Consider the following 503,919-nt stretch of genomic DNA (forward strand, 5'->3'; position numbering starts at 1 on the left):
TCCCTGTTCCAGTGGCTTCCCCTGCCGCCCAACTTTCAGCCCAGAGGCTTCACGATCTGTGGGAGGCTACTAATCGGCACCTCCTCAAGGCAGCCGCCGCTGCCAAACGGATGGAGGATCAGCATCACCGTCCTGCTCCGCAATTCCTGTCGGGGGACAGGGTTTGGCTCTCCACCCGTCATCTACGCCTCCGGGTTCCGTCCATGAGACTTGCTCCCCGGTTCATCGGGCCCTTCCTCATCCGGGAACGTTTGGGCCCAGTTACCTACCGCCTTCGGCTTCCTCGTACCCTCCGGATCCACGATTCCTTTCATGTCTCCCTTTTGAAGCCTTTGATTACCTCCCCGTTCCATGCAACTCCTCGCCAAGATCCCACCGTCGAGTCTGCGGAGGATGCCATCTATCAGGTTCGGGAGGTCCTCGATTGCCGTCACCACCATCGGAGATGGGAGTATCTCATTGCCTGGGAGGGGTTCGGTCCGGAGGCGAACCGCTGGCCAATATATTGGATAAATCTTTGCTTCATCACTTTCATCTCACACACCCGAAGAAACCAGGTCCCTCCAGGAGGGGGCGTAAGGCGGGGGGTACTGTTGTGCTTCCCGATCGCGTTCCTACGCGATCCGGCCCCCCTACCTTCTCCAGCGGGTCTGCCCCGACTCCCTCGAGGCGCGGGTCGCAGCGCTCCGGCCGCGGCAAGAAGATGGCGTCTTCCCCAGAAGCAGCATCGGCAGTCGCAAGGGTAGCCCCGCCCCTTGTAGGGGCCGAGGCAAGGAGGAGGGGCCGTCCCCGGAAGATGACGTCAGCCAAGGCGGGAGATTTAAGGGCGACTCGGTGAGCTGCTGATCGCCTTTCAATAGGTTCCCTGCCTTGCTTGCTACCAGTGCTGTGTTTGGACCTGACTTTGCCTTTGCCTGCCGCCTGCCTAAGACCCGGATTGGACCTGACCTTGCCTCTGCCTGCTGCCTGCCTAGACCCGGATTGGACTGGATTTTGCCTTTGCCTGCTGCCTGCCTAGACCCGGATTGGACCTGACTTTGCCTTGCCTGCTGCCTGCCTAGACCCGGATTGGACCTGACCTTGCCTCTGCCTGCTGCCTGCCTAGACCCGGATTGGACTGGATTTTGCCTTTGCCTGCTGCCTGCCTAGACCCGGACTGGATCGGACTCTGCCTTGTCTGCCGACGGTCTTGCCCCAGATTCCTCGTTTAACCTTTGCCTGGAATCGTTCCATGGTCAGGTTCGGGCCTGTATCTCCCTGCTGGATTCTACTCCTGAGATACTGAGCAGTTCATCTGGAATCCACCTTCCGGTGACGAAAGGCACCAGATTCCCCAGGTGGGTGACTTTCGTTCCGGGCCAAGGGTCCACTGTTAACACCGTCCGACCCCCACAGGCTCGGCAAACCTGCTCAAGCTGCTTGTCTGCCATCCAACCTCCTTTTGTTTTGTTTTTTTTTTTTGTTGTTTTTTTTAAATCCCAAAGCGATCAGACCCGCAAGGGGGAGGGCGCACCACGCAGTCGTGATCGACAACGGCAGCGGGCACCCTGACAGCAGGAAAAATTTCTCACCGGTGTGCAGAGGGTCGCTGATGCGCCAAAAAGCATGCGAATCGAAACAGTAGGGCAGACAAAATGAAACCGGAGGTACCTGCCGCCAGCCGGGGTCCCCCTTCGTCGATGGGTCCTTCTCTCCGCCCGAGCATCGCCAGGCCCACTTCCAATGACCACCGAGAGCCCTGGCTGACTGGCAGTCCCGCTTAAAACTCAAGCCCCTTCCTTTCCTTTTTTTTTTTACCCAAGTTAAAGCCTTAAAGGCCCACACACCCCAAATAGGAAGGTGAACAAAAAACAAGGGTACTTCCCTGAAATCTCCTGGCCTGGCAGAGAGGCTTTGGATTCCCCTGAGGGAGCCAGACCACTGGCTGTCCGGGGTCCCAGGATTGGAGGCTGAACTGGCCAGGGGTATCCAACCCCCCCCCGTTCGTCTGGCTCCAAACCCAAGGGATGGACCTTTTTACAGGAATCTGCCACCTCGGGGAGCAAAATTTTCCTTCACAATCCAGCCAGTCAGGACTGCAGAGTTAGCACCTCTACCGTCTGCTGGAGGTAGAGAAATGCTGAGGGACTGCAGGTGGCACTCTCATATATGTGGCAGTGCCCAAAGTTTTGTTCTCTGCCTCCATCTGCTGGTAGGGATGAATAAAACCCATTTGTCTGGACTGACAAGGGTATGTTCAGGAATGGTTATGTTTTTGTTTTCCATTCTTGCTCTGCATATAGCGGATGGCTTGTTGTGCTGAGCTCATTTCTATTTATACGTTACGGACTCTTTATTCTGTATTTGGTCAGGATCTGTCTGTATTCTGCATGTGTGACCGAGATGAGCTATTTTGCTGGCATGTAGTTTCTATGTAGGGATCTGTAGCAGCCTGGCTTGTTTTATTTTCCCAATACATGGTGTACTGGTGTCCTAGGGCCTGGTGTAATATTTGCAGTGTTGCCTTTTCATAGATAAGGTTGCTACTATTTTAGTGCTTGTAGTTAGGATTGTTTTGGTATGGGAGGATTACTATATTGTAATGGTAATTATGTTTATTCATGGCTTTCTGAGGTGCCATTATTCCATAGGAGTTCCAAGTGTTTTTTGGAGAGTTTCGGGTTGGCACCACAGCAGTGCATGTAATTAAAATAGTTGTTACAAGTGCATAATTACATTCTGGGTGGCTATAGAGGGTGTAGGAGTGTGGTGGGTGTGCAAGGTTGTAAGGTTTCCCTAGGGTATGTAATACCCTTCCCTTGATCATGGGTTCTGTGGAGTAGTGGATGGATATCAGTTTTGAAAAATATAGATTGGGAACTGGGCATTATTTGACCGGCCTGGAACAGAGACCGAATGAATCGCGCGCGCGCGCGCGTGTGGGGGGGGGGGAAGAAAGCACAGTATTGCTTGCACTGGGCAGCAACAAAGTTAGCACCTGCCCTGCTAGAGCTCGAGGGACACTCACACCAATGCCGGCAACAGAAAAACATGGCACCCCGAACCAAGCACTAAAAAAACCCGTTCTGGCGCGACTCCCTGCATCACCCATGACTAATCACCTCCTTTACATGCCATTTGGATGCACTCACGCTAAACATGCCGGGGGTTTATGCGCCTATATCAGCTTATTACATACCCGTTTTCGCGCGGGTTATTACATCAGCCCCTTAAGCGGGGGAAATATAACGGACATCTAAGTCGCCAAACCACTAACGTGAGAAAGGATTCACATCTCATCTACCGAAGACGTGTAAAACCAAAACCTGCCTCAACCAAGCAGCACTGCGGCGATAAACCAAAACAAAATTGCTCACTCGGCTTGCCCCGCCCAGACCACTGTGAACGGGGAATCCGGAAGTATGCTTGTGACGTTGCTGCCAGAAGCGGAAGTTGCCTAAAGAGTCTAGCGGGGTGTGTTGTGGAACGTTCTAGCTAGTCGGGGGACGGTGTACTGTGATTCTTGCTGCCTGCATCCCATCCCCCCCGCAGTCCTTGTGCTCTGTACTCTCCGCGTCTGGATTTACTCTCCGCTGAACGCCACCCTTCATGCCTGCGATGGCAGCGGAGGAGACATCAGAATTGCCGCAGGAGCAACAGGCCCCGCGGAGCCAGGAACTGGCGCTGTGGGTGGATGCGCAGCGCGGGGTGCACGAGCCCGAGAAGCACTGGGGCCACCGGCGCGAGTTCATCCTGCGTAATCTGGAGGTGGCTAGCGACGACATCTCGCTCCCGCCCCCGGCCCAGCTCAACCGCCTGCTTGCTTTCTCCATGGTGTGGGCGAACCATGTCTTCATGGGGTGCCGGTGAGTGGGGCGGCTGGAGGGCGGAGAAGGGAAACTGGGGGAGCGCGATGTGATAGGGCCAAAAGCAGTGCAGGGTCATGGGATTTCTCACTCTGAAACGTAAACAAGCGGTCGATTACTATGTACGTGAATGGTTTACTTTTCTGTTGTCTGATGTAGATGGGAGAGTAAAATACTCGTAAAACAACCATCAGCGGTCTAGTGGCACACATTTTTTAAATTGGATTTGTTAAATGTTTTGTTTTTTTTATCTGTTGGGCAGAGTTGTAGGAGATGTGTTGGGCTTGAAGGAAACAGGATTATTTCAATGTTTGATTTTTTTTATTGTCCAGCGTGAATATTACAGAGAAAAGCTATAGAATTATTGGAAGGTGAGAGTAAACATTTGGATACCGGTGAGTCGTTTTATTTAGAGTTACTTGGATTTTCAGAAGGTGTTTGATAGTTCCACATGAAAGATTAATCAGGAAATTACAGAATCATGGGGTAGGTGACAATATATTATTGTAGTTTGCTAACTGAAAACATAGGAAACAAAGTAGGACTAAATGGTATGGTTTTTTTTCATATTGGACGTGCATATTGGAGTATTCCAGTGCACTTGTACAGCACCAGTGTTTAATTATAAATGATCTACAAAAAAAGGAGCAGTGAAGGAGGTGATCAAGCTTGCAGATAACACAGATATATAGAAACATAATGGTAGAAAAAGAATATATAGTCTGTCTAGTCTGCTCAGTTCTATAGTTACTACCATTGTTTCAGAGATCCCTAGATTTGATCCATACTTTCTTGAATTGTCTCCACCACCTCCACTGGGAGGCAGGTTCCATGAATCCAATATTGTAAAGAAATACTAAGGAGGTAATATTGCTCCTCTATAAATCCTTGGTGAGGCCTCATTTGGAATCCTATGTACAGTTCTGGTGACCACACCTTCAAAAAGATTTAAACAAGATGATGTGAGTCCAAAGGGTGGCTACTAAAATGGTCTATTATCTTCGCTGTAAAGCATTTTGAGACAAATTTAAAGTTCTAAAGATTATGTACCATAGTACAAAGATGTGATAGAGGAGATGGGACATTTAAATACCTCAGAGGTATCAGTAAACATGAAGTGAGTCTCTTTCAATGAAATTAAACATCTTAGGAGATAGATAGCCATGTTAGTCTGGTGAAGCAAAAATACAATTTTAAAGTATGAGTTTTCGAGGACAGAGTCCACGTGAAAGGGGGTATATATTGAGGAGTAATCTTAACTTTTTTTTCTGCTGACCCTTCCTCTTCCTGTGCACTCTAACATCTTTTTGACTTTTGCCATCATCTTGACCACCTGTTTGGACACTTTGAGATCATCAGATATGAACAACCCAGATCCTGCTCTTGTTTCATGTGTAGAATTTTGTCCCCTAGACCAGGGATGGCGAACTCCAGTCTTCGAGGACCGCAAACAGGTCAGGTTTTCAGGATATTCACAATGAATATGCATGAGAGAGAATTGCATGCACTGCCTCCATTGGATGCAAATCTTTCTCATGCGGCCCTCAGGGACTGGAGTTCGCCATCCCTGCCCTAACTATACTGTTTCCTTGGATTCTTGCAACCCAAATGCATAACTTAACATTTTTTAGTATTTATTTATTTATTTGATTTATATTCTGCCTGTCTGCATTTCAAAGTGAATTATATTCAAGTACTTTAGAAATTATTCAAAGTTAAGACATAAGGTGATTGTGCAAAATTGCAGTAGGACATTGCAAGACTGGGAACCTAAGCATCTACATGGCAGATGAAATTTAATGTGGACGAATTCAAATTAGTGCACAGAAGAAAACACAATTTTAACTATGCGATTACAATGCTGGCTTCTGTTTTAGAAGTTACCACCCAGGAAAAAGATCTTGGATTATTGTGGACAATATAAGAATCGCCATACTTGGACAGACAGAGGGTCTGTCTGTCCAAGTATGGCAAATCTCAAGGTCACAAGTACCTGGCAAATCTCAAACAATAAATAGATCCCATGCTGCTATAGTGCAGTGATAAGTAATGACTATTCCCAAAGTCTTCTTGGTTAATAATAATTTATGGACTTCTTCAAGAAGTTGTACAAATCTTTTTTAAACCCACCCATGCTAACTGCCTTAATCACATCCTCCAACAATGAATTTGAGAGCTTAATAGTGCATTGAGTGAAAAAGAATGTTCTCTGATTTGTTTTGAATGTGCTTCTTAGTAACTTCATAGATGTCCCCTAGTCTTTGTATTTTTGAAAGGGTAAATAAGATATTTACATGTACCCGTTCTATTCCATGTATGATTTTATAGACCTCTATCATATACCCCTTCAGCTATATTTTCTCCAAACTGAACAGCCCTAAGCTTTTTAGATTTTCTTCTTAGGGAGCCATTCCATCTCCTTTATTATTTTAGCTGCCCTTCTCTTTGCCTTTTCTAATGCATATCTTTTTTGAGATGTGGCGACCAGAATTTCATGATGGAGCAATACAGAGGCATTATGACATTCTCTGTTTTATTCTCTATTCCTTTCCTAATAATTCCTAACATTTGATTGCTGCCACACATGGAGCCATAAGCATTGCTCACTATAAAGGTTAGACCATTTTCCTGGGTTTTAACACCTAATATGGAACTTAACATTGTGTAACTACAGTGTGGGCTACTTTTTCCTTTGTGCATCACTTTGTACTTGTCCACATTAAATTTGATCTGCCATTTAAATGCCTATTCCTTAGTGTTCTGGTAGGTCAATCCCAACGAGTGGGGTATGCACTTCTGCCAGCAGATGGAGACTGAGTAAAAGCTGATATCCTGGCTATATAGTCCTGCCCTGACATAAGCCCGCCTGTATTATCCATCTCCAGCAGATGGTGGACATGTGTTTCCCTTTGGGAGATTGCCTGTGAGTAAAAACAAAAAGCAAAATAGAAGAAAAAAGTTGAAAAGGAGATGTCTATGCATCACCACTTGCCTCCTGAGGTGATACCGTGCGGTCCCTCCCTTAGTCTGGCATGGACCTAAATTCCAGTTAGCGATTGCAGGCCCTCTCCCCCCGCAGCTGGGACCCTTTCCTGCTCTCAGCCAGGGAAGGCTGAGCAGGTAAAAGTTTCAAACTTAAAAAAAAAAAAAAAAAGTCCGTAACAGGAAGACAGCAGAAGAGTCTTAATTTCTCAAGGTTCAGCTATCCTGCTCACATCTCGGGGAGTTCTGTGAGGTGAGGAGAGAGTGCAGGCACAGTGGATTGAGCCCAGCTTCCAGGCTTCTCCCATTTTAGCGCACGGTAGGCATCAGGGTAAGTTTCACATGCTTTTTTGCTGCAGACCGGCGCACGCTTGCGAGTCCGGATGTGTGCCATTCTCGTTTGTGCATGCAATTGAGCGTTCTTCCTTCTGGACGCACATCTTGTGTGCCCAGTTTAGGCATCAGTCCTGGGTGTCGAGTAGGACGAGCGGCCTAGGTGCGTGAGCTTGCACGCACATTTTTTGTGCGTTCAGATTAGGTGTGCTTGTATGTGCGGGAAAGCTAGGCACGAACCTCCATTGGGCTGTGTGCTTATAGCATGACGCCCGTGGCAAAGAAGCCTAAGCACCTATCAAACTGTGCTGCCTGTCACATCAGAGCCATTCAGCCAGAGCTTTCTTTAAACCTGTGTTGGCGCTGCCTGGTTGCTCGGGGAGATTTGCCTCCTTCCGATTTTGCTGAATATGGTCCATCTCCTCAGTCTGAGGGGTGTGGTACTGAGGGAGACACTTCAGGGGTGGCTCCTCTTCTGATTGGTCCGCAGATCGAGTCCTAAGGAGACACTGGCTCACAGGGACGCCAGGTTCAGGCCTGTGTGGCCTGGAGTGGATCCGGCCTTCTTTTCCTGGGTGGAATTCTTCCAGGGATTGCAGACATTTTTACAGGGACGGTTTGCTGAAGCAGAGGTTCCTACTAAGGTGTAGGACCAGGCGCTCCGCGTGCTCCTCCGCCTGTCTCCACGGACAAGTGCCATAGCGCAGTGCGGTCTGCCAGAGCTTGAATGCAGTTGGATCAGGATGATATCGATGATGAGGTTGGGGGCTCTCCTGGTGAGGAAGGGGGCCCTGAGGTCCCACGGCAACAAGCCACCCAGGCTCCTTGTCACTCCTCCACTCCAGGATTCTACCAAAGTTCATGGGTCCAAATTGTTTTAATGATAGATGCATCCATTCTGGGCTGGGGAGCTCGTGTTGATGGGCTCAATATCCAGTGTCTGAGGTCTGCCCAGGAACAAATGTGTCAAATCAATTTCCTGGAGCTCTGTGTGATCGAATGCATGCTGTGGGTTTTCAGAGATCGGCTGATATAGACCTACAGCTAAGTAGCGGTGTGGTATGTCAACAAGCAGGGAGGTACGTAGGCGTACCTCCTGTATTAGAAAGTAGTCAGGATATAGTCATGGGTCCTCTCCCATGGGATTGTACTCAGGGCCATGTACCAGGCTAGAATGGAGAATGTGACTGCAAACAGACTGAGTCGCTCCTTCAGACCCCACAAATGGTCTCTGGATCAAGATGTTGTGAATTATATCTTCCGTCTTTGGGGAAGTCCAGAGGTGAATCTATTCGCAGCGCCTTGGAACAGGAAGATTCCTCAGTTCTGCTCCCTGTACAGGGCACACAACAAACTAGCCTCAGATCCTTCGTCCTCCATTGGGGCAAGGGTCTCCTGTACACAAATCCTCCAGCTCCACTGGTGGCGAAGACTTTGTTGAAGCTTTGCAAGGATAAAGGGGCCATTATTCTCATAGCCCTTCATTGGCCGAAACAGATTAGGTTTCCACTCCCCTAGAAATTGTCCATCTGGAAACCGATCAGATTGGGGACATCCCAGATCTCATCACCCATGCACCATCCCAGCCTTCAGGCTTTCGCTCACAGCTTGGATGTTGAAAGGCTGATCCTGCAACCACTCAATCTCTCGGAAGGTGTGTCTGGGTTCGTGTAGCTTTTAGAAAACCTTCCATTTGAAATTTCTATGGACTGAAGTGGAGGAGGTTTTCTGTGTGATGTGAGCAAAAGGCTCTAACTCTTTTCTCTTGCTCACCACAAAAACTTCTTTACTACCTTCTACACCTTTCAGAAGCTGTTCTGAAGACCAGCTCTGTTAGGGTTTATCTGAGTGAGAAGGACCTTCTATGAGGAGATGTGTGTGTGCGAGAGAGAAGGAGTCTGTATCAGGATGTGTGTGAGAGTGAGAGAGCAGGTATGAGGGGGTGTGTATATGCACTAGTTAGAGAGAGCCTGTGTGAGAGAGAGAGGGACAGAGGGAGCCTGTGTGAGGGGCAGTGTTGAGAGAGGGAGTGGAGATAGAGTGAAAAGGGTTGAGCCTGGAGGAGGAGGGCAGAGATACTGGCAGGTGGAGGAGTTGGGTAGGTGAGAGGGCAAAGTGGCCAGGGGATTAGAGAGAGAGTGGAAGGGACATTCTTAAGTGAACTTCTAGGGAAATTCTATTCAAAATATTTAATATTCCACATCTTTAAGTAATAACTTTTTTCTGTATTACATTTTAAATTACTTACTTAGACTGTCATGCATATTGTGTTATTTTGACCAGTATAAAGTATGCAGAATTTTAAGTTTTTGTGCGAGGAGTTCCCCCAAGAGTTAATCTTTCCCAGCCCCATTTGCAACAAGGCGAACAAGCTCTGCTCAGTTTGAACTGTCTGGAGCAGACAGAAGCCTATAGACCAGGGGTCAGGAACCTTTTTGGCTGAGAGAGCCATAAACGCCACATATTTTAAAATGTAATTCCATGAGAGCCATACAATATGTTTAAAACTAAATACAAGTAAATGTGTGCATTTTATGTAAGATCACACTTTTAAAGTACAATAAGTCTCTGAAAATATTACACCAGGCCTTAAGACACCAATACATCTCCTATTAGGAAAACGGACCAAGTCAGGCTGCTATAGAGCCCTACACAGAAACTACACGCCAGCAGAAAACCTCACCTGAATCACGTGCTGTCCCTCACCTAACATAGAATAAAGAGACCAAAACGCATAACAAGAAGCATGCAGACAAAAACTGAATTGGAAACTGCAACAAGCCAGAGTCTCTGTATGCAGTGTAACAAAGGAAAAAAGAAACATCACACATCCTTATAAAACAAATCAAGAAATATAAAATCATCAGCAGTAAAACTGTACTAACAAAAAGAACATATTTCGAAACAGCTGATGAGTGGAATATCCAATAATTAAAAACTCATATAAAACATTTCCAGATACCAACAAAATATTTCAAAATAGCAGACACAAAGATCCAGTAATGAAAAATAATAAGGATACAAAAATGTTTTTGCTCTGCATACCTGGGAACGTTTGATATCCAGGTGTCCTGAGATTGTTCTGAATTAGCAGGAGGTGGGGTGGTTTGCTTGGAACTTTCTCCTCTCTCAGTCACATACCAGCGCTCTCTCTCACACTGGCTCTCAATGACACACCTATACACACATGCTCTCAGTCACTCACATATACAAATGTTTTTTCTCTCTCACTTATAGGCTCTTAATTACACATTTACACACATGCTGTCTATCTTTTCACGCTTACACACACACAGGCTTTCAATCACATAAATACATGCTGTCTTTTTCTCTCACACACAGACTCTCATTCACATGCTTACAAACATGTCCTCTCTTTCTCTCATTTACACACAGGCTCTCAATCACATACTCACATGCTCCCTCACCTAAATCAGCTCTCAATCACACACATACACACATGGTCTCTCTCTCATATTTAAACACAGGCTCTCAATCACATACTCACATGCTCCCTCACCTAAATCAGCTCTCAATCACACAGACACACATGGTCTCTCTCTCTCATTTAAACACAGGCTCTCAATCACATACTCACATGCTCCATCACCTAAACCAGCTGTCAATCAGACACAGACACACATGATCTCTCTCTTACTTATACACACAGGCTCTTAATCATACATACACATGATCTCTCTCACACAGAAAGGATCTCAATCATACACACATACTCTTTCAAACAAACAGATTTTCAATTACAAACTTACACATACAGGTTCCCAATGGTAAACTTACATTCATGCTCTCTCTCTCACAGGCAGGATCTCAATCACAGACATACTCTCTTTCACATATACAGGCTCTCAATCATTCACATACATGCAATCTCTCACTCACACACACAGGATCTCAAACACACATGCTTGCTCGCTCATTCATTCACTCTCTCTCTCCCCCCCCGGGAACTCGCGGCAGCAGCAGCCACCTCCCAACGCTAACCTCCTTCATTTTCAGCCCTCGCGGAGGCGAAGGCGGAGTCCCATCGGCCGCGGTTGAAGATTTTCATTTTCCTCCGAGCCGCGCTGCAGTCTTCTTCCCGTCGGACACTAGCGTGCCTGCGCGGGTCTTCCCGCGCAGGCACCCGATGCTCTCCACTTCCTCTTCCGGGCCGCGGGAAGAAGAGAGCACCGCGTGCTCTCTTCTTCCCGCGGCCCGGAAGAGGAAGTGGAGAGCATCGGGTGCCTGCGCGGGAAGACCCGCGCAGGCACCCGATGCCTCCCGCGCAGGCACCCGGATGACTCCAGTCGGCGTGCTCTCTTCTCCTCCCCCCCCGCGGCCCGGAAGAGGAAGTGGTGAGCATCGGGTGCCTGCGCGGGAAGAAGAGACCACACTAGCGTGGTCTCTTCTTCCGCGCAGGCACCCGATGCTCACCACTTCCTTTTCCGGGCCGCGGGGGGGGGGGGGGGAGAAGAGAGCACGCCGACTGGAGTCATCCGGGTGCCTGCGCGGGAGTCATCGGGGGTCAGCCGGGTGCCAGCGCTGGAGTCATCGGGTGCCTGCGCGGGTCTTCCCGCGCAGGCACCCGATGCTCTCCACTTCCTCTTCCGGGCCGCGGAGGGGGGGGGGGGAGAAGAGAGCACGCCGGTGCCGCTGACTCCAGCTGTCCTGCCGCGTTCCGCCCGGGCTGACAGCATTTTAAGCCCGGGCGGCGGAGGACCGGGGAGCAGCTGGGTCAGCGGGGAACCGCGAAGTATGGCGACACTTGTCTGCGAGCCAGATGCAGCCCTCAAAAGAGCCATGTCTGGCTCGCGAGCCATGGGTTCCCGACCCCTGCTATAGACACTCCACCTAGCTTTTTGTTTATTTTGATTTAAATAAGCTGTGAAATGCCTATTTGTGGAGGAGGAGCCTAGTGGTTAGAGCAGTGGGCTATGAACCAGGAGACCAGGGTTTGAGTCCCACTGTTGCTCCTTGTGACCTTAGGCAAGTCACTTTACCCTCCATTGCCTCAGGAACAAACTCACAAGCCGATACAGTAAAAATCGCGGGCGAGCGGGAGAGCGCCCACTCTCCCGGTGCGCGCACAGGGCACTCTCTTGTACATGCGATTCAGAAAAAAAAATTATTCAAATGAGGGCCCGCGGTAAAAAGAGGCGCTAGGGACACTAGCGCCTCTTTTTGGAAGGGAGTGGCGGCTGTCAGCGGGTTTGACAGCCGACGCTCAATTTAGCTGGTGTCAGTTCTCAAACCCGTTGACAGCCACGGGTTCGGAAACTGGACACTGGCAAAATTGAGCGTCCGGTTTTCAAGCCATGGGCCGATTAAAAAAAAAAAAAAAAAATGTTTTTTTAAATTTCTGATTATTTTTAACTTTTGGGACCTCCAACTTAATATCGCCATGATATTAAATCGGAGGGTGTACAGAAAAGCAGTTTTTTTCTGTACACTTTCCCAGTGCTGAGAGAAATTGATGCCTACCTTTGGCTGCACATTTTACTTTCTGTATCGCATGGGAATAACTAATAGGGCCATCAACATGCATTTGCATGTTGCGGGCGCTATTAATTTCGGGGGAGGGGGGGTTTCGATGCACTATTACCCCTTACTGAATAAGGGGTAAAGCTAGTGGGTCAAATGCACGTCCAAACGCGGGTTAACAGTGCGCTCCACCATAGCGCACTGTACTGTATCGGCCTGTTAGATTGTAAGTCCTCTAGGGATAGGGAAATACCTACACTATCTGAATGTAATCCACTTTGAAGTGCTGAAAAAAGTGGATTCCCTGTATGTACCCGGATCAGTCCAGACTCCTGGGTTTAGCCCCCCCTCTAGCAGATGGAGACAGAAGTTTATCAACAAAAACTCCGCCTTATATAGGATGGTTCCACCTACAGTCTGGCAGTATTCTTCTGTCTCCAGCAGCTGGAGAAGGTGCGAAACCTTCAGTCTGTGATTTTAGGCCTAGTTTGTGTTTGAGACAGGGAAGTTAGGTGTATTAAAAAGAAGAAAGAGAACAAATTTAAAAGACAGCAGCAGGTTTGATTAGGACCGCAGAGAGTTGCCTGATAAGGTATTTAAATTTAAAAAAAAATTTCTTTTATCCATGCGGCTCGACTTTCCCTCCTCTCCGATCGAGGGGGGGACACTTTGGGCACCGTTTCGCCGCTTCCTGAAGGAGTTAGGGACTCTTGTGTACCAGTAGCATGCCACGCCGGGCCGTATGTAGGGCCTGCGGCGCCGCGCGGCCACTTGAGGGGGGTAAGCGCGAACTGTCTCATGGGGTCTATTTGAGGGTCCAGAAGGTGACAGGTGCCTTTGGGGAGCTGCAGGAACGGGCGCCATTTTAGGTGCCTTGGGGTCAGTGTCAGAAGGTGCAGGCGCTATTTTGGCTCCGCTGTTACAGCCGGTCTCCGGGGCGCAGGCAGCACTAGGGGAGATGGATTCTCCTCCGCATTTGTCCCCACAGCCCAGGGGCCCAGAGGGGGACGGATCTGCGAAGCCGGGCTCGAATAACGCTGGGGACCCCGATGGGGAGGGGGATGACTTGTCCTCATATTCTTCGTTTTCCTCGGAATGAATAAGGCCTTTAAGGCCCGGAAGGCGGGGAAAAAGAGGCCTCATAGCTTGGACTCCCTATCAGGGTCCCGGAAGCGAGCCAAGTCTGGCCAGGACCAGGATCCCTCGGGGTGGGGGGGGGGGGGGGGGGGTCCACGTTCCTTTGGCACCTGGACTCAGATGGCGGATCCAGATACTTTGTCTGACTCTGAGGACCAGGACGTCCAGGATTTGCCCGCTCCGCCCCCGAGGGGGGGGTTGACGGGGGAGGCGGAGAACTCTCAGGGTAGCCTGCATGGTGCCCATGGAGCGGACGGCGACGACCCGAATGTTGTTCGTATGTTTAGAAGATTAGCTGGGGCTGCTGATTCCGGCTATCCTTGGTGAGTTCGGTATCCAGCTGCCCCAAGAAGAGTCTCGGTTGGGGGCTACGGACCCAGTGGTGTTAGGCCTGAGGGGTCCACCGTCGGCATTTCCTTTCCACTTTTCAGCTACAGATTTGCTCTTCAAGGAGTGGGACACGCCAGATCTGGGCCTTAAAGTGGCAAAGGCCTATAGATAAACTTTACCCCCTGCCTGAGGAGGCCTTGTAACTGTTAAGGGTTCCTAAAGTGGATGCAGCGGTGGCTGCGGTTACAAAGAAGACAACCATCCCGGTTACCGGGGGGGCAGCTCTGAAGGATTTACAAGATAGCAAACTAGAGGTTCAGCTCAAGAAGATCTTTGAGGTGTCCGCTCTTGGGATTCACACGGTAATGTGCTGTAATTTTTCCCTACGTGCCGGCCTTCGCTGGGTCCAACAATTGTTGGCCAATGAGACACTTTCCCAAGAGGAAGCGCTCCAAGCTGGGCGAATTGAGGCGGTGATTGCATACAGTGCGGATGCCTTTCATGATTTGCTTCACTCGTCGGCCAGGTCTGTGGTGTCGGCTGTGTCAGCAAGACGTCTGCTGTGGCTTCGCAACTGGGCGGCAGATGTGTCCTCAATCTCAACTGGGATCTTTGCCCTTTAAGGGCAAGCTCTTGTTTGGAAAGAACTGGAGGATCTGGTTCAGTCATTAGGAGAGAATAGGGTGCATCAGTTGCCGGAAGATCGTCCAAAGCCCAGGAGGTCCTTTACGTCCAGTTTTCAATTTCGCGGAGCTCGGAGACCTAGGACTTTAGGGGCTCAGGTTCGTCTTTTCGACACAATGCCAACAGACAGAAGATATATTCTCAATCCTTTCGCGGCCGACAATTTGGTAGACCTGGTTCCGGTCAGACGGGGGCTAGCGGCAAGCCCTCACAATGATGTGCGGCCGGCCCATTCCTCGGTTCCAGTAGTGGGGGGCAGATTGTCTCGGTTTTACGGGGAGTGGGCCAAGATCATGTCGGATCAGTGGGTTCTCACAGTGATAAGATTCGGTTACGCGTTAGATTTTGCACGCCGGCCCCACCAGCGTTTTCTGGTCTCCCCTTGCGGTTTTTCTCTAAAACGCAAGGTGGTAAAGGCCACCCTACAACGTCTTCTCAACCTCTGCGCCATTGTTCCAGTTCCCTCGGCGGAGCTTCGCCGGGGGTGTTATTCAATTTACTTCGTGGTACCAAAAAAAGAGGGAATGTTTCGACCCATACTCGATCTCAAACGGATCAACAAGTGCCTTCATATTCCTCGGTTCCGTATGGAGACTCTGCGGTCTGTGATTGTGTCAGTTTGACAGGGAGAGTTCCTGACATCCCTCGATCTCACAGGTGTATTTACACATCGGAATTCAGGCCGATCACCAGAGGTTTATGCGGTTTTCCATATTGGGCCAGCATTATCAGTTTCGGGTGCTACCTTTCGGTCTGGCCACTGCTCCCAGGTCGTTCACCAAGATTATGGTGGTGGTAGCAGCACAATTTGCGCAGGGAAGGCTTCTTCGTCCATCCGTACCTGGACGATTGGCTGATCCGTGCAAAATCGGAATTACTCTGCCAGCAGGCGATTCACCGATTTCTTCAGTTGTTGCGGTCTCTCGGCTGGGTAGTCAACGAATCCAAGAGCCGGCTTGTACCTTCCCAGTCGCTGGAATTTTTGGGAGCTTTATTCGACACCCGGCTATCGACGGTATCCCTAACGGAGGAGCGGGTGTGCAAGGTACAGGTACGGGCCTTGTTATCCAAGCCAGTCTCGATGGTCTGGGATTACCTACAAGTTCTAGGATCCATGACCTCAACTCTGGAATTGGTTCCTTGGGCTTTTGCTCATGTGCAGCCTTTACAGTCAGCATTGCTCTCCCATTGGAACCCAGTTTCCGAACAATTTCATCTCCCTTTGCCTCTGACGGATTCGGCGCGGAGCAGCCAGGACCGGTGGTTAGTGCTGGACCACTTATGAAGGGGCATTCCACTGGTAGTTCCGTTCTGGACAGTGGTCACTACAGACGCCAGCTTGTCCGGTTGGGAAGTGGTTTGTCTGCGGAAGTCTGTGCAGGGTCTGTGGTCCCAGGAGGAAGCTCACTGGTCTCTCAATCGCCTGGAGACCAGAGGGGTGAGATTGGCTCTGCAGGCATTTCTTCCGCACCTTCGGGGAAAGGCGGTCAGGGTCCTTTCCGACAATGCGACCACGGTGGCTTATATCAATCGGCAAGGAGGAACCAGGAGTCAGCCTGGGTGGAGCAGAACTTATCCTGAATAGCGGCTTCTCACATTGCCAGAGTGTAGAGAATGTCCAAGCAGACTTTCTCAGTCACAATCATTTAGACCCGGGAGAATGGGAGCTAGCGGACGACGCTTTTCAAATCATTTGCGACCAGTGGGGCACTCCAGCGTTGGACCTCATGGCCACGTTCAAGAACACCAAGGCGCCTCGTTTCTTTGCTCGTCGCAGAGAGAGGGGAGCAGAAGGCGTGGATACTCTCGTGCTTCCCTGGCCGACAGTAGTTTTTCTGTACGTGTTCCCTCCTTGGCCACTTATAGGCAGGATACTTCATCGAATAGAGTTGCATCCCACGAAGGTGGTGTTGATAGCCCCCGAGTGGGCCCGGCGGCCCTGGTTTGTGGATCTGGTAAATCTAGCGGTAGTGCCTCCATTGAGATTTCCGGACATGCCAAATCTCCTGCATCAGGGACCCGCTTGTTTCGACCAGGTAGAACGCTTTTGTCTAGTGGCATGGCTGTGGTGGCTACGCTTTTGCGTTCCCATAAGGTTTCGACTTCCCCCTCTTACATGCAGGTTTGGAAGGTTTTGAGGCCTGGTGTCTCACTAGAAATATTGTTTCCACTCGGGCGGCAATCCCAGATATTGAAATTTCTTCAGGATGGTCTGGCAAAAGGGTTGTCATATAGCTCCTTGCGTGTACAGGTAGCAGGCGTTAGGTTGATTACGGGGTCATGTTCATGACAACTCCTTAGCGACTCATCCTGATGTCTCTCGTTTCCTTCGGGGCAAGGCATTTGCGTCCGCCGGTCCGACAGCCCTGTCCTTCATGGAACCTGAATGTGGTGTTGAAGGCTTTGTGTGGGGGCACCTTTTGAGCCTTTACGCAGGGCGATTGTGAAGGACCTTACCTTGAAGGTGGTAGTCTGCGCGCGGGCTATCTGAGCTTCAGGCGTTATCGTGTAGGGAACCTTTTTTGCGTATTTCAGAGTTTGGAGTGTCCCTTCGTATGGTCCCGTCATTTCCTTCCTAAGGTGGTATCCTCCTTTCATTTAAATCAGTCGGTGGAGCTGCTGTCTTTTTCTGACTTGGACAAGTCGGATCCATTTTCTAGAGACTTGCGGAAGCTCGATGTTTGCAGGGCGCTACTGCATTACCTGGAGGTTACCAATGGATTCCGGGTGTCGGATCATCTCTTTGTGCTGTGGAGTGGTCCACGGAAGGGCAACGTGGCTTTGAAGACTACCATAGCTCATTGGCTGAAAGAGACCATCAATTCTGCGTACTTGTTGGATGAGAGATCCTTACCAATGGGTGTTTGCGCTCACTCTACTCACTCGCAGGCTGTGTCCTGGGCAGAATTTATTTATTTATTTATTTATTTATTTATTTATTTAAAGGCTTTTCTATACCGGAGTTCATGTACTAGTACATACCACTTCGGTTTACACAGAACCAAGATTAGAAAATTACATCAAACAATTGAACAATTAAACAATTACATCCAACAGTTCGGTATAAATATCAAGGCTAACTTTGTAGGAACTTAGAGTTTGAGGTAAAGGAGAGAATAGGACCAAGTGGTAACATAACATTGTAAATAGCTAGATAATAAATACAAATTCTTATAATAAATACAAATGTTTACAGATAACAGTCTTCGTGATAAGTTTATATCTTCGGGATAAGTGGATACTTGTTACATCTTCAGAATAAGGATTAAGTATACTAGAACTAGCGGTTACTTCTTCAGGATTGTAGACTTCAAAGACTGAGGTTTCAGCAGTTTTCAGCAGGTTTCTCCAGATGAGATTTGCAGAGCAGCTATGTGGAAGTCTCTACATACTTTTGCCAGACATTATCATCTGGATGTTCGGGTTACAGGAATGGGAGGTTTTGGAGAAGGAGTGCTCAGAGCGGGCCTCTCCGAATCCATTCCCAAGTAAGGTTAGCTCTGGTACATCCCAGGAGTCTGGACTTATCCGGATACGTATAGGGAAAAGAAAATTATGGCTTACCTTTAATAATTTTCGTTCCTGTAGTACCACGGATCAGTCCAGAGGTCCCGCCCATTGGACGTTTGAAGGTAATGGAGAGCCCGCACTGTTTTCTTTTTTGTCTCGACAGTTCCTTCGGGGTTTTTTCCGACTAGCTCGGGTTCTGTACTCCTATGGAGGTTTATGAGCCAGTTTTCAGGTTGTTAGGTTACTGTATATAGTTAGTTTGGGGTTTTTTGCATCCATTCTGGTTTGACATTCAGTAATACTGCCAGGCTTTAGGTGGCACCATCCTATACAAGGTGGAATATTTGTTGATAAACGTCTGTCTCCGTCTGCTAGAGGGGGGGCAAAACCCAGGAGTCTGGACTGATCCGTGGTACTACAGGAACGAAAATTATCAAAGGTAAGACCTAATTTTCTTATATAAATCTAAAAAAACAAAAAAAAATAAATGCCGCTTTCTAATTGGGTAGAAGACTGCTTCTCCTATGCCCAGGCAGGATTGCATCTTTGGAGCCATGTGAAGACTTATTTTGTTCAAGCCATGGCAGCGTTGGTGGCACACTTGCAAAGCAGTCCCTGTGAAGGAGATCTACAGAGCTGTGACATGGAATTCCATCCACTCATTCACATCACATTACTGTTTGGCCGATATGACAGAAGGTTTGGCCAGTCTATCCTTCAGAACTAGTTTGAGGTTTAGAACCCAATGCTGTTCCCATCTAGGGCCTGTTCTTTCTATTCAGCCTGCCACCTCCTGTTACCAACAAAATGTCATTGTACCCATTGGCACTTGTTTTGTTGGTCCCCCTCTTTGTTAGAGAGAAGTCTGTAGTTAGGGATTCATCCATGTGTGACAACTGCCATCCTGCTTGTCCTCAGAGGAAGCAGAGTTAGAGTTTCTTACCTGTAACAGATGTTTTCCAAGGATAGCAGGATGTCAGTCTTCACAAAACCCATCCACCTGCCTGCAGAATTGGGTTTCCATTTCATGGGTGGTAATCTTATTTTACTGAAATTCTATATTTTAAGACTGAAGGGACGAAACGTGGTATAAAGCACGTGTGAGCATGCTCCGAGAAGCTCTATCAAAGTTCTAGAAAATTACATGTTTTTCCATGCTGGGCTCCATTGGATGATGTCACCCATGTGTGAGGACTGACATCCTGCTGTCCTCGGAGAACATCTGTTACAAGTAAGCAATTCTGCTAGATCCTAAAGCATTCCACTCTTTAACCTTCTCCACTGAGAAAACTGACCATTTATTCCTCCTCTGTTTCCTAACTTTTAACTAGTTTCCATTCCACAATAGGACATTGCCTCCTATCCTGTCACTTTTTAATTTTCTCAGGAGTCTTTCATGGGGCACTTTGTCAGAGGCCTTCTGAAAATCCAAATATACTATAACCACTGGTTCACCATTATCCACATACTTATTAACCACTTCAAAAAAAAAATATAGCAAATTGGTGAGGCAAGATTTCTCTTGTGTGTATTCATGCTGGCTGTATACCATTAAACCATGTCTTTGTATATATTTTCTTTGATTTTGTTCTTTAGAATAGTTTCCACAATTTTTTCCAGCACTGAAGTCGGAGTCACTGTTCTATAGTTTCTCAAATCACCCTGGAGCCTTTTTTAAAGATTGGGGTTACATTGGCCACCCTTCAATCTTCGGGTACAAAGGAGAATTTTAATGATGAGTTACAAATTATACACTGGTAAACAAAGTTTTTGTTTCCTTCAGGTGTTTTGGTGTTCCAAATAGACTTTTTGATGCTGATCATAGATATTACTTTGAAATTTGTACATCACGTAAGGTTTTTAAGAAACGTCCAATTTTGTTACAATAATTGTGAAATTTAAAACATAATCTCGCGTACATATATTTTCTTGCTGGACAGTAGCTTTTATAATTTTTAAAATTCATGTCCTATTTTTGACAGCCATAAGCAACGTAACATGTAACAGAGACTAGCTTTTTTTAAAATACACCAAGAAACTCTGCCTGATCATGCCAGAACTTGCTCGGGCAAGCCCCAGCTCATCCACACATAAGTGATGCCAAGATAAAAGATGTTTTCGTTGGCCCACAAATCCAAGCTGTGATGAAGGACAGCCACTTTGATGGTCTTCTGCAAGGTACAGAACGTGTTGCATGGACAGCCTTCAAGAATGTCGTTTGTAACTTTCTAGGCAACTATAAGGCAGCAGACTGTGTCGAACAGGTTGAACATCTGCTTCAGGCATACAAATTGATGAAATACAACATGTCATTGAAGATACATTTTCTTCATTCCTACTTGGACTTCTTCCCAGACAATCTTGGCGCTGTGAGTGATGAACATGGTGAAAGGTTTCATCAAGACCTTGTCAAAATGGAGAAACGGTATCAAGGCATGTGTAACCCCTTCATGCTGACTGACTATTGCTGTACTCTCATCCGCGAAGCGCATGACAGTGATTACAAACAAAAATCTGTGGCAAAACATTTTTAGTTTTATTTTCTGGTGCCAACATTGCCATTATAGCTTATGCCGCTACAGACACGTAACAATGCCACTTTTCTGGCAAATGGTACGTGATACAGACATAATAAATGCATATTTGTGTTCAGCTTGTTAAAATCTACTTCTTTCACCGAAGGTTGTGGTGGAAACAAAATGTTCCCGGAAATTTGTTTACCTGTGTTACTAGTAATAGATCTGCAATCTAATTCTTGATTTTTCAGAATGCTGGGGTGTATACTATCTTGTTCGGGAGATTTGTTACTCCTTAGTTTATCAGTTTGCCTTATTACATCTTTCACCTTCAGCATACTTTTTCAGTTCCTCTGAATCATCAACATTGAAAACAGTTTCCAGCACGCGTATCTCCCCAACATTCTCTTTAGCAAACTCAGAAGCAAAGAATTTATGTAGTCTTTCTATGATAGCCTTATCTTCCTTAAGTGCCCCTTTAACCCCTTCATCTTCTAATGGTTCAACCAAGGCTTCCAGCTTCAGATATATTTTTAAAAGTTTTTGAGTTTTTGCATTTATGGCCTACTTCTTTTCAAATGCTCTTTTATCCTGCTTTATTAATGATTTACATCTAATTTGCCAGTGCTTATAGTTTTTCCTATTTTCTTCACATGGATCCTTTTTCCAATTTTTGAAAAAAGTTCTTTTGGATAAAATAGCCTTTCACCTCATCTATTAACCGGCCAGCAGTTGTTGGCATTCCTTCCACTTTTTTTAATACGTGGAATGGACTAGGCTTCCAGGGGTGATTATAAACAGTGGCCATGTCTGATGTAAACTTTTCACCTTTTGTAGCTGCAATTTTCAGTATGTTTCTGTTTTCCTCAATTTATCAAAATCTCCCTTTTGAAAGTTGAATGCTAGACCTATAGATTTACTTAATGTCCTCTATGGCAGAAGATAAATACTGAGGTCTTTAAGGGCTCCACATTGTCAGTTATATTTTTCAATATTAATGTGGCTCCGGTCTGTAAGTTATCTGCTGTTGGAGCCAATTATGGAATTTATGTAGATGATATTAATTTTTTTCCGTCAATAAGCAGGCTGAATTAGCCATCACATATGGGTGATGTCATCGGGCGGCACTGAATGGACTCCTCTGTCCTAGTTAGTAGAACTTTGACATCTACTGAGCATGTGTGGAAGTTCCCCCACGAGCTTTGTCTTAAGAGCCTCCTCGTCATTTTTTGCCCAATCACAAGCACAGATGTGTACTCAGGCTCTCCATATATTTCTCACTTCAGAGCTCTTGGAATTCAATTTTTCTCTTTATTTTCCTCAGTTATCTCCTACTTTTAGTTGCCTCTCTGCCTTTGCAACATCCACAACAGTGTTTTTCAGTGCTAGCAACAAGAAAAACCATAATACTAGGCCCTGTCTCCTCAAGATGTTGGGCGAAAAGAAAAAAATAGTGAGCAGGTTCAAAAATGGCATCTGTGGCAAGATAGTGTCTATCGCTAATGGCCATGGGCTCTATCGGTACCTTGGGCCAGATCACGATCAGAAAAATTGTTATGCATGCAGACAGATGTCTCTGCACTCCCAAAGCTAAAGAGCACTTAAGATTGAGTAGCTGCGTAAGCCTTTCCTGAATCATAGCAGGTCCTCTTCCCGAAGTGCAGCATCATCTGGTTAGCCGGTAAAAGAGTTGAGCAGGAGCTCCTTGAAAACGCCCTCATTGGCTTAGGCCAAAGTCTCGGAACCAAGTGATAGCCACCCTATATTGAAGGAGAAGAGTCATTGGTCATTAATGCCCTCAGTGTCTGTATTGAAGAAGCAAAAATGCATGAAACACAATGTAGTGACATCTACGCATGGAGCACTGGCACCACTGAAGCGCCATCAGCACACATTCTATCAACAGTTCCATCACACAGTGCACCAATGCACTTGACACAGACTACACTGAAGCACACAGTGCACCCGAATACTTGATACATGAAGCACCAGATCTTCTGAAGCACACGGCTCTATATGACGAATCTCAAATCATCAGCGCACCGGCCATCAGTGTATTGGCCACCTCTTAAATAGCCCCATGATGCACAGATGGAAGAACAGACAGTGCACTGCCAGCGATTAAATGTATGTATCAATCAAACATCCATGCTTCTTATTCATCAAAGCTGCATTCCTCAAAAATGTCCAAGCACTACATTCCAGCCAAAAAGGCTCATCAGGCTTCTGACCCAAATCACTAGTAAGTGTGAGAGAACATAAGAACATGCCATACAGAGTCAGACCAAAGGTCCATCAAGCCCAGCATCCTGTTTCCAACAGTGGCCAATCCAGGCCATAAAAACCTGGCAAGTACCCAAAAACTAAGTCTATTCCATGTTACCGTTGCTAGTAATAGCATTGGCTATTTTCTAAGTCTAATTAATTAATAGCAGGTAATGGACTTCTCCTCCAAGAACTTATCCAATCCTTTTTTAAACACAGCTATACTAACTGCACTAACCACATCCTCTGGCAACAAGTTCCAGAGTTTAATTGTGCATTGAGTGAAAAAGAACTTTCTCCGATTAGTTTTAAATGTGCCACATGCTAACTTCATGGAATGCCCCCTAGTCTTTCTATTATCCGAAAGCGTAAATAACTGATTCACATCTACCCGTTCTAGCCTCTCATGATTTTAAACATCTCTATCATATCCCCCCTCAGCCATCTCTTCTCCAAGCTGAAAAGTCCTAACCTCTTTAGTCTTTCCTCATAGGGGAGCTGTTCCATTCCCCTTATTTTGGTAGCCCTTCTCTGTATCTTCTCCATCGCAATTATATCCTTTTTGAGATGCGGTGACCAGAATTGTACACAGTATTCAAGGTGCGGTCTCACCATGGAGCGATAGAGGCATTATGACATTTTCCGTTTTATTCACCATTCCCTTTCTAATAATTCCCAAGATTCTGTTTGCTTTTTTGACTTCCGCAGCATACTGAACCGACGATTCCAATGTGTTATCCACTATGACGCCTAGATCTCTTTCTTGGGTAGTAGCACCTAATATGGAACCTAACATTGTGTAACTATAGCATGGGTTATTTTTCCCAATATGCATCACCTTGCACTTATCCACATTAAATTTCATCTGCTGTTTAGATGCCCAATTTTCCAGTCTCACAAGGTCTTCCTGCAATTTATCACAATCTGCTTGTGATTTAACTACTCTGAACAATTTTGTATCATCTGCAAATTTGATTACCTCACTCGTCGTATTTCTTTCCAGATCATTTATAAATATATTGAAAAGTAAGGGTCCCAATACAGATCCCTGAGGCACTCCACTGCCCACTCCCTTCCACTGAGAGACTGATCAAGAAGGTAACGTGTGTGTGAGTGTGAGAGAGAGAGACTGATCGGTGAGATGATTGGTGTGTGAGAGACAGAAACTGGTCCTGAGGGTGTGACTGGTGTGTGTGTGTGACAGAGAGAAGAGACTGGTTGTGGTCCCTAAGTGAAGAGGACCTTGAGGACAGTTTCAGCAACTTCTGCTTCTGGTGTGGCCTCTAAGGGAAAGGAGTAGGAGAACTGCTGGGGAGGATAAGTAAAGGTGGTTTTTTAAGTTCAGTTTTCTTGATTGACTTAATTATTGGGTATTATGTGATATGTCTGCTGTTTCGAAATATTTTATTGGTGATTGGAGAATTTTTAAATAATTTTTAAGAGTTTTTACTTCTGTTCATCAGCTGTTTTGAAACATTTATTCATATAGTTTTTCAATTATTTCTGTGTGGGAATCTATAACAGCTTGACTTTTTCTGTTTTCCTTATTGTAGGTGTATTGGTGTTTTGGGCCTGGTTTAATATTTGTAGTGTTGCCTTTTTATAGGTAGGGTTGTACCATTTGAGTGCATGCCTTAATGCAGGTATAACTGTGCAGATTAATTTGTGTGCATTATTGCAGATCCTGTTACTATGTCAGGTGCTATATTTCTGTTTCCATTTCTCCAGTTTTGTACTGCATGCAGAGTGGCTTTTTTGGGTTTCCATTCCACTTTCTGTCTTCATATTTGTAATTTGTGGTCTTTCTGTCTTTGAAGGTCTATCTTGTGTGACCAATGTGAGGTATTTAACTAGCATGCAGGCTAGTAAAATACCTCATCGTATTTGTTGTGTTTTCTCAATAGGGGTGGGGGTGGGGTTAGCTTTGTGACTGTCATGTGTTCAGTGTGTCACAGGTGGGAGCTATTAGGTGAGTCCTAACAGAAAAAAGGTTGAGAACCACTGATGTATGGTAATATTAGCCCATGTCTTCTGTTAAGGGTAGTAGCTGCTATTCCATGCTGGTTACTCCCCCATGTACCCTTTTCTTAATTTCCACCTCTAGTCTTTAGGGATCTACAATGTTTATCCCATGCCTTTTTAAATTTGTTTATTGTTTTTGTCTTCACCACCTTTTCTGGTGGATTCCAAGGATCCACCACCCTCCATGAAGAAATATTTCCTGACATTGGTTCTGAGTGGTCCCCCCTGAAGTTTCATATTGTGATCCCTAGTGGAGTGCAATAGGAGCCTAATGGTAAAAACAGTGGGCCCTGAACCAAGGAAGCCATTCAGTGATTGGCGAGACTTTCTTGCAGCATAGAATTATAGTATTCCCAGATGTGTCTAGACAAACGAAAAAAAAAAGCTATAACAGTTTTTGTTAATTCATTCCTGGGTTCTACAATTAGGAGCTTTATTTTTCTTGAAATTTGTGTAGAGTTAAGTATAGAGGAATTTCTTATGTTTTCTTTGAGCCTTCTCAACTTTCATTTTTTCTGAGTGATAAGATTGTGCAGAGTTCTTCAGCACCCTTATTTTCTGTAGCCTAAATTCAATGTTTTCTTATGTTTTGTTCTGGAAGTATACTATTTTTTACTTTCTTTGATACATTATTTCTTGATGGATTGTGATATTAATGCCCTGCCCTCCCGCTGCCGCCTCTGGACTTGAAATTGAACTTTAATCTTTTTTCTTACAATTCTTAAGTGTGTTGATTTGTTGTTGTGCAGCTTTGTTTTTTCCATTTCAAGTATATCGTGATGATTGTAATTTTGAAATTTAAAAAAAGAAAAAAAAAAAACCCCAAAAACTCCCAATCCATGGGATCTCAATGTGGGTCTTTCCCAGTTATTCTGCCTACATTTTTCAAAGGCTGTATGCTTATGAAGGCAAAAAAAAGCCCTCAATACTTTGGACTGCAAAGGACTCAACCACATCATCAAACCAATAAGCTTTTCATCTAAATGACCTGATCAGGCTGGGAGATGCGGTCACCAAGCAAATGCCTGATGAGGCTCACGAGGCAACGCTTGTGTGGAAATTCCCACACACTATCTACAAGTCCTTTTGGTGATGTCAAATGACATCATCCATGTATAATGGCTAATTCATTTTGCTATCTGGAAAACACCATTATGGTAAACAATCCTGCCTGTTCTCTGTGCTTCAGGCAGCCAGTGCAACCGAGCAAGCATTCAGGGTACTTGATCTCTAAGCTTGCCATGGGTCACTAGTCGGGTGTCTGCATTTTGTATATCTGTAAGGTGTGTAATCAATATTTTGGCAACCCAATCAATAGAGCAAAACTATAATTAACTGAGGTTAAAACAAAAGCCTGAACAATAGTTTTAAAATTCCGGATTGATATAAAAATAACTTAAATGTTGATATAATCATAACTTGTAGAAATCCTAATGCACCAGCATTCTGATATGAGGCAAATAGGTCATAGGATCAATTTGAAAACCCACATGTCGAACCAACTCAGGAAAAGGAGAAATAATAACTTCAAATGATAAGCTAGAACAGGAGCTAGGGACGGATTGCCACGAAATTCACATGGCTTCCATTTTATGAAGATTTAAAACCAAATTATTAGCCACCATTCAAGATTTTATTTGCTCCTAAGATTATTTGTTGTTTGTAATGTCAACCTATAATGGAATATGCCATGAGCATAGATTTTATACAATGGAGCAAACTGATAAAGAATTGGACAGAGTGAACAAAGATAAACATTAAAAAGGGTTGCAGAAAGACAAAAACTTGATTAATGGCAACATTAAGTTCCTGCTATGTGGAATGGCTTTGCATCTCAGCCAAAAACGAAGTAAACCAATGATGTACCTGACAACCCCCCCCCCCCCCCCCCAACTCCTACGGTAGTTCACTGAGGTTTTGCAGTACAGAATAACAGTCGGCATCAAACTTGGATGAAAAGTTAAAACCGTTCAATTAGTGTCAATTTTGTCAAAGCAGAAAATTAGATACAGAGAAAAGGAAGATTCTTACGAGTATAAACATGAGAAAACATATTCCTATCCTGAAAAAAACTTCACTGGCTTCTAATCAAAGGGCAGATAAAATATAAAACTATGATGTTAGTCCTTAAGCTGTTTGGCTCAATTAAGTCATAATGGGTCAGTGTTGTGCTGAAAATATATTAATCCTCCACATGCACTACGGTCCTCTCAATCTGGTTGCTCAATTTACAATCCATAAAGACCGTTAATTTTGCTGAAAATCGTGAGATGGCTTTTTCTGTAGCAAGCTCAATGCTTTGGAAAACACTAACAGACCAGCTTCATTTTATATGTTCCAGGTATTTTAGGAAGCTTTTAAACATCTCCCTATTTAGGGAAAACATATCTTAGAGGTTACGTTCCTTTGCTGATTTTGTAATTACTTTGTTTATAGAAGCTGTTTTTAAGATTACTTAGGGGGCCATGATTTTCTTCTTTTTTATGTGTTTTTAAATATTTTGATTTTAACGTGTCTTTTGAAAACCAGTTTGAACTTTGTCTAAAGCAGGGAATATATTTTTTTAATAAAAAATGAGGGTTTTTTTGTTTATTTTTTTTGTGGTATGGAGTAGGTTGTTAAGGAATGATTATTTCTCCTAGGACAAGCAGGATGGTAGTCCTCACACGTAGGTGACATCAGATGGAGCCCGGCACAGAAAACTTATGTCAAAGATTCTAAACCGACTTTCTGAGGATGCCAAGCATGCCACTGTCCATGTGTCCACGTGGGGTCACTCTTCAGTCTCTCTATTTCCGCGAAGCTAGTGCCTTGTGATTGGAGCTCGCTCTTCGTTGTGGAAAACTTTGTTTCCATCCCGAGTCCCGTCGGGTCCCTCTGCACCTCGGGGTACTTTTTTGGCGTTGCAGTGAGTGCTTCATTGTTTGTGGTCGATTACCAAAGGTGCCGTTCCCCGGTGGCCGCCGAGTATAGACTACGTGCTGCTCTTTTTTCCATTTTGAATTCAAAACAGCATCATATTTGATAACAATAAAGAATAGCTGATACCATGTATCAGCTATTATATATTTAGAGAGACAGAAAATATATATTATATATTTAGAGAGACAGAAAAAACCTCATAAACAAATGGCGGGCTTTACTCCATTAGCCTCAATTGCCAATTATATAAGTGTGCAGTCACAGGTAAGTATTCGGACCGTCACAGATTTTTTAATCATTGGTTTCTCTGCAGCAAATTTTTTTGAGATTTTTTAGCTTTTGCATTTTCAAAGTTTCAATATTTTAAACCAGGTTATATTACCGGTACCCAGGCAGTGCAATTGTTCTTATTGTAGCAGGGTAAGTGCAGCTAAGATATCAAACTGGCCCTGGCCCGACACAGCTCGTGTTTCTGTCAGCTTCATCAGGGGCCGAGAATTGCCAAATGATTCCACGGTCTGCCCAGCAGTGACTTCTGCTACTTGGTTGCAGAGTTGGCTGCAACCAAGTAACCAAGCTTAGCGACCATAGCTCCTTTGACATCCCCCGCCGCTATCAGTTTCCCAGGTAGAACTGGGCATGGGGGATTGTCCAATGTCGGTTTGTTCTGGTTCAAGGTCTGGCTCATCATCTACCTCGACGCCGGGGAAAGACCGGGCGGAGCATCGGGAGAAATCGAGAAAACATCGCCATCTAACACCATTAGTGCATGGCTCCAAGGTCAGAAAGGAACTGACATTGACTGAGTTGCCCCCTGAAATGGCCCCAGGCTGAGGAAGCATCGCCTTCCATTGAACCTGAGGGACTGAGGCGATTCCCCACCGGTTCCAGTGGTGGTCACCAACCCCCTCGGGGCTCCAGGAGAGATCTGGTTTCACTGGCTCCTCTTCCTCAAGCTGTCCTATCCTGGTCAGCATTCGAGGAGGAGTTGGAGCGCCTTACGCGGCAGGTGGTCGGCTGGGCTCTGCAGGGCATCAAGCCACATGTGCTGTCTCCAGAGTCCGCTCCATCGGTGCTTGCATTTTTACTGGAGTGGTTGGATTTGCTGCTTGATGTTTTGCCGACGCAGCCTCTCCCGATGCCCCAAGCAACCTTGCTGACAGAGGGGGCATCGATACGGACTCCATCGGAGGCTATCCCAGTGATTGATTCCTCAGACATGGGCTATCAGGTTTGTTTGCACCTCCATCATGGCCCGCACCCCTTCCGGGTCCCTCGGACGCTGCGCCTTCGGGGTCGCTGGTTCCCCTGGTGCCTCCAGTGCTGCCCCTCTTCCTTCAGGGCTACCGAGGCCCTCAGGATCTCAACACAAAAGATCATTGGGGGCTCCACCCTTGATGTCCCTGGGCACACAGAGTGAGGAATATGCCCCCTATGGTCCTTGGGAGGACGGAGGATTCTTGCCCTTCAAGCCCTCCAAAGGAGAGACATAAGTCTCTACCGGAAGATTTGACTTTCGCCGGATTCGTGAGGGCCATGGCAGAATCAGTGCCTTTTCAGCTCTTGACTGAACAGGATTCCAGGCATAAGATGCTAGAAGTCCTTCAATTTGTGGACGCCCCAAAGGAGGTTGTTGCAGTACCGGTGCATGACATTTTTCAAAGATCTGTTTGTCCGGTTGGGAGCATCCCATTTCCATCCCTCCAGTAAACCGAAAAATGGATGCAATCTACTCAGTGCAACCCACCACAGGATTTGAACGCCGATAGCTTCCGCACCAGTTGGTAGTGGTGGAATCTGCCTTAAAGAAAGCAGAGATGTCACAGACCCATGCTTCAGCTCTTCCAGGCCTTGACCACAGAGCCCTAGATGCTTTAGGAAGGAAAGACTTCCAGGGTTCCATGCTGGCGGGCCCGGATTACGTGTTGTCAGCTCTATATGAGCCAATTCTACAGGAACCTCTGGAAACAAGTTCAAGATCTGGTGAAACGCCTCCCCCAACAATTTCAAAAGGATTTCCTGAAAGTGATCCAACAAGGGTTGGAATGTGACAAACATGAGGTCAGATCGGCTTATGACGTCTTTGAAATGGCGAGGGTGGCAGCGGCAGGCATAGGACCTCGACGCATGGCATGGATTTGGGCGTTGGCTCTACAAAATCAAGGACGCAGTAGCACAGCTTAAGTATTACCATGAAACCCTTCAATACCTGTCTTCCACCACCTCTGATCTTCAGTCCACTGGCAAAAGACCCTCACGGCAAAGCTCTAGGCGACCTTTTTACCGGTCAAGGAAGTATTATCCTCCAGCTAGCAGCGCAAGGCCTCAACGGGCAACCAGCTAGGCCATGAATGAGGCAGCTGCGCACCCCTCTGCCACCGCCAGCCCCACGCAGAGCCCCACTACAGGGTTTTGACGGGCTGTGAGGGAGTTTGAGTCAGCAATCCGTACCAGCGATGAACGACCATCCGGTTGGAGGCCATCTGCAAAGCTTTGCAGACCATTGGCTCTCGGTCATCTTGGACCAGTAGGTCCTAGCCGTTGTTCGTCGGGAGTACAGGTTAAACTTCCAATGGACCCCTTTGGAATCCCCTCCATGCCCCTCTTGGATATTTTCAGAGAACCAGCAGATACTTTGAGCCCTCTTAATGACCACAGCAGTCGAGCCAGTCCCGCTAGATCAGTGAAACCGTGGCTTTTACTCGAGGTATTTCCTGATTCCCAAGAAAACAGGAAGCCTTCGTCCTATCTTGGATCTGAGGGCTTTGAACAAGTTTCTCATGTGAGAAAATTTCAAAATGGTTTCGTTGGGCGCCCTAATCCCTCTCCTGAGGAGTGGTGACTGGCTTTACTCCCTCGACCTAAAAGATGCCCTCACTCGTATTGCGATCTCTCACAGTCATCGGAAGTTGCTCCGTTTCCTGGTGAGAGAGGATGCTTCCTTGCGTCCACACCGTGCATCTTCACAAAGTGCCTGGCGATAGTGGGAGTGTATCAGAATGCAGCGAGTGCAGGTCTTCCCCTACCTGAACGATTGGCTCTTCAAGAGTGACTTCAAGCAGGGGGCATTGCAGTCTCTCCATTCTATCATCCGGATCTTGGATACCTTGGCGTTTCTCATCAATTATCCGAAGTCCAAACTAATTCCATCTCGACACCTGGACTTCATAGGGGCCAGGTTTGACACAGACCAGGGCAAGGCTTTTTTGCCCTGGGACCGAGCGCTGAACCTGGTGTCCCTAGTGCGGGTGATCTCTTGGATCCAGCAAGCCTCTGCGCACAAGTTCCTGCGTCTCTTGGGGCACATGGCGGCCATGGTTCATGTTACGCTCTTTGCTTGAATCCACATGCACAGAACGCAGTGGACTTTGCACTCCAGTGGCTTCAGGTTACCCAGGACCTTCAGGCATCCGTCATGGTTACCGCACCACTATGGGAATACCTGTCGTGGTGGGAGACACTATCCAACCTGGAGGTGGGAATTCTTTTCTAGGTGTCTCCTCCTCAGGTCATTGACACTAAGGGTGCTTCCCACCTGGTTTGGGGGGCCCATGCTGGGGATCTCTGCACCCAGGGTCTTTGGTTCATGCAGGAGCAGCGTTTCCAGATCAATTTCCTGGAACTCCGGGCGATTCGGTATGCTCTGTGAGCATTCCAGGAGCACCTGACCAACATGGTTGTCATGGTTCAAACCTACAACCAAGTGGCGATGTGGTATCTTAACAAACAGGGAGGCATGGGCTTGCTCCTCCTCTGCCAGGAGGTGGTACATATCTGGTCCTGGGCGCTCTCGCAGGGCATCCTCCTTCGAGCCATATACCTTCATGGGACTGAGAATGTGACTGTGGACGCCCTGAGTCATTCGTTCCGCCCTCACGAATGGTCCCTGAAACAGGAGGTGGCGGATCGGATCTTCCACCTTTCGAGAGCCCCGGATGTAGATCTGTTTGCTTCCTCGTGCAACAAGAATGTGGACCACTTCTGCTCCCTGTTCAGGGCGGCCAACAGACCAGCCTCAGATGCCTTCGCTCACCATCAAGGCACCGACCTCCTTTATGTGTACCCCCAACTTCTGCTGGTATCGAAGACACTCCTGACGCTCCAGTAGGACTGGGCAACCATAATCTTGATCATGCAGTTTTGGCCATGGCAGATCTGGTTCCCGTTTTTTTGCAAGATCTGTCTTCCCGGGCCTTGATTTCTCTGGAGACCGCTCCAGTCCTGATCACACAGGATCAAGGCAGGCTGCACTATCCCAACCTCCGTTCTCTGGCTTTCACGGCGTGGATGTTGACAGGCTGACCCTGCAGAACCTGGACCTCTCAGAGAATGTATCTCAGGTTCTGGTAGAGTTCAGAAAGCCTTCCACTAGGAAATGTTATACTGTAATCTCAAGTGGAAGAGGTACCTGAGCTGGTGTAAGGGACATGGTTTGGACCGTTATCCTGCTTCTCCTCTAAGCTTCTGGACTACTTGTTATACCTCTCCAAGGTTGGCTTGAAGACCACCTCTGTGAGGGTCCACCTCAGTCGGTCCACCAGGGAGTGGATGGTCTGCCCATCTCTGCAGTACCTCTCGTGAGGCGCTTCATGTGGGGACTACTCCTGCTCAAGCCGATGATCTGTCCTCCGGCGGTCTCCTGGGACCTCAATGTGGTGTTAGGCCACCTTATGAGGGCCCCTTTTCAGCCCCTGCGATCCTGTAACTTGAAATACCTGTCTTGGAAGGTTCTTTTTCTGGTGGCAGTCACCTCAGCGCACAGGGTCAGCGAACTTCAGGCTTTGGTGTCCTATCCACCTTATGCAAATTTCTTTCATCACAAGGTGGTTCTGCAAACACATCCTAAGTTCCTGCCGAAGGTAGTGACGGAGTTCCACCTTAATCAATCAGTCGTTCTGCCTACCTTTTTTCCTAAGCCACACTCCCACAAGGGTGAGTGGGCCTTGCACATGCTAGATTGTAAAAGGGCCCTGGCCTTTTACCTGAACCGTACAGCGGACTACAGGCAGTCCACACAACTCTTTCTATCCTTTGACAGAAACAGATTGGGAGTTGCAGTATCCAAGCAGACCTTGTCCAACTGGCTAGCAGATTGTATATCTTTCTGCTACACGCAGGCCGGCCTGCAGTTTGAGGCTCACTGCACGGCTCATGCTGTGCAAGCCATAGCAGCTTTGGTGGCCCACTTGCTTCGGCTCGCATTTCTGTCTGGAGAAAGATGACCGACGTGACAGCAGTTTCGGTCAGTCGGTCCTCCGTAACCTTTTTCAGCAGTGAAAACCAACTCTTCCTGCCTCAGGCCCTTTCTTTGGTGTTCGGGCTGTCTCCCTGTGTGAGCGAAGGCACTGGATTGGGTGCCTATTGGTCTACCTTGTTGTTCGGGAGCAGCATGTAGCTACATATTCACCCATGTGTGAAGACTACCATCCTGCTTGTCCTAGGAGAAAGCAGAGTTGCTTACCTGTAACAGATGTTCTCTTAGGACAGCAGGATGTTAGTCCTCACAAAACCCACCCGCCATCCCACGGAGTTGTTTTTTCTTTGGGTTTATGTTGTTTGTTATATTTTTCGCAAATTCTGTATTATAAGACTAAAGAGGGACCCCGCGTGGATAGTGGCATGCTGAGCATGTTCAATAAGTCTGTCAAAGTTTCTAGAAACTTTGACATAAGTTTTCTGTGCCGAGCTGCATCTGATGATGTCGCCCATGTGGAAGGACTAACATCCTGCTGTCCTAGGAGAACACCGGTTACATTCAGGGAAGCAGCTCTGCTTTACACTGCCAAATAAGACTAGGGAACTCAGAATTCCAGAAACTCTCAGCTGATTTTAAAACTAATTTAAGAGAATATTTTTCAGTCCATGCACAATTCAGCTAGGTGGTAACTTTGTTGCCAGAAAATGTAGTTAAAGCTAATAGTGTATAACTGAATTTTAAAAAAATGTTTGAACAAGTTTCTGGAGGACAGATCCATAAACAATTATTAGCCAGCTAGACTTTGGTTTCTTCACTTCTCAGTTCTTGAAGAGAGCAACCTGAAACAGACTTTCATACTGGAATTTGCCAGGTACTTCCAGGTGACAGGATGTTGGGCTTAATGGACCATTTGGTCTGGCCCACTATGTCATATGAGCTTTTGAGAGCACATGGATCTGACTTCTTTCCAAAGAGAAAGCTGTGCACTCCTGAAGGCTCACCTGGAGTCTTTTTATACATCTCTCGATGATGTGTAAAGAATGTTTATTTCATTGTTTGTGCATATCTAAAGAAGGTACATAAATTGCTGTCTGTGATGAAATCAAAGTTGCATTGTAATATGGTTAGAATGATGGGAAATGATGGATTCACGGTTTCAGGTTTTATTTTGATTGTGAGTGGTTTTTGTTTTTTTTTTATTTCCAGGTACCCTGTGGAGATTATGGAAAAAGTACTTAAAATGGGAGAAGGCATCGAGGTGAATGATGCTCCAACCCATACAACAAGAGATGAACTGGTTTCCAAGGTGAAGAAAAGAGGGATTTCAAGTAGCAATGGTTAGCAAATAATAGATGTAAAACTACCTAAGGGCTTAGAGAAATAAGTAGTTTTCAACTGGGTTACAGACTGTGATAGACACTGAAGTGACTGACCAACCACAAAAAGTGGAATAGAAATCTTCAAAAAACAAAAAAAAAAACCCAAACTTGAATAAGTAGACTAAATAGTTTTTTCATTTACTGAAATATGAAATGGAATGAAACACTGCTTTTCAGTTATTGTGTAAATTATGTTCTACAGCAAATATAACTTCTCAATTGTTTACCCAGGTACCAGTTCAGAGGAAGTACATTTTTAATTACTTGGTTCCCTAAGTGCAGGATCACCATAAATCATATTTTCAGCTAATACAGAGCCACTGGCTGAATTGTGTTTTCATTTGGCTGGAAATCCAAGTAGTCATCAAGATTTTTGAGACAGGAAAGGGAGGCAGGGAGTTCCATAGATCTGGTGTTCTACCTTTGAAAGCCATAGATATTGCTTTCCTCAGACTGAGGATGGCATGGCCAGCTATTTTTGCCTTGACTTTAGATTGGTGATACCCTGTTATCTTGGTAAGATAAGTGGGGCCGATGTTCTTCATTGCCTTAAATGTGAAAGACAGAATTTAAAATTTGTTAAGAAGGGAAATAGGGAGCCAGTGTAGGGAGATTAAGAGGAGGAGATCTGTTCCATTTTCTTGCAGCTGTGATCTGGCTGCATCATTTTGTTTTGTTTGTTTTTTGGGGGTTTTATTTTGGTTTGTTGTCTTTTTGGGTAGCCCCTCATAGATGGTGTTAAAATAGTCCAGGTTTGTGAGTATTGATGACTATGGTTATACTTAAATCAGTTGCTTATTGGAAGGGGTATCATGGTTTCACCATTCAGAGGTTGCAGAATTTTTCTTTGTAACTGACATTTGGCTCTCCATGGTCAAAACAGATTCCAGAATGCCTCCTAAGCTTTTAGTTTTTTGCCGTGGAGGCAGAGTAACATCTCCTAAGATAAATGATGGGCATTATCTGGCCATGGTGAATTACTCCCCATAGGATTTCCATTTTGTACCTGTTTAGCTGAAGTCAATTGTTAATCATCCTAGTTTACCACCTTGAGGCTTTGGTTGAGGAATGCTACTGTTCCTTTCTAGCTGTCTGAAATCGACAAGAGGATGTGTATGTTATCTGCTTAAATGTATGCAAACAGTTTGTCTTTTCTTATGATAGATGTGAGGGATAAGAGGTATATACATTGAACAGGATAGGGAATAGTGGGGAACCTTGGGGTAGTCCCCAGCTAAGGAGACAAGGTTTGAAGGATACAGTAACCTAGTCAGCATAATTTAGTCATCATCCCTGTCAAATCCAGCTGAAATCGAGGAGGATCACTAGGCATGATCCTCATCAGTAGTCACGTGTTGTTAATAAGGGAGCTAATCTGTCAGTCTTTTCAAAGAAGTTTCTCAATTGTCTTGTGACTGTGAATTCCAAAATCTTGGCCGATGTAGAACAGTTTTGATATAGTACAGTAGCAGATATATTTTAAGGCATCTAGCATGGGCCCTTCTAATAAGAACATACCATACTTGATCAGACCAAGGGTCCATCAAGCCCAGCATCCTGTTTCCAACAGTGGCCAATCCAGGCTATAAGAACCTGGCAAGTACCCAAAAACTAAGTCTATTCCATGTTACCGTTGCTAGAAATAGCAGTGGCTATTTTCTAAGTCAACTTAATAGCAGGTAATGGACTTCTCCTCCAAGAACTTATCCAATCCTTTTTTAAACACAGCTATGCTAACTGCACTAACCACATCCTCTGGCAACAAATTCCAGAATTTAATTGTGCGTTGAGTAAAAAAGAACTTTCTCCAATTAGTTTTAAATGTGCCACATGCTAACTTCATAGCATGCTCCCTAGTCTTTCTAATATCCGAAAGAGTAAATAACCGATTCACATCTACCCGTTCTAGACCTCTCATGATTTTAAACACCTCTGTCATATCCCCCCTCAGCTGTCTCTTCTCCAAGCTGAAAAGTCCTAACCTCTTTAGTCTTTCCTCATAGGGAAGCTGTTCCATTCCCCTTATCAGGTGAATCCAAAACCAGTGGGTTATGCTCCTCTACCAGCAGATGGAAACAAAGCAATTCTGACATAACAGTATATATACCCCTGTAGTAACATCAGCCTGCCAGTATTCTCCGTCTCCAGCAGATGGTAGACATGCATCTCCCTACTGGGGATTGCTTTAAGTTTTAGAAGGAGAAAAGAAGGAAATTTAATTTGTCTCACTCTCATATGGTGATACCATGTGATCCCTCCCTCAGTTGAGATTCCTGTACGTACCTGGATCAGTCCAGACGGTGGGTTGAGCCTCCTTTCCTGCAGGTGGAGACAGACTAAAACTTGAAGGATGCCCTATATCAGGACAGAGCCTATCCTCTACCCCTTCTGTATAACGTATGTCAAAGCATAAAACAACAAACCCAAGAATAGGATCAAGCAAGTAACTGTAAAGCTCAACGGAGCAAATATAGAATAATGTAGAAAACATGGTATACCTATACGCTCTTGCATCAACTTGGTATAAGAAAACGACCAAGGCTTCCGGTGTAATTGCTCAGTAATCGTGCATAAAGAAATATATGGAAATCTGCAGACCTGCAAGAAAACAAGGTTCGAGAGGACAGAAGACAGACAGGGAAGGCCGTCTGGACTGATCCGTGGTACTACAGGAACGAAAATTAACAGGTGAGAACTAATTTTCCTTTCCTGTACGTACCCGGATCAGTCCAGACAGTGGGATGTACCAAAGCTTCTCTAAACTGGGTGGGACCGAGAGAGTCCCGCTCGAAGCACTTGCCGCCCAAAGGAACCGAACACCGGATCGTGTACATCCAGACGGTAGTGCCGAGCAAAAGTTTGCAGAGACGTCCAAGTGGCGGCCCTGCAAATCTCCTGTGGGGAGACAGATTGATTCTCCACCCATGAAGTAGCCTGAGAACGCAGAGAATGGGCCTTCAGACCCTCAGGAAGCGGACGACCTTGACAAAGATACACCGAGGAAATGGCTTCCTTCAACCACCGCGCAATCGTGGTCTTAGAAGCCTGTTTACCACAGTTGGGACCACTCCAAAGGACGAAGAGATGGTCTGATATCCGGAAGTCTTTGGTGACCTGGAGATAGTGAAGCAAGACTCATTTTACATCTAGCCGACGAAGGTCGCCACCCGCCGTACCCGCAATCTCCTCCGGAGAGAACGCTGGGAGTTCGACCGACTGGTTGACATGAAAAGCGAAGACAACCTTAGGCAAGAAGGAAGGAACCATCCTGAGAGAAACCCCGGAATCCGAGAAACGCAAGAAGGGCTCCCGACAGGACAGCGCCTGAAGCTCGGAAATACGGCGAGCAGAGGAAATAGAGACCAGAAAGACAGTCTTTAGAGTAAGATCCTTGAGCGTAGCGTGGCGAAGAGGCTCGAAGGGAGCCGCACAGAGAGCATGAAGGACTAGGTTGAGACTCCACGACGGACACGTGGCCCGAGAGGGGGGGGGCGGAGGTGTCTAACACCCCTCAGAAAACGAATCACGTCAGGGTGAGCTGCTAAGGCATGACCGTCCTCCCGACCCAGGAGAGAGCCAAGCGCAGAGACTTGAACGCGTAGAGAACTGAAGGCGAGGCCCTTAGAGAGACCCTTCTGAAGAAAAGAAAGAATCAAAGGAATCGAGGTGGAGCGTGCAGGGACACCCGCTTCCGTACACGCGGACTCAAAAACTTTCCAGATGTGCACATAGGCCAGAGAAGTCGACTGCTTCCGGGCTCGCAGCAGGGTGGAGATGACCTCCTCCCTATAACCTTTGCGCCTCAGGCGATGCCGTTCAAAAGCCAGGCTGCTAGACAGAAGCGATTGGCCTGGTTGAAAAATACAGGCCCCTGCCGGAGGAGACGAGGGAGATGACCGAGGCGCAGGGGCCCGTCCACCGCTAGATTGATGAGATCCGCGAACCACGGCCTTCGCGGCCACTTGGGAGCAACGAGAATCACTGGTCCCCGGTGGAGCTCGATTCTCCTGAGAACTTTCCCCACAGTGGCCACGGTGGAAACACGTACAGAAGGACGTCCGCTGGCCAAGGTAGAGCCAGAGCATCCACGCCCTCTGCACCGTGCTCCCTCTAGCGGCTGAAGAACCGATTGGCCTTGGCATTGTGCAGAGTCACCATGAGGTCAAGGTGAGGAGGACCCCACCTGTCCACTATCAGAGCCATGGCCGTGTCCGAGAGCTCCCACTCTCCCGGATCGAGCGACTGCTGGCTGAGGAAGTCGGCTTGAACATTGGCTTTTCCGGCGATGTGAGAAGCCGCAAGGCACTGTAGGTGACGCTCCGCCCAAACGAGGAGACGGCTGGCTTCTAAGGCTACCAGGGGACTGCGAGTGCCCCCTTGGCGATTGATGTAGGTCACTGTGGTGGAGTTGTGGACAGGACTCGTACCGCCTTGCCGCCAATCAGGGGAAGGAACTCCTGAAGCGCGAGGCGGACCGCCAACGTTTCCAGTCGATTGATGTGCCAGCGCGACTGAGTCTGCGACCATGTTCCCTGGGTGGACTGAGAGAGGCAACCGCACCCCAGCCCAAGAGGCTGGCGTCCATGGTCACTATCGTCCACTGTGGAGCTTGAAGAGGCATCCCTTGCAGAAGATGAGGAAGAGACAGCCACCACTGTAATTCGTCGGCAGTAGAATCCAAGAACGGAAGGACTACGTGGAACTGTTCCGACACTGGCTGCCAACGGGACAGCAAAGCGTTCTGTAATGGACGCATATGAGCAAAAGCCCAGGGGACAAGGTCGATGGTAGAAGCCATGGATCCCAGGACTTGGAGATAATCCCAGGCTGTCGGGGAGGGTAGGGCAATCAAAGTCTGGACCTGATCGATCAGCTTGAGGGCTCGCGCCCGAGGTAAGAAAACCTTGCCTACTCGGGTGTCGAAGTGGGCTCCCAGAAATTCCAGCTCCTGGGAGGGCTGAAGTTTGCTCTTGGAAAAGTTCACTATCCACCCGAGGGAGGCAAGGAGCTCCAAGACACGATCCACCGCCCGTTGGCAAGAGGTCTCCGACTTGGCCCTGATGAGCCAATCGTCCAGATAGGGGTGGACGAGAATCCCCTCCCGGCGCAGGGCCGCCGCTACCACTACCATGACCTTCGTAAAGGTGCGAGGAGCGGTCGCGAGGCCGAAGGGGAGAGCTTGAAACTGGAAGTCCTGGCTGAGAATGTGTAATCGGAGATATTTCTGATAGTCGCGGTGAATGGGAATATGAAAATAAGCTTCTGCGAGATCAAGGGAAGCAAGGAACTCTCCGGGGCGGACCGCTGCAATGACCGCCTGCAGGGTTTCCATGCGGAAGTGGGGGATCTTGAGAGCCCGATTGACCCTCTTGAGGTCCAATATTGGGCAAAAGGACCTGTCCTTTTTGGGCACGGTGAAGTAAATAGAATACTGGCCGGCACCAATTTCCCTTTCCGGGACTGGGACCACTGCTCCCAGATCCAGAAGCTTGGAGAGAGTCTGGACCACCGCGTCCCTCTTGGCCCGGCCGCAAGGTGAGAAAAGAAAGAGATCTGGAAGTTCCCTGACGAGGTCGAAAGCGTACCCGTCTCTGATAATGTCGAGGACCCACTGATCCGACGTGATCTTGACCCATTCCTCGAAGAACAGGGAGAGGCGTCCGCCGAGGTAAGGAACCGAGGAATGGGTCGGCTGAACTTCATTGCGTGGCAGGTTTAGCGGCGGCAGGCACGGGCTGGCCCTCGCGAAAGGGCCGCCTGCCACGAAAGGACTGCGACCAGGACTGCGCACGAGAAGACCCCCTTGCAGAACCGCCCCGCCCCCGAGAAGCGAAGCAACGCTGGCCCCTGAAGCGAGAGGCCGCGAAGGATCGGGAAGACTTAGGGCGGTCCTCTGGGAGCTTATGGACCTTGTTGTCAGCTAAGGAGTCCATAAGCTTCTCAAGATCCTCACCAAAGAGCATCTTACCTTTGAAGGGCAGCGTGCCCAGCCGAGTCTTCGAGGACTGATCAGCCGACCAGTGGCATAGCCAAAGGAGCCTCCGGGCCGCCACTGCCGAAACCATCGCCTTCGCCTGGACACGGACCAGATCGTAGAGGGCGTCCGATATGTAAGCAGTGACTGCCTCCAGACATTCGGCTTGCTCTGCCTCACCTGGCGGAAGCTCCCGGGCGCAGAGTTGGACCAACTGGAGGCCCGCTCGCATCATGAGACTGCTACAGCAAGACGCCCGGACCCCAAGGGCCAGAACGTCGAAGATGCGCTTCAGGTGAGCCTCCAGCTTACGATCTTGTGAATCCTTCAAGGCCGTGGAACCTTCCACCAGAATCGTGGTGTGCTTGGCCACTGCAGAAACATAAGAATCCACCGATGGATATCACAACAGCTCCAAGCCCTCCTCCGCGAGGGGATAGAGCTTATCCATCGCATGCCCCACCCGAAGCACACCCTCAGGAGCCTCCCATTCCCACAGGATAAGGAGCTTAAGCATGGGGTGGAAGGGAAAGGCCGGAGCCTGGAGCCCTCCCAGAACCGGGTTCATATCCTTAGGGAGCGAGGCCATGAGATTATCCACGGAGGGACTCTCCAGACCCAGCTCCTGCAAAACAAAAGGGAGGAGGGGCTCTAATTCCTCCTTACGAAAAAGACGGAGGGCTCTAGGGTGGGGGGCATCCACCGAATCCGAGGAAGCAGTGGGGTCCGAGGACACGGGAGATACCGGGAGGGAGGGCACCCCCGGGACCACCCGCACCCGAACTGGTCCCTGGGGCTCCGCGGCCGGTCCGTGGTCAACGGCGCTGAGCGAGGGATTTTTGAAGGGGGCGGGCTTTCGTCCAGCTCATGCAGGCTAGCTAGATAAGATTTGTGCATGAGGAGGACGAAATCCGCTGAAAAAGGGACCCTGGATTTGGCGGGGGGGGGGGGGGGCGAGGGAAGGTCAGGATCCCCCTCCTGGGCACCCGTGAGGGCCAAATCGGGGGGTTAAATCAAAAAAATCTGGCCCCCCAGCCCCAGGGAGCACTGAAATCAGCCCCGATGAAAAATCCAAGATGGAGGCCGTTCCCGGGCTCTGCCAACCCGGGAAAGGCCTAGCCATGCCGGGAGGAGTGGAGCCCCGGGCTAAATTTGCTTGTCCTGCCGAGGAGGGACCTTCCCCACCCGGCAGGAAGCAGTGCAGTGGCCATGCCGCGAAAAACTCGAGGAGGGCAGCCCACAAGAAAGGCAGGCTGCCAGCCGGGACATAGCTTGATTGACAGCCTGCACAGCAGGAGAGAGCAGGCGGGAAACCTGCTGCCTTCTGCTTCTCTGGCTGCCGGTACTAGCCCTACTCTGACCAGAAAAAAATTAAAAAGCTGGTCAACTGCTGCAAATAAGAGGTAGGTGAGTACCTGCAACTTATTGAAGTTTGAAACTTTTAAACCCCCCTTTTTTTTTTTTTACCTGAGCGCAGCAGCGGGTTAAAAACCCTCTTGGCAGCCAGAGGGGGAACGAGGCCCAGAGAGCGTCGGTCCCCACTCCTGGAAGCGTCCACGGACTCGGGACTATGCAAAGAACCCCCTCCTGCAAAAGGGGCGAAGCGCCCCTGAGCCGGGCAAGAGCTGGAAGACTGACGTTTCCCACACAAAAACAGTAAAAGCACTAAAAGAAGGCAAAATTTCCTTCATAGATTTTTTTTTTTTCCTTTGTTTCTAAAACAAGCGGGAATCAAAGAACTACTTGCTTGAGCCGAAAAAGAAAGAAGAAGAGGCTGACTAGCCTACAGCAGAGAACCGAAGGGGAGATGCTGCACCTGCTGGAGACAGACGAATACTGAAGGGGTAGAGGATAGGCTCTGCCCCTGATATAGGGCATCCTTCAAGTTTTAGTCTGTCTCCACCTGCTGGAAAGGAGGCTCAACCCACCGTCTGGACTGATCTGGGTACGTACAGGAATCTCAACTGAGGGAGGGATCACATGGTATCACCATAGGAGAGTGAGACAAATTAAATTTCCTTCTTTTCTCCTTCTAAAACGTAAAGCAATCCCCAGTAGGGAGATGCATGTCTACCATCTGCTGGAGACTGAGAATACTGGCAGGCTGATGTTACTGCAGGGGTATATATACTGTTATGTCAGAATTGCTTTGTTTCCATCTGCTGGTAGAGGAGCATAACCCACTGGTTTTGGATTCACCTGATAAGGGGAATGGAACAGCTCCCCAGGCTCAACCCACTGTCTGGACTGATCCGTGGTACTACAGGAACGAAAATTAACAGGTAAGAACTAATTTTCCTATTCCTGAGGTGATATCCTTGGATCCCTCCCTCAGATGTGCCTTGGTCCGGTAGCTGGTTTTCAGCTGGCGTGAATTTAGCTGTTAAAAAAAAAAAAATTAAAATAAAACAGCTGAAAGGCAGTGGATGCAGGAAGCTGAGCACGGTGGTGAAGGTATATGCCCTCTTGACGCCAGTGCTGTCTTCTGTGAGTGCCCAGATTCCAACCGAAGTGGACCCAGCTGTTGCGGTGTCTTCCTCTGATGTGGCCTGAGGAAATCCTTCTCGTTGGGATCTACACCCTTTGCAGCTTTAAGTCGCCCAGCTGTTGTAACTTTGGATTCTCTTTGGGATCTAATGGCGAGCTTTACAAACTCCTTAAATGCTTATACTCTTAAGTTCCATGCTTTTTCTTCTTGTCTTGACCAGATGGGAGCTAAATATGATAGTCAATTTGACTCTCTAATACAGAAGGTTTCACAGACTGCGACGGCAAGTTCTTCAATCTAACTTTGTGAAAGATCAAAATTCACTGTCCAGAAGGATTGAGCATTTAGAATATCAAGCTAGACATTTGAATTTCCATTTTTTAAATTTCCCTAAGGTTATTGGGGAAATTATAGATGTTACCTTTAGTAAGTACCTTTTAGAGATTTTGAAATTTCCACGTGACAGTATTCCTTCAATTTGTAAAATGTCTTTTCCCTAGGTTGTGCTTTCTCATTAAGGTATCCTTGTAAATGCTTTATTAAATATAATGACTTTTATTTTTTTTTATCCAGTTCAATTTAAGGCTTTTTTAGATTCCAAACGGCAAGTAACATCTCCAGTACCAATCTAAAATATATATGTGGCATTGTCAATCTTTTGTTTTTTTTAGTCTGTTTGCATTCTATGTCTTCTTATATTTTTTTTTTTTACCTTATATCTCCCATTAATTGCAACCCCCCTTATTTTCTTTTATTCTTATTATTAATGGATGATTTGTAATATTTTGTTTTCTTCAGTGTATTCTTTAACTGAGTTTTCAGCTGATGATTTTTTTCTTTCCCAAGTATTTCAATGCAAAGATTAATACTGGCCCATTTATTTCGTTGTGCCCAAGAAGGAGGGATTTTTTTGTCCATTCTGGATCTCAAAGGCGTCAACCGTCATGTGTGTGTGACTCATTTTCGCATGGAAACCTTGTGCTCAGTGATAATGGCAGTATAGTCTGAGGAGTTCCTGATGTCTCTGGATCTGTCCGAGATGTACCTGAATATTCCCATCCACCTAGAACATCAGCTATTTCTGCGTTTTGCGGTTTTTGGGACATCATTATCAGTTTCGAGCGCTACCTTTTGGTTTGGCCACCGCACCAGGAACTCTTTCCAAGGTTATGATGGTGGGGGCAACGGAGTTGAGAAAAGATGGGATTCTGGTACACCCATACTTAGATGACTGGCTAATTTGGGCTAGTAGTCTGGAAGAGAGCCTCCGGGTCTCACACAAGGTAATTTCCTTGTAGAAACTAGGTTGGGTCGTGAATCTGGCCAAGAGCAGTCTTCACCCAGCACAGTCGCTAGAGTATCTTGGTGTTCAATTTAACATGAAACAGGGCAGGGTGTTCCTGCCAGAGGGCCGTATTCAGAAGTTGATGGTGCAGGTGCGGCTATTGATGAACCCAATTCACCTGATAGTGTGGTCCTATCATCAGGTGCTAGGAATAATGGCAGTGACCCTGGAGATAGTGCCATGGGCGAGGGCGCATATGTGTCCTCTTTAGCACATTCTGCTATCTCGTTGGAGCCCACAGTCTCAAGACTATTCGATTCGGCTCCATCTGCCGATGGAGGTCTGCTCTCAGCTACAGTGGTGGTTAAGAGCAGATCATCTAAGGAAAGGGGTTTCCCTAAAATCATTAGACTGGCTAATACTCACAACAGATGCAAGCCTCTAAGGTGCTGGGGATCTCACTCTCAGGAATTGACAGCGCAAGGGCGTTAGAGTGCAGAAGGGTCTCTGGAACATCAATCAGCTGGAAGCCTGTGCGGTACGGTTAGCGTACTTGCAGTTCGGATAATGTTGGACAATGCATCAGGAACCAAGAGCCAGCAAGTGTCACAGGAAATAGCCCAACTTATGGAATGGGTGGAAATGCATCTTCAGGAGATAGCCTCACACATTGCAGGAAAAGACAATGTAAGTGCCAATTTTTTCAGTAGACAGAATCTGGATCCAGGAGAATGGAAATTGTCAAATAAGGCATTTCAGCTGGATCTCTGGGGCCCCCCTTTCTGGATCTGCTTCAGATTTCTCACAAGTACGAAGATTGCTCGATTCTTCAGTCGCAGGAGAGATACAAAGACCTTGGGCATCGATGCTCTCATACAGGAGTGACCGGGAGGGGGGGGGGGGGGCCAAGGTGCTGTGTGCTTTTTCCCCCATGGCCCTTCCCCTGTGGCCCATGTTGGGTAGAATGATTCAGAAGATCGAGAGTCACAGGGGGATGGTGCTTCTGGTAGCACAAGATTGGCCCAGGAGACCATGGTAGGCGGATCTAAGAAGTCTCCTAGTAGAATCTCCCTTCCATTTTCTGGCATACAGGGGATCTGCTACGGCTGGGGCCTGTTCTTCACGAAGATCCGAATCAATTTTGTCTTATAGTATAGCCCTTGAGAGGGCTCAGTTGCTAAAACGTGGATATTCTGCTGCGGTAATTGCTGCCTTGCTACGAGTGAGAAAGTTCTCTACTTCCTTAGCCTTTTTGTGGGTTTGGTGAGTGTTTGAGGCTTGGTGTGAAGTTCGAGGGGTTCTTCTTCGTTCAGGTAAGATCCTGCTCATTTTGGAATTTTTTGCAGGATGGATTGAGTAAATGGTTGGTGCTTAATTCTTTAACAATACAGGTGGCGCCTCTTACCTGTTTCTGAGGTTAGGTGAATGCTGAGCCCTTGTTGGCTCATCCAGATTTGGCCTGTTTCTTGAAACAGGCCAAACAGACTCGACAAGGGCACTGGTAACCTCGTTTGCGGTTACCAGTGCCCTTGTCGAGTCTTAATCTGGTTTTGGATTTTTTAATGGGCCCTACTTTACGACCATTGCGTAACCTTTCCTTGAGATTACTGATTTTAAAAACAGTTTCTTGTGCCAATTTGTTCTGCTCATTGAGTATCTGAGCTATAGGCCTTGTCATGGTGGGTGACATTTCTAAGAGTGACTCTAGAGGTGATACAGCTGCATGTGCAGTTCCTTCCTTTTTACCAAAAGTGGTCTTGGATTTTCACTTGAATCAATTGATTTCCCTGCTGTCTGTGGATTGGGAAAGAGATGCAGAGGAATATCACCTGTTATGGCCCTTGGATGTCAAGAGACACATTGTGTGGTATTTAGAAGTTTCTGAACTTCTCAGGAAGACAGACTGACTGTTATACTCCATGGTGGGAGTAAGCAGGGTAAGCTGGTGTGGCGGGCTACGATAGCTCGCTGGATTAAGGAGGTAGTTACAGCCATGTATGTGGATGCTGAGTAGCTGTTACCTACTGCTCAGGCAGTGTCATGGGTGGAGGTTAGATTGTTGTCTCCCGTCGTCATTTGTTGAGCTGTGATGTGGTCCTCTTTACACACTTTTCCAGACATTATGACTTGGATGTGCAGGCCCAGGAAGACACAGCCTTCGCATGTGCAGTTTGGACTTTACTGTGGGCAGCCTCCTGCTCTGTTCGGGAGGAGCTTTGGTACATCCCACTGGTTTTGGATTCACCTGTCTGTATGCTAAGAGAGGAGAAATTACTACTTACCTGATAATTTCCTTTTCCTTAGTAGAAACAGGTGACTCCAACTTCCTACCCTTGGCTGCCGAACGGTTGTGCTATGGTCCTCCTGCTTGGCTATGTGTTCCAGAGAGTACTGGTAGGTGTCAGTCTAGTCCCTAGATTAGTGTTATTGCACTCTTTATCTGAGCTCAGTGTTTTTCCTGTTGGCTGAGTGCCGAAATGTTTATCTGTTAATAATCAAGTTTTGTTAGTTTGTCCACAGTTGGGTTTTTTTTGCAGAGAATACTGGAGGGCTGATGTCACTGCAGAGGTGATATCAGCTTTTCTCCATCTACATCTGCTGGTAGAGGTGCATAACCTCTGGTTTGACCTGTCTGTACTAAGGAAAAGGAAATTATCAGGTAAGTAGTAATTTCTCCTTTTAATTGTTCTGCATGGTATCCTTGCTGGATGAATTTTTTTTTTTTTTTTTTGTTAGGAATGATAAGAGATTTGATAGTTTCTTGAAGAGGTGAGTGGAGCTTGGGTTGAATGAGCATCCTCAGTCTCATAATCACCCCATAGGTTTTCTAATGTCCTCTCCGGTGGACTGTTTTAAAACTTTCCTATTGTGTTAATTGTGAACCGATGTGAGGTTACTAAACAAATGTCAGTATATAAAAACTGCAAATAAATAAATAAAATAAACAAAATAAAATATTTCCAAAACAGGCTTAAAGCAGCAAGTTTCTTTTTCATTAACGTGGATAAGATACCCAGAAGTTACTCTGCATTATTAAGACAATTTCTTAGAATTATCAGATCATTTTTCCAAGTTTTGAACCCTCAGCAAATTCTTAGTAGTTTTTTCAAGCTGTACCCATCCCCTAGAGCAGTGGCTCTCGACCTTTTTTCGGCCGGGACACACCTGACAGATGGTTCTCACATGCGTGACACACTGAACATGTGACTGTCATGGGCAAAATGTAAAAATACATTCTGCATCCTCAGGAACCCCTTCGACCCCCAAAACTGGGTGCAGAGCAGAACTAGGGCATTACCCGTACAGCATATCATACAAAAAAAGATATTCTGGATCTGATGTCATCTCAGTAAAAGCAAAACAAACTCTCTTTACTGGCAAGCATAATACCCCTCCTTATAAAAAGATAGTAATTTACCACTACAAATATTTAACCAGGCCCTAAACACTAATACACCTCCTATTAGGAAAACAGAGCAAGCCAAGCTGCTATAGATAGATACCCACTTAGAAATAATTGTAAAACTATACTAATAAATGTTACAAAACAGCTGAACAGAATAACATCCAAAAATTAAAAACTCATAAAAATTATTAAAATTGTCCAAATATCAATAAAATATTTTAAAACAGCAGACACATCACATAATACAATACCCAATAATTAAAATGGCAGTCAATCAAGAAAAATAAACTTAAAAAGCTGCCTTTACTTACCCTCTCCAGCAACTCTCCTATTCCTTTCCCTTGCAGGCCAATAACACTCACCAGAAGCAGCAGTAGCTGCTTGAAGCTCTGTCCTCACAGTCCTCTTCCTTAGGGCCCACAACCAGTCACAACCAGTCTCTGTCTCACACAGACCAGTAACTTCCCTAACTAGTATCTCTTCCTCACACACACACACACACACACACATACACACACACACACCTCCCTGACCAGTCTGTCTCTCCCATACACACATCAGTCACCTCCCTGACCAGTCTCTGTCTCTCACACACTGCCACTCATGCACCCATTCTACCACACACACAAGCTCTCACTCATGCACCCATTCTACCACACACACAAGCTCTCACTCATGCACCCAGGTACCCATTCTACTACACACACACACACACACGCTCTCACTCATGCACCCAGGCACCCATTCTACCACACACACACTCTCACTCATGCACCCATTCTACCACACACACATACACACGCTCTCACTCATGAACCCAGGCACCCATTCTACCACACACACACACAAGCTCTCACTCATGCACCCAGGCACCCATTCTACCACACACACACACAAGCTCTCACTCATGCACCCAGGCACCCATTCTACCACACACACACACAAGCTCTCACTCATGCACCCATTCTACCACACACACACACACACACGCTCTCACTCATGCACCCAGGCACCCATTCTACCACACACACACTCTCACTCATGCACCCATTCTACCACACACACATACACACGCTCTCACTCATGAACCCAGGCACCCATTCTACCACACACACACACAAGCTCTCACTCATGCACCCAGGCACCCATTCTACCACACACACACACAAGCTCTCACTCATGCACCCAGGCACCCATTCTACCACACACACACACACACACAAGCTCTCACTCATGCACCCAGGCACCCATTCTACCACACACACACACACACACACACAAGCTCTCACTCATGCACCCATTCTACCACCCACACAAGCTCTCACTCATGCACCCATTCTACCACACACACAAGCTCTCACTCATGCACCCATTCTACCACACACACACACACACACACACACGCTCTCACTCATGCACCCATTCTACCACACACACACACACACAAAAGCTCTCACTCATGCACCCAGGCACCCATTCTACCACACACACACACACACAAGCTCTCACTCATGCACCCAGGCACCCATTCTACCACACATATAAGCTCTCACTCAGGCACCCATTCTACCACACACACGCACAAGCTCTCACTCATGCACCCAGGCACCCATTCTACCACACATACAAGCTCTCACTCATGCACCCAGGCACCCATTCTACCACACACACACACACAAGCTCTCACTCATGCACCCAGGCACCCATTCTACCACACACACACACACAAGCTCTCACTCATGCACCCAGGCACCCATTCTACCACACACACACACACGCTCTCACTCATGCACCCAGGCACCCATTCTACCACACACACACACACAAGCTCTCACTCATGCACCCATTCTACCACACACACACAAGCTCTCACTCATGCACCCATTCTACCACACACACACACACCATCTACCACACACACACACACACACGCTCTCACTCATGCACCCATTCTACCACACACACACACACACACACACACACACACAAAAGCTCTCAGGCACCCATTCTACCACAGACACACACACACACACAAGCTCTCACTCATGCACCCAGGCACCCATTCTACCACACATATAAGCTCTCACTCAGGCACCCATTCTACCACACACACACACAAGCTCTCACTCATGCACCCAGGCACCCATTCTACCACACATACAAGCTCTCACTCATGCACCCAGGCACCCATTCTACCACACACACACACACACACAAGCTCTCACTCATGCACCCAGGCACCCATTCTACCACACACACAAGCTCTCACTCATGCACCCAGGCACCCATTCTACCACACACACAAGCTCTCACTCATGCACCCAGGCACCCATTCTACCACACACACAAGCTCTCACTCATGCACCCATTCTACCACACACACACACAAGCTCTCACTCATGCACCCATTCTACCACACACACACACACGCTCTCACTCATGCACCCATTCTACCACACACACACACACACAAGCTCTCACTCATGCACCCAGGCACCCATTCTACCACACACACACACACACACACACACACACACAAGCTCTCACTCATGCACCCAGGCACCCATTCTACCATACACACAAGCTCTCACTCATGCACCCAGGCACCCATTCTACCACACACACACACAAGCTCTCACTCATGCACCCAGGCACCCATTCTACCACACACACACACAAGCTCTCACTCATGCACCCAGGCACCCATTCTACCACACACACAAGCTCTCACTCATGCACCCAGGCACTCATTCTACCACACACACACACAAGCTCTCACTCATGCACCCAGGCACCCATTCTACCACACACACACACACAGACACACGCATGCATCCATTCTACCACACACACACACGCTCTCACTCATGCACCCATTCTACCACAGACACACACACGCTCTCACTCATGCACCCATTCTACCACACACACACACACACACACACACACGCTCTCACTCATGCACCCAGATACCCATTCTACCACACCACACACACACACACACACACACACAAGCTCACATGGAGATTCTTCTTATTGCTTGGCCCAATAAGCCTGGCCTCCTCTTCTCAGCCGCCTCTGGCCTGACCTCTGGCAGCATGCAGCGTCTCTCCAGCGACCTCCCGCAGTGCACAGCGTCTCTTCGCTATTCGGCAGCGGCGCAAAGGTCTCTCCACTCTTCAGACGCCGGCAGCGGCGCGTAGCGTCTCTCCATTCTTCAGTCCCGCCGGCGGCAGCGCACAGGTCTCTCCACTCTTCAGGCGGCGGCACGCGGCGTCTCTCCATTCTTTGGCCCCCGGCGGCAGCGCGCAGTGTCTCTCCATTCTTCGGCCCCGCCCCTAGGGAGAAGGGAAGCACAAGCAAAGGCAGTAGAACACCGGGAGCCGCGACACACCGGCCGGCGCTTGGCAACCCACTGGTGTGTTGCGACACACCGGTTGAGAACCGCTGCCCTAGAGGAACAGTGTCTCAGAAGCTTGCACACCTGAGAAGCAGGCAGTGCTTCTCACATGCTTATGCTGACTTTAAAAAAAATAGTCACACCATTGACATATTACTTTCAGATTTGCATATAATTGTTGAAAATTGACAAAAAGCATGAAAATAACTAAAGGGATCACAAATAATGCATAGACATAGGATGGCAACATCTACTGTTTGTAAATTTCACTTTTTGCATTATAGCAATGGTTCTCAACCCTGTCCTGGGGACCTCCCTAGCCAGTCGGGTTTTCAGGATATCCACAATGAATATGAATGAGAGAAAATTTGCATGCTATGGAGGCAGTGTATGCAAATTTTCTCTCATGTATATTCATTGTGGATATCCTGAAAACCCGACTGGCTGGGGGGGTCCCCAGGGCAGGGTTGAGAACCACTGCATTACAGCCTTGATAGTATCACGTTAACATCCCATTGTGTAATCTGTTTGGTTTTTTTTCTGAGGGCATGCAGGATGGTAGTCCTGTCACCTGGGTGTCATCAGCAGATGGAGCCTGATGTGGAAAACTTATGTCAAAGTTTCTAGAAATTTTGGCTAGGCACACTGAGCATGCCCAGCATGCCTATACCATGCTTCCACGCGTGGTTCCTCTTCACTCTCTTTTTTTCTGCGGAGCTGTCAGCATTGCAGTTGGATTGAGCTCTAAACCTTTGGCTTTTTGCCTCAAGGAAAATTTTTTATGGTTTTTCGCTGTCTCTCTTCAAAGTCCTTTACCTCAGTGCCAGTTTTCCATCACTGGCTGCCGCAGTCATTCCGTATTTTTCCCATTTGTTTCGCCCCATCATGGCCATGTCTGGCTTCCTCCAATGCGCACAGTGTCCAAGGACCATTGATCCTCATGAGGTTTGTATCTTCTGCCTGGGGGCATTGCTTGACGTCTGGGGTTGCTGGTTTGTGTCTGTATGACCCCGAAGGAATGTTGGCTTCGACTCAACAAGATGAATAACCTCTTCCGGTTGAAGAAGTCCAAGGCATAGGAGGACTTCTGCCGCACCAATGGACACCACACCATCAACATCGACGGGACAATCGGTTCCATCGAGGTTGCCGGTGGATGGGGGCGCTGGAGACCGACCATTGTCGATCTTCTCCGGGCTGAGGACGTTGGGTTCATCATCCTCAACCTTCGCACCCGGGAAACACCAGGCCGAGCATCGTGGAAAGACCTAAAAGCATTAGCACCTGTCACTGCGTTACCCCCGAAACTACCCCGTGATGAGGAGCACCAAACCTCTATCAATGCTCGGGGTCCGTGACAGTCTCGACTGGATCTGGTGCCAGACGCTGATCCCCCTCGTGGGTCCGAAGAAGATCTGGCCATCCCTTCTTCCTCCCAGTCAGTGTCTGCATCTGCAACATTTGAGGAGGAGTTGGAGCATCGAATCCGGCTAGCGATGGAGCGGGCACTGCAGTGCTTCGGTCCCACAGTACCAGAGCCAGTGCCGCCCGTGCTCGTACTGCTTCTGGAGAAACTCGGTGTGCTCATCAGTGCTTTACTGACCCAGCTGGTGTTGGTTCCTGTGACGGCACCAGTTCCTGGCGGGGCACCGATCCTCTCACTACTGATACAGTAGTCGTCACTGGGTCCTCCGAGGAGGAAGCTCCACCAAGGCCAGTGGAGACACTGAGGCCGGTAGTCCCCTGTCCTGTTCCATCAGTGCCTGCACTTCTGGACGTCGGTCGAGCACTTAGGGTCCCATCCCCTATGGTATACAGTAAGGATGAGGGTCCCTACGATCCCTGGGGGAATGATCATATGGAATCCTCTGAGGATTCATGTGGACTCTGGTTAGACCCTTCTCCTCCAGAGGAGTGAAGGAAGTCCCCAGCTGAGGACTTGACCTTCGCAGGGTTTGTCAGGGTGATGGCAGAGGCTATCCTATTCCAGCTTTTGACTGAAGAAGATACCTGGCACAAAATCTCCTAAGGAGATTGTGGCGGTCCTGGTACACAAGATCCTTATGGAGTTGCTGCTGAGAATTCGGAAACACCCCTTCACAGTGCCTCCCATGAATAAGAAGGCGGACTGGGTTTCCCTCGTCCAAAAGGCTGCCGGGTTCGATAAGTGTCAGCTACCCCACCAATTGGTGGTGGTTGAATCCCCCCCCTCAAGAGGGCCAAGCGCTCTCAGACCCACTCCTCAATGCCCCTTTGGAAGGACCACACAGCACTGGACGCTCTTGGGAGGAAGGTATTCCAAGGTGCCATGCTTATCTCCTGCATCGCTGCATACCAGGTCTACACTAGCCAATACTCGTGGGACATCTGGAAGTAGGTGCAGGAGGTGGCTGAGCAGATGCCTCAACAGCAGCAAGACACACCATGTCACTGATGCACAAGGGTTTGGAGTGTGGAAAGCACGTGGTCTCTGCGAGCTACGATATTTTCGAAACGGCATTGAGGGTCTCTGCAGCGGGAAGTGGCATCCATAGTCTAACAATGCTGTGGGCCTTGGATCTTAGACTAGAGGTACAGAAACGACTCATTGATGTGCCGTGCACTGGAGAGAATCTCATCAGAGAGAGAGAGTGAATTATGCTGTGGCACAACTCCAGGATCATCATGAAACCCTCCAACAACTCTCCACCAGCACTCCGGACCCATCCTGCTCATCCAAAGAACCCCCCGCCTCTTCAATCCTGTATGCACCATCAGACCTCCTGAGGCCGTTCCAGGCAGCATAGAGCTCCCAAGCACCAATCAGCTCCTCAGTCAACTCCGGGAATGGGATTTTGACAGGGCCGTAGGGAGTGTAAGCCAGTTGCCCACACCCAGGATGATGGATCCTCTGGTCGGGGGCAGGTTGCGGCTCTTTGTGAACCGGTGGCCCAATATAACCTTGGACCAGTGGGTTTTGGCCATCATCTGCCGGGGTACCAATTAAACCTATTGGGTGTCCTGCTAAATTGCCCTCCGTGCCCATTTTGGAGGCTGGTAGTGCATCAAGAGGTACTACAAATGAAGCACTCCTCCCTCTTATCAGCCAGAGTGGTTGAGCTCATACCAGCAGGGCAAAGAGGGCAGGGATTCTACTCAGGTACTTCCTGATTCCAAAGAAAAAAGGACTCATCCCATCCTAGACCTGAGAACCTAGAACAAGTTTCTAAAAAAAAAAAAGTTCAAGATGATTTCCTTGGGCATCTTGATCCCCTTTTGCACAAAGGGGACTGGCTAAAGGATGTATACACCTATATCGAGATCTTCCCTGGTCACATAAAGTATCTCTGATTTCTGGTGGGGAAACAGCACTATCAGTACTGAGTGTATTGCTTTTCGAGCTCACGTCCACCCCACGAGCACCTCTGCAGTCTGGGAGTGTATGTATTCGTGTATCTGGATGATTGGCTGGTCAAGAGCACATCTCAAGTGGAGGCCATCTGGTCCATGCACTTGACCATTTGGGTGTTGGAGTCACTAGGTTCATTCTCAACTGCCCAAAGTCCCATCTCAGTTTGTCACCTCAATTGGACGTCATCGGAGCCCTGCTAAACACGGCTCAAGCCAGTGCCTTTCTGCTGCACCAGAAGGCCATCACTCTAGCGACCATTGCGACAGGTGCAACAGAGCCAGCAGGTATCAGCTTGGTGCATGTTGAGGCTGTTGGGTCACATGGCTGCAACTGTCCATGTCACTTCCTTGGCATACTTACATATGGATAGAGCCCAATAGACCCTGAGATCACAGTGGCACCAGGTCACTTATAGCCTCGAGGTTGCATCCAAGTCACCTCGTCTCTCCAGGTCTTTATTCTGGTGGCGGGAATTTCCTTTCAGAGTCTCCCTACTCAAATAGTGATAAGCATGGATGCATCTACCCTGCATCTAGGGCAAGGGTCTTCTGTATGCGTATCCTTAGATTCCCTTAGTGGCGAAGACTCTCAAAGCTTCGCGAGGACAGAGGGACTGTAATACTCATAGCACCTCATTGGCCGAGACAGATCTGGTTTCCACTCCTGCGGGAGTTGTCCATCCAGAAAGCGATCAGTCTGGGACTTCCCTAGATCTCATCACACAAGATCAGGGCAGGCTGCGTCATCCCAGCCTTCAGCCCTGTTGCTCACAGCCTGGATGTTGAGAGGTTAATCCTGCAGCCGCTTGATCTTTCGGAAGCTGTATCTCAGGTCCTGGTGGCTTCCAGAAAGTCTTCCATTAGAAAGTCCTTTGAACTGAATTGGAGGAGGTTATCTGTGTGGTGTGAGCAGAAGGCCCTAAATCCATTCTTCTGCCCTAGACAAAAACTGCTTGACTACCTTCTACACCTTTTGGAGGCTGGCTTAAAAACCAATTCCGATGGAGTTCATCTTAGTGCGGTTGGCGCCTACCACCACGGCGTAGATAGTACGCCTATTTCAGTACAGCCTATAGTTGTATGTTTCATGCGGGGCCTGTTTCAATTGCAGCCTCCTCTAAGGTCTCCCGCTGTGTCTTGGGACCTCAACGTGGTGTTAGCTGAGCTGATGAAAGCTCATTTTGAGCCACTACGCACCTGTGACCTGAAGTACCTGGACCTGGAGGATCATATTTTTGGTGGTGGTCACTTCAGCGTGCAGGATCAGTGAGCTCCAGGCCTGAGAGACTTTTATCCATCTTATGCTAAGTTCTATTATGACAGGTTGGTCTTGCATAACACATCCTAAGTTCCTGCCTGAGGTGGTGACTGATTCTATCTTACCAGTCAATCGTCCTGCCAATTTTCTTTCCCAGGCCCCGTTCACACCAAGGCGAATGAGCACTGCACAGTTTGAACTGCAAGCAAGCCTTAGCCTTCTACCTGTTGCAGATAGAAGTCCATAGACAGTCCACCCAACTTTTTATTTCTTTTGATGGGAATAAGTTGGGCGTTTCCATTACCAAACAAACAGTATCCAGTTGGCTAGCAGATTGCATCTCCTCCTTTTATGCCCAGGCGGGATTGCATCTTGGGGTCATGTCAAGGCTCATTCTGTTAGAGCCATGGCAGCGTCGGTGGTCCACTTGTGAGCAGTTCCCGAGGAGGAGATCTGCAAGGCTGAGACATGCAGTTTTCTCCATACATTCACATCTCATTACTGTCTGGATAGGCATGGCTGCCGCGACAGTAGGTTTGGCCTGTCTGTCCTCCAGAACCTGTTTGAGGTGTAGAACTCAACTCTCTCAACATAGGGTCCATTGTTGGTATTCAGGTAATCTCCCCCTCTGTTACCAACAGCACCAGTGGTGTTGCCCGTTGGTACCCGATTAGGTGTCTGATGGTCCCCTTTTGTGTTGGGAAGCAGCCTGTAGCTAGGGATTCACCCATATGCAAGGTCTACCTTCCTGCTTTTCCTCAGAGAAAGCAGAGTTGCTTACCTGTAACTTTGGGTTAGGGTTAGTTTCTAGAAACTTTGACACAATTTTTCCACATCGGGCTGCATCTGATGATGTCACCCTTGTGTGAGGAGGACTAACATCTTGTTGTCTTTGGAGAACACCTGTTACAGGTAAACAACTCTGCTTTTTCTGTCATTAAGTAGGCATGACATGTAGTTGATGTCATCCAGTGGCACAGGACACTTCTAGCTAGTAGAGCTTTTAGCTCTGAGGGATTGTGGGCGTTTGTATTCAATCAATGCCGTTTCAAAAATCGTAGCTCGCAGAGGCCTCGTGTTTTCCACACTCCGAACCCTTGTACATCAGTGACATGGTGTGTATTCAAGCTGTCCAGATAATTTTTTCTATATCTTTAACATTTTTCATTATTTTCTTCAGTTTCATGTTTCTTTAGTTGCCTTGCTGCCCCTGCAGTGCCCACAGCAGCACTTTTTAGTGCTACCAAAAACAAATGGAAAAAAACAAAAATCTCCCTTAGTTTCTACCTACTCAAAATGTGTATCAGCAGAAAGATAATGTCCCTCACTAACTGACATAAATTGTTACTGCTGCTTCAGTCCGGATCACAACCAGGCAAACTGTTATGCCTGCGGACAGATATTCCAGGGCACATAGAATGGAGCAACAGCTTAAGTCTCTCAGAAGCTGCAGTCATCCTCCCGCAGTCCAGCTTTGTCTGCCTTGCCAGGACAAGCGTTGGGCAATAGTACCTCAAACTCCCTGGTCTTTGTACCAGGCCGAAGCCTCAAGTGTCAAACTACTGACCACCCTGTGTGGAAGAGTAAATGGCATCGCTCTATGGAGCCGGCAGATCAGCGATGAAGAAATCACATCCAAGTGTGATGCATCGACACCATCAACGAATGGAGCACCATCATCGACGCTGCTACCACAAGGTGCTACTGTCTCGAGGATGCACAGCCTAACTGATCCAGAGTTCTGTCAATGCAACCAACACCAATGTATGCAATGCCAATGTGCTACTGCTTAGCACCAGCTTAATTGACCAGACAGAGTGGCTCAATACATTTAAAGCATACTTCTTCTAAAGCTAAGCTGCCAGTCCCATTGATCCATAAATCTAAGGCACAGCATCAGTCAACCCATCGAGTCTTGGGCATTGTCAACAGGCAGAATTGCCAACACAGCTGTATTCTGGTAGGCCAGCATCAGGGGCAGAGTGGGATTTGTTAGCTTTGCCCCCTCCCATTATCAGAGTGTTTTCATCCTCCAAATTTCTAACACAAGGCTTCTGCTTAAAGATACCAAACCCCATTTTTGTTCTCCGGTACTGCTTACTCCAGTAGACCTCTTATTCAAGAACAGGAACCATTCTTGTCTCAGAAGTATATGTACTACTACCCATGCCAGGTCAGAGGATACAGCTGTATCCTTGACCAGATTACGGAGTTGGTGAGATATTTCTTTATCTCTTTGACCAAGGAGCCAGAAGGACCCTTCCATCTCCTTTCTAACATTGCTCAGCAATCCCTCAGGGTAGAGTCCCTGTTTCTCTGATCAGCCTAAATACATCATCAGAGTCCTTGTTAAGATTTTCTTCATTATTGCCCTCAATTGCAGTAAAGTCAGAGGTTGTAGACTAGGGATTATCCTATCAGAGACATCTGGAAGAGTCCCCCACTTCTTTCTTCATCATTGGGATCCTGGATCAGTGTTCTATGCTGTTGGGTTCCAAAAAGGTTCAACAGGTATACCTTATGACCGCTTCTGGAATATAATTCTCCTCCACAAGAACCTACTTTATTCAAAAGTAGTTAAAAAAAAAAAAATAGGAAAAATGTTCTTGAATAAATGTTCACAAGGATAAGAAACCTCAGATGAAAGTCTTCGGTATTCTACAAATTCTGGAGACACCATCAGAACCAGCAGCTTTCCTAGTTCATAATATTGTAAATCAATTACAGATGAGAATGTGGAAGAATCCAATATCTTGTGTGACTACAGCAAGAAAATTAGGCTTAATTGTAAAGTGTATAATTCAACTGGTTTTGGTATAGTTCAATTACCTTATTAGTCCATTGTAGAATCCACCTGAAGAAGACAAAATAAAGATTTATTCAAATTTCCCTCTGGGGAAAGATCAGGCCCTTAGATAATTTTGGAAAAAGAATATTCCAGAGCTCAGTTAACTGCTCATATCTCTGTTCACCAACTTTATATGGTGCAATATTTACATGACTGCATACAACAACTAAAACCTTCCCTTCACACAACTGAAGATGGAAATTATTATCCTCAACCACTTCTGGACGACATCCGCTCTGTATATGAGTCATTTGATAACCATATCTCATACCTCACTTGCTTCAGTCGGTACTCAACATATGGCGTGGTTCAGAGCCAGCAGTATTCACAATGACATTCATGAAAAATTAGCAGATGTGCCTTGACTGGGGGAGAGCCTCTTTGGAGAGAAGCTTGGAGAAACTGTAGTCCAAATAAAATAATGTGGTGGTCCAATCTCTCTTGACAGGGCCCGAGCAGCCTTGTAATTCGAGATATTCTTACTCGTACAAGAGATCATACTTCCAACTTTCGATATCAATACAAATCTATCTCACTTAATGCAAAGAGTGATTGAAACAATCCCTGCACTTCAGTTTGGCAAGGGATTTTACTTCTGGTATTTTCTCATCGCCAAAAACTTGGGGGAAATTGAGACCCATTCTAGATCTGAGAAAACTGAACAAGCATCTTCTCCAAGAGAAATTCAAAATAAATTCCCTCAACACAGCCTCCCTGAAGCTATCTAGAGAGCATTGTTTATAAGCATTTGGAACATGTGGAGAAGAAGCTGCTCACACACATTGATAACGGCTTGGACAGACTGATGGAACACATGAATGATTCCATGGACAGAATGATGGAGCACATGGACACCCAGTTTACTATGCTAATGAGTTTGCTGCAGAATTCGCACACCAGCAGAGTGCCCCAGAGACAGGACATTGTGGTGGAAATACTCAACAGAGGTGAGATCTAGCTCAACAGAATCATATTTCTCAGGGAAGAAATGGACAAGTAGGGTGGCTCTGTACTATGTAAAATATCACCTCCTGAGCTACCTCCTTAAACATTCTTGTCTTGGCTACAGGCAGGTTGAATCCATGTCCTAAACACAATACTCACCTACATTCAAAAGAACATAAGAAAATGCCATACTGGGTCAGACCAAGGGTCCATCAAGGCCAGCATCCTGTTTCCAACAGTGGCCAATCCAGGCCATAAGAACCTGGCAAGTACCCAAAAACTAAGTCTATTCCATGTAACTATTGCTAATGGCAGTGGCTATTCTCTAAGTGAACTTAATAGCAGGTAATGGACTTCTCCTCCAAGAACTTATCCAATCCTTTTTTAAACACAGCTATATTAACTGCACTAACCACATCTTCCGGCAACAAATTCCAGAGTCTAATTGTGCGTTGAGTAAAAAAGAACTTTCTCCGATTAGTTTTAAATGTGCCACATGCTAACTTCATGGAGTGCCCCCTAGTCTTTCTACTATCCGAAAGAGTAAATAACCGATTCACATCTACCCGTTCTAGACCTCTCATGATTTTAAACACCTCTATCATATCCCCCCTCAGTCGTCTCTTCTCCAAGCTGAAAAGTCCTAACCTCTTTAGTCTTTCCTCATAGGAGAGTTGTTCCATTCCCCTTATCATTTTGGTAGCCCTTCTCTGTACCTTCTCCATCGCAATTATATCTTTTTTGAGATGCGGCGACCAGAATTGTACACAGTATTCAAGGTGAGGTCTTACCATGGAGCGATACAGAGGCATTATGACATTTTCCATTTTATTCACCATTCCCTTTCTAATAATTCCCAACATTCTGTTTGCTTTTTTGACTGCCGCAGCACACTGTACCGACGATTTCAATGTGTTATCCACTATGACACCTAGATCTCTTTCTTGGGTTGTAGCACCTAATATGCAACCCAACATTGTGTAATTATAGCATGGGTTATTTTTCCCTATATGCATCACCTTGCACTTATCCACATTAAATTTCATCTGCCATTTGGATGCCCAATTTTCCAGTCTCAAAAGGTCTTCCTGCAATTTATCACAGTCTGCTTGTGATTTAACTACTCTGAACAATTTTGTGTCATCTGCAAATTTGATTATCTCACTCGTCGTATTTCTTTCCAGATCATTTATAAATATATTGAAAATTAAGGGTCCCAATACAGATCCCTGAGGCACTCCACTGTCCACTCCCTTCCACTGAGAAAATTGCCCATTTAATCCTACTCTCTGTTTCCTGTCTTTTAGCCAGTTTGCAATCCACGAAAGGACATCGCCACCTATCCCATGACTTTTTACTTTTCCTAGAAGCCTCTCATGAGGAACTTTGTCAAACGCCTTCTGAAAATCCAAGTATACTATATCTACCGGTTCACCTTTATCCACATGTTTATTAACTCCTTCAAAAAAGTGAAGCAGATTTGTGAGGCAAGACTTTCCCTGGGTAAAGCCATGCTGACTTTGTTCCATTAAACCATGTCTTTCTATATGTTCTGTGATTTTGATGTTTAGAACACCTTCCACTATTTTTCCTGGCACTGAAGTCAGGCTATAACCAGTCTGTAGTTTCCCAGATCGCCCCTGGAGCCCTTTTTAAATATTGGGCTTACATATGCTATCCTCCAGTCTTCAGGTACAATGGATGATTTTAATGATAAGTTACAAATTTTTACTAATAGGTCTGAAATTTCATTTTTTAGTTCCTTCAGAACTCTGGGGTGTATGCCATCCGGTCCAGGTGATTTACTATTCAGTTTGTCAGTCAGGCCTACCACATCTTCTAGGTTCACTGTGATTTGATTCAGTCCATCTGAATCATTACCCATGAAAACCTTCTCCATTACGGTTACCTCCCCAACATACTCTTCAGTAAACACCGAAGCAAAGAAATCATTTAATCTTTCCGCATTGGCCTTATCTTCTCTAAGTGCCCCTTTAACCCCTCGATCATCTAACGGTCCAACCGACTCCCTCACAGGCTTTCTGCTTCGGATATATTTTAAAAAGTTTTTACTGTGAGTTTTTGCCTCTATAGCCAACTTCTTTTCAAATTCTCTCTTAGCCTGTCTTATCAATGTCTTACATTTAACTTGCCAACGTTTATGCTTTATCCTATTTTCTTCTGTTGGATCCTTCTTCCAATTTTTGAATGAAGATCTTTTGGCTAAAATAGCTTCTTTCGCCTCCCCTTTTAACCATGCTGGTAATTGTTTTGCCTTCTTTCCACCTTTCTTAATGTGTGGAATATATATGGACTGTGCTTCTAGAATGGTATTTTTTAACAATGACCACGCCTCTTGGACATTTTTTACTTTTGTAGCTGCTCCTTTCAGTTTTTTTCTAACAATTTTTCTCATTTTATCAAAGTTTCCCTTTTGAAAGTTTAGCACAAGAGCCTTGGATTTGCACACTGTTCCTTTTCCAGTCATTAAATCAAATTTGATCATATTATGATCACTATTGCCAAGCGGCCCCACCACCGTTACCTCTCTCACCAAGTCCTGTGCTCCACTGAGAATTAGATCTAAAATTGCTCCCTCTCTTGTCGGTTCCTGAACCAATTGCTCCATAAAGCTATCATTTATTCCATCCAGGAACGTTATCTCTCTAGCGTGACCCGATGATACATTTACCCAGTCTATATTGGGGTAATTGAAGTCTCCCATTATTACTGCACTACCAATTTGGTTAGCTTCCCTAATTTCTCTTAGCATTTCACTGTCTATCTCACCATCTTGACCAGGTAGACGGTAGTATACCCCTATCACTATAGTCTTCCCCGACACACAAGGGATTTCTACCCATAAAGATTCAAGGAAGAATGGATGTGCACTTCTGACTTGAAGGATGCATGTGCTCTCATTCCCGTATATCCCTCCCACTGGCATTACCTTCACTTCCAGGTGGATTCCTCCCATTACCAATACGGGGTACTTACATTTGGCCTCTGAGCTGCTCAGATAGTCTTCACCAAATGTGTTGTGAACATCAGGAAGTCCAAGTGTTCTTTTATCTGGACGATTGATTATTCACAGCCTGATCCTGGGAAGTGGTGTTAATCTCACTATAAAAGGCAGTTCAGTTCCTTCAAAATTTAGAGTTCCTGGTGAATTTTGAGAAATTGAACCTAGTACCAACCCACTAACTAAAGTTTATCAGAGCATGGATAGATTCGCTACAAAAGAGAGCTTTTTTCTACCTGTAGAGTGAGTGAGCACTTTTGAGATAGCTCATTCACAAATTACTGTCCTCATGACGCTTAATGGACAGAGCGCTTCTGATTGTTTTAGGTCATATGGCAGCGGCCATTCATGTAGTTTCACTAACCTGCCTCCACATCTGCCACCTACAAAGAGATCTATGCTCTCAGTGGGACCAACTGACTCGGCCCTTGTAAAAGACAGCACAGTTGTCTGAAGAAATGAAACAGGAATTACACTGTTGGCTGACATCCTGCACACTTCAGTAGAGAACTCTGCTCCACACACTTCTCCATCAAAGGGATGGAGTGTGCACACAGGATCTTTTTGAACCGAAGGCACTTGTTCTCTCACTGAAAGCTACTTCCAAATCAATCTTCTGGATATTTGAGAACAATCAGATACACACTGGTAACTTTTGCGCATCTTCTCTGAGGATAAATTATTCTTATCCAGATCAACAATCAAGTCACCATGGGATAATTACAAGGGATTTCTAAGGAAGTGATGAGAATTGTAATAAATTAATTGGACAGATGGTCAGACTGAATGGGGTCATACAGTCTTTTTTTCTGCTGTTATGTTTCTGTATCAACAAACAAGGCTGCATCGGGTCATGGCACCTCTCCCAGGAGACACTGAGCATTTGGCAATAAACCTACAAGGAATCAAGCTGTCTTACAAGCCACTTATCTTCCAGGAATCTCCAACATAGTAGCGGACCATCTCAACAGAATTTTCCAGTTGTACTAGTGGTCTCTGCAGCAATCAACAGCTGATGTATGTTTGATTTATGGGGTCTCCTAACCATTGACTTATTCGCGTCCAAGCAAAACAAAAAGCTGGACAACTTTTGCTCGATTTTATTCAGCTCCTTTAAGCTAGCCCAGGATGCTTTCCTGGTCAACTGGATTACTTGTCTTATGTATGCTTTTCCACTGTTACTCTTGATATCCGGAACAGTGCAAAAAATCCTACAGAATCAAGCTAGGCAAATCCTCATAATGTCAGCGTGGCCCAGACAGATCTGATATGTAAATATTGTACCTTGCTAACTCAGGAGGAAGGCACTCTTTTGTACCCAAACCTTCTAGCTCTCAATCTTGACAGCTTGGATGTTGAATGCTCAGTGATCGTAAATTTATCTCTACCAAGAGACATAGACAACATATTAGTTTGCGTGAGGAAGTCTTCAACTAGGAAAGCATATGGCTTTAAATGGAAAAGATGGAGAAGGTACAGAGAAGGGTGACCAAAATGATAAGGGGAATGGAACAGCTCCCCTATGAGGAAAGACTAAAGAGGTTAGGATTTCTCAGCTTGGAGAAGAGACAGCTGAGGAGGGATATGATAGAGGTGTTTAAAATCATGAGAGGTCTAGAACGGGTAGATGTGAATCAGTTATTTACTCTTTCAGATAATAGAAAGACTAGGGGGCACGCCATGAAGTTAGCATGTGGCACATTTAAAACTAATCGGAGAAAGTTCTTTTTCACTCAACGCACAATTAAACTCTGGAATTTGTTGCCAGAGGATGTGGTTAGTGCAGTTAGTATAGCTGTGTTTAAAAAAGGATTGGATAAGTTCTTGGAGGAGAAGTTCATTACCTGCTATTAATTAAGTTGACTTAGAAAATAGCCACTACTATTATTAGCAAGAGTAACATGGAATAGACTTAATTTTTGGGTACTTGCCAGGTTCTTATGGCCTGGATTGGCCACTGTTGGAAACGGGATGCTGGGCTTGATGGACCCTTGGTCTGACCCAGTGTGGCATGTTCTTATATTCCACATGGTGTCAACATGCCTTGGACCCATTTTCTTGCGAGCCCAAATATTTGCTAAAGTATATCCTCAGCCTTTTTGACTCAGGCCTTGGCATATCTCTGTGCCATTGCAGGTCTTTTTCAACAAGTAAATGATATACTATCTCCACTCGCCCATTGGTATCCAGATTTATGAAAGGTTTGTGGCATGTTTGACTACCGAAACAAAAACCTCTGGTACTATGGGACCTAAATGTTGTTCTTTCTCAATTAATGAAGCTGGCTTTTTAACCATTGGAAACTGCTTCTCTCAGATTCTTGCCATGGAAAGAGGTGTTTCTCGTGGTAGTAACATCGGCCAGAAGAGTAAGCAAACTCCAAGCTTTGTTTAACTATCATCCATACATGCAGTTCTTCCTTAATAGGAACGTGTTCTACACTCTCCTGAAGTTTCTTCCAAAGGTTGTCTTGGCTTTCCATATTAATCAATCCATGGTGTTACCAAACGTTTTTCCAAGACCACATGCGCATGAAGGAAAGAAGATGCTTCATATTTTAGATTGCAGAAGAGCCTTAACTTATAAGTAAAGAGCTCAGCCACATAGCCATGCTTCACAATTCTTCATGTTGTATGGCCCTAACAGACTTGGAGTTGCATTTGCCAAGTGTACATTGTCCAGCTGGATAGAGGAATGCATTCAGCACTGCTACACATTAGCAGGCTTACAGACCATAGACTCTGTCAAAGTTAGAGCTATGGCCTCTTCTTTTGCTCATCTACAAGAAATACCTCGTGAAGATAGCTGTAAAGCTACAGCTTGGCCATCACTTCCCACTTTTATGACTCTTTACTGTCTAGATAACCTCTCAAGGACTAACTGTAAATTTGGACAGTCAGTTTTGTGTAACTTGTTCTTGCAGCAGTCTACTTTCCATGATGGAATCCAGGTTGCTTACTCAGTAAATGCTCCGCTGCAGCCCTCAGCTTAGGACTCCCCATATGTAATGGCTAGTTCAGCCTGCTTATTGACAGAAAAAGCAAGATTGCTTACTGGTGTTTTCTGTAGATAGCAGGATGAATTAGCCATTTTAAATACCCATCTGGAGAGTTGATTACCTAGCTAGAATGAGCTCTAATATTACACAAGGAGGCTCACAAAGCAATGCCTATGTAGAAACTCCTGCACATGCTCAGTACAGCTCAGAGCTCTACTAGCTAAAAGAGAAGTCCATTTGGTGCCCCCAGATGATGTCACCCACATGTCATGGCTAATTCATCCTCTGTTTATGGAAAACATTGTTTATGGTAAGCAAACTTGCATTATATATGTATATATAAAGTTGTTTAGCAGTGCTTCCTAAAAAGACATTATTTTAGCATGCATATGTACTTAACATATTCCAGAATGCCTTTGTCATGTATTTTGTTTCAGACACATACTGGGGAGACTGCTATACTCTCCTTGATGCAATGAATCCCTTGCCATCGTGAACACTTCTGGCAAATAGGAGTTCCTAATAAGACAGTTGCACTGTATTATTTTTTGTTTTTAATAAATTGTCACATAATGGTTTTAGGGCTCTTTCAACAAGGTCGCTAATGATTAATTTAGTCTGACCACAGTAGTAAATAGTCAAATTTTAAGGTTTATTTTCTGAAGGTCATTTCATAGTAGCTCGTGCCAGGCATTGATGAGCATCACTACACATTTTAGTTGAGATTAAGGCAGTTCACCAGAATCCTGTAGTAAATGCCTTATTGTATTGCTTGTGATTTACCCTAGAAATCATATACAAGGATCTGCATATCTCAGGGAAATTAATGCAAAATGTAGAGTAATAAGTTAAATTTGGTTGGGATGTGAAGTCTTTAGAAATGCCCTGCTCACAGACTTTACTGTAAAATATTCATGTCTCCAACAGGCCAGGTATAGCAGAAACTCTACACTGGTGTTGTGTCTGGAGATACTTCTAATTCTGCTCTATTTGCCGTATAGTACTTCCATAAGAGCAGTCCTTTGCTGTAATATATTATTCTTATCTCCCAGGTCTTCTCCCAGTTGGCCTGAACAGTAGATGCTTGCATTCACTGTGTTCTTATAGATGATTTATGCCCATTACTTTCACTGAGCTTGCAGTTCCAGGTGATCATTGCATTGCATGAACAAGTTCTCAGATTCACTGGATGGGACTAAGTAATTAGTTGGATAAGAAAATCATGCTTTACTAAGTCATTTTAATTTTCTTTTGTCTAGAAGGGGTAGAGCAACCTTGCAAGAAAAAAGTACCTGAAGACAACAGGGCTTCTGTAAGCATCACTAATAATGTTGATGACAAAAAGGCAGAGATCCCCAGCCTGCCTGAAAACTTGATGCAGAGGAAGCAAGAGAAAGGGGAAAACTCTCCAAAAGCATCCTCTAGTGCTAAGAAGAAAGATACAGATTTGGGGGCAGCACCATCTTCGAATGCCAATCAGCGAGATGCACATTTGGGGACAGCACCGTCCTCTGGCACCAACCAGCAAGATGCACATTTGGAGACAGAACCGTCCTCTGGCACCAACCAGCAAGATGCACATTTGGGAGTAGCACCGTCTTCTGGCACCAACCAGCAAGATGCACATTTGGAAGCAGTTCCATCTTCTGGCACCAACCAGCAAGAAGCTGATTTGGAGGCAGCCTCTTTCTTGGGGGCCAACCAGCGAGATGCATATTTGGAGGCAATACCATCCTCAGGTGCCAATCAGCGAGATGCACATTTGGAGGCAGCACCGTCCTTGGGTGCCAACCAGCGAGATACACAATTAGGGTCAGCACCTTCCTCTGGCACCAACCAGCGAGATGCACATTTAGGAGCAGCAGCATCCTCTGGCACCAACCAGCGAGATGCACATTTAGGAGCAGCAGCATCCTCTGGCACCAACCAGCGAGATGCACATTTAGGAGCAGCAGCATCCTCTGGCACCAACCAGCGAGATGCACATTTAGGAGCAGCAGCATCCTCTGGCACCAACCAGCGAGATGCACATTTAGGAGCAGCAGCATCCTCTGGCACCAACCAGCGAGATGCACATTTAGGAGCAGCAGCATCCTCTGGCACCAACCAGCGAGATGCACATTTAGGAGCTTCACTGTCCTCTGGCTCTAACCAGCGAGATGCACATTTGGTGGCAGCACCATCTTTGGGTACCAGCCAGCGAGATGCACATTTGGTGAAAGCACCATCTTTGGGTGCCAGCCAGCGAGATGCACATTTGGTGAAAGCACCATCTTTGGGTGCCAGCCATCGAGATGCACATTTGGGTGCAGCACCATCTTCGGGTGTCAAGCAGCGAGATGCACATTTAGGGTCAGCACCGTCTTCGGGTACCAATCAGCGAGATGTTCATGTGAGGACGACACTGTCTTCAGGCGCCAACCAGCGAGATGCTTATTTGGGTGCAGCGCTGCCTTCTGGCACCAATCAGCGAGATGCTCATTTGGGGACAGCACAGCCTTTGGGTGCTAATCAGCGAAGTACACGTTTGGGAACAGCACAGGTAACAGAGCCAAAGGTAGGCAATTCTGAAACCATCACTAGACAGACTCCAGCATATTGTTCAGCTGTTACAGAGGGAAAGGTAAATTACCGGTCCAGTCAACCTGTAGAATCCAGAAGTGGTGAAAGAAAAAGCATATCAGACAGTCATGTGCAGTTGCCTTCCAGAGGCATTTCTCAGGCAGCAGAAACCTCTGTTCGAGTGCACCGCAAACTAACTGCCGATGATGCTAAAGAAAGGCAGACTTTTTTCAACAGACTCTACAAAACTGTGGCTTGGAGGCTGGTTTCAGTTGGAGGCTTTAGTCCCACAGTCAATCATGCAGAAATTTTAAAAGCAGCTATAGTCTCTCTCAAGGCAGCTCTAGATGTTGTGTTTGTCCCTCTAAAGGAACTGGCAGATTTACCACAGAATAAAAGCTCTCCTGAAAACGTTGTTTGTGAACTGAGATGCAAGTCCGTATATTTGGGTACAGGCTGTGGGAAAAGTCAAGAAAATGCCAAGGCAGTTGCTTCAAGAGAAGCCCTCAAGTTGTTTCTGAAGAAGAAGGTAGTGGTAAAGATATGCAAAAGAAAGTACAATGGAAAAGAAATTGAAGATTTGGTACTTCTTGATGAAGATTCACGACCCTCAAATTTACCTCCTGCTTTAAGAAATCCTCAAGATATTCTGTAGAGTACTCAGAAGATTTTGGGTACCATGTGTGGCTTGAAAGTAGTATCGAAATGAACTTTAATTTTGTGGCTTTATCTTGTACATAAAGGCTAATTTTCCTAGTACTTTGTATTCCTTTGTTTGCTGTTTTATGGAAATACATTGTTCTTTTTACTTGCTAGCAGTTGAAAATAACTTGCTGACATAAGATCTGTGCTTTAACCCTGCACAATAGTGTGTATTTTTTATTTGTTAAATAGTCCACTTATCTGTGGTAGTTCTGTTTTTAACATGAGGAAGTGCAACAGACTGGTGCAAATAACTACTGTCAATGGGTTTGATAGAAATGGTCTTGGTTTACCATGTTTTAAGTGAGCTTAAAGTAGCAGTACTAGCTAGTTTGTTTTAATTTAACGATGGAATTATTTAATAATAATCAGTTCATTGAGGTTTCCCTTTTCTGTTCCAGTGCTTATTTCAGTTCTGAGGAGCTAGTTTTAAAACTTTCTACTTAGCAGCTTCCACCCTTACGAATCCAAGGAAATTGGGGGGGGGGGGGCACTGCTGTGTTTAGACATCAGGAGGCCTATGTAAGCCCCACACTAACTCAACTAAAATAGCACTGTAACCCTAACTGCTTTAGAATAAATGAAGAGAAAGTGATTTTTAAAAACAGGAGACAAGGCCACAATAAAAGGTACATATCTTTTATTTAGAACATGTACAAATATAAAAAAAGATATAGTAACTTTGGGACAAAGAAAAAGAAACTTAACAATAGAGGAAACAATAGGTAGACAAATATATTTTTTTTAAGATAGCTGGTACTGCTTCTTTAAATATATACATTATAAAATAAATGAAGGACCAAAATGCTTCAAATTGAAAATATATAAAAAAGTAATTTGGGAAACAATTTGTTCTCACCTTTTGGATCAGTAAGAATATGATGGCTGCTTCCAGTCCGGATATCTTCAATGTATAAGGTGTTTTAGAAGAATATGAAGAGAGCAGGTTGTCAGATTTCATGATATTTTACAAAAAATTAAAAGGGAGGGTGGTTCCTATTAAAAAATTCACAGTGGTGAGTTCTTTCTGCTGATTTTCTTTTCTTCAAAAACGAACTGTATTTTGTATAAAATATAAGAAATAAAACCATTTACACCTTGTTTTTCAAAGAAACCAATAAATGCATTTTGATATTGGAAACTATTTTTCCTTTGGCCTATATGAATATTTGAAGCTTTTCATTCTTTGTGGAGCATATGTGGATGATCAATTGAAAGGGCTCTGTATTTTATAGGTCTCTCAAATGAGCATTTTAGCAGAAAGGTGTATCTCCTCCCTCTCCAAAAACAGACCAGTCATCTCCACAAGAAATGAATTCCTGCTCCTGATCCTGATAGCATGGTTTGTAAGGTTACCATACAGTTGTGTGCAAAAATGTGATCTCCTCTGGCCAAACTATATGTTTCAGTGAATATCTAAGAGAACAGAAGCTTACACAACCTCTACAAGGACAAAATATGGTTTGCGGAGATAGTACAGTTAAACTTGGTATCTTTCTGTCATTTTAGTGCAAAATTGCTGTTTGCAGATAGCATACTGAAAATAAAAATTGAATATAGCATGTGCAAAAGTTTGGATACCCTTTCAGTCAGTACTTTACAATACCTCCATTGGTAGAAATAGCAACTTCCAAATGTTTCTTGTAGCTAGTTAAGATTCTTGTTATTCTTACTTTTGGAATGTATTCCCACTCTTCATTGTAGAAGGGAAATGGTGATTGCTTTTTTGCTAAGATCAGCTGTTAAGGTCTGAATAGTGAGCTGAGGACAGTTCCTCCATGGCCTTTTGAGATTGAAAACTTATAGAATATGGGAAGAAAAATGCCCTGCCACCTGACCCTACTGAGGATATCAAACTGGATCTTTTAAACCTGTTACATTACATTTATTTATTTTATTTTTTTATTTGTTTGAAAGGGAAGAGAAGAGTTACCATCCACAACAGTCACAACATGCTCTGTTGTAGCAAAGTCAGTCCGAGTTGTGCTATGGCTACCTACAAGGTATCCTGGTTTGAATGGAGTAGCACAGTGTAGATCAGACATATTATATGTATCTAACAGAAGCCCCTGCTGAATAATCTGTGGAAACACAAGCTATCGACAGAAATACACACCACAAAGGGGGCAGTCAGGTACATATTTTTTCCAAATTAATAAATCTTTAATTTGCTACTATTTCTGTGATTATAGTTGATACAAACTATTTTTTTTACAGCTAAGGGAGAAGATGCATATTGTATAATAAGTTCCAGAAAGAACAAATCTGTGCATACATAGTAACATAATAAATGTCAGCAGATAAAGACCAAATGATCCATTCAGTCTACACAGCAAGTTGCTTTTGATAGTAATTGCAGTTCCGTGGAGGTTACCTCTATGCCTTTTGTAAGGGTAGTAACTGTCACTCTGTGCAGGTTACCCCCATGCAGAAGTGTTACCCCTAAAGTTAACATAGGTTATCCCATCCTCTTAGCCATCACCACATCTTCTAGGAGGGCATTCCATGCATCCACCACCCTTTCTGTGAAGAAATATTTCCTGATGATAATTCTGAGTTGTCCCCTTCTGGAATTTTATATCATGAACCCAAAGTTCTGCAGTTTTCTTTCCAGCAGTAAAGGTTTGATGTTTGTTAGTCCTGAGGGAATTTTGCGCTACTTCGGAGCGCAGAATTCCCCTCTGCAGCTGCGCAGAATTTGGCACACCTCGGTGTGCTGCGAGCGGAGGCCATCTCACTCTCAGCGAAGATGAAGCAGGCCCCCAGGACAGCCTCCGCTCATGGCATGCCTGGTCCTTCACCTTCATCGCTCCGGAGCGCACTGTTAACCCTCTATTGGACGCGCGTTTTCGATGAGCTAGTGTTACCCCTTATTCAGTAAGGGGTCGAAAACGCTTGTCCAACCCCCCGAACCTAATTTCACCCACAACATGCAAAGGTATTCCCGCGCGATTCAGAAAACAAAATGTGCAGCCAAGCCGCACATTTTGCTTTCAGAAATTAGCGCCTACCCAAAGGTAGGCGCTAATTTCTTTGGGCACCGGGAAAGTGCACAGAAAAGCAGTTTTTACTTTAATGGCGATATTAAGTCGGAGGTCCCGAAAGTTACCAAAAGTTTAAAAAAAAAAAAAAATTTTTTTTTGAAGTCGGCTCGCGGGTTGAAAAGCGGACGCTCAATTTTGGCAGCGGCCGGTTTCCGAACCCGTGGCTGTCAGTGGGCTCAAGAATCGACGCCGGCAAAATTGAACGTTTGCTGTTTTTACCGCCGGGCCTAATTTGCATAGCGCATCGCGCGCACAGGAGAGTGGCTTGTGCGCGTGCTCTCCCGCGGACTTTACTGTATCGGCCCATGTGTTAGCTGGTAAAAGTCACCTAGCAGCTTCTTACATTTTATTACTGTTGCCCCCGTCCCTGCAGTTCAAAGCACTGATACTATTGGAGAGGAAATCCAGCAGTGAATAAGGCTGCAGCAGCAGATAAACTCACAAATTCCTAACTACTGGAGGGGATTATGCTGGTGGGGGAGGGACAGAGATGATTATTCCAGGAGATGGCTGGGGAGAGGTAGGAGCGGGACAGATTTAGGATTTTGCTGCTTCTAGGAACTTTTGGTGCTTCCCCCCCCCCCCCCCCCCTACTTCCTATAAGGATCTGAGAGGCACAAAATATTATCCAGTCTGCAGACCCTAAATGCTTGCTGCCGTAACCACAAACATAATGGGTGCCTATTGACAAATCCAGGGGTGGGTGGGGGGGAAAGATGATTGCACCAGAAGATGGAAGGTGATTGCAGCAGTCGGATTAAAGGTGAAAACGGGGAGGAAAGATGATTAAGCCAGTGGGGTAAGAAGGGGTGAATAAAGGTGATTTCCTAGTGTGTAGCAGATGGACTCATGACCAATGGGTATAGTGTACTCCTGTTGGCAGTTGGAGACGGATCAGATTTCAATCGGACGTCAGCCCCTAGTACATATACCCCTGCAGGAAGTGCAGCTCTCCAGTATTTTCCGTCTCCATAGCAGTTCGGGACTATCTGCTCGCTCTCAGAGCGTTAGACCAAAATTGAAGAACAAAACCCGAAATTTAAAGAAGAAACCTACCTGAAGACAAGCCCCGCACTCCTGTGGTGATACCCTCAAGTCCCTCCCCCAGTTGAGTTTCCCGAGGTGACTTCCGTTGTCCCTCGGAGGTGAGCCTCGGTCCGGTGGCCGATTCGCGGCAGGACCTAGCCCCGAATCCTCTGGCGCGGCATAGAGGCAGCCTCGGTCCGGCGGCCGAATCGCGGCGAGGACTTAGCCCCCGATCTCGGGCGCGGCTGAGAGGCAGCGGGTGCACCCCCTCGAACGTGGCGGTGAAGGTAGTTGCCCTCTCCCCCCGTAGCCGGAGACCGCCCGGAGCGAAACCGGGAACGCTGAAGACAAGGTAAGGTGGAAAGCTTCTACTTTAGCCCGGTCTCCGAAGGTTGAGGAGGAGCACAGATCGGCGATCGGAATCTGTGCCACCGAGTTGATCCGCCCAAGCAGGGCAAGGCCCCGGCTGTTCCAGGGTCTGCCCACGTGGAGACCCTCCGATGAGGTCGCCATATTGCCCGCATGCTTGCCGTCACCATCTTGGCCTTGTTCGCCGCGCCGCCCGCCGTCTGATCAGAGTGCACAAATTAAGCTAAGCGCACAAAATTATTTGTGCGCATAACCTTAGGCGCACATAAAACCTTACGCGCATAAGTTACGCACACAGCCTAGGCGCACATCTGCGCGCACATGTCAGACGCAATGGAGCGCATAAGAGCTTACGCATCCACAGAAAGGGCACCTCCAGAAACAGGAATAAAAGCTCAAGGCCTCTGCCCAGCATGCCACATCAGAGCCGCACAGAGCGAGGAAGCCGACGCCCTGGGGGATCCAGGTCAGGGCCAGTCCCACCCAGGGCGAGCTCCTGAGGGGGCACCCCGGACCTAGCAGGCCCCAGTGAGTCCATCCTACAGACGGGGACCCCCAGGGAACCGGCACCCCTCAACCTAGACCCAGCGTCAATCTCTTGGGTAGAGTTGTTTAAGGGGATTCACGCCTTTGTCAAAATGCAAACTGAACCCTGGGCGGACCAGCCATATGCGCCACCGGAAGACCCTCAGGCCCCAGGACCCTCGAGGCCTAGGCACAGGCTCCCACCATCCAGAAGCCCCACCTACGGGGACACGGATTTCTCCGAAGAGGAAGCCGAGCCCCTTGAGGAGGGGGAACTTCCCTCGGGGACAGAGCCACACCGAACCATGAGACGCTTCTTCTCAAAGGATGAGCTTCCCGACCTTGTATCCCAATGCCTATCTGAGCTCGCTATCCCGGGCCAAGGCACCTCGGGGGAACCTAGAATGACCCCCCTGCTGGAGAGCCTTCGACAGACGTCTCGCCATTTTCCTCTCTTACAGGTGGCACAACAGCTAATTGACCTGGAGTGGAATGCACCGGAGTCCTCGTTCAAAGGGGGTCGAGCCTTATCGGCCATGTACCCCCTGGACCCAGCAACCAAGGAGCTTCTGGCATGCCCTAGAGTGGACGCCATAGTCTGCGCGGTCGCTAAGCGCACTACCATCCCAGTGGAGGGAGGAGCGGCGCTCAAGGATGCACACGACCGGCGCCTGGAAGCCATACTAAAACAATCATTTGAGGTGGCAGCCATGTCCCTGCAGATTGCGGCCTGCTACACCATGGTGACACGTTCCTGTTTATCCCAAGCCAGGAACAACACCCCAGGAGAAGACATGGAATGATGCGGCTTCCGATCTAGTGTGCACAGCAGCCAGAGGAGTGTCGTCCACAGTGGCAGCCAGGAGACAACTCTGGCTTCAAAATTGGTCGGCTGACGCCTCCTCCAAGACACACCTCACGAGAATGCCCTTCAAAGGATCCCTCCTCTTCGGCAGCGAACTAGAGAAACTGGCCAACAAATGGGGCGACTCCCCATTACCTCGCCTGCTGGAAGACAAGATGAAGAGAAACCAGCGTCCCTTCCCCAGGTCCGCCAGAGGCAGAAGTTCACAGCGCTTCAACCCTTACAAGAACAACTATCAAGCGCCCCGCCCTACTGGCAGGAACCAGTCCTTTCGGAACAAGCACAACAAGAGGGGAACCAGCTCTGGTCCAGGCCCCAGCCGCACCCCACAATAAGATTCAGCTGATCCATCCAAGGGAAAAAGCCATAGGGGGCAGGCTAATCCTATTCTACCACAGATGGGTCGAGATAACGTCGGACAAGTGGGTCCTAGCCATCATCCGAGAAGGGTACTACATGGACTTCTTTCGAACCCCTCCGGACAAGTTCATAGAATCTCCCTGCCACGACCCCCGCAAGAGGGCGGCAGTGGAAGCTACACTGACCAGACTTCTGGCCCTCAAGGCCATAACCCCGGTACCTACACGGGAAATAAATACTGGACATTACTCCATTTACTTTATTGTGCCCAAGAAAGAGGGTACATTCAGGCCCATTCTGGACCTCAAGTCGGTCAACAGACACCTAAGGATCCCACGCTTCCGCATGGAAACCCTACGATCGGTCATACGCGCAATACAGCCAGGAGAGTTCCTCACATCCCTGGACCTGTCTGAGGCCTACTTACACATCCCAATTCATCAGGAACACCAGCGCTACCTACGCTTCAAGGTCCTGAATCGTCACTACCAGTTCCGGGCACTACCCTTCGGGTTAGCCACAGCACCCCGGACGTTCACCAAGGTAATAGTAGTGGTGGTGGCAACACACCCAGGAAGGAAGGAATCCTCATTCATCCTTACCTGGACGATTGGCTGATCAGAGCAAAATCACCAGAGGAAAGCCACCAAGCAACCAGCAGAGTCATATCTCTACTGGAAAGCCTATGATGGGTAGTCAACACAAACAAGAGCTCCCTACAGCCCTCACAGTCGCTGGAATACCTAGCAGTCCGATTCGACACCAAGGAAGACAAGGTCAGCCTGACCCCCACGAGGAGATCAAAGCTGTGGGACCGGCTCCAGACCTTGCTGAGCGCCTCTCGTCCCACAGCATGGGATTACTTGCAAGTCCTCGGCCTAATGGCATCCACACTGGAAGTGGTGCCATGGGCACAAGCCCACATGAGGCCCCTGCAACGATCACTTCTATCACAGTGGAGTCCACGATCCCAGAACTACACCGTACGTCTAGCACTACCGGGCAGAATCCGGACCCAGCTAAGGTGGTGGCTACAGACCAGCCACATGAGCCGGGGATCAAGACTATCCTCCCCAACCTGGACCCTGCTCACCACAGATGCCAGTCTACATGGAAGGGGAGCGCACTGCGAAGAGTTAACCGCCCAAGGGCGGTGGAACGAAGAAGAGGCGGGGTGGAACATCAACCGCCTAGAAGCACGGGCAGTCAGATTAGCCTGCCTGCGGTTCGCCCACAGACTTCGAGACAAAGCGGTCAGAGTGATGTCGGACAACGCCACGACGGTGGCCTACATCAACCGGCAGGGCGGAACTAGAAGCCAACAGGTATCCTTAGAAATAGATCCTCTGATGGCTTGGGCAGAAACAAATCGCCAGGACATCTCCGCCGTCCACATCGCCGGGAAGGACAACACCACGGCAGACTTCCTCAGCAGGGAAAGTCTAAACCCAGGAGAATGGAAGCTGTCACCCACAGCCTTCAAGATGATAGTGAATCGGTGGGGGACTCCAGACATGGACCTTCTAGCAAACAGATCCAACACTCAAGTACCCAGATACTTCAGCCGCAGGCGGGATCCGCAGTCCCAGGGGATCGACGCCCTGGTACAGACCTGGCCACCGGGGACCCTGCTATATGCCTTTCCGCCGTGGCCCTTGCTAGGCGCAATCATTCACAAGATTCAGCAGCACAGGGGGCTAGTCCTTCTGGTGGCCCCAGACTGGCCAAGAAGACCCTGGTACGCAGACATGAGAAGACTGCTGGCAGGGAATCCACTACCCCTGCCTCCACACAGAGACCTGCTACAACAAGGTCCCATCCTCCACGTTGATCCAGCTCAATTCCCTCTTACGGTCTGGTCATTGAGAGGGCCCACCTGAGAAAGAGAGGATACTCGGGGGCAGTAATAGATACCCTCCTCCGAGCATGCAAGTTCTCTACATCCCTAACATACATATCATCATACACCATCAAATGCAGCATTACTGATCATTTCCTATTAAACTGAAACAGTCTCTATCTACCAATCATTACAATGTTTTACTTCTCGTTAAACTGTTTATCTTTCCTCTAACTCTATTCCCAGTTAGAATGACCCCGTTTTATTGTAACTTTTTTTTCTTCCATGCACTTGTTTTACCTTTTAATGTATACTCTTATGTTATTAGTTATTTACGTTATAATGTATTTCTCACCCCTTGTTTTATGTAAACCGACATGATACGAACTCCGTGAATGCCGGTATAGAAAAATACAAATAAATAAAAATAAATAAATACATTAGGATCTGGAGAGTCTCTGAGGCCTGGTGCGAAGACCACAATGTCAAACCACACTCCTCTAAAGTTCCCGTGATCCTGGAATTCCTACAGAATGGACTGCAGAAGGGTCTGTCCCTCAGCTCCATCAAGGTACAGGTGGCTGCATTGTCTTGCTACGGCTCCAGGAGCGAGGGCGACAGCATAGCCTCGCACCCAGATGTATCACGCTTCCTGAAAGGAGTCAAACACATTCGCCCACCACTAAAGTGGCCGGTACCTCTGTGGAACCTCAACCTCGTCTTGGAGTTCCTAGCGGGATCCGCCTTCAGACCCCTCCAAGGCCTGTCACTCCGTCTGTTGACCTTAAAGACGGTGTTCTTGCTGGCTGTGTGTTCGGCCCGCCGCATCTCAGAAATACAGGCACTGTCCTGCCGTGAGCCATTCCTCAGACTCATCCCGGGGACCATTCAGCTACGCACGGTTCCCTCCTTCCTCCCCAAAGTGGTCTCACACTTCCACCTTAACCAAACCATCTCACTACCTACGATGGACGGCTTGAAGAAGTCAGAAGAAGCCCACAGACTACACCAGCTCAACATCGGCAGACTCCTATCCAGATACCTGGAAATGTCGGAACCAGTACGAAAGACGGACCACCTTTTCGTCCTTCACAGCGGGAAGAAGCAAGGGGAAGCGGCCTCGCGGGCAACCATCGCCCGCTGGATCAAGGAAGTCATCAAGGTGGCCTACGTAGAAGCGGGAAAACTACCACCTCTACAGGTCAAAGCCCAATCTACCAGGGCCCAGGCGGTTTCCTGGGCAGAAACTAGAATGCTGTCACCTGCCGAGATCTGCAGGGCGGCAACGTGGTCCTCCATCCATACCTTCTCCGGATTCTACCGTCTGGATGTTCAGGCTCGGGAGGACACAGCATTTGCAAGAGCAATCCTTAATGGACCATGGGCAGCCTCCCACCCAGTTCGGGAGTAGCTTTTATACATCCCATTGGTCCTGAGTCCATCTGCTACACGCTAGGAAATGGAGAAATTACTTACCTGATAATTTTGTTTTCCTTAGTGTAGACAGATGGACTCAGCAGCCCACCCTCGGCTGCCGTGACACATGGTCCTTCAACGAATCGAGGGTAAGCCATGCTTTCATTTACCTAGGGCATCCACTGGGCCGGGTGTCGATGCTTTCCGGTTGAGCTCACTGGCAGTCTCCAGCTATAGTCAATCAACCAGTTCAAGTTAATCAAGTTATTCAAGTTTTAACGTTCTAACAAAGTTATCTAAGTTATCCATATTAAGTTAATCAATCAGTCAGTCACACATATATCCACAATGCTTTGCAAGGAAGAATACTGAAGAGCTGCACTTCCTGCAGGGGTATATGTACTAGGGGCTGACATCAGATTGAAATCTGATCCGTCTCCAACTGCTAACAGGACTACACTATACCCATTGGTCCTGAGTCCATCTGTCTACACTAAGGAAAACGAAATTATCAGGTAAGTAATTTCTCCATTTTGCCAGGGGCTAAGAGAGGGTGATGAAAAGTGATTGTTGGGGATAAGAGCGGGTGAAAGAAGTCAATTAAATCTAGGGAGTGGGATGGATGGTGCGCTGCTCATTGCCTGATATTTTTAGGTCATGTAGAGCGAGATCCATCCCACTACTGAAGGAACTTCACCGGCTTTCCATCTCAGCCAGAATAAAGTTAAACTGGTCACTATGACATTTAAAGTAATGAGAAGCATGGGTCCTTGTTTGAGAAAAGATATCTTTGTATGAACATATGTGCAGGTCAAGAAGCCTATTTACATAGTCCTTCTGCTGTTAGGCATTCTAGAGTCAGCGCTAGAGCTTTTTCTTCTGCAGCACCTATTTTGTGGAATCAGCTTCCCAGTGACCTGAGGTTAGAGTCCAATTACAGCCCCTTGACAAGGCTTGAAAACCTGGCTCTTTTGCACACTTGTAAATTTTTTTATGTTCTAGACTTTTAAATTCCTTAAAAGCTCTTCATGCATTCCTGCAAATAGAATGTTAGAAACAATTAGATATAGGCAAAATAAATTAAAAAAAAAAAAAAGTACAGAAATTCACCAACTTTAACATGTAGGAAGAAAATGTGAATATCTTGGATGAGTTCAAAAACCAGAAATACCAAGTCTGTATATTCAGCGAGTCAAGCCCCCAAAAATAAATCCCATTGTTTTCCATGGGGAGCTACTGTGTTTCCCCAACAATAAGCCCTACCCTGAAAATAAGCCCTAGCTTGATTTTCAGGATTTTTTGAGTAGGGTTTAAAATATAAGCCCTACTCCAAAAATAAGCCCTAGTTATAGGTGGATGTGCAGTTGCACCCCAAGACTTGCCCAACCTCCTCCCCCCCCCCCCCCCCCCAATACTTAGCGAAAGTCCCTGGGGGGGGCAGATGGGGTTGTAAAAAAAACCAAAAACCCCAAACCCACCCCCAACCTTTCAAATTTACTTCATTACAACCCTCCCGACCTCCCCCCCCCCCAAAAAAAAAAACAAAACTTGCCGAAATTCCCTAGTGGTCCAGCGGGGGTCCTGGGAGCGATCTTCTCTCGGGCCATTGGCTGCCAGTAATCAAAATGGCCTTGTCCTCATTCACCAATCATGGAAAAAAAAAAATAAGACATCCCTTGAAAATAAGCCCTAACCTTTTTTTTTCGGAGCAAAAATTAAATATAAGACCTGTCTTATTTTCGGAGAAACATGATATTAGGCATGTAGAAAGCTGACCAATGTGCCATTCCAAAAGCCCACCCCTGCCTTTTCAGCATTTTGACCCAAGGCAATAGAGACAGGGAAAAAATAAACAGCTGATGAGAGATTCAATCACAAAATGCTTTCAAAACTCTCTCTTGCCACACGTCAAAACTACTCACACATGCACTGCTAAAGGATTTGCACTTCCAAGTCCTGATGAGCACAGATCCACTCGTTAGACTTGGGGACACAGGTTCTATAATAGGGGTCAGGCTTAACTTGCATAATCTTAAAGGGGATCACTGCTAAAAATAATTAGTCTGCAATGTTCCCTCTAAGGATTGGATTGCTTTATGCAAAAAATTTTGTTCGTGAGCAAAAATGTTTTGTTCCATTATCCTATGCTCACAGAAACCCAAGCCCTTAGAGGTAACATTCAGGCCGATACAGTAAAGCACGGCCGCGGTTACCCCGTTTCTAACCCGTTCTGTACGCACAATTTGGACGCGTATGTCTAACACGCAATTCAGTATCCGGTTTTACGCTCCCTTACCGCTTCTTGAGATCGAACCGTAACCCTTTCCGCCCACGGCATATATATGATATGTTAATGATTGGATTAGCTATTCCCTCCGATACAGTAACATGTGCCCAGATTATCGCCTTTTTAACCAGCTATTTTGCCGCGTCTTTAACCTGCAAATTTACCGCCTACCCTGACCTTGGCGTTAGTGTGGTGAACTTAGCCGCCCAGTCCCAAACCAACCCAATCCACATTAAAAAAAATGCTTCTTGCACAAGGGGGAAAAATTATTACAAAAAATAAAGCAAGGCGCAGGGTGAAAATAATTTTCTGCCTCCTTCGGAAGGGCAAGAGAGAGACAAAATTTCACGGGCAAACTTTCCCGCAGCCCCCGCTCACCTGCCCTGGCCGTGGCCATGCAAGCCCCCAGCAGCAGCAGAAGGATGTTCATGGGTGCCGGTCTCCCGTGCGGGCGCGCTGACAGCTCCGGAGCAGCCCCAGTCCTCTCTCCCCTCCCGAGGCACGCACCGCGGCTCCCCTGCCTCCCGGGGGCAGCCGGCGGCGAGACGGCTTTAGCAGCCTGGGGCAGATGGGGCGCTCCTCATGCGAGGCGGTTTCCAGCAGTCCATGCGCCTGTACGCCCAATTTGGGTGCTCAAGGCAGCAGGCGCATGAACACGCACTGTGACCTGAGCGCCCGGCTGGACGTCCAAGGTCACGGCACGCGTTCATGCGCCTGCTGCCTTGAGCGCCCAAATTGGGCGTACAGGCGTGCGTTCATGCACTTTCGCCGGCGGGGGCTGCTGGGAACCGCCTCACATAGGAAGCGCCCGATCCGCCCCGGGCTGCTGAAGCCGCTCTTGCTGCCCCTGCCCCCGGGAGGCAGGGGAGCCGCAGTGCGCGCCTCGGGGGGAGGAGGGGAGAGAGGACTGGGGCTGCTCCGGAGCTGTCAGCGTGCCCGCACGGGAGACCGGCACCCATGGACGCCCTTCTGCTGCTGGGGCCTTGCGTGGCCACGGCCAGGGCAGGTGAGTGGGGGCTGGGGGAAAGTTTGCCCGTGAAATTTAGTCTCTCTCTTGCCCGTCCGAAGGAGGAGGAAAATCGGAGTTGCGCACACAGGTGCTTTGTTGCGCTCCCTGCCGCCGATCGCTGGCTGCTGGGGCTTGCTGCCGCCGGCGCTCAAGGCAGTGGGCTCTGTAGGAGAACCATCCGCTTTCCTGGTGGTATGACATTTCAAATGACAGGTACCAGCGCACCCAGGATACTGTATAGGCAATGTATACCGCTCTATACAGTAAAATGGATTGCGCATGCCTACCGCTTCATGGACGCGCTTTGGACCCGGCTTGCATTTGCGTCTCGTTTGAATACTGTATCGAGCGGTATGTGATCCATCTTGTGCACGTGGCAAACGAGGGTGCGCCCGGCACTGCCGCACTCTTTCTTACGCGTCTTTACTGTATCAGCCTGATTGGTAGCAGCATGCACACAAACTTTCTCACATAAACACACACATACACACACTTGCTTATTCACATTCATATTCTCTCACAAACACTGTAAAAGAATGTTACTTCAAACTCCAAGTCTTAAAAAGGTTAAGATCCCTCCTCCATTTCCACGATTTTAGGTCTGTTTTACAATCAATCATTTTTTCAAAAATCGATTATTGTAACTCACTGCTACACAGACTTCCAGACAACTCATTAAAACCTCTTCAGATGCTACAAAACTCAACAGCAAGGATTCTAACAAAGTCCCGCAAAAGAGACCATATAACACCTATTCTAAATAATCTCCACTGGCTCCCAATCAAATTCAGAATTCGCTATAAACTATTATCAATCATCCATAAAGTCATTCACAACATCACTCCACTGGACCTTAGGATTCCTCTACAATCTCATGTCTCCTCCCGTCCGCTGAGATTAGCACAGAGAGGCACCTTACAGGCACCACCTATCAAAACGACATTAAGTAAAAGAGCTCTTTCCACGGCTGGTCCCAAACAGTGGAACTCGCTCCCACCTGACCTCAGGCTGGAACAATGCCCAATCACGTTCAAAAAAAGACTCAAGACATGGTTATTCTGTCAAGTCTTCTCTTGACAATACTCAGCTTCCACAGCTCCCTCGGACCTCCCTTACCCAGAGCAACCCCTTAAGTACCCATTAACTTATGTTATATAGCTATAATTGCACCTTCCTTCTACCCCTCTCGCAGTCAACCTACCTCATTCTAGTTGGCTTAGGCCACACTGGATCATTTCCCTCACCTTGTCACTCCTTGTTCTACCATGTTATTTTCTTTCCTAGTTATTTTCTTCCTTGTTCACTGTAAGACATATCTCATGTCATTTGTTTGATGGTTGACATGTAAACCGAAGCGATTAGTAACTCTGTTACCTGAACTTCGGTATAAAAAAGCTTTAAATAAATAAATAAATAAATAAATACAATATATGCTTATTCTCACAAACACACACACACTCATTCCTTTCATTCACTGCCCAGACTCTCATGCACATGCACACTCACTCAGTTCTCCTCCTTTTCAACACACACACTCATCTCAGTAACTGCAAACCCTTTGCTGCCAAACCCTTTGAGAAATAACACAAAACCCTGACAAAAAAAAAAAAATACCTGGAACCTTGCCAGATCAAACCATATCAGCATTATCTATTAGAGATGTGCATTCATTTTTGCCGAATTGGAAAATTTCAACAAAATTGTCCAATTCGGCATGTTTCGGAGAGCCCGAAAAACGATCGGGATTTTCCCGTTTTTTCACGAAAAATCATTTTTCAGGTTAGTGCGCACTAACAAAAAGTAACGAATACTTTTTGTTAGTGCGCACTAATGGGAGATAGCGCGCGCTAACTGAAAAAATGATTTTTTGCCAAAAAAAAAAAAACCCGTACTGTAAAAAAACGACCTTTCCTGCGGTGACCGAAAAAGAACGACATGAACACAAGAAACGATTCACATCTCTGTTATCTATGACATGGTAGCAATGCAAGTATAGCCAATAGGAAGTGGAGACGATGAGCGGTGTATGTTAGTGGTGATTAACCATAAGTAAGAATGGTACAGCTGCAGGATCATGGATCCTTGTAGTAAATTAATCAAAAACTGAAGATTCAAGGCAAACGTTTCCACCTTTTATTCAAGGATACTTAAGAGTAAAAGTTCAGTCACCCAACATGGGCCGTGTTTCGCCACATGGGCTGCATCGGGAGAGACAGAGGCCCAGAGGACACTGTCAGCAAAATTCAAAAAGAATAATTACACAAGTCATTGAACAATAAACTATGGCTATGACCAAGGATCCACATGACAGAAAAAGACACCATATAGCAGACAATTCTAATAAGAAACTTAATAAAAATATAATAATAATATCTGTTGGAAAATGATAAAAGAACATCAAAAAAGATAGGGGAACATCAAAAAACATACAAATGTGTGTGTTTTTGCATATGGATAAACATAAAACATTGTAGATAGCAGGGGAACAGTGGGACAGGGAGGGGGGAAGGGAGGAAAAGGAAGGGGAGAAAGAAGAGGGGAGAGGGAGGGGGAAAGAAAAAGAACAGAAAACAGGGGAGAAGGGAAGAGAGAAAAGTTCCATAAAAATATTCAAAAATGATCAATAAGGCATGTGAAACTGTACACAGAGGCAGTGTGGTGAAAGGGAACAGATAATTCTGTCAAGCTAAAAGGCGGACCAAGGCAGGGAGGGTGGAGGAAAGCCCTGCTGTCCAAGGAGGGAGTAAAATAACAAGGTACCTGAGGCAAATTTATGTTCCAAAGAATCTGAAAGAGAAAGAACCAAAGGAATTAATGTGAGAAGGAAATGAAGCGGTCAGGGGAAGAAAAACAATTGGGACCGTAGGTCAGTTAATATAACAAAAAAAGCAAAGAGCAAGATTACCATTAAAGGGACTTGCCAAAGGTGAGAAACGGGTGCCTTGCGGAGGGATATTCAAAGGAGCTGCTGAAAAAAATGGCGAAAAGTCACAAATGAATTAGATGCAGATTAATCCGGCTAGAATGAGTCAAGATTCATAGAGACATAGAGACAGAATCTGAGGAAATAAAGCGACTTCGGGTTCATAGTCATCGACCTCGGCAGTGAGGAAAAACCAGGCCGAACACTGAGGGAAGCCAAGAAAGCATCAGCACCGGTCACCTTCAAGGTACGGTGCCGGGCTCAGGAAGGTGCCAGCTCTTTCCGTGATGCCCCCAAAACAACCCTGAGGCAAAGAGTGCCCATCCTCCATCGATGTCAGGGGTCCCAACTGTCTCCACTGGCCCTGGTGCCAGTCGCTGATCCACATCAGGGATCCAAGGAAGATATGGCCACCCCTCCTGCCTCCCATTCAGTGTTGGCATCGGCAACTTTCGAGGAGTTGGAGCGCAGAGTCCAGCTGGCGGTGGAGTGGGTGCTGCAGGCATTCGAGCTGGTAGCATTGACTGTGCCGATGCCCACAATTTCCCTGCTGGAACGTCTGCTAGAAGGGCTCAGTGTGCTCATCGGTGTGTTACCAACCAAGTTGACATTGGTTTCCAGGAGGCCATCGATGCCCAGCAGGGCACCAATGCTTCTCTTGACAGATATGGTGCTCGTTGCCAGTTCCTCCAAGGAGAAAGCTCCATCAGGGCCTGCAGCCCCCCATCCAGCTTTGCCGGAGCTGATGCCACCAGTGCCCATGCCTCTAAACAAAGGTCGAGCACCAAGGGGCCCATCCTCTGTGTATTACAGTGAGGGTGAGGCTCCATATGACCCCTGGGGGGATGACACTGCAGAATCCTCCTCTGAGGACTTGGAGGATCTCCCTTCAAAGCCGACACCTCCAGAGGAATGGAGGAGGTCTCCACTGGAGGACTTGATCTTCGCAAGTTTTGTGCAGGTGATGGTCAAGGCGATCCCTTTTCAGTTGATGATGGAGGAGGATGCCAGGTACAAGATGCCAGGAAACAAGAAAAAAAAAGCTAAGGAAGCCCTTTAAAGCAGGGCTACTCCCCTCAAAACTTCCTCTTGAGCCGGACCCACCTGCAAGCCGGGACCCGATCCAGCCGGCAGGCCCCTACCCTGCCTCCAGCCCAGCGTCACTGACCACGTGACTCTCCCCTCCCTGAGTTTCTGCCCCGACCAACCCGGTAAGAGCCGCGCTGACATCAGCGCCTGGGAGGGGGGACAGGAAACAAGAAAAAAAAAAGCTAAGGAAGCACTTTAAAGCAGGGCTACTCCCCGCGAAACTTCCTCTTGCGCCGGACCCACCTGCAAGCCGGGACCCGATCCAGCTGGGAGGCCCCTACCCTGCCTCCAGCCCAGCGTCACCGACCACGTGACTCTCCCCTCCCTGAGCTCCTGCCCCGACCAACTCGGTAAGAGCCGCGCTGACGTCAGCGCCTGGGAGGGGAGACAGGAAACAAGAAAAAAAAAAGCTAAGGAAGCCCTTTAAAGCAGGGCTACTCCCCGTGGCGCCGTGCGCCGAAGGAGCGCACAAAGGGGCCTGCCCCTTGGTGCGCCCCTTAGTGTGCCCTCAGTGTGCTCCCGTCGCCCATCTCCAACCCACCGACTAATTCCTCTCAAGCTGACCAGACACCAGCCGACTCAACATAACGCACCCTGAGCTCCATGCTCAGTCCTGGAGGGTGAAGCTTGCTTATACCCCATAATCCGCTCACCCATCCACTCGCCTACATAAGGACCTGAAGACCAGGAGGCCCACTCAACCTGCTCATGCAGCATATGGACTCTCACCCAACTCACATCCTCCTCGTACAGCAGACAGACACTCACTCAAGTCTCAACCGCCTCACTCTGCAGATGGACGCTCACTCAACTCTCAACCGCCTCACTCTGCAGGCGGACGCTCACTCAACTCTCTACAGCCTCACTCAGCAGACGGACGCTCACTCAACTCACACCCTTCACCCTGCTCTACAGGACTCTCACTCGAACTCCAGCCATGTCCCAACTCTTCAATAAAGGGACGCTCACTCAAAGCTCACCCAGCCCCTCACCACAAGAGAAACATGACACAAGGCTACCCAATCCCTGTCCTACAACACAACGTGCTTACCAAAGAAAAATCAGAGAAGCTTCTCAGGTCCCGTGCTACCAGATCTCTCATACCAATCATGATCTCCCCCTTTACTCAACTTCTGGGTTTTACATTATTCTCATTGACCCTATTCAATGCTCAATCGCTCACTAAGAAATCACATATCCTAAACGATTATCTCCTCGACTCAAAGCCAGACATCTGCGCTATAACGGAAACTTGGCTTAAACCCACAGACATAGCCCTGATAAACCAACTACCTACACATCTCTATGACTTTTTCTCTCTTCCTAGACAAAAAAAGAGAGGGGGCGGCCTGCTCCTAGCGGCCAAGAAAGAACTTAGACTAACTCTACAACCAGCCAAGTCTACATCTAAATTAGAATTAGGCCTGTTCAAATCTGACCAGCTTCAAATCCTTCTCATTTATGCTCCGCCAGGTCTCCTAGACACCAATGCCTCCCCCATCGTAGAAACAATAGCCAGATATATCAATCTAGATGCCCCTGCTATGATCCTAGGAGACTTCAACCTCCATGTTGATTCAATCCCTCTCTCTACCAACTGGAAAGCATTCCTCTCCTCCCTCAAGGCTATGGGTTTCAATCAAATTATCAACAAACCCACCCATAAAGCAGGTCATACTTTAGACCTCATCTTCATAAACTCTGGCTTATCTCATTCTACACCCCCCCCCCCCCCCCCGAATGCACCCCAGTCCCCTGGTCAGACCATTCATTGATTTCCACCACCCTCACGAGAAAAGAAAATCCCAACTCTCACCCCACTCAATCTACTTTTCACTACAGAAGATCTTGCTCCCCTGAGATCCTTAGTGAGCACCTAACAAAGGAACTACTCAACCTAGATGTCTCAACACCCAACTCAGCGCTGCTCTCATGGCACAGCATCACAGAATCAGTAGCAAACAAAATATGCCCTCTTACAACCAGAAAAATCAGTCAGACGTCTAACAGGAAACAACCATGGTTCTCCAATGAACTCAGAAAACTTAAACAAAACCTCAGACAGAAAGAGAACAAATGGTGAAAGACCCCATGCCCGAGCACACTAGCTGCCTACAAATCAGCCCTCCACTCTACAGGACCTCCACTCTTCGAACAAAAAAAGATTTTTACGCCCACAGAATCCACGACCTCATTTTTGATGCCAAGGCCCTATTCTCCTTTGTATCGGAACTCACGAAAACCATCACCCCACCCATCCCAGATGATCAAGCACAATCAAAGGCAAATGAACTCGCAACTTTCTTCCAGAGCAAAATATCCAACCTACTAACACTCCTGCCCATCAACCCTACCTATACTCCCATCCCCATCTCTCTCTCATCAAACACCAGAACCATATTGGATTCATTTGAACCTACATCCGCCCTAGAGATAGAATCCTTAATAAAGAAAATGAAACCCTCATACCATCCCCTCGATCAAATCCCAACTAAACTACTCCTATCGGTGCCAGATGCCATTTCCAAACATCTAGCGGATATCATAAACTGCTCACTATCCCAAGGAATTTTCCCTGACGAACTGAAACTCGCCACTCTCAAATCCCTGCTCAAGAAACCAAACCTTGACCCTAAGGAACCCAACAATTTCCACCCCATCTCCAATCTGCCGTTCGTTGCTAAGATTATGGAAAAACTAGTCAATAACCAACTATCAGACTACCTGGAAGACCACAACATTCTCCACCCAACGCAATACGGATTCCGCAAATCTTTAAGCACAGAGACCCTCCTCATCTCCCTCACAGATCACCTCCTCATGGGGATGATGTCAGCCAAGGTGGCACTTCTGGAACTCAGTTCCTTCGTGACATCCTTGAAGGGCTGCAGGATTTTTACCAGCTGACTCATGACTAACCAATCTTTATGCCCTAGGGGATTTTGCACACCTATGTCCATTGAACCAGAAAGTTCATGAAGGGGTGTCTGCAGCTCCACTAACCTCTGCAGCATCATATAGGTGGAATTCCACCGGGTGGCAATGTCTTGAATGAGACGTTTGTGAGGCTTTTGTCGGAGAACCTGCCCTGCCTTCACACTTCTGTGGAAGTTCGCTGCTATGTTCCTGCACTTGTGTATTAACGTATGCAGGTATTCATTCTCTTGGTGATTGGACTCCAACCCCAGAGCTGACTTTACTACCAGGTGCAGAGTGTGTGTAAAACATCGGATGTTCTGAAAGCGCCCGTCGGTTATTGCCTTAACCATGCTTGCACCATTGTCTGTGACAAAGAACCCTCCCTGAGGATTCCTGTCTCGCTGCTGTAGTTGCCAGCCTGTCAGCATCTGTCTGATGCATGCTAGAATATTGATTGCGGTATGGGCTTTGTCCGTCAGGTGGGTGTGCAGTAAAGCCCACCTCCACCCTGATACTTGTTCACTAATAGAGCTGCTGTCTGCCCCTGCCTCAGCCAGGTCCCACCAGTGTGCTGTCAGGGAGAGGTATGAGTGTGCAGCATTCATGGCGGTCCAGATATCGCAGGTGAAATGCACACTCCCCTCTGCCTTAGCTAGCAGCGCTTGCATGCGACTGCAACACTGCTTGTACAGGCTGGGGATGACCTTTCTGCTAAATGTGGTTCTGGAGGGGACTTTGTAATTTGGAACTACGACCTTCAGAAAATTCTTGAAACCCACATTCTCCACTATCTGCAAGGGCTGGTCATCAAGGGCAATCATTTCCCCAATGCTCCTGGTTACAACTTTTGAGGCTGCTGCCTCCTACCCCAGGATAGCGTTACCGCACTCCACCCCATTTTCTCCATAGTGGGTTGTCGCTTCTGCCACATGTCAGGGGGTTGCTGACCTGCCACTTGACTGCTAGAAGGGGCTGAGGGCGTGGAGTGACTCTGCTCCTTTTCAACCACTTTAAGCTGCCTGGAAAAAGGGGTCCCTTGACTGGGACTGCCACCATCCCCAGATGGCAATACTGTTGTTGGGTGTTGCCTCTTCATATGATGTATCATGCCAAAATTAGATAGATGTCCCATTTACTTGCCTCTGCTAATAGCCCTGCCACAGTAATTACACCAAGCGAAACACAGGTCCTCTGTCACTTTAAAGTGGCTCCAGATCGCAGATGTCTTTTGTGATCCTCCCTTCTGTATAGCCTTTGGGGTGGATGCTGACATTGGAGCTGAAGTAGTGGGTGCACCCTGAGAAGCAATGCCATGGGCATCAGTCACACTCTGTGCGTGCGCTGACTGCTCTTCCTCCTCCTCATCATCATCAGTTTCATCTGTCCCCTGTTGCACTGAAGTGGAGGCTAAGACAGGACTAACGAATCCTCCTAAAACTTCGTCGGCTATTACTTCTTCCGTTTCTGATGAGAAACCCACACAAGATGATTCTTCATCAGAATCAGAAGCAAACAGTGCCTGCGCTACATTGTCAACACTAAGTCGAGACTGCTGTCCCACTGCTGCTTTTGGGTGTCGACATTTTGTCTTGCATGACTCAGCCTCCCCTTCCCTCACTTCCAAAACTACAGGGTCAGAAACAGGTGGTGGCGATGCATCATGTTTAGATTTCATTTTTTTCCGGATGGAACTCCCTGCCCCTCCAGAGATTTTAGATTGCAATAGGTCCCTTTTTAACTTTAATGGGGGACTGGCACTCCCTTTTGAGGTGTCTCCTCTCCCAGTCCCAATCACCCGACCACGTCTAGCTTTCCCTGACATTATGGATTTAATGTCACTGCCTACTAGGGATTTCAATTAAAAGAATTATTTCCAAAAGAGGCCCACTGGGGATTTGGCTTCAATATGTGAGTCTGCAAACCTGGCTGCCCACAGCAGTGCCTTGTTGTGCACTAATGTAATGTATGTGCACACAACAAAGTGGTAACTACAAAAGAGGCCCACTGGGAATTTGGCTTCACAGAGCACCGCTGTCCCAATATAAGTGAGTCTGCAAAACTGCCTACCCACAGGCACAGTGCCTTGATATGCAGTAATGTAATGTATGTGCACACACCAAGCTTGTAACTACAAAAGAGGCCCTCTGGGGATTTGGCTTCACAGAGCACCACTGCCCAATATACGATTATATGTGAGTCTGCAAAACTGGCTACCCACAGCAGTGCCTTGTTGTGCACTAATGTAATGTATGTGCACACACCAAGCTTGTAACTACAAAAGAGGCACACTGGGGATTTGGCTTCACAGAGCACCGCTGTTCCAATATAAGTGAGTCTGCAAAACTGCCTACCCACAGGCACAGTGCCTTGATGTGCACTAATGTAATATATGTGCACACACCAAGCTTGTAACTACAAAAGAGGCCCACTGGGGATTTGGCTTCACGGAGCACTGCTGTCCCAATATATGTGTCTGCAAAACTGCCCACTGTCACGGATGCCCAGTGCACTGCCTACTTGGATTAAAAGAGCACAGAGAGACAGTGAGTTCAATAAAAAAAAACCTGCAGTTAACAAAAAACTCTTGCTTGGCACAGCAACAAAATCGATGAAATATTTTTTCCAATAGCAATTCTGTCAAATTAGCTAGAAATTGAATATATCTCTCACCCACAACACCCAAATGCTGCTTGCAACCAACCCCAGGGGGTAGAATAAGCAGCAAAATGCCACTGCTAGTGCTAGCAGCTTCTCTCAGTGGCACAGATCAATAAGAAAATTTGCAGTAAAAAAAAAACAGGGCTAGTAGCTGGCACTGCAGCCAAATGCAGAACAAATATGCTTTTCTATCAAAGTAGCTAGCCTAGCTAGCAATTGAATACAGATTTGAGAACTCAGACTAGCTCTGAGGGCAGCTACCTTCCGCAGACCACCTCCCCAGACCACCCCTGCAAAGAAAGTGTGTGGCACGCCGCGTGCTTAAGTATATATAGTGCTGGGTCATCAGCAAAAGCGTCACCGACCACTGAGTGAGAGCGTGATTGGCTGCATTGCCAAAATTCTTACCGCTGATACGTTGCATTCTGGTCTCCTTGCCAACCTGTCTGACCCACTCCGACAGGGCTGTGAGGTCACTGATGACTCACCAGAAAGGGCTGGTATTTGGCTATGGATACACCCAAATGGCATTCTTCTATTTCAAATGGCCGCTTAGAAATCACGTTTCGCGAACCCATGGCTACAACGAATGTGGACCTATATGTTGCGGATTGCCAATGCGTTGCAAACGAATGCACACTCCTAGAAGAATGTGAAGCAGTGGCGCCTCCCTCTGCTTCGGGCCTGATCTCTGGTTCGTTCCCCCCCTCATGGCCAGCTCCTGGCTTGTCGTGAGCGAGCTGTGCGACGGACGTGGCTTCTGCTGCTCTGGTCATTCCTTCTCAGCATGTTTTTCTGGGCCCTCCTGTCGGCAGCTTCATGAAGCCATCTGGCAAGCACAGGCCAAAATCTTCTGGCAAAAGTGTTAGGGCACGAGATAAGGCCGTTCAGTCTTCTTCTTCTGTGCATTCTGGGTCAGCTGTTAACAGCAGGGAGGCGCCTTTGCCTCTCCCTGTTGCGTTTCCTGTTCCTCCTCAAGTCCCTTTGGCTGCCCCTGTAATTTTTATTCTGGCCAGCAAATAGGTGCGTTTCCTATGCTGACAGATATTTGGGGTGCAGGAGATGATGATTCAAATTTCCCTGGCTGGATGGCCGGTGGGTAGGGTTCTGGTTTTGGTTTCCAAGGTTCTTAGTGGGGGAAGGGTTCGGGATGGGATCTATTCCTCCTTTTGGAGGTGCTCCAGGTGGGCAGGCATTGCATGCTGTTTGGCTGGGAAAGTATGGGTTGGTGTCCTAGAGGATAGGGTTGTTGGGAAGGGGGGGGGGGGGGGGGGGGGGGCTTGCTAGGTTTGGGGAAACCGGAGATGTTGGGTTATAGTGGTCCTCCTTGTCGGTCGGTCAAAGGGGTTCTGCATCCCAGCAGGATGCAGCACTTGGGGATGGATGGGGTGTTTTTTCCCTGCCCTTCCTGTGTTGGCAGGTCTGTCATCTGCGGATGAGCTACCTGGGACATCTGGTCAAGAAGCATGGCAGAATGCAGCGGGTAGCTCACTTCATGAGGGCGCCCATCAACAGCAGGTGTTGGAGGGTTGGCAGAGGGGTATTGACAGCGGCGGGGGAGCTGCAAGGAGCCATTTGATTCCTGATGCCGCGCTAGCTACATCAGTGACAGGCGATGCCGTAGCAGCTGCAGAATTGGAGTCAGGTAAGGGTGATCCTGTTCAGTATATGAAGAAAGGGAAGTCCAAAAGAGTAAGGGATTCTAGTGTTTCATCTTCCTCCCCATCTTCTTCATCTTCATCTTCCTATGCTGAGGTTGGGTTTGTAGGTGTAAGGGGAGGTAGGAAAATTGGTCCACATCAGGACATGGGGCATCCAGCTCTGGTAACGTTGACGGAATTGTAGGAAGGTGTTCTGCATCGTTTGCAGCAGAAGATAAAGAAACACAAGTTCATTGATATTTTTAAATTGTTAGAAGGGAGGAGAGGGGGAGTTAAGAAGGGGAAAAAGAAGGCGAAGGAGGGTTCGGTTCAGAAAAAGGTCCCAAGAAACATTATCAACTGGATTTGGGTTTTTTTGAGGATAGCGAGTGTAGTTGGTCATTTTGACCCGTCACAATATAGGTCTTTATTGGCTTACTGTGATAGCATTATAGGTGCCTTTAAAGATTATGAGGGGAGAGCTTGGTTAAATTATGATAAGCTCCTTTCCTATGGATATGGTCAATGTCCTCCGCTTTTTTCTTCGTAACCGTTTACTTCAATTTTACGGTCAGAAGCTGTGCATGTACCCTGATCTAACTTTGGTCACACAGCTTCGCCAGAAAAAATTCCTTTCCTTACGTTTGGAGGTTATTTCCAAAGGGGGTCAATTTACGCTTCAGTATCCTTGTGTTGCATCCGTCGATCTCAGACGGCTTCTACCTCTGTGCCTCACCTTTCTTTCTTCTCTCTCCTCAAGCCTTGGGAAGATGGCTGCTGCCGCGTTATCATGCCATTCTATCCGGCGTCCCCGGAACGGCAACAGCAACGGTATTCGCCATGGATTTCCTGAGGACCTCCTAGGGTGCGCACACCATCCACGTCTTTATCCACGTCATGGCGGGAACCTTGGGGGCGTCCCCTCTGAGTGACGTCACGATATCCGAGTATTTAGCCTGCCCTTCGTTTGCTAACAAACTGAGTTAGCAAGGATTGGAATGCCTCTGGTCTAACCTGCTCTGCTGCTGTCTAGCTGCCGCGGGAACCTCTCTCTCTGCCCTTTGGGGTCATTCATCTCTAACCTAGGTACCCGCTCCTCGGGGGCCCTTATGCTTCTTACAGGTACCTATCTGGGATACCGGGTACTCGCTCCTCGAGGACCTGCTCTGCCTACCTTGGTCCCTACAGTTCAACTACTTCTGCCTGCCAGGATCTTCATCATTACAGCTATCTACTTCAGTGAGTATCTAACCTTGTCAGTCTGCCTCACCTTCAGCTTCAACGCTGCGAGTCTGCATCCGGGACTTCTCTACTATTTGTGCAGCCTACCGACTACCTGAGTGTGGGACTGGTCTCCTCTGCTGAGAACCTCTGGACTACTTCTACTGGGTTACCTCACTGCTGCCGTCCCTGGGCAGTACCACCAAGCTGTATAATAAATACAAATTCTCTGTGTTTGCGTGTATAGAGTTTAGCCTAGTACTGCGGTTCCTCATGGGGCTCCTCCCCGTGGGAGTGGCCATCATCGCAGTACCCAAGAATCCACTCCAGCACGTCACAACCATAACAGACTGCTAACTCCATGGATTCGGCTCAGCTCACTGCAGGCCATTCCAGGCCTGGCCCAGCGAATCTCCGAACAACATAATTCATTGGATAACTTGACTGTTGCCTTTAACCAGTTACATGCACAGATGAAAACACCGACGACCGCAGGTAAAGAAGTTACACCGCCAGAAGTGACGGTCAAGACTACAGTGCCTCTACCTGCTCCAACACGCTTCTCGGGTGAAGTTTGGAAATGTAGAGGATTTATCAATCAAGGTTGCATGCACTTTTCTCTGCAACCTAACCATTTTCCTCCAGCATATGCCAAGACCACCTATATCCTTTCGTATCTGGACGAAAGAGCGCTGTCTTGGGCCTCATTGCTGTGGGAGCACAATGACCCTATCCTGAATGATCTTGCCGGGTTTCTTGAACTGTTCAAATCTGTATTCGATGACCCTGCTCGGTACTCGACAGCAGAATCAACTTTGGTTCATCTAAAACAAGGTAATAAACGTTTACCAGACTTCGCCATTGAATTCAAGATGTTGGCGTCTCAATTACATTGGGACCCTAGATGCCTGAAGACTCTCTTCTTTGAAAACCTGAACTCCTGGTTGAAAGATGAACTGGCGGCTCGGGAGATGCCTGAAACCTTAGCAGAACTGATGAAGTTGGCAACAAGGATTGATCGCCAACTTCGCGACAAGGTTCAAGAGGTCAAGAGCCCCAGAAGATCACCTCAGGGAGAGACTTGAGTCAAGTCTGTACTCAGGCCTATACCTCCAGGTCCTGTTGCGGGCGAAGAAGAACCAATGCAATTGGGCTGCAGTCATTTGACTTCTAAAGAGAAACGAACTCGAAAGAGGTTGGGACTATGCATGTATTGTGGACAAGCTGGTCATGCTGTTCAAACATGCCCTATATGTCCGAGAAACTGGCAGACCTAAGTCTTGTGGGAGGACTCGTCTTAGGTCTAACTGCAACCTCTCCTCCACTCTCTCTTCTAGTATCCTTAATCTGCGGACCTCTAGAATACCAGACCCTTACCTTAGTGGATTCTGGGGCAGGGGGCAATTTCATTTTGAAACGTCTAGTGGAACATTTGTGGATCTCCATCACTACCATGACGTCTCCTCTACTTTTGTCCTGTATTCATGGAGCGCCCTTACCGGGTGAAGTAACCCCGCTTACAGAACCAGTGAGCTTACATACTGGTGTTCTTCATACAGAGACTATTTCCTTCTTTGTGCTAGAGAAGGCCATGCACCCTTTGGTACTTGGGCTTTCGTGGCTGCAGAAACATATGCCACAATTCAACTGGGCCACTTTGGAGCTTTCACGTTGAGGTCCAGAGTTCCATGGCAAATGCTTGATGAAAGTCTCTCCAATACCATGCATGCCAACTACCCCGTTGTTGCCTGGGTTGCCGCCTTAGTATGCATCTTTCCAAGATGTGTTTTCAAAAGAAGCCACTGATGTATTACCTCCACACAGATCATTCGACTGCGACATCAATTTGAAGCCTAATACAGAACCACCCAGAGGAAGGGTTTCCCCTCTCTCTGTTGTAGAGAATAAAGCGATGTCAGAATACATCCAGGAGAATATCCAGAAAGGCTTCATAAGACCTGCCAAGTCTCCTGCCGGCGCAGGCTTCTTCTTCATGGGGAAGAAGGACGGAACTTTACGTCTATACATCGATTACAGAGGTCTGAATGAGATCACCGTAAAGGATCGCTATCCCTTACCACTCATCTTGGAGCTATTCGACAGGCTACAGGGAGCCAAGATATTCTCCAAGCTCAACCTCAAAGGAGCGTATAACTTAGTTTCCATCCACTCTGGCGATGAATGGAAGACAGCTTATAATACCTGGGATAGGCACTTTGAATACCTGGTGATGCCCTTCGGCTTGTGCAACACCCCGGCTGTCTTCCAAAACATGATGAACGATATTCTGCGTGACCTACTCTACCAATGTGTTGTTGTCTACTTAGACGACATCTTGAAATTCTCCCAGGATCTGCAATCCCATCATGAAGATGTCAAAAGAGTTCTGCAGAGACTTTGCGAGAACCGCTTATACGCCAAGTTGACTAAATGCGAATTCCACAAGGAATCCGTGCCCTTCTTAGGGTACATTGTCTCAAACAAATGTTTCCAAATGGACCCTCAGAAGCTTGAGAGTATTCAAAAATGGACACAACCCACTGGCCTAAAAGCTCTAAGACGATATTTGGGATTTACCAACTACTACAGGACTTTCATCACCAAAGCTAAGGATTTCCGAATTATCCCAAACAACTGAAAAGCAGGTTGTTAAAACAAGCAAAAACCACACATTGAAATGTCTGTACGCCAATGCCAGAAGTCTAAGAAGTAAGATGGGAGAGTTAGAGTGTATAGCAGCAAATGATGAGACTGACATAATTGGCATCACAGAGACTTGGTGGAAGGAGGATAACCAATGGGACAGTGCTATATCAGGGTACAAATTATATCTCAATGATAGGGAGGATCAACTTGGTGGGGGTGTGGCACTTTATGTCTGGGAGGGTATAGAGTCCTGGTACATCAGGTATCTCTTAAACACCTCACAGGTTTATTTAAGCCAAAAGTATGTAGGCCCCTTACTTCGAGGGTCTGTATAGTATGACAGACTCTACTATTGTACAGGGTCACCTTACTTTAATTTTTAATCACTCATCAGTCCTATCTTTTTTAGTAGAAATTTCTCTTTATAATAAAATCCATCATTAACTATTAGACTATGTTCATAAATTGCTATCAGAGATACAAATACTCATCCACTCCAAATGTTGGTAGTTGACCCGTCTGGTTTCAATTACCCCAATATTGACTGGGTAAATGTAACAGCAGGACTTGCTAGAGACATAAAGTTCCTGGATGTAATAAATGATTGCTTCATGGAGCAATTGGTCCAGGAACCAAAAAGAGAGGGAGCTATTTTAGATTTAATTCTTAGTGGAATGCAAGATTTGGTGAGAGAAGTAATGGTGGTGGGGCCACTTGGCAACAGTGATCATAACATGATCAAATTTAAACTAATAACTGGAAGGGGGACAATAAGTAAATCTGCAGCTCTAACACTAAATTTTAAAAAGGGAAACTTTGATAAAATGAGGAAAATAGTTAGAAAAAAACTGAAAGGTGCAGCTGCAAAGGTTAAAAGTGTTCAACAGGCATGGACATTGTTTAAAAATACAATCCTAGAGGTGCAGTCCATATGTATTCCGCGCATTAAGAAAGGTGGAAGGAAGGCAAAACGATTACCGTCATGGTTAAAAGGTAACTTGAAAGAGGCTATTTTAGCCAAAAAAAATCCTTCAAAAATTGGAAGAAGGATCCATCTGAAGAAAATAGGATAAAACATAAGCATTGTCAAGATAAGTGTAAAACATTGATAAGACAGGCGAAGACAGAATTTGAAATGAAGTTGGCCATAGAGGCAAAAACTCATAATAAAAACTTTTTAAAATATATTCAAAGCAAGAAACCTGTGAGGGAGTCGGTTGGACCATTAGATGACAGAGGGGTTAAAGGGGCTCTTAGGGAAGATAAGGCCATTGCAGAAAGACTAAATGAATTCTTTGCCTCCGTGTTTACTAATGAGGATGTTGGGGAGATACCAGTTCCGGAGATGGTTTTCAAGGGTGATGAGTCAGACGAACTGAACGAAATCACTGTGAACCTGGAAGATGTAGTAGGCCAAATTGACAAACTAAAGAGTAGCAAATCACCTGGACCAGATGGTATGCATTTTAGGGTTCTGAAGGAACTCAAAAATGAAATTTCTGATCTATTAGTTAAAATTTGTAACCTATCATTAAAATCATCCATTGTACCTGAAGACTGGAGGGTGGCCAGTGTAACTCCAATATTTAAAAAAGGCTCCAGGGGTGATCCGGGCAACTATAGGCCAGTGAGCCAGACTTCAGTGCCGGGAGAAATAGTGGAAACTATTCTCAAGATCAAAATCGTAGAGCATATAGAAAGACATGATTTAATGAGACACAGTCAACATGGATTTACCCAAGGGAAGTCTTGCCTAACAAATCTGCTTCATTTTTTTGAAGGGGTTAATAAACATGTGGATAAAGGTGAACCGGTAGATGTAGTGTATTTGGATTTTCAGAAGGCGTTTGTCAAAGTCCCTCATGAGAGGCTTCTAAGAAAACTAAAAAGTCATGGGATAGGAGGCAATGTCCTTTTGTGGATTACAAACTGGTTAAAAGACAGGAAACAGAGAGTAGGATTAAATGGTCAATTTTCTCATTGGAAAAGGGTAAACAGTGGAGTGCCTCAGGGATCTGTACTTGGACTGGTGCTTTTCAATATATATATAAATGATCTGGAAAGGAATACGACGAGTGAGGTTATCAAATTTGCGGATGATACAAAATTATTCAGAGTAGTTAAATCACAAGCAGATTGTGATACATTACAGGAGGATCTTGCAAGACTGGAAGATTTGGCATCCAAATAGCAGATGAAATTTAATGTGGACAAGTGCAAGGTGTTGCATATAGGGAAAAATAACCCTTGCTATAGTTACACGATGTTAGGTTCCATATTAGGAGCTACCACCCAGGAAAAAGATCTAGGCGTCATAGTGGATACCACATTGAAATTGTCGGCTCAGTGTGCTGCAGCAGTCAAAAAATCAAATAGAATGTTAAGAATTATTAGGAAGGGAATGGTTAATAGAACGGAATATGTCATAATGCCTCTGCATCACTCCATGGTGAGACCGCACCTTGAATACTGTGTACAATTCTGGTTGCCACATCTCAAAAAAGATATAGTTGCGATGGAGAAGGTACAGAGAAGGGCAACCAAGATGATAAAGGGGATGGAACAACTCCCCTATGAGGAAAGGCTGAAGAGGTTAGGGCTGTTCAGCTTGGAGAAGAGACGGCTGAGGGGGGATATGATAGAGGTCTTTAAGATCATGAGAGGTCTTGAACGAGTAGATGTGACTCGGTTATTTACACTTTTGAATAATAGAAGGACTAGGGGGCATTCCATGAAGTTAGCAAGTAGCACATTTAAGACTTATCTGAGAAAATTCTTTTTCACTCAACGCACAATAAAGCTCTGGAATTTGTTGCCAGAGAATGTGGTTAGTGCAGTTAGTTTAGCTGGGTTCAAAAAAGGTTTGGATAAGTTCTTGGAGGAGAAGTCCATTAATGGCTATTAATCAATTTTACTTAGGGAATAGCCACTGCTATTAATTGCATCAGTAGCATGGGATCTTCTTAGTGTTTGGGTAATTGCCAGGTTCTTGTCGCCTGGTTTTGGCCTCTGTTAGAAACAGGATGCTGGGCTTGATGGACCCTTGGTCTGACCCAGCATGGCAATTTCTTATGTTCTTATTACTCTTCATTGACTGTTCCATTAACAGCAATGACTAAGAAGGGAGCCAACATTGCCACTTGGTCTACGGAAGGCATGACAGCATTTCAGAAGTTAAAAGATGCCTTCTCAAGCAACCCATGTCTCCGCCATCCGGACCCTACATGACCCTTCATTGTGGAAGTCGATGCCTCTGACGTAGGTGTAGGAGCCATGCTAAGCCAGACCAGTGACTCTAAGATCTTGCACCCCTGTTCATTCTTTTCCTGACACTTCTCACCAGTGGAGAACAACTACGGCATTGGGGATAAAGAATCGCTGGCAATGAAAAAGGCATTTGAAGAATGGTGCCCCTGGCTTGAAGGTGCACAACATCAGATCACTGTCTACACTGATCACAAAAATCTGGAGTACCTCCGTCACGCTCAACGCGTTAACCATAGACAGGCGAGGTGGTCCCTGTTCTTCAACAGATTTGACTTTGTGCTGAAATATCACCCTGGTGATAAGAACGTCAGAGCAGACACATTATCTTGCTCTTTTCTCTCTGAAGACATACCTGATGAACCCCAGCATATCATCGACCCGAATAGAGTTATTCTGACAGCTACACATCCGGTACCCCCGGGCAAGACCATTGTACCCTGCAATTTAAGAAAGAAATTGCTAGCATGGGCTCACGATTCGAAACTGGCCGGACACTCTGGTCAACGGCGAACACTGGCTAAGCTACAGAAGTACTATTGATAGCCCACCGTGAAGGAAGACACTCTTGCGTATGTAGCTTCTTGTTCCAATTGTACTAGACAGAAACCTCCGCCCGGATGTCCTTGGGGCCTGCTTCAACCCTTGCTAGTACCAAAAGAGCCCTGGACCCACATTGCAACAGATTTTGTGGTAGACTTGCCACTTTCTGGAGGTAACAATATCATCTGGGTTACAGTGGATCAATTTTCGAAGATGGCTCACTTCATGGCTCTCCCTGGCTTGCCTTCAGCCATGGAACTTGCTAAACTATTCATCAGTCACATCTTTCGCCTACACGGCATGCCGAAACACATCATTTCTGACAGAGGAGCTCAATTTACAGCAAAGTTCTGGAAAACTTGTGTAAAAAATTCGACATCACACTTGACTTTACCTCTGCGTACCATCCTCAGTCGAATGGCCAAACTGAGAGAATGAATAGAACTCTAAAACAGTTCCTCCGCGCCTATGTTGGTTCACGACAGAATGACTGGGCTGAACTGTTGCCCTGGGCTGAATTCGCCATCAATTTGCATCCAGCATCATCTACTGGATCTACACCTTTTGAAATGGTCTACGGACGACAACCCTTACCACCTTTACTACTTCCACTTTCTGTGTCAACCCCGGCAGCTCAATCTACTGCCAAAGATATACAGCAGCTCTGGAGAAAAACTAAAGAGATGCTCCAAAAAGCAGGACTAAGAACTAAGAAAGACTATGACGCTCACCATAGGAAGGCTCCTGAATTGCAGCCTGGTGACAAAGTCTGGCTGTCTACCAAACATCTAAGACTCAAACTTCCATCTGCTCAATTTGCTCCTCACTTTGTCGGACCCTTTCCTATTCTCTGACGATTGAGCTCACTCACCTATAGTCTGAAACTTCCTCCAGCTATGAAGATTCATAATGCATTCCATGTTTCGCTGCTGAAACCGCTTGTTCTTAGCGAGTTTTCCACCAAGACACTGGAACCTCCTCCTGTTGATGCAGAAGACATAGAGTACAAGGTTGATGCCATCCTTGATGTAAGAAAGAGAGGCAGAGTTTGGGAATACCTCCTGTCATGGGAGGGATATGGAACAGAAGAAAACTCTTGGGAACCTTTAGCTAATATCATGGACAAAGAGATGCTTTATCAATTTCATCGATCGCATCCTCAAAAACCAAGACCAGGTAGGGAGTCTGGAGGAGGCCCTTTGAAGGGGGGTACTGTTGCGTCCGGTCTCAGATGGCTTCTACCTCAGTACCTCACCTTTCTTCCTTCTCTTTCCTCAAGCCTTGGGAAGATGGCTGCTGCCTCATCATTATGCCGCTCTATCCGGCGTCCCCGGAACAGCAACGGCAATGGTGTTCGCCATGGATTTCCTGAGGGCCTCCTAGGGTGCACACGCGCACGCCACCCACGTCTTTATCCACGTCTTGGCGGGAACCTCGGGGGCGTCTCCTCCGATTGACATTACGACATCCGGATATTTAGCCTGCCCTTCGTTTGCTAACAAACCGAGTTAGCAAGGATTGGAATGCCTCCGGTCTAAGCTGCTCTGCCGCTTCCTAGCTGCCGCGGGAAACTCTCTCTCTGCCCTTCGGGGTCATTCATCTCTAACCTGGGTACCCGCTCCTCGGGGGCCCTTATGCTTCTTACAGGTACCTATCTGGGATACCGGGTACTCGCTCCTCGAGGGCCTGCTCTCCCTACATTGGTGCCTACAGTTCAACTACTTTTGCCTGCCAGGATCTTCATCATTACAGCTATCTACTTCAGTGAGTAACTAACCTTGTCAGTCCATCTCAGCTTCAGCGCTGCAAATCTGCATCCGGGGCTTCTGTACTATCTGTGCAGCCTACCGACTACCTGAGCATGGGTCTGGTCTCCTCTGCTGAGGACCCCTGGACTACTTCTACTGGGTTACCTCACTGCTGCCGACCCTGGGCAGTACCACCAAGCTGTATAATAAATACAAATTTTCTGTGTTTGCGTGTATAGAGTCTAGCCTAGTACTGCGGTTCCTCATGGGGCTCCTCCCCGTGGGAGTGGCCATCATCGCAGTACCCAAGAATCCACTCCAGCACGTCACAACCATAACACCTTGCAAGTGTGTTGTAAAGATTAATAATGTTAATTATTTGTTTTTTGAACCCTCCCAACTGAGGGCGCTTCTTGACTTTCCATCATGAAAATGCCTTTTATATAATGTGAGGTAATATGATTTTTGCTAAAAGAAGTATTGCATAATATTTTTGTTTATGATTACCTCATGATTCTTTGCAATATGTTCTTGTGTTATATTTTAAAATTGCATAAAAATAAAATAATAAAAAAAAAATTTATGATGAGCAGTTCCAGGATCAGATGCTGGAGAACCGTTTCATGTCCTGGGGCATGCAGGACATTAATTTATGGCTGATGCAGATGGCAGGTTATGCGGTTGGGGATAAGGCAGGGGATCTGTCTCGCAGGGTAGTTCCTTTAGGGGGCAGGTTCACAGCAATCGGCGGTAGGGAGCAGGGTGTCAAACCTGGGAAGCCGATGCGTTCCCAGCCAAGTTCAGACATCTGTTGGAGATTCATCAAGTCTGCTTGTTTGTTCCCAGATTGTAAGTTCCAGCAAGCATGTTCCAGCTGTGGGGGAGCCCATTCAGCTTCTAAATGTGGCAAAGGAGCAGGTGGCGGAGTTGCAGGGAGTACCAAATAGGGACATGTTTTGTAGGGCTCCCATGCCAGTTTGTTTAGACAGCATGGGGGTTGGATGTTTTTGTATCCTGATAGGTCGGCAGCGGAAATTTTGTGAATGGGTTTTGTCAAGGGTCTCTCAATTCCTTATGAAGGTCCTGGGTGAGGGGGGGGGGGGGTGTTAAGAATGCCAGGTCTGCTTCTCGATTTCAGTGTGTGGTGAAAGAGAAGTTGGCAGCTGAATTATCTTTGGGGCAGATTGCAGGTCCCTTTGCTGAGTCGCCTTACAGGGTTATGCATTTGACCCCTTGTGGTGGTCCCCAAAGAACAGCCTGGTAAATTTCAGCTCATATTGAATTTGTCTGCTCCTGTGGGATCATTGGTAAATGATTTTATTCAAAGGATAAATGCTCAGTTCATTATGCGAGCTTTGATGAGGCTGTGGCAGGGCGCTCTTATGGCCAAAGATGACATTGAGTCTGCTTTTCGGCTGTTACCTACCCATCTGGATTGTTTCCCTTTGTTTGGTTTTACTCGTTTGGGTCAATATTTTGTAGGTCGTTGCCTTCCGATAGGTTCCATGGTGTCTTGCACCCTGTTTGAGATGTTTAGCTCCTTCATACATTGGGTGACGGTCCGGGTCTCAGGGCATGATTCTATGTTACATTACTTAGATGAGTTTTTGTTTGTGGGAACTGGGGATAGGGGCAATTGTAATGAATTGCTACAAGGTTTTTTGGAGGATGCCTCCGTTTTTTTGTGTACTGATAGCTCACAGTAAAACTGAGGGTCCTGGGGTTAAGCTTACCTTTTTAGGTAGTGAGCTGGATTCAGAGGATATGGTTTGTCATTTGCTGTTGAGAAGGTAGTTAGATTGTGAAGGTTAGTGCACTCAAGTTTGTGCATCTAAGAAAGTCACGCTGCAACATATGCAGTCTCTGATTGGTTCTCTTAACTTTATATGCTGAGTTATTCCCATAGGTCGTGCTTTTATTCGGAGATTATCATTTGCGACTGTGGAAATTAAAGGAGGTCATCATTTCATCAGAGTGATAAAGAGGATCAGGAGTGAGCTGGGTATTTGGGAAGAATTTCTGAGCTCTTTCAATGGCATCTTGATTTTACAAAAGGAGCAGGTGTCCAATAGACAGTTAAAGCTCTATTCTGATGCAGCAGGTGCTACGGGCTTTGGAGTCTATTGGCAGGGAGTGTTGTGTGCGGCACAGTGGTCACCTGAATGGTTTGAAGCGGGTGTCACTAGAAACATCACTTTTTTAGAGCTTTTTCCTATTGTGGTTGCTTCGGCTTTGTGGGCAAATGTCTAAGTGATAGGAGGGTGTTGTTTTGGTGTAACAAGGAAGGTGTCGTGCAAGTGATTAATAGAGAATCTGCCAAATGTGAGTGTGTATCTGCGTTATTGAGGGAGTTTGTTACTTTTGTGTTTAAAAAGAAATATTTGTGCTGGGGCTAAACATGTTCCTAGGGTCAAAAATTTAATTGCAGATGCCCTTTCTCATTGCAAGTGGGACACGTTCAGGAGTTTAGCCCTGCATGCAGATGTGGAAGGAGCTTCGGTTCCGGATTATCTTTGGAAGCTTGGTGTGCCAGAACATGGGAGATGATTTAGGCTTCCATGGCACCTGCGACATGAGCATCTTATCGAAGTGGCAGAGGTGCTGTTTCAGAATTTCTCGTCTCCACGGGGTGGCGGGAGGGGTCCAGTGCGGGATTCTGAAATTATGCAATATATACTGGGGGCTAGAGAGAAGGGGCTTTCTTTGGGCTTGGTTAAGGCCCAGTTAGCTGGGTTTCCCTTTTTCCAGAAACATTTTGGTTGGGGTAACCCCGGGGCAAGTTTTGCAATTAAAAGGATGTTAGGTAGCTGGGGGGTTTAAGAGGCAGGGTTTCGGATGATAGGTGGCCTATATGGTATGAGGAGTTAGTTATTTTGCAAAGATTGCCGGCTGTGTGGTGGTCATAGTATGAAGCCATGCTTTTTAGGGTAGCATTTTTGTTTGTCTTTTTTGGCACTTTGTGAGTCGGGAAATTGGTGGTTGACTTGAAAATTTGCTGTGTTGTTTGTGGCCTTGTGAAGGACAATGTTCAGATTAGTGGGGAAGGGGTGGAGTTTCGCATAGCGTGATCAAAAGTTGATCAGTTGGATAAAGGGCAGGTAATGCGATTGGGTAGGGCAGGGGATGATTTGGTTTGCCCGGTTAGGGCGGCCCAGGATTTTGTTGGTTTGCGGCCTGCAGCGGGTGGCACCATTTTAGTGCATGCAGATGGCTCCCCTTTGACTCATTTTCAGTTTGCGAGAGTGCTTTCTCTGGTCATTTCAAGTTTGGGTTGGAACCCTAGGGTTTTTAAGACCCATTCTTTTCACATAGGGGCAGCTACCACTGCAGCAGAACAAGGCATGGGGATAAAGGATATCAAGCATATTGGGGAATGGAAGTGAGGGGCTAATGTTATGTTCATTTGATGAGGCTGGCTGCCTTTAATGGGATATTGAGGGCCTGTTAACTTGTGAGGGCTGGGAGTTGAATTTCATTCTTTTGGCAATGTTGCGGGATACTTAGGGGTTAACATTGTTTTATGTTCTTTGCAGAGTCACGGGAAGGTGTTATGGAATATGGGTGTGCCTGGGTCATGGGTCACTTGTTTATACATTGGGCGTATTGTAGGGCTCGATCAATGTCTTAGAGTATGCATCTGGGCTTGGAAGCAGAGAAGCGGCGAATAGTCTGGATGGGTGTTCATAGCAGTTACTTCCAACGATGTTTCATGAATCAGTGAGGAGACGGCAGCATCAGCTTCTGGTTATCCATTTGGGTGGTAATGATGTGGGAAAGGGGTCTTGCCAGGACTTCATTAAGATTCATTGGTTCTCTGTAAAGCCTGTTTGCTATATTTTAATTTTATGTAAACCGATATGATGTTCCCCTACTAATGTCGGTATATAAAAATCTTCAAATAAATAAGTAAATAAATGGCAAAAAAGATATGAGTTGCCTAATGAACCTTTTAAATGGGACTAAATTGGGTTGGTCTAACATTCAGGTCAATACAGTAAAGTGCAGCCGCGGTTACCCTGCTTCTAAACCGCTATCTACTCACTTTTCGGCCGTGTTAGTCCAACCCGCGATACACTATCCCCTTTAACCCATTCTTACCGCCTCTTTAAATCACCGGGTAACCCCTTCCGCCCGCGGCATGTATATTAGATGTAAACGATCGAATTAGCTATTCCCTCCCATACAGTAACGCGCGCCCCGACTATCGCTTTTTTAAACTGCAGTTTTGCCGCACGTTTAACCTGCTAATTTACCTCCTACCCCTACCCCTGCATTAGAGGCAGGGGTAAGGGTAGACGGCAAACTTTCCCCCAAAAGGAAACCTAAAAACCTAAAATCCCCTCCTCCCGAAGCGACTCGACATGTTACCAACTTACTTTTTGTTGCTTTCAGCCCCTTCCCTTCTCTGCCATCCTCCGGAGGGGGCAGCTGGCGGCGAAAGCGGCTTGCAGCGGTCCCCCCTGCACAGGTCCCGGTTCTCCTGGCTCAGCCCTCATCTGCTTAAGGAAGATTGTGAAGTCAGGTAAGAGCCCACTGTTCTGTGCCCTCTCCAGTCACGGCACGAGTGGAGCGAAGCGAAGCGTATTTTCATTGGCTTGAGCGCCCGTCAATTTGGGCGCTCAAGCCAATGAAAGCACATGGACGGGCGGGCATGACATCACCCGCCCGTCCATGTGCTTACATTGGCTTGAGCGCCCGTCAATTTGGGCACTCAAGCCAATGAAGCACATGGACGGGCGGGTGATGTCATGCCCGCCCGTCCATGTGCTTTCATTGGCTTGAGTGCCCAAATTGACAGGCACTCCAGCCGATGAAAGCACGCTTCGCTTCGCTCCGCTCGCGCCGTGACTGGAGAGGGCACAGAACAGTGGGCTCTTACCTGACTTCACAATCTTCCTTAAGCAGATGAGGGCTGAGCCAGGAGAACCAGGACCTGCGTGGTGGGGGACCGCTGCGAGCCGCTTTCGCTGCCGGCTGCCCCCCTCCGGAGGACGGCAGAGAAGGTTGAAAGGGCTGAAAAGCAACAAAAGGTAAGTTGGCACATGTCGAGCCACTTCGGGAGGAAGGGATTTTAGGTTTTTAGGTTTTCATGGGTTAAAGTTGGGATCCACTTCCTGGTGCCTGTCATTTCAAATGTCATTTGAAATGACATTTGAAATGACAGGTACCAGTGCAACCAGGATACTGTATAGGCGCTGTATTAAGCGCCTATACAGTAAAATGGGTTGCTTGGGCCTAACGCTTCACAGACGCTTCTTGGACGCAGCTTGCATTTGCAAGCTATTTAAATACAGTATCGAGCGGTAGGTGAGCAGGACTCTGCGTGCAGCAAACGCGGGTGCGCCAGGCACTAACGCAGCTCTTCCAACCGCTCCTTACTGTATTGGCCCGATTATTATTAAGTCTAAGTTCAGGGAATCACCTCTATGGAAGCGAGGGATTAAGAAGGTTAATAAGCAGATTGGGACCTGGTTGGTGACCCAAGGGGGTTTTTGGATTAAGTATGAATGGTCATGGGATGGTTGTTTGGGTTTGTTTAGAAGTGATGGGGTGCACTTATCTGATGTGGGGATCAACCTTTTTAACAACTTGCCTCCGGAGGCTCTCCAGTTGGCTTTCGAGTTAAGCCAATAGGCCCAGTTGCGGGGACAAGGATATTTGTGCATCCTTGTTGTGGTGGGTAACCCGAGCCAAGGGGTTGAAATGAATGGAACTTTTGATTGTATTGGGGGATTGAAAAGAGGTGGGCAAGCTCATGTAGCTAGGGGGGGCTACTATATGGGGCTGAGCAATGGCAGTGAGGTCACTGCATGAGTTGCTGGGTCTTTATGGCTGGGACGTGGCCTAGAGACCTATGCTGTTGGTGGAGGTTCGCTGTGGGGGGGGGGGGGGGAGTCGGTGGAGGTTAGCATGGCCACCTCTGGTGCTTGGAGGCAGTCGAGCAATAGCTGGCAATGAATGTTAAGGGTTTGGGGGTTGGGGATATATTAATTGAATTAGTTTAATTCAGGTTTGTTATTGATCAATAAACTGCGGCCTTTGTTTAAACCCATTTTTAGTGTGATGTGCATTTTGTTAAGGGAGTGAGGATGAAATGCCATGAGAGTCCCGCTTGTCCACGTTAGTGCAAGGCTGGTGGGCTTGTCCAACCAACCGCTTCTAACATGGCAGTGGGTGGGCAGTTCCTCGAGAGGTGGGAGGGGGGTTGGGTTTTGGGTATTTTGGGAGTGGATTGCCTTGGCAACTAAATTTGAAGTGTTGGTGTAGCCTGATTGTTTTTGTGCTCGTTTCGGCGGGCTTATTGTTTGTTTCTTCCAACGGTTGCCTCACTTTTGCGGAGGCAACCGTTGAGTAGGTTTTTCTCTGTCCCTCCCTCCCTCCCTCCCTATTAGTTGTATTGGTGGGTTTATTTATTTATTTATTTATTTCTGGCTTTTATATACCGAACATCGTAAGGTATATAAAAGCCAGCAATCTGCACTGCAGCCTCCAGCACGCACGCATCCTTTCAGCATCTAGCAACCACTCATCCAATTCTTCTTCCAGCATCCTTTCATCCAGCAGCCACTCATCAAGCAACCACTCATCCAATTCTTCATCAAGCAACCACTCATCCAATTCTTCTTCCAGCAGCCACTCATCCAGCAGCCACTCATCAAGCAACCACTCATCCAATTCGTCATCCAGCAGCCACTCATCCAGCAGCCACTCATCCAATTCTTCTTCCAGCAGCCACTCATCCAGCATCCTCTCATCCAGCAGCCACTCATCCAGCAGCCACTCATCCAATTCTTCTTCCAGCAGCCACTCATCCAGCATCCTCTCATCCAGCATCCTCTCATCCAGCAGCCACTCATCCAGCAGCCACTCATCCGATTCTTCTTCCAGCAGCCACTCATCCAGCAGCCACTCATCCAGCAGCCACTCATCCAATTCTTCTTCCAGCAGCCACTCATCCAGCATCCTCTCATCCAGCAGCCACTCATCCAGCAGCCACTCATCCAATTCTTCTTCCAGCAGCCACTCATCCAGCAGCCACTCATCCAGCAGCCACTCATCAAATCCCTCTCTACTATTAAACCAATTCTACTACTCTAATAGCTCTCAAACCATCATCAAACCCCACACATCTCTCCAGAAAGCAAGTCTTATTACGCTTCATTAAAAAAAAAAACAAAAAAAACAAAAAAAAAAACCTCACCAGCTACAATCTGAACACTATTCACATGGGCCTCCCAATTCCAATCCTCCATCACAGGACCTATCTCACAGGAAAACATTCCTTGATCTCACGCCCACCCACTTACAAATCTCTTATCCCCATCATGATTTCCCCATTTACCCAAACTCTAGGCTTAGCTCTTTTCTCTCTGATACTATTCAACGCTCAATCTCTCTCCAAGAAAACACTAATACTTAATGACATTCTCCTGGACAATAATCCTGACCTCTGCGCTATCACGGAAACATGGCTTAAACAAACGGATACAGCACTAATAAACCAACTTCCAATTCAAAGCTACGATATTTTCTCCATTCCCAGAAAGAAAAAAAGGGGAGGAGGTATCCTCCTAGCAGCCAAAAAAAATCTAAAAATTACCCAATTCCCAATTAGTTCACCCTCAAAAATCGAAACAGGACTATTCAAATCAGACCATCTGCAAATTCTTCTAATCTACGCCCCCCCAGGCCTGCTGGAATCCAATGCATCACCCATACTAGAATTAATAGCAACTCACTTAAATCTGGATCGTCCAACCATAATACTGGGCGATTTTAACTTACATGTCGACGACCCCATTCGCTCTACCAATTGCGAAGCTTTCCTAACCGCCATGTCGGCATTAGGCTTCAAACAAATCATAAACAAACCTACCCATAGAGCAGGCCACACCCTGGACCTTATATTTGTTAACTCAAACATATCACACTCAACGCCACCTACATGCCAACCAGTCCCCTGGTCAGACCATACTTTAATATCCTCTGCCTTTTCGTTGGAACAAACAAGCAAAAAATGCGTCCCACCTCCAGAATTTATATACAGGAAATCCTGCACATCAGAGGAATTACACAATCATCTGGTCCCAGAACTCCCACTAATAGACATCACCTCAGCCAACGCAGCCCTTCACTCTTGGAACAAGATAACAGAAACAGCAGCAAACAAACTCTGTCCACTGGCAACAAAAAAACTCAAACAGAACACTTCCAAAAAACAACCTTGGTTTAACGAAGAACTTCAAAAACGCAAACACACACTCAGACAGAAGGAAAGCAAATGGCGGAAATCACCAACACCAACCTCCCTCTCCGCTTACAAACTCGCTCTACACCAATACAAAAACGCCACATTAAAAACTAAAAGGGACTTCTTTGCACAGAAGATCCACCACATTATTTTCGATTCCAAAGCCCTATTTGCTTATGTATCTAACTTAACACAAACCATTACTCCTGACATCCCAGCAAACCTAGCACAAGAAAAAGCTGAGGAACTGGCCCTCTACTTTAGCAATAAAATCTCCAACCTGATAACACAGCTGAGACCCAATACTTCAGATCCATCAAACCTATACTTACATCACAACAAAGACACTTCTCTACAATCCTTCGAACTATTCTCAATATCAGAGATACTCGCTGCATTGAAGAAAATGAAACCCTCATCACACCCATCAGACTACATCCCATCCAAACTTCTCCTGCTAATACCAGACACCATCTCTACCGCTCTGACAGACATCATTAACTGTTCACTAGCACAAGGAATCTATCCTGATGACCTGAAAATTGCATCCATCAAACCGCTCTTAAAAAAACCTAACTTAAACTCCAATGATCCCACCAATTTCCGTCCTATATCAAATCTCCCGTTCATAGCCAAGGTAATGGAAAAATTGGTTAACTCCAGACTATCAGACTACCTCGAAGAACATAAAATTCTGTTCCCGACCCAATATGGTTTCAGGAAATCCTTAAGTACAGAATCACTACTAATCTCCCTGACTGACTACCTTATCATGGGCCTGGATAAAGGTCAAGCATACTTGCTAATCCTCCTGGACCTCTCAGCTGCCTTTGATACGGTTAACCACTCCATCTTACTAATTCAACTAGCAAATATTGGAATAACAGGAACAGCTCTATCGTGGTTCAAATCGTACTTAGGAAACAGAAAATACAAAGTTAAACTACACAACAAAGAATCTCAGCACTACGCTTCCTCTTCAGGAGTTCCGCAGGGCTCCTCCCTCTCACCAACGCTCTTTAATATCTACCTGCTCCCTCTTTGCCAACTTCTAAACAAATTAAACCTTAAACACTATCTATATGCAGATGACGTCCAGATAGTCATCCCCATCAAAGAATCCTATACTAAAACTCTTGAATTCTGGGAATCTTGTCTTCAAAAAATTGATGGACTCCTCTCCAACCTAAACCTAATACTAAACTCTTCAAAAAGCGAACTCCTCCTAATTTCCACCGAAAACAGTAATACAGACACAAATCCTCCACCGAATTTACAAACCCCACAAGTAAGAAACCTAGGAGCTATCTTTGATAATAAGCTAAACCTTAAATCATTCATAAATCAAACCACTAAGGACTGTTTCTATAAACTCCAAGTCTTAAAAAGAATAAGACCACTGTTTCACTTTCAAGACTATAGATCAATTCTTCAATCAATAATATTCGCGAAACTAGATTACTGCAACTCCTTACTATTAGGTCTTCCCTCTTCTCACAGTAAACCCCTTCAGATGGTTCAAAACACGGCTGCAAGAATATTAACAAACTCCCGGAGAAGAGATCACATATCACCAATTCTCAAAGACTTACATTGGCTGCCAATTCACTACAGAATTATTTATAAGTCCATTACCATTATTTACAAAACCATACATCAACACTCTCAGCTCAACCTTCAAATTCCTCTCAAAATATTTACTTCAAATAGACCAATCAGAGAGTCCTACAAAGAATCCTTACAAATACCACATTCCAAAACTATGCGACACATAACAGCCAGAGACAGGGCTTTCTCCACCGCAGGACCATCACTGTGGAACTCCATCCCACCAGATTTGCGACAGGAACCCTGCCTCCCCACTTTCAGGAAAAGACTCAAAACATGGCTTTTTATGAAAGCATTTCCTGACCTAAACTGAACCTTAATCAGTCTTTGACTAATCACTCTGACTTTACCTTAACATAGAAATTAACTCCACAGCATTAGGGCAATTCGTTATTACCTCAAATGCATTGATATGCATATATGTATCATATGTATCTAGTTAAAAACCCCAGCTTCTTTTCTCTGTTCCAAGTTATTACTACCCTATTTTATTGTAACTGCAACCCTTAACTTTCACTTGTATATTGTTACTATTACTACTACCTTTTTTAATTTTTGTTATTTATTGTTATTTATGACCTCTTGTTACCTCTTCACTTGTTAATTGTAAACCGACATGATGCGATACCCATCGCGAATGCCGGTATAGAAAAACTTAAAATAAATAAAATAAATAAAAAGGTACATCTGATCGGCTTACAATAGAACATCGAAATCAGCAACAAGGCTTTACATGCAACTTAAAATTAACAGATTATAATTAAAAAACTTGTAATTAACATATAACAGTGGGTGCAACAGGAATAAAAGGAGGGGCAGTAGCAAGGAAAGGTAAGGGAGGAGGAGGGGAAGAAAAGGGGGAGGGAGGAAATGGGGGTGGAAGGGGTGTGGGGGGAAAAGGAAGAATAGGGGGGAGGGGGGAGGCAAGTTTACTAAGGTTGTAAATATTTATATACATGATATACATAATATACAATTAAGCGTTTGCATAGTCAATGATAAAATGTGGGCATTTACCAGCATATAGAGTTTATAAGATTGGAATTATATGTGAGTCCATTGGCTTAGAACAATAGAATTCATTGGGGTGGGATGTAGAAAGGAGGATGAGGTAGTGACTGAAGGAAGAAAGAGGTGAGTGGATTAAAAGGGGAGAGAAAAGGAGAAAAGAATGAATGAGGGGCTGTGGATATGCTGAGTGGGGGGAAAAGTGGAATGAAGCGGAGGTGGAAAGGAGAAAGGACGGGCTGAAAAAGAAGAGTGCGATGTAGCGCTAAGAGTATGCTTTGGTGAAGAGCCAAGTTTTGAGTTTTCGTTTGAATGTTTTATGGCAGTCCTCTTGGCGTAAATCTACTGGCATAGATGATGTTGGTTGATGTTGGGGAGTTTATGATTGTCGCAGTGTGGCGGGTAACCCAAGCCAAGGGGTTGAAATGTATGGAACTTTTGATTGTGTTGGGGGATTGAAAGGGTGGGAGAGCCCGTATTGATGGGGGGGGGGGGGGGGGGGGGGGGGCTGCTACATGGGGCTGAGCGATGGCAGTGAGGTCACTGTATGAATTGCTGGGTCTTTATGGCTGGGATGTGGCCTAGAGACCTATGCTGCTGGCAGAGAGTGCAATGCCACGGGAGTTCCACTTATCTACGTTAGGGTACATGGGGATAATTCATTCGGTGCAACAGTTACTACCTTTATCAGAAGCACAGGAATTACTACCCTCAACAAATAAGTCTTGATACTTTTGACGCAATTGCAACTTCACTCTCTACTTTGACGACGGGGTGGTGGGGGTGGAAAAGGGGGAATTGGTTTCAGATGGCAACCAACATGGGCCCTGACTTTTATGATCTGGAGGTACTGATATGCAGAAATAAGGAAACAAGCACAGGATTGCTTCTATGGTTAAGTCCAAAAGCAAAACAAGTCAGCATTGCCAGAATTTTCAGGAAGGCAGTAATTTTGTATGGGTTTGATAGCTGCTTAGTTTTTTATTGTAAATTTTTCTACCCTTATAAGGATTGGGGGTAACCACATGGACTACCCTTAAGAGAAACTTGGGTATGATCTACACAGAGAAGCTTGCTGTACAGACTGGATGGACCCTATGGTCCTTTTCTGCTGTCATCATTACTAAGTTACTATGCTGTTGCTGATGGGTTCTGGGAGTGGAGAGAGAGCATGAGTGTTTGTGGTTGTGGGAGAGGAAGAGAAGTAAGTGTTGAGTGTGCAAGTGTATGTAGAAGAGGGAGAGGAGTAAGAGAGCATGTGAGGGAGGGAGTGTGTGTGGGAGAATGAGAGCAGTAGGAGTGTATGCATGTATGTGAGGATGAGGGTATGTGGGGATAGGGAGAATCAGGTCAGTGATTTGTATTCCAACTATTGCCGGTAGATCTAGGTGGCACTCAAGTTAAAACATAAATATACAAATAATAGTCTTTATTTGGTCTTCTGAAGATTAGGCTATTTTTGGGCTTGGGATCTCCCTTACCCTGGATTACTTGGTCTAGTTTTGGGCTACAAGCAGGGGCGGTTCTATAATGAGGCAGGATGAGGCAGACACCTGAGGTGGCAGAATTTTGAGGTGGCAAAAAAATGTTCACCTCAAAACACCCCTGCCACATTTGCTGACTGCCTCAGGCACTGCCCTCCCTGTTCACACACACCTGAAAGAAAACAAAGGTGAGGTGCTCTATGTCACAGCAGCTCAGGCGCCACTCAAGCTCACTATTTTCTGCCGCCTCCCTCCTGCTTTGCCGTTTGGTTGTAAGCAAGGTCCCTGCTCAGTGCTTGTGCAGAGCTTTACTGTTTGGTTCCCTCGCCGTGACGTCTGCCTGCCTCCACGGATCATCAAACATAAAAGTATGTTAAAAAAAAAAAAAAAAAGGAAAGCAAAGCTGAGCCTCAGCTCCCGTGTCCCCTCTGCTGCTTGGCTACGCGTCTTGGCAGCCTGCAGGAGTGGACAGACAGTACAGACTCATTCTGTAGGGGGGGGGGGGGGGAAGTACGGAAGGTCCGTGATGTCCACGATGGAAGCCTCAGGCGGGGGCGGGGAGGTGGAACTGATCAGCTGCTGCAGAGCCAATTACAAGGCAGCGGCTGCCATATACACACTACGGAGTCTGCCAGCCTGAGCCGGGGCAGGGCAGGCGCTGGAACTTCTTGAATGTGCAGTGGCTCCTAACCGCTTCTGGAAGGAGAGAGACCCTGGCCTTGGGGGAAGACAGTGATTTTGAAAAATGGATTCATGCACTCAAGATTAAAAATTATAATATCTTCACAGCAATGTTAAGTATCTGAATTATACAAGCATGTTAATGAGCACATAAGGATCTTATTCTGCTTAAGAATGCTGCAAAAATGTGGACTGCATTTCTACTTCTAACTTGCATGGAATGAGACTGGTCTGGGGTGGGAGGAGGAACACAGTGACTGAAAGAGACAGAGAGACTTGTCTAGGGGGTTTCAAAGTGACTAGTGAGAGAGTCTGCTGTGGGGAGAGGGTGACTGACTGGTGAGTGAAACTTGTCTTGGGAAGGGGGTGACAGTGCACATGAGAGAGAGACTGGTCTGGGGGGGATGGGCGACATGGGCAGTTCTAACATTAGGTCGGGTGAGGTGGTTGCCTCAGGTGGCAAAATTTTAGGATAGGAAGAAAGTGTCTCCAAAACAAACCTGCGGTGACCACCTCGTTTCCCGGGCAAACTGGAAAAGAAAGTCCCGTGGAAGCATAGTACAATCAGAGGTACTAATGAGGCTCCTGCTCTCCTCAACCCCCTCCCCCAGCAAGAAGAAAAACGTGTGTCAGCGGGGTTCCACTTCCCGCGGCAGTAGCCTAATAGCTCGATACTGTAAGGCCGCGGTAGAAACAGTGCGGCAGTGTCAGGCGCACCCTTCCTCCCCGCACGCACAGTTCTCTTCACTTAGCGCCCGATACTCTCTTCTAATTGTATGCAAATGCATGCCGCGGCTGCGAAGCCTTAAGCAAGCGTTAGGACCGCGCAACCCATTTTACTGTATAGAGCACCTATACAGTATCCTGGGTTCGCGGGCCTAACGCTTCACGGCCGTGCTGGTATCTGTTATTTCAAATGTCATTTCAAATGACATTTGAAATGACAGGTACCAGATGTTCCCCGATGCTCAGCAAACTTTCCCCCAGCCCCCGCTTACCTGCCCTGGCCCCGTCCGGTCTCTGGTCCAGCCCGTCCGGTCTCCGGTGCAGCCCGTCCGGTCTCCTGCAGCCCCGTCCGGTCCCCTCCTCCCGAAGCAAAAAAAAACCAAAAAAACCGAAAAAGTAGCAAGGCTCGGGCCTGCTACGGTAGTCCCTTCTCCCTTCTCCTCTCCGTGCGATTCTCCTCCGTGCGATCCTCCCCTCCCCTCCTCTCCGTGCGATCCTCCCCTCCCCTCCTCTCCGTGCGATTCTCCCCTCCATCCCTTCTCCCCTCTCCTCTCCGTGCGATTTCAGCGCTCAAGGCAGTCACATGCCGTGACTGCCTTGAGCGCTGAAATCGCACGGCCATTCATCCAGGCAGAGGGAGCCGGCCTGCCTGGATGAATGCACGGCAGTGAAGGAATGGCCGTGCATGTGACTGCCTTGAGCGCTGAAATCGCATGGCCATTCCTTCACTGCCGTGCATTCATCCAGGCAGAGGGAGCCAGAGGCCGTTTTCGCCGCTGGCTCCCTCTGCCCGGATCCCGCCGCCCGTCTGAGACTATCGCGCGTCCACCCGCCGCCGCCGCCGCTTGGAACAGGCGCCCACCCGCCCGTGGCCTAGATTTTACACGCGACCACTCGCTCCCCGGCTCCCGCCGCCGCCCGCCTGGACCCACGCGGCCCTCCGACAGGTATTTAAAAATTTTTATTTTTTTTTCTGACAGGTTTTTATGTGTCCCACAGCATTACATTTTCTCGATCATCTCTGTATCGCTTTTTTATTGTGTTTTATTGTGTTTCAGTATTTTAAGTGGTGTCGATGGGTTTGCTACAAGACTCACAGTCCTAACACCTACTAGGGGGAGGCGGTAAACTAACACGTTAAGGCCGCGGCAAAACAGCGGGTTACTAAGGAGATAATATCAGCGCCCGTTACAGTATCGGAGGGGAATAGCTAATTCCTTCCTTCATTATACAGCTAATTCGTTCATTTACACATCATCTACATGCTGGGTGCGGAAAGGGTTATGTGTCTATTTTAGGAAGCGCTAAGGACGCGTGAAACTGGAGACTGTATCGCTGGATGGCCTTACTCGTCTGTATTGTGCGCTCCCAGCACGTTACAGACGGGAAATCTTCAACCGCACGTTACTGTATCGACCTGAGAATGAGGTGCTGGCAGGGGAGGTGGGAACAGCACCAGCAAGAGCAAAACCTGCATGCCGGCAGGATTCCCACCTACCCTGCCAGCAAGAAGAAATGGACCCACAGAGGCAGCACTGTATAATGATGTGCCAGTGGGGTTCTCGTCCCCCACAGACGAGGAAGACCTGCCTGCTGGAAGAGATGGACCCACGGAGGAGGTGCATTGTACTGATGTGTTGATGGGGTTCACACCCCTCACTGGCAAGAGGAAGACCCACTCGCCAGTGGAGATTTCTCCTCCCCCTCTGCCACCAGAAGGAGAAGTAGTAGAAGCTGTTTGGTGAGTTTGCAGTAGAAATTAGGGATGTGCAATCGTTTTTCCTGAATTGGGCAGAACCGAAAAATGATCAAATTTATTTTGAAATTTTGGAAACAATTCATTTTCCGCTACCGAGTTAGTGCGCACTATCAGGGAGTTAGTACGCACTAACTGGAAAATCGGGACCCCGCCCCAAAAAAAACCTGAACCGCGGGGAAAAATGAAATTCCCGCGGGGAGGGGCCCCGAAATGAACCCCGACATGATCTAAGAACCCGAAGTACATCTCTAGTAGAAATAAGGTGGGGAGGTAGAGGGTGTGAGTGAGAAGGAAGGAAGGAAGGGTGAAGAAAGGGGGTAAGAGAGGGAAAAGGAAAGGAAGGGGGAGTGTGCAAGAGGGACGGGAAAAGAAGGGAAAGGGGTGTGGGTAATGGGAGGAAGGGGGTCTCTCCCTCCCCCTCCACAGCTGAAGAAAGTAAGGCAAGAGAGAAGCCCCAGCCTGAGATAGAGGGGAATTTTGTGCATGCGTGTGTGTGTGTGTGAGGGGGGAGTATGAGTGTGTGTGAAACAGAAGTGGGAGCACATGTGTGTGAGAGATAGGGAGTGTGTGTGTGTGTGTGAGGGAGGAGTATGAGAGAGGGAGTATTTGTGTGTGTGTAAGGTATGTGAGTGTGAGGGGGAGAACATTGTGTGTGGGGGGGCACTTGTGTGTGTGTGTGTGTGTGTTTGTGTAAGAGACAGGGGGGAGCCTGTGTGTGTCTATGAGAGAGAGCAGAGAGAAGTCTGTACATCCTCTCCTCTCACAGAGCCATGACAATTGGCAGGATGACTGGTAACCAAAACTTCCCAATTATGGAGATCAGTGGATTTTTTGTTTATCCTTATTATTTTTAATAGGGTGATATTTGATGTGTCTGCTGTTTTGAAATATTTTACTGGTGTTTGGGACATTTTTAAAAGTTTTAATGTTTTATGTTTTTAATAATTGGATGTTCTATTTGTCAGCTATTTTAAAATATGTATTCTTTTTATTAGCTTAGTTTAACTATTATAATAGATATTTTATATTTCTTGATTTTATTGTTTGATATTTTATGAAGCATGGTGATGTTTCAGTTTTTCCACTGTTGCACTGCATAGAGCATCTGGCTTGTTGTGGTTTCCAGTTCAGTTTTTGTCTGCACATTTCTATGCATGCTTTATGGATTCGTTATTCTTTATTTGGGAGTTGGTATGTGTTCTGCATGTGTGACCAAGGAGAGGTATTCTTTTGGCATGTAGTTTCTGTATAGGGTTATATAGCAGCCTGTCTTGTTTTGCTTTCCTAATATGAGGTGCTTTGGTGTTTTAGGGCCTGGTGTAAATATTTGCAGTTGCCTTTACTATATTGTAATTAATTTTATTCTTGAATTTCTGAGGGCCAAACCCACCCAACACACATAAGAACAGACCTAATACGATATGGGTTTCAAGTGTCTTTTTTGCAGGGCTTCAGCAGGGATGTAAATGTAACATACGTATTGTTATAAGTGATATTTGTACCTCAGTACATTGAATGACCTTTTTCATGTGAAATCTGTAAGAAATACATAATTTTTAATTATGTATGGAGATGGCCATGTAATACCCTTACCCTGATTAAAAAAACAATAAAAATAAACATTAAAAATAAACAGATTGAGGAGTGGGTAGCACATATGCTAGTACTGGCCTGGGGGGGGGGGGGGGGGGGAGGCAATACAGGGAGGAAAGGGAAGGGATGAATGAGAGGAAAGGGGTACAGGAGAGAGAAGAAAGTCAAGGGAAGTGGGGTGGGAGAAGAAAGGGAAGGCAGGTGAGTGAGAAGGAAAGGGGAATATGAGTGGGGTAAGGAAAAGGGAAGAGGGAGATATGGTGGTAAGATGGAAAATGAAGTGAGAGGAAAAAGGGAGGGGGGAGTAGAGAAGGAGCAAGACTGTATTGGAGAGAGGGCTTGAGTGAGAGAGAGTGCATGCCACATACAGACTCCACCACTATTCCCTCCTCTCTAGGGGGCAGATGCTGGGGAAGAGAAGGAGGTAGTAGGCTGGGTTCCCTGGAGTGTAGCAAGATTGCCAGCTTCCTAGAAATATTATCACTGACACACTATCTTCCATACCTCTGAGAACCCTGATCCCTGCCTCCCCACCCACCACCACCTCCTGCTACAAAATTTCAGAACATCCAAAGGGCCAGACTCCTACTCATAAAAACTCCAAGTGCCCTCCCCCTGGCCCTTTCGATGATTTGAAACGCATCGTGTCTTGGTTGCGGGGTGGGGAGGGTGCCTTCTCATTCCTTGCCTCAGGCAGCAGATTGCCTTGCGCTGTCCCTTGGCTACAATGGGAGGAGCTTTTGCTTATTTCCATAATTTATTCGTAGCTACCAAGGGAGACTATTTTCGTCTTATCATATTTTCTCTTGTTTTCTGCCTGTAACCATTAACGCTTCAGTCTTGGTGCGCAGATCTCCCAGTCTTAGAGTTCCTTGCCTGGAAAGATGCAAGAGCAAATCTTGCAGCTTCCTTCCTTAGTGCAAGCACTAGAGGTACTCAATCTAAACTAGAAGCGGCAAGCAGATGCTGAATTATATAAATAAAGTTTAGACAAAGTGTTAACAATCAGTTAGTACCTCGGACGCCTACTTCGTCTCTCTACAAGCTTTTCTCTACTGAAAGAAGCTTTTCGGAAGTACACTACAGCTGCGTTTCCGCCACAGAAAATCAAAGGGAGGAGCTTGTGCTTATTTCCATAATTTATTCGTAGTTGCCAGTGGGAGCTATTTTCTCCTTGGCACATTTTCTCGTTAATTTCCTGCCTATTAACAATAACCGTTTCAGCCTGCGTGCGCAGATCTTTTCAGTCGTGGCCTTCGTGTTCTGGAAGGATTGAAGAGTGAATTTCGTGACGTCGTTCCTCGCCTTGACCTAAAAGCGGCAACCGGGCGCTGGCTATAAAAGGAACCGCGCGCCGTTGTTTTCTATTGGAGGCATTCTGAAGACCTGCCGTCTAGGCCACGCACGGAGGACCTGGTTCCTCGCGCGCTGCTCAGCGCTGCCTAGGGGAAAGTCCCCGGACCCCAGGCAGAAAGTGCCGCGTGCTCCTCCACCGAGCGCGCCACGTCCTCGCTCGATCCCTCGTACTCATACTGCTAAGAAGCCCTCAGGGCCGAGCAGGCGACCACGAGTGGGGAAGCTCGTCAATTTGCACAGAAACGCAGGTAGCGTGAGCCCAGCAAGGCTACGCAAACAGCACGGGGCTCATTCTCAGAGTGCACCATTTTATTAGTTTTCTTCATCCTAAATGAGCTTTTCCCCCAAATTGAAATATATGGGAGGAAGAGAATGCCTTTTGTTTTGCTCTTACTGCTTCTAAAAAAAACAAACCTTCATTTTATCCATGTTTATGCAACAATCCAAGAAAACACTCTTGTAGAAAAGTGCATTATAACAATATAGAGATAAAGAAAAGAAAATAATGCATTAATAAGTAATACACAAAAGTCCACCAGAATATATGGGGATAGAGCCACAATTCTCCAAGTTACATCATTAAGAATCATGGGAACAACAGCCCATTATATTCAAAGGATTATGCCTTCATAACAGGATAACCATCATGGGCCAGCCTCTGGAGCAGACTTATTACTCAAAAAAGATGTCAATTGGTTGGGCTCCAAGAAAATATAATTAACATTTTAATTCCTAACTAAACATTTAGAAGGAAACTTTAGGGGGGAAAAAACCCCTGTACTCCAATCTGGAGGACACTAGTTTTAAACAATAAAAACTGCCTTCTCCTCAATTGAGTAACACTTAATAAATCAGGAAAAATCCGTGGGCGAGGTAGGGGGCGTGGCCACAGCCGTCTGCGGCCACGGGACATAACAGAATACTTCTTAAACATTTACTTTGGAAAAATTATATCAACCTTAGGGAAATTAATCAATCTCAAGTTTTTGCCTTGGAAATGTTCTCAACATTTTACAGTCCTTCATCAGAACTGCCACATTAGTCTGAGGTTCCTCAGTCTTCTGCTCAAACCTTTCCACTCCATTAGTACATTTGGCCACAGTTTTTTCTTGTTCTCCAAGTCTCACATTCAAATCGGGGAAACTAGAAGTAACCTGTGTAATATGGCCTGACAAAGATTTTCTCAATCCTTCATTATGAGCCACATTTCTTCTCGGGTAAAAGTTTGTGGTCGAGACAAAATGATGATAGATTCTTCTCGCCCAATCCTTGCTGCTGTGATGATCCATTCCGAGCAAGGCTGTCCTGCTGGGCTCCTTTGCGAGCAAACAATGACAGGTCAGCTTTCAGCTTCCCTTGACCACCAACAGCTGCAGGCAGTACCTCTCCCATCTGAGTTCTTCTGAAGCATCAGAGGAAACAATGTCATGACATGGTCTGCTCAAAGCTCGCAGCCGGGTCTGCAGCGTCCTTTTCACCTCTGGTCTCGGCGAGGTGTCACCTGTTGCAGGGGGTCGACAGCAACCTTCCCCCAGTTGTGCCCCTGCAGGACATGCTCATGGAGGGACTCAGGCTACAAACCCTCACTATGGACGAACTGTTCCATCAGAACCAGGGCAGAGGCAGTCTGCGGCTCAGATGGACAGCTTTGAACCTTTTCCTTTCATTTCATGATAATGCAGGTAATAATTATAGACAACTTATAGGGAAGTGACAGAGAGGTCAAGCAAGCGTCCACCATTTTGCTCTGTCCCCTGAAATTTGCTCTTACTATTCCTGCTCGCTCGTTAAAGAATTATATTGGTTTCCTTATTCTCTTCAGGGCAGGTGGAAGGGCTAGGCAACTGCCTAGTCCCAGGGCCAAAACTGGTGCCCTGTGTGAAAACTGAAACTGGGGCCCCTCCCCTACTTAGCAGCAGCTCTGGGACAGCACTGCCTCCAGACAATTTTCCTCCCCACAATTTTAATCATCCGCTGCCCAGCATCAGAATCCCTTCTGCCCTGCATTCTTTCCTCCTGACCACAGTGCACAGCTTTCCCCTCTTGCTCATCTCTCTTTCCTGCCCAGCAGCATCTCCCTCTTTTTTCTTATCTCTCCCCCCCTCCCTGTAGTCTGTTTCTTCACCTACCGCTATCTCCTTTCTCCTGCTCAGTGCTCCTGCTTTGCAGACATCATATGGAAGTTTGTGGGAAGAAGGGGGCAGCGGTGGCCCTCTCCCCCCCCCCCCCCCTTGAACATGGAGTCCTGTGCAGCTGCACACACCAAAATCCAGCTCTGCCTAGACCACCAGCATGTCAATGCCATCTCCCTCTTCCCACCCACGTGGGCCTAGAAAATGAAGTCGTGTCATGTGGGCTTGCGCACGTGGGAAGAAGGAGAAGCGGGAGCAGGTTGCAGTGTCAGCCCCCACGGCCCCCCCCCCCCCCAAAAAAAGAGGAGTCCTGTTGGCTGCAGAGGGACTGGAGGTTTGTGCATTGCAGAGGAGAAGAATGAGTGAGCACATGTGTGAGACTTGAGAGTGTGTATGTGAGCATGTGAGAATGAGCCACCTTGAGCATTATTTGGAAAGGCAGGCTAATAATTCAAATGTATTATTAGCAATACACCTCCTACTGGGAAAACCAAAGAAGCTGGAGTATCCAGAAACTACACATTAGCAGAATAGCTCATGTTGGTCCCATACACAGAAATACCCTCACTAAGTAAAAGAATAAGGGACCACAAATTATAAACAGAAATATACGGACAAAACTGAACTCTTGTCCACTTCAGGGCACGGGGTAAGGGGAAACAATAGGAGAAGGGCTGGATTAGGAAGCAGAGTGGCTCTTCCTTACCGTGTTCTGTCTGTTATAGGCTCACCCTTTCCCTTCTCTTCCCTGCACGTTGGCTAGGTTGGGAGATGTTTGAGCAGGAAGCAGAGGACTGCTCTCTGCTGCCTGAAATTATATAAATAAATAATGGTACTGTCTAAAGCTCATGCACACACAGGGGTAGATTTTCAAAAACCGCGAATAGGCGTACTTTTGTTGGCGCTCCAGGCGCAAACAAAAGTACGCTGGATTTCAGTAGATACGCGCGTAGCCGCTGAAATCCGGGATCGGCGCGCGCAAGGCTATCGATTTCGTATAGCCAGCGTGCGCCGAGCCGCGCAGCCTACCCCCGTTCCCTCCGAGGCCGCTCTGAAATCGGAGCGGCCTCGGAGGGAACTTTCTTTTGCCCTCCCCTCACCTTCCCCTACCTAACCCACCCCGCCCGGCCCTGTCTAAACCCCCCCCTTACCTTTGTTGGGGGATTTACGCCTCCCGGAGGGAGAAGTAAATCCCCGCGCGCCAGCGGGCTGCTAGCGCGCCGGGACGCGATCACGCCCCCGGGCCGCCCCGGGCCGTAGCCACGCCCCCGGGCCCGCCCCCGGAACGCTCCCAACACGCCCTGAAAACGCCGCACGGTTCGGGGCCGCCCCCCGACACGCCCCCTCCGAAAACCCCGGGACTTACGAGAGTCCCGGGGCTCTGCGCGCACCGGTAGGCCTATGTAAAATAGGCTTACCGGCGCGCAGGGCCCTACTCGCCTAAATCCGCCCGGATTTGGGCGGATTTAGGCGAGCAGGGCTCTTAAAATCCGCCCCACAGTGAAACCCCTGATGCCATCCCCAAAATTGCTGCACCCTAGGTTAACGCCTAAGTTTGCCTAATGGAAAGGCCTGCTTTGCTCACAAATCCTCTGAAAGCTTCAGTTGTTTGGTTCCTGCTAGAGTTTCCTCTTCATAATCACTCATCTTAAAATCAGCTGTTTGAAGGACTATTGTATTAGTAAGGTTTGTTCTGCTTACATCAGTTTCATATTAAATAAAATGCCCTATCATAATAGCATTGACATGGGGGTGCAAGTTCCCTCCCCTAAAAAAAGGACTTACCACCCTACTTCTGTCCCTCTTTCCCCTGTGATAGTACCGGGACTACAGGAGGAATGGGAGGGGGCGGCCAAGGGTAGGGATGTGAATCGTTTTTTGACGATTTAAAATATCGTCCGATATATTTTAAATCGTCAAAAATCGTTAGGGCCACGATACAATACCAATTCCCCCGATTTATCGTCAAAAAATCGTAAATCGGGGGAAGGGGGAGGGCAGGAAAACCAGCACACTAAAACCCCCTAAAACCCACCCCCGACCCTTTAAATTAAATCCCCCACCCTCCCGAACCCCCCCCAAATGCCTTAAATTACCTGGGGGTCCAGCGGCGGTCCGGAACGGCAGCGGTCCGGAACGGCCTCCTGCAATTGAATCGTGTTGTCTTCAGCCGGCGCCATTTTTCAAAATGGCGGCGCAAAATGGCGGCGGCCATAGACCAACACGATTCGACTGCAGGAGGTCGTTCCGGACCCCCGTTGGACTTTTGGCAAGTCTTGTGGGGGTCAGGAGGCCCCCCCAAGCTGGCCAAAATTCCCTGGGGGTCCAGCGGGGGTCCGGAAAACGATCTCCTGCCGCGAATCGTTTTCCATACGGAAAATGGCGCCGGCAGGAGATTGACTGCAGGAGGTCGTTCAGCAGCGGTCCGGAACCCCCGCTGAACGACCTCCTGCAGTCGAATCGTGTTGGCCGGCGCCATTTTCCGTACTGAAAATGGCGCCGGCAGGAGATCAACTGCAGGAGGTCGTTCAGCGGCAGTCCGGAACCCCCGCTGAACGACCTCCTGCAGTCGATCTTCTGCCGGCGCCATTTTCCGTACGGAAAACGATTCGCGGCAGGAGATCGTTTTCTGGACCCCCAGGGACTTTTGGCCAGCTTGGGGGGGCCTCCTGACCCCCACAAGACTTGCCAAAAGTCCAGCGGGGGACCGGAACGACCTCCTGCAGTCGAATCGTGTTGGTCTATGGCCGCCGCCATTTTGCGCCGCCATTTTGAAAAATGGCGCCGGCTGAAGACAACACGATTCAATTGCAGGAGGCCGTTCCGGACCGCTGCCGTTCCGGACCGCCGCTGGACCCCCAGGTAATTTAAGGCATTTGGGGGGGTTCGGGAGGGTGGGGGATTTAATTTAAAGGGTCGGGGGTGGGTTTTAGGGGGTTTTAGTGTGCCGGCTCACGATTTTCACGATACTTTAAACACCCAAACGGCAACAATACGATTCCCTCCCCCTCTGTTAGGGAAACCGCAGAATCAGCTGCAGCACTGACATTTGGCCTGGAGTAGAGATGACCTGACTATCTATTCTTGAGTATTGTTTAGACTGGAACTGCTGGCAAGGAGTAATCCTGTCCCACAAACACACAGTCTAGTTTGGCACGCACACTTGTTGACATTGGGCTATAAAGGACGAACAGCTATGGCTGCAAAACGGGGAGAGCGAGAAACATACTTTCGCTTTGCTGGCATGCAAAGTACTGCGTGTCACTTTGTAGACGTACAACGTGACTGGGTCCCTTTTGCCTGTACTGGGCTCTCTCTCTGAGAAAGGCTGATGAAAAGGGTTTTGTGAGTATTGGCCGAAATATTGTGCACGGATACAGATGAATATGCTTAGCAATAATGCTTAAGAACTGTACATGCTTAGAACTGTATACTTTAGTACTTAGAACTGTATATTTTTGTGCTTAGAACTGTATACTTTAGTACTTAGAACTGTATACCTTTAATACTTAGAATTATTAAGATTGTATATCAATAAACATATTATTTTACTCTTACCTTATTCTCGCCTACCTCACTCCTAACACCCTCCCAGCCGAAATCGATCGTTAAGACGATCGAGGACACGATTCACATCTCTAGCCAAGGGTGCTCTTGCATAAAGGCTACATAAAGGCCGAAGCAGCAAAAAAAAACAAAAAACCCAGAAAGTAAGCACAGGGATTGTTTGTAAACCAGTGCACTCTCAGGCCCCCTGGCGACTCATACACCTCGCATGGGTTTCCTAGATAACAAGAAGCCCATGCAGTACTGTGGTGGTTTGTTTCAGAGCCTGATCGTGTGCCAGCTTACAGACAGGCCCCACACTTACTTTTTATTCTTTGCTGTTTTGGCTGAAGCGCAGCCTTTATGCAAGAACACTGTTCTGTCCCTACCTCCCAACTCCATAATCCTGGGGTCCTTCTAGATCAACTGAGCCATGCCAGGTGAGGGAGGAGGACTGGCCCAGAATGGGGTCATGGGAAGATTCTGGGCAGGGGATTGTAGAGGAGGGGGGAGAGAATAATGGGAGATGCTGGATAGAGGTGGGGATGGGTAAAGAGTGAGAAGAGATGCAGGGGGTGGTGAGAGTGCAAGGGGAAATACTGGGCTGAGAGGAGAGAATAATGGAGAATGCTGGGCTGGGGGTTGTTGGAGAGAGAGAATGGAGATACTGGGGGTGGGGGGTGGAGAGTGATAGGAGATACTGGATGGGGGGGGGGGGGGAGAGAGAAGGGAGAAAATAATGGGATGTGCTAGCCAGGGGGTGAGAGGAAAGGGTGATGGGAGATGCTGGGAAGGAGGGAGAAATGCTGGGCAGGGGGAGAGAAATAAGGAGAATGCTGGATGGCAGGGGCTAGGGATGTATTTGCTCTCTAGCCTCCCCTATGCCCTGATTCACTACTGGTGTCATGCAGCACACCCCCCACCCCCAGGCAAACAGAAAATTGTGCAGCAGCATGTCCTCCCCCCTCTTGGCTCCCACAGGGACTAAGGCTGTGCTCACAGGCCCACCCCCCATATGGATGCAAGGGGGGTGGCGTCTGTGAGCACAGGCTTAGTCTTACCATTTAATTCACTGTGAGGCTGGAATCAAGGTCTGGGGGAGGTGAACAGGTAGTGGTGGCAGCAGGCAGGGCACAACTGCGGGGCAGTGACGGGCGGGGGGGGGGGGGGGCATCAAAATATTTTTTTTTTTTACTGGCCCCTTCTCAAAAATAAACTTTTGGCACCCTAGACACAGGCCTAGAAGGCCTGTCCAGGCCTGAGCATACTGAGAGAGAGAGGGCAGGGGGATGCTGGCAAGAGCAAAGATGCAGGGCAGGGGAGAAAATCAATGTAAAGAGACAGATATAGGGGAGGAAGAGAAGACAGGAGGAAAAAAAAAAGACACAAAAAATAGGAGATCCTAGAAAAATAGTTAGAAGAAGATAGATATTAGAAAAGCGGAAAACGAGATTGGCACCAATGTGACAAGAAATGTAGGAAAAAATATTTTTAATATCACTTTAGTAACTGCAATATGTCAACTTTGATAAAGTATATCTCTTATATCGCTGTACTTTGCTCAGTATATCATAGTGGAGATTCAACAGAGCCAGGTGGTTGAGATTGTTGGGCCATATGGCTGCCACAATACACATTGTGTTGAGTAGGACGGCCTCGAAAGGCCTTGCATCCTGTTAGCAACGGGTGATTTAATGTGCCCTTGGGCCTTGACCCGACCCCAGACGAATCCAGGGCCGAGCCGATGGTTGACGGCGTGTCCCAGCATGGCTAAACACGGTCTTACCCTCTGCCAGGCCTGCAAGCTCCCAGAGCCAACAACAGAGATGTTGGTAGGGGAACGGTCCTCCAACTGTTCCGAGCCCTTTCGGACCTGCCGCTTGAATCGGCAAGGAGCAGCAGGCTGGCCTGAGGATGAGGGCAGACGGAGGCCTTGACACATAGACAGGACTATGATTGATGCGACGGCATCTTGGACAAGACTGGGTTGATGCAACGGCATCACAAGCATGACGAGGAACTTGATCCAAACAAGACAAGACGTAAGGTAGGAGGACATTGGCACTGTCTCTCAGGGCACCCTACTCGGCACACCCGCGGGACTGAGTCGCGGACCACCCTGTCCCACTGCGTGCCCTACACAGCCCCAAGATGCTGGTCACGGACCACGAGGAGAGCGGGACAAGCGCAGGGAAGACCCAGGCAAGGAGGAACTCCAATGACGGAATCGATGTCACCCGAAGCTCCATCTATGGCTGGCGGGAACAGAGGCTCAGGAGCACAGGGACAATCCCACCTGCAGGCCACTCCATTCTCGGGCACACATCAGCCGAGAACCACAGCTCTACAGGAACAGAAGGCTCAGGAGCACCAGACGAAGACGCAGGGAAGAACATCCTGGCAGGCACATCAGGAGGTGGAAGATCATGACGAGACATCAGGACATGGACCGGGACCTCAGGCAAGACACCAAGACATGAAGACATGGTAGAAGGCAGACAAGACGAGGAGCTCCACGAAGAACAGAAGACCTTACAAGGCTCTGGCAGGCAGGAGCCTCCAGAGGGGATGACACTCCGATGCAAGGCAACGACAGACTGAGAAGACAGCAATAACAGTCATTTTTAATTCCTATCTACCTCCAGTATTTATTTATTTATTTATTTAAGAGTTTTTATATACTGCGGCACGTTAGAAAAACATCACCTCGGTTTACAATGAACATTAAAATAGCAACAAGCTTTACAATCCAAACAATTATAGAATAGTACATATCTGGTGAATTAAAACTATAAAATAATTAATATCAAATAATCAAAAGGAGGCGCATTAGGCTGGAGGAACAAAATAACAAAACAAATATTTACAATTTGTGAATATAAAACAGAAGTGTTGCTTACTTGAGAATCAGTGAATAATTGACAGATTAGGGGATCGGAATAGTCTTTACATTATTAAGAGAATTACAAGTATATAGGTCAAAGGGTGTGCTTAGTGTTCATGACTAGTAGCTGAATGGTATGGATAGATAAAATTGTATAAGTGGCATGTTATATGGAATTATCTGAAGGGAAGTGTTCATAAGTTGTAGGCTAGTTTAAACAGCCAGGTTTTCAGGTTTCAGTAGGGTTTCTCTCTTTAGCTGGTTCAAACCTACCACTTTCTGGCTGTCCCTACAAGCAGGCCCACTCAGTTTCCTCTCTACCTGAAACTTTTTTTTTTAATTTAGATTTATATTCCACTTTTCGCACTTTTTCAGCGCTTCAAAGTGGATTACATTCAGGTACTGTAGGTATTTCCCTATCCCCAGAGGGCTTACAATCTAAGTTTGTACCTGAGGCAATGGAGGGTAAAGTGACTTGCCCAAGGTCACAAGGAGCGACAGCAAAACTCGAACCCTGGTCTCCTGGTTCATAGCCCACTGCTCTAACCACTTGGGGTTTTTTGTTCTCTTCAATGAAGCTTCTGAACCACACCCTTTCACAAGCCACCATGATCTATACAGTCCTGCGCTCTGTACTTTTATTTTAGAGCCACAACCTCCTATGTTCTGTACTCATTTTAGAACCACAGGTCCACTACACAACTTTCTGTATTCCAAACAGACACTACCCTCTCTCTTCTGCAAATGGTTTGGCCTCCAAACTGCTTCTGGCAGGCCACACATACACCAGACCTTCTTTGGAGAATGTTTGGGTTTTTTTTTTCATGCAATGCTTTAGAAAAATCCCATGTATGACAACATATATGGGACAGAGCAGTGATCCCCTAGGCCTGGAAACACAAATGCAGTGTGATGCCAGCCTTTCTTAAAATAATTATCTTTATTACAGCTTCACAATCTCACAACAGTAAAGTATCTTCCCTTCAGAACAACGTACTCAGTTACTCACAGTTCAGTACTGCTTCCTTCAATACTAACAGTTCAGCTTCAGCACAGCTCAGTATTTGTGTTATGGTTTGTGGATTTCGTGGACCCTTGGCCCGAGGTGCGAGTTGTTACCACCTGTGGGGAGGAGCCCCACAGGTCCACACCATCGGGAGGCGAGGTCCGGTATGGCAGGAGCTCTGGGAGAGAATCTTTGAGGAGGTCCCGAGGAGCGGAGTGAGAGACACAGCAATGAGGGACCCACAGTAAGCAGATTGGGCTGAAGAGCAGTACCTGGGCAGAGACTTCTGAGAGGGTGGCACTAGGCAGGCCTAAGGAGCGGGAAGCGCGAGGCAGGAAGTGCAGGAGGTATACTGTAGAGGCAACCCCGAGGGGCGGAGCTGCGTAGCGAGGAAGGTACTGATGCATGACGTAGGCTAACCCGCAGAGCAGGGAAGCCCGAGTCGGGTCTCCAGGTAATGACAACCCCGAGAAGCAGGGAAGCACCGGCAATCACCGGTGTTAGAACGTAGGCACTGCCCCGAGGAGCGGGGATGCACAGTCTCTGGTGTAGAACATAGGCACTGCCCTGAGGAGCGGGAAACACAGGGATAGGTCTCCGAAGTGGTGAGAGCGTTCCCAGAGGCAACCCCGAGGAGTGGGAAGCCGGTGGGTAGGACTCCCGGAAGGCGCAGGGCTAGCCCGAGGAGCGGGGGAAGCTAGGAGACTGAGTCTCCGGAGAGAGTGCACGCAGGCCCCCGAGGAGCGTACCTGAGCCAGGGTCCAGAGTCTAAGAAGGGTCCGAGACAGCCACCACAGGTCCGAGGAGACAGGAGCTAGTAGAGTAGCGATGGAACTCTTGCCAAGTCAGCTAGCAGGGGGCGAAGGCAGTGCTTAAAAACCCTGGCCAAATGATATCATAAGTCAGGGGCGCCCCTGAGGTTCCTGCCATAGCAACTTCAAAAGAGGGCCCAATGGCACGTGTGCGAGCCTAGGTAGGCCAGGAGTCGGCGAGGGTGGCGGCGGCATCCCGGCCGCCATGAGGAACCATGAGATACGTGGTGGTAGAGGCTGGCCCCCGCTGCGAGCAGGCCCGGACAGGAGAGCAGGGCAGTACAAGACATGAGTAGACGAGGTCGCAGCCGTCTGCGACCCACAGTCATAACAGTTTGGACAGTGTTACTTTACAGGAGCTGCCTTCCTCCTAGAGACCCGGCCTCGTCTGACTATCCCCACTTGGATCCCAGCTCTTATTCCTCCCCTATTGGGCCCCATTCATAGAGCTGTCTCTCACAAGGGGAATTCAAGTGGATCTTGCACTGGTTTAAGGGGGAACATAGAGGTACTGTCTCAGAAATAGTCACTCTTTCACTCTGCTGGGTGACAAACTCGCTACCACTTCCAAGTTTGCAGAACTTAGAAAATTCGGCGGTAACGGGGGGGGGGGGGGGCAAGGCGGGGGGGTGGGACTGCGAAAGCCGGCAGCAATCGCACCATCGTGGTGCGATCACTGCTGGCTTTCGCAAACCAATAGCGCCACCGTGAAAAGTGGTGCTATTGGCCACGTTACTGACGGCGATAAGGCTCCTTACCTTTGGAAAATGACCCCCTAAATTTGGACTATTTGTGTTTAAAACAAAAACTATTCAAAATGCACAGAGAGAAAATCCAATTTTGCAATGTGTCTCTCGATGTAAGTGACCCACCAGTGAAAAATAGCAACTAGTGGACATCATAGAATGGTCATTGTCTGATGTATACTCCTGAAAGTATCATCCTCAGTCACATGCCCCATACATCCTAGAACAGTATCATGTAAGCAACCCAAAGATCTCTTTTTACATGTTTCTATATCTCTATGTTGAATTTCATTTAAGAACATAAGAATTGCCATACTGGGCCAGAGAAAGGTCCATCGAGTCAGCATCCTGTCTCAGACAGTGGCCAATCTAGGTTGCATGTACCTTGAAGATCCCATAAAGTAGATCTAATTCCTGTTACTCAGAGGGATAGCAATGGCTTTCTTTAGTCTACCTGGCTCATAATGTGTTACGGATCTTTCATGCAGGAACTTGTCCAAACCTCTTTTAAACCCTGCTATGCTAGTCACCTTGATCACATTCTCTGGCAACAGATTCTACTTTCTCTGATTTGTTTTGAACCTGCTGGGTGTTAATTTAATGGAGTGTTCCCTTGTTTTAGTATTATTTGAAAGGGTAAATAACCGTTCTTTATTTACCTGTTCCACCCCACTCATGATTTTATAAATGTCTATCATGTCCCCTTTCAGCATTCTTGCCTCAGAGCTGAAGAGCCCTAGCCTGCGTAGTCTCTCATCATAGGAGAGATGTTCCATCTCCTTTATCATGTCACCTTCCTCTGCACTTTTTCAAGTTCTGCTATATCTTTCTTGAGATGGGGCAACCAGAATTGCACACAATACTCAAGATGCAGTTGCACCATGACTCAATACAGAGGCAATATTTTCAGTTTTATTCTCCATTCCTTTTCTGATCATTCCTAACATTCTGTTTGCTTTTTTGACTGCCACCATGCACTGAGCAGAGGATTTATCCACAAGGACTCCAAGATCCTTTTCCTGGATAGTGAACCCAGCATCATATACCTGTAGTTGAGATTATTTTTCCCTATGTGCATGATTTTGCACTTTTCTACATTAAATTTCATCTGCCATTCATTTGCCAAGACTCCTAATCTCACAAGAGCCTTCTGCAGTTCCTCGCAATCTACTGCTGTTTTAACAAATTTGAATAATTCTGTGTCATATGCAAATTTGATTGCCTCACTTGTTGTTTCCTTTTCCAAATCATTTATGAATATGTTAAACAGCACAGGTCCAAGCACCGATCCCTGTGGTACTCCATTAACAACCTTTCCCCATTTGTAAAACTGACCATTTAGCCCTTCCCTCTGTTTCTGGCCTGTTAACCAGTTACCAGACCATAATAGAACACTGCCTCTATCCTATGGCTTTGTAAATTCCTGAGGAGTATCCTTTGGGGAACTTTATCAAATGCCTTCTGAAAATCCAAACACACTATATCAACCTTTATTTACACACCTTCAAAAAAATTTAAAAGATTGGAAAGACGAGACTTTCCCTTGCTAAAACCACATTGACTCTTTTCCATTAAACCATGTCTATCTACATGACCAGTGATTTTGTTTTTAAGAATGTCTTCTACCATTTTGCCTGGCGCTGACATTGGGCTCACCTGTCTATAGTTTTCTACATCAACCCTGGAGCCCTTTTTAAAAATCAGCATCACCTTGGCCACCTTCCAGTTTTCATGAATCGTTCCTGTTTTAAATTATAGTTTACAGATTACTAGTAACAGGTTAGCAACTTCATATTTTAGTTCTTTTAGAACTCTGGGGTGGATGCCATCTATTCCCAGTGATTTGTTACGCTTTAGTTTGTCAATCTGACCTATTTCGTCCTCCAGAGTCACAGATATTTGTTTTAATTGCTCAGAATATCCACCATTACAGATTCTCAACATCCTCCTCCGTAAAGACCAGGCAAAAAATTAATTCAAATTTTCTGCTATTTCCTTATCCCTCCTAAGCACCCTTTATGCCCATTGGCCATCTAGCAGCCCAACTGATTCCCACATAGGTTTTTGCTTAGAATATACTTGAAAAAGTTTTTATTATTTTTGCCTCATTGGCGAGCTTTTTCTCAAAGTATCTGTTGGACTGTTTAACTGCTGTTTTACATCTAACTTGCCTGTTATGCTCTTGCCCATTTTCATCATTTGGGACTGCTTTCCCATTTTTGAACAATGCATGTTTAGCTTTCACTGCTTCCTTTATCTTACCATTAAACCATTTGGTCTTCTTATGAATTTATCTGGCCTTCCAAAATAGTATTTAAAAAAAATGTTCAGGCCTTATTCAAACTTTTAACCCTTGCAATCACGCTTTTAGTTTTTTTCTAATTAATTTCCTCATTCTATCATAGTCTCTCTTTTTAGTTATATGCTAATGTTGTAGTTTTATTTAATGTCCTCCCTCCAGTGATTATGTATATTTGATTGCATTAGGGTCACTATTACTTAGCAGCTCCACCATAGTAACACATCGTACCAGGTTATGCATTCCACTTAAGACTAAATCTAAAGTAGCTGCCCCTCTAATCATTTCTAGGACCAACTGCTCCATGAAGCAGTCATTTATGGCACCTAGAAACTTACCTGCTCTAACATGTCTCGATGAAACATTGACACAGTCAATGCCAAATGAAATATCCCATTATTATTACTACCTGCCTGCCTGTGTGTTGCCAGTGCTTCCTTGCCCTGCATACCATCATTGAGGCCACTTTCTGGAGCTGGATTTCTTGCTCGCAGCCCTGCTGGACCAACTTTCTCAGTCGGTCTTATTCCTACCTCCATCGTGACAACTTGCATAGGGTGCTGAGGCAAAGCTGGGACCATGAACACCAGAGGACTCACCATCTGTCTGTCTGTGTGTTGCCTGTGCTGCCTCACTATTCCACTCTTCGGGGCGGATTTTAAAAGGCGCGCGAATAGCCTACTTTTGTTTGCGCTCCAGGCGCAAACAAAAGTACGCTGGATTTTAGTAGATACGCGCGGAGCCGCGCGTATCCACTAAAATCCTGGATCGGCGCACGCAAGGCTATGAATTTTGTATAGCCGGCGCGCGCCGAGCCGCGCAGCCTACCCCGTTCCCTCCAAGGCCGCTCCGAAAATCGGAGCGGCCTCGGAGGGAACTTTCCTTTGCCCTCCCCTCACCTTCCCCTCCCTTCCCCTACCTAACCCACCCCGCCGGCCCTGTCTAAACCCCCCCCTTACCTTTGTCGGGGGATTTACGCCTCCCAGAGGGAGGCGTAAATCCCCGCGCGCCAGCGGGCCTCCTGCGCGCCGGGCCGCAACCTGGGGCGGGTACGGAGGGGCGCGGCCACGCCCCCGGGCTGTAGCCACGCCCCCGTAGCCGCCCCCAAAACGCTGCCGACACGCCCCCGAAACGCCGCGACGACCGGGCCCGCCCCCCGACACGCCCCCGACACGCCCCCCTCCGAGAACCCCGGGACTTACGCGAGTCCCGGGGCTCTGCGCGCGCCGGGAGGCCTATGTAAAATAGGCTTCCCGGCGCGCAGGGCCCTGCTCGTGTAAATCCGCCCGGTTTTGGGCGGATTTACACGAGCAGGGCTCTGAAAATCCGCCCCTTCTCTCTTATGTGCATATTTTTCCAAGCAGACAATTGTAACTGGCTTGCATTTGCATCCCGCTCCAATTTGTATTATTTTATCATACAGATAATTGTGTTTGTGTGTTCTTGTCTGTCCCATTTTATGAACTTCGGAAGGGGAATAATAAATGCTTTTAAAGTAAATAATTAATTATGTAGCAAAACTGATTTTCTTTTTTTTTTTAATTTCAGCTACCATTTCATAGTCTTTTTGTTCATGATGGCTAGGAGGCTAGTAGTATACACCCACTGCTATACTCCTATCCCTCACACTTGGAATTTCTATCAATAAGGATTCCACACTGCATTTTGTTTCCTGCAAGATTTTTATCAAGCATGACTCTATGCTAATCTGAGCTTCCGCCTCCCCATCAGATGCTAATGATATTGAAATGGAAAGACAGCCTCCATTAGAGATGTTGACAGAATATCAAAGGAGAGAAACATGCCAACCCAACTAGTAAAGAAGTTTATGCACCCATAATGTGACCTGCCCTGCAGGGAGGACATACATCTAAATATAAGTAAGACTCACTCCACAGGGCTTGATCATGGAAAAGACAAGTAGTCAGAATTTCATAACCACAAATGGATTTTATTGGTGTGAATTGATGCCTAAGGAGTTTTTCTATAAGCAGCAGGCACAAAATACAAGAAAGTAGTTGAAAAGGATCCTATTGACTATTCTTGTTACGCTTGAGCTATGGTCCGGTGTCGTGAACACCACCCAAAAGGGTGGCTCCAGGTGGAGAGAGACAGGGATGGCTGGAAGGTCTCTGATGATGGCTGTGAATATGTGGAGCAGGGTATTGGCTGGGACAAAGTCCAAGTCCAGGCTGGGACTAGGCAGGCGGCAGGCAAGCAGAGTCCAAGTCCAGGCTGGGTCAGGGCAGGCAGCAGGCAAGCAGAGACAGAGTCCGGGCAGGGTCAAGGAACCTTATAGCAAGGTAGAAAGCCCAAAGGCCACACACACACACACACACAGCAGGGCAGAGGGCCCGAAGGCCACACACACACAGCAAGGCAAGGCAGAGGGCCCGAAGGCCACACACACACAGCAAGGCAAGGCAGAGGGCCCGAAGGCCACACACACACAGCAAGGCAAGGCAGAGGGCCCGAGGGCTACACACACACAGAGCAAGGCAAGGCAGAGGGCCCGAGGGCTACACACACACAGAGCAAGGCAAGGCAGAGGGCCTGAAGGCCACACACACACACAGAGCAAGGCAAGGCAGAGGGCCTGAAGGCCACACACACCACATGGCAAGACAGAAGGCTAGAGCAGGGAGCCCAAGCGAGCTCGATGCTGAAGCACCGAGGGAACTGCCAGGCAGGGTTATAAGGGGAAGTCCAGAACATAGAGAAAACAAGGAAGATGGACTGGGCCAGTCAGGAGAGCCTGCTCTTGAGGAACCCCTGGTGGTGAGGCGGTTGCACAGCAGCCATAGCCGTAACAGTACCCCCCCCTCAAGGCCTCCCCCTCCTCCTGGGTCCCATCTTTGCAGGGGGTACTCAATAATGAAGTCAGACCCCTCCTGGGGTGATGCGGCAGGTTCAACTCTTTCCTGAGGCAGCAAAGTAGTCCACAACTCCTCCTGGGGTGACAAGTCAGACACAAACCCCACCTGGGGCAGCAAAATAGTCCATAACTCCTCCTGGAGCAAGGCAGCAGGGTTAGACCCCTTCTGGGGCAAAGCGGCAGGTTCAACTCCTTCCTGAAGCAGCAAAGTAGTCCATAACCCCTCCTGGGGTGATAAGGCAGACACAAACCCCACCTGGAGCAGCAAAATAGTCCATAACCCCTCCTGGAGCAAGGCGGCAGGGTTAGACCCCTCTTGAGGCAACAGGGCAGGTGCTAACCCCTCCTGGGGCAAAGCGGCAGGCTTGGACCCCTCCTGGGACGACAGCAGGACTGGTCCGGTCCCCTCCAGGGACGGCAGCAGGACTGGTCCGGTCCCCTCCAGGGATGGCAGCAGGACTGGTCCGGTCCCCTCCAGGGATGGCAGCAGGACTGGTCCGGTCCCCTCCAGGGACGACAGCAGGGCCGGTCCGGACCCCTCCAGGGAAGACAGCAGGGCCGGTCCGGACCCCTCCAGGGATGGCAGCAGGGCCGGTCTGGACCCCTCCAGGGACGACAGCAGGGCCGGTCCGGACCCCTCCAGGGGCGGCACGGCAGGCTCCAACCCCTCCCGGGGCGGTACGGTGGGTCAAGCCTTTCCCGGGGCGGTACAGCGGGCTCAAGCCCCTCCTGGAGCACAGTGGTAAATTCAAGCTCCTCCTGGGGCACAGCGGTAAGTCCAAGCCCCTCCTGGGGCGGCAGGGCAGGCTCAAGCCCCTCCGGGGGTGCAGCGGTAAGTCCAAGCTCCTCTTGGGGTGCAGCGGTAAGTCCAAGCCCCACCTGGGGTGGCAGGGCAGGCTCAAGCCCCTCCGGGGGTGGCAGGGCAGGTTCAAGCCTCTCCAGAGGCGGCAAGGCAGGTTCAAGCCCCTCCGGGAATGCAGCGGTAAGTCCAAGCCCCTCTGGGGGTGGCAGGGCAGGCTCAAGCCCCTCCGGGGGCGGCAAGGCAGGCTCAAGCCCCTTCTGGGATACTGCGACAGTCTGAGATGGCAGAGTAATGAAGTCAGTTGTGGATTGGTGACCAGTTATGGGAATCATTATGCTGGAGCGAGAGGAGGATAAAGACTGGGCTGTAGAGGACATGGTAAACGAGGACAGATTCTTAAACCCCAGCTCATGGTTCCTTGATTCTGCAGCGGAGACTTGCAGCTTAGTGAAGACACAGGCCGCTTTGGGCCGTCTTGGGAAGGTGCTCGTTTTTGTCTGACTGGCAGCTGTGGGAAGCAGAGCCCTGCTAGAGTTAATTACTTCCCTCAGCTTTTGTTTCTGAGGCTCTAGCATGGAAGTTATAGAAGCCTTCTTAACCAGGTGAGACTTGAATTTTTCTGAAATATCACTTACTTCTTGGTGAGATGTTTTATGAAATGCTGTTCTGGAATTCTTTGTTTGCAAAACCTTCTTAGTAGGACCAGAAGCATGATATAGTGTAGTAGAACTAGCTGAGCTTTTTGGAGAAATGGATGGCCCGTTAGCTTTGCAGAGGGGGCAGGGTTTGCCTGGAGGCAAAAGGCACAGAAGGCAAGGGCAGATCCACCATCCTGGTCTAGAAGTACTACAATTTAGACACTCCTGGTAGACCGAGACGTTCCTCTTGTGACAACTGCTACATACCCAGTGTTCTTGATCTGAGAGCTGACAAGCAAGACAGTTCTGGTAACTGGGATAGTTTAAGGTCTGGCAACGAGCACAGATATAAAATCTTGAAGGCTGAGGCATTTTGTAATAGTGGAAAAAAAAGTTGACTCACCGGTTTAGCACAAAGACCTATCTCTTCCCCTGGAAATTGATGGCTTCGGCATACTGTTACGCTTGAGCTATGGTCCGGTGTCGTGAATACCACCCAAAAGGGTGGCTCCAGGTGGAGAGAGACAGGGATGGCTGGAAGGTCTCTGACGATGGCTGTGAATATGTGGAGCAGGGTATTGACTGGGACAAAGTCCAAGTCCAGGCTGGGACTAGGCAGGCGGCAGGCAAGCAGTGTCAGAGTCCAGGCTGGGTCAGGGCAGGCAGCAGGCAAGCAGAGTCAGAGTCCAGGCTGGGTCAGGGCAGGCGGCAGGCAAGCAGAGTCAGAGTCCAGGCTGGGTCAGGGCAGGCAGCAGGCAAGCAGAGTCAGAGTCCAGGCTGGGTCAGGGCAGGCGGCAGGCAAGCAGAGTCAGAGTCCAGGCTGGGTCAGGGCAGGCGGCAGGCAAGCAGAGTCAGAGTCAACGCTGGGTCAGGGCAGGCGGCAGGTAAGCAGAGTCAGAGTCAAGGCTGGGTCAGGGCAGGCGGCAGGTAAGCAGAGACAGAGTCCGGGCAGGGTCAAGGAACCTTATAGCAAGGTAGAAAGCCCGAAGGCCACACACACACACACACACGGCAGGGCAGAGGGCCCGAAGGCCACACACACACAGCAAGGCAAGGCAGAGGGCCCGAAGGCCACACACACACAGAGCACGGCAAGGCAGAGGGCCCGAAGGCCACACACACACACAGCAAGGCAAGGCTGAGGGCCCTAAGGCCACACACACAGCAAGGCAAGGCAGAGGGCCCGAAGGCCACACACACACAGCAAGGCAAGGCAGAGGGCCCGAAGGCCACACACACACAGCAAGGCAAGGCAGAGGGCCCGAAGGCCAAACACACACAGCAAGGCAAGGCAGAGGGCCCGAAGGCCACACACACAAGGCAAGGCAGAAGGCCCGAAGGCCACACACACAAGGCAAGGCAAAGCAGAAGGCCCGAAGGCCACACACACAAGGCAAGACAAAGCAGAAGGCCCGAAGGCCACACACATAAGGCAAGGCAGAAGGCTAGAGCAAGGAGCCCAAGCGAGCTCGATGCCGAAGCACCGAGGGAACTGCCAGGCAGGGTTATAAGGGGAAGTCCAGAACATAGAGAAAACAAGGGAGATGGACTGGGCCAGTCAGGAAAGCCTGCTCTTGAGGGACCCCTGGTGGTGAGGCGGTTGCACAGCAGCCATAGCCGTAACAATTCTGACAAAAATATTTTTGATATGGCGGAAATAAAGGCAGCCAGGAGTTCTGCTTTGCACAAAACAGGCTTGTTTTTTTTAAAATAAACTGTCCTATGTTCTGCTTAAGCAAGAACAGGACACAATTATCCTGTCTTCAATTGGCTGTGCATTGAAAAAGAAATTGGACTGAATTTCATTCCTGCTCACTTTCATCCCCCATTTCTGCGCTTTCTCACCTTCTCTTTCCCCCTGCTTTCTAATCCTTCCAAGTTCCTCTTCATCACACTCACACACATACATACACAGATTTCCTCTCCACCTATGCCTTCTCATAAAAACATAAGAAGTGTCATGCTGGGTTAGACCAAGGGTCCATCAAGCCAGTCCAAATCCTTAGACAGATTATAGGAACTTGGGGCTTTACTCTATGCTTGCAGCATGGGAAGCAACAGGAAGTGGGGGAAGATGGAACAGCACAGCAATAGCTGCAGTGGCTGAAAAGCAGCAGGGTTTTACATTTTCCTGTCCAGGTTTACAATACTTAAATACTTGAGGAATACTTACAATACTTGAGAAATGGTATAGGGTCTGGCAGCTAAAATTTAATGCTAAAAAATTCAGTTATGTATTTAGGGGCAAAAACCCAAGGGAGAGGTACAGTATAGGGGGTGAAATTCTTACAAGTATGAAAGAAGAGAAGGATCTGGGAGTCATTGTATCTGATGATCTTAAGGTGGCCAAACAGGTGGATAAAATCACTGGCACCTAAGGGAAAGTGCAAGCACTCGAGACTCTGAATGGAACTCAGAGAACATATTACAATAGCTTGGGACTTCAGCTGGGCAGATCTTACTAGACCCCTGGATTGCATTTACATCAGTGCTCCTAGTTTTGGATGTGTCCCTAAAACACAGCATCTACAGGTAGAACATGCCATGGCATGACAACTCTTAAAGATATTTTCTATCTGAATGGTGGGTGAGGCAGAAGTGACCTTAGCTTGAGTGTACCCGGGGCAATAGTCTATTTCTGAAAGGCTGATAGGTCCCCACCACAACCCAGCTTCTGTAGCAAAATAGTCAGGCCCTCTGCCCAATGGGATGCACAGATACAGAGCCTTGCAGAAGTCTTCACACTCTTGTACATTTTTCACATTCTGTCTAAAAAAAAATACAAATCAAAAAGCACTAAAGCAGAAGTTTGTTTCACTGATCTACACAACATACTCTACACTTGTATCATGAAAGAACAATTATGGAAAAATTCCAAAAGTAGTTAAGAAAATAAAAAAAGAAACTATCTCCTCTACTCCTAGCTCTGAAAAAGGTTCAGGGAAAATGAGAAATTACTACTTACCTGATAATTTCCATTTCCTTAGACTAGACAGATGAATTCAGAATCAGTGGGTTATGCACCTCTACCAGCATATGGAGACGGAGCAAAGCTGCCCTCACAGTATGTATACTCCTGCAGTGACATCAGCCTACCAGATAACCATTTTAGTACTCAGCCAACAGGAAACAGAGTTTAGAAAAAGAATGCATTCTTGGGAGCCAAGATGGCATTCTGAAGGAGAGACACGTTTGATCAGCTCTGCTCTGTGTGGTTTTTTTTTCCTTCCTTCTTGGTCGCTTTCTGCAAGTATGCCTCATACTAAGCGTAAGGGTAAACTGAGGGAGGCAGCCCCAGTTTCCTCCCCAGTTGGCCCGGTTCAACAAGAATTGAGGGCTTTTTCATCACTGACCCCAGCCAAACTCCAGGCATAAAAAGCGCTGTGACTGCCAGCATGGAGCATATGCCGGCGTCACTTGCTTCATAAACATTGTTGTGTCCTGGAGCGCTGATAACTCCCTCCCCCTCCTTTCGCGACCCGACCCTTGGATTAGATTGACTGGTGGAACGCCTGGGAACAGACCAGTTACCACCGGAGGTCGCTGGGGCAAATCCCTCTGTTCAAGTTGGGAAACCCAAAATAAGTGAAAATCTTACCACCTTACTTCAGTCATTGGGTCAACATACTTCGGGGTAGGACTCAGAACACCATGATTTGCCTGCTATGGTGTCGACTTCCATGGGGGAAGAAGGATCTGCTAATGGCCACGGTAGTGTGGTAAATCCTGGCGTCTTAGATATGGTTGGCTCTATTCCCAAAGTTACCTTGGTTAAACCCTCTCTTATCACATTAGATTCAGTGTGGTCTGCGATAATGACTTTGGAAAAGTCTATTTCTTCTTTAATTTCTTTAATAATGGATATAAATAATCGAATACAATCTTAAGAACACTTGGTTACTTCACATGCCAATAAGTTAGAGGACATGGAGCAGAAAGTAATTCAAATTCAGAAGATTCAATCTGTATTAAAACTGGGAGATATGGTCCACTTAAAGAGACTTGAGAACATTGAAAATGATATGAGATATTTGAACTTAAGAGTTTTGAATTTTCCTCAGGTTTCACGTTTCCCCTCGGGACCAATTTAAAAAATATCTCAAAGAGATTTTGAAAATTTTGACTGATGCATTGCCACCTCTTGCTAAAATTTATTTTATATTTTTTGATAAAAGAGATGATATATCCTCTCAATCACTGGGTTCGGTAACTCCTATTGCTGATTTATCTGCTTTTTGGAATCTTCAGGAGAAGAACAAGTTGAAAAGCATGGGATGTTATTGGTTAAGTTTATCTTTCCAACTGATATTTGGTTCTCAAATTATTTCTTTGTAATAGACATATTACATATTATGGACAGAAATTGTGGATTTTCCCGGATATAGTAAAATCTACTCAGCAGAGGAAGAAGGAATTTCTAGCTCTTTGTCATCAAGCTAGACAAATAGAAGCTCAGATTACAATTTGATGTCCTTGTAAATGCATTATGAAAATTAATAATGTAAAATATATATATTTTGAACCTGCTCAATTGAAGTCCTTTTTAGACTCTTATGCTCTGTTAGGAAATATAGCCAACTAAATAATTATCGTAATGTAGAAATGTCGAGGCTATCTCTCCTTAATTGCCTAAATTTGTTTTGCTGTTTGGAAACACTCTCTAGAATCTTGGCTTCCTTATTGCATGGTACCTAGGATATTATACTGATTTATTTCCTAAATATTTTCTTTGTATTTTATATTCATACTAATGTCCTTATCTATTTACATGTATGATAGGATCTATATTCCAGCCCGAGGAGGTAGGCCAAAGCCTCAGGAACAAAAATTCCCTGGAAGCAAAAATCCCAGAAAGGGGGGAAAGAAAAAACCCGGCGACACAAAGTCAAGGACGCACACTGGTTCCTTCCCCCTATAAGCAGAGAGAAAGAAAAGACGCAGGTGTGGGAAATAGAGGGTGGAGATCCAGAAGCCAATACCTCGCTACTGGAGGAGGAGTCTACACCATATAAAAAGGAGTCCCTATCAGAGCAGTCTCAGTCTCCTGCCAGGGACTGAGGAGGACAGAACAGGACCTTGCGACCATTTACTCTGGAGACTTTGACCCTGGATGTTGCCTCTATAGTGCGAAGAAGGACAGCAACCTTCCTTGGGAAGGTGAGCTTGTATCCACAAGCTCACCTTCCCAAGGAAGGTGAGCTTGTGGATACAAAAAAAGCTCCTATTTGTTTGGAATTACCTGCTTTAAGGACACCTTACCAAGAAAACTGCCAAGTGGGTGGTTGTATCTCTGGGGAAAAGTTTGATATCCCAGAGGTACGGTGGGAGGTGGCAGTTAGGCCCATTGGCCAGACTTTGACCTTGGAGAACTTATTGAAATTAGTTTCTTTTGTGCTGGCTGTCACAGAGGACTAAAAGACAAAGCTAGAGACTTAAGGTTCACTTTCAAAGCCAGCCTTTGCTGGCTGGCTTAGCAGGGAGAGCATCTGCCTTACAGCCAGACCCAGGATGGTTCAAATCCCTTCTGGGGACTTGTGGAGAAAAACTGTAAATGATTTCTATTTGAGTTTTCAAGTGTCCAGGACAGCCCTCTCCAAGACTGGACCCTAGAGAGGCTGAGTTTTGGAGTCCATCGGCCAGAGGAGGCATTACAACATGTTTGTTTTTTTTGTGAAATTATTATTATAATTAATAAAGCGAAAATTAAAAAAAAAGAAAAAGAATGCATTAACACTAGTCTAGGACTGGACTAACACCAGTAACTCCAGGGAACATGTAGCCATGCAGGAGGACCATAACACAATAATTCAGCAGCTAAGGGTGGGAAGATGAATTCATCTGCCTGGTCTAAGGAAAAGGAAATTATCAAGTAAGCAGAAAATTCTCATTTCCTAGAGCCCAGACAGATGAATTCAGAACCAGTAGGATGTACTCAAGCTACTCTCGATTAAACTGGGAAGCTGCCCTTGGTCCTGTCAAAACCATACATGCAAAGGCTGCGTCCTCCTGGGCCTGCACATCCAGATGATTATTGCCCATCGACATTTGCAGCTCAGCAAATGTTGATGGGAGACAACAATCTAACTTCCCCCCAAGACACTGCCTGAGACCTAATGGAATAAGCCCTAACCTGACTAGGTAACAGCTTTTCAGTATTCACATACATGGCCGTGACTACCTCCTTAATCCAGCGAGCTATTATAGCCTGTGAAGCTGGCTTGCCCTGTTTACTTCCACCATGAAGGAGAAACAGGCGATCCATCTTCCAGAAAGGTTTAGAAACCTCCGGATATCTCACAATGGGGCGGATTTTAAATGGCCTGCGCGCACCTATTTTGCATAGGCCGCCGGCGCACGCAGAGCCCCGGGACGCGCGTAAGTCCCGGGTTTTTTTAAAAGAGGCGGGAGGGGGCGTGTTGGGGGCGTGGCCGAATGACGCGGCATTTTGGGGGCGGCGATGCGGGCGTGGTTTCGGCCCGGGGGCGTGGCCACGGCCTCCGGACCAGCCCCCGGGACCGGAACACGGAGCGGGGCAGCCGGCCGACGCGCGCAGATTTACGTCTGCTTTTCGCAGGCGTAAATCATGGAATAAAGGTAAGGGGGGGTTTAGATAGGGCCGGGGAGGTGGGTTAGTAGGGGAAGGGAGGGGAAGGGAGGGGAAGGTGGGAGAGGGCGAGGGAACAGGCAGCGCGCGCTGGGCTCGGCGCACGCAGGTTGCACAAATGTGCACCCCCTTGCGCGCACCGACCCCGGATTTTATAAGATACGCGCGGCTACGCGTACTTTTGTTTGCGCCTGGTGCGCACACAAAAGTACGCAATTTTTTAAAATCTACCCTAATATGTCTCCTGACATCCAAGGGTCACAACAGGCAATATTCCACCGCATCTCTCTCCCTATCCAGAGATGGCAGGGAAATAGACTGATTCAAGTGAAAATCTGAGACCACTTTTAGCAAAAAGGAAGGAACAGCACGTAGCTGTATCACCTCTGGAGTCACTCGAAGGAATGGCTTCCAGCAAGACAAGGCCTGCAGCTCGGATATTCGACGTGCAGAACAAATTTTTCAATGTTTTCAAGGTTAGTAACCACAAAGAAAGGCTATGCATTGGTCAAAACATAGAGACCGCCAAGAAATCCAAAACCAGATTAAAACTCCACAAGGATACCAGTAACCACAAGGGAGGACGAATATGTTTCACCCCTTTCAAGAAACGGGCCATATCTGGATAAGTCAATAAGGATTCACCTCACCCCCTGAAACAGGAATTAAGGGCCAATCCTTTATTCAATCCATCTTGCAAAAATTAAAAAATGAGTGGGATTTTAACTGAATGACGAAAAACACCTCAATCTTCATATCAAGCCTCAAACACTCGTCAAATCCGCACATAGGAAGTTAAGAACTTTCTTGCTCATAGCAAGGTGGCAATCACTGCAGTAGAATATCCAAGCTTTAGTAACCAAGCCCTCTCAAGGGTCATACCGTAAGACAAAATCCAGATGGATCTTCATGAAGAACAGGTCCCTGCTGCAACAGATTCCTGTGCGCCAGAAACCAGAGGGGGGAGTCTACCAGGAGCCGTCGTAGATCCACATACCATGGTCTCCTGGGCCAATCTGATGCCACCAAACAAACCATCATTCTGTGACCCTCAACCCTCCGAATCATACTGCCCAACATGGGCACAGGAGAAAGGCATATAGCAACTTGTCCTCCGGCCATTCCTACACGAGAGCATTGATACCCAAGGACTTTGGATCTCTCTTGCGACTGAAGAATCAAGGAAGCTTCGCATTGCAAGAAGTTGCTAGCAGCTACTGGACCAAGGAACACCTCTGAGGGATCACAGAAATCACCTGAGGAATTCTCAACTGAGGGAGGAAAATTTATGTATCACCACAGGAGAGTGGGGCTTTCTTTTCCTGAATTTAGAATTTCAAATTTCTCCTTTCAAAAAGCTCAAAGCAATCCCCCACAGGAGATACACGTCCACCATCTGCTGAAGACAGAGAATACTGGTAGGCTGGGGTCACTGCAAGGTTATATATACTGTAGGGATGTGAATCGGATCCGATATTGGATCCGATTCACATCCGATATCGGATCCGATTCACATCTATAGAGATGTGAATCGGAACCAGAATCGGATCCGATATCGGATCCGATTCACATCCCTAATATACTGTGTTGTCAGCTTGCTCCGTCTCCATCTGCTGGCAGGGGAGCATAAACCCACTCGTCCTGAATCCACCTGTCTACATGCTAGGAAAAGCGCTAATGTTCCATTGTTAAACACTAAAAAAATTAGATCTTAATAAATAAGCCCCAAAAAGAGCTGAGCAAAAGAAAGCAAACGTAAGCAAAAAATTTGGTTGTGGGTTATTTATTTGTTTATTTAACAGCTTTTCTATACCGATATTCGAGTGAACATCATATCGGTTTACATCAAAAACAAAAGGTGGAAAATACAATGAACGGGGGGGGGGGGGGGGGGGGGGGGGGGAGGGACAAGAGTAACATGTTGCAACAACGGTGCTGCAGCAAGAAAAGGCTCTAATGGAGAGCATGAAGGATAAAACTAGAGAGAAAAAACATATTAAGATTAATGTATTAATATATTAAAATATTAATGTAATAACATATTAGTATGAAAACATATTTACATATGACTTTGAGATTGGTAGAGTTGAGGTAGATGAGAGGGGGGGCGTAGAGGGAGGGGGGTAGCAAGAACTAGTCTGGGAAGGCCTGATGGAAGACCCAGGTCTTTAGCATTTTCCTGAATTTAAAGGGGCATGGCTCAAGGTGGAGGTTTGTGGGTAGGGTATTCCATCCTGTAGGTCCAGTGATAGATAATGCGTGGTCCCTGGTGGATGAGAGATGGGCTTGCTTGAGCGTTGGAATATGTAGGGTACCTTTGAAGTTTGCTCTGGTTGGGCGGGCGGACTGCTTGAATTGGAAAGGTTCACTGAGCCAGTTGGAGTTACTTTTGTGGATGGATTTGTGCATAATGGTGAGGGTCTTGAACAGGATGCGAGATAATATAGGGAGCCAGTGTAATTCTTTGAGGAAGGGGGTTATGTGGTCTGAATTGCGTGCATTCATTATGATTCTTGCGGTGGCGTTCTGTAACATCTGGAGAGGTTTGATAGAGGAGTAGGGAAGGCCTAGATACAGTGAGTTGCAATAGTCCAGCTTGGAAGATAGGGTGGCTTGGATGACAGTTCTGAGGTCATGGGTGAAGAGTAAAGGTTTGAGCTTTTTTATGACATTGAGTTTAAAGAAGCCTTCTTTTAGGACAGAGTTAATGTGTTTCTTTAGGCTTAGGTGTGGGTCAATCAGAAAACCAAGGGTTCGTACTGGAGACTGTGTGGTGAATGTGCTGAAAGCTGGGTCATTGGCAGACGAGAGCTTAAGTGTTTGATGATTGTGAATGAGGAGGAGTTCAGTTTTTGTGGAGTTAAGGGCAAGATGAAGATCGGTGAGGAGGGAATTTATAGATGCGAGGCATTTCTTCCAGAATTTTAGTGTAGTAGGGATGGATTCCTGTATTGGTATGATTTGTACATCATCAGCATATATGTAGAATTTGAGGCCGAGTGTTGAAAGTAGGTAGCAGTAGGTAAATATTGAATAGGGTGGAGGACAGTGAGGAGCCTTGGGGAACTCCTTGTGAGAGGGAGAAATGTGTGGATTCAGAGATACCTATTTTGACAGTTAGGTAAAATTTGAACCAGAGGAGGGCTGCACAGGAGATACCAATGTCAGCTAGAAGTGAAATGAGAAGGTTGTGGCTTATCGTGTCAAAGGCTGCGGATATGTCAAGAAAGGCGATGATGAAGCTATGACCATGGTCTAGGCAGTGAGGAGGGTGTCAGTGAGGGAGAGAAGTAGCGTTTCGGTGCTCAAGTTCTGCCGAAATCCAAATTGAGAAGGGTGGAGGATGTGGTTGTCTTCCAGGTAGTCCATAAGTTGGGTGTTTACAAGCTTTTCCATGATTTTGGTGATGAGGGGAAGATTAGAGATGGGACGGTAATTAGCTAGATCTTTGGGGTCTAGAGATGGTTTTTTGATCAGGGGTTTAACAACTGTGTGTTTTAGTGAATCTGGGATTGTGCCGGTGGAGAGGGAGCAGTTTATAATGTCCGCTACCAGTTTGGCAATAGTACTGGGAATGGTAAGGAGGGTTTTGGTGGGGATGGTGTCTCAGTGGTGTGAAGCAGGCTTGATTTTTTTGAGAATAGATTTGATTTCCCTGGAGGATGTAAGGTCAATGGCATCTAGTGTGGTGGTGTGGTGGTTGGCAGATGTAGGGGAGGCTGTGGGGGTGAATCGGAGGAGTATGTTAGTTATTTTGTTGTGGAAGAAGAGGGCAAGTTCCTGACATTTTGTGCTAGCTTCGTTGTCTGCAATAGGAGGGGGTGTAGATTTGGTAAGGGCAGTAACATAGGCGAACAAGGCTTTGGGATTGTAAATGTATTGGAGTATTTTGGCGGCATAGTGGTCGCACTTAGTTTTTTGAATTGAGAGGTGATAGCTGTGTAAGGTTGATTTGTAAGAGGAGGCATTTTGTGGGGTAAGGTTTTTTTGCCACGTTCTTTTTTCAGTCTGAGGTCGTTTTTTATTTGGTGCAATTCTGCGGTGTACCATGGTTTGTTGTTTGAGGCTGCATGGTGTTGCATACGAGTGGTGAGGGGGCATAATTTGTTGGCTATGTCTTGGGTAAGATTGTTCCAGGAGCTGAGGGCCGATTCTGGAGAGAACATAAGAAAATGCCATACTGGGTTAGACCAAGGGTCCATCAAGCCCAGCATCCTGTTTCCAACAGTGGCCAATCCAGGCCATAAGAACCTGGCAAGTACCCAAAAACTAAGGGGTAGATTTTTTTAAAAAGCGCGTTCGCGTACTTTTGTTTGCGCACCAGGCGCAAACAAAAGTACACTGGATTTTATAAGATACGCGCGTAGCCTCTAACATCCTGGATCGGCGCGCGCAAGGCTGCCGATTTTGGGCAGCCGGCGCGTGCCGAGCCGCGCAGCCTGTCTCCGTTCCCTCTGAGGCCGCTCCGAAATCGGAGCGGCCTCGGAGGGAACTCTCTTTCGTCCTCCCCTCACCTTCCCTTCCTCTACCTAACCCACCCCCCGGCCCTATCTAAACCCCCCCTTACCTTTATCCGTAGATTTACGCCTGCGAGAAGCAGACGTAAATCTACGCGACACACCCCCGACAGGCCCCCTTCCGAAAAACCCCGGGACCTACGCGCGTCCCGGGGTTCTGGGCGCGCCGGCGGCCTATGGAAAATAGGCGCGCCAGCGCACAAGGCCCGGCTCGCGTAAATCCGCCCGGATTTACGCGAGCAGGGCTTTGAAAATCCGCCCGTAAGTCTATTCCATGTTACCATTGCTAATGGCAGTGGCTATTCTCTAAGTGAACTTAATAGCAGGTAATGGACTTCTCCTCCAAGAACTTATCCAATTCTTTTTTAAACACAGCTGTACTAACTGCACTAACCACATCCTCTGGCAACAAATTCCAGAGTTTAATTGTGCGTTGATTAAAAAAGAACTTTCTCCAATTAGTTTTAAATGTGCCCCATGCTAACTTCATTGAAAATAGTTGGCTCAGTGTGCCTCGGCAGTCAAAAAAGCAAACAGAATGTTGGGAATTATTAGAAAGGGAATGGTGACTAAAACGGAAAATGTCATAATGCCTCTGTATCGCTCCATGGTGAGACCGCACCTTGAATACTGTGTACAATTCTGGTCGCCTCATCTCAAAAAAGATATAATTGCGATGGAGAAGGTACAGAGAAGGGCTACCAAAATGATAAAGGGCATGGAACAGCTCCTCTATGAGGAAAGGCTGAAGAGGTTGGGACTTTTCAGCTTGGAGAAGAGATGGCTAAGGGGGGATATGATACAGGTGTTTAAAATCATGAGAGGTCTAGAACAGGTAGATGTGAATCGGTTATTTACTCTTTCAGATAATAGACTAGGGGGCACTCCATGAAGTAAGCACGTTGCACATTTAAAACTAATCGGAGAAAGTTCTTTTTTACTCAACGCACAATTAAACTCTGGAATTTGTTGCCAGAGGATGTGGTTAGTGCAGTTAGTATAGCTGTGTTTAAAAAAGGATTGGATAAGTTCTTGGAGAAGTCCATTACCTGCTATTAATTAAGTTGACTTAGAAAATAGCCACTGCTATTACTAGCAACAGTAACATGGAATAGACTTAATTTTTGGGTACTTGCCAGGTTCTTATGGTCTGGATTGGCCACTGTTGGAAACAGGATGCTGGGCTTGATGGACCCTTGGTCTGACCCAGTATGGCATGTTCTTATTTGGATGATTTCTTGTTTGCCAAGTTGCTATGTAGGTTTTTGAAGATGGCTGGAGCATTTGAGAGGGTCCGATGGGAAGGCTTACCTTTTTGGGGACTGAATTGGGCTTGGATGTCATGATGTCTAGGTTACCGGTGGATTAGTTCCAGAGATTGCATGAGCTGGTAAGGCTATGGGTTCTGCCAAGGTGACGTTGAAGTTGATGCAGTCTTTAATTGGGTCTCTGAACTTTGCATGTAGGGTGATTCCATTGAGTTGGGCTTTTATAAGGCAGTTATCAGCTTCTACTTTGGGGGTTCAGAGGCAGCATCATTTTATTCAGATCTCTAGAAGGGTCAAGGAGGAGTTGATGGTTTGGGAAACCTTTTTGGACTCCTTTAATGGGGTTTGTATTATGCAGGAGGTGTACTGGCGGGGGAGGGGGGGCTTGGTGCATCAGTAGGTGGACTCAGGCATGAGTGAAGAGTGGTGTCACCAGGAACATAATTTTCTTGGAGTTGTTTCCCATGGTGGTGGCTTTGGCTTTGTGAGGCCACCGTCTGTGAGATAGGCAGGTTTTGTTCTGGTGTGCAGCCATGAGATGGTGGCAGCTTTGTTGCAGGAATTGGTGGTATGTTTGAGCTAGAATGTTTGGCTACTGCCAGGCATGTTCCCAGGGTGGACAACTCAATAGCAGACACTCTTTCTCATTTTAAGTATGATGTCTTCCAGAGATTGGCCCTGCAAGGGATGTGATGGGAGCAGATGTTTCAGAATACCTTTGGAAGTTTGGCCTGATGGAGCATGGGCCATTTCTAAGGCGTCAAGAACCTGGGCATCATACCTGCAGGATTGAGATGCTGTGTGCTGGCAGGTGGTGTGGGGGGCTGACTCCTGAATCAGCAATTTTACATTATATTTTGTGGGCAAAGCAGTCTGGGTATTCGTTGGTGACTGTGTGGGTGCAGTTGGTGGGTTTTGCATTTTTTTTCAAAAGATTTTGGGTTGGGGCAATCCTATGGTTAGTTTGGTAGTCAAGCGTATGTTAGGGGTTAGGGGGAGGGTAGTGAAAGACAAGCATAGACCGCTTCATTATGAGGAGTTGCTAATTATTTTGCAGCATTTCTCAGAGGGCTGTTGGTCAGATTATGAAGTGGTGCTGTTTTGAGTTACGTTTTCATTTGCCTTTTTTGGGGCTTTGCTAGTGAGCAAATTGGTGGCTGAATCGGGTGTACCCGAGGAGTGCGGAGTTGTTGAGGGCAAATGTATCTTTTTTCAAGAATCGAGTTTCATTTTGGGTCAACAGGTCTAAGGTTGATTAAGGTGGGAAGGGGCACACTATTACACTGGAACGTGCAGTGAACTTTCTGGTGTGTACTGTTAGCTGTGCACAAGCCTTTTTGCAAATCAGGCCAGCAGTCGAGGCACATTTTTTGGTTCATGCTGATGGTTCTCCAGTGATACGCTATCAATTTGCGAATGTTTTATGGTTGGTGATAGAGCATGTGGGATGGAATGTGAATCTGTCTAAAACGCATTCATTCAGGATTGGTGTGGCCACCACTGCTGCAGAGGCGGGTTTGTTGGAAAATCAGATTCAGGATATTGGTCTTTGGCATACCAAGGTGTTTGCATCATATGCAAGGCAGGATTTGTGGGGATCCTTTTGGGGTTGTTGGGGTGATGTTTAATCTCGTTTCTTATATTTTTGAGAGTGGCGGGAGGATGGAGTCGATTATGAGTGTGCCTGGGTCATGGGCCATTCATTTGTGCATTGGGCATATTGCAGAGCTATGCAGTGGTTTTATAGCTTGGATCGTGGACTAGCAGCAGTTGAAAAGCAGGTGTATTGGTTCAGGAAGCACGAAATGCGCTGGAATCAGATGGTGCTTCAGGACTTGTTGGGGAGGCATTGGAAGTTATGGTTCTGCATCCAGGGGGTGTTATGTGCACCGGCCGCAGTAGACCCGCCGCTCAGCCCCCTCACCTCTCTCAAAGTGATCCAGCACCTGGTCCCTCGTCTCTGGCGGCTGTTGGCCGCCGGCTCCGTCCTTGGGCCGCCCCTGGGGCCTCCGGTTCTGCTATAGTTCCTGATGCCCCACGCCGGGCCTGTCTGCGTGGCCCGCGGAGAGACGTCATCCCGACCAATGCTGCGCCCCTACCTAGGCACGCGCGCACAGCTGATCCTTTAATAGGGCCCGCGGCGGGAACCTGGCTGTGGCCCCGGATGATTATGTCAGCTAAGCTCCGGTATATAAGGCCGGGCTCCGGTCTCTCAAATTGCCTTTGCAACAGGTCCCCTCACTAGTCGAGTGCTTGTTTCTTCTTCTGTTCCTGATCCTGATTGCCTTTATTCCTTTTTCCTTGTTCCTGTTCCTTCGTCTCTCCTTCGGATTCCTAACCTGGTTTGACTTCTGCATCGCCTGACTACTCAGTTGTCTTCCTCCAGCCCTCGGACCTCTGCATTGCCTGACTACGCCATTGCTTCTCTCCAGATTTCTGCTTCGTCTGACCATCCTTTGACTCTCTCCTCATCCAGACCTCAGCCTTGCTTGCCACTGCTTCCAGCCTGCCACCAGCCCTGAACCCAGCTTGCTTACTCTTCGGCCTTTGTCCTGAACATGGCTCATTCAGGCTTCGGCCTGCTCTTGTTCGGGTGCCCTCTGTCAGACTGTGTTCCTATTGGCGCCCGGGACTCCGTCTCGTCCAGTACAGATTGTTACTTACACTGGTTGCTGCCTTGGGGCTGACCTCGATCCACTCATCGACGACCACTGTCGGAGGCCACCTAAGTCCAGCCGACCCCGGAACCCAAAAATTCAATCCAGGGGGAACGAGGCTGATATTGGTGAAGCACCAGCTGGCCTCCGTCCGTCAGACCTCTCTGCCTTCCAACGGTAGGGACCTGTAGGATCCTTCCCAAGGGTAGCATCAACCCCACCTCAGCCCAAGGGTCCACCTCCGGCGCAACAGGGGGGAATGATTTGGTGGTTTGGTCCTGTAGGGAATTTGTGGCTGTTGCTAGGAAGGACCTGCGTGGGCCTTGTTTGTGGCAAGTAACCCAAGCCTAATGTTTGGTCATTGTTAATTTTAGAACTTTGTCATGTGCGGGTCATGGCAGGGCAGGTGCTACACGTGATAGGCACTCATAGTGGAGGTTGTATGTGCTGTAGGTTTTCCTTGCTGGGATGTAGCAGGGGTAATTGCAGCGGCTGTGAGGTAAGGAGGGGAAGGGGGATGCAGCGGCAGTATGTCACTGGGACGTGGTGACATACTTGTTGGCGGTGAAGGGGCATGTGTTGATGAAGAAGTATGTATTTATCGTGTAGGCTTGAGTTATTGTTTACTGATAGTAAATTGCAGCCTGTTGGTATTCCAATTGGTATATCTGTGCATTTATTGGGGTATTGGGGGGGGGGGGGGAGAGGAGGGAATGCCCAAGGGTCCTGCCTTCTCAATGCAATTTTTCAACTATAGAAGAAAAAAGATGCATAAAATAGCAATCAGATATCATTACAACAAAAGAGGGAAGATGTAAAATAGCAAACTGGAGAGAACATAAGAACATAAGAAAATGCCATACTGGGTCAGACCAAGGGTCCATCAAGCCCAGCATCCTGTTTCCAACAGTGGCCAATCCAGGCCATAAGAACCTGGCAAGTACCCAAAAACTAAGTCTATTCCATGTAACCATTGCTAATGGCAGTGGCTATTCTCTAAGTGAACTCAATAGCAGGTAATGGACTTCTCCTCCAAGAACTTATCCAATCCTTTTTTAAACACAGCTATTCTAACTGCACGAACCACATTCTCTGGCAACAAATTCCAGAGTTTAATTGTGCGTTGAGTAAAAAAGAACTTTCTCCGATTAGTTTTAAAAGTGCCCCATGCTAACTTCATGGAGTGTCCCCTGGTCTTTCTACTATCCGAAAGAGTAAATAACCGATTCACATCTACCCGTTCTAGACCTCTCATGATTCTAAACACCTCTATCATATCCCCCCTCAGTCGTCTCTTCTCCAAGCTGAAAAGTCCTAACCTCTTTAGTCTTTCCTCATAGGGGAGTTGTTCCATTCCCCTTATCATTTTGGTAGCCCTTCTCTGTACCTTCTCCATCGCAATTATATCTTTTTTGAGATGCGGCGACCAGAATTGTACACAGTATTCAAGGTGCGGTCTCACCATGGAGCGATACAGAGGCATTATGACATTTTCCGTTTTATTCATCATTCCTTTTCTAATAATTCCCAACATTCTGTTTGCTTTTTTGACTGCCGCAGCACACTGAACCGACGATTTCAATGTGTTATCCACTATGACACCTAGATCTCTTTCTTGGGTTGTAGCACCTAATATGGAACCCAACATCGTGTAATTATAGCATGGGTTATTTTTCCCTATATGCATCACCTTGCACTTATCCACATTAAATTTCATCTGCCATTTGGATGCCCAATTTTCCAATCTCACAAGGTCTTCCTGCAATTTATCACAATCTGCTTGTGATTTAACTACTCTGAACAATTTTGTGTCATCTGCAAATTTGATTATCTCACTCGTCGTATTTCTTTCCAGATCATTTATAAATATATTGAACAGTAAGGGTCCCAATACAGATCCCTGAGGCACTCCACTGTCCACTCCCTTCCACTGAGAAAATTGCCCATTTAATCCTACTCTCTGTTTCCTGTCTTTTAGCCAGTTTGCAATCCATGAAAGGACATCGCCACCTATCCCATGACTTTTTACTTTTCCTAGAAGCCTCTCATGAGGAACTTTGTCAAACGCCTTCTGAAAATCCAAGTATACTATATCTACCGGTTCACCTTTATCCACATGTTTATTAACTCCTTCAAAAAAGTGAAGCAGATTTGTGAGGCAAGACTTTCCCTGGGTAAAGCCATGCTGACTTTGTTCCATTAAACCATGTCTTTCTATATGTTCTGTGATTTTGATGTTTAGAACACTTTCCACTATTTTTCCTGGCACTGAAGTCAGGCTAACCGGTCTGTAGTTTCCCGGATCGCCCCTGGAGCCCTTTTTAAATATTGGGGTTACATTTGCTATCCTCCAGTCTTCAGGTACAATGGATGATTTTAATGATAAGTTACAAATTTTTACTAATAGGTCTGAAATTTCATTTTTTAGTTCCTTCAGAACTCTGGGGGTGTATACCATCCAGTCCAGGTGATTTACTACTCTTCAGTTTGTCAATCAGGCCTACCACATCTTCTAGGTTCACCGTGATTTGATTCAGTCCATCTGAATCATTACCCATGAAAACCTTCTCCATTACGGGTACCTCCCCAACATCCTCTTCAGTAAACACCGAAGCAAAGAAATAATTTAATCTTTCTGCGATGGCCTTATCTTCTCTAAGTGCCCCTTTAACCCCTCGATCATCTAACGGTCCAACTGACTCCCTCACAGGCTTTCTGCTTCGGATATATTTTAAAAAGTTTTTACTGTGAGTTTTTGCCTCTACAGCCAACTTCTTTTCAAATTCTCTCTTAGCCTGTCTTATCAATGTCTTACATTTAACTTGCCAATGTTTATGCTTTATCCTATTTTCTTCTGTTGGATCCTTCTTCCAATTTTTGAATGAAGATCTTTTGGCTAAAATAGCTTCTTTCACCTCCCCTTTTAACCATGCCGGTAATCGTTTTGCCTTCTTTCCACCTTTCTTAATGTGTGGAATACATCTGGACTGTGCTTCTAGAATGGTATTTTTTAACAATGACCACGCCTCTTGGACATTTTTTACTTTTGTAGCTGCTCCTTTCAGTTTTTTTCTAACAATTTTTCTCATTTTATCAAAGTTTCCCTTTTGAAAGTTTAGCACGAGAGCCTTGGATTTGCACACTGTTCCTTTTCCAGTAATTAAATCAAATTTGATCATATTATGATCACTATTGCCAAGCGGCCCCACCACCGTTACCTCTCTCACCAAGTCCTGTGCTCCACTGAGAATTAGATCTAAAATTGCTCCCTCTCTCGTCGGTTCCTGAACCAATTGCTCCATAAAGCTATCATTTATTCCATCCAGAAACGTTATCTCTCTAGCGTGACCCGATGATACATTTACCCAGTCTATATTGGGGTAATTGAAGTCTCCCATTATTACTGCACTACCAATTTGGTTAGCTTCCCTAATTTCTCTTAGCATTTCACTGTCCATCTCACCATCTTGACCAGGTGGACGGTAGTATACCCCTATCACTGTAGTCTTCCCTGACACACAAGGGATTTCTACCCATAAAGATTCAATTTTGTATTTAGTCTCATGCAGGATTTTTATCCTGTTTATCCTGTTGGAGAGAATAAAAAAATAAAGAGACTGAAGAGAGGGAGGTTGGGAAAGTTTGTGCTTTCCTTGGTGAGGACGGTGCACGCGGAGTTGAAGCAGTAGGTCGGTGTTTAATGCTTGAGCAAGGCCACAGACACAGAGACTCCACGTGCTTGCTCGCCGGCCTGCCTGCCGCAGATCAGTTGTGACAGTCCAGCTCGCTACTTCAGGGAATCAGTACAGCTTTAAGCTCGCGAACTCATTTTTTAAAGTGAAAAATAAAAATCCAACACTTTCAAGCATCAAAATTTGGAAATAATCTCATCTTTTGCTATTTAAAAATCATACGCCCCACAAAAGCTCCTTTCTTAAAGCAAAATCCCTACTGAGCTCTAGCACTACCATCATCTGCAAAATACTTAACCAACTCCTCGCTGCACTTTTCGACCGCGATACCTTTTCATTAGCCTGACAATGTATTTCTTGACTAGTTTTCAAGGACTAATACTTTCACGTCAAAATCGACTCCGAGTCGCGCTCGCTTCCCCTTTAAAAGTGAGCAAGCCTCTGGCGCCACGCCCCTCTCCCCCCACCTCATTGGTCCTTGACAAATAGGCGCTGGCCGCAGGAAGTGCGGGAAATGCGAAAAGCCGGTGTATTACCTAATTAGGCATGAACGGCGCGCAGGCGCAGAGCGGGAACACCGGTGGAGCTGGAAGTGGGTCGCCGTTCTCACACGGAAAGCCGGGCGGTGGCGGTACACCGAGCTGCACTTTTTTTTTTTTCTCTCCCGGCTGCGCGTGCTCCGCTAGACGCGAAGCTGTGGTGGTAGCGACGGCTCGCATCATGCTTGGGCAGCAGCAGAGTTATTATTACTACCACTGTTACCTTCCTGGCAGCGCGGGGGAGGCGGACGGGAGTCCGCTGGTCAGCTACGTGCAGGAATACCTGGAGTGCGTGGAGTCGCTGCCCCTGGACATCCAGAGGAATGTGTCCCTGCTGCGGGAGATCGACACCAAGTACCGAGGTGCTGGAGTCTTATTAGTGCAGAAAGCGGAGCGCTGGAGCACCCACCGGGGGAGGGGGAGGGGGAGGGGGCGCGGTGGACGGAGCGCATCACTTTCCTGGCTCTGGTGACGGCGCGTGGCTGCCAAGAGCAGATTGTGTGGTGGGGGTTCGGACAGCGCCGTGTTTTGTGCGTGTCCTGTATGACCGGGGTTCGGCTCACAATACTGAGCGGAGAACCGGCAAGGGACGGAAGGAGCTACCGACCGGAAGTTTCCTGACGTCCCGCGACAGCAACATAAACCGTCCTTGGCCCAAGTGATCCAGAGTCCGGAGAGATATATTTAGGGCAGGCTAGGCTGTAATATCTCACCAGGTGCATTGTCTACTGCTGAGAAGAGTGGCAGAACTACAAATCCCGCAATGCATCCTGCTGGTTACATTACTTAGGCCGCTCTGATATGGTGGGACGGGAGGCAGTAAGTTATTGCTGCCCTCTGCTCCTGTGGGCGCCGGGGTACTTCCGGTTAATGAGTTACTATAGCAATGATTCTTTAGTCATTTTTCTGTTTACTTTCATCCTGTCAGGAATTGGGGGGGCGGGGAGAGGCGAATTGATCCCGTCCCCACCGGAAGTGAGTGTAGAATACGGAAGTGCTGAAGAGAGGGTTTCCGTGACGATGTCTGTGTATACCTGCCCCAAAGAGCGCGAGCTCCCTGCTTTTGAGACTGTATGCGTTTGTCTTTCTTTTAAAGTAGTTCTTTATCTCAATTTCCCAATGTAATAACTCAAATTCCTGTGAATCTGTGGAGTGCAGAACTAATCAAGCCCCCCACTATTACTACTACATTTTTTTCTCCAGATGGCCTGGTTCCCTCTGTCCCGGTCCTCCTATCTCCAGGCAAAGAGCCAGAGCAGTGGCGTTATCTGGCCCTGGCAAAAGTCCCTGGGCTCCTTTTCCTCAGTTTTGCTTCTTGTTCTTACTCAGTTGGAACCTTCCCCCCCCCCCCCCCCCCTTTCCTTTAGAGAGACTATTTTTATAACTACAGGTAGTAATTTGAACAAGCACACTTTTAGCCTGCATTTATGAAGCACATGTTTTGAAAATGCTCTGGTAATTGGCTCGCAGCTTAATTTGTAGACCAAAAAGGAAATGGAAAAGTGGAACAGGGCCAGGGCTAGGCATGACCTGTGTGGGGGGAAGGGCCAAGGTCACGTGTGAACTTTTTTAAACACACAGTAGCAGCAGAGGCAGTGGGGCAGATAAGTGTTCACCTCCTGTTTCTTTAGCCTTGTGGCCTCCTGAGCTGTGCTACAAAACTGACAACAAACAAGGCCATGTGGCTACTCCTATCTCACCGTTAGTAACTCAAAACCTTTCTGCTCCTGCTTTCTCTAGGGGAGGGGTAAGGGGGGGGGGCAGAAATGATCAGTGTCACCACTAACTCTACTGTATTTACTAACTGTATTTACTGTACACTAACTACTGTATTTACTTATACTGCCAAATCTACTCTGCCTCCTTAATCTGCTTCAGGATCACCCAACCCTTCCTGTTCTCTGTAGAAGAGAAGGGAATAGGAGTAAAGGAGCTTTATTAGGGAGCAGGGTGGCCATTCTCTGCTCTGTTTGCTCGTGGCTCACCCATGTTGCCTGAAGGGGAGGGACTGGAGTAAAACTCCCCTGCTTTTCTTCCTCTTAAGTTTGAAAAGAAGTGGTGGAACTCTATTCCTGGCCGTTCCCTCATAAATTATACCCTGATTTGTAACTTATGTGGGTTGATTTATGTGATTGCTTTTCAACTTTAAAAGTTTCAAATTTGCCCCAAAACGCCTCTTTGCAGTTTGCATAAAAGTACGCACATAACCAATTTTATTTTTATTTATTTATTTAAGTGTTTGTATACAGACATTCGTTAAGAAAAACATCACATCAGTTTCCATACAACGTGAACATAGCCAACAGGGCTTTCCAGTGTAACTAACAATAGAACTGGGGGGAGAGGCGGGGGGAAGGTATCCAGGGTCTTTTGCTATACATACAGTAATGCGAAATACACTTAAGTAGATATGTACAAATTATATACAATAAGAATACAAGGAGGGATGGGGGGCATTAATTACAGGAACTAAGGGTGGTGGATCTGGAGGGTGAGGGAAGGGGCTGGGAAAGCAGGGAGAGGGTGAAGAGGAGGGCGTGGGGGGGGCGTGGGTGGGAGGCAGGACAGTGGGTGGGGGTGGGCTCATGCCTAGGCATGTGTGAACAGCTAAGTCTTGAGTTTCTGTCTGAATTTCTTAGGGCAGGTCTCGGCGTAGCTGGGTAGGCATTGAGTTCCATAGGGAGGGTCCCGCTAGGGATATGGAGCATTGTTTGGTGGCTGTTAGTTGAAAGAGTTTGGGAGAAGGCGTGTGTGTAGTTTCTATATATGGCGTTCTTGTAGGTCTGGAAGTGGAACGGATATGTAAAGTGTCTGTGAACCATAGCATGTCTGGATTATGAATAGCTTTGTGAATGAGTGTGAGAGTTTTAAATTGAATTCAGGCTGAGATGGGGAGCCAGTGGAGTTGTTTGAGAATAGGTTTAATGTGTTCTTTTCTGTGAGTGCCTGTGAGTATTTGCGCAGCTGCGTTTTGTAGTAGTTGCAGTGGGGCTATGCTGTTCTTCGGTAGACCTAGGAGTAGTGCGTTTGAGTAGTCTATCTTAGATAGGATGAGGGCTTGTAGGACTGTTCTGAAGTCGCTAGGGTGCAGAATAGGTTTGTTTTTTGAGGGTGTGTAGTTTATAGTAACAGTCGATGGTGGAGGAGATAAATTTCTGGAGGCTGAATTGTAAGTCTAGGATTACACCTAGGTCTCTTACGATTTGTGAGAAGTCTAGGGGGGCAATTGGGGAGTTGGCGGGGGAGCTGGGTAATGGGTTGATGTGTTGGGGTGCAATGATCATGAGTTTGGTTTTGTTAGCGTTTTAGGGCTGAGTTGAGTGAGAAGGCTGTTGATGGAGGAGAGGGCACTTTCCCAACTTTTTAGGGCGCTGGAAATGGTGTCAGTGGGTATGAGAATTTGCACATCGTCGGCGTAGACAAAGTGTGGGAGACCAAGATTTGAGAGCAGATGGCAGAGGGGAAGGAGGTATATGTTAAAGAGAGTAGATGATAGGGAGGAGCCTTGGGGTACGCCCCTTGTAATATTGATGGGTTCGGATTCGTGGTTTTCAATGTTAACTTTGAAGTGTCTGTCACTGATGTAAGATTTGAACCAGCGGAGGGGGCCCTGGAGATGCCAATGTCAGTCTATCGAGCAGTATAGAATGATTGATGGTGTCGAAGGCTGCCGAAATGTCTAAAAGGGCTAGAATGTAGGTGTGACCTTTGTCTAAACTTCTGATGACGTAGTCGGCGAGGGAGATCGAGTGTTTCGGTACTGAAGTGCTTTCTAAAGCCATGTTGTGAAGGATAGAGTATCTGGTGCTGATCGAGGTAGTTCTGATAATTGTGTGTTGATGGATTTTCAAGAACTTTAGCAAGGAAGGGGAGGTTGGAGATGGGGCGGTAGTTGGATAAGTCGGCAGGGTCAAGTTTCGGTTTCTTAAGGATGGGTTTTACAATGGCTAGTTTGAGCTGGTTGGGAACATCTCCAGTGGAAATGGAGGTGTTGATAATGTCAGCTAGTGGTTGGGAGATGGTGTCTGGGATAGTCAGGAGCACTTTGGTGGGGATCATGTCAGAGGGGTGGGTGGCGGGTCGCATTTTCTTAAGTATAGCGGAAATTTCAGAGGCGGATGTGTGTTCGAAGGTGTCCATTTTCGTGTCAGAGTTTTTTGGGATAAATTTGGTTGGTGAAGGAACGGCGGGAAAGTGGGAGGAAAGGGAGGTGATTTTCATGCGTACTTTGAGTACAGAGCTCTAGTCTATTTCATAAGACTCATTTGTTTGTATAAAACAGTTTTAGGGGTGTAAATTGCTTTGAAAATAATTTCCTAAATTGTTAAATAGTATAGCATAATTGTAACATTTTGCTTTTCCCTGCCACAACTGCTGGAGGAGGAAGGGAGCCAGTTGCCCAGGGTTCATTAGCTGGGAATTTGTGACCTCACAACAAAATGTTTCCAGAGCCCTTAAATTGCCTCACTTGTATCTTGCAAGAATATCCAAACTACTGTCTAATATAGACATAATCAGATAAGTGCTACTTGGCCCTCCCGATCTATCCATTTGCCCCTACCTAAGAATATATATTAGTCTTTCTACAGTTTCCAGAAAATATGGAGTACGATGGCAGATATGGCCTATATATCATAGACCCTATTGATTTCTGGCAACTAAGAATCCTACAAATGCTGTGAAGGGCAGAACAGACTGTTGCTTTTCTGCTATTATCTGCCAAAGGAAGTATTTTTGGGATCACATGGGGGCAACTAGTTTTTATTAACTTTGGACTCAAGTGTTGGTAACTCTTAATTTGGTCAGAGCAGCGACCATTGTAAGCGACAGCTCTTGGCACCCCTTTATTGTATAATGGGAATTCTGTTCCAGCATTTATTTTCAGCTGCTTGTGGCTTTTACTCAAATGTGTTAAATTTTGAAATTTTTGGAGGTACTTTGATTTGTTGAGATTTCTACAAACAAGTTATAGAGGGTGATATCTCTATTTCACTAGCTTTTGAGAGCTTACTTAAGTTGGTGTAAAATGAGCTAAGAATAACTTTGCCCAAATATGAAAGCAAATTCAGTATTAGTATTGATGTGGAGTTTTTCTTTTTTAACAAAGGAAAAGGATGGTGGAGGAGTAGCTGATATTATTGTAGCAACATGATGGCAGAAGACCATATGTCCTATCTAGTTTGCTCAGCCACACAATTGTTCAACTCTGCAGTCTTAGCCACTCTCCAACAAGCCCCTCCCCCCCCATGCTTGTCCCTTGCTTTCTTGAATTCAAAAACTCAAGCAACAAACTCGCTGCATCAAATTTATGATTCAAAGACACCCAGATACTGTCCTTGTCTCCACCACCTATGCTGCAAGGCTGTTCCATGCATCCACAATCCCCTTTTACCATCATCCCTTCTTCTAGAATCATCTTTCTGTTGAAAGAGGCCCATCTCCTGTGCATTGACACCTCTTGAGGTATTTAAATATCCCTATCATATCTCCCCTATCTTGCTGTCTTTTAGGGAATACATGTTTAGATCTTTAAGTTTGTTCCTATATGCTTTACAGTGAAGATCACTGACCATTGTAGTAGCCCCTTCTGGACAGACTTCATCCTGTTTATATCCTTGGAAGATGCAGTCTCCAGAACTGTACACTGTAATCCAAATAATGGACTTACCCAGGTCTATCGCCTCCTTTTTCTGCTGATCATTCCTCTCCCTGAGCATTCAAGCATCTTTCTGGCTTTTGCCATTGCCTTATCCACCTATTTGGCCACTTTGAAATCATTGGTTGTGATCACCCCTAGATTCTGCTCTTGTTTCGTGTATAGAAGTTTCACAGCCTACACTACACTGCCTCCTTGGCTTTTTGCAGCCAAATACTTGATTGCATTTTATAGCATATAAACTTAGCTGCCATGCTCTATCTAGACCATTGTTTAGGTAGATCTCACCTTCCTGGCTGTCTAACATATTGCACATTTTGGTATCATCTGCAAAAAAATATGTACTTTTTCTAACAGTGCTTCTGCAATATCACTTAAGAAAATGTTGAAAAGGACTGATCCCTGTAACATATCCCTTTCCTAGGAATGAGTTACATTTACCACTACCTTTTTGTTGCCTCCCACTCAAGTTTCAAACCCAGTCGGTCACTTTAGAATCCATACTAATAGAGCTTAGTTTATTTACAAGTTGCCTTTTCAGAAACATCCCAAAGCCTTACTGAAATCCAAGTACACTACATCTGATATCTTCCTTTAATCCAACTCTTGGTCACAAAATCAAATAAATTGATCATATTCATCTGGCAAGACCTACCTCTGGTAAAATAATGCTACCTGGAGTGTTGTAATAAATTGGATTCCAGAAATGGCATTAACCTCTATTTTAGCAGTGACTTAATGTAGTTGTTACAGAGGTCAGATTAACCAGCTTTTAGTTCTCGGCCACCTCCTCTATGAAGAGGAACAACATCTGCCTGTCTCCAGTTTTCTGGAATTACTCCTGACTGTAAAGAAGCATTGAAAAGGTCAGTCCACTTGCTTTGCCTGCTTTTTAGTTTTGCTTGCTTCTCACAAACACGCTTTTTGAAAATTGAGATTTACCTCGCTTCCAATCTTTTTGTGAATGTTTTTTCTCTGGTTTTGCTCCCTGCCCTACTTCAAAAACATGGAATAGAAAAATGTTAAGCAATTCTGCTTTTTCCTTATCAACATCTACATATTCCTCCCCTTTTTCAAGTCTCTCAGTGCCACTTTGCACTTCCTCCTGTCACTAACATAAGTTATATCTCTCTCCATTCTTCTATATTTACTGTTTTCTTTCCATTGCATCTTTGCTTTCTTTACTGCTTTTCCTGGTATTGCCTGTCTTCCTCTTTTTGTGATCTCTTGTAGATGCTAACCTATTTTCTTACCTTTTTTGCTACTTCTTTAGAAAACCATAATGACCTCTTTTCCTTATTTACTTTTCTACCAAAAAGGTTAGTTGCCTTTACAATATCTGCTTTTAGTTTTGCCCACTTTTCTACTTCCCCCTAATTTTTCCCTTCCAGCTACCAACACCATGAAATGCCCAATACCAATTAACATTTGTCTTGAAATCTAGGACCCTCACCTTAGAATGAATCATCATTACCTGTGCTCTAATACTGAACCCAAATGCTTATTCCCAACCCTTTCCCCATCATCCTTTTGCTTTAATGCAGCCTGTAAATCATGAGCTCATTCTTCTCCAACCTGATGAAGAGAGCTTAGCTTTGGAAAACCAGTCACTAATATATCGTTAGTCCAATAAAAAAAAAAAGGTACCATCTGCAACTTGTTTGAACATTTTTTTTCTACCTATCCAAATAGACTACCACTGCAGCCATTCTACTTTTATAGCAAATACTTTGTATCTTTATTTACACAGACATCTTGCATTTATTTCACCATTTTGTCATGTATGTTTCTCAACATACCGTATATACTCGTGTATAAGTTGAAGAAAATTTAGTCCAAAAGTTGATACCTACAATCAATCGCCTTATCCACATTAATAATTCAAGATTGAATCGTTCACACTGTCCCCAGTGTGGCATTTGGACAGCTTCTCCCCCACACCCCCTCCTGATCCCTTAACTCGACCACTCACTATTTTCAAAACAATGGGACTTTAAGTTGCTCAGGCGCATCCTTCCTCCTTCCAAGCCAGGGACTGATTGGCGCACCTTGAACCACATGATTCAAAGCACCACTAGGACCCCGCTTTTGTGGGGGGGGGGGATAGGAGGAAAGACTTGAATGAGCAATTGCAAGTTCATCGTTCTCATAGCAGCAGTGAGCGCTTGAGTTAAGGGATCCAGGGGAGTTGAGGAGAAGCTGTCTTGCCGGCACACTGGGACATTGCAGGGGAGGAGGGAAGACGATAGTGGGTGAGTTAAGGGATCAGGAGGGGGCTATGAGTGAACAATTAAAATAAGGTCGGCCATGGGGGAGGGAGGCAAGGATTCGAACAGCAGGGTCGGCCATGGGGGAGGGAGGCAAGGATTCAAACAGCAAGGATAGCCATTAAACTGATGTCATACTCTCAGGAAAATGAGCTTTGAGAAGAGAGAACATCTTACACCTCATCGCTGAAACTGGAGGATGTTGGATGTGCAAAAGAGGCCAATAATGGTGTAATTGCAAGAGAATTCAATGTTAGTGGAAAAACTCGTCAGACTGGAGAAAAATGAAGAAAAGCTGCTAGAAATGCCAAAGTCAGAGTTTTACATTTTGAAAATTGCGCCTTGATGGAATGGAAAAGAATTTAAGGACTGCATTATGGAATGTAGACTGGCTACATTGTGACTCCCTTGAGCATTAGGTCTCATGCCCTTCAAATGGCAAAAGAAGAAAATGTTCAGCAACTGAGGGTCTGAAAGAATTCACAGCATAATCTGGTTGGTGTTTGCGGTTCATGGACTGGTATGGATTGTGCTTTAATCAGCGCACAAAGATTTCACAGAAATTACCTAAAGAGCTTGATGAAAAGGTCTGTCTGTTCTACAAATTCATTATTCAGCAAAGAATAAAGAATCATTTCGATATAAATAACAGTAATGTGGACGAAACGCCAGTGGCAATGGCAATCGCACTGTAGCTGGCATTGGTGATAAGACCGTACTTGTAAAAACAACTGGTCATAAAAAAAAAAAACCCATTTCATGGTGGTCCTGGTCTTGCCTGGCAGAACAAAATGCACCCGGTGGAGGTATTCAAGAGGAGAAACGATGCCTGAGAACCTAAAAATGCTGATTGACGTAACTGTTCGGGTTCATCCTAAAGGCTGGATAGATGAAGAGGGAAAGAAATGCTGTGCGATGTGTGGGGTACACAACCAGGCGCGGGGCTTAGAAAACGACCATTGCTATTGGTGTGGGATATGTTCCCCACACGTAACAGAAGTTGGAGACCACGTTAGCAGTGATTCCAGGTCTGACATCAATGCTCCAGCCGTTAGATGTCTGTCTCAACAAGCCTTTCAAGGACTAATTGCAGCATATGTGGGAACAGTGGATGCATTCTGGTCAAGCAAAGTTAACGAAAGGAGGGAACCTGATGAAACCAGACATTGATTTGGTAGCAAAATGAGTAAAGGATGCCTGGGAGTCAATTCCACCAGCAACGGGTAGCATCCTCAGAAATGCTCCCTTTCCATGTGCAGGACCCCAGAGGCAGGCAGAGCTCCAAAGTCTCAATGCGTGGATGAGACGATGGTGCAAGGAAGAGGGTTTTAGACTTGTTAGGAACTGGGCTTCATTTTGAGCAAGGAGGGAACTTTTTCTGAGAGGATGGGCTCTGCCTTAACCAGAGTGGAACCAGGCTGCTGGCACTCTAAATTAATTTAAAAAGGAGAGAGCGCAGCTTTTAAACTAGATGGGGAGAGGGGGGGGGGAGCCAATAGTTGCTCAGAAGTGTATGGTTCATAATTATGTAGCTTTGAAGGATACTAAGAGCAGGGAAAATAGAGCATCCCAGTAGAGAGGTTGCAATAATTGCAAAGGGAATCAGGTGCCTTTACAGTGCAGAAAGATTCAAAATTACCCCTGTCAACTGATGAGCAGGTTGTTAATACAAACAAACTTACTTTGAAATGTCTATATGCAAATGCTAAGTCTAAAAAAAAAAATAAGATGGGAGAGTTAGTATATAACACTGGATAAAGAGGTAGATATAATTAGTATCTCAGAGACCTGTTGGAAGGAGGATGATCAATGGAACACTGTAATACTAGGGTACAAATTATATCAAAATGATAGAATGGATCAAATTGGTGGAGGGGTGGCACTATGTTAAAGCATTGAATCAAATAGGATAAAAGTTATGCATGAAACAAAATGTCCTGTTGAATCTATGGATAGAAATTCTAGATGAAAAAGGGTATAAAATAGTAATGGGGGGGGTGTATTACCGTTTACTGGCCAGAATGAGCTAACAGACAATGAAATGCTAAAAGAAATTAGGGAAGCTAACAAAATCAGCAGCATAGTAGTAATGAGAGATTTCAATTGCCCCAGTATTGGCAGGGTGAATGTTATATCACGACATTCTAGAGAAGTAAAGTTCCTAGATGAAATAAATGACTGCTTCATGGAGCAGCTGGTACAAGAACCAACAAGAGAGGAAACTATTTTAGACCTAGTCCTTAATGGGAAAACTGGATTTGGTGTGAGAGGTAAATGTTGGAGCCACTTGGCAATAATGATCACATTATCAAATTTGACTTAACTGGAGGGAGTGCAAAAAAGAAATCTACGACAGCATTTAACTTTCAAAAAGGTGACTGATAAATGAGGAGACTGGTTAGGAAAAAACTGAAAAGAGCAACTGCAAAGGTTTGGAGTTTAATTCAGGCATGGATGTTTAAAAATACCAACTTGGAAGCCCAGAACAGATAGATATATTCCATGCATTAGAAAAGGTGGAAAGACAGCTAAACAGACTACTGGTAGGGGTTGAAAGGTGAGGTGAGAGAGGCTATAATATCTAAAAACATCTTTCAAGAAATGGAAAAGGGATTTGAATGAAGAAAACAGGAAACGGCATAAGCACTGGTAAGTCAAAAGCAAAGCATTGATAAGGAAGGTAAAGAGAATTTGAAAAGGGGTAAAAGGAGCACTTAGGGATTACAATACCATAGAGAGACTAAATGACTTTTTTGCTTCGGTATTCACTGAGGAAGATGTAAGAGATTCTATCAGAAATGATATTCAAAGGTGATGATTCAGAGGAACTGAAACAAATCTGTGAACCTGGAAGATGTACTAGGGCAAATTGACAAACTAAAGAGTAGCAAATCTGGACCAGATGGTATACGTCCTAGAGTGCTGAAAGAACTGAGAAATGAAATTGCAAATCTGCTATTGGAAATTTTGTCAGCTATCAATAATATCCATGTACCTGAAGACTGGAAGGTTGCCAATGTAACAATCTTTAATAAGAGATCAAGGGGTGATCCAGGAAATTATAGACCAATGAGTCTGACTTCTGTGCCAGGCAAAATGGTAGAAACTATCATAACAAAATTGTTGAACATATAGATAAGCATAGTTTAATGGGACAAAGCCAACATGGATTTAATCAAGGAAAGTCTTGCCTCACAAATGTGCTACATCTTTTTGAAGGTGTAAATAAATGTGGATAAAAGTGAGTCTGTTGATATATAGTGTATCTGGATTTCCAGAAAGCATTTGACAGTCCCTCATGAGAGACTTCTTAGGAAATTAGAAAGTCATGAAATAGGTGATAGTGTCTAAAAGATAGAAAAAAGAGTAGGACTAAATGGTAAATTTGCCCAATGGAAAAAGGTGAATAATGGAGTGCCCAAGAGAATCTCTTCTGAGACATTTTTTTTAGTATATTTATAAATGACCTGGAAATGGGAGCAACAAGTGAAGTGATCAAATTTACCAATGACACAAAATTATTCAAAGTTGTCAGATTGCAAGAGGACATTGCAAATCTGGGAGACTGGACATGCAAATGGTAAGTGAAATTAAATGTAGACAAGTGCAAAGTGATGCACTTAAGGAAGAGTAACTCAAATTATAGCTACAGAATGTAAGGTTCCATATTAGGAGTCACCATTCAGGGAAAGGGTCTAGGTGTCACTGTTGAAAATATGTTGACGTCTTCTGCTGAATGTGCAGCAGCAGCCAAGAAAGCAAATAGAATGCTAGGGATTATTAGGAAAGGAATAGAGAATAAAATAGAATATAATGCCTCTCAATGGTGAGACCTCATCTTCAGTATTGTGTTCAGTTCTGATCACCACATCAAGAAAGATTATAGCAGAATTAGGAAAGGTACAGAGAAGGGTGACCAAAATGATAACGGGGATGGAACAATTCCCCTTTGACGAGAGGCTGAAGAGGTTAGGACTCTTCAGCTTGGAGAAGAGATGGCTGAGGAGAGAAATAATGGGAGGTCTATAAAACGAGTGGAATGGAATGAATAAACATTTACTCTTTCAAAAAGTACAAAGACTAGGGGACACCCAATGAAGTTACTGTGTAATACATCTAAAACTAATAAGAAAAAATTATTTTTTTACTGAATGCATAATTAAGCGCTGGAATTCGTTGACAGAACATGTGGTGAAAGCTATATTTTTATAGCTGCATTAAAAAAAAAAGTTTGGACAAGTTCCTGGAGGAAAAGTCCATTAACAATTAAGGGAGAGTTGCAGAAATCCACTGCTTATTCTTAGATTCCAAGCTGCTTATCCCATTTACCCCTTGGGATCCTGCCAGGTAATTGTGACTTGGCTTGGCCACTGTTGGAGACCAGGATAGTGGGCTTGATGGACCCTTGGTCTGACCCAGTATGGCAAGCCTTATGTTCTTATGTTCTAAATCATTTCTAAAATGTGGCATTAGCAATGCTATGGATGGATCAGAAGATGACACCATCTATAAGAACATGGCCATACTGGATCAGACCAAGGGTCCATCAAGCCTAGTATCCTCTTTCCAACAGTGGCCAATCCAGCCCATAAGAACCTGGCAAGTACACAAAAACTGTCTATTCCATGCTACTGTTACTAGTAATAGCAGTGGCTATTTTCTAAGTCAACTTAATAGCAGGTAATGGACTTCTCCAAGAACTTATCCAAACCTTTTTTAAACACAGCTACACTAACTGCACTAACCACATCCTCTGCCAACAAATTCCAGAGTTTAATTGTGCATGGAGTGAAAAAGAACTTTCTCCAATTAGTTTTAAATGTGCCACATGCTAACTTCATGGGTGTCCCCTACTCTTTCTATTATCCGAAAGAGTAAATAACTGTTTCACATCAACCCATTCTAGACCTCATGATTTTAAACACCTCTATCATATCCCCCCCTTAGCCGTCTCTTCTCCAAGCTGAAAAGTCCTAACCTCTTTAGTCTTTCCTCTAGGGGAGCTGTTCCATTCCCCTATCATTTTGGTTGTCCTTCTCTGTACCTTCTCCATCGCAACTATCGTTTTTGAAATGTGGCGACCAGAATTGTACGCAGTATTCAAGGTCTGGTCACACCATGGAGCGATAGATGCATTATGACATTTTCCCTTTTATTCATTCCCTTTCTAATAATTCCCAACATTCTGTTTGCTTTTTTGACTGCCGCAGCACACTGAACCGATGATTTCAATGTGTTATCCACTATGACGCCCAGATCTTTCTTGGGTGGTAGCTCCTAATATGGAACCCAACAATTGTGTAACTATAGCATGGGTGATTTTTCCCTAAATGCATTATCTTGCACTTATCCACATTAAATTTCATCTGCCATTTGGATGCCCAATTTTCCAGTCTCTGAAGGTCTTCCTGCAATTTATCACAATCTGCTTGTGATTTAACTTCTCTGAACAATTTTGTATCATCTGCAAATTTGATCACCTCATTCGTCGTATTTCTTTCCAGATCATTTATAAATATTGAAAAGTATGGGTCCCAATACAGATCCCTGAGGCACTCTACTGCCCACTCCCTTCCACTGAGAAAATTGTCTATTTAATCCTACACTCTGCTTCCTGTCTTTTAGACAGTTTGTAATCCACGAAAGGACATCACCACCTATCCCATGACTCTCTACTTTTCCTAGAAGCCTCTCATGAGGAACTTTGTCAAACACCTTCTGAAAATCCAAATATGCCACATCTACCGGTTCACCTTTATCCACATGTTTATTAACTCCTTCAAAAAAGTGAAGCAGATTTGTGAGGCAAGACTTGCCTTGGGTAAAGCCATCCTGACTTTGTTCCATTAAACCATATCTTTCTATATGTTATGTTCTATGAAGACAGACAAATCTGCATCGGATGATGATATCACCAAAGATTAGTTTCACAACTTATTCGAACATTCCAATGATGAAAAATCTGACTTGGGAAGTATTTGAAGGAGGTACTTTATTCTTTGTTAAATTGTTTGAAAAATTAAGAACATAAGAAATTGCCATGCTGGGTCAGACCAAGGGTCCATCAAGCCCAGCAGCCTGTTTCCATCAGAGGCCGAACCTGGCAATTATCCAAACACTAAGAAGATCCCATGCTACTGATGCAATTAATAGCAGTGGCTATTCCCTAAGTAAACTTGATTAATAGCCGTTAATGGACTCAAATGCCTTCTGAAAATCCAAATACACTACATTACCGGTGCATCTTTATCTACAGGTTTATTAACCCTTTCAAGAAAGTGAAGCAGATTTGTGAGGCAAGACTTCCCTTGGTTAAAGCCATGCTGACTTTGTTCCATTAAACCATGTCTTTCTATATCTTCTGTGATTTTGATCTTTAGAACACTTTACACTATTTTTCCTGGCACTGACATCAAACTAACTGGTCTATAGTTTCCCAATCACCCCTGGAGCCCTTTTTAAATATTGAGGTTACATTAGCTACCCTCCAGGTACAATGGATGATTTTGATGATAGGTTACACATTTTTAATAATAATTCTGAAATTTCATTTTTGAGTTCCTTCAGAACCCTGGGGTGTATACTATCCAGTCCAGGTGACTTACTACTCTTCAATTTGTCAATCAGGCCTACCACATTTTCGAAGTTCACCGTGATTTAGTTCAGTTCATCTGAATCATTACCCATGAAAACCTTCTCCGGAATGGGTATCTCCCTAACATCCTCTTCAGAAACAGCGAAGCAAAGAAATAGTTTAATCTTTTTATGATGTCCTTATCTTCTCTAAGTGCCCCCGTAACCCCTTGATCATCTAATAGTCCAACTGACTCCCTTGCAGTATTTCTGCTTTGGATATATTTTTTAAAGTTTTTACTGTGAGTTTTTGTTTCTATGGCCAACTTCTTTTCAAATTCTCTCTTAGCCTGTCTTATCAATGTCTTACATTTCACTTGCCAACACTTATGCTTTATCCTATTTTCTTCTGTTGGATCCTTCTTCCAATTTTTGAATAAAGATATTTTGGCTAAAATAGCTCATTCACCTCACCTTTTAACCATGCCAGTAATCGTTTTGCCTTCCTTCAACCTTTCTTAATGTGTGAAATACATCTGGACTGTGCTTCTAAGATGGTATTTTTTTAACAATGTCCAGGCCTCTTGCACACTTTTTACCTTTGTAGCTGCTCCTTTCAGATTTTTCTATTATTCTATTTTTCTCATTTTATTGGAGAAATGGTGCCAATGGCTAGAAGGGGCTCATCACCATATTACCATCTATATAGATCACAAGAACCTTGAGCACCTCCATCAAGCCCAGCGTCTGAACCCACAGCAGGCTTGTTGGGAACTTTTCTTCACCCATTTTGATTTCAAACTCAGGTATGGACCCGCCGCTAAAGACCTCTGAGCCAACACCCTCTCTCATTCCTTCGATCCGGAGGATTCAGTTGAACCTTCTCAACATATCATAGATCCAACCTGGGTACTTCTCACAGCCACCATGACCATCCCTCCAGGGAAAATGGTCATTCCACGTAAGCTCCATAGCAAAGTGCTAAGTTGGGCCCATGACTCCCTCGTTGCAGGCCACCCTGGTGAGCCTGGACATTTGCATTGCTTCAGCAATTCTACTGGTGGCCCAATAAGCCAGGACATCATTTTGCATATGTGGCCTCTTGTCTCATCTGCATGCAGCGGAAACCTCTAGTGGAATGACCTTGGGGGCTGTTACAGCTGTTGCCGGCCCCCAAGGAACCTTGGACTCACAACTCCATAACTTCATCGTGGACTTACCCCTCTCTAATGGCAACACGGTCATCTGTGTAGAGGTTGACCGCTTCTCTAAGATGTCTCATTTCACTGTACTGCCTGGTCTTCCTTCCACTCTGCAAGTAGCGCAACTCTTTGGTCAGCACGTGTTCTGTCTCCACAGACTACCCAAGCATATTATCTCGGACCATGGCACTCAATTTACAGCAAGATTCTGGAGGGCTCTCTGAAGAAATTCAACATTCAGTTAGATTTCACCACTGCAGTACCATCCACAAGCGAATGGGCAGTGCGAATGGACCAACCAGACTCTGAAATATTTCCTTCGGGCTTATGTCTATACCCGGCAGGATGATTGGGCTGCTCTGCTTCCCTGAGTGGAATTCTCTCATAACTCCCAAACCTGCACCGCTATGGGGGCATCTCCATTCCAAATAGTGTATGGCAAGCAACCACTACCTCCTCTTACGCTTCCACTAAGTGTTCCTTTTCTGGCAGTTCAGTTGATGGCAGAGGAATTGAAAGAACTATGGAACCGCACACAACAGATGCTGTAGGAGGCTGGCCAGAAGGCTAAAAAATTCTCTGATCTCGATCAAAAACCTTCACCCCAGTTCAAACTGGAGAGAAAGTTTGGCTCAGTACCCGGTACATACGGCTCAGAATTCATCCATGCGGCTGGCTCCACAATACATTGGTCCCTTCAAAGTGCTCCATCAATTAGGTCCAGTGATCTTTCATCTCCAGTTGCCCACTTCCATAAGGATCTATAACGCCTTCCATGTTTCTCTCCTGAAACCCCTGGTACTCTCCTGGCCCTCAAGGAAGATACCTGAACTACAGGAGATAGCTGCCAAGAACAATACTACGTACCAGATGCTTGAAGTACTAGATGTAAGAAGACGTGGCCATAAGTGGGAGTGCCTCCTTGCTTGGGAAGGATATAGCCTGGAGGAGAACACTTGGGAGCCAGCCTCCAACATTTTGGATAGAAACCTAATTAAGCACTTCCATGCCTCTCACCCCTGGAAGCCAAAACTCTCAGGAGGGAGGCTCAGAGGAGGAGGTACTCTTACATTCACTAGAAACAGATCCCTGTGACCGGCCCCACTCATCCATCATCACACCGCCATGGCAGAAGCAGGCCCGAGCTCCCTGGCAGCGGCAGGGAGCCGATGCCAATACAACTGTCTCTCTTTGAGGCCCTGAGTGGTGCCATCATTCCACGTGGCTCTGAGCCACCAGCCAACACCACCTCTGCCTTCTCGCAGCAGGAATGCTGCTGACACTCCGCTCCAGCTTCCGACCCCCTAGGCATGCACGCAAGCTTCTGTTCCAGATTTAACGGGCCTGCAGTAGGAAAAGCTCCGCGGGTCTCATCGATGACATCATCTTCCAGGGACTATATAAGGGTAGTCCCTGTCTTCATCTAATGCCTTGGCAATAGGTCTCCTCACTCATGTGAAGTGTATTGCCTCTGAGTTCCTGAGTTGGTCCTGCCTCCTCATTTCTCCTGACTGTCTTTGGCTTTGAACTTGGATCGGACTGACTATGAGCTACACTGCCTGCCACGACCCTTGCCTGGATACTGACTACAAGCTACGCCACCTGCCACAACCCTTGCCTGGACTGCTGCATGGACTTTGATTGTGAGTCCGCTGCCATCACTTTGGACTCCTTTCCCAACTCCAGTCTTGGCCTGCGTGACTGCTTCTTGCTCCTCTTCTGGACTCCCATCTTCGCAGAGGCCCCACGTAAGTCCAGCCAGACCCAGCACCCAAGGGCTCAACCTAAGGGGAATGTGGGCTGGTAGTGGTGAAGTTCCAGCTGGGTCTCTGCTCCTCATCCTCTTTGCCTACCAACGGTGGGGGCCTGTAAGGCACCTTTCCACAGGCAGAGCCAACTCCCCCTTGGTCCAAGGGTCCATCAGCTTAACAGATCTACCTTTTTATACCAGGAATTTCACTAAGAATCCTGTTCCAAATATCAGCCAGCATATCTAACATTGTCTCCTAGATATCTCACTGCCATCTTATATTTAATGGGGGGGTCGATATTTAGCTGCTGAGCAGCTAGTTAAGTTAGCCAGATATACCTAACTTAACTGGGATATTCAGTGGCATGGCAGCGCCACTGAATATACCTGGCTATCTTAAAAATTAGCTGGCTAAGTATTATAAGAACATAAGAACATAAGAAATTGCCATGCTGGGTCAGACCAAGGGTCCATCAAGCCCAGCATCCTGTTTCCAACAGAGGCCAAAACCAGGCCACAAAAACCTGGCAACTACCCAAACACTAAGAAGAACCCATGCTACTGATGCAATTAATAGCAGTGGCTATTCCCTAAGTATAATTGATTAATAGCCATTAATGGACGTCTCCTCCAAGAACTTATCCAAACCTTTTTTTAACCCAGCTACACTAACTGCACTAACCACATCCTCTGGCAACAAATTCCAGAGCTTTATTGTGCGTTGAGTGAAAGAATTTTCTCCGATTAGTCTTAAATGTGCTACTTGCTCACTTCATGGAATGCCCCCTAGTCCTTCTATTATTCGAAAGTGTAAATAACCGATTCACATCTACTCGTTGTTATTGGGACCACATTTATTAGGGTAGTGGGAATTGTGAACCAAAACCCTTTAGTAGCTCTGGTTCCTGATTTTTATATATTTTTTTTATATATACATATGGTAAGTGTGTTCTGTGCTGTGCAAACATCTCTTAATAGTCTTGAAAGGATATCTTGTTAAACATTGGGGCTAAGTACCTTGAATTGTAATTTTAAGACTATTAAGAGACACATGCGCAGAACACATTTATTCACCATATAGAAAGATATAAAAATATATATGAAGGACCAGAGCTACTAGTGATTAAGAGGTTCGGTTCACAATTCCTGTTACGCTAATATAAAACGGTCCCACAACATTTGTTTGAAAAAAATATTGAATACATCATAGTTACAGGGGTATTTTGTTATTTATTACATTGTTCTCATAAAGATTACTATTTTGGCAATTTATATTGCTATGACAGTAGTAGATGCAGGTTCTCATTGAGCTGATAACATAAGATTTACCATACTGGGTCAGACAAAAGGTCCATCAAGTCCAGTATCCTGTTTCCAACAGTAGCCTATCCCAAAAGGTAAATAGATTCAATGCTATTTATCCCAGGGGTAAGCAATAGATTTCCAAGTCCATCTTAACTGTGTATGGGCTTTTCTTCCAGGAGCTAGTCCAAACCTTTTTATTAAATCCAATTTGCAGTAGCAAACTAGGGCAAAAGTTTTTACAAGTTTTAGAATTGTGCGACAATGTTAAGAACATTTTGAGTAACTTGGCAGGGCAGGCCTATCAGTTGCTTGCCACAAGCCATAACTGCTTTATTTATATTCTTTTCAGGATCTTGTACTCTCTCTCGTTTCCACACACTTCATTTTTGTGGATGACTTGCAAATACTCATCCCCCATCACAGACTCTCTAACCTCCACCATTGAAAGATGGGAAAAAGCACTTTCATCTCTATAAATAGCCTCCTCACTTCTCTAAACCTGGCCATCAACTCCTCTAAAACTGAACTATTCATAATCTCTCCTCCGAACCGTTCCACTAGCACCCCCTGAAGAAACACCTCATTCTCACTCCAAGCTCGAGATCTAGGCGTCATAAAAGATAATCGCCTCAACCTACAAAAATTCATCTGCTCAATTATGAAAGATTGCTTCTTTTAACTCAATACCTTAAAAAAAACTCAGACCCCTCCTCCACCTTAGTGACCTCTGTACAGTTCTGCAAGCCACCATTATGTCCAAAATAGACTACTCTAACTCCCTCCTTGGTCTACCCAAAGCCACGATTAAACCTCTTCAAAATGCTGCTGCGAGAATACTCACAAATTCTCGTAAATGTGACCACATCTCCCCTATTCTCAAAGATATGCATTACTTACAAAACACTCCACAACCAAAACATCCATGCCTCAAACAGACCCACCAGAGCCTCATACAAAGGGACTCTCCACGTTCTCTCCCCAAACATATACACCTCAAATCCACTAAAGAGCGCGCCATTTCCATCGCCGGCCCTAATGCTTGGAACACTATGCCACCCGAACTCAGACTAGAGCAGTGTGTGCAGAAATTCAAAACAAAACTCAAGACATGGCTATTTAAGCAAGCCTACCCTTAAACCTTGGTATACTTGAACCTGCCAATCTAACTCCTTCTGTCTACCTAACCTGCTCTCCACAGAGGCCCCCCCCCCCCCCCCCCCCTGGATAATCCTTGATACATTCACTTGTGTAAAGCATTAACTGTGCTTTCTGTGCTGCTACATATTGTGTATATAATTTTTCTATACATTGTACATACCCCTGGCTACTTGTGCTTATACATCCCAACCTAAGTTTGGGACACATATTGTGTATATGTTTTCCTTATTTCCTACATGCCTAATGCTCTCCTTCTGCCATGCATTCTTCTTATGCACTTCCCAGTTCCTCTTTACCCTGTTTTTTGTAACTGCTCTTCTCCTACTTCGTTTTCCCCTGTTACATGTAAACCGGCATGATATCTCTGAATGTCGATTAAGAAAAACATTAAATACATAAAATTCTATGTTCTTTCACCCAGCACATTCTTGTGCTGTCCTCTCTCAAACATTCTCCTCTAACCCTCATATCCTTTCCTCTTCCCAATGTTCTTCCTCCAACCCCTACTCTCTGAATCTCTCTTCATTCCACTCCTTGCTTTCTCCCTTCAGACTCCCGCCTTCACTCCCCCATGTTCTTTCCTCCTCATGCTTTCATACTTTCCCCTGCCCTCCACTGCTTGCTCCGCCAGGCGGCTGCCAGTGTCCAGAACAGCAGATAGCACAGTCTGAAGTCGGATGAAATGTGGCTGGTAGTGTGGAGCAGCTACAGTAGTAGCAATGGAAAGGATGCACATAGCAGGCTCCATTCTTTGGCCTGGCAGGACAGGCTCTGCTGAGCTATATCTTAGTGGCAAGCTTCAGTCTTTGACCCAGCAGTGACAACGGGTGGCAGAGCTGGAGCTCAGTAAAGATCGTTTGGCAGTTCCTTCCCTTATCAGTTTCTCTGCTTGTGCTGGTAGTTTCCTGTCTGATGGGCACAAATGGAAAAAAAAGCATATTTTCTTTCATAAAATTTTTAAAATATGCATGGTTCCCTCCTCTACTAATCCTGTAGTAGCTGGGTTTTATTTCTAGACCACCTTCAGTCCCTGATGGCAGTGAAAGAAACAAACACACCCTTTCGAGAAATAAACTTTTATACTGATTCACTAAACTTGTGTTCACTCTCCTTCCTTCCAAAAAGAAGGATTTGTTTGTCTCTTTCAGCAGTATCTGTTATGAAAGCGTGAACTAGATCTGGTCCCAGTGCTGATCTTGGGTGACTACCATTTTGCCATCACCCTTATGCTGCTTTTTACTCTACCAATTTCCAACCCAATTTACCATCTTAGGAGCTTCTTTCATGCTGTATAACTTGCTTATGAGTTTCCTAGCTGATTTCCCTACTCCTGCTAATGACCCATTTACAGACATTAACCCAGCGGTTCTCAACCTATGGGTCGCGACCCCGGTGGGGGTCGAACGCCCAAAACGCAGGGGTCGCGCGCTCCCAGTCTCTCCCGCTGCCGTTGCCGCCGGGCTGTCAGCACGTTCAAGCCCAGCTGGAACGGCAGCGGCGCTAGAAGAAGCTCTGCACCCGCGGCTGGGCCTTTTCTTCTTCCTGCGCCTGCCCCCCCCTCCCGTGACCCGGAACAGGAAGTGAATCGTGGTGCGCGGGAAGGAGAGAGCCGCGCGAAAAAGTAGCAGCAGCATCGGTCCCCGAGCAATAGAAGCAGCCGGTAATGGAGAAAGGAGACAGCAGCATGAGCCTCCCGCGGCCGATGGGATTCTTCTTTCTTGGCCAGCGGAGGCTGCTGCAGCTCCCATTTGTGCTCGGGGGGAGAAGAGGAAGTGAGTGAGAGAAAGAGAGAGAAGCAGCCAGCCAGCCTGTGTGTGATTGACTGGTCAGAGAGCTGATGTGTGTGTGTATGTGAGAGACAATGAAAGTGATTGCTCAGGGAGATGACTGATGTGTATGTGAGAGTGTGAGACATTAGTCAGGGAGGTGACTGATGTGTGTGTGTGAGAGAGAGAAAAAGCATGGAAGTGAGAAGTCTGGGTATGTGAGAGAGCATGGGCATAAGAAGCCTGGTGTTGTGGGGGTGAAAGAAAGCATGGGAGTGAGAAACCAGGGTGAGTGTGCATGCATGAGAGAGAGAGACTGCTTGGTAAGGTGATGGTGTGTGTGAGAGAAAAAGACTGGTGTGTGTGTGTGAATATGAGAGAATGTGATTCAGGGAATGAGAAGCCTGTGCACGTGGAGAGTGAGCATGGAAATGAGAGAGACTGGTGTGTGTGTGTGAATGAGAGAAAGTGATTATGGGAATGAGAAGCCTGTGCATGTGGAGAGAACAAGCATGGGAGTGAGAGATTGGTGAGTGAGTGAGTGTGTGTGGGGGTGTGTGTGTGTGTGAGAGAGAGAGAGACAGAGAAAGTGATTATGAGAGTGAGAAGCCCATATATGTAAGTAGAACACGGGAGTGGGAAGCCTGTGTGTGTGTGTGTGTGTGTATGGCATGAGAGAAACTGTTCAGGAAGGTGACTGGTTTGTGTGTGTGTGAGAAAGTGATTATGAGAGTGAGAAGCCCGTATATGTAAGTAGAACACGGGAGTGGGAAGCCTGTGTGTGTGTGTGTGTGTGTGTGTGTGTGTGTGTGTGTATGGCATGAGAGAAACTGTTCAGGAAGGTGACTGGTGTGTGTGTGTGTGCCAAAGACTGTTTGGGAGATGATTGGTGTGTGAGAGACAGAAACTGGTCATGGGGGCATGACTGGTATGGTGTGTGTGTGTGAGAGACATGGGCACTAAGGAAGAGGACCATAAGTATAGAGCTTAGCTTCTACTGCTGCTTCTGGTGAGTGCCACGGCCTGCAGGGAAGGGGAGTAGGAGAGCTGCTGGAGGGGGTAAGTAAAGGTGGCTTTTTAAGTTTATTTTTCTTGACTGCCATTTTAATTGTGTGATGTCTGCTTTTTTGAAATATTTTATTGGTGTTTGGAGAATGTTTAATAGTTTTTATGCGTTTTTAATTGTTGGATGTTCATAGCTGTTTTGAAACATTATTCTGCTTATTAGTATAGTTTTACAATTATTTCTGTGTGGGGATCTATAGCTGCTTGCTAGTTCTGTTTTCCTAATAAGAGGTGTATTGGTTTTTAGGACTTGATTTAATATTTGTAGTGTTGCCTTTTCATAGATAGGGTTGCTCCTGTTTGAGTGTATTCCATAATACAGGTGTAACTGTGTGCGGATTAGTTTATGTGCATTACTACAGATCCTGGGAGTATGTTAGGTCGGTTCTGTGTCTGTTACCGAGATGAGATATTTTGCTAGCATGTAAGCGTTTGTATCGGTCTTATTTGTTGTGTTTTCTCAGAGGACATGCATTGGTGGTAAACTGCTGTCTTTTCATAAGTAGGGCTATTGAGCCTGGAAATAGAAGGAGTTTGAGTTGCTGTTACTGAGATGTCACTAGAACCAGAATATCTTTTTTGTAGGGTGAGTTGTATGGGGAATGTCATAATTCTGCTTTACATCCATTATTGTGGGTCAGGGGGGGGTTCCTGTGGATACAAACTGTACTTTTACATCTAGCCCCGTGACGATCATGGGTCAGTGTGCCATGCATGTGAGAACCTATGGTGAGTTGAGTTACATTCACATTATAAATGTCATAATTAAATGATAAGTGTGCACTAAAATCCAACCCCATCCATAACCCCGCCCCCATATGACCAAAGCCCCGCCCTCACCCCACCCTCACGGGGCGAGGGCGGGGCGAGGGGTCACCGCAACATGAGGAACTGTATTGCGGGGTCACGGCATTAGAAAGGTTGAGAACCACTGCATTAACCAGTTAGAAACAGAAAGTAAAATGTATTACTTTGTCACTGGTACAAGTGAATACTAATGCAGAGCTTCTGTGGGCCAGCCTGTGTTAATTGTTGCAGAACATTTGTTTTAGTTCAATTCATGTTTTGGCTCTCCAAACCAGAATCTTGTGAGATTCCCATCTGTATCCTCTAAATAATGGCATACCGGCCTCTATTAAAGAGAACTTGAAAAGCTGGTGTAGTCCCTTCTGCACAACAGAGAAAAGCAGGAAGGAGGTAGATGACTACAGGCCAGTAGTGGGGGAATTTTGTGGACTTCCAGCTTAATCAGAATGAATGTCCATTGGGCTATTGTGCCATAAGTTATCTTTGGGTTTTCCCTATTTTATATCCCCTATCTAATTTGTGTAAATCTGTTATTGCAATCATTTTCAGCCAGAGGCCATGTATTGGGGACTGCTTCTGGAACCCTGGAATTAAGAACCCTAAATGCAATTAAATGTCACTTGTGCAGTGGCTGAGACCACTGTAGAGAAGGTGTAGGTTGGTAAGCGTGAAGAGGTCAGCTGGAGGTGACAGGGAAAAAAAAGGTGCAAAGAAAATAAAAATGAACTGGGATACAGAGGGGGAAGGGTGTGGTCTGCTGCACAGTAGCACTAGCACCTCATGTTTGTAAATCTCTAGTCACTGGTGGATTTCTTGAAGGGCTGATCTTGCAGCTTAAGGTGGTGTTTTTTTTTAAGGTGATTCTTAGAAATTGCAGGAGTTGTTAGCTTTCTGGTAGAAGTTTAGCATAACATTTGGTTTTCTTCTCTTATAGAAGTATTGAGAGAAATTGATGATGTCTGTGAAAAACACAAGAATGAAAGTGATGAAGCTCAGAAGAAGCGCCTGCAGCAGCATCTTCAGCGAGCACTGATCAGCAGCCAAGAATTTGGTGATGAGAAGCTTCAGATAGTTACTCAGATGCTTGAGTTGGTGGAGAATCGAGCCAGGCAGATGGAGGCCCATTATCAGTGTTTCCAAGATCCATCAGAAATGGACCAGCCTACAGAAAAGGGCAAAGTGGACCCCAGCCAACCAGAACGCATCTCGCGCAGGCCCCGCAGGCAGCGTAGTAGCGATGGCCGTGACCTGTGCCATGTGTCCAATGGGATGGAGGAAAGGGAGGAGCTACAGCCTAAAGAAAAGAGATCCAAATCGGCCAAGAAAAAGAAACGTTCAAAGACGAAGCAGGACAGAGAACTTTCTCCTATAGACTTTGCAGTAGATCCTGATGAACCTACATACTGCTTGTGCAACCAAGTGTCTTATGGAGAGATGATTGGATGTGACAATGGACAGTGTCCCATCGAGTGGTTTCATTTTTCCTGTGTTGGACTCTCCTATAAACCCAAGGGAAAATGGTACTGTCCTAAGTGCAGAGGAGATAATGAGAAAACTATGGACAAGTGTCCTGACAAAATGAAAAAAGAAAGGCGGTCGAGGTAGTGCATGATGTCCAAGTTTTAAAGTATTTGTGTTCCTTTTCTTTGCAATATTCCACTCTATGGAGGAAATGGTGTTTTAGGATAAATGCATAAGGCTATGCAATTTTAAATCTCTAGTATTGAATATTAAGAGCAGTTGTATTTTTCTGACTGTTTTCTGTAATGGAAGACTTTATTATCCCTAAGGCAAAGTGCTTGCAAAATGACCCAAAATGGGGGTTCAAGGACTTGGTTTGGTAAGTTTTAATTTGTTTAAACATTTATAGAATTTTGAAAATTCTAAGGTGCTACTTCTGAATTTTGAAATAACTCATTTGCCTCCCAAGAAATTATCAGCAGTACTGGTCCTTTGGCTGGTGGGAATGAAGTACACAACTGTTTACCTTGAGACAAGTTCGGATGCCAAACTAGAAAAGGGGAAGCAATCACTGAAAGGAAAATTTAAAAAGAATGGACTTTTTATTTTTTTGTGCACTGCTGACTTCTTTTTTTTTTTTTTTTTTTTTTTTTTCCATATCCAGGGAGAGTCTTCAACTCGTAAGCAATTAGATCCTGTTTTTGGGAGAGTTGTTTTTTGCTTACTCTGGCCTCTATCCTTTAACATTTCTGAACAGCGAGAGATTTCAGCCTCTGGCACTTTTTTTCTTTCTTATGCAGCAAACACATATTTGGGCTGGCTCAAGGAATATTCAATTCTGTCCCATGCAGATTTACTTCTGTGCATCCCTCGGAATGAACTTCGCAGATTAGAGGCTTTTATGCCTGACCTGGGTACTAGGTGGGAGGGAAAAACTGTGCACCCCATTTTCAATTCCCTAACATTTAACTTATTACAGTGTAATCAAATCTGTCTTTTCATGTATTCTTAAAATATTTTACACCCTGTACAAATGTAGTTATAATAGAAAAAGCCAGAATATTGTACAAAAACTATAGTCAATAAAGTGAGTATTTTTTAAGCTTTCCCGTGTTAGAAAGTTATCTGTATGTTGTGGATTTTTGTTTCTTTGGTTTGTGGAATTTTTTTTTTTTTTTTTATAACCCACGTATACCTGATTTAAAGAAATATATATTTTATCAGGGCACTATTTGACCTCTTCCATAATAACTCTTTTCTGTCAATAAGCAAGGCTGAATCTAGCCAAACTGCACACACTTTTTAAAGTGAGCTCTATGCAATAGGCTAATGAGCTGCCATGCTAAAAAGGAAATGCTAGGGATAAATTATGCGTCCTTAGCGGGTCCATGCCTTTGAGCACCGAGGAGAAGTGGCTGTACATGGGTTAGGAAAACGGACGCACAATTTTACGAGCATCCAGTTTCCTAAACTGACTGTGGATGACACTTTTTTTTTTTTAGTTACTCCTTTTTCGGTTCCTCAAACTTAATATCGCCACAATGTTAAGTTGGAGGAACTTCAGAAAAGCAGTATTTTCTGCTTTTCTGTTTTTGGAACTCCTCAAGACTTAACACCAGCTCCGTGGCTCATGTTAATTTTTGAGGGTAAAAATGTGCAGGTCGTGATACTTATTTAAAAAAAAAAAAAAAAAAAAAAAAAAAAAAAAGAGGGTAATAGCAAATAGTCTCAACATGGCATTTACATGTGAGAACTATTAGCGACGTGCTGGTTTGGACACGCTAATCACCTTATTGTGAATAAGAGGTTATGGATGTGTGTCCAAAACGCACATCCACCCGTGGATTCGCCTGAGCGCATGGTGTTGCATTGGCCTGTTCGCTAGAAGACCTCTTGCTGCACTGAGCATGTGCAGGAATCTTGTCTGAGCCTTAGCATGGCCGTGAACCTTCTTTATCTCTGTCTTTCAAACTTTATTTTAAGCAAGAAGCAGACATTTTAAAAAACTCACTAAGGTATAAACGGTCATCAACCCAGCGAGAGGATGTACTAAGCATCATAAACTGACAATGTAAAGCAGTAAACCTCCCTCCTCTCCCCCCCCCCCCCCCCCCCAGCAACTATGAGATTCTAATGTAACTACAAACTTTGAAAATTGAGAACATTTTTCTTATTTTGGTAAGAAAAAAAATCCACAGCAATTGGTTTCAAGGAATGTCCATTACTGATGGATATGAACTCTACTACAACTACCTGGGACCATACCATGACCAGGCCAACTGTTACCAGTATGGACAGATGTCCTCGCGTACCCAAAGATCAAGCCCTTGGAAAATGGAGGAACTGCATAAATCTCTCAAGTCTTAATCTGTCCTCTTCCCAAAGGGAAGATACTTTTGAGGAGTTGGCTGCACTATCGGTGGACAGGCTCAATACTTGGGATAAAGTAAGTGACTTATATTGGAGAGATGCCATTCTATAGAACCAATAGAGCAGCTGGCATGCAAAAAGCACAGTCTCTCAGGTGCATCAGCACTTTTGAAACACAAGACACAGCCATGTATATTTTTGATGCACTCTAGGCAGCAAGCTGGGGAGATTGAAATGTATTAGTCCTCAACACCTTTACCATCCGGGCTGTTTGCTCCATCATTGACCTATTATGCTACACTGCTTGCACATAATTTTGACAGGGGGTGAAGGAAATATAATTCCCCTATCCCCACCAATTACCACCATTTGTTTTCTGATCCTTCCACATTATCGGCCTTCAATTCAAATTTTGCAGAGCCCAGATGATGTGTAAGATTCCATTTTGGTATCTGAAAAGGATGTTCATCACCCATGCCAGGACAAAAGACAGACATGGTGGAAGATTTCTTTACATGCTGTGTAGTGTATAAGGATAGGGAGGATACCTTGCAACCTCTGGATATTGGATTTACTCCACAAGGAGGAATCTCAGTATCCCCAATTCTGATATACTCCATTAGACCCCCCCCCCCCCCCAAATATGGTTTTAGTCTAAGGTATTTGCTTGCACCAGAGACTAGCTAGTCCGTGTCCACCTCGAACATACCCCTCTTCATCACTGGAGACATGGATCAGTGTTCCTACTCTAAGTTTTGAAGAAGGGTCAACTGGGATCTCTTCTGACTCCCTTCCCAACCCTCCAGACCACTTGTCTACATTGAAAGACCTTTCTTACTTCAGATTTCTGGACAAGATGGATAAAACACTCGAGTTAATGTGTGTAGGGTCATAGAAGCTCAAATTCTGAACATACTAGTGGAGGCAGCAGTAATCCCAATCCATAGTATCCTGTAACAACCAGCAGATCCATTGTGGGCAGTCACAGTGAGGAGCCAGGGAGCACTAAAGATTCTTGTGTCCAGCTAAGTAAAGGTTTAACTTAGTAAGCCAATCAGGGGGAGGGTCTTATTAAACTCAATTGCAGATACAGAGTCCTGAGAACATCCGTGACCAAGGGTTAACTGTTTGACTCCCACTCCTAGGTTTGTTTTTCTGATTCTAGTATGCCTAAATTGATAATTGGCAACAAGATAAATTAGTAAACTGGTATTTCCTTAGGTGTTAATCATCAGATAAATTACCAAAATGAGGACTATCCAATGTAACTATTATAGAGCCTTTATTCTGAGGGAAATCATCTGGAAACTTAGGCCTTGCCCCATTTTGTTCAGAAATCTCTTCCTTGAAAAAGGAGCTGGCTGAAGTTAAAGCTGAATTAGCTTCAATGAAGAAAGACTCACCCACTTTACAATATTCAGGAATTAATTCCCCATTACCAGAGGAAAACCAAAAGTAAAGGATAAAGAGATTTACAGTGGGCTCAGGTAGGATAAGACCCATGACCCACAGGCACCCATTCTTGACAGCTGTACAGCCCCCCCCCCCCCCCCCACACACACACTCACACAGGGCATTAAGGAACTCAATAAACAAGATTACAGTGGGCTCTGGTAGAATTGAACCTGTGATGCAGAGACACACACACTGTATCAAGTGCAACAAGTACAAAAAGCCTTCTCTGTATTAAATACTGAAGAAGTTCTTGAGTATAAAGATTGAAGTAATATCTGAAAAGAAAGAAGAAACCCAATGCATACCAAAATTCCAGATCAGTAACCAAAGAAAAAAGCTCATTTCCTAGCGTGTAGCAGATGGACTCAGGACCAATGGGTATAGTGTACTCCTGCTAGCAGTTGGAGACAGATCAGATTTCAATCTGACGTCAGCCCCTAGTACATATACCCCTGCAGGAAGTGCAGCTCTTCAGTATTTTCTGTCTCCATAGCATTTAGGGACTATCTGCACGCTCTCACAGCGTTAGAACCAAATTCAAAGAAGAAAACCAAATTTTAAAGAAGAAACCTACCTGAAGACGAGCCCCGCTCTCCTGCGGTGATACCCTCGGGTCCCTCCCCCAGTTGAGATTCCTGAGGTGATTTCCGTGGTCCCTTGGAGGTAAGCCTCGATCCGGCGGCCGAATCGCGGCGAGGAACTAGCCTCCCCCCGATCATCGGGCACGGCTGAGAAGCAGCAGGTGCACCCTTGAGCCTGGCGGTGAAGGTATTTGCCCTCTCTCCCCGCAGCCGGAGACCGCCCGGGACGAAACCGGGAAGTGCCAAAGACAAGGTAAGGTAGAAATCCTCTGCTTGAATCCGGTCTCCGAGGATCGAGGAAGAGCACAGGTCACTGGCCAGGACCAGTGCCACCGGGTTGATCCGCCCTAGCAGGGCCAGGCCCCGGCTATTTCCAAGGGTCCACCCACGTGGAGACCCTCCGAGGGGGTCGCCATATTGCCCGCGTGCTCACCATCGCGGCCCTATTCCCCGTGCCGTTTGCCGTTCGGCCCTAGCGCACTGAACAGAGCTAGGCGCACAAAGCACTTGTGCACATAGACTTACACACGCATAAAACTTTGTGCGCTTAAGTTGCACGCACAGAGCTGGGTGCATATCTACGGCTGGACACACAGCTGCGTGCACAACTCACGTGCTCATCTTAAGCGCACCGGAGCACATAAGAGTTTACGTGCCAACAGCCACCAGAAACAGGGATAAAGGCTCAAGGCCTCTGCCCAGCATGCCACATCAGAGCCGCACAAAGCGAGGAGGCAGACGCCCTGTGCACGTAATGTGAGGAGGCCCTGGGAGATCTAGTTCAGGGCCAGTCCCACCCAGGGCCCAGTACTAGCTCCTCAGGGAGTACCCCGAACCTAGCAGATCCCAGTGGGACCTCCCCCACAGATGGGGACCCCTAGGGAACCAGCGCCCCTCAGCTTCGACCCAGTGTCGATCTCATGGGTGGAGTTCTTCAAGGGGATTCATGCCTTTTGTTAAAATGCAAACTGAACCTCCGGCTGGTCAGCCACATGCTCCGCCGGAGGACCCTCAAGCCCTACCTATGGGGACATGGACATCTCTGAAGAGGAAGCTGAGCCCCTAGAAGAGGGGGAACTCCCCCCCGGGGACAGAGCCTCACCGAACCATGAGACGCTTCTTCACAAAGGACGAGCTCCTGGACCTGGTCACCCAATGTCTGACGGAGCTCGCTATCCCGGGCCCAGGTACTTTGGGGGAACCTAAACCGAACCCTCTGCTGGAGGGGCTTCGTCAAACCTCTCACCATTTCCCTCTGTTACAAGTGGCACAACAGCTGATTGACCTGGAATGGAATGCCCCGGAGTCCACATTCAAAGGGGGACCAGCTTTGGCAGCCATGTACCCCCTGGACCCGGCGACCAAAGATCTTCTTGCATGCCCAAGATTTGATGCCATGGTCTGCGCGGTCTCTAAGCGCACTACTATCCCCGTAGAGGGAGGAGCAGCGCTCAAGGATGCATATGACCGGCATCTGGAATCCATCCTCAAACAGTCATTTGATGTAGCCGCTATGTCTCTACAAATTGCGGCCTGCTGCACAGTGGTGACACGTGCCTGCTTATCCCAAACCCGGAACAACACCCCGGGAGAAGACATGGAAACAGCAGTATCATTCCTCGCGGAAGCTGCCTCTGACCTAGGCGTACAGCGGCCAGAGGAGTGTCATCTGCGGTGGCGGCCAGAAGACAACTCTGGCTCCGAAGCTGGTCGGCCAACGCATCTTCCAAAACATGCCTCACAAGGATGTCCTTCAAAGGATCCCTCCTGTTTGGCAGCGACCTAGAGAAATTAGCCGACAAATTGGGCGAGTCCCCAGTGCCGCGCCTGGCAGAGGATAAAACGAAGAGAAACCAGCAACCCTTCCCCAGGTCCTCCAGGGGCAAAAGTTCACAGCGCTTCAATCCTTACAGGAGCAACTATCAAGCGCCCCGCCCTACGAGCAGGAACCAGTCCTTTCGGAACAAGCACAACAAGAGGGGTACCAGCTCGGGTATGGGCCCCAGCCGCACCCCACAATGAAATTCAGCCGACCCATCCAAGGGAAGAAGCCATATTTTTATTTTATTTAAAAGTATTTATATACCGCTTTTTAAAATAAAATTTTATCAAAACGGTTTACAACATGTTAAAATAAAGTAAAAATAAAATATAACTAAAATACATAAATTTAACTAAATAGCTAGATAAATGTTAGCTAAAACAAATTATTAAATAACAAAATAATAATAATGGTAACATGCCATGGGTAAAGAGTAGGGAGGGTAAAAGGGATGAGGGGGGGAGGAGAGGGGGGGTGGTAGCAACTTATCGAATTGTAATGTCCTAGAAAGAACACGGATGGGATAATAGAAGAGAGACGATAACGTAATATGTATCTGATGAGAGAAATTTAGGGGATGGAGTTTCATTTTTGATCGGGGAAATGTTTAGTGGAAATGTTAAATGCTTGTTGAAAAAAGAATGTTTTTAAAGCCTTTTTGAAATGATGAGGATTTGATATTAAACGGAGTGGGTTGGGTAAAGAGTTCCAGAGAGATGGTCCTGCAACTGAAAAAGCTCTTTTCCTGGTGATATCTAATCTGGCCTGTCGTGGTGATGGAATGTCTAAGAGATTTTGAGTAAGTGATCTTAAGTGTCGGGTGGGTTTGTAAATGCGGAGTAAGGTGCAAAGCCAAGTGGATGTAGAGTTGTAAATTAAACTATGAATGATTGAGATTACTTTGTATTTTATCCTGTATTTTATGGGTAACCAGTGAAGGGAATGTAAGATAGGTGTAATGTGATTGCGATGCCCTATTCTACCGCAGATGGGTCGAGATAACTTCGGACAAGTGGGTCCTAGCCATCATTCGGGAGGGGTACTACCTGGGTTTTCTATGTACCCCTCCGGACAAGTTCGTGGAGTCCCCCTGCCATGACCTCTTCAAGAGGGTGGCAGTGGAAGCTACACTGTCCAGACTACTGGCCCTCGATGCCATAACCCCAGTGCCTCCACAAGAAATAAATACTGGACATTATTCCATCTATTTTATTGTCCCCAAGAAAGAGGGAACATTCAGGCCCATCCTGGACCTCAAGTCGGTCAACCGCCACCTGAAGATTCCCCGCTTCTTAATGGAAACCCTGTGATCCGTAATAAGGGCGATACATCCGGGATAGTTTCTCACATCCCTGGATCTTTCGGAGGCCTACCTACACATCCCAATTCATCAGGAACACCAGTGCTACCTACGCTTCAAAGTCCTGAACCGTCACTACCAGTTCCAGGCACTACCTTTCGGGTTAGCCATAGCACCCCAGACGTTCACCAAGGCAATAGTAGTGGTGGCGGCAACACTGAGGAAGGAAAGAATCCTCGTCCACCCTTACCTAGATGACTGGCTGATCAGGGCAAAGTCACCAGAGGAAAGCCACCAAGCAACCAGCAGAGTCATAAGTCTATGGAGAGCCTAGGATGGGTGGTCAACACAAACAAAAGTTGCCTACAACCCTCACAGTCGCTGGAATACCTAGGAGTCCGATTCGACACCAAAGAAGACAAGGTCAGCCTGACCCCCACAAGGAGATCAAAACTGTGGTACCGGATACATACCTTGCTTGAACAATCCTCGTCCCACAGCATGGGATTACCTGCAAGTCCTCAGGCTGATAGCATCCACACTGGAAGTTGTGCCATGGGCGCGAGCCCACATGAGGCCCCTACAGTGCTCACTTCTATCTCGGTGGAGCCCACGGTCCCAGAACTACACTGTACATCTATCACTCCCGGGCAGAGTCCGGAACCAGCTACGGTGGTGGCTGCAGGCCAACCACATGAGCCAAGGATCAAGACTATCCTCTCCAACCTGGACCCTACTCACCACAGATGCCAGTCTACAAGGATGGGGAGCACACTGTGAGGAGTTAACCGCCCAAGGGCAGTGGGACACAGAAGAGACAGGATGGAACATCAATCGCCTAGAAGCGCGGGCAGTCAGGCTAGCCTATCTGCGGTTCGCTCACAGACTTCGAGACAAAGCGGTCAGAATAATGTCAGACAACGCCACAACAGTGGCCTACATCAACCGGCAGGGGGGAACCAGAAGTCAACAAGTGTCCCTAGAAATAGACCCCCTGATGGCGTGGGTGAAAGCAAATCTCCAGGAGATCTCCGCCGTCCACATCTCCGGGAATGACAACATCATGGCGGACTTCCTCAGTAGGGAAAGTCTAGACCCAGGAGAATGGAGGTTGTCATCCTCAGCCTTCCAAATGATAGTGAATCGGTGGGGGACACTGGACATGGACCTTCTGGCAAACAGATCCAACACCCAAGTGTCCAGATACTTCAGCCGCAGGCGGGAACCGCAGTCCCAAGGGCTCGATGCCCTGGTACAGGCCTGGCCACCGGGGACCCTGCTATATGCCTTCCCGCCGTGGCCCCTATTGGGCGCAATCATTCACAAGATACAACTACACAGGGGGCTAGTTCTTCTGGTGGCTCCAGATTGGCCAAGAAGACCCTGGTACGCAGACATGAGAAGGCTGCTGGCAGGGAAACCCCTACCCCTGCCTCCACACAGGGACTTGCTACAACAAGGTCCGATTTCTCCACGAGGACCCAGCTCAATTCTCTCTTATGGTCTGGCCATTGAGAGGGCCCACCTGAGAAAGAGAGCGGATATTCGGGGGCTGTAATCGACACCCTCCTCCGAGCAAGCGAGTTTTCCACATAGTTAACGTACATAAAGATTTGGAGAGTATTTGAAGCCTGGTGCAAAGACCACAACATCAAGCCACACTCATTTAAAGTTCCCGTGATCCTGGAATTCTTACAGAACGGACTACAGAAGGGGGACTGTCCCTCAACTCCATAAGAACATGAGAAATTGCCATGCTGGGTCAGACCAAGGGTCCATCAAGCCCAGCATCCTGTTTCCAACAGAGGCCAAAACCAGGCCACAAGAACCTGGCAATTACCCAAACACTAAGAAGATCCCATGCTACTGATGCAATTAATAGCAGTGGCTATTCCCTAAGTATAATTGATTAATAGCCATTAATGGACTTCTCCTCCAAGAACTTATCCAAACCTTTTTTGAACCCAGCTACACTAACTGCACTAACCACCTTCTCTGGCAACAAATTCCAGAGCTTTATTGTGCGTTGAGTGAAAAAGAATTTTCTCCGATTAGTCTTAAATGTATTACTTGCTAACTGCATGGAATGCCCCCTAGTCCTTCTATTATTCGAAAGTGTAAATAACCGAGTCACATCTACTCGTTCAAGACCTCTATCATATCCCCCCTCAGCCGTCTCTTCTCCAAGCTGAACAGCCCTAACCTCTTCAGCCTTTCCTCATAGGGGAGCTGTTCCATCCCCTTTATCATTTTGGTTGCCCTTCTCCGTAACCTTCTCTGTCGCAACACAGTATTCAAGGTGCGGTCTCACCATGGAGCGATACAGAGGCATTATGACATTTTCCGTTCTATTAACCATTCCCTTCCTAATAATTCCTAACATTCTATTTGCTTTTTTGACTGCTGCAGCACACTGAGCTGACGATTTTAAAGTATTATCCACAATGTGCCTAGATCTTTTTCCTGGGTGGTAGCTCCTAATATAAAACCTAACATTGTGTAACTACAGCAAGGGTTATTTTTCCCTATATGCAACACCTTGCACTTGTCCACATTAAATTTCATCTGCCATTTGGATGCCCAATCTTCCAGTCTTGCAAGGTCCTCCTGTAATGTATCACAGTCTGCTTGTGATTTAACTACTCTGAATAATTTTGTATCATCCGCAAATTTGATAACCTCACTCGTATTCCTTTCCAGATCATTCATTTATTTATATATATATATATACTCCACTGTTTACCCTTTGCCACTGAGAAAATTGACCATTTAATCCTACTCTGTTTCCTGTCTTTTAACCAGTTTGTAATCCATGAAAGGACATCGCCTCCTATCCCCTGACTTTTTAGTTTTCGTAGAAGCCTCTCATGAGGGACTTTGTCAAACGCCTTCTGAAAATCCAAATACACTACATCTACTGGTTCACCTTTATCCACATGTTTATTAACCCCTTCAAAAAAATGAAGCAGATTTGTTAGGCAAGACTTCCCTTGGGTAAATCCATGTTGACTGTGTCCCATTAAATCATGTCTTTCTATATGCTCTACGATTTTGTTCTTTAGAATAGTTTCCACTATTTTTCCCGGCACTGACGTCAGGCTCACTGGTCTATAGTTACCTGGATCGCCCCTGGAGCCTTTTTTAAATATTGGGGTTACATTGGCCACCCTCCAGTCTTCAGGTACAATGGATGATTTTAATGATAGGTTACAAATTTTAACTAATAGATCAGAAATTTCATTTTTGAGTTCCTTCAGAACCCTAGGATGCATACCCATCCGGTCCAGGTGATTTGCTACTCTTTAGTTTGTCAATCTGGCCTACTACATCTTCCAGGTTCACAGTGATTTCATTTAGTTCATCTGACTCATCACCCCTGAAAACCATCTCTGGAACTGGTATCTCCCCAACATCCTCATTAGTAAACACGGAGGCAAAGAATTCTTTTAGTCTTTCTGCAATGGCCTTATCTTCCCTAAGAGCCCCTTTAACCACTCTGTCATCTATTGGTCCAACCGACTCCCTCACCGGTTTCTTGCTTTGGATATATTTAAAAAAGTTTTTATTATGAGTTTTTGCCTCTATGACCAACTTCATTTCAAATTCTCTCTTCACCTGTCTTATCAATGTTTTACACTTACCTTGACAATGCTTATGTTTTATCCTATTTTCTTCAGATGGATCCTTCTAATTTTTGAAGGATTTTTTTTGTCTAAAATAGCCTCTTTCACCTCACCTTTTAACCATCAAGGTATAGGTGGCCGTAGCATTGTCATGCTACGGCTCCAAGAGCGAGGGCAACAGCATAGCTTCTCACCCGGACGTGTCATGCTTCCTAAAAGGAGTCAAATACATTCGTCCACCACTAAAGTGGCCGGTACCTCTGTGGAATCTCAATCTCGTTTTGGATTTCCTAGCGGGAACCGCCTTCACACCCCTCCGAGGACTGTCCCTCCGCCTGTTAACCTTAAAAACTATGTTCTTGCTGGCAGTTTGTTCAGCCCGCCGCATCTCAGAACTACAAGCTCTGTCCTGCCGTGAGCCATTCCTCAGGTTCACCCCGGGAGCCATCCAACTACGCATGGTGCTCTCACACTTCCACCTTAACCAGACCATATCACTATCAACGACAGATGGCTTGAAGAATTCGGAAGAAGCCTGTAGTCTATGCCACCTCAATAGCGGCAGACTCCTATCCAGATACCTGGAAATGTTGGAACCCGTATGAAAAACGAACCACCTTTTCGTCCTTCACAGCGGAAAGAGACAAGGGGAAGCGGCCTCGCGGGCAACCATTGCCCGCTGGATCAAGGAGGTCATCAAGGCAGCCTATGTAGAAGCTGGCAAGCCACCACCTCTACAGGTCAAGGCCCATTCTACCAGAGCCCAGGCAGTATCCTGGGCAGAAACTAGAATGCTGTCGCCTGCTGAGATCTGCAGGGCGGTGACATGGTCCTCCATCCATACCTTCTCCAGATTCTACTGTCTGGATGTTCAGGCTTGGGAGGACACGGCATTTGCAAGGACAATTCTAAGTGGGTCATGGGCAGCCTCCCACCCGGTTCGGGAGTAGCTTTTATACATCCCATTGGTCCTGTCCATCTGCTATATGCTAGGAAATGGAGAAATTACTTACCTGATAATTTTGTTTTCCTTAGTGTAGACAGATGGACTCGGCATCCCACCCTTGGCTGCTGTTATGCGTGGTCTTTCAAATAATTCAAGGGTAAGCCACGTTTTCATTTACCTAGGGTATCCACCCTGCCGGGTGTCGACGCTTTCCGGTTGAGTACACTGGCGGTCTCCAGCTGTAGTCAATCAACCAGTTCAAGTTAATCAAGTTTTAACGTTTAACTAAGTTATGAAGTTATTCAAGTTAATCAAATTATTAAGTTAATCAATCAGTCACACATATATCCACAATGCTTTTTGAGGAGAATACTGAAGAGCTGCACTTCCTGCAGGGGTATATGTACTAGGGGCTGACGTCAGATTGAAATCTGATCCGTCTCCAACTGTTAGCAGGAGTACACTATACCCGTTGGTCCTGAGTCCATCTGTCTACACTAAGGAAAACGAAATTATCAGGTAAGTAATTTCTCCATTGTGCTGGATGAATGTTATCAAAGACACTAATCTTTTCCTTTGCACAAATGCAAAGGGAAAGGGAGAAGTGGACAACAAACCTCAACTAAATAATTCACAAAAGGAGTTCAGGAACAGCAGTAACCCTTGAAAACCATTGCTGGAATTGGTATCTCCCCCAACATCCTCATTAGTAAACTTGGAAGCAAAGAATTCATTTAGTCTTTCTGCAATGGCCTTATCTTCCCTAAGAGCCCCTTTAACCCCGTGGTCATCTAATGGTCCAACCGACTCCCTCACAGGTTTCTTTCTTCAGATATATTTTAAAAGGTTATTATGAGTTTTTACCTCTATGGCCAACTTCATTTCAAATTCTCTCTTCGCCTGTCTTATCAGTGTTTTACACTTAACTTGACAATGCATATGTTTTATCCTATTTTCTTTGAATTATCCTTCCAGTTTTTGAAGGATGTTTTTTTGGCTAAAATAGCCTTTACTACTTTTTATATTAATCAAGCCATCATGTTATTTGCATTCTTCCCGAGGCCACACACACACACATACACATACATAATCAGGTCCGAGAACCCTTCCTACCTTAGATTGTAAAAGGGCCTTGGTTTTCTACAAGATAAGTACATAGCCACAGTCTTGAGCTTCTCAACTATTTGTCTCTTATGATCCCAACAGACTGGCCATTGTAGAAGCCAAACATACATTGTCCAACTAGTTGGCAGACTGCATTTCTTACTGCTATAGCCTAGCAGGCCTACAAATTATAGACCTCATCAAAGCTCATCTAGTTTGAGCCATGGCTGCATCAGTGACTCATCTACAAGTCGTAACATAAGAACATGCAATACTGGGTCAGACATTACAGTCATCACCAGTCGTATGTTAGGGAGGGCATTAGGGATGTGAATCGTTTATCTGACGATTGAAAATATCGTCCGATATCGGGGGGGTCCCCGATAGCGATAGGAAACCCCACGATTAATTTAGTGGGTTTTCTTATCGTTATGGGGGGGGGGGGGCGGGAAGAAAGGACACAACCTAAAAACACAACCTGACCCTTTAAAATGAGTTTGTTAGTATCCCCCCACCCTCAGGACCCCCCCCCCCCCCAAATTTTTAAATACCTGGTGGTCCAGCGGGGGTCCCGGGAACATTCTCCCGCGCTCGGGCTGTCGGCTGCCACTAATCAAAATGGCGCCGATGGCCCTTTGCTCTTACCATGTGACAGGGGCTATCGGTGCCATTGGTTGGCCCCTGTCACATGGTAGGTGCACTGGATGGCCTGTGCCATTTTTAAAGATGGCGCCGGCTGTCCATTGCTCCTACCATGTGGCAGGGACCGGCCAATGGCACGGATACCCTGTCACATGCTAAGGGCAAAGGGCCATCAGCGCCATTTTGTTTACTGGCAGCCGACGGCCCGAGTGCGGGAGAATGCTCCCAGGACCCCCGCTGGACCACCAGGCATTTAAACATTTTTTTGGGGGGGGTCCGGAGAGTAGGGGGATACTAACAAACTCATTTTAAAGAGTCGGCTGTATTTTTTGGTTATTGGCTTGGGCGCAGCTGATAAAAAGAAAAAAAAAACAAAACAAAACCCCGCTCGAACTGCAAGATAAAAATTTCACGATGTGAACCGGAATCCGAACCGATACCGGTTCCGATTCACATCTCTAGAGGACATAGTGTTTTCAAACAAAGCCCACTTGATCAGGTTTAATTAGTTTGGACAAAATTTTGGCCAGCCTATCAGCCAGAATCTTGGCCAACAGTTTTTGGTCAAAATTCAATAGTGAGATTGGGCGGTATGACGCTGGGGATAGAGGGTCCCTACTTGATTTTGGAATCAGCATTACAGGAGCAGAGTTAGTGAAAGCAGGGTATTTCCTGGACTGAATCAAGGCATTGAATGTGAAGGATAAGGAGGCACCCAATTGGTCCACATGGCACACATGCCGAATAGCCATTTTAACCTCCTCCTCCACATTTGAACGATTGATCCATGTGTGTTGTTCCGGGGTCAATTGAGGAAGATCCACCCGGGAACAAAATTGATCACACTTATCCTGCTTCCAACCCTCTGAGGAATAGAGGTTAGAGTAAAATTCTCTGAAACTATTTAAAATTGTGGGAGTATCTTTGACCACGCGGCTGTGGGAGGTGCATAACACCGTAATGTTTTGGGAGTTGCGTGCTGTTCTTATCAAATTAGCCATCATCTTACCCGCCTTGTTGCTGAATTGGAACAGCTTGTATTGATAGTACGTTAAACCTTTTTTCATTCGCTTGTGGATCAGAGAGTTCAATGCTGTTTGAATGGTCATTAGTTTCTCTCGATTAAGACGGGTATTTGAATGGATAAGAGCTTTTTTGACACGGCTATATTGGACATTTAAAGACCAGAGGCATTTGTCCAGCATCCTCCAAAGGTGAGCCAGATAGGAGATGATATCCCCACGTATCACTGCCTTTGCAGTATACCAGAATAAGATAGGGTCATTTACATGTTTGCTGTTCAAAAGAGAGTAGTCCTGCCATTTGGAGCAAAGAAATTCATGGAAATGAATGTCTTCAGCCAGAAAATAAGGGAATTGCCATACATAAGTAGATTTAGGAAGGCATGGCCACGTGAGTTCTATCCAAATAGGGGCATGATCAGATATAACAATTTCTTCAATGCCAGAATCACTAATTTTGGAAAAAGCATGAGTGCTAATTAGTAGGTAATCAAGTCTGGAATATGTGGAGTGGGCCCAGGACAAATGAGTAAAATCTGTATCCGTGGGATGGAGAATCCTCCATGCGTCTGTCAATTGTAAGGAATTTTCAAGAAAAGCGATCCCCTTACTAGGCTTACGTATCGGCGTGCTGCCATAGGAAGTGTCGATTTGGGGTTCTGTAGGGCATTAAAGTCACCACCCACTATTATGGTATATTCCAAATAGGGAATGAGGAGGCCATAGATCTGCTGAAAAAAGGCAGGAGTGTAAATATTAGGGGCATACAAATTGCATAAGACCAAGGGAGTATGGTGAAGTTCCACAATCTGGATGATATATCTACCTTTGGGGTCCTTGAGTTCTGTTTGAACAATAATAGGTCTGTGTTTATTAATGAGGATTGTGACCCCTGCAGATTTAGTAGATGCGGAAGCAAAATGGACTGCACCCACCCAGTTTTGGCGTAACTTTTTATGCTCACAGCCTGTAAGATGCATTTCTTGTAAAAATACTAAATCTGCCAACTTCCTCTTAAGGGCGGTGAGGATCTTAGACCGCTTAATAGGTGAATGTATACCACACACATTCCAGGAAAGGATGCGTGTCCCATGAGAGATCATCTACAGAATCTCTGAGCAGATCTATGTAGGAATAAGAGGGGAATCCTCCCAGTAGGGGCCCCCCTCCATTCACAGAGATTGTGATGTGTTCCAGAGGAATTATTACAATAATAACACAGCATGACATCATAGCACTCAATGAAAATCCCTCTAACAAGCCAGGACATCCCATCCCTGAAACTCCCTCCCCTTTCCCTCTTTCAAAAATTCCCCAGAGATCTATATCTATTAGAAATCAAAAGGAGATCACTATCATGCAATCGGTTCCTGCACCCCACACCCAGCCCCAACCCCAAAAATAGCAAAACTAATAATTGAAGGATATGGGTAAGTTCCAGCCAATCGAGTTAGAAAATTGTAATTGCAGGGTCCGATAGCCATATCTGGGTTAAGTCTCTGATAACTAGGCTTTCGTGGTGGAAAAGATGTAACTCTCCTCCCCCCCTTTTTTTTTTGTTTTATAAAAATCAAGTGAGTCTCTTCAACCAAGTCATGGTCAAGCTTGAAAACAAGGAGAGAAAATGAAAAAACTACTCCCAAAGTAGCTTGCCGTGTGCAATATCCACAGTAGAGAGGGCTCCTTTCCAAATTGTTGAATTGTAATCATGTTGGGGATTAATCGTTGGGTCAGTTAAACAAGAAAGCTCGCCAATTTCACCGCTGTGTAGGCTCCGTACAGCCTAATTGTTTGCCACTCTGATTCAGGGAGCTCTGTTATCGGTGGGCACTAGCCCAGCTGACTTCGGTGTCGCCTGGGCGGTGAGAAACTGTTGGATCGCTGCTGTATCTGAGAACCAGCAAACCCCCTCGGTCGTCTTCACCCAAAGCTTGGCGAGATATATCATAAGAGCACGAAGGCCCAGGTCAAATAATTTAGAGCAGCAAGGGGGTAGGGCCTGGCCCTGTGCCAACAGCGAGGCACAGAAGTCTTGAAAAACTAATACCTTCTTGTTGTCATATCTCAACTTCTTCCCTGATCGTAGGGCCTGGAGAATTTCTGCTTTATGGGCGAAATTAAAGATTTTCGCTATCACCACCCTGGGTCTATCTCCATTTAGTCTTTTAGGCCTGAGCCTATGGGCTCGTTCCACCCAGAGTGGGCTGTGCGCGCTGGACAGGCTCAGCTCCTGTGTAATCCAGGTCTCAAGGAACTGATTCTGGCAGACCAATGAAGCGCAAGTTTGACTGCCGAGAGCAATTCTCCAGATCTTCTAAGCGTTCTGCTTGCTTAGTCAGAGAGGCTTTCAGGGATGATATCTCGGCCTGCGTAGAACGGAGGCCATATTGATTGTCAATCACCCTCTGTTCTACTTCTGCAAATCTTTTTTCGAAACCCGCCATGCCTGCCGACAGCTCAGTCAACTTCGCCAAGATCTTTTTAAATTTCGGCTCCAAAGCTTCCACCACTGCTGTCTTCATGTCTGCTAGCATGCCGTCGGTGTGGTTTTGGGGGGCCCTGCATCGTCTTCCGCAGGTGGTTCAGCCTTTGTCTTTATCTTTTTTTGTCATGCTGGATGCCATTGGACAGCCTGAGCGGGACAGGAAAAAATCTCAGAATGAGTAGGCTATAATCAGACCAATTTGGTTGCTTTGGCTGATATGGATGGGGCTGGATGTAAAAGCCGGCTCCGAGAAGGGATTTCACATACGTTCCCTTCAGCGCATCACGTGATCTCCTCCTACCCACCTTTTTTTCCAAGGCCCCCTTCACACCAGGGCGAACGGGCTCTACACACATTGGATTTCAAAAGTGCCTTAGCTTTCTATTTAGAATGCATAGAAGGACACAGACAATCCACTCAACTTTTCATATCTTTCGACAAGAATAGATTGGGAGATACGGTGGGCAAGCAAACTCTTTCTCCAATTCTCTAGTGCATTCTGTCTCCTTCTGCTATGCACAAGCGGGCCTTCAGCTTGGACATTGGGTTAAGGCTCATTCTGTGAGGACTATGGCGGCATCAGTAGCCCACTTGCGGGCAGTTCCCATAGCTGAAACCTGCAGGGCTGCGATGTGGAGTTCTCTACACATGTTCACTGCCCACTACTGATTGGACAAGGATGGTCGACAAGACCGTAGCTTCATCCAATCTGTTCTTCTCATCCTCTTCCAGGCATAAATCCAACTCTCCCTACTTAAGACTCATGTTTTGGGATTAGGCTGCCTCTCTATCTTACCAACAGCACTGCAGTTGTTTTTGTGCCTGTTGGCACCCATTTTTGGTGCAGGTTGGTCATGTTCATTGCAGGGAGCAGCCTGTAGCTTGGTATTCAGCCATCAGTGAGGACTACCATCCTGCTTGTTCTAGGAGAAAGCAGAGTTGCTTACCTGTAACAGGTGTTCTCCTAGGACAGCAGGATGTTAGTACTCAGGAAACTCGCCCGCCACCCAGCAAAGTTGAGTTCTCCAACGTTTGGTTGTTTAATTTTTTCATTAGTGAATTCTATATTTCGAGTCCGAAGGGGAACCCTGCGTGGATGCACGGATAGTGGCATGTTGGACATGCTCAGTGTGCCAGTCAAAGTTCCTAGAAAGTTCTAGGAACTTTGACTGGCACACTGAGCATGTCCAACTTTGACAAAGGTTTTCCGTGCCGGGCTCCATCTGATGATGTCACCCATCTGTGAGGACTAACATCCTGCTGTCCTAGGAGAACACCTGTTACAGGTAAGCAACTTTGCTTTGCTAACTAAGAGAGAGAGGACCATCCAGTGCTGCTGAATAACGATACCCAGATGTAATGGCTAATTCATCTTGCTATGTAAGGAAAACACTGCTTATAGTAAACTCATATGCTTTTATGTGGGACAAGATGCAAGGCATAATTGGTTTTAAATGTGGTAGTGCATGGAGTGGAAATTTTTCTTTTTCTTCAAATAAACCTTTATTCCTTAAGGGCCTTATCTACTCAACATTGTTTTTCACAGATACAAAGTGAGAGAGAACATTTAGTTTGTAGGCACCATAGGTACCTTCTCTGTAACAGACATTCTCCAAACTAGAGGACAAGTTTAGCCCTTAGTTTCCTCTTGCTAATTTCCTTGTTGCTCACTCCCAGACAGAGGCTCTGCCAGTCCCACATGTTTGGCTAATAAGTATTAATGATCCTGTCCTCTAAAATTTGTCCAAACTTTTTTTTTTAACCCAGTTGTGCTTTTATCTTTGACCATGCCCTCCAGCTGCAAATTCTACAACTTATTTATATGTTAATTGAAAAATAAAAACTTAAAGTTTTAAACCTGCTCTCATTAGCTTTATGATGTTCCCTAGTTCCAGTATTGTTTCTAGTAAAATATTCTCTACTAACTTGTTTCACATTACTCGTGATTTTATAAATTTCTGTCTTTTCCTTTCTGTTCTCTTTTCCAAGCTGAAGAGCCCTAACCTATTTAGCCTCTTGTGGTAGGGGAGCCATTCCATTCCATCCTCTCATTTTTGTTACCCTTCTCTGCATCTCTTTTAGTTCTGCTTTCTAGTTCTGATTTCTACCACATATTGAGCTGAGGCTTTCAATATATTATCCATAATGATGCTTAGGTTCTTTTCCTGGATGGTGACTTCTAATATGGAGTTCTATTTTATTACTACTACTTCATAACCTAAGAACATAAGAAATGCCATTCTAGGTCAGACCAAGGGTCCATCAAGCCCAGTATCCTGTTTCCAACAGTGGCCAATCCAAGTCACAAGTACCTGGCAACTATGCAGACATTAGATACATCATAAGCTACTATTGCTTATTAATTACCGTCCTAGCAGTTTATGGATTTATATCCTCCAGGAACTTATCCAAACCTTTTTTAAACCCAGTTACACTAACTACTGTAACCACATCTTCTGGCAATAAATTCCAGAGCTTAACTGCTGAATGAAAAAGAATTGTCTTTTATTTGTTTTAAATGAGCTACTTGTTAACTTCATGGAGTGTTCTTCTATTATCTGAGAGAGTATATAATTGATTTACATTAACTTGTTCAAGTCCTTTCGTGATTTTGTAGACTTCTATCATATCCTCCCTCAGTTGTCTCTCCTTCAAACTTAACAGCCCTAACTTTTTTAGCCTTTCTTCATAGGGCAGCCGTTCCATGCCCCTTATTTTGGTCACCCTTCTCTGCACTTTCTCCAGTTCAGCCATATCCTTTTTGAGATGCAGTGTTTGCCTCTTGAAGACTGGAGTTGGTCACCCCTGTACTATATTACAGGCCGATACAGAACGGTGCGCTCAGGCCAAGTGCACCGTTCGCCCCCGTTTGGACGCACGTTTTCGACGCGCTATTATTACCCCTTATACAGTAAGGGGTAATAGCACGTGGAAAATGCATGGCCAACCCCCCCCCCCCCCCCCCGAAACTAATAGCGCACATCACATGCAAATGTATGTTGATGAGCCTATTAGTTAGTCACCCTCAATGCAGAAAGTAAAATGTGCAGCCAAGCCGCACATTTTACTCTCAGAAATTAACTCCTGCCGGCACCAGGCAAATGTACAGAAAAGCAGAAAAAACAGCTTTTCTGTACACCCTCCGACTTAATATCATAGCGATATTAAGTCAGAGGCCCCAAAAATTAAAAAAAACAAAAACCTCCCCAAAAAAAAAATCTGCCCGCAGGTTGGAAAACGGCGCTCAATTTTGCCGGCATCCGTGTTCCGAACCTGTGGCTGTCAGCAGGTTCGACAACCAACGCCGGTAAAGTTAAGCGTCGGCTGACAAACCCACTGACAGCCGCCGCTTCCGCCAATAAGGAGGTGCTAGGGTCATGCTAGTGTCCCTAGCACCTCCTTTATTAGCGCGGGCCCTAATTTAAATACAGAATTGCGCGCCCGGGAGAAGGGCCTGGGCGCGTGTTGGGAGAGCGGGCGCTCGCCTCATAGCGCCGGCTCTCCCGCACACTTTACTGAATTGGCCTGTTAGTAAGGCAGACTTCTCTCTCTTAAACCCATGCTGGCTCTTCCTCATTAATCCATGTTTATGCATATGATCAGTAATTTTGTTCTTAATAATAACTTCCACTATTTTACCCAGTTTTTCAGGCTTATAGGTTTGTAGCTAATTACTTGGATCACCCTGGGAGCCCTTTAAAAAAAAAATGGTGTTGCAATGGATATCTTCAAGTCTTTGGGAACAATGGCTTATTTGAATGATAAGTTATAATGATGTTTTCCATCCCTCTCCTGGAGACACACCAAGCGAGTCAGGTTTTCAGGATTGCCACAATGGATATGCTTGAATAGATTTGCATTCATTGGGTTTACATTCAATATAGACCCCTAAATGTTTTTATTCCTTTTCACAATCTGCTTATTAGCAGTTGATTCAGGTCATTTGGAATCATTCATCTTTGTCCTTTCTTTAACTCTACTTGAGCGCACACTGCTTTTTCCATATCTTCACGCTGATATTCTAATCTCCCTGTTTTAACAGTATACTTTGAAGATAACCATGTGCTTCTGAGTAACTTTTGGCTTTCTTCTATGATCTAATTTTAAAAACTGCTCTATCTTTATTTAATTTTTAGCACCTGTGACAGTCTGAACTCTGTTAAAAGATTTGGGTTTGTTGTGTTAAATGGATTTAGTAATGTTTTTTTCTCCTAGGACAAGCAGGATGGTAGTCCTCACATGTGGGTGACATTATCAGATGGAGCCTAGCACGGAAAACTTTTGTCAAAGTTTCTAGAAATTTTGACTAGCAGACTGAGCATGCCCAGCCTGCTGCTATCCATGCGTTCACGCGAGGTCCCCCTTCAGTCTCTTCTTTTCCGCGGTGCAGTAGCCTTGCGGTTGTGGAGCTCCAAACCCTTGAAAGTGTTTTTGGGAGGTTTTCCTTTTTCTGCGTCTGGTCCCCCTTCACGGTCTGTTCCTTCAGTAGGTGCCCTTGGCTTTACTATCGTTATTCACGGTCGATTCCCGACTCCTGCTTCTGGGTCCCAGTCTGTCATCGACCGCTTGCCGACCTCCTTTTTTTGATGGCATCACCGGGTTTTCAACGATGCCTACAGTGCCCATTATCAGCTTTCCCAAGTCACATCTCAATCCGTCTCCACGGCTGGACTTTATCAGTGCCAGGTTGGATACGGCACAGGTGAAAGCCTATCTGCCTAGGGATTGAGCGGCCGCCCTCTCTTTGCTGGCTACCCTCATTCAAAACAGGGTGACGGTACCAGCCCATCTGCTGCTCCACCTGCTGGGCCATATGGCGGCCTCAGTCCACGTGATCCCCTTGGCCCGCCTCCACATGAGGGACCCGCAGTGGGCCTTGCAGTGTCAATGGCGACAGGCATCCCAGGATCTGGAAGCGCCGGTGACTGTCACAGACCCTCTCCATCTCTCCCTAGCCTGGTGGGAAGTCCTACCCAATCTGGAAATAGGACTTCCATTCCAGCTTGCTCCGCCCCAGGTGACCCTTACCACTGCCGCTTCACCTCAGGGATGGGGGGCCCACATGGACGGCCTACATACACAGGGCCATTGGACTTTGCTGAATCCCACTGCCGGATAAACTTTCTGGAATTGCGGGCGATCCGGTACATCCCATGGGCCTTCCAGGACAGGTTGAGCTCCAAAGTTGTCCTCATCAGAACGGACAACCAGGTGGCGATGTGGTACATTAACAAGCAGGGAGGCACGGGCTCCTTCCCCCTCTGCCAGGAAGTGCTATAGGTCTGGGATTGGGCCCTCTCCAAAGGGATGTACCTGCGAGCCACATACCTGCTGGGCCTCCAAAACACGTTAGCGGACCGCCTCAGCCGGTCCTTCCAACCACACGAGTGGTCCTTGAACCTGGCAGTAGCAGCCAACCTATTCTGTTCCTAGGGCACGTCAGACATGGACCTGTTTGCCTCTCCCTGATCCTGGGGAAGGACCATCCGGCCTGCGACACATTCTCCCTTCACTGGGGATAAGGTCTCATGTACGCATACCCCCAATCCCACTTCTCTCGAGGACTCTGACGAAGCTGTGAGAAGATGGGTGCACCATGATCCTAGTGACAGGTGTGGTTCCCCCTCGTCCAGGACCTGTCCGTGAGCGCACTGGTTCCACTAGGGATGGCTCCCAACCTCCTAACACAGAACTAGGGCACCCTGCACCACCTGAACCTCTGGGCACTAGCCCTCAGGGCGTGGATGTTGAACACAGGATCCTCCAGCCCTTGCAGCTCTCGGATGGGGTGTCCAGAGTCTTGATTGAATCTCAGAAACCTTCCACTCATAGATCTTAAAGCTCAAAGTGGAAGCGTTTCTCCATTTGGTGTGGGGCCACGAACTGGACCCTTTATCCTGCCCTCTCCCCCACCTGCTGGATTATCTGTAGCACCTGTCTGAGTCCGGCCTCCAGACCAGCTCGGACTGAGTACATCTCAGTGTCGCTGAGGTGCCCATCTCAGACCAGCCACTTGTTGGGCATTTTATGTGGGGTCTAGTCCCCACTTTGCCGGGCAGCAACCCCATGGGATCTCAACGTCATCCTAGCGAGGCTCATGCGACATCAGTTCAAGCCTCTCAAATCCTGTGACCTGAAATTCCTCACCTAGAAGGTTATGTTCCTGGTGGCGATCACTTACGCTTGCAGGGTCAGCGAGATCCAAGCCCTAGTTACTTACGCTTCCTACACAAAATTCTTCCATGATCATGTAGTGCTGCTCACGCATCCAATGTTCCTGCCGAAGGTGGTGACTGCGTTCCACATCAACCAGTCAATTATCCTTCCCATGTTCTTCCCGCTGCCTCATTCCCACCTGGGGCAACGTGGTCTTCACACCCTGGACTGCAAACGGGCACTCGCTTTCTACTTGGATCATACAGTGAGGCACAGACAGTCCACCCAGTTCTTTGTGTCCTTTGACATCAACAGGCTGGGAGCAGCAGTGGGAAAGCAGACCCTTTCCAACTGGCTATCGGATTGCATTGCCTTCTGCTACGAGCAGGCAGGCCTCCAGCTGGCCAGCAGGGTGAAGACTCACTCTGCAGGCTATGGCAGTGTCAGTGGCCCACCTGTGGGCAGTCCTTATCGCTGAACTCTGCCAAGCCTCGACCTGGAGTTATCACCTTTGTGGCTCACTACTGTCTCAACAGGGATAGTCGCCAGGAGAGCGGTTTTGGCCAGTCTGTCCTCCACAACCTATTCCAGTCCTGAACCTAACTGTTCTTATCGTGCTCTTTGTGGGGCCAGATTGCCCTGTTTCCCATAATGCCGCAGTTGTGTTGTGCCCGTTGGCACCTTGTTCAGTTACTGTGGGTCCCTTTGTTCCCAGGAGGTAGTCTGGAGCTCTTTAATCACCCACATGTGAGGACTATATCCTGCTTGTCCTAGGAGAAAGCAGAGTTGCTTACCTGTAACAGGTGTTCTCCTAGGACAGCAGGATGTTAGTCCTCAGGAATCCGGCCTGCCTCCCCTCGATGTTAGGTTCACCTTCATTTTGTTTTATTTTTTTCGCTTGTATTTTGCTATCTTACGAGACTGAAAGGGGTCCTCGCATTGACGTACGGATAGCGGCAGGCTGGGCAAAAGTTTTCCGCGCTGGGCTCCATCTGATGGTGTCATCCACATGGAGGACACCTGTTACAGGTAAACAACTCTGCTTTCTTCCTTTTACATTTTGAGGCCAATATACCAAAGTGCATGCACTATTTTACTATTGGGAATTATATGCAGATAAGCCCAATAGCAAAATAGCATGCATACCTCTTTTTCTACGAACTTTTTTTGCAAAATACTATACCTTATTGAAGTTAAATTTTTTACAAAGTATTTGCAAACCATTTTGTGCGGGTAGTTATATATTCATAACTAATGAGCTGCTTTGCATAGTTCTGCATCACTCATTGGCATTGAAATTGTGAACAAATTCGCAAGAGTAAAACTACACCTACTAAAATAGCTATTCGCATAAAAAAATCCAACGTTCCACACTAAATGGGCCAACAGCTGCATTCTCCCAATGAACACATGCTAATTGTGATTTTAGTGTATGAAGTTGTCTTTGCAAATTTTGACACATTTTAGTACATTGGCCCGTAACTGCTTCAGTTTTATGGAGCTCTTTCTAATGGTTTTTATTTCTATGATTGATTGAATTTATTACTGACAGTTTTTTTCTGAAAATATTAACGAACAATGATCCTTAAAAATAAAAAGGAGGGGACAAAAAGAGAGAATAGCAGAAATTAGGAAGTTTTGGGAAATTTAAAAACACTGAGACGCAGTAATGGGTGCTTCTCTTGTTGTAGTATAAGAAATACTTAGAGCCAGCAGCTGAGGAGAAAAATCCTTTTTTATTAAAGTCTACAAATAATATAATAAGGTATACCTTATGGAAATGCCATGCAAGATGTCAGTATGGAGCTCTCTGACGATTTACTGATACCAAGCATTATAAATGGTTTACAGCTTTTCACACTTGCCCCTAAACCAATTACTGGGCGACACGATTGTCAAAATATTTCTGATGGCTATTTAATCAAAAAAAAATTAATCCAGAAAAACTGAAAAACTGGATTAATTTTTTTGTATAAGAATATTTTCTTGGTTATATTTCAAAAATTGAAAATAAAGAATTAAAAAAAAAATTAATAAATAAATAAAAAAAAATTAATCCAAGCGGCTATATGTAAATTCATTCTCACTCGGTATGCAAATGCTCTTTATGAGCTTTCAGTTAAGCTGATGTCAGCACTGGCCTTGATGTACTCTAAACATGCACTGTGCCCAGTAACTTTTCTAGCTTATAAGCATTTCATCTAAATATTCTCTTCTGTTGTGGCAGGCTAGTAAAAGCAAAGCAACCAACTTGAGCATAAATGCTATAGAATACTTAAGAATAATTATAAAACTATTTATGATCAAAAACTTAGGAGAACAAGAATGACTCCTTGTGTGACATGCCAAAACGTTTCACTGCTTCTTCACCACTCTCTATCCCAAGTCATGACTGTAATAGGGCCCTTAGCACCCACATCCTCTGTCCATGTTTTTGTTCTACATTTGCCTGTTGGAAGGAGGATGTCACTCATGGTCTCTAGACTATTCCTGGTTAACCTCCAAGAAACACAACCAGCAGGTAAGAAATCTATCTTTTTGTATTAGAAACTTGTGCTTTAAAAAAAAACACAAAACATTCTAAACTTGTATTCATGATTTTTCGTGTGATTTGGAAAAAAATAGGGTTAGATTTGTGTACTCTTGGATACTCCTATGCTGTACCAGCCCATGAGAAGCTAATTCTGTTGTTCTAACTGAACATTTTTCCTGGATAAACAATGTTCCTGTGCCTGGGTGTAGAAAACCTTCAGTCTTTACTCCTTCCAAGGAGATACAGAAAGCAATACAATAAAACCATTCCTTTAAGTTGCCACAGCCACTGATCAGGAGGGAAGAGAATATAGTGGTAGGTGGGGGTTTAAGCCACTGGAATGGTCCACTGCTTATTTTCATTCAGGCCGATACAGTAAGGAGCGGTTGGAAGAGCTGCGTTAGTGCCGGGCGCACCCGCGTTTGCTGCACGCACAGTCCTGCTCACCTACCGCTCGATACCGTATTTAAATAGCTTACAAATGCAAGCTGTGTCCAAGAAGCATCCGTGAAGTGTTAGGCCCGCGCAACCCATTTTACTGTATAGGCGCTTTATACAGCGCCTATACAGTATCCTGGGTGCGCTGGTATCTGTCATTTCAAATGTCATTTCAAATGACATTTGAAATGACAGGCACCAGGAAGTGGATCCCAACTTTAACCAAAGAAAACCTAAAATCCCCTCCTCCCGAAGCGACTCGACATGTAAAATATGTAAAACCCAAAAACCTAAAACCCCCTCCTCCCAAAGCGACTCGACATGTAAAATATGTGAATAAGTGTAACCAACTTACTTTTTGTTTCTTTTTCAGCCCTTTCAGCCTTCTCTGCCATCCTCCAGCGGGGGCAGCCGGCGGCGAAAGCGGCTTCCAGCGACCCCCGCCGGCGAAGACGGACGAACGCACGCCCGTAGTGCACGGGCGCTCAAGCCAATGAAAGCACATGGACGGGCATGCGTGACATACGCCGTGACGTCACGCACGCGCGTTCATGTGCTTTCATTGGCTTGAGCGCCCGTCAATTTGGGCGCTCAAGCATGACGTCACGGCATACGCTTCGCTGGCTCTAGCCATTGGCTTGAGCGACCAAATTGACGGGCGCTCAAGCCAATGAAAGCACATGCGCGTGCGTGACGTCACGGCGTACGTCACGCACGTCCGTTCATGTGCTTTCATTGGCTTGAGCGCCCGTGCACTACGGGCGTGCGTTCGTCCGTCTTCGCCGGCGGGGTCGCTGGAAGCCGCTTTCGCCGCCGGCTGCCCCCGCCGGAGGACGGCAGAGAAGGCTGAAAGGGCTGAAAAAGAAACAAAAAGTAAGTTGGTTACACTTATTCACATATTTTACATGTCGAGTCGCTGCGGGAGGAGGGGGTTTTAGGTTTTCAATATTTTACATGTCCAGTCGCTTCGGGAGGAGGGGTTTTTAGGTTTTCTTTTGGGGGAAAGTTTGCCGTCTACCCTTACCCCTGCCTCTAACGCAGGGGTAAGGGTAGGCAGTAAATTAGCAGGTTAAACGCGCGGCTAAACTGCAGGTTAAAAAGTCGATAGTCGGGGCGCGCGTTACTGAATGGGGTGAATAGCTAATCCGATCGTTTACATCTCATATACATGCCGCGGGCGGAAGGCGTTACTCGTTGATTTAAAGAGGCGGTAAGAATGGGTTAAAGGGGATAGCGAATCGCGGGTTGGACTAACGCGGCCAAATTGTGAGTAGTATGGCAGGTTAGAAGCAGGGTAACCGCGGCCGCACTTTACTGTATTGACCTGATTGCAAGTATTTCTTCTGTTTGCTGAATTTGATTAGTAAAGGACTTGCTATTTAAACATTTGTAGTGTGAGAAAACTATGCACATTTAATTAAGTGAAGTACAGTTATTACAAATCAAAGCTACTTGCTTGCATCAAGAATAATTTTATATGCTAAAATCTGAAAAAATGTAGAACAAAAAAGTATAATTATATGGCAAAAATGCAACAATTAAATTGTTGGTGCATGAAATTGTCATAAAAGAACATAGGGGATTTTAATGTTTTAGAACTTATTTCTTTAAATACATGCATGTTTATACATATTTTTCCATTTACTACTGATGTAACATATCTCACACCTCCATTGAGAATTGTTGCTTTTATTTTCTTTAAGTTCTCTAAAAGTTCTCAGTTTCGTCAGGGTCCTCCTCACTGCTAGTAGATTCCTCACCAAATAAATCTTTTCCTTCGGAAGCCATGCTCTCTCTGTTGCTTGATGTTATTTTCAGGGCGATAAGGGCAGGGGTGTCACTCATACCAAGCAGGATTGTCGTCCTGTCCAGAGCTAGCGACAGGCAGCGAATTGTGCTGTCAGGAGTGAAGACGGATACTACTCTGCCGCTATTCAAATCCCAGAGGCTCACTTCACCTAAAACAAGAAAACCAATATGCCTTTGGCTTCATTTGTCATGGCATGGAACAAAGTCAGAATTTACATTGGCTCCCACCATGTGAAAAAGAGATGACCAGGAGCTGAAGGAAAGGAAAATTGTGTGGTGGTTTACTTTAAACAACTCTATTCAAAGACATGAAAGAGCTCTTACACTCCTGATCCTAGAGCCATAACTTTGCATATTTGTGTCCCCATGCCTTCACTCCGGTCCCATTCTTTTTCACACACTCACTCTGCTTCCACACACCTCCTTTCCACCCCTGCCCTCCCCCCCCCTTCCCCCGCACTTGCATTTGGTCAGTTTTACATAGAAACATAGAAATGACGGCAGAAGAAGACCAAACGGCCAGGGCTCTGCACCCTGGGCTCTTGTCTCTCTCACCCACCTATAGTTATGGCCCTGCCTGATCCATAATCCTCTGTTTGTTTTCATACAATTTATGTCCAGTTCTGTCAGAGAAGGTAATATTAATGTTGCCCTTTCTTTGAAGCCAATGGATATATATGTGCTGGTTATAGTAGTGCCTTACACTCACAGGTCTATCAAACTTTTCTAAAGTCATATGCTTGGTGCAATCTGATGAGAGAAAACTGGTTTTTGAAATGACCACTTGTCCCTTTGCTGCTGGGGGGAGGAGCATTGTAGAGTCAATATGCCAGGCTCTGAGAGTTGAAGCTGGATGGCAGATGATGCAGACTCCAGCATACACGTGCATCCTACTGTTAGTCTCGCAAGACGCAGAGTGTTTCTCACAGGACAAGCAGGATGGTAGTCCTCACATATGGGTGACATCATCAGGATGGAGCCCAATCACGGAAAACTTCTATCAAAGTTTCCAGAACTTTGACTGGCCCCTACTGGGCATGCCCAACATGGCACTAACCCTGCAGCCAGCAGGGGTCCCCCTTCAGTCTTCTTTTTTCCACGCAGCAGTAGCCTCGCGGTTTAGGAGCTCTGAAGAGATTCCTGACAGGAATTTTCTTCACGGAATTATCTACACTTTAATTGCCCCACAGGGGTCCCTCCTCTAACTTTTCTCTAGCCGCGGTACTCCGGTAAGTTTTTTGACAGTTTTTCCATCGATTACCATCGAGTTTGGCCCTTGCGGCCTACTGGCCGTCGACCGTACCGCAGCTCGATTTTTTTCTATGGCCATGGCATCGGGATTCCGTCGGTGCCCGGACTGTACTCGCACCATGTCTATCACAGACCCCCACGGAGTCTGTGTAATGTGTTTAGGCCGTGAGCATGATGTCCTGACTTGCACCAAATGTGCCCTCCTGACGCCTAAAGGTCGCAAAGCCAGAATGGAGAAGATGGAACTCCTCTTCCGTGCTCAGACCCCGACGCTGTCCATCGCATCGACGTCATCGGAACTGGCACTGTCGACTTCGCGCCAGCATCGACCACCATCCGGTGACCGTCCGCTATCGATGTCTTCACGGCCATCGACACCCACTATTCCCCCCTCAGGATCGAAGGGATTGCAGGGAAAAACATCGCCATCGTAAGACTCGGACCGTCGAGGGAGCGAAACTATCGACCTCGCCACCGTCCGAGCCACCGTCGAAGAAGCCCCGTCCAGGAAAGGCACCGACCATTCCTGCGAACGGGTCATCGAGGCCACCCTCACCCGATCGGGGTTTGGGAGTCGCAATTCTGCCTGTAAAGGTGGTCCCTCCGACTGTGCCTCTGCCTCCCTCTTCTGTTCCGGAGCCGGGGCTGCTTGCTCCAGGTCTCCGAGAAGAACTGGACCGGCTGGTTCAGGAGGCCATCGACAAGGCGATGCAACGTCTCCAGGTTCCTCTGGCACCGACACCGGCACCGATTGTGGAACTAGTCATCGACCCGATTCCGGCAGCGCTGGCACCATTGCTATCCCGGATGGAGGCGCTAATGACCGCCCTTCCACCGATGGATCCCGGAGCTCCGATGCCCTCCCCGTTGACAGCTTCATCAGGAGTAGAAACACCGTTCCGCATTCCTCCATCGGGAGTTGTGCATCAGCCATCGATGCCAATTCATCCCTCGCCACTGATTCATCCATCGGTGCCAATATGTCCATCGGCGCCATCGATGCCTTCAATGCCGGCACCGATGCCTTCCATGCCATCATCGGTGCCCCCGGTGATTTTCTTCGATTTTCTCGGAGCCTCGCCCGGGGCCTTCAGGTATCCAACCCCCTTCTCATCCTACAGGTCAATCTGCTGATCCTTATGACACTTGGGGTGATGATACTTCAACAGACTCCGATGACTTGCCTTCACCACCTTCTCCCACTGAACGTAGGAAGCGTTCTCCTCCAGAGGACCTCTCTCTCATAAATTTTGTGAAGGAAATGTCTGAGTTGGTTCCCTTTCAACTTCAGACTGAACAGGATGACAGGCACCAAATGATGGAGTTACTCCAATTCCTGGATGCCCCCAAAGTAATCACCTCTATCCCCATTCATCAAGTTCTTCTGGATCTTCTCAAAAAGAACTGGGAAAATCCTGGATCAATTGCTCCAGTACACAGAAAGGCTGACACTACTTACTTAGTGCAATCAGCCCCAGGTTTTCAAAAATCCCAGCTCGACCACCTCTCAGTTGTGGTAGAATCAGCTCAAAAGAGGGCAAAAAGGTCAAAACCTCACTCATCTACCCCACCTGCTAAGGAACAAACGTTCCTAGACAACATTGGTCGACAAGTGTTCCAAGGGGCCATGCTCATCTCCCAAATTGCTGCTTACCAGCTTTATATGACCCAATATAATAGGGTCATCTTCAAACAGATACAAGACTTTTCTGAGTCCCTGCCTGAACAATTCCAAGACCAGCTACAAACCCTTGTCAACAAAGGATTTGAGGCGGGAAAACATGAGATTCAACATCTTATGATATATTCGACACCTCTACCAGAGTGTCTGCAGCTGCTATTTCGGCAAGACGATGGGCCTGGCTCAAATCTTCTGACCTTCGCCCAGAAGTACAAGACCGGCTGTCTAACCTACCATGTGTAGGAGATAATCTGTTTGGTAAACAGATCCAATGAATGGTGGCTGAATTAAAAGACCATCATGAGACCCTTAAACAGCTCTCTTCGATGCCTTCTGACTTCTCCTCAAGACAGCCCTTCAGGAAGGACTCTAAGAAGTCATTCTACCGCCCAAGGAAGACCTATCCACCACCAGCAAGGTCCCGTATTATGAGACCTTATCAAAAGTCTCAGCCTCACCAAGCCCGAAAGCAGAAACTACAAGCAGCTCCCCAGCCAGGGCCTGCTTCAGGTTTTTGACTTCCGCTTGGAGAGCAGCAGCCAGATTCCTCTACAAAGCATACCAGTGGGAGGTCGATTGTGCCACTTTCACAACATGTGGCAGTCAATCACAACTGACCAATGGGTACTGGCAATCATTGCTCAGGGTTACCATCTAAGCTTTCTTGCCCTGCTACCGGACTCCCCACCTCTGCCGACGTGGGAAATGTCTGACCACTCCATTCTTCTGGATCAGGAGGTATCTCTACTTCCCCGGTTAAGAGCAATAGAACCCGTCCCGCTATCGCAGCAAGGCCTAGGTTCTATTCCTGGTACTTTCTGATCCCCATAAAATCGGGGGGTGTTTGTCCAATTCTGGACTTATGTGCTCTCAACAAGTACCTCCAGCGGGAAAAGTTCAAGATGGTAACCTTGGGATCGCTTCTACCTCTTCTACAAAGAGGAGACTGGCTCTGCTCTCTGGACCTCCAGGACGCATACACACACATTGCGATAACTCCAACTCATCGCAAGTACCTCAGGTTTTTAGTAGGCCCAAAGCACTATCAATACCGAGTGCTTCCGTTCGGCTAGCATCTGCACCACGAGTCTTTACCAAATGTCTCATAGTCGTCGCAGCTTTCCTCAGGAAAGAAAGTGTTCACATCTACCCCTATTTGGACGACTGGTTAATCAGGGCTCCAACCCAGCAGGCCACTCGGTCGTCCCTCGATTTGACCCTACACACTCTAATTTCTCTAGGATTTCTCGTCAATTACGGAAAATCCTATTTGATCCCATCTCAAACCTTGTCATTCATTGCAGGCAAAAGCCTTTCTACCTCAACAACGAGCGCTAACCCTCGTTTCTCTCGCTCACCAGTTGCAGTCTCAGCATACAGCAACAGCTCGCCAATTCTTCGTCCTTCTAGGACACATGGCGTCCTCAGTCCATGTTACACCAATGGCCTGCCTGGCCATGAGACTCATGCATTGGACTCTGAGGTCACAATGGGTTCAAGCTATTCAGCCTCTCTCGACCATTGTCAACATCACCATCTCCCTCCGTCTGTCCCTCGCCTGGTGGAAAGATCAGAACAATCTTCTCCAGGGACTGCCCTTTCAAGTACCAGATCCTCAACACATTCTCACCACCGACACCTCCAACCTCAGGTGGGGAGCCCATGTGGACAATCTACAGACACAAGGGTCTTGGTTTCCAGAGGAAGCCAAACATCAAATAAATTTCCTGGAACTTCGAGCAATGTGATATGCTCTCAGGGCTTTTCAGGATTACCTATCAAATCAAGTCATCCTGATTCAGACGGACAACCAGGTGGCCATGTGGTACATCAACAAGCAGGGAGGCACAGGCTCCTTCCTTCTGTGTCAGGAAGCTGCGCAGATTTGGGCGGAAGCTCTCTCCCACTCGATGTATCTCAAGGCCACCTACTTGCCGGGAGTGGACAATGTCTTGGCAGACAAGCTGAGTCACGTCTTCCAACCACATGAGTGGTCTCTCAACCCCTCGGTAGTGAACTCAATCTTCCGACAATGGGGATATCCTCAGACAGACCTCTTTGCGTCCCCTCAGAACCACAAAGTGGACAACTACTGCTCTCTCATTCGGAGCGGGCTCTCTCAGCCCAGAGATGCATTCTCCCTCTCGTGGGCAACCGGTCTGCTCTATGCATTCCCTCCACTTCCTCTTCTCTCGAAGACTCTCGTGAAGCTATGTCAGGACAAGGGAACCATGATCCTCATAGCACCTTACTGGCCACACCAAGTGTGGTTTCCCATACTTCAGGATCTTTCCATCCGCAGACACATTCCCTTGGGAACGGATCCATATCTGATCACTCAAAACGACGGATGTCTATGCTATCCCAATCTACAGGCCTTGTCTCTGACGGCATGGATGTTGAAAGGTTAATCCTTCAACCACTTAACCTTTCAGATTCGGTTTCTCGTGTCCTGATTGCTTCACGGAAGCCTTCCACGAGAAAATCTTATTCCTATAAATGGAAAAGGTACACATCATGGTGCACCTCTCAGTCCCTTGATCCCTTTTCCTGTCCAGTCCCAGGGTTTTTGGACTATCTCTGGCATTTGTCAGAGTCAGGTCTTAAGACATCTTCCATCAGAATGCATGTCAGTGCGGTAGCCGCCTTCCATAAAGGTGTCGGGGATGTCCCTATCTCGATACAACCCCTCGTAACACGCTTTCTGAAGGGCTTGCTCCATATCAAGCCACCTTTCCGTCCTCCGGCCCCTTCTTGGGACCTTAATCTGGTTCTCGGTCGGCTCATGAAACCACCATTCAAGCCTCTTCATTCCTGTGACCTAAAATATCTCACAATGAAAGTGATTTTCCTTTTGGCTATCACTTCAGCTCGCAGGGTTAGTGAGTTACAGGCCCTAGTTACCTATCCGCCTTACACTAAACTCCTGCAGGACCGGGCAGTACTCAGCACTCACCCTAAGTTTTACCTAAGGTAGTTTCGGAGTTTCACATTAATCAATCTATCATACTACCTACTTTTTTTCCCAGGCCCCATTCCAATCCAGGAGATCAGGCTCTGCATACTCTTGCTTTCTATCTAGACCGTACAGTTGCCCACAGGAAGAACCCTCAGTTATTTGTCTCTTTCCATTGGAGATGTGAACCGGAATCGGATGGGATTCCGGTTCCAATTCACATGTGGGTTTTTTTTCATCGGGCCCGATCGAGGTTTTATTTATCGGCTGCACCCGAGCCGATAAACAAAAAACCCACCCCGACCCTTTAAAACTAATCCCTTTGCTTCCCCCACCCTCCCTACCCCCCAAAAAACATTTTACAAGTACCTGGTGGTCCAGTGGGGGTCCCGGAAGCGATCTCCCGCTCTTGGGCCGTCGGCTGCCACTAATCAAAATGGCGCCGATGGCCTTTGCCCTTACCATGTGACAGAGTATCCGTGCCATTGGCTGGCCCCTGTCACATGGAGGGAGCACTGGATGGTCAGCGCCAGCTCCTACCAAAAGTCTCCTGCACTTGGGCCATCGGCTGCCAGTAATCAAAATGGCGCCGATAGCCTTTGCCCTCACTATGTCACAGGGGCTACCGGTGCCATTGGTCAGCCCCTGTCACATGGCAGGAGCACAAGATGGCACCGGCCATCCATTGCTCCTACCATGTGACAGGGGCTGACCAATGGCACCGGTAGCCCCTGTGACATAGAAGGTCAAAGGCTATCGGCGCCATTTTGAATACCAGCAGCCAAGGGTGTGAGTGCAGGAGATGGCTCCCGGACCCCCCGCTGGACCACCAGAGAGTTTTGGTAAGTCTTGGGGGGCGGGTCAGGAGGGTGGGGGGGGGGTTGTACTTAATTCAATTTTAGCCGGGAAATGAATAAGAATTAACCAGGCTCACAGGATATTTCTTTAGTTCCCTTTAATTCTTCACCATCCTTTCCCAGAATCCTTAAGTCATCCTGGGAAATTCCTGGCATTTTGTGGGGGAGTCCCCCTTCCTTGCCAAGAGGTGGAGGTGTATCCAGCACCCCCGGACTCAATGAGATATCCTCGAACATGAGGATTGGTTTCCGCTCTAATTCCACCCCTATCGTGGTCTCCTCAATGGGGGTTATCTGGGGAGATTCTAGCCATTCTGCCACACTCCTCTGGCCTAGCTCTACTGTAGAAAAACTAGAGGAAGGCTTTAATTTTGCCTTCCTCTTAGTATGTGGCATTTTAATTTTTAAGCAACTTTCAAAGGCAAAGAGAGATTATAGCCACAAAGAGACAGAAGGCTATTCTTACATATGATTAATGCTGCTTCCCTTATGGAGGCAATATTTTCTTTATTTATTTATTTAACATTTTTTTGTATATCGTGTATTCGGTTTTACCATCATAACGGTTTACAATAGGATAAAATAACATTATGGTTTTAACATGGAGAATTTCATATATAACCATATGGAACATTGTAGAAGGAAATAGCAAGGCTGGATTAAATAGAAAAGAAAAAGTTCTTGTCAGTCTATTGTGGGATTTGTGATTTTGATGCGTCTTCAAGGGTTGACAGGGTGGTGTCTCTGATTTCTTGGTGCTGTCTGATTGTGGGTCTGGTGGTGTTAGTGATTAAGTGCATCAGAGAATATTCTGGTGAATAGCCAGGCTTTTAATTCTTTTTTGAAAGTTTTGGTGTCGAATTGAAGTCTTAGATTGAGGGGTAAAGAGTTCCATAGAGATGGGCTGGTGAAGGATATAGCTTTCTCTCAGGTTGATGCCAGATGGGTGATTTTTGCAGGAGGAATTTTGAGGAGGCCTTTGTTCATTGAGCGAAGGTTCTTATTTGGAGCATGTACTTGGATATGTTCCGTTAACCAGTAGTTTTGTTGTCCTGTAATAATTTTGGGAAGGATTGATAGAACTTTGTAGTCAATTCTGTATTTAATTGGAAGCCAGTGTAAGGAGATTAGAGTTGGTGTGATGTGGTCTTGTTTCTTAGCTCCTGTGAGAATCCTGGCGGCTGCGTTCTGCAGTATTTGAAGTGGATGGATTGTGATAAAAGGAAGGCCAAGGAGAAGAGAATTACAGTAGTCTAGGTTTGCAAAAAGTAGTAGTTGTAGGACTGTTCTAAAAATCATTTTGTGTGAGGAAGGGTTTGAGGCATCTGAGTGTCAGTAACTTGTGATAACCTTCTCTTCTGCCCGGCGAACTCAGACAGCGATCTCCAGGAACGCAGACGGCATCGGGATCGAGGGAGGGCCTGCGCGGTCGGCGCCACAGACCCATCGGGGTAAGGCCAGCTAACCTCTCCCTTCCCCCCGTTGGGTCCGTGGGCGACCACGAGGCCTGCCGCGCCGTCCAGACGCCGTTCCCTCCGCCCAGAATCGGCAAGCAAGGCCCGCCTCCAGCAACCTACCTGCAGCCAATCGAGACCGGCACCGAGGGCCTTTAAATCCCCAGCCGCGCCGAATCCCTGCCTCTTCTGCCCGGCGAACTCAGACAGCGATCTCCAGGAACGCAGACGGCATCGGGATCGAGGGAGGGCCTGCGCGGTCGGCGCCACAGACCCATCGGGGTAAGGCCAGCTAACCTCTCCCTTCCCCCCGCTGGGTCCGTGGGCGACCACGAGGCCTGCCGCGCCGTCCAGACGCCGTTCCCTCCGCCCAGAATCGGCAAGCAAGGCCCGCCTCCAGCAACCTACCTGCAGCCAATCGAGACCGGCACCGAGGGCCTTTAAATCCCCAGCCGCGCCGAATCCCTGCCTCTTCTGCCCGGCGAACTCAGACAGCGATCTCCAGGAACGCAGACGGCATCGGGATCGAGGGAGGGCCTGCGCGGTCGGCGCCACAGACCCATCGGGGTAAGGCCAGCTAACCTCTCCCTTCCCCCCGTTGGGTCCGTGGGCGACCACGAGGTCTGCCGCGCCGTCCAGACGCCGTTCCCTCCGCCCAGAATCGGCAAGCAAGGCCCGCCTCCAGCAACCTACCTGCAGCCAATCGAGACCGGCACCGAGGGCCTTTAAATCCCCAGCCGCGCCGAATCCCTGCCTCTTCTGCCCGGCGAACTCAGACAGCGATCTCCAGGAACGCAGACGGCATCGGGATCGAGGGAGGGCCTGCGCGGTCGGCGCCACAGACCCATCGGGGTAAGGCCAGCTAACCTCTCCCTTCCCCCCGCTGGGTCCGTGGGCGACCACTAGGGTTGCCGCGCCGTCCAGACGCCGTTCCCTCCGCCCAGAATCGGCAAGCAAGGCCCGCCTCCAGCAACCTACCTGCAGCCAATCGAGACCGGCACCGAGGGCCTTTAAATCCCCAGCCGCGCCGAATCCCTGCCTCTTCTGCCCGGCGAACTCAGACAGCGATCTCCAGGAACGCAGACGGCATCGGGATCGAGGGAGGGCCTGCGCGGTCGGCGCCACAGACCCATCGGGGTAAGGCCAGCTAACCTCTCCCTTCCCCCCGCTGGGTCCGTGGGCGACCACGAGGCCTGCCGCGCCGTCCAGACGCCGTTCCCTCCGCCCAGAATCGGCAAGCAAGGCCCGCCTCCAGCAACCTACCTGCAGCCAATCGAGACCGGCACCGAGGGCCTTTAAATCCCCAGCCGCGCCGAATCCCTGCCTCTTCTGCCCGGCGAACTCAGACAGCGATCTCCAGGAACGCAGACGGCATCGGGATCGAGGGAGGGCCTGCGCGGTCGGCGCCACAGACCCATCGGGGTAAGGCCAGCTAACCTCTCCCTTCCCCCCGCTGGGTCCGTGGGCGACCACGAGGCCTGCCGCGCCGTCCAGACGCCGTTCCCTCCGCCCAGAATCGGCAAGCAAGGCCCGCCTCCAGCAACCTACCTGCAGCCAATCGAGACCGGCACCGAGGGCCTTTAAATCCCCAGCCGCGCCGAATCCCTGCCTCTTCTGCCCGGCGAACTCAGACAGCGATCTCCAGGAATGCAGACGGCATCGGGATCGAGGGAGGGCCTGCGCGGTCGGCGCCACAGACCCATCGGGGTAAGGCCAGCTAACCTCTCCCTTCCCCCCGCTGGGTCCGTGGGCGACCACGAGGCCTGCCGCGCCATCCAGACGCCGTTCCCTCCGCCCAGAATCGGCAAGCAAGGCCCGCCTCCAGCAACCTACCTGCAGCCAATCGAGACCGGCACCGAGGGCCTTTAAATCCCCAGCCGCGCCGAATCCCTGCCTCTTCTGCCCGGCGAACTCAGACAGCGATCTCCAGGAACGCAGACGGCATCGGGATCGAGGGAGGGCCTGCGCGGTCGGCGCCACAGACCCATCGGGTTAAGGCCAGCTAACCTCTCCCTTCCCCCCGCTGGGTCCGTGGGCGACCACGAGGCCTGCCGCGCCGTCCAGACGCCGTTCCCTCCGCCCAGAATCGGCAAGCAAGGCCCGCCTCCAGCAACCTACCTGCAGCCAATCGAGACCGGCACCGAGGGCCTTTAAATCCCCAGCCGCGCCGAATCCCTGCCTCTTCTGCCCGGCGAACTCAGACAGCGATCTCCAGGAACGCAGACGGCATCGGGATCGAGGGAGGGCCTGCGCGGTCGGCGCCACAGACCCATCGGGGTAAGGCCAGCTAACCTCTCCCTTCCCCCCGTTGGGTCCGTGGGCGACCACGAGGTCTGCCGCGCCGTCCAGACGCCGTTCCCTCCGCCCAGAATCGGCAAGCAAGGCCCGCCTCCAGCAACCTACCTGCAGCCAATCGAGACCGGCACCGAGGGCCTTTAAATCCCCAGCCGCGCCGAATCCCTGCCTCTTCTGCCCGGCGAACTCAGACAGCGATCTCCAGGAACGCAGACGGCATCGGGATCGAGGGAGGGCCTGCGCGGTCGGCGCCACAGACCCATCGGGGTAAGGCCAGCTAACCTCTCCCTTCCCCCCGCTGGGTCCGTGGGCGACCACTAGGGTTGCCGCGCCGTCCAGACGCCGTTCCCTCCGCCCAGAATCGGCAAGCAAGGCCCGCCTCCAGCAACCTACCTGCAGCCAATCGAGACCGGCACCGAGGGCCTTTAAATCCCCAGCCGCGCCGAATCCCCTGCCTCTTCTGCCCGGCGAACTCAGACAGCGATCTCCAGGAACGCAGACGGCATCGGGATCGAGGGAGGGCCTGCGCGGTCGGCGCCACAGACCCATCGGGGTAAGGCCAGCTAACCTCTCCCTTCCCCCCGCTGGGTCCGTGGGCGACCACGAGGCCTGCCGCGCCGTCCAGACGCCGTTCCCTCCGCCCAGAATCGGCAAGCAAGGCCCGCCTCCAGCAACCTACCTGCAGCCAATCGAGACCGGCACCGAGGGCCTTTAAATCCCCAGCCGCGCCGAATCCCTGCCTCTTCTGCCCGGCGAACTCAGACAGCGATCTCCAGGAACGCAGACGGCATCGGGATCGAGGGAGGGCCTGCGCGGTCGGCGCCACAGACCCATCGGGGTAAGGCCAGCTAACCTCTCCCTTCCCCCCGCTGGGTCCGTGGGCGACCACGAGGCCTGCCGCGCCGTCCAGACGCCGTTCCCTCCGCCCAGAATCGGCAAGCAAGGCCCGCCTCCAGCAACCTACCTGCAGCCAATCGAGACCGGCACCGAGGGCCTTTAAATCCCCAGCCGCGCCGAATCCCTGCCTCTTCTGCCCGGCGAACTCAGACAGCGATCTCCAGGAATGCAGACGGCATCGGGATCGAGGGAGGGCCTGCGCGGTCGGCGCCACAGACCCATCGGGGTAAGGCCAGCTAACCTCTCCCTTCCCCCCGCTGGGTCCGTGGGCGACCACGAGGCCTGCCGCGCCATCCAGACGCCGTTCCCTCCGCCCAGAATCGGCAAGCAAGGCCCGCCTCCAGCAACCTACCTGCAGCCAATCGAGACCGGCACCGAGGGCCTTTAAATCCCCAGCCGCGCCGAATCCCTGCCTCTTCTGCCCGGCGAACTCAGACAGCGATCTCCAGGAACGCAGACGGCATCGGGATCGAGGGAGGGCCTGCGCGGTCGGCGCCACAGACCCATCGGGTTAAGGCCAGCTAACCTCTCCCTTCCCCCCGCTGGGTCCGTGGGCGACCACGAGGCCTGCCGCGCCGTCCAGACGCCGTTCCCTCCGCCCAGAATCGGCAAGCAAGGCCCGCCTCCAGCAACCTACCTGCAGCCAATCGAGACCGGCACCGAGGGCCTTTAAATCCCCAGCCGCGCCGAATCCCTGCCTCTTCTGCCCGGCGAACTCAGACAGCGATCTCCAGGAACGCAGACGGCATCGGGATCGAGGGAGGGCCTGCGCGGTCGGCGCCACAGACCCATCGGGGTAAGGCCAGCTAACCTCTCCCTTCCCCCCGCTGGGTCCGTGGGCGACCACGAGGCCTGCCGCGCCGTCCAGACGCCGTTCCCTCCGCCCAGAATCGGCAAGCAAGGCCCGCCTCCAGCAACCTACCTGCAGCCAATCGAGACCGGCACCGAGGGCCTTTAAATCCCCAGCCGCGCCGAATCCCTGCCTCTTCTGCCCGGCGAACTCAGACAGCGATCTCCAGGAACGCAGACGGCATCGGGATCGAGGGAGGGCCTGCGCGGTCGGCGCCACAGACCCATCGGGGTAAGGCCAGCTAACCTCTCCCTTCCCCCCGCTGGGTCCGTGGGCGACCACGAGGCCTGCCGCGCCATCCAGACGCCGTTCCCTCCGCCCAGAATCGGCAAGCAAGGCCCGCCTCCAGCAACCTACCTGCAGCCAATCGAGACCGGCACCGAGGGCCTTTAAATCCCCAGCCGCGCCGAATCCCTGCCTCTTTTGCCCGAACCTCTTCTGCCCGGACCTTTTTCCGCCTCCGAGGGATACGCCGAACACGTACAGCCAATTAGGGGACAGCCCTGATCAGACTATAAATTTAAATTGAGAGACACCCAGGCGCCGCGCGCCTAGCGTCGCGCGCCTAAGGAGCACAACAAAGGAGCCTGCTCCTTTGTGCGCTCCTTAGTGCACTCCCTTTGTGTACTCCCCTTTTGTACCTCTGCCTCGTAAGTAACTCATTATTCTTTGACCTCCCCTCAATCCCCCTCATCCCTAAACTACCGAACCATCCCTCTCCCTCCTTCCAACACTCAACACATGAAACTCCCATGCAATCCTCTACTAACAAACTGTCCCACAGCATTAAACAAGCTTCCAGCATTCATCTCCAAGCTTCCAGCATTCATCCAGTCTCATCTGCAAGCTTCCAGCATTCATCCAGTCTCATCTGCAAGCTTCTAGCATTAATCTGCAAGCTTCCAGCATTCATCCAGTCTCATCTGCAAGCTTCCAGCATTCATCCAGTCTCATCTGCAAGCTTCTAGCATTAATCTGCAAGCTTCCAGCATTCATCCAGTCTCATCTGCAAGCTTCCAGCATTCATCTGCAAGCTTCCAGCATTCATCCAGTCTCATCTGCAAGCTTCCAGCATTCATCCAGTCTCAACTGCAAGCTTCCAGCATTCATCCAGTCTCATCTGCATGCTTCCAGCATTTATCCAGTCTCATCTGCAAGCTTCCAGCATTCATCTGCAAGCTTCAAGCTTCCAGCATTCACCTGCAAGCTTCCAGCATTCATCCAGTCTCATCTGCATGCTTCCAGCATTCATCCAGTCTCATCTGCATGCTTCCAGCATTTATCCAGTCTCATCTGCAAGCTTCCAGCATTCATCTGCAAACTTCCAGCATTCATCCAGCATCGCCTGCAAGCCTCCAGCATTCATCAAACCTGCACAGACAAGCCTCAATCTTTCAAATAGCCCCTCTCATTATCCTTCTAATCTCGCAACTTAGTTCTTACAAATGGCCCCATTTTTCACAATTCCAATTCTCCAACATAATACTCCACCTAAAAGAATTTCTTTCCGACATGCCCAACAACACAACCTTAAATCCCTCTCTTCAATTTCGATCACTCCTACCTCACAACTGCTAGGCCTCACCCTCTTCTCTTTAAGCCTTTTCAATGCTCAATCTCTAACGAAAAAGTCTGTAATCTTAAACGACTACCTCATCGACGTGAAACCGGAGATTTGTGCAATCACTGAAACGTGGTTAAAACCTTCAGACACAGCAATAATTAATCAATTACCTACAGAGGCTTACGACTTCTTCTCGCTACCTCGTCATAAAAAAAAGGGAGGAGGTATTCTTTTAGCAACTAAAAAGGACCTCAGATTCTCTCTACAGCAATCAAATTCCAATGCAAAACTTGAATTCGGCCTTTTCACCTCAGACAAGCTCCAAATCCTTCTCGTATATGCTCCCCCAGGACTCCTGGAATCAGATGCTTCACCCCTGGTAGAATTAACTTCTTCCCTCATCAACTTTGACTCGCCAGCTATCATACTAGGTGATTTCAACATGCACGTAGATAACCCTACCCCATCACCTAACTGTGAATCACTTCTCACAGCCTTCTCAGCACTAGGCTTCACTCAATTAGTTAACAAACCTACCCACAAAGCCGGCCACACGTTAGACCTGATCTTCGTTAACGCTGCAATCAATCCCGTATCTATCCCAGATTGCACAAAGGTCCCGTGGTCAGACCACTACCTCATAACAACTTCATTCTCTATAAAAGATACTAGCCCGGCTTGCATTCCTGCGCCCTCCTTCACATACAGGAAAACTTGCTCCCCAGAAGACCTCAATAATCACCTATCACCTCAACTCCACCAACTGGACCTTACAGATCCGAACTCAGCACTTCGATCATGGAACACAATCACCGAAACTATAGCTAACAAGCTATGCCCTTCAATTACAAAAAAACCACACCAGAATTCCTCCAAAAGACAGCCCTGGTTCTCCTCAGAACTAAGAAAGCTCAAACTCCAACTAAGACAAAATGAGGCTAAATGGCGCAAAAACCCAGGAACCAACACCCTTTCAATCTACAAATCATCTCTGCACCAATACAAATCAAGCACCCTAAGATCCAAGAGGGACTATTACGCCTCGAAGATACATGACCTGGTATTCGATGCCAAAGCCCTCTTCAGCTATGTAGCCAACCTCACACAATTAAACCAACCAGAGATTCCACATGACCAAGCTCAATCGAAAGCGGAAGAATTAGCTCTATTCTTCAGCAACAAAATCAACACTCTTCTATCTCAGCTCCCCACTAACCATACTGTTCCACTAACCACTCGTCAACCCTCAATCAACTACACTCAGTTAGAAGAACTTGACACAACTTCATCCATGGAGATCCAAGGAATTCTAAGGAAAATGAAACCTTCCTCCCACCCTTCAGATCACATCCCAGCTAAACTACTACTATCAATTCCAGATTCTATCGCCAAAACACTGGCAGATATCATAAACTGCTCCCTCACTCAAGGACTCTACCCGGACAACCTCAAACTAGCCTCACTCAAACCCCTTCTCAAAAAACCAAATCTGGACCCAAACGATCCTAACAACTTTAGACCTATAGCCAACCTCCCCTTCATAGCCAAGATAATGGAAAAATTGGTAAACTCCCGACTCTCAAACTACCTTGAAGACAATAACCTACTTTTCCCATCACAATACGGATTCCGTAAAACCTTAAGCACGGAAGCCCTTCTCATCTCTATGACCGACCACATCATCCTAGGCTTAGACAAAGGACAATCCTTCCTTCTGATCCTACTCGACCTTTCGTCTGCATTTGACACGGTCAATCACTCTCTTCTCATCAACCAACTAACAGCCATAGGTATCTCGGGCACCGCCCTATCTTGGTTTAGAACCTTCCTCAGCAACAGAGGATATAAGGTTAAGATTCATAATAAAGAATCCTCTCTTCACCCTGCGTCAGTAGGAGTCCCTCAGGGCTCATCCCTGTCTCCTACCTTGTTTAACATTTATCTGTTACCTTTATGTAAACTTCTCACTGACCTCAATCTCAAACACTTCCTCTACGCTGACGATATTCAGGTCCTGATCCCCATCAAGGAGTCACTCGCAAAAACACTGTCTCACTGGGAAACCTGCCTCCAAAATATCAAACAGCTTCTCACAAGTCTCAACCTTATACTAAATTCTTCAAAAACGGAACTTCTACTCATCACACCAGAAAACAGCTCCCTCACACCCACTCATCCAGCCTTACCAAATACTACACAAGTGAGAGACCTAGGAGTTCTAATTGACAATCACCTAAACCTGAAAGCGAACATCAACAAAACCACCAGAGACTGCTTTTATAAGCTCCAAGTGCTGAAAAGAATACGGCCTCTCTTCCACACACATGACTTCAGAACGATTCTACAATCAATCATTTTCGCAAAGCTGGACTATTGTAACTCCATCATGCTTGGTCTCCCTTCTTCACACACCAAACCATTGCAAATGGTCCAAAATGCCTCCGCCCGTATACTCACTAACACCAGGAGAAGAGAACACATAACCCCTATCCTGATGGGCCTCCACTGGCTGCCTATCCACTTCAGAATAATCTACAAGACCATTCTCACCATTTTCAAAAACATCCATCAATTAGCCCCAATCGATCTCCATATCCCCCTCCGATTACACTACTCAACAAGACCGACAAGAGATGCTTACAAAGGATCTCTTCAAGTACCTCCAGCCAAAACTACCAGACACATCACGCTTAGAGATCGGGCCTTCTCCACAGCTGGTCCAACTTTATGGAACGCCATTCCCCCGGATCTTAGAATGGAACCCAGCATCTCAACATTCAAGAAAAGACTCAAGACGTGGCTGTTCACGCAGGCCTTTCCTAACTCCAACATTACTTAACCTCCTCCAATCAACATTCGTCGCTAGTAATAGCATTAATAGCCAATCAACATTCTTCGCTAGTATTAGCATTAATAGCCACCTCTTATAATGTTATTATATATATATATATATATAATTATTTAATCTTCATTTTCCTTCTTACTCCTAGTTATTGATTCCCTGTTACATGTAACTGCTTTTCTGCACCATTGTTCAAATTGTAAAGTTTATTGCACCCCTGTTTCTTGTGAACCAGCATGATGGGACTACTGTCTTGAATGTTGGTATATAAAAAAACTTAAATAAATAAATAAATTAAATTTTATTTGTTATAAGGGTTTTGAAGGATAATTCTTTATCAATTGTAATTCCAAGGTTTCTGGCGTGGTCAACAGGAGAGATTATTGTTTCAGGGTTTTCTGTTTTAAGAGGTTGTCTGGTTGACTCATTGGTTTTTTTTGTCAAGTATGATTAATTCAGTTTTCTCAATGTTAATTATGAGTTTTAGGTTTGATAGACATTGTTTGATTTTTGAGAGATAGAAGTTTATTTTCTTGTAGGTTTCTTCGAGGGTATTTTGAATTGGGACTAATATTTGAATATCATCAGCATAAAGGAAGTGGGTCAAACCCAGATGATCCAGTGTGTGACAGATGGGTATGAGATAGATGTTAAATAGTATTTATAGGAGGATAAGGTCCCAAGCAACAATGTACCTACCTGAAGCAGTTCAATAGAGACCAAATGAAAATCAAAGACCAAATAATTCCACAGCCCTGCAGTAGAACAGACTAATTCTGGGCGAATCCTGGCTAAGCCGGGCAAAGCCACACATCCCTTAGGTGCGTGCGGCTTTGGTGGTGTGCCGTCAGCAGCTACGCGCCGAATGAGGCTGCTTTTACCTCCGCTTCTGGCCCCTCCTGCTGATGTTGTTGGTGATTGGGGCGTGGTCCTGTCAGGGCAGATTCCTGTCTACCCCCGGAGTTCCTTCCATGCCTCGATAATGGCACCCGAAACAGCAAAAAGAAAGTCCAGGAAATATTTCTTTTACAGCCTCAGAAACAAGGTAATATCTCTCCTTTGCCTCCCATACTAGCTATTTCTGATGAAACTGGACCTGTTAAAATTGTGTGTTAAAAATGCCCCATGATGCACAACTTCTTTAAAATTAATGAAGCAGGAACTTAGATGCTCAGAGTGGAGATGCCATAAACAACCTACTGCAATAACAAAAACTGCATATCTTCTATAGCTAGCGGCATATCGTAAACATTAATTCAACTAAAAAGCAATGCTACTCAAATAGAATCCATTCTGTCGGCAACAACTCAGACTCTTCCAGATTGTTAAATCATTGACTATATCATAATTCCAGTTTAGATGCTACTGCTGAGTGCTGTAACCATCTTGCAGCATTCTTTATTTCCAAGATTGTGAAGATATGTGAGAGTTTTACACCTGGCCCTACTCTCCTAACTTATAATACATTCGAAAACCATCCTCTCTGGGAAACCTTTGATCCCATATTTAGTGATACTGTTGCTTGCATCATTACAAAAATGAACTCATTTTCATGTCCACTTATTCCCTGTTCTACTGCAGTACTGATTAGAAAGAATGTATGTCAATCCATTTCTAAGATCACTAACCTCTCCTTGTCAGCCCCTTTAAAGCATGCCTCAGTCAGGCCATTAGATAACTTAATCTTTATTATTTTTTAGTTAATTGAAGTACACCTTGATTTAAGCAATAATGAGAAAATAAAGGAAAAAGAGTCAATTGTCACAGGCAAGTTTTCTGAAATATTCAAACCACATAATGGGGATATACAAAAGGAAAATTTTCACAGAAATTACTAGTATACTTTTCTATTTATAGAATATCCTGGATTCATTTAAACAGCAACTACATCATGTAGGGGCAGTCTAATTCTGAAAAAATTCTCCAACTGAATGAGATAAAAAAAAAAAAAATAGCACCTTGAAATGTTAACACTTGCAGGGAAATTTTAATAAAAAGGAAGCACCCAGAGCCAAAACTCTGGTTTTCATAATAAGAAAAAGTTTCCTACAAGATTACGTCTCCTTAAATACATCCGAAAATACAGCTATCTTATAACCAAGAAAAAGGGAATCTTTGAAATGAAAAGAAAGTCCACTGCTTATCGTACTCATGAGCAAAACCTACAATGATGATAGCCCTGTCTTTGATATCAGAGTTAGATTCCTCAAAAATTGTGTTAAATTTAACAACTTTTCTCTAGCTTCAACTCCTCTATCTACACATTCAGTGGACTTTAGTTCAGGAAGATAATAGGCTGTTACAATCTCAGGAACAGTCTCTTTGGAGACTTTCAAAAAATCTAAATAAATCTTTCTGATCATCTCCAATGGGGAAATCGAGCAACGAGGAAAATTAAGAAATCTCAGATTAAACTTCTTAGAGTAGTTATCCATACTTTCAGTCTTCCTATGTAGAGACTGATTATCTCAATTCAAAGATACAGTGGTATCACACATGTTATTACAATCAACTATATCATTTGCAATGTAACCTTCCAGTTCAGTAATTTTCTGTGAATGTTCATTTACTTGAACAGATTCCCAAGAGATCCCAAAACAGTGTCAATTCTCAAGGAAAGAGCCGTCTCCAATTTAATAATTGCAGTCCAAAGTGAATCCATTGTCATTACAGCAAGCTTAGCCATTATTGGAAGTTTAGCTGGCATAGAACCATGATCCTGCTGGGACCTCACCTCCGAGGAAGGGACCTGCATCCCAATGCGCTCCACTATTCCTTCCTTAGGACTTAGAAGGGTGGATTTGGGGCCTGTGCTGGGACTGGGCCAAGAGACCTTAGAGAAAATGTCTTTATGAGGGCGGAGCCAGAAGAGCCTGAGGCTGAAAGCTCATTTTCTCCCATACTTTGACTAGTAAAATTAAAGTTTTCTAAGGCAGGTTGGGTTAGTCAAGGGGTAGCTTGAGATGCAGGAGGAACTAACCTCAAATTACCTTTCCTCTTCTTGTCCATAACTGCTTTAGACTCCCAAGAAATGCGAGATGGAGGTTCCTCCAAACTGGTTAGAAGCTGCGCGCCCGGCTTTGGAGCACGCTGGAGGCTACGCACCACTGCACACCGCAATTTTATGAACCAGGCCCTGGTGCTCAAGGTGACTTCAGCCAGCAGCAGCAAGTGGGTTCCCAGATGTTGAGAGGGAAACCAAGCAGGGAAAACATCCTCGTGCTCTCCCGATGTGCTAAATGCTGTGACTTTATCGACCAGGCCCTGGTGCTCAAGGTGGCATCCGTCAGCAGTGTCAGGTGGGTTCCTGGATGTTGAGCTAGAAACCAAGCAGGGAAAAGCTCCTCACACTCTCCCAGTCAGGCCTATATTAAGACAAATAAAAATAAAAAAAACTAATGCTGATCCATCAATTCCATCTATCGAGCAATTTCATCTCTGCCTTTCCTGGCAAAAGTAATTGATTCCGGAATCTTGAACCAACTCGCTGATTTCATTGAAGAGATTACCATTATAGATCAGTTTTAATTTGGCTTTAGGAAAACATTCAGCACAGAAACCCTACTGCTCGCAAGTTCTGTTATAATCATTAGAGGATTCGATAAGAACGTAGACTATGTCCTGATCCTTTCAGACTAAATGGCAGCCTTTAACACACTGGACCATGCTGTAACATTTGGTATATCTAGGATAGTCTTGAAATGGTTCTTCTCTTATCTAACTAATTGCTCCCAACACATTAGAATTGGGAATGCCTTCTCAAATTGTAACACGGTGACTACTCGAGTGTCTCAGGGATCATCTTTTTCAGTAACGCCTATATAAAGTCTTGGCATGTCTTGGCATTAACTACAAAGTTTACGCTGGCAATATCATGCACTGACATTTAATTTTGGTTTCCTGTGCATAAACTCAGTAAGAAGCTGGTTATTTCATAATAGGTTACAACTAAGGGTAGCCTGCTCGAGGCAGGCGTAACTTGCGCACGCGCCGGGCCGGCTGCCAGCACGCCATGTTCCGGTCTGGGGGCTGGTCTGGAGGCCCTGCCCCCGGATGACGCGCCGGCCACGTGACGCCCCCCAACATGCCTCCCAATGACACGCCGGTCGAGACACGCCCCCCCATGAAAGCCCCGGGACTTATACACGTCCCGGGGTTTTGCGCGCGCCAGAAGCCTATGCAAGATAGGCTCGGCGCACGCAGGGGGAGTTTGGGGTAGGTTTTCGGGGGTTACGCGTGTAACCCTCTGAAAATCTACCCCTAAATGTTGAAAAGACTGAAATAATTATTCTTACTGGTATTAATTTTCCTTCATTTGAGATTCCTTCCACATTTAACTTTCAAGGCCTCTACATTCCAATTTCACAAAAATTAAGAAACTTAGGAGTAATCATTGATACAAATCTATGAATGAAAGCCCAAATCGGTGCCATTGTGAAATCCATCTTTTTTCAAATTGTGTCTTTTGAGATGATTGAAACCTTTGTTTGAGCCCCATGATTTCCATTATATTCTTTAGTCTCTAGTATTTAAAAGGTCTGGACTATCATACATAGGCTTCCCTGCTAGTGCTATTCACACCATGTAAATAGTACAGAACTCGAGCACTAGAATGCAAGACTTTATAACTCTCATACTCTAATCTTTGCATTGGCTGTCAATACAATGGAAGATCTAATATAAAATAGCATCTCTTATACACAAATTATTAAATGATGCCATCCCATAAATTAATACTGTTCTGTGGTTGTACAAACCCTTGTGATCTCTCCACTCAGCAAATAAACACTTACTCGAAAGACCATCTCCAAAACTAGTGCATCTGGATATAACAAGGGAAAGGGCTTTTTCAGTAGCAGGCCCGTGATGCTGGGACTCTTTACTAGAGCAACTACATGCCATAACTTTTCTGAAGTCATTTAAGAAGGCATTAAAGTATTATTTATGCAAGTATTCAATCTAGAATCTTGAAGTGGTACTTGATCATGGAGCTGTCTCTTTATCTACTTGAAGGCAAATTACATGGTTCTCTGCTTTGTCTTTTATTGCTTTTTGATGTATTTTTCAAGACTATGTATTTATACTACTGTACTCTGCTTGAACATGCCATCTATGAGTCCAGAATAGAAATCTGGAAGCAGGTGGAACTGATCCTGCCTTTTGGGATGATGTATACAAAGTGAAAGGCTTCTCCATAAAGCTCCCTTTTTGATGCCAGGCACCTCTGAGGTTAGGGGAGGTTGCTGTTTTAAGTTTTTTGCTGTACAGGTAATATAAATGAGGTCTGGCTTAGACACTCCAAATTCAGTAATACATAACATGTTATGGATAAGTGTACCAGACAGGGGCGGATTCCGGGTAAAGATCGGCCCAGGGATTTTCCGCCCAGGCCGGCCCAGGAGATACCACGTGGTCTGCCAAGCGTGGCTCTGTCGTGGCCGTGCTCAGCAGACCACGTGACCAGAGCGACCGTCCCACCAGGGCTTGCCCGATCCCCCGATAGGCCAATCCGTCCCTGGTACCAGACATACAGACCCCTACCTTACCAGCATTAAGAAGGTCCCTGCCTATAAAAATGTTTATCTGTGGTAATAAGGCTTATAGGTACCTGCACGAAAATTGTGTGGAATCATGTTATGAAGGTTTTACAGTTCCTACTACTCCAGCTCTCTCTTCAATCAACTTTACATCCCAGGAAAAAAGATTTTCAGGTTCATTTTCCAGTAATGTTCAGGAATAGGATGTCACAGAAGGGGAGAGATATGTAAGCATCCTATTCTCTGGTGTAGGAACCACCCTTGCCTTTAGAACAATTAGATGGCTATCAAGTGTGTTAAAACATCCTTTTACCTTCATCCTTAACAGTATTTCTGATCTTGAAATTGAAATAAAAGCATAAAGACTTATGATCAAAATCACCTAGCCTCTGATTTTTATATTAGCTAGAAAAGGAGGAATTTGCAAAATAGTAGGCTCGGAATGCTATACATTTGTCCCCGACTTTATGTGGTGATATAAGAACATTAAAAATGCCTGAAAAAATGTTAAGACATTGAATAAGGATGAGGATAACTGGGACTGGGGTTTCTTGGACATAGGATCTTGGTTAAGAGGGATTGGAAGAAAGGTTTGGTATCACCCTTGTTGCCATTGTATTGATACTTTTTTGATTGAGTGATTAGAGAATTGGATCAAGAAAGAGAGCTCTTGACATGCTTTACTTGGATTTCAGCAAAGCTTTTGATACTGCCCTGCAAAGGATGCTCATGAGCAAAATGAGAAGCTTGGGTATGGGCGCCAAGATGGCAGAGTGGAATACAATCTGGTTGACTGATAGAAGACAGAATGTAATGGTAAATGGAACTTATTCTAAAGAGAGAACAGTGCTAAGTGGAGTGTCAGGGGGAGTGGTGTAGGGACCGGTTCTGTTCAATATCTTTGGGACCAACATTGCAGAAAGGGATTGAAGGTAAAGTTTGTCTATTTGAAGGTGATACTAAAATCTGCAACAGAGTGGATACACATGAAGAGTAGAGAAAATAAAAAGTGATTTAAGAAAGCTTGAAGAGTGGTTGAAGATTTGGCAGCTGGGATTTAATGCCAAGAAGTGCAGAGTCATGTAGCTGGGGTGTGGTAATCCAAAAGAGCTGTATGATGGGAGATGAAAGACTAATATACCTGGACTGGGAGATGGACCTAGGGGTCTGGTAATCTGAAGGCAGCGAAGCCAAGCAACAAGGCAATAGCTAAAGCCAGAAGAATGCTGGGCTGCATAGAAAAAAGAATAACTAGCAGGAAAAAGGTGATAATGCCCATGTACCAAGGTCCTTGGTGAGCCCGTAGCTGAAAAAGGATAGAGACAAGATGGAGAGAAGGGTGACCAAAATGGTGTGGGGTCTGTATCAGAAGAATTATGAGGAGAGGATGAAGGATCTAAATATGTATCCTCTGGCAGAGAGGAAGTGCAGGGCAGAGATAATACAGACTTTCAGATACCTGAAGGGTCTCATTGATGCACGAACTTCAAACCTTTTCCATTGGATAGGAAACTGTAGAACTAGGGGTCATGATATAAAACTCTAGAGGGGATGATTCAGAACCAACATTAGGAAATATTTCTTCATGGAGAGGGTGGTGAATGTCTGGAATACCCTTCCAGAAGAGGTGGTAAGGACAAAATCAGTAAAGGACATGGGACAAACACTGTGGATCCCTAAAGAATAGAGGTTGGAAATGAAGGAAAGGGTACATGGGAGTAACCCACACAGAGCGGCACTTACTACCATAAGCAACTTGCTGGGCAGACTGGATGGACCATTTGATCTTTCTCTGCCATCATTATTACTATGTTACATTTATTGCTCTGTGTTTTGGATGTAAATGTCTGATTTCCTTACGCAATAATGTTGCAACTAAGATTTTATAATGGGTGTGGTTACCTCCCCTGATTCATGTTAGTTGGAGTTGGAGGAGCTTCCTCCTGAAAAGTAGATATCAGTGATAGTGATAAACTTACTTTAATAATTCTTCCACTGGCTTAGCTTTCAAAGAATCCTTCATGCAGATTGGATATGGTAATCATAAGGGGACTATATAGTAAGTAAGGCAGATATAAATTAGTTGCTGAAGTAAGTAGAAATAAAATTTAAATCCTGCAGAATACTGGGGAAATGAAACCTGGCATACTACCATCCATAGACTGCTGTATGCTAAGATCAATATAAAAGTTGTGCTCTATTTAATGTATGTCAGAATGGTTCCTGCTTTCAAGTAGATAATTCTCCCTTTCAATTCATCGGTAAAACAAAAACAAAGAAAGTTAAACCAGGATCATTCTGCCATTTTGGGTCCTGTCTGATTTTTTCTCAGGGCAGTGAGGGAAGCCTAACTGTTCTGGGTTAATAGCAGTGACATCCAGTTTCTTGCCCCTCAAGTCAAATTCTATTTTTCTTACTGATTATAATTCACAGTTAAAACTAAAGTGCAAGATCATAATAAAATACTGACAGCAACCTTGTGAGAGAAGATCTTGCCTTTAGTTGTGCATATTTGTTTTACACCATTATACTGGTGGTTGGTTTTATTACAGTTCTAACAGAATTTTCAAAGGCAGAAACCTGAAAGCCAGCTCCCACACCTGCCAGTAGGATTGCCTTTGCTCCGTCTTCGATCACTTGCAGATTGCTGTTCACAGTGAGAGAGAGGCTATCATACCCAGGAATAGTCTTGTGCCAGCGGCTGAATGGGTCCCAAACCTTAAGTCTGCCAATGACACAAAAATCCGGAATAAACAAAGTTCCTTGAATACAGTTTTCATCCTCACAAAATTCTACATAACTTTTCATATTACTGTTTAACATTAACATTAATCTCTTCAAGCATCTGCACATTTGGAGGGACCTGTTACTGCTTTAGCAAATGGAGATTTTGAGGGTAATTTTCAAAGCCATTTTTGCGAGCAAACCAATGCTTTATCCACAGAAGTGGGCTTTTACAAAATTGCCTGATATGCAGGGAAAAGTACACATGTAGGGCCTGCATGCACATACCTTTACTTGCAGTGAGAAAGGTATTCCCAGGGCAGGGTTTGGGCTTATATGCATACTTTTTTCCTGAAACAAATTACATGCACAAATTAGCAGATGCAAATGTGTGGGTAGATTTTGTGGGATAATTTTCAAAGGGAAAGGATGTGCATATTTTCCCTTCAAATATTGATGTAAAGTCCATGAGTAAGTGACTTTGACTATATGCAGACAGTTATAAAATTACCCAGGCAGATTATTGAGCAAGAAGGCACAATATGTTCTGAATTCGCGCTGCCCGCGGGTTTCCCCCGTGAGCAGGCTCACTGACTCACCATGCTGTTTTCACCGACACGGCAGGTCGCCGCCGTCGGCTTGCCCACGCAGCCCGGAGGCCGCCCACCATCATCCGGGCTTCCGTGGCTGGAGCTGCGGCTGTCTTCGGGGCTGGGACCGCCCCCGAGGCCGATTCCACCTTCGCGGCTGGAGGCCGCAAAAGCCCCGGGCTGGAGTAGCGGCAGGAGCTGCTCCTGGGGCCTCCAGCAGCGGCAGGAGCCACTCCTGGGGCCTCCGGCAGCGGCTGGAGCCGCTGTTCACGTTGGGCCTGTGTTCCAGGCCAGCCCTGCCTTGTTTGACGTCGTGCGTCTGTGCAGGCCGCTGTCCGCGGTCCTGCATGGCTCCTGCTCTCCTCCTAGGTGCGTGGCCGTGTCTCTTTGCAATATTTAAAGGGCCAGACACAGGAAGTGTCTGGGTCCCACCTTGATGACTGTTTCCTGCTTCAGCCCTATAAAGGGCTGCTCCGTTCATTGTTCCTGGTCTTGCATCATCATGAGTCTTCGCTCTGGAGGCTCTGGCCTTCCAGAGTCCATGTAAGGTCTTCCAGTCTTCTAGGAGCTCCTTGTTTCGTTCAGCTGTTCCATGTTCAAGTCTTCGTGCCTGAGGTCCATGTCCAGGTGTCTTCATGATCTTCCACGTCCTAGTGTTCCTGCCTTCCTAGATGTTCTTCCCTATGCCACGCCTCATCTTCGCTCTCGAGCCTTCTGGTACGGTAGGCCGGGGGTCCCTCAGATGCAATTCTCCTGAGAGGACTAGCCTGCCAGTGGACGGTTGTCCTGTGCTCCTGAGCCGTCATGTCCCGGATGTGTGTTCCTGTGAAGTCCCGCTACCGTCGTGGTCCGTGACCAGGTCTGCAAGGGCTGTGTAGGGCGCGTAACAGACAGGGTGGTCCGCGACTCAGTCCCGCGGGTGGCCTGAGTTAGGGCGCCCTGAGAGACAGTGCCAATGTCCATGCCTCGTGTTGCCTTTGTGGATGTCAAGAGTCTCGCCCCTGGATGCCGTTGCATCAGTCATGTGTCTTCGTCCCTGGATGCCGTTGCATCAGCCATGTGTCTTCGTCTAGATGCCGTCGCATCTCTCCATAGTCATGTCTTCATGTCAAGGCCCATCTGCCCTCAACCTCAGGCCAGGACTGCTGTTCCATGCTGCTCGCAGCAGGTCCGAAAGGGCCCAGAATGGTCGGAGGACCATTCACCTTCCATCATCCTTGGATGTTGGCCATGGGAGCTTGCCGGCCTGGCAGAGGGTAGACCATCAGCCATGCGGGGCCACCGTCAACCCTTGGCTCGGCTCAGAAGGTCTGGGTCAGGCTGAGGCCCATGGGCACACTAAACCACAAGTATAACACAATACCACAAATATGTAATGTCACGTGCCTTTCTGCAAGACAAGTCCTCACCCATTGTGGGTTACTAATGGTCTAACAGTACAAAAAAAATTATATATATCCAATACAACATTGTTATAAAATACAAATAAACAGTATAAAGCCTGGCCTTCCCCTACTCCTCCCTCCCCCTCCTCACACAATTTCCCTACATAATAAAACAATATCAAAGTTACACTGCACTCAAAACTCACTATAATAAACATTCTCATTAAATAAATACAAAAACAGCACTATAAAACTCTACTACAGGCAACCCAGCCCCTCCTCTCCCCGACAAACACTTGTTAAGCAGCTGTAACAGACTGCATTAAATCTAAAATATCAAAATTATATTACCTCCCAAGGTCAGTCAGAAATAAATATATTCCCTTTCTAATCTCTCTTTCAGTTGGTGGTTAATTTCACTCAGCATGCAATAATTAACAAATAAATAAAAAGGGGATATAAAAAACAAGTGCAAGCAATAGTCAAGATCAATCGTATTCACTCGCAGCCTTCGAGGGTACAAACAGGTTGGGTTTTCAGGACACAGTGTGCATGCAACTTTATCTCATGTATTTGCATCAGGGATATCCTGAAAATGCGGCCTGTTTGCTACCCTTGAGGGCTGGAAGTGAAGTGAATACTACTGGCCTAGGTAGTAAAAGAAACTCTTCACTCCATACTATCTACAATGTCCCTTCTGTTGTATTAAAAATAATTCAAAACCTCAACCTTTCTCAGTCACTCCCAAAGGGGCAACCAACCTTGGTCTGCCCTTTCAGGGGGACAACCTGCCCTGCCCCACATGTTGTGGGCCTCCTCATGTGAAGGACCTATGATGTCAGTGGGAAGGGCATGGCTAGTAGGGATGTGCAGAGCAAAATTTTATGTTCATATTTTTTATGTCCGAAAGGGGGTCCCACTTGCGGCCAATATGGACATAAAAAAAATCCAATGAGTTGGGTATATGTACATATGTGCAAAAAAAAATTTAAACCCCCTCACCCTCCTTAATCCCCCCCCCCCAGACTTACCACAACTCCCTGGTGATCGAGCGAGGAGTGAGGACGCCATTTCTGCAATCCTTGGCGAGAAGCATGTGACGTCGGCGGCACGTCGAGTGACGCGGCGTCACGTGATTCCCGGCGAGTTCGCGCCGGACGGCTCGTTCGGCCCAAAAAGAACTTTTGGCCAGCTTGGGGGGGTCAGGAGGCCCCCCCAAGCTGGCCAAAAGTTCTTTTTGGGCCGAACGAGCCGTCCGGCGCGAACTCGCCGGGAATCACGTGACGCCGCGTCACTCGACGTGCCGCCGACGTCACATGCTTCTCGCCAAGGATTGCAGAAATGGCGTCCTCACTCCGCTCCATCACCATGGAGTTGTGGTAAGTCGGGGGGGGGGGATTAAGGAGGGTGAGGGGGTTTATATTTTTATTTTGGCTCAACAATCGCGATTTCCCACATATCGAACATATCTATGTTCGATATGTGGGAAATCCGATCGTTTATGTCGAATCAATTTTTTAAGTAAAAAAAAAAAAATGAGTTGCGTTTCACTAATGCGGTCAATCCGAATGCACACCCCTAATGGCTAGGGCTCAGTTGGGCAAGAAAGCATCCCTCTTGGCATCCGTAGGCCAGATATTACCTTCTCTGGGAGAAGCCACAGAGCAACCCCTCCCCCAGGATGGCTCCAGAAACTCAGCCTAAAGATAAGGTGCTGGTCTTTGATCCCACCACTGCCAACAAACTACTAACCAAGTGCAAGGAGTCTTAAAAGGTCCTCCAGAAGATGGGGTCTGTAGAGACAAAGGGGGTCATTTATCAAAATGCTATAAGGCGTTTTTGCATGCGAAAAGCACAGTTAATGCATGCAATCGCACCATATCATATGGTGTGATGCAAATCTGAAAAAGAGGAGGAGTGGGAGTGATTTTAGCTACACCTTTTTTCAGTAGTGTTAAGGGTGGGGGAGAGAGAGAGAGAGTGAGTAGCCATTGTGCCCTCACCCTAGATAGGTATATATATCTCTATGGGAGGCCCACCTAGTAACTTGAGGTGAGGTTTAGGTATTAGTGTAGGGGGTTAGGGGCCACTTTGACATTCAATATGAGATGTAGAACAGAACAGTGCACTCTTGTGAACATCTGATGACCTTCGGAATGAGGAAACTCAGCCAAAGATGAGATTTGTGCAATGTTCTCTCAACCTAGCTTGATGTTACCTAGGTAGAGAGTCCATCAAGCTAGATTGGAGAACATTGCACAAATCTCATCTTTGGGTGAATTTTCTCACTCTGAGGGTCATCAAATGTTCACAAGAGAGCACTGTTCTGTCAAAGTGGCCCCTAACCCCCTACACTAATACCTAAACCTCACCTCGAGTTACTAGGTGGGCCTCCCATAGAGATATAAATACCTATCTAGGGTAAGGGCATTATGGCTAGGCTTGCACTCTCTTCCCCCCCCCCCCTCTAGTAAACATGGTCCCCCCCCAGTATGTAGAAAATACCACATTCTGGCACATATCTTAAAGTGCAAAAAAGTTATCACAATTTGCAGTAACTTAGCTCTTCACATAGGTATTAGCGTAAATTGCAAAAAACTGCCTATTACCATAAAACATACCCCTTTTTCTATTGCATGTGGTATTTAGTGCATTTTGATAAATCCAGGCCAAAGTATGCTAGATTTTATTAGTTAGTTATTTTATTTATTTATTTAGATTTTTATATTCTGCTTTTCGGCACTTCAAAGTGTTCATCAAAGCAGATTACATTCACGTACTATAGGTATATCCCTATGATTTATGGCTTTCCTTTTAATTCTTCGTAACTAAAGATCCTCTGTGCATATCCCACGCGTTCTTGAATTCATTTTTTTTTGTTTTTGCCTCCATCAGAAGATTGTTCCATGCAGGTTTGGTGTTAGATTTCTTACTACTCTGAATACAATTATTATGCTGCCCCCTCTTCATTCTGGTTTGTTTGTTTTTTACACTTAATTTTTATTATTTTTTCAATAACAGACACATTAGAAACAGCTTCTGTCTGTCTTAGGCTCTCTCTCTCTGTCTCACACCATCTCAGTTTTTATTTTGCTCAGTTCTGAGTTGATCTCTCACAATCTGTCAGTCTCTGTCCTGCCCCCTCCCCCCCTCCTTGCAGAAAAAGCCCAGTTCCCTCTGGTAATCCAAATTTTAAAAAATTACATTGCAATAAGCTAGAGTCTGTATTCAGTGCAACAATGGAAAAACAAACATCATGCCTCATAAAACATAAAATGAAATAAAACAATATAAAACATCAATTATAATAATACAACTATACTAATAAAAATAATAAATATTTAAGAACATAAGAATTGCCATACTGGGTCAGACTGAGGGTCCATCAAGTCGAGCATCTTGTTTCTAACAGTGGATAATCGAGGTCCCAAGTACCTGGCAAGATCCCATACAGTAAATAGATCCTATGCTGCTAATATGCAGTGATAAGCAGTGGCTACTCGCTATTTCCTATGTCTACTTGGTTAATAACAGTTTATGGACTTCTGGTCCAGGAACTTGGCCAAATCTTTTTTAAAACCCAGCTATGCTAACAATCTTAACCACATCCTGTGACAATGAATTCCAGAGCTTAATTGTCTGTTGACTGAAAAAGAACTTTCTTCCATTTGTTTAAAATGTTCTACTTACTAACTTCATGGAGAGTCCCCTATTCTTTGTATTTTTGAAAGAATAAATAACCTTTTTACACTTATCTGTTTTATTCTACTCATGACTTTATAGACCTCTATCATATCCCCCCTCAGCCATCTCTTCTCCAAGCTGAACAGCCCTAACCTCTTTAAGCTTTCCACATAAGATAGCTGTTCCATCCCCTTTATCATTTTGGTTGCCCTTCTCTGTACCTTTTCCAGTGCAACTACAATATATCTTTTTTGAGATGTGGTGACCAGAAATACACATAGTATTCTAGGTGTAACCTCACCATAGAGCGATGCAAAGTTATTATGACATTCTCCATTTTATTCTCCATTTCTTTCCTAATAATTCCTAACATTTTGTTTGCTTTTTTGACTACTGCCGCATGCTGAACTAAGGATTGTTTTTTATTCAACATTTATTTGTTTTATTATAGGGAGTAGAGACATTCATACAATCCAAAAACATTATTTCTTCAGCTAACAAATTTCTAACTTTCGAGGTAACAATGAACAGTAAGTCATGTATTACCTTGGATCCCTGTATTCTATACCTCTTCTCACCCCACCCCCTTCCTTTCAATCCCAACCCCCAATCTCACATTAGAAATAGTTTCAATTCAATTCTACTTTCCATTTCAACTTCAGTTTCAATTTCAAAAGGGGCATATGAGAGAAGAACAACCAGGGCCCAAGGAAAGAAAAGAGAATAACAAAAGAAGAAAATCAGGCTATAAGTTCAATATCATATTCTTTATCAGTGAAGGCCTGCCATACCCCCAACATGGCCTCCTGTTTGAGAAGAGAAAGAGATATTCAAAGGTTAATAATTTTATTATTCATTTCTCCCAATGAGTCATGTTTGGGATTTCTATTCCTATCCAGTTAGCTAAAATTGTTTTCTTTGCTGTTAACCCTGCCTTATCTATAAATAATTTGTTGTTTGCTAATTTTATACAGTTCACCTTCATAAAGGCCCAAGAGCCAGATTCTTGGATTTCCTGAAAGAAATATTCCCAGAAGTGAGGAGCATCGCTTTTCTACTTCCTTCTAAAATATAGAGGTCTTGGGACATTTCCAAAATCCATGTACATAATCACTAAGTAATCTCTGCTCCACATTTAGAACAGCTAGCAGATGGACAGATCTTTGCTTTAAATGGTCTTTCTTGTGATAAATTTGCGTTTTCGGTAATGTCTGGAATATGCTTAAAGCAATATTGTAGATCTTTATGAGTCAGCCCAATTTCTGTCCAACTAGACCAACATGTCAATATTTCTGGGAACTCCACCTGAACAACCAGAGTAATTAGAGCCTTTGAGAACTCGGCACATGATGGTTTCCCAGGCCTGTCTCCCGACAAGACCTTTTCCAATTTATCCCTTATCCCTAAATATCCCTAAATATGGAATAGACTTAGTTTTTTGTTACTTGCCAGGTTCTTATGGCCTGGATTGGCCACTGTTGGAAACAGGATGCTGGGCTTGATGGACCCTTGGTCTGACCCAGTATGGCATGTTCTTATGTTCTTATGGATTTTTGGTAAGCAAACTCATGACAGTGTCTCAATTGTAAATAAGCAAAAAACAACCTTTCTGCAGCTGCTGATATTGAGTTTGTAACTCATGAAAACTATGTAAAATATTTGAATTTTCAATAAAGATTTGTCAGATGTATATGAGGCTCTCCTCTGCCAATCTTTAAACACCATGTTCTCCATGCCTGGGGAGAATTCGGGGTTTCCACATATAGACAGGTAGGGTGAAATTCTCCCTTTTTGACCTATGAGTTTACATAAAAATCTGAAAGCCTGTCTACATGAAGATACCAGCAGATAAGACCTCATATCATCTGAGACCTCATTCATCTCTAGCTGTAATAATGTGGAAAGTGATCAACTCCCAAACCACCTCTGTAAATGTTCTAGAGGTCAAAAATAAGAAGAGCCCATAAGCCAATCCACAATATGCCTCAACATTCATGCCAGATTGTAGTGTAACAAGTTAGGACAATTCAAACCCCCTTGTAGAATTGGCTTCATTAAGACTTGTAGGGGTAACCTTGCCTTTTCCCATTTCATAGAAAAATTCTAAAGCATCTATTTATCTCCCTTAGATCCTTTCGAGATAATGCAGATGTTACTGATTTGGTTAAGTAGAGCCATTTGGGTATCTCCATCATTTTTAATAAATGGATCCTTCCAGTAAGCGATAGAGGAAGATTGGTCCACCACTTTAAGTTCCCTGTCATATTCTGTATTAGTGGGGACACATTTGCTTTATAAATAGTTAATATTCACCAGGATTTTGATACCCAGATATTTCATTTCCATTTGTACCCATTGTAGAGGAAAACTTCTCCCCCATTTTTGTTTTAAATTGCCATTCAGTTCTAAGGTTTCCGACTTCTCTTGATTGATGTTTAATCTTGCAAATTTCCCAAAGTTTGTCTGATCAAGAATTTTAGTCAGGGAATTCATTGGACTAGTAAGAATGACAGACATCATTGGCAAAGGCCGCTATTTTAAAAGACATATCTTTGACTTCCAAGCCAGTTAACCTAGCTTCCTCAATTTTTCTTTGTAGAGGATCAATGGAGAGTATGTATAAGAAGGGGGAAAGTGGGCATCCCTGCCGCACTCCTCTGCAAATTTGAAATGTTGAAAATCTGCCTCCAATGGCCAATAAGGATTTTAAAGTATTGTCCACGATGATGCCCAGATCCTTTTCCTGGGAGGTTACTCCTAATATGGAACCTAAGATTGTGTAAGCTACAGTGTGGGTTACTTTTCCCTATGTGCATCCCTTTGCACTTGTCCACATTAAATTTCATCTGTCATTTAAATGCCCAATTTTCCAGTCTCGCAAGGTCCTCCTACAATCTTTCATAATGCACTTGTGATTTAACAACTCAGAATAAATTTGTATCTGCAAATTTGATCATCTCACTCATTGTTGTCCTTTCCAGATCATTTGTAAATATATTAAAAAGCACCAGTCCCAGTTCAGATCCTTGAGGCACTCCACTGTTTATCTTTCACCACTGAGAAAACTGACCATTTAGTCTTACTCTTTCCTATCTTTTAACTACTTTGCAATGCACAAAAAGATATTGCCTCCTATCCTATGAATTTTCCCCAAATATTTCCATACCTGTTGCTGACCAGGACTCCAAACACAACGCGATTAGCATCATCCGTGATGGCTATGCAGCACACATTGGGCTCATTTTTTAATCGCTTCTTGACCTGGGAAATGTTGGCAAACAATCCCATTATGTAGCTGCTTCCTATACATTTTAAAGTCACTAGTTAATAAAAATTGAGACAGTTTAAAATGTACTCATTTCAATATTTGCAGTTAGAGAATGGCTTGTGGAAAAACTAATTAAAGCATATTGAGGCTGGTAGAATGGACTAATGAAGAGATTACAGAGCTGCAAACCATGTTCCCTATTTTCCCATTCACAGCATAGCCATGAGTAAGATGCGTCAGCTCCATAGGCTTAAAGTAAAATAGTCACAACCACAGGTGGGGTGCAAGGGGAGCTGGGAGTTGGGCTACAGTTTACAAACAGCTCTGGAGTCAGAAAGATGAAAACAGGGCACATAGAATTGACGGACAAGAGTCAACAGCGAACCAAAAATACTTTTAGCCCTGATTTACTGATCACAAAACTCTCCACTGCCCAGTTTCAGTATTCAGACATAATGTTCATAAGGTCAGTAATTTAGAAAACATTTTATATTCAATATGCACATATGCTCCCAAACATGCTTTTACATCTGCTAATTGAGGTATAGGACTGAAACTGTACTTTTGTCTGCAGTTTGTGGGTGGGAGGACTGGAGATCTAGGTGAACTGGCATTTACAAGCATGTGTACAAATATTTCATAAGCAGCGTATGTGCATACTTTATAAAATCCCTGCCTCTATGCACAAACTGCGGTAATTACATGCACATTTTACAATTAGTTTGAATGTGAAAGGTGTGTGTACTTTTGGGGCTGTGGTATTCAGTAAACTGTGTGGCTCTCACCATAGCATTTATAAAATACAAACGTAAGTCTTGTGCATGTGTATGTTGATCTCAAAGGAGATCATTTTCAAAAGGATTTATACGCATAAAAGCATATATTGTAGCAATTTTCAAATGCCCCTTTATGTGTGTAAAACTGTTTTATGCATGTAAATCCTTTTAAAAATGACCTCCTAAGGGTAATCAACATTTTAAAAAAGGTATACTGAAATTACCCTTTCCTTCTGCAGGTCCCAGAGTGTTAGGTAGCTGGTCTTCTCATCGTCGCTGTAATTGGAAAGCACCAGAAAACTTCCCGTGTAGGTCAGGGCAGCGTTGTGCAAGAAGAGCATAGACGTTCTGGACTCCAAAGTGTGCAGATGTGACAGGGTTTCCAGACTGAACACGGAGACATGATGTGCATAGTATGAGCAAACTATTATCTGCAATATGAAGAATGTTGGCAGATTACTTGAACAGGTCTTGTTGGATATTTTAAAAAATGTATAGTTACATGAACAATGAGAATGTTCCTTTATTTACATGGTGCTTTAATTGGTACAGAGAAGTGGGGCCTCAGATTAACCTTACTGACCATCAGCTCTAAAGTTATTTATTTATTTATTTATTTATTTATTTATTTATTTAGGTTTTTTATATACCAACCTTCTTGTAAAAAATTACAAATCAGACCGGTTTACAATGAACAAAAAACAATGTAAAAGAGTGTTACATGGAACATTGAGAGAGAACGAATAATTGAATAGGAAACCGGGGCTACTAACTTGCCCTATGTAAAAGGAACCAACTATACATAGTTTATAACATCGATAAATACATAGTTAGTTACATTCTAACAGGCATTGATCAGACTTAATAATTTGAAGTTAACAAGGATCGACTTGTGTATGGCTTGAGGGAAGCTGGATGGAGCGCAGAGAATTATGATTCTGGGAATGCTAGTTTAAACAGCCAGGTTTTCAGTTTTTTCTTGAATGACAGATGACGTGGGTCTTGTCGGAGGTCTGGCGGGAGAGCATTCCATTGAGAGGGTCCTGCTATGGAGAGGGCTCGTTTTCTAAAGGATGTTTTTGCTGGGGGAATGCGAAGTCTACCTTTATAGGCTCCTCTGATTGGTCTGATAGAGGTGTGAGGGCGAAGCTGGATGGTAAGTTCAATGTTTAAATTAAAGTTCAATATGCAGTGGCATTGGAAGGTATAAGCTGGTGCTAATTCATTTATGCATGCAAACTGGCTGACTGAAAACTGACCTCCCTAAGTGCAGTACTTTCAGCTGCATTTAGAGGAGGGGTTCCTGGGGGCCATGTTTAAGTTGGGAGTGGGGGTTGGGGAGGAAATATTGCTCATATAAGACATTTTCAACTCTGCACAATAACCAGGTGCAGAAGTCTGCAGATACTTTATATTCAGGGCAAGCTTCAAAGCAGAAGTATGTTAGTTCTTAAGTTTTGAAAACTGAGGCAAAGTTGGCTTATAGAGGGGCTTTGCTAGATAATAATTTTATTATTATTTTTTTTTTACCCTAGATATTTGTTGGTTTTATGTTTTTATATCATTGGTTAATTTCCTGTGTGTTTGTGGTTGTTGCTATTGCTATGGATTATTTGATGCATTTATACGAACAGACTGTAGTTATGTTTTATTGTGTGATTCCTGGAAGGATGTACTAAAAGTTAAGTTGATTAAATAACTAAACCCACAAGTAAAAAGTATCCCTGGACTTTGTCCCAAAACAGTTTGAAAAATGTTCCCTCAATGTACACAAAGTTCTCATTGCTAATATTTACCATGCAATAAAATGCACAGCAGTAGTTAACATAGCCCCATGGTGCAGAGTGGATCATTCCTGATAACTGGGTATTTTAAGCCTCTGCCCAGCTGCTTGTGAGACCCTAATTGTGTATTGTGTAAAGCTCTCAGTCTAGAGGTATTGTTTTTTTTTTTTCCTGCAGGAGGAAATTGAAGGATGAACACCTTACTGTGAGCTCTTGCATTTCCTGGAGAAATTCAGCTTTCCACTTTGCTCCTAGACTGAGTTTCCTAGCTATCTCCTAGAATCGTGTTTTCACAACCTCTTTAAGCCCCAGGCACATCTCCATTAAGCAAAATGTCATGTGGCACACCAACCTCCACTCAGCAGGCACTGTGGACATGGAGAGCTAGGGAAGCACTGCAAGCCCTATTAGTCTCTCTTCCAAATTATAAAACACAGAGAAGAGAGGGAGTAGAGACACATATGAACCCTTCACAACTGACTAGCTCCTTCTATATACAAGTTCAGGACAAGAGAGAAGTAGGTGTGGTGTGGATAGTCAGCTAAGTTAGTTACCTTGGTTGCAGCCTGTGGCTGGCAGAGCTCCTTCACTGTTGCTACTCCCACCACTCAGACAGGCTGATGCAATATCAGGCATTCAGGTCAGCGTGCCGCTTAACACAAGCTTGGATTCATGTTTTGGATGCACTAAACTTACACTTGATGCAATACAGGGATTAGAGTGCCCAAAACGTGCATCCAATCAAGCATGTAGCTAATAGCACTCATCACATGCAATTTCCTTGTAGATGAGGCTATTAGCTATTACCATACAATGCCAAAAATTGCTACGTGGCCAAGGCAACCATTTTAATGCAGCAAATTTAACACCTGCCCAGGAGCAAGCAAACATGAAAGCATGCTGCACACTCAGGGGCTCACAAAAAAAAAAAAAAAAAAAAATTCTGCTTTCTATGATTCCTCCTCCTAGTATCATCACAATATTAAATAGGAGGAACCACAGAAAGCAGAATCATGCCACACTCAAGGGCTCAACAACAACAAAAAAATTCCTCTTTCTCTGGTTCCTCCTATTAGCATCGTTGTGATACATTAGGAGGAACCACAGAAAGCAGCATCCCCAAGTTCTGGCCCAGTTGAAGGAGTGAATAAATTAATATTAAGGGTCAGGAACATAATATTAATTTATTCACTCCTTCGCTGTCACATGTCAGAGAAAGAGCTGTTTCATAAGCTGGACCTAAATTATGGAATATTTTACCTGTCGAGTTAAGACTCCAGAAAGATTTGAAATTATTTAAAAAGGCACTGAAAACGTGGCTTTTTGAACAAACATACGGAACAGATATCAGCCATTAACTTTTATTTCTTATGTTAGTTATTTTATTCGAACTCTGTTTACTATTGTTTTATGCTTTTGAAGTTATTAATTAATTTTAATGATTTTATTTAATGATTTTATTATTATTATTAATTGTATGCATTGATAGCTTTAATTTATTACTGTATTCTAACTGTCATGGGTTTATTTTTCTTTAAACTATGATTTCGCAATGAATTTGTGAACCATTGTGAAGGTAAACACCAAACATCGGTATATAAAATCGATTAATTAAATAAGTAAACAAACAAATAAATAAATAAACATGTCAGTGAAAGGACCAATCCCCTTTCCGAAGGCTGTCCTGAAAGGGGATTGGTCCTTTTACTGACAAATGTCAGTGAAAAGGACCAATTGGCACAGCCTTGCCGGGGGGGGGGGGGCCTCCTAGTTACCCAATGCAGAGCGCTAGGGACGCACAAATTATCCATTGTGCCTCCCTTTTAGCATAGCAGCTCATTTCAGTATTGCAGCAAGCACCCAGGAGAGGTGGATATGCGCACATTAAAAAATCGCGTGCGCAGTTTGGACACATGTTTTTTACACAATGATATTGCATCAGCCTGAAAGTAAGTCACATCCAGTGCTCAGTCATTGCTTTCCCTATCTCACTCAGCCTGGGGATAGGACAAGCTGGAAGAACTCAAAGGAAGAGGCTCAGAAGATACAGAAGTGCTGTGTGCAATGTGTGCCACACTAAGCAAAGCCAAGCTATCAGTGCTCTGCATTCTGCCATTAATTACCACGCTTATTCGGTAGCTAGGAAGAACAGACATGCATGTTTACACATGTTCTCAGAAAGGAGCTCCTCCACATTTAAGATTCACTGCTGGGGTGTCTTGTTGCTGTGAGGTGCAAAGAGCAGAGCCAGGTGCTGGCCTGGATCTGAGCATCAGCCGGTGACTTTAGCGTGGCACACTGATTAGGTCTGAAGGCATACCAGTTTGCCATGATAAGCTGGTTGGGAAACACTGCCCTGGGATAAAAATGCAGCACAATCAAGATGTCTTTCCTGTAGAGATCTCTGTGTATAAGACCTATGCTGTGTTTGAAATGGGTAGAGTTCAGCAGTTTGGCATTACATCAGTTCATGAAGACTGAGATTTCTGCTCCACCACAATTCTAATCTAGTCAATTCCATCCAGTGTAGAGAGAAAGTTGTGCTAGCATCTGCTGGATTAAATGCTGCCATAACTGTATATGTATGTCCTGCTGCTGTTACTTCAGATGAGAGATGTCCTATCTAATTCACTGTGAATTGCATGTGGATTGGACTGTCTATATCTTTATTTGTGTAAGTAAACAGAGCTTAAGTAAAGTTGCAGCCTGACTGTTCTGGTTAGCAGTAGTTCCACCAACTAAAGAAAAGACTAGTAGCTATCCACTTGGGGCTGGATTTTAAAACATACGCGTGTGGGGTACATTTGTGAGCGCTTCCCGGCATGCACAAATGTATGCCCGATTTTATAACATGAGCACGCTGAGCCCTCGGGGAGACCAGCTGGCTTTCCCCGTTCCCTCTGACGATGCTCCGGAATTGGAGCGGCCTCGGAGGGAACTTTCCTTTTCCCCCACCTTCCCCTCCCTGTCCCGCCCCCCAGCCCAAAATCCCCCCCCCCCCTACCTTTATTTCAGAAGTTACTCCTGTCAGAGGCAGGCGTAATTTGCGCGCACCGGCCAACTGCCGGCGCGCGATCCCCCGGCCCAGCGGCAGTGGAGAGGCCTCTGGCCATGCCCCTGCCCTGCCCCTGGACCACCCATTTTTTCAAGCCCCAGGACTTTCACGCTTCCTGGGGCTTCATGTGCGCCGTCGGGCCTTTTGAAAATAGGCCCTACGCGCGTAGGGTTTTTAAAATCTGCCCCGTGGTGTCTACTGTTGTGGTTATGTATGTTTGGTGGATCCTTGGGTGCTGTGGGGATGACCACGCCCACGGGGAGGAGCCTCGTGAGGAGCCACAGCACTGGGCTAGACTCGGATACACACACACACGCAAGCAAGTTCTTTTATTTTACAGCTCTGTAGAAAGCCACCAGCGGTGGCAGTAGTGAGGCAGTTGATAGTTGCAGTCTCAGGGACCTCGGCAGAGGGAGCCCTTCTCTCCTGGATGACATCAGGAGGTTCCGCAGCAGGTAATCCCCAAGGAGGTACTATGGAAGAGATGGACTGATGATTAAGGTACTCACTGGATATTAGCTATAGGGTAGCGATTCCACCAGGTATAGTTGGGGGTACAGGCACCGAAGCAGGGAGAGCAGGCCCTCAAGGAGCGAGTACCTGTTCCCTGTAAGGCACCTGAAAGAAAACAGATGGCCCCTGAGGAGCGGGTACCCAAGTTAGTAATACCCCGAAGGGCAGAGAGGAAAGGCTTCCTGCGGGCAGCACGGAAGCAGCAGAGTAGTGTAGACAGGAACGGATTTGAGTCCTTGCTAACTTGGAGAGCTAGCAAATTGATGAGGGTAATATACCTGGATGGCGTGATGTCAGCATGAGGGAATGCCCTCAAGGTTCGCGCCAAGGGTGGTACAAAGACGTGGGTTGCACGCACCCTAGAAGGTCCTGGAAAGAACAATGGCGGAAGGCAGCACCATAGCCATTCTCGGGATGCCAGGGAGGTCGGCAGGAAGATGCGGCGGTAGCCATCTTTCCCAGGTGAGCGGGAGGAGCCATAAACAAGGTGAGGCAAACGGGGCGAAGCAGTCGAAGACCGACGAACACAACATCTACTTATGTCTATGCAGTACAATGGAGCCTTGCCAGTTGCCAGAGGGGGTCTAGTTAAATCTCAACAATAAGTGATTCACCTCAGTCTAGTCCACTATACTAAGCAAACTGGGGGACTTGAACAATCCTGAAGAGGGGCACCCTGGTTGCCCAATCAGGGAAGAAAAAAATGGCTATACTGTCAAGTCTTTCTGCCATGGAGGCACTGTAAGCTCAGGAGGGAGGGAGCTGCCAGAACATAGTGACATAAGAACATAAGATATGCCATACTGGGTCAGCCCAAGGATCCATCAAGCCCAGTATCCTGTTTCCAACAGTGATCAACCCAAGTCACAAGTACTGGCAAGTACCCAAATATTAAATAGATCCCATGCTAATGCCAGCAACAAGCAGTGGCTATTCCCTACTGATTAACAGTAGTTTATGGACATCTCCTCCAGGAACTTATCCAGACCTTTTTTTAAACCCAGCTACATTAACTGCATTAACCACATCCTCTGGCAATGAATTCCAGAACTTAATTGTCACATTACTGTAAGCATCTCACGGCTTCGCCATGCATCTCTTTTGGTGGGCTAGGGAGATGAGCTGCTTCTGCTATGGCGGGCCAAGGTGGGGAGCTTCTTATTCTGTTGCAGAACTGGACATGGGAACAGTCACTGCGGTGTTCCATAATCCAGGAAACCCTGCCAGATCCCTACCCAGAAAGAGAGATCACAGCTGTTGTCCATCGGGAGAAAGGAGGTAGTGAGCTTGGTGAAGGGAATAGGCAAAGAGGCCAGAGAGAATGAGGATGTGGAGGGAGAAGAGAGGAAAGAAAGGTAGAATTAAAGTAAAAAGTGTGTAAAAGTTAAATATGCAACTCAAAACATGAGAAAATACAAAAAGATGAGCAAGTTGGGTTGGATTTTTTTCTCAGCTTCTAAAAAATGTTGGCTGACACCTAAGTTTTTGGTTTTTTTTTTTTAAACATTTCCATGCCTTACCATTGTGAAGTGGAATGTGTATGTGTCTGTGTTGTGGTCTGTGTGTGTCTCATGCGGTCTCCCTGCCTGTGTCTCTCTCTCTGTAAATGTGTGTGGCATGACTGCCTGGCTATGTTGTGTCTATGCCTCTCTCTGTGTCTCTTTCTGTGGTGTGACTGTGAAGTGAGCCTAGCCCAGGGGTTACAATAAGGTAATGAGAATTTTGGTGGACAAATTTGGAAGACATTTCGTCATTGTACAAATAGTAAGTGAGCAGTTTATAACAGGCTTGAGAAAGATTCTGTTGTGACAATATTAACAATTCAATCTCAAAATATGCAGTTTCCAGATACCTAAGAATCTGATCCTGTAAGCTTTATTGTGCACTTTATTCGGGACCCTTTTCAAATAACTGAACCAGGTGCCAAGCTCACACAGAGAGGGGAATTACACAACAGAAGAAAAATGGAATTGGGCCTCATGGTATATAACTTTAACTAGTTACTTAATACCATTATTTTCTATAACAAAATAGTTTAGTTTTCCATTTTTGCTGTCTCTGGCTTTGCTTCTCTTGTTTTACATTCCACCTTCCCTTTTTGTCTTTTTTTCTCTCTCTCTCATTCTTTCTTTATTCCTCCAGTTTCTCCTCCCCGTCTCTTTATTTAATTCACTCCCTGTGTTCCTCTGCTCTTTAGGTTCCTTACCAACACAATAAGTATTGCAAAATCATATATTTGAATACATGTGATTCTTGATGTGCAAGATTTAATAAAAGTAAGGGTTGGCTTACGATTTTTTGATTTATGGTAGAACAAATAGTGCCATACAGTATAGTGTATGCAAACCCTGTAACAGCTTCATATCTGCCCTGTTATTTTGACTTGGCAGGAGTTTGCATCCAACTGGAAACAGGTAGCCCACTTCAAGCTTGGATACTTTGCTGTTCTTCCTCAGACAACAGAAGAGGAACAAAAATATGGAGCCCTTCCACGTAATCATTGCCTGCATAGTTACATTTATATAACATCAATTCTCACCTTTTCATCTCCGCTGAGAAGGTACTGATCAATGGCATTGGACTTTTCATCAGCAAGCTGCTGGAGTTTCTCAATTTCTCGTTTTATCTCACCCTCCTTCCTCCTTTTCTTTGCAGTTCTGGTTTCATTACGCCTCTCCCATGGGGTTTGAAATACTAAACATTGTATTTCAGAGAGTATTATTATTAGAAGAGAGAACTGAGCAAAGTACTAAAGTTGTCATTAGTTCTTGGTGCAGAGAACCAGTGTTCAGTGAAAGGAAATGTAAGAGGATTTACATTTGATACATCTTATTGGCTAATTTAAAAAAAAGGAATCTAACCAGAGTGCAAGTGGCAAGAACATGGGCCGATGCAAAACAGTGCATTCAGCCGAGCGCACTGTTTAAACTGTGATTGGACGCATGATTTGGAGGTGCGCCCACAGCCCCTTATGCTGTAAGGGGATTAGCACGTCCAAAATGCGTGTCCAACCCCCGCGAAACTAATAGTGCTCATCACATGCAAATGCATGTTGATGAGGCTATTATTATTCTCCCGGATCTAAAAAAAAAAAAATGTGCGCCTGACCCGAACATTTTTACGTTCAGAAATTTACGCCTGCAAGTGCAGGCATTAATTTCTGAGCAGCCCGAAAAAGTGTACAGAATTGCAGAAAATACTGCTTTCTGTACATCCTCCGACTTAATATCATAGCGATATTAAGTCAGAGGAACCAGTCAGGTGTGCCAGCAGTCAGGTTAGGGAAATAGACGCTCAATTAACGAGCGTCCATTTTCCTAACCCGTAGCTGCGCACCGGTTAGGAAATGGACCCTTGTAAAATTGAGCATCCGTTTTCCTAACCCGCTGACAGCCAGCTCTCCTGTGTGCCCGCTGCCAAGGAGGTGCTAGGGGCACACATTTCTCCCTAGCGCCTCCTTGGCAGCACGACCTCTCATTTAAATATTGAGTCACACACCCAAGAGAGGTGCCTGGGTGCGCATTAGGAAAATGGGCGGTCAACACTGAGCGCCCGTTTTCCATGCAGATTTATTGCATTGGCCCCATATTTAGCTACAGGTTTCTTTAGAAATGTGCATTAGAAAACACAGGATGATCTGCGTGTACAGGATTAGACGATCTCTAAGATAAGGTGTAACCCATTAATAAAATGTTTGTTCCCCAAGTGTATTTATTTAATTGTTATGTGTCCAGCATACTATGTAGCATTTAGCTCAAGTCGCTTGGTGGCAGTCAGGTGTTTTGTAGCTGAGGATGCAGTTTTCCACAGTATCTGTCTTTGCCTGCCTCCTGCAGGCTCGCAGTCTGTGTAAGCAACATGTGTAGACTGGAGTGGTGCAAAACAGCAAGTAGGTTTGTGTCACCTGTTATCTTTGTAAGATAGGTCACATCAAGTATGTCTACCAGCTAAAGGTTGAGATGGCAAGGAAAAAAAAAAAGCTGCATGAGCAGTTGCAGGCCTTTTCAACACATGCTTTTGAGTGAGCCAAAGGTTCAAAGCATCCACAACTTCAAACCACAGTGATTTTCAAGGAATCAGCATGTGAAATGGCTCCAGCTCCTTTAAAAGACTGCAGCCAGATTACTGACAGATGGTAAGAAGTTCAATCATATCACCCCTTCACTGCCTCCTGGTCAAGTTCAGATCCAAGTTCAAGATCTTGCCCTTGGTCTTTAGAGTTCTCTGATCTGGGATCCCTAAAGCTTTCAGTATTGGAGTGCAAGAGTAGCCTGGTAATCAGAGCAGTAGACTGAGAATCTGGGAAACTAGGGTTCAAATCCTGCTGCTGCTCCTTGTGACCTTGGGTAAGTCATTGCCTCAGGTATAAAACTAGGGCCTGATTTACTAAGGCTTTCCTCACATTCTATTTATATGTAAATATCTATATTCTATGTTATCCTCTCCTTTTTTCTCTTCTCCAAGTTCTACCATCCTTGTTATTTGTAACTGCCTCCTTCTACACTTACAGGTTACTCAGTTGTTTATTGTACACCCCTGTTATATGTAAACCGGCATGATGTGATTGTATCATGAATGCCGGTATATAAAAATCTTAAATAAAATAAATAAATGTGAAAATTGTTCAGGCCCTTAGATTTTAACCCCTCTGCGGACAGGGAAATACCTACAGTAGCTGAATGTAACTCGCCTTGAGCTACCAATGAAAAGATGTGAGCTAAATCTAAATAAATATTTGGCTTCTTGGTTGTCTTAGCCTGAGAACTTCTTAACAAGCACTACTTTCATTCTAGGGTCCATTTGGCTTGTACACATCAGAAGGCTTCTGTACATAGTTCCTGTACTTTGGAATAGCCTTCCTACAGTTATTTGCACTGAAGTAGATTACATCAAGTTTCCCAATGAAAAGAAAGTTCTAGAATAAAAGGATATGAGGTGAGGATCCAAGAGGGGTAGATTCAAGAGTAAAATAAGGAAACATTTATTCACAGAAAGGGTAGTGGATACATAGGACAGCTTCCCAGTGGAAGTGGTAGAGGCCACAATATTAACAAAATTCAAGAAAGCATGGGATAAACAGAGAGGATCCTTAGTTGCAAAGATAAGGCCTGAAATCTGAAAGGCTCTGCAGTATTACATCAGGAATGGGCAGATGAGATTGTCCTTATGAGCCGTATCTGCCATCATTTTCTTTGTGTCATCTGAGTGCTTCTGAAGCAACACCCAACTGATGACTTGAAGTATGACTGATCCCAGTGGAAAATACAGTAGGAAACGAGATGCTGTAGTTGGCCAACATATGAAGTTATTACAACTATCCTGCTTTTTTTTCATGTTTGGTTGGTTAGTAATGTGCTAAATAAAAATAGTCCCAACAAAACAACTTTACTGAAAATGCTGCACTTAGTCTCTGCCAATTATAACTCTGTAGTGAATATAATTCTTTCTGTTCTGGTGATGAATTTTCTTCCCTTTTAGTAACTACTGGGTCATGAGGGAAGCATATTCTAGTCACTGATTACTGTTGGAAGTCAGCAAGTTGCCTGCCTGATCCTTTATAGTTTCCAACCACTACTTGGTAACTCAGCTTTTACTTTTCAAAGATTTAGAATCAAATATTTGCATAAAAGTACTGCCAAGTTAAAAGATATGCTAATACCACAAAACATGCATTTTGCCATGATATAAGTATTGCTAAACCACACTTTTGCCTATCATTTACCACAGAAAGTATACTGCCCTAGATACAGTGGGCCCTTGAGTTATGACCGGCTCGAGTTACGACCAACTCGGGTTACGACCAACTTTCCTGGTCTTGAGTTAAGAGCAAATTTTGAGTTACGAACAAAATTCTGGTTTTGACTTACGAACAGATTTTGAGTTACACCCAAAATATATCCTGGGAGAGAGAGAGAAAGCCATAATGCCACTTTGACATGCAGAGTGTGGTATACAAACAGAACAGTGCACTTTTGTGAAGATTTGATTATCTTCAGAGTGAGGAAACTCACCCAAAGATGAGATTTGTGCAATGTTCTCTTGATGTTACCCAGGTAGGTAATCCATATGCAGATATCGTAAAGGAACTGGTGGAGGAGGTGAAATGGTTGTTTCTGGTAGGCTAGGCACATTTTATAACCTTTTGGTGAGTACACTAGGAAATTATTGGTGTTTCTGGTTATTACAGACATTATACAACCATTTTTTATTATAGAAATGGTTAGGTAAGGGGTGCTTTTGGGAGGTTTGGAACGCATTATGGGTATTTCCATTATTTCCTATGGAAAAAATAGTCTTGACTTACAACCAACTTGAGTTACAACCAGCCCTCTGGAACCAATTGAGTTTGTAAGTCAAGGGACCACTGTACATGTTAGGAATGTGCCCCACACTACCTGTTTCTTTTATTTGCCTCCTGTCAGAGATCATGTTTTTGTACAAACTGCCACTGGAAGTATGTTGGCCAGGCAACATGGTTAGCGGGGAGTGCTTGTTCTTGTATTCTGGTCGTATTCGATCCTTGATAAAGCCCGTTTCTAGGTTCCATATGACAAAGTGATCTCTGAAAATAGCAAATTTGCACATTAATCTTTCCTAAAAAGCTCAGCAGCAAAACACGGGTTCTGTTAACGAGAAGCATGTCATTTCAGTACTGCAAAACAATGTAAATACAACTATTAGCGATCACAGTGGATTACAGGCTGCCAGACTGACGTACAATACACAGCGGCCGCTAAACAGAGCAGAAACCTGGTGTATTTAAAGCAGCCCTTCAAGTGAAGCCCAAGTCCTCCCAAAAAAAACTTAAATCCCCTCTCTTTTTACCAGCTCTTCAGCAATACATTCATGCTCCTTATTTATTTATTTTATTTTATTTATTTATCAAGTTTTATATACGGTCATTCGGTAATGCCATCACAATGGCTTGCTCCCCGCCCCTAGATATCAGGGACTTTGTCCCAAGCACCCAGTCTGAAATTGCAGACATTATGCACAAAACATACTTTTTTGTTATTGAAAATTATAGGTATAAATATTTTCCAGTTAGAAAATAAAATAGTTTTCTAACCTTTCTTGTGTGTAATTGAATCATTTCTTTCGTTCTTTTTTCATGCTTTTCTTTCTCCATCTCAGTTTTTTAGCCATCTTACTTTTCATTCATGTTCCTCAGTTCTTCTTTGTCTCTGTCTCTCCTCTTGGTTCACCTTTTCATATTACAGCCTGTTTTTCTATTCTTCCCACGGATTCTCATCTGCTTCCACTCCTCCAGTCTATCTCTTCTTCCTTCTCCTCCAGATTTTCCTTCCTTCCCACTTCCTCCAATTTCTCCTTCCATTCCTTCCTCTCACCTCTTGTTCTTCTCTTCCCCTTTCCCCTCTCCCCTCTCCTCTTTCCTCTTATCCCTTTTCCCCTCTCCTCCATTCTGACGTCTCAGGTCGTCTGCAGTGTTCCCTGCAGATGATCAATGATTTAGTACTACTCACCTTTTAGAAGGAGAAAATCGCATTTTGATTTTATAAAGTTATTTTCTCTGTTTTTCTGTGCCTATCAGAAAGCCACTTTAGGCCAGGGTTAATAGTCCCTGAGAGACTCAACAGGGAGTCTATGGAAAAGATGCGAGGGGTGCTATGGAAAAGGGGCAAGGACTTATTTTTCCTTATGGGCCCTGCAGCTTCTTCTTGTTCCATTGGGTTTCCAGCTTAATTGGAATCTTCCCCAAATAGGGCATGATCTATCATTTACGACTCCCTGGGGTTCTCCCCCCCCCCCCCCCCCCATTTTTATGCCCTCACCCTCCCTCTAGAACCCAATCATTGCAGAGACAGTTCTTGATAGTGGGCCATGGACCACAATATCTTTAAGAGCCCAATACACACATACATCCTGAAACCCACCCATGAATGGAGACCTATCTCCCCTTGATGGCTGTGAGCACTGCATCCACAGCATCCCTGGCCTCTGTCCCTGAGGAGCAGAAGCCATGTCTGGGAACTTAAGTCTTCATCTCCTGCTTGGCACTGCTGTGGGACATTGACCCCAAGCTCCAAATTTGAAAGAAAACAGCTTTTACTTAAAAAGACTGTTGTGTTTCTCTGAAGGTATATAGTGCTATGCTTTAACCCTATACATCCAGGGGAAACATTTAACCCGACCGGCTTTACAAGTGAAATGGATTCAAGTGCTCCTTTGAGCAATAATTCCCAATGGACTCAGCACTTACCATTAGTAAATGTTCTGCACATAGGGACTATTATTAATAAAAACTAGATGTCATTTACAATTTTCCCATAATATTTTTAAAAATAGAATAATAATAATTATACATTCCAAAGAGGTTTGTGAAACAAGATATTTCTGGGAGACAAATACCCACTGCTCTATTAAGACTGTTTGCAGTCCAGCCTTCTATTGAGCTCCCAGCAATAGATAACTTTGTTCTTTTATTACTGTTATGCAGTTGAGGGATAATTTTTCAAATCTTCCACTTTGATGCAAAGTCTACAGGTGCTTTTTTTTCTGGTGGACTTTGCAAAAGTTTCAAAGAAATAGTACACAGGGGTTTTCCCGGTGACAATGGCTACAGGCGCACCTGGTTTTCGTATGGGCAGGATTCTTTACATGGAATATAATGTGCATAGAACTGAACGCACAAATGCATGCAGGTTACTTTCTGAACTCGCCCAGGACATACCCTTCTAGGAATGCCTCCCCCGCTCACGACAAATACAGCTAAAAAGATACAAGTTGTAGAACATTTAGTGGAACTGAGAGAGGTTATTTTTAGATAGCCAATCTGCCCTCAACAGGATTTCTTTGATCTTAGGAAGTTAAATGTTTGCATTATTCATTTGGGCATGACCCTGGTTGGTTAAAGTGAGGTACAGGTAGCAAGAGCAGTGGCTAAACTGTGATTATTCATGAGGTATCTGCTGGTCCTTTTGGTAGTAGAAATCAACTTACCTGTTCTCTGAGAGTCCAAGTAGAAAACCCCCTTCAAGGATTCTGTACTCATGTTTTGGGCAGGGGATAATGTAAAGACCTGTCTGTCTCCTCACATATTTCTTTTTCAGGAGGTCATATATAAGCAGGGTCTGTGAAAACACACAAAAAACCCCCCCTTAATGCTGACTTCTCTACATGTACAGAAGAGGCGCACAAGTCTAGTTCTTAAGGGCCACATGTAGGCTTGGTATCCTAGGTAGACAAACTGTACAAATTAGCATGGTTCCCAAGTCAACAATACGTAAGTATGCCTGATAAATATTCATTGTGGATATCCTGACAGCCAGGCTTGTCTGCAGCTCTCAAGGAGCAGAGTTGTACATCTTTGATGTAAAGAAATAACAAATGTGACTTACATACAGGCCCGGCGCAACCGGGTGTGCATACTGTGCATTTGCATGTGGCGGCACACCCGGAGGGGCAGCAGGCTGATGGCAGCAGGAGAGGCCATGGGGCCACCAGTGGAGCTTAACCCACCAGCAGCTGAAGAAGGAGAGGAGCCACAGGCTGCTGGCGTAGGTTAACCCACTGTCGGCTGAAGAAGCAAATAGGCCACATGCCGCCAGCAGAGCTCAACCTGCCAGCGGCTGAAGAAGGAGAGGCCTGCACACAACTTCCACTCCCCCCCCCCCCCACCCCCACCAAGCAGGAAGGCCGGTGGGCCATAGTGGAGCTCATCCCACCATGGCTGGATGATAACAGGAGGCCCTGTATGTAAGTGTGTGAGCTTGTATGTGTGTGTGTGAGAGCCTGTGTGTGTGTGTTTGTGTGTGTCTGTGCGAGAGCCTATGTGCCTGTGAATGTATCTGTGACAGCCTAAGTGCTTGTGTGTGTGTTTGTGAATATTTGTGTGCCTATGAGAACCTATGAGACACATATAGACTCTTACAGGCACACACACAACCATACAAAATGTATCTGTGAGGGAGAAGGAGCCTGTATAAATGAGAAAGAGTGAGTGAGTGAATGAATGTGTTATTGTACATGTGTGTGAGAGGGAAGATAAAATTTGTTCGGCCCTACCTCCCCCAATCCATGATGATCTCAGAGTGACTGGAAATCAAAAGATCCCAGGTATGACGAGCAGGGGATTTTTAAATCCTTATTAGTTTTAATTATTGGATATAATTTGATGTTTCTGCTCTTTTGAAATATTAATTTATTTTTTTTGGGGGGGGGAGAATAGAACATTTTTTAATTATTGGATTTTTTATCCATCAGATGTTTTGAAATATTTTATTGGGGTTTGGGAAATTTTGGATACTCTTATTCAATAACTGGTTTGAAATATATATTCATTTTGGGGCAGATTTTTAAAATTACGTGCGGGGGGTACATTTGTGTGCATTACCCGGCGCGCACAAATGTGCACCTGATTTTATAACATGCGCGCGCTTCCGCTCGCAAGGGGATGCACACATGTGCACCTTGCGCGCGCCGAGCTCTAGGGGAGGCCCGATGGCTTTCCCCGTTCCCTCCAAGGCCACTCTGAAATTAGAGCGGCCTTGGAGGGAACTTTTTTTTGTTCCCCCAACCTTTCCCTCCCTTCCCCTATGTGATCCACCCCAGCCCTACCTAAATCCCCCCCACCTTATTTTGTTTGTTACGCCTGCCTCCGGTCGGGTTAAATGTTTCCCCTGGGTGTATAGGGTTAAAGCATAGCACTATATACCTTCAGAGAAATGGAATATAATGTGCATAGAACTGAACGCACAAATGCATGCAGGTTACTTTCTGAACTCGCCCAGGACATACCCTTCTAGGAATGCCTCCCCCGCTCACGACAAATACAGCTAGTGTGCAAGTTACGCCTGCCTCTGGCAAGCCATAGAAACAGCCTCAGCTGTTTCTATGGCTTGCCAATTAAGAATGTATGTTTGTAACAAGGAATTGTCCTACGAGTGTAAATATGAGATCTAGTTTACTGTCACTCCAGTTCAGGAAACAGAAGCAGCTGATTCTGTAAGCTGAATAAACTCCTTTATCCAGATGTATATCCACATGTATTCTCACCACCAAGCAGAGGGACTGAATTCAGATCCAGCCCAAGAAGGAACTAAAATCTGCCAAAACCATCATGACAGAGGCAGAGAACATAAGAACATAAGAAATTGCCAAGTTGGGTCAGACCAAGGGTCCATCAAGCCCAGCATCCTGTTTCCAACAGAGGCCAAACCAGGCCACAATAACCTGGCAAGTACCCAAACACCAAGAAGATCCCATGCTACTGATGCAATTAATAGCAGTGACTATTCCATAAGTCAACTTGATTAATAGCAGTTAATGGACTTCTCCAAGAGCTTATCCAAACTTTTTATGAACCCAGCTACACTAACTGCATTAACCACATCCTCTGAAACAAATTCCAGAGCTTAATTATGCATTGAGGGGTAGATTTTAAAAAAGAGCGCGATCGCGTACTTTTGTTCGCGCAGCAGGCGCAAACAAAAGTACGCTGGATTTTATAAGATACGTGCATAGCCGTGCGTATCTTATAAAATCTGCTAGAAGCAGACTGCTGGCGCGCCGTCATCCGACCCAGGGGCTGGTCCAGAGGCCTCGACCACGCCCCGGGCCGGCGCCACGCCCCCGGTCCCGCCCCAGAAACGCCACATCCCGCCCCCGAAACGTCGCATCATTTGGCCACGCCCCGACACGCCCCCTTAAAAAAAACCCCGGGACTTACGCGCGTCCCGGGGCTCTGCACGCGCTGGCGGCCTATGCAAAATAGGTGCGCCGGCGCGCGAGGGCCCTGCTCGCGTAAATCCGGGCGGATTTACGCGAGCAGGGCCCTCCATGTAAATGGCCATGTTAACTGTTCCTTGTAAACTGTTCCATGTAAACTGTTCCATGTAAACTGCCACCCGGCAGTAATTATTACTGTTCTCTGTGAACAGGAGCGATATGTATTGTATACAGGAGCTCCGGTATATAAAAACCATAAATAAATAAATAAATTAAATTAAATTTAAAATCCGCCCGTGAGTGAAAAAGAATTATCTCTGATTAGTCTTAAATATGCTACTTGATAACTTCATGGAATGCCCCCTAGTCCTTCTATTATCCGAAAGTGTAAATAACCCATTCACATCATCTTGTTCAAGACCTCTCATGATCTTAAAGATCTCTATCATATCCCCCCTCAGCCATCTCTTTTCCAAGCTGAACAGCCGTAACCTCTTCAGCCTTTCCTCATAGGGGAGCTGTTCCATCCCCTTTATCATTTTAGTTGCCCTTCTCTGTATCTTCTTCATCACAACTATATCTTTTTTGAGATGTGGTGACCAGAATTGTACACGGTATTCAAGGAGCAGTCTCACCATGGAGCGATACAGAGGCATTATGACATTTTCCGTTTTATTAACCATTCCCTTCCTAATAATTCTTCACATTCTGTTTGCTTTTTTGACTGCTGCAGCACACTGAGCCGACGATGCCTAGATCTTTTTCCTGGGTGGTAGCTCCTAATATGGAACCTAACATTGTGTAACTACAGCAAGGGTTATTTTTCCCTATATGCAATACCTTGCACTTGTACACATTAAATTTCATCTGCCATTTGGATGCCCAATCTTCCAGTCTCGCAAGGTCCTCCTGTAATCACAATCCGCTTGAGATTTAACTACTCTGAATAATTTTGTATCATCTGCAAATTTGATAACCTCACGCGTCGTATTCCTTTCCAGATCATTTATAAATATATTGAAAAGCACCGGTCCAAGTACAGATCCCTGAGGCACTCCACTGTTTACTCTTTTCCACTGAGAAAATTGACCATTTAATCCTAGTCTCTGTTTCCTTTCTTTTAACCAGTTTGTAATCCACGAAAGGACATCACCTCCTATTCCATGACTTTTTAGTTTTCTTAGAAGCCTCTCATGTGTGACTTTGTCAAACGCCTTCTGAAAATCCAAATACACTACCATCAACCAATCTACATCTACAGATTTTGTTACAAGCACCAGGTTTTGCTGTAATGACGATGAGGACTGGGATGTACATCCCAGGGCAATCTCTCTTAAGTAGAGATAAATTAGAAAAAATGGAGTTAAGTAACCCGTTAAAGGTTCAATAATAATTGAAATACAGAATGAGCAGGAAAAAGTTGAATTACCATGGTTTGTCTTGACCAACAAACAAAAAAACGCCTAAGAGGACTTCTGTCTGCATGGAAGTAATATACAGACCTGTAACACATGGAAAAGAGATGGATTTTATAATAATAGAAGACATTGAAAGAATGGCACACAACAGAAGAGATGCTTGTTACTGTTTGCTTTAATCTATAAATGTAGATTGAAGCCTACCAGTTGCAGCATCTGCCTAGAGTACAGAAGTCCTGAACACTCTACAAGGGGCATTGCTTGGGCAGCTAGTTGAAGGAAACTTCAACTCATGGGAAGATGATATTGGGCCTAGTACTGACAGATGAAACATAGAAACAGAATATGGAGATTGTTACTGATATTATGGTAGGGGAAAATTTAGGTTCTAGTGATCATTATACAATAAAGTTCATTATTAGACTCAGATTAGACAATGAGGATATCCTATCAAAAATTTTGGGCAGCAAGAAGAGTAAGCATTGAGAAGGCAACAAATCTCTGAATAAGGCAAATTATCAAGAAGAAAAAATAATTCCAATATTGTTCTCTATGAAGAAACAGTAGACATAAGAAGAATAGCACTGAGAAAATATAAAAAAAACAAACAAACAAACAAAAAAACCACACAGGAGGAGTTGGACAGGCAAAATAATTTGGAAGGACACTGGGCAGGCAGTTAGATGAACAAAAGTCTAAACAGAGGAAAAAACTGCTGAAACAATGCTAACAAAACCTTGCTCAGATATATATGTGAGAAATGAAAAGACAAAGGGGGGGGGGGGGAGAGGGAATAAAGATAAAACAAGAAAGTGGGTTAGTGAGGAGGGGATCAGTAGAAGGCCAAAATCTTAAACAAATTATTTTTATTTGGTGTATTCAGAAAAAAATGAAAGGTGCATTGTGCATGGCAGGAACCAGGGTCATAAATGATTGCACAATGATCAAAAATCAGTTTAGAGAGCAGGACAAACTAAAGATACTTCAACAATTGAAAATAGACAAGATAATGCTATACCCCAGAATCCTAATAGAGCTCAACGAAATGCTGACTCCACCCCTTACAGCTCTTTCTAAGTTCTTGACAGGGAATTAAAGAAGGGCATATTTCTTGTAGGCTCATCTGCCAAGTCAGGCTTTCAGGATATGCATGAGATAGATTTGCATACATTGAGACCCAGTGCATGCAAATCTAGCTCGTGAATCTTCATTATGGATATCCTGAAAACTGACTGGTTAGGTGTGCCACCAGCAAAGGGTTGGAAACCTATATAGGAGGCCATTCTTTAGCTGCCAGCTGGCTAGCACATTTAGCTGGATAAACTTATCTGGCTTACTTTGCTGAGATATTCAGTGTTGTTGTTGGAACTGTGGACCCTTGGACTGGGACGAGAGTTGGTGCTATCACTGCGGGACGGCCCCCAATGGTCCTCGATGCTGGAAGGTGGTGCAGGTGAGGACAACCCCGGCTGGAGCTTCACCCATACCAGCCCTCGTTCCCCTCAGGTTGAGCCCTTGGGTACCAGGGCCGGCAGGACTTAGGTGTGGGTCTCCTCAGTGAAGACAGGTCCAACGGCAGGCAGAGGCGAAGTCAGGAGTCCAGGTTGGGGCTGGCAGCGAAGGTGCAAAATGAAGATCCAAGCCGAAGGTCAGGGGCAGGCAGCAGACGAGCAGAGACGAGGTACCAGGCCAAGGGTCAAGATGGGCAACAGACGAGCAGAGACGAGGAAGCAAGCCGAAGTCAAAAACAGGTGATCAAGCCAAGGAAGTGGAAGCAGGAAGCAGGAACCAGGAATGGCACAGGATCAGGAACAACAGGAACACAGGATCAGGAACAGCAACTAGCACTCCAAAGGAGAAGGACCTGTTGCTAAGGCAAGGTACTGAGGACTGAGCCAGGGTTTAAATAACCCTCAGTCCTGACGTCATCTTCAGGGGCCAGGCCGTCGTTTCCCGCCGCGGCCCCTTTAAGAATTGGGCCAAGTCGTTCGTGCGCACCTAGGGGAGCGCATGTGGAAGGGAGGACGGCGTCATCCAGAGCCGCGTGGAGGCCATGCTGTTGGCCACCTCGGGAGCGGGGTGCACTGCGCCGGAGAGCAGGAGACCTGCCGAGTGTCGGGGCAGGTAGGGGGAACCGGCCGCAGGTTGCCGCAGCCAGGAGACCCAACAGATGTGGCAATGCTACTGAATATACCCAGCTATGTATCTGGCTAACTTTAGGATGCTTTCTTGCAGTGCTAAAGTTATCTGGCAATGTTAGTCGGATAACGCTGAAAATCGACATTGATCCAGCTAATGTAGCCCCATTCTGGTCTTACCCTGGAACATCCCCACCTCCAATGTAGCCAGTTAATTTTTTAGCTGGATAAAAAATTAGCTGGCTAAGTCTAGGGTGGTCAGATTAGTGGGATTTTAAATTCCTCAGTTTGTCCAGGTAAGATCAGGACTTAGCCAGACAAACCGCTTTCAATATTGACCGCATATAGTCTTGCTCCACAAAGCAAAAGCAAGACTAATTTCATAAGGAAGAAATTTGACTGAAGACAGAACAGTATCAGTGATGACTATAAGCAGGGCAGATGGAGTGGATCAAGCATCGGTACACATAGCTACTAAAATTCCCTACACTTATGCGCGCGAGGAGGCATTTGTATGCATCAATATAAAATCCTGCACACATGTATGCATGTAGAGCTGATTTGATAACACGCGTGTGTATATACGCATATACGTGCATATGTTATAAAACTGTTGCATCCATGTTCGCACGCCCGCACGTGGGACTTAAAATTTACCACATTCCTATCCTTGGACAGATTATTGTTATTGACCTTAGTCTGGACTCCCGTTATCCCTGCCTGCCACCTGCCTTAGACTACAGCCTGAACTCTTATTAGCCTTGCCTGCCACCTGCGTCCAACCTCAACCTGTTCTTGGATCTACCCTTCTTCTGCCTGTGTCCCAGAGACAGGCATCTAAGACCTGACAGCCCCTGGAACCCAAAGGCGCAACCCGAAGGGAAAGGGGTTGGTAGAGGTAAAGCTCCAGTTCAGTATCTGCACCATCTGCTCTGTCAGTTGGCCCTGAGAACCTGTAGGTTGCGTTAACATCACCCCAATATATGGCTCTACAATCCTAACAATGTATTTATTTATTTATTGATATTTGATATTCTGCCTTTTTCCCAAAGTTGGTCTCAAGGTGCATTATAATGAATTTAAATGAACAGAGATGCTAGAACATCTTACAATCAGAATTAGAAATTAAAATTAGCATAGCATTGGGATCTGGCATACAGAACCCATGCGTATAACTTGATGCCCCTGTTGTGTATCATAAAGTCCCTAGTCGGGAGGTCAGGCTTGAAGGCATCTGAGGGGAAGGCCTGCTGAAAAGCCAGGTCTTTGCTTTTTTTCATGGCTCCAGGCACAGGATTATTGGTGCTTTATTCCAATTTTTTGGTGCACAACTGCTGAAAGTCCAAAGTCCTATGCCCAACAATCTGGCAGAAATCAAATAAGGGGAGAAAAGAAGAGACGTTTGGGGAAAGAAGTTGGACGAGGTACTCAGGACAAGAGTCTGTTTATTAAAGCATTTGAAAACAAAGCAGAGAGTTTGAATTTGATCTTGCTTTAGGCTGGAAGCCAGAAACGTTTATATAGAATGGGTTTGATGTGCTCAGTAGCTTTGGCAGTTACCAAAATTCTAGCAAGCAGTGACTCTGTAGGAGCTGAAGGCACTTTGCACTGTATTGTGAGATGCTATTAAATAGGGAATTGCAATAGTCAGTTCAGCTGGTGATTAACACAAGATTACTGTAGCAAGATTGGGGCGGATTTTAAAAGCCCTGCTCGCGTAAATCCGGGCGGATTTACGCGAGCAGGGCCTTGCGCGCCGGCGGGCCTATTTTCCATAGGCCCGCCGGCGCGCACAGAGCCCCGGGACTCGCGTAAGTCTCGGGGGTTTTCGAGGGGGGCGTGTCGGGGGCGGGGCCGATCGGCGCGGCATTTTAGGGGCGGGACGCGGCATTTCGGGGGCGGGCCCGGGGGCGTGGCCGCACCCTCCGGAACCGCCCCCAGATCGCGTCTCCACGCGCCAGCAGCCCGCAGCTCGCTGGCGCGCATGGATTTACGTCTCCTTCCGGGAGGCGTAAATCCAGGGATAAAGGTAGGGGGGGTTAGATAGGGCCGGGGGGGTGGGTTAGGAGAGGAAGGGAGGGAAAGGTGAGGGGAGGGCGAAAGGGAGTTCCCTCTGAGGCCGCTCCGATTTCGGAGCGGCCTCGGAGGGAACGGAGACAGGCTGCGCGGCTCGGCGCACGCCGGCTGCCCAAAATCGGCAGCCTTGCGCACACCGATCCAGGATTTTAGCAGATATGCGCAGCTACGCGCGTATCTACTAAAATCCAGCGTACTTTTGTTGGCGCCTGGTGCGCCAACAAAAGTATGCGCTCGCGCTGTTTTATAAAATCTACCCCAAAATGTTTATCAAGGAAACTGCAGAGTTGGCAGATTTTATGCAAATACATGAAGGAGGACCTTACCACTTTAGTGATGTGAGGTTCCATTGTGAGGTTTTAGTTGAGTTGAACCCCTAGACTTCGTACTGACCCCTTAGTTTGTAAGGGGGTATCTGCTAATGAGGGAAGTGATAGTAAGAGATTGGATTTTGAGGTGTTTAGTCTGAGTTTGAATGTAATAAGCCATTGGGCCACCGCTGCAAGACATTTATTGAGATTTGTGATAGATGGTCAGATTGCATTTTGATGCAGAGTTGGATTTCATCTGCAAATAGGTAGCATTCAATGTTGAAGGATTGGATGAGGTCGCAGATCAGGTGCAGGTAGAAGTTGAGGTGATCAAATTTGCAGATGACACAAATAGTTAAATCACAATAGCTAAATCACAAGCAGTTTATGATAAGTTGCAGGTGGACCTTGCGAGACTAGAAGATTGGGTGTCTGTATGGCAGATGAAATATAATGTGGACAAGTGCACAATGATGCATAAAGGGAAAAATAACCCATGCTGTAGCTATATGATGTTAGGTTCCATTTTAGGAGTTACCACTCAGGAAAAAGATCTGGGCATCATAGTTGATATTATATTGAAATTATCGGCTGTGCGCTGTGGCGGTCAAAAAAGCAAAAGAATATTAGGAATTAAGAAGGGAATGGCAAATAAAACAGATGATGTTACAATGCCTCTGTATAGGTCAATGATTAGGCTGCACCTTGATTACTGTGTGCAATTCTGGGTGCTGCATCTCAAAAAAGATATAGCTGCACTGGAGAAAGTACAGACAAGGGGGATCAAAATGATAAAGTGCATGGGAAGGCTAATGAGGTTAGGACTATTGAACTTGGAGAAGAGATGGCTGAGGGGGGAAATGATAGAGGTCTACAAAATCATGAAAGGACTTGAATGGGTAAATGTGAAATGGTTATTTACTCTTTCAGATAATGCAAGGACTAGGGGGCACACCACGAAGTTAGCAAGTAGCATGTTTAAAACAAGTCAGAGAAAATTCTTTTTCACTTAATGCACAATTAAGCTCTGGAATTCATTGCCAGAGGATGTGGTTAAGGCAGCTAGTGTAGCTCGGTTTTAAAAAGTTTTGGATAAGTTCCTGGAGGAAAAGTCCATAAACTGCTATTAATCAACAGAGAATGGCCACTGCTTGTTGCCAGCATTAGTAGCATGGGATCTATTTGATAGGGATGTGCAGAGCAAAATTTTATGTTCATATTTTTTATGTCCGAAAGGGGGTCCCACTTGCGGCCAATATGGACATAAAAAAAATCCAATGAGTTGGGTATATGTACATATGTGCAAAAAAAAAAAATTAAACCCCCTCACCCTCCTTAATCCCCCCCCCAGACTTACCACAACTCCCTGGTGATCGAGCGAGGAGTGAGGACGTCATTTCTGCAATCCTTGGCGAGAAGCATGTGACGTCGGGTGGCACGTCGAGTGACGCGGCATCACGTGATTCCCGGCTCGTTCGCGCCGGACGGCTCGTTCGGCCCAAAAAGAACTTTTGGCCAGCTTGGGGGGGCCTCCTGACCCCCCCCAAGCTGGCCAAAAGTTCTTTTTTGGGCCGAACGAGCCGTCCGGCGCGAACGAGCCGGGAATCACGTGGCGCCGCGTCACTCAGACGCGACGTCACGTGATTCCCGGCAAGTTCGCGCCGGACGGCTCGTTCGGCCCAAAAAGAACTTTTGGCCAGCTTGGGGGGGCCTCCTGACCCCCCTCAAGCTGGCCAAAAGTTCTTTTTGGGCCGAACGAGCCGTCCGGCGCGAACTTGCCGGGAATCACGTGACGTCGCGTCTGAGTGACGCGGCGCCACGTGATTCCCGGCTCGTTCGCGCCGGACGGCTCGTTCGGCCCAAAAAGAACTTTTGGCCAGCTTGGGGGTGTCAGGAGGCCCCCCCAAGCTGGCCAAAAGTTCTTTTTGGGCCGAACGAGCCGTCCGGCGCGAACGAGCCGGGAATCATGTGACGCCGGCGTCACTCGACGTGCCGCCGACGTCACATGCTTCTCGCCAAGGATTGCAGAAATGGCGTCCTCACTCCTCGCTCCATCACCAGGGAGTTGTGGTAAGTCGGGGGGGGGGGGATTAAGGAGGGTGAGGGGGTTTATATTTTTATTTTGGCTCAACAATCGCGATTTCCCACATATCGAACATATCTATGTTCGATATGTGGGAAATCCGATCGTTTATGTCGAATCAATTTTTTAAGTAAAAAAAAAATATGAGTTGCGTTTTACTAATGCGGTCAATCCGAATGCACACCCCTACTATTTGATATATGGGTACTTACCACGTACTTGTGACTTGAATTGACTACTGTTGGAAACAGGATACTGGGCTTGATGGATCCTTGGTCTGCCCAGTATAGCATATTGTATGTTCTTATGTTTGAATGATATTGGGGAAAGACCTGATCCTCTGAGGCACCCAACAGATGAGCTCTTTGGGGTAAGACGATTTGTTGGTTCATGTAAGTGATTGTGTTCTGTTGGATAGGAATGATTCAAACCAATTTAGGGCAGTGCCAATGAAGCTTATGTCCTTTAAGCAACAAATCAGGCATTGATGATCAACAGTATCAATGGCAACTGAAAGATCAAGTAGGACGCCGCCTTGCTCAGCATGAAGTGATGGCCAAAGGACTGATTCTGTTCCAGTGCCTTTTTTTTTTAAGCTGGATTGGTAGTGGTGTAGGATACTGTACACATCTAGGAAGTCTGAGTTGAAGGTAAACCATTTTTTCTTCCATCTTAAACAAGAAGGGAATGCTGGAGACTGGACAATAGTTGTTAATTATTATAGGATGAGTGGCAGATTTCTTTAGAATAGGTTGATAACAGCCTTTATGTACGAATCTGCCCTGGCTAGTGCCACGGGCAGCTTCTCCATCTCTCTTACTTCTTTTTTCCCATGGCCAGGAGGCTGCTGATGGCATTCCTACGTGGCTGGAGGCCGCAGATGTTCTTACTGCTGCGCTGCGGCCAGGAGGCCGCCGAAGCTGTTCCTACGCGGTCCGGAGACTGCCGGCGTTTCAGCTGCAGCCCGGTGGCGGGGAGCCGTCCGGGTGGATTCCTGTGCGGTGCAGAGCCGCCGAAGTTACCTTGCTTCCCCCCGAGGGAGGGGCCTCCATCCTCGGTCTTTCTTGCGGTAGGGAGCCACTGTCAGCTTCTCCTTGCGGCTTCGATGCCGCCACTCCAGCATTGAGGCCTGTTCCACTGCCCAGCCCTGTTCTTGCTTGCTCAGCGGCAGGGAAGCCACTCTCCAGAGTCCTGCCCACTCCTTCCTCCTTAGGCGTGGGGCCGCGCCTCTTGTCCATTCTTAAAGGGCCAGCAAGGGAGTGGTCCTCCTAGTGATGTCATCATGGGAGTCTTTCTTCAGCCCTATAAAAAAGGTCTGTCTTCACTTCATCCTTGCCTTCACAAGGAGCCAGTCCTCCTTAGGACTTCTCTGCATCCAGCTTCTCCTAGGAACTCCGTTCCATGTTGGAATTCCATGTCTTGTCTTCTTCTCGTCAAGGTCTCTCGTCGGATCCCGTGTCTTCTTCCGTCCAGATCCTGATGTTCCTGATGTGTCGTCCTTCAGATCCCCTGAAGTCCTGATATCCTCCTCTATGGATGTCTTCACGTTCTGATCTTCTTCACTAATCCAAATGGCAGTGCAACCTCCAGAAGTTCCTGGGTTTTAATCCTCCTTGCACCGAGTCACACCTCAGTGTTCCTTCACAGAGTCCCGTCTCGGTGTTCCTGGCTCCGAGTCCCGTCTCCAAGCTTCTTATCCTGAACCCTGTCTGGGTCCTTGGATGTCCATTGCGCTTCCCTCTGTCCATGCGAATGAACTCTGCTAAAACCTGTTCCGTATCAGAGTGGTCTGCGACCTGCCTTGACTGACTGTGTAGGGAGCGTGGTGTGGCAGTATCTACTCAGTACTCTTCAAGCAACTTGTGATTCTTTCGGAGTCCATCTTCAATCAATCTGAGTCCCGTCTCGGACCTTCTTCAACCCATCTGAGTCCCATCTCAGACCTTCTCTTCAACCAATCTGAGTCCCGTCTCAGACCTTCTCTTCAACCAACCTGAGTCCCATCTCAGACTTTCTTCAACCAACCTGAGTCCCGTCGCAGACCTTCTTCAACCAACCTGAGTCTCGTCTCTCCTTCTCCAAGTATCCTGAGTCTCGTCTCACCTTCCCCAAGTATCCTGACTCTTCATGTGAATACCTCACATATCCTGAGTCTTCGTTTTCATCTGATGTCTTCATCCTTCAGCCTCTGTCCGACCTGTCGCATTTGCTGTTCCGTCTGGCAGGTCTGAAAGGGCTATTGAGTGGCCAGAGGGCTACCCCAGAGACCAACATTGCGTTGCTGGGTCTTTTTGATGCAATCAGGTTCGGTAAAGGCCAGGGTTCTACATCTTCAGCTTGAGCTTTGACACTCCTCGCCTGCCTCAGCGCTTCCCGGAACTCCTCTGTGGTTGTGTCGTGGCCAAAGGGTACACAATCTCCCAGAAATGGGACCGCCTCCAGTGTTCCCATAATACTTTTTCAGTGAGGAAGGTAACAAGCCTTGGGTTAGAATGACAATTATTACAATAGTTAAACAAGGGGATAGGTCATGTTTCAGGTTGCAGATAGGCCCATGGACTGACTGATTTTCTGGAGGATATTTTCCATCTCTTTTGAGGAGACTGTCCTGAAGTCAGTTAATAGTATAAAGTCTGAAGGGAGTTGAATAGAATTTGCCTGGGTCAGAGGAGGGATAGTTAGATTCCTGGGTTGTTGGGCTCATGGGTGAGTGAGGTAGGGGAGATGGAGGGATCAAAGAAGGAATGAATTGCTTATATTTCTTTCTGTGAATAAATGAGCAAAGTCTTCAGGCTGTGTGACTCTCCGTGGTAGTGGAAGGTATTTGAATTTCTAGTTTGGAGAGTTTCAGTACCAGGTCAAAAGGTTTTCTTGGATGGTTCATGGATAGATCAAATTGGCTTGTCTGATGGCTGCTTTGTATTTTTTTAGAGTGCTCTATGCAGAGGTGAAATTTGATATCTGTTTTTTTGTTTCTGCCATTCCTGTTCAAGTTGATAGGACCATTTTTTTTTTTGAGGAGAAGACGACCTTTGTTGAAATATGAAGAATTTTTGTAGATTCTGATTGGATTAGATTTGAGAAGGAATGGAATCTCGATTGCTGTAGAGAATTCATCATTCCATTGGAGGACTAGGAGTTCTGGTGTGTCTGAGATAGTAGATACAGTTGGAATGTTGAGATTACATAGGCTTTACTTGTGAAACAATTTAAGTTTCTGGTGGGAAGTTTAGGTAGAGAAGCATGGAGGATTTGTTCTGAGAGTGGGATGGTGGCCTGGAGACGTTTATGGTCCAGCCAGAAAATGGGGACCACTGATATTGAATTAATATCAATCTTAATGCTTGTGGAGTGGAAAATTAAGTAGAGGGCATGTCTATGTCTCTGGCTAGGGATCTTAATTGGTTGAGTGAGGGTAATGTCATTCACATTGCATTGGAAACTGGCAGCCTGCTCTTTGAGGGGGAGACACTGTATAATAACTGAAATCCCCTAGAACCAGGAGGTTGTGGGTAGTGGTAGTGATATCACATAGGAATTCAGATAGTTTGAGGAAGGAGTCAGGATGGTTATTTGTGGCCGGTAGGTATGGATGATTTTAGATCCCTTATTGCCTTGGACCTTTATTTCTAAGCAGTCAGATTTGCATATTTGTTTAGCAGGTAACTAGCTCCAGGGACAGTGAGTGTTTAAAGATAATAGTCACTCCTCCCCCACAGCCTATGGGTCCAGGGGTGTGGTGGATTTGGTAGCCAGGAGAACAGAGTTGGGCAAAATGAGTAAACAGTGAGACTGAATCCAACTGTACTTATCTGCCACATATGCCAGACCAATGGATAATTGTATTACACTTTTTTCTGAATGTGTTAAGTATCCAAATTCAATTAGCAAGTTGTAATTCTTTAATTGCTTCTTTTTCTACTGCTAGCCAATGCTTTCCTTTCTAGACTGTTGCTAGGCAGGGACCTTCTTTTAGCTGGCCTTCCATTAAGCTATATATCGCTTAAGTGCAGAAACCTTTTCAGATTGAAATAAATTGCTTCTACATGTTCTCTGGGTCAGAAAGGATGATCTGCATGGCATTTCTGATCCCATCCTTCTGATTACTACTCTTACTTCTTCTTATCATTTCTGTAGCATTAATGAAGACATTTCTATTTCTCACAAATTAATAAACCGTAAAAAGAAGACATCAGTCCTTTGAATGCAACTCACTGGACAACTAAAATATGTTGCAGCAATGGCAGGTGCTTCAAGCTTTTGTCCAACAGTCTGTTTTTCAGGATATCTACAATATTTATGGGAATTATTTTTAATATGAGGCTCTAATGTATTGTTAATTTACCTGTTTTAGGGGGTCATTTATCAAATCACATTTTCACATATAAAAACACCTTTGATAGCACCATAACACATGGTGGAGAGAGAGAGAGAGTAGCCATAACCCATAATGCCTGCACATTTAGATAGGTATTTTATATCTCTATGGGAAGCCCACCTAGTAACTCGAGGTGAGGTTTAGGTATTAGTATAGGGGTTAGGGGCCACTTTGAAATTCAAAGTGAGATGTACGAACAGAACAGTGCTCTCTTGTGAAGATTTGAGGACCTTCGGAGTGAGGAAACTCAGCCAAAGATGAGATTTATATAATGTTCTCTCAACCTAGCTTGATGTTACCCAGGTAGAGAATCCATAGGTTGAGAGAACATTGCACAAATCTCAACTTTGGGTGAGTTTCCTCACTCCGAAGGTCCTCAAATCTTCACAAGAGAACACTGTGCTGTTCGTACATCTCACTTTGAATGTCAAAGTGGCCCCTAACCCCTACACTAATACCTAAACCTCACCTCGAGTTACTAGGCGGGCTTCCCATAGAGATATAAATACCTATCTGTGAGGGCACTCTGGTTAGTCTCTCTCTCTCTTTCACATAGCTAGACTGGCTTTCCAGGAGCTTCAAAAATACTAAAAATGGTCCACCCGGTGGTTGTATGCAGGAAATACAAGAAGTGTGAAAAGGTTAGCATTTCACATAGGGGTAGATTTACAAACAGCGCAAATTGGTGTACTTTTGCTGGCGCATCAGGTGCAAGCAAAAGTACGTGGGATTTTAGTAGATACGCGCGTAGCTGCGCGTATCCGCTAAAATCCTGGATCGGCGCGCGCAAGGCTATCGATTCTGTATAGCCGGTGCGCACCGAGCCGCGCATCCTACCCCCGTTCCCTCCGAGGCCGCTCCGAAATCGGAGCGGCCTCGGAGGGAACTTTCTTTTGCCCTCCCCTCACCTTCCCCTCCCTTCCCCTACCTAACCCACCCGCCCGGCCCTGTCTAAACCCCCCCCTTACCTTTGTCGGGGGATTTACGCCTCCCGGAGGGAGACGTAAATCCCTGCGCGCCAGCGGGCCGCTAGCGCGCCGGGACGTGACCTGGGGGTGGGTACGGAGGGCGCAGCCACGCCCCCGGACCGCCCCGGGCCGTAACCACGCCCCCGGGCCCGCCCCCAAAACGCTGCCGATACGCCCCCAAAACGCCACGCCGACCGGGCCCGCCCCCGACACGCCCCCCTCGGAAAACCCCGGGACTTACGCGAGTCCCAGGGTCTGCGCGCGCCGGTAGGCCTATTGAACATAGGCGCACCGGCGCGCAGAGCCCTGCTTGCCTAAATCCGCCCGGATTTGGGCGGATTTAGGCGAGCAGGGCTCTTAAAATCTGCCCCATAGGTATTAGTGCACTTTGCAATAAACTGCCTATTACCATAAAGCACACCTCTTTTTCTATCGCATGCAATATTTAGTGCATTTTGATAAATCCAGGCCTTAGTTATCCTAAAAATCAGACCTAAAGGACAAGAGTTTGAAATGAAAGATTATATAGTAAAGGTTTACTGCATATCTGACATTGAACTCAGAATCACTAAAGTGTAAGAATTCTGTTGTCTATACTTTATATGCACAAAATGATTGTACCTGAAAAATAGGTTTACGGGTATCTGTGAAGGAGGCCATTGCGCTGTCTGTCAGAATAAAGAGTTTCATATCTCTGACTAACACAATGTCAGTGTTTTCCATCAGTCCACGCTCTACACGAACCGCACTGCTCTTACACTTGGATTTTACTATGTTCCAGACTGTAATGATTCCTGGTTTAATGCTCCTGCATACCACATACCTGTAAAAAAAAAAAAAAAAAAATAGCAAAAGCAAAATCTCTCCAGCAGCTCTTGATCATTTAGGATGTCATTTTCAAAAGGGACTTTTGTGCATAAAACTGTGTTTTACATGCAGAAATGGCCTTTTATAAAATTTCACACCCAATATTTTGGTAAACTTATGCTTGTGCATCATGTTTGCAAGTAAGTTTACATTGAATGACTGAAGGCATTCCTTGGGAAAGAGATGGGGAGGGGTTTGAATTTACGAGCACAGTTTATAAAATTTGACTGTATCTGCCTACATTTCCAGAGAAATTTTATGCCCACCAAATCACGGGTATACCCGAGAGGTAACTGTCTAAAAATTAACTGAATATCCTTCTTGCTCAGCAAGTCTTTGAAAATTGTCCACTAAGCATTTAAGTAACACAAATTCATTAGTTGCTCGTATCACATTTATATGCATCTCCTTGCTGGTGTGAAAAAAGTTGCTTGCAGGCAACATAAATTTCCCTCCATTACGTTCCTTCCCTTCAACGTACAAAGGTGTTTACCTCTTTTAGTCAACAGAACAGTTCTTGCACTTGCCTTGGATAATTCTTCATCGTGATAAGTTCTTGAATCCCATCGGTTTGCTGACCCCTACCCATGCTAATGCTCAGTGTCTGGTCATTAATCTTGCAAGCTAGATTCCATAATCGAAGGCTGTTCTCCCCCTCGCAGAATCCTAAACAGTATCGAAGGTCGGAGCAGACACCTAGAAATCAGAGAAAAATGAAAACAACATTTAATTCTCTAGTCCAAATACACATTGTATGGGCTCAGATGTTAAATGTGCTCTTTAATGTCAGCAGAACTGAATGCAATTAAAAAATCAGACAACTTTGATCCAAATGTCTTTCATTTCTGCCATGAATTTCCTGGTTTGGTAGGAAACGAAGAAGCAGGACGACTGGCCATCGAGGGGGACTGCGAGCACATACTAGGTGGCACACACGCCCCACGCTCACACACACTGGGCTTAGGGTCAGCGGTGCAGCGATGCTGAGCAGGCTGGGGATGGCTGTGGGGCTGGGCAGCAGCTGAAAGCTTTACACCAGTACATGTAAGCAGCAGGTCCACTGGGCCGCCCTCCTCAATCAGTTTCCTAAAAATGTGCTACCCGAGTTAGGGATGGGGAAAAGGAATAGAAACATGGGTCTAGAGTGGGGTGGCTGGAGGCCTGTTAGGGGATGGGGAGTCAGAAACAGCAGAGGGGGAGAGGGAGAGGAAAGGAGACAATGGAAAAGATCAGAGAAAGAGAGCGAAGGGCCTTATTGAAATCCAATTTTAAAAACTCACCTTTTCTGAAGCTGCTATTAAATTCTAAGCATGCCTCTACAATAAATACACTTCCCATAGACTGTTTTGTTTGTCATGTATGTTTGCCTTGAGAAGGCTGTAAGCCCTTTGGAGAAGGGACTGCCCGTTGTGTGTATCTGTACAGTACTGCATATGTCCAGTAATGCTTTAGAAATGATAAATGGTAATAGTAGAAAGCAAAGGGAGGAGGTCAGTTGAGAGTGTTAAGAGAAAAGGAGGAATTGGCTGGATAGGAGCACCTGACAGTGCTGCAGTGGGCAGGAGGAGTCACAGTTCTTTGCCAGCACTAGAGATTTACAGCAGATAGTGCTACTGCAGGAAACAGAAGCCAGGGCCCTGTGCAGAGGAGGGAGGGAGGTGCACACATGTAAAACAGAGAAGCTGATGAAATAAAGCGCACCCAGCCCAGCACGAAGGTTTACTCGTGGTTTGACGCACATTTTGAGTGAACTAGACTAGGGTCCAATGCAATAATTAGCGGGATTAGTGCGTCTATAACGTGTGTGCTAGCAAACGTGTCCCAGCTAGCACCTACCGCATTTAAATTCCATGTAGACACTGCTGTACTTAAAGTATTTGGCACCCGGGGTGGATATTTCCTTTGGCACCCCCCCCCCCCCCCCAGATTCACTTCTCCATCCCCCTCCCCCCACCTAGTGATCTCAAGTTCCCCTCTCCCTTACACAGGCTCTCTCCCTCTCTTGCACACACTTTCACACACACACACACACACACCTGCACACAGCTCCCTCTCTAACACACAAACATGCACCCTCACTCCCCCCACACACACAGACATACTCTAACACAGTGGTTCTCAACCTTTTTTCGGTCGGGACACACCTGATAGATAGTTGTCACATGCGTGACACACTGAACACATGACCGTCACGGGGCTAAATGTAAACATATACTTTGTATCTACGGGATCCACCCTGACCCCCCAGAACTAGGCCATTCCCCTTTCAATTTACCATGCAAAAAAGATTTCTGGTGTCATCTCAGTAACAGCAACATAAACACTCTCTCCTACCAGGAGCAATAGCCCTCCTTATGAAAAAACAATAATTTACCACCAATACATGTCCTATTGAGAAAACACAACAAATAATATTGATACAAATGCCTACATGCTAGTAAAATACTTCACATCGGTCACACACATAGAATCGACCTTCACCAAGTACAGAAAGACCACAAATTAAAAAATATGGAGACAAACTGGAATGGAGATCCAAAAAAGCCACTCTGCATGCAGTGCAAAACTGAAGAAATGGAAACAGAAATATAGCACCTAATAGACTCCCAGGATCTGCAATAATGCACACAAACTAATGCGCAAAAAGTTACATCTGCATTATGGAACTCATTCGAACAGTACCAACCCTATCTATGAAAAGACAACATTACAAATATTTAACCAGGCCCTAAACACCAATACACCTCCTATGAGGAAAACCAGAACAAGCCAAGCTGTTATAGATCCCTACACAGAAACTACAAGCTTGCAGAATACCTTTACCTGGGTCACACACGCAGAACACAGATAGACCATCACCAAATACAGAATAAAGTGACCATCAAGTTAATGATTTTGTTTTCCCATTGTTGCACTGCATACACTCAGTCTGGCTTCTTGCTGTTTCCAATTCAGTTTTTGTCTCCACATTTCTATTTATACATTTCTCAAGTAATATAAAATAATAATTCTAAAACTAGAATAATAAATATAAAACAGCTGATAAATAGAATAATATCTGATCATTAAAAACTTACAAAATTATTAAAAAATTCCCTAAACACCAATAAAATATTTCAAACAGCAGACAAATCACATAATACCCAATAAGTAAAATGGCAGTCAATCAAGAAAGATAAACTTAAAAAGCCACCTTTACTTACCCTCACTGGCAACTTTCCTACTCCTTTCCCTCGTAGGCCTTAGCACACACCAGAAGCAGCAGCAATGGCTGGTGAAGCTCTGTTCTGACGTTCCTCTTCCTTAGGGTCCATGACTTGTCTGTCTCACACACAGTGTCACATACACACTTTCTGTCACATACACACCAGTCACCTCCCTAACCAATCTTTCTCTCTCACACACACACACACACACACACACACACACCAGTCACACCCCTGACTGATCTCATTCACTCATATACACCAGTCGCCTACCTTACCAATCTCTCTCTCACACACACACCAGTCACCTCCCTGAGCAGACTCTTGCTTTCACACATTTTTTTTTCTTACACACACAGTGTCAATCACACACATTCTCTCACATACTTACACACATGCAGGCACTCTCTGTCTCTCTCACTCACCCCCACCCCACATGGCAGCTATTGCACAAGGCAGCTGGTATTCTGCTATTAAAGCAGTTGTGACAAGTTGAGAACTGCAGCAGGGGTGACTCCTCCGGCCTCGCAGCGGTAAGAAGGCAGCACTCAGCTGTTTGTCTGTGCTGTGATCATCGCAGCACAGAGTAGTCAGCTGAGAATGTGGCCGCGGGGATTTCCTGCCATGTGGCTATTTGGGAAATCCGTCGAGTAGCCATGATGTGCAAGGGCTGCGGGAGTCAGTGACCGTCTCTCTATGTGGGCCATTGTTGGTTGCACGGGTGAGTGACTGGCCAAGAGCAGAAAGGCCGCGATTCTAGCTACAGGAGCCAGGGGAAGTTCATGTGGTACGGAGGGTGCAGGGAGGAGGGGCTGAGAACAGCAGCTGTAGGACGTGGATGTGCAGAGCCTCAGGAAGCCAATGACAGGCTCCCCACGGTATGAAGAGGCTGCGTTTTGATCGGCAGGAGCCAGTTGATCGCAGCCTGAAGAGAGGCAGGAAGTGTTCCCGAGGGGAAGGGCTGGAGCGGACATGAGTTTCTGAGCCTAGTGCTACTACGATGAGGGAGGAGAACTGCAGAAAGCATTGGGGGTGCTTACGATTTAGGCCCTAAACCTGCTGACATCAGCGGGACCATAAAAAAAAAAAAAAAAAAGTTAAACGCCGCAGACCCGAGGCAGCTAATCGACGGATTTCTCAATCAGCTGCGCGGCAGGAAATTGCCACGACCACATTCTCAGCTGACTGCACTGCGTCGCGATGATTGCAGCACAGACAAACAGCTGATTGCTACTTTTTACCGGGGGGGAAGACTTGGGACATTAATTTGACAGAGGCAGCATGGCTCTTTCTTCTTCCTGCGTGCCTGGTAAATATCATTTCCTCTTCCGGGCCGCAGGGGCGGGACAAAGAAAAGGCCATGCTGCTGTTGCTGGCTTCCACAAACACTGCTGCCGTTCCACTCTGAGCTTGAAAGTGCCGATAGCACGGGCAGGAACAGCAGCAGTGTTAGTTGAAGAACTGTGCGCGTCTCTCTGGGGCGAGTAGAGGGAGGGAAGAGCGGGAGACCAGGAAGTGCGCGACACACCTGCCGGTGCTTGGCGACACACTGGTGTGCCGCGACACACCGGTTGAGAACCGCTGCTCTAACACACACAGACACAAACACACTTTCTCTGACTTCCTACCCCGCTACCATCAGAAGCACAGCAGCAGTTTCCTCCTTCAGCCCCCACAACAGCCGCGGACTCTTCATTTTTCCTGAGGCGGCACCAGGGCTGGTACGGCTCTACCTCCTGCATCTGCGGTGGGGGGGGGGGCAGTGCTGTTGCTCTTCCTCCTGCTTTGGGCCGCGACTGCATGACCTTTCCTTCTTCCCGCCCGCGCGGACCCACCACTTCCTCTTTCATGCCACGGGGGATGGGAAGAAGAAAAGGCTATGCAGTTGCCAGCTCCAGACCCATGGCACTCTAGGTGGACACCCAGTGCTCCCACTGCTCGCGGCCCAGAGGCCTCCCTCTTCTTCTAGCACAAGCCGGATGAGCTCTGCTCACAGCCGCCGACCTCCTGGCTGTCACCTGGGGCAGACCGCACCACCACACCCCCTCTTAGAACACCACCTCATGTAGATGAGGTTATTAGCTATTACCAGGGCTGGTTTGGCCTACTGGGCTTGGGCATGCCCCAGTGGGCCGGTCCAAGCAATCACATGATTGGAGTTGGTTGCAGCAGCCCCATGCCTGTGAGCGTTACGGCCAATGCCAGACTCCGCAGCAGCTTCATTTTTTTTCAGTTCCCCAAGGTTCTCCTTATTTTTGGTTGTACATGGCAATGGAAAGGAGACTCCATGGGCCTGCTTGCCTTTTATCTTCTGCCATCTTCTCAGCAGGAACCTCCCCTTACATTTTAGGCATCATGCAGTGACAGCAGTGGTAATGTTGGGCTGCATGAGTCTGCTTTTGCTACTCCTTCCCTCCTTCACCACCACTGTGGCAACGGAAAGTACTCCTGCTGCTTCCCTCACACCTGTCCTGCTTCGCCTGGTCTGGTCTTTCCTCTCCTCTGCTGGCTACAGGAACACAGAAAACTCGCGGCGCTACCTCACCGCGGGCTGAGAATCTTCCCGCTGCTCTCAGGTGCGACTGCCTCATGGGGCCCCCCCAGCATCTGGGCCTTCCACCCTGCCCCTACCCATGAGGATTACCTCATACTGGAACAGCAACAGGGAGTCTACTAATACCCTATTCTTTTGGGATCCTTCCTGAATTCTCCTGACCACCAATGTGAATAATTTTTTTTTAAAATTTATTCAGAGATAGGCGAAGAGTGGTAGTGAGTTACTGAGTATGTGTGAGAGTGTGAGCCCATGTGAATCTAAGCATCTTTGAGTGCATGCCTGCCAGTAAGCACATCTGAGATTTCATGTTAGTATGCGTATGTCAGTGAGCATGTGTGTGAGCATGTATGAGTATGTGAGTACATGACTGTCAGTGAGAATGTATGTCAGCGCATGTGTGAGAGCACATGTATAAGTACATGTGAGTCAGTGAGCATGTGTGAGAGCGTGTTTGCGAGGGTGCCTATGAGAAGAACGTCCTTTTTCACTCGGCGCATAGTTAAGCTGTGGAATTCATTGCCATAGGATGTGGTTATGCAGTTAGTGTAACTGGGATAAAAAAATGTTTGGATAAGTACTTAGAGTAAAAATTCATAAACTGCTATCACAGTAATTATATTAATAAGCAATAGTAGCTTGTGATTTATCTAATGTTTGGGTACTTGCCAGGTACTTGTGACTTGGATTGGCCACTGTTGGTCTGACCCAGTATGGATTGGCCACTGTTGGTCTGACCCAGTATGGCATATCTTATGTTCTTAATGAACATGTGTGTGATATAAGACAGAAAAGAGAGTTTGTGTGCACCTCTATACCTAACTGATCCACAACAATCTCAGTGTGATAGGAATCAAATGTTCCCAGGTATAAAGAGCATGGGATCTTTTATCCTTATTAGTTTAAATTATTAGATGTGTCTGGTGTTTTAAAATATTTTCTTGGTGTTTGGGAAATTTTTACAAATGTTTTGTTTTAGTTATTGGATGTTCCATTTGTCAGCTGTTTTGAAATATTCATTCTTTTTATTAAAATGAGTTTACTGTTATGATTGAAGTTTTTTGTTTCTTTAAATATCATATTCTATGAGGAAGCCATTGTTGTACTGCATACAGGATCTGGCTTGTTGTGGTTTCCAGTTCAGTTTTTATCTGCATGCTTCTGTTTATATCTTATGGGCTCTTTATTCTGTGTTTGAGGGTAGCAAACACAGAATAAAGCCTGGCTTGTTCTCTTTTCCCAAAAAGAGGCATATTGGTGTTTACTACCCTCAAACACAGAATAAAGAGCCCATAAGATATAAACAGAAGCATGCAGATAAAAACTGAACTGGAAACCACAACAAGCCAGATCCTGTATGCAGTGCAACAATGGCTTCCTCATAAAATATGATATTTAAAGAAACAAAAAACTTCAATCCTGGCTTGTTCTCTTTTCCCAAAAAGAGGCATATTGGTGTTTTAGGGTCTGGTGTTATATTTATATAATATACTTTTCAATATATTTATAAATGATCTGGAAAGAAATATGACGAGTGAGATAATCAGATTTGCAGATGACACAAAATTGTTCAGAGTAGTTAAATCACAAGCAGATTGTGATAAATTGCAGGAAGATCTTGTGAGACTGGAAAACTGGGCATCCAAACGGCAGATGAAATTTAATGTGGATAAGTGCAAGGTGATGCATATAGGGAAAAATAACCCATGCTATAATTACATAATGTTGGGTTCCATATTAGGTACTACAACCCAAGAAAGAGATCTAGGCGTCATAGTGGATAACACATTGAAATCGTTGGTTCAGTGTACTGCGGCAGTCAAAAAAGCAAACAGAATGTTGGGAATTATTAGAAAGGGAATGGTGAAAATATCATAATGCCTCTGTATCGCTCCATGGTGAGACCGCACTTTAAATGCTGTGTACAATTCTGGTCGCTGCATCTCAAAAAAGATATAATTGCGATGGAGAAGGTACAGAGAAGGACTACCAAAATGATAACGGGAATGGAACAGCTCCCCTGTGAAGAAAGACTAAAGAGGTTAGGACTTTCAGCTTGGAGAAGAGACGGCTGAGGGGGGATATGATAGAGATGTTTAAAATCATGAGAAGTCTAGAACAGGTAGATATGAATCGGTTATTTACTCTTTCGGATAATAGAAAGACTAGGGGGCACTCCATGAAGTTAGCATGTGGCACATTTAAAACTAATCGTAGAAAGTTCTTTTTTACTCAACGCACAATTAAACTCTGGAATTTGTTGCCAGAGGATGTGGTTAGTGCAGTTAGTATAGCTGTGTTTAAAAAAGGATTGGATAAGTTCTTGGAGGAGAAGTCCATTACCTGCTATTAATTAAGTTGACTTAGAAAATACCACTGCTATTACTAGCAACAGTAACATGGAATAGACTTAGTTTTTGGGTACTTACCAGGTTCTTGTGGCCTGGATTGGCCACTGTTGGAAACAGGATGCTGGGCTTGATGGACCCTTGGTCTGACCCAGTATGGCATTTTCTTATGTTTCTTATAGTGTTGCCTTTTCACAGGTGGGGGTTGTAACTGTTTGCATGCTAGCAATTAGTGCTGTTTGAGTATGGAGATTTATTGTATTGTAATTGTAATTCTGTTTACCCATGGCTTTTTGAGGGTCAGTCCCAACACCCAACATGTGTTACGAAAGATCTAGAATGTGTTCTGTTACTTAGATATTTAGGTAAAATATGAAATCTGTATTGGAGACTTTTTGGCTCAGTTCTGCTAGGTTTCAGGTCACATGATATACCTCTTAAAGGGAGAGCTTTTAGGAGTTGTTGAAGCAGGAAAAACACATGAGGAAGTCAGATACCCATAGGCTGGTTCTGTAAAAAAACTCCCGGGCTAATATTTTCCTGCAATCCGCCCCTGGCTATTACCGTCTGATGAAGGAAAGCGCACCCAAAGGCTGGGCATCCAACGCACATTTTTTAATGCCAGGAATTTTAACTCCAGCTCCAGAGATGGAGTAAAGTTAACTTGCAGTCAAGGGCTCATGAGAAACATTTTAAAAAAATATGGTCCTCTGTGTTCTGATAAGTATGTCCTCCTCCTTAGTATTATTGTGGCTCTTGAATTTACTGCTTAAGAACATAAGAACATAAGAAATTGCCATGCTGGGTCAGACCAAGTGTCCATCAACCCAGCATCCTGTTTCCAACAGAGGCCGAACCAGGCCACAATAACCTGGCAATTACCCAAACACCAAGAAGATCCCATGCTACTGATGCCAGTAATAGCAGAGGCCATTCCCTAAGTCAACTTGATTAATAGCAGTTAATGGGACTTCTCCTTCAAGAATGTATTCAAACCTTTTTAAAACCCAGCTACACTAACTGCACTAACTACATCCTCTGGCACAAATTCCAGAGCTTAATTGTGCTTTGAGTGAAAAAGAATTTTCTCCAAATAGTCTTAAATGTGCTAATTGCTAACTTCATGGAATGTTTTTGCGTATTCCTGCAACCAGCCTATTGCGCTTGTTTCTCCAAATCCTTGCTGCATCTCTGTTCCTATATAATCCCTTCCCTGATACCTGTTTATTGTAATTTTCAACCTGTAGTTCTGCTGTAAACCAATATGATGTCGCTACTAATATCGGTATAAAAAAAGTCTTAAATAAATAAATAAATAAAGTAAATTTCATCTGCCATTTGGATGCCCAATCTTCCAGTCTTGCAAGGTCCTCTTGCAATGTACCACAATCCACTTGTGATTTAACTACTCTGAATAATTGTGTCATCTGCAAATTTGATAACCTCACTTGTCGTATTCCTTACCAGATCATTTATAAATATATTGAAAAGCACCGGTCCAAGTACAGATCCCTGAGGCACTCCACTGTTTAGCCTTTTCCACTGAGAAAATTGACCATTTATTCCTAGTCTCTGTTTCCTGTCTTTTAACCAGTTTGTAATCCACGAAAGGACATCACCTCCTATCCCATGACTTTTTAGTTTTCTTAGAAGCCTCTCATGAGGGACTTTGTCAATATCCAAATACACTACATCTACCGATTCACCTTTATCCACATGTTTATTAACTCCTTCAAAAAAATGAAGATTTGTTAGGCAAGATTTCCCTTGATTAAATCCATGTTGACTGTGTTCCATTAAACTATGTCATTCTATATATTCTATGATTTTGATCTTAAGAATAGTTTCCACTATTTTTCCCAGCACTGAAGTCAGGCTCATTGGTCTATAGTTTCCCGGATTGCCCTTGGAGCCCCTTTTAAGTATTGGGGTTACATTGGCCACCCTCCAGTCTTCAGATACAATAAATGATTTTAATGATAGGTTACAAATTTTAACTAATAGATCAGAACTTTCATTTTTTAGTTCCTTCAGTACCCTAGGATGCATACCATCCGGTCCAGGTGATTTGCTACTCTTTAGTTTGTTAATCTGGCCTACTAGATCTTCCAGGTTCACAGTGATTTGGTTCAGTTCATCTGACTCATCACCCTTGAAAACCATCTCCGGAACTGGTATCTTCACAATATCCTCATTAGTAAACATGGAAGCAAAGAATTAATTTAGTCTTTCTGCAATGGCCTTATCTTCCCTAAGAGCCCCTTTAACCCCTTGGAAATCTAACGGTCCAACCAACTCCCTCACAGGTTTCTTATTTCGGATATATTTTAAAAAGTTTTTATTATGAGTTTTTGCCTCTACAGCCAACTTCATTTTAAATTCTCTCTTCGCCTGTCTTATCAATGTTTTACACTTAACTTGACAATGCTCATGCTTTTTCCTATTTTCTTCACATGGATCCTTCTTCCAATTTTTGAAGGATTTTTTTTGGCTAAAATAGCCTCTTTCACCTCACCTTTTAACCATGGTGGTAATCGTTTTGCCTTCCTTCCACCTTTCTTAATGCATTGAATATATCTGGACAGTGCCTCTAAGATTGTATTTTTAAACAATATCTATCCATGCCTGTTGAACACTTTTAACCTTTGCAGCTGCACCTTTCAGTTTTTTTCTATTTTCCTCATTTTATCAAAGTTTCCCTTTTTAAAATTTAGTGTTAGAGCTGTAGATTTACTTATTGTCCCCCCTTCCAGTTTTTAGTTTAAATTTGATCATGTTATGATCACTATTGCCATGTGGCCCCACCACTGTTACCTCTCTCACCAAATCCTGCGTTCCACTAAGAATTAAATCTAAATTGGCTGCTCACGGTGGAGAAAAATAAATGTATATTGACTTGGTCCACTTTTCTTATGGTCACACAATTTAGACGCCTGTAGCAATGGGCACCTAATATAATGCAATAGCAACCTCAGCAAAATAAAAAAGAAGCAGAATTAAAATGAACACTCGTATTGAGCACCTGTTGCAAGTGTAGGTGAGCACCCGATGTAATAAACTACTTTTGAGTGCTACAGATGCACAATTTTCCCTTAGCGTGCCCTTTTTTACACTACCCTGACTTCTCTTTCATTTAAATACTGCATCGGGTGCACATGGAATAGGGTTGCGCACACGTTAGGACATCAGGCGCTCAATATGAATGCCCGTTTTGATTGTGCTTCTAACTTCATCGGCCTGTAAGTAAGATAAGAGAGGGCGCAGAGGACAGGGAATGGGAAGACTGTGGTCATGATGGAAAGTAGGAGAGGGGGATGGAATAATCTAAGAGAGGGGAAAGCAGAGTAGAACAATGGGAATAACATGAGGAGTTCTTTTCTGTATGGGGTGGGGGACTTTTTTCCCCAAATTTTCACAAGGGCCCCTACAAATCCCCTTTCAGCACTGAAATTTTAGTACACTGATGTAGATCCCTCCTCATTTGCCATCAGCATATATGAATATGTTATAACACAGCCTATCTTACAGGGTCATTTATCAAAATGTGTTAGGGCATTATCGCATGCATTAGTGCCCTAATGCATGCAATAAATATTGCATCACAAAATGCATATGCAAATTTTAAATTAGTATTCGAGTGGGAGGAGTTTGAGCAGAGTAAATGGAAATGAAGGCCGGCTAACATTGTGTGCGATAAAGTAACGCACAGCAACACAAGTTTTAACGCCAGAAATAGCCACACCGTTTTTCTGTGTATTATCCCTGCAATAGCTGTGCGTTACAGCCGAAATGGGATTTACTGCAAATCCCGGTTCGGAAGGAGAGATGGGAGAGAGTAGGGGGGGTGGGGAGAGAAGAGAGAGCCTCTGTGGAGGGTCACTTATAATTGAACTTTTTATACCATTGTAAGAGGAGGCATTATGAACCTGGGGTAAATTTGTGGGGTGGGGTTGGGGGGCAGTTTTACATGCACAATCATGCGTTCGAACAGCACAGTTACCATCAGTGAAGATTTAATGTGATTTGGAGGGATGAAAGGTAATAGAAAAGTAAAAGAAAATATGTACCATGTTCTCTCTACCTAGTTTGATGCTTTCTCTACCTAACTGCAATCAAGGTAGGTAGAGAGAGTAAAGTGTGTTTTGTTTTAAATAGTCAGAAAGGCAGGCAATAAACAGAAGTTTGTGTGTTTTGTTTTAAATAGTCAGAAAGGCAGGCAATAAACAGAAGTTTGTGTGTTTTATTTCCCAACCTTCCCACCCACCCCTAGCTCATCCTTTAATTTATAGGCAGGTGTCTCTTTCACACACACACACACACACAATATTAAAATAAAACAAAATCAGCCTTTTAACTTAAATTCAGAAATTCCCCACACCTTTATCAAGAGTTTGATATTTCCCTTGTAGGTCACTACCAGATATTCAGTGAATACACTAATACATTTAAAGGACCCTAATTGTATGCATTCCTACTCCCATAGTAATCTAAAACTTAACTAGGAACTAAACAAAATTAAGATGAAGGCAGCAGTCCGCAGCCAGAGGGGGGGGGGGGGGGGGGGGTGCTTACCAGTCTTTTGCACTGAGTGTCATATGTATGATGAGAAATTGTATGTGTGCATCTGATGCAAAGAGCTCCTGTGTCTCAGAGAATGAGTCCGATCTCTGGAGGCTAGAGTGGCAGATCTGGAGGAGCTGAGGCAGACAGATGTATATAGATGAGACCTTCAGTGCATAGTAGCCAAGTCCCAACTCCAGGAGGAAGGTCTCATGATCAGAGAGCATCAACCTGGTGCAGCAGGAAATGATCCTGTAGCAAGGACCTCTTCTCCAGGAGGTGAATTGTCCTTTCGCACCAAGGATGTATCTCCCAGGGTTACTGCCCAGGAGGGAAGGGTTAGGTCGGCCATCTTAGATGGTGATTCGATTATTAGGAATGTAGACAGCTGGGTGTCTGGTGGGCAAGAGAATCGCTTGGTAACATACCTACCTGGTGCGAAGGTGGTGGACCTCACGCGTCACCTAGATAGGATTTTAGACAGTGCTGGGGAGGAGCCGGCTGTCATGGTACATGTGGGCACCAACAACATAGCAAAATGTGGGAGGGAGGTTCTTGAAGCCAAATTTAGGCTCTCAAGTACAAAGCTGAAATCCAGAATCTCCAGAGTAGCATTCTCTGAAATGCTCCCTGTTCTACATACAGGTCCCCAGAGTCAGGCAGAGCTCCGGAGTCTCAATTTGTGGATGAGATGATGGTGCAAAGAAGAAGGATTCAGTTTTGTAGGGAACTGGGGAACCTTTTGGGGAAGGGAGAGTCTTTTCTGAAGGGATGGGCTCCACCTTAACCAAGGTGGAACCAGGCTGCTGGCTCTAACCTTTAAAAAGGAGATAGATCAGCTTTCAAACTAGAACAAAGGGGAAAACTGACAGTCACTCAGCAGCACATGGCTCGGAGGGAGGTATCTTCAAAGCATTAGAGTTAGGGCATCCCAACAGAGAGGTTCCAATAATAAGACAAGTAGTCCAAGTGCCTATAAATAAAAACTCACCTAAGCTAAAAGATTCCAATTTATCCCTGCCAACTAAAAAGCAGAATGTAAATACAAACAAAAAGCACACTTTGAAATATTTGTATGCTAATGCCAGAAGTCTAAGAAGTAAGATGGGAGAATTAGCAGTGAATGATTACATAGACTTAATTGGCATCTCAGAGACATGGTGGAAAGAGGATAACCAATAGGATTTCAGTGCTATACCGAGGTACAAATTATATTACAATGACAGAGAGGGGCATTTTAGTGGCAGGGAGGTGCTTTATGTCTGGGATGGCATAGAGTCCAACAGGATAAAGATCCTGCATGAGACTAAATTCACAGCTGGGTACATGTAGTGGACAGGCATGGACATTGTTAAAAAAATACCATCCTAGAAGTGCAGTCCAGATGTATTCCACGCACTAATAAAGGTGGAAGGAAAGCAAAATGATTACTGGTATGGTTAAAAAGTGAAGTGAACGATGCTATTTTAGTCAATAGATCTTCATTCAAAAATTGGATAGAACTCCCCTGAGTGTTGGGGAAGACTATAGTGATAGGAGTATACTACTGTCTACCTGACCAAGATTGTGAGACGGACAGTGAAATGCTAAGAGAAATTAGAGAAGCTAACCAAATTGGTAGTGCAGTAATTATGGGAGATTTCAATTACCAAGCAAAGACATGAAGCAAAATGCCTTGCACATCAATCAATATCCACAAACCCAGCGTGCAAGGAACAGGTGACAAATTCCACTGTAGAGATTATAATAATTTTTTATTCAACTAATTTTCTTAAACATTGTTAAATGGCAACTCCATACATCTTCAAAACAAAAGTTAAAGTCCCCCGACACGGTCCGTGTTTCGCGGTAGCTGCATCGGGAGGGATTTCAATTACCCCAATATTGACTGGGTAAATGTATCATCAGGACATGCTAGAGAGATAAAGTCCCTGGTTGGAATAAATGACAGTTTTATGGAGCAATTGGTTCAGGAACCGATGAGAGAGGGAATGATTTTAGATTTAATTCTCAGAGGAATACAGGATTTGGTGAGAGAAGCAACGGTGGTGGGGCCACTTGGCAATAGTGATCATAATATGATCAAATTTGCATTAATGACTGGAAGGGGACAATAAGCAAATCCACAGCTCTAGCACTAAACTTTCAAAAGGGAAACTTTGATAAAATGAGAAAAATAGTTAAAAACAACTGAAAGGTGCAGCTACAAAGGTAAAAAGTATGCAACAGGCATGATCATTGTTAAAAAAATACCATCCTAGAAGCACAGTCCAGATGTATTCCAAGTATTAAGAAAGGTGGAAGGAAAGCAAAATGATTACTGGCATGGATAAAAGATGAGGTGAAAGAGGATATTTTAGCCAAATCTTCATTCAAAAATTGGAAGAAGAATCCATCAGAAGAAAAGAGGATAAAGCATAGGCATTGACAAGTTAAATGAAAAACATTGAGAAGGCGGCGAAGAGAGAATTTGAAAGAGGTTGGCCATAGAGGCAAAAACTCAAAAGAAAAACCTTTTTAAATATATCAGTAGCAGAAAACATGCAAGGGAGTCAGTTGGACCTTTAGATGATCGAGGGGTTAAAGGTGCACTTAGAGAAGATAAGGCCATTACAGAAAGATTAAACGATTTCTTTGCTTCGGTGTTTACTGAAGAGGATGTTGGGGAGATACCCATTCCAGAGAAGGTTTTCATGGGTAATGATTCAGATGAACTGAACCATATCACTGTTAACCAAGCAGATATGGTAGGCCTGATTGACAAACTGAAGAATAGTAAATCACCTGGACTGGATGGTATACACCCCAGAGTTCTGAAAGAACTAAAAAATGAAATTTCAGACCTATATCTGGCCAATGTAACCATGATATTTAAAAAGGGATACAGGGTGACCTGGGAAACTATAGACCGATGAGCCCGACTTCAGTGCTGGGAAAAATCATGGAAATTGTTATAAAAAATAAAATTACAAAACACTGGAGTGCCTCGGGGATTTATACTTGGACTGGTGATTTTTAATATATTTATAAATGATCTGGAAAGGGGTATGATGAGTGAGGTGATCAAATTTTCAGATGACACTAAGTTATGCAGAGTAGTTAAGTCTCAAGCAAATTGTGAAGAATTGCAAGAGGATCTTGTGAGACTGGATGATTGGGCTTTCAAATGGAAGATGAAATTTAACATGGACAAGTGCAAAGTGATGCATATAGGGAAAACAAACCCTTGCGGTAGTAACACAATGTTAGGTTCTATCTTAGGAGTTACCAACCCAGGAAAGGCATCATAGTGGATAATACATTGAAATCGTCAACTTGGTGTGCTTTGGTGATCAAAAAAGCAAACAGAATGTTAGGAATTATTAGGAAGGGAATGGCAAATAAAACATTGGATCTCCTAATGCCTCTGTATCGCTCCATGGTGAGACTGCAACTTGAATACTGTGTGCAATTCTCGTTGCCGCATCTAAAAGAAGACATAGTTGTACTGGAGAAAGTGCAGAGAAGGGCAACCAAAATGATAAGAGGCATAGAATGGCTGCCCTATGAGGAAAGGCTAAATAAGTTAGGACTGTTCAGTTTGAAGAAGAGACAACTGAGAGGGGATATGACACAGGCTACAAAGTCATGAAAGGACTTGAACAAGTTAACGTAAACCAGTTATTTACTGTCTCAGATAATAGAAGGACCAGGGCACTCCATGAAGTTAGCAAGTAGCTCATTTAAAACAAATCAAAGAAAATTATTTTTCACTCAGTGCATAGTTAATCTATGTAATTCATTGCCTGAGGATGTGGTTACAGCAGTTAATGTAACTGAGTTTAAAAAAGGTTTGGTTAAGTTCCTAGAGGAAAAATCCATAAATTGCTATTCATTAATAAGAAATAATAGTTTGTGATTTATTTAATGTTTGGGTAGTTGCCAGGTACTTGTGATTTGGATTGGCCACTGTTGGAAACAGGATACTGGGCTTGATGGACTCTTGGTCTGACTCAGTATGGTATATCTTATGTTATTTTTTATTTATTTATTTAAAGGATTTATGTACCGGAGGTTCCTGTATAATATACATATCACCCCGGTTTACAAGGAACGGTAATTATCGCTTCATATAGCGGTTTACATTGAACATGTTAAAAATTAAGTAACAAATATTTAACCATGAAATACTAAACATGAAATACTTAAACATGAAAAAAACATGAAAAACAGAAAAACTAATGTTTCATATAGCGATTTAAATTGAGAGGTTAAACGTAAGTGACAAATTAGAGTATCTTACTAAGCATCTCATAAACATGCGAGTTAATAAATAGATAGCCTGGTGATATGTTTGTCAACATGAATATATGTATATATGATTATATAAAGTATCCTAAAAATGGTAAAATGGACATACAATTCGAAAGTTTTATATCCTCGGTAAGTTATATGCTAGGGGCTTTGAAAGTGCAAATAGACATGGTAAAGTCACTCTTCCTGCTCCTAACTGTAAGGGAATGCTTGTTAGGGAAGTGAATCGTTTTTTGACGATTTAAAATATCGTCCGATATATTTTAAATCGTCAAAAATCGTTAGGGCCACGATACAATACCAATTCCCCCGATTTATCGTTAAAAAATCGTAAATCGGGGGAAGGGGGAGGGCAGGGAAACCGGCACACTAAAACCCCCTAAAACCCACCCCCGACCCTTTAAATTAAATCCCCCACCCTCCCGAACCCCCCCAAATGCTTTAAATTACCTGGGGATCCAGCGGTGGTCCAGAACGGCGGCGGTCCGGAACGGCCCCCTCAATTGAATCCTTTTGTCTTCAGCCGGCGCCATTTTGCAAAATGGCCGCCGCAAAATGGCGGCGGCCATAGACAAAAACGATTCGACGCAGGAGGTCGTTCCGGACCCCCGCTGGACTTTTGGCAAGTCTTGTGGGGGTCAGGAGGCCCCCCCAAGCTGGCCAAAAGTTTCTGGGAGTCCAGCGGGGTTCAGGAAGCGATTTCTTGCCGCGAATCGTTTTCCGTACGGAAAATGGCGCCGGCAGATCGACTGCAGGAGGTCGTTCAGCGGGGGTTTGCCGCTGAATGACCTCCTGCAGTCGATCTCCTGCCGGCGCCATTTTCCGTACGGAAAACGATTCGCGGCAAGAAATCGCTTCCTGAACCCCGCTGGACTCCCAGAAACTTTTGGCCAGCTTGGGGGGGCCTCCTGACCCCCACAAGACTTGCCAAAAGTCCAGCAGGGGTCCGGAACGACCTCCTGCGTCGAATAGTTTTTGTCTATGGCCGCCGCCATTTTGCGGCGGCCATTTTGCAAAATGGCGCCGGCTGAAGACAAAAGGATTCAATTGAGGGGGCCGTTCTGGACCGTCGCCATTCTGGACCACCGCTGGATCCCCAGGTAATTTAAAGCATTTGGGGGGGGGTTCGGGAGGGTGGGGGATTTAATTTAAAGGGTCGGAGGTGGGTTTTAGGGGGTTGGCTCACGATTTTAACAATTTTTCACGATATTTTTAAAACCCAAACGGCAACAATACGATTCCCTCCCCCTCCCAGCCGAAATCGATCGTTAAGACGATCGAGGACACGATTCACATCTCTAATGCTTGTTTGAATAACCAAGTTTTAAGTTTCTTTTTAAATGTAGTGTGGCATGGTTCCAGGTGAAGGTCTGGAGGAAGTGAGTTCCAGAGCGAAGGGCCCGCTGTAGATAGTGCACGTTTCCTCAGAGAGGATTTCGCGGGTTGGGTGATTAGTCTGTTCTGATACGCGCTTCTAGTTGGTTTCGTGGATGTATGTAGCTGAATTTGAAATGTTAAGTTGAGAGGAGCTATGTTGTATAAGGCCTTATGTATCATCATCAGGGACTTGAATTGGATCCTGTATTTAATCGGAAGCCAGTGGAGATGATGAAGGATAGGGGTGATATGATCTCTTTTCTTGGCATTTGAGAGAATTCTTGCCGAGGCATTTAGGACCATCTGAAGTGGTTTTGTGGTGCATGCTGGTAAGCCTATGAGGAGAGCGTTACAGTAGTCCAGTTTTGGGAGTATGATAGCTTGTAGTACCATGCGGAAATCTCTGTATAGGAGGAGTGGCTTTAGTTTCTTTAAGGTTTGAAGTTTAAAAAAACATTCTTTTGTTGTGTTATTAACGAATTTGTTGAGGCTGAATCCGCTGTCTATGATGACTCCCAGGTCTTTTACTTGTTGTGAGGTGGAGTGCGCGGAGGTATCCTGACGTTGGCTAGCGTTAGGTGGTGTGGGTGAGGCATAGTTTTCCGGTGCTATAATGAGGATTTCGGTTTTGTTTGTGTTTAAAACCAGGTTGAGGCTGGTGAGTAGGTTGTTGATAGCTGACAGACATTTATTCCAGTGTGACATGGCTTTGAGTAGTGAGTCTTCTATAGGGATGAGGATTTGTATGTCATCCGCGTATAGGAAATGTCTAAGCTTGAGGTTGGTGAGTAGTTGACAGAGCAGGAGAAGATAAATATTGAAGAGGGTCGGAGAGAGTGATGATCCTTGTGGTACCCCCCTCTTGGATTCGATGGTGTGAGACTCTTTGTTATTTATCTTGACCTTGTATGATCTGTTCTCCAAAAACGATTTGAACCAGTTGAAAGCTGCTCCTGTAATGCCGATGTCCATTAGGCATTGCAGGAGGCAGGAGTGGTTTACGGTATCAAACGCTGATGAGAGATCCAGGAGAACGAGGAGGCAAGGTTGGCCTTTTTCTAGATTAAAGATAATAGTGTCTGATAATGAGGTTAATAGCGATTCGGTGTTCATGGTCTTACTTTTCATCCCTCCAAATCACATTAAATCTTCACTGATGGTAACTTTGCTGGTCCTATGAATGACTGTGCATGTAAAATTGCCCTCCAAAACACACCCCACTCCACAAACTTCACCCCGAGTTACTAGTGCTCCCTCTTTCAGTGATATAAATAGTTAACTTTTTTGTGAGTCTCTCTCTCTCTCTTTCTCTCCAGCATTCGTGATAACAACCTTTGGATATATTTATAGCAAAGTGATTAATCTAGGACTTAGGTTTTTATTGTTTAGCTTTGGCAGTATTCAGAGAGATATGGAAAACAATTTAACAACATGAGTAACCTAGCAGAACCAAGAGTGCTTCTGCCACACAAACTTTCTGTGACTTTGGGCACGTTACTTTTTCTCCCATTGCCTCAGGTTTGTAAACTCTCCAGATAAGGGACTCATTGTATCTGTATATAATTTGCTGTAAAGTGCCCTGGTTAAGGAAACAAGTCTGGAAGAAGCAGGTGCTGTGTGCTAACCTTTGTAGGAACTCTTCTTTCATAACTCATTGATAAATAAAGGGAAGCAGGACGGCGGCGTGAACCGGGTTGTGTTAATACTGCTCTCAGTTTCTTTTGAGAAATGATCTTAAAATGTCGCCTAAGAGGAAAGGAAAGATATGAGTTTACCCCTCCTACTCGACCTTTCCATTGGGGCAGCGTCTTATCACCACATACACAACCGGAAAGGCAACTGAACAGGGGAGAATGCGCCCGCTACGATGGGCAATGAAGAAGCATCGACATCGATGGGGGAAATTACCTTGAGTTCCCCGGATCCTTGAGGTCCATTGGCTGTGATTTTCCCGGACTTCCCTCTGTCTGCCATGAATGGGGGTGCTGAAAACTCAGGATTGTAATGTTAAACTGATTAAAGATTTAACCAGTGTCTCGCGTAGACTTGAGAATTTGGAAAATTACTCAGGGAATTTAAACTTACAATTTTTGAATTTTCCTAAAATAGTGGGAGAGATTCCCTATATAACTTTAAAAAAATATTTCCTTGAAATACTTAAATTTGAAGAAGAAAAGACTCCTTGTGTTAGCAAGATGTATTTTCTACCTGTTTCCACTAAAGAAAGAGTTTCTATGGATAATCATCCTGAGATACCGGAAAATCTAACTCAGTTTCTGGAGGATTCAACGGCTGAGTTCTTTGAGCGTGCAACTCTCCTGGTGTCGTTTGTGTCTGAGAAAGAACTTAGCGAAGTCATGAGAAAATATTTCAAGGTTATAACTGTTCCATTTTATGGATCTTTTGTTCGAATATATCTAGACTTCGCTCGCTCAACACAAGAAAGAAGGAGAGACTTTCTTGCATTAAGGGCACAAATAGTCTCCCTAGGTTTTTCCTTTATATCGAGATACCCATGCAAATGAATTGTTAGATCCCAAAATGAATGTTTTATTTTCTTTTTGCCCAAACAGCTTAAATCATTTATTAATTCAAGGAGCATTATAACTATAAACTATCTCTCCTGGTAATTTATAGGTCTGAGGAACCATAAGATATAAGGTTGCTTTAGTATGTTAAGCCTGTTTCTTTATTTAGTAAAATCTCCTTGATGTCTGCTTCCACATTTATAACAATCTTTCTTGTTGGAAAAATGTATATTTCCTGAAAATTAATTTACCTAATTAGGTTTCTATGTGGTGAAAGCATTTTTGTTTTCTAATATAGTAAGAATTTGTCTTGCTTGTATTTTGATGAAAATGACAAATATAAATAAATAAATAAATAAAGCCAGTCAGTGATCCATCAGAAAATTAAGGATTGTTTAGTTCTGACCATGATTTTAGGGAGCCCATTCTCATGACACCAAGAAGACATGGTCCAACAACCGCCATAGTGTGATGCACCAATGAGGAGGTAGGAATTGACACCTGGCAATATGATGTTTGTCAATTGCAGTATTCCTGGGAAACTTATGCCTCTTTCCTCCATCTTGAAAGTCTGCGCATGAATAGGAGCAACTCACCTCCAGAAAGGACAGAAGAAAATTTGCCCATGTGCTTGTGGTCTTCAGTTTCCAAATTCCAGACAACTATCTCAGTAGTATTGGTGTTCAGGATAGGGGAGAAGGCCACTACATGGGATCCCTGATGGTTTACATAGAAGGTAGAAATGAAGTCATTGCAACAGCCTTTCACAGACCGGAGATAAGTAAAAGTCTGCACGTTGAAGAGCTCAATATGTACCAAGTCATCCAACTTCATGGAAGGGTACCTATAAAAAAAGGAAAAGGTTTGCATCATGAGCTCAATTTTATAACAGCCTGCGTATGGGCTGAAGTTCGCATGCACTTTACCCCTAATTTTCAGAGCAAACTTAGGCCTGGATTTATCAAAATGCGATAAGAATCGCATGCAATAGCAAAAGGGGCATGTTTTATGCTAATATACAGTTTATCGCAATTTGCACTAATTACCTATACAAAGAGCTAAGGTAGCACAAATTGCAATAACATTTTCAGACTTTGCGATAAGTGCCATACCTGTTGTATTTGAGAGAGAGAGAAAGAAAGAACACGAACCTAGCCAGAATGCCCTCTCCCTAGATAGATATTTATATCTCTATGGGAGGCCCACCTAGTAACTCGAGGTGAGGTTTAGGTATTAGTGTAGGGGGTTAGGGGCCACTTTGACATTCAACGTGAGACATACAAACAGAACAGTAGTCTCTTGTGAAGATTTGATGACCTTCGGAGTGAGGAAACTCACTCCAAGATGAGATTTGTGCAAGGTTCTCTCAACCTAGCTTGATGGACTACTTGGGTAATATCAAGCTAGGTGGAGAGAACATTGAACAAATCTCATCTTGGAGTGAGTTTCCTCTCCCTTACACTAATAACTAAACTTCACCTCGAGTTACTAAGTGGGCCTCCCATAGGGATACAAATACCTATCTAGGGAGAGTGCATTCTGGCTAGGTTCGTGTTCTTTCTTTCTCTCTCTCGCTCTCTTGCTTTCTCTCTCTCGTGCTCCGGGAGCTTCAAACCTACTAAAACAGGCCTTTCCCTTTCAGGAGACATCGTGAAATGCGCTAACACCTTACCGCCCTGTAACGCAAGCTATCACACAGCTTAACGCTACTGAAAAAGGTGTAGTTCAAATCAGCGTTAAGTCCGTGTGATAGCACTTCGCAGACTGGCAAACCCAGCCCGCCCCTAACTCCTCCTCTTTTTCGGATTTGCATTGCACCGTACGATATGGTGCTATCGCATGCATTAAAGGCGTTTTCGCATGCGATAAGCCCTTAACGCATGCGAAAATGCCTTAGAGAATTTTGATAAACGACCCCATTAGGCGCATAAATCTGCTTTGAAAATTAGAAGGACCGCATATACCTTAGCACAGCATAGGCATGCACATTTATGCCTGCTAGAGGGCAGGCGTAAATGTGCATGCGAAGATTTAAGCGCCTACTTTCAATAATCAGAAGCATGACTTCCCCTCTCCAGTTTTGCCCCCAGGAATATCTCTTTGCAGTATGCGTAAAAGTAGAAGTGAATAAGCTCTGCACGTACAACCCCTAGGATAATTTTTAAAAACCTGTTTTACAAGGGTAAAAGCTTTTGAAATTTCTCCACATAATGTGTTAGTAAGCAGTTAAGAATGTTGTGAAAGGATTATGGCTAAATCACTGCTACTACCCAACAAAAGATGCTCACTGAAGAAGATAACTAACAGACAAGAAGTGACAAAATAGGAGGAGTAACCTTTCCTTTCTGGGGTGGGGAATTATGATTTCTAGGCATCACTTACCTGCAGATCACAAGGAAGTATTCTTTAGTAACTGCTACACCTTGCACAGAAGCTACAGGATCTTGGGCAGTCAATTTGGCAATGACAGCTCCTATTTTGGCATTAAACACCATGGCTTCCTTTCCACTCCTAACAAATTAATAAAAGGAAAACACTTGAAAAAATTAAATACTACCACAGTTTTTTCCAGTGTAGGAATGGTTTTCAACTGATAGCTAGTGAAAGAAATATTAAGAAACCAGAAAATCCAAAAGAGGAGACCTGCTGTTTTTTAATAGTATCCAGAAGTGAATCACCCAATACTTGGCACTCATATATAGGACTCCTTTGTAGAGAGAAGTAAACAGAGCAGTCAGATATTCCTCTAAACACCACTGTGATCATACACCACAAGGTATATGTAGTTCCCCACTTTGAAGCCATGACTGGGATCTGTGAATCTTTAGGCCGCAAGTCAGTTCAGCTCCCTGAGAACAGAGCTGGCACAGGTGACACAGCTGCAGGCCTCTGCTAATTGGAGGGAAAACTCCAATGCACTTAAAAAAAGTTCAAAGTTGAAATGAAAGGTGATAATTTAGTGATAAAGAACTGGATGTAGATATGGGACTCTCAAAGCATAACTATGTTGTGCTCCATTCAATGATACATAAGACAGATACCACAGCTAAAATATTCTGAAAATCAGAGCTGATTGTGGCCTTTAAGAACCAAAGGCAACCATCTGTAAGGTAGATATTTCAAAGACTTATGAGTACCCTAGTAAGACACATATAGGCCAATGCAATACTGGCGTGCATTAAACAGCCACTTATGATTGACGCATGCCAATCCACCTCTTCTGGGCGCCCAATTTAATATTTAAATCAGGTGCAGCAGTAAAAAGGAGGCACTAGGGCAGTGATGGCGAACTCCAGTCCTCGAGTGCCACAAACAGGCCAGGTTTTCAGGATATCCATAATGAATATGCATGAGATATTGTGGCCGTGCATCCAAAATGAGCATCCAGTCGTGTGTTGAGCCGTGTGCTGTGGCCAGTGCACAGTAATGCATCGGCCTGTGAGAGAGCATGGGTTGATTCAGCAGCTCCACACTGAGTTTACTGAAAGTGATGAGGAATTTGTTTATTTAACTTTTTGTATTCCGCTTACAGTAGAACATTTATTCTAAGCAAATTCCATCACATACAAACATAATCTAACAAACTAACTTTGTAAAATAACAACAGAAAATAACATCAAACGGCAAGTACAGTACAATCCACACAATATATCACAAAACAGACAAAACACAATAAATAAGATAAAATAAGATAAAATGATTAAAACCTAACATCAAAAAAAGTTCATATTATAGTGAGTCAAAACAAATGAAATCATAATATGGGGAAAGAGTTTCCTAGAACACCTACCCAATTAGATAACTATTGCAGAGGTGGACCCTTGGCCCGAGGTGGTGTTGGCACCACTCGTGGGGGAAACCCCCACAGCTCCCCATCATCAGGAGGTGAGGCCTAACGGGAATTGGAGGCTGACTGGAGCTTCACCAATACCAGCCCTCGTTCACTGCAGGTTGAGCCCTTGGGTACCGGGGCCGGCTGGACTTAAGTGGGCCTCTGCGTGGTTGATCTTGCGTGGTTGATCCCGCGTGGTTGATCTCGGAGAGAGTATCCAAAGCAGGATGCCAGGAAGCAGCGGAGATGCAGGGTTCCAAAGGGAGAGGCAGGATCCAAAGACCGGACAGACTGAAGCAGAGGAAATGCAGTTGGAGACAAGATCAGGTTCAAGCAGAAGTCAGGGCAGGCGGCTGGAGAAAAGGTCAGGTTTGAGCAATGGTGAAAGCCAGGGAGATCCGTCTGAAGGGTTGAAGGAACAGGAAGCTGGAACAGGAATCTGGAACAGGTACTGGAACAGGAACAGGAACAAACAGCAACGAAGCACACAACAGAAAGTGTGGAGACCTATTACCAAGGCAAGCTCTGAACATCAGAGCTTGCCTTAAATAATCCCAGACTGCTAATGTCATCGAAAGGGCTGGCAGCCCTTGCCTGCCACGCGCCCCTTAAATCAACTAGGAAGGTGCACGCACGTACCTAGAGGGCTGTGGTGTGAGAAGCAGATGGCGGCGGCGTCTCCGCTGTGCTCTGAGGCATGCCAACAGCACACCAGGCCGCAAAGAGGGGAGCTGCACTGGAGGCACCCATCCCCCACTGCCGGAAAGCTGGGGCCTGTCCCCTCCTTGGCAGCACGGCGCCAGGTGAGAAAGACCAGTCGCGGGCTCTGTGGTTGGCCGGCGCAACAGTACCCCCTCCTCAAAGCCCCCCTCCTGAGGGTCTGAGTGGCCGGGGCACTGACTGTCCAGTTCTTCAAGGCTCAAATGTGTTGTTAAAGCTCTCTTGTTAAAGCTGGGAATTAGCAATCTGTTATTAGAGCTCTGTTGTTAAAGCTGAGAGTAGCAGTCTGTTTATAATCATGTATTGCCTCTTCGGGTCATACTTAATCATGGGTCCATGTCCTTTATTACTAAACACTTTTGCTTAATTTTGTCTGATTTTTTTTGATTTTTCAAACAATATTTTCTTTAAAATGGTACCTTCCTTCTAGCAAAAATGCTACCTTTAAAATGCTACCTTCTAGCAAAAAACCATAATTTCGCGAAATTTGCTGGACTATTTTAGAAATAGTACCAATGCATTGGAGACGAGGCAACAGAATTCAACGTCTCAGACAGAGTGAGTAACGCTGGATTTTCCAATTAAACACTGTCATTCCACACGGCCTGAACAAGGAAATAGAATGGATTCACTTCATGTGAACCCATTTACTTAGTCAAATTGCACATACAGCTGGTGAGCGATACATGACATAAAAACACTAGAATTCTCGCGACAACCTCGCCTAAAACGCCAACAAGTGAAGAAAGGGCGGTATGGTCTGGTAAGTCAGTGCCGGAATACTATTCACCCATGAATATTTAAAGTTTGTGCCAGTCTTTAGTTGAGAGTCTGTGCGGTAAAAATTAAATTAAATTATGTTGCTATGTGTCCATAAAACACTTTTTAGCAGTAAAGCTGAGCAAGTGGATATGAAGAGTAGAACCTTTCGGTGTACAGTTCGGGAGAAGTCACGTTGAGCACAGCCCCTGAAGCAGCATTAAGCGAAACGTACGTCGGGCTGAAGCAGGGCTAATCGCCCTTCAAGAGAAAATCATCCCCGAATGATCTTCTGAGCAAAAGCATTGAGTGCGGTTGCACCGAGTGAAAACTGAAGAAGTAATACACAAAGGAAGGTACCATTTTAAAGAAAATATTGTTTGAAAAATCCATAAAAATCAGACAAAATTAAGCAAAAGTGTTTAGTAATAAAGGACATGGACCCATGATTAAGTATGACCCAAAGAGGCAATACATGATTATAAACAAGTCAGTATGCCCACGGGTGTTATGATGGTCCTTTAACAAGAAGCAAAAAAGTTATAATTGCATTGCACATTTAAAAAAAGTCAATTGCATAACGTGTTTTTGTAAGGTAATTGAAATCTCCCATTATTACTATACTACCAATTTGGTTAGCTTTGTTAACTTCTCTTAGCATTTCACTGTCCATCTTAACATCTTGGCCAGGTGGATGGTAGTATACTCCTATCACTATACTCTTCCCCAACACACAAGGGATTTCTACCCATAAATATTCGATTGTGCATTTAGTTTCATGTAGGATCTTTATCCTGTTGGACTCTATCCCATCCCAGACATAAAGTGCCACCCGCCTCCCAGATGCTTCTCTCTGTCATTGCGATATAATTTGTACCCCAGTATAGCACTATCCCATTGGTTATCCCCTTTCCACCATATCTCTGAGATGCCAATTAAGTCTGTCATCATTCACTGCTATACACTCTAATTCTCCCATCTTACTTCTTAGACTTCTAGCATTAGCATACAAACACTGTGCTTTTTGTTTGTATTTTCATTCTGCTTTTTAATTGATAGGGATAAATTGGAATCTTTTAGCTTAGGTGAATTTTTAATTACAGGCACTTGAACTACTTTTCTTATTATTGGAACCTCACTGTTGGGATGCCCTAATTCTAATGTGTCATTAGTATCCTTTGAAGATACCTCCCTCCGAACCATGTGCTGCTCAGCAATTGTTGGCTTTCTCCTTTATTCTAGTTTAAAAGCTGCTCTTTCTCCTTTTTAAAGGTTTGCACCAGCAGCCTGGTTCCTCCCTGGTTAATGTGGAGGCCATCCCTTGATGTTAGTAGTGTTTTGCAGCAGGGAAGAAGACTGGGGAAGATTAGCATCAAGAAGAGAAAATGTAGTGGAGCCATCAGAAATATAAAGAGGCCTGCAACTTCCCTAATACCAGGCCAGCTGCTCGAGGAGTGCAGGGTGGGAGCAGTGCAGAACCCAGGTAGGTTGTGGTGACTTCCAGAGTTGACTACCGAGGCAGCTAGAAGATGTATGCAAATGGGCTGCAGCCTCCCCAGTACCTGGTTGGCTGTTTGAGGATCGATAGGTAAGAGCAACTTAGGCCCAAGGTAAGTTGTGGTGACTTCCGGAGTCAACCACTGAGGCAACTTGATAATTAATCACCAAAGTGGCTAGATACCTAACATACTCAGTTACACCAGCTGACTTCATTGGCTTAAATAAGAATTTGAAGGCTGGATGTCTTCTTACTAGTTCTGCTGAACATAAATGCTTTCTTAGACTGATATGCATGCAAGAATCTTCTCCTTGTTTCTAAAATTCAGACTCAAAGGATTAAGCATGATGCTTCATTTTCTTTGGGTGTAATAACTGAGGACCAAAGAGCAATCTCAATCTGAATATCTGCCCCTTCTACAACATATATTTTCCCTCATTAGCCCCTCTCCCCCTGTGGAACTCTTTGCCTGAACCTGTAAGTGCTCTGTCTTATTATAAGACCTTCAGAAAACAAATGACCAATGTCTGGATTCTTACTGATTTAAATTTGATCCTCATTTTATTTTTATTCATTGAGTTACCACCCAGGAAGAAGATCTAGGTATCATAGTGTTGGCTCAGTGTGCTGTGGCAGTCAAAAAAGCAAACAAAATGTTAGGAATTATTAGGAAGGGAATGATGAATAAAACAGAAAATGTCATAATACCTCTGTATCGCTCCATGGTGAGACCCTAACTTCACTACTGTGTACAATTCTGGTCACCGCATTGCAAAACATATATAGTTGCAGGGGAGAAGGTACAGAGAAGGGCAACCAAAATGATAAAAGGGATGGAACAGCTCCCCCCCTATGAGGAAAAGCTAAAGAAGCTACGGCTGTTCAGCTTGGAGAAGGGACAGCTGACGGAGAATATGATAGAGGTGTTTAAAATCATGAGAGGTCTAGAATAGGTAGATGTGAATCGGTTATTTACTCTTTCGGATAATAGAAGAACTAGGGGGCACTCCATGAAGTTAGCAAGTAGCACATTTAAAACTAATCGGAGAAAATTCTTTTTCACTCAATGCACAATTAAACTCTGGAATTTTTTGCCAGGGAATGTGGTTAGTGCAGTTAGTGTAGCTGGGTTTGGATAAGTTCTTGGAGCGGTCCATTAACAGCTATTAATCAAGTAGACTTAGGGAATAGCTGCTGCTACTACTGGCATCAGTAACATGGGATCTACTTAGTGTTTGGGTACTTGCCAGGTACTTGTAGCCTATATTGGCCACTGTTGAAAACAGGATGCTGGGCTTGATGGACCCTTGGTCTGACCCAGTATGTCAATTCCTTATGTTCTTATATTCTTATGTCTCTGTCTGCAATTTATGTCTTTTTAAATTGTTTAGTTTTCATGATGTAACCGGATGTATTGTATAACATTGGATATACATTTTTATTAAATAGACTTCAACAAAAAAAGGCATAGATAAGTGTTCTTGCAAGAACAGTGCACAAGTATAGCATCTGTACTAGCTTAAATTCACTGTGAGCCACCCAATCTAGTGCAATAAGCAGTAGTGGGCCAGAGCCCAGAGGAATGGAAGGAGCAGCTGATGATGGAGAACCAGAACCCAGATGAGAAGAGGCATGGCAGAGGAGTAGCTGATGAGAAGAGTCAGAGCAGATGTGGCTAGATGAGATTGTTGTATGTTTTGGTATAAGCTGAAAGTTTACTTTTTTACGTCAGGTGAGTTGGGAAAGGGACAGGAGGTTATAAGAGTTTATTGATCAAAAGGGAGACTCAGAAGCTTCCTTTGAATATCTTATGCATGTAAGAGTATACATTTGATTTACAGAATTGCTTGCTTTCTTTGCTTTGTATTCCTCTTGGCCGATCATTCACGCATTAACATTCTTACACAGGTAGCTACTATGCTAAACCACATATTAATTTACAGTACTGCACACTGTGGCTCCTCTCAGAACACAATGAAGAATCAAATATGTAATACTAACCTGTAGGCAAAGAGGACACCGTCTTTCACTGAATTCTTTGACACCAATATCGAGCGGTCTTTGTGGACAGGAGTACAGTTTGCAGAAAGTTTCACCTGATGGAGCAGTTTGCAAGAGTTGACCAAGTCAAAAACCTGGAACAAGGCAATGTTATAACTAGTTTACAGCTTGATATGTTTATCTCCTAATAAAACCCAGTTGTATTGTAAATTTCTTTAAAAATAGCATGCAGAATATAAAATATAAATCAAAATTGCACCATTCTTTTCCAGCATTCATAGTAGTCCTCTGACCATCCTGTTCTTCCCATCATAACTACTCAAGGGTGATGGTAGCACACAGAGGAGTACCCTATGTAGCTCCTTCTATATTGATGCCTGGATAGAAATTCCAGGTGAAAAATGGAATAAAATAGCAGAGGGGGTATATTACCATTCACCTGGCTAGAATGAATAGACAATGAAATGCTAAAAGAAATTAGGGAAGCTAATAAAATCAACAGCACAGTTGTAATAGGTGATTTCAATTACTCCAGTATGTTGCATTTCAAGCCACTGCACAGCCTTTCTTCCACCAGAAAACCCTGGCTCTGAACTACACTCTCCAGCATGTCTCTGTTTGCTCATCTCAACTAGTTCTTCAGCCTCTGTACCACCAGGGGATTGCCACAAGCTCACTTCCCAGGCTAGCCAAGCCCTCTCTTTTGTCTGCACCACATCCAGACTCCAGCCCTATTTATTTAGCCCTATCTCTCCAATGCCTCTAGGCTTCAGCATCAAGTCCTTCCTGACTCCTTACTCTAGCCACCTGTGCCTTTCCGTATTCTTACCTGTGGCCTCTGGGCCTTTTGATCTCTGTTCTGCCTTGCTTGCTCCTGTGGCCTTCTGCTCCCTGTTTTGCTCTGTGGCCTGCAAGTCTTCTAATCTTGTTTCTGTTTTGTGGCCTTTTGGCCTTTGGCTCTGCCTGACCCAGGCTTAGCCTGAGATTTCCCTAGGACTCTTATGATTCTAGGCTCCTCTCTATTACCTGACTTCTGGCCTAACTTGAGACTTCCTAGGTCTTTTCCTTGTTTCTAGGCCTCTCTCTGCCTTGCCTTGTCCCACAAAGCTTTCCTATTGTAGCCCTTGGGCGTTTATGTTTCTTGTTCTGTGTAGTCCTTGTCCTGGTTTGTCCTGTCTTGTCCTAGTCTGTCTTGCCTAGTCCTAGTTCCAGTTCCACACTTACCTGCACTCTGTTCCTGTGTTCCAGTTCCACCCTTACCTGCATTCATTTCCAGTGTTTCAGTTCCACTCTTACCTGCATCCAGTTCCATGCTTACTTGCACTCTGATCCTGTGCTCCTGAGTTCTCCCTTACCTCCATTAAGCTTCAGTTTGTTCCTGAGCTCCAGCCCAGCCTTCACTTCGCTCCAGAGCTCCAGCTCAGCCTGCACTCTGCTCCAGGAGCTCCACCAGCTTGCACTTCATTCCTGAGCTCCAGCCCAGCCTGCACTAGTTCCTTGCTCCAGTCTCTCTGGACTGCCAACACCTACTTCCAGCCTTGCCATCCTGTGCCACTTCCAAAGGTAGTGTCCACAACTCCACTTCTATTGCTACCCTCACAGCACAGTATTGACTAGGTGAATATCACATCAAAACATGCTAGAGAAGTAAAGTTCCTAGATGAAATAAATGACTGCTTCATGCAGCAGTTGGTACAAGAACCGAAAAGAGGGAAAACTATTTTAGACCTTGTCCTTAGTGGAACACAGGATTCGGTGCGAGAGGTAACAGTGTTGGAGCAATTGGCAATAATGATCACAACATGATCAAACTTGACTTAATAATAACTGGAGGGAGGACTCTAAAGAAATCTACTGTGACAGCATTTAGCTTTCAAAAAGGTGACTAAGATCAAATGAGGAAAATAGGCAAAAACTGAAAGGACCAGTTGCAAAAGTGGGGACGGTAACTTTTAAGCAACCATGCAGGCGCACATGTATACATGTATGCCAGCGCAGGTCCAAAGATGCAGACATTTAATAATATTAGGGGTGTGCATTCGTTTTCGACGTATTGTGAATCCGCAACATATATGCCATGTTCGTTGTATTCGTGGGGGTTCCGAAACGTATGGCGAACCCCCATGAATACAACGGATCATCAATGAATAGGCCCCCCAAGACTTGCCAAAAGTACCTTGTGGTCCAGCGGGGTTCCTGGAGTGATCTCCTGCACTCAGGCTGTCGGCTGCCAGTATTCAAAATGGTGCCGATAGCCCCTGTGACATAGTAAGATAAATAACTAAAAGGTTGGGATGGGGTTTTTTGGGGGGAACGAATGCATTTTTGACATATGAATGGATCGGGGGCTCCCGAGAACAGATGCAATAGATTTGGGCCCCTACGAATCCGAATCCCGGATGGGACGAATCCGTCCCTGCTGCACATCCCTAAATAATATACGCGCCATGTATATGCATGCATGTTATAAAATAGGCAGATTTTGCTTACATGTGCCCACAATTCCATATGGATGCGTGCATGTACGTACAATTTCGCCTCTATTCCTTACGTGGGGGAATTTTATAAGGTACGTGCACTGACGCCATATCGCGTTTTCCCAGTTCATTTCCAGTTCACCTAGTTTAGGGATAGCACTTCCAAACCCCCCTAATTTATTAGCCTCCCTTTCCCCCAGTTAGCCCCAACCCTTAAAACCTCACTGACTAGCCTGATTTTTGTTTTTTGTACTTACACACCATCCATAGCAGTAGTAAAGTTATGTGGCAGAGGACCCTGGCGTACACCTGTGCACATAAGATTTACATGTACATCTCTTGGCCGTCCCCGACATGTCCATGCCCTACCCAGCCCACGCACAAGCTTGTCCATTTTTCTGAACTTTCGACTTGTGTGCATACTAGGAGATATGCACATACATGGACATCTTTTAAAATCCCCCTGGTGCGCACCAGATCTACTTGTACACATATCTCCTGGTTTTGGTGTGCATAGGGCTTTTAAAATTGACCTTAATGAGGCATGGACTTTGTTTAAAAATACCATCTTGGAAGCCCAGACCAAATGTATTCCAGGCATTAGAGAAGGTGGAAGGAAAACTAAATGACTACTAGCATGGTTAAAAGGTGAGGTGAGAGAGGCTATAATTGTTACAATTCCTGCCTGCGGAGCTACCCCATGCAAGCAGGCCTCTCACCTTTTTCAAGTCATGCTGTTTTGTGGCCTAGCGCCGCCTCCGGGAAACCTCTTGTGGCTGGGAAGCCGCCGAAGCCTTGCTGCTGATGCCTCTTCAAGCGGCAGGGAGGCCGCGGACCTCTCTCTTCTTTGCAGCCTGGTGCCTTGGCTGTCGACGCCCATGTCAGAAACCTTGTGGCAGGCCGCTGCCAATGCCTTCTCTGAGTGGCCCGGAGACCGCGCCATCGTGGCTTGGACCGCCGCACCTTGAGCCACCTCTTGCGGCAGGGAGCCACGGGTCAGTTTCCCTGAGCAGTGGGGGGAAGCCGCTGCTGCTCCGATGTCGCTTTGTGGCCTGGATGCCATCCCGAAGCCTGCCTGCTTTGTTTGCTTCTGCGCGGCAGGGACGATGCTGTCCAGGGTCCTGCTTCTCTTCAGGGCCTCCTCCTAGGTGCCGGCATGCGCCTCTTCAAGTTATTTAAAGGGCCCGCGGCCGGATATGCCCCGGGTCCCACCTGATGACAACTTCCTGCTTCAGCCCTAAAAAAAGGGCCCTGCCTGCCTTCATCCAGTGCCTTCGGATCGAGTTTCACAGTCGTCTGTGTCTTCATCTTCGGTCCAGGTCCTCTGTGGTCTTCTTCTGCTTTGACGGCTCTGTCTTCATGTTCCTGATGTCCGATGTTCCTTCGTTCGTACCCTCAGATACCTTCATGTTCCTGATGTCCTGGTCCTCTCTTGCTTTGATGTTCCTGATGTCTTGATCTCGTCCTCCATCTAGAGTCTACAGTGGCTTCAGCATGGTCCGCGACCAGCCCCGCTGGTGGGCTGTGTAGGGCACGCTGCTTCTCAGTCTCAACTCAGCTCTTGCTCTTGACTTGTTGTCTATAGAAACTCGCTCCTGACTATGTTGGTTCCAGCGTGGTCTATGACCAGCCCCGTGGGTAGGCTGCGTAGGGCGTGCTGCATCTCAGCCTCAACTCAGCTCTTGCTCTTGACTTGTTGTCTACGGAACCTCGCTCCTGACTACTTCGGTTCCAGCGTGGTCCGCAACCAGCCCCGCGGGTGGGCTGTGTAGGGTGCGCTGCATCGCAGTCTCAACTTAGCTCTTGCTCTTGACTTGTTGTCTACAGAACCTTGCTCCTGATTCTTTGTCTACAGAACCTCACTCTTGTTACCTTGTCTACAGTACCTTGCTCCTGAACCTTTGAACATTTGAAGGGTGATAAATTAACCCTTTTTATACCACTTTCTTGGCAGTGGCCTCCTCCTTTCATGATCATTACATCTCCTGTTTTGCCACTACCATCATTGGTCTTAGAGCTTGTGATATGGAGCTTTTGTTATATACTGGTTGATAAGCTATTTCTTTATAGCTACATTTCAGAAGGTGAAGAAAAGAAATAAGAGAAGCTGTGGCTCCTGGAAAGAGTCACCTGAAAAGCTGTTCTGCGGCATGTGATGTGTGCTGGAGCTGATTTGTGGTATATGTGGATAACTGCATATGATGTCTTCTCCCATGTTGCAAGGCTGATGGAGTGGAGGAGTAGCCTAGTGGTTAGAGCAGTGGGCTATGAACCAGGAGACCAGGGTTCAAGTTCCACTGTCACTCCTTGTGACCTTGGGCAAGTCACTTTACCCTCCATTGCCTCAGGTAGAAACATAGATTGTAAGCCCTCTGGGGCTAGGGAAATACCTACAGTACCTGAATGTAATCCACTTTGAAGCGCTGATAAAAAGTAGAATATAAATCTAAATAAATAATAAATGCTGCTGACCTCTATTCTGCTTGCAGGCTATACATTTGGCTGGTCAGGAATACCATACATGTCTGGTGCTGTGTATAACATATCATATCAATTGGGCAAGTATTAGGGAAACAATCATGAGGCCAATATTATGTTCCACATATGTCATCTTTACCACATCAACAACATTGGATATCGACACCTGATTATCCCCTTTGTACTACAGACCATGTAGAAGCTGGCCCATAACATAGCTCTGCTTATACACTGCCCTATTGACCCCCCTCATTGCCTTTTCACAGATGCCCCTGCTCTCCACATAGGAATCACTCCCAAGCACTGAACAACTATTAGCTACTCCAATGGACGAGGCCCCATCAGTCATAAGTGCAGTAATTCACTCCCCTACATTTGCCACCCAGCCCTCCCCTAGGGATTGAACAGAAACATCTGTATGCTTACCTATTAAAGGCCCTCCAGAATCCAGCCCAGGCAGTCATTCTGGCCCTTAAATTGCCCCTCCTGGGTCCTGGTGGATAGAGGACAACATCTTGAGGGAGCACCAAGTGTGCCAAAAGCCCCTTTACTTGGGGTACAAATGTGCCTTTCTGCTCCTGCCTGCCATTTTGCTAAATGAACAAACATCCCCTAGAGGGCATAACCTCCCAGCAAGACTGTGATGCACAGGTAAAAAGTTATCAAGATACATGGCGATATTTGAACATTGCTGGATAACTGAAATATCCAGATATATGGGAATGTTTATATGTAAGTTTATATGTCTATAAATATATCCGCATACAGCCGGATAGTTACAGCTATCCAGACACATTTTTTATTTGAATATTACAGCTCTATTTTTATCCGTTTAAACCTAGCTGACTAAGTCAGCTTTAGCCATCTTACTGAATACTGGCCTCCATATATTTAAATGTCAGAAGTTTTTAGATCTTTTCCCTTATTCCTTTTCCACCTAAACATATCATTATATATTAATATTTCATGTTATTTCTTATTGTCTGATGAATCTTAAAAGTACTGGGAGATATCTGTAAAATGTATATAAGGGCCTCTTGCCCTTAAATCCATTTCCCTAACATAGAGAATGGTATCATCCAATTCACTCCTCTGGTTTCACAACACATATACTTATCCAATAGAGAGTGTAGGTGGATTCTCTGGAAAGTTTCCAGAGGCAGAGGCAGAGTCTGGGGAGACTAGAGAGAGAAGGAGAAGCTCTATAGTCTAGAGAATTTTTTTCTGGTGCAAGGATGCCAAAGGAATTCAGAGATAGCCTGATGATTTGGAGAAAACCTCTGTGCCTGCTTGCTAAACCATACCCTTCTGCAAAGTGTGGCTGTCTTCTGCAGGATCATGCTTTGGATCTTTGGCCAGAGACGCAGCTGTCTGATGAACCGATGCTGGAAAGAAGTGTTATGAATATGCCTGAGGCAAAGAATATCAAAACACAGAGCCATGTTGGATATGAATACAATTGATTCTTGTATTCTAAAGATGGCGCGAGACTTATTGCATTAAAAAACTGCTCCAGGGGTGATAGTGAAATCGCCCTCCCTCCATGGTGTGTGGCCTAGCGTCCAGGGTCTTCTAGTGGAATAAGATCTGTTGCCATTTGTCTGTCCTTTTGATTTCACCTTTCTCTACCTCCTCTCCTTCTACTTCCTGGAGTTTCTCTCCCTCAGTTTCTATCAGCCTGCTCCTGTCCTGTTCAGAAAGTAAAAAAAAAAAAATTTAAAAGGCAGTGATTCCTTCCTTTTAGTGCTTCTGGGTTTTGAAGAAGATTTTGGCTGTGTAGGAATCCAGGAAGGGCTTTTCTTTTGCTATCGGCCAACTGAGGAGAAGGACAGGAAGGCACAGCAGCTCAAGGGGAGCACGGGAAGAAACCCCTCCCCCCCCTCCACAACACATGCAGGTCACATCAGGCCATGTCAGAAGGAGGATTGTGGTGCAGATCTTGTACAGATGACAAAGAGATAGACCATTGCAAGGATGCAATTCTTCTAGCTGGGCCACCAAGTCAGACTGTTCCTACCAGCAGAATTGCAGCTGCATGGGAATGGTGGCCATTTTGAAGCCTCAGGATTTCAGCAAAATGGAGCAGGGAACTCCCATGCTGTTTCCTGCAGGCTCAGAATAGGATTTATGTGGGTTTTCAGTGATTGGTTGCCTGAGGAGTTTCTCTGCAGGCCAGAAATTGGCTACGGTGCCTTTGTGGCCATCTTTGTCAGCAGAGTTTTTAGATGACCTGCAGCAGGATTTTTGTGTTTCAGAATTCCAACCCTGGGCTTCCCTCCTCCCAAACCTCTGCTCAGAGAGCAGGGTACCTTGGTTCTGGTTGGAAGCATCCCAGGAAGGGAAGAAGGAAAATTTGGATGAAGGGCCTCCAGATCACATCTCTTCCTTCTAAATATGAAGGGATAGTGAGGAGGAATCAGAGGAAGGGGAATATGCTCAGGCTTTTTCTTAGAAAGAGCTTTGTTCCTTAATTTCTCATTACTTGAAGACATTAAACATTACAGAAGAAAGAGACAGATACTTCTAAAGACCCTATTATGGTGGGCTTAAGGAGGCTATCCAAAACCTTTTCTGTGTAATGGATTCTTCAGGCTATGGCTTAGCTTTCTCTCTTTAGGTTCTCAGGAAAGGGATAGGCTTAGAACTCTAAAGGTGGATGCACTCATTTGCACTGTCACCAGGACTACGATCCCTATTGAGGGTGATGATTCTCTAAAAAGCTCAGGACAGGAAGACAGAGTCAATGCTTAAGTAGGCTTTTGAGGGAACCGGCTTCGATCTGCAGGTGGCTATGTGCAGCACATTATTGCAAGAGCTGATGTGCATTTGTCCCAGTGTGTGCAGGAGATTTCCTTGAAAGGTATTGACACTGTCCTTGATGAAGTAGCCCAGATGGAACCGCAACAGACTTTCTGGTGGATGCTTCTTATGATTTGGTTCAGACTATGGTCAGGGCAATGACCTCCATTGTGGCAGTAAGACATTTATTATGGCTGTATAACTGGTCAGATGTATCTGTCTCTAAGTCTCAGTTAATGAAGTTTCCTTTTCAAGGGAAGCTTTTGTTCAGAGAAGATCTGGAAAGGTTTGTGAAGGCCTTGGAGGAATCTAAGGCCTTTCAGTCACAAGAGGACAGGCCCAAGGGACCTGCACCAACAAGGAGTTGTTTTTATGAATCGAGTCATAGGAGATCCAATAGGTCTTCAGGTGATTGGCGAGCCAGGCTTTTTTGTTTCAACAAAAGAGGAGGAGCTAATGAAGGGGGATCTGCCCAATGAAGGTGTATGAACCCAACCTTCGGGATTGTAGGTGGGCGGCTGTTGGCCTTTTACTGAAGGTGGGTCCAAATAACCTCCAATCAATGGGTACTGGATGTGGTGAAGGAAGGCTATGCCCTGGAGTTTTCCATCCTATTTCAGATACTTTTATAGCATTCCCTTGTTATTGCTCTCAAAAAGGGGAGGCAATTCAGGTGACTCTCAAGCATCTTCTTCAATAAGGAGCAGTAGTTTCCAGTTTCTCAGAGAGGTCAAGAAAGGTATTCAATTTACTTCATAGTTCAAAAGAAGGAAGGAACTTTTCACCCTAATTTGGATCTGAAACAGGTCAACAGATTGTTGAGAATGATTCATTTTAAGATGGAAACCTTTAGGTCAGCTTTGGTAGTAGTAGGAAAAGGGGAATTCCTAGCATCCTTGGATCTGATGGAAGTGTATCTTCACATCCCAATAAGCAAAAAGGATCAGAAATACCTTTGTTTTGTGGTTCTGGAGGGGGGGGGGGGCTTTCAGTTTCCAGCTCTATGCTTCAGTTAGGTCATTGCTCCAAGGTTTTTTTCTAAGGTGATGGTAGTAGTAGCAGCAGCAGCAGTTCTTCATCGAGAAGGTATTTTGACTCATCTGTATCTGGACAACTGGCTGATCAGAGCAAAATCAGCTCAGGAGAATAAGGCTGTCACAACCAGAGTGATACAATTGTTACAAGATCTAGGCTGGGAGGTAAATTTCAGCAAAAGCACTTTTTCATAGACTGTTTTCAGCAGGCTTTAGATTTCTTAGTTAAGTATAGAGAGCCAGTTGGATAGTATTTTCTGTTTTATTTTTGTCTTGATTATTATTGATTCTTAACTTATTTGTTTTTAGCTTTTGATTTATGAAGATGTTTTTGTTTAACATTGATTTGTGAATATTGTTTTGCACATTGATAAGCGATATATCATTTAATTAAATAAATAATACATACATATATACATAAAAAGGTCCTGACTATAATTGCATTGATGAAACATGTGAGAGGAGGCCACTTATAACTTGAGACCCTGGAACTACCCTTAGGAGTTTTATAATAGGACCATAGAGACAGCCCCCAACTGCTAATTTGGTAGCCATGTCACAAACCACTTCTGAAGCTAAGAGTTAATCACCACTGGGACCTTTTCCATTCTATCTCCAAGGATATTTCTACTGAAATAGGAAGCTCCATATCTACCCATCCTATACCTACATATAGAGGAACAGGAAGAGCGGCATGGTGATTGTACCAAATCAGTACTCAAAAGCAGCACTGAATGTAAAATAAACTATCTTTCCTTTACAACATTCAGTTTTCTACCTCCTAAGTAAATGCAAACTTTTGGGAACAACCCAGTTTCTTGGAGTGCATTTGTAGTACCACTGATCATTTTCTGCCATCTTACCAAATTCAAGACCCCTTAAATGGAACTCATCCTTCTTCCACACCTATATCTGAGACAGGGGTAGATTACATATGTTATAAATAAATAAAGGTATGTTAAAGGGAACCTGAAAATCTCACTTTGACCAAATGGCTACCATCAAAGAAAGCCAAAAGAAGCTTCCCATCCATTGCAGAGGTCAATATTGGAATATCTGGAAAACCATTGGCTGAGTAGATCATTTTCCTCAAGGACAGATCCCAGACTTGAAGAGAATTGTTTTCTGTAACTGCGGCCAACTTATTCTCCAGACACATAGTGATGGAGTCAATGTTCTTTCCAATGCCATGAAGAGTGAAGGTTGCCCTTCCAGTGTCAAGGTCCCAAAGCTTCAGGGTACCATCCTTTGACGTTGTCACAGCCATGAGATCCCGCTCTGCTACTGCAACAGCTGTTATTCTGTCCATGTGACCTAGAGGATAAGGAGAATATATTAGGTTCAAGAAGTGTCATCCTTTATATGTTGAATATCATTCTAGACACTGATCTTTTAGAACCAGCATAGTTTTTGACTGATCACAAACCTCATTTCTTTGATTTTAGCTTTTAACCATTCTTTACAGTATATATACTGTGGAATGCCTTATGTATCTGATCATTTGTATGCCTCTGTTATTTTTCATAGGTACATGTGCAGAAACTTGCATGCCTAATTTTCAAGTTAGGAATGTAACTTTGAGAGTAATGGGGCAGATTTTAAAAGCCCTACGCACGCTGGGCCTATTTTCAAAAGACCCGGCGGCACATGTAAAGCCCCGGGATACGTGTAAGTCCCAGGGCTTGAAAAAAGGGCGATCCGGGGGTGGGGTGGGGGCGTGGCCAGGGGCCTCTCCACTGCCACTGGGTCAGGGGATCGTGTGCCGGCAGTCGGCCAATGCGCGTAAGTTACGCCTGCCAATAAAGGTACAGGGGGGGGGGGTTTGGGCTGGGGGGCGGGACAGGTAGGGAAAGGGAGGGGAAGGTGGGGGGGAAATTAAGTTCCCACCGAGGCCGCTCCGATTTTGGAGCGGCCTTGGTGGGAACGGGGAAAGCCAGCTGGTCTCCCCGAGGGTCGGCGCGCACAAAGTGTACTAGTGTGCACCCCCTTGCGTGCGCCGATCCCTGGTTTTATAACATGCATGTTGCTGCGCGCGCATGTTATAAAATCGGGTGTACATTTGTGTGCGCTGAGTAGCTCGCACAAATGTACCCCGCGCGTATATGTTTTAAAATCCGGCCCAATGTGGATACATTGAAAGTTACAGTTGTAACTTTGACGGTATTGCATGAAATTTGAAAAAGGACATGAACATACACAAACACATAGAAATATTTTGGAAATGAGCACGCAAGGTAAGGAATACCTTTGGAAATTTTGTGTACTCCATAAAGTACACCTTTACAATCTTGTTTGTTTTGATCTGGCAGCTATTTCCTTCCTCTCCTTTTGACTTCCAGCTCAATTAGAACTGTCACCTATTGGAGCTTTATTCACAGTTACATGGATTTTTCTTCCGTTTTTAATCCATTCCTGTTTAGCCCAGCTACTGCAGCAACAAGTCTTCTGGATAGGTCCTTGCAGAATCAGGTATAACCCCTGTTCTCTATGTTTAATTTTAAGTTAGTGTAAGTCTAACTAGGCATTCGCTATTCTTTAAAAGAGAAAACTTCCAGCATTGGGAGGTTCCGTGGGTGTAGTGATCATTTTGAGTTATAGAAAAGGTTCATCCCCTAAAGGGTTGGTCAGTAGTCACAAGTCATCTAAGTGACTCAATTAGTCACTGGGAGGAGTTAGTAGAGACGTCTTCTAAGGGCTATGCTCTTCAGGGTTCCTAAAAGGGAAAGGAAAGCTGCCTTTTTTTTATCCATCGGGAGAGGGATACAGTCTTTCGTTGTTGTGAGGAGTGCAATTCAGAAAACTTCTGACCCTAGATCTTAGAGAAAGGGAATCATTCTGACTCATCCAATTCTGAGTGGAAGAAGACTTTGTTTCATATTGTAGTTTATAGAGCCTTGTGGTGAGCAAGTGGAGGGCCTTAGCCTTTTCTATTCTACTCAATTTGTTGAAAAAGCTGATTTTTTTATATTTCTGAACTGTTTTCTGCCTGTCTGTAATACTCATCTGTTTCTTTTGGATTCAGTAATCGTTACTTTTGTTTTGGAACACAACTCATGGTGGTTGGACAGTTGCTTTTTAAGAAGTAAGTGGTGAGTTCAAAAACACTTCACCTAACATATACGTAAGTTAGCCTTAAGAAAATCTTCAAAAGAAAACACATCGACCCTGAAACCTTTGCTAATGTTCTACTTCACATTCTTCCTACGATCCCCAATAATGATATCAATCAGTCACTTGATATCTGGAATTCGTCAATATCCAAATCCCTTGATTCAATAGCACCAAGTAAACTCTATACCATTAGATCTAAACCCAGCTCAGCTTGGTTTTCATTAATACTGCGACAAATGAAAACCACATTAATACACCTTGAACATTGCTGGTGTCAGAATCCAATTCAAAAAAAGAAAACTGCCTATTTTACTCATCTGAAACAATATAAAAAAAGAAATTGACTTTGCAAAAAAATCTTACTATACAAATAAAATAAAAATGGCTAATGGCAATCCAAAATATTATTCAACATTGTAAAATCCTTAATATCACAAAAAAACATATCCCATAATAACACTTCAAATGACCTATGTTCAAAAATTGCTCATCATTTTTAAGAAAAATTGCTTAAAATTCTCAGAATTCTCACATTTGCCAATTCCGAAAATAAACCTTCCTCCACTTTCATGCTCATGGCTCACCTTCTCTGAAATTGATGCTTCCACTGAATCTCATTTGCTTACCAAACTGAAATTTTCAAATTCACCATGCAATCCATGTCCAGGCCAACTTCTAAAGGACAGCCAAGATTTCCTTTCACCATCTATAGCGCAATTAGTTAACTTAACACAGGAACATTCCCCAGCATCCACCCAGGGCTGCACCCAGCCAGTGCAGCCCTGATTTTAGGAAGAGTTTGGAAGGGATTTTGCAGACGCACATTTGTAAATAATTCAACCTTACCGCTTCCTGCAAAAATTGTAAATACTACAACCCTGTTTGAATTATATTTAATGCTGTTACCTATCTTAATCTTCCTGCCCTTGTGTTAACTCTACTGGTTCTATGTATCTCTTCACTTTGTTAAACCGTTCCGTGTAAACCGATATGATGTGAAAACGAATACCGGTATATAAAAACTTGAAATAAATAAATAAAATAAATCCATCAATTCGTGTTCAGTCAATGTTTTTTAATTCATATTTATTTTATTTTACATTCAATTTTGATTGCACTTTTTAGTCTAATTTTATTTTCAACTTTATTTGAAATTTATGTTTTTTAAAGTTCTGTCTTCTTTTAATTTTAATTATAATATTATGTATGTTTCTGCCTGTAAACCGCCTAGACCTCTACCCGTGTATAAGCGGCATACAAACATTTTTTAAATAAATAAATATGTGTGAGCCCTTTATCTCTTCCAGGTTACTTTCCCCCACAGCTGCATCTGGCTTCCAGAGCTGCACTGAGTTGGCGAGTGCTCTGTAGCATCTGAAGTGAGGCCCCCTAGTAAAAGGGAGGTTACATTGGTACTACCCAAGTTCCTCCAGTGAAAAAGGGAATTACTGGCACAGTGTAGATTGGAGCTCCTTAGCTGAGATGTGTTAGAGCTTCACAGTCTGGAAGATGTAGGCTTTTAAGTAACACAGAGGAGGACTCTCTGTCCTCATACCTGTGTTTATTCCCTTTTCCTTCCATTCTTCATTGTCATAATAAAGACATAGAAAAGACTATAATGTAGTCCTCTTTCCCCTACAGGGTACTAACACAAATAATTATTTCAACAGAATAATAATATTATGCCTCTCAGGCAAACAAAATGTCAATGTGCACTTCAAAAACATCCATGCAGCTATCTTTAGGGTGCATGGTCATGATAGCTACTGAAGGTAAAAGGTGAGAAAGGACTATGTTATTATAGGATACATTATAATATACTGAAAACAATAATTTGGAATTATTTAGTGCTAGAGAAATAGGTATCACCACTGCTAAGGCAGATGGCCACACAGCACATTTCGTGCACTGGAACTGAAGGAAATGTTCACAGAGAAGGAGTAATATTGTAATTAACCACTTACAACTGCACAAACAAGGATATAAAATTATTTGTCCAAACAATACAGACAGTGGTATGGATTATATGAACTTGTACCCCATAAATCAAGGTTACCAGATAACTCCAGGTCATCAGGGATAGGCGAAGTCAATCCTGGTTTTGCCCAAGTAAATGAATGAGCTTGTACTTCTGATTTTCCTAAGAGAATCAGAACTACAAATCCATGTATGCAATAGGGCAAAACCAGAGCTGGCTCAGACAATCCCTGGTAATCTGCTGCTATTTGGTAACCCTCTCTTTAGTTCTCTTTAATTCAGTGCTTTAAACAACTAGTTACCAACTCCTTCTATATTGTTATCGATAATGCCTTACTGCTAGCAGTACAGTGACAGAAAAAGTGATGCGGTGGTCCTAATATAAATCCACTTTTGTTGCTCCTACCCTCTCATGTTGCAACTACTACTACAAATTTATGGGTCTGTTGCAGGTTAGAAACTCGTGACAGAAAAAGATTATCTGGTCTGTCTAGTCTGCCCATTTTTCCTCCCTCTGCAATGCCTATGCTTTGGAAGAAACTCCTACTTTACACTTAATTTCTCACTACTAATGATCCTGTGGGCTGGTCCCATGCCTTCTTGAACTCTAATACTGTTCTTGTCCCCATTACTTCCACTGCTACAAAATAATCTAACCACAAACTATGCTTAAGCAATTGTAAATAGATAAGGTTTCTGGTGCCTGATAATTGTGAGCTTTAAATAATGTGTTTTCTTTTCAATAATTTTTCATATGCTCTTCAGGTTTCTTTTAACTGTAATTAATTTGCAGCGACTAGGTATTCCCTATCACTTGGAAGAATCTCCATTCTACTCTATGTCTATATCCACATCCCTAGGAAAGTAGTGCACTGGGGAATAGCACTTACTAAGACATGTAACTGCTCTGCAAACTCTGTGCATTGACATTTCAAGAAAGTAAAACATTTTCTTCCTTTTATACCTGCAAGAAATTCACAGGGAAGTCCACCAGGGGTCAGAAGGCAGGAAGACGAAGGCACCAAAACAGGAATTGAAGATTGTTGGCACTGAGATAGTAAAACTGGAAAATAGGCATATTTTCGAGGATCACCTGAGTGGCAAAAACGACCCCCAAAAAGTAATTAATTAATAGGATATAATGTGAGTCAGCTATTACATTTAACTATTGCTTATTTAAAACACCAAACATGAAAAATGTACATGTAAAAAAATATATTGATTTCCTAGTACAGTGTAATCTTTATCATCACTCTACATCATACAAAGACGTAAAGGATGTACCAAAATCAAGCCAACTGCAACCCTCACAGTTCTACTACTACTACTACTATTACTACTTAACATTTCTTAGTACTACTCGACGTATGCAGCACTGTACAAACAAAACATAAGAGACAATCCCTGATCAATAGGGCTTACAATCTAATTATGTTCTGTTCAGCATGCCTTTAGAAATAGGGATGTTTCTAGGGGTCTAATAAAGAGCAGATGAACTGGAAACGAGGAGATTGATATTTACTTACCTGTCAGTCTAACTTTGGTAGTGGACAAAGTCATGAGTATAGTACTAAAGGAGAGAAAGAGGAAAAAAAAAAAAAGAAAAAAATAGTACTAAAGGAAAGACTAGTGCAGCACCCTGAATTAAATAGATTACAGGACCCTAGACAATAATGGTTTGACAGGAAAGAGATCTTATCAATCAAACTTAATGGAGTCCTTTGATGAAGTGACCAGAGTACTGGATCAGGGAGGTGCAGTAGATGTTGCTTTTTTTGGACTTTAATATGGTCTTCAACACTATTCCACACAGAAGCTGGTTAAATAAAATAGCTAGTATGAGAATAAAACAGATCGTTATTAGGAGCTGGTGAAGCAATAGAACTCAGAGTGGTGGTCAATGGGGTCTACTCTGATGAAAGTAAAAGTGAACAGTTGGGTGTCTCAGGGTTTGGATCTGGGACTGGTACTTTTCAATACCTTTATTAGCAGCATTGTAAAAGGACTTGAAGGACGAACACATCTATTTGCAGGATGACACAAAACTCTATTACAGAGTAGGGACTGGTAAAAGAAAAACTAATAAAAATGACTATCAGTTTGAAAAATTGTGCTTTGATGTAAAAAAAAAAAAAAATCATGCATTTGGGGTATCAAAATCCATTAGTCATTTATCATTTAGGAGGGCCTTGCTGGTGACCTTAAGGTTGCCAAATGGTGTGATAAAGCAGTGAGGAAAGCTAACAGTATTCTTGAGTACCAAGACCGGGATCATCAGTAAGAAGAGGAAGGTGAAATTGCACTTGTACAGATCACTGGTGAAACACCACCTCAAGCATGGTGCTCAGTTTTGAAGAGCACAACCTTTCTAAAGATACTAAAAGGATGGAAGCAGTTCAGAGATAGGCTATCAAAACAGAGTAGGGTCTGCAATGCAACCCATAAACAGACAAGCAGAGGGAACACAAAACGGACTTCCTAGAATGAAGAAGAGAAAGGCAGATTATGATATAAACAATAAGGAGCATTCTTCATCAAAAATTACTCATGTTTAAGGGATTATGTCATGAAATTGGCAGGAAGGAAGCTGTAAGGAAATTCTAATTTACCAAGAAGGTAGTGGAAGGCAGAGGTGACATTAACGAATAGGGATATGCACAGAAAAAAATTTTGGTTCAGTTCGTTAATGCAGTTCGTTTAGCTCCATTTGTGTTGTTTGGGTCGGGCCCAACATTTTTATTCATTTATTTGTGAAATGTGTTCATTCATTCTCCCTTAAAGTCAATGGGGGAGGCAATGCATCCTATTTTGGGCTCTAACATTGAGGTTTTCTATCCAGTTTTAATGAAACTTGCAAGTAGGCATTAGCAGCAGAGAAACAGCACTCCAAGACACCATGAGTGTGACAAAGTGGCACCAAGAGTGACATGACTAGCTCAAATCACAGGGGAAAAGCAGAACAGTGTCATAAAAACAGCCCAAGGCATCATGAGGGAGAAAAGCATCACAAAGAGTGGCGAGAACATGCCAAGACACAGTGAGGGGGCAAATTGGTACCACTAATAGCATGAACACCTCAAGGCACCTAAAGAGGAGCAAAGTAGCATCAACAGAGACAAGAACATCCCAGGGCACCAAAATAGAAGCAAAGGCCACCAACCACAGTGGCATGAATAGCCAAGACAGTAAAAGAGGAGAAAGGCCATATTAACAGTAGCAAGGACACCCTAAGCCACCTGGTGGAATGCCTTTGATGCCGTTCTGTACTTTATTTTTTTCAGTGTGTGAAACATAATAGGCACCCTAGGACCATTTCTTTTATCCATTTAGAGTTTGTATCTCTTACATCTGATCAGGATATGACTTCGTTTGTTAACCTTAAATATCTTTACATTAATGTCCATTCAGTGAAGGATAAGGGACCAGTTATGTTTACCTTAATCAAGAATATGCACCTGGACGTTGTTGGGATTACAGAATCATGGCACTCTAATGCCAGTATTGTTACTGTGAACCAGCAGTAGGGATGTGAATCGGGTGCCCGATCGTTCCCGCTTTTGGGTTCATCTGGCCATGGGAAAATCTCGTTTTCCCACAGATCGACATTTTTTTTTCCTAAAAAATCGGTTTTCGGCTTAGTGCGCGCTAACGTGTAACAAAAAATAACAAAAATAAGCACTTTTCCCCTGAATTTTCATGAAAATCGTTTGGGTTAGCGCGCGCTAATGGGAGTTAGCGCGCACTAACAAAAAATAGCAAACAGTAACAAAAAATAACAAAAATAAACATTTTTTTTGTTAGTGCGCGCTAACTCCCATTAGCGCGCGCTAACCCAAACGATTTTCATGAAAATTCGGGGGAAAAGTATTCATTTCTTGTTTTAACAGATATATAACAAATTAAGAAATATCGTACGATATTTCAATTCGTTATAAAAACGATTCACATCCCTAGCAATTCATATTCCCATCAGCTAAGGACTGGCAAAAGAGATGAAGGCATGTTAATGATTTTTTGTTTAATCTATTATTCACCTGCTTGAAATTTTAAATTATTTTGAAGTAGTTGAAATGTTTTCTGCTTTATGCTGTTGAAGAAAGAATTTCTTGATTACTGGTGATTTTAATCTGCACGTCGAGGATTGTTCTTCAAAATTAGTATGTTATTTCTTAGATGCTCTTGGTTTTCACCATCTAATTAAACAGTCCCACTCATGAGGTAGAGCAAACACTTGACCTCTTGTTAGTATCAGATGAGTTGAATTTCCCTAACAACCTGTTAGCGACCTTAACAGGATGATTGGACTGAGCATTTCTTGATGGAATTTACTATTTTGAAATTCATGCAATTATTCTTTTTCACCACAATCTGACCCTAGGAGACTGTATAGAGGTCCCACTAGTACTGAATTGTTTGAATCTCTTTGGGATCTGGTTTGTGATTCTTTAGATTACAGTAATACTTCTGTTCTTTACGAGTCCTTCAAATCTGCTGAAATGTCTTGATACTGTGGCACCACTAAAACATCCAGGGCTACTCCTAGATTTCCCTGGTAAACGCAGTGTTGGTTATTTTAAAGTGAGACATGCATCACAACAAGCATATTTGGTGAAAGAAAATAGTACTGAAGCAAAGTCTACTTTTGAAGCTGCTATGCTCTCTTATCAGTTTGCGTTTAATGTTGCTAAAAAAAATCTTTCTATTCTAATCATTTAAAAGCCTCATCAAATAGATCAAAAGAGTTATTTTGAATACTTAACAATCTGACTGAAGATCCCTCACCTGCTAGGGCTCCTGCTTATTTACTGTAGATCCTGAATCTTTTGCATTATATTTTCTGAACAAGATTAGAACATTGTGTCCATCATTTAATCATATTGTAAGTGAGGTATCATTCCCTGTTTTGATTTCTACTCCAGAAAGGTGGTTTGACCTTTGTCATGTGTCCAAGGATGAGGTTTCCTGTCTCATGATCAATTTAAAGTTTACAGCTTGTGCCCTTGATGAATGTCCATCCTGGATCTTATGTAGTTTGAAACATTTATTTCTAGATACTTTAGTTACATTTATTAACACATCTTTTACTGAGAGAGTATTTCTTAAAGCCCATAAGCGTGCCTCAGTACAGCTAGTTATCAAGAAGCCGGTATTACACCCCTCTGGGCCCTCAAGCATTCATTCCATTTACAATTATCTTTTTAAGCTAAATTGCTAGAAAGATGTTACCTAGTCCAGACTAAGGATTTTCTTGATGAATTTTATGTTCTTGATACCTATCAATGTGGGTTCAGGAAAACACAAAACACTGAAATGTTGCTTGTATCTATTTAGAATGCTATCCTTTCTGATTTTGATAATGATAAATCTGTTATAATAATGTTATTGGAAACTTCTGTTTTAATATGGTTTCCCATGACCTTCTTCTTCACTGATTACCTTCTTATGGTATATAAAAGAAAGTAATTCAATAGATCAGGTCATTCCTTACTAGAAGATCCTTTCATATTAGGACTGGGCAACATGTTTCAAGCTGGAACACCTGGGATTATGGTATGCTGCAGGTATCTGCCTTATTTGTTAGTTTATTTAGCAATTAGTTCAGGAAGTGACAAGAGAGGAAGCCATTTTAGATCTAATTCTTAGTGGAATGCAGGATTTGGTGCGAAAGGTAAAGGTGATGGGGCCACTTGACAATAGTGATTGACTGGTTGAAAAGTACTTTTATGTTTGCATTATAGCAAACTCACCTGACGCCACTGACTATGCAGCCTGCCTCGCAGCTGGGCCACCACTGCCATCATCTTCCTCCAGGGTTTCCTTCCTAGGTGTGCACGTGCCTGCCAATCTAGGCCCCATGGCAGGAACTGCTCCTCCCAGCGTAGGATGATAACATCACACAGCTGGGTATTTAAACCCCGGCCGTGCAGCAGATCACGACCTCAGCAATGAGGCAATTACAGCTTCTGTAGTATGAGTTGATACATCCTATGTTCCTGAGCCTGCCTGCCTTGTCTCTCCAGCCTTGCCTGCTAGCCTTATCTCTGCAGTTCCTGCCCGCTTGCCTTGTCTCTCCTAACCCAGCCTGCCCTTGAACTGACTCTCGGATTGACAACAGCCTGGACCTTGACCATTCTCGCCTGCCACCTGCCTCTGACCTCAACCTGAACCATGAGCATTCCTGCCTGCTGCCTGCCTCCAACCGTAGCCATGACCAGAACTTCCCCCATTACCACACTTCTCAAGACTCACGCCTAAGTCCTGTTGGTCCCTGTAACCTGAAAGCTCAACCTAAGGGGAAAGGGGCTGGTAAAGGTGAAGTCCTAGACCAGTCTCACACCAGCCTAGCCCCACCAGCTGTCGGAGAGGACCCACGGGGCCTTCCCTATAGGTTAAATCAACCTCTCCACAGCAACAAGGGTCCATGATCCTTATAAGTGCTTCATCTTGATTGGTTTTGCTTCTTCTTTGTTCCTTCCCATCCCAGCTCTGGCCTGTCTGGCTTGAATTGAAAAAAAGCTGAAGTTTTGCTTTCCCCATAGACTTTAATGGATCCAAAACTGAATGGAAATGAAAGTTTTCATTATTTTGAGAATCCCATTCATTTCATTTGGAACAAACCAAACCAAAAATAGTCTTTTTCAGTTTGGATTACCCATTCATTCCAAATGAATGCACATTCCTAGTAAACAACAATGTTCACTCTAAGCTGTGTGGTTCCATTCACCATGCTCTATCCATGAGGTGTGATACAGCTGTCTTTTAGTTGAACCCCACAAATAGAATGGAGTAATTTTCCCTTGCAGCTTAGAGGAAGCATTGATAACCAAAACATATAGAATACAAACATACTTGGTAGAGATACATGTAACCCCAACCCGGCATGCATGCTCTACATGATTGGAGCCATAAAGTTATTTATAAGTTCATTGAGGCAGGGACTCTGACTAGCTCTTCTACTTTCCTTAACTTCCAAGGTGTGGATTCTTTCAACTGGGGGAAGAAAGGAGTCCTCTCAGGTCCCAGTGCAGGTGACTGACTTCCTCTCCTGAATTCCCTGGGTGAGGTGAATTCCTAGACACTGAGTGCTGGATGCCAAAGAAGATGCAGGGACCACAGGGTTAGTGTTCAAAAGTAATACTTTACTGCAAACACCTCTGAATTAGTGGCATAATAATTATGAATCTGCAGCTACACAGTTCTTTCTCGTTCTCTCTCTTGATTTTACAATTCTATGTCCTCTATGTGTACAAGAGTCTCTTAACAAGGCCGGAAATCCAACCACCCTAAGGAATTAGGGTGAGCAGTGGTCCCTTTTGGTTAGGGCTCCTTAAGTTGGCAGGAAACCATTCCCAGATGGCAAAAATCTATCTCTGCAGAGAGAGTGAACTTATCTCTCTCTCCCCAGGTTTTGTGAAGACTCCAAATGGGTGTATTCTCTTTTTAAAGATGATTTTTTTTTACTCACAGTTAGATGTACTGGATCTTGATGGGATTCCTGGCATAAGGGATCCTTGATGGAACTGTAGGTTTCAGAGGTCTACTGATGGGTAGGAAGAGGGGCAGAAAACACTCCCTCCCAGACCTTGGAAATAAACTACTTCAGTTCCCCACAAAAATAAATAAGACGGGATCTCACTTGCAGCGGGTCACCACCTCAGATGGACAGGTACCAGCAGCTAATTTATAGGCACTACAGCATCCTGGAACCAGGGATTTATCAAGCCTTGTCTTAAAGTATAGGTTTCAAGAGACTAAACTTGCTTAATTAAAAAAAAATTACATCCATTCAGTCACATCAAAGTTAATTTCCCCAGATCGTATTCAGTATAACAGGAATAGATGTTAGATGTTGTACCTGGTGCTACTGGTATATCTTTGGCAATAATTTGATATAGGCGTCCTATGAGTTGTGAAGCCAACTGACAAGGATCCTTCAATAAAACATTCTTGGATAACTTCAGGGCTTCCAGCAACAGATTCAAGTCTGGTGTTGGCCTATGAGAAAACAGATCATGTCCTATAACTCTAACATTCCAGGAAATGTTTCCCACCCTTTTCAATGAAGACAGAGTAATTCAGAGCTCTAGACATTGGACCTGGAGAAAACTGAACCAACATAATATGGTGCTGTAGAGCATAAGCTTTCAAGACCTCATGGTTCCTTCTTCAGTTTTCTGGAGAAGGGCCATATGTGATTTCAAAAGCTCATGACTGATGCCACCTTTTTATGTTGGTCCAATAACAGGTATCACAACCAACTACGGTTCCTGTGAAGATAGTGTGAAAAAACCACATCCATGTGGATACAGCCCCTGCCCCCTCCCCCCCCCCATCTTTCCAAATTAATAAAGGCTCCGCCCCATCCCCTCCCCCCAATAGAGAGGGCAAAAAAAGTGATTTATGATAATTCTTATTTTTCTTTTCCTTCTAGCTAGCTGAACAGAATTACGGTAGTTCATTACATTGTATTAGTATTAGGCAAACTGAGTTTTAGGGAATAATCAGAAGATTGGTCACAATTTTGTTTAGAGTAGAGAAGGAATTTTATATTATTATGGTGAGGTTTTTGTGAAATTTCCTCCACAAGGCAAAGTGACAGGTTAATGTGGGAATCATTGCAAATTTCCCAAGTACCCTACAACTGCATTATCACTCCAGGATATCAGAAAAATTCATCTGAAGCATTCGGCAAACATATAAGGTTGAACCGAGAAGTCTTAAATTAATATTTTGACAAAAATTTAGATGGGAATTTTATTTATTTATTTTAAAGTTTTAAAATACCACACTCTCCAAAAAATTGTCTGGGCGGTTTTCTTGAACTGAGAACTGAAAAAAAGGTGGGGTTCGTGGTCTTCTGTTTCTAAGTTGCATAAAGCTAGCTTTTGAAATCTTTTCAAATGCCAATCAATTCTTATTGTATTAAACTGCCAAAAAAACGCAAAAACAAAAGCAAAAAGCAACAAAAACAGTGGTTCCCAAACTTGTCCTATTGTCCTTGCAACCAGTCAGGGGTTTCAGGACATCTACTATGAATATGCATGAGATATTTTTTATTTTATGCATCTTCATTGTGGATATCCTGAAATCTTAATAGACTGTGAGGTCACTAGGGCAGGTATGGGAACCATTGCACAAAAGAAAACAAGAAGTTCCATCCATAAGTAAAGAAGCCTACTTTCTGGGATGCGCAGGCATAAAACCGCATCCTTGTTAAAGTCCTCACTTCTTCCCTGACATGTCCTGAAAGTTTGGTGTGCATAGGACACCAAACGCAGAAGTTACCAGGGACATACATACCCAGACCCACATCATAGTGATATCACATGCCTTACATTTCTTCAGAAAGCAGGCTACTAAAAAGTGGAAAAGAAGGGAAAGTTATTATGAGAAATAGAAAGAAATGAAAAACAGAGCGAGGGAGAGAGATCAGATCAAAGAGGAGGGAGGCAAAAGAGTTAAACAAGAAAACAGAATAAGAAAAGATTTGGAAAAGCTTTGAGGAAATGATATACTATTAGAGGAGAGGCAACTGTAGAAGAAAAAGAAGGACCTGAGATGGATGGTAAAATAAATCAAGGGAAAAAGAAATAATAGAATAAATCGCAAGCAACAAAGGTTGGAATTTTTTTTTCTAAGAACAGATAGAGTCACTGTCTAATATTATAAATGGTAAAATACCTAAATATTTTAGGATTTTGCTCTAATGGCATTTATGAAAATGTACTCCTCAGAATGCTTAACATTACTTATTTTATTCTACATTAAAGGTGGGGGTGGAAGGGAAATAGAACCAAGAGCTAAGAGAAACAGATAAGTATGAGAGAAAAAATGTGTGAAGCTTGCTGGGCAGACTGGATGGGCCATTTGGTCTTCTTCTGCCGTCATTTCTATGTTTCTATATATATGTTTAGGGATTACACATTCCCTTGTAACTGTGTATGTTTATAGGTGGTAATAATATGTATTGGAGGAGGTAAGCCCCTACTTGTCAGTTCACTTGCTAAAATCAGAAGCTCCCAGGAACACTGCCCTCCCCAAGCAATTGCAATTAGTAAGTTTCTTAGATTACGAAGAAAGAAAACACTCATTAGCGCAAGCACTGAATTGCCAGGCGCATAAGCTACAGTTATCTAATTCACCTTTCTGATCTTAGAGCTGCTTTTAAATCCTCCAGTAGGCTGACAACTGATGAGGCCCAGGACTTGTGCAGGAGGAACTCATAGTTAAACAGGCATTCTGTAATTAGTCTTGGGATCTGATTAGAATGAATCAAGTGGTAAGAGGTTCCATGAAGCTTACGGAGATTGAACACATAGCTGATCTTGGAGCCCTGCTGTAAAACCCAGGCCAGAGGCTGGGATGTTACGGTGCCCTTGCATTTCCTGGAGGTCTGGTGGCTCCTGCTTTCCAGGTGGTAGCCTGCAATAGTGGCATGCATGGACAGCAGCAATTCCTTTGCTTTTAAGTACCTCTCCAGGCAAGCCCGCCTGAGAGATGAATGAGACCAATCGAAAACATGTGTGCCGTCAGTTCTGTGTTCCACCAGATGTGGCCCAAAATCATCCTGCAGCTTTGCCCACAGCACGTGTGGGAATGGAGGAACCGATATCATCTGATACTGTTCCACCTCCCGAATAACAGCCTCATCCCCTGACAAAAGATCCAGCAGCTCTTCCAACGTAATGCCGTTTCTTGACACTGTGATGAACATTGCCGTTTTTTTCACAAATATCTCACCGTGGTTCTTTTCCATTCTGCCCAGCATCCAGGAGTACATTTTTGGAAGATCGGGAGGGAGAAAGATCTCTGTGTTTGGGCTGTAGCTTGTCCAAAGACACGCCTCCGAGTATGCACAGAGCATGTAAAGAGGAAGAGGGCAGGCAGTGCAAGCTTCTACAAAGACCTTCTTTTGGTGGCAGGGAAGTCTCCGATAGTCTCTTTTTAGCCAGTTTTCAGTAATCTCCTTAATTTCTGCAGAGCTGAGGTGGGGTATGGAAAAAATATTCAGCTTCACTGTGCATTTCTGCAGAAAAAAAATAATAATTTGAATTAGTTTTCCTAGCACCTTGATCTTTGGAGATTTGTTTGAATTGTCATGGTTAAAAAGGGAAGAAAAGATGAAAGATTCACAGTGAATCTAAATTATGACAAACCTGCGCTATTAAGCAAAATTAAGACACAGGCACCCTACTGTAGACCTATCTCATTGTGTCACTGAGTGGAGGAAAAGTTACCCATGGTGGCAGCCTGCAAAGCACTTAGGGTCCAAAAATAATTTAGATTTCAACAAGTGTACATATGTTCAGTAGTCAGGATGGACAAACCTGTAAATGCTGGATTTATTGTGAGGAGCTTCAATCCTGAAATATTTATTGTTAAACTACTCAGTGGCTAAAAATATAAAATAATGGAGAGAGCACTATAACTTTTAATTAATTGTGGTCATAAGAACACAAGAACTATCATGCTGGATCAGACCAAGGGTCCATCAAGCCCAGCATCCTGTCTCCAACAGTGGCCAATACAGGCCATAAGCACCTGGCAAGTTCCCAAAAACTAAGTCTATTCCATGTTACCGTTGCTAGTAATAGCAGTGGCTATTTTCTAAGTCAACTTAATTAATAGCAGGTAATGGACTTTGCCTCCAAGAACTTATCCAATCCTTTTTTAAATCCAGCTACACTAACTGCACTAACCACATCCCTTGGCAACAAATGCCAGAGTTTAATTGTGCGTTGAGTGAAAAAGAACTTTCTCAGATTAGTTTTAAATGTGCCACATGTTAACGTCATGGAGTGCCCCCTAGTCCTTCCATTATCCGAAAGATTAAATAACCGATTCACAAGTCATTTACCCTTCTAGACCTCTCATGATTTTAAACACCTCTATCATATCCCCCCTCAGTCGTCTCTTCTCCAAGCTGAAAAGTCCTAACCTCTTTAGTCTTTCCTCATAGGGGAGCTGTTCCATCCCCTTTATCATTTTGGTTGCCCTTCTCTGTACCTTTTCCATCGCAACTATATCTTTTTTCAGATGCGGCGACCAGAATTGTACACAATATTCAAGGTGTTCGATATAAAATTGCAATGACAGTCTACAAACTTCTCAGTCCAGACTCTCCTCCTTGGACCAATGCTTTGCTTCGAATTTATCAACCAACCCGGCAATTAAGATCTTCACAATGAGGCTTACTTGACATCCCTTCTGTGAGGCATGCCCTTTGTCTTCAACTCGAGAAACGGCTTTTTCTGTAGCTCCCCCTTCAGTCTGGAATTCCTTACCTTTTGAGATCTGGACACAAAAAAACTTAAAGAAATTCAGGTCTGCTTTAAAAAGCTTCCTCCTACAATGTGCCTAAGGTGTTTACTAGGGATGTGAATCGTTTTTTGACGATTTAAAAAAATCGTCAGAAATTTTTTAAATCGTCAAAAATCATTAGATTCGCGATACAATAGAAATTCCCCCGATTTATTGTGAAAAATCGTAAATCGGGGGAGGGGGGAAGGCAGGAAAACCGGCACACCAAAACAACCCCTAAACCTACCCCGACCCTTTAAAACGAATTCCCCACCCTCCCGAACTCCCCAAAATGTTTTAAATTACCTGGTGGTCCAGTGGGGGGGGGGGGGGGGGGAGTGTCCCGGCGCAATCTCCCGCTCTCGGGCCATCGGAGCCATTTTGGCTGCCACTAAAAAAATGGCGCCGATGGCCCGATAAAAAAAAACCCCACCCGACCCTTTAAATTGACCCCCTTAGCCTCCCCCACCCTCCCGACCCCCCCAAAACCTTTTAAAATTACCTGGTGGTCCAGTAGGGGCACGGGGAGAGATCTCCCACTCTCGGGCCATCGGCTGCCACTAATAAAAATGGCGCTGATGGCCCTTTGCCCTTACCATGTGACAGGGTATCCGTGCCATTGGCCGGCCCCTGTCACATGGTAGGAGCACTGGATGGCCAGCACCATCTTTAAAAATGGCGCCGGCCATCTTTAAAGATGGCGCCGGCCATCCAGTGCTCCTACCATGTGACAGGGGCCAGCCAATGGCACAGATTCCCTGTCACATGGTAAGGGCAAAGGGCCATCGGTGCCATTTTTATTAACGCAGCCGATGGCCCGAGAGCGGGAGATCGCTCCCCACGCCCCCACTTGACCACCAGGTAATTTTAAAACTGTTTTTGGGGGTTCGGGAGGGTGGGGGAGGGTTTTTTTGTTATTGAATCGGGCGCTGCCGATAAAAAAAAAAAATCGAGCCGGACAATAAAAATTTTAAAGTTTTTGAATCGGAGCCGGAACCGATCAGATTCTGGTCCCGATTCACATCTCTAGTGTTTACTATATATCTGATGTCTGCAGTGTTATGTTACGTTATGTTTTGATGACTTCTGTATTTTATATTTGTTGAATTTGTTTTAAATTTGTGTATGTTCTATTGTATATCACGTAGGCCAAAAATTTTGTGTTAGGCGATTAATAAATTTTAATAAATGAAAAATAAATGAAAATGTGCGGTCTCACCATGGAGCGATACAGAGGCATTGTGACATTTTCCATTTTATTCACCATTCCCTTTCTAATAATTCCCAACATTTTGTTTGCTTTATTGACTGCTGCAGCACACTGAGCCAACGATTTCAATGTGTTATCCACTATGACGCCTAGATCTCTTTCTTGGGTGGTAACTCCTAATATGGAACCTAACATTGTGTAATTATAGCATGGGTTATTTTTCCCTATATGCATCACCTTGCACATATCCACATTAAATGTAATCTGCCATTTGGATGTCCAATTTTCAAGTCTCACAAAGCAATTTATCACAATCTACTTGTGATTTAACTACTCTGAATAATTTTGTATCATCTTTCCAGATCATTTATAAATATATTGAAAAGCATGGGTCCCAATACAGATCCCTGAGGCACTCCACTGCCCACTCCCTTCCACTGAGAAAATTGTCCATTTAATCCTACTCTCTGTTTCCCTGTCTTTTAGCCAGTTTGTAATCCACGAAAGGACATCGCCACCTATCCCATGACTTTTTATGTTTCCTAGAAACCTCTCATGAGGAACTTTGTCAAACGCCTTCTGAAAATCCAAATACACTACATCTACCAATTCACCTTTATCTACATGTTTATTAACTCCTTCAAAAAAGTGAAGCAGATTTGTGAACCACGACTTGCCTTGGGTAAAGCCTGGTGACTTTGTTCCATTAATCCATGTCTTTCTATGTGTTCTGTGATTATGATATTTAGAACACTTTCCACTATTTTCCCTGGCACTGAAGTTAGGCTAACTGGTCTGTAGTTTCCTGTGTCGCTCGTGGGGCCCTTTTAAAATATTGGGGTTACATTAGCTACCCTCCAGTCTTCAGGTACAATGGATGATTTTAATGATAGTGTTGAGCGTCCCGGCCACGCTGGTGCCACAACCGGGCCTGCTCACTTCGCGCTTCCCTCCATGAGCTCTGGGCATTCCTCCCTCGCTGCTGCAGCCAGCTCACGGCGTCCTCTACGCCTTCCCTGCTCACCTCCATCATCACAGGCCTCACAGTGGAGCTCCCGTCGGGGTTCCGTGTCCTCAGCCTCCTCAGCCCAACCCCTAGGCACAAGCGTGGCCCGCACTCCCTCCTTTAAAGGGCCCAGGGCGGGAACCTTGAACCAGATGCCTCCCAATGATGTCACCGGATCACTACTTATAAGGTGAGGGTCTTCCCTCAGTTCCTCACCTTCGCAAATGGGTCATCACATAAAGTGAAGCTGGTTGCCGTCCTGTGTTCCTGTGTTCCTTGATTCTGTGCTTGTTCCAGTGTTCCTGTGTTCCTTGTTCCTGTGCTTGTTCCAGTGTTCCTGCATTCCTTGTTCCTGTGCTTGTTCCCGTGTTCCTGTGTCTTCCAGTGCTCTTGCGTTCCTGTGTTCCAGTGGACCTCCCTGTGTTCCAGGGTCTTCGTCTGCTACCCTGGTTTTACCTTCTCAGACTGATATTCGATACCGACCTCTGCCTGCTACTGACCAAGCTCAGACTGATATCTAGAACTGACCTCTGCCTGCTACTGACCATGCTCAGACTGATACCCAGAACTGACCTTTGCCTGCTACTGACCACGCTCGGACTGATACCTGCCTCTGGGGACCTGCGCATGGAACAGGGAGCATTTCAGAGAATGCTACCCTGGAGGTTCTGGATTTAAGATTTCTACCTAAGAGCCTAAATTTGGCTTCCAGAACCTCCCTCCCACATTTTCCTATGTCGTTGGTGCCCACATTGGTGCCGGCTCCTCCCCAGCACTGTCTAAAATCCTATCTAGGTGACACATGAGGTCTCCCACCTTCACACCAGGTAGGCATGTTACCAGGCGATCCTCATGCCCACCAGCCACCCGGCTGTCTACATTCCTAATAATCGAATCACCAACTTTGAAGGCCGACCTAACCCTTCCCTCCTTGGTGCGAAAGGACAATGCACCACATGGAGAGCAGGTCCTTGCTAAAGGATACTTTCTTGCTACACTAGATTGATGTTCTCCGATCATGAGACTTTCTTCCTTCAAAGACAGCACTAGGGCTGCCAGTCTGAAGTTGGGACTTGACTACTATGTCCCTGAAGGTCTCTTCTACATACCTCTCTGTCTGCTTTAGCTCCTCCAGGTCTGCCAGTCTAGTCTCCAGAGATCGGACTCATTCTCTGAGAGCCAGGAGCTCTTTTCATCCAATGCACATGTACAATTTCTCACCGGTGGGTAAAAAATCATACATGTGACACTCAATGCAAAAGACTGGGAAGCCCCCCTTTTGCTGCTGGACTGCTGCCTTCATCTCAAATTTTTTCAGTTCCTAGTTAAGGTTTAGGTTGCTATGGGAGTAGGAATGTGTTTAATTAGCGTCCTTTAAATGTATTAGCGAATTCACTATATGTCTGGTAGTGGCCTACAGGGGAATGATCAAACTCTCAATACGGTGTGGGGAATTCGTGAAGTGAAGTAAAAGGCTGTTTTTTTTTTTCCTTTTACTGTGAAAGTGGCTCCTGCCTATAAACTAAATGATGAGCTAGGGGTGGGTAGGTGAGGGGTGGGAGGGTTGGGAAATACAAACAGTCTAACGTCTGTTTATTCACTGCCTTACTGACTATTAAAAGCACAAACACACAAACACACTAAATAATATTCCCCAATAGTTAACTTCGCCCCAATACCTTTTAAAAAATAAAATTACCCAAGCAAATCTTACCGATTCCTTTCAACCATCAGCAAGGTGATCCTCTCCCCTCAGTGCTCCTATGAGATTATTATGGGTTAGTTAGAGGCAGGGATGAGGAGGAGACAGACAAACTTTCTCCTCTCTCTCTCATGTGTTCAGCCATAAACATTCATATTCACACACACACACGCTCACACTCCTCCCCACACACTTGCTGGCTCCCATATATAACACACTCGCTTACATGCTCTCTCTCATGCACACAGACATGCATGCTTGTTCACACGCTCTCTCAAGTTCATACACATGCACACTCACTCACATGCTCTCTCTAATTCACACACACATGCAAGCTCATTCACTAATTCACTAGCATTCTCTCATTTTTTACCCCCTTGGCTGGCCTCTGGTCTCTGAGCCACAGATGAATTTACAATTACATACCTTTTGTATGTAAGTCAGTACCATAGCTAAACTTTGGCCAGTATGGCCATGACCGTAGGCGCCAGACCTAAAGGGCGCCACTGCGTGGGCACCACCACCGCTGGTCACACTTGGGACATAGTTCCGCGCCACGACTGCCATCTGCCACCACTTCATTTCCTGTTTCCTTCCAACCCTAACAGTGCATCCCGTGTCGGCGTGCTTACACGCTTGCAGCCGCACATGCACAGTGTTAAGCACATGCCGTGCAGAGGCAGGGCAGGCAGTGCCGTTGCAGGCAGCGAAGCACACCTGGCTGCTATCTCGAAAAAGGACTCTGGGGCTGACCGATCCAGCAGTGAGCATGTGGAAGGGGAGGCTCTACCACAGTGGTGGCTTTGAAGGAGACTGGCTCAGAGAGTACTGCAGTACAGCCGGCCAACAGGGTAGGGAAAGGATTGGGGAGAGAGAGTAGCTGAACCCGGGATGTGGTGTCAGGAGGAGGAGGAGAGGGCAGCGAGACTGGAGGTGTCTGGGGTACAGAGCGGGGAGTGATGTTAGTGATGTCCTATGTTTCTGAGTGAAAGAGGCAAATGTTCCTGGCAGTGAGAGAAAGAGTGGAGACAGGAATAGACAGGGGAATTGGGTAGAGCATGGGGATCCTATTGATGCCGGCTTGGAAGGGAATGAGGAGACAGAGAAAGGATACTGGTATTGCTTAAGGAGGGAGGCAGGAAAAGAGAGGGTGACATTGGTGGGTTGGAGGGAGGGGATGATGTGTACTCACGGGTGAGAGAGAGCATGAGTGGGGGAGAGAAATATAGCATGTGTGTGTGTGTGTGTGTGTGTATATTTGTGTGTGGAGGGGGAGAGAGAGAGCAAGCACATGTATGTGTGTTAGAGAGAGAGGAGAAAGTTTGGCATGCCCCAACACACACACACATACACACACTAATCCACAACAAATCTAAGGGTGAGAGTGACTGGAAATCACAAGTTCCCAGGTATGGAGAGTGAGATATTTTTAAAAATCCTTATTAGATTTACTTATTGCGTATTTGATGTGTCTGCTGTATTGAAATATTTTATTGGTGTTTGGGAAATTTTTAAAAATATGTAAATGAGTTTTTAATTATTGTATATTATTCTATTGTCAATTGTTTTGACCCACCGGTGTCCAACCAGCACCAGGGCTGATCTGGTCAATCACACACACACCTTTTCATAATGTTTAAATGCTGGCAGTTAGTGTTCTTTTGGTATGAGAGCAGAGGTTTACTATATTTCAATTATAATTCAGTTTGCTCATGGCTTTCTGAGGTCCAAGCTCACATTTAACATGGTACAGTAGGCCTAATACCATAGGGGTTCCAAGTGTCTTTTTTTTTTTTACAGTGTCTGGCTATCCTCACTATAGTTTATGAAATATAATATGCCTGTTGTAAGTAATATTTTTACCTCACTGTCCTTTCTTCATGAAAAATATGTTATAAATGCACAATTTTTAATTGATAATTAGTGTACCTCATAGCTCATGCTGTAGCTAGGAAGATGAAGCATGCATAACTACATATGTTCTCAGATGTGAACTGCTATGTGTTAAAAGCCATTGCTGGTGACTTGTTGCTGATAGGTGCTGAGAGCAGAGCCCAGATACTGGTCTAAATCTGTGCATCAGGCAGTGGTAACTTTTCCATGACGCTCCTAATGAGGTCTGAAAGCACACCATTGTGCATGGCACACTGCTCTAGCATGCTTATCAAACTGGTTCTGCCACCGTTGTACGCAACTATATTTATTTATTTATTTATTTGACATTTTCTATACCGATCTTCATGACAAGATTCATATCAAACCGGTTTACATGGAACTAAGGGATTAACAACATAACCATATAACAGGAAGGCTGATGCACAGTTACATATAACAGGGAGATTGAACTTGGGGGCTAGAGTAGCCAGGAAGTAAAAGGATAGCAAAAACTAGAGGTAGAGTACATATGTATATACTGGGGCTGGACCGAGAGTCTAGCCAATTGGGTTGAGTCTGTTTGAGATGTATGTTGATATATTGGAGCTTAAGGGAAGGCTTGGTGGAAAAGCCAAGTTTTAAGTTTTTTTCGGAAGGTTAGAAGACAGGGTTCCAGTCTTAGGTCCGTCGGCAAGTTGTTCCAGATGACGGGGCCGGCTGTGGAGAATGCACGTTCTTTGGTGGAAGTTAGACGCGTGGATTTAGTTGGTGGGACTTGAAGGGTTCCTTTATATGCTTCTCTGATGGGTCTTGCAGAGGAGTAAAGTTTGAATGGGATCTGAAGGTCAAGAGGTAGTTGGTGGTGGATGGATTTGTGGATTATGGTGAGTGTCTTGTGCATATCTCATGCATAATTCATGTTTTGAAGTTAATTTTGTGTTTACCTATAGATTATAATAGTAATAGTGTTCTAGTTTAAATAAAAAGAAAAATACGAGTCTTCCTGCTCGTTGTGTCATGTTGTGCATGGGGTGAGGGCGCACTTTTTCTCTTGGCCATAGGCGCCACATTGCCAGGCTACGGCCCTGATGTAATTTATGTGTGTACACAGGCCAAGGACAAAGCTGTTCTGTGTCCAATTAAGTCAAAGCTGTTCCTTCAAAGTAGGAATCATAAATCTTGCTCAGTGGCGGATTCACGATGTCGGACCAGCCCGGGTATTCGCCGCCCAGGCCGGCCCAGGACACATCACGTGGTCTGCCGAGCGCGGCTCTGTCATGGCCGCGTATGGCAGACCACGTGACTGGAGCGATCGGCCCACCGGGGGATGCCCGATCGGCCAATCCCCCCTGATCTTGTTCGTTCTGAAGAAAAATAAGACATCCCACCTGAACAATACAACAATGACATGGAAACATGAAAACATTGGAGATGTTGGCAGGGAAGGAGTTACTTCGCACAGGTCTTACTTCAAATGTGATGTCCTCTCTCCCTTCAACAACCACTACGGTCCCGGTGGGGTCGATATTCAAAAGATTTACCTGGCTAAAATCAGGTTTTAGCTGAGTAAATCTAGTCAGCTAAAAATATGGCCCCTCTAACTGGTTAAATTTCTACAGTTAAAATCACAAGCCACACAAATTTAGCTGGGTAAAAAAGGGGTGAATTCTGAGGCGTTCCCTGGGTAATGTTACAAATTAATCAGCACAATTTTCAGAGCTAATCAACTAAATTTAGCTAGATAATCCCAGCTTGTACAAACAAATAGCAGGCCTAAAGCTACCCACTCAAAATTTGAATGGGAAGACTTAGCTGCATAAGTGTGACTGAATATCCATTCAAAGATAGCAAGACATATTTACCCAGTTACCTTACCCGCTCTGTGTATTTTCCAAAATCGGCCCTTTTCTATCTATCCCATGCATGTTTAATTTACACAGTACCACAGTTTTGTCTCCTATCACCTCCGCTGCAAGTCTGTTCCAAGTGCCCACCATCCTCCCAGTGAAATATATTCTCTCACATTCTTTTGGAGCTTCTCCTCCTTCAGATTCTTATGACAACACCCTCTTGCCTTTGAGCCTTTACATTCAAGACAAAAATGCTTCCTTTTGGTACTTTATTGAAGCTTGCTAGATATTTGAACATTTGCATCATATCTTCCCTGAGGACAATGATAATAATGGGACAAAGATTAATCACAGAAGGGATTATTTTACCTGCAATGTTTTGAAGCATGAGCAGTCTGATTCGGTGGATGAGGAAACAATAAAACGCACATGCGGAGGGAGTTCAGCAGGGATCCACGATAAGTTACCATTACTCTCGGATAGTTCGTCTAAACCATCCAGCCCTATCAGCAGGGGCCTCTCCTCAGAAGCAAACTCCAGCAATGTGAAGAATTCATTCATCAGGCCTCTAAGGTCCTTAACAAATGAAAGCAGATAGACACATTTTTATTAGATGGATAACATCTGACAGACATGCAGGCAAGTGGCTGTTTCTGGTAGGAGATTTTTGGCCACTTCAGGTTTCTGAACTGCCATCTAGATGTAACTGTGGTATTTGCAGTCCTGCTCCTTTCATTTCTGATCAGAACTATAAGACTGATTTATCCAGCTAAGTAGCATTTGAATATCTACTCCTATATTGCTATTTAATTCCAGAAATGGTGGAGCAGTGTTCTAATAATGGAATTACAGAGGTTCAATTTAATTTCCTAATGGTCAAATGTTAACAGTTCTGGCACTCATTGACAGGGAAGCAGCCAATCCTCATTCAGTACTGAGTTCTGAACAAGGATTGACTGTTTCACCTGAGAGTGAAGTGAATAAATTAATAGCAAATGCTGGTGCATAACAGCTGCATTGGCTCTTTCAGGCTGATGCAATACAGTGCACTCAGTTGAGCACATGACTTTACCGGCACTTGGACGCACGTTTTGGACGCGTGTCCAAAACCCCTCATGCAATAAAGGGATTAGTGCATCCAAACAAGTGCAAAGATAATAGCGCTCATCACATGTAAGATCATGTTACTGAGGCTATTAGCTATTACCCCTTGATAGAAAAAAAAATGTGCGTCCAATGAGCACATTTTTATTCTCAAAAATGAATGCCTGCGCCGGAGCAGGCGCTAATTCTTGAGGAGCCCTAAAAGTTTACAGAAAAGCCGAAAACACTGCTTTTCTGTAGTTCCTCTGACTTAATATCTTGGCGATATTAAGTTAGAGGAACCTACAAAAAGAGACCAGAAAAAAAAGTGTCACCAGCGGTCAAGTTAGGAAAAGGGATGCTCAATTAAAGAGCGTCCATTTCCCTAACCCGTGGCTGTGCAGACTCTTTAAAAATTGAGCATCTGTTTTCCTAACCCGCTGACAGTCACCTCTCCAGGGCACCCGATGGCGAGGAGGCGCTAGGGATGCAAAAGTTTCCCTAGCACCGCCTTTCTACCATGGCAGCTCATTTAAATATTAAACCGGGCACCCGGGAGAGGTGGATTGGTGCGCGTTAAGAGAGCGGGCGCTCAATCATGAGCGCGCTGATATTGCATTGGCCTGGTAGTATTTAGCAGAGTAGGAGTAGGTAAGAGCCTCTTCTTCTCTCACTTCTTTTGGGGTTTTGGAGGTGGTTTGGGGGTATTTTTGGCCATCATTTTTTAAAGGAGGGTATAGGGGAGTGGGATCAGAACTGTTTGACCCAACAATATTTGTAGTAGTGGGGAGTGGCAGCAGGAAGGCAAACATATGGGGGGGGGGGGGCAGGAGGGGGGAATGACTTCTGTGCGGATGCTAGATTTATTTTGTTTTAGTATTCAGTAAGCCAGTGAGCAGCAAAGTTACCCCACTAACTTTATTTGGGTGACTTTTGCTGACCACATTCAGCAGAATATTTTCCCAGCTCATATCCATTGAATATCCAGGTAAAGTTACTGGGCTAACTTACCTGCTTACCAGCCGCTGAATATCGACTGCTAAGATCTTTTTCCATAGATAAGTGGATGGTAATTTTGAAACCCTGTGAGCAGCTCGCAGCCCCACTGGTGCTTTGTCCGCATTAGACTGCAAGCTTTTTTTTTTTTTTAATGTACGAGTACAGTCATGCAAAGATCTGCCGGCACAAGGCAATACCGCCCAACACGAATCTGGCCCATAAAAGTGCAAAGATTTAGATAATAAGAACTGAAAGCCCTGCAGATATCTGTCAACCCAATCTAAACTTCCAAGTATATTTCACAAACTCAGCAAATGCGCCATTTTAATTCTAGTCTCAGAACAGCAGTACTGGCTGGATTGCTTCTTCCAGACGTCAACCTGCTGATTTGTAGACTTTCTTACTTTTATTAATCTTACACCTATGTCACCTTTCTTTTTCTTTCTAAGTATATGTAATTTCTTGTGTTTTTAACTTTTTATTTTGGTATAAATGCTGTGCAATTTTTCTTATATCCTTGGCTCTATATTTAAAAATGTCCTTCCCCAGGTCATTAGCCTTCATACTATATTCATACTTTTCATGTATTGAGTGGATGCTTCCATGGGATTCTGAGAAGGATTAGAATAACAGCTCCCTGATCCACGTAGATTCATAATGCTTGGAATGACCAGCCTGCAGGAGCTTTGAAAACCTTAAACATTAATAATGCCGGACTACACTTAGCAGAAGGTTTGGGGGTGACCTGTATGGAGCAGCAGTTACAACCCTTAAAAACTTGCTGGGCAGACTGGATGGGACATTTGATCTTTACCTGTCATCATTTACTATCAGGCCAATACAGTACAGTGCGCTCCAGTGGGTGCACTCCAGTGGGTTAACAGTGCGCTCCAGTGGAGCGCACTGTTAACCCGCGTTTGGACGCGCATTTTCAATGCGCTAGCTTTACCCCTTATTCAGTAAGGGGTAATTTGCGCCCGCAACATGCAAATGCATGTTGATGGCCCTATTAGTTATTCCCGCGCGATTCAGTAAGTAAGTAAAATGTGCAGTCAAGCCGCACATTTTACTTTCAGAAATTAGCACCTACCCAAAGGTAGGTGTTAATTTCTGCTGGCACCGGGAAAGTATATAGAAAAGCAGTAAAAACCTGGCTAGTCTGGTTTTCAGGATATCCAGTGCCACAATGAATATGCATGAGTTGGATGGATATCTCTCATGCATATTCATTGTAGATATCCCAGAAAACAAACTGCCTAGGGCATAGTCTTGAAAATGGAGTCTTATGATGTGCACTGGAAATGGTGAGAGCTGCTGTGAAATTGTACCTGAGAGAAATTTGCTGAGACGTTGTACACCTCAGCAATCTGATAGCAAAGGCTTTGAAGGAGCAAGCGGACATTTCTGCTCTCACCGGTGACGCCGATAAATCGAATCACAACCCTCAGGTCGCTGCATATAAAAAAAGAAAACTTTCTTTAGTTTCCTAGTGAATTCTTGGCTTCAGCATGCTAATAAATCATTAATCAAAAGAAAGGTGACTGGCCCAGCACCACCACCACGTCCATTACAAAATACCGATCATTTTCAACTGCTTCCGGCTTACAGAATTCAAGGTGTGCCCCTCTGTTCCATACTGCACAATTCAAAGCAATACAACTGCACTGAACGTTCATTTATTAAGCTGTTTACGATGGAGTTATGGCAACCACAAAAACGTTTGCCTCAAAGGGGTTACTACATCTTGTAAAGCTTCCATCTCACTCACGTATGATATTGAAAATGGACTATGAGGTACATGGGGTAAAAATAAAATACCTGCATACATTGCAACTACCTCAAAATTTCCCCCTTGATTTGAGTCACTTTTATATCCTTAATTACTTCGGAATGTGAGGTTCAAGGCGTGTTCCCTCTATAGCGATTGTCGTCGGACACTAGCAAGAATTTGTTGGCTGATGCCAGCAACAGAAAGCGCACATCCCAGCTAATTCAAAGAAAAGAGAACACACATTTGATGATGGGGTGTGCGCTTTCTGTTGCTGGCATCATCCAACAATGATGTGCTAGTTAATTGAAAGTGGTTCCAATTAAGGGGGCAATTTAGATGTAGATGCAAAGTATTCTTTTACCACACATACCTTGTGGCGCATTTTCAAGCTAGCTGGGGAGTTTCTTTTTTAAAAAAAATTAGCTAAAGTATGTGAGCTAAAACCGCTTGCATACTTTGCACCTGCTTTGTGTGCAGGTGGCAGAAGAGGGATACATTAGCACCTGTGCTGTTGGAAACCCAATGTATGCATTGCTCTTTTCCTCCCCTGACCTAAATATGTGGAAATCCCTTTGCAAGTCTGAGAGTATTCGCTGGATTCTAAGTAAAAATAACTGAAATGTAGGGCCTCTCCTGGGAAGGCAGGAAGCTCAGTCCCAGGGATACCTTTTGTACAGTCCAAGCAGTCCCCTGGGGCATGGATTCTCTGATGGGGCTGGGGGAGGGGGGAGGGAAATAGACCTCCAGGGACCAAGAAGTGGGGAGAGGGGACTACTCTCCTCTGGGTGTACTTTCCTGACTGGATGCAAGCGCCACAATAAACAGACTGGACACTCTGGATGATGTTCCAGCTCAAACTTTACTGCAGATTGTCCAAGATAATCATTTGGCACCATACACATTTATTCCTGGTTGCATTCATGCCCCAAATGTATTCCTCAAATAACTCTCTGTCTGCGAATGTGTCTGTCCCTCAGTATTGGGGACCTGAAATGCTCTCAACCTCCAGGGCACAGCATGGTAAGCATTCCAGGTGGGCCAAGGCTTTTCCTAGATGAAATGGAAGTCTTGTTCCAACAACACCTGAGATCCAAATGTACGTCAGGTACTCCAAGCTCCCATTCGTCTTCCCTTCTCCCAGGGCAGAGACCTCAGTAGAGGTCTCCAGATGAACAAAACTTCTTACTCTCACTTCTCCTCTCCAGATGGTAACTTGGGATCTTTTGGATAAAAAGTCCAATGCAGTAAGGAAAAATGCTCTTCTAAGTTCCCCACTCAGATAGGAAGGGTGATAGCAAACGTCCTCCCAAAACAAAAGGAAAAGTCTTCACAAAAAATGCTTAATCATTCAAAACAGAATCATCCCATCAATGGGAGATGGAATCATTCTCTCATCCTAATTCCTCCCAAAGGTAGGGGGGATCAATGAAAATATACCGAAAAGTTAAATGTTAAAATTATCAGCAAACTGCAAAAAGCTTCAGACAACCCAAGCAGCCAGGGTGTGGACTGAGAAGCAAGGGTTGCATTGCCAGATGCCAAACATTTTTATAGCCCAATCAATCACAAAATCTAGCGAAAAAATTGCAAAAAGAAAATGTAATTATACAAGATTCTATACAAAATCCTGGATTGCATGCAAATAGATAAAAATCAAAAAGTTTAAAAACAAGGCTAGAAAAGCCTGGAAACCTCGGTTGTCGGAGAGAAGACATCAGACTCCTGCACCGCCGCCCTAGTTCCTCTCTCTCCTCTGGAGTTTTCTCTTTTGCTCTTAAAAATCAAGGGGGAGTGGGAAATGCAGAAAGCAGCCTACAACTGAAAACGACGGTCCCTAATTATAGTGTGTAAGGAGTATATTTTCTGTTGTTAAGTAGGAAAAAAAAGATAAGCAAACAAGTCGTAGGCAATACCTTTTTAATGGGCTAAAATACATCTGTGACTAGCTTTAAGTTAGTGTGAAGATGTCATCTTATACACAAAGCAGTCTCTCCATACTTCCAATGACCAGGCTATAACTGCACCAAAAACTTTCTTTTCTGCTTCAGATCTCCTGTACCATTATTATTCTGCCTTTCAAATGCATGGACATATCTCCAAACCTTGCAACCTAGGGACTTTTTGTAATTCTACCCAAACTAAAATATTATTGAATTTCCGCAACTAAAACCAGTTTCACTGATAGTGCACATGATCTGAGAGATTCAGTAACTTTGAGTAAGTTTAGGTGTAGTTTGCATTGCTTAGTTGGGGGGAGGGGGCCCACCGGGTAGGGAGAGCATATGGGAGGGGAGCTGATTCAGTACCAGCTTCTAGAGCATTTGGTGGTGGGGGAACCCCCACTCCCACTTACACGTCTAGAGGACGTGAATGAAGAGTGAATGGCTCGCGGGAATGATGGCTACTACCTGGAGATAATACCCTTATTCAATAAACATACACATGGTTAATGCAACTCCAACATTGCTCTAAGCTTCAACAGCAAGAGGAAATGTGGAAAAAGATTTGCATTCACAAAAAGCTGGGAGTAGTTTGCTTGTTACGGCGGTTACTACCCCAAACCAAATAAGCCTGATACTTCACTTTCAATGCATAACCAGCATAGCTCTCTGCTTCTGTTGGATTCGTGGACCCTTGGACCGATCGGAACCAGATGACGAGCCGCTGAGTGAGGTGGCAGCGGAAGTCCCAATCGGAAGGCGGCAAGGACCGAGTTCTGAGTGGCTGAAGTGGGATCCCGGAAAGCCCTATGCGACCAAGGGCTGTGGCAAGGAAGGACGAAACGGTGAAGCTGGTACGATGGTGAGAAGGTCTTCGCCCTGGAAGCCGAGCCTCCCCCGAGAGGAGCTCGTAGGAGTTCGGCCGCTGGGACTTAGGAGATTCACCCTGGAAGCCGGCGTCCCCCCAGGAGGAGCCCGTAGGGACCCGGCCGCTGGGACTTAGGAGAGCCCGCGGGGGCGGAGTCAGATGGAGTCCGAAGTAGTCGCTCACCAGTCCAGAGTCGTGTGCCAGGGAATCGTCGCTTGCCAGTCCGGGATCAGAAGCCAAAGGATCGCTGTAAGCCACACCAGGGTCCGAGAGCCGGGAGTCGTCGTAAGCCAGTCCGAGGTCTAGAGCCAGAGGGAACACCGTAAGCCGCGCCGGGTCAGAAGCCAAGAGTCGTCGTAATCCAGTCCAGAGTCAGGAGCCGAGAGTCACCATAAGCCAGTCCGAGATCAGGAAGCACAGGGAAGCAAGAGGATCAGGAACGCAGCAACTGGAGACAGGGTAACCCTGGGAACCTCGTTACAAGGCACTGGAGGAGAGCAGCTGCAGGGCTTAAGTAGCCCTGCAGCGTCTGACGTCATTGGAGGCAGTCCTGAGTGTTTCCCGCGCTGGCCCCTTTAAATTGAAGGCTGAGACGCGCGCGCGCGTCTAGGGGGCGAGGCCAGCCGCCGAAGGATGCCGGCTGCTCCGGCGGGGCGGAAACGGAGCAGAAGAGGGCCCTGCAGGCCCGGGCGAAGCTGCCCGATGTCGGGGCTGACGCGAAGGAGGTCCCCGGAGGCCTGGGGGACGCGGGAAGACACCGAGGCCGCGACCGGGTAGGCAACGATCCCGGGGCCGCCCCGGGATCGCAACAGCTTCAATGGCAGGGGGAATGAAGAAAAGTGGATCTATATACAGACAACAACCAACAAGGACTGAATCACATAGCCTGGGTAAACAAATAAACATGGGTGTAGCTTGCTTATTGTGGCGGTTACTACCCCTAACTAATGAAGCTATTTCACTTAGATGCAGCTCCAACACTGCTCTTTGCATTAATGGTGGGGGTGGAAGGGAAATAGAAACAAAGGGTTACTAAGAGCCAAGAGTAACAGATAAGTATGAGAAAAAAAAAAGTGCGAAGCTTGCTGGGCAGACTGGATGGGCCATTTGGTCTTCTTCTGCCGTCATTTCTATATTTCTATGTTTCTGTGACTGCAGCCACAGTGGCACACTTAAGCTTCACACTCCCATTAGTTACAGTTCATGCCATTGTGAGTGTATGAACCAGGTTCCACCACCAGCCTGTTAACTGCCCCATTTCTCCCCGGTAGCATTTAGTCAATGTGGCATAGCTCAGTCCTGAAATAAAAAATACGAATAGTACCGATGCTTGAAAAGTTATACCACTTTCAAATTATTTCATCTGAGTACAATGTTGTTTCTAGATACAAACCTTTCTGGCTCTCTACAGCCAGCTAAAAAGCCGGTGATGCACCAGCAAAAGATTGTCCGGAGACCAGGCAGAAGAAGCCCAAAAACATGCCCAAGTGAAAAAAAGTAGCCCAAAATCCTGCAGCAGAAAAAATATTTCCCGCACAAGCTTACTGAAAAGCAGTCCAATTGGGTGTGAAAACCGCCCATCTGGCAACACTGCTGAGATGGTAATTGCCTCCTTCCTTGTCTGGAAACAGTAGTCATGAGGGGCAGCTCACAAGAGATAGGGGAGCAAAGGGAAATACAATATTTCTCCTCCTAATTCCAACAAAAAATGCCAGGAGGAACTCCCACGCGCCTTTGAACAAACAGCTCCCTACTCCAGCAGACCTCACAGGTAGGTATTGTATAAAAAAAAAGAACTCTCTTACTTCCAAACCCCATGTCCTAGGCTAGGGCCATTTAATGGAGATCCCAAGGGGGTCTTTAAAGATATTATAATGCAGAGATGGTCAAAAAACCTTCAGCAGGCCGAAAATCCTTTAGTAAAGTACATACTGATTTGACTCAGCTCTGAGAAGTCTCTGGTCACTGTGACATAGTCATTTTAGTCCCTGAGAATGTTCTAAGCTCTAGATTATTTGTTCATGTATGCTCTATAAACAAAGTTGCTATTTTCTGTTTATGTCATAATATAGTCACCACTTTGTAGCAGAAGCATATATTAGTGAGAGACAACATGGAGGAGTAAGCTGTTGCTAGTAAATAACTAATTAGTTTATGTAGCTGCCATCTTAGCAGACCAGATAAGATGGACTCTGCCTCAGAAACGTGGGAATGGAGGAAATGGAAAGGGACGAAGCAACTCCCGATGGTGAAAGAAGAACGCAACCTGGGGAGTAAAGGACATTTGTATTACATGAAGCAATTAGGGGTCAATTTTAAAATGTGCACGGTTTCTGACGAGCGCACATGGACGCGCCAATTTTATAACATGCATGCGTCGGCACCGCCAGATTTTAATGTCCGCATGCGCATGTTCAGCCAAGTGGCTTCCTCTGCGTGTGTGTGGGGGATTTTTAAAATTACACGTAGCGACGTGATTGGCGTAGCGACGTGATTGGCCTTCTTCCCAGTTCCCTCCCAGTCTGCTTGAATTAAGGCAGGCTATGGTCAGGGCTGGTATAATTCAGGCAGAGACTGAGGCAGACTATGGTCAAGGCTGGCAGAGTTCAGGCAGAGCAATGTCGAAGGTCAGATCAAATCAGCAAGAAGAGGAGAATGAAGACAAGGGCAAGTATGGCAGGTAGGAGCAGAGCAGCATAGGTAAAGAAAGGGCTGGAAAGGAGGCAGGAACTGGAAAACAGGCAAGAAGACCAGCAGGGACAGGATTAAGGGTCATGATCAGGGTGCAAAGACAACACCCAGCCAGAGGTATCCAGAAGAACCTGTTGCTAGGGCATGGTTCATTGCACTGAACTCCTTTATATCAAGTGAGAGTGGTGATGTCATCAGTCGGTGTCTACAGGAACTCCTGAATGCAGGGCCTATATAAAGGCTCAGGCACTGCAGTCTACTGCTTGTAGATACTGCCAGCCCTGTTTACAGTATCATATTTGTTTTGGGTTTTCCTGGGAAATCCAATCCACTAACACCTTCTTCCCCTGATGGAGGCACCAGATGCTAAGCACTCAAGGACCAACAGAGCCCACCCGAGGGGATTTCCCACAAGATTGGTCCCCACAACAATCCCACAAGGTAATTGGGTATGGAGTGTTACATATGACATTGCAATATATGATGTAGTCTGACTTTCTTGACAATTAATGGAGTTTTTATATTAACATTTAAGAAACTGAAGAGACTTGCATTTTACTTTTTGCTTCTTGTGTTGGCATGACTTTATCATGAGATATTCTTATTTCAATTATAGTATTTCATGTAGCATATCATAAAAGTTGACTGATTCATTAACTGAAACCAATGCCATCAAGCTCTTACCCTGCTATCCAGTTAGTAGCCGAGGAGACTGCCTTCGCCATGATAGCACTCTTTCCACATCCAGCTTCCCCATGGACTACAATCAATCTTCCATTGCAACACTGGGCACACTTTCTTAAGTCATCTAGAAATGTTTCTCTGCCCACGAATGATTTAACACTGTATGAGAAAGATAAAATGGTTAAATATTAGGGATGTGCATTCGTTCTGGTTCAGGAACCACGAAACCTGAACAAATTTTTCCTGAAATTTCGGGAAAAATTTGGTTTTGGGTTAATGCGCACTAACTCCCATTAGTGTGGGCTAACATTAAAATGTTAGCGTGCACTAACCCAAAATTCAGATCCCCCCGAATTTCAAAGGCCCTAACCATGGGAAATACGATATTTACTGCGACGGGCTGATAACGAAGCACGAACCAAAAGGTTCAGGCTTTGCACATCCCTGTTAAATATGACTCTTCCTATGATGAAAAAATCTGTATGAATCCACAAATCATCTTTCTCCATTTCAGTGCAGTGGGATGAAAATTTGGAGAAGATAATCTCAAAAAAGGCATTACAATGTTTGTCTGCTGTACCTGAATGTAACTCGCCTTGAGCTACAATGAAAAGGCATGAGCTAAATATATAAAATAAATAAATAAATTGATTGATTGAATTAAATAAATAAGGAGCTTGACACAGGAAGTCTATTCCAGGCATATATCGTGCAAGGTGGAAAGCACAGATCTGGTCTTGGCAATAGAGGAGAAGGGCATAGTTGAGTGACTTGCCCAATGAGTAGAGTTCACAAGGACAGGTGCAGGGAGTGGTAAGGGAGGCGCGTTAATGAGGAGCTGCAGAATGAATGCACTTGTAAGTGAATAAGAAAAGCTTGAACTATATGTGAGAATGGATAAGGAACCAATAAATGACTTGAGAAGAGGGGTTATATGGGTGTTGCAACATTAGTAGAAGTAAGTTGCACATCTGAATTTTGAATGGATTGTAGTGGAAAGAGAAGATTCAGTGGAAAACCTATGAAAAGTAGGTTGAAATAGTTTCAGTAGGAGGTGATGAAAGTGTGGCTAAAGGTTTCGGTAGTGTGTTCAGAAAGGAAAAGATGAATATGGTGATGATATAGAGAAAGACACTACATGTTATAGCAGAGTTTTGAATGTGTGTAGAGAAATAAAGAGAGGAGTCAAAGATAATACTGGAAGATTGGGCATCCAAATGGCAGATTAAATTTAATGTGGACAAGTGTAAGGTGTTGCATATAGGGAAAAATAACCCTTGCTGTAGTTACACGATGTTAGGTTCCATATTAGGAGCTACCACCCAGGAAAAAGATCTAGGCATCATAGTGGATAATACTTTAAAATCGTCGGCTCAGTATGCTGCAGCAGTCAAAAAAGCAAATAGAATGTTAGGAATTATTAGGAAGGGAATGGTTAATAGAACGGAAAATGTCATAATGCCTCTGTATCGCTCCATGGTGAGACCGCACCTTGAATACTGTGTACAATTCTAGTCGCCGCATCTCAAAAAAGATATAGTTGCGATGGAGAAGGTACAGAGAAGGGCAACCAAAATGATAAAGGGGATGGAACAGCTCCCCTATGAGGAAAGGCTGAAGAGGTTAGGGCTGTTCAGCTTGGAGAAGAGACGGCTGAGGCGGGATATGATAGAGGTCTTTAAGATCATGAAAGGTCTTGAACGAGTAGATGTGACTCGGTTATTTACACTTTCGAATAATAGAAGGACTAGGGGGCATTCCATGAAGTTAGCAAGTAGCACATTTAAGACTAATCGGAGAAAATTCTTTTTCACTCAACGCACAATAAAGCTCTGGAATTTGTTGCCAGAGGATGTGGTTAGTGCAGTTAGTGTAGCTGGGTTCAAAAAAGGTTTGGATAAGTTCTTGGAGGAGACGTCCATTAATGGCTATTAATCAATTATACTTAGGGAATAGCCACTGCTATTAATTGCATCAGTAGCATGGGTTCTTCTTAGTGTTTGGGTAGTTGCCAGGTTTTTGTGGCCTGGTTTTGGCCTCTGTTGGAAACAGGATGCTGGGCTTGATGGACCCTTGGTCTGACCCAGCATGGCAATTTCTTATGTTCTTATGTTCTTATAATACTTAGCCAGCTAATTTTTAAGATAGCCAGGTATATTCAGTGGCGCTGCCATGCCACTGAATATCCCAGTTAAGTTAGGTATATCTGGCTAACTTAACTAGCTGCTCAGCAGCTAAATATCGACCCCCCCCCCCCCCCATTAAATATAAGATGGCAGTGAGATATCTAGGAGACAATGTTAGATATGCTGGCTGATATTTGGAACAGGATTCTTAGTGAAATTCCTGGTATAAAAAGGTAGATCTGTTAAGCTGATGGACCCTTGGACCAAGGGGGAGTTGGCACTGCCTGTGGAAAGGTGCCTTACAGGCCCCCACCGTTGGTAGGCAAAGAGGATGAGGAGCAGAGACCCAGCTGGAACTTCACCACTACCAGCCCACATTCCCCTTAGGTTGAGCCCTTGGGTGCTGGGTCTGGCTGGACTTACGTGGGGCCTCTGCGAAGATGGGAGTCCAGAAGAGGAGCAAGAAGCAGTCACGCAGGCCAAGACTGGAGTTGGGAAAGGAGTCCAAAGTGATGGCAGCGGACTCACAATCAAAGTCCATGCAGCAGTCCAGGCAAGGGTTGTGGCAGGTGGCGTAGCTTGTAGTCAGTATCCAGGCAAGGGTCGTGGCAGGCAGTGTAGCTCATAGTCAGTCCGATCCAAGTTCAAAGCCAAAGACAGTCAGGAGAAATGAGGAGGCAGGACCAACTCAGGAACTCAGAGGCAATACACTTCACATGAGTGAGGAGACCTATTGCCAAGGCATTAGATGAAGACAGGGACTACCCTTATATAGTCCCTGGAAGATGATGTCATCGATGAGACCCGCGGAGCTTTTCCTACTGCAGGCCCGTTAAATCTGGAACAGAAGCTTGCGTGCATGCCTAGGGGGTCGGAAGCTGGAGCGGAGTGTTAGCAGCATTCCTGCTGCGAGAAGGCAGAGGTGGTGTTGGCTGGTGGCTCAGAGCCACGTGGAATGATGGCACCACTCAGGGCCTCAAAGAGAGACAGTTGTATTGGCATCGGCTCCCTGCCGCTGCCAGGGAGCTCGGGCCTGCTTCTGCCATGGCGGTGTGATGATGGGTGAGTGGGGCCGGTCACAGGGATCTGTTTCTAGTGAATGTAAGAGTACCCCCTCCTCTGAGCCTCCCTCCTGAGAGTTTTGGCTTCCAGGGGTGAGAGGCATGGAAGTGCTTAATTAGGTTTCTATCCAAAATGTTGGAGGCTGGCTCCCAAGTGTTCTCCTCCAGGCTATATCCTTCCCAAGCAAGGAGGCACTCCCACTTATGGCCACGTCTTCTTACATCTAGTACTTCAAGCATCTGGTACGTAGTATTGTTCTTGGCAGCTATCTCCTGTAGTTCAGGTATCTTCCTTGAGGGCCAGGAGAGTACCAGGGGTTTCAGGAGAGAAACATGGAAGGCGTTATAGATCCTTATGGAAGTGGGCAACTGGAGATGAAAGATCACTGGACCTAATTGATGGAGCACTTTGAAGGGACCAATGTATTGTGGAGCCAGCCGCATGGATGAAATTCTGAGCCGTATGTACCGGGTACTGAGCCAAACTTTCTCTCCAGTTTGAACTGGGGTGAAGGTTTTTGATCGAGATCAGAGAATTTTTTAGCCTTCTGGCCAGCCTCCTACAGCATCTGTTGTGTGCGGTTCCATAGTTCTTTCAATTCCTCTGCCATCAACTGAACTGCCAGAAAAGGAACACTTAGTGGAAGCGTAAGAGGAGGTAGTGGTTGCTTGCCATACACTATTTGGAATGGAGATGCCCCCATAGCGGTGCAGGTTTGGGAGTTATGAGAGAATTCCACTCAGGGAAGCAGAGCAGCCCAATCATCCTGCCGGGTATAGACATAAGCCCGAAGGAAATATTTCAGAGTCTGGTTGGTCCATTCGCACTGCCCATTCGCTTGTGGATGGTACTGCAGTGGTGAAATCTAACTGAATGTTGAATTTCTTCAGAGAGCCCTCCAGAATCTTGCTGTAAATTGAGTGCCATGGTCCGAGATAATATGCTTGGGTAGTCTGTGGAGACAGAACACGTGCTGACCAAAGAGTTGCGCTACTTGCAGAGTGGAAGGAAGACCAGGCAGTACAGTGAAATGAGACATCTTAGAGAAGCGGTCAACCTCTACACAGATGACCGTGTTGCCATTAGAGAGGGGTAAGTCCACGATGAAGTTATGGAGTTGTGAGTCCAAGGTTCCTTGGGGGCCGGCAACAGCTGTAACAGCCCCCAAGGTCATTCCACTAGAGGTTTCCGCTGCATGCAGATGAGACAAGAGGCCACATATGCAAAATGATGTCCTGGCTTATTGGGCCACCAGTAGAATTGCTGAAGCAATGCAAATGTCCAGGCTCACCAGGGTGGCCTGCAACGAGGGAGTCATGGGCCCAACTTAGCACTTTGCTATGGAGCTTACGTGGAATGACCATTTTCCCTGGAGGGATGGTCATGGTGGCTGTGAGAAGTACCCAGGTTGGATCTATGATATGTTGAGAAGGTTCAACTGAATCCTCCGGATCGAAGGAATGAGAGAGGGTGTTGGCTCAGAGGTCTTTAGCGGCGGGTCCATACCTGAGTTTGAAATCAAAATGGGTGAAGAAAAGTTCCCAACAAGCCTGCTGTGGGTTCAGACGCTGGGCTTGATGGAGGTGCTCAAGGTTCTTGTGATCTATATAGATGGTAATATGGTGATGAGCCCCTTCTAGCCATTGGCACCATTTCTCCAATAAAATGAGAAAAATAGAATAATAGAAAAATCTGAAAGGAGCAGCTACAAAGGTAAAAAGTGTGCAAGAGGCCTGGACATTGTTAAAAAAATACCATCTTAGAAGCACAGTCCAGATGTATTTCACACATTAAGAAAGGTTGAAGGAAGGCAAAACGATTACTGGCATGGTTAAAAGGTGAGGTGAATGAGCTATTTTAGCCAAAATATCTTTATTCAAAAATTGGAAGAAGGATCCAACAGAAGAAAATAGGATAAAGCATAAGTGTTGGCAAGTGAAATGTAAGACATTGATAAGACAGGCTAAGAGAGAATTTGAAAAGAAGTTGGCCATAGAAACAAAAACTCACAGTAAAAACTTTAAAAAATATATCCAAAGCAGAAATACTGCAAGGGAGTCAGTTGGACTATTAGATGATCAAGGGGTTACGGGGGCACTTAGAGAAGATAAGGACATCATAAAAAGATTAAACTATTTCTTTGCTTCGCTGTTTCTGAAGAGGATGTTAGGGAGATACCCATTCCGGAGAAGGTTTTCATGGGTAATGATTCAGATGAACTGAACTAAATCACGGTGAACTTCGAAAATGTGGTAGGCCTGATTGACAAATTGAAGAGTAGTAAGTCACCTGGACTGGATAGTATACACCCCAGGGTTCTGAAGGAACTCAAAAATGAAATTTCAGAATTATTATTAAAAATGTGTAACCTATCATCAAAATCATCCATTGTACCTGGAGGGTAGCTAATGTAACCTCAATATTTAAAAAGGGCTCCAGGGGTGATTGGGAAACTATAGACCAGTTAGTTTGATGTCAGTGCCAGGAAAAATAGTGTAAAGTGTTCTAAAGATCAAAATCACAGAAGATATAGAAAGACATGGTTTAATGGAACAAAGTCAGCATGGCTTTAACCAAGGGAAGTCTTGCCTCACAAATCTGCTTCACTTTCTTGAAAGGGTTAATAAACCTGTAGATAAAGATGCACCGGTAATGTAGTGTATTTGGATTTTCAGAAGGCATTTGACAAAGTTCCTCATGAGAGGTTTCTGGGAAAAGTGAAAAGTCATGGGATAGGTAGTGATGTCCTTTCATGGATTACAATGGTTAAAAGACAGGAACAGAGTAGGATTAAATGGACAATTTTCTCAGTGGAGGGGTGGGTGGGCAGTGGATTGCCTCAACAATCTATACTGAGGCTCGTGCTTTTCAATATATTTATAATAATCTGGAAATGAATACGAAGAGTGAGGTAATCAAATTTGCAGATGATGCAAAATTATTCAGAGTAGTTAGATCACAAGCGGATTGTGATAAATTGCAGGAGGACCTTATAAGACTGGAAAATTGGGCATTCTAATGACAGATGAAATTTAATGTGGATAAGTGCAAGGTGATACATATAGGGAAAAATAACCCATGCTATAGTTACACGATGTTAGGTTCCATATTAGGAGCTACCACCCAGGAAAGAGATCTAGGCGTCATAGCGGATAATACATTGAAATCGTCGGTTCAGTGTGCTGCAACCGTCAAAAAAGCAAACAGAATGTTATGAATTATGAGGAAGGGAATGGTGAATAAAACGGAAAATGTCATAATGCCACGGTATCGCTCCATGGTGAGACTGCACCTTGAATACTATATACAATTCTGGTCGCCGCATCTCAAAAAAAGGTAGTTGCAATGGAGAAGGTACAGGGAAGGGCGACCAAAATGATAAAGGGGATGGAACAGCTCCCTTATGAGGAAAGGCTGAAGAGGTTAGGGCTATTCAGCTTGGAGAAGAGACGGCCGAGGGGGGGATATGATAGAGGTCTTTAAGATCATGTAAATGTGAATCGGTTATTTACTCTTTCGGATAATAGAAGGACTAGGGGACACTCCATGAAATTAGCATGTAGCACATTTAAAACTAATCAGAGAAAGTTCTTTTTCACTCAACGCACAATTAAACTCTGGAATTTGTTGCCAGGGAATGTAGTTAGTGTAGTTAGTGTAGCTGGGTTTAAAAAAGGTTTGGATAAGTTCTTGGAGGAGAAGTCCATTACCTGCTATTAATCAAGTTGACTTAGAAAATAGCCACTGCTATTACTAGCATCAGTAGCATAGGATAGACTTAGTTTTTGGGTATTTGCCAGGAACGTATAGGCTGGATTGGCCACTGTTGGAAACAGGATGCTGGACTTGATGGACCCTTGGTCTGACCCAGAATGGCATGTTCTTATGTTCCAATAGCTCCTTGTCCCTGATATCATAGTTTCACTGGGCAGGACTACATTTCTTTAAGAAAAAGGAGGATGGTTGGAGTTTCCCCGAGGATGAGTATTGACTGAGGACGGCTCCTACTTTGTCGGAAGAGGTGTTTACCACCACAATTAAAGGCCGTTGCGGAATGGAGTTCTGAAGACAGGGTTTCTGGAGGAAAGCCATCTCAAGATCCTGAAAAGCCGCTACTGCCTCAGGAGGCCACAATTTAGGGTTGCCCCCTTTTTCGAGTCAGAACTGTGAGCAGGGCTGCCAGCTTGGAATAGTTCTTGATAAATAATTGGCAAAGCCGAGAAATCTCTGGAGGGCTTTTAACCCAGTAGGCTGAGGCCAGTCTTGGATACACTTAATCTTGTCAGGGTCCATGCGAAACCCCTGCTAGGAAACTATGTACCCCAAGAACAGGAGGTTCTCCTTTTCAAATAAGCATTTCTCGAGCTTCGCGTAAAGTCAGTGGCCATGGAGGCATTAGAGTACCCGGGAGACGTCTCTGTGATGAGAGGGCATGTTCTTAGTAAAAAACAAAATGTCATCCAAGTAAATGACGACACAGTCATGAAGGAGGTCCCTGAAGATCTTGTTCATCATGTTTTGGAAGACAGGTGGGGCGTTACAGAGGCCAAACAGCATGACCAGGTACTCATAATGGCCATCCCTGGTATGGAAAGCCGTCTTCCATTTGTCACCTTCTTGGATCCTGATTAGGTTATATGCCCCCCGGAGGTCCAATTTGGAAAATACCCTCGCTCCCTGCAGGCGATTCAATAATTCCGAGATTAGCGGGAGGGGATAGCAATCCTTCCATATAATGGCATTCAAACCACGGTAATCGGTGCATGGTCAGATGGTTCCGTCTTTCTTTGCTATGAAAAAGAAGCCTACCCCAGCCGAGAAGGTGGAGCAATGGATGAATCACTTGTTCAGATTCTCTCAAATATATTCGGACATTGCCTTGGTTTCAGGTAATGACATAGAGTAGACTCTACCCCGAGGAAGCTTAGTACCAGGAAGCAGGTAGATGGTGCCATCAAACTCTCTGTGTAGGGGCAGAACGTCAGCCTCCTTTTTGGAAAAGACATCCGTGAACTGTTCGTTCTATGACAGCAACCCGCCTGAACTGACTGAGGTGGCGAGACAGCGCTTGATAGCCGCCCTTTCCAGGCACAACATATGACACCCAGGCCCTTACTGGGCAAGCTGCAGAGATACCAGTAGAACTAGAGTGAATGTTGCTGGAGCCAGGGCAATCCCAGTACCAAGGGATGTATGGATTTGTCGAGAACATAAAAGGCCAATTGTTCCACATTGAGGGCCCCAGTCCACATCTTAACGGGAACCATAATGCACATAACTCCTCCTGGGAAAGAGTCTCCATTGATAGAGAAGAGAATCAGCAGAATTGGACAAGGATCCATGGGTATATGAAGATGCTCTGCTAGGGCCTTCATGACGAAATTGCCATCGACTCTGAAATCGACCGATGTTAAAGTGTGGAAGCCCCTAGTGCTGACCGAGAGGGTTTCAGGAAGTGTTAATGGGGGAGCAGGAGAGGTGAGGCCTAGGATCAGTCCCCCACTGATTCCTAGGTCTGGGAGTTTCCCAGCCTTATAGGGCAATGGGCTAGTAGATGACCGGCTTCGCCTCAGGAGAGGCAGAGTTCGGCCTGACAGCACCAAAGGCATTCTTCCGGGGATAGTTGATCACAGCCTAACTGTATAGATTCCTCCAATGGGACCCCCAAAGTTGAGGGGCCTTCTGCAGGAGGAGAAGATTGCCTCGGATAGAGAATAACAGTAGAATGTTTCTTGGAATGCTGGAGCTCCCAAGACCTTTCTTGTAGCCGCCGGTCAATCCTCCTGGCCAGTTCTATGAGGGCATCTAAGGATGTGGGGAGTTCCCATGCTGCTAATTCATACTTAATCCTGGAGGATAAACTGTCGAGAAAGATGGGGCACAAACAGTCCTCTACCCACTGGAGCTACATGGACAAGGTCCAAAACTCTATAGTGTACTCGGAGAGGGAACGGTTAACCTGGCGGATATGAAGGAGTTCCAGACCTGAGGCAGCCTGAATGCCAGGATCATCAAAGATAGTTTTGAAGAGCATCAGAAACCAGGGAAGAACCCAAAGGGTGGGGTCGGACTGCTCCCACAAGGGTGAGGCCCAAGCGAGAGCCTTGCCATCCAGCAGGGACAGAATGCAAGTTGTTTTGGTGGTGTAATATGGGAACAGCACATCTTGGAGACTAGAGTGCAATTTGCACTGATTGAGGAACCCCCGACAGAGCTCCGTGTCCCCAGAATAGTGGTGTGGAGCTGGAAGCAGTATGACCGAGTGCATCAGGAGAACAGGATTGGACTGCGCTAGCATGGATGGGCTCATCCTGCCCATTGGGATGATGGAGTCGAGTGCTAAGACGCTCCATGGAGGCCGCTAGAGTTTCAAGACTCTGTTGCTGCTCCAGAATATTCTGGGCCAAGCCTGGAATGTCCTGCAGGGCAGAAGCCTCTGTCGGGTCCATGGCCTTGGCAATTTGTTACGCTGGTAGACCCTTGGACAGAGGGGGAGTTGGCACTGCCTGTGGGGAGGAGCTTCACAGGCCTCCACCATCGGTAGGTGAAGGGGAAGAGAAGCAGAGACCCCGCGGGAGCTTCACCTCTACCAGCCCACGTTCCCCTTAGGTTGAGCCCTCTGGTGCTGGGGCTGGCTGGACTTACATGAGATCTCTGCAAACATGGGAGTCCAGAAGAGGGGGTAGAAGCAGTCATGCAGGTCAAGACTGGAGTTGGGAAAGGAGTCCGAGGTAATGGCGGTGGACTCATAGTCAAAGTCCAGGCAGAGGTCCAAGCAAGTGTTGTGGCAGGTGGTGTAGCTTGTAGTTGGTTTCCAGACAAGGGTCATGGTGACAGCATAGCTCGTAGTTGGTCCGATCCAAAGTCAAAGCCAAAGACAGTCAGGAGAAACAGGGAGGCAGGAACTCAGAGGCAATGTACTTCGCTGGAAGGAGGAGACCTATTGCCAAGGCATCGGATGAAGGCAGGGACTACCCTTATATAGTCCCTGTAAGATGATGTCATCAATGAGACCTGCAGAGCTTTTCCTGCCGTGGACTCTTTAAATCTGGAACAGAGGCGCGCCTGCGTGCCTAGGGGATCGGAGTTTGGAGCGGAGTGTTGGCGACATTCCTGCCGTAAGAAGGCAGAGGTGGTGTCATCTGGCAGCTCAGAGCCATGCGGAGTGACAGTAACAGGGCCTCAAAGAGAGAGAGTTACGTTGGCAGCAGCTTCCTGCCGCTGCCAGGGAGCCCGGGCCTGCTTCTGCTGCTGCAGCGCATCAGTGGGTGAGTGGAGCTGGTCGCAGGGCTCCGCAGCCGGCGAGCATAACAAGTTCTGAGAGTTATCAGAATAAAGATGTTATCAAAACCTAAGGGAGGAAATAAGAGTACCAAAAGAACAAGCTTTATAGGGCTGGACTTTTTACATCATGTACCCTTCAAGATCAAGGCTAAAGCAAGTACAAGCGTGGCCCAGTGAGGGCTCCTGCTGGCAGGGGAGCCAGCTTGCAACTGGTATTGTTAAAATAAGGGGAACAGCACGAGTGTCCAAAGCAGATGAGTATGGTGTTATAGGAAGCAACTACTTCATTAACAGACTCTGACAACGTAGTGAAGGAGAAGAGAGATGAGACAATGGTGGAATGATCTGGTATGTTGCTAATGACTGAACGACACTATGGGGGAAAGGTGATTAAGTGTGAAAGTTATCAGATGATGGTCAGAGAGGGAAAGAACTGAGATGAAGAAGTATGAGAGAGAGAAGTTTTTGGAAAGAACTAGATCAAGGCAGTGGGCCAGCTGGTGAGAAAGGGAGGTAGAGCATAGTTGGAGATCAAGTAAGGAAGTTAAAACAAGGAGCTTTGAAGTATAAGTCAAAGGGGTCATCAGTACGGAGGTTAAAGTCCTAAAGAATGAGGAGAATGGAAGATGGTTCAAGGAAGAAGGAGAACCAAGAGTCAAAGTTGGTGAAAAAGGATAAGGGGAACTTATCAGGTAGTTGATAAATGACAGCTACCTGGAGAGACAGTGGGGTGAATAGACAGATGGACTGAACATCAAAGGAAGAAAAGGAATTGGATTGAAGTGGAAGAAGGGTTTAAAACCTACAGGAGGAGAGGAGTGGTTAGAGCAAAGGACTATCAACCAGGAAGAAGCAGGCTGGCACCACCACCATTACCAACCAAGCAAGGTGTAGGGTGAAAAGGTAACCTACATAAGAGAAAGAGCAATAACTGAGGCAAAGTCCCCAGGGGAAAGCCAAGTCTCAGTCATAGTGAGATGACAGAGAACATGAGAGATAAAGAGGTCATAAACATAGGCAAGCTTGTGGAAATAGAGTAGGCATTACATAGGGAGTATGCGAGAGGGAAAGAAGAGGGAGGAAGGAGGGGGTAGGGATAAGATTGGAGGGGCAATAGTTTGATGTGCACAGAATAGATGAGAGGTGCATTGGAGGGCCAGGATTTGGATGTGTATCCCCAGCTGAGCAAAGGAGGAGCAGGAGAATATGAAGATAGATGAACGTGTGACAACAATGATGAGGATGAGATGCTCTGGGATGGTGGAGATGGCTGGATGAGAAGAAGAAAACTTTGAAGTTCAAGAGCAGTGGACAGTGCAGAAGACAGACTGGCTGGTGAGATGAAGAATGTAGAAAAGGGGGTCAGTGGATTTGATGTTCATAGCAGATTGCTGTAGGGAATACAATCAAGAAGAATATATCAAGAAGAGAAAGTATAGTAGATAGTGGCAGGAACATGATCAGGGCAATGGGCAATTGGGGATACCAGGGAATCTGTTGCTTTGCACATTTGCTGCATCTGGTAATAATGGATGCCTTAGGACTGGCAGCCAAGGAAGACAGCAGCTTTGTCCTGATAGAATTAATAGGTGTAGGAAAATAGCAAGGCATTTTAACCAGAGTATGGTGGGCAGCATTTCCATGAGGAGCAGGAAGCAGTGGGAGTACCTCTGCACCAGCTTATTTAGGATGTAAGCACCAGATAGAATTCCATCTATCTGATGATGCAGAGGTTAATAGAGCAACAAATAATCTTTCATGAGCAGTCTATGGATGCCAAGCTCAGTGTAGATTTACTCCTGGGGCACCATGGTAATTATACATGATGCAGGTGGTACAAATCCTGAAGCCCTTCAAAGATGTCATGAAGAATCTGAGTTCAACAACCACCCTGGGCAAGATTATCCCAATAGTTAATATCATGGAGAAATTAGAGAGTTTCCAGCAAAACTGCTGCAGCAAATGTCTGATTTTTTGAATGAACATCAATTACACAGTCCTTTTCAATCCAGATTTAGAAAGGCCCTCAGCATGAAATTCTGATGGTTTCCTTACTTGATACACTGAGGAGAGGTCTTGATGATGGCAAAATATTTGTGTTAGTTCTTTTCGATATATCATTGGCGTTTGATACCATTGATTACCAGGTTCTCCTATATTGATTACAGGAGTGTGGTATCATTGGTCTAGTCTTGCACTGGTTTGAGTCCTATCTTTCTGATTGCTCCTTCCAGGTAATGGCTGGCAGGAAGCATTCTCAATGACATCAATACCCTCTGGAGTCCTACAGTGCTCTGTTGTTTCAGCATTATTGTTTAACATCTACATGACATCAATTTGTAGGTTGCTAGCAGATTTCTGTGAGGGATATAGAATCTATATGAATGATATTAGATTCTTCGTCTGTATATAACCCATTTGGGACAACCCTGATAAGCTAATTGAATTCTGCTTAATGTCTATTAGATTATGGCTTTTCTATAATAAGTTGGCACTTAACATTGCAAAAACTGAAGGAATTGTTGTCCAATGTCCATATGCTCAATTTTTGCCTTTGTCTATCTCCATTGAGAATTTCTTTTTACCAGTTCTTCCCTGTGTAAGTATGGTGACCCCCCTGGGTGGCCACTAGATAGCCCTTGATCCCTTCCATTGAATTTAATAGTTTAGTTGGAGCACCTTTCTCATAACAGTCCCTCCTTTTGAGGATGGCTGTGATTGGTGGTCTTCATCTATTTCGGGGGGGGGGGGGGGGGTTGCTAGGTTAAGAACAAGTGAGGTCATTTTAAGTTGGTTCTTGGAGAGGCAAGAGTGGTTTTCTTTTTTTCCCTGCTGAGTTGGGCCCATTTATCCAACCTGGAGATTTTTTGTTTACATGAGATTCTTTATCAGTACACTCCTTTCTGAGAGAGTCTGACTCAATATTTTGAGAGAGAAAGACTTTGAAATTTTGGTCAGATTTGGTATAGGTTTTTTTTTCTCATATTGGGGAATACCCTGTACCCTTTGGAGAAGGACAAGCCCTGGTCCAGAGAGCAGGAGATCAAGACCTGTGAGCTATCCTTCTACTTCCTAGAGGAAGGAAGATCAGTGAAGCATTAACCAGCATGATATTTTCGGACTAAGAGTATTTTGGATTTTTTCCTTTTTGGTTAGTATGGAGGTTTTTTCCACTCAGAAAATTGGATCCAGGAGATTAGGAACACGTTTCAGGACATTAGACATTAGACTTTTCCCTCTGAGAAGTCATCTAGATCTAAGAGAAACTGTAGAAAGAAGAATCAAGATCTGGAGACTCTTTACAGGATCTGCACCCCAAAGGAACCAGGTCACAGGCTGTGGGCAAGAGACAGAGCGTTTGACTCAGGTAGGATCATTTCAGGCTTTGGAGTTTCCTTAATAGGACTCCCCTTACACACTGGGGTGGTTTGTACATTGAGGAGAAAAGTGACATCTCCCTCAGAGATTTGAGAAAAGGGCACGAGCCCATCAGCTGAGAGACATTATAAATATTTCCACTGTACAGTTTAATTTGTGGAATAGCTTTGGGACCATTATGGAAGTTTTAGAAATAATCAGTAAATTTTATTTGAACACCCTTTGGTGTCTGGCCTGTTTGTCTCCGTGACAAAGACACCACCAGGGAGATACGCACCCTTCAGGAGAAGCACAACATCACCTGGGCCACAAAGAACTACCTTTCCCCCATAGAAAGAACCCACCCTTTGGGATCTGAATTGAGAGGAGATACATGTGAGAAGACAGCCCCAGAGAATAAATACTTTTATGGCCCTAGGGGAAATAGCAAAACCATGAACAAAGGTTACATAGGAGACTGGAGATCTGGATTGATTCCTGTTTAACTTTCCTGCAACATGTAAAAATCAGTTTTTTTTAAATTTTGGAAAGACAAGCTTGTGGCTAGTGTGTGGGAATGGCAGTGCCAGAGGCAGAGGGGCAGTGGAGATGCAGCAGAGGAATGAGTGGGCTCCTCATGGAATACTGTCAGCATCAGCAGCACTCAGGCGGCTGCCACTTCCTTTCCTACCCTTTATTCACTGCCCCACTGAAGAATGGGCTCTCCTGACACAGGCCATAGATTCAGAAGTTAGCAGCAAAGACTAGTAACCCTCTACCAGCAAAATTTCAGTCACACTATACCTTGAAGAGCCCATCAAGGTCATGGCTGCAGACCCATTGCCATACAGGGCACACAAGGCTACAGTCTGGCCAGACCTCACCAAGGCCGCCCAGTATTTCCTTCCCTGTTTACTAAGCAGCATACCTAGTGAACGGGTATTCTCAATAGCAAGGGACATTGTGAGTCCATATAGTTGCCCACCCTTTTCTTCATTTGTGTCTCCCCTTTTCTCCTTTCATTTCGTTACAATATCCCAGTCTCTGCTTTTACTTCTGTTCTGCTCTCTCCATCAGTTTATCCTTATTGCTCCCACTTCCAGTTTTTTAAGAAGCATCTAAAAGCATGGGCCTCAATATTCAAAGCAATCCATTTAGATAAGTTAGCCGGATAAGACTTATCCGGCTAACTTCTATGGGATATTCAACAGCATGATTATGCTGCTAGATATCCCTGTATTCAGTGCTACTTAGCCGGCTAAGTTATATCTATGGCGGGTCCAACTTTTCCAATTAACTTAACTGAATAAATCTGAATATCAAGCTTATCTGACCAAGTTAACTGGATAAGTAGTGCCACACCGATCCACCCACTGCCCACCCACTGGATATCCAGCTATCTACTTAATGGGATAAGTGGCTTATCTGGTCAAGTGGTGGCCTCTACATGTAGCTGGATATTCAGTGGCCACCACTTGCCAGAGTGGAGGAGCAGCCTAGTGGTTAGAGCAACAGGCTGCAAATCAAGGAAAACAGCATTCAAATCCCACTGCTGCTTCTTGTGACCTTGGGCAAGTCATTTCATCCTCCATTGTCTTAGGTACAAAGTTAGATTGCAAGCCCTCTGGGAATAGAGAAATACCTACAGTATCTGAAAGCAGAATATAAATAAGTTGCTACTTATCCTGCTGAATATCGGAATCATGGCTTTTTATTCAAGCCTTTGATAATTAGAGGGGTAATATTCAATTACTGGCTGGATTGAAAATTTAGATGGATAAACTTATCTGGCTAACTGGGGAGGGATATTCAGTGGTACAGTCACACTAAATATAGCTGGTTATCTTAAAGGTAGTCGGATAAGTTTATCCAGCTATCTTTAGGATTACTGAGTTAGGCGGCCATCCACATATGCACATACCATTAGTTTTGCGGACCTACTCTCCATTCACGAGATATGCACGTACTCTCAAACACAAAGAAACAAATCAACCAACAAATGCACATCCCTACTCTGAATATCTGAGATAACTGGATAACCTATCCAGCTAACTTAACTTCACCCAGGAATGCCACCAGAATGCCCTTACATAATTCGGTTAAATTTTTAGATGGATAATAAGTTATCCAAGTTTAGATGGATAATAAGTTATCCAAATAATAATAATAAGTTATCCAAATAATAAGTTATCCAAATAATAAGTTATCCAAGTTTAGATGGATAATAAGTTATCCATCTAACTCTGGACTCATGGACTCTGGACTCATGGACTCTGAGACATTCAGGTTAAAGCACCGTCCTTAAGTTTTTAACTTGTACACTCTATGGTAAAATTTCTTTTACCGGCCTATCTTCTTTCCAGCGTGTTGCAAGCTTCCAAGTTCTCTCCCCCTGTTGATTGTAACTTTGACTTATTCCTACTTATTGTTATCTTTTGTTTACGTGAATTTGTTACTCTAGTTTTTTCCCTTTTGTTAAATTGTAAACCGATCCGATATGGTAATTTACTATGAAGGTCGGTATAAAAAAACTGTTAAATAAATAAAATAAAATCCAAATAAACTTTACTTGAATATTGACCCCTAGGTGTCTTTTATTATTTAATCGGGGCTTATGCTGTCATTTTTTATTAATTGATGTATTTTCTGTATTTGATGTTTCTTTTTATGAAGTATATTTATTATGTGATACTATAGTTTTATGATTATTACCTGTAATTCGCCTTGGAGGCTTTGGGAAAGAAGGTGAGAAACCAAGTATGACAAATAAGTAAATGAGAAATATTTGCATATACTAGTAGATCACCAAAGAACCAGCTTTATTAAATGAGGCTGAAGGACTGAGTAGAGAAGCATTGCATTGCTAGGCTCCTCATCATCATACTCACAGTATCTGACAATGATGAACATGTTCCAGAATCTCCTCATTGTTCCGAGTTTTAAACATATGCTGCCTTCTCCAAGCATCTGGGATTTCCAGAAAATTCTGTGACCTAATCATTCTAAGAAAAAACAAAAACAAAATAAAACATAACTTGAGATAATTATTTTCTTTTACTGAAGATATAATGTAACAGAATTCTGGCATATAAATATGGAATTGGAAACATATAATAATATCGTAACACAGTAAATGATAGCAGATAAAGAACAAAATGGTCCATCCAATCTGCCCAGTTGAGTGAGATCCATTCGGTTTGGGAAGATGAATCATATAAATTCCCTTATGCAAACCAATACCACATGACCCCACAACCATGTCTTTTACCTGTCTTCTCAACTCTTTTCCCACCACTGCTCTCCATATCTGTACTGAGCATGCCAAAATTCAGTCACAGTGATGGCCTCCACAACCTCCATTTTCAGGCCATTCCAAGATTTGCTTCTTACATAACCAATACTTAAGCAAAAACCCAGGCCCCTTTCTCTGTTTTATTATTATTATTAAGTTTTGTAATAATCCCAACAGCCACCAAGGTTAGGCTGTAATAAAAAAAAGATGAGTCTTTTGTGTCGCCCCTATCCCAATCTGGACACAGGCACAGGGGCTGAAGGGGAGTACCATGGGCCGTGGCAGCACCCATGCCTCCCAGGTCCTACCCACACAGGGGGGGGAAATCATTTTCTCAAGGCCTATAGGGTTTTTCTCTCTTCTGTTCACCAGTCCACTTACCAGTCAGTCAAAAACCACTCTGCTCATAAAGGCTGTAGTTCAAAACTAAGTTTTTACTGGTCTCTGACAGCAGGAACAAAATCCAAGCAGCATAGTGCACCAAATAGTTAAACAAATAAAGTCCAAAGAACTCAGCCTCTCAAAATGTTGCTCACCCTTAGCAGGTAATTTCTCTGAAGGAAGAACCCTCCTGTCTGGGATCTTCCTTGTATCTGTTTTGGATGCAGCTCTCCTTCTTTCTCTCTCCCAATTCTCTTCCATATTTCACAGCATATGAGCCTTTGGCTGATTCATTTTTTCAGTCAGAAATTCTCAGGACCCTTCCCTCAGATGGGCAGTTTTCTCTTTGAACTCTCACCAAGAACAATATACTTTTTCAGCTTCTGAAACACTCCCCTGGGACTGATGAGGAATTTGGACCTAATCCTTTCCTGACGCCCCACTCTCAGGATTCCCTCCACGACTACAAAAGACTTCTTCCTTCCTTGAAGAAGTCCACCCAGGCACCTTCCTAGGTCAGGAGCACTTCTGCTCCAGGCACCCTTCTGTGAGAGAGGGCTAACTCCAGCTCTTTTCCCTGTGGAGGGAAAAACCCATGCCAGCACTTCCCGAGTGGGAGATGCACTCCACCTTCACACTGGAAAGGCACTCTCATCTCCCCCTGCATTCACTCGGACAAAAGAATTTTATTAAATCTAGGACGCCTCCCACTGCAGAGTGTCAAATCTTCCTAAGCACACCTACTTTATTCTGACATCACTCCCGGGAACAGGGTCTGCAAGGGGCAATTACTAATGTAAGAGACACATTTGGGGGCCCTTACATTAAAAAATTAAGAGTTGATGAAATATTTATATATTTCCTGTAAAATCAGAAAAATCCGCAAAGTAGGAAATTGTAGTATTAGCTATGTAAGTTTAAATAGATTTCAAATCTGGCAGTGAATTTGAACAAGTTTTTCAGATTTTTGTGTCAATTCATTTTGAGTCTTTGGAAAATATGAAGCTGATTTATTCTGAATATTTTGGATACACCAGAACTTTTGGAATCTTGCAGATCCACTTTGGATTTTTCCCCAGATCTGCTAGAGAAAATTCCAATGTTTTTTTTTCTCATTGAACTCGAATCACACTGTATTTCGCCTGGTTCGATTTCAATTTACATAGTAACATAGCAGATGATGGCAGAAAAAGACCAATCAACCATCCAGGCTGCCCACTGCATTCCTGTTCACACTGCTAAGGATATGTCCCAGCTGCCAGTCAGAGAGTGTGACCGCTTGTAAAAAAAAAAATAATACTATATCCAGGACAGTTTCTCTCCTCGTCCTCATTTGTTTTCTACCTTCTTAGAGAGAAACATACCAGATCCCTTACTAAGTTCACACCCAAAAGCCTTCCCTTCCCATGTCTATTCACAAAACTTTGTAATAATTTAAATGACTCCCATGGCCATTGCCTGAACATCCAGCATCCTGGTCCCCCTGCGCAGCCTGCCAGAAAGACATGGCTACATGGTTGTTTGTGCTTCTGCTAGGACTTCTTTATTTGCTACCTTGAAATCATAGGATATAATTACCTTATTTTCTGCTTTGTGGTCAATCAGTGTCTCATCTCCTATCATATACCACTCTCTCAGATTTCTGCATAACTCTGCTTTTTTTCAAATTGAAACTTAGCTGCCAAGCAGAGTATCACTCCTTAGGCTTTCTTAAATCATGTCTCATTCATTCTGCTCCCTCTAGGGTGTCCTGTCTGTTGAAAACCTTAGTGTCATCCACAAAAAGACAAACTATTCCTTCTAACCCCTCTGCAATATCAGTCACAAAAATATTGAACAGAACTAGGCCCAGGACCAATTCTTGAGGCACTCTGCTCATATGGAGAATTTATAAATTCTAAATGAAAAAAAAATAGTCTATAAAATTTAGAGAAAATACTAACAATGCACTGGAAAAAGCATTTACTTAATTTCAAAAAACCTACTTCATATTTAAATTAGGAGATAAAGATGGGTGTCTGTACAACAGGTATTATATATGAGTATATTTTAAATTATATAATTGTAAAACACATTGAATGATTTTGATTGGAAAGGTGGTATATTGGTATTAAATTACATTAAATCACTTTTCTTTCTTCAAAGTGAACTCCATTTGCCGCCATGCTTTGTCATCTATCTCGAAATCAGTTTTTAATCCAGTCCATCACCTTGGGCCCTATTAATTTGCCCACCACCCAAGTCAGATTAATCAATCTGTAATTTCTAACCTCTCCCCTATTATTATTTTTATAAAATTGAGAGTCATCCTTCTCTAGTCTCAAAGAATCACTCCCCATCTTCCAAGATTCTTCAGTGGACCCCCAGAACCTCTGAGCTCCCATAATATCCTAGGCTTGATCCACTTCCAAATTTTCTAGTTCCTCATGAACTCTCTCTTCCATGAATGGTGGGGCACCTATCCCACTACCATATGTACCCTGGTCAAAAAATCAGTGGCCTTTCTCCAATCCCTTCTTCAGTGAATGCCAAACAGAAATATTTGTTTAACATTTCTACTTTTTACTTGTCTTCCTTCATAAATTTCTCCTTCTGTTCTCTCAATCTTGCAATTCTACCTCTGGCCTTCCTTTTTTCATTGACATACTGGACTTGAATGAAATGTCACCTCACTTTACTTCTTTAGTTATCTTTTCTTCTAGTTGTTCCCAAGCCTTTACACAGAATAATACTTGTCAGTTGTAAAAATATAAGCATTTTCATTGGCCGGGTTTGCATGAGTTTGGTACCTAACAGCTGTGGGTATATCTTTAAGACCACAGAACCTGTAGAGGATTATTTTACTTATATATTTCCTTTAAACACTTAGAGGTCCATATTCAGCCACTGGTCAACTGGTAATCTTAGCAGGATAAAGTAATCCAACTAATTTGGTTGGGATATTCAATGGTGCAGGCATGCTGCTGAATAGCTATATCAAAGTTAGCCAGATACGTGTAGCCGGCTACGTTTAGGACTGCGCTCATGCATTCCTAAATTTATCCAGCTGTTATAAGCATAATGCAGAAAACGGGAGTTATCCTGTTAACTCAGCTGGATAATATGGCTGGCCCCAGAAATCCCCAGACTGCCCCTGACCTGGCCAGATAAGTTTTTAACTGGATAATGACTTAGCCAGCTAAATCAGGGGCGGTCAAACTGGCAGGATTTTTAAATCCCATGGTATGTCTAGCTAAATCAGAACTTAACTGAACAAATTGCTTTAAATATGACCCTCATATTTCAAAATCTTTACCATATATTCTGTTTTGGTAATACCAGACTGGGTCAGAACGAGGGTTCATCAAGCCAGCATCCTGTTTCCAATAGTGGCCAATCCAGATTACAAGTACCTGGCAAGTACTCAAACATTAAATAGATCCCATTCTACTAATTCCAGTACTAGTAATGCCTATTCCCTAAGTCAAAGTGATTAATAGCAATTATTCAAGTCTTTTTTAAACCCAGCTACACTAACTGCCCTAACCACATCCTCTAGCAATGAATTCCAGAGATAATTGCACATTCAGTGAAAAAGAATTTTCACCGATTTGTTTTAAATGTGCTACTTACTAACTTCATGATGTACTCTGTAGTCCTTCTAGTATATGAAAGCTTAAATAACCAATTCACATTTACCCATTCTAGTCATCTCATGATTTTAAAGACCTCTATTATATCCCCTGTCAGCCATCTCTTCTCCAAGTTGAATAGCCCTAACCTCTTTAGCCTTCCCTCATAGGGGAGCCATTCCATCCCCTTTATCATTTTGGTAGCCCTTCTCTGTCCCTTCTCCAGTGCAACTATATCTTTTTGAGATGTGGCAACCAGAACTGCACACAGTGGAGTGATACAGAGGCATTATGACATTCTCCATTTTATTTACCATTCCTTTCCTAATACTACCTAACAATCTGTTTGCTTTTTTGACCGCCGCAGCACACTGAGCCGACAATTTCAATATATTATCCACTATGACACTTAGATCTTTTTTTTGGGTAGTAACGCCGAATATGGAACCTAACACTGCAACTACAACATGGGTTATTTTTCCCTATATGCATCACCTTGCACTTGTCCACATTAAATTTCATCGGCTATTCAGACCATTTGTATACAAGTACATCTGATGAATATTCATTGTGGATATCCTGAAAACGTGATCTCTTTTCTGCCCTTGCTGAGAACCCCAATCTGCTATGCTACTCACAGCACAGACTGACCTGTTAAACTGGGCAATCACAGTCTTCTGAAAATCACTGCACAGACGTTGCAAGTAATAGGCATGAGATCTGTTGTTGGAGGGATTGATCCCATCCCATCCCCAGCAAACATTGTACTCAAAAATATTGGTGTGACGGAGCTGTAAAGACAGAACATGCACATCAACTAGAAACACAATGTAAAAATATAATGGATGAAACCACATGCAGCTGATCAATATAAGTAAGATGGCATTACGGTATTTTGTTATGTTATAAATTTCATATTTTCTAGAAATGTTGTACCAGAGGCATAATTGTTTAATGATAATGTATATCACTGTATTTTGCAGTTTTATACTCACTACCTCAGGCAGTCTTTGACTGGGGAGGTGGTGTAAAAATCAACCAATCAATAACATTGAGTTGATTTTATCATCTGAAATATGCAACTTGGGGGTTGTGCTATATTCAACCTTGCCTTTAATTTTCAGGTTACTAAAGTAGCATAAAATGCAGGCTCATAGAGCTGCAGCTGCGGGGGACAAAAACAATTATAGGCTTCTGGAACTGTGGCTGCAGCCGCAGGAAAAGCAAAAAAAAAAAAAAAAAATGCGAAGCTGCTGTGATTAACACCCAGCCCCACAGCAGCTGTTCTGGCACACCGGGAATCTTCACCGAGCCTCTCCACTCATTTTGGGGGTTTTTTTTGTTTGTTTGGTTGGTTTTTTGCTTTTTCCGCAGCTGCAGCAGTGGTTCCAGAAGCCTATACTTCTTTTATTTTATTTTTTTGTCCCCGCAGCTGCAGCTCTATGGGCCTGAATTTTGTTTGGTCTTTGCCCTGCAGCATCTCTATGGGATTTTTCCCCCTCCCCTCACTAACATGGCAGTGGAAATGCTCCCGCTGTCTTTCCTCACCCAACTGAGTCTCTTTGCTATGGGAGGCAGCCAGCAGACATCCCACTGCTGCTTCACCACAGCTGAATGCCTCTCACCAATTTCTGCCAAGGGACCCCTTATAGTGAGGCTGTGGCAAAAAGTAACCCCACCCCCTTCATCAGGCCTGCCTACCTCTTCCCACACCAGGGCCATCAGCTTGTAGCCCTGCCTGGATCCCTTCTGACCATCAAAGTAAGTATACATTTTATTTTTTTACATATTCAGAGGGAGAAGGAGAGAATGGGAGTGTGGAAGGGAGCATGCATGTGTGTGTAAGTGTCAGCTGGTGCAAGGGAGAGCATATGTGTGTGTTGTAGCTTGTGTGAGGGAGCATGTGAGGGTAGGTGTCAGTGGGTGCGAGGGAGCATGTGAGTGTAGATGTTAGTGTTGCGAGGGAGTGTGTGTGTTAGGTGTCAGTGGGAGCAAGGGAGTGAGTGTGTGTAGGAGTCAGTTCAAGGGAGCGTGTAGATGTAGGTGACAGGAGGAGCAAGGGAGCGCATGTATGTAGGTGTTAGTAGGCGCGAGGGAGCATGTGTGTTTAGATGTCATTGGGTATGAGGGATCACATGTGTGTGTGTAGTCAGGGCCGGCGCGTCCATTAGGCGAACTTCAGCAGTTGCCTAGGGCGTCTAGCCGTAGAGGGCGCCGAAGAGAAGCCACATGGTGAAGGAAGCAGGGCCTATCCTGCTCGCGGCAAAGAGAAATAGAGACTGTGTGCTTCTCAGGGCCCTGAGAAGCACACAGTCGGCACCGAAACAGGTAGGGGAGGGCACAACAGGGAAGGGGGTGCGACCGGTAAGGGGGCGCGACCGGGGGGGGGGGTGGTGGAGGCAGCGCAAGGGTCACCTAGGGAGCCCAACACCCTTGCATTGGCCCTGTGTGCAGGTGTCAATGGATTTGACAGAGCATGTATATGTGTGTGTAGGTGTCAGTGGGTGCAAGAGAACATGTGTGTATATGTGTATCAGTGGTGTGAGGGAATGTATTTATATAGGTGTCATTGGGTGCACCCAATGACACCTATATATGTGATTGTGTGAGTGTGTGTGTGTGACTGTGTCAGTAAGTACAAGGGAGCATGTGTGTGTGTGTCAGCATGTGTGTGAGGGAAGAGAAAGTTTGTGCACTCCTTCACCCCCACTACTCCAGAACAATGTCAGGGTGACTGGAAAGTATAGAAAGCAGGGGATTTTAAAAAATTCTTATTATTTTTAATCTGATGTGTCTGCTGTTTTAAAATATTTTATTGGCTTTTGGGACATTTTTAAAAGTTTTATATGAGTTTAATTATTGGATAGTCAGTGTTTTGTAATACTTATCCCTTTCATTTGTATGGCTTTATTATTACTGACATATTTCTTGATTTAATTGTTTGATATTTTATGAGGAATGGTAATGTTTCTCTTTTTCCATTGTTGCACTGCATAGAGGATCTAACTTGTTGCAGTTTCCAATTTAGTTTTTGTCTGCACATTTCTATTTATACTTTATGGTCTCTTTGTTCTATATTTGGTGAGGGTCACTCTGTGTTCTACATGGGCTCTTAGTGATACTTTTACCTTATCAGACTGTACTTTGAATGGCTTTTTAAATGTAAAAACGATTATAAATTCATGATTTTTTATTGAGTGTGGGGGATGGGGAGGTCTGGGAGGTGCAAGGCTGATGCCTAATTCCTGGCTGCACCGGATCCATGTGCGAAAGCAGGATTTTGAAGCTGTGCTACTTTGGGTCGTGTGGCTCTCTCCAGTCTCAGCCAGAGTTCACTTTTCTTTTTAAGCCCTGGAGGAACTATAGATTAGTCTAGTCTCCCCTCCTTTAGAGTAGCTAGGCAGTTTAGAGCCCGGGGAAGCATAACAGCAGCAGCCTCTATTGCATTCAGCCAATGCGAATACACTGGAATGCGGGGGGGATTACAGAAAAGTGGAGGCAAGCTACAGTCAGAAAAAAGGATGGGATGAGCCAAGAGGAGGTGCCTGTGCAGTGTTGGAGAGGCTTCTGTAGGCTGGAGGATCCTCCCGAAAGAGGCAGTTGGCTGTGGAACCAGTGAGTCTCCTGAAGTGGGGGTGCAAAAAGAGGTGGGAATGGGAGAGGGAGAGGGCTGCTGCAGGCTAGGGAAGGACTGGCAGCAAGCAGAAACTTTTAAAATAATGATGTGGTAGTACTAGAGCGGAGGCACTCACTGTGTGAGCATATGAGCAGCAGCACAATGTTGGAACGTGTATGTCAGAGAGAGAGAGAGTGTGTGTGGGTGGGTATGTGTCTTTCTCCATGATATAGAAAGACCTCATACACATACTTTCTCTATGACACACATATACACTGAGAGTGACAGTGTGTGTGTGTGTGTGTGTGTGTGTGTGTCTGTCTTTGTGTCAGAGAGAGAGAGAGAGTGAGTGAGAGAAGACACCCACTACACCCTCTCTCGGATACAAAGTGGGTATCTGAAAGAGTGTATGTGGGTGTTTGTTCTGAGAGACACTGGCTGGCGGTGTGGTTGTCCCATTACTTTGCAACTGGTTCACAAACTTATTGGTTGACAAGAGACTTTAATACCAGACCAGGAATCCAAGATATAATTATGAGAGATGTAATTAGATTTGGGGGCAGATGGCAACTGATTGCATGGATAGAAGAGGGCACACAGCTCTGTTTGCTCACTCCTGGTCTAGGGTGTGTTCTACTACTTAGTTATTTTAGGGAAAATGTGAAGTTTAGGTTGGAGATTTTTTGGCTCAATTCTGCCAGGCTCCAAGTCACATGATGTACTTATGAAGGGTCAGTTTGGCATGCTTTTGGGATCTGTTGAAACTCATGCTGCAAACAAAATGCACAAGGGAGTAGGCCAGTTTTGAAAAAAAATTCCACGAGCTGATATTTTACTGCAATCCGCCCCTGGCCATTGCAAAAAGTATTAATAGTGGATAATTTTCAGGTTATTATTCAAGCTTTGGTTTTATCATACATTGATTATATTAATTCCTTTTATTATGCCAGCAAATTTGATAAAGGTTTTACAGTTGGAACAGAATGCCACAGTCCGGGATATTTTTAATTTATCCTGATAGACATCAGTTACACCTTATATGCAGCGACTTCATTGGTTACCTATCAGTTATAAGGTGAAATTTAAAATGCTTGTTACCACCTAAAAAGCAGTGCACAAGGTTTCCCATGGTCTAAGGGACAAGATTGAGGGGTATGTGCCAATGTGAGCTTTATGCTCCTCAGGGCAAGAACTACTGTCAGTCCCTGGTTTGCAAAAATATAAAATGCACAGAGCCAGAACAAAGGCTTTCTCGCTCTGTGCTCCAGTTTTATGGAATGATTTGTCAGTGGGCATGCGTAGAGAATCTGATTATTTAAAATTCAGAAATTAGTAAAGGCAGAATTATTCTGTCTGGCTTTTGCAGGAGGGGAGGCTGAAGCATAATTAGTTTTAACCATGGTTCAATGATAGCTCTAGGTGAAAATGATTACGTATGTATTCTTTATCATTTTAATATAGTTTTATTTTTATATTTGTATTAACTGTTTGTCAATATTTTGGGGTAGATTTTCAAAAATGGCGCGTTGGCGTACTTTTGTTGGCGCTCCAGGCGCCAACAAAAGTACGCGGGATTTTAGTAGATACGCGCGTAGCCGCGCGTATCCGCTAAAATCCTGAATCGGCGCGCGCAAGGCTACCGATTTCGTGTAGCCGGCGCGCGCCGAGCCGCGCAGCCTGCCTCCATTCCCTCCGAGGCCGCTCCGAAATCGGAGCGGCCTCGGAGGGAATTCGCTAATGCCCTCCCCTCAACTTCCCCTCCCTTCCTCTACCTAACCCACCCCCCCGGCCCTGTCTAAACCCCCCCTACCTTTGTTGGGGGATTTACGCCTCCCAGAGGGAGAAGTAAATCCCCCGCGCGCCAGCAGGCTGCTGGCGCGCCTAGACGCAACCCGGTTCCAGAGGGTGCGGCCACGCCCCCGGACCACCCCGGGCCGAAACCACGCCCCCGGGCCCGCCCCTGAAACGCCGTGTCCTGCCCCGAGAACGGCGCGCCGCTCGGCCCCGCCCCGACACGTCCCCCTCGGAAAACCCCGGGACTTACGCGAGTCCCGGGGCTCTGCGCGCGCCGGTAGGCCTATTGAACATAGGCGCACCGGCGCGCAGGGCCCTGCTCGCGTAAATCCGGGCGGATTTACGCGAGCAGGGCTCTTAAAATCCGCCCCTTTATGAATATATTTTGTAATCCACATTTGAATATTGAGAGAATTCACAGAATATAAATTTTTGATTAATAAATAAATAAAATAAAGGACCCAATCAGGTTAGGCCGGGCTGAGCTGATCCTTCCTCTCTCTCTCTCCCTCCCTCAGCAGGCCAAACTCTCTCCCTCCAACTAGAACCACCAAGGGGCAGATTCTCCCTTCCACCCAACTTCAAAAAAATTAGGCAGGCTGGAGCAGAACGTCCCACTCCCAAACCCATTCCCACCTTCTACCAGCCTTTACAAAAAAATACCATAGCCCTGAGCCTTCTAAATATTTGCTGACAGATGACAGTGGAGGGATCAATTGGCAGTGAAGGACTAAATAAATGAATATTAAGTGGACGACATTTAATATTAAATTATTCATTCCTTCACGGTCTGCTAATTGGATTCCCCACTGTCAGCTGTCTGAAAGGACCAATCCCCTTTCAGAAGGCTGTCTCTTCAGATTTCTGAAAGGGGATTGGTCATAGGAACTTTATCAACTGCCTCTGGCCAGGAGATAAATTTCCCACAGTAAAAGGAGGTGTGCTAGGAGCTTCTCCACTAAACACCTTCTTGCATTGCAGCATAATAGCCAATAAGCTTATTACCCTGCACTTTGGATAGAGTCGTGCTAATCTTGACACTGCTTTTTATTCCTGTTTTACTGCAAATTTTTTTTTTACACTAAAACCCTGGTTACATACTGAGGTTAGGTTAGCCTTGAAAAACACGCACTAAAACATTGCTGGGGTCAGGGTGGCTTATTACATCACCCCCACAGTTACTGCAGCCTATATTCAGTGCCCCTAGCCTCCCACTATTGTGTGATCCTGGGAGAAATCACGTAATTGGCTTGTTGCTACATATTTTATAATCTGCCACAGAATCAACATTTCTGAAAGCTTTAATTCCTCTTAATTCAATCTTTTAAATAAAGCTGCAGGGAGCCTGCCTGCCTTCAGTTTCATCTCTCTCTCTCTCTCTCTCTCTCTCTGCTTCTGCTCCAGCCCCTTCTCTCACAAGCAGCCTGCAGGAAACCTTCTTCTGTTGTTCATTCACACCTCCCGTCCTGTTCTGAAGTGAAGAGTGTGAGGTGTTATGGTTTTGGTTCAGGCGGTATGTAGAGAACAACACCACCCTTAGAGTGGCACAGGATGGAATGACAAAACTGAACCAAGGCTTGGACAGGCTGGTAAGGCTGGAGCAAGGCTTGGACAGGAACTGAAGCTTAGACAGGAATAGCGTACAGGTAAGACTGGAACTGAGGCATAGACAAGAACAGCGTGCAGATAATGCTGGAACTGAGGCGTAGACAGGAACAGCGTGCAGATAAGACTGGAACTGAGGCATAGACAGGAACAGCGTGCAGATAAGACTGGAACTGAGGCGTAGACAGGAACAGCGTGCAGATAAGACTGGAACTGAGGCGTAGACAGGAACAGCATGCAGATAAGACTGGAACTGAGGTGTAGACAAGAACAGCGTGCAGATAATGCTGGAACTGAGGCGTAGACAGGAACAGCGGGCAGATAAGACTGGAACTGAGGCATAGACAGGAACAGCGTGCAGATAATGCTAGAACTGAGGCATAGACAGGAACAGCGTGCAGGTAAGACTGAAACTAAGGCGTAGACAGGAGGAACAGCATGCAGGTAAGACTGGAATTGAGGCTTAGATAGGAACAGCATGCAGGATGGAACCGAAGCTTGGACAGGAACAGTGTGCAAGTAAGATAAACTGAGGCTTACACAGGTAAGACTGCTGAGGTTTAGACTTAATAAAGTTAACAGAGTTAGTGTTAAATCAAAATTTCTTCCATTTTGGTAAGGATATTTACTTACAGACTCATGGAGTAGAATTGGGTTTCCCATTAGCTCCAGATGTAGCCAATCTATTTGTTACTGTATTTGAAGAGGCAGTGGTGTATATATTTCTCAAGTTTTTCAACATGTGCACATGTTGACTAGATATATTGATGATATATTTTTTGTTTGGACGGACACAGAACAATACCTTTTGGAGTTTCATTCATGGCTTAATCAAGCTGATACAAATTTAAAATTTTCCATCACATATCACCGAGATCAACTGGCATTCCTGGACATTTTGATTAGGCGAACAGATATTGGGCTACAGACCACTCTGTTTTGTAAATCTACAGACAGAAATAACTTGTTGCGTTTTGAAAGTCATCATCCTAGACATTTTAAAGATGGGCTCCCTGTGGGGCAGTTTCTTCACATACACAGAATTTGCTCTGAGAATGAAGAGTCTTACAATCAGTCTCTTCGGTTGTCAACGAGGTTGCGGCATAGAGGTTACCCTAAAAAGGTCATTAAAAAAGCCTTTACATGTGCATGTTTTTCAGATCGGGATCAACGTTTGCAATACAAAGCTAAATCAAATGTTGGAGCAATAGTCTGTGTGTTGAAACACACAAACTTTACTAAAAGCATTAAGGAAATTATACAGCGGAATTAGCATGTATTAAGTATACATGAGGTCTTCAGGACTTCTCCAATGTTTTCGTACACAAGAGGATCTAACATTAAGCAGCATATAGTGAAAGCTGCATTGGCAGAGAGACCACAGTCACCTGCAGTAAATGCAGGGCATGCAGCATGCACAAAATATGATTTTTGTGATTCTACCGTAGCAGGAACATCATGGAAGGATCCCAATACAGGATACATGGTTATATACAAATAAGGCACTGATTGCAATTCAAATTATGTTGTTTATGCACTTTTATGCCCATGTCAGAAATTGTACATAGGGCAGACATCTTATAAAATTAGAATTCGTTTAATAGAGCATTGTAGCAGAGTCACTGCGAAGGGCCTCAAAGCACCTATGGTATTACATTGTGTATTGGAAGGACATTCCTTTGAAGAATTTAAATGGACTGTATTAGAACACATTCTGCCGCTAAAACGAGGGGGAGATCGAAACGCTAAGTTAAATTTACGGGAAAATTTTTGGATTCACAAATTAAACACAGTGGAGCCTAGAGGTCTGAATGATAAAATTGATTGCTATACACTCATTTATTAAGATTTATTAAGATTTACTTCATTAAGGAATTTCACCTTTTTTTTATACTGGTGAAACATTTGGTTTGGACCTGTGATTGACATTGCGTGTTTTCGCGGGCTTTCTGGGTATAAAATGGCGGTTTTTAAATTAACTCGCATCAGACACCGTGAAGATTACTAAGAGGGTGACATCGCAAAGACGTTCAGAGCACCATGCGTGAAAATTAAAGTGAGAACTTATATCTTGTACAGCCTTGCACCTTTAATAAGCTGGACTTTTATGAATAGTCATATTTAATATAAAAAGAAAAAATCATTGATGTTTTGGTATAGGAGCTGAGCTGATTGAATAATATTCTCGTTAAGAATGCAAGGATACAAGGAGTTAGCTGCAACCCCTGAAGGAGGAGTACTCTCCGGAACGCTGCAGTGTCGGGTGTTGAAGACGGAGTGGGAGCAGAGAAATTTCATATGTGTAAATTCTTTACCATAAGAGGGATCCAAGCATTGTTTCTGGAATAAGTACACAGCCACAGCCAAGAGATAAGTGTATTCTGAACAAATTGCCTATTAAGAGTATTTTTGAAGAAAAAAGGAAAAAGAGCAAAATGGTCTTGATAAGAGTTTTGGAAAGACTATTTAAAAAGTGTTTTATCAAGTGACTGATGATTACTACATTTTTAAGCACAGAAAACTTTTGTTGATGGGTTGCCAGATAAGGAATACGAGGTGAACCCAGTGCTTTATGATGGTCACTTGGATACACATATGATTTAAATAGTCCACTTAGAAGTTTTATGTAAGAAATAGTTTTGATTCATGATAGTTGATTTTTCTTACAATTAGAGGTTTCAGTAACAGAGGTTTAGATTGGAACAGCATGCTGGTAAGACTGAAACTGAGGCTTGGACGAAGACAGGACAGGACAGGGCAAAACAAGGACAACACAGGACATGGAACAGAAAAGCCCAAAGGCAGTGTTAGGCAGAAAGGGCCACAAGGGGCAAGATGAGCAGAGGCCTAGATAGGCTACAGAGCATGGCAAATTGTAAGAAGGCCCTTAGGCCAGATGGCAAGGAGCAGGAAGGCCCTTAGACAACAAGGAAGACAGGAAGCAAGAAGGCCGGATGGCTTCAAGGCAAGACCCCCCCCCCCCTCGAAGCCCATCCCCCCCCCCCACTTCCTATCCCCTTCCTTTAATCCTTACCCACTCTGATCCCTTTTAACCTTTCTTTTTCGAATATAATATGTATCCTGATGTTTCCTCAATTCGCATATGTTAAGATACTAACTACCATTTGAATCTTGTAAACCGCTGTGATGGCTTCACCGAACGACGGTATATAAAGCTCAACAAATACATAAATAAATAAATAAATAAATAAATGCTGGATTGCCATAAGGCAAAACAAGGATAGGCCTGGGGAGGTCACAAGGCAAGAGTGGCTAGGGCAAAGAGCCAAGAGTGACTCTATGCAGAAGCATCTTGGGTTTGGTAAGGCAAGGTTATGTAGGGCTGGAGTCTGGGTGTGGTGCAGCCAGGAAAGAGGAGTTTTGCCAGCCTGGAGTGTATGCTCATTGAAGCCCCCTAGTGAAAGGAAGGCTGCAAGGTTATAGGTCCCTCCCACTCTTGTTTCATGCACAAAACATTACCCTCTATACCAGGGGTGGGCAATTCCGGTCCTCGAGGGCTGCAAACCAGTCGGGTTTTCAGGATACCCCTAATGAATATGCATGAGAGAGACCTGCATACACACTGCCTCAGTTGTATGCCAATCTATTTCATGCATATTCATTAGGGGTATCCTGAAAACCCGACTGGTTTGCAGCCCTCGAGGACCGGACTTGCCCACCCCTGCTCTATACTGACTACTCCCTTGGGTTTTTGTGACCCAGATGCATTACCCTGCATTTTTTAGTATAAAATCTTAGCTGCTCATCGTGTGCGGTCTGATTCTTAATGTTTGATGTGGTGATTGTTAAAATTCTAAAGTGAACTTGTCATTGAACTGGTTATGTGCAACAGGGTGGGAGGCGTGTATTTGTCTGACAGTGTATCTTTCATTATATATATATATATATATATATATATATATACACATTGTACACTCCATTTGGGGGGGGAACTGTGTAAAAGAAAATGGAATTATTGTGTACTTTTGCTTAGTGTACATAAGAAACGAATGCACACTGAGTGTGGCAGTTTTGTTGTGTTCTTAATAAAAATGTTTAAACAAATCTTAGCTGCCAAACTCTTGACAATTTCTCAAGCTTCACTAGATACCTCTTCATGTTTTCAACATCTTCCAGGGTTTCTATCTTCATATAGATTTTGGTATTATCCACAAAAAGGCAAACTTTTCCCAATAGTCCTCCCTCAATATACTTTATGAAAATATTGAATAGAACTGGATCAAGGACCAATCCCCATGGCACAGTACTGGTAACCCCTCTTTCCTTGGAGTGAACAATAAAAGGCCCAAAACCTAAAAGGCTCCATGGCCTAAATAGAGAAAAGGGTAGCTGACCCTTTACTCTTATCTGGCCATAGAGGCCTTTTGGTTTTGAGCAAATTTAATGATTTGTGATTCATCCACTAGACAGTTTCCTTTAGCATAGAGTTCATTTTGCTTGATCAAAAGCAACAACATAATAACTCTTGTTCCATGAAGTGTGACTGTTTATAGCTTTGCCCAGAATCCTGAACTGGATATTATATACAGTAATGAACATACCCTGGTGTGAATGCTTTCTATGAGATTCTGGTGCGCTAGGTACAGCTCTTTGTTGATCTCTGGTTTCAGTGGAAAGATGTCAATATACTCTGAGGACTTTTCATTCGACAAGTTGAACTGCAAATCAGTGATGGTTCTCTTAAAGCCATGGCAGTGATCTTCTGGGGAACCCTGAACCTGGAGTCCTTGATCAAGTTCTTGCTGTAGAACTTAGATCAGAGAGAAGAACACAAAAAAATTTGATTCGATTTTGAAATTCCTATTTTATGACCATTATAAATAATCAAATAACATGATGAGTGTGCTGAAGATTCTGGTAGCTTCCAGGACAAATTGCCAAAACTCCTGGAGCAATCCAAATGGCTTCTATAGAAATGCAAGAAATAATAGACATCCAGTCACATTAATCCCTCTGCTTTGTGTCTACATTTCTTAGCCTATTGGATTCTTTGAATTACTTGGCTCCATTAAGTGGACTGTAAAGAGTTGAAGAAAATAGTGCTGGGAAGTTGGAGAGTAGGCCTGCTTTTCTCAGACCTTGCACTTATTGAATGACAGCTAAGGCAGGGACACTAAATTCAAGGTCTAGAAATTTTTAGGTACTCCTATAATGTCTTGAAATGCCAACTTCTGAACATTTTTGCCACTTCTCCGACTGTATTTTAGCTGGATAATTCATCTGACTAAACTTTAGCTGGATAAAAAGAGGCATTCTGAGGGCAGAGTTACTTTGCCCACTGAAGGTAACTGAATAATGTCTGTATTCAGTGTTATCCGGTTAACTTATCCAGCTAGCTCTAGGACTGTTTTTTCAGCAGACCTAAAAGTAAGTCATATAAATGAAAAATCATGAAAACAACAAGGGGCTTGGTCGTTCTGGAGGGAGGGGAGTTAGTGTTGGAGGGATACAGGATACATGGGGAGAGGGTGAGGCAGGGAGGAGAATGGGAATGGGCTATAATACCATGGCAAGGAGAGATTTTTTTTCCCAGTTTAAGGGTTTGGGAGCGTACTTCTGGGTAGCAGTGGTCCTTCTTTTTAATTTGGCCAGGGGAATTGGATGGCGATGAGAGGTATAAGGAGGTTTCCAGGGAGGTAGCGGTCCTTATTTTTAATTTGGCCATGGGCATTGGGCAGTGAAGAAAGGTGCTCAGGGGCTTCTGGGGGGTGCTGCTAACTTTTTGATTTTTATACACTAGTGAGAGGAGTTGTGGCACTGGAGCTCCTGATGTAGAGTTTACATTTAGCTGGTTAGCACTGATTCCAGGGAGGTCCATATTCAGTAAGCCAGTGATTAGCTAAAGCAAGGCATCCCCAACCTGTCATGGGAAGCCCACAGCCAGTCAGGTTTTCAGAATATCTACAATAAATATGCATGAGATAAATGTGCAAACAATGAAGACTCAGTATATAGAATAGCCACTGCTATTAGGAATGGTAACATGGAATAGACTTAGTTTTTGGGTAATTGCCAGGTTCTTATGGCCTGGATTGGCCACTGTTGGAAACAGGATGCTGGGCTTGATGGACCCTTGGTCTGACCCAGTATGGCATTTTCTTATGATTTATCTCATGCATATTCAGTATGGATATCCTAAGAAGAACCCAACTAGCTGTGGGACAGATTTGGGAAGCCTTGAGCTAAAATTACCCAGATAACTTTATCTGGGTAACTTTAGCTGAGTACATTCAGCAGGAAACTTGACCCACTGAATATTCAGCTGACGTTATCCTGGTAACTTTACCCTGCTAACCTTGCCACTGGCCAGCTCAGTGTAACTGAGGTTATTTGGCTCTCTCTCCTGTCTAAGATACTGCCTTGTACTTCCCATGCAAAACTGAGAGTTAGAGGTTGAAATCCTAGAATAAAGAGGGTAGGGAGAAAGAAGAAGGGAGGGGAAGAATGAAGGGCAAAAAATAAAAAGGAGAAGAAGGAGGGAATAACCATGCCGGTAATCATTTGGTCTTCCTTCCACAAGAGGAATGGAAAGAGAATGCGTATAGGAGGTGAAGGGAAAAGGAAAGAAGTAGAGATTGATAAAGGAAAGGAAATAAAATATGGGAGAGAGAGAGAGAGGGAGAGGGAGAGGGGGAGGGGGAGGGGGGGGGAGGGAGAGAGAGAGAGAGAGAGAGAGAGAGAGAGAGAGAGAGATACCTATCTAGCCATAATGCCCTCATGCTAGATAGGTATTTATATCTCTATGGTAAGCCCCCCTAGAACTTGAGGTGAGGTTTAGATATTAGTGTAGGGGTTAGGGGCCACTTTGACATTCAAAGTGAGATGTACGAACAGAACAGTGCTTTCTTGTGAAGATTTGATGACCTTCGGAGTGAAGAAACTCACCCAAAGATGAGATGTGTGCAATGTTCTCTCAACCTAGCTTGATGTTACCCAGGTAGAGAATCCATCAAGCTAGGTTGAGAGAACATTGCACAAATCTCATCTTTCTCTCTCTCAATTGTTTATGTAAGTTTATTTTACTGATGCATTCGTTTCTGGATGATTAGATTCATGATGTATTGATTTGGGTTTATTATTACTGTACTTTTTTTTTTTTAACTTTTTTGGGTTGTTCTTAAAACCTCTTTGGGTTATTCTTTGGTACAAGGAAAGTGATCTAGAAATGTTAATTTTCACAATGTAAAACAGCATAACATCTGATACCACCTCAGATTCCTAGAATTACACAAGGAATGGGATGATGATATCCAAATCCAAATGGTTGAGGGTTTTTTTTTTTTTTCAAAACACAATTTATTGATGCTATGAATGTAACATAGACCATGTTTGTTCTTGAGATGCTTAATGGCTTATTCAAACATTATTATACATAACAAATACACTCTGCTACAGAAAGCTTTTTACATCGCATTTCGATACACATCTCACCTGTTTTAAGGAGTTCTGTAGCAGCCTTCTCACCCAGAGCCACTGGAGCATACTCCTGAAAGATGTCAAGCAGATTCTGGACAGAGATCAGCCATTTGTTCTTGGCTTGCTGCCTGCGCACAGGGTCCTTGCTGAATACATCTGCATAGACAGTGCTGTGTGAAGTGGGAGGGATGGATTCACAATTAATAATGGAGCATATTTTCAAAAAGCAAATAATATGAAACAATAAACTTGGTGATATTTTACTACAGTGTTATTTACAATGAGATTTTTCTTTATCTTTTTATATTTTTAGGTGTGACCATAACATTAGATTTATCCTGATTCTATAGATGGTCGCAAGCTGCTGCATACATGTTACACAGCTATTTCCATTTTAGTGGGGGCATTTTGCACCCTGTATTGAGGACTATAACTAAAGAAACTTTTTTCCAACTACTATAGTCATGCAGAACTGAAGTCCTCTCTTTAAAATTGACCTTTTCAGAGATGATCAATTTTTGTATCTCCAAGATATCTTTCCCTTCCTTTGGACTTTTACTTTCATTATCACTGCGTCCAAGCTTATCTTCAGCAGTGAAAGGTTTGAGAAAGCAACCTTGTACTATCTATCACTTTAATAATAAAATATGTTTAATAAATTTCAAGCTGTATTTATGCAATCTCATACCTAACTCAGAGTAGTACATAAATTGCTCAAAATAACAACTTGACCCTTTCTTGAGTCTATTGTTTTCTCCTTTCTATAGGTCCATGTTTTTAATCCAATGTATTTATTTTATTTTTGTACTTTTATGAAATAACAGGTTGACATCCTTTATTATGGTAACAATCCCACTATTTTTGTAAATCTCCATTGCACCATATTCTGAGTATATGGACCAGTGTGAGGTTGTCATGGGGTTCTGATTATGATCAGCATCTTCATCTTCTTAGTTTTGCATTCACTGATATAGATAAAGCTTTTACAAGTTTATCTACAGTTTTACAAAATATTTAATTTTCCTCAGTAGTGAAATCAAAATCATAATAGAAAGGAAATCTTAATTAATTTGTTTTAACAATCAGAGAACTTTCAAGTAGAATGAAATACTACATAAATGTTGACCTGATAGGCTGAAGCTTGTAGACAGTGGGGACACAATTGTCATCCATTCTGTACCACTGAGAAAGAAGATTCATTTCTTTATCATATGTAATGGCAGTCTTATTTTGTTTGAGTTGAGGAATAGCAATATAGTGATATTCATCTGAACCACGATTTGACTTTGGTTTTGAATTGTAATTGGTATCAGCTATGCTTGTTTTAAGGTCTGAGTTCTCAGCTTCTGGTATGTTTGGCTTAATAGTGGTCTGGTTATAATCCAGATTGATATCTGCATTCATGTTCATGGATGGTTCGTCTGTTCCTCCATCATGTGTAAGATTGGATGCAATCTTCTTCTGCTTGACTGCCTCCAGCCTCATTCTTTCCACTACGTCTTTAATTGCTTCAAAGTCTGCCTTTAACAGGGTCACTGGAACAACAGGATAATCATGCTTTTGTCCAATGAAAAACTGAAAAACAAAATTTTACGAGATAGAAAATAACAAAATATGCATGCAATGACACATACATGATGGTTCAAAATATGATGTAATCTACAGGATAAAACATTTAACTTTGATGAGTCAGAAGATTTACAAGAACATTCAGCCCGGCGCCGCGTACCTAAGGAGCGCGACAAAGGGTTCGTCTCAGCCCCGAGGAAGCCCCGAGGCTACCTCCCGGTCCACAGTCCGACTCTATTATTCATACCATCCTCATCTGCCCACCTACCTACATAACATCAGCACCAACAAATCAAAAAGCACAAACATCACTAAAACGGCTTTAATATTCAAGCCCTAGCTACCTGCAAAGATCTTGCAAACCACACACAGGCAGTGGCTCCCAAGACTCCAAGCTCCAGATCTGCGCAATCCAAGCCATCCTCACAACGAAAGCTCGTGGAATTACCATAATTTGCCAGCAGACTCCTCAGAGGAACTTTATAGATCCCATTAAACGTCCGCCCAATACCATCAGGTTCTGCAGTCACTCAACATTCGCCCATCATTCTCCGGACTGCACTCGCCCAACATACACACATCATTCACCCAGCACGCTTCTAACTACATCCGCCCAGCATTCTTCAAACCGCATTCGTCCAGCACTCATCCGACTGCATTCGCCTTGCACTCCTTCTGACCGTAAGATTTCTTCAGTCTTCCACTTCAACCACCTACATCCTAACATGCACTCCCTCACAATTCCCATCATCCACAATCCCAAATGGAGAACACCAAAGCCCCCTACCCCCCCCCCCCCATCACAATCGTCAACAGAGGCTCAGGCCCATCTTGCTGACACCGGTCACTCAATTCCTTGGACTAACTCTCTTCTCACTCACATTGGTTAATGCGCAATCGATCTCTAAGAAAAGTCATATATTCAACGACTACCTATCCGATACAAAACCTGATATCTGTGCTATCACAGAAACCTGGTTAAAACCCTCTGACACTGCTCTAATAAATCAGCTTCCCATCCAGGATTACGATGTTCTCTCTATTCCCAGACCCAAAAAAAGAGGAGGTGGACTTCTCCTTGCAGCCAAAAAAACGCTGGGTCTGACATTGCAGACTTCCAATATCATATCAAAGATTGAATTTGCCCTATTCAACTCAAAACATCTGACGATCGGCCTAATTTATGCTCCCCCCGGATTACTTGAAGCAGACCCATCCTATATCATAGAGCTTACAGCAAAACACCTAAATTCCAGTAAACCTACCATCCTTTTGGGAGATTTTAATCTGCACGTAGATATCCAACCTCATTCTACCAACTGTAAAACTCTTCTCTCCTCTCTCAACAATATGGGTTTCAGACAAATAGTGACTGAACCAACTCACAAAGCAGGCCATACGCTGGACCTTATCTTCATAAATGAAGGAATCACAACCCACACCACTCCAACTTGCACTCTGATACCGTGGTCAGACCACCGAATCATATCATCGGTGTTAAAAATAAAAGAACTTCCACCACAATCCACTCAACCAATAACTATATCGTTCAGGAAACAGTGCTCAGGAGACCAACTCAGTGAACACCTTGCTAAGGAACTAGAGCACCTAGACCTCTCCGACGCAAACTCAGCAACTTCATCATGGACCAACATCACTAAAAAGGTTGCAGATCAAATATGCCCCATGACAACTAAATCTATCAATCCAAACAAAGACAACAGGAGACCCTGGTTCACACCGGAGCTAAAAAAACATAAACACGAGTTGAGATGCAAGGAACAAAATTGGTGAAAAAATCCATCTTCAACCACCCTCCTCATCTACAAATCATGCCTTAATTCATACAGAAACAACATCAACACAATAAAGAGAATATTCTTCTCCAAAAAAATCCACCACCTCATTTTCGATTCAAGAGCTCTTTTCTCCTATGTATCATCCCTCACAAAACCCCCGGCGACTACCATTCCAGACGATCAAGCACTAAATAAAGCGAACGAGCTGGCAGACTTCTTTGACAACAAAATCACCTCACTCCTAGCCCCCCTCAAGGGACCATCTACACATCCAAACCACGTATTTGGTTTACAACCACTACTCCCAATAGATCAACAACCATCGCAACCAACCGTCCAACAACTTAACACCTCACTAACAATACTCACTTTTGAGCCCACATCCACATTAGAAATAGAGAATATCCTCAAGAAGATAAAACCATCCTCCCATCCATCAGACCATATTCCATCCAACAAACTGAGTCTGATCACCAACACCATAGCCAAACCTTTAGCAGATATCATTAACTGCTCTCTCACCCAAGGACATGTCCCGAACCAACTTAAGTTAGCCATTCTCAAACCGCTTCTCAAAAAACCCAACTTGCCCACCTCAGACCCAGCTAACTTTAGACCCATAGCAAACCTCCCTATGATTGCCAAAGTTATGGAGAAAGTTGTCAACAAACAACTTACAGAATTTCTTGACGAAAACAATATCCTCACCTCAAACCAATTTGGCTTTCGTAAGTCTATGAATACCGAATCGCTATTAACATCATTATTAGACACTATCATCTTCAACCTAGAAAAGGGCCAACCTTGCCTCCTCGCTCTCCTGGATCTCTCATCAGCATTTGATACCGTAAACCACACGTACCTCCTGCAACGCCTAATAGACATCGGCATTACAGGAGCAGCTCTTAACTGGTTCAAATCATTTTTGGAGAACAGATCATACAAGGTCAAGATAAATAACAAAGAGTCCCACACCATCAAATCCAAGAGGGGGGTACCGCAAGGATCATCCCTCTCTCTGACTCTTTTCAATATTTATCTGCTCCCGCTCTGTCAACTACTCACTAACCTTAAACTAAGGCATTACCTATACGCGGATGATATTCAAATCCTCATCCCTATAGAAGATTCCCTACACAAAGCCATATCATTCTGGAATAAATGTCTGTCAGCTATCAACAATCTACTCACCAGCCTCAACTTGGTTCTAAACAAAAACAAAACCGAAATCCTCATTATAGCACCGGAAAACTATACCCCCTCCTCACATTCTAACACTAACCAACATCCGGACACCGCAGGGCTCTCCACCACGCAACAAGTTAGAGACCTGGGAGTCATCATAGACAGCAGACTCAGTCTCAACAAATTCGTCAACAATACAACAAAAGAATGTTTCTTTAAACTTCAAACAATAAAGAAACTCAAACCACTCCTCCTTTACAGAGACTTCCGCATGGTTTTACAAGCCATCATACTCCCAAAGCTGGATTACTGTAACTCTCTCCTCCTAGGCCTACCAGCATGCACCACCAAACCACTTCAGATGGTCCTGAACGCCTCCGCAAGAATTCTCTCAAATGCCAAAAAAAGAGATCATATCACCCCAATCCTCCACCACCTCCACTGGCTTCCGATTAAATACAGGATCCAGTTCAAGTCTTTAATGATGATACATAAGGCCTTACACAACATCACACCTCTCAACTTAACATTTCAAATTCAACTACACTCATCCGTGAAACCAACCAGAAGCGCTTATCAGAACAGACTAATCACACAACCGGCGAAATCCGCTCTGAGGAAACGTGCACTATCCACAGCGGGCCCTTCACTTTGGAACTCTCTCCCTCCAGACCTGCGTCTAGAACCATGCCACACTACATTTAAAAAGAAACTTAAGACTTGGTTGTTCAAACAAGCTTTCCCCTTGAGCCAATGATCAGGAAGAAAAGTATTTTCACTCCCACATGCCATGTTATTTATTGATTTATTTATTTTCACTCCCACATGCCATGTTATTTATTGATTTATTTAACTGCATGTTTATTAACGGTCTAATATTATACACTATTTGCTTACTTTGATTAGTTTTTGTTATATGTTAAAACTTGTTCACTTCGTTTGTTCAATGGAAAAACTTGCTTACTTCATTTGTTCAATTGTAAAAACGTTTTTCCTAATTCTGTTCTATGTAAACCGCTAAATGTAGCGATAGTTACTGTTCCTTGTAAACCGGGGTGATATGTATATTATACAGGAACCTCCGGTATATAAATTATATAAATAAATAAATAAATAAATAAACATGGTTTTAACACCACTCTTACTGTCACCAACTCACTGTATGATTTTGAAAAAATTACGTTATTCCCCTCTGCCTCAGTTTACCCAAAAGAAATTGAATAATAATAATAACAATAATAACAGTATTAACTTAGAACAGCAATATTAGTATATGTAATAACAGTCTACTCATTAAGGGGCCAATGCACTAAGCTGCTTTAACTCACCACATCAAATGCCCAGTGTACTAATAAGTGTTAAACCTAATGTTTTGTATGAGATTATGCAGATACATTACCTCCACTGACAATTGCAGCCCCCCCCCCCCCCACACACACACACACACACTGCCCAGTCATCTGAAGACACTGGAGAAAGGAACCCCAAGCTACCCACATAAACCCTAGGATTTACATGTCGGGCATTTAAAATCTACCTGATAATTGGCTGAATCAGATTTCAAGTACCCCAATCCAAACCCTAAGGGTCCCAGTCGATGTTCCTACATTTGAAATCATCAGCTACCAGAAAGAGAACAGCTTTCCCTGCTAATTAATATGCAGTACAGCCTAATGTAAACATAGTTGGTTCAGAGAGAGCTAGAAGGCAATCAGATAACTCTGTCCTTGGTTTCTCACCCAGAGATATAAAAAGTACAAATGTATGTTATTCAAATAAACATATCTCTGAGAGACTTGGCAAATTTCCAAATTTGGCTCATGGCCCAGACCGCAGGGGAATACTAGATTCTATGTCAGTTACTAATTAAGCTTGTTGTGTTATTTTAAAGATAAACAATAGAACTCAACATTTCAAAACCCTGCACGTACTGAAACAGGGGGATACACACATGGCCGGGCTGACCACATTTTCAAAATGGCCCAGTATCAAAATGTGCGTATCCTCTGGTATACGCAGGCGTGCCGAGGTTTTGAAAAGGGGCAGGCTGGGGGTGAGGTCTGGATGAGGTAAGGCGGGAGCCGGCCAAGATAATGGCTACTAGGCCCTGTCCCAGGGAAGCATGCACCGGCAGCTGGCCGGCGCGTGGAACTTACTCCTGCTCGGAGGAGTGGGTAAATTCATCAACAAGAAAAATGAGGGTTGATAGGGTTAGTTTAGGGGTTGGGGAGGAGAGGGGAAAAAGGAGGAAGGGTAGGTAGGGATATAGAAAAGTTTCTTCCCAGTCCTGTCCTTAATTGGAGCAGACTGGGAGGGAACTGGGCAAAGACCCAATCACGTTACCGCTCATACTTTAAAAAATTCCCCCCCCCCCCTGCACATGCAAGTTATGACCTGCCCACCCATGCACGCGCCAACATTAAAATCGGGCACATATGTGCATGGATATCGTATTTTATAACATGCGTGTGGTGACTAGGGCTGTGAATCGTTTTTCTGATGATTGAAAATATCGTACGATATTTTGAAAGTCGTCAGAAATCGGAGGCTCCCCGAAACCGATAGGAAAACCCCACAAAATTGTTTGTGGGGTTCTCTTATCATTTTGGGGGAGGGTGGGAAAAACGGCACACAAAAACAACCCCTAAACCCACCCTGACTCTTTAAAACAGATCTCTTAGCTTCCCCCACCCTCCCGACTCCCCCCAAAACTTTTTTAAAGTACCTGGTGGTCCAGTGGGGGTCCCGGGAGTGATGTCCTGCTCTCGGGCTGTCGGCTGCCACCAATAAAAATGGCGCCGATGGCCTTTGCCCTTACTATGTGACAGGGTATCCGTGCCATTGGCCGGCCCCTGTCACATGGTAGGAGTAATGGACGGCCAGTGCCATCTCTAGCTGTGACACGCTCATGTTATAAAATTGGCATGTCCATGTTTTAAAATCTACCCCAAGTTCTTTGTAGTAAGATTATAGGCGTGCACAGGCGTACCTGTGTGCGCGCTACCTGGCTCGAGCACATGTACACCCGATTTTATAACTTGCGCGCGCAAGTTATAAAATCAGGGGTCGGCGCACGCAAGGGGGTGCACAATTGTGCACCTTGCACATGCCGAGCTGCGCTACCTTCCCCTGTTCCCTTCCCCCTAACCTGACCTTCCCACCCCTTCCCCTAACCTTTCCTTCCCCTAGCCCTACTCTAACCCCCCCCAAAAAGTTTTTATTTTACCTTTATCTCTTAAAATTTTTAGACAGGGCTAGAACTCACACAAGTGCCACTGGATAGGGTAGTAAATTCAAGAGGGCATCATGGGGCAACACCATCCTCCTAGCTGCTCTGCTTTTCGTTGTTAGTGACTGGCTACTTGCCGTACTATCCTCTATCCAAATCTAGATCATCTTCCTCTTTCCTGATGCTACAAGAATGATGGCACTACCATTATGGATATCCTTCTGTGGAACTCAGTGACTCCTTCTGTGACATCCTTTACTGATATCAACCCAGCCTCCTGTAGCTACCTCAGTGAAGATGGGTTGGAACTCCATGACACAGAGGAGAAGAAAACTGGAGCTCAGGAGAAGAATGGGTGCCAGAAGGAAAGGGCCTGCAGGATAAAAGAAACTGGCATGGCCAAGAATCAGTAAGCAGCATGACTAGGGTTGGAGGGCTCGGAAAAGCCCCAAGCTCAGAGTGGTGGCTGTGGGAGGTTGTCCAGATCCCTTACTCTTCGACTTCAAATGGTTTCAAAACAGTCAGATCCCCATGAGGAAAGAAGGCATCTAGTGCCCAGAGCAAAGTCTGTCCATATGTGTAGTGTTTCCAGTTTTGTAGGGAAGGTGGAAGGGAATGGACCTGGCAGGCAACATTTTGAGTCTTTTTAAAGAGAACAGCAAAATGTACAGCAACTGCCCACTTTAAAGATATAAGGTCAGTAAAATGAATGGTGAATTCAACATAACCTTCTGATAGAGAGTATACAGTTTCTCTACAGTATACAGCCTGATCTTCCTAAATGTTCCAGAAAGACAGTAAAAAATGTCATGTTTGTATTCGTAATTTACATAAGGCAAAAATGGCATATAATATAGCTTAATGTTTTAAAAAAGGAGGTTAAAATGCATTGTAAATACTTACAAAGAAGTGTGACTGCCCTGACTTTTGGCATTCCTTGAGTGTCTTCAGATGTAATGAAGCCATTTTGTGATCATTACTGACTCCATTGTCCAATCCCCATCTGAGATCATACATGCGGAAGTCAAAGCCTCGTTGCTTACAGTAAGTGTACAGCTCAGGGTAAGCTTTTTCAAATAGTGCATTTCTTTCTGGTTTTAAATCTGTGGATACAGTTTTTGAAAATATATTTTTATGTACATATATGAATTTTAACTACCCTTGTTCTCACTGCTGCAATTACATAAACTCCTATAGTTCTTAGACAATGATATACAAGGGGACAACATTGTTCCCTTGCCTTCCAGGATTCTTAGCTGAGTTTTGAAGATCTAAGATCTGATTGTGGGGTTTTCCCTGTTGTTTCTTGACATGGCTGTTTATCGTATTCATTAATAACTTTATATTGCCTAATGTATATTGTATTCTCATTTATACTGGCATATTTTACTAGATAATTTCACTACAAATTCTTAATTTAAAAAAGAAGTTAAATTTTCCCCTTAATAAATATTTTGGGGGTGGGAATATTTTTCAAATAAGAACATGCAAGTGAAAGGTAAAGAGAGAAAGTGCAGGGATGATCCATCATTATTTTGTGTTCATTGTACTTAGATAAATAAAGACCATTTGTAGCCAATCTATAAACTGGCAATACTAACAAAAATATTTAGAATATTTGATTGGCAGATAAAATCATTAAGACCTGTCTTTATTTTTCTTGATTTGCATTTACTTTCTAAGGTGCTATTAGAATTTTTTTTTTAAGGTTTTTTACAATTCCTCCTACATGCACACCATGGCATTGCTATGCTGATTCATATCAGAACTCCACACAGTCCAGTGCCCGGCTTGTATGGCATCTTCCACAGGGCAGGAGGGAGAGAGAGCCATGCAAATACATGTTGCTTAACTGAACACTTTTACACATGGAAGCCATTGCGTGCATAGATTTTGATTTAAAGAACACCCTCATTAATGCTGGCTACACCATGTATTACCAATAGTTAACTTGTTGTTGTTTTTTTGTAATAGTTTATTACAGAACATTTGGATATTAATCTAAATAATTTCATAAGGCAGTAATACAGAAATGTAATCTAAACCTGCAGAGTAGCTGTTTCCTTTTGTAGGCTCACTTGTTCCGGGTTGCTCTGAGCAGTAATTTGCCTTTGCACGTTCTGCAGTTACCTTGATAGCCTCCACAGATGTATACCACAAATACTCTTTTCTTGGGTGAGCAAGGTGAGTTAATGTGCCCTCTGATTACATCTCCCTTAATGTCACCACCGGTGGAGGGCTCCCGGAGTTCATTATTCTCCAGGTCGCCAGACTTGTTCTGGCTTGCTGGCAACGCTGTTTCTACAACACCGGAGTTCAGTTTTCCAACTCCTCCAGAGTACTCTACTTTCATCCCAGCTACTACTGCAGATACATTACTGCCAGGAACAAATCCTTTGCTATGCTTAGGCTTCGCTGCTTTGTCAGTTAAAGCAGTGATTTCTCCTGGGTCACTTGTTAATGCAACTGCATTCTGCTTGGCATTTTCTCGATCCAGATCGGTCTCCAAGTTCTCTGGCTGAGTGACATCATTTGCTGTCGGCAATACCAGCATGTTGTCAATACCAGCATCTCTTTGTACTCCAGTGGGGCTTATTCTGAGGGTCAGCTGTTCCTCTTTCATGGAACCATTAAAAGGGTTGTCCTGTAGGTCACTGGGTGGTGCAGTGTGGTCTGGGGCTCCATCGATAACTTTTTTCTTGGACTAATGAGACATAAACAGGTTATTTACTGTAAATGTATTTATTACAATATTACTACCACTACCATTTATTATTTCCAAAGTGCTATTAGACATATGCAGTGCTGTATAGATACATATCAGAGACGGTCCCTGCTCCATGGAGCTTACCATCTAGTCAACCCAAGCATACGTGGAAAACAAGAATCTATGGGAAGTGTAGTTTTGTACAATATTGGATTTTTTTGCAGCTTGTGATGCTTTTTAGAGGGCAATTTTCAAAATGCCAACATTAGGAGAATGGTACTTTGTACTTTTTTGCTCCAAGTTTTAAGTGAAATTATATGACTACTTTCATGTTGAAAATTGCCTCAGTAACAAACTACCAGCTGCGCCATCTTTTTGTGTGGGTCCATTTTGAATGGAAAATAATACACAAACAATAGATATGAAAATGCAGTCTATGTGCATTATTTTTCTCCCCAATCAAAAACACCCCTCTGGGATCGCTGCCTCTTAATGCAGCTAATTAAATGTGTGTTGTGGAACACCTTGAGGGTGTGTCATTTTCAGAAAGCCAATTTACATGGATAAAACACTTTTATTTATATAAATTGCTTTGAAAATTGCCTGCTTAATATACAAAATGTAAGTGTAATTCAAAGGTAGTGTAGTACATGAACCTTTGAGGCTGCACAGATCCTTTCTTAAGATTATTGTAATGTTACCATTAAACAGTATTATGCTAACATATGTAGATTTGAAGGAATATCACAGAGTAAATGGGCAAATAGAAATATTTGGATCCTAAGGTCAAACAATGCTGTTGAGAGGTCCCTTTGTTACTTCCTGATATGAGTTGTTCCAATAATCAGATCGAGAAAGGGTTCTGTAAATTCCAGGAGTTTAGAGGACCCAAAACTAGTGCTACAAAGGATTAGGCTGACTATTCATGTGCCGTGTCCATTCCCATTATGGCTAAACAAAGCATCCAAGGAAGAGCTTGATGAGGCAGTGAAGATTATCACTAAGAAGTAGAGAGATAGTAGATGCCCTTCAAGGGGCTCTGCTCAAACAAATGGTAATGGAACCCATCAGGGAGACTGTGGTATTCAACCGAGTGCCACAAATGGGGATAATGTCTCTAATGTCCAAGTATGTGCTCACCTGAGCACCAGTCATCAGACAGTATGTTTCAATATAGCAGCCAGGATGGAGACAAGTGACATTTTCCAAGTTTTGTATTTCAGAAATAAGGACTTTGGTAAAATGGGGACAAACCTCAAGAAGGATCTAGAAGACTGGTAGATGGGTGAGGTGGAACAACAGTGGGGCATATTAAAAGGGGCTATAATAAAGGTATCAAACCTTTGGTTTTAAAGTAAGAGAAAAAGAAACTGATCTGGTTCTCAAAAGAGGTGGCTAATAAAAGGGCAAAAAGAACAGCATTCAAGATGTACAAAGGTTCCCAAAAGAGGAACATAGGAAAACATATCTAGTGAAGCTGAAGGAGACAGGAAAGAAATCAGGAAAGTAAAAGGTCAAGCAGAAAAAAGAAAAGGATCGCCAAAGAGGTCAAACAAGGTGACAACATTTCTCAGATATATCAGAGAAAAGAGAAAGGCCAGAAGTCTGGGCGGGGAGGGATGGGGGTGGGGCGGAGCCAGGCCGGGGCAGCGACCATTAGGTCCTGTCCCGGGGAAGTGTGCACCAGCAGCTGGCCAGCGTGTGGAACTTACATCTGCTTGGAGGAGCGGGTAAGTTTTAAAACAAAAAACTTCTAGAGTAGATAGGGTTAGTTTAGGGGTCAGGGAGGAGAGAGGAAAAGGGGAGGAAGGGTAGGTAAGGGGATAGGGAAGTTCCCTCCCAGTCCGCTCCTTAATTGGAGCAGACTGGGAGGGAACTGGAAAAGGCCTACTTGTGTCGCTGTGCGTATTTTTGTAAAATATCCCCCCTTGTGCATGACACCCGCCTGCACAAGCAGGTGCAGATATTAAAATCCGGCACGCATGTGTATGCAGGAATCATATTTTATAACATGTGCGAGCTGACACATGCATGTTATAAAATCATCGCATCCATGTGCGCGCGCCAGGAACCACATGCACATGGACGCACGTGCGCTAATTCGAAAATCAACCCCTTTTGGAGCAGTAATCCAAAAGGGGTCGATTCAGGGTGAAAGACTCATGTGCATGGACTTGGAAAAGAACCTTGGGGTGATAGTGTCTGGCAATCTGAAGGCAACGAAACAATGTGTCAAGGAGGTGGCAAAAGCCAGATGGATGCCGGGCTGCATAGAAAGAGGAATAACCAGCAGGAAAAAGGAAGTGATAATACCCTTTATCGATGCCTTACCTGGATTACTGTGTTCAGTTCTGGAGACCTTGTCTCAAAAAGGATAAGGACAAGATGGAAGTAGTCAGAAAAAGGTGACCAAAATGGTGTGGGGTCTGCATCAAAAGCCATATGATAAGAGACTGAAGGACATGAATATGTATACTCTGGAGGAAAGGAGGTGCAGCGGAGATATTGTACAGATCTTCAAATACCTGAATGATATTAATGATGCACAAACGAGCATTTTCCGCTGGAAAGGAAACTGTAGAACTAGGAGACATGATATGAAACTCCAGGGGAGGCAATACAAAACCAATATCAGGAAATATTTCTTCACAGATTGCCCTCCCGGAAGAGCTGGTGAAGATGAGAATGGTGATGGAATTCAAAAGAGCATGGGATAAACACTGCAGATCCTACAGGCTTGAGGATGGAAATGAAAAATGGGGCAACCTATGTTAACTTTAGGTATAACACTTCTGCATGGGGGTAACCTGTATGGAGCAGCAGTTACTACCAAAAGCAACTTGCTGGGCAGACTGGATGGACCTTTGGCCTTTATCTGCTGTCATTTTCTTGTTACTAAATTAAAAATTAGAATTTTGCCCAGACCCTTATAGTTAGTATTGTTAAATCACGAAAGAAAAAGTTGAATATTGATCCAGTAAAATTAACACCTACAGAACATACCTATAGATGTTTTCAAATATATTTGAAACAAAAAGCCTATGAGGGAATCATTTGTCCTGCTAGATGACAAAGAGGTAAAAAGGATGCTCAGTTAAAACTAAGAAATAGTAGAAAATGTAAATTAACATTTTTATCTCGGTATTTACTAAGGAAGCTGTAGGGGATATACATACACCAGAAACATATTTTGATGCTGATGATTTTGAGTCACTAAAGCAAATCACTGTGAAACTGGAAGATATAATAGGTCAAACTGACAAACTAAAGAATAACAAATCACCAGGACTGGGTGGTATTCACCCCAGAGTTCTGAAAAAATTAAATCACCACCCAACATTTTTAGGATTATACTAATCCATTGTAAATTTTCCCTCAGCATTTCAAATATGAAACTGGAAACCTTTTATTAGTAATTTGTAACCTATCATTTAAAACAGCAACATTACCTGAAGACTGGAGGGTGGCCAATATAACAACAATTTAAAAAATGATTGCAGGGTTGATCCAGGAAAGTATAGACCCCTCCCCGTTTATAACTAACCCTCCCAGAACTCACCCCCTACCAACCCCCCCAGAACTCACACCCTACCACCTCCCCTGATCTCCCCCAGTCCTTACTAGAATATCCCAGATAATACAGTAGGGACTCAGAATGCCCTCTATTGCTCTAGGCCTAGTACTGCCATTTTCCAAAATGTTACTAGCTAGACAAGGTCCTATTATTGCCCCTTTCATGTGATGGGGCAATGGAAGGACCTTGGCTGTTGGTGCCATTTTGAAAAATGGTATTGCTGGGCCCGGAGCCATAGGGGGGCACTCCAGGCCCCCAGTATGGCAACAGGGAGATTCTGGTAATTATTAGGAGGTTAGGGGGCAGGCGAGCTCTGAGGAGTTTCATTAAAAAATGGGACTGGGTTTGGAGAGGGACAGAGCCTGGCTCCAGAATTTTAACTTTAACATTTGTTCCACTTCTGCCATCTCATGAAATGGCAGGGTGAATTGGAATAGAGCAGAGCTTTCCAAACTGTGTGTCGGGACACGTTAGTGTGTCGCCTGCAGTGTGCAGGTGTGTCGCACAAGCCCGGTCAACTCTGATGCGAGTTTGGGCTTTTTTTTTTCTAGAGATTCACTTTTTTTTTTTCAGTTTATGGGTTGCTTATTATTGGGTGATTTTTGCTGTCAATCGCGTTTTTTTGGGGGGCTTGGTGGGTGGAACGAGCCCAGCCATCCTTGCATTGGCTGCTGCTGCCGATGAGGCCTGGCCATGAGGAGTGCTGACTGCAAGCAGCAGTGTCTGGTGATCATGGAAGGGAGTGAAGCACTTAACTGGCAACAATCAAAAAGACGAGGTACATGAGTGTGGGGGCCAGACATGTGCTGGGGGGAGAGAGATGAGTGAGTGGGGGGCAAATGTGCTGGGGGGACAGACATGTGCTTGAGGGGGAGAGATATGAGTGTGTGGGGGCCAGACATGTGCTGGGGGGAGGAGAGAGATGAGTGTGTGGGGGACAGACAATTTGTTTTATTATTGTTTCTCATAAATTATAACAATAACATGAATCTTGGAATATATATTTTTAATATAAATTTAAGGTTTTCATGAGATAGGTTGTGTCGTGAAACATTTTATTTATGTATATATTTAAGGAAACATACATAAATTGTCGAAATATGTTTCGTTCGTTTAACCTTTAACCTCTGGTTTACTAGTAGACTGAATTACCGTGTCGTGAAATTATGTTTGTCTAAAAAGTGTGTCACCAACATGAAAAGTTTGGAAAGCTCTGGAATAGAGGGTCTCAAGAGATCCCCAGGGATTTGGGGGATATTTAGGGGGGTGTTATTCAAGCCACTAGGGCCTTTTAAGAAGTTGGCAGCCCTTGGTTGCAGAGCCATCATTGCACAGTATTTTTAGGGGGATACTAATCCATGGTATTTTTCCCCCACAGTATTTATTATAGGGGAAAATGTCATGGGTTTACTGCTTAGTAAACCCCTCTGTATTTTCCCCCTCTGGGGGAATGGTCGCAGCTTAGTAAATGACCCCCTAAATTTGTACCTGAGGCAATGGAGGATGAACTGATTTGTCTAAGGTCACAAGCAGTTTCTTGCTTAGTACATTAAGGGGGTGTGTGATCCTTAACCCCTTGAAAAAGCACTTTGTGAGCAAAATGGCAATGGGGCAGTTGGTTTGGGTCAGCTCTGGTCACAAAGGTAGAATAAAAGACTATGAGTTGCTCCATTGTTTGGGTTGGTGTGTGCTGAGGTTTCTTGTTCATGTGCATAACCTGTACTGAGGGTAATTTTCAAAGGCATTTCTGAGGGTAAAACAGTGGGTCAGTTTATGAACATGTATTCAGTATTACATAAGTTTACCTGGACTGAGCAGAGGCAGACCAGGAGCAGAGTTTGGGAGAGGCTGGGACCTACACCCATCCTTATGGATTTTCAACAAGTTGCATGTAAATTAACCCCAAAAATGTCTGCACACAAATTAGCAGATATAATTATGCACAGGTAGTTCTGGTGGATTAATATTCAAAGTGAATATACATGTACAGTATAAGTTCATTTTGAAATCTGGTGTAACTTATGCGCACATTTGCCAGCTTTTTTTTATATGGGCAGCTACAAAATCACCCCCAGAATATTTTTTTTTTATCACAATCCAATAAATCTGACCCATGGGAAAATTCCCATATTATGGGTAGGTTTTCTATAGTGAATCATGATTTTTTTTATTCAGTTCAGCTGTAGATCTGACATATTTCTCCTGCGCAGAATGAATGTATGCAGCACAAAAGATTGTGCTTCTACGTTCACAGAAGCTTTGAATCAAAAGCTTTGAATCAGGCCCTGCTTTTAAAAGTACAAATCATTACTGTATAAACCTGAAAAGATGTGTGTGCCCAGAAGACTGAAGAAAGTGAAATTTAAACTTACCTGTTAATTTTCTTTCTTTTAGTCCTGGCACACCAGTCCAAACTAGGGGATTATGTCCCCTCCTACCAGCAAATGGAGACATAGAAAAAAAAAGTGCTAAACTGACTTCAATCCCCCTATAGTGGTCTGGTGCTGTCTTCAGCTCTTTAGAATCCTATGTCAAAGCTAAGACAACCAAATGCAATTGCTTATTTGGTTTCAAATCACCACCACAACCAAAACCTGATGCAGCCAAGAAACTTCACTCCATGGTCATTAACCCAGGAATTAGATAATTCCTACTCCAAGGATATACTGTAATTAGGCCAAGTACTTTTAGACTGGGCAACAACATACTCACTGCTAGCTTTCTGAACTTGTCAGATTGAGAACTCTTGATTGTTGTGGTTTCCCTGAGTGGGTTCTGGACTGGTCTGCCAGGATTAAAGAAAAGGAAATTAACAGGTCAGTTTAAATTTCACCTTCCTTATCATCCATACCAGACCAGTCCAAACAAGTGGTGGGAGGGAGGAAGCCACAATAGCTTTCGGGACTCTTGTGTCCAAGCCTTAGCCTTTTTCAGCCTGCAAACCCACGTCCCACACTAAGATCCTTAAAGCAGGGATACAACAGAGACAAGGGTACATTATCCTCTGGAAAGATAGGCTTTGATTCTGCCTATGAGGAGTCTGCATTCTCATCAAGTAGGCTTGACAGCCCTCTTGGGCCTGCAAAATCATGCTGGAGCAGACCAAAGTGCTCATTTCCTTGATTCCTCCTGAAGCCAATGACTTATAAACCATTGTGCTTTAATAGGACACATAAAAGACCTATCCAAGAAAAAACTGGTCACCTACAAACATCTCAAAGGTGACCTACAACAGAATTGAGAATGGCTGTCTCTATCCTAGCCCATATTACTCTACTTTCATATCATCAAAAGTGAGAAAAGCCTGATTCCAACACAAGTAAAACACTACCCCTAAAAGGGGGATAGTATTGGGCTCAGAGATACCTTTTCCATTAAAATTACCAAAGGCCACCAGGGAGATTAACTTCAACAACAAGATTCAAAGAGATGCCCTAGGAGGCTTGAGAGAAAGAGAGGCCAGATTCCTCCAAAAGTTTAGTAGACATTCCACAGTAGAAGACTTGCACTCTTGACTCCCTAGAAGAAAGTATCTCATCTGAGAGAGTAGCGAGACCGCTTGCATGACTATGTCCCTTCCAACAAGCCAGAGACATTCTCTGCCCTCTGCAAGATTTGCAAGTAATGCCTTCATCCCAGTCTTCACTAGTGGAAGAACTTGTCAGACTGAGAGCTCTTGATTGTTGTGGTTTCCCTGAGTGGGTTCTGGACTGGTCTGCCAGGATTAAAGAAAAGGAAATTAAAAGGTCAGTTTAAATTTCACCTTCCTTATCATCCATACCAGACCAGTCCAAACAAGACTGAAGGAATGGATTCCTCAAAGGGAAGTAAAACTGGACTCACAGGGGTTCCAAATTCTAATTCCAGTTTGCTAATGATCCTCTTTCATACCACTAAAGACTATAACCCCTGAAATTAAATATCCTCATTATGTAGTCTGGTTCTCTCAACAGCCAGATTATAAATCCTTCTATTCTGTTTTACAGTCTAGAAGAATCCTTTGACCAGGGTAAAAGGTGAAGAAGAGCCTTTGCTTGCACTTTCAGAACTCAATCTAGGAAATATCCAGATTCCTAATGGGAACACATGCAGAAGATTGGATACCGGTCATGGTTCTACAAGAATATCCAAATCTTTGGGCTCCTGCTTTCCTTTTTTTGACTGAAGAACTTATCTTGGAGCTTCTCTGAACTGATCTGAAATCCACTCATGTTGGTGCCCCACCTGACTGCTAATAGGACAGATGCTGCTTTCTGCCAGTTCTTACAATTCAGGGTCTCTAGGGTGTCAGCTCAAAACTTTTTTGTCTGTATGATGTCAGTGTTGGCCATATGAGCTGCTGCTAGATACTGCAGGAGATCTCCACTCCAGACCAAATCTGACTCACTTGCCACAGAACCCGAGGGCTTCTAGATTCCCTCAGCTTGTTCATATCAGCTAAGGACATTACACTGATTGCTGCCTTCTCCTGAGCTAAAGGCCAGGATTTCTGGAGCACTAGAAGACTGGTTCTGGCCCTTTATCTTTGCCTTAGAACTAATCCCATTGGTTCTCTACTAGGAGTCCTGCCTCACTTCAACTGACCTGGATCATAATTCTCCTCCTAACCTATATAGCTCATGCCTACATTGGCAAACAACCATGAGAAGACTGCAAATCAATTCCCTGCAGAAGACAACAATAAAAAGCCACTTGCTCAGGTTCCTTCTAATCTCCCAAGAGACAGAAAAAATAGCCTTATATATTTATTTAATTTGGATGTGTTGCGGTGGCCGACCGTGGAACCTCATGGCCGGCCGGCCACACTCACCCCCTGAACCGGTCCGAGCCACTGTTGTTGCTTCCCTCCAGCGCAACAGGGAGCCGACCCTGCTGCCACTGTGCTACTGGTCTCTGCTGCTGCTAGGCATGCATGGCTATCAGCCAGATTTAAAGGGGTCGCAACGGGAAAACTTCCTGTGGCCCCAGATGTTGACCTCAGCCCTAAACGCTATTTAAGGCAGCCCCTGCTGCCCAATCATTGCCTCAGCAACAGGTCGAGCTCTTCAAGTGACGAGTTGCTCTGCGTTCCTGAACCTGCTTCTGCATTCCTGCTTCCATTCCTGGCTCTGTGACCCTGCTTCCATCCCTGCCTCCGTGCCCCGGTTCCTGCCCCTCAGACTGATTCTCTGGCTTGACCCTGGTTCGTTCCTCTGACTTTGGACTGTCTGCTGCCTGCCCCTGACCTTCAGCCTGCCTCCTGGATTCTGCTCTCTTCGCTGCCTGCCCTGACCTCTGACCTCCTTCTGGATTTGTCTGTTCGCCATCTGCCCTGATCTTCTGCCTGCCCTCAGGATCCTGCTTATCTGCCGTCGCCCTTGGATTCATTGATTGGAGACTGGCACCTAAATCCAGCCAGCCCTGTTACCCAAGGGCTCGACCTGCGGGGAACGAGGGCTTGTATTAGTGAAGGTCCTGTTGGGTCTCCACATCACCTGCACCACCTGCCGAGAATGAGGACCTGCAGGGGAGCCTTCTTCTATAAATGGCACCAACCTCTCCTCGGCCCAAGGGTTCACTCCACGCAACAGGTTGACCATTAATCAAATATATCAAACAAAAGATAAAATGTAATCATAAAACACTAAAATAAAAACATAAAAAGCATAATACAAATCTATGGTCTTAAATACAATTAATAAATCAATTAAAAATGTACAAATAAAATAAAGAAGTCTATAAAAAATTGTGGTAAATAAAATTAACTGGTAGCAAGAATTTAACCAATGCTTGCTTTGTAAGCCTGCTCAAATAGCCAGGTTTTGAGCACTTTGTTAAACAGTTTAAGTTCAACTGGAAATCTTAAATTCACTAGTAAAGAATTCCATAATTTCGGTCCCGCAAGTGATATCGCTCTCTCTCTAACTGAAGTGAGTCTAGCTGTAGTGACAGAAGGGATCGAAAGTAACCCTTTATTAGCAGATCTTAAATTTTGCTGCAGAGTGTGTAGTCTAATGACAGCATTCATCCAATCTACTCACTCGCCATAAATTGCTTTGTGCATGAAACATGGTGCTTTATATTGAATTCAGTGTTCAATGGGTAGCCAGTGCAGACATTTCAAGATGGGTGTGATGTGGGTTTTTTTCTACATCCTGTGAGGATCCTAGCAGCTGAATTTTGCAGAATCTGGAGGGGACGAATGGTGGATTGTGGAAGGCCAAGAAATAATGAATTACAATAGTCTGTGCCGGTAAATATTAAGGATTACAGAACTATTCAGAAATCATTTGGATTTAATAATGGCTTTAGACATCTAAGCATTAAAAGTTTACCATATCCCTCTTTAATTTTCATGGAAATGTGTTTTTTAAAATTGAGTTCAGGGTCAATCCAGACTCCAAGATATTCCAGCTTATTGCATCATCTGCGAGTGTCCAAGATTTCCTGTGCCTCATAGTGGCAGTCTTCTTCTGAAGTGATCTCTGCAGGTTTGGGAGACCGTTGAGAAGGCCAGGAAAGGACCAGTGGTTTCAACAAGGAAACATAGATCACATTATGTATTCTTAATGTGGTCGGAAGCTCCAGTTGATATATCACAAGTCCCATTTGACACAAGACGGGAAAAGGGCCTATTAATCTGGGTGCCAGACAAAGGGAAGAAACTCAAAGACTCATATTCTACATGCTTAACCACACCAAATTTCCAACCTAGAATTGCGGAGCCAGTCTATGTCTTTTATCAGCATGTTTCTTAGCTTGGTCAGCTGCCTTGGAAATCAATTGGTTGGTTTGTAGCCAAAGATACTGGAGCTCTTGGGCCATAATTCAGGCTGCTGGAATACATAGGTGCTTGCCATAAACAATATAGTATGGGGAAGAACTGATGGCACTACTGACATGATTGTTGTGTGAAAACTTAACCCAGGGTAGAAGAATGGACTAATCATCTTGTCTCTAGTTGATATATCGGTGGAGGAAGGTCTTGAGGACCTGATTAATTCTCTCTATTTGGCCAATCCCTTGTTGATAGTGGGCTGTGGTGAACTCCAGGGTGATGCCAAATTTTTTCAAAGGCCCTTCCAATATTGAGCTGTGAACTGGATGCCTCTATCAGACAGAGTATGCAAGGATAGTCTAAGTAATTTGAAGACATGCTGGATGAAGAGATGGACCATAGTCTGGTGGAGCCATTTGAGAGAGAGAAGTATGTGATAAAATCAGTGGACAGGTATGTCCAGGGTTCCTTGGGAGCTGGCAATGGCTGTAAGAACCCTTAGGTTACCCTGCACACAGACAGGGTAAGATTCCACATAGCTCTTCACATCCATCTTTTTCTGTGGCAACCAGAAGTAGCATTGAAGAAGTTCAAGGGATTGGGCTACTCCAGGATGCCCTGCCAGAAGAGAGTTGCGAACCCATTTTAGCACTTTTTTCCTAAGGTACTACTATCTTCCCAGGAGGAACTGGAATATCAGTAGCGACAATTACTTTTTCAGGGTTGATGATGCATTGAGAAGTCTGTTATGTCTTCCATTTGGAAGGAGTGGGAGATAGCATCCATGCTACGATTCTTGGCTGCTGGACAATTGCGGAGTTCAAAATCAAAATGATTGAAGAAGAGGGACCACCGGGCCTGTCTGGGATTAAGCTGTTATGCATGTTGAAGGTATTCTAGGTTCTTGTGGTCAGTGTAGATTGTGGTCCAGTGTTTGGCCCCTTCTAGGAGGTGCCTCCATTCTTCCAGTGCTAATTTCACCACGAGAAGTTCGTGGTCCCCAATTGTGTAATTCCTCTCTGCTGGATAGAACATTTTGGAGGAGGAACATGGCAGGAGGCTCCATTGGTTGTTGTATTGACTGAGTACAGCTCCTACTCCAAGGGTAGAGGCATCTACCTCCAGGATGAAGGGGAGATCAGGATTTGGGTGCCATAGGCAAGGTCTTTAGGAAAAAGCTTACATGAGAGCCTGGGAAGTGTTAGTGGCTTCTGTGGAACAATATCAGGTATCTGTACCCTTCCTGGTCAAGGCAGTGAGTGACATTGCAAGGGTTGAATATCCAGGAATTAATTGGCAGTAGTAGTTTGCAAATCCTAGAAAATGCTGTAATGCCTGAACAATGACCTGCTTTCTGCTTTGAAGGATCCAAATGGAAGTCGGTCCAAGAAATGATGTAACCAAAGAAGGGAAGCTGCTCTTTCTCAAAGAAACATTTATCAAGTTTAGTGTATAGGTCATGGTCCTATAACCATGGTAGCATCTGTTTAACTTGCTTTAAATGCAGAGTCAGGGATTGAGAGTAGATGAGTATTTCATTAAGGGAGGAGGCTGACAGCATCTGCCACGGAGGAAGGGTTTGGGTGCTGCAGGCATCATGGTCACTGTGTCGACTTGTGGGGACATCCCATAAGATGCCAAACTTAACACAGATTAATTGTAGCCTCTGAAACAGCCCTGACCAGGACTGGATTGAGGGGATGGAGACAGTTCCGATAAGCACCCTTAGCCAACTTCTGAACTTTGGTCCCTAAACTTCCAGGACTATTCCAAAGAACAGATAATCTCAGGGGAGAACTGTCGAAAAGGTCAAGATTGCAGTGACCACTCTGTGGAGGAACTCTAGAGAAGCACAGCTGTAAACACTGTAGCCCCATCTTGAACTAATGTGGGCCAGACCACATGGAGCATCTGACTGAAAGAGCTTCTAGCTGTGAGACTCATCAGCTGTGAATCCATCCAGGAGCTGCACATTCATGATGTCCCCACTCAGCACACTGATACCTGTGGGGAAGATCAGCATGGCCACCTCTGACAGATGTTAGCCCCAACATCCGAGGACTCAAGTCACAATGCTATTTCACATAGCTACGTGGGGAGAGAGACTATAAAAAACAATAAAGATCCTGAATTTTGTGTTTCCATCCACTGATTGTGGTTTTAAAGGATGAAGATAACCCCCAAAATTGATTCAACACCATATCGTTCTTTTCCCTGGGAAGGAAATATAGATCCATCAAACACATTTTGATCAACTTAAGGCTGAAACCAGGTGTCATACTGAGGAGATCCCTTCTCCAACAGTCAGAAGAAACGAGAAACTCTTGGAAAGGGAGCCTATGAGCATCATGAATAAGGGATCCCCCTTCAAAGTACTGCCTCTCATTGCTCATCCAAGAGCTTCAGGAAATCATACTCCAGACAGAATTAGGGGTCACCAGCTTCTCTTTCCTGATCAGCCTCCCTACTGAGAAATTATCCCCTTCTGAGAAGACAATTGCCCCGTTCACTGGATCAATTATCTCCTCCTCCTCTTGTCCAGTCAGTTCCCTATGACTGTCCCAGCCAGTGTAGTGCTCTGCCACCCCAAATATTGCCAAGCATAAGCTAAAGTTTCTCTATGCAGAGATATAGACAAGGAATTGGAAAGGCGTGAGGAGAAATCCAAAAGGTTTTGGCCAAACAGGACCACTCTAGAATTTTTTTTCTATAAATCAGTAGAGAACTGAAGTTGTGCAAGCTCTGCTGTGCCTGAAGAAAAATATGTACCCCCACTGAAACTTCCCTGTTTGATTATCAGAGGGAAGAGGGAGGGAAAGAGTCGGGCATGCTTAATCTATTATTTATTTTTGGCACAAAGGAGCGATTAAAGATCTACTGATCTTGCCAAAATGGGAATGCCAACTAGTCCCTGTTCCATGTGCACTAGAGTGCCGCTTTCCAGCATAGGAGATAGGGCTCAGTCTTGTGAATCCACCCAGTATTGCTCTTGGCAGGGTGCTGACCCACTGCGGTTCGCACCCACTCACCTGGTGCCTGCCTACTCACAAGCTAGCCAGAATGCACCTGCTGATACCCTGAGCCACCACGACTTACTTGCAACACTGTGTCTCCTTTTTCATAGCCATACAGGAAGCCAGCAGAGAGAGGGAGAGGGGTGAGTGATCATCTTGGATCTCCTGATCATGTCCAAATCCAGCATAGTACCATGGAGACTGAAGGTAATTCAGAAAAAAGGCTGTTATTCAAGCCTTAATTTTTTTAAACTATTGCCTCCCTGTTGATCTCCCAGAGAGAGGGAAAGTGGACTGTCATGTCAGTATCTCCTGCTGCCAGACCCGCCAAGGGAACATAGTCATCCGGGACCACTCTGTGCCTGACCCTTCGGTGCAGGAACTCAGACCCCCAGCTGAGTCAGTTCCCAATGAGAAAGTGAGAATCAGTCGCACTAGGGCCATCACCCAGAGTGCCCTCAAGACTTGGCTTATGCTCTACCAAGAACCTGAAAGTAAAAAGCCTTCCTAGGAGCGGCCTACTCATAACTGCAGCACCAGTCTACATGTCTGCACCATCTGCTACAGACAAAGAAATATTGGAGAGATGAAGGTAGCACCAGAACCCTATAGGGGGAGTAAAGTCAACTTTGAGCTTATTTTCTCTGTCTTCATCTGCTGGCAGGGGGGACATTACCTGATTGTTTGGACTAGTCTGCCATGGACAATAAAGAAGACTGTATTGATTTCATGCCTATACTATACCAACTATGATTTCAAGCACAATAAATAAGTCCCCCAGCCACTCAATATTTCTAAACAAACTCTAACCAGAATATTTTACAACACTGTTACTTCTTTTTTGCAAACATCTGCAAATATATTGTCCACCTGGTAAAATACATGCGAAATGGATGAATTAGCACAATATTGAAAATTGTTAATAGTAGCACCAGTTGACAAGGCCTCAAACCTGGCTATTTCTATTTCTAATTTGCACTTAACATGTCAGCCTTTCAAGCTAGTGGACTGTCCAATGTGGCTTACAATTAGAAAAATTCAAAGTACAATATATAAATAACAAAAAGCATAAAAACCATATTTAAATATAAAACCAGCATATAAGATACAACAATAAATGCAATATAATAATCATAAAAAGCAAAGGGGTAGATTTTAAAAGGTGTACGCGGGCGTAGATTTGTTCGCGCAACCCAGTGGCTCGGCATGCCAATGCTGCTGTGGTCTATTTGAGTTATTTGAGATCTTAAAGATTGCCATTTCTGATCACAAATTATAAACTTGTGCTGATTCAAACCCCTTTGTGTTCATATTTGTAGAAATATTCTGAAACACTTGTCTGTGTGGGCCACTGCAATTTGCTGCTTCCTAACGTCAATAAACTGACCTTCAGCTATCACGCACTTATAAGATTGTTTTCACTAGTAAGGGTCAAATAAACCTCCCAATGGTTTGCAATTTAAAAACTTTTGTTTAGCCATATTTATGACTACCCAGTTACTCACCCCTAGCATAAAACTTTCAGTACATTCCCGGAGATACAGATTTTCCTTGCCAAATGATGTTTCTTCTTTAGAAGCGTGAATCATTCTTCTGGCATGACGATGATGCAAATGGCACTAGACAGTTGGACAAAAAAAATATTAGCAAAAATGTTTGTCAAGTAGTTCTAGCAACTTAAAAACAATGTCAGTTATCCCATACCTTGAGATGTGTCTTAATTTGTGTGGCTGTGTCCCCACTTATCATTTTAAAAGGTATATTCCAGTGACTATCTTCAATCTAGATTTAGTATAATAAAAGAAAACAGAAAAGGTTTCACTGCAGCAGATTCCCACAGGAATTCAGTAATATAATTTGGTCTTTTTAAAAATGTGTACCCAAGACCAACAAAGGTAACGAAATGAACGCTTCTAACATTTACATAAGAACATAAGGAATGCCATACTAGGTCAGACCAAGGGTCACATCAAGCCCAGTATCCTGTTTCCAACAGCGGCCAATCCAAGTCACAAGTACCTGGCAAGTACCCAAACATTAGATAGATCACAAGCTACTATTGCTTATTAATTACTGTAATAGCAGTTTATGGATTTAACCTCTAGGAACTTATCCAAACCTTTTTTAAACCCAGTAACAATAACTGCTGAAACCAGATACCCTGGCAATGAATTCCAGTGTTTAACTATGCACTGAGTAAAAAAGAATTTTCTTTGATTTGTTTTAAATGAGCTACATGCTAACTTCATGGAGTGCCCCCTGGTCCTTCTATTATCTGAGAGAGTAAATAACCAATTTACATTAACTTGTTCAAGTCCTTTCATGATTTTGTAGACTTTATCATACCCCCCCCCCCCTCAGTCGTCTCTTCTCCAAACTGAACAGTCCTAACTTTTTTAGCCTTTCCTCATAGGGCAACCATTCCATGCCCATATCATTTTGGTCACCCTTCTCTGTACTTTCTCCAGTGCAGCTATATCCTTTTTGAGATGCGGTGACCAGAACTGCACACAATATTCAAGGTGTGGTCTCACCATGGAGCAATACAGAGGCATTATGACATCCTTAATTTTATTTTCCATTCCCTTCCTAATAATTCCTAACATTCTGTTTCCTTTTTTGATTGCCTCAGCACACTGGGCTGACAATTTCAATGTATTATCCACTATGATGCCTAGATCTCTTTCCTGGGTGGTAACTCCTAAGATAGAATCTAACATTGTGTAACTACTGCAAGGGTTATTTTTCCTATACATCACTTTGCACTTGTCCACGTTAAACTTCATTTGCCAGGGGGTAAATCTTCAAATGGCCCGCAATGATGCATCTGTGAGGAATTTTTACCCACAGTTCTTTGCACCAATCTTCAGCTGCACTAAGGGTAAGCAATTCTCAGACAGTCAGTTTAACATGGGCAAAATGCTTTTTAATCAGGTCAGTTGCTTTGAATATTGCATCCTCCTGGAGCTTCTTAAAGGCAATTTTCAAAGCCATTTATCTGGTTAAAAGGGCTTGTCTAAAGATTTCCTCTACTGGATAAAAGTACAGGTGGGCTTCCACAACAATGAGTCCTTTTAGCCGGGCTGCAAGGAGGTTCCGGGGGGAGGGAAGAGAAAGCATAAATGACATTTTATGTAAGTATGTGCACTATTTTGCCCCTCTCAGCTTCTTGGGGGAAAAAAAAAGAGTATGTGCAAGGTTTATGGGGGCTTCTACATTTGGGTAAGTTCCCTTTGAAAATTTATTTTAAATTGCACCCTTTAAAAACATCCACATTTCTTCAGTTCAATCTTTTTATTGTATTAAATTATTACAAGAAAACAATAAAAATAAAAGTAACAAAAACAATCTATGCACAAGAGTAAACATATGAAAAATTTGATAAAACTCTATTACATAACCATCAGGACCTGGGGATTTCTGCGAAGGGAGGGAGCTAATTGCCTGCATAATGTCTTTGTCAGTAATCGGGGAGTCTAAATAATTCCTATCTTCCTCTGGAAGATTTGCTATAATAAGATTAGAAAAGAATGCTTCGCAGTCTTTTTTAGTTTTTTCTTTGTCATGGATCTCAGCTGAATATATGGATTGGTAATAACGCTGATATTGATGTAAAATTTCAATATCTTTTAACAAAATGGAGGACTTAGTTGTTATCTCATGAATTACATTCTTACTTTTTCTGATAGCAAGATACTGTGTGAGAAGCCTTCCTGATCGATTTTTATCTGAATAATATCTAGATTTTTGCATGAAAATCAATTTTCCAGTCTTCTGACTAAACAAGGCATTATATTCATACTTCAATTTAGTAAGGCAAGATAAAACATCAGGTAGTCCCTTTTGAATATGTTCTTCCTCCAGTGCTGCAAATACTTGTTCTAAGGTGTTTATCTTTATATAATTTGATTTATTTTTAAATGCAGGATAACTTATAATTTCACCATGGAGAGTAGCTTTAAAGGCTTCCCAGACAATATGACAAGGCGTTTTATTTACTTCATTAAGAATAAAAAACTCATGGATTTTTTGAGAGATTTTACTGATAAACCCATCATTTTCTAACCATGTAGCATTCAGTCTACAATTGGGTGACCTCTGATTAAGTTTTGCAATAGAAAATGACATAGTAAGTTAGTAACAGCTGCATGATCTGAGATTAGAATAGGGAGCATCTCAGCTTTAATGATTTCTGTCATAAGAAACTTGGACACCAAAAAAAAAAAAAATCTATCCAAGAATATGATTGATGAGGGAAAGAAAAACAAGTAAATTCTTTTCCTGTGGGATGAAGAATATGCCATGGATCTACTAAACCTAACCTAACTCTAATTCAATGTCATACAGTCCCTGCAGAGATTTAGTTCTTACTGGCTGACATTTCTATCTAAAATCAAATCACGAGGCTGATTGAAGTTTCCACCTAGAATAATGGGGGTAACACCATACCCCAAAAGGAGCTGCGCTAGATCTTTAAGAAATTGAGGGCAGTCTACATTTGGCAGATAAATATTTACAAATAAATAGACATTGCCCAGCTACAGAAGTTGGTACCAGTGTCCATCTACCGTTTAAGTCAGATTCTTGGGCTATAATTTGGAGTGCAGTATTTTTCTTGAATAGGATGGCTACTCTTTTTTTTTTTTTTTTTCAAAAGCTGCTGAATAGGCACAAGTCCCCACCCCAGTGCTGCTGCAGTTTAGAAGATTCTTTTACATCTAAATGTGTTTCTTGTAAATAACCTATATCTGCACCACACTTTTTAATATAGGACAGGATTTTCTTTTCCTTTTAATGAGGTGATTTATACCATGAACATTAAGACTGAACACAATCATGAGGCTAAGAGATCCCATTTTAAAAAATAAAATAAGAAGATAACATTGTGGAAATAATTAGTTATAGCTTGCCATTTACAGATCTGATTGAAAATTGTTAATGGGGATTCCCAATGATAGATTGTATCTCCTGCACATAAAAGAAATAAAAATATAACAAACAAACAAAAAAGCCAACTTGAAATTCTCCAAGTATGGGAGAAGGCAGCAGTAATAAAGCAAACTGGACGACATGGGACTAAGGGAAAAGCACTACAAGGACACAACTAACTCCAGTGCTTAATTAAAGAAAACTGTAATGTCTCCACTATGTAAAAGTTTAAATTCAGATAAATGAACACATATGCATATCTAACCTCTGGGGATAATCGAGGACTTTAGTTACTCATTACTTATAATACTACCTAAAATTTTTATTGCACGGTCAAATTAACATTTTTTTTCCTACACTTATGAATTTCTTACCTCAACGCTAGTTTATAGCATAACAGAGGACCAGAATGAGCTCAACGTGCTGCATGCCATTCTATGCCATCATAACATTTCTCCCTTGGAGCAAACAGAACTTGGTCTTATAAACAACAAGCCAACACACTTAACACATGTGCAAAACAAAAGAAGCGTGCGAATCGAAGAGAGCTGAGTACTAAATAACTGACTGCCACACAAACTGTATAAATAATATACCATTGTGGCTACCATATGATTCTAGTAACTGAATATATGAATGTTTACATCCTTAACCACAAATTTTGAAGAAAATACTCAATAAAGTTAGCTTTGCTCCAAATGATCCTTCTCTCTATTTATAAATGCTTCCAATTCAGCGGGATCTTCATATGTTATTATAAGTTACTTTCATTCACGCCGGGTAAAGTAGCCCATATCTTGCTCCTAATTGCTTAAGTTGTGGCTGCAGAATTAGGAGCTGCTTACGCCTGGTAGCAGTAGACTTAGCAAGGTCAGGCGTGAAGAAAATCCTTTTCCCTTCAAATAGAAGTGGCATTTTTAGCCGGGGAGCTGAAAAACTTTCAAGAGTCTATGGGTATCTTAGTACCTTAAAAACAAATTGGTCTTGGGAACTTTGATTTTGGAAGTGGTCGAGATGGGAGATAATGCGCTCTTTCCACCTCAAATGGCACATCAAACTTTAATTGCAGTATCCTGGGCACCGCACCTTTTTAAAATTTGATCAGGTTAGAGCCTTCGGTACTTTCAGGTATACTCAGAAGACATATCTTATTGCGGTGACCATGATTTCTTAGGTCCTTTAAGTCCTTCCTGAGAAAATCGATCTCAACAGTATTTTGCTCATGTAACTCATCTAACTTCACAAGTTGAATTTCACATTTTCCCACGGCGAATTCTAAAGTGGTGAATAGAATTGCTAATTATTCTAAATCAGATTTAATGTCCCTAGTTGTTTGGAAATGTTCCATTAAATCCTTTATTCCTTGTAACTTTGCAAGAACTGAATCTCCAGCTGCAGCCTGCTTCATTTTAACCATTTTGGGAGTAAGGTGATCATGTTTAAAGTGTTTTTTACACCAGCACTATAACATGAATCGTATTTTGTTCCTTTAGCAGACATTCCACGTTACTGACATATAATCTCAAATGCGCATTATTATATGTGAGAGACCATATACATACCAAAAACGGAATTGGTCACTGACGAGGAAGGAGTTAGGCGTCCATCTTGCGCCACCTCCGCACAAGACCCCAGCATCCACATATCTTAAAAACATGCAGACTGTTTAAAAATGGACCACTTAATGAATAACATTTTTAATTAGGAGCTCCTATACTGTTGGATATGAGAAGTCTCCTGAAAACATACCAGAGAGAGAGATCATGAGCTAAAAGGATTATCAATTTTAGGATTTAGGAAACAGAAGGTAGCAACACTTTTATTTTCACCTTTTCCATCATTGTTAGTTTGAACTTTCTTGAAAGTAAATAGTCCCTGATACTGAGAAGTGATGGGGATCATCTAACCAGCCAAGAAAATTGACCATGATTTGAGCTAGGTGTGCTAGGCTAAAAGTGAGGCTATATAACAATTTTCTTCTTTGAATGTTGTGTAACAGACACTCAGTTCTATTACAAGTAAACCCTGGGTTTAGTGTAAGTCAGTGAGTATAGAATGAAGTATGGGGAGGATCCATTCAAATGCAACCCCTCCTTCTGCGGGGTCTGGAATAGCCAAACTCCTTGGTAATATATATGACAGCTCTCCAGCTACAGCTGAGGAGGCAGTCCTTTGAGTTTGCATAAGAGTTCAGGCAGATAGGAACTTATTTTTTCGATAAAGGTGAACCGGTAGAAGTAGTGCATTTGGATTTTCAGAGGCGTTTGACAAAGTCCGTCATGAGAGGCTTCTAAGAAAACTAAAAAAGTCATGGGATAGGAGGCAATGTCCTTTCGTGGATTACAAACTGGTTAAAAGACAGGAAACAGAGAGTAGGATTAAATGGTCAATTTTCTCAGTGGAAAAGGGTAAATAGTGCAGTGCCTCAGGGATCTGTGTTTGGACCGATGATTTTCAATATATTTATAAATGATCTGGAAAGAAATATGATGAGTGAGGTTATCAAATTTGCAGATGATACAAAATTATTCAGTAGTTAAATCACAAGCAGATATTGATACATTACAGGAGGACCTTGCGAGACTGGAAGATTGGGCATCCAAATGGCAGATGAAATTTAATGTGGACAAGTGCAAGGTGTTGCATATAGGGAAAAATAACCCTTGCTGTAGTTACACAATGTTAGGTTCCATGTTAGGAGCTACCATCAAGGAAAAAGATCTAGGCATCATAGTGGATAATACTTTGAAATCATTGGCTCAGTGTGCTACAGCAATCATAAAAACAAACAGAATGTTAGGAATTATTAAGAAGGGAATGGTTAATAAAACGGAAAATGTCATAATGCCTCTGTATCGCTCCATGGTGAGACCGCACCTTGAATACTGTGTACAATTCTGGTCGCTGCATCTCAAAAAAGATATAATTGCGATGGAGAAGTACAGAGAAGGGCAACCAATATGATAAAGGGGATGGAACAGCTCCCCTATGAGGAAAAGCTGAAGAGGTTAGGGCTGTTCAGCTTGGAGAAGAGACTGCTGAGGCAGGATATGATAGAGGTCTTGAAAATCATGAGAGGTCTTGAACGAGTAGATGTGAATTGGTTATTTACACTGTCAGATAATAGAAGGATTAGGGGGCACTCCATGAAGTTAGCAAGTAGCACATTTAAGACTAATCGGAGAAAAATATTTTCACTCAATGTACAATTAAGCTCTAGAATTTGATGTCAGAGAATGTGGTTAGTGCAGTTAGTGTAGCTGGGTTTAAAAAAGGTTTGGATAAGTTCTTGGAGGAGAAGTCCATTAACTGCTATTAATCAAGCTGACTTAGGGAACGGCCTTTGCTATTACTGGCATCAGTAGCATGGGATCTTCTTAGTGTTTGGGTACTTGACAGGGCCTTGTGGCCTGGTTTGGCCTCTGTTGGAAACAGGATGCTGGGCTTGATGGGCCCTTGGTCTGACTCAGCATGGCAATTTCTTAAGTTCATATTTTACAGGCCTAGTCAGAGGAGCCAAGCAAGCCCTCTTTGGTGGTCCTGACCAGGGTCAGGAGTGGGTTTTCCCTTCTAATCCACTCACTGGCTGGTCTGGATTATTCCTCTTGGGGGTTAATTTTGGAATTTAAATTTTTAAGTGGTAGGATCTTTTAAATGTTCAGCTCCTGGGCTCAGGAATCAGGGAACCATGGGTCTGAGGATGGGCAGGTTAGGGAAGACTTGCCCCCCATTGCCGCGGTGAAGAAGGGGGTGCTAGTGCCCTGCTATAATGAGTTATTCTCAGTTTCGTAAAGATTAAGTTCAAGATGCAGGAGGAAGTTCTGACTGCCCTTCCTTCCTGCCAGGAGCACAGAGAATCCTGCTCCAAGGGATACTTCCTATCAGGGATGCAAAGAAAAGAACAAGGACATATGTCATTTTCAACAAAGCCTAATATTGGAAAGGACACCCATCCAGTGCTTCCAAACCCCTGGGGAGAGAGAGAGTTTCTGTCTCTGGGCAGAGACATTGTATCTTTGCTTGTTGGAGGGATGTTCTTCCCATCTAAGTGGCACCCTGCCCTCCTGGGGAATCTATTTTTCCAGTTCCTAGAGGATAGAAGTTCCCCTTGCCTTGGCAGCTGATATGTCTGTACAGATAGAGGAAGATATTGCACAAAGAGAACATTGTGCTGCTGTGGATCAAGAGCTGTGCCACTAACACAGTGACTCCAGTTGTTTATTTGGCACTCTCAGCACACATTGGGATAAACACACATTGGTTACCCCAGGGATCAGATAAAGGACACCCGGGAGCCACCCTTAACAGTCAGGGCCTTGGGTGTCATCTTCCCCCCCCCCCCCCCACTCAACAAAGGATCCAGCTCCTGGAAGGAAGAGTCAGTGTTCAAGCTAGCCTGGAAAGATTCCTGTCCCCATGAGTACAACAAATACATTTATGGCCTCATTGGTAGCAATCCTCACTCGGGGAAGGGGTTGCAGTTGTAAGTGCAGAGGATGTTCAATTATATTTAATGAATGTATTTATTAGCTATACTCGATATACTGCCAAAATCAATTACTCAGTAGGCAGTTTACATACTTAATAAATGCTACGTTTCACGGTTCTTGGGCTAATCCCACAGACTGCCGCACTCACCTCCCCAGCAAGGCCTGCCATGGTGCACTCTCTCTCAGCACAACAGCCTACCACACTGTCAGATGCCGCCGACAGTTCATGTGGCAGGATGCTGCCGTCTGCATCTGGCCTCACGCCTGCTAGGGCATGTGCGCACCTGACGCTGCGTTTCTTAAAGGGCCCACGGTGGGAAAAGGCTTGAGGCGCTCCCTGATGACAGCATCCATTCAGGCCTATATAAGGCCTGAATGGATGCTGTCATCAGGGAGCGCCTGTCAGCAACAGGTCCCACTATCCTGGTGTAAAGCGTGTTGCTACTGTGTCTTCAGCATCTTGTGTTCTCTTCGGTTCAGCCCTGTCTTCAGTGTTCCTTGCCTTCTATGCTTCTCCTCACCTGACCTCCCTGCCTATCCATCCCTTTTTCCCTAGGGATGGATATCTGAATCAACCCCAGCCTGATCTCAGAGTATGGCTTGACCGCTATCTGCAACTGACCTCTGATTGTTTCTCGACATGCCATATCGCCACCCACCTACAACCCTGCCATCCAAGGGCCTTCTGTCTAGCTCACAGCAGAGATCCGACCTAAGACCTGCCGGTCCCAGCACCCAAAGGTTCAACCTGAGGAGAATATGGGTTGGTATAAGTAAAGCTCCAGCTGGGTTTCTGCTTTGTCCGGGTCCACCTGCTCACGGTGGGACCCTGCAGGGCTCCTCCCTGCAGGTTGCACCAACCCCACTTCAACCTAAGGGTCCAATAATAAAATCCTCCTACCCCCGCCCTCCTGCCCCCTACCCATCGCACAACCCATTAACTGATACAATTAAGCTCACCAAGTGATGCCAAAGACTCCAACTTCTCACAAAACGCGGTATTCCTAATCACCAAACACGGCAGACTTGATTTTCTCACCATGGCATCCATTTTAAAAAAGAAATCACAACCTGCGCGCCAAGTTACGCGCAGAAAAAAAGTTTGTGTGCATAAAAAGCGCGCCCAAAACAGAGCACATAACGCGGAGGCAGAGCTGACACACTGTGCACGCTGACAGCCTATAGAGAGCAGCAGAACCCACACAAGAGCGTGCAAAAACGGCCGCCGCAGCCTACCACGTGGTGTGCAAGAAAAAAAGCCTAAGTGCAGGGCCTAGATCACCGGGGGTTGCTCAACCCACCAGGCTACCCTGTTCCCCAACCCCAACGGGAGCGGGAACGAACGTCGACACGATTCGCCAAGAACAGAGACCAGAGGAAATCCTGAAAACCCTCTAACTGTCTCTGATTCAGGTAAAACTTTCTCCTTTTTTTTAAGTTCTATTGTTCTTTGCTCTGCTGTTCCTTCCATTTGTTCCTTGCTCCGCTGTTTGTTCCATTTCTTCCTCGTTGTTCCAGTGTTCCTTGCTTGTTCCTGTGTCCAGTGTCCTTTGTTGTTCCATGTTTCTTCCTCGACCTGCAGGAGGCGCCTGCACTTTGTTCCAGATGCCTTGCCTGGTTTTTGACCTCCTGAAGGAGGGGAGGGGACACCCTTTGAGGGGGGGGGTGTGCTGTTGCGCTCCTGCTCACGCCGGGAGCAGGCGCTTACCTTCGCGGCAGGAGCCGCCACCACCCGACTCCTCTTCACCGCATCAGGAGCCGCGGACTTCGGCTCCTTCTTCGCAGCAGGAGCCGCCGACGTCACTGCCGCTCCGCGGCCCGGAGGGGCCTTCATCCCCGGTCTCGCTGCAGCAGGGAGCCGCCCCCAGCTCCCTTCCCGTGGCTCGGATGCCGCCTCCAGCGTCGGGGCCTGTCCTGCGGCCCAGCTCAGCTCCTCCTCTCCTCAGCGGCAGGACACCGCTGTCCAGGATCCTGCCCACTTCCCCTAAGGGGCGAGGCCACACCTCTCAGTGGGATTTAAAGGGCCAGTGCAGGTGTGGCCCTCCTCGGACTCCACCCTGGGCGTTCCTGCAGAGCCCTACAAAAGGGCTCCTCGCTCATTCACTCCTAACCTTGGCAAGAAACCAGTCCTCCTGGGAGCTTCTCCACCTTTGGACTTCTCTGCATCCTGCTCCTGCCCGGCATCTTCATTCCTGATCTTCTCCTGATGTCCGATTCCTGATGTTCCAGGTCCTGAGCAACCTCTGCCTCCGGAGGTTCCTTGATTTTAAAGCCCGAGTTCCGGATTCCATGTTTTAATTCAAAGACTGTTCCTGTTCTGACTCATTCCTGGACTGTGTTGAGTCCAGAGCTTGCCCAGTCCTCTCATGGTCCACGACCAGCCGCCCGGCTGTGTAGGGTGCATAGAGGACAGTGTGGTCCGCGATCAGGCTGTGTAGGGTGCATAGAGGACAGTGTGGTCCGCGATCAGGCTGTGTAGGGTGCATAGAGGACAGTGTGGTCCGCGATCAGGCTGTGTAGGGTGCATAGAGGACAGTGTGGTCCGCGATCAGGCTGTGTAGGGTGCCTGAGGGACCTTGCGCCACACGTCTTGTCTTCTCATCTTCAGTTCCAGTTTTTCCCAGATGAGGTTCCATCTCACCGCAAAGGTACACCTCACTCATTCCACAATGGGGAGAGCCCCTAGTGCTCCCTCCTTCGGATCCAGAACACCTCTCTGGTAGTCTTCCTGTTCTCCTTCCTTCTCAGTATAGCTCCTAGTTGGTAGTGTTCCTCTCTTCTCCTCCTGTGAAGATTTTAATTAAGATGATGGCAGCTACGCTGGATTGGTGCCACTGGTTTTCTCCTTCCTCCTTCCTCCTCCCAAACTCCTTTTCCCAGATAATGAATGTGAATCCATATCTCCTTGATGATTTGGATGATTGTATTCTTTCTAGGTGAAAGACACCTCTTTCTTCAGATGGCAAAAAAATAAAAAATAAATAAAAATCTGAGTCTCTGGTCCCTAGGACACTCAGCAAAAATAATAGAACAATTCTTACTCAAAAGGAGAAACCAAAACAAGAAGCAGGAAGAGTAGAAAAACATCTTCCTCAGCCATCAAAAAGATTTTCAAGAAACATGGACAAAAATACAGGGTAAGGTATTCTGACTCCATCTCTTTACCCAAATCTCAGTCCCAGAGACTCCAGAGTCCTTACCTAAGGAAACAAACAAAGGACAACAAAAGACGTGTTGCCCCTAAAAGGATTAACTAAGGATTCCAACTAAAAATTCACTAAGAAATCCACACCCTAAGATGGTGGCAGGGGTTTATAAACTGTTAGAGCACACCATCTGAATTTCCCACATGGGGGAATCAAACCCATACTACTACTGCTAACTACTCACTCTCCTCCCCTGTCCAGGAATTAGATTAGTCCTTCTGATAGAGAATCATTAGGTTCTCTACATCTTTAGCAAATAATACAAATTTTACCTTACATTTGCAACAGCCCCCTCTGGAGAAGACATTTATGCTTAGTTAATGTCCTCCCTAGATAAAGGGCTATAGATAGGCCTTGTCGTTTAATACCTTCAGATGGAGCAGATACTGCCAGAAAATATCTATTTCATCTGTCATTAAGGAAGATTTTCTTTCCAAGACTCAGAAAGTCAACTCACCCCAGACTCCTTTAAATCAGCAAGTTTATACAAAGATTTTGTGGTCTGGATATCTGTAGTGAGAAGAACATTTCTTGAAGGCTTTTGGGAGGCATGTGGCTACTCCAACTACAGCGCTGCTGAAGAAAAGGAGAACAAACATTTGGTGCTTATTTTAACATTCAAATTCAACAGAGCATACCACAAACCAAAAATATCACGTGTACAACAATCCATTTAGCTTTTATATAATTTTGCACATGGTCATCTGTTCCCCCTGGTACTTATTTCTATTGCCCTACTAAGGATGTGCTTTGCTATCACAAGTAGCCTGAGGTGAGAAGGAAGAGACAGAGGAGTAGAATGGAAAGTGGGAGGGGTAAAGGGAGACAAGTGAATGCTAGGGAGAACGTTGGATGGGAGGGAGGATGTAGCTTATTAGAAGGAGCCACCAGATATTAACCAACTTTTATTATGTAGACCTAGCACTACCATTTTTACAAATTCCAAAAAGAGGAAACTTCCAGAAACTGAGCTCACACAACAATCTGCATATGAATATTTTATTCAACAAGACAAGAGCAACTTCCACTTAACTGTTAGGGTCTCATCTACAAATAATGAGCAGCACATTTTTATATTTAATTTGCTGGCTATTTCTCTATCAGAAAACACTTTCTTCAGCAAGACAGAAGTGCAGTCTTATAACTGTTAAGATGCAAAACAGTATGGAAAGCAAAAATACCTTCAGCTGCAGATATTGTATCTTCCATTTTGCTGCAAGATTTTACAAGAACATAAGAAATGCCATGCTGGATCAGACCAAAGTCCATTGAGCCCAGCATTCTGTCTCCGACAGAGACCAGTCAGGATCACAAGTACTGTTAGATCCCCAATAGTTGATCTATTTCTTATATTTCACATCCAGGGATAAGCGCTGGCTTTCCCACTTCTACCCTGCTAATAACTGGTTATGGGCTTTTCCTTCAGGAACTTGTCCAATCCTCTTTTGAACCCCACTATGGGAGTCATTTTCTAAAGCTATCGCATGCACGCATTCGTTAGCTAAATAGCTAGCGCACGCGTGCGATAGCTAGCTCGGGGCGGAGTCGGCCCTGGAAGAGGAGGAGTCGGGGCAGCACCGGGGCCGACTCTGCATAGATTTCCCAGACAGTAAAAGCTATGTATGCCTTTTGCTGTCCTTTTATGGGGTAGTTATTTGGGGCGATGCCGGCAGCAATCACACCGCCGCGGTGCGATCGCTACGGCTAGCGCAGGACTGCCCCCCCCCCCCCACCCCCCGTTATCGCGGGATTCACATTGGGGCAGATTTTCAAAGGGTTACACGCGTAACCCCCAAAAAGCTACCCCAAGCTGCCCCTGCACGCGCCGAGCCTATCTTGCATAGGCTTGGCAGCGCGCGCAAGCCCCTGGATGCGCATATGTCCCAGGGCTTCGAAAAAGGGACATTCCAGGGGTGTTCCGGGGGTGGGACCGAGGCCTCCGGAACAGCCGCTGTGCCGGAGGATGGCGCACCGGCAGCTGCCCGGGGCACACAAGTTACGCCTGCCCAGAGACAGGCGTAACTTGCCCGATAAAGGTCAGGAGGGGGTTTTATATAGGGCTGGGGGGCAGGTTAGATAGGGGAAGGGAGGGGAAGGTGCGGGGGGGGGGGGGGTGGAAGGAAAGTTCCCTCCGAGGCCGCTCCGATTTCAGAATGGCCTCGGAGGGAATGGAGGAAGGCTGCGCGGCTCGGCGCACACAAGTTGCACAATTGTGCACCCCCTTGCGTGCGCCAGCCCTGGATTTTATAACATGCACGCGGGCGTAGATTTGTTCGCACCGCATTGCGCGAACAAATCTATGCCCGCACGCAGGTTTAACGATCTGCCCCATTGCCTTGCGGCATTAATGAATCCAGCCCTATGTTAGTTGCATTGACCACAACCTCCAGTAACAGATTCTATCTTTATCATCTATTACCTCTTGTCCACTGGTTATGCTTATTTTATGTTGTTTTAATCATGTTTTCATTAATCTTTGTTTTATTTTGTATGTTTCGCTGTGAGCTGCCCCAAGTAGGGGTGGCATACAAATAAACTTATCTATAACCATAACTTGATTGTGCACCGAGTGAAAAAATACTTACTATGATTTGTTTTAAATTTGCTGGTTGATAGTTTCATGGAGTGGCCCCTAGTCATAATATTGTTTGAAAGGGTAAATAACCATTCTTTATTTATCTGTTCCACTCCCCTCATGATTTTATAAATTTCAATCATAACCCCTCTGTCAACTCTTCTTCAAGCTAAAGATCCCTGATCTGTTTAGCCTTTCTCCATAAGGGAGCTTTTCCCATCCCTTTTATCATTTTGGTGCTCTTCTCTGTACCTTTTCCATGTCTGCTTATGTCTTTTTTGAGAAGAAGCAACCAGAACTGCACACAATACTCAAGGAGTGGTTGCACCATGGATCTATACAAGGGCACTATGATATTCTCTGTTTTGTTCTCTATTCCTTACCAATTCATTCCTAAAATTTTATTTGCCTTTTTGACCATGGATGCATACTGAGCCAAAGATTTCAAAGTATTATTCACAGGAACTCCAAGGTATTTTTCCTGGATGGTGACTCCTAACACAGAATCCAGCATGATGTACTTGTATTTGGAATTCATTTTCCTTAAGTGCATTACTTTGCACTTCTCTATATTAAATTGCATCTGCCATTTAAAAGCCCAGTCTGTAGTCTTAAAAAGTCCTTCTGCAGTCCTTCACAATCCGCTGCCATTTTAACGACTCTAAACAATTTTGTGTCATCTGCAAATTTGGTCTCCTTACTCATTGTTCCTTTCTCCAAATCATTTATGAATATGCTAATGTACATGTCTCAATACACACCCCTGGGGCACACCACTAACAATCTTTCTCCATTCAGAAAACTGATCATAGTCTTACCCTCAGTTTCCTGTCTTTTATCCAGTAACCAATCCACAATAGAACATTGCCTCCAATCCCATGACCTTCCAATTTCCTGAGGAGCTCTCATGAGGGACTTTGTTAAATGTCTTCTGAAAATCCAAACACACTCTATCAACCAGCTCACCTTTGTCTGCATGCTTTTTACACCTTCAAAAAAATCTAGTAAATTGATAAGGCAAGACTTCCCTTTGCAAAAGCCATGTTGATTTTCCCCCATTAAACCATGTCTGTTCATGTGGTCACTAATATGGACATCCTTATTCAAAAGCCATTTAGACGGATTATTTAAAAGTTATCCATCTAATTGGCAAAAATGACATCTTCAGCCACTTATTCTGCTAAATTATAGCTGGATTTCTTTGCTTCGGTGTTTACTGAAGAGGATGTTGTAGAGGTACCCGTACTAGAGAAGGTTTTCATGGGTAATGATTCAGATGGACTGAATCAAATCACGGTGAACCTAGAAGCTGTGGTAGACCTGATTGACAAACTGAAGAGTAGTAAATCACCTGGACCAGATGGTATACACCCCAGAGTTCTGAAGGAACTAAAAAATGAAATTTCAGACCTACTAGTAAAAATTTCTAACCTATCATTAAAATCATCCATTGTACCTGAAGACTGCAGGGTGGCTAATGTAACCCCAATATTTAAAAAGGGCTCTAGGGGCGATCCGGGAAACTACAGACTGGTTAGCCTGACTTCAGTGCCAGGAAAAATGGGGAAAAGTGTTCTAAATATCAAAATCACAGAACATATAGAAAGACCTGGTTTAATGGAACAAAGTCAACATGACTTTACCCAAGGTAAGTCTTGCCTCACAAATCTGCTTCACTTTTTTGAAGGAGTTAATAAACATGTGGATAAAGGTGAACCAGTAGATGTAGTATACTTGGATTTTCAGAAAGCGTTTGACAAAGTTCCTCATGAGAGGCTTCTAGAAAAGTAAAACATCATGGGATAGGTGGTGATGTCCTTTCATGGATTGCAAACTGGCTAAAAGACAGGAAACAGAAAGTAGGATTAAATGGACAATTTTCTCAGTGGAAGGGAGTGGGCAGTGGAGTGCCTCAGGGATCTGTATTGGGACCCTTACTTTTCAATATATTTATAAATGATCTGGAAAGAAATACGACGAGTGAGATAATCAAATTTGCAGATGATACAAAATTGTTCAGAGTAGTTAAATCACAAGCAGATTGTGATAAATTGCAGGAAGACCTTGTGACAGTGGAAAATTGTGCATCAAAATGGCAGATGAAATTTAATGTGAATAAGTGCAAGGTGATGCATATAGGGAAAAATAACCCATGCTATAGTTACACAATGTTAGGTTCCATATTAGGTGCTACAACCCAAGAAAGAGATCTAGGCGTCATAGTGGATAACACATTGAAATCGTCGCTTCAGTGTGCTGCGGCAGTCAAAAAAGCAAATAGAATGTTGGGAATTATTAGAAAGGGAATGGTGAATAAAACGGAAAATGTCATAATGCCTTTGTATCGCTCCATGGTGAGACCGCACCTTGAATATTGTGTACAATTCTGGTCGCCGCATCTCAAAAAAGATATAATTGCGATGGAGAAGGTACAGAGAAGGGCTACCAAAATGATAAGGGGAATGGAACAGCTCCCCTATGAGGAAAGACTAAAGAGATTAGGACTTTTCAGCTTGGAGAAGAGACAGCTGAGGCGGGATATGATAGATGTGTTTAAAATCATGAGAGGTCTAGAAAGGGTAGATGTGAATCAGTTATTTAGTCTTTCAGATAATAGAAAGACTAGGGGGCACTCCATGAAGTTAGCATGTGGCACATTTAAAACTAATTGGAGAAAGTTCTTCTTCACTCAATGCACAATTAAACTCTGGAATTTGTTGCCAGAGGACGTGGTTAGTTCAGTTAGTATAGCTGTGTTTAAAAAAGGATTGGATAAGTTCTTGGAGGAGAAGTCCATTAGAAAATAGCCACTGCTAATACTAGCAACGGTAACATGGAATAGACTTAGTTTTTGGGTACTTGCCAGGTTCTTATGGCCTGGATTGGCCACTGTTGGAAACAGGATGCTGGGCTTGATGGACCCTTGGTCTGACCCAGTATGGCATGTTCTTATGTTTTTGTGGATAACTAGTTATAAGACTAGAATTTAGTCAGATAAGTCAGAATATTCGAGGGCAGGTAGGAGGCATTCTAGGGAGGAGTAGAGTTAGCCGGATATATTATCTGGTTAACTAGTCGTGCTGCTGACCTGTCCTAAAGTTAGCTAGATAAACATCTGGCTAACCAGGGGTGGATTGACCTATTGGGGGATTGGGCATCCTCTGGTGGGCCGGTTGCACTGGTCACGTGGCCTGCTGAAGGGCTGCTGTGGAAGAAGGCCTTGGTGGGGCAGCAACAGAGCACAACCACTGTGGCTGGATGAAGGGTTCGTCAGGATCGCAAGAGAACTATACATGTGTCTAGACTGACTAATAGACAGGAGATGATTTCACACATTGTAAGCAAAGGTGAGTTGGTCATGGGCACATAAAAGGATTCCTCACCCATGAGAAAGAAGACATTTTCCTAAAAATAATAAAAACCTGTAAGACATACTTCAAGGAGCCCAAAAGGAGGATATATCCTCTAAAAAGAGGACTGATCTCTAGTTTCTGAAATTGCCCCTACATTGCAGGCTTTGTTTGAAGATATGGCCAATGGCGGCTTGATGCCTAGCACTCTAAGATCTGCCACCATAGTGGTGCTTCCTAAACCAGGTCGCGACCCGTTGCTGCCCTCTTCATATCGGCCAATATCCCTTTTAAATCTAGACATCAAATTATATGCCAAAATATTAGCTAACCGACTCAAAGCTATCATGCCCTTGCTCATCTCAGAGGACCAAGTGGGATTTGTGGCGGGGCGGAGGTTGGCGGTAAATTTGCATAAAGTCCAAGCTGCTCTGGAGAACTGTGTAGTCTCTTCTCTCCAGGATCCTCTACTTGTGACTTGTGATGCAGAAAATGCATTCGACCGAGTAGCATGGCCTTTTCTCAGGCAGGTTCTCACTAAAATGGGCTTCAATGGGAGAATATATACATATATAACTTTACTTTACTCCAACCCCACTGCCAGAGTACTGGTCAATGGTCTGCTTTCGGGGGAATTTCCTCTGGGTAGAGGCACCTGCCAGGGGTGTCCCCTTTCCCCACTATTATTCATACTGACGGTGGAGCCTCTTGTTCGGAAAATCCAAGACACCCAATCTGTAACGGGGATTGCGGTGGGTACGCAAACCTATAAAACCTTATTGTTTGCAGATGACATTTTACTACTTTTAACCAACACCCGTACGGCGCTCCTGGAAGTCTTGGAGATTTTTTCTCAATATCAATCCCTTTCGGGGTTTAAGTTAAATCTAGATAAAATGGAAGCCTTGGATCTGACTGGCAAGATGGCTCTAACATGGCCCGCATTTCCGATACAATGGGTGGGTTCCACAATTAAATATCTCGGGATTCAAATTCACCCAACGCCTAGCAAATGGTATACTTTAAATATTTTGCCGGCGATAGAGAAAACTCTACGAACTCTGGCCAGCTGGCAATCTCTGCCGTGTTCCTTGCAGGGTAGGATTGTGCTTGTTAAGATGGTAGGATTGTGCTTGTTAAGATGATTTACTTATTGTCTATGATCCCATATTTTTTGCGAGCTCAAGATAATCACAAACTTCAGAAAGGGATACGATCCTTTGTGTGGAGGGGGAAAAAACCACGTCTAGCTTATAGCACCCTTACAGCACCAAGATGCCAGGGGGGATTTGCTCTCCCTAACTTTATGACTTACTCGAAAGCTGCCAACTTACGATTTCTGGGGGACTGGATACTGGGGACCTCACAACATACTGATGCCCCACTCATTCAGGCTCTCTGTGCGTCACTAGATCCCAGATTTGACCTACACGTACAGTCCCTTACGACAATAGGTGCGCAATTAAAGTTTGGATTAGTGAGAACAATGCGTAAAGTTTGGGCTCTTACAAGACGAGCTCTAAACCTCCCTACGCAAATATATACACACTTCCCCTTAGTGAGTGTCTACACTGAGTCCCGACTTCTGCCTTCCACTCATACATTTTCTATTTCTAAGGGGTGGCCCCTGAAAGATTTCCTGGATCCCCTCACAAAACAACTCCGCTCCTTTTCTCAATGTCAGGAGACTTTGGGTTTACAGACGTCACATTTTTTACTTTATGGTTCTATACGAGCAGTTTACTCTGACTTAATGAAAGGGATCTCTGGATCTATAGACTCCCCTCAATTTTCTGATTTAATGAGTAGTTTTGCTGCCAAAACAGCGTCTCTGTCTTGTATGTACTATTATTACTGTTGTGTTCAGATATACTCCATATTCTCTTCTCTCCTCCCTAAATGGACTCGGGACTGTGGGGAAACCTTGACGATTCGAATGCTACAAGATGCCTATGTTTCCATCTCCAAGATGTCTACAAATGTTACTCTCCGTGAACTTCAACAACGGATATTTCACAGAACAATTATTTCGCCTGCTAGAGCAAAGACTATGGGCCTTCTTTCAATGGACACCTGCCTTAAGTGTGCTCAACCGCAAGCTTCTTTAATACACTGTCTTTGGTCCTGTACAGCTATCCAAACCTTTTGGGAGGATATTCGTAAGTATCTCTCTGCTCTCCTGGGCACTGACATTACTTGGTCCTGCTCCTTTTGTCTTCTGAATAATGAAGTGGGAGATACCAGTATCTCGGTGGATAATGTCCTTTTCATGTCTAAGGCATGTCTCATTGCAAAAAAATGTAAACTACTACGCTGGATAGAAGCAAGTCCACCTAACCATCGACAGTGGTCTTCACTCATGACTGAAATGTATCATTTGGAATGTGGCTCCTTATACACCCGATTTCCACTTGGCAAGAAGAGACTCTTTCAGGACACCTGGCAGGCATATTATGATATCCTTCCAGTGGATATACAAGCTCTTTCACCTCTTCCTTCAAACCAAAGTGCCTCCTAACCGTGGGGAGCTTATTCTCAAATACTGTGATCCATGCAGGCACAGGTTTACCGTAAAGTTTAAATGTGTAATGTGGAGAAGGGGGGTGGGGGGTCCCTTTATATGCTGGTGATGTATGCTGGTGACGGAAGCATCAACACAACAATTTGTATAATGTTTTGCTCTTTTCCGAGATTCTCTGTACAAGGGGGGTGGGTGGGGATTGGGTGGTAGGGGAGGTAAAGGGATTGGGGGAGAGGGAGGGTGTTACGGGGGTTAAATAGGATAAGAGTTAAAAGAGAAAAGATATTGAGATGTTGTATATCATACGTTGTAATGTATCACTTGTGTTATTGTAATCTCAATAAAAATTACTTTCAAAAAAAAAAAAAGGGGACTTATGGTAGTCCTATGTACACCAGCACCCACCTAGGTGGGAGCTGAATGACCAGAAGAGATAAAAGACAGGGACAAGATCCAAGAGCATTCCACAGTGCTAGAGCGCAGCTTGCTGCATACACAACAGCAGGAGAGAGCAACATGGCCAGGGACTAGAGAAAAAGGGAGTTGGGGAGGAAAGGGAAAAGGGAAGGGGGAGGGAACAAGGAAAGGGGAGAGGGGATGAGAGGTGTATTTTTATGACTGTGTGCACAAGAGAGAGGGTGGGTGTGAACTGTCTTTGTAAATGAGACTGTGTGCATATGAAAATGTGACTGAGTTTGGGGAGGATGAGTCCTGGGGTATGATTGATTTTGGACACTCAACTCGAGTCTCCTGTCTCTTATTTCTGGTGCTCACAGCATCTACAGTGTTGAGAAAAGAATATCCCTCCCCAAGGGAACAGAAAGGACAAAAAATAATGTGTAAAAAAAGTTACCCCTGTCACATTGGGCTCTGGAAATATATCTCCCCTCCACCCCCACCTACAAAGTATCTGGCACTGGGAGTAAGAGGGGATGTGAAAGAGCTAGCCGGTGAGAGGTTCCAGCCCCAGAGAGAAACAAATTCTGTTATGGCCCCACCGGTGCAGGATAGGCACACCAGGGCAGGCTCTATCTGTAAAAGAGGGAAAGTTGAAAATAAAATCAAAAGATCAGAAAGATGAAATATAAAGTAGGAAGAAAGAAAAACAAGACTCCTAAAAAGACATAAATATGGAAATATGGTACTAAAAAGAGAAACTTAGGAATAATGCTACAGCAATAAAATAGAAATAATAAGCCTGAATAAAAAAAAAAAAAAGCCTGAAACTTGTTCTACAATTTTTCAGTAGGCAAATCTTTTCCACAGGAAGTGCACTAGCAGCTACTCTCTCTATAGTATGTGTTGGGGGTGTTTGTTTTGAAGCGCTGTCACACTTATTTTTATTAGAAATGTATATCCCACTCATCAAGATACAAAGCGACTTACAAGCATAACAAAATAGCATACAATAATAGCATAACAATATCATACAATACAGTTACAAAATTTAAAAAGCACAATAAAATAAAAATATAACATTTTAATACCTTGTAGTTCAGGGGTAGGAAATTAGCGACAAAGGATGCACTGGAATAAATCATTGCAGGACTGAGCAGAATATCCCCTGAATGACCCTGCACAACTGTCTTCCTTTTGTAGTTCAGAGAAAAATGCCAAAGATTTTACATAGCTCAGGAATTCTGCAGAACTAAGAGCAGAGAGCTTTGTCTCCTGACATAAAGCCTAAATTCAGTTTATTTTATGATTACTTACAGTGACAACATTGGGTGGATTTGCAGGAAACGTCTTAGAAATTGGTGGGAAAACTATGGCACCTTTATATTTCTGTGTGGGAACAACATAAAAGTAATTTATTTACAGTGGTAAAAAGTGCTCCATCTTCATTGTTTTGTTGTCAACTTTAGATCACACAGCAGACATTTCTATAAATGTAATGTCCTTCATTTATAACTTTATCTTGTCCAAACATGAGCTTCCACCATAGCATATCAGCCACCTTTGTGCCCTACTTCCTCCTTTTTTTGACCTTCAACATCTTGCAGCTAGCTGGAAAATTATGTTTAAGGCACAGCAAAACTAATATGATAGGTGTGACAGAGCTAGATCATTTATAATGTATTTGCTTTTAGTCTCTGAATCAGGGGACATCACAGACTCACTGAATGTATAAGTCATGGCACGGAATAGAATTGATGGAAATTTTGTCAATCGCAACTTGCTGACTTATAAACAAGGAACCTGACTTTCTGCAGCAGTTGGAGATTGGATTCTGTGGCAAGGTGCAGAATTCTGCAGCAGGAATACAGACGTCAATGTGTCCATAAAGTGCTATTTAAATGGTGAAAAAAATAGTGCATAGAAGGAAAACATGTTTTTATGGAACTCATAGAAATGAAGATGTGGAAATAAGTTGCAGGTGATGCTTTTTGATTGGATTAACTTAATTCATTTTATGACCACTGCTTTTGAAAGCTATTCCACTTTCATCAGGTAAATGCTGAAAGAGTTAAGGATGATTTTGTATTAATTTAGAAGGAACCTGCAGGCTGAATGACACCATCAGTGTTTATTTTTGTAAAATAAAAGAATGAGAGAAGAGGTGAAACATAGGAAGATAGAAAATGCCAGCAGATAAAGACCATTTAATCCACCCAGTTGTCCCATTTGCATCTGTAAACTGTAGTCAGTCTCTGGACCCTTCCCTCCCTTACCCTGCCACTGAGAGGTCAATTCACCCATTTCAAAGCCAGAGTGGAGGCTGAGGGGAATAGCTATTAAGGTTGTCTGACAAGTAAAACAGTTGTGTGATTCACTCCCAGAAGGCAGACTGTTTGGATCCCTAATAGAGGTAAACTGCATGCAACTGAAAGTAAAATGAAGGAAATTGTGCCGGCCCTGCTCCAAGCTGCTCCCTAATTCATGAGCCTCATTATCCCTTTTCTGATATGCAAAGTCACTCATGTGACATCAGCAACATCTGGAATTCTGCAGGGAAATTGCATCAAGCGTGCACAGACCATGATGTCAGTTTGATTTCAAGGCATGAAACCATAAACATATGCCAATGCTTTAATCCCCACAGAGATATATTTCCATACTCTCTGAAACACTTCTTCACTCCAGCTGCAGAGGAATCAGTAGTGAAAATAACAGCACTTAATAAACATTTGTAAAAATCGCTTAATACTATCACCAAATTGCTAATGTTATAGCAAGCTGCAAAGAACTAAGAATTGGTAACAAGCAAAGTCAGTATGAGACTTCTGTGAACCCATGCCCTGAGATCCCTAAAAGTAGTCTCAAATATATTTCCAACATATTAAAGTTTCTTCTGTGGGTTACCAATAGTAAAAATCAGCAGTAATCATAAAAAAACAACAAAATAAATCACAGGATCCTGCTACAGAATAATCTAACAGATAACCTTGAGTAAAAAATCCTAACTCCCTATAACAGCACAGCCATGAAAACATTTTGCAGCTTCAGTAATACAAAAAAAAAAAAGAATACAATCTCCATCTTTACCCCATGTTAACACCAAATAGTTCTTTAGCACAGAGGTAGGCACATTTTTTGTGCTGGGGCCACATTGTAAGTTATCAAACACAACGAGGGCTGGAGGATGAGGCATGACATGGCAGATCCTCGACACAGCAATCAAATCTCCACCACTTACTGGAGGCATTTCAGTATCCAGCAGGCTTAAATGCCATCATTTTAGCACCCAAGGAGCCACTTCAATCACGGATCCCCAGCCTCTATCAAAAGCAGAAAAACTTCAACCCTACAGGTACAAGGCATTTTCCCATCTAGCAGAGCACCTAACCTCAGTCAGAAAGGCAGGCCATAAATTATAAATAGTAAGGTACAGACCAAAAACCTGGACTGGAAACCACTAAGAGCCAGACTCGTATGCAGTGCAATAAATAAAAAACAGAAATATCACCATTTCTCATAAAACAAAGTCAAGAAATATAAATCAATCATTACAATGAGGAAACTATACTAATAAAAAGCATACCGGTATTTCAAACAAATAAATAAAACACTACCTAATAATTAAGAAGAATAAGGATAAAAAACAAATTTTAAACATTGCCCCAAAAATCAAATATTTCAAAATAGCAGACATATCCCAATAATTAAAACTAATAAGCATAAAAAAAAAAAAAATTCCCCCTCTCCATACCTGGAAACTTTTCATTTCCAGTAACCCTGAGATTGTAGGCTCTACCTTTCACAGGCACACACAAAAGCAGACTCCCAATCTCTCTCTCTCTCTCTTTTTTCACAGACACATACCCAAGCAGGCTCCCAATCAGTCTCTCTCTTTCACAGGCACACATACAAGCCCGCTCCACACACTCACAAACCATTCTACCCTCTCTTCTAGCTACCCTCATCTACTTCCTCCCTCCTTCCCTCTCATTCACCTTTCAGTCATTCATCCCACCTTCACTCTCAGCCATTCACCCTCCCACTCAGTCCTCTCAGTCACTCACCCCTCACTCCCTCTTCCTTTGTGCCACTCATTCCTCCTTCCCACTTAATCCCTTCCCTCTCACTCAATCCCATCTTCCCACTCACTTCCCTTTGTGTCTCTCATCCCTCCTTCCCACTTACTCCCTTCCCTCTCATTCACTTGCACCCTTTCCTTTCAGTCACTCTCCCTCCTTCCCACTCTCTCTCTCTTCCCTTTTCCCTCCTTTCCATTCACCCTCTTCCCTTTTAGACCATCCCCCACTCAATCCCTTCCCTCTATCACACACCCTCTCCCTCCCCTCTTAGTCACTAACTCCCTCACCCTGTTTCCTTGCCTTATTCATACCCTTCCTCATCCCAATCCACCACGTGATGACTCTCCCTTCCTGCCTGCTTCATGTCATCTTTCTCCTGTCGGCTGGGTCAATGTCAGGCCCACCGCTGTGAAGGATCTTATCTTGCTGACAAGGGGATGGGACCCCTGCCAGCACCTCATTTGTTGCACCACAGTCCCAGCCTTGTTCCTGCTGTTGGGGGGGGTGGGACCCCCGCCAGTGCATCAGTCATTGTGCTGAGGTCCCTGCCTTCTTCTTGCTGGCCAGGGGTGGGACCCCCCACCAGCATGTCACCTGTTGCATCACATCCTGGCCTTCTTCCTGCCAGCGCATCATTTTGAATAGCGCCTCCCTTGCAGCCTATGACCTTCCTGCCTACATGAGATTAGTCATGCGGGCCACATATAATATACATTTTAGGAGACCTAGGAGGGCCAGAAGAAAGATGGCTGATGGGCCAGATTTGGCCCATAGCCCATAGTTTGCCCACCTCTGCTTTAGCACAAAGCGTCTTTCTTATATGGACTGCTTTGGCAGCTAGCTGTGTTTATAATCACCCTAAAGTTCTTGATTAGAGGCTAGGCATATTGTGCCTAGGAGCAGATCACCCAGCATCCATTGTTAAAGAGAGCAGAACCCCCTTAAGGGATTTCCTCAGATGCCAGAATAAGTCCTCTTCCTCTGGATTCCAATCCATCCTCAAGAATCTCTCTTCCCAAGACAGGACTCAGGCTTATACAAACTCTCACAGAGGTTATTTTACTACACACTTAATTAATGAAATAGGCAAACCAGTGCCAATATATCACACAAAGCCATCCACTCTTTAATAATAATGGTAGAGGTTAAGTGAGAAATTAGTGAAAAGTTTAAGGACATAACTACTAGTGGCATAGGGACCAGAATTTAGAAACTGGGCCACAAGTATTTTCTTGTTTTAGATTTTTGCAGACTGACTTGTACATCCTTCTTTTAATTCAGGATTGTTGCGTTTCCGGCCACGGCAGGCCCGCGGCTGGCTCCACTCACCCCAGACACCCGGGCCCAGGACCTGGACCGCCCTCTCTGGCAGCAGTAGGCAGTTGACTACACGTTCACACTCCGTCTGTGCTCCCAGGCTCCTCCAGCGTTGCTGCGGTCCCCTCCGGACCTGGGCAGGTCTCCCCACGTGCATCGCGGTGAGGCACCACCACCTCTTAGTTTTTCGCCTGTCCGCTTTAGGCGCGCACGTGTGGGAAAGCCTCCTGCAGCTCCGGATGATGACGTTATTCAATGTCCATATATAAGGCGGTCCCTGCTACTCAGACTTCGCCTTGGCAACAGGTCTCCACGCTTCCTTTCGTGTGTTTCGTTGCTGTTTGTTCCAGTTCCTGTTCCAGCTTCCCGTTCCTTCTACCCTTCGGACAGATCTCCCTGGCTTTGACCCTTGCTCAGACCTGACCTTGTCTCCAGCAGCCACCTACCCCGACTTCTGCTTGAACCTGACCTCATCTTCAGCCGCCTGCCCTGACCATTGCTTGAAACTGGCCTTGTCTTAGGCTTTTGCCTAGCTTGCAGTCCAGACTTAACCTTGTCCCCAACCTTGCTGCCTGCTTCAGTCTGGAATCCTGCCTCGTCTTCAGCTCTGCCTGACTTGCAGTCCAGACTTGATCTTGTCTCCAACTGCATTGCCTCTGCTCCAATGTGCCTGGACTTTGGATCCAGCCTCTCGCTTTGAATCCTGCGTCTTTGCTGCTTCCTGGCATCCTGCCTTGGACACTCTCTCTGGGATCCACCATGCAGAGGCCCACCTAAATCCAGCCGGCCCGGGTACCTAAGGACTCAACCTGCGGGGAACGAGGGCTGGTATTGGTGAAGCTCCAGTTGACCTCTGCTTCCCGTTTGGCCTCGCCTCCTGATGGTGGGGACCTGTGGGGGTTTCCTCCATGGGTGGGGCCAAAACCACCTTGGGCCAAGGGTCCATCTCTGCAACAGATTGCCAAGGTCATGGACTCGGCAGAGCCTTCCACTCTCCAGGCCATTCTGGGCCTTGCCTTGAGGATCCAGGAACAGCAGCAGTTCTTGGAGGCATTGGCTACCTCCATCGAATGCCACATCGCCTGTCTGGACTCTCATTCTGGCTCTGTGGCCTCCATGTCTGCACCACTCAGTTCTCAGGCACCGGCTACCTCGACCAGATCTTTGCTTGCCCTGCCCGCTCCACCTTGGTTCAATGGGGACCCAAAGCTCTGCAGGGGCTTCATAAACCAATGTTACATGCAGTTTGCTCTACAATCATCCAACTTCCAGGATGACCTCACGAAGGTGACCTTCATCCTTTCACGCCTAGAGGGCAAAGCTTTGGCTTGGGCTTCTCCCTTATGGGAGCGAGCGGACTCTCTTCTCCAAGAACTGGGAATGCAAGGTCCACTGCATCATTCTCATGGCCAAGCGAGCCATTGGGTTGATGTGCACCGATGCCACCATGTGGCCCAGCAGCTGCAACAGTTGGTGGGCGGAGGCTGTCCAGTGGCAAATGGACTGAGCCAGCCCCACCAGGGTTGCCATACGATCACTGGAGAGGCAGGCTACAGCCAGTTCAAATCTTCTGCATCTGTGGCAAGGTCATTGTTGTGTCCGTCACTGCTCAATGCCCTCACTCCGCCCTCTTTACCTCTGTGGCGACTCCCTCTGGGTCTGATGGACGGCTGGCTACCGTGGCGTCTCCTTGCCATCTACCTCCAGCATCCCCAGACCAGCTTGATGTTGCAGATCCGCCATGTTTGCCTGATGACCTAGGGCGCACACTCTGATTGAAGTACTAGCAAGGGCACGAACCTCAGGGGCATCCCCCTGAGATGATGTCATCCGCTTCCAATATTTAAAGGTCTCTATTTCACTATCTAACTGAGTTAGCAAGGAGAGGATTCGGATACGGATTCGGCTATGTTTCCTCCAAGCTACTCTGCCTCCTCGGACTTACCAGAGGTACCCACTCCTTGGGAGCCTCACTCTTTTCTTGACTTTCAGATTACAGATAGGAACTGGTACTTGCTCCTCGAGGGCCCATGTTCCTGGACATTCTGAAGATTCTCTACTGCCTGGAAGCTATCGCTGCTACAAACAATTGTGAGTTACCATCGCTTCCTCAGAGCTTTCCCTGGGACCAGGTACTCGCTCATCGAGGGCCTAAACCTTTCTAGCTCCTGAGCTTCCTTGAGACCTTATGTGAGTTTTGTCATCTAGTTCTGTTCATGAACTTGTCTATTCTACCTACTCACTTTCTACAGTTTCTCAACAGCTCAGTCATCCTGGATCTCGGTTCCAGTGCCTGAGGGACTAAAGCCCTGCCGGGCATATCAGCTCACTACTCTCTGGTGATTTCCAAAAACCTGTTTAATAAAAGAACTAATGTGTGTCTGTCTCCATACTCAAACCTAGCCAGTGGTCCCTCTCGGGATATCCTCCTGGGGGCGTGGTCATTCTGCCACCGGCCCAGGGATTCACCACTACTGTCTCAAATTCATAACAGATTGCTATCTACCAGCTCTAACCCAGAGCTATCCCAACAGATTGCTATCTCCTCATGGAGTACCCTAACAGAAGCGGAATATAACTGAATATGAGACACTACAAGATAGCTGACTCCTCCTTAGGAGCCATTCATTCAGATTGCTCCTCCCATCTACGCCCAGCTTTCTCACCAGATTTATTACAGATTGTTAACTCCTCCCTCTTCAGGAGCTCGCAGTCTAACTAACACCAGATTTATTACAGTCATCAAGCACTCAATGAATATACTATAGAATTCCATACTCTAGCAACATAGTTGGGCTTCCAGGAGGACTGCCTCCAAACCATTTACCTAGATGGCATATCGCCCCAGCTCAAGGATGAGCTTGCAGCCCACGAACTACCCTCCTCTCTCAAGGATCTCATTGACCTCACAGGTCGCATAGACCGTTGCCTCCAGGAGCACCACCAGGAAGCTCAGGTACCCTGACACGGAACGTTCTCGCTCTACACCTGTGGTGGGCCCTGCAGCAAGCATAGCCTTGCCGTCTACTAAGCTTGAGGAACCCATGCAGTTGGGATGTGGAGCCTCATCCCAAGGAGCGCCTTAGGTGGAGGAATTCAGGTCTGTGTTTATACTGCGTAGCTGCAGTATATCACCTGTCTTCATGTCCTGCTGTCTGGAAAACTCGCTGGCCTGAGTTCAGTAGGGGTCCTGAACTTGGGTGCTACCTCTCCTGGTCCCTAGCTAACAATACCAGTTACCCTGACCTGGAACTCTTGTTCCTTCCCCACCTTGGCTTTGTTCAATTCATGAGCCAGCAGTAACTTCCTTGTGAAGGATTTGGCCCAACTCCTTGGCATTCCTACCTGTATCATTGAGAAACCACTACTTATTGCCTCCATCCACGGCGACCCTCTACCCAGAATGATCTCTCAAGTCACTGCTACTGTTCACCTCCTCACTGGAACTCTGCATGAAGAGGAGGTAGAATTCTTCATCCTGGATAAGTCCATCCACCCAGTGGTGCTATGGTTACCAAGGCTTCAATGCCATTCACCCCGATTCGATTGGGAGACCCTGCAACTCTCTGAATGGCATCCTGCTTGCCACCACGTTTGTCTCAGGAAAGTGGAACCACCTTCTGTGATCCCACTGGCGGTCACTGTCTTGAGTCTTCCTGCACCATATGCTGACTTTGAGGATGTTTCTCCAAACAGAAGGCCAACATCCTTCTGCCACACCGTGAATTTGACTGCCCCATTGACCACTTGCCTGGTACTACACTCCCTAGAGGCAGGATCTATCCTCTTTCCATACTTGAAACCTGAGCTATGTCAGACTATATCCATGAAAACCTGGCTAAAGGATTTATTCGTCCTTCCACGACACCTGCTGGCTCAGGTTTTTTCTTCATCACCAAGAAGGATGGGTCACTATGACCATGCATAGACTACTGTGGCTTGAATGCATCACTCTCAAGGATAAGTATCTTCTGCCTTTGATCAATGAGCTATTCGACCGCCTCTAAGGGGCGACTATTTTTACCAAGCTGGACCTGCAAGGAGCCTATAACCTGGTTCATATTTGCCCTGAAGATGTCTGGAAGACCACCTTCAATACCAGAGATGGGCATTACAAATACTTTGTGATGCCATTTGGCCTTTGTAATGCCCCTATGGTGTTCCAACGCATGATCAACAAAATCTTCCGTGACCTGCTCTATGTGAAGGTCATCACTTACTTAGACAACATCCTTATTTTCTCAAAGGATCTCGCTACCCATTATTCAGAGGTCTGCATGGTGCTGCAGCGCCTGCATGAAAATCACTTTTTTGCCAAGCTAGATAAATGCTTGTTTTAAAAACAGAGCTTGCTCTTCCTGGGATACATCATCTCCCAACATGGCTTCTCAATGGATCCTGGTAAGCTACGAAGCATCCAAGATTGGCCCCAACCTATGGGCCTCTGGATGCTCCAGCAGTTCCTAGGTTTTACCAATTACTTTCGTCACTTCATAGCTAATTACTCTCTGGTTGTTGCACCCCTCATGGCCCTTACCAGTAAGGGAAGTGACACCAAGAATTGGTCCCTAGAAGCTATTGTGGTTTTTCAGGCACTCAAAAGACACCTTCCTACATGGACCTTGCTTACGTCATCCCGACCCGGACCGCCCCTTCATTGTTGAAGGTTATGCTTCTTCTGTCGGAGCAGGGGTGGTGTTGTGTCCGCATTCCCCAAAAGGGGTTCTGCATCCATGTTCCTTTTTTTTTTTTTTTTTTTTTTTCTATTCTTTATTTATTGCTTTCAAATTATTACAATAAACAACATTTATACAAGAAAATTTATATCATATTTGTTAACTGTTGATTTGGTAAATTCTCAAATATAAATCCACATTAAGGAATAACATCATCTCATCCAGCAGTTAACTTACATGATTATATTTAGGTAAATAAGTGAAATCCTTACTTATCTCTGAACGGTTAAAAAGGAAAAGAAAGAAAGAAACTATCTTTTCAAATATTATCACATTTAGGACCCAATTTTCTCTAATGCCGGTCTATTTTCCTTCGAGGAGATCTTTAAGACCCACCGGATCTACAAAGGAATATGTCTTACCCTCTAACCTAACATTACATTTACATGGGTATCTTAAACTAAAATATCCCCCTTTATCCACAATTGTTTTCCTATATTGCAGAAAGGCTTTCCTACGAACTTGTGTGGCACGAGTTAGATCAGGAAAGATCCATACCTTTTGGCCATAGAAATTAATAACTCTATTCTGGAAAAAAGCTCTCAAAATATTTTCCTTATCTGTGGAAAAGGCTAGTTGAACCAAGAGTGTTCTCCTTATATTTATTTCTAATTCATCCTGCGATTTCTGAAGCAAATCAGATAAGTCAATTGACTCTTCTCCACTATCTTTCACCTTTACATCTTCTAGTTTTTCTCCCATTACAGTTTTTATCTTTTTATCCCCCAGGTAAAAAGCTTTTACAATTACCGGCAGTGTTTTTTCAGGAAATTTTAATATCTGCATTAAATAATTCCTGAATAACTCTAGTGGGTCCAATTTATTAGAAAAAGGAAAATTATTAACCCTTAAATTCAATGATCTTACAGTGTTCTCTAAATTCTCTATTCTTTTATTAACTTCATCTTCAACTTTTATCTGATGGACTTGGATTTTTTCAACACATGAAACACGATCTCCCATATCATTTAACATATCTTTTTGCTTCCCTATTTCATTAGTATTCAATGCAAGCGATTTAGTAGTTTTCAGAACAACCTCTGTTAAGTTATTTATAGATGTATCTAATTTTGCCAAATAATTCCACAGAGTTTCTAGAGTAATATTTGCTGGTTTTTTTGGCAAACTATCTCTCTTGATAATTACACTGATATTCTCTTGATCTCCTTTTTCCACCTCATCATTCTTTGGTGTACTAAACTCTTTTGGTGAAATATTAAGAGTTTCCATGGAATCAAGTTCTCCTGATAATTGTACCTTCTGCTTAGAGGGTTCCATATTTTCATTTAAATTCCCCAATTTCCCTTGTTTGTCCTGTGGGATAAAAGTCTCCTCATGTAGGCCACCTGGTATATCCGGGGAATTCCCCCCACCAGGTGGTGTTGGTGGAACCGGCGCTCCCGGGCTTAATGTTGTTTCATTGGCTAGAGATGAAATGCTCCGTTCTAGGATTTCATCTACAGCAGCCTGCTCATACGGGATTTTCTTAGGGTCCAACCACTCCAATACTGTTTTCTGTCCGAGGTCTTGTGCAGCCGTCTCACCAACGGGCCTTATCCTGGCCTTCCGTTTGGTGTGCGGCATATCAAGGAAATAATAAAATAACTAAACTTAGGACTTCAAAAAGTATTGGTAATGTGATATTAATTTATAAGGATTTCACAAAACGAAGGCAGCAGGTTAAACTAAGCCTTATGTTCCTACCTGAGACGAATTTGAAACTTTATAGGCAAATCCCGGCGAATTCCGTCGAAGCCCGTCAAAGCCCTGCTTTGACGTGCGCGCCCCTTGAGCGCGCGCGGCTTAAGCTACGCGCCGGCGTCGTCTGCGCGCCACAGACGCCGAGGCTTTTATAGTCACTTCCTGGTTCTCCTCCCGTAGGTAGCCAATAGGAAAGCAGCATCTTGAGATGTTACACCGTTGGGGCCAATCAAATCACCCCCGGGTCCAGCTGGTCATTCAAAGGAATTAAGCATGAAATTGAGAGGAGACCGCTCAGGTAGTAGAAAAGCCAGTTCTCACCTGCCTGCCTCAATTTTCCTAGGCAGACGCCGAGGCTTTTATAGTCACTTCCTGGTTCTCCTCCCGTAGGTAGCCAATAGGAAAGCAGCGTCTTGAGATGTTACACCGTTGGGGCCAATCAAATCACCCCCGGGTCCAGCTGGTCATTCAAAGGAATTAAGCATGAAATTGAGAGGAGACCGCTCAGGTAGTAGAAAAGCCAGTTCTCACCTGCCTGCCTCAATTTTCCTAGGCAGACGCCGAGGCTTTTATAGTCACTTCCTGGTTCTCCTCCCGTAGGTAGCCAATAGGAAAGCAGCGTCTTGAGATGTTACACCGTTGGGGCCAATCAAATCACCCCCGGGTCCAGCTGGTCATTCAAAGGAATTAAGCATGAAATTGAGAGGAGACCGCTCAGGTAGTAGAAAAGCCAGTTCTCACCTGCCTGCCTCAATTTTCCTAGGCAGACGCCGAGGCTTTTATAGTCACTTCCTGGTTCTCCTCCCGTAGGTAGCCAATAGGAAAGCAGCGTCTTGAGATGTTACACCGTTGGGGCCAATCAAATCACCCCCGGGTCCAGCTGGTCATTCAAAGGAATTAAGCATGAAATTGAGAGGAGACCGCTCAATGAGTAGAAAAGCCAGTTCTCACCTGCCTGCCTCCTCCGTGTTCCTTTTACTCATATAAGTTCTACCCTGCGGAGCAAAATTATAGCATCAAGGATCGAGAACGCCTTGTGAACAAACTCGCCCTTGAAGAATGGTGCCCCTGGCTGGAGGGCACTAAGCATCAGTTCACAATATTCACAGATTATAAGAACCTGGAGCATCTCAGATGCGCACAGTGCTTGAACTCTCGCCAGGCCCACTGGGCATTGTTCTTTACCCGGTTTGATTTTGACCTACATTATCGTCCAGCTGAGAAACATTTGCCTTGTCCCGCTCGTTCGAATCTAAGGATTCCCAAGAAGAGCCTCGGCACATCATCAACCAAGCCAGCATCTCCTTGTCTGCCATCATGATTGTGCCTGCCGGGATAATGGTGGTACCTCGCAGTCTTCATGAGAAAGTGCTACAATGGGCATACGACTCCCGAGTAGCTGGCCATCCTGGGCGCACGGACTATGTCCCTCTTACAGCACTACTATTGATGGCCCACCATGTCTTCCAACACACATGCCTATGTGGATTCCTGCCCCACGTGTGCTCAGCAAAATTCACCCGTGGGCCGACCTTGGGGGCTACTGCAACCATTGTCTGCCCCCAAAGAACCCTGGACTCATTTGTCCACCAATTTTGTGGTGGACCTTCCGATATTTAAGAGGAACACTGCCATCTAGGTGGTCAAGGACAGGTTCTCCAAGATGGCTCATTTTGTTCCGCTTCCTAGTTTGCCCTCTGTGCCTGAACTTGCACGTCTGTTCTTCCTTCCATGGATTGCCTGAAGATATCATCTCAGACAGAGGGCCTCAGTTTATCGCCCGCTACTGGTGTTCACTGTGTAAAACGTTTGGGATCTCCATCAGTCTAACCACTGCTTAGCATCTCCAGGCCAATGGCCAAGCTGATTACCCATCAGTTGAGAATTTAGAACACTGGTATTACAACATCCACAGTGGGGAAAAAGAACTTTACCTCTTCTGGGGAAGAAATCCAAAGGCACCCCTGTCACTCTGGGCCCTGAAAGGAGGTTTCCTTTCCCCCCCCACCAATAAAGGACTCAGGCCCTAGGGGATAGAGACTTGTGTAAAGAGCTAGCCCATGTGATCCAGCCCCAAGGATAAAAATGTGTTTATGGCCCAATCATTGTTAGAACTGCAGCTGGAGATGGGGGTTACGCTACCTTTCCATTCTGTGCTCATGCCTGTAAATATAACTGTTACTCCTTTGTATATTCCTTTCTTCTCATCTTTTCTGTTCTGTTTTCTACGGAGCAGCCATGGCATGAAGCAAACTCTACAAAGGATTCCTATTGTCCAGTCCAGACACTACCTTGGGCCTGCTCTGGAGGGGAAGAGGTGCCTTTTATAGGAGTTCTAGGTGTATATTCCGCCTTCCTTCCTACTTTGTGCCTGCTGCATTCTATGTAGCGTGTGAGGCATAAATAAATCTGTCTGATTGTTCTTTTTTCTCTTGTACTGCTGCTCCACCTTCAAGATCAACTGGCAGAGATAACAGAGTCCTTGGATATGGAAACAGAAACTTTAACCACTGCCCCTTCCCTTCCCCCTCCCCAAAGGGCACAACGACCCCTCCAACCTACTTCTCTTTCCAGGAAAGGGGTATAATTTTTGCAAAAATGTAATTTTAGTTTAAAAAATAAAAATTAATCCTGTTTAAGTTTTGGAACATTTAAAGGCTGATTCCTTTGACATTCAAAGTGAGACGTATGAACAGAACAATGCTCTCTTGTGAAGATTTGATGACCTTCGGAGTGAGAAACTCAACCAAAGATGAGATTTGTGCAATGTTCTCTCAACCTAGTTTGATGATACCAAGGTAGAGTCCATCAAGCTAGGTTGAGAGAACATTGCACAAATCTCATCTTTGGTTGAGTTTCCTCACTCCGAAGGTCTGTTCATACGTCTCACTTTGAATATCAAAGTGGCCCCTAACCCCTACACTCCTACCTAAACCTCACCTCGAGTTACTAGGTGGGCCTCATATAGAGGTATAAATACCTACCTAGTATGAGAGCCTTATAGCTAGTCTCTCTCTCTCTCTCTCTTGTAGGTAGGAAATACAACAATTCTGGCAGTTTGTGCTAATACCTATGGAGATGGTCTTTTTGGGCCACCATATTTCTCTGTTTCTAACAGGAAACAAGATAGCTTCACATAGTTCCCTTGATTTTCCATGGGAAGGAAATAAAATAAAAATTCAATTTTTTCTTCCATACAAGATAAAGAGTCACAGGCTTGGAAGAGTGGACCCTAGGACCACTAATTGACAGGACCAAGACATGGAATAGAATAATGAGGTAAAGACGTAGTTAGGCAGAGAAGGTTGAGGCAGATGGAATCCGTTCAGTAGCAGGAGACAAGCAAGGATCAAGGCAGCCAACAGATGGAGCATGGTTAGGAACTAGGCTGGATCTCAAATGGTAGTCAAAATCAGGAACAGCTAGACACAGGAAGCAGGCACCTGCTCAGAGGAGTGTGATGCTTTTTATGATGTCAGAGCAGCAGGATGCAACAGAAGAGCAGGACATCAGGAGCCCTACTGGGAGGCCACAGCAGGTCGCAGATACAGTGCTGGGCCCGGGACCATGAGATACAGACATCGACACAGTGAAGGACCCCATGGTCGGTGGCTTGCTGCATAAAGGGAACTATGTGGCTACAAGGGAGGCCACACAGACTAAATCTGATCAGGATGGAGGTGATGGGTGGTCAAACAAAACCCCTATAGCTTGGGGGAGGGGAATAAACCTATGAGGGTAGAAGGGAGAGTATATGGTGGCTTTGCCTACAGTGCGCTCTAAATATTTTTCAATCTGATTAACCCAAATACATTTTTGGATAGCACACAAATATTCCCTTTTTTATTTATATTTTGTATAATTTAAGAATAATAAATACTGTATATATAACTTATTTGAGAGAAAAATCAGTATTATACAAATGTATATAGTGAAAAAAATACAAAATGTGAAATAGCAAGTTGCTAACAAATTACATAAGCCTAATTAAACCACTATATAGAGAAGGGGGAAGAAGAAATTAGAAGCCCGGGGGCTAGGCCTACATAAAAGAGTTGGAAAAAAATAACATAAAATAAGGCTATAGAACTAAGCAGACTAACTGCCATCCATATACAAAGATGCCTATTACAGCACTAGGTCAAGCTAAGGAGTGCTATTACATCTAGCATCTGTGAGGTTTCTCAATTGAGCAGGATCATAAAATAAATATTTAATGGCATCTATAACCACCAAGCATTTACAGGAATGTTGAACAGCACAGGTGGCACCCAACAAATATTCCCTTTTATAGCAGTAGATATTCAGGAAAACTCAATATTCATCCTCAGTGCACTGACACACAATGGACAGGATCCTTGAACAATACAATGATAATTTTAAGATGACACATGAAAGAATATTGTACCATTTCTCAAGACAAATAGCAAAAGCACCCCTAATTGTAGGACCTTCCAACTAGACCTCAGATGTATCTATGATTTTAGGTTAAAATTGCTGTTAAAACTCCATAATGTGAATTCTTCCTAAGGATCCATTATTTAAAAACTTGGAGTATTTAAGAATGTAAAATATAAGCTGTAATTTATTATTTCAGCTTAAAAAATCAAAAGCATGCATATTTAGGTTATTCAGAGGCTGTCTAGAGCAGTGGTTCTCAACCTTTTTTCTATCAGGACACACCTGAGAATTAATGCTCACATAACCAGCAAGGGACTTAATATATGCATATGCTCTGCATCCACAGGAGTCCCCCATTTCCTAACAATGGGTGCAGAGCAGAACTAAGACATTTCCCTGTACAACTCATCATACAAAAAAAGATATTCTGATACTGGTGACATCTTAATAACAGCATCACAAACTTCTTCTCTTGCCAGGTGTATTGTAAAATACAAACAAACCCTACGTTGTACACATCTATCAAACCTGCCATACCTCAACAGCACTAACTCCAAGAAATGAAACTACAATAGCCCTACCCATGAAAAGGCAGCAGTTCACCACTAGTGCAATATCATATTGAGAAAATGTAACAAGGCTGATACAAACCTCTAGTAAAGTACCTCATCTCAGTCACATACACACAGAACTCAGACAGACCTGACTTCACCAAATATAGAATAAAGGACCACAAATTACAAATATGCAAATAAAACGTGGACTGGAAATGCCAAGACCACCTGCATGCAATGCAAAACAGGAGACTAGAATCAAAACATATGTTTCCTCCTACACTAAGCAAAAACTCATAATAAAAACTTTTTTAAATATATCCGAAGCAAGAAACCTGTGAGGGAGTCATTTGGACCATTAGATGACCGAGGGGTTAAAGGGGCTCGTAGGGAAGATAAGGCCATTGCAGAAAGACTAAATGAATACTTTGCTTCCGTGTTTACTAATGAGGATGTTGAGGAGATATCAGTTCCGGAGATAGTTTTCAAGGGTGATGAGTCAGATGAACTAAACCAAATCACTGTGAACCGGGAAGATGTAGTAGGCCATATTGACAAACTAAAGAGTAGCAAATCACCTGGTCCAGATGTATGCATTCTAGGGTACTAAAAGAACTCAAAAATGAAATTTCTGAACTATTCGTTAAAATTTGTAACCTATCATTAAAATCATCCTTTGTACCTGAAGACTGGAGGGTAGTCAATGTAACCCCAATATTTAAAAAGGGCTCCAGGGGTGATCCAGGTAACTATAGACCAGTGAGCCTGACTTCAGTGCTGGGAAAAATAGTGGAAACTATTCTAAAGATCAAAATTGTAGAGCATATAGAAAAACATGGTTTAATGGAACCAAGTCAACATGGATTTATCCAAGGGAAGTCTTGCATAACAAATCTGCTTCATTTTTTTGAAGGTGTTAATAAACATGTGGATAAAGGTGAACTGGTAGATGTAGTGTATTTGGATTTTCAGAAGGTGTTTGACAAAGTCCCTCATGAGAGGCTTCTAAGAAAACTAAAAAGTCATGGGATAGGAGGCAATGTCCTTTTATGGATTACAAACTGGTTAAAAGACAGGAAACAGAGAGTAGGATTAAATGGTCAATTTTCTCAGTGGAAAAGGGTAAACAGTGCAGTTCCTCAGGGATCTGTACTTGGACCGGTGCTTTTCAATATATATATAAATGATCTGAAAGGAATACGATGAGTGAGGTTATCAAAGATGTATATTTGGGGAGGTATATGTATGTGTATGTGTGTGCCTATGTACTGTATATATTACTCCTGGGGGAATTCTGCGCAAACAATTTAAAATTCTGCAAACTTTATATTGGTCAAAATAACACAATTAACATGACAGTCTTTAAGTAATCCACAACCAGATAATAGAGAGGGAAAATTTATCACTATTTATAAAGTCTTCAACAACTCTTTTTTCTGAGGACAACGATATCAGAATAAAGTACCTTGTGTGTAATTCACTGTCTCTCACCCGCAATGGGCCTCAAACAGTATCAGCTGTCTCGGCACTATATTTCAACCATTTATCATTGCCTCATAAACATTTCAACTTATCCACCAATTATTTTATTAATTTTTTGTTTTTTATTTTCATAATACCCATAAATATTAGGGATGTGAATCGTTTTCCATATCGTCTTAACGATAGAAATCGTGTGGCAGGGCAAGAAAATCGTCTTAGGCACGATTTTTTAGTTAAAAAATCGTTAAAAATCGTTTTTTCCGATTAGTGCGCACTAACTCGAGTTAGTGCGCACTAACTGGGAGTTAGTGCGCACTAACTGGGAGTTAGTGCGCACTAACTGAAAATGATACAATTTGACACTTTTCAGGTCAGTTAAGGTCAGTTTAGGAATGAATATGTATTCCTATTGGCTGCCCTCTTATTTATTCATGTTACCAAGTTTCCTACTGACAGTATATGGGGGATGGGAAATGGAAACAGTTGGTAGCTTGACAAAACAAGTAATGTGATCAGTCAATGTGACTAGAACTTGTGCCCTAACCCTGATACCAGGGGTATTGTGATCTTCCTGCACACAGTGCCCTATCCCTATTAATACCAGGAGTGTTGTGATCTTCCTGCACACAGTGCCCTATCCCTAATACCAGGGGTGTTGTGATCTTCCTGCACACAGTGCCCTATTCCTGATACTGGGGGTGTTGTGATCTTCCTGCACACAGTGCCCTATTCCTGATACCGGGGGTGTTGTGATCTTCTTGCACACATCCCGATATCAGGGATAGGGCACTGCATGCAGGAAGATCACAACACTCCTGGTATTAATAGGGATAGGGCACTGCATGCAGGAAGATCACAACACCCCTGGTATCAGGGATAGGGCACTGTGTGCAGGAAGATCACAATACCCCGGAGGAGTGAGGGTCAGGCAGCTCCCCCCTGTCTGTGAAGCCAGCCTCTCACTAGTAATGCAGGGAGGGAGCTGTCTCAGACTTCACCATCCACCCCCCCCCCCCCTCACCCACACACCATTCACTAGCTGGGACATGGGGGAAGTCAGGAGTGAGGGACAGGCAGCTCCCCCCTGTCTGTGAAGCCAGCCTCTCACTAGTAATGCAGGGAGGGAGCTGTCTCAGACTTCACCATCCTCCCCCCCCCCTCACCCACACACCATTCACTAGCTGGGACATGGGGGAAGTCAGGAGTGAGGGTCAGGCAGCTCCCCCCTGTCTGTGAAGCCAGCCTCTCACTAGTAATGCAGGGAGGGAGCTGTCTCAGACTTCACCATCCTCCCCCCCCCCCCCCCCACCCACACACCATTCACTAGCTGGGACATGGGGGAAGTCAGGAGTGAGGGTCAGGCAGCTCCCCCCTGTCTGCGAAGCCAGCCTCTTACTAGTAATGCAGGGAGGGAGCTGTCTCAGACTTCACCATCCTCCCCCCCCCCTCACCCACACACCATTCACTAGCTGGGACATGGGGGAAGTCAGGAGTGAGGGTCAGGCAGCTCCCCCCTGTCTGTGAAGCCAGCCTCTCACTAGTAATGCAGGGAGGGAGCTGTCTCAGACTTCACCATCCACCCCCCCCCCCTCACCCACACACCATTCACTAGCTGGGACATGGGGGAAGTCAGGAGTGAGGGACAGGCAGCTCCCCCCTGTCTGTGAAGCCAGCCTCTCACTAGTAATGCAGGGAGGGAGCTGTCTCACACTTCACCATCCTCCCCCCCCCCCCTCACCCACACACCATTCACTAGCTGGGACATGGGGGAAGTCAGGAGTGAGGGTCAGGCAGCTCCCCCCTGTCTGTGAAGCCAGCCTCTCACTAGTAATGCAGGGAGGGAGCTGTCTCAGACTTCACCATCCTCCCCCCCCCCCCCCTCACCCACACACCATTCACTAGCTGGGACATGGGGGAAGTCAGGAGTGAGGGTCAGGCAGCTCCCCCCTGTCTGTGAAGCCAGCCTCTCACTAGTAATGCAGGGAGGGAGCTGTCTCAGACTTCACCATCCTCCCCCCCCCCCCCCTCACCCACACACCATTCACTAGCTGGGACATGGGGGAAGTCAGGAGTGAGGGTCAGGCAGCTCCCCCCTGTCTGTGAAGCCAGCCTCTCACTAGTAATGCAGGGAGGGAGCTGTCTCAGACTTCACCATCCACCCCCCCCCCTCACCCACACACCATTCACTAGCTGGGACATGGGGGAAGTCAGGAGTGAGGGACAGGCAGCTCCCCCCTGTCTGTGAAGCCAGCCTCTCACTAGTAATGCAGGGAGGGAGCTGTCTCAGACTTCACCATCCTCCCCCCCCCCCCTCACCCACACACCATTCACTAGCTGGGACATGGGGGAAGTCAGGAGTGAGGGTCAGGCAGCTCCCCCCTGTCTGTGAAGCCAGCCTCTCACTAGTAATGCAGGGAGGGAGCTGTCTCAGACTTCACCATCCTCCCCCCCCCCCCCTCACCCACACACCATTCACTAGCTGGGACATGGGGGAAGTCAGGAGTGAGGGTCAGGCAGCTCCCCCCTGTCTGTGAAGCCAGCCTCTCACTAGTAATGCAGGGAGGGAGCTGTCTCAGACTTCACCATCCTCCCCCCCCCCCTCACCCACACACCATTCACTAGCTGGGACATGGGGGAAGTCAGGAGTGAGGGTCAGGCAGCTCCCCCCTGTCTGTGAAGCCAGCCTCTCACTAGTAATGCAGGGAGGGAGCTGTCTCAGACTTCACCATCCACCCCCCCCCCCCTCACCCACACACCATTCACTAGCTGGGACATGGGGGAAGTCAGGAGTGAGGGACAGGCAGCTCCCCCCTGTCTGTGAAGCCAGCCTCTCACTAGTAATGCAGGGAGGGAGCTGTCTCAGACTTCACCATCCTCCCCCCCCCCCCCCTCACCCACACACCATTCACTAGCTGGGACATGGGGGAAGTCAGGAGTGAGGGTCAGGCAGCTCCCCCCTGTCTGTGAAGCCAGCCTCTCACTAGTAATGCAGGGAGGGAGCTGTCTCAGACTTCACCATCCTCCCCCCCCCCCCCCTCACCCACACACCATTCACTAGCTGGGACATGGGGGAAGTCAGGAGTGAGGGTCAGGCAGCTCCCCCCTGTCTGTGAAGCCAGCCTCTCACTAGTAATGCAGGGAGGGAGCTGTCTCAGACTTCACCATCCTCCCCCCCCCCCTCACCCACACACCATTCACTAGCTGGGACATGGGGGAAGTCAGGAGTGAAGGTCAGGCAGCTCCCCCCTGTCTGTGAAGCCAGCCTCTCACTAGTAATGCAGGGAGGGAGCTGCTCAGACTTCACCATCCTCCCCCCCCCCCCTCACCCACACACCATTCACTAGCTGGGGCATGGGGGAAGTCAGGAGTGAGGGTCAGGCAGCTCCCCCCTGTCTGCGAAGCCAGCCTCTCACTAGTAATGCAGGGAGGGAGCTGTCTCAGACTTCACCATCCTTCCCCCCCCCCCCCCCTCACCCACACACCATTCACTAGCTGGGACATGGGGGAAGTCAGGAGTGAGGGTCAGGCAGCTCCCCCCTGTCTGTGAAGCCAGCCTCTCACTAGTAATGCAGGGAGGGAGCTGTCTCAGACTTCACCATCCTCCCCCCCCCCCCTCACCCACACACCATTCACTAGCTGGGACATGGGGGAAGTCAGGAGTGAGGGTCAGGCAGCTCCCCCCTGTCTGTGAAGCCAGCCTCTCACTAGTAATGCAGGGAGGGAGCTGTCTCAGACTGGTATCAGGGTTAGGGCACTGTGTGCAGGAAGATCACAACACTCCTGGTATTAATAGGGATAGGGCACTGTAAGAGATGACTGTAGTAGATTGAATAAAGATCTGATGTTTCTGCTCTCCTCACACCAAACAAAAACAACACACAAGCAGAGAAGCCCTTCTTACAAAGCTGAGCTAGTGAGTTAAGTAGGAGGAAAAGTAAACATACTGGTGCCAGTGTGGCTACTTAAAAAATACACTTACCAACAATCAATTACATATATTTGAACTGTGTACAGTTCCAGCCAGGACCACCTTTCTAAAATGCACAGTGATTGGCAAATTCAACATGCACTAGCATTTCAGGTGCCTGCTAACAAAAATAATAAACAAACAAGTTCTAGTCACGTGAGTGCTGATCATTACATTACTTTTTTTGTCAAGCTTCCAACTGTTTCCATTTCACATCCCCCCAACCATATTGGTAACATCAATAGATAAGAGCACAGCCAGCCAATAGGAATACATACATACATATTCATTCCTAAGTGACCTTTACTGACCTGGGAAGTGTGAACACTTTGTTTCATTTTCTGTTGGTGTTCGTTAGTTTCCAGTTCCATTTCCCATCCCCCCAACCATCACCTCAGTGGTAACCTTGGTAACATCAATAGATAAGAGGGCAGCCAGCCAATAGGAACACATATTCATTCCTAACTGACCTTCAGTGACCTGGAAAGTGTTTATTTGTATCATTTTCAGTTAGTGCGCACTAAATCGAGTTAGTGCGCACTAACGGGGAGTTAGTGCGCACTAACTCGAGTTAGTGCGCACTAACACGATTTAACGATTTTTAACGATAAATCGTTAGAATTTCTATTGTATCGTGTTCTATAACGATTTAAGACGATATAAACATTATCGGACGATAATTTTAATCGTTGAAAAACGATTCACATCCCTAATAAATATTTATCCTATATTTTATCATATTAAGAATCAAATACTTAGCTCCCACATTACCTAACATAGATCATGTTTCGGCCAGCACAGCCTTCATCAGGGGACACCTTATGTATTTGTTACAAATTGGACGCCTTCACCACTATTCCCTCATCCGAGCAGAAAGCAAATCATTCTCATAGACACCCAAGCAGATCATTGATCTTTCTCCTCGGATAAGGGAATAGTGGTGAAGGCATCCAATTTGTAACAAATACATAAGGTGTCCCCTGATGAAGGCTGTGCTGGCCGAAACATGGTCCATGTTGGGTAAAGTGTGAACGCTACAGTGGGAGCTAAGTATTTGATTTTTAATATGATAAAATATAGGATAAATATTTATGGGTATTATGAAAATAAAGAACAAAAAAATAATAAAATAATCGGTGGATAAGTTGAAACGTTTATGAGGCAATGATAAATGGTTGAAATATAGTGCCGAGATGGCTGATTCTGTTTGAGGCCCATTGCGGGCGAGAGACAGTGGATTACACACAAGGTACTTTGTTCTGATATCGTTGTCCTCAGAAAAAAAAGAGTTGTTGAAGACTTTATAAACAGTGATTCATTTTCCCTCTCTATTATATGGTTGTGGATTTAATTTTGGGAGAAATTGCTTCTGTGTTAGTCTTTAAGTAATTACATTTTAAATTAATACAGAAATTTCCCTAGAAATTCACTGTAAGAGTGTCCCTTCCACTCGCTCTCCCTACTCTCCTGGCCACTTTGCCCTCTCAGGCCCCAACTCCTCCACCTGCAAGTATCTCTCCCCTCCACCACTATGCTCAACCCCTTCCACTCTATCGCCAATTCCAGACTTTGACCCCATTCTCAGTACTGCCCCTCACTCAGGCTCCCTCTTCCCTCCCTCTCTCTAGTACACATACACACTAGAGATGTGCATTCATTTTTGCCGAATTGGAAAATTGCAACGAAATTGTCCAATTCGGCATGTTTCAGGGAGCCCGAAAAAAATCAGGATTTTCCTGTTTTTTCGCAAAAATTTCGTTTTTCCGATTAGTGCGCACTAATGGGAGTCAGTGCGCGCTAACTCCCCGTTAGTGCGCGCTAACTCCCGTTAGCGCGCACTAACAAAAACTAACAAAAAGTAACAAAATCTAACGGTTTTTGTTAGTGCGCGCTAACAAGAGTTAGCGCGCACTAACGGGAAGTTAGCGCGCACTAACTAAAAATCAATTTTTCGCGAAAAAAAAGACCCGAACCAAAAAAAATGACATTTTCCATGGCGGCTGAAAAATGAAGAACGACACGAACACAAAAAACGATGCACATCTCTAATACACACCCCCTCATACAGGCTCCCTCACTCTCTCACACACACACACATCCCCTCATACAGGGCCCTCTCTCTTGCATACACACCCACACAAGCTCCCTTTCTCTCTCACACATACATTCTCACACAGGCTACCTATGTCTCTCTCTCACGCACTCCTTCACACAGGCTCTGTCTCACACATACACAATCCCTTCACAATTTCCTCACATAGGCTCCCTCGCTCTGAAACCCACACTTAAGCAACCCCCACTCTCTTACCTCCCATAGTCTCTTTCACCCTCCCCTTCCCTCTCCTCTCTCTCTCACACACACACACACACACACACACACACACTCACTCACTCACTCACTCTCACCGGAGCCTTTATCTTCGCCGCGAGCGAAGCACACTTCGTTCACGGCACACGGGGGCCTTCCATTTTCACAGCGAACAGCGCGCCCAGGCCTTCATCTTTGCTGTGAGCGGAGCATGTCCCGCGACACACGCGGGCCTTCATCTTCGCACTCTCTGTTCGCTGCATGCCGGAGTCTCCTCTGCTATTTTCTGCACATAGTTTGGCAATTCTGCGCAGAAAATGGCAATTCTGTACAAATTCTGCGCTCCACAGTAGCGCAGAATTCCCCCAGGACTAATATACATATATATAGCATACTCCCTTCCCTCTTCTCTGTCCCCTCCCCTCCTTGTCATTCCCACTTTCCTTCCCCTCTTCCCCCTTCCACACTTCCTCCCCTCCTCTCCCTTTCCCTCCCTTCCAGTTGCAGGTTGGGTGGTTTTTCTCCTATTGGTGGGGGCCTGACCTCCTCACCAGCAGTTGACATCTTGGGTGATATCTAGTGGATCTTCTCTTTCTGGCAAGGCCTTGAAAACCCTGCCAGCCTTTCTTCCTCTAGATCTGGCCTCTCGAAGGGCAAGCTTGGGGGGAGGGGGGAGGCCCCAGAAAAATGAGCTTGCTGGGCTAAGTATGGTCTATTAGTTTGGGGATCTCGGGCCTAGAGAATGGAAATGAAGACCCAGGATAACCTGTGGTAAGTTTTGCTGCAACGTTTCTGCATGGGGGTAACCTGCATAGAGTGGCAGTTACAACTCTAAACAGAAGACATAGGAGTAACCTGCACAGAGCAGCAATTACAACCCTAAACCTCTTCTGGGTAGGCTGGATTTTGGTTTATATCTATTGTGGTTTACTAGTTTACTATGTAAAATACAATAAATAAACAGGAAAATGCAATGCAATAAAGGAATAATATGGGTTTGCAAAAACAAGGCATTTAATAAAACCAATATTCATTAAAAATTCAATAGACATATAGAAATAAATATATTTTCAGTGTCTTGCAGGTTGGCCAGTAGTACTATCAACTGAGATATGCTCATTTTGCATAAATTATTCCTGTACATCAAAATGCATTTTCCAGCATATCCCAAATGTTCCTAGTAAGGACAAACTGCTGACTGACTCATAGCACAAATACAGGATAGGTGGAAGGCCTAAGCATAGTGTACAATTGAATGGAGGCTGCATCAATGGGATCATAAGCTTGCCTTTGGACAATCACAACTTCTACAGACAGATTCCACAAGTCTTCTTCAGGTATTCACTGTTTTTATCCTAGAAGTCTATCATTTGTGATTTTATGCAATTCTGCTACTGTGCTGTTTTATCGTGAATGAAAGGGATGAGAGTTTCCTTTTGATCCCCTGATCCTTTACTATTTATTCCTCCATTTGCGGTGGGCTTGCCGCTGTTATTTCATTAACAATGCTATTATGTGTCACTTTAGTTAATTGCAGCTACAGGATTGCTAAAAAAAAAATCCCATCATGTACAACCAAAAACACTGACGTTCCCTAAATTTCATGCACTAGGTGAAGGCAGGTGGTTAGCACATTAGGCTGAGAAGCAGAAAAGTCAGGTTTTGAAACCTGCCAATAGTTCTTGTGATCTTGGGCAATTCAGGTACAATTTATATTGTAAGCTCTCTGGGATAGGGACATACCCACTATACCTGAATTTGCAACATACCTTAAACTTGGATTTGGAAAGGTGAGTAATTAAATCCACAGTCTTATACTGCTAATATCATTTTTAAGTCCCTGTATTCACACATAGTTCAGCTTCCTCGCACTATTGTGAACTGTGATGGCTAAATGTAAGTTTCTTTCAAACTTTAAACAACAGACAGATTAAGGTATACAAGTACCACAAAAATATTTATAACTACATAGTGCTGATACTGGAAATGTTGCTACCGTGTGTGAACTGCTATTACAGTCTTCAGTGATGGATTTATCATTGTGAGGAATGTTCAAAATTCTTTAGTTAAGCAATAATCAGACTTTCAGTCTAAAATGGATGAAAGGTACTTACTTTGCGTTCTTTTTCCTGAGGCATGGCCACCTTTGTATACAGAGCCCACATAATTCCTCCGATCTGACTGAACAAAGCTGGCCTTTCTTCTACACCCAGCAAAGCTTTTGTTGACTTACATACCAGAATCTGACCTGCTTAGCATTGGCTGATACTTGCTTAGTTACCTACTGCAACAGCAAAGTTACAGGTAAAACCCATTTCCAAAACAAAATAGTGATATTAAAAAAAAAGCAAAGGGAGCCACCAGGAAGACTGAAAAATCTCAATATCTCATTGATAGATTGAGATGAAAATCACTCTGCTTCCAAGAGTTTGTGATGTTTGCCTGGAAGCTAGGTGAAAACTTTAGGTATGTTTAGAAAGTAAAATATGCTGGTGTTTCCCAACCTTGTCCCTGGGGCACACCTAGTCAGTCAGGTTTTCAGAATATCTGCAATGAATATGCATAAGATAGATTTGCATTCAATGGAAGCAGTGCATGCAATTCTCATGCATATTCATTGTGGATATCCTGAAAACCTGACTGGCTTGTTGTGTCCTGAAGCTTGGGCTGAGAATCACTGAAATATGCTAAAGAATGAGAGTGTGCAGAATGTGAATACAGCAGTAGTTTTCAACCAGTCCTGGAAGCACACCATGACTTAACCAGTCTGGTTTCAGAATATCCATAATGAATATGCATGAGATAGATTTACATACACTGGAGACCTAGTAAATGCAACTCTGTCTCATGCATATTCATTATGGATATACTGAAAACCAGATCAGTTAGGAATGCCTCCAGGAAATGATTGAGAACCACTGTATGACAGGGCCCCTAAATTGGGTCGATGTCTTGGAGTGGCCCTGAAAGAGATTTTGGGTGAAGGATCCTCAGATTTTCTTTTCGGAAAAATTGGAAAAATATATTATGTGTATAATTTCAGTGAACCGCCACTAGATGGCATAATAAACAGTTGTGGACCCAGTTCATAGGAAATCTTTTGGATGGAGTTATCTTTGGGTGTTAAGGATGTTGGTTTCTTTAATAGGGTTGGAACAATTATCATCTTTGGGGAGCTATCATAAGCCTATAAAATCTGGTTCAGTATTTGGCGAGAGAGGTTTTTAAGAGGGAGTTGCCAGCAAGGCTGGTGAGCCTGAGGTCCTCTCCTTTTAAGAGAAACTCTGCATGGGATTTTCCCATCAAGAGGAAAGGATGAGGCATAAGAAGTGTTTTCTTCTACAAGGAAACAGCCTGGGGACCCGGTCTGGATCTAAGGAAGAAGTTGGAGAGGAATTTGGTCTCACAGTCAGTGGAGGCCCATGGGAATGAGTAGCAAGTAGGAAATGAAGTTTTTCAAGAATGCTGGGAATGTTCTGGAACATTGCTAGAGATCTGGAGTATGGAACCAAAAGAGAGGGGGTACCCTAACTTCATGATGTGAGTACATGATTCAATTGGAAGCTAATGTTGATGTGGTAAAGGACATTGAGATACTCTATGGTTTGGGATTGATGATGCATGTTGCAAATGCATAAATGTGAGTAATAATGTACAGCATGGAGAAATCTTGAAATAATTCTTTGAGAGATTAGTGCACATTGTTTGACAACTATTCAATCGACAATCTTAGATGTGTATCTTGGCTGCAAAAGCCTGTGAATTATGATTAATTCAGTAACATTCATGATCCTCTACTATCTAGTAAATATTTTTTTTATGCTGGTCACACCAAAAATAAAAGTTTAACTGTTTTGGAAAATAACTTGGTATCAATCTTATTTGAGGCATAGGTTGACTACCAGTATCTACCATATAGAGAGAAATAGTGTTTGTAGAGGAGAGACCCAAATGGATGGTTTTCCCTGTGCCAGCTCAAAGAAAAAGTATTACCCTGTCTGCCTGTTATAATTTGTGAGGTTTGGGTGGACCCTTGGACACTGTGGCAGCTGACCACGCCCACTGGGGGAAGTCCCGTGAGGGGCCACAGGTCAGGCTTAGCTCAGGACACACAAACACAGAGTTTGATCTTTTATTAGACTGTGTAATGAAGCCACCAGAGGCGGCAGTAGTGAGCAGCTGGAGTAGCCCGGCAAGGCTAGTATCCCTCAGGTGCTGGAACAGCGACTCCTCCGGTAGCAGTGCTGTAGTGGAAAGAACTGAGAGCATGAGTACAGTGGAATATGCACAAGACCCCAGTATGCAGAACCCCAGGATAGGGAGAGTAAACCCTCGAGGAGCGAGTATCTGATCCCTGAGAGCTGGGAGGCTTGTAGATGATGTACTCACACAGCAGTTCCACAGAGATGGCACTAGGGCTGGAACGGAGGCAGGCCCTCGAGGAGCGAGTGCCTGGTTCCAGGGAACAGCTCTGAGGTGAAGATGGTAGTACTCACTGGTGTTGAAGATTAGCGAATCCTTCCAGGCAGAAGAGAAGGTAGGAGTAGGCAGCGAGTCAGGGAACATGGGCCCTCGAGGAGCAAGTACCGGTTTCCTGATAGCGACCTGGAAAGCAAGTGAGGCCCCCAAGGAGCTGGTACCCCGTTAGCGTTAAAGAGTCCAATAGAGATTGGAGAGGCAGAGTAGCTGGGTACGGAGAGCGAATCCCATCCGTAGGAATCTCCAAGGATTACCCTTAGGTTTACCCTTGCTAACTCAAAGGCTAGCAAACTTCGTAGGCTTTAAATATCCAGGCAGCATGACATCATCACAGGGGGACGCCCCGGAAGTTTGCACCAAGTAGGAAATAAGAAGGAGGACCGCACGGCGCACGCGCCCTATGGTACAAATGGAGCATGGCAGGAGGCAGCGCCCAAGCCGGTCCGGGGACACTGGAGAGGACAGCAGGCAGATGCCGTGGCAGCCAGGTGTCCTTCCGCAGCATGAGGAGGAGCAAATAAAGAAAGGTAGGTGGAGTGAAGTCGTCGGAAAGTGACAGTTGCAACACTGCCTTTAGACCCAGGTCCACTACATCATCTCCTCGACTTACATTGTTGATCCCCTACTAATGAGAGACTAGCACATGGCCTACTTAGGTGCCACACATTTTAAATTTGGTGGTACCTCCCGATTACAACTGGAATACAAGATCTATGTTTATGACTAGGCATGTTCAGAATATGAAAACAAAATTCAACTTAATGAAGGGGCACGTACTGAATCTGAAAGCATGCCAATGAACAGGGCATGTCCTCTGTAATGGTACTGGAGGTAAATATATGCCCTTAGCTATAAGAAAAGTGTGAGCTTATGCTGGGCTTTATGCCAGACCCAAACATGAATAGCCATAGCAACACTCTGTAACTATTTGTCTCCTAAGTAACCCTACTAATTATATATCCTTTCTTCCTTCCTCCAAGTGTTAATCAAGAGTTGTTGACGGAAGCCACAATAGGGAAAGCAAATAGAGTTGAGAGACTGCATTTTCAGCAATATCACTTCCACCAGGAAGTAGGGACATTAGAGGAATCAGCTAGAAGCCAGACCAACTCACGAATTCCTGTCCTGTTTTCCTGTATTGTGCGATCTTGGGGCTTGAGAGTGAGTAGTGCAGGGGTAGGCAACTCCAGTCTTCAAATACCATAAACAGGTCTAGTTTTCATAATGAATATGGATGAGATATATTTGCATACAAATATATATATATATATGTGTGTGTGTGTGTGTGTGTGTGTATGTGGTGCTGAGCGGTCAGAGTGTAGCCAGAGATAGCAAGTGTTGCTTACCTGTAACAGGTGTTTTCACAGGACAGCAGGATGTTAGTCCTCACATATGGGTGACATCACAGGATGGAGCCCTGTACGAAAAGCTTTTCTGTCAAAGTTTCTACAAAGCTCAGCTCAACCTGCAATTATCCCTGTGAGCCACAGGTGTTTCCTTCAGTCTTGTCTTATAGCTAAAAGCACAAGCGAAACTAAAATAAAAGTAAAAACGTATACAGACCCAACTCCGCGGGGTAGTGGGTGGGTTTCGTGAGGACTAACATCCTGCTGTCCTGTGAGAACTCCTGTTACAGGTAAGTAACACTTGCTTTCTCACAGGACAAGCAGGATGGTAGTCCTCACATATGGGTGAGTACTGAGCTGAAGATGCCCGACAGTGCACCAAATGCACCCAAGACACGCGAAAGGCGCAATGACAGGGGTGGAATTTGGAACGGAGGGCATCCTGAAACCCTTAACGGGATGGTGGAAGGATGTTGGGTAGTTAAACCGAAAAGAATAAGAGTAGACGGACTGGCCAAATATGGAACATGCCGGCTAGTCGTATCTAAGCAATAATGGGCTGCGAAGATGTGGAGAGAACTCCAGGTTGCAGCCTGATAAATATGTACAAGCAGCAGAGGCCAAGGGGAAGGTATTAAGGCTGGGACGGATGCAACAGAGTGTGTAATAAAATGCCTGCTTGTTGGTACAAAAGAGATACAGACTATCAATTAGGAGGAATAGGTCTGTTTGCCCACTGGAACTCGCAGCTTGACTTGCCACAGAAGGAAAGAGTTAGGTGGAATTCCTATGGAATGTAGTGCGATCTAGATAGAATGCAAGTGCACTATTACTGTCCAAGAAGTGGAAAAAAAACCCTCTCGCTCTGGTGAGAGAGAGGTGTTGGGAAAAATAAGAACATAAGAACGTAAGAAATTGCCATGCTGGGTCAGACCAAGGGTCCATCAAGCCCAGCATCCTGTTTCCAACAGAGGCCAAACCAGGCCACAAGAACCTGGCAATTATCCAAACACTAAGAAGATCCCATGCTACTGATGCAATTAATAGCAGTGGCTATTCCCTAAGTAAATTTGATTAATAGCCATTAATGGACTTCTCCTCCAAGAACTTATCCAAACCTTTTTTGAACCCAGCTACACTAACTGCACTAACCACATCCTCTGGCAACAAATTCCAGAGCTTTATTGTGCATTGAGTGAAAAAGAATTTTCTCTGATTAGTCTTAAATGTGCTATTTGCTAACTTCATGGAATGCCCCCTAGTCCTTCTATTATTCGAAAGTGTAAATAACCGAGTCACATCTACTCGTTCAAAACCTCTCATGATCTTAAAGACCTCTATCATATCCCCCCTCAGCTGTCTCTTCTCCAAGTTGAACAGCCCTAACCTCTTCAGCCTTTCCTCATAGGGGAGCTGTTCCATCTCCTTTATCATTTTGGTTGCCCTTCTCTGTACCTTCTCCATCGCAACTATATCTTTTTTTGAGATGTGGCGACCAGAATTGTACATAGTATTCAAGGTGTGGTCTCACCATGGAGCAATATAGAGGCATTATGACATTTTCCATTTTATTAACCATTGCCTTCCTAATAATTCCTAACATTCTGTTTGCTTTTTTGATTGCTGCAGCACACTGAGCCGACGATTTTAAAGTATTATCCACTATGATGCCTAGATCTTTTTCTTGGGTGGTAGCTCCTAATATGGAACCTAACATCGTGTAACTACAGCAAGGGTTATTTTTCCCTATATGCAACACCTTGTACTTGTCCACATTAAATTTCATCTGCCATTTGGATGCCCAATCTTCCAGTCTTGCAAGGTCCTCCTGTAATGTATCACAGTCTGCTTGTGATTTAACTACTCTGAATAATTTTGTATCATCCGCAAATTTGATAACCTCACTCGTCGTATTACTTTCCATATCATTTATATATATATATTGAAAAGCACCGGTCCAAGTACAGATCCCTGAAGCACTCCACTGTTTACCCTTTTCCACTGAGAAAATTGACCATTTAATCCTACTCTCTGTTTCCTGTCTTTTAACCAGTTTGTAATCCACGAAAGGACATCGCCTCCTATCCCACAACATTTTAGTTATCATAGAAGCCTCTCATGAGGGACTTTGTCAAACAATGGGCAGAGTATATCCTGAGTAAGGTGAGATACAGGTCTACCTTAAGAAAGATAGGAAGTTGAATGCGTAAAAACCCCTCGGTGATGGAGGAACGCAGGGTCGGATGAGTATGTAACAAAGTGTGTAACTCACTGACCCTATTGGCAGAAATGACATTTATGAGGGAAAGTATTTCCCACGTCAAACTGTGAAATGACAGGAATGGAAAGGCTCAAACGGAGAATGTATGAGACTTATAAGGATAAGATATAGGTTCCATTCCGTGACGGCTTGATCAGTGGATAATCCATGGTAAGCTGACTCAGATGGGGTTTACCGTAAATCGGGTATCCCAACTCCCAAACGATACACCAATTGGAACAGAGGTGTACCTATGCGGAGGATGTCTGGGAAGCAGAATCCGAGGGAGCAAGAGAAAGAGTGGTATAGAAAAAAGAAAAAAGGGTAATACCCTTTTGTATGCATCATGTGGTAAATCATGCCATTTTGAATGGTAGAATTTATGTGTGGAAGGTTTTGTGCGCTACCAGTATCTGAGAACATCAGTGAGTCTACGATTTGAGACTGACTTGTGAGAAGGCAAATTGGTTACTGGTGTGATAGATTGAGAAGTATGGGAAGCATACTGGTCTCGGCCAGGACGTGGGTCCGAGGAACAGTGAACCCCATCCCAGTTCAACATTAGAAGATTGCTGGCTATGAGAGGCAGCAGAAAAGACACATTTAATAGGCCCTTGATGGAACAAAGGCGCCTATGGGAACGCATTGGAAACATGTGTAGGGAGTAGAATCTGTGCATCGTATGGTTCGATTCTGACGCAGAGGGCAAGTTCGGTTGACCTCAGCGTTAGAAGATTTTTCCGGCTACACATGTAGTCCGAGACCATTCGAGAGGATGGAAACCTACATGGAGAAGGTCTGCTAGTGCGTTTAGTAAATCTCTTAGATAAGTGGCCCGAGGATGCATGAAATGAGCAAGGGCCAAGGGTAGAGCTGTGCAGCTTCCTTGCAGAGCAGCGAAGAGGTTGTGCGTGCTTATGTGTTGGAAAGCACATTGTCCCTATGCTGTCTGTCTGTATGCACAAAGATTTGTTGCAGAGGCAGTATTGAAAGGCATAAGGGTATAACTCATGGCTACAAGCTCCAGGAAGTTCATGTGAAACTGTGCCTGGAGTGGAATAGACGCATATTGGGTTGAGAAGCTTTTAGGTCAAACTTTACAACCCTGAGTAAATGCGAGCATGAGCAGAATCAGACTAGGTTTTGGTTCTAGATCTGCAATATGGATGAGGGACGAAAGCGGTTGAACAGCTTAAACCCACTGATAATGGAATTTCACTGAATCTAACACATAGCAGTTTTGGATCTATGAGGAAAGTGCATAGTGAAAAAACCCCATGGCCCGACAATGAAGAATTGAGGGGCTGAGGTTATGGGAAAATGCACTCAGGGACATGTAAGAATTTATTAGAATGTCTGCGCGTATGCTGGACAGGAAGGACATTATGACTGTGGTGTCCAGAAGTGTTGTATAAGGGATTTATGGCAGTGACAGTAATCCCAATTAGTAAATGTATAGTGAGTCATGAAGAAGTGAGAGCTCCTTGCGTGGAGTGACTGTGGTTACGCAGCTGTCCATGCAAGGAAAAGCGTGAATGATGTTGCACTCCACAGAGAAACAGCATTCACCAATAGTGATTCAATGAATACCCCAGTTGCTGGTGTAACTGGCAGAGTTTGGGATTGTAATATTGTTGACTCACCATAAAGCACATAGAAAGATTAGAGGTAATGTACTCACTGCGATATGAAAGCATGGTAACGAGAGATACCATTTTACCTGAGCCTTCTGAAGAAAGTTGATATTTCTGAGGTCCAGGATGGGCAGAGAGTAACTATTTTCTGTTAAAAGAAAGAATAGTGTAATTAAAACTCCCCAACCCCCCCTCCCCCTCTCTGCGCTTTGTAGCATCTGGGGGAGTGTACCGGGAGGTTTGGTACAAGATGGGGTGGGCGCTCTGATATCCGGCCAGTTGGGAGACCAGGAGGTGTCCAACTGGAGGGGCTGATGGAATCTGGATATCATGTAACCTCCCATGGGAGCCTGAGCGGTAAAGTCTTACCCGCATTTCTGTGTGCTGTATAAGGAGACACCGAGACCTGTCGTCAGGCTTCAAGATAGACTTGTACTTGAGGCAGTATTTGCTGGATCTCGTGTTTAGCAGATCAGCGAATGCACCTGGAACTTTGGTTCTGAAGCAGGAATCAGAAACCAGAGCATTAATCAGTACAGAGCCTCATTGCTGAAAAAGGGAGGAAGCCCCGATGTAATCCCAAAGATATGATAGAGAGGTTCTCTTGGTATTGTGGCTGACATAGCTGGCATAGCGATATGTGACACTAATACGGTTCTTGGAAGGTAAATGACCTAGAACTTTTCAAACCATGTGGCTCGAATTAGAGAACACATCTCAATGGGAATGCTGCAGAAGCGGGTACTTACCATCCGACGTGGATCGCCGAAGGACGAGCTGGTGAAGATTGCTGGCTCCGTGGATTCCAGGGGTCATCGAGGGAGTAGACGCCTGTCTCAACTCTGATGCCTGGTATGGTGGCGCAGGTATAAAGGAGACAGGCTGAGCGTGGCTGGCGCAACCACAGTAGTATTTTGTGGAGGGCCACAATCCCCCACTGATATCGGTGGGGCATGCCTCGGGAACAGGGGAGCCGATCAATGAGCTCGTGAACCCGGCCCTCGTCGCAGCGGCTCGATGTCTCGTCACACCAGTGCAGAATTCTTCGGAACTTGTTCCGGTGTTTCTGGAGCACCAAGGACTGCCAAAACTGTGTGGAACAGTGCCGATGGCAGTGGTGATGTTGCTCCCGAGCATTGTCCAGCATCGAGAAGGATACACCGATGTGCTGGATGGCGTCAGTGGCGGACGGTCACCGTGTCAGTGATGATGCATGCCATGGTGCTCGGCCCGGTCTTTCCCCAGTGCCGAGATGAATGCCCTCGCTGTCATGGATAGCGACTGATGACGGACTGTCAGCATTACATGGCAGTGCTATGTTGGTGTTGATGGTGTCGATGGCGGCCGAAGCGGCTTCGAGGGTATTGTCAAAAATATATATGAAAAAACATCGATGACTCGGCAAGAGTAATGATGACAGTGATGGAGCACTGATTGCATCGGCGTAGGTATCTATGGGAACGATGTGACTGAATAATCAAAAAAACATCGTTGGTATCGGAAAAATGATACCGGCATCGATGGAGTTGATGACCGCATCGATAGGAACGTCGAAGATACCGATGGAAATGACGTGGGTATTGAGGGCATCGATGTATGGAGGCGGGCGCTGAGGGCATCAGTGGCATGGCCACGGGCATCAACAGCATGGCCACGGACATTGACGGTATTGATTGGATCAACTCGGGCAGCAATGGCATCTATGGCATCGATGCCATGGGCACGTGCACCGATGTAGTTGACGTGGGCATCGATGCCATGGACATGGGCATCGATGCCATGGATGTGGGCACTGATGGATTCAATGCTGGCACCAATGGCCACCGATGGAATTGATCTGGCATCGATGCCTATCGATGGAAAGGACCTGGGCATCGATGCAAAGGTCCTGGGCATCGATGGCATCCATAAAATAAAGGATAGCATCGATGGAAATGACCTTGCATCGATGGAAGTGCCCCGGGTTATGGTGGCATCGACCCGGGCATGGATGGCACCGATGAGACAAGGTGTACATCAATGGCATCCATCTGGGCAGTGATGGCACCTGGATTCTTAGATGCCTCCTCCTGGATTCTTAGATGCCATCGGTACCCCTCCCCTCACAGTACTCTGATGCCATCATCCCTGCATTGTTTCTATCAGTGCCATTCATGTTTTTTCATCCATGTACTGATTTTTCCTTGGGTTTCATACCCCCTTTAAAACTAATATCTTAGCTTCCCCCACCCTCATGACCCCCCCCCAAAAAACCTTTTACAGGTACCTGGTGGTCCAGTGGGGGTCCCTGGAGCGATCTCCTGCTCCCGGCCGTCGGCTGCCACTAATCAAAATGGCGCTGATGGCCCTGATGGCCCTTTGCCCTTACCATGTGACAGAGTATCCATGCGATTGGCCGGACCCTGTCACATGGTAGGAGCACTGGATGGCCGGCGCCATCTTGTGCTCCTACCATGTGACAGGGGCTGACCAATGGCACCGGTAGCCCCTGTGACATAGTAAGGGCAAAGGCTATCGGTGCCATTTTGAATACTGGCAGCCGACGGTCCGAGTGCAGGAGGTTACTCCCAGACCCCTGCTGGACTTTTGGCAAGTCTTGTGGGGGTCAGGAGGGTCCCCCAAGACTTGCCAAAAGCCCCTGGTGGTCCAGCAGGGGTCCGGGAGCGATCTCCTGCACTCAGACCGTCGTCTGCCAGTATTCAAAATGGTGCCGATAGCCTTTGCCCTTACTATGTCACAGGGGCTACCGGTGCCATTGGTCAGCCCCTGTCACATGGTAGGAGCACAAGATGGCGCCGGCCATCCAGTGCTCCTACCATGTGACAGGGTCCGGCCAATGGCACGGATACCCTGTCACATGGTAAGGGCAAAGGGCCATCGGCACCATTTTGATTAGTGGCAGCCGATGGCCCGGGAGCGGGAGATCGCTCCAGGGACCCCCACTGGACCACCAGGTACCTGTAAAAAGTTTTTGCGGGGGTCGGGAGGGTGGGTGAAGCTAAGGTATTAGTTTTAAAGGGTCAAGGTGGGTTTTTTTGTTTATCGGCTCAGGCGCAGCCGAAAACAAAACCACGATCGGGCCCATTGAAAAATAAACCACATGTGAATCGGAACCAGAATCCGAACTGATTCCGGTTCCGATTCACATCTCTACTATGTGTGGCTAACTGAAAACATAGGGAGAGGGAAGGCCGCAGTCGGTTGGCAGGCCAGTGAGGTGACAGGAACCGACCGAAAAACAGGGCATAGTACTCACCGAGTGTCGAATAAATGTACGCGAAGGGAGACCCGTGCAGAGAAAAAGTGTTTGTGAAGTAAAAGTTTAAGTGTTTCCATGAAGAAAAAGTGTTAGAATTTCTCACAGAGCTCCTAACCGCTATGCTTACTGCAGAGCGGAAAAAAGAAGACTGAGGGAGACACCTGTGGCTCACAGGGATAATTGCAGGCCGAGCATGCTCAGTGCACTCAGTGTGCCAGTGTCAGTCAAAGCTTTGTAGAAACTTTGACAGAAAAGTTTTCCGTACAGGGCTCCATCCTGTGATGTCACCCATATGTGAGGACTACCATCCTGCTTGTCCTGTGAGAACAGACTTCCGTCTGGACTCTGGCATAATCTTTTAGAAATCTCTTTATTTGTAGAACTTAACAGGGGTCATCAGCAGCACCTAACTGTTTGGATATTTCTGTTTGTTTCCATGTATACAGGCAAGTGTCTCTTTCCTCTTATGGCTGATGTGAATCCACCAAAGCTTGGGTGGGAACCTCATCCAGTTCCACCTGGATCACAAACTTCTTGAATTTTGAATGAGGAATGTTCACAAAGTTGCAGCTTTGAGCTTTGAAAAGCTCCATTCATGTTCTCACTTTTCTTTCTCTTTCTGGAGCTCTACCTCTGCCCCTCCTTCTTTTGTTGCTCCACCAGCATTCATTCACACTCCATTTCTTCAGGCTGTAGGCGTTCTTCATCCGTAGGGTCCTCTGTCTTACAGAAAGAGCATGCCCGGAGAGCAGGCATTACCCATTCCTCCCAAGCGCTCTTTGTTTATTGCCTTTTGATATGGGCAGCGCTCTTCCTTATGTCCATTCCCTGTACAAGGGGCACCAAAAGAAAAAGTATCTGAACCCTCGTTCCTGGGTTGTGCCTGTATCTCCAAGGTTTATTTTTTCCTTTGATTCGAGGATCACGCCTTCTTTGGAGATTTGCCTTTATCCATCGTAATGGTAAAACCAAACCGCCTAAATGTTCCCAACAATCAAGCTTAACATACACACTTTATTTATAATTATGAATTGTTACCGTACAATGATGGCACTTAACAAGTTGTAATCTATACCACCCATATGTTAATTGTTGTGCCCCTATGTAAACCGTTGTGATGGTTAACCAACTTAACGACGGTATAGAAAAGTTTTTAAATAAATAAATAAATAATACATACTGGCTATGTCACTAAGCTTACGTCTATAACTTCACTTCCCTCATAATCGACAGTCCTTTGCCAAATGACCTCTCCTTTCACAGTTAAAGCAATTGGTAGAGATTGTGTCTAGTGGCCTGGATTCAGATGAGCTGACCACCTCAGAGGGTTGTTGCTGAGGTTATCTACTCTCATTGCTGTGCCAGGGAGACTATGCAATCTCTCCTTCTAGCCCCTGTACCACAACAGGCATTAATTGTGCCTGGTGAAGGCATCCACCACTTCTAGTGCTTTTTCCAAAGTGAGCCCTGGATGGCAGGAGACCCAATTCTGCATGGGCTGGTCAAGCCCATCTAGGAACTGTTCTAGAAGTACTTGTTTAGCTAGCTTGAGACATGGTCTTTGCCTCCAGCTGCATTCCCTTCCAGCTAGCCTCTTTCAGGTGATGGAACAGGTTTCAGGGCTTATCCCGGGTTGTAGGATGCCCTGCCGAGACTGTTGCTGTATGTTTCTGAGTTATACTCATATCTTTCTAGGATGGCAGTCTTGACTTCCGCATAGGTGGTCCTTCCATTTGCAATGGCTGCTTGAAAAGCTGCTTGGCTTATTACATATTCTAGTTAGCTTCTGGCCAATCTGCCATGTGGGCAGCCCTTTCAAAGTTTCTCAAGAAAATCTCCAAATCCTCTTTATCCTAAACAGGATGGGAGGTGGCAGATTCAGCTGGGCTGTGGCATCTGTGCCACTGTGTTTCTCCGAAAATAAGACAGGTCTTATATTTAATTTTTGCTCCAAAAAAAGATTAGGGCTTATTTTCAGGGATGTCTTATTTTTTTTCCATGATTGGTGTATGAGGACAAGGCTAAGTCTGCCTCCTATTTCATTCACCAATCAGATTCAATTTTCCTTTCGGTTTGCCCTTCGTTATCAGCCCCCCACGGGAAATTTTGTTTTCCTATGGTTTCAGACAATTTTATATAATTTGCCCCCCCCCCCCCCAAAATGAAGCTCGAAACCCAGGGGGGCAGAGGGGGGGGGTGTAAAAAACAAACAAACCCCAAACCCACCCCAACCCTCCAAATTTAATTAATTGCAACCCCTCACCCTTCCAACCCCCCAAAACTTGCCAAAATTCACTGGTGGTCCAGCGGGGGTCCCAGGAGTGATCTCTTGCTCTCGGGCCGTCAGCTGCCAGTAATCAAAATGGCGCCAATGGCCCTTTGCCCTTTCCATGTAACAGGCTATTAGTGCCATTGGCCAGTCTCTGTCACATGGTAGGAGCAATGGATGGCCCATTGCTGGACTCTGGCATAATCTTTTAGAAATCTCTTTATTTGTAGAGCTTAACAGCCAAAACTCTTTGCCAATCTATGCAGCTATACAAAAAAAAGTAGTAAAATAACTTACAATTCAGTGGGTTTCTCTCTCTCAAGGCTTCCACCTTTTGCCAGGGGCCTCCCTAAGCCTTCTGGGCCCTACCTTCTTATCCCAGGCTCAAGTGATCCTTCCTGGCCCAGAATCCCTTGCAGTGTTGGTTCTTAAGGAGGACTGGGCTAGATATCTGTGGCTGGTCCTTCAAGGTGTTTTGAGGGAGTTTCTTATAGACTTCCTCACAGTTGTGTGTGTGTGTGTGTATAGATAAACAGATAGATAGATTTTTAATCTTTTTTATTTATATTATGTTTTATGATTTATGTTTTTTATTGTTCCTTGCTTAGGATGGTTTATTTTGTGATAAGTGGGTAATAAGATATTTTACATAAATAATAACTACAACAGAGGCAGCACATGCAGAACTACCTCATGCATATTCATTGTGGATATCCTGAAAACCAGGCCTGTTTGTAGCACTCAAGGACTGGTGTTGCCTATCCCTGCACTAGTGGTAAAGTAATGGGCTGGAGACCAGGAAACCAGTGTTCAAATTTATTTTATTTATTTATTTAAGTGTTTTTATATACCATTGTTTGGAGCTGGCCTTCACAACGGTTTACAAGAGAAACAACAGTACATGGAACAGTTAACCTGGTACTTTGAAACGAACGTAAATAGGATACAATTTGTGATTGAACGTGAATAGGATACAATATGTGGCTAAACGTAAATAGGATATATATGTGGATAAATATAATAGTATACATGTCAGATGCATTGTGAAATTACAGCGTTTGGAAGAAGTATTAGGGAGCTATAAAATATTTAGAGAAAGATAAGAATTTGAAATAGTTAACAGGAGATTTAACGAGCATTGGTTGATTATACGTAATGTTGGATTGGCTTATATAACAGGATAGTGACTCAGTATGTGTTGTGTGGTATCTGTTTGGTTATCTTATCCGATGCCTTCTTTGTAGGATTGCAGGAATAACTAGGTTTTGAGCAGTTTTTTGAACATTTTGATGTCACTTTGCAGTCTTAGATTTTCAGGGAGTGTATTCCAGAGGGTCGGCCCTGCTATTGAGAAAGCTCTTTCATGTACAGTAGTGAGTTTGGCTGCTGCAACTGTGGGAATTTCTAATAATGCCTTGTTTGTGGATCTTGTGTTGCGCCATGGTATTTGTGTGTGTGTATCGTTGTTGATCCATTTGATGTCATTCCCGTGTATAGTTTTGTGGAGCATGGATAGTGTCTTGAATTCTATCCGTTTGTCTATGGGGAGCCAGTGAAGTGATTTTAATACAGGTGTGATGTGGTCTGTTTTCTTTTTTCTGGTTAGAACTCTAGCTGCTGATTCTGTAGGATTTGGAGAGGTTGGGTAGTAGATTTGGGTAGACCTAACATCAGAGAGTTACAATAGTCGAAGCTTGAGAAGATCAGGGACTGGAGAATGGTTCGGAAATAAGAATGATTTAACAGTGGTTTTAGTCATTTTAGTATCATTAATTTGTTAAAGCCTTCTTTGACCTTTGCCGATATGTGTTTTTTGAGATTCAGTTCTGTGTCTATCCAGATTCCTAGGTCCTTCACTTTGTCACTGAGTTTGATGATAATATTATCTATTTGAATGGAGTTGTTTGAGATAGTTGTGGGAGTTTTTCTTTGGATGATTATGTATTCTGTCTTGTCCATGTTGAGACAGAGTTTCAATTGGTTTAGGAGATTTTTTATGTTATTAAGGTATGAGGCAGTGAGATTGAAGGCTTTATCAAGTGTGTCGGTTACCGGTATGAGAAGTTGAATGTCATCGGCATAAATAAGATAAGTAATGCCGAGACTAGTAAGGAGTTGACATAGTGGGAGAAGGTAGATATTAAATAGTGTGACTGATAGTGTTGATCCTTGTGAGACTCCTGTCTCAAGAGGGAGTAATTCCGATTTGGAATTATTTATCTTTTCTTGGAAAGATCTGTTGTGTAGAAAGAATTTGAACCAGCCTAGTGTTGTCCCTGCCAGGCCAATTTCCTCTAGTCTGTGTATCAGGCATTTATGGTCGACCATGTCGAAGGCTGCAGTTAGGTCAAGTAATATGAGTATGTGGCTGTATCCTTTATCAAAGCTTCTTATAATTGTATTAGAAAGGGTGAGAAGTAGGGTTTCTGTGCTGTAGTGTTTTCTGAAACCGTGCTATGTTGGGTAAAGTATGTTGTTTTGCTCTAGGTGCTCATTGAGTTGTTTGAGGACTGCCTTTTCGGTTAGTTTGGCAAGGAGGGATAAATTAGAAATGGGCCTGTAGTTATTAAGGTCTGAAGGATCTAGATTCTTTTTTTCAATATGGGTTTGATAATAGCCATTTTCAGGCTGTCAGATAGAGCTCCTTCTTCCAAAGATTTGTTTATGATGTTGGTGATTGTTGGTGTTATGGTTTGGGATATTTCTTTTAGTGTGGATATTGGTATTTTGTCGATATCGTGGTTTGCAGAGTTTAGGGTTTTAATCAGTCTTTCGATTTCTGTGGTTGAGACATATTTGAAGGAGGACAATAGGGATATGTCTTTCTTGTTTAGAGTTGTGATATGGAGTGGGATATTATTAATGGTGTTGGTTATTTTGTTGATTTTGTTTTTAAAGAATTTGGCTAGATCATGGCATAGATTCTTGTTTGTGTGGGAGGTTGCTGGATTCATATTAGAGATGAGGTTGTTCACTATGTTGAAAAGGGTTTTCGAGTTATGAGTGATGTTTGTATTTTCTTGCTATAATATTCTCATTTGGTTGTGTTAATCAAGTTTTTGTGGTAGGCTAGATAGTTGCAGTAGATTGTTAGTGTTAGAATGGATTTATTATTGCACCAGGCCTTTTCTTTTTTTCTGAGATTTGTTTTGGTTTCTCTCAGTTGCTTGTTGAACCATGGATTGGCGGGTTTTTTTGGGTTGTTAATAAGTTTAGTTTTTTCAGGGTTGATGGTATTTGCAATTTGTTCACATTAAGAACACATTAAGAACACATTAAGAAAGGTGGAAAGAAGGCAAAACGATTACCGGCATGGTTAAAAGGGGAGGTGAAAGAAGCTATTTTAGCCAAAAGATCTTCATTCAAAAATTGGAAGAAGGATCCAACAGAAGAAAATAGGATAAAGCATAAACATTGGCAAGTTAAATGTAAGACATTGATAAGACAGGCTAAGAGAGAATTTGAAAAGAAGTTGGCTGTAGAGGCAAAAACTCACAGTAAAAACTTTTTTAAATATATCCGAAGCAGAAAGCCTGTGAGGGAGTCAGTTGGACCGTTAGATGATCGAGGGGTTAAAGGGGCACTTAGAGAAGATAAGGCCATCGCGGAAAGATTAAATGATTTCTTTGCTTCGGTGTTTACTGAAGAGGATGTTGGGGAGGTACCCGTAATGGAGAAGGTTTTCATGGGTAATGATTCAGATGGACTGAATCAAATCACGGTGAACCTAGAAGATGTGATAGGCCTGATTGACAAACTGAAGAGTAGTAAATCACCTGGACCGGATGGTATACACCCCAGAGTTCTGAAGGAACTAAAAAATGAAATTTCAGACCTATTAGTAAAAATTTGTAACTTATCATTAAAATCATCCATTGTACCTGAAGACTGGAGGATAGCAAATGTAACCCCAATATTTAAAAAGGGCTCCAGGGGCGATCCGGGAAACTACAGACCGGTTAGCCTGACTTCAGTGCCAGGAAAAATAGTGGAAAGTGTTATAAACATCAAAATCACAGAACATATAGAAAGACATGGTTTAATGGAACAAAGTCAGCATGGCTTTACCCAGGGCAAGTCTTGCCTCACAAATCTGCTTCACTTTTTTGAAGGAGTTAATAAACATGTGGATAAAGGTGAACCGGTAGATATAGTATTCTTGGATTTTCAGAAGGCGTTTGACAAAGTTCCTCATGAGATGCTTCTAGGAAAAGTAAAAAGTCATGGGATAGGTGGCGATGTCCTTTCGTGGATTGCAAACTGGCTAAAAGACAGGAAACAGAGAGTAGGATTAAATGGGCAATTTTCTCAGTGGAAGGGAGTGGACAGTGGAGTACCTCAGGGTTCTGTGTTGGGACCCTTACTGTTCAATATATTTATAAATGATCTGGAAAGAAATACGACGAGTGAGATAATCAAATTTGCAGATGACACAAAATTGTGCAGAGTAGTTAAATCACAAGCAGATTGTGATAAATTGCAGGAAGACCTTGTGAGACTGGAAAATTGGGCATCCAAATGGCAGATGAAATTTAATGTGGATAAGTGCAAGGTGATGCATATAGGGAAAAATAATCCATGCTATAATTACACGATGTTGGGTTCCATATTAGGTGCTACAACCCAAGAAAGAGATCTAGGTGTCATAGTGGATAACACATTGAAATCGTCGGTTCAGTGTGCTGCGGCAGTCAAACAAGCAAACAGAATGTTGGGAATTATTAGAAAAGGAATGATGAATAAAACGGAAAATGTCATAATGCCTCTGTATCACTCCATGGTGAGACCGCACCTTGAATACTGTGTACAATTCTGGTCGCCGCATCTCAAAAAAGATATAATTGCGATGGAGAAGGTACAGAGAAGGGCTACCAAAATGATAAGGGGATTGGAACAACTCCCCTATGAGGAAAGACTAAAGAGGTTAGGACTTTTCAGCTTGGAGAAGAGACGACTGAGGGGGGATATGATAGAGGTGTTTAAAATCATGAGAGGTCTAGAACGGGTAGATGTGAATCGGTTATTTACTCTTTCGGATAGTAGAAGGACTAGGGGACACTCCATGAAGTTAGCATGGGGCACATTTAAAACTAATCGGAGAAAGTTCTTTTTTACTCAACGCACAATTAAACTCTGGAATTTGTTGCCAGAGAATGTGGTTCGTGCAGTTAGTATAGCTGTGTTTAAAAAAGGATTGGATAAGTTCTTGGAGGAGAAGTCCATTACCTGCTATTAAGTTCACTTAGAGAATAGCCACTGCCATTAGCAATGGTTACATGGAATAGACTTAGTTTTTGGGTACTTGCCAGGTTCTTATGGCCTGGATTGGCCACTGTTGGAAACAGGATGCTGGGCTTGATGGACCCTTGGTCTGACCCAGTATGGCATTTTCTTATGTTCTTATGTTCTTATGTTCTGTAATTTGGAGCCAGGAATGGGTGGCGGAGTGCATACTGTCCATGTTGATGTTTGTTAATTGTTGCGAGAGTTCCTGCTGTAGCAGATCCATAGGAAAAGGCGTTTCTGCTTTTGGTTTCTGCTGCTGCATCTTTGGGCAAGCCATTTTATTTTCCAGGGTCTCAGGTACCCACTTAGGGGTGAATTTTAAAAGTGTTGCTTGCACTAAAAGGCCCATATACACAAGTATCTGGGATGCATGCGAGCAACGCATATTTTACAAGCTACAAATTATGCTGTGGCAAGAGAAGAACACTAAAAAATTCAAAGCAGAACTGAACACCTTCTTGTTCAACCTGGATTTCATATGAGCATTATGATCTGGGTGCTAATATCTTAGTTGGTACTAATAGCAGTTATTATATGAATATGTTTTATTATTTTTTTTATTGTAGTTTATAATATATGTAAATGATTATCTATGTTTTTCTTGTAAATCACCTAAAGCCCTGCGCATTGGTCAATTCATAAATTTTAATAAACTGTAAATGTATGTATGCGGGTGTGAGTAAAATAAAAAGGGGTGGAGCTAGAGTGTGTCAGGGCATTCTGGGGTGGGCCCAACAGTTACACAAGTAAATCTATATTTTAAATCCAGCATTCACAATAAATAATGGCTTGTTAGCTGCCTATATATACGTCAGAAAGAAAGTAAATGGCGTAAAGCCCCTTCCCCCGCTACACTTGCTACATACAAATTCGCCCTCCACTCATACAAGAGTTCCACCTTAAAAGCAAAAAGAGACTTCTACGCACATAAGATCCATCACTTTATCTTCGACTCCAAAGCGCTTTTCACTTTTGTCTCCAATCTAACTCAGGCCAATCCACCAGATATTCCAGCCAACCAAGCTCAATCAAAAGCTGATGAGCTGGCACTCTTCTTCAGTAATAAAATCACGAACCTTCTAACTCAATTAAAGCCCAATACAGGCACACCAGCCAACACTTACGTACTCCACAATAAGGACATATCCCTCACCACTTCCTCAGAGATCCAAACACTTCTGAAGAAAATTAAACCTTCATCACATCCCTTTGACCAAATCCCATCTAAATTACTGCTTCTAATCCCGGACACCATAACCAAAACAATAGCGAACATCATAAACTGCTCATTCATCCAGGGTTACTATCCAGACGACCTCAAACTTGCATCCATCAAACCACTTCTCAAGAAACCTAACTTGGACCCCAAAGACCCTAACAGCTATCGTCCAATCTCCAATCTTCCTTTCATTGCCAAGGTGATGGAGAAACTAGTAAACACCCAACTATCGGAATACATAGAAGAACACAAAATTCTATTCCCTACTCAATTCGGTTTCAGAAAAGCTTCAAGTACCGAATCCCTACTCATCTCTCTGACGGACTACCTTACCTTGGGCCTCGACAAAGGACAGGCCTTCCTACTGATCCTATTGGATCTATCGGCAGCATTCGACACTGTAAACCACGCCATATTACTAAACCAGCTGGCGAACATCGGTATTGCAGGATCAGCACTAACATGGTTCAAAACTTTCTTAGAGAACAGAGGTTTCAAAGTTAGAATCCTCAACAAAGAATCCCATAGATACCCATCTTCACAAGGAGTTCCTCTCTCACCAACACTTTTCAACTTATACCTTCTCCCGCTCTGCCAACTGCTAAATAAATTGAACCTAAAACACTTTATATTTGCAGACGACGTCCAGATTGTGATCCCCCTCAAAGAGTCCATCACTAAAACTCTAGAACTTTGGGAAAACTGTTTTCAAGAAATTAATGACCTCCTATCCAGCTTAAATTTAATTCTAAACCAATCAAAAAGTGAATTCCTGCTAATCTCTCCAGATAATTGCAAAATCACTACGAACCCGCCAGCCAACTTGCAAATCACAAAAGTAAGAGATCTAGGAGTTTCTATAGACAACCAGCTAAACCTAAAATCATTCATTAACCAAACAACTAAGGACTGCTTCCACAAACTACACGTATTGAAAAGAATAAAACCCCTATTTCATTTCCATGATTATAGAACAGTGCTCCAAGCAATAATCTTTGCTAAAATAGATTACTGCAACGCTATCCTACTAGGCCTCCCATCATCCCATACTAAACCGCTCCAAATGATTCAGAACACGGCAGCAAGAATCCTAACAAACAAGAGGAGAAGAGATCATATTACGCCAGTCCTTAAGGACCTGCACTGGTTGCCAATCCACTACAGAATAATCCATAAATCTCTCACCACAATCTACAAAAATATTCATGGACTGGCTCCACTCCATCTACAAATAGAACTCAAAAAACACTCCTCCAACAGACCCATCAGAGAAACATACAGAGAATATCTACAGGTACCACACGCCAATACCACCCAACATATAACATTGAGAGACCGGGCCTTCTCTACAGCAGGCCCACCACTATGGAACTCAATCCCCTTAGATTTACGACAGGAACCATGTCTTCCAACCTTCAGAAAAAGACTTAAAACATGGCTGTTCAAGAAAGCCTTTCCGGACCCTTACTGATTCTCCTACACCAAATACAGCAAGACTGATCATCATCCATTAAACTGATATAGACATTAACAACCACCGCAAAGTTTTACTTCTTGTTAAACTTCTATCATCCTCTTCTTCTACTCCCAGTTAGAATCATCCCTGTTTTATTGTAACTTCTTTTTCTGAGCACTTGTTATAATTTGTTATAAGTTGTAATGCATACGCTCAAGTTATAGTTATGTATTGCTCACCCCTTGTTTTATGTAAACCGACATGATACGAACTCCGTGAATGCCGGTATAGAAAAAACACAAATAAATAAAATAAATAAAAATATTTATTGCTGCTCCTGATGAGATATGTCTTTAGAAATCACTTTGTAGGCCTAACACAACAGGGTGAGAGGTCTTGGCCAACTGGGGGGAGTGCAGACTGAAGAACTAGAGGTGTCTGGATGACCTCAGGATAGACTGGGCTAACTGGTGGACTAAGTGGTAAAACTGGAAATGTCCTTCACACGATTATGTTTTAAAATTCACTTACATGAATTAAAGCCGGCAAAGTCCTTTGGAAGATATATGAAGTATGTTTGCTTGAGTAACGGCTTAAAATTAGGAGCGTGGTAGGAATATTTTTAATCATACATGTGAAACTGCGTGCATGATTTAAAATTCCATTGTATGTCCACTTGCACGCCCATACGTGAGTGTATAGGCACCCATGTGCTTGTTTCAAAATTACCATCCCTGATTGTAAGCTCTTTTGGGAAGGGACTTGTTATATGGTACTCTGCTTTAGGGTATCATATAAATGCTGAAATAAGTGAGTGTTGAGCTACACATCTTAACCTTCCTGTGCCTTAGTTTAGCCACTCTGTGTGTGTGTGTGTGTGTGTGTATATATAAAGATCAAACACAGGCTGAATATATGCAAAATAAAGTGCTTGGAAAAACACAACAAACCCCCCCCCCCCCCCCACTAATGATGACTATAAAAAATTATTGGAAAAATCTTTATTAATTAATGAATCAATTAAAACCAACAGAGTTCAGATAATACATACCAATATTATTTCCAAGATAAAACTTGTACAAACAAATTTGAAGGATCATAAACAATCTGTGATTAAATAAAAAAGTTTGTTTCACTCACTAAAAAAACACTTAAATATTTATGTCAACTATGGTACCAGGCCAGCTCAATACACTGGATACAATAGTTAGTAAGGGCAAGGAACTCAAGTAGATACAAAGAGATACAATGTTGCTGTTCAAAGAATAGCTCAAATATTTTTAAACTAGCAATAATATGTACAAGTATCTTGACCAGACAAAACACAAAACTAATTAGACGTGCATACCAAGTTACCCAGGTAGAGATCCATCAAGCTAGGTTGAGAGAACATTGCAGAAATCTCATCTTTGGGTGAGTTTCCTCACTCCGAGGGTCATCAAATCTTCACAAGAGAGCACTGTTCTGTTCGTACGTCACACTCTGAATGTCAAAGTGGCCTCTAACCCCTACATAATACCTAAACCTCACCTTGAGTAGCTAGGTGGGTCTCATGTAGAGGTGTAAATACCTACCTAGTATGAGGGCATTATAGCTAGTCTCTATTTCTCTGTCTCTCTGTCTCTCTGTCTCTCTCTCTCTCTCTCTCTTTCCCTTCCCCCCCCCCCCCCTTTATTGTGAAGATGAATTGTAAAAAGGTGGCTGAGAGTGAAGTAAATTCCTGGTTTCGCCTGTTATGTGCTCTTCTTTCCAATCTGTAATTTTGTTTCTATGTAAGAATATTCTTGTCTTTAACTTCTGGCCTATTTCACCAAAGTTGAATCCCTTTCACATTTTCGGCCTTGAATAATATATTGTAGGAACAAGTCTCAGGCCATGGTGTGTTGTTTTTTTTTTCCCTGAACCAAAGCAAAATGGAAGACAGCAAAGGATTATGAGTATGGGTAATAGGTTCTAACTTCAAGACTGAGAAATGAGACATTGCAGAAACTACCTGTGTTACATAACAACTCTGACTTTCAGACATTGTTACCAGCAAGTCTGTGTCCTAATCCCTTTTACAAACATGGATACACAAAAAGAGAGCCCTGATTGGAGAATTCTTATTTCTAGACCAGGGGTAGGCAACTCTGTTTCTTGAGTGCTGCAAGCTGCTCAGGTTTTCAGGATATCCCCAATGAATGTGCAGGATATCTTGGTAAGCCTCATGAATATTCCAGATGGATATCTTGGTAAACCTGACCAGCTTGCTGCACTTGAGGACTAGAGTTGAATACCCTTGTTTTAAATATTCTTAAAACCAGAAGTTCTCAACCTACTTCTTGGGACACACCTAGCCAGTCAAGTTTTGAAGATGTCCACAGTGACCAAGCATGAGACAGATTTGCATAAAATGGAGGCAGTGCATGCAAATCTATCTCATGCACATTCATTGTAGCTGTCCTGAAAACCAGGCTGGCTAGTTGTGATCTGAGGACTGGGTTTTGATCCACTGTTTAAGGCTATGTGCTTATTTATGCGAACTGGAATTCTGTACTTTGGGGGGAAAAAAAGAGAGTGCAGCCATATCATATGTTTCTTCTCTGCTCATCCACATGCATTAATTCAATTTATAATATACTTAGCTGGCTGCTATAGAATGAGAATAAATGATTCCTCATCCACTAATATCAGATCCATGTCATTATGATCTTTAAGGTTTCTGCTGCATTCCTGCTGCCCCCTGTTGGAAACTCAGGAAATTCTGACTTTGAATAATCCCTGCTCTGTGCCACAAAGCTGCCTCTTTTCCTGAAAGCATAACAAAAGCTAATTTCTTCTCAGAAAGACTCCAGCTGCATTCCTGTCCTTCTGTTTCTGAAAAAAAGAAGTTGCCCTAACATTGATTTACAAACTGAGAGAAACCAACCAACTCTGCTTTAACTTTCTGATCACTGACCAGTTAGATGAGAAAGAGACATTAGTTCCTAATTACAGTGAGAAGGCATGAGAATTCATCTTAAACAATCTCATGGGTTAGTTGGCCTGTAATATCTCTGAGTTGTGCAAGTTTTAGTTAATTTATCTGTTGTGTCTCTGTGAAATAACTGTATATAACTGTACTGAATAACTGAAGCAATTGCTATATATAAAATATTTAATCAATTATGTCTAATTGATATTGTATGGGGAATATAACAGTAAAAGAAACCATTTATAACTTGTATATTAAAATTTAGATTTATTCTGATTATGAAAATTTAGAAAAATTATCGTTTTGGATATCAGATAATGTATTGTTAAACTTGATAAAGGATGACAAGAAGTGAACAAGCCTTATCTTATTATTAATTACAGTTTACATAATGTATACTCTATAGCTATTTTCTCTCATAAGATTGTCTAGGGATCTTTAAGGGCAAAACAGAGGTAATGTGGTACAGTTCTAAATTTCTGTCTTTCATAAGAACATAAGAAATTGCCATGCTGGGTCAGATCAAGGGTCCATCAAGCTAGGCATCCTGTTTCCAACAAGAACCTGGCAAGTACCCAAACACCAAGAAAATCCCATGCTACTGATGCAATCAATAGCAGTGGCTATTCCCTAAGTAAACTTGATTAATAGCAGTAAATGGACTTCTCCTCCAAGAACTTATCCAAACCTTTTTTGAACCCAGCTACACTAACTGCACTAACCACCACATCCTCTGGCAACAAATTCCAGAGCTTTATTGTGCATTGAGTGAAAAAGAATGTTCTCCAATTAGTCTTAAATGTGCTACTTGCTAACTTCATGGAATGCCCCCTAGTCCTTCTATTATCCGAAAGTGTAAATAACTGATTCACATCTACTCTTTCAAGACCTCTCATGATCTTAAAGACCTCTATCATATTCCCCCTCAGCCGTCTCTTCTCCAAGCTGAACAGCCTAACCTCTTCAGCCTTTCCTCATAGGGGAGCTGTTCCATCCCCTTTATCATTTTGGTTGCCATTCTCTGAACCTTCTTCATCGCAACTATATCTTTTTTGAGATGTGGCAACCAGAATTGTACACAATATTCAAAGTGCGGTGTCACCATGGAGCGATACAGAGGCATTATGACATTTTCCGTTTTATTAACTATTCCCTTCCTAATAATTCCTAACATTCTATTTGCTTTTTTGACTGCTGCAGCACACTGAGCTGATGATTTTAAAGTATTATCTACTACAGTGGTTTGCAACCTTTTTTTGGCTGGGACACACCTGACAGATGGTTCTCACATGCGTGATACACTGAACATGTGACCATCACGGGGCTAAATGTAAACATGCACTTTGCATCCACAGGAATCCCCTCAACCCCCAGCAATGAGTGCAGAGCAGGTCTAGGGCAATACCCTGTACAACTCGCCATACAAAAAAGATATTCTGGTTCTGATGACCAGTAAAAGCAAAGCAAACTCCTTTTACTACCATGCACAATAGCCTTCCTTATGAAAAGACAGTAATTTACCACTAATGCATATCCTATTGAGAAAACACAACAAATAAGATTGATACAAATGCCTACATACTAGTAAAATACCTCACCTCAGTCACACACCCTTCAACAAGAACAGAAAAACCACAAATTATAAATATGGAGACAGAAAATGGAATGGAAAACCAAAAAAGCACTCTGCATGCAGTGCAAACCTGGAGAAATGGAAAGAGAAATATAGCACCTAACAGACTCTCAGGATTTGCAATAATGCACACAAACTAACCCGCACAAAGCTACACCTGTATTATGGAACACACTCAAACAGTAACAACCCTATCTAAGAAATACAACTATTAGACCAGGCCCTAAACACTAATACATTTCCTATTGGGAAAACAGAATAAGCCAAGCTGCTATAGAGCCCCACACAGAAATAATTGTAAAGCTATACTAAAAATGTTACAAAACAGCTGCTGAACAGAATAATATGCAACGATTAAAAACTCATAAAAATTATTAAAACATGTCCAAATATCAATAAAATATTTCAAAACAGCAGACATCACATAATACCCAATAATTAAAATGGCAGTCAATCAAGAACAATACATTTAAAAAACCACCTTTACTTACCCTCTCCAGCAACTCTCCTACTCCTTTCCCTTCCAGGCCAATAGCACTCACCAGAAGCAGCAATTAGAGATGTGAATCGTGTCCTCGATCGTCTTAACGATCGATTTCGGCTGGGAGGGGGAGGGAATCGTATTGTTGCCGTTTGGGGGGGTAAAATATCGTGAAAAATCGTAAAAAATCGAAAAAACGTAAAATCGCAAAACCGGCACATTAAAACCCCCTAAAACCCACCCCCGACCCTTTAAATTAAATCCCCCACCCTCCCGAACCCCCCCAAATGACTTAAATAACCTGCGGGTCCAGCGGCGGTCCGGAACGGCAGCGGTCCGGAACGGGCTCCTGCTACTGAATCTTGTTGTCTTCGGCCGGCGCCATTTTCCAAAATGGCGCCGAAAAATGGCGGCGGCCATAGACGAACATGATTGGACGGCAGGAGGTCCTTCCGGACCCCCGCTGGACTTTTGGCAAGTCTTGTGGGGGTCAGGAGGCCCCCCCCAAGCTGGCCAAAAGTTCCTGGAGGTCCAGCGGGGGTCAGGGAGCGATTTCCCGCCGCGAATCGTTTTCGTACGGAAAATGGCGCCGGCCATACACGTATGGCCGGCGCCATACGCGTATGGCCGGCGCCATTTTCCGTACGGAAAACGGCGCCGGCAGGAGATCGACTGCAGGAGGTCGTTCAGCGAGGCGCCGGAACCCTCGCTGAACGACCTCCTGCAGTCGATCTCCTGCCGGCGCCATTTTCCGTACGAAAACGATTCGCGGCGGGAAATCGCTCCCTGACCCCCGCTGGACCTCCAGGAACTTTTGGCCAGCTTGGGGGGGGCCTCCTGACCCCCACAAGACTTGCCAAAAGTCCAGCGGGGGTCCGGAAGGACCTCCTGCCGTCCAATCGCCATTTTTCGGCGCCATTTTGGAAAATGGCGCCGGCCGAAGACAACAAGATTCAGTAGCAGGAGCCCGTTCCGGACCACTGCCGTTCCGGACCGCCGCTGGACCCACAGGTTATTTAAGTCATTTGGGGGGGGGTTCGGGAGGGTGGGGGATTTAATTTAAAGGGTCAGGGGTGGGTTTTAGGGGGTTTTAGTGTGCCGGCTCACGATTCTAACGATTTATAACGATAAATCGTTAGAATCTCTATTGTATTGTGTTCCATAACGGTTTAAGACGATATTAAAATTATCGGACGATAATTTTAATCGTCCTAAAACGATTCACATCCCTAGCAGCAATGGCTGATTGACTGCCAGTCACTTACCCACACACCTCCAATTAGATCCCATGACCAATCTCAGTCTCTCTCACAACAGTCATCTTCCTGACCAGTCTCTCTCTCACATACGCACACTAGTCATCTTCCTGACCAGTCTCTCTCTCACATTCGCACACTAGTCACCTTCCTGACCAGTCTCTCTCTCAATCACACTCATAGTCTCTTATAAAGAAGCTCTCAATCACACTCAAATGCTCTTGCACTCATTCACACCAGCTCTCACCCAGGCTTCCATTCACACCCACACACATAAGCTTGCAACAAGCACCCATTCACTCCAGCTCTCACCCAGGCTTCCATTCACATCCACACACACAAGCTCTCACCCTGGCACCCATTCACACCCACAGACACAAGCTCTCACCCAGGCTTCCATTCACACCCACACACACAAGTTCTCACCCAAGCACCCATTCACACCAGCTCTCACCCATGCATCCATTCACACATACAGACACAAGCTCTCACCCAGGCTTCCATTCACACCCACACATACACAAGCTCTCACCAAAGCACACATTCACACCAGCTCTCACCCTGGCACCCATTCACACCCTCAAACACAAGCGCCCACCCATGTACACATTCACACCTTCAGATAAAGCTCTCACCCAGGCTTCCATTCCCACCCACACACAAAAACTCTCACCCAAGCACCCATTCATACCAGCTCTCACCCAGGCTTCCATTCATACCCATACACACACATGCTCTCACCCAAGCACCCATTCACACCCACAGACACAAGCTCTTACCCAGGCACTCATTCACTTCCACACACACCAACTCTCACCCAGGCACTCATTCACACAGACACACCAGCTCTCACCCAGGTACCCATTCACACCCACACATACAAACTCGCACCAAAAACATCTTCTTCCTTCAATGCAGGGATGGGCTCTAGTTCCACCACGGCTTTACTCCAGTGGCCTTCTTTTTTCGCCGCCACGGGAATGGGCTCCCATGGTGGCCTCGGTCGGGTTTCCTCTTCGCCGCCACTTGGATTGGCTCCCGTGGTGGCCACGGTTGGGGTCAGGTTTCCTCTTTGCCGCCACGGTCCCGTGTTGCCCTTGCTTGGTCGGGGTCAGGTATTTTTCTTCACCGCCATGGGAATAGGCTCTCGTGGCGGCCTTGCTTCGCCGGAGAATGAAACTGCTATTCCTCCCACCCCACCCCCAGGCTGGGCGATTCCTGCCTCACCGGCCAATCAAAGGCTTCCTCCTTTCTTCCTACTCCCACTGGCATGTAGAAGGGAGGAGGCTTCCGATTGGCCTGTGCAGGGGCATGCAGAATGAAGGAGGCTTCCCATTGGGCAGTGGGGGTAAGAAGAAAGGAGGCTTCTAATTGGCCCATGGGGGCTGGAAAAAAGGGAGAAGGAAAGTACAACGGTGCAGTGGGACACTGGGAGATGTAACACACCTGCCGGTGTTTGGCAACACACTGGTGTGTCGTGACACACCGGTTGAGAAGCACTGATCTATTATGATGCCTAGATCTTTTTCCTGGGGTGGTAGCAACAGCAAGAGTTATTTTTCTGTATATGCAACACCTTGTACTTGTCCACATTAAATTTCATCTGCCATTTGGATGCCCAATCTTCCAGTCTTGCAAGGTCCTCCTGTAATGTATCACAATTCGCTTGTGATTTAACTACTCTGAATAATTTTGTAACGTCCTTCATCCATGTCACTCATCATATTCCTTTCCAGATCATTTATATGTATATTGAAAAGCACTGGTCCAAGTACAGATCCCTGAAGCACTCCACTGTTTACCCTTTTCCACTGAGAAAATTGACCATTTAATCCTACTCTCTGTTTCCTGTCTTTTAACCAGTTTGTAATCCACGAAAGGACATTGCCTCCTATCCCATGACTTTTTAGTTTTCTTAGAAGCCTCTCATGAGGGACATTGTCAAACGCCTTCTGAAAATCCAAATACACTACATCTACAGGTTCACCTTTATCCACATGTTCATTAACCCTTTCAAAAAAAATGAAGCAGATTTGTTAGGCAAGACTTCCCTTGGGTAAATCCATGTTGACTGTGTTCCATTGAACCATGTCTTTTTATATGCTCTACGATTTTGATCTTTAGAATAATTTCCACTATTTTTCCCAGCACTGAAGTCTGGCTCACTGGTCTATAATTAGGGCCCCTGGAGCCCTTTTTAAATATTGGGGTTACATTGGCCACCCTCCAGTCTTCAGGTACAATGGATGATTTTAACGATAGGTTGCAAATTTTAACTAATATATCAGAAATTTCATTTTTTAGTTCCTTCAGTACCCTAGGATGCATACCATCTGGTCCAGGTGATTTGCTATTCATCTCTGCAATGACCCTTACTCTGAATCATTCTGATGGGCCAAATCAGAAGTATGAGGAATGTAAGTGGGGAGACAGACTGAATATGCAGAGCTGTCTTCTTTCTTCCATCTTCTCTTTGTCTCTGATGATACAAGTTTAGCAGTGCCTTTTTATAACTTGTAGATGCCTTGAAAATAGAGTTGAGACCATGTGTCTCTTTCTCATTATATACAACATTCTATATTAATAGCCAGGCTATATGTTGCTGGCCATATACAGTCATGGCTGTTTTGCAGTAGTTAGCAACAAATGTCCATCTGCAGTATTTTTTTTTACCATTGTCACCTGTCTGCATTCTCTTCTGTTGAAATCAGCATATTGCCTGCTGTTCAGTGTTGCATCCATCGGTCTCAGACGGCTTCGACCTCTGTGCCTCACCTTTCTTCCTTCTCTCTCCTCAAGCCTTGGGAAGATGGCCGCTGCCGTGTCTTCATGCCGCTCTCTCCAGTGTCCCCTGATCGGCAATGGCGACGGTGTTCGCCATGATTTTCCTGAGGGCCTACTAGGGTGCGCGAGCGCATGCCACCCACGTCTTTATCCACGTCATGGCAGGAACCTCGGGAGCGTCCCCTCCAAGTGATGTCATCACATCCTGGTATTTAGCTTGCCCTTCGTTTGTTAACAAACTGAGTTAGCAAGGATTGGATTGCCTCCAGTCTAAGCTGTTCTGCCGCTTCCCAGCTGCCGCAGGAAGCTCTCTCTGCCCTTTGGGGTATTTCTTCACTAACCTGGGTACCTCCTCCTCGGGGGCCCTTCTGCTCTATTTCAGGTACCTATCTTGGGATAACGGGTACTCGCTCCTCAAGGGCCTGCTCTCCCTAATCTGGTGCCTGCCACTGAACAACTTCTGCCTGCCAGGACCTTCAACAATACAGCTTTCTGCTTCAGTGAGTACTAACCCTTTCAGTCTGTCTCACCTTCAGCTTCAGCGCTCTGTGTCTACATCTGGGACCTGTCCCTGCTAGGCCACGCTGCCTATTAGGGATGTGAATCGTGTCCTCGATCATCTTAACGATCGATTTCGGCTGGGAGGGGGAGGGAATCGTATTGTTGCCGTTTGGGGGGGTAAAATCGTGAAAAATCGTGAAAAATCGCAAAACCGGCACATTAAAACCGCCTAAAACCCACCCCCGACCCTTTAAATTAAATCCCCCACCCTCCCGAACCCCCCCCCAAATGACTTAAATAACCTGCGGGTCCAGCGGCGGTCCGGAACGGCAGCGGTCCGGAACGGGCTCCTGCTCCTGAATCTTGTTGTCTTCAGCCGGCGCCATTTTCCAAAATGGCGCCGAAAAATGGCGGCGGCCATAGACGAACACGATTGGACGGCAGGAGGTCCTTCCGGACCCCCGCTGGACTTTTGGCAAGTCTCGTGGGGGTCAGGAGGCCCCCCACAAGCTGGCCAAAAGTTCCTGGAGGTCCAGCGGGGGTCAGGGAGCGATTTCCCGCCGCGAATCGTTTCCGTACGGAAAATGGCGCCGGCAGGAGATCGACTGCAGGAGGTCGTTCAGCGAGGGTTCCGGCACCTCGCTGAACAACCTCCTGTACGGAAAATGGCGCCGGCCATACGCGTATGGCCGGCGCCATTTTCCGTACGAAAACGATTCGCGGCGGGAAATCGCTCCCTGACCCCCGCTGGACCTCCAGGAACTTTTGGCCAGCTTGTGGGGGGCCTCCTGACCCCCACGAGACTTGCCAAAAGTCCAGCGGGGGTCCGGAAGGACCTCCTGCCGTCCAATCGTGTTCGTCTATGGCCGCCGCCATTTTTCGGCGCCATTTTGGAAAATGGCGCCGGCTGAAGACAACAAGATTCAGGAGCAGGAGCCCGTTCCGGACCGCTGCCGTTCCGGACCGCCGCTGGACCCGCAGGTTATTTAAGTCATTTGGGGGGGGTTCGGGAGGGTGGGGGATTTAATTTAAAGGGTCGGGGGTGGGTTTTAGGGGGTTTTAGTGTGCCGGCTCACGATTCTAACGATTTATAACGATAAATCGTTAGAATCTCTATTGTATTGTGTTCCATAACGGTTTAAGACGATATTAAAATTATCGGACGATAATTTTAATCGTCCTAAAACGATTCACATCCCTACTGCCTATCACCTACTCAAGTGTGAGACTGGTCTCCTCTGCTGAGGACCCCTGGACTACTTCTGTTGTTACCTTCACTGCTGCCCGCTTCCCGGGCAGTACCATCAAGCTGTACAATAAATACAACTTCTCTGTGTCTGTGTGTATAGAGTCTAGCCAGGTACTGCAGTTCCTCATGGGGCTCCTCCCTGTGGGAGTGGCCATCATCGCAGTACCCAAGAATCCACTCCAACACCTCATAACCATAACATTCAGGTTCTCAATAGTTCTCTTCAATCTTAAGTATATTTCTTGTATTTAAAGAAATGCTGAAACTTCAAAGTCTTCAGCCCTTTTAGTTATTAAAGAGTCATTTCTGTGTCTGCAGTGTCAATGCAGCAAATAAACACAAGAATCAATTACTCCATCACTCTACAATATCTCTAATCAATTACACTAAATCTTGACAATCAAAGAATTTGTTCTGAGTATCAAGTGTAAAAAGAATAGTCCAATCTAAGAAATAAACTGGTAGAGGTTTGTGTAGTAATGCTTATAGGGGTAGATTTTAAAAGGTTGCATGCGCTACCCAGCGCACACCCATGTATGCCCGATTTTATAACATGCGCGTGCAGGCACGCGCATGTTATAAAATCCGGGGTTGGCGTGCGCAAGGGGGTGCACAATTGTGCACCCCTTTGCGCGCCAAGCCCGCTCCGAGCCCCACTGCCTTCCCCTGTTCCCTCCCAGGCCGCTCCGAAATGGGAGCGGCCTCGGGAGGAACTTCCTTACCCCAACATCCCCTCCCCTACCTCCCCCGCCCTTTCCCCCCTACCTTTTTTCCTTAGTTTTGTTCCAAAACTTACTTCAGCCCTGGGACTGAAGTAAGTTGCGTGCACTGGCCAACTGCCGGCGCGCGATCCCCGGCACAGCGGCAAATATGGCCACTGTGCCGGGAGCCTTACCCCGCCCCTGGACCATCCCACACCCTGCCCCTTTTTGCAAGCCCAGGGACTTACATGCATCCCGGGGCTTTACGCACGTCACCGGGCTTTTTAAAAAAAGGCTCAGTGCGCATAATCCTTTTAAAATCCGGCCCATAGTGTACTTTATGCTGAATCTTTCCCATATGAGTAACTGACAGGTCCTGCAATACATGCTGGCATCGTTTGCAGGGATTTGTGCTGTTCTTTTTTTTTTCCAAGTTTCTGTTAGAGGCTTGCTTCTTATTAGATTTTGCCTCTGTGTGGAAGGTTGCAGGAAGGCGTTAACCAGCAGAGCAAGGAATGTTTCATTCAGTGACCCATCCTCCAAGCCAAGTGGCTGGAGGTGGGAAGCCATATTCCCATATTCTTTCCCCTGATCTCTCTTTCCATGGACCATGAATTTTGTTATTACTTATTAAAAATAGAATACATTTTTGTCACTAATAAAAAGGTACTGCACAGAAAAGGTGAATGTGGTCAGCTCTCAGACTGATTTTTTTAATGTTGTCCACAGCCATAAAGGTGTATTTTTTTTTAAAGCAAATAAAAAGATGATTCCTTTTTATTAGGCTAAATTATTAATATATTTTTTTGAAAAGTATTTAGGAGATAATACTCCCTTCATCAGGTCCAAACAGAATCTTTTCATATATATCAATCTTATGAGCTATAAAAAGTAGAGATGATGACCAAGTTTAAAGCAAAATAAAACCACAATGACTGAACAGGGTCTGGTCTGCATCATTTTTTAAAGGTGCCAGAAATAAAATGAGCATGCAGTACTGGTGTCTGAACTGATGACTTCTGTCGTACAAACAATGCAGCAAAAACTAATGGAAAAAAAAAAAAAGACAATGAAAAGCAAAACAAAATAAAGCCTCTCTAATACAGAAAGAGAGACTAATCTGTGCCTGGCCAGCCCCCAGCACTGTTTCCAACTAGCAGACTATTTGGTAAATCTTTACATCCACAAATAAATGTGTAAGTTTTCTTTATTAGCAATCTGGTGATCATTCTGCAAGAAAAAAAAAAGACAAACCCACACACACAACCTCAAAGTAATAACTCTTACGCACCTTTTTATAGTGTTGGTGGGAGGGACATGACATCAGATACCCTTAATCCCTCTAAGAACTACTTTAGCTTTGCTCTGTCACTGCAGCATCCTGGAAGCTCTTGTGGAGACAGGATCCTTAGTAGCCCGAACCTGGCCAAGACATCCCAGAGGAGGCCTTGGACCTCCCTCCTGCACCAGCCCAATCCAAAACCTATTTAGAGTCTTTTCCATGGAAACCGTGTGCACAATGAGAGAGGAGACTTGGGGGGGGGGGGGGGAGAGCAGGAATGAATGAGTGGAAGCAGCTAAGATGAAGCCACCACTGATCCCTCCCTGGCAGCAGGCTTGCTGCTTGATAAGGTGGCTCCATGAATTAGAAGAAATATCTACTTCTTCCACTATTTAATACCTGAAACTTTTTAAAGATGCAAGGCTTGAGAAATGATGCAATCCCCTGGACTCAGGATAGAGTTGCTTAATTTTTTTTTCCCATTGATGCAAGATTTAATTCTGATAAATCACATCAGTCACTGTTACCTACCGCCACAAACACACATACAGCCTGGGCACAGCTTAAAACAAACTTATTTTACCCCTTTCCCTTTCCACAAAGTTGTGCTTACATTTTTACTTTTACCCTCATCTGCTCTTAGCTAAAAGCTAACTACATGTATTTTGTGCAAACATAATTGTTCAATAGAAAATAACAAAAAAGAGGTGCAAAACCATATGGGGTAGATTTTATAAATTTGCACACACGCGTACTTTTGTTCACGCACCGTCGGCCTCTATGACATAGTGAGGGCAAAGGTAGCGCCGGCGCCATTTTGAATACTGGCAATACGGCCCGAGTGCAGGAGGTCGCTCCCGGACCCTCGCTGGACTTTTGGCAAGTCTTGTGGGGGTCAGGAGGCTCCCCCCAAGCTGGCCAAAAGTCCCTGGGGGTCCAGCGGGGGTCCGGGAGTGATCTCCTGCATTCGGGCCGTATTGCCAATATTCAAAATGGCGCCGGCACTACCTTTGCCCTGTCACATGGTAAGGGCAAAGGGCCATCGGCGCCATTTTCTTTTAGCGCAGCTGATGGCCTGGGAACGGGAGATCGCTGCCCGCGGCCCCCCTGGACACCAGGTATGTGTAAAACGTTTTGGGGGTCGGTGGGGGTCTTTGGGGGTCGGTGGGGGTTTTTTTTATCGGCGCAGGCCTCACTAAAAAAAATGAGTGATGTGAATTGGAATCGGAACCGATCCCAATTCATATCTCTAACGATCAGATTTCCCCCCCCCCCTCCCAGCGGAACCCGATCGTTAAAACGATCGGGCACACGATTCACATCCCTAGTTAATAGCTCCTTATTAGCTGGTCTAAGATTTCTGTGAGGCTCGTGTACACAAAGTGCTGTGTTTAGCCACTCCGTGGATTAATTTATGTATTATACACAGTGCTTTATACTGTATTCTTTGTTCAATAGGTAGCCAGTGTAGTTCTGCTAGTGTTCCTGCAATGTGGTCTCTTTTCTTTTTTCCTGTCAATATTCTAGCAGCTGAATTTTGCAGTATTTGGAGCGGTCTTATGGTCGTTTGAGGTACACCTAGTAACAGGGCATTACAGTAGTCAGTGCTTGCGAATACCATTAACTGTAGAACTGTTCGGAAATTTGCCATGGTTAGTAAAGGTTTCAATTTTCTGAGAACCATTAGTTCTTTTATTTTTAGTGATATGTGTTGTTTCAGGTTTAGTTCGGGGTCTATTATCACACCTAGATTACGTACTTTCACTGCTATTTCCACAGTTTGATTATTTTTTATTGCTATTGGTATTTGAATTGGGTTTATATTTTTTCGTTCGAGGTGTAGGAATTCTGTTTTTTCAATGTTTATTACTAACTCCATCTGGTTTAGTAGCTGTTTGATTATGTCTAGGTACATATTGGCCAGTTTGATAGTTTCTTCAATTATGTTGTCAATCGGTAACAGTAGTTGTATGTCATCCGCGTAAATATAATATATGATTCCCAGTCCTGCGAGTAGGTGACAAACCGGGAGGAGGCAAATATTAAAGTGTTGCAGACAGGGCTGATCCCTGTGGCACTCCTGTTTTTAACTCTACTTTTTCAGATATTGAGTTATTGATTTGTACTTGGAAAAATCTGTTACTTAAGTATGACTTGAACCAGGTTATTGTGTTGTGCTGGAGTCCTACCGTATTTCCATTAGTCTATTGATAAGTATTTCGTGGTTCACTGTGTCGAAAGCAGAGGATAGGTCTAATAGAACCAGAATGTAGTGTGTTCCTGTGTCAAAGCCTCTTAAGATATTGTCAGATAGTGATAAGAGTAGTGTTTCAGTGCTATAGTGTTTGCAGAATCCATGTTGTGCTGGATATAGTATGTTATTACTTTCAAGATGTTCTGACAGTTGTTTTTGGACTGTTTTTTCTATTAAGTTTGCTATTAGAGGTAAGTTTGAGACCGGTCGATAGTTATTCAGATTTAGGGGGTCGAGGTTCTTTTTCTTAATTATTGGTTTAAAAATGGCCCCTTTCAGGATTTCTGGTATTGAGCCTTCTTCTAGGGAAAGATTAATGATTTTTGTTAGTGTTGGTACTGCTATTTCGGCTAATTTTTTAAATTCCATTATGGGTATGGTGTCGATTGGATGAGGAGCAGGGTTTAGTTTTTTTTAGCATGTTTTCGACTTCGATCTTTGATATCTCGTCAAATGCAGTCCATTGTTTAACGTCCCTTGTATGCATCTTAATCTCTTGTTTAGTTGTTTTCGGGATTTTTGTTCTTAAATTTTCAATTTTGTCTTTAAAGAACTGTGATACTTCATTGCAACGATTTTCCTGTAAGTTCTGAGGGTTGTTTGATTTATCACTGGTGAGGTCTTTGACTATGTTGAACAGTGTTCTAGCATTATTATTATTTTGGAGCTGAAATATTTCTTTTTAGTATCTAGAATTACTTTTTTGTAATAGGCCAGATGTTTTCTATATTTTTTAAGATTCTCGGGTGTTTTGTTTCTATTCCATTCTTTTTCCTTTTTTCTGAGGTTCCGTTTCTCTTCCTTTATTTGTTCATTATGACATGGGTTTCTAGGTTTCGGATCTTTAATGTGGGCATTTTTTATGGGGTTTATTTCATTTGCTAAGTTGTTAGTCTTGTTTACCCAGGCAGTTGTTGCCGTACAGCTATTTGTGAAATTGATATCCGCCAGTTCTTCCTGTAATTTATCTTTTAGTATTTCTGTGATGTAGGGTTTATTTCTTTGTTTTTCTATTGGATGTGTATGTTTGATCATGGATTGAATGAGGAAGTGGTCTGACCATGGGATATGAGTATAGTCTGTTTTTATGTTTTCTAGGAAGTTGCTGTTAATGAATGTCAGGTCTAATGAGTGTCCTGCTTTGTGTGTTGGTTTGTCAGTGATTAGTTTGAATCCTAGTGCAGTAATTATGTCAATTATCGTTTGGCATGTATTTGATAGGGAATGAACATCCATGTGCAGGTTAAAATCTCCTAATATGATGGTTGGTTTAGATGGGTTGAGATGAGTTGTAAAGAATTCGATTAGAGGAGAAATGTTTAATTCTAGGAGACTAGGTGGACAGTAGATTAGGCAAATTTGAAAGTGGTCTCAAAAAAGGCAATTTCATGATTTGCTGGGGTTGTGATTGTGAGCAATTTACATTTAAATTTCTTTTAAATGATTAGCATTAATCCACCACCTTTTATTTAATGTAGGGATTGAAAATACATCGTAGTTTTTGTTTGCTATCTGGTTTTTTAGTACAGTATCTGATTTTTTTTTAGCCAGGATTCAGTTATTGCTACAAAATTAGGTTTAGTGTCGTATAACAGGTCTGGATTGATGGGAAATTTCTTGGTCACTGATTGTGCATTAACTAGTAAGAAAGTGATCATCAGTATGCTGTTCATACTGGTGTTGTTAGTTCGCTGTATCTGAACTAGGTTATTTGAATTCATATCCCTAATTTCCTTTGTAGTGTGATGGTCTTTGAGTTTTTTTCTCTTGGTGTTATTTCCATACTTACCTTTATTTAGGCATACTTGGATTGGGTGTGTAGGTCTTTCTTCAGCTGTCATGGCCATGCTGCTTGGACTGTTGGTAGTGCTTGTCATCTTGTTCTAACTTGGGGTGTACGAAGGGGTATACAAAGGGGCATGCCCCTTTGACGTGCTCCTTCGGTGCGCGCTTTTATCCCCTGGCATGCTTGGATGACATTCCATGTAACTTTCTCTCAAGTTATTTTATACCCTTTCTATGTAAACCGATGTGATGTGCAAATGAATGTCGGTATAAAAAAGTTTTAAATAAAATAAATAAGTACAGTAACACCTCTGATGATATCCTTCCTCTATATGGATCTTTGCAGTCACACTAGGAAAGATAACCGCTAGTTTACACTTGCTTTCAACTTGGGATTCAAAGTTTCAGTGCTACTTTAGCTATCTACCTCTACAGCATCCAGTCTGCAACAAGTGAGTTATTCCAGCCTTTAATCCAGGGGTCTCCAAACTCAATCCTCCTCTAGGCATCAGAGAAGTCCTGGAGAAAAAGTAATGGGGCTAAGAGTGGAAGGGGACTGCAGAGGAGGAGGAAAAGTGAGCAACATGAGCTGTCCTGTACATATAGGCAGGGAATTCTCTCATACTAAGCACCATCTCCTCAATCAAGAAGCCTTTGGAGTGACCAAAGAGATGGCTTGTAAAACAGAGTTGGGGGCTAGGGCATTACAAAGCACCAATTACAACTCCCTCCTCCCCGACACAATATTTTATTACATATCAGACCACATTGGCCATTCAGATGCTTCTGATACTGTGTACCTTGTATACAGGATACCAAAAGGTCACCCTCTTGAACACAGACAGAAAAAGACTGCTTTCAGTATTTAAATGTAGAAAATGTAAGTATATTTACAGCATAAAAAGGATCCCAGAATAACTGGTCTTGATATTTAAACACACAAGGCAAGCCCAGGACATGCAACGCTCACCGTATCAAGTCTTGTTCCTTCATGCTTCTGCCAGAAATCACATGTGCTGCTGAATTCTCTAACAGTTGCAGAGCTCTTACTGATGAGACAGGTAATCTTTTGTACAGGGAAACTGCTGGGGCTAGTCACAGTGCCTGCTAGGAGAGGGTGACAACAGCATGTTGTAAGCACCAGGCCTCTGAGCAGGGCTGTTCTTGACAGACTGATGGGGAAAGCGAAGCAGGCCAACTGCCCTAGGCCCTATACCACTGTAGAAACCCCACCCCCATATTGCCTGGATGAGAAGAGCACAGTGGGGACAGAGATAAGGATGGCAGACAGGGTTATCCTTGCAGTTGGTTTGGGAGGGGGAGGGAATACTGAATCTCTGCAGTTCCCCCATAACCTCCAGCGGGTCAGAAGTTGTTGCATACCTCACATATAAAGAGGACTAACCTTCTTTCCCTCCCCCCCAACCACCTCTGCAGGGGGACTCAAACTCCACCCCCTCCCTCCAGCCATTTGCCCTGACCCTTGCAACCCTGTAGGGTCCACCCTGCTTGTGAGATAGTAAATGCTCACAGTGGTCCCACCTCCGATATAGCTTTCCTTTTAAAAACAAAAAGCAAACACAAGGAGACCAGACCATTGCAGGGTCTGAACACACACACACACACACACACACGCACGCACGCACGCACACACACACACACACACACACACAATTTCCAGCAGCTACTGCCTCCATCACGCTTGTCAGCCAGGCCAGCAGTTCCCCCAGGTTTGAGAGCTGGTGCAGAGACGATGTATGGTCCACCTTTTTGATGCAGTTCCTCCTCTTGGAACCCCGCACAGTGACATCTGCTTAAGAATAACCTCTTAAGTTGATAGCATGCTTCTGTATTGTGAATTCATTTAAACTACATCCAAAAAAGAGCTTATAAAAGTTGGGGCGAGAGTACATTGCTTTTAATATGTAGCTATTTATCTGCAAAAGTCCCAAAGACAATTATTTTGGGTAAGTAGTCTATGCTTAGTTACTGGAAAGACACGCACATTCCCTTTCTCCTTTACTGGAGGAACAGAGTGCAAACTCTCTCAATTATGGAAACAAAATATCAGAAAAAGTACAACTGATGCAAGAAAAAAGTAGGTTTTGAAGATATGGAAGGCCTATATACATTCATTGCCACACAGAGCAAGAAGCATAGTGCTAAATGATCTGGTTTTAGAAGCAATAGTTATGGCTTATTACTTAATTACAAGAGAAGGGGCTATTTGGGGTGGTTAGAGGGAGGGCCTTAGAGTTAGCAGAGTTGCTTACCTGTAACAGGTGTTCTCCCAAGCCAGCAGGATGTTAGTCCTCACATATGGGTGACATTATCAGATGGAACCCTGTCACAGAACACTGTTGTCAAAATTTCTAGAACTTTGACTGGCACACTGAGCATGCCCAGCATGCCACTAACCATGCAGCTACCAGGGGTCCCCCTTCAGTCTCATTTGTAGCAAAAGTACAAGCAAAAAATAAAATAATAAAACAGAAGCGAACCCAAGTCCCAGGGTGGCAGGTGGGTTTCGTGAGGACTAACATCCTGCTGTCCTGGGAGAACACCTGTTACAGGTAAGCAACTCTGCTTTCTCCCAGGACAAGCAGGATGGTAGTCCTCACATATGGGTGAATAGCAAGCTACAGGCTGAGTCATACATATGAGGCCAAGCAGCACCGAACATGTGGAACAGGCACAACAACTGGGGTGCTGTTGGCAAGGATGAGGCAGCCTGAAATTCACAGCAGGTCAAGGTAGGACAAATTGGATTCCTACACTGGAAACAAATTTCTTAGGACAGACTAGCCAAATATGGAATCCTGTTGCCCAGCCTTATCCAGGCAGTAATGAGCTGCGAAGGTGTGGAGAGAGCTCCATGTTGCAGCCCTGCAGATGTCAGTAATCGGTACTGAATGGTAGTGTGCTACTGCTGTTGCCATTGCTCCGATCGAGTGTGCCTTCACTCGTCCCTGTAGTGGAAGGCCTGCTTGCTGGTAACAGAATGCGATGCAGTCTGCCAACCAGTTTGACAGTGTTTGCTTGCCCACTGCATTTCCAAGTTTGTTCTTATCAAAAGAGACAGAGTTGGGTGGATTTCCTGTGGGCTGTAGTGCGGTCTAAGTAAAATGCAAGAGCACATTTACACTCCAAGGTGTGGAGAGCTCACGCACCTGGGTAAACGTGAGGTCTTGGAAAGAAAGTGGACAAGACTATGGCCTGATTTAAATGGAAATCAGTTACCACCTTAGGAAGGAATTTAGGGTGAGGGCAGAGAACCACCCCGTGATGGAGGAACCTTGTGCAGGGTGAGTAGGTCACAAGGGCCTGTAACTCACTCACTCTGCAAGCAGATGTGATGGCTAGTAGAAAAAGAACTTTCCATGTAAGGTATCTGAGTTCGCAGGAGTGCAAGGGCTCAAAAGGAGTGTGCATGAGCTGTGCAAGTACGACATTGAGGTCCTATGCCACGACCAGTGGCCGTAGACTAGACTTAAGCTATAATAAACCTCTCAGGAAGCGACTCACCAGGGGTTGAGCCGTTATCGGGACATTCCCTATTCCTTGATGGTAAGCAGAGTTGGCACTAAGATGAACTCGGATAGATGATGTCTGGAGACCAGATTCCAAGAGGTGCCAGAGATAATCTAACAGACTCGATGTGGGGCAAGAAAAGGGATCCATGCCCTTTTGTGTGCACCACCGGGTAAATCTCTTCCATTTTGAGCAGTAGGATTTCCACGTGGAAGGCTTCCGTGAAGCTACTAGGACTAGAGATACTACAACCACTCAAACCTTTTAAGTGATGTATCAGCCTTTCAATATCCAGGCCGTCAGAGAGAGGGCCTGGCGATTTGGGTGGCGTAACTTGCCGTGATTCTGTGTTATGAAGTTGGGCGACATGCCCAGGCGAATGGGATCCTGGACAGAAAGGTCATGAAGTATGGGAAACCAAATTTGGCACGGCCAGTACAGGGCTATGAGAATCATTAAGCCCCGGTCCTGTTGTAGTTTCACAAGAGTCTTGCTTATTAGTGGAAACAGAGGATACGCATAAAGCAGGCCTTTGGTCCATGGACAGCCGAAGGCATCCCTCGCTGGTGCATGCCAGTCCCTGTGCAGGGAGCAGAAGCTTTCCACGTTGTGGTTCTGACTGGATGCAAAGAGGTTGATGGGCGGATGACCCCACCCATGAAAGATTCTGCTCACAACCGGGGGATCCAGAGACCATTCGTGGGGCTGGAAATGTCAGCTGAGGCGGTCCGCCAGTGCATTCTGTGTGCCTGCTAGATAAGTGGCCCGCAGAAGAATGGAATGCAACAGGGCCCAGGCCCAAATCTGTGCCACCTCCTGGCAAAGCAGATAAGAGCCCTGTTTGTTCAGGTACCACATTGCAACGTAGTTGTCTGTTTGAATCAGGACAACTTTATTGGAGAAGTAATCCTGAAATGCATAAAGGGCATACAGCATCACTCAAAGCTCTAGAAAGTTGATTTGATGGGTCACTTCAGCTTTTGTCCAAGTCCCTTGAGTTTGAAGGCCTTGGGCGTGGGCTCTCAACCTAGGTTGGAGGTGTCCGAAGTTAAGGTCACCTGAGGAGCTGGCTTTGTGTATCCACCAGGCAAGGGACAGACTAAGCTGGCTGGTTATATGTACCATGGATGACAGCGGCTGAGTAGCTTGTCGCGACTGGGATTTCAGAGTCCATTGGGTCACTCATGGCAAGGCATGCCATATGGGTGACATGGACAATTGATGCCATGTGGCCGAGGAACCTGAGTAGCTGGCCAGCTGAGGCTCTTTTTCGACAGCGGATAAAGCTGGCAAGGTTGGAAGGCATAATCGCATGGTCTTTGGGTAAGAATGCTCTGGACAGTGTCGGGTCTAGATCTACTCCTATAAAGAGAGAAGATGAGATGGTGTTAATTGGGATTTGGGGTAATTTATTAGAAATCCCAATGCATTAAGAAGCCTTATGGTGAGACCGAGAGAGTCTAGAGCTCCTTGTTTTGTCTGGCTTTTTATGAACCAGTCGTCTAGGTATGGAAAAACATATTCGCTGCTGCTGTATAACTGCACAGTCACGACTGCCAGGCACTTCCTAAAGACTCAAGGCGCCACGGCTAGGCCGAATGGTAGTACGTTGTAGTGATAGTGACTGCATCCCACCACAAATCACAGATATTTGCTATGAGGAGGGGAGATCGCAATATGGGCATATGTGTCTTGAAGGTCCAGAGAGCAGAGCCAATCCCCTTGTTGAAGTAGAGGAAGCATGGTGCTCAGGGAAACCATCCTGAACCAATCCTTGCGAAGAAATGTATTCAAGGCACGGAGGTCCAGAATAGGCCGGAGGCCGCCGGCCTTTTTTGGAATAAGGAAATATCTGGAGTAGAACCCTTGTTCTTGCTGATTCGGTGGAACCGGTTCGACAGCTCTGACCAACAGAAGGGTTGAGAGCTCTGACTCGAGTTTTCCTGTGTGGTGGTCCCAACTCCAGGATGGATTGGGTGGGAAGTCCAGGGGTATTTTTGAAAAATTTAGACAGTAACCATGGGTTACGATGGACAGTACCCACTGGTGCGTAGTGATTGGATGCCAATTTGTTGCAAAGTGGCACAGGCGGCCCCCCACTGGATTATGGTTACTGCTCTCTGGGAAAGAGTCAAAATCCAGACACAGGGCCAGCTTGGGGAGCTGGCTGTGGTCTAGATGTTCGAGTTTGGCGTGCATGTCCCCTCTGAGGTGTGCGAGCCGGTCGTGCACAGGATACAGGAGGGTAAAATCTACGTGGCATGAAGAATTGTTTTTTGGATTCTCTACACGTGGCCCTGCGCGCTACAGCAGGAACATCTGGGGAGACAGTTGACAACTGGCCCAGGGTCTCATGATGGTCCTTTAACTGTGCCACTGCATCCTGGATCTTATTCCCGAACAGGATGTCTCTGGTACAGAGTAGATCTGCCAGTTTATTTTGCACTGCCGGGCGTAGGTCTGAGACCTTAAGCCAGGCCCAGCGTCTAGCACTGATGCCCGCTGCAGAGACTATGGATGCTGGGGTAGTGTTTCCGCAATCTCTTGGAGTTGTTTCCACAGATTTCTATTATATTGGGCCATGTATAGTTGATATCGCGAATTGCAGCATATCAACATGGACCCTTGGAAAATCCTTCGTCCCCAAGCACCCAATGCTTTCTGTTCCTTACCAGGAGGGGCAGAAGAATGTGGATGTGACCGGTTAGCCATTTTCTGAGCTGATTCCACAACTACAGCATGGTGGGGCATCTGACTCTTTTGAAAACCTGGGGCTTGTTGAACCAGGTAGGTAGCATCTGTCTTTTTATTGACTGGGGGTACCATGCCTGGGTGTTCCCACAGGCGGTGCATGAGGTCCAAAAGAACTTCATGTATCGGTATTGCCATTATTTCTTTTGCAGCATATACAAATTGTAAGACCTCCAGCGTTTTATGGCAAGCATCTTCCTCCATGACCAGTGTAAAAGGTATAATCTCAGACATCTCTGACAAAACTGGCAAAGGAGAGATCTTCTGGCGGAGAGCTTCGCCTTTCCTCTGGCAGTGAAGGCTCTGAGAGTAGATCCTCGGATGTCCACGCTGAATCATGTGAGGATGCATCGCCTCATGGATTATAGGGATTTTTGCCTTCTCCCGGTGGAGCAAGCATGCCAAAGCTGAGAGGGCAGGAAGGCATTGATGGAATCCGCACCGGCACTGAGGCAGATGAGGTGCACTTGGGTAGCAGTAGCCCCGATGGCCCTGGTATGGGCTCCGCATCGACGGTTCCCGTGGAGGGACGTGGCTGGGAATCGATCCTTCCTCCTCAGAGGAAACTGGTACTGGAATCAGGACCTGCGGGGGCCCCGATGGATGATTCGATGCCAGCATGCCCAGTGGCAGAGGAGTTGATAAGGCACTGTTGAGCATATCGAGGCGCTCTAGGAGCCATTGAGGGAGCCAGTGGCGATTGGAAGCCTTGTAAGGCATTAAGCACTGCCTCTTGGACCATGCGGTCCAATTCCTCCTGGAAAACCGGCATGGGTGGCAAGGCGATCAGGGTAGGAAGCAGGCTAGGTGTCACTGGAGCCTCCAGAGGGGCCCGTGGAGGCTCAGTGCCTGGCACCGGTATTGGTGGGGAACGCCTAGGGGTCCCGGGTCCAGAGCAGTATGGGGACTCCTCGCCCTGGGCCCTCTTCGCAGGTGGCTTGATGGAAGTTGATGCGGTATCAGTGCCAGTGCTTCCCTCAGGGCTCAGTCCGGTCTTTCCCCAGCAACGAGGACAATGAAGCCGATGTCCTCAATGGAGTCTGTGACAGATGGTCACCCTGTTCACGGTGCTCCTGGTGAATCGTCTCCGAAGTTGCTGGACCTTCCACAGTCAGTAGCGCTTGAACTGGCGTTGATGGAGCAGTCTGTTTTGAAGCAAACTGCTCCATTTTGTCCAGGCGGGTGCAACGACCTTTGGGGGTCATTTGTGCACAACTAGGGCATTGAGGAACATCGCGCGAGGGGCCTAAGCTTAAATCTAGAACCTCCAGGGTAGCATTCTCTGAAATGGTCCCTGTTCCATGCGCAGGTCACCAGAGGCAGGCAGAGCTCCGCAGTCTCAATGCATGGATGAGACAATGGTGCAAGGAAGAGGGATTCAATTTTGTTAGGAACGGGGGAACCTTTTGGAGGAAAGGGGGGGGGGGGGGGGGAAGAGTCTCTTCCGAAGGGATGGGCTTCACCTTACCCAGGGTGGAACAAGACTGCTGGTGCTAACATTTAAAAGGAGATTGTTCTAGTTTAAAAGCTGCTCTAAGGGGAAAGCCGACAGTCGCTCAGCAATGCATGGCTCGGAGAGAGGTATCTTCAAAGGATACTAATGATGCATTAGAATTAGGGCACCCCAACAGTGAGGTTCCAATAATAAGAAAGGTAGTCCAAA

General features: G+C 45.0%; 3 protein-coding genes across 7 annotated transcripts; 2 read left to right on the forward strand and 1 right to left on the reverse strand.

The window, feature by feature from the left end:
• Positions 1-3,338: 3,338 nt before the first annotated feature.
• Positions 3,339-70,022, forward strand: CDKN2AIP (CDKN2A interacting protein). Its single transcript, XM_029581924.1, has 3 exons — positions 3,339-3,845; positions 34,431-34,561; positions 66,877-70,022. Exons 1-3 carry the CDS (start codon positions 3,589-3,591, stop codon positions 68,832-68,834), a joined length of 2,346 nt encoding a protein of 781 aa, XP_029437784.1. The 5' UTR covers positions 3,339-3,588; the 3' UTR covers positions 68,835-70,022.
• An 87,717-nt stretch (positions 70,023-157,739) lies between these two features.
• Positions 157,740-183,873, forward strand: ING2 (inhibitor of growth family member 2). Its single transcript, XM_029582038.1, has 2 exons — positions 157,740-158,118; positions 182,240-183,873. Exons 1-2 carry the CDS (start codon positions 157,764-157,766, stop codon positions 182,908-182,910), a joined length of 1,026 nt encoding a protein of 341 aa, XP_029437898.1. The 5' UTR covers positions 157,740-157,763; the 3' UTR covers positions 182,911-183,873.
• Positions 183,874-210,459: 26,586 nt separating this feature from the next.
• Positions 210,460-458,251, reverse strand: LOC115079042 (NACHT and WD repeat domain-containing protein 2-like). Of its 5 annotated transcripts, none has more exons than XM_029582083.1 (31): positions 458,002-458,250; positions 432,657-432,728; positions 422,955-423,070; positions 411,577-411,654; positions 411,378-411,491; positions 395,951-396,524; positions 394,724-394,923; positions 387,165-387,613; positions 386,054-386,208; positions 383,164-383,372; positions 372,238-372,377; positions 367,191-367,304; positions 350,474-350,632; positions 343,848-343,971; positions 340,807-341,013; positions 330,637-331,520; positions 328,350-328,489; positions 321,459-321,587; positions 316,389-316,720; positions 306,619-306,752; positions 300,191-300,319; positions 298,405-298,652; positions 277,470-277,638; positions 276,697-276,898; positions 259,977-260,107; positions 257,411-257,577; positions 253,555-253,709; positions 245,888-246,094; positions 244,786-244,880; positions 235,837-235,961; positions 210,460-211,201 (listed from the first exon to the last, which is right to left on the reverse strand). In XM_029582083.1, the coding sequence occupies exons 4-31, from the start codon at positions 411,619-411,621 to the stop codon at positions 210,951-210,953; spliced, it is 5,988 nt and encodes a 1,995-aa protein (XP_029437943.1). In that variant the 5' UTR covers positions 411,622-411,654; positions 422,955-423,070; positions 432,657-432,728; positions 458,002-458,250; the 3' UTR covers positions 210,460-210,950. The 5 variants fall into 5 exon arrangements, with proteins under 5 accessions (XP_029437943.1, XP_029438034.1, XP_029438114.1 ...); XM_029582174.1 differs by having other exon boundaries at positions 422,955-423,073; XM_029582254.1 differs by lacking the exons at positions 210,460-211,201; positions 244,786-244,880 and having other exon boundaries at positions 235,834-235,961; positions 458,002-458,251.
• Positions 458,252-503,919: the final 45,668 nt, after the last annotated feature.

This window comes from Rhinatrema bivittatum, chromosome 1 (genome assembly GCF_901001135.1).
Source record: "Rhinatrema bivittatum chromosome 1, aRhiBiv1.1, whole genome shotgun sequence".
Taxonomy (NCBI): domain Eukaryota; kingdom Metazoa; phylum Chordata; class Amphibia; order Gymnophiona; family Rhinatrematidae; genus Rhinatrema; species Rhinatrema bivittatum.

Bases quoted from the DNA above. Each gene is read 5' to 3' on its own strand.
- CDKN2AIP (XM_029581924.1), top strand. From the start codon at position 3,589: ATGCCTGCGATGGCAGCGGAGGAGACATCAGAATTGCCGCAGGAGCAA. The intron at 3,846-34,430 runs GTGAGTGGGGCG...TTTTATTTCCAG, and splicing joins CATGTCTTCATGGGGTGCCG to GTACCCTGTGGAGATTATGG. The intron at 34,562-66,876 runs GTTAGCAAATAA...TCTTTTGTCTAG, and splicing joins AGGGATTTCAAGTAGCAATG to AAGGGGTAGAGCAACCTTGC.
- ING2 (XM_029582038.1), top strand. From the start codon at position 157,764: ATGAACGGCGCGCAGGCGCAGAGCGGGAACACCGGTGGAGCTGGAAGT. The intron at 158,119-182,239 runs GTGCTGGAGTCT...CTTCTCTTATAG, and splicing joins GATCGACACCAAGTACCGAG to AAGTATTGAGAGAAATTGAT.
- LOC115079042 (XM_029582083.1), bottom strand. From the start codon at position 411,621: ATGATAAGTGGGGACACAGCCACACAAATTAAGACACATCTCAAG. The intron at 386,209-387,164 runs GTCAACATTTAT...CACTTCACACAG, and splicing joins TACAAGCTTCAGCCTATCAG to CACTGTCTATGCAGATGTAT. The intron at 211,202-235,836 runs GTGTGGGAGCTG...TTCTTGTTTTAG, and splicing joins AAAGGCAATCCTACTGGCAG to GTGAAGTGAGCCTCTGGGAT.